The 462,400-nt window shown below is 44.7% G+C and overlaps 9 protein-coding genes and 2 long non-coding RNA genes across 29 annotated transcripts in view; 5 read left to right on the top strand and 6 right to left on the bottom strand.

The window, feature by feature from the left end:
- Window positions 1-781: 781 nt before the first annotated feature.
- Window positions 782-135,772, bottom strand: SSH2 (slingshot protein phosphatase 2). 5 transcript variants are annotated; one of them, XM_044993547.1, is made up of 16 exons: window positions 91,685-91,729; window positions 84,166-84,209; window positions 62,067-62,123; window positions 32,580-32,683; window positions 28,743-28,807; window positions 24,219-24,340; window positions 21,668-21,736; window positions 20,856-20,921; window positions 20,034-20,228; window positions 18,180-18,273; window positions 17,877-18,005; window positions 16,093-16,139; window positions 14,421-14,567; window positions 11,663-11,863; window positions 5,290-6,130; window positions 782-3,185 (listed from the first exon to the last, which is right to left on the bottom strand). In XM_044993547.1, exons 1-16 carry the CDS (start codon window positions 91,712-91,714, stop codon window positions 1,146-1,148), a joined length of 4,251 nt encoding a protein of 1,416 aa, XP_044849482.1. In that variant the 5' UTR covers window positions 91,715-91,729; the 3' UTR covers window positions 782-1,145. The 5 variants fall into 5 exon arrangements, with proteins under 5 accessions (XP_044849482.1, XP_044849484.1, XP_044849486.1 ...); XM_044993549.1 differs by lacking the exons at window positions 62,067-62,123; window positions 91,685-91,729 and adding an exon at window positions 135,585-135,772; XM_044993551.1 differs by lacking the exons at window positions 62,067-62,123; window positions 91,685-91,729 and adding an exon at window positions 93,779-93,861.
- Window positions 135,499-199,777, top strand: EFCAB5 (EF-hand calcium binding domain 5). 4 transcript variants are annotated; one of them, XM_044993546.1, is made up of 22 exons: window positions 135,499-135,615; window positions 139,864-139,903; window positions 149,967-150,538; window positions 156,014-156,170; window positions 157,331-157,391; window positions 160,174-160,244; window positions 167,395-167,550; window positions 172,860-172,959; window positions 173,255-174,469; window positions 176,170-176,250; window positions 176,360-176,452; window positions 177,585-177,799; window positions 179,301-179,457; window positions 185,660-185,949; window positions 186,953-187,125; window positions 188,461-188,689; window positions 190,562-190,714; window positions 192,037-192,140; window positions 193,132-193,385; window positions 193,913-194,100; window positions 195,162-195,258; window positions 198,990-199,777. In XM_044993546.1, the coding sequence occupies exons 3-22, from the start codon at window positions 149,973-149,975 to the stop codon at window positions 199,202-199,204; spliced, it is 4,575 nt and encodes a 1,524-aa protein (XP_044849481.1). In that variant the 5' UTR covers window positions 135,499-135,615; window positions 139,864-139,903; window positions 149,967-149,972; the 3' UTR covers window positions 199,205-199,777. The 4 variants fall into 4 exon arrangements, with proteins under 4 accessions (XP_044849481.1, XP_044849477.1, XP_044849480.1 ...); XM_044993542.1 differs by having other exon boundaries at window positions 193,913-194,142; window positions 198,990-199,775; XM_044993545.1 differs by having other exon boundaries at window positions 135,506-135,615; window positions 149,929-150,538; window positions 193,913-194,142; window positions 198,990-199,775.
- LOC123352950 lies at window positions 155,118-200,796 on the bottom strand. Of its 5 annotated transcripts, none has more exons than XR_006574332.1 (6): window positions 200,425-200,796; window positions 165,092-165,243; window positions 161,122-161,228; window positions 158,316-158,384; window positions 156,948-157,063; window positions 155,118-155,257 (listed from the first exon to the last, which is right to left on the bottom strand). It is a non-coding gene; the product is annotated as an uncharacterized LOC123352950 (long non-coding RNA). The 5 variants fall into 5 exon arrangements; XR_006574333.1 differs by having other exon boundaries at window positions 161,122-161,218; window positions 200,425-200,794; XR_006574336.1 differs by lacking the exon at window positions 161,122-161,228 and having other exon boundaries at window positions 200,425-200,783.
- Window positions 200,598-235,988, top strand: NSRP1 (nuclear speckle splicing regulatory protein 1). 3 transcript variants are annotated; one of them, XM_044993556.1, is made up of 7 exons: window positions 200,598-200,615; window positions 205,333-205,420; window positions 222,865-222,921; window positions 224,824-224,955; window positions 226,039-226,246; window positions 231,555-231,663; window positions 234,257-235,988. In XM_044993556.1, the coding sequence occupies exons 2-7, from the start codon at window positions 205,376-205,378 to the stop codon at window positions 235,323-235,325; spliced, it is 1,620 nt and encodes a 539-aa protein (XP_044849491.1). In that variant the 5' UTR covers window positions 200,598-200,615; window positions 205,333-205,375; the 3' UTR covers window positions 235,326-235,988. The 3 variants fall into 3 exon arrangements, with proteins under 3 accessions (XP_044849491.1, XP_044849489.1, XP_044849490.1); XM_044993554.1 differs by lacking the exon at window positions 200,598-200,615 and adding an exon at window positions 200,747-200,929; XM_044993555.1 differs by lacking the exon at window positions 200,598-200,615 and having other exon boundaries at window positions 205,336-205,420; window positions 224,824-224,971.
- Window positions 235,989-245,301: 9,313 nt separating this feature from the next.
- SLC6A4 (solute carrier family 6 member 4) lies at window positions 245,302-277,894 on the bottom strand. 2 transcript variants are annotated; one of them, XM_044993552.1, is made up of 14 exons: window positions 277,820-277,894; window positions 266,150-266,758; window positions 264,043-264,177; window positions 262,867-263,086; window positions 262,474-262,612; window positions 260,992-261,126; window positions 258,998-259,101; window positions 257,519-257,646; window positions 256,949-257,061; window positions 255,431-255,562; window positions 253,656-253,755; window positions 253,192-253,292; window positions 249,861-250,028; window positions 245,302-246,462 (listed from the first exon to the last, which is right to left on the bottom strand). In XM_044993552.1, the coding sequence occupies exons 2-14, from the start codon at window positions 266,607-266,609 to the stop codon at window positions 246,388-246,390; spliced, it is 2,010 nt and encodes a 669-aa protein (XP_044849487.1). In that variant the 5' UTR covers window positions 266,610-266,758; window positions 277,820-277,894; the 3' UTR covers window positions 245,302-246,387. The 2 variants fall into 2 exon arrangements, with proteins under 2 accessions (XP_044849487.1, XP_044849488.1); XM_044993553.1 differs by lacking the exon at window positions 277,820-277,894 and having other exon boundaries at window positions 266,150-266,781.
- A 7,652-nt stretch (window positions 277,895-285,546) lies between these two features.
- BLMH (bleomycin hydrolase) lies at window positions 285,547-319,749 on the bottom strand. Its single transcript, XM_044993557.1, has 12 exons — window positions 319,604-319,749; window positions 319,021-319,218; window positions 316,910-317,019; window positions 316,042-316,183; window positions 310,985-311,073; window positions 309,855-309,947; window positions 303,747-303,902; window positions 303,059-303,217; window positions 302,881-302,948; window positions 302,229-302,346; window positions 298,774-298,843; window positions 285,547-286,309 (listed from the first exon to the last, which is right to left on the bottom strand). The coding sequence occupies exons 1-12, from the start codon at window positions 319,614-319,616 to the stop codon at window positions 286,158-286,160; spliced, it is 1,368 nt and encodes a 455-aa protein (XP_044849492.1). The 5' UTR covers window positions 319,617-319,749; the 3' UTR covers window positions 285,547-286,157.
- Window positions 319,750-320,966: 1,217 nt separating this feature from the next.
- LOC123352949 lies at window positions 320,967-321,489 on the top strand. The gene is made up of 3 exons (XR_006574331.1): window positions 320,967-321,048; window positions 321,140-321,284; window positions 321,352-321,489. It is a non-coding gene; the product is annotated as an uncharacterized LOC123352949 (long non-coding RNA).
- Window positions 321,490-322,812: 1,323 nt separating this feature from the next.
- TMIGD1 (transmembrane and immunoglobulin domain containing 1) lies at window positions 322,813-336,592 on the bottom strand. Of its 4 annotated transcripts, none has more exons than XM_044993558.1 (8): window positions 335,761-336,592; window positions 334,652-334,750; window positions 330,882-330,982; window positions 329,468-329,746; window positions 327,822-328,100; window positions 325,405-325,508; window positions 324,039-324,079; window positions 322,813-322,949 (listed from the first exon to the last, which is right to left on the bottom strand). In XM_044993558.1, exons 2-8 carry the CDS (start codon window positions 334,663-334,665, stop codon window positions 322,946-322,948), a joined length of 822 nt encoding a protein of 273 aa, XP_044849493.1. In that variant the 5' UTR covers window positions 334,666-334,750; window positions 335,761-336,592; the 3' UTR covers window positions 322,813-322,945. The 4 variants fall into 4 exon arrangements, with proteins under 4 accessions (XP_044849493.1, XP_044849495.1, XP_044849496.1 ...); XM_044993560.1 differs by lacking the exon at window positions 335,761-336,592 and adding an exon at window positions 331,260-331,414 and having other exon boundaries at window positions 334,652-334,668; XM_044993561.1 differs by lacking the exons at window positions 334,652-334,750; window positions 335,761-336,592 and adding exons at window positions 331,260-331,414; window positions 332,822-332,838.
- A 739-nt stretch (window positions 336,593-337,331) lies between these two features.
- Window positions 337,332-368,681, top strand: CPD (carboxypeptidase D). The gene is made up of 21 exons (XM_044993596.1): window positions 337,332-337,990; window positions 340,986-341,233; window positions 348,904-349,046; window positions 349,586-349,755; window positions 350,308-350,672; window positions 351,653-351,844; window positions 353,091-353,258; window positions 354,493-354,602; window positions 355,171-355,273; window positions 355,862-356,004; window positions 356,660-356,829; window positions 357,533-357,844; window positions 359,862-360,057; window positions 360,536-360,671; window positions 361,505-361,654; window positions 362,118-362,213; window positions 362,306-362,370; window positions 362,855-362,986; window positions 363,313-363,498; window positions 363,848-363,947; window positions 364,669-368,681. Exons 1-21 carry the CDS (start codon window positions 337,362-337,364, stop codon window positions 364,893-364,895), a joined length of 4,041 nt encoding a protein of 1,346 aa, XP_044849531.1. The 5' UTR covers window positions 337,332-337,361; the 3' UTR covers window positions 364,896-368,681.
- A 2,119-nt stretch (window positions 368,682-370,800) lies between these two features.
- On the top strand, window positions 370,801-429,558 carry GOSR1 (golgi SNAP receptor complex member 1). Of its 2 annotated transcripts, none has more exons than XM_044993929.1 (9): window positions 370,801-370,930; window positions 373,763-373,877; window positions 376,449-376,536; window positions 376,796-376,903; window positions 380,138-380,229; window positions 383,263-383,337; window positions 410,734-410,763; window positions 423,796-423,878; window positions 425,081-429,558. In XM_044993929.1, exons 1-9 carry the CDS (start codon window positions 370,897-370,899, stop codon window positions 425,203-425,205), a joined length of 750 nt encoding a protein of 249 aa, XP_044849864.1. In that variant the 5' UTR covers window positions 370,801-370,896; the 3' UTR covers window positions 425,206-429,558. The 2 variants fall into 2 exon arrangements, with proteins under 2 accessions (XP_044849864.1, XP_044849863.1); XM_044993928.1 differs by having other exon boundaries at window positions 373,763-373,883.
- A 21,522-nt stretch (window positions 429,559-451,080) lies between these two features.
- Window positions 451,081-462,400, bottom strand: part of TRARG1 (trafficking regulator of GLUT4 (SLC2A4) 1) — a 21,767-nt gene continuing 10,447 nt past the window's right edge. Inside the window, exons 2-3 of the mRNA XM_044994226.1 lie at window positions 458,112-458,244; window positions 451,081-457,404 (exon numbers count right to left, since the gene is read on the bottom strand). Of these exons, the coding sequence (XP_044850161.1) occupies window positions 457,388-457,404; window positions 458,112-458,244 (150 nt within the window). The 3' untranslated portion in view covers window positions 451,081-457,387. The remainder of the gene's footprint in view (window positions 457,405-458,111; window positions 458,245-462,400) is intronic.

The following is a 462,400-nucleotide window of genomic DNA, read 5'->3' as shown; positions in this document are numbered from 1 at the left end:
ATGTACACAACTGAGGGGGGAAAGGAAACTTCCAGACAAATCATTTCTCCAGGTTACGTGTTAAGGTGAGAGCAGAGCGAGGGGAAACGCTCATTATGTAACAATGACATCAGCCTTCGGGTTTGAGAGCCAGCTGAGTGTGGATGTGAGTGTGGGGAGAATCACTCAGGCAGCACTAGAAAAAACAGCTCTGGGTGGGGGAGAGAAAGGTGAACAGATGATATGGCCATTAACTCAAAAGGCCCACAGCAGTATTCAAGTAATGAAAGGGTTAAAACCCTATAGAATTGTTTGTTTTAAAAGAACACACGTCAGTTTCCCCCCCAATTGCTGCTGCTAAACCGGGTTCTTTTAGATGATGAAATTCAAATGAATTTGGCAGCCCCAGGCTTGGAGCAGAGGAGAGGCTGGTTGCTGTTTGAAGTCTCTGACCACATTGGTCATGATCGACACACTGGGGGGGAGGGGGAAGAGAATCACATTGGAGCCACTCCCTGGAAACAAACCATGCAGCTTTGGGCACGTTTGTGTTCCAAAGTTGGAGCCACAGCGAGAGGCTGAAAAGCGCAGCCCAGCCATCAGCTGCCTTTGGCTACAGGCACAAGCCAACCCGACGGGTTTGCACTGAGGCAGTTTCAGAAGCAATTTGTCACTGTTGTGGAGTTCCAGTTAGCTCAAAGTGGATCAAAAAAAGCCACGAACAAATCTTGGCACAACCTTCATATTTACACCAGCTGCCACTCTGATCACTGCCCCAGCTAGCACCAGTTTGTGTGTGTGTGTGTGTGTGTGTGTGTTCAAGTTATTTGTGACTTGGTTCCAATCTAACCTAACCCTCAAGATTTCACCACACAGAGATGAGCCAACTGCCAACAGCAATGGTCACTTATGAAAGGTGTTCTTTGAAAACAAAGAATATTTGAGGTTATTTGAGTTAAAAATAATTAAAAAAATAACAAACGGTCTTGCAGTCAGAGTCCCACACAAAATACAACCCAAACCTACATGCGCCAGGAACAGTAAAATGACAAAATATATAAAATTAACGAATAAAGTGCATGTTCCTTACATATTACACCTGCCCCTTGTATGAACACAACAACATGGGTTTTGTTTAAAAAGAAGTCACAGCTGAGGGCTCAGGATCACATGGTATTATAGAAGGGATTGCTTGTCCGCTTTTTGTCGGTAGCCTCTTTTAGTCTCCTCAGAGGGTGAGTTCTACCGTGTTGATGTCTAGGTGCTCCAGCCAGGCTTTGAGCTGGGAGCCGAGAGTCTAGTACCTGTGTCTGTAGCAGCGGAAGACCCTCTTCAGAGCTAGTCAATCTAGGATCTGCGCTGGGATGCAAACTCTGCGGAGCTGAGCCGAACTCTTTGGCATACTGCACGGGCGGCCTCTGCACCGGCTGGCTCTGGGCAATGCACTCCGTTGTTTTAAGCTGCTCTACAAAATGCTTGCTGGGCTGTGGATCCTGGCGAATAAAGGGAGAGGAGGCACAAGGCTTTTCAGGTGGGCCGTCCAAGCCGTGCTCTGGCAACGCCCCCTGCTTGGCTTGGCCAGTCCTGGGGGAGGCGGGCAGCAAGTCAGGACAGGTCAGGCTGGCATGGGAAGAGGCCGACTCCCTCTGGGTTAAGTCATCTGGAGAGAGTTCCAGGCAGCCCAGCTTGGCTAAGGATGCCGAGCGTTTCATTCGGGACGGCGTGGTGAGCCCTGCTCGCCGTACCCGGGCCTCGAGTTCCTTCGCGCGCTGCTTCACTGAGCTGGGAGTCTCACTCGGCCCTTTGACGCCGGGGCTGTTGGAGCCGTGGGGGAGGCCGCCGGGGAGGAAAGAGACCTCCATGGCTTCAGTGCTCTCACTGATGAAATCCGAGTCCTCGTTGCTCAGCTCCACCAAGGCACTGTCACTCGCCCCGCACAGGACATGCCCGTTCCTTGAGAGGCTGCTCGGTGCCACTGGCTCATCGTCTGTGCTCGTGCTCTGCTCCGTAACGCCCTCCAGATGAACTACGCGTTGGTGCCAAAGGTCATCCAGGCCTGCTGAAGGCGAGCGCGTCACCTGGCCAACCAACGAAGAGGTATCCAGGTTAATCAGTGCTGCACCGTACTCTTCCTCGGGGCTGCCCAGGGCGAAGGTGGCCCGCCCGATCGCCTTGTGCTCTAGTACCGAAGGGTTACGCAAAGGCAGAGCATCGGGATGTACAGGTGCCGTCTCAGCGCACACCGAAGGGTTCAGGTTTTCATCTACGGGAAGCAACGCCGCTGCGTTCTCCAGCGTGCCCTGCTCACAGCTGCTGTCGCGCTCACGGAGCTCAGGTGGCGTGCCCATGTGGGGGTACTCGATAATTTCTATCCTCTTGGGGAGGTGACAGGGCAGGGCGGGCTCCCCGGAGCTAGCCAGCGACACCACCGTCCTGAGCACTTCCTGCTCAGCACCAGGCTCTGCCAGCGGCGGCTCCTGAGCAGGCTGCACAAGGCAAGGGGCGAGTGGTGGGGACAGGTGCGTGTCCCCCGGCAGTTCAGGGCCATGAGGCAACGCACCCTCGGCTGCTGGGCTCTTTGCCCTGGCCTGGTCGCTCTCATTCTCTCTACGGGCAGGATCCGGCTCCTGCGACGGTTCCTCGGTCCTGCCCTTTGGCGCGAGCTCGGCAGCTGCAGACTCATTCTTGGAATTCTTGCGAGTAGGTAGCAGGCACATGGGGGGAACGTGCTGGTGCTCTTGCTCCTGTCTCAAGCGTTCCTCAAATTCCAAGGTGGCACGTTTAACAGACCCTGGACACCACTTCGACCCAGGGTTCAGCCCCTGCACCCGAGGCTCCTGCTGGTCTCCTGCGGGATCGCTTTCTTCCACATCTGACACACAGGTAGGCGGCTGGCAGGTGGGAGCACCTTCCTGGTCTGGTTTTGGGAGGTCTTTTGCTGTTTCCTGCTCTGCAGTGCAAGCTCCTTCGCTCTGCTCAGCCTTCCCAGGTTTATTTTCAGATGCCCAGACCACCTCTACAGGCAACTCATGGACGGTATTCCTCTTTGGTGCTTGGGCATGGGTGGCTGAGCCCTCCACCTTCTGCTGGCACGGTCCTACGCCCTGGTTGATGGATTCAATTTCCGTTATGATTTCTTTCACAGAGATTGCATTTTCCGAGTGGGATCTTGTGAGGGGGCCCAGAGTGGTCAGTTCAGAGATGTCCTGAAAACACAGAGAGACTGTTATTACAAAGTGCACAGCAGCCTTGCTGACAGGACACCTGCAGTCAGACAGCCGGAACTGCAATGAACACACAGACAAGAAAAAGAAAAAGGTCCCGGTGCTAATGCAGAGTAGAGGGCGTCAGGATCTCACTCCCAGCAGGCAGACTGGGATGCTCACTACTGGAGCAGTTCCAGAGGTGCTCTGGTCTCAAAACTTTCCAACCAGGATTTGCCACTAGCCTAAGGCATTTAGATGCTAAACTAGCTGAAATGCTAGGAGATTTAGGCACCCAACTTCCATGTGAGTCTTAACATGCAGTCGAAGGCAAAACTTATTCTTATTTTCTTTTTAAATGACCTAAGAGTGAGAGTTCTCGCCCTGTACAGAACAGGAATGAAAGTGACTATGGATCGCTTTAAATCCAGTAGCCAGGCGGGATATGTACGCTGAAGACCCTTGTTGGAGTCTAAACGTTCCACAATTTCCGCAGGCGAGGAGCTCGGGATGCTAGAGCAGAGACAGGGGCTACTAGTAACTATGCTGCCAACTGTGCCTTGCGAGTGCTGGACTAAAATATTAGGCAGGACCAAACAGACCTGGACCAAGATGGAAAGGAGGCAGCCAGTGCTGTACTAACCCAGAAGAGAAAACTATTCAAGTAAAACAGGTTCCCAGGAAAAAGCAGGTCTCGGATTAACTGAGATCACGGTTAGAACTGCCGGCCTGGTCTGACTGGAAAGAGAACTAGGGCTGATTTCCAGCACCCTCCTTCACTCGGCCCAGCAGAGAAAGGGGGCAGGAATTCCGAACATTGGGAGTTAAACTACGTCCACCACATGTCTCCTGGGGTGCACCACTGAACGTCACGTTTATCACACGCTGCTTTCTGACAAGGGACAAATTCCACGGCCATTAGTAAGTGAAAGGTGAGAACATAAAATCAGCAGCCACAATAATCAGCCTTTCAGCTACTTCGGTTAGAGAGTCTAGATCCCATTCAACAAGTCAACAATTTACATATAAAAAGCGTCCTCCTGGATATAACCCCCTTGAGCTCTCTAAGGACATGGGTTACCCTTCTGCAAGCGAGCTGCTGGCCGAGTCGTGAATGGAGAACTGTCTGCAACACTTACTACACTTAAAAAATCCTCAGTGGAAGACAGAAAATCGAATAAAACCTACAGCTCAACCAGCGAGCGCGCTCTGGAAGCGGCAGCCAGCACGCCACTGCTGATCAGCCACAGGCCACTACGATACAAGACGTTTAGGTCTAGAGGGCTCTAGCTTCCTTTTTCATTCTGCACGGCATGAAGCCTCTGGAGAACTGCCCATCGGAGGGCACCGAACTGCAGTGTCCTGGCCCCTGGAAGGGATGCACCGCCGGGCAGACATTACATTTATATTCCTGGGGTGGGGGCTCATCACTCATGAAAACGAACCACCGATAGCACTAGGCACCCAATCCTGACCTGCAGCTCCCCCCACTGGTATTCCAGTGCTGGGCTCCCCACGCACAGCTCTGACCTGCTGCTTCCCTGACCCCCAGCTCTTCTGAGCCGTGGGAACCCTTCCCACAGCTCTGCTGGCGCAACGCAGTCCTGACCCGCAGCCCCTCTTCAGTTCTGTTCCAAGCGTTGGGTTCGCTGCCTGCTGCTCTGCCCAAGCTCTTCAATGCCGACCTCCAGCGGAAGCCCCTCCCCGCTTTGCTACCCAACAGTCACTCCCACAGATCTACCGCCGGCCCTCCACCCCGATCTGCTACCCCAGGCCTGGAGCTTTCCACCCGAGAATGGTGCCGAGCTGGTCAGGCTCTTTGGTGGCGTTTATGCTGGGGACAAGTAACTGCACTAGACGTGATTCCCAGGCTAGGGGCACGTGCTCGGAGTTGAGAAACTCGCGGCAGCGGTACCACCACCACCACCTCGCTGCTCTCCGTCTGCCAAGCTTTACAGCTAAGAGTTTATCAGTACGATTGACACATTAGCTGGAAGACCAGAATGTTGCCCATCTTTCCACTGCATTAACCATACAGCAAGAGACTCATACAGCCATCGGAAACATTCAAACAGCAGTTCACAGGAAAGCAGCAAGCCACTATTACCTTTGGTTGTTCCTCATCTGCGGAAGACTCTTCCGGTGCTGCAGGGGAGTTGCTTGCAGAGCTATTTCTCTGGGTATCGACAGCAGTCTCTGCTGGCAGCACCTCCAGCACAGACACCTTGGAGACCCCGTTCCTTCCGCCTCCCTGCTCGTCCATCCTGGTGTGAGAACAGGCATGAGACCGGTTTTCTTGGGACAGCTCCTCAAACTTCTCTAGGGCACTGAGGAAATCAATCCTGTCGGTGGTTTCAGGCTGGGAACTGAGCTGTGGGCTGGGGGAATTCTGATCAGGCGACCTGGGAAGGTCTTTTAAACAAGCCGTGAATTCCTCCATGGGTACCAAATGAACATTCAGCTCAGTTTTAAGGGCATCTGTCTCTAGATCATCCACAGTCAGATCAGGGAATGCTGTGGCCATCTCCAAAGGCTCTTCAAGCTGCATCAAGGCCTCAGAAGAATGGCAATTATCCAGGGGAAATTCTGACTCATCCAAGCAGCACCCTGCTGGACACCCATTGATGTTGTTCAGGTTCAGTTCATCCTCTATTTGTTCGGCGCGGAAGTCTCTGGCTGTGAACTCCAAACGGATCCTTCTCTCTTTGGCGCCCAGCTCCTCGATCACGTCCGTGTCCGGCTGGAGCAGACGGCCCACGTGCGGCCTCACTGAGAAGACGGGAGACGCAGGCTGGTAGTTGTCGTTTGCCGTGGGCTCGGAGAGCTGCTCTGCGGAAGTGGTGATCTCCTTTTTGTTCAGCTCCATCCCGGGTTTGCAGATGGGCTGGTGGTGCTCCGAGAGGTCGCTGTCTGAGTGCGACCGCCACAGCTTGTTATGCCGCTGTTTGCTGCGGGAGAAGGGGAACGTTTTAGTCACGGTCAGAAACCACCTGCGGCTCACACATGCTTAAAATACAACCCTGGCCCAAACCCAGGCTGGCGCGAGTGGGGGCCGCTTCCATGGCAGCCTCTGGGCCAGAGTCAGCGGTGACAACCAGTCCCTTCCATTACCCATGCTCAGAGCTGGTCAGAAAATGAATCCACCTGGGCCTAAGTGGGCAAGTGGGTGCAGCCGGCACCGCTCTAGCGTTGCGGGAGAGCAGCTTGTATGCCACGGGGGCAGGTGACAGCAGTACAGTAGGAAAACCAACCACTAGGAAGGGGTAATACAAAGCAGGCCTCTGCCCTCTGCACGTTCTGCTCCCAGCACCCCCGAACGCCCACAGGGGTGAGCTCGGCCCTGCAGGGAGTGGGTACAATTGCACAACACCCATCTGTGTAAATGAGCACAGGGGTGTAAGCCATTTACACGCACGAACCCCCAGTGGTTTGTACTGGCCCCAGGGAATTCTGCTCAACTCGGTCCCTTATCTGACCCCAGACGATGGATGTGCTGGAAGGTGAGAACACGCTGCAGGGCGACAGCCGAGGGGACGCTCAGTGGGGTACATGGGGGGCCCGGAACAAAAGGATGCCTGATTTCCCCCCTAGGGCTCTGGTAAATAACTGAGCTTTGGAAAGCAGAGAGCGGGGTGGGGGCTGGGGACATCCTGCATGGTTACAGGAGGCCAAAAATAGCATCTTGTTTGCAGGACAGAGGCCCAGGCCAGCCACCCCCCTCGCTGCTGGAAAACATCCTCGGGAGGGTCCCAGCAGTCACACGCTCGAGCGAACGGCATCAGCAGCACCTGTTCTGAGAACTATTGCGTCCGCGGCCCACACAATGGGGCGATTTCTCCGAAGTGGAACCGGCCCAATGAAAACATGTGCCCAGCCCAGCCCTGCGCGTTAGAATTTCCCTTCCTCCGCTTGCTGCACTTTCACCGGCTCCCCCTAGGAGGAGAGCACACACCGCAGCACGCGAAAGGACGCTGCGGGCGGCCAGCCAAGTCTGTGGATGCCCTTCTGCAATCTCCCCTCCCAGTCGCCTGCGCGCGCGCTGAGATCCCAGCCAGCACGGTCTGTCTGCCGAGCACACGTCCGCTGCTTAGCGAACACACTGATGGGGAATGCCCTACGGCTAGGGGGCCTCACAAAATAACCCAGTGCCAGATTAGATTGCAGACCCAGCAGTCACGCACCAAGAGTCAGTGTGCGAAATGGGGCAGGACCAGCCCCCTCGTGACAGCGGGGAGGCTATGAAGGGCCTGTCAGATACACGCACTTGGCTCCCGCTGGGAACGGACCCGACAAGCAGAACCTGGAGACGGCGAGTATTTTGTCTGCAAATATCCGTTAATGCAATGACGTAAAGCAGCGACTACCGCTCCTGGCAGTCACCACGTTTTCCTCCTGTTTATGAAGGATGTTGAGATTACGGCACGAGCCAGCACTCAGGAGGGCAGAGCTCCATGGAGGGCTCCACGCCTGCATGTCCTCGGGCCCACTGCTTTGTCTCTGGAAAATCCTCCTCAGGGACACTGTCTGGTTAAATACAAACGCGTAGGGCCTGGACTGCCTCTCGCTATACTCCCGGGCGCACTCCAACACGCAGCACAACGGGCCCTGCTTGTGACTGGAGCTTGTCTAGACACTACGGTCACACATCGGGCAGAGCTTTCTGGGCGGTTCATCACCCAGTCACCAGAGAGGTGGGGCATGAACTCTGCATGTGTGTTTCATTTTGAAATTCAAATCACCTGTTTGCATGAGTGTTATCTGCCTCCAGCTGAGCCTGAGCCCAGGTCACAGCAATAACCAAGCCTGATTTCATCCTGTTAATTTTTAACCTTGGACCTCCCCCATTGAGCAACCATACAAGGTGCCAAAAGCAGGTTCAAAGACCACAAAGGAAGACTCGTTTCTGCAAACCAACAGCCATTTTCTAAGAGGCCTGGAGGACAGCGTTGGCCCTGCTTCTCCTGCAGGGACGTCTATGCTGCTTTGTCTACTTCTTCCACGGACGCACCCGAGCGCCCAGCACAGTTTCAGCTGAGAAATCGATGCGTCAGCATAGAGCTCTGCCTACAGAGCGGCTGGAGAGGGGATTTGGAGGAGGAGCACTCCTGCCCTCTGGAACAGTAACCACAGCACGTGCATGATTTCTGGAGACACTCCAAGGGGCTCCCCGTCTATCCCGGGTACTTACACAGTTCCCCTTGCCCCAGAATCAGAGTGCCTCTCAATCTCCAGCAGAGTCACCCTCAACGCCCCATGAGACAGGGCACTGCGGTTATCCCCACTGGGCAGATGGGGAAATGGAGGCAGAGAGACTAAGTGACTTGCCCAAGGTAACACAAGAAGTCTTTAGCAGAGCAGGGAACTGAACCTGCACCTCTGGAGTCCCAGGCTAGTGCCCTGGGAGCTGACAGCCCAAACCCAAGCGTAGGCCGGCGGGCTGCCACGCAGCCTGGCTCCCCTGGTCTGGCCGCACAGTTCTACTGAAATGTTGGGGGCGGAGGCGAGGGGTTCCCCGTTGAGTCTGCTGTTTCCATTCGGCCGGCAGTTCTAGCGCTCATCCCCCCACTGGACACAGCAGTGAGACCTGCACCTTCACTTCCCGGGCCCCCGGGGAGACTCAGGCCCTTGGCGGGATCGAGGACGAGTGCCCCCTCCAAGCGGCAGGGATGCGCTGCCAGTGCTCAGAACGGTGCCCAAGGGGCTGGGGAAAGGGGGTCTCCAGAATTCCAGGGCACGGTCAGGGTCGAGCAGAGCAAGTGGGCGCTGGCGCTCGGGTGGGATCGCTGGAGTGACTGTCTCTCGTTCCCCCCCGTGTCTCAGGCTGGAGCCGGGCAGCGTGAAGGAGCGGTCTCAGGCCCTGATGGTCAGTCACTTTCTCCGGTAGCTGTTCCCACGGCAGGCGGTTTGGTAAAAGGAACGTTCCTGCAGCGCGAGGCACAGCACGGCCCTCGGGCTCGGCCCCTGCCTGACACTGTCTGAGCGGGCGCTGCCGCAGCGCGGTGCCCAAGCTTGCTAGGAGGGAGAGGAGAGTTTAATGAGGGGAAGGAAAGACTCTGGCCCTGCTGCTAATGGCCGACAGCTCCAAGGAGCTGAACACCCCTGCTGCTGTGACAAAAGGAGCCATGTTCCCGGCTGGAAAGCAGTATCCTGCTTACCACGCCCCCTTCACCTTCTCAACAACCTCACCAGATAGCCCAAGCACATGGCCTCGACTCCACCCCAGAGCAGTCCCAGGAGCAGGGATCTGCTTGTTCCCTGCCCTGGGTTAATGCAGCAAACAGGCCTGGGGGCAGCTCGAGGGGAGAGCCCGAAGCGGCAGCGAAAGAGGGCAGAGCCGCCTTTTGGAGCTGTGAAAGCAGATGCACGAGGAGCGTGTGGTGCCCCGGGGTTCTGCCTGCTGCTCTGCCCGGCGTGGCACTGAGCTCACCCCAGACTTGTTAGCCTTGTGCGCGCAAGGGCCTCATGCTGCTTTGCCTTCGGAAGGCCTCACTGATAGCCCCATTCACGTCGTTCTACTGGGGCCCTCTCCAGGGCGGGCAGAGACTCGGCAGTTGCACACCCAGGGGTGAGGGTGAGCCACACATGGCAGGAGTGAAGGTGACATTCCCATACTGGTTACGAATCAACTTTTCCAAGTCTCGCACAGAGGGAGCAAAGAAGCAGAAATCAAGACCGCATCACGCAGAGGCTTCCACTGACTGGATTTCCCGGTGTACTAGTGGCTGCCAGACAAGCTCACCCAGTGCCCTAGATTCGTAGAGGGCGAGAGGACGTGAAGCACTAGCCACACACCAAGTACGATTCTGTTCACCCACATGCTGCAATGGCAGCAGCCACATGGCAAGCCCTAGAGAGCCAGACAGCAGGTACGTCTGGGCTTCTCTTTCTGTCAAACATCTCACAGCCGCATCAGCGCGGTGCTCTGCTCTAACACCGCCGCGAAGAGTTCCAGGCTCACTTCACCTTGCTCCGGCCCGAGCGGCACGCTGGCGAGCGCTGGGAAAGCCGATGTCCTAGCACACAGGTCACTGCCCGAGGATTTAATCTGTGCCCCCCTACAAAGAGCCTGCCGTGGAGGAGAGCTCCAGCACCAATACTGCAGTCTGGCAGAACATGAAGTCTCTTTTCCTTCCAGCAGGTCAAGTCAGGACATTGCTTAACACCTCCTTTATGGGGATGGCCAGGAAACATGCAATATTGATGTCTTGTTACTAGTCAGCTGACAGGCCTCGTGTTACAAAATCCGCTGCCATACCTCACCTCCCAGCCGAGCTGAAAATTCCATCCAGGAACAAACACAGAGGAAAGGGGCTCCCCGCACAGACTGCAGCAACCGTTCTTCCCTGAAGCCGTAGCAGATGCTGAGCAAGTGTTTCTAAAAGGGACTTGTGATGCTGAGCTGATTGGGCCGTATTTCTGAGACGGCAGAGAGGGGGTCTGCTTTCCTACTTAGCCATGCGGTAAAAGCTAGTGGAATCATTCAGTTCTGTTGGTGCCTAGCTCAGAGCTGAGCTCAGTCCTGGGACACTGTTGGCTTCGAACCAGTGTTGGGCCGAGCCTCCCCTAGAGCCCTTGTCATGCCACTGGCTGCTCGGATGGATTACTCGGCTCCCCCCCCACCCCCATGGAGCTTCGGGTGACTGGCTAAGGCTCCCCGTACACATGGAGCACTCTTCCCAACCCCCGCTCCTAAGAGAGCGATGAACTAGCACACCCACGAAGGGAGGCGGCTCTGAATTAATCCAGTGGAGCTACTCAAGCCCTGTGCCTTACACCTTATACTGTAAATAAGGTGAAGATTTTGGGATGGGCAGGACATGGGCAATAAACCGTAAGTCACAGACACCCGAGCCCCGCACGGGGGGGGGGGATCCCGAGCCCCACGCAGGGACAGGGGAGAAGCAGGGCTGAAGCAGACGTCATGGAGCTCTGTTAAAGTCACGGAATCCGTGACCAAATGTTATCCTATGGAGGCCTGTCAGACAGCTCTCAAGCACCCACTCATTCTGAATGAGGCAGGAACACAAGCACCTGCCTGCATATCTGCTGGGCTGGCCACGTGCTCAAGTCAGACAAACGCTCAGTGACAGCTGAAAACAAACATCATTAAACCAAGACTCCGAACCCCAGAGCACGTGGTACAAAAACAAGATCAAGGCTGAACATCAGCAACCACAACACGCAGACGGGGCTACACCCTGCCGTTGGCACAGCTGCCTTTGGCTTCGTCCAGATGGGCAACCGCTGAGGTTTCTGACGTGTGAGAGCAGACACACCCAGCTTCCCACACTCCTTTGCAGCACCCCTACTGAAGGAGGCACAATCCGCTTGGGTTCAGACCCTTTCCGGTTCTCCTTTCACTATAAGCCTGGGCCAGAGCGGGCTGGGGAATGATTTTGTGTTTAGGAAACACAGGGCAGGAGACAGAGATTTGTGCTGGAAATCTTACGGCCCGTTCCCTCCCCGCCTCCAGAGCTCACCTCGCCAGCAGAATCCCTTGGTACTCCTCCAGCTGCCTCATGAAGCTTGGGTTGGGTTTGGTGACACTACGGCGCTCCTTCACGTGGTCGTAGGCTCGGTCCAGGTTCCAGCCGTACTCCTTCATGGCGTACGCGATCACCGTGGAGGCTGACCGGCTGACTCCCATCTTGCAGTGCACCAGGCATTTTGACCCGTTCTTCCTAGGGCGGGGAATGGAAAAGGACGATTTTAAAGCCTCCTCTGAAAAGCTCAGGAGAGGCAGACATTGCAGGGGAGAGCTCCAAGTTACCACACAGCTCCTTCTAAGCCCTTTCACTCTAAGGGAAAAGCATCCTAGAGAACACACAAAATAGATCAGGAGCTGCCCATCAGCCTTGGGGGGCCTAGAACGGGGTCTCAGAACCATTTTTTGGATGGCCTCAGAGTGTGGGGCCAACCAACCCTTGCAGTGGCTGCTCTGAAAATTTTTGCAAACCTGAGTCCAGCTGCCACGGGCTGAAGCCCAGAGCTGGAGCCCAGGGCCTGAAGCCAGCCGAGCACACACACTGGCCCCATGTGTCTGCGGAGGGGCTGCATGGTGAAGGCTGCTGATCCCCTGCCGGCCATGCCAGCAAACACCAAAGCAGCCAGAAGCAACAGCTGGGCGCACTTGAGAAACGCTGCCCCAGGAAATCCTTCCAGCCCTTCAGTGGGATTGGACAAAGATCAAGTCCAAAGGCCACGAGTCTGTTTCAACTCAGCCTTTTCGTATCAAAAGCCCCTGTCTGTTGGCCTCTGAAAGACCCAGGCTGAACCAGTCTATGCAAACCTCCTGGGGTGGTACGTCTCTGGGAGGTGTTTACAATCTCAGCAATGAGCCTTGCCGCCTCTTAGCTCCTGGGAGAGGCATGGTAACCCTCCCCCGGAGCAGAAGATCATCATGGATAAAACATTCATAAATTGAATAAAAGGGTCCCCCAAGATACTGCATGAGGTTGCAATCTCTCTCACAACGGGCTTCTATGTACCAAGCAGCTCAGGACTCTCACTGCATGAAGTCGTTTTTCACCCCTGGCTCTCGTCCATTGCACAGAGCAGTCTTGGTACAGAGCTGGTCGTGAGGAGTTTGGTTTGGCTTGAGAAGAGTTTGCTCCATCGCCAGCAATGCAGGGGTTTTACTTCAGCAAAGTGTGAGCGGCAAACGAAGGAGCACGGGCTGTAATTCGCCTTGTCCAGCGAGGACTTCAGCCGTACAGCTTTCAGAGTTCAGACCTGCCCCCGTGTTCTTTGCATCCGCATGATAAAAAGGTATTTGTTAGTTACTGACAGGCCTCTGCGTCAAAGGAGCCTGTCCCTAGGGCTGTCGTCTCACTGCCAAGAGAGGGGTGTTTTTACAGACGGCTCTCTCCATCCAAGATCCTAGGGATCTGGAGGTACAGAAACCCCACACCTCTTTTGCAGCGAAGACTTGGCCCAAGATGCTTTACACAAAAACTTGCAAAGTCAGAACTCCCCCTGCACCTGCCCCCGACGGGTGATTCTAGAAAAGCCGGGGGGTGGGTGGGAGGGAAGGCAGGCAAGGTGGGACAGGCACACAAGCGCCGAATGGGCTTTAACTGCCCCGACCTGGAACTAACTTGCCTCACAAACTTCTAGCTTTAAAACGTCGGGTGAGTTCAGGGCGGGGAACAAAATGTGCCTCCAGAGAGGAGAATATTTCTGACAAGGACGAGGTTCGTTGCACCAAGGAGCTCGATGTGCTTTAGAAGTGTATCTATAAATAGCGCTAGGGTAAATCTGAGAGGCTTAATGATTTGTTGGAGAAGCAGCCATTGTCAATCGGGTCATCAGCTCTAGGGCACGGGCAAACCCCCACACGAGAGATGCAAACCCCCCCACGAGAGGGCTCGAGGCAGTCCCTCGCTTGGAAATCCATGCCAGCCTTGCTGGCAATGCATGGCATCGCTTCTGTGACCAGCGTCTTCCTGAACCAGATGGCTGCTGGGCTTATTATAGACAACCCAGAGAAGCAGGACACGTGTTGGCAACCCAATGGCCTCCAGCTACCAGACTGGAAGTGGCCGTTCAGCTAGGAGGCCTAGCACGCATCTTAGTGCTAACGGACGAGGGTTTTATTCAGAGCAGTGTCTGCCTGCTTTGTATGCAGGGAACGATTTGGATTTTGTTCACGGTTACGTTGTTCTGGTGTCTGCTGACCTCCGCTTAATTTTACTGTTGCCTTGTCCTCCCAGCTCGGCACGGCTGTTTCGCCCACGAGTCCACAAGGGAATAGGAACTCTCTCCCGGTGCGACCAGCTTCTGTGTTACCTGTCTGCCCGGCGCGGGCACAATGGAGTGTCTGGGCTTCCTCGATGCTCTCAGAATATAAACCTGCCAGCAGCAGGGCGTAACCCCATTCCCTTTGGGCAGTAACAGCTGTGTTTGCATGGTTCTATGTCCCCTGACATTTTACAGAAGTTTAACACCTCAGGTGGTTCTGAGTTTCTGAAGTCCCGGAAGCTCCCTAAAGCACTACAAATGCAGCGCAGCCGAGGGGACGACCGCATAGCAGCGTTTTTCCCTCTTACCACCATGTGCTTTTTGTAATTCAGACAGACAGAAAAGCCCACTGCACACAGCAACAGCAGGAACTGAGAATGCAAATGCCCTGATCCTAACACAGGACAAAGGGGAGCTGGAAAGAGCGAAGGGCCAGAAGGAAACATTGCGTTACCAGGAGCTTGCTGTACTGCGCTCGCTCTTTAAGTGCAGACTTACTTGGCTTTGGAGATGAATTTGTAAGTGTCGTTCCAATACGCCAGCAGATCTGTAGCCTCCTCGTCGTACACCCGGATGTTATGGTACTCGAAGACGCCTGGGAAGAAGTTATCTATTTCTCGAGTCACATTCAGAATGTACCGCACCCTGTGTGGAAGCAGAGGGCAGATAAGATTGGACAGACCGTCTCTGCAAGGAAATGGCTTTGCCTTGTTTTGAATTTGTTTAGAGCCAAGCAGTCAGAGTTACAAGACAGAGCATGCCGAACTGGGAGTCAGACGTCAACGCAGGGAGGAAGGGACTGATTGCAAGGCCAGGCTACGGGTTTGCTGGGGAATTTCTAATCTAGTCTCTGTGGAAGGGGCTTCAGTCTGCTGGGAATGGAAACCAGACCAGGGCTGGCCAGCCTGCCCGTTCAGCCTGCTCTGTATTGCACAGAAGGGCTGGCACATGCTACAATACAGCTTCATCTCTTCCTGCCAGCTGGAGACGCACAATCCCCTTTCCAATCTCCCTTCCTACGGCGCCAGTTACCATCAGTGTCGGGAGACCAGGCTGTAAGGGCATTAGCCTGAAGATCCGTGCTCTCAACAACCCTCCTAACACGCCTCTCTCCTGGGTCCCAGCAGGAGTAGCCGTCTTCATTCTGGGATTCGCACCAGGCCCTTCACTTCAATCCAGGACACCAGACTAGCCTCAGAATTAAGGCCACAGCGAGGCAACTCCTGATGGTTGCATAGATCAGACCCTCTCGTATTCTGCAGCTGCCCAGAACCCAGAGAAACTGGAAGGGCGCTGCCTGTGGTTGGGGCAGATTTGATTCTTCTCCCCAGCACAGACCGTTCTGAGCAGTGAATGGCTGAGGGAAGCACATGGTATTCACATGTAAGACACCCCGAACTCCTAAACTCATGAGAGATCAGCAAACCTCCATGTCTTAGCAGACACAGCAGCAGAGTTTCCAGGGGAAAATGCCCTTTGTCAGGCTAGGAGCAGGTGTCGGGTGGTGAGGATTGGAAAGCTCAGCTCAGGAGGAGGAGAGATTGCTGTAGCAACCTGGCCAAGCCAGAAAGCCAGTGGGTTCCCTGCATGTTCTGTCTGGATCCATGTGGCCTACAGATGGGTCGCCTAACTCCAAACCTTACAGCAACCAAGGGGGAACGCTACCCCTTTGAGCTGCAAGATGCTCAGTGCAGTCCCTGATCTAAGGCAGCGACGGATGCTTTGACACACACTTGTCGCTTTCTTGCCACAGTGCAGCTGCCTGCCCGGGTTGTGAGGAGTGCCTCCGTGCAGCGCATGCGGGGTCTCATCCCACCCCACCCTACCTCAGGAGAGCAGCATGCAGACGCCCCCGAGCCAGCGCTGCACTGTCTATTCAGTGAGGGAACTGCAGATCTCGGTTACCCGTTGCTATCAGCTGCCTGCACTTGTCGGTGGGATTTCAGTCAAGGTCAGGGCTACCGGAGCCTTTTCCTTCCCTGTCTTCGCACGGGGGATTTGGGGGCTGGGGTGCTCCTCTGCCAGTTCCAGGCTCGGTTTGCAAGCCCTTGGTGAGCACCCAGCAGCAGCAGGAAATCTGGCTGTGCAGTGACTTAGGTAAGGCAAAGGCTTCCCACCCATGCCCAGCAGCTTGCATGCAGGGGCTGCTACACAGCTCAGAGCTGCTTACCCTCGGTTCTGTAAATCTTCCAAATTGGAGGCATTCCACTCAGAACCCTGTGCAAAAAGTAAAACAGGGAGCATCAGCAGGAGTGAAGCGCAGTGTACACCGCCGGGGGGGGGACGGCCCCCGCCAGCCGGGTGCGAGCTGCAGGGAGCCAGCGAGCTGTGCAGGGAGGTACTGGCCAATCCAGTGCTGTAAACCGAGATTTGGTGAAAATACAGACGGTAAAAGGGAAAAAAAAAATAGTGCTCATGTCTCAAAGCGCAGCCACTTATCTCACTTGACAATCAGAGCCGCCCTGAATCAACAGGAAGCCCTGCAAGACAGACCCAGGTAGAGCCCTAGTTAGTTCCCTGCAAGTAGGGTGACCAGATGAGAGGAAGAAAATATCCGGACCCGGGGGTGGGGGGCGGGAGGCAAGTGCTGCCAGCTGAGCGAAATATCGGCACAAATTGCGTCCTGACCAAAGATCGGTCGGGACGCGGGACAAACACCTAAATAGCGGGACGGTCCCGATTTTATCCGGTCACCCTACCGGCAAGCCACTGAGAAACCTAGTTCAGAAAAATAAAGACAGACCCCCTCCCACACAAGACCCTGCCACTGACTCTGCGCCATGGAAGAGATGCTGTCTGCAGAGAGACAGAGCGCGTGTAAAAGACACTGAGCCCCTCTCTACACGGGTTCCCACATGAGTTTTTTCTCTTGCCTGTGTGAGCACAGAAACAGGCCAGGGAAGCATGTTTTCGCTTTGCCATCTCACCAGCTTCTCTACCTTATTGTTCTCTGCCTTGCGTCCGTCCCTGGCTGCCGCAAGCCATAGAGATGGACTTTGCTGGGTGCTGCCTGTGGAGGCTTTCCTGCCCGGGCTTGCTTGCATCCAAGTCCCCAGAGCTGTCTGAAGTTGCCTGGATTACTTCTGACTAATCTGATGAGCTTGTATGAACTTCTCACTAGAAACCACCTGGGCAAAGCAAGTCATTAGCCTGAGACACTTTTGCTGCCTAACTGTTCCTGCCTCCCCTTCACCCATCCAATTTCTTGGGAGTGCTCACATTTAAACACACTATGCCTCCGGAGCTGCTGAAAGGAACTAGCTTCACACGAGAGGGAGAGACATGGATTGGCTAGTTCAAGGAGTGGCGGCTCTGTTTAAAAAGGAGCAGACCTCAGGCTAAGCCAACAAAGCCGGGTCAATCCCTTGGGGCTGGGAAGTCAAGGGGAGGGAGGCGCGGTAAGGAGACAGGCCCTGGCAGCGATGAAAGGCAGTTAAGTAAGCACAACATTAAAGGCAAAATGTTTACGTGGCCTTAAGTGGATAATCTGCAGGGTTCTTTGTTAGGCTCCTCTGTTCCCAGCTGAGAAATGAGTTCAAAAGATCTCTGCTGTTACAGGAAGTGTAATTCTACCTGTGACTTATACAACCCTTCTCTGCCGGGGTTCCAGTTTGCTTTCTTTGTCACTGCTGTGTCCTCCCAAGGAGAGGTACACCCCGGTGACCTCAATGCAGGCTCCGGTATGGGACGAGACGGACTAGGGATTTGACTTACATGCCAGTAGAAACAGGGCGCGAACTCAGGTTTGAGTGCGGAAATAGAGCTAAGACTTGCTTCCCTCGCCTGGAAGCTGTGGAAGGGAGCTGCAGCAAGGCTAGATCGATCACATTGTGAAGATCTGCCCACTTGAGGTAAGAGGTGTTATTTGCATCGAGAGGCCTGGTCTCAGTCACACAGCGATCTGGTGATTACCAAGGGATTCTACCTTGCAGGGCCATGGCCTTAAGGGCTTACCAGAAAGACATGGTCAAATATCTGCGTGGGACTGTCCATCTGCCCAAGAATCACGATCATTTCATTGTCAATGAACTCCTTGAACTCCCGCAGGTTGCACACCATCTGCATCTCCAGCTCCGTGCGGATCTGAGGAGGAGGAGAACCCCACCGGGTTAATTCTTTTTCCATTTCCCCAGGTGAATAAAGGGACAATGCTCACGTTGCGCAGTGCTCTCTGTCCTCCCACTAGCCACCCTCCTCACCCGCAGCATTTTCCCGCCCGCTAGTCCCAGCATGGGCGATGGCGGGCTCCCCACTCACCTCTTTCGACGTGATGTTCTCCAAGTCTTTCTGCATCATGATCTCCCTTAACTTGGTTTTAATTAACCGCTCTGTGCGCTCACGCTCCGTGGGGCTAGGAGAAGGAAGCAACAGCCGCTTACTGCTAGGTTGGGTAGAGTTGATTCACAGTGGTTTTTAACTGGTTAATGATGCTATGCAGATGCACCTAGAGCGAGACACTGCTGATCCCCACCTGGGAGGAATCTAATGCGTTACCTCTGGATCCCCTGGAACTCAGACCAGGTTCACAGCTGTGCTTTATATGGAACAGAAACGCCACTGGATGGATCCAGTACTTTAATGGGGCGCCATAAAAACCTCTCCAGTATTTTGCTGTTCCAGTGGCTTCAGGCAGTGTATTATCCCCCTCCTAGCCTCTCAGCTTCCCCCTTACCTTTCTTGGAAAGGTAACAGCTCCACACCTCCTTACATGGAGACAGAGTGCAGCTAAGCCTGCATGCATTCCACCAGCCTCTGCTGCCTGTCGCCTTATCGCTGGTTGCAAAAATAGCTTTACTAATCAACCAGGATGATGGCAGTTGTACTGTAGCTCTGGTGCTCTGAGCTGGCTCACCCATCATCCAGAGATGGGGCCCAGTGGTAACATCTCACACCTATTCTAGCAGTCTGTAACGCTGCCAAGACAGCAAATGCATGGAGGCTTCTGCTTTATGAACAACTAGAATTCCTCTCCAGCTGGTGGTTTATGAGTAAGAGAATTACAAAAATACTGGTGCTTTTAATCACAGAGCCCTGCCTGGGACTCCATAGGCCCACCGACAGATTTTTCCATGGAGAAAGGGTGGGGTTTTTTAAAACATGAACAAATCATGGCAAACTATTAAGCTGGCAGCCTGCCAGAGGCTTGCAGCTCACTTCCCTGTATGTTAAAGACAATCAGGTATGAAGACTCATTGGCAGCTGAAATGCCCCACACGATTATTCACTCACTGCTCTGCTAAGATAACCTGAGCCCTGCATGCTATAACGAAATCTATGGGAAGGAACACAGTGGGCAAGCAGCCTGTGATGGCAAAAAGGCGCGTCCTCTGTTATCCTCGGGGGAGTGTGGGGACTACAGCTGGAAGGAGCTCTCGAGGTCACGCCATTGCTCCCTGTGCTGCAAGGAGAGGCTACACAATTACTGACAACTGCTTGGGAGCAATTCATAAGCGGGCAGCTTGGAAACCTGGCCCCACTACCAGCATGGCCAGCTCAGTCGCTGTCCTGACGCACGCCACCAGCCAGCGTCTGAGCATCATGCACCTTCCCACCCCATTCCTCCAGGGGATAAAAGCCCTGGTCGCTACCCCACATTTAATCCTTAGGCACGCCGACTGGATCAGCTGCTTGAGGCTTCCCAGCTAAGAGGCCTGAAAGCCTCTGGGCCACGCAGCAAGAACAAAATAAAAACCCAGTTTATTATAAACCAGCAACATGCCCATGTAAGCGCCTGAGCTGGTCTGGTGCTCCAGGCACAGAAGTGGGAGACAAGCTCCTGGGTTCTACTGCCAGCTCTGCCACCGACTCCCTCTAGGGCCTTGAGCAAGTCACTTTGCCTTCCCCATCTGTCAAAGGGGATAGCGTTGCCCAGACTGAGGGCCGTACGGAGCTCTGGAAGTGCAGGGAAAATGCTGAGAATCAGCACTGAAAAGGACACGAGGGGGTCTCCATTAGCTAATCTTCCAGCCTTGATGTTTATTTAATCCAGGATCCATCTTTGAACTGGCAATGCTTCCTACTGACAAGGCACTAAGCCCGATCCCATGGGGCAGTGTCTCCTCCTGCGGAGGTGTGGTGCTGCACACGCCCAGCAGAGACAGGCTGACTTACACGTCCGTGAAGAGGGTGGGGGAGTCGGGCCGGTGCGACTGCACATCCTGCATGGCGTTCCATTCGTTGACTGAAGACTGGTCGGAGTCGATGTGGCTCTCATAGTAACTGACCCAGGTGAGGAAGAGGCTCCCTGGGTAGTAGTTGTGACTTCGGGCCACCTCACAGGCCTTGTGTAAACTCTGCAGGGCAGACCTGGAAGAAGCCCCCACACATGAGCATCTCCCCCCGGTGACGAGGAACAAAGCCCAGAGTCCCACCATTCCGGTTCACTGCTGCTGGCTGGGCTATGGGGCAGCACATCCTGCCTCTGTCGGTCAGTCCCCAGGTCTGAACCGGGATGCAGTGGTACCCTCAGCCTACAGCTGCCTGGAAAGGTTACTGCTTAATGCAGTGCCTGGCTGTAAAGTCAGCCCTGGACTCACGCACCCCGCAAAGGTCTGCGGTTCTGATTCAAAAGAACCCCCCGAAACAGCAGCTCACGCCGAGTGCCCTTCGCAGCACGTCACGGCAATCACCTCGCACGGGCCTACGGAGAGCCCCTCAGCCCTGCCTGTCATGCCACTCACTGCACACGGGCGAGGGTACGTGCCCCCTGGAGCTGAAGAAATGATCACATTGCTGTTCCAGACTCTGCACTGTTCACCACCAGTTCCTGTACCCGGAGAGCACAGCTCCCTGTGTGTCTGAGCAAGGCACAGGGCCCATGTGCCTGGGTCTCAAGACATGGGTGACACACAGCAGCACCTGCTTTGTGAAAGCAGAAGTATCTAAAATGCCTTGGATAAAGGAGTATTGGGACAGCTCACAGGGAGTCCTTACCACATTGCTTGAACGGACACCGGCTTGAACACATGGACCCTGTTGTCTGTTGAGACGCTGAACCCACTGGTGAAAGAAAAAAATGGACCCATTAAGAATAAGACACTTATCACGGAGCCTTTTTTCAGCTAACAACCATTAATTTGTAACCAGCCAGGCCAGCAAAGGGCTAATCCAAGGCATAGATTGGTTTGGCCAGTTTCAGCTAGAGGACTGATGCAAATAGCATGGTACAGCTTTGGGCAGGCTCATTTTTAGCGGCTGCTGTTCAGCGATGAAGCCAGGACACTGGCTGAAATGAAGGCGTTCGTCACCCACACAAGCAGCAGCGCCCAGGTGAGCAGTTTACCCAGGCTACAGTCAAGTTCAAAGCCAGAAAAGGAAATGACACAGTACAGCTGAGCGAGGCAACCAAAGCAGCAAAGGTCATTCTCTGGGCACCGAGAGGAGTTTACAATCCAGGAGGACATCGGGCAATGAAGACATCACACTTATATTTCCGTTAGCAGAATATGGTTGTCCCTACAGGTGTTCCACAGCAACACCTGATAGGATCCCTTTTCAGTAGCTTTCTCCCCCGTCCCCTCCCCACATACAGAGCGAAAGCTTCTTAACAGCAGCTTATGCGCACACATGCATAAGCTGCTGCCTAACTGCAAGGCAATTGGTTGCTGTCTCCCATGACTACTGTGATTTGAAGGACAGCCTGAACTGCCCATACTGACAATAATTTGAATGCGATTCCACACAGTATCCTCTGTGTGCAGTGTAACGAACAGAACATGGAAGCCCTCTGCGTACCAGCCACTTACCCGTCCCCATCCAAGTGAATAAGGGTGTCGCTCCACAGGGGCAGTACCAAGCCCATTGTGCAAGTGCTACTGTAATAAGAAAGAGAAGGTCAGCCGTTGTGCCACCCGCTTCCCAGCTACTCTGCAAATTGTACAGCCGTGGTTGCAAACCCATTTGTATTGATCTGCCTAACCTGCGTCTTGTTCTCTACAGGTGTCCTTGGAAGTGCAAGCAGTGTTTGATACGGGCTCTTAACCACAGCTGGGGTATGCTCGTCCCCCTGCAGCAAGCTTGGAATGTTAGTGCTTTTCCAGGGTGCATTCTGAGGGCAGAGGCTGGGTCACCCAATTTTCAGTCAACTCAAGGTTTTTACACTTGAACGAAAGGATCCGTTCTGATTTCTTTCAGGTTTGCCAATACACGTGGCTCATTTCTAGCGGCAACTTTGGAATCCAGGGTTCTCTGTTTTTATTGGTCATTCAGCCACAGCTACTAGGAACTCAGGTGAGTGAAGTTTAATGCTGGCAATGGGAGGGAATATATGGTAGGTTATGCATTGCAGCACACCGCCCCCATCTGCGGATTTCCCTTTGCCCCCATGGTGGCTAATCTCAGGCTGCCACAAGAGATGCTTACAGGAAATTTCATTGTTCTTCCCATAGCTGCTATGTCTTTTCCCTCATTTGACTAGCATGCCATGTTTGGTCACATGGAAATGCTTTGTCTTCTCTGAAAGAAGAGGGAAACCCTGGGATAAAAGCAGAAATACAGTGATGGAAGAACTGACGGGAGGGGGTGGGGGTGGGGAAACTACATGTCAGGCTGCCGAGAGGGGAAAAGACAAACCCAAATTAGGAGGAAATTGCTGGGTGATCAAACCAGGTGCTTTCAGGGAGCGTCAGATTCTACTGTCCGGCTCCCCAATTCTTCACACTTGACTCTGTGCGCTGCCTAACACCCACCTGGGTGACTGGAGCTCAGGGGCGGCAAACAGACTCAGAATGGACTGTGGACATGCACACCCACTGCACACCGCACGCAGGAATGGCCGTAATGCCCGGCCCCAGGAGACAGCCACAGGCAACTATTTCTGTTGACTAAACGAGATGAGCTCATGGAAAAATGAGTTTTTAACAGGCGACCCAAGGTGGCCAGGGTATTTTTAGTGATACTTTTCCACGAGCCTTTATCAGGGACCTTAGCAACAAGTCTGTATGGAGTTATAAATAGCAAGTGGGCTGGAGGGAGGGGGGGGAGGGGGGGAGAACATGACAGTCTAGAACCCAAGTAACTAGCAAAAAGCTAAAAAAGCCAGCCCAGCATTTCTCTCGGTGCCAGGGAGCCCTCACTTCTCTGCATTCCAGGGGCAGCGCTGGTGTGCCAGACCCAAGCGCAATTCCCCGCTCACAGAATTCTGTGCAAGAAGCGGTGCAAGGACGTAGTAACTGTGTTAGTGCACCCATGACACGCACCGGGTTTGATTTTCAGCCCCGCTGCACACAGGCCCCAGTTCTTTGTCCCAGTTGCTTCTGAGCCAAGCTTCCCAAGCCCCGCTCCAAATTAAGCACAGTGGCGGCTGTGATGTCTAAATGACAACCAGGAAGGCAGTTTCAAAGGCGAACGGTTTCAGCCAGCCATGTGATGGCCGTGTAACAACCCTGGAGGAATATTTCTGACACGCACTGCACATAACTAAGGTTGGCAACATTCATTCCCATACTGCGGCTCTATTCTGATGTTCTGGGGCTGGTACATACTCGCTGTTTCTCAAGATAACTTCACAGGAAATTAACAAGAGGGCTCAGGACCTGGGTTCCTTTTCTCTCCCCTCTTAGCTAAGACCCAGATTGGTTTGTGATGCCTTAGGGTGCATGTCCTCCCACCTCACCCCACGCCCTACAAAGAGCCCAGAGTCCTATTTTAACCTTTCGGAAGTCTCTGCCCTACAGCAGCTGGCAGGTCTCTCCATGGCTTCTGGTTACACAGACAGCAAACACGACTTAGCTGCCACATTTTGCGACCCTTTGGAGAGGTCACTGCAATTTACATACATACGGTGAAAGCACGACACCGTGCGGACACACGAACGGCTGGAGAGCGCACGCACTGCGTAACCTCTGCCATCAGAGTGCCTGGCATTTCCTTTCGGCCCCCACCACAACCGAGCCCCCTGCAGGCGTCAGCACGGGGCTGCGCGTCTGACTGCTCCCCTGACCCGGGAAAGGCGTCTTGGTGCAGGTTTTTACTGTATAGACTCTAGGGAAATCAGACAAGCTGTGGATAAGCAGGGCTTTGGGTCTTGCTGCTTACTGCTTTCAAAACTCCTGCACCCACATGGGAGATTGGTTACACTATTTTTCGGGACTTCCAAATGCTGCACATCCTCTGTCCCTCCCAACTCTGTGCTGCTTCCCTATGTCCCAGGTCCCACAGCCTAAGGTTTGCGTTTCAGAGCTGCACCAAGACTCCAGGCTCCCCCACCCCTCTTCCAAGATATTGGAAGGCAATTGGGGGGCTGGAGAACGGTGCTGGAGTGGCGAGTCTAGAGGTCGAAGCAGTCTGCCTAGATACCTGTCATTGGAAGAGAAATCCATTCCTAGGACAATGCTTTCCTCAGTGTCTTGTCTGCCATTGGTTGAAACTACCACCATGTATCTAGTGCGGTTCTGGTACGTACTTTCCAGTCTTACTGCCTAAGGGTCAAGGAGACAAAAAAAGGTCAGCAGTCAAGGCAGTGACACGCAGAGTTGTGACTTTACAAAGCATCCCCCCGTGCTGCTGTGAGGCACAACAAGCAGCAAGGCATTTGGCACCAGCGCAGAAGACCACTGGGTACACAGTACTGCAGCGAACAGAGAAATCAGAATCATTCTCAGCTCTCGCAGACCCCAGGATCTGCTCCCTACACCCACCAAGCACTCGCCTGCAGATGTGCCCTGCTCAGCCAGGTTGCATTCAAACACTATTGCCATGGGGATCACTGCCACAGTCCTCGCGGCGAGCTGGCATAGTTAGTCCCAGGAGGTGCTGTGTGCTCTGAACCTGATGGGCACAGAGAGGGCTCAGCACCACCCAGAAGTTACGTAGCACTTCAGAGAAATGGGTCCTTCCCGGAAGCTAGCCACACCGAATTAGGGTAGTTCTTTAAACGACTGACTGACTAGTTGATTCTCTCCCCGCAAAACCAAGCACAGCTGGTGAAACTCAGGCAGCAGCCTTCCGGCGTGCTTTTAACAAGAGCTGACCGCAAGAGAGGCAAGTCAGCAAGATCCAGGAAGGCTGCATCACAGAGCCCGGCATATTTACAAGAAGCCAAGAGGAACTACATTCAAATGACCTGAGCAAGTCTTCGTAGGATCAGAAGCTGATTAGCTGTGGCGTGCCAAGGGGATGGCACACAGACAGAGTGCATTTGCCTAAGCCAGGTTTGCCTACATGGATCTGTGGTAGGCAGTTCCGGTTGCTTTTCGTGCTTTTGGGCTTGGTCCCAAGACATCTGCAGTTATTTTAGTCACAGAAACCCAATTCAAGATAAACTGGGATGCCATTAGGGAGGAGATGTCTGAATGATGATCTCTTGGGTCCTGTGTTTGCTTTGGCCAGTCTAACCTAGCCCCGAGCCCGAGTGTTTACATTCGCATTGTTACACGGCTTCCTGAACTTCTCATGAGCTGTGGGCAGCCAATGAGGATGAGAAAAGCCTTGTCTACCTGAGCAGCACCAGGGAAGCCTCCCAGTGTTGTAGCAGGAGCAACAGCTGGCACAGAGGAGCGACTGGCATTTCAGCCACCACTAGACCAGACCTAGCCGACACTACAGCAGACTAGCACCACGACAAGGCACCTGGCTTGCAGTGTGATGGGGTGCTGGCAGACTGGAAGACACTGCATGGTGGGAGAGATGCCCTCACCCCACCCTGCTCAGGAGGAGTCACGCTGGAGCCAGCCTGATTTGCCTTCTCATTCCTTGCTCCAACGCGGAGGAGGGACATGAGTTTGCATTTCTGCAGGCCAGCCCTTCCAGACGGGCTCGCTGCCAAAGGGGCCACTTCCAGGACTAGCAGCTGACACCAGATCGCAGAGGAAACGGCTGCGCCTGACCCCAAAGAGCAGAGGACAACCGGGGTCTTGGTGGTTCAATTTTTCCACCCACATTAGGACACAACCAAGAGAGCGAGCAAGCAGTGAGCAGCACAATAACCACCCTGCGCCCAGGGACCTGTCCGAGGCTCCAGAGGCCTGTCTGCAGCCAGAGGATTAGTGTAATCTAATTTACTTCGCTAAACCAATCTAGGTAGCTGTAATTAGCTGTGTGCTTTTAATGTAAGACCCTTTAGCGCAGGGTTGCCCAAGCAGGTGTCAAAGGTCACATGGCCTCAAGTCACTGAGACAGGATTTTCAAGGAATGATTAAGAGAAACTGACTTTTTAGGATCAGCATTTAATACCCACGCGCCCGCTGAGAGCGACTGGGGTGCAGCTGAGGCCATCTGTTTCGCTAAATTGACTGGAATCATCAATAATTAGCTCTGCACTTCTAAACCAGGTGCCACCAGAGGATCTCAAAGCAATTCACAACCAAGTAGAGTCTCAACATGCCTGTGAGGGAGCTGCAATTCCCAGTCTCCTCCTCCACACCAGGATCTCATTCTCTACCAATGGCAGTGATGAAGCACAACAGAATCAGCTGCATCAATTACTACCCACCCAAATGACATGGCTGTCCTAGCAATGGTGGGTTACGCAGATTCACTGGGACGACACCAGCTGATCCAGGCGAGAGAACATTCTCTTCTCAAATTAAGAAACTTACCTACGTACTGGTAATATAAAATCTATTGCACCCATTCCTGTAACCAGGGTCTGTCTATAGACAACATGCTGTGATTACAACACAGCTTTCCTCTCAGCTGCAACCTTGTTTTGACCACAAATGACCTCATGCAGTATTTCACTACCCACACAGAAGCACATTATGCAGGTCCAAAGCCGACACAGAGGTCTTACCCATCACCTACACAGAGAGTACAGAAGCCAGCACTGCCTACAACAGGACCGGAAGAATTTACAAGCTGGAAATTTGGTTTGGATACAGAACAAGATTTTTTAAGTTTAAAAGGCAGCTGCCCAATTTCTACATTCTTCTGCATTCCAGAACTTAACCCATTGCCTTCCTGCTACTGGTCTTACACCGGTCCATTAAAGGGCCCAATTCTGCTCCCCGGAACTCCGCCAATTGCTCCAACCGGAACAACCACAGTCTCTCCCGCTGTCCTCTGAAAAGTGACACTCACCCTCCAAAGAGCAGCTGCCAACACACAGGAAGAGGAGTGGGGGGTTTATGCTGTTTACACTACAAGTCTCAGCTGAACATTTTATTTTAAATGAGTCTCTTGCAGCTCTGTGCACCCTTCAGTTGTGAGGAATCAGTTCAATTCAGACGGACCTCTGACCGCAGCCTCGCGCAAGACACTAGCATTCCGCACTGAATGCCCCACACAAGGCTGTGGGTCTTAGCCTACACAATCCTGATTCAGCTGTTAACAGGCCAAACTGGTCTCGCTCAGCAGTACTGCTGGCTGCGCCGTAACAGCCTCAAACATTCGGACTTTGGGCCCCCATCTGTGAGGTGCCAAGGGCCCCCTGGGATGTGAGTGCTCCGCATGGGCATGGCCTTCTGCACCAGGCCTCTGGCTTGGCTGGGCTGGGTCACTCCACATGCCATTGCAAAGCACTCGCCAGGCTCCTTTGCAGTAACATCAGCTGCTTTCCTCTTCTGCGTGCAAGGAAGATCCGGCTACAGGGAACGCCAGGAGGAAAGTGCAAACTAGCAGTGCTAGAACGTCTCTTCTGGTGCTTGGCTAGGCCTGGTGGGGTATAAACACACCTGCTGGTGGTGTCCTGAACCCAGACAACGCAAGAGAGCCCATCAATGCTAATGGATGACAAGAAAGCCCATGAAGATCTTTGAAATGTTCGGATACTGCCAGTCCCTCCGGCCAGCACTCCTCTCTGGTTCTGGAGGCATCCAGGACAAAGTAACCATAATGCCACCACTTCAGTTCCATAGCATCTTTCACCAGAGGATCTCAGTGTGCTAACTAACCAATGAGCCTTAGCTCATAACACCACGGCAAATGGGCACGAGCCATACAGGGATTACTTCGCCCACTAAGGGAATGCAGTCACTTCTGGGGTAGTACATGGCAGCTCTTCAACAGCCCACAGTAACACCATGCAATGATACAGAAAGGGAAGATGAGAACCCAAATGACTCTACAGGGGGGTATTTCAGGTAGGCTGGATATAATTAGTAGGGCTCTGTGTCTGTCACAGAGGTTGCGGAAGTCACAGATTCTGTGACTTTCCATGACCTCTGACACTTCTGCAGTAGCTGGTGTGGCTGGCTCCAGGGCAAGCCGCTCGGGCAGCCCCACACCGGCCGCTGCTGGAGCAGTCCTGGGGACCACTTGAGTAGTGGTCCCTGGGGGGGCCCCTGGCAGCGGTCCCAGGATGGTGGGAGCAGCCACTGTTGGCGGGCCCTGGCAACTGGTGCCACTGACCCCCTCAGCAGCACCCCCCCCAGGGCACCCCCACAGCAACAACACCCCCTCCCCCCCAAAGATTTAGTCAGGGGTATTTCTAGTACAAGTCATGGACAGGTCCCGGGCAGTGAATTTTTGTTTATTGCTCATGACCTGTCCATGCCGTACTATAAATACCCTAACTAAATTGTATCCTTAATAATCAGCAATTTAGAATTCAACCAAGACACCAGGGGAATGTTCTTAATTCTTATGACAATTGCTATGGGCTCTTTAATGACCACAGGTGCTCAGGACATGAGTCACCAAATTATGCAGAACCCTTGAGTCAAAACATTGTCCAACTCCTTGTCTCACTGGAGAAATCAGTGAGCTGGCTGCACCTTTTTCTTGGGAACGTCTGGGCTGTAAACAAGTTTCCGGATTTCGATAGCAAAGCCACTGAAATGGATACGTACGGCAGCTTTCATTGGTCACTCTGCAGCACCTCGCAGAGGAACTTAGTCACACATTAACAGTCGCAGATTATTTATCACAAATCAGCCAACCTACCAGTCGAATGTTGTCTTCTGGGCGGAGCAGGATGAACATGGCCTGCAGGTGCTGCTGGAGATCCCCTGAAGGCGAGAGAGAAAGGTGAGGATGCACATAAACACCTTTAGTCACGTCCTACCTCCTGGCATCCCAAACATCCCCTGGGCAGGTGCTGTCCTGGCTGCCGCCAGCTCCACCTGTATCCGTGCCAAAGTGACTAGCATCTCTCTGTCGTCAGCTCTTTGCTCCGTGCCATTACCAGGCTCTCTGGGCAGACAGGACTTGCACTCTCTGGGTAACGTTTGTTCCTCTAAGACCTCTTCCAGAACTCCTCTGAACACTCTGTGTCCTAGCCCCATTGTGAACCTCCACCCCTGGATTGCCCCATTTCCTTCACCCAGCCCAGTAACTGCATCCCCCCCACGACGTACAATCCACTCTTTTCTTAGAGCAACGCTTTTCCATTTTGGTTCATGTGCCACCCCCACCCAACAGTTTCCCCAGCTGCCTGCCAAGGATATCAGGAGAGCCATTAACGTTAGCTGGAAATGCGACCTACTGGTTTATTGGTGGCACTGAGAAAGGATGCAGGTGCTATCCCAGCTGATCAATACATTAGAAGCTTGTTAATAAGAAAGGGCGTGGAGCAGCACACCTTCCCAAGCCAGCAGGCATTCACAAACCAAACCCAGATTAATTCCCAGCCTAAATCTATTTCCTTTGCACCACCTTGGAGTGAGAATTGGCAGCAGTGCTGCTGCTCAGGACATGGAGAAAGAGGGACGTCTCTCCAGCAAGCACCTCACTCTATGAAATGTCAGTGAGCAACACAACCTCCAGCAAGAGACCCTCTCGGCAACAGCCACCTGGGAAAGTCACCTGCAACCCCCGTGAGGGGACCAGCGGCCTGCCAGGTGGCAGCTACCACAGAGGAGCGGGGGTCCATTCTTCCACCCTCTCTCATGCAGATGAAAGCTCAGACAAGTTAACCGGCTCCTTAGGGAAGGACAAAGGTTTCAGTGAAGCAAGTGATCAGCACTAGAAAGTCTTGTGGACATTAAAGGTTATGGAAACCTTAGTCCAGCGCCTCCTAGTGACAGCATATTGCACTGCCGTGCAGGGAATCTGGGCCCCCAGGTTTCCAAGGCGGGGGCGGCTGGGAGAAACGTTGCACCCGGTCCTTGGGCGAGTACCTTACACTGCTCCGGAATGGCTCCCCATCACCTGCAGTGCTGAAGAGAGCTAGTGGCAGCATCTGGCCCCCTCCACCAGACGGGACTTGAATACAAGGCCTTGTGGGGTGGGGAGACAGGAAGGGGGAGCTTGGAGCTCGCTCCCAGCAGCAGTTCTACATCTCCCTAGCTCCAGATGGCCCTGGCAGGGGGAAGAGGTTAGAAAAGCGTTCCTTCGCCATTTGTCTCAGGGCCGGGAGAGAAATCTGTTTGCACCAGAGGTTAGCAAGCTGTGGTGCTGAGCCAGGCAAAGGCCAAGATCGGAGATGGAGGTTTTGTTTCCATATACTCCTCTCACCACCCGCAGCTGGTTCACAAATTGGAACCAGGTTGTGTCCAAGACTGTACAGCTCAGATCTGTTCTACCTTGTGTGGTGTAGTTGATTTCACCAGGCAACGATAAAAGCAAGTACTACTACTTCACAGACAGGATTCGCTGTGTGCACTTATATTAAAATATACACGTAATATCCAAATAGGGAGGAACTGGTTGAGAATTTGAAAGAGGAAGGCAGCTTGGGTGAAAGTGATCATGAAATGATAGAATTCATGATTCGAAGGAATGGTAGGAGGGAGAACAGCACAATAAAGACAGTGGATTTCAAGAAGGCGACTTCAGCAAACTCAGGGAGTTGGTAGGTAAGATCCCATGGGAAGCAAGTCTAAGGGGAAAAACATTAGAAGACAGTTGGCAGTTTTTCAGAGAGACATTAAGGGCACAAGAGCAAATTACCCCACTGCGCAGGAAAGACAGGATGTATGGCAAGAGACCACCCTGGCTTAACCAGGAGATCTTCAATGATCTAAAAATCAAGAGTGTCCTACAAAAAGTGAAAACTAGGTCAATATAAACGAATAACACAAGTATGTAGGGACCAGAACAAAACCCAGGTCAACTGACTCCCAATCCAGTGCTCTATCCTGTAGGCCACCCTACCTCCTAGAATATGAAATACAGTGCTGCAGGTGATCACCCCAAAGCAGGTTTGCCCTTGCAGAAATGTGATCTCTGTAGACTCCATATTCACTACATGAGTGTTTTCTTACTCAGCCAACTGTAGCCCTGATGTAAGAATGTGACCCTTTGGGAGTCAGCTCTAACACATGGAGCCTGGGCACCAGAGAGCCGGAGTTCTGTTTATGCTACCACTGCATGACCTGTTCTGGCCAGGATCACACCCGAGTTCCATCCAGCTGGGATAACAGGTGGTCCTCTCCGCATGGTAAAGCGAACAGAGCATCTGTCAAGCAGAAACTTGGGCTGTAACTGTGCAGAGTGAACAGAGACAGGTCAAGGCATCAGGTTCACTTCAATCCTCAGCCCAAGAGACTGGCTTTAAACCAGCGTTCAGCCCATTCTAATTTCTTTGAAAGGCAGGGGCTTCATATGCCCCAGCCCAGCCTCCCACAGCTCAGCTACTGCTCCTGCCATGTTCTCGGCCAGGGGGTGAGGGGAAAGACAATTGTCTACTCCTAAGGACGAAGTGAGAAGTGCTAACATCGGCAGTTGGGGCGGGGTGCGTGCGTGGAGGAGACTCTCGCTGATCATCTCTTTGGTTCTGCAGGGTGTGCAGCTGGGTGACGTTCTAACGACACGCCAGTGCCAATGAAACCATGGCTGGAACCAACTGGAGTCACTCTTTTGGGTGGTCGCTTTTTGGCAAGGACAAAGTTGAATCCAGCCTCTTTGGTTTTTGTCTCTGCCCCAGGCGGAAGTTCAAAGTTCTCAACATTATATGTCCCCTCGTCCTCCCTCCCCCCAGCCAGTGACTGTTTGATGAAGGGGGAAAAAAATCAGAGACTCTCTGATGCCTGTAAAGTGCCATCCATGAATCAGCACCATGTACACACTGAGCAAACATCTTCCCTACAGCGTTTGGGTTTCATTATTCAGAGACTGACTTTTCCAACAAAGGATCAAAACAGAAAACAAATCAAGCTTCCAGCAGACAAAGAGGGTGGAATTCTGACTCGCTTCATATTATTCATTCCGTACACGAGTCTATCTGAATAAAAGACACATTAACAGACTCCTAATGCTTCCCACCACACTCAGAATTAGAAGGTCTTTATTTTTGCTGGCAGTAAACAAGCTATTTACAGACCAGGGAGAGCAGTTACTCATCCCAGATTATCCCAGAGTTTGGAGGTTATGCACAAGTCTTTGCACATGGACCCCAATACAAAGGTTACTGAATATGTTAATAATGCAGGACATCATCCTTTGGGGCAGACGCATTTGTACTAATGCACTTTCAATAATGTTACTGGATGGGAAGAGTTTGCACCCTTTGCAACTCAGCTGCTTATGTAGAACCAGTGACCACATCGACGTGCTGTCACGATCGCTTGAATAAATCACCACGTTGGTGAAAAGACAGACCGAGCACTTTGGATTTTGTTGGGAAGGGATTGCTGCATTCAAGTTTATATCACTGGGACCCTTAGGTCTACCAACATGACGTGTAGCAGCCTTGAGAGATGAATGTCTGAGATGAAAGCCAAGAGCGGCACTAACATGGCTTTTGGTGGGTTGGCACCGAATCCCAAAGAGGAGAATTTAGGGGACCGGGCAGTCAGGAAGATCTGGGCTGTCGGATGTAAACAGAGGCGGTGTATTTACCTGCGTGCTTGTTGCGCCTGTTGTTGATTCTGGGGGTAGAGGACCCATTTCCTCGGGGCAGGAAGAGAGCCGCACCTTTCACAGTGAGGAAGCTTTCGCTGATGCTGCAAGGGAAAGAAAACTAATGAGCCAATAGAAAGGAGAGAAAGCACCACAACAAACAAGGGCCCTGGACAGGGAAGATACTTAGACCCAAACCACGGTGCTGGTGAAGGACAATTAGTTTCTTTCCCCTCTAGAAATACTGCAGGGTTCAGAGCATGAATGTAAGTGAGTCGTGTGGGTAGCGCTATTGAGAGCGATGGGACATAAAGCAGCTGGGGCACTGCCCTGAGAGGTGTTTCTGATTTGGAAGCCTAGACGTCTGGTAGACATTTCCACGTGGCAATATGTGTATCAGTGCTTGAAATCCATAATGTAACAATCTGGCTAATCCTGGGCTTTGTTGTTCTGAGAGATAGCTGATGCCCCATAGCAACAGATGCCTTGCTTTGTAGTTAGCTGAAGGACCATCAGTCCGTCCAACAGATTAATGGACCATAAAACTCTATTGTCTGATGATTCGTATGATAATTGGCTCATGAAGAGACTCAAATAAGTTAAAAGCAAAACCATAATGCTGTTACTTTAAGACACCTTTCATTGGCTTGACTTTGCCCTTAAATCAAGTGACATGAAGAATGAAGTGCACTGCTGAAGTAGCTACACAGAGATCATCAAGACCCTCTTCTGAAAAAGATTTTACGTTAAGAAAAAAAGAAAGCTACTTAAAGAGTTAAAACATACATCTGTTGTAGTTCATTGAGGAAAACATGATTCTTAGCACAACTCGGCTGGGATTAAGTCATCCTGTTACACAGATCTTGGGGCACCTGTTTTACTCCGAACTGGAAGGGGGAAACCCCACAAACATTAAAAAGTAATAAATCCAAAATGACAATGCTAGAGTAACAGGATGAACTATGCACGTTCTAGACAGGATACGAGAGTCCCTGCCATTGTGCACAACAGATCTATGCCTTCCATGAGAAACCAGCTTGCTGGGTTCGTTCACCCATGAGACTAATAACCTCTTTACATGCCTTTCTCAAGTTATATATGACAGGTTACTACTATTTCCCTCTCAAAGGCTGCGTTAATGAAACGGAAGTTAGAAACAGCACAAAATCCCTCCACGTATTTGAGAAAAATGAAAAGTTACAAGAAATGGACAAAAGCTAACCCATGCCAAGTTAACACCCTTCGCACGTACTTCCTTTTTACCACGGTGGTCAGATCAAAGGCTGTCTTAGCAATCTGATTCACGAAAGCCTCTAAGCACATGCGTACAGTTAAGCACATGCTTAAGCCCCATTGAAGAAAAAGGTTCTGTAGAGAATGCAGTTGTCACCCAGTGCCAGTGGTCAATGGGACCAGCATGTGCACAAGTGCTTTCCTGAAGGGAGGCCTTATCGCTGGATATCCTGACTGTTTTGCAAGAGCAAGTTTCAGTCATGAAAAACCTTCTTGTCTCTGCTCTAACTCCACACACTCCCATAGGAGGAGTGGATTGCCCCAGCCCTGGAATGGCACCCGAAGTGGGATGTAGAGACATCTCAAGGGAGCCCTTGAGCCCAGAGCTCCTCCCCCGTGCTGTGCTTTTTTACCCTGGCAGTTGTACACTTCTCCAGAGGCCGTTTTCTTTTAGCCCACGACTTGCCAGCTTTTTAGTGTGCTGGTCCAACACACCAGAATTTCAAAAGGAAGAAAAATTCTTCCTAGATCAAACAGGATCAAGAATTGTTATTGTGCTAAATTAAGATGCATCACTGGGCATGCGGAACAGATGTTTTCTCAGGAGAAAACAGTCCCTCAGAACCTCCCAGGACAAGAATTTTAGCCAACAGCTCCCCTGGCACCATGTGACAATTATGTTCTCTACGAAGTCTTTAGGCTATGCAGTGCCTTGAAGTTCACTTTGGACATACCAAGAAAATGTTCAGTTATCTTGAAACCACTTATTTTGTGGAATCCTCCTGCCGGGCCTCACTTCCCCATAACTACATTTTTTCTAGTCTGTATTGGCTTCATGCTTCACAGACGCGTGTTTCTGATTTTGTCACTAGAACAGGTTGCTGGACAAGGCTGCTGACCCACCAGCTCGAGATCGTGCGGATAAAGCACAGTTCTCTGCTATGCTGAGCCACTCCATCCAATGAGATTATAGGGGAACAAAAGCTAACGACAAAGGAATTACTTCCCCCTTTCCTCTGCCCGCTGCAGCTTCCTCTCAAAAGGACTGACGCTAGAAAACCATGGAACGGGCACAGCCAGTCTTCTCAGCAACCACTGAACCCGCACAGCCAGCCACTGATATCGGCCTCCCACGCCACCTGTTTCCCCAGAAGGTTGACGTAAGATGACCATTTATGAAGATACTTTTAGGGGATTAAGACGAACACGCATGGAGGGCTGGGCAGCTCAAACAGTGAATTAAAATCTATTTGCTTATATGGTTCAGCCATATTGGTATTAGTCTTCCAGGGATGAGAACGTTCTGTGCCCACATTCTCCAGCCCTTGTCAAGTCTATAGTCCCATGCTCTGAACAGCATGAACAGGGATTCTTGAGGGGAGAAGGGCGGTTGATATTTATCGCTGGGGGGAAACAGGCAGAAAAGGAACACAGAGTTCAGCATGTTTACTTGATACCATTAAAAAAATGTTTTTTGGCATTTCTAGTTCTTACTCCTCTGGGATTGGTGCCTGCCTGCACCAGAGGGGCGCTGCAGAACTACAGGTATGGAGATCAGGTATGCCACTGTCCTTCCGAGGGTTTGCCACCTGAATTATTTTTGTGCAGTTGGCGCCAGCGTCTCGGGACACCTATCAGCCTGCTAAGTCGGCGAGAGCTAGAGCGTTAATCAGAGGTGCTGCAAGGGCCGAGACATGTGCATGTCTCAGAAGGGAATATATTCTCCAGTCAGAGAGGCAGACAGCAGGTTTTTAAGAATGTGGAAAAACGGATCGGTCCTGTGCAGCAGGAAGATCAGGTAACCAGAACCAAGCAGCTGACAGGGCAGGCATCAGTGAAGGGAAGCACCGTCAGCCAGCGTTCACACACTCAGCACAGGAGCAGGGGGTGTGGAGGGGTGAAGAGCAACAGGCATGTGTGGGGTCTCTTGCCACGCCGTGACAGACATGCTATGGAGAAGCAACGGCTGAGCGAGGAAGGCACATTACTCTCAATCGCACGCCCTGTATTGCTCCTTCTACCTGCCATTTGAAGATAAGGCTTGTGCACTGCAGCTCCCAACTGAGCGGTGGGGGGGTTTGTTGCCCTGGTGTTTGTTTGAGTTACCTTCAGGGCATTTTTCTCCAGTGCATTCCCATGCTGGGGTGGAGAGAAAGGCATGCTTGGTACAGCCTTCAAATACATCAGATGTGAAAAGTAAATTCATTGACACGAGTCTCTCCATTTCCTTGGCCTTCTGCCAAGGCAATATAATAATAGTTACAGTAGCAGAGTCATTTGCCATTTAAACTAGGGTGTGCCCCACCCCAGCTTCCAGCATCACCTGCTTCCTCCTGCAGTGAAGTCACAATGCTAAATGCATGACATCATAATGGCATCCAGTGTCACACACAGACACCAAACACAGGACCATGCCTTTACTAAGGATCCAAGCAGTGAGAGAAGCTGGGGTTGAAATGAAAGAAAATTAACCTCAAACTATCTGGCTTAATTGACATTCGCTTGGGAGACGTGGGCCCCACTTTAAAGAGGCAAAGGCAGTTCTTTTGGTTTGCCACCCTGCGCACACCTAACGACGGCAGAGCGCTCCCACGCAGGCGCCAATCTGTTCTGCTGACGGCCACTTTCATCTGCAGCCCCAAGCTCTCCAAAGCAGAGATTACACCAAGCCCAACCCTGGCGCTTACTGTTAGAAATACACCCCCATAAGACGACACACGGTTGAGGCCATAGACCCCTGATGACTTAGGAATTTGGCAAGTGGGTAAGACGTGTGTGAACATGAAAACAAGAGAAAAGAAGGTACAGTGGGGCTGCAGACGTGTAGAATAGAGCACAGAGCAATTCTTCCACTGAATAGGACTGGTTTTCCAGCTCCCTGCTGATAGCCCTCGGTGTGTTGTGTGCCGGGTGGTGCACACTGACACCTGTATCCCAGAACTCAGCCTCGGTTCTTGAAACGCACTCTTGGGAGCTCTCTATCTGCTGAAAGAAGCCAACTCACAGCAGACCAAAATCAAGGCAACTGGTCAGTTGGGGACTGAAGCACGAGACTGAATTGTACTCTAGCTATGAATCAATTGACCATCTCTGGTGCTATGTAGTGTCGTCTTCAAAGCAATTAGCTCTGGACAAAGGGTGACTGTGCAAGCCCTAGTCACTCAAAACGTAGGTGAAAATTCTGTGTCTTGGTGGATTACAACAGGTTGCAGATATAGAGAATCACTCCAGTTTGACAACGGGGTTCCCATGGGATTTCCAGTTACAGAGCAACTGGCGAACCAAGTTCAGCTTTATTCTTCTATCTAGTCTCCTGGAAAGAGACCTTTTACAGGTATCACTTTGTATTCATGTTCAGGGCTCCACTCAGAATCCAGTATTTCTGTTGGGAATCTAGCTCTTTAGCCTATGGAGAGGTGAGGGAGTTGGTTACACAGCATCTTTAGGATACTTCGTGCACCCCAAAACAGGCGGCACACTTATGCCTTGGCACACTTTCTTTAACTATTTCTGCCAACTCACTCAAAGGCAAGGGGAACTCACGACACAAGCAAGTCACAGTCACTCTATTAAACCATCACATCTCCACCTTTCTCCCTGGTTTAATGGCCAGGGAAGAGTTTTTTGCAGCAATCATGCACATTTTATCAGAGACGGCCTTTCACCCCCCCCCCAATCAATACAATCATTGATAACCATGTGCACAAGAGACACGGCTGACACCACCCTACACAGGTGTCTATTTCTAAACAAGCCACACAGCTGCTGAGGGCAGCTCAGCGCGAACTCACTGGTTTCCCAACACTTGCTCTCATTTTTAAAAGGAGAGAGGCCAGCCTCAACCAATGGCTCGTGAGCTCTCTCCATCCAGTACCCTCGCATCGCTGTGGAGAATCGCGTTCCTTTCATTTCCTCTCCGCCCTGTTTAATGCTGGTACGTTAAGCCAAGAATGCAGAAGTTTCTGGAGTCCCATGAGACCAGGATCTTGGCACTGCAGGCTACCTTGTTCCACCCTTTTAAGGGTCAGCAAACGCAGCTCACCAGACCACGATTTGGAGAAAAGCGTCACCAAGAAACGTCACACCTCTGCTTAGAGGCAGAGAACGTGCCTCGTGGGCCAGATTAACAGACTTTTACTTACAGGGCACCAACCTGTCAGTGATTTCCCTTCCCAATGTCCCCAGAAGGTACTTGGAACGGAGGGACAAAAGCACCTTGCATACTTCCTTGTTCGTATTTCCAGGGCTGGCTGTTGGTTACGTTACAAGAATGCTGCTCGCTGCACCTAGAACACGTATTTCATTATGTAGTTGGGACACTGGCTAAAACTGCACTGTCCTGAAAAGATGATGCTCTGCAAACCCGCCAGCTTAACAAAAGGTACCACAGCTGCTTTCCCGGAGGCTGGGAGAAACACGCCGGCCGTTCGTTGGTGTGCTCACCGCACAAAGGAAAAGGGGACATGGTCGGATTAACCAGGTTGCAACTCTATTAGTCAAATGGCCCCCAAGGCTCCAGGGGCGGCCCGGGCAGCCACTCACAACCTCTACCAATTCCTGGGTGACGCCCCCTGTGGTGGGAGCACATCACCACACTAGCAGGTTATCTGAGCACCTCCACTTGCCCACTAGCATCCCCCCTTTTTTGGGCACCGCCGTAAAGCCCATTGGTAGGGAAGCCCCTCTATGGCAGCATCCCTGCCTCTGGTTCCCATTTGTCCCTGGCGGTAAGACGCTGCCCCCCATTCTGGTCAGGAGATGCCCTCAGGATGTTACCTTCCTGGATCTGGAGCCTAAATCAATGACTTCCAGTCAGGGGCGGCTCCAGGGATTTTGCTGCCCCAAGCACGGCAGGCAGGCTGCCTCCGGCGGTTTGCCTGCGGAGGGTCCGCTGGTCCCGTGGCTTCAGCGGCACGCCTGCGGGAGGTCCACCGAAGCCGTGGGACCAGCGGACCCTCCGCTGGCAAATCGCCGGAGGCAGCCTGCCTGCCGCCCTCACGGCGCCAGCAGAGCGCCCCCCGTGGCCTGCCTGCCGCCCTCGCAGCGCCAGCAGAGCGCCCCCCATGGCCTGCCTGCCACCCTCACGGCGCCAGCAGAGCGCCCCCCACGGCCTGCCTGCCACCCTCGCGGCGCCAGCAGAGCGCCCCCCGCGGCCTGCCTGCCACCCTCGTGGCGCCGGCAGAGCGCCCCCCACAGCCTGCCTGCCACCCTCGTGGCGCCGGCAGAGTGCCCCCCCCACGGCTTGCCGCCCTCGTGGCGCCGGCAGAGCGACCCCCCCTACGGCTTGCTGCCCTCGCGGCGCCGGCAGAGCGCCCCCCCCACGGCTTGCCAACCTCGCGGCGCCGGCAGAGCGACCCCCACCACGGCCTGCCTGCCGCCCCAAGCACACGCTTGCCGTGCTGGGGCCTGGAGTCGCCCCTGCTTCCAGTACTGGAGCAGCCACAAATTGCAACAACTAAATGACTCTCACACAGGACCAAGCTGTGCCCTCCGAGGGGCACAATCCCACCCTCCCAGTGCCCCAAACCCAAACCCCAGGTTTCACTGCAAGGAAGGCAAAAAATCCAGCCTGCCTCAGACAATCTGGTTGTTTGGGGAAACATCCCTGCCCAGCCACAAGAATCTGCAGGGACCTAGATAAGGGAGGGAGGGCTGAGGGCTGGAAACCAGCAAAGCGGAAGTGGCCGAGTACAGGGCTCCAAATCTCATGCCAAGTCCCCCGAGAGCTCCAGCTCACCCTGGAATGTGGGGGTGGGAATCTCGAGGGATCTGGCCCGTCCTGGCCTTTCTGCCCTTACCTATCCCGGGAGCCACCGAACTCACCCTTCCCCGGGCTTGGGGCCCTCGATGCAGTTTGTTTTTAAATAGGACACCAGACAGACACACAGCCAGCCACCACTCCCAGGCCACAGGCCACACAAACCCTACTTCTCCCTGCTTGAGATTCTCGGTGTTATTCATTCATTACACGTGCCAGCTGTCCACGGCACCAAACGCACCACTAAGGAGAGCCACGTGTTTTCACCGTACTGCAAACAGGTATTTAGTGCTTCTGGAGAACTTTCCATTTCCAAAGCACTTTGCCCACACTCTGGCCATCTGACTGGGACACCAGATCATCTCGTACGGCTCCTTCTGCTGGCCCCACTTCCTACTGCGTCTCCCCAGCCCAAAACATTGCGAAATGTGTCTTTATGGATGGTGCTTTATGAAGAAGGAAAACAACTGCTCTAAAGCAAAGTAGGCAGGCACCTGAGCTGCTTCTGGCAACGTCTACCACCAATAAACACGTCATGAGGCTATTGTGAGCCGGAGGGGAGCTCTCCAGTCAGTTCTGCTTATTTCATCAGAGCAGCTTCCTTCCAGCGGGCTTTGTCTGGACCAGCCCTTCGCCAGGCACTTACCAAAGCAGCACACCTCACAGAGAACTGAAGCAGCCACTCTGAAAGGCGCAGCCGATAGGTGGTGGAGGGAAGAATTCCCCTCTGCCCTATGGCGACAAGCGCTCTGACCCAAGCTGCTCTGCAAAGGACAAAGCCCCCAGCCTTTGCCGGCTCGCTAACCACGAGTGCCGTGGGGCAGAGAAGGCAGGGGACCCGCGTGACGGTTTAGTGGAAGCAGAGCTTACTGTTCAGAGGTCCTTTTCTAAGAACGGGGATTCCAGATATTTTATATTTGAATAACCACCACCCCCGGCCCCGTGTTTATAGCAAAATGCCAAGTTTCTTTGCTAGTCTATGACATCATTCGCCTGGGCTGTGCAGAAATGGTTTGGAAACTGTGGCCAATATGGATAGCAACTGCCCTGCAAGACAAGAGCTGCTCTTCTATTTCTGTGCCAAGTCAGGGGTAGCTGTAGGTCACGGTGACAATGGCGTTATGCTGTAACCATGGAGGCCTGCAAGCTGCTGAGCAAGAGAAGATTTCCCTAAAGGCCATCTCTGGGGGGACAGCACCGCCTGGCAGGAGTCCGAGGCCAGGGCTGATCAGCTGGATCCACGTTGCTGAAGCAGTGCCTGGTGCAAGCAGCTATTTCCAGGTAGTTTGTGCTGCAGCTCTCTGTCCCCCACATAGGGCTGCCCCCCGCCCGCCCTTCGCAGCTCCAGAGGGCGGCGGTTAGGATTGTTACAGAAGAGAGGCAGAAAGCTAGAGGCACTGACAAAGCAAAAGAGGCGAGTCCCAGCGCGTTTACAGCTCTCCCACAAGAAATGAAACAGCCCGCAAGTTAGCATGTCTGTTCCTGAGTGACAGCAGTCAGCAGGCAAAGCACTACACAAGGGCCCCGGATCGGACACGGAGCTCTTCCGAGAAGCTGTGTGAGGCCACTGGAAGGGTCAGGGAGAGACTTCCAGGTCCCCTGACTCCCAGTACCAGACCATGCTTTCCGCTCAGAAGAGCTCCGCAGACGAGCACGCCACCAACGGGTGGAAAGAGCAGCTGTGGGGCTAGAAAGACAGGGCAATCCGGGACAGCACACCGCAGGGTGTTGCAATGCACCCGAACGAAGAGAACCACACGTTGAATGTGTGACACTGGGCGCAGAAGAAATGGGGAAGGGATGAGCAGGCGCCCGCACTGCTTTCACCACAGAGCATTCCCTCCACCTCTGGCTCAACCCCAAGCCCATGCAAAGGTGCCTTTCCGTCACCCATGTCAGCACAAACAGGAAACCAGAAGTTCGTGGTGTACAGAGGATTAGTCCTGTTCCCAAAGGTATGGCAGTCCCGATAGCTGGCGAGCAGGCAGCACAGGGTCCTTTGTCAGAGCAGCAGTGGGACAAAGGACAATATGAGGGGGCACTGATGGCCGTCTGCTCCTTGGACTACTGCTGTGGTGTGTTCTGCAGGCAACCAGAGCGAGTGCATCAGACTAGAGACACTGCTCGGCCCACTCTCTGCTACGCTCCAGACACTCTTACGACCCCCATTCTAACAGCAGTGAACACCACGCCAGCAAGGAGCGGGGCGGACGACTATTACCCTCACTGAGGGATGGAGAACTGCAGCACAGAGGGAATATGCGACGTGACCAAGGGCCCCAGGATCTGTGCGCAGGGAGCTGAACCCATTTCCCACGAGTCCCAGGACAAGGCTGTCCTTCCCCAGGCTCCTGCAACGCCCGAAGGAAGGAAATAAGAAACAGACATGGATGTTGTGGAAACAATTCTGCAAGTTTAGGAGATTCCAAACATTGGGCCTCTCCTCAGACGTTTGCCAGGACAAAGCGATTTTCTACCCGTTTCCCCCTGTTATTGTGGGTTGTTTTTCTTCCTGCCCCCCTGTGCTGCGCCCATCTTTAGAAGCCTCCGGTTTTGGTCACCACCAGAGGAAAGCGACTGCATTAGGGAGGCATTTTGCAGAGCTAGTCTTGCGCTCCAGTTGAAGTTTTGCTCGTGGCTACTTGCCGCAGGCACTAGGGGATTTCACACAAACTGCCAGGCGCCTAGGGCTGTATAAAGCTGAGATAACACTACGAAGCCCACAGACAACAAGTGCTTATTAAACCTCACTGACCAAAGGCTGGTAGGACAGCAGGGGGAACCACACGAGAACAGGCAGCCCAGCGGGGTTGGTTGATAGCATGCACTTGTATGCCTAGAACAAAGCACGGCCGAGCAGCAGCCAGGCTGTGGCTTCCCGTGCCGTGTCTGTGGAAAGAGCAAGGCTGAGGCCGAGGGGAGAACAGGGAAGTGATAGTCAAGCGCTTGCCACTCTGCACTTCTGCAACTTGAGAAAGAGCATGGGGGAAAAACAAACCAAGCGTGGGAACCCAGCGCCGACTCACAGATGTTTGACGCAAACTGCATTTTTAGCAACATCTGTACTTGTACAAAGCTCGAAAACAAAGGAGTTGTCAACAGGCATTTCCTCTGCTGGGAGGTGGGGCTCTCTCTAGGGAGTTAGCGGTGATGAGACAGGCAGACACCACACACTCCAGTGGTATATACAGGGCGGAACAGCATCTCCTGCCCCCCACTCCACCTCAATCAAGTCCTTTTCTACCTCGACATCTTGGCTAACATGGAGGGCATCTGCAGAAGCTGCCCTAAGGTGAAACTAGAAGCGGCTGCTCATGTGCCACAAGGCACTCGGATACCCTGGTGAGGAGATGCCGTAAGAACCTGAATGGACTGGAAAGGCTTGTCTGGTCTGCACTAGATTCTCCCTGCAAAGAACGTTTACAGCAGGAGCAGACTAGACACAACCCTCAAAAGGAGAACTCTCCTCTCATGCACACGTAACAACCCTGCCCAGCCAGGGGAAGTGACTGGCCCAAGCTCACGTGGCAAGCCAGCGGCAGAGCTGGTGACAGAAGCTAAGAGCCCTCATTCCCAGGCCTGGGCTTGCACGACTAGCTCATTCTTAGCCATCTCCTGGGTCTACAGCTGACACATCCAACACATCAGGTATCCCTGCGTCCGTTTGGCATCTGTCCTTCGCGTCCCTCTTGCGAGAGCGACTGGCTCTGCTGCTTTTTAAAAGAGTCATTTTGAAAAGCAGCAGAGCCAATGCTCCCTCCGACAACCCCTCTCACAAGAGGGAAGCGAAGGGCAGACGCCAATGAAATCAAGGCCATTCAGCCCTCGGAGGAAATGCTACCAGCCTTCTGGTACCATCGCCAGAGCAGCAAGGCTGGTGCAGACCATGCCAATGAACCACAAGCCCCTACAATGGGAGCTGGATATTTACCCCTCATGCGTCAGTGCCCCGCGGCTTGAGCTTTCCGGGGAACCCAGGAGTCTGCCCTTGTATCGGGCTCTGGGTGGGCCTCCTGGCAGAGCCCCCCCTCTGTGGTTAACAGGAAGGGCAGGTTATTCCCAAACTCCCTGTGTGCTGACACAGACCAGCTCCAGACAAGCCGCTCTCTCTCTTCCACAGGACTCGATCCCCCATAACGTACAGGCCAGAGACGTTTGGGGGAGAGGGATCAAGTGACTCTGGAGGGGCCCCAGTTTGTCACAATGCTGCTGCTGCAGAGAACAGGAGAAGCTGCACCGGAGGCTAAGCAAAGGGCTCTCATCTCATCAGCACAACCTGAGCTGCTGCCAACAGGGGTGTGGCAACACCACTCCGTGTTCTCCAGGCAACGCTTCAGCCCACGCAGCCGCAACAGGTCTCAGCACTGTCCTGCGGACAGCCGCAGCACCCGGCACATTCCTCCTCCTCTTCAGGGTGCCCTGCAGTCAGCTGGGCCGCAAGCACGCAGAGCCCCATCGGGCTCATTCCCTTGCAGGCACACACAGAACGGAGTCATTAAAGGAACAACGAAGATGGCTTCCTTTAAAACCAGACTCCAGAGAAAGGAGTCAAACTCACTGTCAAATTTCACAGCTCGTGCAGATGATGTCAAAGCCTGCACGCTTCCCCTTTACCTCGCCTGCACTCTCCAAAGCTCCTATGAATGAACGAGCCCAGCAATACACTGCCGGCCCCTCCTCCCCTCAAGGAAGCAACGTAGCAAGTCCCTTCACGCGGGCACAGGTTCCTGCTTTGACTCTACAAGGCAGAGAAAAGGTCCGTAAACCCAAACTCAGATTAAATACAGCTCGCCCACCCCAAATACCGAGAGACATAATGCCCTGGGGTACACTCCTGAACTGGTGTCCAGCAGCTGAGCTGCAATCACACTGAGAAACTTATGGATTTTACATGCGATTCTCCCTCACATCCTCTCATCAAACCGTCTGTTGCGTTTCCTGTCAGGCAACGACCTCAAGGTCAAAGAGGAGCAGCTGAGAAAGCGAACAAACTTCCTGACTCTCTCTCACACATTTCCCATGCAGCTCATGGCTTGGCAAGAAGCACTCTAGGAAAAGCCAGTGTTAATACCTCGAACCAGAATTGTGACGGTTGTTTTAGGTGAAATTAGCACCTTGATTATCCTCCTGTCACAGGGGATTTGATATAAATTTAGATACCGGAATCTCCAATGTAGTTAATACATTTCAGGGGATGCGACCTTGCCCTGTATAATAGGCGGTTTTGTCCAATTCTGCTGTAACATGGTATGAAGTATAGTATTCGGTATGTGGCAACATAAGCAACAGGTAATTCAGAAGACAGATACAAGCTCCCAGAGAAGCCAGGCTCGTGCAACAGACCTGTACTGGTGAAAAATCCATCAACACAGCTACCGCCTCTCAGGGAAGTGGGTTAACTACGTCAACAGGAGACGTTCTCCCGTCGGTGTCGGCACATCCTCACTTATGTGCTGCAGCTGCACCGAGGCAGCATTTTAAGTGTAGGCCTGGCCCCCAGACTGAGCTGACAGGATTCCTTACACAGTGCAAGCAACTAGCCTTAATAATAGCAAAGAAAGGTTCTGGGTTCATAATTCTAAAACCTAAGAGAACCTGGCTTCCAGAGAGCAACAATCAGTGACTCTGGTCAAAAGTAATAAAGGTAATAATTGGAGATATACCAATCTTCTAGAACTGGAAGGGACCTTGAAAGGTCATCGAGTCCAGCCCCCTGCCTTCACTAGCAGGACCAATTTTTGCCCCAGATCCCTAAGTGGCCCCCTCAAGGATTGAACTCACAACCCTGGGTTTAGCAAGCCAATGCTCAAACCACTGAGCTATCCCTCACCTAATTTGCTTCAGTTTATCCATCTGGAAAAAATGGAACCAGTTATCTACCAAAAGGTTGTAAAGTGCCTTGAAAGGCTTGAGAGCTGCACGAAAGCATTGCTCTGAGAGCACTCCCAAATCAAATGATTCTTCAGAAAAGGGCTGCTTAAAGCAACAACAGCTGCCACTGAGAAATTCTGGTATTAAACATTTACAGCAGATGTACAATACCAGGCATTTTTTAAAGTAGTGATCCTGGAAATGAGGAAGCAAAGGGGGCTTGGTTTATATGATACCATCCCCAAGTCAAGACATTCCCAAACTAAATCCCTACATGATGTATTCTTCTAGCTCTATATATTGTTTAAATATCTATAGACTTCTAATATACATAATCAGCCTTGCTAAGCAGAAAAGTTACACCCCAGGGAGTGCTTCTAAGAGTTATTACCATATGCGCCGTACTTATTTAAATGCTTGGCTCTGGCCAAGACTAGCTGGCTTTTATTCTATGAGCAGAGCGATAAGATGTGCTGTCAGTGAGAGTTTTAATGCACTTTAACCAACTTGGAAAAACTCAAACAGCAGAATTTATTCTTCATGTCAAGGATCAAAAAAGGCCAAACAAACTGCCAGTTCAGTTTTCTAAAAATTCATCCAATTTTACAATGTACCTTCCCCCTTTCAGGATTAATACAGACAGTCCTGGAGGGCATTCTTTGAATTTTAACTTCATTGCCTTAGTCACTAAAGGTTAAAAGCACAGCTTGTTAAAGTTTAACCATCCCTGAGCCCTTCTGACCAAAACCCATTACTATCGCCTCTGCTCCAAATACATTTAATTCTTAAAAAACAGGTTACTACTAATCTGGGCACAAACTTCTCTCTACAAGTGTAGCTGTGTGAGAACCCCGGCTCCCCCTGACCTAACCATGTTTGGTCTGGCTAGCAGAGCCCCGTAACTTTAAACAAAAGAGACACTGTTGCTTTAAATATTACTGTAACAGAAGTCAAGTGAGACACACAGAGGTCAACATACTGTCCCTCTCCATATTAGTCAAGTCCAGGGCCATCTATATTTAGCCAACGCATGCCCAACACTACAAGGACGGAAAAAGAACTGGGACCACTGTCTCTCCTGAATTAGAGTACTGGCTGCATCCCCTGCGAAATGGGTAACCAGCGAAGCAACCCCACACAATCCTTCCCTTGCTGGCACAGAGCTGTATTCGTATCTCGTCTTGAGTCACACACCCTTCCTAAAATCTGCACTAGTTCATAATCCCTACTGCACACAAACCTGGCCTTGCAGCAACTGATAGCGTTCAGTGGGTGTGACTCAGGTACAGGCAGGTTGGGGATCACCAAGACAATGACGGCTGCTTGCGTCAGAGGTGAAACGTTCAGTCTGTTGGGAACGCAAATAAACAAGTTCAGTGCCTGGGCACCAGTGCTGCTTTGGTTCCAGCTGCCAGAGCGAGCGCTAACAGAGACGCGAGCTGGAGAACGCTAGGCAGCAGCAAGGAAAACCAATTCGGCTGTGGGTCCAGGGAAGAAAGTCCAGTAAAGTTAGATGCTGGTTTTGGGTGATTTGGATTTAAACGAGAATCTTGTAAAAGCTGCATTGGGGCCAGTGCAGACCAGACCTGCAGCAGAGGTAGCCTTGTCTGAACCGTTACTGCCCTTTCACCTTAACTAGGTGTACCGCCAATGGGAGCTCAAGCATGGGGAAGGCCCTGGCATCACCAGCACTGTGAACACTGTCATGCAGACGCCCTGCAGCAGGTACAGACAGGATGGTGCTTGTGTTCGTGGCACCTGGCAGCCCATCTGTACAAGTGCTCCCACCATTGCTAACGCTGGTGCAACTGACCCGACGGCAGCAATGGTGGGAAAGTGTAGGGGACAGGGAAGCTACTGCAGACCTTGAGGAAGCGCTACGCCAGAGCCCCAGAATGAACTGCTGAGAACAAGGGACGGACTGGAGGAACGACATTTTGCAATGCAGCCGCTGGGAAAACAGGCTGCCTCAGATTACGGCCTACAAAGCACCTTCCTGGTAAAAAACAGAAGTCAAGGAGTATTGTAAACAGGACACAAATGTCTGTCCATCTCCATTCAAAGTGATCAAAGCTGCAATTAAGGCTTTTCCTTACAGTAAAGAGCAGCAGGTGCTTAGTTACATTTCTATGATGTGGGGTGTGTGTGTGTGTGTGTGTGTGTGTGTGTGTGTGTGTGTGTGTGTGTGTGTGTGTGTGTGTGTGTGTGTGTGTAAGTAAAAGAGGCTCACGTATTCTGAAGTAGCAGGAATTTCATTGTTCAGTGGTTTACCTGTTGGAACATTTATTTTCCCACACCCGCACTGCATTTGCTGTTCTCCACGTCCAGCTGGGGCTCAACTGGCCCCCGTGCTGAGGCGCCCTCTCCCACATAAACAGGTCAGTTGAGAATTTAACAGCCCGTTTGATAACCAATATTAATTTACAGTAGATTAAAAAAAGGTGTTAAACAGATTTTCAGGGAGAACGGTCATTTGCCAGACTTCTCTAAGCCGCTCCTGATTCGAAACGGGAAATCACCAGGACCTCTGAATGGTCTGGTGCTGTAACCTGTCCCCATGTTACAGATTTGTTCACCACCTCCACGGTCGTGGAAGGTGCTCCAGCTTTGCAAATCTGAGAGTGACTTCACTTCGTGCAACAGGAGATTCACAGTGACGGGAAACACTTCAAGCAAAAATGTTTCTCTTTTAATGTGATTTAAAACAATTCCCTGAAATGATCATTAATTAGCAGAGACAAAACAAAGAAAAATTTTCCTTTATTAATAAAACAATTTATGTGTGAAATCCCTACGCCAAAACTCTATGTCACTTCACTTTGATGCCCTAAATTGGAAGTCAGCATTTCCCTCGTATTCTCTAGGTCAACACAGCTGCCCTTTCTGTATCAAGCAGCAATACTCTGCACTGGGACGAACTCTGAAATCTTAAGAGCATTATGCTCCCCCAAAAGGTGCATGTGTCTATACTCACCCTACCAGCCTACGTTACAACTCATGCAGTGCATTTCTCAGGCTCGTTAAAAACATGCCAGGTTTACTGTGGATTGAGGAGAGTCTTTGCTCAGTAATTTGTCACTTTCAAATACTAATAGTTTAATATTTGTCTCAAAGTATAACAACCCCACCTATAATATACCATTACGCAAAATGCACTGGATCAGGATCCAAAAGTAAAAAACTAGCCAGGACATTAAAAAGGACATTTCAGTGGTCACTGGACTGCCCAAGCGTAAAGAAAAGGGAATGATAAGCTGTATTCGACAGCATGTTGTTATTAGGCAGGCAGGTCTCTTTCGTTCCCAAAGTCCTCACCCCAAGGACTTGTCTGCCCTAAGGAAGTTTGTAAGCATTTTCTCTGCATAGTCCTATGGTGCCAGATGCAGCACGGAGAGGTGGGAAGGAATTTTTTTAGCTACTCGGTGTCTGCGTACAAGCAGCGGGCTCCACTGGCAGCAGTGCCACCATATCATCATTAGGGTGGCTGGAGACGCCAATGTTTTCCCAGTGTAAACGCACCCTCTGGGATAACCATTAGGATCCAGAAATCAGCGAGTAAACCTCCCAGTCAGAGGCTGAGATGAACCAGAGATTTGTTTTAAAATGCAAATTCAGCATTGCTTCCCATGCCCCTCCAAGTCTGTACGGCAAGTTTTTCTTGGCAGCGATATTGCCAATTTTCTCTTGGCTCGGGATCAACTTACCAAGAGTACTTCAATCCTGAAATCGTTTCCACTGATCACTCACCACGCACCCTTTAAACTCAATAATTGCCCTGTTCTCTTCATTCCTCTGAAGCACCTGGAACTGACCACTGTCGGAAGACAGGACACTGGAGATGGATCATTGCTCTGACCCAGAATGGCCGCTCTTATGCAAGTTATGTTACAAGAATGCTCAGAACTCTGAACTTTACAGACTTCCAGATGTTTTTACCCCCATGAAGCTCAGATGGCAACTTCTGACTGCTCTTATGGCTTAGGTGCTTTGTCTTTTTGAGAAATACAAGGACCTGAGTGAAGAACATTTGAAAACTGGCTCGCACATTAGAAGTGGAAGGATCAGTACAATACTGGATGCAGCTGTGTGCTACAAACCTGAAGAGAGCCTCTCCCCCCGCCTAGCAGGAACAGAGCGTGCTTAGGAGCAGGTCTCCTAAGCAGGGATTCAATTGATTTGAAGCCCTTAGAGACCCATGCAACACGTGTTCTATAATCTGACATAAGGAGGAAATTAAAGAAATTACTCTTGCGATCATGCAACGACTGTGCCCACACTACCAAGAGCTCGGCAATTCAAAGTGAAAACTTGCCCCTCATCCATTGCTAACTTTGGTGCACCTTTCCTTCCAAAGACCCCGCCGTCTGATGCAAATTGCCTCACTTCTTTAACCGTCTGGACATTTAAAGAGCTATTTTAGCAATATACACCAATCCATCTAGACACGCACATGATGTACATGCTAATGGACAATTCAGAGCACAAACTCACTCAGCACTCGCATTACCCTCTAATTAGTCAAGTACACGAGTGTGCATATTCTCAGTTTGCTTTCTTGTGCTTTCCCATTGCAGAGAAGCGGTGGGAGGGTTAAAGGTGATACTGACAAGTGATTTGCTTCCATCACATGTAATTGGCTTTCAATCCTGAAACACACACAAGAACCCAGCCGTTCTGATTCATCTTTGTTTTCAGATTTTCCCACCTGCTCTTCCACAGCAAGAGGGGCAGCAACCCATGCCAGCTAAACAGCCATTTGGGTGCACTCATCACCCCACAATCATGTTTAATTAGCTCAACTACTTTTAAAGAGGGTTTTGTTTCCCCTTCCATCATAAAGCCTGGGACCGGAGAAGGGATTAGTTTAATTCTGACCACTCCTGAAAACTGGGCCAACAAGAGTTACTCCTGCTTGTTACTTGCCCATTGAATTTCACAGAGTGCAACTGTTTTGTTTTTTTAATGATAGGCCAAAGTTGAATCTCTCTTTTGCAAAGTCAGAATGATCTACCCCAGTCCCATCTGACCCAAAATTAGTTTTGTCGGTTCCCCTGAAACTCCAGCAGTGTCTTACAGTCAGACTACTCAGATCCATGCACTGGTGAGCTGCTACGTAGTCAAGGTGAACATGGACAGTGCAAGATACGATCGAAGGAGAGATGTCTTTTTGAACGTCTGTTTGAAGCTCGCATGTAGTTCGCTCTCCTTGCAAGCAATATTTACAAAGCTGATCACTGAAAAGAGTGTTCTACTTAGAAATCATTTTGTATATACATTGCACACACCTCATATTTCTCTTCCCATTTCTTTTCCTACAAAGAGCCTTGGTAGTAAAGATGGGCACTTGCTCCTCAGAGAGATTATTTTCTATTGCTAATTCCCCATCAGAGATTAGCCTTCTGGTGTGACCACTGACTCCACAGCAACAAACTACGATGTAATAAGATGGCAGCGACATCATATGATGAACAGCAGGCTCAGATGGACTCAAGCAAAGATGCTCTATTCAACTTGCAATATTAAAAAAGCAAAAGACATACAGGAGAGTGTGTGTGTGTGATAGCACAGGAGAGTGTGTGTGTGTGACAGCATAGAAGGGTTTCTAAATAGAATATTTTACAAAAAAGCCTGCAACAGGATGACCTGAGGTGGAGCATTCAAGACACCTGAACACTTAAGTACAGACAATAGCTTGAGGAGTGCCCAAAGGTCTGCGAAGCTTTGTAAATAGAAGGTTTTGGAGGTGTCACAGCAATCTAGCAATTCCCCGCTCCCAGAATGCTCCGAGGCTGCGCCGGATCAAAAGATAGCACTGAACTTAATTCGACTTGTCTTCTTCCCACAAGCCATGTCACAACTTTAAACCAGAGGGATAGGCAGATATGCTGTATTTGCACTTAAAAACAAATGTCTGCCTTGAGTTTTAGCCAAGTGTAAACAAAACCCAGAAAAGAGAAGGGTTACTAGGGAAATCAGAGATCAAAAGCACGTGATGATGGGACAACACAGATCTTATCAAAATACACATGCAAATGCACGGTTTTCAACACTGACTACTCAAAAGGACACAAACATTTGCTTAGAGAAAGAATAAATGATTTGTGGGTTTAGCCTACTAGGCAACTAGAGGGGTTTCAAGAGAAAACCCAAATCTTAACTTGTTAATAACCATTATCAATAAACGAATGTGCCACATGTGTTCAGATACTCTAGTGATGGGGATCAGCTAAGTACCTGGCTAGACAAAGATGCACGGAGTAGGAGAATGCAGTCCTTAGACACTTCGAGAATGAAACCAATGACTTTCTCATGTCAAGATGGCTAGTTGACACAAGTGCCCTACTTCAGAGAATGCTACTGAATTTCCTAGAAATGTGCTTTTACCACTGTGCCAACTTAGTTAGTCCTCCACATTTCACGTGGAGATATAGTGCTGCAACGTTCATTTCTTGAATTAAAAAACTTCCAAATGAACAGCATGCAGCTCCTGTGCTGGGGTCTTAGACACTGGGCCCCTTTACTGCTCCCTGTTCGAATGAACCTCTCAGGTGCAATACAAATTCAGAGATTTTAAGGCCAGATGGGATCATTAGATCATCCAGTCTGATCTCCTTGATAAGGAGGACAGAATTTCATGTAAATTACCTGTTTATTCAGCCCAGTAACACGTGTTTGACTAAAGTAAAACAACAAACAAAATAGGACATACTTCCCAACAATCACTCCCTGACCCAGTCAACTGTTTTATGTACTTGGTTACGCCTTTCCTATGCTCTTTATTCCTAACATAAAACCTCCACTTTGGAACAGAGGCGTTGCTATACCAGAGCGGATCAGTGGTTCAACCAGTTCCATCTCCTAGCTCATCCCAGCGCTGCCAGCACCAGATACTCCAAAGGTAAAAGCACAATGAATAAACTGCCCAGAGAGCACGTTTTGCTTAGTGACTGGCTTATGACATGAAAGTTTCTCTCCCTCATAAAACGTTTTTTAAATCCTACACAATGTAACAGTGTTTTTATTAGATTCCAAGATCAACTATTCCCAGTTAGCTGTAATTGTTGAAAGAAAGCTACAGTACCTGTGTATATATACACACACACACACACACACACACACACAGGGCAAAGCTGCCTTTAAGCAAACAAATTACGCCATGTTATGACAATAATAAGGCAACAAAAGCAAGGAAGTTCAAAGTTAAGGGTGCAGGGTTGATTTAACACATCTGTGTGGAAAGAGGGTTCTCTGAATAGCAGGCTGACTTTACATAAGAATCTGGTTGAAGATGGAATGTCAGACAACTCTGAATTTCTGTCTTTGCTCAACGCGTAGCACATCTGGTAAGGTGGGAAAATGGCCTGCTGAACTAGTTTTAAACCAGTTCAGGTGAATATGGTTCACATGCGGTTGGTCAGGTCAGCATGGAGGGACAATAACTCTTTCCTAACTACCATAGGCTCTGAACTAACTGACCCTGATCAGATCAGCCAGATAATCAGCATTTCAACAAAATTGGTCTGAAGTTGTTTAAATCCCTTCCAGAAAATACTGTTTTAGCCTGAGGTTCTATAAAAAAAAGTGGTCCAAAGAGGTGTCGTGCCAGGATAGAACCAGGCAGCCTTAATATTAGCTGGCCCCAAAGGGCCATTCTCTACTGATCGGCTCTTGTCTCTAGAGAAGCAGGGCTGGAATGATAACTTCTACGAGAAAACCAACTTTTCCTTGGAAGTGAACATTTACACAGCAGTCCCAACAGACCCCAGCATCTCAGAAGCAACTGGAATGGTTCGCAGCCTTTCCAAATGTGAATCCGGCTGGGCAGCTAAATATGTAAAGCTAACTATTTATTGCTTGAAAATTAGTTACCCTGGGATCACCGATTTCTTGCTCAAGTCTTGATCCTATTTCAGGCACCCCTTCTGCCTCCCAACATAAGAACGGCCATACTGGGTTAGATCAGTGGTTCATCTAGCTCAGTATCAGTGAAACTTAAAGACAATCCACCTCCAGGAAAAGAGACAGGAAGTCCAAGCAGGAAGGCTAGACATGGATAACGCATCCTCTGCCTGGGTTAATGATCAACAGAGTTCTCTGCTGTGTGCTAAAACACACCTATGCAAACACACTGAGGTAATCAGAAAAAAAGTATCAGGGGGAGAAACACGGGGGAGTGACAGGCCTTTCCCATGCACTATTTGACACATTAGGATGAGTGAGAAAGGAAGGAAAAGAGGGAAGAAATGTCACTCAGCTCAGCTGGTATAATCAGAAACAGGCTGATCATTCTAAGATGCTGGGTAGAGAGCAGCACGGAACCGATGCTCAGTTCACAACTTCCTTCCATGAAGGATGGAGCAGAGTATTTATTATATTGTTGCCCAAGCATCCAAGGATATATAGCTTGCATGCCAGGAAAGTAATATCAATATTCAATGCTGATCAAAAGTCTCTACTGAGCTTTTTAGGTGGGAAAAGATCTAGCCAGTCTATTTTGGGGTTTCAAACGTCCAAAACTACAAATGACCCTTAGTTCACAGCAGGAATTCAAATAAACTGCAGCTGAAAGCAGCAATTTGGGCTATGCCGTGGAACTCCCCTTTCCTTGAATCTCCATTTGTCTGCAGCGCCCTCTTTAAATCCCAAGTGTCAGCAATTCTCACTATAATGGTAAAATATTTACAAAGGTAGAAAAGCAATTAAACTAAAGCTCTTCACTAGAGCTCCACATCTGCGGAGATACAGAAGAGCCTCCAGGATACTGTAAATGTGGCAGCCCCATATTTCATGGCTGCACACATGCCTCGACACAAGGAGTTACACTGAAGATCAAACTTTAAACTACCAAGGTAGATTTCAAGATAAAGGGCATGATCAGGCATCCTCTGAAGGGGGGGGGGGGGGGAAATGAACACAGGATAAGGCCTAAAGTGAGGCATGGGTAGGAAGAAATGAGTCAATAAAATGAGTATTAATTACACTGAGTACAAAATTAAATGCCCTATTAATAGCTTGTAACATCCCTTGTATGTTACACAAACTGGGAAGGAAGCTGGTAACTTTTAAGTGGTAGCACTATCCTGCATTTTCCAATTCAGCAAAGACATTTCATGACCAGTTTTAACCCTTTGCTGAAAGGAATTCTACTGAGAGTTTTCAGTTGCTTTCTTCCTTTAAAAACAGAGGTTCTCCACCCGCAGCCCAATCAGCGCATAGCTGTGGCCCGTGTGACATCCTCAGGGCCATACAGAGAGTGCACATGTTATGCTGGATGCGGCCCACACATCACAGAGAGCTGCATACGCAGCCCACAGTGGTAAACAGGTTGAGAACCACCGCTGTAAAGGATTCCAAGACTCACGTAAAACATATTTGGAGAAACTGGTAGTTCTACATTCCTCCTTTTAGTCTGAAACACAGATTTTAGCTCCCATAACTGGGAGCAGGCCAGCGTTAAATAAAACAATCATTAAAGATCTTTCTCAGTTTACAGAATAGCAAATGTATAAATATTTCCATTTTGGTAAAATGCTTTTATTAGCGCTCTAGCTAGTACTCATAGTACCTAGGTAAGGTTTAATCTTTGTCACAGTCCCTCTGAGGTGGCAGAGTGCTCTTAAGCCCATTTTGCAGATGGAGAACTGAGGCACAAAGACAAAGGGACAGATTTTCAAAGGTACAGCTAGGCTCCTAATGGGATTTTCAAAAGCACCCAAGTGCCAAGGGGAGTTATAGATGCATCTATAGGCACCTAAATACCTTTGAAAATCTGTCCCCAAGTGACTTGCCAAAGGTCACACAGGAAGTCTGTGGTGGAGCAGGGAACGCCCTAACCACTGGACCAGACTTCCTCTTTAAAATACAGAAGGCAGAGAAAGAGACCTAGCAGTAAAATGAAGGACCGTTTGCTACCTTCTCAGGGCTGAGTAACACATTTCAAGGACTAATACATGGAATAAGATATCAAAACCTGGTGATTAACCCTAAAGAGTGAGGACAGAGGGCAAGTGGAGTGGAAATGACTGAAGGCGTCTTCTGGTACAAATTCTTGGAAATTTACAGGTCTGCCTCATCTACCCTGATCTGTCCAATAGCTGCTGTGATCTCTGCTTGAAATTTTAGGTCTTATACAGGAAAAAGCTAATAACTAAACGTTGCTCCCACTGAGTTCAACAGGAGCAGCAGCTGGCCCTAAATCAAGATACAATTTTAATGGCGGTATTTTGATAAACAAAAGATTCTCTTCAATGTTGATTTTAATCTTGTGAATGAGATATTTTCAAGGTCCAGTCCAGCTGACTAAACCACCAACTCAAAGCGTGAACATGGGAATCATTTTTTTGCTGATGCCTGAAAGTCACAGCCAATTAGCTAACTGCATCTACTTACAAATACACCCATGTAAAGGTTACTGGCATTAGCAATCCGCATGCTGTCTTTACCATTCCACACAGAGAACAATATTTCGGTGCAGCAAACCTTGACGTCTGATTTTGCAGGTAACTGTACAAGGATCTGTGATCTCTAACTGAATTCCTGATTTGCAAAGCAAAACATTCTAATTTAAGAAGAATCAGCTGAAAAACGCCCCGCTCTCCAATCACAAAAAGCACGCCACTGTCTCCAGTTTAGAACCCTGTTCCAGATAAGTGTGTTAATCCACAGACTCTTTAATACCCCTTAATCTCAATTTACAGAAGGCTGAGGACAGCGCAAACTCCTCTGATAACTGAGTTATCACCAACTCCAGGAAAGGAAAGAGTTTGGTCCTTCCAAGTAAATTGCAATTGCAGCTGCTCCTGGACACAGCACCCTTGGGCAATCAGACCCTCAGAGAGGGGAAAAGCTGAGTTCTCCTTCCCCACAGCACCATTTTTGCTCATCTCTCTCCATAAATAGTCTCAGATCGTGGGTTAAATATTTGAGTAATGTATATAAATCAAACACATCTATAACCACAGAAATTGTTACCTAGCTATCTAACATAAGCAAGACTTCATAAAGTCAATGTTTCGGCAAATACTACCAATTATCTTGATACAGAAAAACAAAACCAACATCAACAAAAAACCCAACACATTTGCTGCCTCAGATCCCCCAAAGCAGACACATTTTGATTTCTATTTACAGAGACCTTGGGTACGCTGTCAGATCCCCACATTCAGAGGCACAAATGGGAAAGCTGTGATGTTTACAGGCAAAGTGATCAATTAAACAGAATAATTACAAACATGTCAGGTCAAGGATGGAAGGCTTAGAGGGACATCGTTAAACAGATGAAGCTAACAAATACGTAGCACCAATTGTTTAGTCTTTAAACACAAAGAAGATGCAACAGTGGCCAGTGACCAATTTCTGTGAGAAATCTGAGAGAATATGCATCAAGATTTCTGGGGGAAGCTCTTCACAATAGGAACACTGCAACAGCTGGCTGCATGCTAGCATTTTATCTAACTATTCTCAAGCTTGTCTTGGTCTCTTCAGAAGATAAAACAGAAGCTGATTTGTTGGAAGAACCACCAGGCATGATGATACCACTACCAGTGTTAACCTTAAGACTTGATCCTCCCCTACTACCAAACTCCCCCAAAGCCACAATTATTTAGAAATGAATATGCTTATTTGTAGGTGTATTTAAATCAGTGTGTACCGCTGGAGGGACTGGTTATTCAAGAAGCTTAGCAATAGGACGTGGAGCCTTTCAGTTTGAAGCTGGCCAAGATTGGTGTGACTTGTCCACCCACGACTCTTCAACCATAACACCATTTACTGCTGCAATGGACAAGTCTTGCTGCTTAGGGCAGTATGCAAGCTAGACTCCAGCTTATGCATTTGAAAAAGCGTGGCGGGGATCTGCAGAGAGGAGGACAGCAGGTGCAAGGGTTGACAGTTCATGATCCCCCCCCCCCCATCAACTACTATTTAACACACAACTTGCTAGCCATCGGAAAGCAGAGTTTTGGAGAGTGCCACTCCACTTTTTGTAGCATCAATTGTCCGTTATCCTGAACAGAAAGGAGACAGGACACTGACTACAGATGGAAGAAGATTTGGAACAGAAACAGGAGGAGGACAACCAAACATTTACCAAAACTGCAGGGTGGCACAGTGCTGCCATGCATTCCCTTAAGCTCATTTCTGCTGATGGACTCCTAGCATTAACCAAGTAAGAGTCTGTCCTATCTGCATGCAACTAAGAGTTTATCCCAAAGTTTCATGTTTCCAGGGTGTCCTTGGAGAAAACAGAATAGCAGCTAAAGCCTGGCAATAGAAGTAAGCAATCTCTCCTCCCGCTCCTCAGCCCACACTTTATAAGAGAACACACTCCTCTCAGAGCCTGGGGAGGTGTGGGGGAGAAGAAAGTTTATAGAAAGCTGAAATCGGAGGCTAGTAAATTGTTGCAGTCTAGTAAAGCAGGGAACAAGATAGAAATGAAAAGTCTAATTTGCAGACAAGATCCTCTGTGGCTATTTTCATAGCAGTCCCCCGATATCTGATACCCAAGCCCAAAGTACTACGGGCGTTTCAGTCTCGGACTTTACGGGGACAACTCCTTTCTAAAGCTTCTGCTGATACAGGCAAAGATTTTCACCAGTGACTAGTGATTGTGGGTGTCCATGTTATAAAGAATCCGATTTTCAGAAAAGGCTGAACACCCACCCTGAAAAATCCAGGCACTTGAGGGAATCTCAAGTTGGGCACCAAACACGGAGCTATTCAAAGTCACTTGTGAAAAGCTTGGCCATGGTGTAGACTCCCCATTGCCTTGGATTACTGGGCCGACATTAAAGGGGAAGTCTGAATTAATAGCCAGAAAAGATACTTAAAAGAAAAAAGCCATTAAGACAAGAAGGTCTGAGTATTTCCTTGCAAACTGCCCAAGTCCCTATCCAAAAGGCATGTGAAGAATCCCCCCCACACCCCCCCCAGGCAGCTGTCCTGCTCTTCCAAAGACAAACAACATTTCTGACCAAGCACCTTCCCACCACATGATTAAACCCATCTCTGCGCTCCCGGGCAAGTGTTTCATCAGCGCGGTTCCTGGAAGGGCAGATCCTGTGCGAACACAGAGTCTCCTCCAGCCGGGAAGTGACACAGGCTGAGCCTGGTGAAGAAATTCAGCTAACTTTGAGGGGCAGATTTTCCCTTCCCCCTGCAGGAATCTCCCTCCTCCAGCCGGGTCTCTGCCTGCTGGGGCTGGCTTGGTTAAAGAGCCAGCGGAACAAACAAGCGAAAATCCCCCCCGGCTGCTCTTCCCGGTCCAGCCACTGGGCCGCCTCTCTCGAACTGCTGCCTTGGGAGCGGGACAAACTTTCCCCGGCAGCCGAGCTTTGCGGGCAGCCCACGCTCGGATCAGCTCCACGGTACAAAACTCCGCCGGCCGGAGCCCGGCTCCCCCCCTCCCCCGGGGCTGGGGCCTGGCTCCCCCCCGTGTATTACCCCCGGGGCCCGGCTCCCCCCGGGGCCCGGCTCCCCCCCGTGTATTACCCCCGGGGCCCGGCTCCCCCCCTCCCCCGGGGCTGGGGCCTGGCTCCCCCCCGTGTATTACCCCCGGGGCCCGGCTCCCCCCGGGGCCCGGCTCCCCCCCGTGTATTACCCCCGGGGCCCGGCTCCCCCCCTCCCCCGGGGCTGGGGCCTGGCTCCCCCCTGTGCCTTACCCCCGGGGCCCGGCTCCCCCCCCGGGACAGGACACCCCCCCATGTATTACCCCCCCAGAGCCGGGTCCCGGCTCCCCCCCCACCACTTCCCCCCCCCAGGGCCCGGCTCCCCCCCCCGGGACAGGACACCCCCCCCCATGTATTACCCCCCCAGAGCCGGGGCCCGGCTCCCCCCCCCGGGGCCCGGCCCCCCCGCGCTCACAGCTGGTTGATGGCGTTCTGGGAGATCACCGCGTTGTCCGAGAAGTACGGGATCATCCTGGGGCAGGGGCAGGGGCAGGCGTGGCCCGGGCCGGCCGCGAGCCGGCTGCGGGTCATGGGGGGGGGCAGACCGGGCCGGGGCAGCCAGCGGACGCGGCAGAGCCCGCAGCCCCCGCGCGCGCTCGCTCGCTGGGCTCCTCTGCCCGGGCAGCCCGCGCCACGCGCCGCCCAGCTGTGCGCCGGCTCCCCGCCCCCGGGCGCAGTGCGCAGGCGCGGCCGGCCGGCCGGCCCCCACGTGGCTCCCCCGGGGGCTGAGCCACCCGCCCCGAGCTGCAGCCTCGCGCCCAGCCCCTCCCGGGGCGAAGTGACTCCCCGCCCGGCCGGTTAGTAAAGCCCCTGCCTGGCTCCACGGGGCGCCCAGCACCCCCTGCAGCTGGGGCTGGGTGGGGGCAGCTGGAGCCCGGGCCTGAGCTGCGGGGCAGGGGGTGAAGATGCTGGTTGCAGACATTAAGGTCCAAGGGGGGTGCAGGCCCTTATCTGCCAGGGCTTGGCCTAACAGGCCAGCCCAGGGGCTTAAGCCTGCTCCCCCAGCCGGTCCTTAGGCCCAGGAGCATGCCAAGTCAGTGCCAGGGCGCACCCAGGCTGGGCAGCGTTCGGCCCTGCCACCTCCAACCACTGCCGCTGGACCCCCTAGTGTCAAGCAGGACGGGTGATTCTCCCTTCCCCTAAACAAGTTTGACAGCAGCGTAACACCAGTGATCGGAGGGGAATTATAGTCCCATTAGACTGCTGTAACTGAGTTTAGAATTAAGTCCCCTATTGGGAATTTTAGAGAAAGCTGTTGCACAGTAGCTGACTTAATGAAATTGCTCCTATAGCAGCCAACTGATAAACTTAATAGAAGTGCATTATTAATGCCGTAGTAGCAGGCTATTTTTTTCCCTCCAGCAGAGACTTACAAACCTAGGCAGGAAATCTGTTCCATCACCCTGCTGCTGTAGGGGAAGACAGAAACACAAGCACTGTAGAGAAGGGATAGCCCATCTGGTTGCATTAGCTAAGGTGTAGAGTTAGTTATTTGCATAACACCCTACATGAACGTAGCATACATTAGTCAAGCTTTATTAACTTCCTTATACCAACATATCCCCTTTCCAAATAATTTTGGCAAGTTTTATTAGTTTCTGTCTCACTTGTTTCACCACGTGATTAATGTGCACTAGGAAGAAAGTGAAGCATTTGAAGAGCAGAATGCAGGGATGTTAAAAGCAATATCCAACCATCTCATTCTGCTAGGTTTCACAGACTGACCCCATTAGTGCAGTATCAACATTAACCAACAAGTAAAATTTCACATCTATGCCAGAATGATGGGCACCAGGAAACCTGTTCCAAGATGCTTTGGGGATAAATCATCAGTCAAGATGCTTAGAAAAGTAAGTTTGGCTACTCCTATGACAAGTGTTATAATCTGCTAAAGGAAAAACAGTTTTAAAAGACTACTAAAGAGTTTAGACTCTACCTCATGTACAAAAGTGGTTCTACATGTACGGCAGCACAGCTGTGCCAGTGCAGCGCATCTGGGGAAGATGCTGTGTGCCGATGGGAGAAAGCTCTCCTGCCGGCATAAAAGAAGAGAGCAGCTCTCCCGCCGACTGAGCGCTGTGCACACATATGCTCATGGCAGTGTAACTTGTCTGTTGGGGGGTGGTTTATTCACACCTCCGAGCGACAGACGAGGTGGTGTAGGATAGACATAGACTGTAATATAGACATAGCTTCTATATCTAGCAAGAGACCAGTAACCAGGCAGGACTTTACAACTCACCAACCCAACCCTGCTGCTACACTTCTCATTCGGTTACTTAACACCCAGTTAATCTGCCAGTCTTGAATCCTCTTCCATGCTACAGTGTATGTCAGCCTCAGGTAGATCAAGCAGCCCCCTTAAGGTGAGTGCTTTGAGGAAGAGCAGAGCTCACTCTGTGCTGCAAGGATGGGCGTTAGCAGAAGGCTGCCTTAATGGGGTTGCTTGGGGCAATGATGGAAGACTAATCATCTGAGTCTGTCCCACGAGGAGTCAGCCCACAATTCCTATTCCCATTCGGTTTATGCTCAGTGGCTACAGATCAGGATTTTACATGAGTTCCTATTGTGAAACGGAGGCCATGGAGCTGTGTTCCCCCTCTGAAGACTTCCAATGCTGAGCCAGCACAACAAGCCTTTCGCATTCAGCATGGTGGAAGTACCAACGTGGTGGGACTTCTCCAAGAGCTGGCAGTAGCCTCATCCTAGTTCTTAGTAAAGGGTGAACATCCGTCACCTCCTCCAGCAGGGGAGAGCACGTGAAGGGAAGTATTTCTCCACACACAAGTAAAATAAAAGATCAAGAGCATTTTAACTCCCTTTAATCTTCATCTTTTGCTCCCTAGCCCCTGGAGACAAGGCCCTGAGGAGCCACCCAGGAATTCAGGAATTACTTTAGATTAGATGAGAAACATGCTGTGAAGTAAGCAAGTTCCCCCCTCCCCCTTCCCAGAGTCAGAGAGGTGGCCATCTTAATTCACAGGTTCCAAGGTCGGCAGGGAGCACTGTGATCATCTAGTCTGACCTCTTGCATAACAGGCCGTAGAGTTTCCCCACAATAACCCATACAGCAGACACAGCCATTCTTGCTTTAAAAAAAACTGTCAGTGATGGAGAATCCACCAGGACCCACGATAAAGTGTTCCAATGATTAATTCCCCTCACTGTTACAAAGTTTACCTTTTTTCCAATCTGAATTTGTCAAGCTTCAGGTTCCAGCCGCTGTAAGACCTCTCTCTGGTAGATTGAAGAACCCGTTAGCATTATGTTCCTACAGACTAATCAGGTCACCCTTAATCTTCTAAACTAAACAGATTGAGCTCTCAGAGTCTATCACTATAAGGCAGTGGGTCTCAAACTTTTTTTTTTTTTTTAAACTGGCAACCCCTTTCACATAGGGGGATCAGACTCAGAGGCTTGCTAATAAATATATTAAAAGGTGTGTTTAATTTAACACCATCATAAATGCTGGAGGTAAGCGGGGTTTGGGGTGGAGGTTGACAGCTTGCAACCCCCCATGTAATGACCCTGTGAGCCCTAAGGGGTCCCAACCCCCAGTTTGAGAACCCCTGCTGTAAGACACGTTTTCAAATCCTTTCATCATTCTTACGACTCTTTTCTGAGCCCTCTGCAATTTATCAACATCCTTCTTGAACTGCAGCCACTAGAACTGGACATAGGAATCCAGCAGCGGTCAGATCTATGCCAATTACAGAGGTAAAATAACCTCTCTACTGCTACTCGTGATTCCCCTGTTTATGCATCCAAGGATCATATTAGCCTTTTGGCTACAGCATCCCCTTGGGAGGTCATATTCAGCTGATTATCCACCACAACCCAATTAGTTCTATGCATTGGGCAGGGAGAAGAGAATCACCCAGCCTTTTGTCAGGGTCAGACCCATGTTATCTTTAACTCTTCAGAGAGCCAGCAGTTTGACAGAGGGACAAAGCAATCTGAGAATCACTTCAGGAACCAGAAATAATTTTTCTATGGGAACTGCTCCATGACAGACAAGTAGTATACACAAACCAGGCATAGTGTGTCTGCTTACTACACAACATCAATTATGGGTGTAAACCACAGAGACACAAGGCACATAACTGACCGGTCATTGCAGTTGAGATGAGTTTATTCTTGAAAAAAATGATGTTGGACAAATTAAATTGTGGACAGAGAGGAGGGATTATATAAAAGTCTTTATTTTCCTCTTCCTACACTAGAGCAAGGGGCTTGGGTCATTACTGGTACTTAACTGTTTCAGTATGAGAAAACAGAAAGTGGACAAGTTACTTTTCATCAATGAACACTTCTAAAAAATCAGTGTGTTAAGATCCTGCTAGCAGCTGAGTGAAGATCCAGAGAAAAAGTGTACAGTCACCTTTGAGCATCTTGCTTCACCCACTGATTTCCCCCTCCCCAACTCTTCTGTCAAATGAAGACAGACTTCCCTCCCCTTTTCTTTTAATGCAAGAAAATGTTAGAAGGTCAAATAAAAACTGCATCATAAGAGGCAAGCTCTTGAGTTATTTAGAACCTACAGCATGTAGTACTGCAGATATGCACAAGCCAAGCTCACCTGAAAGGATATATTTAAAAAGTTGGAATATGAATAAAAAGAAAATCTATTAGGATCTGTCACTGCAAGTCTTTGCTGGAATCTGCATTAACTCAAGTGTCTCCTTGCCCACCCAGGAGCATTTGTATATTAGAGTTTAACAGTTTTCCAAAGACATTTTAATTTAAGAAGATGCAACACTAGCCAGCTGTCCTCCTGCAAGAGAAGCATTTTGCTAGACTGGAGTCAGTCTGTCTTATCGCAAAAGGTATGTGGCACTAGGGAAGCAGGATCCCAGCAGCCCCTCAAGAGCCTGGTGAGAGGGCCCCATCTAGAGTTAGTACATACCACTGTCCACATACGGAAAACAAACCGGCGCTTCTGTCCCCATGCTAATGAATAACCTGCACAGTGCTTGAGTAAGGCTCTTGAGATAATCCATTTAATTTACTAAAATGTTGCCTCAACAGCTGCTAGAAATAGCCTTAATATGTTCAGCAAACATTACAAATGCAGTCCCTTCATAGAATGGAAAAACAAATGTAGTGATCAATCAATCACACTTAACATATGGATAATACATTTCTAAAGGAATTAATCCTGGATTAAAATCGGATATTGCATCCCATATGCTGAGACCAACAAAGTAAGAGATGCTTCACCACGGACATTTCATTCGGAGGATAGCGTAAGGTGTCAGCAGCAACTCTCAAGATTGCACTGAGATCTGCACTACAAACAGATTTCTCTGTTATTTCTATGAAAAGTTGTGTTGTAAAGATTGAAACATCAGTCCCATGGTCAAATCTCTCTCAACATCATGCTACAAGTCAGGACAGTGCACTATTCAAATGGCCTGTAGGAACTGAAACATGCTGTTCTACTATCCTGCTTCCTTCAGGGTTAGGGAAACAGCCACATATTTCTTTGCCAAAGCGTTTCCCCAGCATGTCAGGGCTCCAAGCTAAATATTAGCAGAAAGTGAAACGTCAGCAAGAGATCCACGGATGTATTGTGCACGAGGCATAAGCAAGGAGTGGGGTGAAAGAAAAGCATCTGAATTTTGATTAACACTAATGTTGGTGTCTTTCAAAATTGCAAGACACAGAAGGCTGTTCAAATATACATGAGCGACAAGGTAATGTTCTTCACTCTAGGTGGTGACTCAGGTATGTGAAGAATTTAAAATGCAGGGAGTCCAAGCAGTGAGGGGTACTGTTCTAAATTACTAAAATGCTGGACGGAGGTGTGTAAGTGTAAGCATTGCTGTAAATCGCCTCCCCTCCCCCCAAGGGGAGGGCTACATTTTGCAGTTGCAGGGGTCTGTGTTTAGTTCAGCACTCAATAGCTGGTAACAGGATTATCACCACACTGCCTGGGGTAAGAGGGCTTTAGGGGCAGTAAACAATAGTGGCTCTGGCCTTTTGGCCTAACCGACTGCTGAGGTGATCTCAGTATTTATCGGGAATAAATCAAAATGAGCAGAACAACAACTATAGGCACATACACTTCACACCATCTACACACACACACACACACACACACACACAAAGAAGTGGTTTTGCCCAGCTTAAAGAAAGCAGTTCAGGTCTCTCCTACCACCAACTCAGACTGGCTTCCATTAGAGCCAGAGCTGATTCTGAATATACCATGCAAAGCCTATGTTCAAATAATCTTGAGGGAGCCCGGTTAGGCATTCCGAAGTCAGGGAATGCCAGAGTTCCAGTTGCATGCACATAACACTAAGTTCTCCTCTCTCAAACCAATTCACGGGAAAGAGTCCAACCTTATCTTCTATTCTGCAAGCAAAACATGAACAAAGTTACAAAAATCTCCAAGCACCATGTTCAATCCTAAATCTGGATTTTGAGGATATCATCACACTAGAACAAAAAGCCTTTACTCTGGCCTCCCGGCAGTCATAACATACTGAGGCCCCAATCCTGCATGGAGCTCCATGCAGGCAGACCCTTGTGACTACATGGAGCCAGCAGTCCCCCGTTTGGTGCTCCTTGCATGAGCAAGATCTCAATTAATGCATGTGTCAGCAAACTGTTAGGGTTGCTGCCATCAGAAGGAAGGATAAATTAGAACGATTAACAATGATTTAGAGGCATTTGGTGCAGATACAGAGTTTGACACCTTGGAGGTGGAAAAAAAAGTTTCTTGCGGAGCTGTGGATTCTTGTCAGCGCGAGTGGTCAACTTGAGGCGTGGGTGTAAACTGATGTTAAAATATTTTCCACCCACACCACGGCCCCTGGTGTGCCAGAGTGCTGCGTATCCGAGCAAACATCCATTGCACTGTTACGTCCGCACCTCTCATCAGATGCTGACTGCAAGCAGTATGGGGCACAGACAGTCTTACTACGCATGTATATGGTGCTTAGTGCAACAGGATCCCGCTGGAAGCTCCCCACCCTTTTTTACACTTCTAAGGGATTCCATGGGTGGGTTTTGCAATTAAAACGGCTACTGTTTTAGAGCCAGCTCCTGTGCTAGGGCTCTTCCGCAGGGGGGCCCCCAAGGCCTGCCCAGCCTCCCGCAGCTCATGTCCCCTCTGCTGTGCCTGCAGGACTCACTCAGACCTGCTACAAGTAGGGGAGCTGTGGGGAGTGGCTGCAGGGAGCCTGCGGTGGTGGGCAGATGTGAACAGGTTTTGCTTAGCGTAAGAACAAAAAAAAAAAAAAAAAAGTGTCTGTGCAGACACCCTGCTAAGTTGAGAGTGAGTGAGAGTGGCTGAGTTGTGCAGACCACAGGAAGAGTCTCTGGGGGCACCTCTGAACAATAGGATGTTATTGTGTGCATGAAGTTCTGCCCAGGTCTGTTAACATCAGTGTGATAGATAAGGCAGTGTAGGACCGAGACTCATTTTTCTTTCCACATAATATGGAATTATGTAAAATTCTGAAGCTTCTGCTTTACAAAACTGCATTCCTCTGCAGAGCTGGATGAGTTACTGTACCGCCTGCTCAGTCACCTTTAGCATGAACATGGAACTATTGCTACTCTATTGTCACACATCTGTTTCCTGTGTCATTTATGAGAAGACACGAGTTAAAATCAAAACCACCACTGTGGCCTAGACGATTAGCTTTGGTGTCTAGCAGCAGCACCTCATGCATCAATTAAGCATCAGCGTGGCAGGGAAGGTTACAGAGGCAGCAGATTTGTCTTCTCCATGTTTGTAAGTAAGAGAATGCCAAGTTTTTGTCCACACTGACATTTCAGAAAGGGTACTGACTGAACTGCATTCAGTCCCCACTAGGAGCATGCTTGTTCTCAATGCTGGACTTGAGATAAAAGTAGTGAAGGAAGAGGAGCAATGCATCTCTCTGACAACACAACATTGGAACTTAACATTTCTTTTTAAATTGCACAAAGTATTAATCACACTCCCAGCTGTGCGTGAAGGACAGCAGTAGTTGAGCTGCAGCTCACTTCCCTCCCACTTTCTGCTCAGGTGAAAGGTTAGTTGACTTGTTGTACTACTTCGTGCCCTAGAGCCCATATAGCTTACAGAGATAAGCAGGGTTGAAGCTGGGTCTAAGTGAATTAGACACACAAACCGATGACTATCTGGAAAAAGCTTGAAGGTGAAGATACAGGAGAATGCAAATGGGCAAAGCTCAATTGTTTAGAGAGCCACCTGACAACTTCTGGAGTGGTCCTTCTACCACTCAGGCCAGACAAGTCCTGTGATCAGGCCTATCCATCCCAGATGTTTACAAACTGTATCTGTATTAACAACAAAGCCCACAAATGTGACAAGGTTTTCCCTCAAAAAACCCCAAACTGTTTCAACAGCACAGTGCTCGTGAGCAAACCACCATTTGCAGCGCAGGATGGAGGGAAAGACAGGGCAAGAAGGAAACTCGTTCAATTGAAAGCCTTCATTGTGAATCAAAGGCACATGACTCACCCTGGCAGTGGTCCTTATCTATATATTCAGCAGCTATATTACAGTTAGGGGGATTTAATTCAGTAACTAGTAAGATTCGTGATGCACACTGATTAAGAAATAGGTGCTATACAAAACTGTGTTTCCTCCTATATCATCTCATTAGGACAGATTCCATTTCTAAGTTTGGTTATCTCAGATGTCAGGAAACACACTTACGGTTCTTACTCTCAGTTTTGTAAGTAATGAGAGCAGGATACTAGGGTGATGAACGCCACAGAAATACCTGTAAAGTGAAATGTACTTAACTATCTGATCTAGTCAGTTGATGAGATAAGCATGATCAGGGTCTATAATATATGAACAACACTGAATGGTTCTGCAAAAGCTCTACAAGCATTTTGCAAGACTAGTCCTGGATTAAATCTAGCAATTGCATGAAACAGTGATAATACCCAGTCTCACAATGCAGATTTCAAAATGCTTAACGAAAGGACACCAGTAGCATTATCCCCATTTTACAGACAGGTAAATTGAGGCACAGAACAGGGAAGTGACTTTCCCAAGGTTATCCAGATGGCTAGTAGCAGAGCCAGGAATAGAACAGCTGCAGCTAATCTACTGTAGGCAGTCCCCTTGCGAAGAGCAAGACGTGCTGGAAATAGAAGGTTTATGTAGGGAATTCATGTTTGCTGAGCTGAACAAATTACAAACTTCAGAGTCGTCTTCTCCTATTACCACCTTGAGGTGTGGACTCTCGTGCTGGTGGCACCGGGGTGGAGGACTAAGACAGTCTAAGCCAAGCCACTCATCAACTCCGCTCTAGCTCACTCTGCAGTTTTTCTAATGGAAGCATTTTCTGTTTGTAAGTCAAGAGGTATATTGAAAGCAATGTTTAAGGAAATCAATTCTTTAGATAAACCTGGTTAAAATGAGACAGCCTGCTGGAGACTGCATTCCAAAGCTAAATTCACAGATGCCTCCAGCGCAGACCCCCTCTGGCCCACTTCCTTCAAGGTGGAGAAGGCAGCCTGAGCAGCAGATGGCTGTGGTCTGGCAGCATGAGGTTTACATTTTGCTCATTAAGGCAACACCACTGAGAGTTCCATTTCTATTTTCTAAAGTATGTATCTTAGTGAGAGGAATAATCCTAGGGGAATCGTTTCAGTATAGGTAAGGAGAATCACAAAGCAGACATCCACAAAGACAACAGCGAGCATTAAACATCCAGTTTCTCAGTACTGGAGTACTACTACTCTAGTACTGGAGTCTAATATTAAAAGCAGCAAAAGGGAAGATAATGCATTTGGTACTTTTCCTCCAATACAGCTTATCCAAGTCAAGGCCACACTCTGCTTTCGGACTGCTGAGATCTTTAGAAGAAAGCGGCCATATCAGCACAGAGAACTTTATAAGTGTTAAGCAAGTTTCAACACTTCCGTATCAGTCAGATAAACACTCCCATACTCTTTTTACAGACAGGTTGCTGCAGCAGAGTGCCGAGATGCGGCTGTGGAATTCCGGGTGGAGGTACGCTAGCATACATTGTAGTGCGGCATTTGGGTTTAGTGAGAAGCAGTGTGCAGAACGTGAACACCACTTGATTTCTGTGCCAACTCAGTGCCAACTGCCCAGAGTCCTCACCAAAGCCTAAGTCCACAGTTAGCGTGCAGTTTTGAAGAGCAAGTCAATTTTTGAGCTAGAGCACATACACAAAAGCAGAGCATCTGGGGGGAAGAAAACTCCACTTAATGTCACCATTTAACTGAAAGACCAGCCAAGTTTCACAAAAAGTATTTGCTTCAACTGCAGAGGGTAGGATTTCAGTTCTCAGGGTAATTTTTCCCCTAAAACATTAAGAATGCCTCTTAAATTAAAATGAAAATGTGCATGGAATTAGTGTGCTATTCGATACACTTTAAAACGAACACATGATCTGCAGTAGGTCTCAGTTTGACTTCAATGAGCATTTCAGTCACTAACGAGCAGCTCCCCTTCCAATGCAGGGAACATCCCTTCCCTGTGTCCCTACCCACCCTTGGCAGCATCATGGGAACATGCATCTTTCTGGCCTACGCTTTAAATGAGCTCTTGAGACCAAGTACGTTTGATCCCATGTGCGTCTCTCTGAAGAACAAAAGTTTATCCTTGTTTCAGAGGGCAACCGGCAATCCCTCGCCCAATGCCAGTCTGAGTCCTAGTGGGAAAGCAAAGAGTAGGGTGACCCGACAGCAAGTGTGAAAAATCGGGACCGGGGTGGGGGGGGGGGCGGGTAATAGGAGCCTATATAAGAAAAAGACCCAAAAATCGGGACTGTCCCTATAAAATCAGGACATCTGGTCCCCTTGGCAAAGAAGAACAATGTAAAATTACACTGCACTTAAGGTCTTGTTGAAAGGCCACCTAGCAAGGTGAAGTCCTTGTAGTTACAGGGGTTAAGCCAAAAGAACAAAACCCTGATATTTTAGACTCACTGGTTCCTTATCCCTTCTCCCCAGCACCCCCTCATCCCAGAGTTGTGTTACCCGCGGTTGTCAGTGGTCACGGCTAGTTACACCCTTTGGTGATGTTGAGGTTTGGCCTGATTACACCTCTAGAGTGTCACCTTGTGTACCACCGCCTGGGTAAGGATTATGTCTCCAGATCAGCACTTCCCAGGACAAAGGTTCTTTGAGTGCTTGTTTGTTTAAATTGGTGCTTCCAGGTCCCCACCTGCATTTCTAACTCTCAGACCAGATTAAGAGTTAATGGTATTGGCACCTTTTGATGTTACCAAATAAAGCGTCTTCCTCCAAACAACAGATTCTCCTCTGCTGAAGGCAGCCCATTCACATAGCTATTCTTATTCCAGGCTGAAGTGTTAGCCTTTCCGACTAGGTTATCACCCCACCCTCGCCAGTCTTTTGTACTGCTTTGCTTAATTGGTAGTGTATTCCAAGTACACCAGTCCCTGTAGCCTCTGAACATTTGTTTATAATCAGGGAGGATTTTTCTTGGGTGGTACCTTTCCCAAATCACAATCCTACACACCAAGCCTTTAGGACTAACTCAATCCCTTCTTCTGCTCCACTACAACCCCACTAACACCCTCATGTAAATAAAGCCAGTCTAGCATATAAAAACCCACTTCCCCATGGAACTAAGAGCAAGTGCCTGGGGGCCGTGCCCTGCTTGTGTGTTGGTGCCCGTTTCCCCCACCCTGCACTAGTTTATCTTTTCAGAGTCTAAGCTCTTTGGGGCAAGGACTAAGTCTTCATGAAGCCGAACAGGAGCTAGCACGGGGTTTATATTGCAGCAGTGCCCTCAGCCTGGGTATTCTTACACACAGAGCGCAAGAGAAGTATGGTGCCCCCGTTTCTGCAATGCTACTTCACACAGCCGTGATTTGGGCTCCTGCATGTAAAGAGTGTGATGTGAAACACCTGACAGCAGCATTGCAATCATGGACTCCTCATCGGTAGTTCACGGTCAGTCTGACTACTCACAAAAACAGGACATTATTTACAGGACAAATACATGAAAACTGGATCCTGAATGCAGACACTTAAGAGTGTTCTATTACATCATGTACCCTACCATTACTTGTAACATCCTCCAAGGAGTACAAATAACTTCCCCAGCTAATTCCCTCTCCTCCCCTCCCGCACTGCTGCTCAGAATTGAGATGAGCTTGGCTGTTGATTCTCGTTTGCTGAGACCAAAGTACTGGAATGCAGTTGCTGGCAGTGTGGTCAAAGCTACTGCAAAGCCAGGAGGAGCAGAATAAAAGTAGATGTTCTCACACTGTCCCCACTTTCAATGGTGACTCATTAATGTTTGTTTTGGGACACTTTTGGGGGGGGGGGAGATGTATGCGAGGGCAGGGGGCGGAAGATAAGCTATTTAAAGTAAATGGATTTTTTCAGAAGATCAGGCTCAGACTTGACTATTTAAAAGCTTCCAGTAGGTGTGTTTTAAAGGGGTATCTGAAATCAATGCCAGGCTGAAACAAGGTTCCTTGTTTTCTAGCAGCTCAAACCAATTCTGGATAGAGACATGGACAAGCATCCTGCACTTGTGTTCTGAAAACAGAAATTTGTTATTAACCCCAACATAAAAACTGATAAGATAACCAACTGAAATAAGGTTGAGACTTTACTATGGAAGTCTGAATCCTCCTAACAGATCAGACTAGTGTTTTCTCTAGTCTGGTATCCAGTCTTCAACAACAGCTGGTGGCAGATGCTTCCAAGGAAGGTCCAAGAAACCTAATTATAGAATAGTCTGCCCCTAAGAGAAATTTCTTCTCCCTCCATTAGCTAGAAGTTGGCTTATACCTGACACACCCTGTTCCAAACATCAGACTTTTTAAATCTTAACTGCAGATATTCTCATTACCCACAAGCTTCCTGTTAAGATAGATCATGTTAGCCTCTGACATTCTTGTGGCAATAAGTTCCACAGGTTACCATGTGTCAAGTAAATAAAGCTGACAAAAGGAAATGATTTTGTAAGTTTTCTGGGATCGATACACCTGAAAGGCAATCAATCAGAATAAAATTGAAGGCACCAATTTAGAACCAAAATCATTTTTTTGGAGTTTCCACAAGAACAGCAGATTTTCTGTATCTGCAGAAAGCCAAGACTCCATACTACTTGGTCGGAATTCTGTCCAGTTAGAGTTTTACATTTTACACCCAACAAGGAAGTTCCCAATTAATTATTAAATAACTGATAGTATTTCACCCATTGTGTTGCTTACAGATTATATATTGCATCCAAAAAATTACAACAGAAGAACGTTAAGGCTGCAAAGGCAAAACTAAACAGTTAGGAAATGTCTTAATTAAGGTTGCCTGTGCACCATCCATTCCGTGCACTGAAAGAGGCAGGGGTCCTTTAAAAAAAAATTATGTGATCATATAATTAAATAATGCATACACATGAGAGGGTCAAATTAAGGTTGCATGGGCATCATTGATTCAAGTATTTTTAAAACTCCTAAGTGCTTCACTTTGCAAGTTTAATGTTCTTTTAACTTAAGACTTTGGGATGTTAAATATTTTATAATAATTCTATCACCACAGATCATAGTGCCTTGGATTTCTTCCAGGCATGTAATGGTGCTTATGAAAAATGGTGCCAGTTTACATATAATCTCCTAACATTAAAAACTAGAGTGCTTCCTAATCTTACCCATTTGGGAGCCCCTGGCAGGTCTCCGCAGCAGAGTCATTAAATTTATCATTTTTGAGGAGTTGCTTTTGCCTCTGTCTTTTAACATCAGGTGGCAGCATCTGTCCATTCACGTGTCAGGGATGAGACTTGCTGGGCTTTGCTTTAGCACACACCAATACTCTAGTCACACTCCACTGTTTCTCTAGACACCCAATTCTTTCCTTTGGCTGCACAGCTTCTTGGCCAAGGGAAATAGTTCTTGTAGCATTTCCCATCAATCCATCTTCCCTAACATGGCCAGAAGAAAGCTGACCAGCCCGCAATACTTTGCAAGACACTTTCTCGGCTGTTTCTTGGGGAGGTCTCCAAATTGAAAACTGAAGCAGTTTTCAAACTGATCTGTTTATCCACAGGTACTAGGAGCTATCATGCCAGCTTCTCCCCAGCCCACCACTGTGACTTAACCAGGATCTTCCAAGAAGGAAAGGGGGCAGTTTCATCTCAAAGTGCAGCCAGACATAGTCTAAGATGCCAACAAGGGAGGTGAATTACTGTTTTGCATGTAGACACCCATCAAGGGGAAGTTAGTAAGAGTTTTGGTCCAGCCATAAATAAACTAGATGGTACCTACTTCAGAAGGCACAGACCCTGACTGCATTGGAACTAGGGTTCCAGGAGCACCATATTGTGTTACTGATTCCCAGCCTAAAACATCTATAGATATGATTAATAAGAACTTGAATGAATTTTCCTTTCCTTATTCTCGATCTCCTTTCCATGGGAGGTTACTAACCCTGGAAGAAGTGCAATGGAGCTGTCACAGTGACAATATAAGCCCAGAAGTCACTGTTCTCCTTGTTAAAGTAGCAACCAAATTCAGTTTTTACATGTTCACGTTGATGGGAAAAAAAAAACCACTTGGCAAATTAGTATTTTTCTAGTTATCAGAAACCAAAGCAAAAAGAATCATGTGAATATTTATCCAACTCATACACACAATTCGGGCTATTTTATTGTGCAAATAAAGTGGTTCATGAAACAACGTAAAATATTTACTTTATACAATATTAACCTCCAATTCCAGTGCAGGGGGTTGATGAGATCACAGCTACAGACTAGTCATATCGTGTGGGTTTTGGATTCTGCAGATGACAAAGTTTAAGTTCCCTGTGCCATCCAATGTTTGCAACCGTAGCTAGAGTCTGCAGTTCCACAAAGCAAGCACACTGCTTGGCAGGTGGGCTGGAGGGGAGAACTTTCAAATTCCCGAAAGCTCTCCCCATATCCTTGGGTAACCACAGCAGGCCTCTTGGAGTGAGCCTGTCCCTGGGCCCAATTCACCCCACTGTCTGAAATGGCAGTTTAAAGAACAGGGGTTTCCAGCCCCTGGTGCTGCCCCCTTTCTGAACGCATGCACTGACTTCACTCTGACTGACATTCAAGCTTCCTCTCCTCACATCCAATCCCTACCAGCACTTCTGTCCAATACACGGCCTTCAATTGCTCTCCTTGAGCCTCCCCAGCTTTGCAGGTACCATACATGACATCCTTGCTCAGAGAGTTTGGGATAACATAAGAACGGCCGTACCGGGTCAGACCAAAGGTCCATCTAGCCCAGTATCTGTCTACCGACAGTGGCCAATGCCAGGTGCCCCTGAGGGAGTGAACCAAACAGGCAATGATCAAGTGATCTCTCTCCTGCCATCCATCTCCATCCTCTGACGAACAGAGGCTAGGGACACCATTCTTACCCATCCTGGCTAATAGCCATTTATGGACTTAGCCACCATGAATTTATCCAGTCCCCTTTTAAACATTGTTATAGTCCTAGCCTTCACAACCTCCTCAGGTATTTATCATTCAAAAGGGGAAACTATAATCAGTGGTTTCTAAGTGGTGTGTGGACCACCTGTGGCTTACTGGTGGTTACAGAGCTGGCTGTTCAAATGGTACATATTTCTTTCATACTGTTACATTTTTCATGCAAGTGACTGGTGTAATTGCTGCCACAGGGATGCCGGATTGCTAGTGGAAAGGAAGATGGTCCACACAGACGCAAAGGGGAAAAGCTGTGGACCCATGAGACACACTGAGATGTGGCTCAGGCTATGAAAGAGCTTGGGAACCTCTGCGGTGGATAACAGCATCTATCTTCTCAGATATCTCCACTGGATACACCAAGCCGCAGATACCCCTTCCATCAGGATCAAAGTTATCAAGCCACCCCACTTACAGTTACAGCAACATGCCTCCAAGTCCCTGTACTGGAAAGATGGCTGCCAGGGCACGGAGCGAGAAGGAAGCATGATTAAGGTTTGCGGAGTGTTAGAAGTTAGTACATCATTTTTGGAGGTCACTCAAATACGGTGCAATAAGGATAGCCAGGATCAGCACCCAGCAGTGTCTTGCAGCACAGAGCATCACACGGCACTCTTCTGTCCCAGACCTACAGCGAGGAAGGTCAAAGGCACAGACGCACGGAAGTCTACATACCAGTCCACACCCGCGCTCTGCACCAAGTGGCAATTACACATCTCTGCTGATGGGGGTTGTAATTTACAGCAAGAGACCTGGATTCAATTTTATTTTTTAAATTCAACAGCACGGCTGCAGAATTATGCAGCTGTTCCCATGTACAAACTTTCAGTACAAGGGACCTAATTCAGTTTTGCCTCAAGGCAAGTGATTGCAACCCACAGACAGCTATTAACCATAAGTAAGGCTGCATGTCTGTCAGGGAAGTCATGGATTCCCTGAGTTTCTGTAACCTGGGCAGCAGCTGGCTCTGGGGCTGCCCAAACAGATCAGGCAGCCCCTGGGCCAGCCGCACTGGCCGCTGCTAGGGCAGTTGGGATGTGGGAGGGGGCTCAGATCTGGGGCAGGGGCGTGGGATAGTGCTTACCTCAGGGGGGCTCCCCGGAAGCAGCCAGCTCCTAGGCAGAGGGGCCAGGGGGCTCCATGCGCTGCCCGTGGTCACAGGCGCCACCCCTGCCACTCCTACCCCTCGCCAACCCTCCCCCACCCCCAGCGGGGGTCCTGGGTCACGCACCAGCACCCATCTTCCTCCCAGCACCCGGGGGGGGTTCCAGGCCGTCCCCCAAGGGCACTCCCGGCCCAAGTTTTAGTGAAGGGTATAATACAAGTCATGGACAGATCATGGGCTGTGAATGTTTGTTTACTGCCTGTGCCCTGTCCATGACTTTTGCTAAAAATACCCATGACTAAAACGTAGCCTTAACCATAAGCTCCTGCATTAAATTGTGGGCTTCCACTCCCCAAATGAAGGGAGTCAACGCTGAAACCCTGAAGCATCGTGGCTTCCTGGAACCATCACCACAGCACTAACCAGAAATGTTTCTCCTGGAAAGGACTATTTTACCTGAATCCACAGAAAGTGCAGAGCATGCCAGGACACATACTGAAATTGTGTTTTCCTCATTGCATTTTACTAATAGGCTTAAAATTAGGACCAAATAGACATTTTCTCCTGACACTTCTGAGAAGAGACACATGCCCCCCTCTGGGCACAGAACTATCCATATGCAAACAGACATTAGTCTGACCAAGGGACATGCAAAGCAGGTTCACAGGGCTTCTCTGAGTGCTTAGAAGATGATGGCATATGCCTGGGGCTTTTATTCAGTGTTGTATGCAGTGGTTATGCAGGAAAAAAGAATGCTAAGCTAGTTCCAAACGCTGCATTTGATCAACTATTTGTGTCTTGATGATTATATAAATGACACTTCATGACTAGGAGAAACATGCAGGTGGCTTCTCACCTGTACTTCAAAGGGATCTGACAGTATAGGAACCCTGACCCTAGCTCCAAGTGCCCCACCCTTCGGAACCCTGACCCTAGCTCCAAGAGCCCTACCCAAAGAAACCCTAACCCTAGGGCGGAAAGCCCTACCCATAGGAACCCTAACCCAGCTCCAAAAGCCCTACCCATAGGAACCCTAACCCTAGGGCGGGGCACTCTACCCAAAGGAACCCTAACCCTAGCTCCAAGTGCCCTACCCATAGGAACCCTAACCCTACGGCAGGGCACTCTACCCAAAGGAACCCTAACCCTAGCTCCAAGGGCCCTACCCATATATGTTTGAGGACAGCCTGACAAAGGATCACATGCAGAGAGCAGGATGATGCCTAGGAGCCTGGCCTATCAGCAAATGAAAGATGCAGAGCTCCTTGTACCACTAAGGAGGCAGAGCACACATGAAAAAGTTAATATATTGTCAGCTGGTGTAATACTTACAAACAAGACTCACCATTCACCTAAAAAGCATGACAGTGTAGCAATGCAAAATTCATAGCCGTGCTAGGCTGCATGCCAGAGAGATTGATAAAATAGACATGGAAAATAAAGGGAGCTGGAGTCAAAATGCACTTCAGCTAGATCCGAGTCTGGTATAGTTTGACGGCCTTTTATTGTACAGTCACCGAAGATTAATTGGTCAGGGGAAAATCATCATGAAGGTAACAGTTGAGGCCGAGTGGAGCAGCCAAATTACTTTCTATGTAATTTGAATAAGAACAAAGGATTGGTCTGGTATATCTTGGAGTGCAAAGAGACACACTGAATCCTTCACGGAGGAGGCAAAATGACAGCGTGCTTGTCTCGTGAAAGGAGGGCCACAGCCAGCCTGGCTGTAAAGGACTGGAAGGACGTGGGGTGAGCAATACTTTACAGGACATGAGAATATCTTGTTCATTAAATCTAGGCTCTAGGGTGCGTGTTCTGATTTCATTTGGCATGGAATCGTTTGTTTACGATACTTCGACCCGCTACGACCAGAATCTCTGGGCTTTGTTAAATAAACTTATTTCACAATAAACACATCTAAGTGCTGCATGTTAAATGTAGCGGTGATCTGAGGTGGGACTGGTACGCGGCAGTGCCCTGTTTCTTTGGACGCAGCGAATCTGCGAGAGTCCAGTGGACCGTGGGCTGGTCGCTCTAGGGAGCCGCTCAGATGGTTCGAGGGTTGGGATGTGCCTATTGCCAATTTGCAGAGTGACAACGGGGCCTGCGAGGCCTAGAGGGCAGGTTGTGTTGCGTGTGGCCAGTGGAACTGGGGAGCTGACCACAGCAGGCACAGACAGGGTTTCCTCCTGCTAAGGGCAGGTGGTAGCAAGATGCCTCACAACCTAGGTACCTCTGAGGAGCATCACAGCCTGCTCAGACTTAGAGACTAAACAGTGCAGAGAAAATGAAGATGTTAAGTGCATCTCCAAATGTGCTTATGCCCAATATTTAAACTACACCTTGCAGAGGCGAAGAATTAAGTCTTTAACAGGGATTTTTTTAAATTACTTAATAGCATTTATTAAAATAGGAAAGGATTAACTTAATATCTTATTCCTGAAACCAGCTTCCTGCTGTAATGAAACCGCTTTCAAGTAGAATTTCCCCACATTTTCATGTGGGAATCAGTGGGCGATGTTGAGGCATGCTTGGGACAGAGGACGCTACCCTGAGGCTGGTGTTATCATGACTTTGCATGAGGTCAGGCAAGGCAAGGCATGTTCTTCCTGAAAGAGCCATTTAAACCAAACCCACTGCAGGAGTAGAGTCAGAGAGAAAAGTCAGGGCCCGGGGAGGTAAGTTAGGATGATTGCATCAGCTGTGCCTCATCCCCAGGAAAGCGGCACCAACTGGGCCCTGCTCAGACAAGCAGTCAGAAATTCCACTAATAGATGCCTTTAAAGAGTTAATTCTAAGTACAGCTGATAATTAAGGCTGGATTTAACTCAGCCCATTTTTAAACTGCAAGCTGCCATCTAGTACCAGTCTGCAGACACGATAGGCTACTTACTGCCGCCCGGAAACAGCATTTCAGCTTTCTAAGAAAGGGTCTTGCCTGCCCTTAGCTTCCCTACCACCAGCAACAGGAAGTCTCAGAGCGGAGGTCACCACGTCAACAGTGGGGTGCCATTTCCTGTCCTAGAGAAGTATTTTAAATATGCACAAAATGTTATCACTGAACCCAACTTAAAAAGAAGCCCCTAACTAGGCCACAGCAACTGAGCAGACACAAAAATCCCACACTCCTGCCAAGCCCAAGTGCATGAGAGAGGCTCCAAAGAGCCATGAGATTTTAATAAATAAACTGGGTTTGTTATTTGTGTTGGGGTTTTGAGCCTTCAGGCTTCATGTTTTCAAGCTCTTCTCCACAGTCACCAAAGCCAGAGAGACTTCTTAATGAGAGCAAAGATTCTCATGTAGGTGCCCGACTCCAGGAGCTGGGGATCTGCGGGGGAAAAAAAGCCACCCAACACCACAGGACTTATGATAAGATCATGAGAAGTGGCAACACGAATGAGAGTAGAAGCTGCAAAAGCCCGTTAGTCACCTCGGTGTCACGAGCCCATCCTGAAGCAGGAGTGTTATTCACAGCTTTATAAGCAACTGGAATAGCCCCTTCCCCCCTTGTTACCTATTCCTACAAACATATTCAAAAACTGAACACTAGGAACGTTGTTCTGTGCCTTACCTGAAAATGTCCTTTCTTGGAATAATGAGGCCACAGATCCAGGACATCGGATCTCTGCTCTAAGCCAGCCTTGGAGGCAGACCAAGTCTGGTAATCAGGCAGGGAAGGTGTGGCTCTGCCTGAGACACACCCATTGCCTAGGAAATCTCTGGCCACTCTAGATCAGCTCAGCTCCCATACCCAGACTCCCCTCACATGCTGATCCTTGAGATCACAGTGGGTTGCTCTCAGCTTTGGCCAGTTTATGCTGTTCTCGCTCTCGTTTGGAGCAGATCCCTTGCACAGTCCTTGATCCTGTGTGAGCACCCCATCCCGCAGGCTGGCACTCTGGCGTTAGATGTCCGTCATGGACCATTGAATGGGAACCTGACTTTAATCTGCTCTGACTCATTCACTGTCTGAAGGACCCAAGAATCCTCCTGGGGGAAGAGTTGAGAGGATAAGTTGAAGCTCACTAGCTGTCTCATGCGAGCACGTCACTCAGAAGATCACTGATCCTATGCAGATCTTCTATCTTCTGGGAACTTCCCTGGGGAGGCTGACTACTCCGGTAAAATCTCAGTTTCTCTTATTTTTCCTACAATAAGAAATTGTCCTCTCCAAAGTTTCTATCTCCACTCAAGGGGAAATCCATTGAAACTTAACTGACTCGTTCGCAAAGCCACGGCTCTGCACCCATCTGTCTGTGGGATACTGTCTACGGCAGGGTGGAGGCTCTGATCAGGATGTCACCCAGGTAGACGTGACCTCTTATGCATTTCCATCAACACTCAAGGGGCTGTTGCTAAACAGAACAGGAGGACCATACTGGCAGCAATGTGCTCTGAAAGCAAAGTACCCATGAGACAGTCAAACTGGGATCTAGAAATAAGCAGCCTTCAAGTCTACTGATGTCATGCAGTTCCCATCACTGATGGCTCCCAGCGTGGACTTTAAGGTCTCCATCTTGAATTCGGATTTCTCCATGGAACTGTTGAGATACTTGGGGTTGATAGCTGCTCTGTAGCCTTCTGACTTTTTTTTGGACTAGGAACAATATGGAGTAAAGGCTTAGTTTCCTCTGTAAAGGAGAGACAAGTTCTTTTGCTCCCCTCTGTAGGAGATCTAGGGAAGCTCTCTGCATGCACAGCAACTCTTCTTCCTCAGGGAGAAGCCCTCTGGCAGTGTGATTTTTAATAGGCTGAGACACATCCACCCATGTTAGCACTGCTTGTGAAAGCCTGAGGTGGCACTTAGGGTGCCAGACAACAGTTCTTATTTTGTCCATTTATTTTTGTTGGCCTGATGCCCCCCAATAGTGTCCATGCCCAAGTGAGGAGGATGAAGCAACGCCTACCTGGGCGTGGCTGCATGTGAAGGGACCGCATAGTGAGGAGGCCACTGTTTCAGGTGGAAGTCTCCCAGTTAAAGACACGGAGTCTCCCACCACCAGGCCAAAGAGCCCCATTTATCATTGGATTTTGGCTGGTGCACACTGAGTAACCTTCTTATAGAATGGGGGCTGTGGGGAGGAAAAGTGTGTGTGTGGGGGGGAAATGGACCAAGATACCCCTTACTGCCTTGCTGGTTTTACCACATCTGGGCTGCTGTCCCTCTCCTCACTCCATAGCCATCTGCTGGGGGAGGCGATAGAGGGGGTGGCAAGGCATGACGACCTGCAGCAGACGCTTGGAGCAATAACCTGGACATTCAGGCCTGGGGACCCGCAGCAGCAGCTGGCTAGGACAGCCCAAAAGTTAGGGCATGGTGCAGCAGCTGAGGGTGGCAACTTGATACCTTCCCATTTGTTTGGCTGGACCAGGAAATCCCCATCCCAGTAGTGCGCCCTCCCAGGATGCATGAGAAGAGACGCCGCTACAGCTTGTGACAGGCAGCTGCAGACCTGTAGTTTATAAGACTCAGTACATTTGTTTTACAAGTATTTGGAGTGCTGGCTCCCTTCCCAAGCAGGGAGGATTCCTGTTGTGGGGCTGTGTATGCAAGCACCCCTGAGGAATTCTCTCTGCTTAAGCCTGGTCTTTTCTGCCCTGATTTGCCAGGATGCACTGACGGGGAGCAGGGGGAACCAGGCGCAGAGGCATATCTGCCCTGCTGCACTCCGTAGATTTACACAGCTTGAGGGAAACAGGTTTCACTTTGTGCCTTAGAGTGACTCCTAGATGAATCTCCCGAATCAGACTCTTCTGAATTGGGTGGGGACCAGGGCTCTCTTCCCTTAGTGTTCTATGTTGGGGTGACTAGAAGGGTGTGAATGCCTGAGACACTTCTGGACGTGGCTTGCACACAGGCTGACCCGGCCCCAGTGGCACCAGGTTCTGAGGGAGCCCTTGGCTTGAAGGCTGCAGTGGAGATGAGGTGGGCTGACACTGCTGGCAGGGAAGGCAGCTGCAGGGCTCAGGCAGGCAACAAGGGCTGCACTGCAAGGCTCAGCTGGGGGAGATGAGCAGGGAACCAGGTGCTGAGCACAGGCTGCACAATGGAGGGGTTGGGCCCCAGGGCCCCTTATCAGGTTCTTCTCACACTGGATCCCTGCAGGAGCGTCTGACCCTTTGGTACTGGGCCTCAGCCTACGCTCGGCCCGCACGGACCTGGAGGCAGGGGAAGAGGCGGGAACTGGTGCCAGGCCTGGAGAACTTTTGCTGTTGAAGTGCTGCCTCTGCTTTCTGGGAGCTCTCCTGCTCAGGGCAGGAGGTTGCAGAAAATACTGCCCCGGCCTGAGCACTGAGAGGAGCTGGAGTCTCTGCAGAACAGGCACAGGTCTCCAGGCAGTCAGCCTGCCGGGCCGGGCAGGAGACAGTACCTGGCTTTCCCTCTCTCAGCCTTCCCCACCATCCTGCACTGCGTGTGCATGAGCACAGGGCAGGGACAGCCCAGCAAGGGAGAGGAGAAAGGGGGAATCCCTCCTTTGGCTGATAAAATCTCCAAGCTGTCAGGAGTCGGGAAGGAATTTTCCTCCAGGGTAGATTGGCAGTGGCCCTGGAGGTTTTTCGCCTTCTTCCGCAGCATGGGGTAGGAGTCGCTTGCTGGAGGATTATCTGCTACTTGAAGTCTTTAAATCAGGATTTGGGGACTTCAACAGCTGAGTCAAGGGAGAGAATTATTTCAGGAGTGGGTGGGTCAGCTTTTGTGGCCTGCATCTTGCGGGAGGTCAGACTAGATGATCATAATGGTCCCTTCTGATCTTAAGTTCTATGATTCTATGATCTGCCTTTAAGCTTCTTCATCTTTAAGTTTGCTCTGCAGCAAGTGAGAAGGGGGGAAAAAACAGCTCTGCCTGCCTGCAGCTGAAGAGGCAGCCAGAAGCTGGTGGTCTCTCAGAGGCGGAACCATATCTCCCTTGCCCGATTGACCCATGTGGTCCGCCTCCAAGGCTGTGCAGAGCAAAGACCTCAATGCCATGGAACTGTAGACCTCATAACAAACAAGATCTGATCACAACAGCCAAAAAGAATCATTGTACCTCCTTCCCTTTTTTTCATTTGAAGATGGTAAAACTCTACATAAAAATCTGACACAAAGGAGAGATCCGACCGAGAGAACATTTCAGGGAGACAATTCTGTTGGCGTTGGACAAGTCACCCAGTTACAGACAGCAGCTACTTTCAAAGTATTGACTTGATCCAACTTTCAAAGTAAAAAACAGCTGAACATTTTGAAATAGTGGAAAAAAAGTTACCATTGTTAAGTCTGTCTGGCCGACGGAGGTCCGAGAGGTCACCAGCTCATAAGACATAGAATCATAGAATCTCAGGGCTGGAAGGGACCTCGGGAGGTTCTAGTCCAACCCCCTGCTCAAAGCAGGACCAATCCCCAACACTGTTGAATGCACGTAGTTCTGGTGCGCTGGTTTCGTTAAGGTAAGAGTTTGGTGGCAGGTGCCGTTTTCTGTTTGAAATGACTGGACTTGGCTTTGACAGGAATTAATACCAACTTCCCAAAAGAACCCTTAGATTAGAAGAACAGGATTACAGCTCATTTGGCTCTCACACTATTCTCGGACAGGAGAAGAGGACGATGCCTGGGTAGGTCTGAGGACATACGTGTGCAAGAGGAACACCCACCATGTACATACCCAGTGAAATGGGCAGAGGACAAAAAGATACTCTGATACCTCCTTACCATGTATTCGATACTCAAAGTATACTCACCTGCAAAAAAGCGAGCACACCTGTCCAACTTTTTGAATTTTAACATTTGAAAGACATGCCCGGTTCATTAAATGTGTAATCTGATTTCACTCGGTTTAATAAAATCAAGGAAAACAGTATGTCCTGGGTAGTCAGTGATCCCATATTACAGGGTGAGTAATACCTTTTAAATGGAGAGATCTGATTACATTACTGTCTGTTTCTCTAAACAAACACTCCCTGTTGTAATGATTGTTGTCTCCCATGTCTACATGGCAAAGGGTTGTAAACTTGTGAGAACCTCCTAAATAAATCAACAGTGTAAATGATGGCTGGGCTTACAGGCATGAAGTAACCCAGTCGCTTCAGCTTTGGGGACAGTTGATCAGCGGCCACGAGATGTGGCAGGAATATCTGGAGGTGAAGGAGTAGGAGAACTGAAGGGTGCCAACGGGAGGATGAAGTCAGATTCTGTGACGCTGTCCCGTAAACAGATGAACCTGCTCTCAGCCAACATTAGTAAGAGAGGCGGAGTGGCTGTGGCCCAGGCTTTTACCAGAGGGCCACGGCTGACAGAGCAAGGCCACTGCGCCCTGGAGCTCTCAGTATCCCCGGGTCACGGGTGATGGGCCAATCCTGAGGCCCCGAGCAGCTGCCACGCTTGGGAGCTGGAGGTGCTCAGCACCACAGGATGTGGCAATGGCTGCGTCGCCCACAGCTGCACAGGCTCTCCCCCCTGTTCCCCATGTAGTGGTGGGCAAAGCCCCCCTCCCCAGAGGCAGGGATTCTTCCCTCCTCCTGTACCCTTCTGACCCGCCACAGAGCCCCTTCCGCTGCCGCAGTGGCCCCGTTGCTGGGGACGCCATCTAGGCTGGGGTTAGCTGACATTAGCTTTCCAGAAAGGTCAGGATGATCCAGCTGCGTTGGACTAGCAAGAGCTAGAAAGTGGGAAGGGGCTGTGGGAGCAGGGGGAGAGCACTGTGCTGCAGTCACCATGGAAACCACCCTTCACTACTGCTGCAAGCGCTAAGGGGCACTCTTACCTTCGGGGCTGGGACCGGCACTCTTCCTCCCCGCTGTCCGCCTCCTGCATGCACAGGGGAGAAAAAAACAGGACCGGTTAAAATACAAACCCGTTCATAAAACTTCCGACTATTGCACTTCACTAGCTCGGATGGTGTCTGTGGGCAGGGGGGTTTCTTTTTTATTACCCCTGTACACCTCCCCTCCTGCTGCTGCATAGGCACTTACTTCCTGAAAGCCTTTAAATAAACACATGGGAATCATTCTGCATACGCAGAATTTAACATGCTGCTGCATGGCCTTCCGACAACCTCTGCCAAGCAAAGAGCACCCACAGTCAAGCACTTACGTTGCTCCTGGGGGGAAAATCCCAGTGTCTGACAGTGAGAAGCTCAGAATCAAAAAAGAGCAAGTGAAACCCAGCCCCATTTGGGGAAGTGCAGACGCACTAGGAAGTGGACATTGACACGGTACACTGCTTCTGATGCAAAATTAATAGGCATAATTTCTAACATGCTGTGGAATTTTACTAGGATTTTCTATTCGAGCCTGAAGCGATAGTTCAGCAGAGAAATCTCAAGGTGATTAATTCCACTTCACAGCGGATTAAAATGAACATCTGCAGGCAGGACTGGGGGAGGGGTGTAGAATTTGCTTTATCAGTGAAAATAATAAAATCAAGCTTGGTCATTGTAGTTCCATGTTGGCTGGAAAGCATTTTAAAGCACAAGCAACATTCGAAGTTGGCACAAAAAGGTCTTCAAGGAACAAAGCTCAGCACCTGGTAACAGGCGATACAGGCAATGCTACTCTTTCAAGTTTTCGCCCAGGTCACTTGGGGGCTTTCGGCTGTGATTTTATTGAATCATAGAAGCATAGGACTGGAAGGGACTTCAATAGGTCATCTAGTCCGGTCCCCTGCACTCAAGGCAGGACTACGTAATAACTAGACCATCCCTGACAGGTGTTTGTCTGACCTGTTCTTAACCTCCAGTGACAGAGATTCCACAACCTCTCTAGGCAATTTTTTCCAGGGCTTATCCACCCTGAGAGTTTTTCCTCATGTCCAACCTAAACTGCTCTTGCTGCAATTTAAGCCCATTGCTTCTTGTCCTGTCCTCAGAGGCTAAGGAGAACAATTTTTCAGTGTCAGATTCCAAGCAGGGTCACACCTTCCATTTGGGAGGGAGACCTCCAAAGAGCACACAGCTGCTATAGGTAGTGGTGTTGGCAATTCAGTATGTGGTACCTCTTTCTTTTAAGCCAGCACTGCCTCAGTGCAGTGCTAAGAGGTGTTTTTGCCATTTTTCAGGCAAGAGGTAAAACCCAAGGTTCTCCAGGCACCGAAGATCCCACAGCCTTTTTCTCCAGGGGTTGAGCATTAGCATGATATACTGACCAAACCCCAGTGCAGACATTTACTTCATTCCACCGTGGATTTTTAATTAGATCCCGGATTCTTCCTCGCTGTTAGACTGGTGTGTAGTGTTACAGTCAACTGTCCTAACAGCTGTTCCATTCCACCCCGGAGGAGGAAGGGGTATCTAGCACTTTTAAAAAGAGCATCCACAGAGGAGCATATGTGGTGGGAAGAAGGCTATCAGCAGGAAGAGACCATCTTTTACACAGTTGGATGGAACAATCAGAAAGTGCCCATTATATTTCTATAAAGCACCCACACTAGGCTTTCCCCTACAGCATTGCATTGCATTACACCTAGATACCTCCGTTAGAACACTGGAGCCATTCTAGCACCACAATTCTGAGTGACGGCACCTGCCGCACGTGGGGAGTAGATCTGAATCCCAGACTCTGTATGCTGCTTGCCAGTGAACCCTACACAGAGACAGAGGCTTTGCCAGCTACAGAACTATTCTAGTTTTCCTTCTACATCTTTCATCCGCTACGGCTGCTTTGAAAATGCTCTTGCACCCATCCCTACCAACCCATTCAGCTGTCACCTGCAAGGCGTACAGGTGGAGACAGAATGGTTGGCTAGTACATACCATGAGGCAGCAGAAGGGTAAGAAATAAGATTCTGGATTGGGTCCGGATAGGATCAGCAGAACAATCAGCCATTATGTCTGCTGACCCCACCTCCCCCTTCCAGCCCCACCAGAGGGTAAGTGCAGACCTGCTGCTGGGAGCAGGAGAGCAAGTGGAGCAGAGGGAGAGGGAGAGGGAGGAGTTCTGAAACAGTCATCAGCACTTGCAGAGTTTGCAAAAAAAAAATTCAGACCTGCAATTCCTAAGTCACAGGCTCAAAAAGGGTGGAATGGAAATGTCACTTCAGCACCAGGGAATTGTATAACCAGATTCGGTTTCCTGTAACGTCACAGAACGAGAGGCACAGATCAAGAAAGCCATCAGTGCAGCATTACTTGGGTCATGTTAGTTATTACGTGCAAAGCTCAAGGCCTTTCTTTATACAAAATGCAAAATACAGACGGGAACGGCCAGCAGAAATATTTGCATCTCTGCTGTCTGAGACTCTGACCCTGAGAGGTGCTCGCTAGCAGAGTTCCAGGAAAAGCACAGGTGCTCAGCACCTCTCAGGCTCAGACCCCAGTTAATGCCTAATAAACGAGGAGACAAACAGCAAAACAGACACCTACAGCCACAAATCAGAGCTAAAACTGCAGGCTACACATGCTGAGGGGAAACCAGCAGGGCTACCTTCCACAGCCCAGGCCTCAGAAATAGCAATGCCATTCCAGCAGCGTGAGACAGGTATGCCAGCACCCACTCTAACTGAAAACCCCAACACACTCCATCGCCAGGAGAGAACGTGATGCAAATATTAACAGCGTCAAACAGGTACAACTGCGCAGGGAGAGAATTGGCCAAGCAGCTTTCCAAACCCTCCCTCCTGCAATGAAGCATTGCAATGTTCCCAGCCGCAGGCTCAAGGCGGCTGGATGCTGCAAGCCGCAGCTCCAATAGGCCGTGTGCCGGCAGGAGTCTGAAGCTGGTTGCCATTATGCGGGCATATACGGGGATGGCACAGGCTCGGATTCCTCAGAGCCACGCTGTTGCCCACCTTGCCGACCACAGCTGTTCTTGCAACCGGCATCCCAGATAGCTGAAGGCACCAGGTTTTAGCCTGAGCTTCCCTGCAACTTGTCGAGAGCACCGCACACGGCTGCCCAGGACATGGTGCCATTCTGTGCTGGCTACCGTGTAAACTCTGGGCAACAGGGGCTTTGTCTTCCTAGCTGCCTGCACAGCACTTAGCACAACACGGCCCTCACCATCACTGGGACCTTTAAACAACAAGTGTTGGTAGCAGCCCTTCATCAGTCATCTACCAGTGAGGTCAAATATAGAATAGTCAAGTGACCAACAGTCTCAGGACTAGATGCCTTTCCTGGTTTAGCTATCAAGCTCTAAGCGTATATGCAATTATCTCCTTACGAACAAATTTCCTTTTAAGGGAAACACCAACATGGAGTGTAGCGAACTGGTGCAAGTCAAGTGACTTGAAAGAGCTAGACATCTCACCTCCTAAAAATGGATAGATCGGCAAGATGACGAACGGGGAACCCACTGTCAGCTTTGCAATCAGATTGTGTTTTCCTATCACCGAGTTAATCCGCTGTCAGGCAGAGTAAAGGTCTCAGAAGCACGCAGGTCACTCAAGCACTTTTGAAAAGGCTGCCCACTGTAGATCTGTACCAACTATCCTTAGAACCCCAGCTGGATTCTGCCAGGTCACAAGACACATGGCCAACGCTCCATATGGGTTCCCCAGGATGGGGACTTACTAACCTGTCTAATAACAGCAGTCAACAATGTGAACAGCAGCCATTATGGGTGAGCCAAGAGCTCGAGAGTATTTGTTCTCTAGTCAAATGAGTTCCTCAAGTCCAGGATAAGGTGAAGTGGAGGAGAGAAGCACTTCAGGTCTGCGCTACCTCACTCAGTAATCTAAGCTATGCAGACAATGCTGTTTTCAGGCTGGAACGTGCAGCAAAACACATCATTACAGCAAGTGGCCAGCTACACATCCAAAAAACCCCAGCCATGGCAACTAGCAAGCACCATGTCCCCTCAGCAAAACAAACAGAAAGGATGGCCTGGAGCATGCAGACCATTTCAGTTATCTTGGCTCCACGTGGAATTCAAACCTCAAGAGCTCTCTGAAAACGTGGAGGCGGCTAGACATGACCCCATCAGTTTCCATCTGTCGCCGCTGAAGATTTGATGAGAGCTAAACATTAGACATAAATGCAGCACATTTTAGTGTCAGGAGTTCAGCTGTTCAGAACATAGCCAATTATGGTCATATAAACTGGACTATGGACACATGCGATTCTGGTCAGAGTCTCCAAGATCTAATACTGCTACCTGCACTCTGCTGTCCAGCCTGGGAGGTCTGAAAACTCATCTTATCTTTACACTTTAGGATTTATGGCAACCATCCGTCTTCCCTTTCTGTCTTTACTACCAAGTCTCCTGTCTATCGGTCTGCCACCCTCTCCCCTCTGGCCAGTTTGCATCTCATGTATCTGTCTTGGTATGCACGCCCCACCCCAAATCAGCTTTACGGGAGCATCTTATCTTGCTTCCATCCTTCCAGCTTATTCAGGATCCTGCTCCCCAAAAACACTATTTCCTCTCTCACCCTGTGACTCTGTCACTGACTTTCCACACCAAGTTCAATCTTTTCTGTCTCATATTGGAGGCTCTTTGCAACTCCAGCACAGCTTCTCTTATCTGCTTCACGCCTCCCAAGTTTCCCTCCTGACTACCGCCTTTGCAGCCGCCTCTTGGTGCCACCTGATGGGCTGCTCCTGTTATGCTTAACCGTCTTCCACTTCAATCACTCCCTTATTCTGCCATGGAATTTCTCCTCTACCGTGAGCTCGGACCATCATCTGACATGCCGCATATCTGGCCTATCGCATTATTTCCTGCGCTAGGTGTAATCGTGGGTATTTTTCGATGCCTGCAAAGCAGTAAGATCACTAAGCACACTGTGAAGACGAGGGGCCGCTATAAACCCGGAACTACAATTTAATACAAGTTCTCCACTAGAGGGCAGGAGAGTCACGGCATGGAGAAACACTGCAAGTTCCGGAGTGACTCCACCTAAGGGAGAGGCATCTCCCACATGCATGTTACTTTTAAATGGAAAGTGTTTTGGAAGTTCCTGTTGCCGTTTCTTAGTACGTTCTCAGAGCGTGGGAAGTATTGGTGCAGTGCAGCCAGCTGTCAGCTGCAGAGACTACCTAGAATTGGTGTAAGCAGCACTGTTTTTCTAGCTGCGGTACAAAGGCCATTCGAAAATGCGTAGTCCGGGGCGTCTGTTGAGCTGACAGCCACCAACACTGAAGCGGCTCATGTGCATCCCTGGAATACAAGCTGTCACAAGTGTTTTCCATTCGCTATGGCCCATACATTATAGCTAAAGTGCAGCAAGGAGTGCCAGGACAGTAGCTTGTGGTTCATGCTATGCAGAGACTCCTGGGGGCTGATTGTTACAGTCTCAAGCCAGCCCCTTGTACCAATCCATGTGCAACAACTCCTGCTGTTTTAGGAAGCAGCCCTGACAAGCTCCAAAGGGGTCACGCCTTGTCTTCCTTGGCCAGAGACATGGCAGAAACAGGGATCTCAGGGGAAACAGAAGGAGAGTCTCATGGCTCTAACTAGGCCACAATATTAACGACAGCTTAAAATGAAAGATGAAAATGTCACGCTTTGCGCCTTTCAGGCTGTGTGGAACAGAATATGCAAAACACAAACCCAGTTTTTACTTTGATCTTCTGCCAGGTGCCAGTCATTAAAAGGGCAAGGGAGAAGAGAGAAATTATTTAGCATTAGTCAGGCTTATACAATGGCACATAAACCACTCTCCGGTCCCTATGGAGCCTCTTTCTTATCTCTATGTGGCAATAAAAACAGTGCTCATCTGCATTCTGGAATTCACATCCCAGCTTGTTCTGTCTGCATGTAACATCCGAGTTCCCTGGCGCGCACATTCTTTGGATAAGATGTACCATTTCCACCAACTCCTGTATCCAACGTTTACTACACTTTCATTAGCCACGGTACATTAGTGAGGCTTCTTGCCATCTACATGTTTGAACCCTAAAATAAATTCCCTTTAGCATATCTGTTTGGTTATATTGCTAAAGCACGTGTCAGAGACATATGGGAACCATGCCTCAACTGCTGCTTGCAAAGTGAAATGCAAAGTGAAATGCTAGCTCGTAAACTACTCTCAAGACCGCCCTTCTATCAACACAAGCAGATGAGTTAATCTCTCAGGGTACGTCCAGACTACCCGCTGAATCGGCAGGTAGCGATCGATTTTGCGGGGCTCGATATATCGCGTCTCATCTAGACGCGATATATCGATCCCCGAACGCGCTCCTGTCGACTCTGGAACTCCACCGGAGTGAGTGGCGGTAGCGGAGTCGACGGGGGAGCCGCGGACGTCGATCCCGAGCGGTGAGGACGGGAGGTAAGTCAGGATAAAAGATACTTCGACTTCAGCTACGGTATTCCCATAGCTGAAGTTGCGTATCTTACCTCGACACTGCCCCCCAGTGTGGACCAGGCCTCAGTTTGCCAGTGTGAAGCAGTGGTATTAATAGGCCACTACATTTTATGCATTCCACCCTCAGTGTGAAGATGCAGCTGTAATCTCACATGCATGGCAGAGTTTCCCATAGCCAGGCTACATCACAAACTGGATCTGTACCAGGAGTTAGCTTTTTTCCTTAGAACTGTGATAATCATCATTTAAAATGATTAAAAACAGAGGAAACGGTCTCTTTTCCATCATAACAGCTAGCAGCATCTTCCTTAGAAAAGATTCCTGGTATCAAAAAGGAATGAAATCTGTTCCCATGACTGTACACACTTTGAATGGCATTAAACGACCACCACAGTTAGTCTGGGGTCAGACTGCTCTAGCTGGACATTTTAATGGAAGATGCCAGATCAATTTATAAATGAGATGCAAAAATACACCTCCTAATGCCATCAGCTGCAAGCCTGGTGCATTTAGTTACCTTCTCTTCCTTCTCTGAGCAGGGGCTGGGAACACAAGCTCCTAGTGTGGCAGTACATTTAGCCACCTTCAGATCTGCCCTTCACCACCCTCCACCCAAACCACCCCACCACTGACTAAACCCAAAAGCCTGTTGGAACAGCCTATATGGCCAGGGGCTGGCAATTCAGACAAACTGTCACTCTAACTTGTGTCTAGACTCTCTCTAGAGTGGAGGCTCTCCTATGCCTTGAGTGCAATGACTCCTAACCACAAGTTGTAAAGATGCCAGGTGTGCCTTCACGTACACTAGTTCAACCCTGCTGAAGTCACTAATGGAGGCTCTCTCTCTAACTACAGAGCAGTCATCTATAGTCAACTGCCACAGCAACTCCAGCGCCTCTGCAACCATGGACAAAATCCTGAGCTAGTGTAACTGGTCCATTGACTGCCGCAGAGACGACAATTTGCACCAGCTGACTTTTCATGGAAGAAGATTGGGGGGGGCGTGGCAGGATTTCCATTTTCCCCAGCTCAGTTACCTTGATTTGGCATCTCTGTAGCCAGCTCATTTTCACGATTTCTCCTGTATGATCAGTTTCTTCCTTTGTTTGCAGGGATCTTTCACACAAGCAGCAGGATGAAGAAAATATAAAAGAGTGAGGTGTGGTTGCAAATCCCCGGTTGGCAGGTGGCCGCAGGGGTGGATGTAGGGCATCAAGCTATTTTAAATGCCTAGACTTCAAGCTGATAACACCCCTTCCTTTAAGGAATGAAAGTCCTCCTTGACAAGGAGCACAAGATCTAATGCCACTCGGAGACATGAGCACACAGCGGTATCTGCATTTCTGAAACAGAAAGCTTTCCAGCCTTCACCCGTGGCGAAACCCGCTTTGAGTCCATGAAAGATGGCAACAAACTCACTGATACAGGAGTGAGCTGCCAACAGCAGTAACTACCCAACAGTGCAAGGTGTTAGTGTATTGCCAAGGCCAGTTACCTTGCAGGATTAACCTCATGGGTCACTCGACTCTGTTCTGCTACTACTCAAAGCCTCCACACCTCATGAGGCAGGATTGCTTTAGAGTAAATTTTCATTCACAGCTATTGAGTCGCATCAGGCAATGAACGGAACGGGCTCATGAGAGTAGGAACTGAAGACATGCTTCGCTATAGATCTGATCACTGCTAAGCTGTTGAAGTAAAGGTGTGCTCACTCCACCTACCCTTCCCTGATGACAGCCCTGCCCATATACCCAAAATACACGGTGAAAACCTCCCAGCTGGGCAGGATCTTTGCTGGGAAGAAGGCAGCTGGTCTAGTCAAATCAGGGGCTATGCACCCAAACATTAATCTAATAGCTAATCCATGCAAATGCTGTTCATGAGCGTGAGGGAGAGCATCTTCCAGGTCTCCCAGTGCATCTGTGTCTTTGCAACAGCTGTCTCATACATTGCAAGCTCTGGTACAGGCACTCTTTGGACAGCACGGAGCACATCAGCATAATAAACAATCCTTTGCCTAGCCCCAGATCACCAAGCTCCTTCTCTGCCTATGGACCCAACCAGATAAATACTGATCACAGAAGTCACATGGAGATAATACATTCACTGCACAGACTCCTGAAGTCCAAGGGAGTTTGAGCTGCACAAGGAATGCACAAGTACCAACTGAAGCCTGATAGCACCAATGACAAACTGTGCATAAGATGCCTTGTTAAGAAGGCTGGTCCTATGAACAGTGAGTTTAAAATCACTTACTGGGAAAAAACAAAGAAACCTGGATATACAAGGTCAGACAGATTCAGTTCAAAACCACTATACACATGTCCCTCCATGGCAGAGCCACACTAAGTTTTTTTTAAACATTCTCTTAAACAAGCTGTGTTAACATAAACCCCACGTATGCTGTGTTCACAGCAAGGCCTGAGTGCCAGCAACACCACCAGACTGGTACAAAGAAACAAGGACAGACTTGAAACCCTAGGCTGAAAAGTTTAAATCTTTTGAAAGACCCAAGGTTGCACATGAATTAATTCTAGCTTGAATTTCTGAAACACGCTGAAATATCACAATTTTCAGTTCCATGCTTGGGCTTTGCTTAGGAGTTGTTTGATGCCAAGAAGGATGTTTTAATCACAGAAAGCGGGCAGCCAGAGGATCAGACTGCACACGGACGTCCATAGACTCAGACTTTAAGGTCAGAAGGGACCATTATGATCATCTTGTCTGACCCTCCTGCACAATGCAGGCCACACAATCTCACCCATCCACTTCTATAACAAAGCCCTAACCTATGTCTGAGTTATTGAAGTCCTCAAATTGTGGTTTGAACACCTCAAGCTGCAGAGAATCCGCCAGCAAGCAACCCGTGCCCCATGCTGCAGATGTCACAGCAGAGAAGATTGCTAGCAGTTTATGGAAATATTTTCTGAATATTAAGTAACTGATTTTGAACAGAGTTGATTCTAGATATCACTCCCCTGGCAGTGATGTGAAAACACCCGTACATGTGTGTGTGCACACCATAAAGCTCAACGCAGAACCAATTAATTCTACAAGCCGCTCAAGCAGCCCTGGAAGAGACAAACCCTAATTAGTTTCATATCCTTTCATAGACATTATAATAAGGTTACCTGGTATATTCCAAGGAGCCTGAAGGTGAAATAAGCAGTCACAATGCCTGTGAGATCAGCATAGGAGTAAGTGGTACATGGGTAAAATACACAGCATAGCAGAGAGCTGCACTGAAGCAAATACATTTGCTTGTTATGCACTTGAATGACAAAGGCACCAATCAGAAAGGCTTGTGTAAGACTCGTGGTTCCGGGTCATAAAGAAGTAAGTACAATAAGGCCGTATTGGTCAGACCAATGGTCCATCCAGCCCAGTATCCTGTCTACCGACAGTGGCCAATGCCAGGTGCCCCAGAGGGAGTGAACCTAACAGGCAATGATCAAGTGATCTCTCTCCTGCCGTCTATCTCCATCCTCTGACAAACAGAGGCTAGGGACACCATTCCTTAACCATCCTGGCTAATAGCCATTTATGGACTTAACCTCCATGAATTTATCCAGTTCTCTTTTAAACGCTGTTATAGTGCTAGCCTTCACAACCGCCTCAGGCAAGGAGTTCCACAAGTTGACAATGCGCTGTGTGAAGAAGAACTTCCTTTTATTTGTATTAAACCTGCTGCCCATTAATTTCATTTGGTGACCCCTAGATCTTATATTATGGAATAAGAAAATAATTTTTCCTTATTTACTTTCTCCACACCACTCATGATTTTATATACTTTTAACATATCCCCCCTTAGTCTCCTCTTTTCCAAGCTGAAAAGTCCTAACCTCTTCTCATATGGGACCCATTACAAACCCCTAATCATTTTAGTTGCCCTTCTCCTAACTTTTTCTAATGCCGGTATATCTTTTTTGAGATGAGGAGACCTCATCTGTATGCAGTATTCAAGATGTACCATGGATTTATATAAGGGCAAGAAGATATTCTCCATCTTATTCTCTATCCATTTTTAATGATTCCTAACATCCTGTTTGCTTTTTTGACTGCTGCTGCACACTGCGTGGAGGTCTTCAGAGAACTATCCACGATGACGCCAAGATCTCTCTCCTGATTAGGAAATAGGCCCCGAGAAAGATGGAGCATGTGCACATCTAAATCTCTCCATGCAATCGCTCTTCCTGATCTTTCCAAACCAGGGGCCAAGAAGGATCACTCAGCCAGTCACCACTGGTCTTTTCATTGGGATAGCTCTGGGACCTATTAATGCTTTTAGCCAGTTCCTGCTGCCTCCCTGGATAAGATAACACCTTGCTTTAAACGCATGAAAACCACCCAAGGCCCTCAGAGAAGCGGCACAGTTCCATGGGGCAGTTCAGGATCAAGCGGTCAGAGAATTTCTAGTACACAACACCTCCACTCAGACGGAGGACAGCAATAGGCAAGGCAGGGTAGTATTTCACACGAGCCTCCCTCCCTTTTTCCAACCTCAGACTTAGCATGGCAAAACACACCACTGACGGTGTGATCTGGCGACATCGTGCACAGCACTTCTGCTATAGGAGAAGAATCACTTCCCTCTCAACAGCATCCAAGCGGAAACGCACTGAGGAGACAGGGTGCAAGCAGCCTGGCTGTCCCTGCCAGGATGCAGGGAAGGGAAGGCGTCCCTTCCACTGCCAAGCCTGATAGGGTAGCGAGGCACCAAGCAAGACACACCCAATCACTCGAAAGCTGCAATTCCACTGTAATCATTGGTAAGTAGAAATGCAAGTTCCACCCCCTGAAGACGACACCCTCATTCCTGCACCAACTGTCAAAAAGTTCCTCTGTTCATTTCAGGCATAAGAATAAACAGCGAGAGGCTCTGATGAACGTGTAGACAGTCCAAATTCAGAGTCAACAACAGAGATAGTACTTAGAAACATAAGAATAGTCACACAGGGTCAGACCAATGGTCCATCTAGCCCAGTATCCTGTCTTCCAACAGCGGCCAATGCCAGATGCTGCTGAAGGAACGTACAGAACAAGGCACTGATCAAGTTATCTTCACAGTCTGCTTTGGACTTAATTATCCTGAGTAATTTTGTATCATCTGCAAATTTTGCCATTTCCCTGTTTACTCCTTTTTCCAGATCATTTATGAATATGTAGACCAGACCCCTGGGGGACCTCACTATTTACCTCTCTCCATTCTGAAAGAGGACCATTTATTCCTACCTTTTGTTTCCTGTCTTAACTAGTTACTGATCCATGAGAGGAACTAGTAACTTCCCTCTTATCCCATGACTGCTTACTATTACCAAAAAGCCACAGAACTCTTCCAGCTGATTTAGTCTTCTTTATCTGAAAGAGAATTGAGTCTATGAAACACATGCACACAGGTCTGGTATTCCCTCCAGTAGGTGGTCAGCGATGACAGACATTAGGCTAGACAAGACATGATGGGATTTAAATTGGTGAGCAACTGCAAAACCTAGAACTAGCAATAAGAAACACTAGAGGGAACTTAGTGAAAGATTATAAAGGACGGAGTAAGAGCTGATCTGTCCTTTTTTACCTGGTCTCAGTGTCAAAATAAGGGGAAGTAAATGTATAAGGAAGTACCTGTTTATGGAGTCCACCTGTAAAAGTCAGTCACAAAAGTCACAAATACTATGTCTGGATGATTTTACTATGGCCATGGACGATATTGGAGCTAATCCAGATACGACAACAAGCACATTCACGGTGCAAGGATGCGGAAAGCATTTTTCCATTATGTACTGCATTGATAGGTGCATTATGGGGCTTTCTACTTTACTTTGAAGCACCAGGTATTGGCCGGCGCTGAAGGCAGAATACTGGACTAGATGGATCAAAGGTCTAATCTGATATGGCAACCCTTATTTCTCTATAGCATCTCATAACGGAGCCAGCATCTGCCCAAGTCTCAGTGCAAAAGGCAGGTTCACAAAACATCTTATTCTTCAATATGGCTTCACTTTCCTCCCATCATTCCTTGCACTTTTTTTTGCATACACATCTGGATTGTGGAGGAAGGTAGCCTGTGCTAACCCTATCAGCAGCCAAGTTCTCATTCAGATGCCAGCATCCCTTCGGTATTGTTCTCTAACACACTGCTGTGTCAGGAACTGGCATATTTGGGTCAAAGACACTGTGCTTTTGCTCTCAAAAAGAAAAAGCTAGCTCCTAACTGAGTCTTTCATCTTTTCTGCTGGAGATAACTGATCTATGCAAACCCTGTTTATTTCTCTTGTTCCAGTGGTAACCAAAATTTAAAAACCTTTCAGATCTTAAAAGCAAAAATCTAAAATCCTCCAACCGGTAGCACAGGAGAGTCAGGATGTGAAATACAGTGCGACATGACCTGCTGCAATACAAGAGGAGATTAAAAACAGAAGAGATTACTGTCAATTGAATTTCTACATTAAATGAAATAGTCTTGCCTGCCGGGAGTACAACAGCTTTTGCTTTAATCAAGGAGACTTGCCTCAGAGGAATGGCATGAGCAGTATATATATTCATTCAGATTAAACACACTGCATTAAAGGAGCATTAATCATGTGACTTCTCTTGAAAGAATTACAGTATAGAGCAAAGGATCAATTTTCAAACGCCCAGACAGCCACATGGAACTTTAAAGATGCAGCTCTATTACAACCAAACCTCTCTAGCCTCCAGAAGACTTGTGCATGTGCATGTGCATGGCTGGACATTGTGGACAAAGGACGGAGAGGGAGGTAGTAATTTTAAGTGATTTGGGATTCTTTAGGCTGTATATAATTTTCTAGAACTTCAAGCTTTGAAGATTTGTGTCACCTCCTGGTAGGCAAGTATTAGGAAGTCCTGCACTAGGCTCCTTGTAACTGACAAGCATTCTTCATTTTCTCTGCAGCACTAACTTAAATGCCAGTTTCCCCCCTCCCCATTCCCATGTGTGACCAAAACACCTCTTTGCATGAGCATGACCGTGTGCAGCTCCAGCTTTCACACCAAGAATTGTTGCTGATGTCAGAGACAAAACTGGTTTGGAGACCAAGAGAAAATATATGTTTACACATATACATGGGTGAATCTCAGGGCATGGACTTCCTGGAGCCATTTTACACATGGATATTCTGCATAAGAAACGATCTGTGATTAAAAGAAAATCCCTTCCTGCACGCAGCAGTGGCAGGGATATCAGCAGTGAATGGATGTCAGCTGTCCATGCAAATCTTAACAGCCCTTATGCAAATAGGAGGGAGGCGTACCCTTCTTCTTGTCTAATCTAATACAGTCAACAATACTTTTTAAAATTAGTACATACAAGGATCAAACCAGCCCTTTCGAGTAGTCAAAACCTTGCTTAGGACTGGCTCTATGTTTCCAGAACCGACAGGCTCCAGAAGTGCCAAATATGAACGACAGCTTGAGCCAAACGGCACTGGAAAAGCTCGTAACAGAACCTCTAGCCAATAAAGAGCTGCACAGAGGCTAAGCAGTGGGGAATTCAGATTGCAGTAGATCAATCCTTCATAATTCAGGAGCAACATTAATACCACATTACATGCAATAAGGACAAAGATCAACGTAGCAGAAGCAGTGCCAATGTTCAGTCACCTCCCTGCCCCCCCCCTTTTTTTTAAATGCAGATTCCCACAGATTTCCCACTCTGTATATTGACTAGAGATTCACTATATATGCAAAGCATATAGGTTCTCTTCCTATAAGAGGAAGTCTTACAGATGCTAAGGGGTTACTTCTGGTGGGGGAAGGAAGGGAGGGAGGGAGGTATGCTGCAAGGGGAAGGAAGGGGCTGATCATAAAACAAAAGACATCTTCCTGTCCCCATATAGGTTATTTATAGCTATTTCTGGGCCCCAGCACCAAGACTGTAGATGCACATAGTCTGTATCACTAATGCAGTTATTTACATTAGCAAAAAAATTAAGTCTTCACACACAGCGTGAAGAGTAAGTTACATATTCTAAGGCCTTGTAGACACACACAAGCTGTGCCACTTTAACTATAACAGTACAGCCAACCTAGTGCAGACACAGTTACACTGGCGTAAGTGTGCTCATAGTGGAAGCCAGAATACACCTTCCTGGCAGAAAGCGTCTTTACACGGGCGTCCACGTGAGGGGCTGTGCCAAGATAGGTAGGGGTGGGACTGTGCTGACAGTTACACAGGTACAAAAGACCTGTGCAGACCAGACCTAAGAGATTTGACATTTAGGCAGTGGACCGTTATGGGGTGGAAGAGAAGTTACAACTATAGATGCAGATTTAAGTTTCATTGTTAAAAAAGCACCGTGCCCCTGGACTGTTTTAAACAAGTTTTAAGCAGAGAAAGACAGACACTTGCAATAGATTCTCACCCACCTCAGATGCAGTGCAAACCCGGTGCATCCCACCCTCTCAGCACGAGTGCTGGATGTAATGGCTGAAGTAGCAGAAGCACAGACGCAAGAGTTAACAGCCAGAACTCGCAGGGCCCATGGTGTCGAAGATGTCAGGAACCGATCTCGTAGGGGACGTGCGTCTACAGGGTGATAAAAGACCCGGCACGGCTGCGCCTGGCCAGGGTTAGCTGACTCAGGCTCCAACATTGCAGTGTAGACATCCGGGCTCGAGCTGGAGCCTGGGCTCAGAGACCCCACAAGGGGGGTGAGTCTCAGAGCCTGGGTTCCAGCCCAAGCCTGAACTTTCTGGAGCCCTGCAGCCCGAGCCCAAGTCAGCTGACCCAGGCTCTGAGATGTGGGACTGCGGTTGGGGGCAGGGGATCAGCGCAGTGCAGACATATTTTTCTGGGGAAAAAACTGCTCCTTGGCGAAGTGGAAGTCACTTATCGCTGCTTTGAGAGCTTAGGTGGAGAAGAGGGAACACAGCAGCATTCGGAACCTTGTGCAGTGCTGTGATATTGTACTTCCAAGGGGAGCCATTAGCCTTGCTCAGCCCGGATCTGTGCTCGACAGTGCAATTACAAGCAGCAAGTTGTTACCTGGCATGTATGGTAACAGAAGAGGCAGGTATCCAAGCAACTACATCCTAGAGAGCTGTCTGGAAGCTGCAGCAGCCTAGCAAACAGCAGCTAAGTGCGGTTGTACAACACTACTCGAAGCCAGGAAGCCTCTACTCCATTTGAAAGGGCTCCATGTCCAGAATGCAAATGCCTAGGAGACATCATAGTGTAATGGTTAGAGTAAGGATTTGTCCCCACTGCTGGCCCTGACTTGTGACAAGCTGACTTGTAAGTCACTTGACCTCTGTCTTGGTTTCACGTTCTGTCAAGTTGGGGTGGGGTGGGGGGAGCTGCTAAGGCTTTTATTCAAGGCATGTTTGAAAAGGGTTTGAGATCCCTGGATGGGAAGCACTGGGAGGGCACTAACCAACACTGCAACAAGCGAGGGACAGCTCAGTCGTCGAGGCTAGTCGGCGACTGCGGTTCCGTCTCCCTGCACAGACGGCAAGGGGTCATTTGGACATGAGCTTAAGCAGCAATTGCTAGAGCAATTTATTGCACATACTTTACATGAAGTACAGAACATGATCTGACCTGTGTTGCACTAGGCTGGATCTTTGACGGGAGCAGGGAAAGAAATGCTTAGAGACCTCCCATGGCAAGTTCTCTGGCTGATCGCAGGATCCTCTGCGGAGGGCACCACAACTTTCTATTACTCTCCATAGAATAATTTATAGAAACATGCCCTGATTCAGGTCCTCCTGCTCCGAAAAGTTCCCAGGGCTGCATCACTGTTTGACAGGAGACTCCAACCATTAAACGTTGGGTCTAACTAATGCCATCACCAAGAACCAGTTACATTCTTTACACGCATCCTAAACTGTTGGAATAGGATCCTCCAAGCTAGGACTGGGTAGCATCTGGAGTTGAGCTGTGGTTTAAGTGCTCCTGTTTACCTCTTGTTTATGTATAATCTCCCCCTGCACAGCTCTGCTTGCCTTCCTTCAACTTGCCTTATCTAGTGATCATTTGCAGGTACAGGAGCTTTTACTGAGAAGCAAGAGATTGTTTAGCCTCAGGCGGGACCTGTAAAACAGTTCTGGCCAGGTGCAATAAGCAAGCAGAGATACTGCAGCTGGTTCCAAGTGAAAACTGGAGCAGGGACAGAGAGGAGGTTTTTTCCTGCAGGTTTTAAAATAAAAACAAAACAAAAAACAAAATGGTGAAGTCTCAAGGTCCCTCCCAAGGCTACATTTCGAGGATTCCTCATTTAACTTGCCCAGTTTCTCCCAGCCACCACCACCCCAAACAGGACCTCCGGAAGTCGGTATTGCTTGCATTAGTCCAAAACTGGTGGCTTTTGAAAGTATTTAGACATGTGCCTAGAGCACTCACCTGGTGCAATTTAAGACAAGCGTACCATGAAAGCAGCATGCCTCCTCCAGAGAAATGGGTGAAATGGACAGGAGATCATATCGGTCTCCCCCTATATAGGGCTGACACCCAAAGCTTCTTCGTTTCTCAGTTATGCTGCTCCAGCACCATTTATTTGGTTTATTTTCTGCACTCGAGTTTACGTGGTACCTCTGCCCTTCCTCGTTTATTTATCTACTGCTCAGTTTCCAAATTAGCAGCTTCATCCAGTTCAATGGGTCCATGGCTCTGTATTGAAGAGATTCCAGGTGACGGCATGCAGAACAGCAGCAAAGCTAGAGCGCAGCCCACAGCTGCAGGCATCAGTCCCAAAGTCTGAGTCTTTGGATTGGTTTAGAGAGTCGGCGTTTAAGGTCAGAAGGGAGCAGCAGATCCAGCCTGAACCCCTGTATATCACAGGCCACCAGCACCCGTGCACTAAACACAACAACCAACCAGAGATCCAAGTATTACAGTCCACAGTAAACTAAACCGCTGTGTGGCACAGGCAGAGAACAGGAGGGACACCAATGTCTGTGGGCCCACAATGGCAGGGAAGTGATTACATGAGATACACTCAGATAATCCTGACCAGTGACCCTCACCCCCAGAGCCGACCTGAGCGGGGGAGAATTCCTTCCTGGCCCCACACATGGCCATCAGTTAGCCCTGACCATGTGAGCACGAACCAGCCAGCCAAGCCCTAGAGAGACACCCCATTTCGTGCTACCTCGGTGCCCTGGCCTTCCCCACCCAATGTCCCATCTCCAGCCATGACTAATCCTGATGCTTCAGAGGAAGCAGATCAAACCCCCATATACCTTTTGTTTGTTTGCAGCATAACATCATTCATTCAGGTGGGGACAAAAACCAGCAGACTAAGGCAGCTGCTGTGTCTCAGCCCTACCCACCCTCGCAGAACAAGACTACCGTCAGGTTTGTACATCCAAGCAGCTCTGGCTCCCGAGCTGCGTTTAAGGGAGTGGCTTTGGTGCAGCCTGTGAGATCCTGCAAGCACAAGAAAGCAAGTGACTGTTCATCTGTGTCAGGAGGACAGAAGGAAGAACAGTAGAAGTTACCAGGGTCTGTGGTATTGCATTTTCAATTGTTGCCCAGTCATCTCTAATCAAATCTCTGGTCATTTTTCAGTATTCCAATACTGGCTGTCAAGGAGCCTATTTTGTGAAAAGCAAAGATCTCTGGTTGACCAGGAGCTGCAGTTCCTTCACCCCTTGGACCAAGTTTTCTTCCTCATAGGGGATGAAGGATGTCATCTTGCACAGACTGAACTGGACGGCAGTGTAAGAACAAACTGGTACCGCAGAGCTCCTCTCTGCCTATTTACTGAATAAAAGGATCACAACCAACATATCATCCCTTCCTGGGGTGTTCTTAATTCATTGGACATAAAAATTAACAGAGGTGGGCAACGCAGGGCACTGTATTCAGAAAGTGTCAGCGGTCTCAACTTCCTTCACAGCCTGCAAGGAAAAACATGACTTTTTCCAGTGAAACCCCCAACAACAAATCAGTGAACGCTGATTCAGTGGCAAAGGAGGGATTAACAAGGAAAAACGTGGAATAGCCAAACTATGTACGTCATGGACACAGGAGAGAATCAAGCTGAAGACAGGTTTCCTTTTATTTTCACAATATACAAGTTGTCAACCGCATGCCAGCTCCACCTTTCAGATAATATGGAAAATGCAACTTTGGCTCTGACCAGAAAAGAGAGCTAGTCATGTTGCCCGTGCCGTCATGGCAGCTGTGTCACTGTTTGAACCAGCCCACAGGGAAAGAGGGAAGAGCTGGTTTGCCTGACAAGAAAAAAAAAAGTCTATTGTCTTTCTTGCCACAGAACAGGATTTATTTGACCTCTGAAAGGTCACCAGACCCACCACTCTTGCTGCCCTGCTGTTGCTATGTAGTAACCGTCTGTATAATCCTGGTCTCCTTTGTGCCATCTGTTTCCCTTTGGCAGACTCGTCATTAGTGACAAAATACTACAACTCATATCTCCTTAGTAACAGATTATTTTTTCCTAATCTTTCTACCAATCCTGTAATCTACACAGGGCTTGATTCTCTGCAGGGGCGGCATGACGACATCTGTGCAAAATACTTGGTAGGGACAGCAGGAAAGATGTTTGGGGTGGGGGGAGAGAGACAAAAAAAAAAAATCATTGAAACCAGATGTTCTTGTTATATCAGAACAAGCCACAGTGCCTTCTGTCAGGAAGAGATTTCAGATACGGCAGGCAGTAAGCTTTAAACGTTACCGGAAGTTTTAAAAGGTAACTGGACTATCAGCAGAGTTTTCACTCAGTACACAGTTCTCTATCTACAAGCGTTCTGGTTTTTTACCCCAAACCATCCTTCCTCAAACCTTACACAATACTTACAATGGGATTTTAGAAATGCTCTCACCCACAACACTGTGCAGGTAAAAAAAAAAAAAAAAAAGGGCTTGATTTCCAATCCAGCGATTGGCTTCTCCATCACAGGCTTTTAATCAGCAACTGCATGCTGCCTTTGGTTTCTTAATCCTTAAATCCCTGCACTTTCTCCTTCCTCTTAATCTGGTTAAAAGCCTCCCCTTCTCCTTTGCTATCCATGTGTACAGTGACCACCCGAAGAGCGCCACTGCAGAAGCAGATACTGGCAAGATGTGCTGACTCCATGGGAGAGCAAGGTCTTTGGAGAAATTAAGTATATAGGCCATAACTGGTTAGATACTACAGTGACAGGCACTAGAGAGAATTCTAAAATAGATAAAGAGGAGATAGATGCAAGGACACGCCTTAGGAAATCTAAGGAACCTATTACACCAGCACTCAAGAGGCCAGATGCTCAGACATGCTAAGAGACGAACTTAAAAAAAAACAACACACCCAGGTTTGGACATTTTGGCCATGCTTACAGCTGTATTCCACCCTAAGGAATTCAGCATGAACAGCTGCCAGGCTGGAGGTCATTTGAAAAAAATCGAACAGACTTTCCGAGCTACAACTAGGAGTAGTGTGGCTAAAACCCCCATCTAAGGTGCTGAAACCGCAACTGACTGAGTTCTTATGCTCATGAAACTGAAGGACCAGCCACCCGACTGAAGTCACGCATGACCCAGACAGATGGGTTTTACACAAGCTTCCCCCAAGCAGCTCTGCCTGACTGCTTGTCGCCTGCTCTGAGACACGGCTACTCTCATCCCAAGCAGGCATCAGTGGTGCCAACAGTGGGGTGCTTTTCCTTTTCTGAAGGGGAACACCAATTGCTCTGACGGTGTAACTCCCTTACGTGCCACTGCTTCTCCAGGACTGCACTCAGAGGCTGACAGCATAAGGAGCGTAACTCCACTCTACCAAATGCAACCACTTAATCTCTTAGGGATCCCAATACATATCATTTCTCCTCCAGCCATGGATCAAACACTGCATTTACTTTGTGTAACATTCACACAATAAATTGTCCCTGCAAATCCCTGCTGAAAATAAAACCCAACAGACCCCATTTCAACAGGAAACATGGATTTAAACTTAAGCTTAATAGGAGTGATTCTGGTAATGAAAGAGGAGACTGTTTAGTAGTGGTACCATGAGGATCTCTACAGAAAACGCAGCTTAAAATTAGCATTAACCAACAAGGCAGTGAGGGAATTTGAAGAGGCAGGTATCAACTGTTTTTTGTCCAAGAAGGAAAAATGAACTGATGAAGATACAAGTCTGCAATACACTGGCATTAGCACAGCTTCAGGCATGTGCTGACAGACTGGATAGCACGGCAAGAGGAGATACCATCAAAGAGCTGTAGCTGTGTCGCCCTGTCCATGGGGCTAAAGCAGGAACATACTACATACACTTCAATAAGGAAGTCAATTTTTTCATTCTGCATTCATGGGAGTTCAAACCACCAAGCACCGAAACACAGAAACCACCCACATGAGATGTTGGCTTCTAGCCAACCGCAGTGAGAAATTTCATGGAGACATTCAGAGAGTATACAACTTACTTACAAACCATTGTGCTTACTGGGACTGTTACTTCTTGTAGAAAGGGAGCCTGGGTACTTAGACTAGCTGCTTTTGTACCTGATATAAGGAGTATTTAGCTCTGTCTAGATACTAGGTGAGAACTTGCCACCAGTTTAAATCAGTTGTTAAACTGATGCAACCCTTGCATGGACACTCTCATTTTGGTTTACAAATGGCTTTTTGTGCTTTAGCTGAAGTCCCCTGGGAATGAAATAAGCCACTCACCCCCAAAAGAAGAGACAGTCCACCCAAAGTCTGCACTGGTTTAAACCAATATCAGTTTAAATTCACCTCGGATTATATTGGGACAGCTTTCTTGTGTAGAAAACCTGTCAGAAGCTACATCATATATTGAGAAAGAAAGATTTCTCTTCCACAATGCAATAGTTATTGCCCTTTCCACAAGTCACCAGGATCTGCAAGCACCCACTATATTCTACTTTTATCCTCAAGGGACTGAATAACACTCGACAAGTCACCTGGTAGGTTCCTGGCCAGACAGCTAGTGCTCAGCCTGCCGACAGAGCTCAACACACATGCAAGGTCTGGAGCATGCAGCAGGGTGATGACTAAGTCCTCATGGAACATCTGGACAGAGCCATGCTGAAGCTAGATGGGCAGAGACACAGAGGCTATGGAATTAAGCATCAGTTGAGATGAACAGAGGCAATTCACACCATTGTTATGGGAAAAATAATCCTGCCCTCTCCCTTTTCAGCAGGAGAGAGTCACCTGTAGCAGAGCTTGTGTGGTTCTACTGCACAGCTGGTGGGATGGAAAATGCGCACACTGCACCGCACAAAGCCAGCTTTGTGTTTTCTCCCTGCTGGATTTGGGGTGAACCCAGCAGATCTGCTACTACATGGATCCACCAGGCTCTCGCCAGCTGCATTGGCAACCCGAGTGCAGTGGAGGCTAGGCTTGCTCAGAGGCCAAGTGACAGCTACAGAGCAGTTCTGGGGGAGAGTGGGCCTGGGAAGAATGGCGCACCCCCCGAGACCTTCCCAGTGCACAGCCAGGCTGCGTGCTGGAGCCAGGAGTTGGGCCACAGGCAGTTGGAAGAACGTTAAGACTGCCTGGGTCTCATACTGAAGGTTTCCTCACAACCATAAGGGCTAGAATCCGAGAATGTTCTATTTTAAAACGAAAGATTAAATGCTGCAGAAAGAGCACCGCACTCCCCAATGCTTCTCACAGGGAGTCAGAGCTACCAGATCCACATAGTCCCACGTCCACTCCCCCTTGGCCCTGTCTGTGCCAATATACGTGGGACCGATGTGAAGACTTGCTGCACAGCATGCAGGGGCTAGCAACATCTCTGCAGCACTAAAGGCCTCTCACGTGTACCTGTCACCACCCTGTAACCCTGTCACCTAGTGACAGTAATGCAAGGAACAGCATAACTTTGATTTGCCCAGGGACAGAAAGGAGTGCTCCTTGGAAGTGTGTGTATTCACACTGCACTGCAGTCCTAGCTCAACTCCCAGCTGCACTTTGCAGCTAAGGGCAGAAAGTTTCAAACTAGTCCCAATTGGATAAGACCAATTCAAAGATTTCCTATTCTACAGTGCTGGAAGAGAAACCTTGCCGTTTGTTGGCCGTACACGGCACGCGGACATACATTCTTACAGCCTAACCTTCTGAGTGCTGATGTTGGGATCTCCACCATCACATGAACTCACAGCTACCTACACTGATTTACCAAAGCTAGAGTCCTGCTTTAACCTACGTCACTTTTGAAGAGACCGAAGCTTTAGAAAGCAGAAGTCTCCTTTCCAAGCAAGTTCTTATATCTCCAGATTTGTGCACCATGTGGCTAAGGAAGGAGAGCCCCAACTTATTATTTTCACGCTCTGACACAATAGACACGTCTGATCCCCATTCTACCAGACATGTACCAGGGATACAATGCTTATTACTGATTATTAATCGTGTACAGAGGTGCATCGTGCTTCACAGCACAGACAAACGTCGAGGCTCTGTCCTGAGGCTCTTACAAGGTGGGGAAGAGCAGATGAAAAACGGCAAAGAGAATACAGTCAGATGGTCAGTACGTGGCTAAAGCACACGGTCCGATTGCTGCATGGCTGTTTCAGGTATGTGTTATTTTGGAGGGTTTAGTTTATACATAGGGATGTAAGTCACTTAGAAGCTGTAGGTTTTGAGAAGAACTGAAGAACAGCACAGTGGACAGGGTCACAAGGGCACTCCAGGAAGACTGGCAGCCTAGAAGTAGGCCCAGGGACAAGCATGGGGAGGAGAAAAAGGGCACAGATGAGAGGCTTGCCTGAGCAAAGGGAGCACGGGTCTAAAAGGAGACAAGGTCAGAGAGTTACAGTTATCCAGTGTTTATTTATCTGGACTCCCATTTACACAGATTGCCCAGAACGCCCACCTGTAATCACTGCTGCATGTTTCACACTTCTGCTGGATGGCCTTTTCAGCCGGCATCATGACACACTTCTGCACTCTTGAAGTGGGTATTTGAAGATTATATTATACACTTATTAATGGAGACCAGGGGCAACACTTAGTGATATGTTGCCCTTGTTAGACTGAAGAAGTACTGCAGGTACAGCACACATTAACACAGCAGATTAAAGCTGCATTAATTCAATTAGAGAGAGATGCCACATTTTTCTGAACAGCTTCAAAGAAGGCCACCTGGCCATTTGGGATACATATTTATAGGACAATTCAAATCATGAGGCTCTACAGCCAGCCTCCTTTAGAGGTTTGTCATCTTTGGCCAAGAGACAAGCTATAGAACGGTTATCAGAGGTCTATGGAGCAGACAGACCTAAACACCTACAATTCTGCAAGAGACTGCTCCAAATGCTCTCTGCCTCCAGCACCAATTCCCCCATCAGTTTTGTCAATACACTCAGTCCAGTGTGAACGGATACACTTACTGAGGAAAGGGGGTAAAAGGGCATGTCAACTTCATTAGAAGCCCCCATTTTCAAGAGCTGAGAACCACAGTAAAAATAAATTAATTAATTTTCCAGACTGAAAATTAGCGAAACAAGGTCTTCGTCCAGGAACAAGTTAAACCAGTAAGACTAATGTCTTACAACTCCAGAGACCAACTCTATATGGCTTTGAAAGCGGACTTGGTTTATTTTCCCATCAAGAGCTTTTGTTCAGAATAACTTTTAGGCCATTCAGAACTAAATGTAGTGATTTAGGGGGTGAAAGAAAAAAGGAAAAAAAAATTTTCCCCAAAGAATTATCACATTCAAATATGTTAAGTATTGACCTTTAAAAAATGTTTTGCACACGACACACTTGCACCAGCATTTCTAGTGACTGCACTTAAGGACACAGGAAGAGAAGTTCCACACATTATATTACTATGACAAGGCAGCTTTAAAAGCCCATTATCAAGTGTCAGGTAAAACTAAGCTCAGGTCTACACTACAAGCTTTACATCAGTACAACTACGTCACCCGGGGTGTGGAAATCCACACCCGAGTGCTGCAGTTATACTGACCGAACTCTCAGTGTGGACAGTGCTGTGTTGACAGGACGTAGCTACCGCCTCTTGGGGAGGTAGAGTACCTACGTCAAAGGAGAAGCTCTCCCATTGGCATAGACAGCGTCTTCTGTAAGCACAACACCGGCATAACTGCAGTGCTGTAAAGCCATGTCTACACTAGAGTCCAGTTTTAGCCACCAGAGTTTGAAAGCCATGGCATTCCATCCCAAAGGCCACCATGAACTATCATTAAGATAGAAGGGAGCCTAGAAGGCTGGGGGCTTCAGCCTTCTGTGGCTTAGACTATTACACATGCCATATTTAAGAAACCACATGCAAGAATCATTAGAACACATACTGTTAAACATGGATACAATGAATGGAATAGTTTGGGTCCCACATCCAACACTGTTACCAGCATTCACTGAGTTCACTGGTATTTTAGTATTGTGTAGATAACAGCACCCTCCTTGCGAGCATGGATGACCACAGGCCAGTTTATGTCACTGAAGAGGAGAGTTTCAGATAGTTAGAAGCAAAGCTTGATGCTTCAGTCCCCATCTTTTGGCATGTCACTATATACACTAATGCCCAAAACAAGCATGAGAAGAGGGGAGAGCCAGCAAAAGCCATTTAGCTGTACACCTTAAATAAACTTGATTAAAGATTTGAGTTTACTTCAGCCTGCATTTCCCTGCATCCTAGTGCCCTCTGCTTTGTACAGGCAGAGTCTGCGGTAAAGGAAAGGCAATGCCTTTTCTCTGCAGTCCTGTTAAAACAGAGCACTCGCTCACTCAGACTGCCTTACAGACGAGCACAGTGGAGCCTGAAAGGTGTGTACACACGTATCAAATCTTCTTAGAACTAGAAGAGGTCAGCCCTCTCTAATACATGTCAGCCTTCAATCCTTCTAATGCTCTTGAGGAAAGCACCTCCGAGGACTGAGCAGATCAAGTGAGAATGATCCCCTAAATCCATGGCTCTCCCGAGCCAAGCGGAAATGGTACGGAACCTGTAAACATAAAAGGTTAACGTAAAAAAAAAAAAAAAAAAAAAAAAGCAAAAAACAAGGCACAAGTAAAAATGAATCTCACTAAACCAGGGGTGGGCAAACTTTTTGGGCCGAGGGCCACATCTGGGTGGGGAAATTGTATGCAGGGCCGGGGCGGGGGTTGGGGTGCAAGAGGGAGTATGGGATGTGGGAGGGGGTGTGGTGTGCAGGAAGGGGCTCAGGGCAAGGGATTGGGGCAGAGGAGGGGTGCAGGGCATATGAGGGAGCTCGGAAGGGGGTTGGGGTGCAGGAGGGGTGCCGAGTGCGAGAGGGGGCCCAGGCCAGGGGGTAGGGGTGCAGGAGGGGTGGGAGGTGCAGGCAGAGGGCTTAGGACAGGGAGTTGGGGGGCGGGGTGCAGGAGGGGTTCGGGCTCTGGCCCGTGCCACTTACCTAAAGCGGCTCTGGGGTGGCAGCGGTGCGAACCGGGGCCAGGGTAGGCTCCCTGCACGCCTGCCCTGGCCCCACGCTGCGCCGTTCCGGAAAGCGCTGTGGCCCCTGGGGGAAGGGGGGGTGGAGGGCTCCGTATGCACTGCCCTTGCCGCGCCTCCAGGTACCTCCCCCAAAGCTCCCATTGGCCATGGTTCCCCGTTCCCAACCAATGGGAGCTGCGGGAGGCAGTGCCTGGCGGCAAGGGCAATACATGGAGCCCTCTGCCCCCCCGCCCCTGGGGGGCTGCAGAGAAGTGGAGCCGGCCGCTTCTGAGACCGGTGTGGGGCCTGCAGCACCACGGGGGACAATCCCACGGGCCGGATCCAAAGCCCTGAGGGGCCGGATCCGGCCCGTGGTTTGCCCACCCCTGCACTAAACCCAGAGGAGCAAGGAGCTCTCAAGTTAAGGCTGAGCCTCAGAACCAACATGAAGTCACGCTATTGTGTGGAAAAACAGAGCCATGTCAATAATTCTCCCTCCCCCTTGGAATACAAAGCTCTTGTCCATCTCCAATAATTCTGCAAGACTCTGCTCCAAATGCTCCACACTCTAGGAACCAATTCCCTCATTATCTTCACTGAAAAACTCTTGCTACATAGCAAACTGATGAGACTGTTTTGAAACTCTCATGCTTTGCTGAGGCCATCATGGCATTTGCTAATTCAGGCCTAGACAGACTGAGACGGGCTGCTACAACACTGGATTATGATGAGATACCCCTTTGCCATCTCACTCGCTCATATAGATCCCATGCAAAAGGTATTAATTTCACTTAAAATTCTTGAAGCCGCTTTCTAAACAGATAGAGAAGCAGCTGAGTTGTGAAACCTGTACACCAGTCACACATCAAGAGAACCCTGCATTCAAGCCATGCAGAGAGCTAACTGCTAGAAGCAGAACAAAAGAACAGAAAGAGGAACTTGGTACCATGTCATATGTCATTTACTGCCACATCTGCAGAGAACAGCTATGGTTACTTCATTGTTTCACATTCATATTTTATCAGACACATGCAGCTGTAAAGCAGGAAGGCAGAAATAAACTGGTGTGTGGCTGGTATGACGTCAGGCTTAACTGTGTCAAAGGATTTCACTTTTGGCCTCTGAGCTTTGAGTCCAGGATATTTAATATCCCCCCAGCTGGAATCCTATTTCCGGTTGCTAGAGCTGTAATACTCTTGGGTTTGTGGGCCCCTAACTCTCCCTATTTTGATTGGGAGCCACAAACTCATGAATTCTACTCCCAAGTCCCAACTTAGCCACTGTCTCTCCATGGCCAGGGAAGTCATTTTGCCTCCTGGTGCTTCAGTTTCCACATTGGTCAAAATGGAGACAATTCTACATTGCCAGCCTCCGAGGGATGTTGAGAGTATGAACCTGCAGGTTCACACAGAACTGTTAAAGGAGGCAGAGCTCTGCAAGTGCAATGGGAAAACCCTACCAGTAGCATCTTCAGCTTGTATCAATCTACAGCATTTCCAAGCTTCAAGGAAAAAGGCCTTGAAAACTTCAGACTAAAAATTAGTTATACAAACAGTGGCCAGCAATTAAAGAAATCTCTATGCACCATTATACAGTCAGAATTCCTTAAGTTAAGTAACAGGGAAAACCTCCACATACTATGGGTCAATAACTACTTAAGCCTGATGGATCAGATGCTTTGACTCTGCCCTTCTGGGTATGCTAGTGTGTGCAACTCCACCCATTCAAAGGAATAAAGATCATGTGATGGTTTTTTATTCTCTCAACTGAGTAACTAATCTTGCTGCAGGCTTCTGCTTTTCATCTTTAGGCAGTCAGTGATCAGCGTATTTATTAACAAATTAGCTAGGGATATTTGCATCTGCTCTTGCAGATCCTGGCCATCTAGGAAACACACTATAGGCGCTTGCTGCGCAGACATCTGTTATTTTTTGTGACATGTCTAAGGTTTGGAGATGAGGGCAGCAGGCTTCCAACCTTTCTTCAGTAGTTTATAAGTAACTACTTTTAAAACAGCCAAGTTCTAAAGAAAAAACAAAACAAAAAACCCAACCCACATCACACACTCAAAACAAACCTAAAAGCATGAAAGCAATGTTTTCAAATCCCAAAGCCTTACAGAAACAACTAGTGAGGGGACACATCTCGCATACAAATATTCCTAGCAAGTTTTGGGGAAAAGCTTTGAGGAATCCTGGATGGTACCTAGTCAATGAACAAGTGGCTTTCTATAAAATTTAACCCAGACTATCTACTACTGTCAAAATCACCAAAAATAGCAATATTGTTACCAGTTGGCTATTTCTAAAGGAATAACATTCCCAAGGCACTTAGTGCCTTTTGACCCTGAAACACTCCAGTACAGTTTGCACTACCCAGCTCTACAATCCAAGTGAAACAAACACCAAGAAGAGCTGATGTAACTTCAGATTCCTTGGGTTAGAGTCTGCTCCAAAACATGGTTGAAACCATCACACAGAAGCACATTTTTTAGGACTCATGAACCACCACACGACATGGCCACAAGAGGCCAATTTAATAAGTGTAATTTTAAGCCTCCAGACACCCATAGGCATCACATTTTAAAAAACGGTTTCAAAACTTATGGGAATGAAGCTGACATGCCTTAGAAGGAAGACCTGGCCAAACAAAGGTCATTACAGTAACCAGAACACCATAATGAAAGACTCAGTATTGTAAGAGAGGGACAGCTCAGTGGTTTGAGCATTGGGCGGCTAAACCCAGGGGTGTGAGTTCAATCCTTGAGGGGGCCACCTAGGGATCTGGGGCAAAAATCAGCACTTGGTCCTGCTAGTGAAGGCAGGGGGCTGGACTCAGTGACCTTTCGGGGTCCCTTCCAGTTCATGATATATAAAAATATTGTGTGTGTGTGTGTATATGTATATATATATATATATAAAAAATATAGTATGTATATATAGATATATAAAAAATATAGGGGTGTGTGTGTATATATATATATATATATATAATTAAAATCAGGGGCTGTTTTATCAAGAGTTTCAGCTACACACAGCTAGCAACACTGCTTGTTACTTTTTCCCTGCTGTTGTGATTATTAATACGGAAATAAAGTAAGCCGGATTTGAATTTTTCATTTGGTCACTGCTTTTTCCAGCATCCTCACAAGTCTGTGTTCTGGTACACTGAATTTAGAATATTATTAGGATGGCTAGCACCACTGGGGTCTAAACAATCTGAAAAGATGCCACTTACTTATAGGCAATGAAAGCTGAGTAGCAGTTTCTGAAGAAAGAAAGGTTTGGCGATAGTCTCTTCAGTGCACACATGCACCCTTCCTATTCCCTGTATTAAGAGTTGTGCATGATCAGAAAGTGGCAGACAAAAAACAGACCCTGCCTGGAGATGCTTTGAAACAAGTAGAGTGTGTTCCCACTTGCCCTTTGAAAAGGGTGGATGTTACATGTATATGTTATCGCAAGTTGCACAACTGACAATACCGTCCTTCCATCACACAGCCAACACATTCTCAATCCCAGCTGAGATCTGCTTATTCACTAAAGGAGAAGACTACAGCTAGCTAAAAGCAAACCATAGAAACAAAGTCGACTGTTCTGCTTTAAATAAAGTCACCCTGGAAATCGGTTGAGCACGTTTAAGGTCTGTGTTGACTTATGTCCTGGGACAATATTCTATTTTAAGAGTTCATGCAAGATGATTCATGTGGGAAAGCATTTTTTAAAGCTATTTAAATTTCCATTTTCAACATGTTGTACCAGAAACTGGCCCAAAGCGCTAAACATAGGAGAGACCTTTCAAGGCCTATCTGGAAAAGCAGTAAAGAATGCAAATGAGCCACAATAACTCAGTCTCCTATTACCGTATTGATAACTGTAGACTCACCTCTGGGATGAATTAATCTCCGGCTGCAAGCCCCCACTTGGGAGAATCCCTCTATTTGCAGATTCGCAAAACCATGTATGAATTACACGGTTACTAATGCTAAGGAACCTGGTAAGAACATCAGTTTTCTTCCACTGGAAACAGGTCTTCAGAACTTTACCAAGGCATGGCCTGAACAGTTAATTCTTTTGCAACTACAGTACTGTTAAAGACCTAGGATGCAGGGCAATGGAGAACTGAGCCCCATGTAGGAGTGAATTGTCACCTTTCTGATTTGACAGGTTATGTTTACTCAGCAAAGAAACACCTGCAGGTGGCCTGTGCCAGCTGCCTCGGGCTCATGGGGCTCAGGCTGCAGAGCTGTTTCATTGCTGTGTAGACTTCCAGGCTCCGGACCCAGCCCAGAGTCTGGAACCCTCCCAGAATTTTATTAGCCAGCCTCATGGGCTTCTGATCTACAAAGAAAATCCAGCTGGCCCCCTAGAGGATCCAAAAAAGCCGCCACGAGGCCAGCGTTCTATTTCTGTGGAGTTGGTCCAACATCCCTCTTGTAATCCAGCTCACCTTCCCTTTCATCCATGCAACTCCATGGGGTTACACTTTTCACTTCCTCGTCTCCAGATCAAGGCTCTTTATGAAGCTTGATAGCATTCTATAGTACCCTTCAAACACCAGACTGCAGATCATTATCCTAGCACAGTTTTTAATTACTTGTACATCTTGCTGGGTTCCAAGTTGCTTTAACAGCTCAAGAAAAAGACCAAGGCAACATTATGGTCAGCTCAGTGAAGAGCTTTTCTCAATGTGCAGCCATAGTATTTAAAAAACAGAAACAGAGGGGGTTCAGAGACAAGCAATCTGAATGACAAGGGACATGGAAAAATACAAAGGATAGGGACTACTAAATATTGCCAGTTTAGAGAGAAGCCACATATACAAAGTTCAAGGGAAAACATGCCAGCCTGTTGCTCTGATGGCATGGACACCAGCAAGGCATTTGTGCTGGACAGAGAAGAAGCCCTGTAATTAATGCAAAGAGTTCCGGTATGTAAGAGAAAGTAGCTGAACGATACCATCCACAAAGCAGCAAACCTCCAGTGTTGCTTTGCCAGGGTTCAATCTCATTTAGGTCATGACTAGTCACGCCAATTAGGATGTCAATTCAGATTGAAAATGAAACAGTATCTAGACTCCAGGGAAGGGAGATGGTTGTGTCATTATCCCAGTAGTTTGAGCCAAATAAGGATCCACAGTGAGGAAGCAGAGCAAGCTGACAGGTTTAGAGAGACAAATGTGTTGCCCTTCATTTGAAAAGGGACGTTATTTAGGCCTTAACACCCATACTGAGCAAGAGGTTAGTCCTTTTACATACAGTGAGAGGCGGCATGGAGAGGTGAGGATCTCATGGATCATTCAGCAAGTTCATGGCAGAGCAGGGGGAGATGTCCTCTGCACAGCCCAGTTCCCAGTGCTCCTACTCCATCACTGCCTCCCACTGTATATTAGTGGTGCAGCAGGAGGCCATAGTGTGCCTTTGGACTATTTAGTAAAGCCTGGAGCACTTCCCCTTTTCCTGTCTGGCACTGGAAACCCAACAGAAATCTGCAATAACTGGACAAACACTTGGGCTTCAAAGAAGTCTTTCAAGAACTTCAGCTAGAACTGGGCCAAGGCCCATCTTGTAAAATTACTGGAAGTACAAGTGACCATGAAGTCAAGTTACCCAACATTTTGTTAAACCAGCACGCAGAAGTGGTGTTGCATGAGGTCATTTTGGAGGCCGTTCAACGATAACTTCCAGGTCTGATGTCAGTGTCACATGTTTGAAGGGAACAGTCTGCAGCTGGATATTTTAATGTTCTCTATTAATGAAGAGTACAGAAAAGCCAGTTGATTATAAATTCAACACAATTGGCTAATGAATTGGTATGTTAGGTCATAGTAACAGTCGCCAGACCCAAGAGCTGATATTTCCATGATGAAGTTTGGCCATTTAAAAAAAATATTTTTCCTTTTAGCTATTAAGAACAACAGTTTTAAGGAAAAACACTGCCTTATCGGGGTATCGCTTTCATTACCACAGTGTTCCACTATTTCCTAGTTTCTTATAAACAGATTTTCCCTGTTCACAGGTTGCCCTCCAGCTGGCATAGAATAAGTGAAAACTTAGCTCAGCAATTGTACTCCTAGTGTCTTGGAGTGCTGGAATACAAGCGCTTACTAAGGTAACACAACCACATCACTGGAGTAGCCAACCCTGTGGTTAAAGCCATTCTCCCAGAGATTTCAGTTGCCAAGTTCGTATTTCCTTTTTTAATGCAGTAACAGCAACATCCAACAGAAGTTCAGTCATGAGCATTTATGCTCAGTTACCACCAAACATTTTCGGAAAGCTCCTGCACACTGCCAAGCCTTCCTGCTCGTACCCTGGAATTCCAGCAAGCAGGAATCACTCTGCATCGTGCAAGGTAAAACTGTGCTTTCATTTAGCTACTGTGGGGAACTTAAGGAAGGGGAAAGTGACAAAACGTGACACAGTCCATGCATTTGAATAAGCCATTCACTCTTCTGGGGGACATGGAGGAGGAGTGTATTTTCAAAAGCACCAAGCACTGGTTTAACTCTGCTCCACCCCTCATAGTCAATGGTAAAACTCTCAAGGTCACCCTTTGGCAGACATTTAAGCATGCATCTAACTCAAGCTGTTGTCCATATCCCACTGTTATTACAGGCAGAAAGAAACAGGAAAAAGATCTTGGAGTTATCGTGGATAGTTCTCTGAAGATGTCCACGCAGTGTGCAGAGGCGGTCAAAAAAGCAAACAGGATGTTAGGAATCATTAAAAAGGGGATAGAGAATAAGACTGAGAATATATTATTGCCCTTATATAAATCCATGGTACGCCCACATCTCGAATACTGTGTACAGATGTGGTCTCCTCACCTCAAAAAAGATATTCTAGCACTAGAAAAGGTTCAGAAAAGAGCAACTAAAATGATTAGGGGTTTAGAGAAGGTCCCATATGAGGAAAGATTAAAGAGGCTAGGACTCTTCAGTTTGGAAAAGAGAAGACTAAGGGGGGACATGATAGAGGTATATAAAATCATGAGTGATGTTGAGAAAGTGGATAAGGAAAAGTTATTTACTTATTCACATAATATAAGAACTAGGGGTCACCAAATGAAATTAATAGGCAGCAGGTTTAAAACAAATAAAAGGAAGTTCTTCTTCACGCAGCGCACAGTCAACTTGTGGAACTCCTTACCTGAGGAGGTTGTGAAGGCTAGGACTATAACAATGTTTAAAAGGGGACTGGATAAATTCATGGTGGCTAAGTCCATAAATGGCTATTAGCCAGGATGGGTAAGGAATGGTGTCCCTAGCCTCTGTTCGTCAGAGGATGGAGATGGATGGCAGGAGAGAGATCACTTAAACAAGATTTTTAGCCACTTCTTTAGAGGCTAGGGGTGTTCTACACGTCCAGCTCTGCCTCTTCACTGTTGCCTGACTTTAGACAAGTCCCACTTTCACCTAACTGTGCCTCAGTTTCCCCCTCTCTCAAAGAGGATTAATATTTACCAGCTCTGACAGGGTTTATACGGCAACTGGAGTTACTCCCAAGAAGCTAGCAGGACAAGCATTTTAAGTGTTATGTTTATTTCCGTGATGGCGCTATTCAGTGAGAATAGCTGGGTTTAATCAAGAGCAGCTACAGAAAACCCTCCACAATCCATTACATTTACTGAGATGGGCTAATTTGTGCAGCTACAGAAAGACGTTAGCACAAAGTGCAGAAACAAAGCAAACCCAAAGCTGAAATGTGAGGGTGATTTTGTTTGTGCCATGGACAGAGACTGGAGTATTTCTAGATTTGCCTGTAAGTACTGAAAGAACAATGAAAGCCAGGAAGCAATGGAAATACTGGGAGGATGAGTCTGGGTTGGGAGAGCAAAGCAGAGGAGTTCAGATATCCTGCCAGAGGCCCGGAGTGTGACCAGGCCATGGAACTTTGGGATGTTGAACCCACCACCACATACCATGTGTGCCACACAAAACCCACACCGCTAAGATGAAGCTCTATCCCAGAGCCTACAGACTGTCGCAGGAGGCAGACGTTACTTGGTGCTAGATTCAGGCATGTCTACACCATGGGTACTAGAGTGGCACAGATCTGGTACTGCTGCTGCAGCACCGTAGCATAGACTTTTCCAGCAGCAATAGAAAGGATTTTTCTGGTCGCTGTAGGAAATCCACATCCCTGAGCTCCTGTAGCTGTGCCAGTGGAAGCATTCTTCCATCGATCCAGCTGCATCTACACCAGAGCTTAGGTCAGCACAGCCATGGCACTTCTAGACGTAGGACAATACAGTACAATTAACCTGAGCCAGATAATTTCCTTAGCCCCAAGACATACCGCAAAATATAGTCTGCAAAGAAGTAGTTGCAATCTCCACTCCAAATGCTACTCAAAATTACAAGAAGCTAAGCAGTTAAACTTGTATGCTCAGTAAGACAGTCCTCATTTACCTACCTCTGGCTCAGCATGAAATATCCCTTTACTTTACCAAATACCTTCGATTCATAGACGTTTGAAGCCTCATCTAAACCACAAGAATGTATCCTTAATTCCAGCCCATTCCATTTTAAGACACAAGTCCTCTGAAAACCATCATCCTTTCAAAGGTTTATAACTACTTGGCAGTTATATGCAGCCTAAACAAGTCTGTACATTTTTTTTTTAATTTTAGACTTAATGTAGCATGTACTCTCAGAGAGGTTTACAATGCAGCCTTTTGTAGTTAACTTGCTCACAACTGGGCAACTGCCAGGTTGTCATCAATGACATTGTAAAGCAGATGAATGAAGTTCTTATGTGTGGTGACAAGCAGAGTTCTGATATGGCGCATGCATGAACTGAAAGAAGAGTTTGCTATTAATTTGTCAGGTTAATAAATATGATGATTCACTGCATAAAAGACTTCAAGTCTAAACATCCAGAAGTAATATTTGTAGTGCTTTAGTGGTTCAGTGCTCCCTAGAAAAATAAAAAAAAGTTACACACAAGCCAAAACACAAAAACCATGGAATAAAAATTCCCCTGCATAAGCTCTTCTCACACATTGCAGAAGGTACAGCTCTGCCTTTCAGCCTGCCAACTCCAGACATGTGCTTGTTTTAATTGTGAAGTGTTTTGTGGCTACTCCTGACAGAAAAAAAACCCATCTTACCATGCAACACCTCCAAATTGGTTGTCATAGAGCAAATATGAGAGATTATATACTTAAGCAAGATCATGCTACAAAATAACAGAGCCAGAACCAGCAGCAGTACCTATGTGAAGAATTCCACATCTTCATTTCAATAATAGAAGAATACTACATTTGGAAATGTTTCACGTTACATAGCAATGCATTGTGAAACATTCAGTGTCAAGACACGTCAAGCCAAAGACAGTGAAACTATTTCAAATAAGTTTGCATTCACTATTTTGCCATGTGGGAAAGACACCCCACCACCACCACCAAATAGAAAAGTGCTCTTAACTTTTAAACGGACTCCAAAACCATTGAGGATGGTCTCAGCGTGGCCCACGTAAAGAAATATGGCAACCCTGGATGGGTAGGACGCCGAGAGAACAATCAGGTTGCTCTGTTATTAAGCTTCTTGCCCCAGAAGACTGAATTCACAGAAACAGATTGGTCAACAGCATTGCCATGAGGTATATGACTATTTCTAGCATAACAGAGAACATCATAACATATGGCCTAAGCATTTGGCATGTCCTACCTTTTTAGTTCTCTTACTGAGCATCCTCCCACCTGACACTGACTTGACTAGTTCAACCATATGCAAATAGTGAGAAGCACTCAGGTATAGTCACTAGGGCAGTGGACTGGGTATCAGGAGAACTGTTTTATATCCAGCTCCGCAAATGACCTTCTGCGTGGCATTAGGCAAGTCACTTCCTCTCTCTGTGCTGCCACTTCCCTTCCTCACCATTCGCCTTGTCTATTTCAATTGCAGCCTCTCTGGATCAGGTACCGTCTCGCACTACGTGTATGTACAGCACTTGGCATGATGGGCCCACCAGGCCCATCATAACACACTGCTAATGAATTATTGTGCTATATCCAGATTGTCTTTTACGCACTCTGGAATCACCGTATCAAGTTTACACCAGACATCTTAGTATTTAAAATAAACTGAATGACACAGATTAAACTAGTACCTTAGCTTTAAAACAAACCAAAAAAAACTCAAGACACACTTTGGATTAGTTTAGAGCACACCATTTAAAAACCATCCATCCTCCAGATTTTTTACTCTGAGCATTTCACTGCAGTATCCAAGTTCCTGAAGCCAGTAAATTTATCTGATCTATTATTTCAAGCCAGGCACAGACTGTGCGCTTATTGTTGCGCATGTACAAAGGTAAGACACTTGAACATGGACCATGATCTCTGAAAAAGCTCTCAAACCATACAGTGCTCCACTGAATACCGTTCTTCAAACCTACTTGGGGAACCATACCTGCAGGACTTTAGCAGAATGCAATGCTTACTGCCATGCATGATATTGACCAGTGGGAAAGAAGATTCCATTCTTGGCACAGGATAAGCAATTACAGGTCAGCTTTCACTACCAAACGGTCTGGAGTGCCTTTTGTAGGAAAGTTGTAAAGCAAATGGCTTCTTCATTTTCAGAGGCTCTGTACACACACCACAGAAGGTGGATTTCAGAGGCAAGGAATAGGTGTACTTGAGGCTATCAGCATTCAGGTTTCTGAATTCTATGGCATTTTTTTTAATCTGCATATGGAGGAAGCACAACTTTGGTACCTACTTCAGTTTCCATTAGTTGACAGCAATCCGCAATACAGCCTGGGCTGTCCTCATACGACCCCTATTTATTCACTGGGAATGAGCTGGAAGAGCCAGACAGGAGAAACTCTCTCACTGGCCCCTAAACTGGATCCCAGCTATGTTAACTTCTCAGATTTCTCTCCAAGTGGAAGACTGACAATAAATACATATGGTTTCTTTCCTCAAAATTATCCGCCCCCAAGTCAGAGGCGTGTGGAATGCCCTTACAACAGTTTTATCCTAAATTGGAGCTTGACAGCTCAGCCGTTTTTTAAAAGCCAAAGAATTTAATTTTCAGTCACGTGCAACTAGAATATGAAAACGAGTTTTCATGAGATGTACACAATAGTAGCCAAAAAAGAAAGTGAAAGATGGAAGGTCTTATCAGTTAACGCAAACTGCTTTCCAACGGTCTCTAAATAACCCCAGTCACCTTGTGGCCACCCCATCTTTTCCAGTTAAGCCCAGCTCTGTTAAAATGGTGCCGTGCAAAAGAGAGCAACTTAAACCCTCAAGTTATTTTTTGGGAGCTGAACCAGAGTGAACTTTCATCAGATTAATGACAAACAAATTTAGAAGCTGAATGAGTCAATAACCATTAATTAATATCTCTACATTTAACCACTGACTGCCGTCTGAGCTTTGCTATTCTGGCCAGCGCTAAACCACGTCTCTAAAAGCAAGACCAAATCAGAGGCTGTCAGTGTTTGAAATCTACAGTAGCCTCTGGCATCAGACCAACGTGGACAGTAGACAAAAGAGATAAAGCTGCAGCCTGAGCCAATGGAACGAGGATTGGGGTAGGGTATCTAGACAAAAGACACTGCAATTGCAGGGTTTTCAGAGACATCTCACATTGGGCCATTGTCCCTACTGTACTCCCAGTCCCATGAACTTCATGTCAAGCTGTGTTTGCACAGCACCTTTGAAAATCAGGCCCAAGCATACTACTGCTGGCATGTTAAGTCTGACCCATTTAGAGCAGACGGCAACACTAAAAGTAGCTCCATGGATGGAGCAAACTCAGCGAGAGACTGGGCAGTCATTTTAAGATATCTCCATCACGGGGGTAAGAGGAAAACAGATTCCTGCTAGTGAGAAGGGAGACACATATAGAGATAAAATAGTTTATGTTTTTAAGGTGCTCAGACACCACAGTTGTAAGAGCAAATGTCTAAAAGGCGCAAGGAAGGAGTTTTATAAAGAACGCTTGATTGAATATGACATTTACAGTACTATTAAGTTAATTTAGGGGACCTAGAGAGACTGGATGTTTAGCTTAACAGAAACACAGCTGGGAAATGCCCCTGAAATAGAAAACAAAAAGACCAATGAAATCAAAGCCATCCTAACCTATGCTTTATCCAATAAGGTCAACCGTAATTCAAACAAAACATATACCCCCAAATAAAAAACAAGTACAAGGACCAAAAAAAAATAAATGCCACCATGGCTAAACAGAGTAAAAGAGGCAGTTGAAGGCAAAAATGTGTCATTTAAAAAAAAAAGTGTTAATTTTTGTGTCTTTTGCCAGTTGCTCTTCAAATTCTTTTTTGGCCTGATTATTTATACTTGCAAGAGTTTTTCTTTCTATTTTCCTCAGTAAGATTTGATTTCCAGTTTTTAAAGTATATCAGAAGCAGGAACTAACATAACACTGATTTTTTAAAAAGGCTCCAGAGGAGATCCTCGTCATCACAGGCCAGTAAAGTCTAAATTTCAGTACCAGATGTATTGATTAAAACTAGAAGAATCCAAGACACCAGAAGGAAAACAGCATCCAAATACTGTAACTGTTTTCAAGTACCATGGTGGATCATTTTGGTGTTTAAGTACATAATAAATAATAATTGGAGATATACCAATCTCCTAGAACTGGAAGGGACCTTGAAAGGTCATTGAGTCCAGCCCCCTGCCTTCACTAGCAGGACCAATTTTTGCCCCAGATCCCCAAGTGGCCCCCTCAAGGATTGAGCTCACAACCCTGGGTTTAGCAGGCCAATGCTCAAACCACTGAACTATCCCTCCCCCCATCATCTTGTGGTGGGGCAGAGGTACATAAGGTAGCCACATTTTGCAAGAGAAAGCAGTTGGGTCATAGAATCACAGAAGAGTACGGCTGGAAGAGACCTCAGGAGGTATCTAGTCCAATCCCCTGCTCAAAGCAGGACCAACCCCAACTAAATCTTTGTCAAGCTGGGCCTCAAAAACCTCTACAGATGGCGATTCCACCAGAATCAGTCCTATCAGAAGCCTTCAGAAGACTAGCTCAGCTTCTACATCAGAAGAAGAGACGACTTCTCTGAAGTAGTGCCTGGACATTCCAACTATCCAGCAGCAGGTCTGATGCTTTCTCTTTCAGAAAAGCCAGGCAGTAATGGGGAGCAGAGAGTGAATCCAATGACTCTTAACATGTGTCAGGACTTTAAGCCCAGCAGTTGCTGTGTGGTTGACTTCTGCTTTCTGTACTGAGGATGCAGTTCTGAATAAAGCTTTTCTCCAGACGAGCCCTCACAGTTTCTGTTCTGCATGGGAAAGAGTTCACAGCCTCAGAAGCCAGCTTGCAAAAGACTAGTACAGTCTTTGTGCTTCACATTGTGATGACACCAACATGATGTCAAGAAACAAAATTACAGAACCAAAGAATAACTAATTTCACCCACTTGAGACCGAGCAGTTTCAATTTAAGCCATGCTAACTCCAGCACGGTATTTTGTACACAGCCATCTTTGCCCAACTTTTTTGGTGGTGTTGAAGAGCAACTGTATTTATAGTTTTGCCATCCTCACCTTTTCCATTCAGGATCTAGGCAACAAGTTGAATTAAGCACGAGTACACTGGACCACCGACGAGACTCTGCCTTGCCGACAAGACGTTATGTCAATGGTCGCTGGCCACCCCTTTGCAGTCTGAGAAGCGGTACAATCGCCCAACAGTAAGAGGAAAGAGGAGTCACAAGGAGTTCAATTTCCACGTTCAACTGTATGAAGTCTTTTCGTCAAAACAAATCAAATCAAAACATACTCCACCCTGCTGAAGGGCAAGTTTCTGGGGAGTGCGTTAGTGTTTGTGGAGTTCACCATTAGAATGCGGAAGACTGTAATAACTGTAGCCTAACAAGAATACCAGCTAGAAGGGAGAACTGTCAAAATAGCCAGACGGGGTGATAAGTTTCAAGTAACGCATTAAAACCACATCATGCTTCCTCACCCTGCCCAGGCAGAACTCAAGTGAAAAAAAATGAACAAAAAAGGGAACCCCCTGATAAGACGCGATACAGCTAGCCTGAGGTTACTTGTTTATGTAGTTTGGAAGGTCAATAAAGGGTGTTATCACCTCTTCACACACTTCGAAAGGTAAAAGTTAAATTGCATCAGTGTAAATTTTATTTTGCACAGCAGGATGCCTGCACGTGGGAGGGCCTTGTTTGTTTAACTGCTAGGGCCTGTACTATGTTGGGGAAGATGAAGTTGCATTTACCTTTTGTATCACTAACCAACAACATTATATTACAAGACTCCAGCATCAACCCAGAAGACCAGCGTATTCAGAGTTAATACAGCCCAGACTTCTTTCATTGAGCTGCTGCTTGCTTAGCCATTGAAGGAAGCCCTTATAATATTTATTTCACAAATAGTTAGATGTGTCTGTTTTAGGTGTTTCTGGCGCGTCTATTCTCAAAGTTAGCCCCTGTATCTAGGTTACACCCAGCTGTGGTTAGGTTTACACACAGCTTGGAGCTGTCCAGTCACTTTCCTGTCTACCTCAGATTTAGTCATGAGCTGCTATCCCGCCCCAGTTTCTTCTCAGGTGCTTTGGAAATGCTATGGTGAAAAGGTGGAATTTGCGGCTGCCCTGACAATGTCCACTGAAATCTGCGGTCCCTCTAGGAGAGCAACAGGGATCACTTCAGAGCATGACTCTGCAAACCTGAAAGGGGAGAAGCATCAGGCTTTTGTTAACAGATTCAACATGTCAGATAACCACAGCTGCAGTAATAGTTCTCAGATAGCTGCTGGGCCTATTCCATCCAAGGATTAGCATTTATCTCAGGAAGCTTTTATTTTTTACAGAAACACACAGTAAGATAGGATAGTTAATGTCTGCAAACCATACAATCACATAACTTAACAGATCTAGATAGATTCTTTTTGCAGATTGCTAGTCTTAGAAGTAGCTTGCACTAGAAAGGGTATTAAGCCTATAACTGTAGCAGTGCTAACTGACACCACTGTAACACCTGTTGACAATATCACATATAGAAAATTAAGTGCATCATTCTACTTCAGAGAAAACTCCGTGAATACTGTGCCATGTCCATAATTTCCAACGAGCTATAAATATTCTGTGGTTGTTCAATCAAGTACCAAATTCTGTCATGGCTTTGTCTACTTTGACAGACAACACACCTACACTTCAGCTTTGCCACAAGTGTGAAGAATAGATAAGACCAATGTGTGAAGAGGTTTTTTAATTTTAATTGCAGTTTATTGCAATGACTGCAAAGCCTGGCCATATTTTTGCTGAGAAAATGTTACTGGGGAAAAACCCATCATGAATGTCCTCAGACAGACCAATACCAATGCAGACACATACTTTGTGCAGGAATATAGTTCAGCAGCTTTTGTCCCTCCAGTGATCAAGAGTATTCACCACCATCTCCCTGAATATCGAGTGCTAAACACCCTCAGCTTCCAGCAAGGGATGCTGAATCATAGAACTGGAAGGGACCTCGAGAGGTCTCTAGTCCAGTCCCCTGCACTCATGGCAGGACTAAGTATGATCTAGACCATCCCTGACAGGTGTTTGTCCAACCTGCTCTTAAACATCTCCAATGATGGAGCTTCCTCAACCTCCCTAAGCAATTTATTCCAGTGCTTAACTACCCTGATAGTTGGGAAGTTTTTCCTAATGTCCAACCTAACCCCACCTTGCTGCAATTTAAGCCCATTGCTTCTTGTCCTGTCCTCAGAGGTTAATGAGAACAATTTTTCTCCCTCCTCCTTGTAACAACCTTTTATGTCCCCCCCTTAGACTTCTCTTCTCCAGACTAAAACCTAATTTTTTCAATCTTCCCTCATAGCTCATGTTTTCTAGACCTTTAATCATTTTGTTGCTCTTCTCTGGATTTTCTCCAATTTGTCCACATCTTTCCTGAAATGTGGCACCCAGAACTGGACACAATACTCCTGTTGAGGCCTAATCACCACAGAGTAGAGCGGAAGAATCACTTCTCGTGTCTTGCTTACAACACTCCTGCTAATACATCCCAGAACGATGTTTGCTTTTTTTTGTGTGACAGTGTTACACTGTTGACTTAGGTTTAGCATGTGGTCCACTATCTTGCAGGATCAGCCCCTGGGTCCAGTTTCAGGGTAGATCATGGCTATAAAATGTACCACAAAGACATCCGTTATGCAAACAAAGGATTTTCCACCTGTAGGGCACATGGTAACTTCCTTTCATATAAAGAGGAAGGGAGTAGCAAGTATTATTTCAGCCTTGCAACTTAGGAGTAACTTGAGTTTGCTGACTGCTGCCTAAAACTGCAATACTATGCATGTTGCTACTGCCCACTTTGGTACAGAGAGAAAACGGGGGACTTTACGGCGCCCATAGCATTCTCGTCAGTTGTAGTGACATGTAACTTTGCTTCTGTTATTTACCATTCCATAAGACTCCCCACCTCAGGTGGCCTAGTGAATTAAGCACAGATCTTGGAACCCCAAATTCCAATCCTGGCTCCTGTCATTGACTCACGATGTACCTCAGTCTCTTCCGCCTCTCAGTGCCCTGCAGTAAAAGGAGTAGATACCTGCCTACCTTCTGGGGTGATACGAGGGTTAGCCCACATTTCTGGACGGAAAGAATTTTTGTCTCATGAATCTGACACCAATACTAATTAGTTTTGTACCTAAAGGCAGAGCATTCAGAGTGGTCCTTGTCCTCCAATTTCTCCTGCCAAGTCTCCTTTGTCTTTAACTCTCCAATGCCACCTGTGTTGGAATTTGTCCACCTCTTGCAAAAATACCTACTTATGCCTTGTCAATCACCACCTCATCTACAGTGAGTTTCACTCCTACGGACTGGGCTCCCACCCTTAAGAGGAAAGAACACTTCTCCCAGCATAGAAGCTGGACCTCACACCTCCTCCTCTCTGCAAGTGACCTGCACTGACTTCCCCTCTCAAATGCAGTTTGCCACAGCTCTATTGGCTTTCCAGTTTATGACTCCCGAGTCCCACCAGCCTACTTCTCTGAACTCTTCCACCTACTCCCTGACCCTTCCTGCTTTGCCTTCCCTCAGCTCTTCTGGATGGGGGGGCAGAAGGGACGTCACTCACTTGTTCTTTCCTCACGGGAATTCACACACACACACACACACACACCCTTCCATGTTGATTTGCCTTTCATTGATGCCTCAGTTTTCCTTTTCTCTAGTTTATGACTATCTCACTTCAGTGTTGTTGTGCCATGATTAAGGCCCTGCCAAATTCACGGCCATGAAAAATGCATCCCGGACTGTGAAATCTGGTCTCCTGCCCATGAAATCTGGTTCTGTGTGTGCTTTTACCCTCTACTATACAGATTTCACAGGGGAGACCAGCATTTCTCAAATTGGGGATCCTGAACCAAAAGGGAGTTGCGGGGGGGGGGGGGGGGAAGGGGGTCACAAGATTATTTTGAGAGGGTCACAGTATTGTCACCCTTCCTTATGCGCTGCCTTCAGAGCTGAGCGGCCAGAGAGCAGCGGCTGTTGGCCAAGCGCCTAGCTCTGAAGGCAGCAGCCACCAGCAGCAGTGCAGAAGTAAGGGTGACAATACCATACCATGCCATCCTTATTTCGGTGCTGTCTTCAAAGCTGGATGGCTGCTGACTGAGGGCCCAGCTCTGCTGAACTGAATTGCTACCTTTTGCAAGCACTGCGTTCTTCTGGAAGTGAGATGGAAAGGAGAAGTCTGCAGCACCGGGAGGATGTGGTTTGTTGTGACTGACGGAGGCCTTCAGCTGCAGGCTGAGATCACACAGCGATCAGCCCCAGGGTTACTTTTTGCTAGTTTCCAAGACAACCAAGTGCTGCAGGTGAAGGCCTGACAACCGAAAAGTCGCTAAGCCATACTTGACACTCCAGACACACGTACCTGCCCCCTGCTTAACTAAGCTGGTCATTGCAGAGACAAGCAGCACAATATCTGTGATGGATGCATACGCAGAAGGTAAAGTTCTTCTTTGCAAGTCAAAAAGCCTTGTGTTGAGCAGCAGGCTAAAACCCAATTTCAGATACTTTAAAAAGTAAACAAATAAGCCTCAACCCTTCTATTATGCAGCAAAATATGAAACAGAGGATACGGGCCTCTGGTATTTTCTTGTAGATCTGGAAAGTGAACAACAATTGCAAAAGCCTGATCTACAACCAGGTTTTCATCCCACCATCCCGCTCTGTTTGCCAGACCCTGCCGCTGGAGGATGCTGAAAGGCTGGTGTAAGTGGAGTCCAGCTCTCACTGATTGTCTCTGAAAGATTTAGTTTGAAAGAGCTGCACACGCATCTGAAAGGTTTTAGAACTTCCGCCTTCTCCTCTGCCCCTCATCTCAAAATGAAGTGATGCCACTTACCTGGGAGATTTCTAGCACTGGCACATGTTACAGAAGAAGAAAACACATGACTTTATCAGCACATCTTGATAAGAACTAGTGATAGCTCACGTAACTGATTAACGCAGGGGTGGCCAGCCTGAGCCTGAGAAAGAGCAGGGATTTACCAATGTACATTGCCAAAGAGCCACAGTAATAGGTCAGCAGCCTCCCACCCACCAGCAATCAGCGTCTCCCCCTCCCTCCCCGCACCTCCCGATCAGAGGCTTGGAGGGGAAGGGAGAGGAGTGAGGGAAGTGCAGGCTCAGGGGAGGAGTGGGGGCAGGGCCCGTGGCAGAGCCAGGGGTTGAGCAGTGAGCAGCCCCCGGCACAATGGAAAGCTGGCGCCCGCAGCTGCAGCCCCGGAGTCGGTGCCTAGACAAGGAGCCGCATATTAACTTCTGAAGAGCCGCATGTGGCTCCAGAGCCACAGGTTGGCCACCCCTAGATTAATGTAACTCCAGAGATAGACTGCCACTCTGATAAATACTACAGAGAGAAGAGATTTTTAAAAGGTAATAACTGATCAGTTTAGAGAGTTGTTTGCAGTGTTGCTGCAGCCACTTTGGGCTAAGAGGTCAGTCAATTAGTGTTCTGCCTAGCAATTATACTGTGAAGACTGCCTACTACTAATGAAAGCCCATGAAAGCACTATTAAAATAAAGAAAACAGAGAAAGGTTATATTTAGTTTCCTAAACTAGTGAGGAAAATATTTCCTGTCCTGTACATTCTACCAGCAAGGAACTTGAAGACAGAAAATGACACATTTTCCCCAAACATATCTGCAGGGTCCTGCTTCCCACTTTAGCTAACCTCCTGGGATAAGAGGGAAGCTGACTGGCTTAAGGTTGTTGTTGTTTTAGGTTGTGAATTTTATAACAATGAAAACAGCATCTCCTCTTTCTGGGTCAGTTGCCTTCCCTACCCTTAGGGAAACAATATGCTCTCTTACTGGAAAGGAGTCAGGGCCCGATTGCCTGCCCAGATCCTTCTTATCTCCAGAAAGGGTTAGACAGGATTATTTTGCTTTTCCTCTGTGGAGCTGTCCTTCAAAATAATTGATGAAACAATTACTAAAAACCAATTAGAAGAGGCAGCGCTATAGTAATTGTTTCAGAAGATGGCAGCGTCCTGCAACATCAGGGCCACTTTCCTTTGTTCACCTCATCATGTTAATGGGGATCCCACAGTAAGCTTTTCAGTAAGGTCACCTCTAACATCCTCCAGGGCCTTAACCTGTAAATCCGATGCAGAGACTTTTACACCAGGTATATATGGTACTAGTTATGTCCTGGCTACCAGAACAAACACACCCCAGACTTCCATTCCGCATGACATCAACAAGTTTTCCTCCAATATTTTAGGTTAGTGTATATGGAGATGGAAGCGGTAAACTTGAGAAGACCACCATGGAAGAGGAAAGCAGTAAATAACTGGACACAATTGGTCAAAGCAGATTTAGAGCCTAAGCAACTGGGCTTTTACATTTCCATCTCATGCACCCAAACTTCAGACCATCTGGACACATCTAAGAAAACTGTACCTCTCCCTCCCCACCTCACCCCCCAAAAAGGCAGATAATTAACCATGAGGTGCCAAAGATCAGGGCAAGCCCAAGTCCTGGAACTTTCAGAGAACAGTAGAAGACTCTTGGCACAATAACAGCAGGTGCACAACACCCCAACATCTCTCCTGAGACAACAGCACTTAGGAGATGGTATAAAATGGACAAGGGTGACAATCTGGTTCTTGTTCAGACAGGAAGGAGACAGGAAGGAGACTATTCTTAATTTAATAATGCTGCCTATACACTGCGGACATCAGCACATTTGAAACGCTTACATACACTAACCACCAAGGACCATCTCTATGCAGTGCATTTTATATGTGGTGGTGAAGAATTCTGTGTTTATTGAATTAACAGATATATATTATTACATCAGGACGCAAGTCTTTTTTGAATGATCAGTTTCTGTGTGACACAGGAGAAAGCAAGAAGATTAGGAGACAGATTCAGATAAATCTCATTTAGCACTTAACTGCCAGCAAAAGCTAGTTTGCTGTGGACATATACTGCATGGACAGATACCCTCTGGAGAAGACTTGTGCTGCTTTCCAAGGCTCCTCCACAGCCAGACTTTGCCAAGCAAACTTCCAGCTCTTAGTTTTATAACTGAAGTCTTGGAAAGCATGGGTTGAGCCACTACCACAATTTCTGAAGACACAGAGCGTGAGAGGATTTTTTCCATGGGAGAGGAAAAGGTTGCTTGAAACCAAACACACAGGAGCGGTTCATAGATTTCTATTTGTCTCAGACGAGCCAGAGAATAGACGAGCCAGTGAATTGTGCAAGATCTCACTCCACCTTTAACAAATTCCATAGAGTCCTCCAGCTCAAATCTTCATTATGTCTTGGAACAAGGCTTGATTGAACCTTGACAAATTGCAAGGCATCTGGCTGAGTTATTGGGAACAGACTAGGGCAAGGTTGTGGAAGACATACAGCAAAGCAGAATGTGGCAGTGCTTTCTCTGGCATTGTCCAAATTCAGACAGCAGGTTTCCATACAGCCTGCTGGAGCAGCCTGCACATGAGTCCAGCTGATGTCAGTTTACTATTCCACTGAAATGAGGCCATTGGGGGGTGGAGTGGGGACGTGAGAAGAACTTTGCAAGGCAGGTTCCCAGGATCCTCTTTGACAGGCATTCGCAACTAGCTAGACAGAGTCTCCCAAAGGGAAGGATACCAAGGGCCTGGGTCCTTCAAATCTCCCTACTAGAGATCTAGCCCCAAGCCTCTCTGGCTCCTACAGCTAAATGTAGCTACAGCAATGGACAGGATTTTTCCTCTCACTGTAGGATCTCCATCTCCCTGAGTGAAAGCAGCTAGGACTTTGGAAGCATCCTTCGGTCCACCTGTGTCTACACCAAGATCAGCTTAGCTACGACACTCAAGAGTGTGGATCATCCACATTGAGCTAAGTTTTAAGTGTAAGACAGGCCTAATTCTATTCCTGTAAGCACTGTTTCCAGCTGTAGGTTATAAACAGGGAAGTATTTGAGACTAGATTTGCATTCACTTTTAGGTTTATGTATAAAATATTCACAGCATCGCAATTTTTTGCAGTGTGTGCCAGCAAGCTTGACACATGCCATTTCCCCACATACACAGTTCCAGAGGAGTTTGGGGATTCAGATTGGGAGAAGGACAGTTTTTGCTGTAGTTAAGGGGGTGGGGGGGAAACTGATAAAAAGCCATCCTTTACTCTTAAAACACGAACTAGGCTTTTGCCTAAAAAGCAAACACCCAATATTCCAGAAGAGAAACTGGGAATCTTTACAAGGTTCAGATCATTCAGCTCTTAAATATAGGCTGCTGTGTTGACAAAGGTATCCCTCTCTAACTCCCACAATAACCACATACTCCACCTTGATGAAATCACCCCTGAACCTATACTCTGCCCATAAGACACTTCTGATAATTCCAGCTACTGATTCTGGTAGAAAGAATGGAAATGTTCTGTAGGATGCAGCACAGAGGTCTCTTTGATAAAAGTGCCAGCATAGTCAAAAGTCAAACTATGATCAGAAACTCAGACAGACAATTAAGAGATCATGGTGAAATACTGCAGATCTATAACAACCTGGGCAAATCATGGTATGAAACATTCCTCTACAATGCAATAAATATTTGTGAGGTGCTCAAATCCTATGGCAATGAGGACAAAAAAAAATCTATAAATAATACCATCCAATTTCAAAGTGATTTGAATCATCTATTCCCCTGAATCCAGGGAAGCCAATTATAATACTTTTATAGCACACAATGCAGAAATCCTCTGTGGTTCAAGGACATTCAGACTGCACTCTTTCAACCTCCTCTTCTTGTCTAGAGAGTCTGCTCCTAACAGAAGAGCATCAACCAATTTATAAGGGACTCTGTCCTCAAAGTCCTTTAGTGACCTGAAAATTGAATTAGTCCTTCCATGTGGTCACTTGTTGAAGCATACACAAGTGTAACACTTCCTCCTCACTTCCAGTTTGAGATGGCAAAGCAGCAGTCTGAAAATTTTTATGTCAAGACATGAAAACATCAAGCTACATGTCAGACTTCTACACTCTCTGGAGGACTAATGTATCAGATTTAACTTGACCTCATCCCCACGCTACCTAAAGAAGGAACAAAAAGTTGGGGTTTACATTTAACTCCAGATGATTGGTATAACATGTTGGTGCCCACACAGAAAATATCCATATGTAGCAAAATAAAATTAAAAACACCACTTCTTTATTACTCTATTAGAACATTACAGCACCCAGTCTTATTTATTGTAGAAAACTGATCAATCTATGATCCTGTGCACATAGAGAAAGAATTAAAGCACAGTTTGACCGAACATCTTGCTAAATTACACAGATGTTTTCCCACAGAATTGCAGGTCCCGATCTTACAAGGGACTCTATGAGCAGACTCCTGCACTTGTGCAGAACCCTGTTGAAATCAACAGGGCTCTTCCTGGGCAGAGGGGACCTCCCACACAGAGTCAATTTCAGGATAAGGACCTTAAGGAGGATTAACAGGATGACAGACTTGTCAGAATCACAAGCCTTCAGCATTTCATTTGGGACCATCACCTGAAATTCTTAGGCCAGCTCACCAGGAAATTTTCAGTCCAACCTTCTCTCACAGGTACCCAGTGGCACTGCACTGCAAAGGTCAGTGGAATTCTGACAAGAGCTGGATATTTGCCAAGCTGAGCTAGACAACAGTCTCCACAACAGTGTAGCTTGGGAATTCTTGTGGCATTCGATGGACAAAGACTGGAGACTTAACTCCAGTGACTATTTGAGCTTGGTGGCATAGCTAATATACTGAAACCAAATGCTACATTTTGCTTAACTTTGAAGAAAGTTCAGCTTATCTGCATATCTGCTGCTAAAGTCGCATATATTTTTCTAAAGCACCTTTCATCCTAAAAGATTGCAAAGGACTTTTACAGTTTTATATTAGTAGTAGTAGTAGTAATAATAATTATAAACATGCTTCAATCACCAAGGAAATGCAGAAGGCATTTGAAGAGTTCACAAAAACCCCATACAACAGTTTTGGGCAGAAAATGAAGAATGCCATTTCAACTTGAGACTGCAAGTAATTACTGAAGTTAAAGTCTGGTCAGGACACGAGAGCCCACACACTTACTCTCTTGTGAAGAGTACCACAGGATTTACGGTGACTAGTTTAGCGGATTATATCTCCATTTTATTAGAATGAGGAAAGAGAGCTAATACTGCTAAATATGTTAAAGGCTGTATTCTCTGAACACACCCATAGCATTCATGCAGCCACACTCTCTTTCCTAACTGTTCAGAGTGATCCTGATCCAAAGCAACTTTTTTGGTAACCTAGAAAGGAAACAGGCTAGTTAGCTGCACCAAACAGGGCAGCCTTGCAGAGTGATCATCATGACAAGTTTAAATGGAAGGAGCTATTTGAGAGGAGGCATCAGTCGGGGAGGGCAATAAGGGGCAGTGGGTATGAATGCTTTTTTTTTTTTAATTAGTCTTGTCACCAACACAAGAATTCCTGCCCTAAAGAAGCATTAGGCTAACTGTTGAAGTGTTTTACACATGGAGGAAGTTAGAAGCAGCTAAGCATAGACTGTTTCCCCATGCATGGTTGTGAATACAACATATGATGAAGTAACAGAGTTAATCAATATTTATAGAAAAAGTAACACAAGTGGAGTTAATCTGCATTGCTAATCAAACAGGCATGTTTTAGCAAGACAGGAAAAAACCCAAAGGTATTAATACCCTTGTATCCAAAATAACGTTTGATGTGATATTATCAAACAGTTAATCCACAATTTAGATCAAAAGAGATTTTGCCCAACCCAGTAAGAAATATTTTCAGAGCGGTTTTTATTTTAGCAGAAACAACTGGGATTTCAACATTCTCCTGAAGCATTTGCAACCTAAACATAATGTGTGATAATACATGAGACTTTCAAAGTGAAGCCACCTAGAAACTGAATATAAACAAAGTGAAAGCCACTTTGCAATTTTCATTGCCATCCTCAATTAACTGCTAGTAACCAACTATAGTAATTTTAAGTAGTAATTTAGAGGCTTCACTTCCCCCCCTTTTTAAACAAAAAATTATTTTGAATATGACAGCATCATTTTCACAACCTGCCACGCTCCCTGATTTGGGATTAATTTTAAGTAGTTTTTAAGACTCTTTTAACGAGAGCTTTCACTGCCACTGAGAGATTCAAAATCTTCCCGTTTCAAACACTGTCTCGGTTTGATACAGCTTTTTGAAGATTACATGCAGCACTGAGAAGGAAAATCTAGTTGCTTTTTCTGAAAGAAAGCTCATGCATGGAAGATGCATGAAGGCAAATACCAGGTTTCATTTTTAGAATACAGTTTTGTAGGGGAGGGATTTAACATTGTCAGTTTTTAGAATCCCAGTTTCCTTTTAACCAATGATTTTTACATTTCTTGCACACTGGACAGCCAATTTATTTATAGTCCATTTCACTTTCTGGTGGTTCTCATTCATCTCCTTTACACCCTGAACTATGCTGGGTGACAAACACTACAGGGCAGCATTTAAACCCAGAAACAAATTGTTTCCACTGAAGCTTTATTTCATCGCAAACATTTTACATCTGAAGTGGGGTAAAACATTCCATCCATAATACCCATATTTGTAAGACTCACCTGACCTGACCAGCTTGCTTTCAATACATTAAAAGCCAACAGCCACCAAACAGAAACCCACACCGTCTCTAGAGAAATGGCCAAGGAGAGAACCCCCTTCCCCAGTCTATTTCTTTGCAGCCGAGCGACACAGATGGGGGGTGGTATGTAAGTGACCCCCAAGCGCGCCATAAAAGCTATAATGACATTTTTGCAAAAGGCACGGGGGAGAGGGGAGGAAAAGCGAGAGCGATCCTGCGTATCCCCTGCCCGCTGCCCGGGAGGGGTCCCCACCCCAGGTTCAGTGCCTGCCCAGAGCCTGCAGCATCCCTGGCGCTGCCCTGCGCGCGCTCAGCTGTCAGGCCCGGGAGAAGAGAGGGGGCCAGGCGGCACGGAGCGCGCATGCGTACAAACACCGGCCGGACCCTATGTGGCAGCCAACTGCCGTCCCCTCCGCCTCAGCGAGCGAGCGCCGGCAGGGAGGCGGCGGCCGGACGGGGAGACTCACCGAGGCGCAGGGGCTGGAGGTGGCGCTGGGGGTAGGCGAGCGCTGCACCGTTACCAGAGCCATCGAGGCGCGGCGGGGGGCCCCGTCCGGCCGCGGGAGGGGGCCTTACTCCATGGCGGGGCCCCGCAGCCGGGAGGGAGGGGAGGGAGGCGGCGGCAGCGCCGCGGTGACCGCCGGGGGCAGCAGCTCAGCACTCGCCAACGGCCCCTCGCCGAGTGAGTGAGGCGCGGCGGGGCTGGGCCGGCCGGGCACAATAAGGCGCCAACGCGCATGCGCCACCTGTCAGCCCAGCCACGCCCCCGCCCTGCTGCAGCAGCCGTTAACCCCTGCTGTGCTGGCCCCTAGCTGCTGCGGCTGCTGCAGGGCCCCTGTCTGCTCCACTCCCTTTGGCACACGGGCTCGGCCCTTCCCGTCCCCTGTTGGAAAGGATTCCCAGGAGGAGCCCAGCAGGCTGTATCACTATGGCAGATACCCTCAAGTGTTCAGAAATTATGCCTCCAAAATCATGAGATTTAAATAATCATTAATAACTGCGGGGTGATTTCTGGTTTTTGAGTCTTTAGGGAGCACTGGGATCACGTTGCTGCTGCTTCTTGTTCTTTTTTGAGGGGGGAAATTAAAACCAAGGTGGAATCCCATGGATCCAGGAGCTGGGGCTTTAAGAAAAACTTCCTGTGACACTCATGATAAAATCACTAGAGTTGGCAACACAGCTGATATATTTGTAATTCCACAATATCCCAGCCATCCGCTAAAGAAAACAGCATCCAATCCCCTTTTGGGATTCTCTGGGAGAGTCACTGACTAAATCCAGAGGCCCAGATACCTAGAAAGTGATGGGTCTGTGATGTGCGCACACAAATTTAAGCCATAAAATGCCCCCCAGAATTCAAAGTGTGGAAGTCTGGGAGCAGGGGTGGGGACCGGGGGGGGGTGAGAAGTGGGCAGCAATACTGTTGCTTGAGCAAAACCTATTTGTTTTGAGGATTCAGCAATTTGGGTCATGTCTGTGTGCCATTAGTGGGAGTTTTGCCATTGAAGTTAATGGGATGAAGAATCGGCCTTTTGTAGGCATCTAATGGGAACATTAAATGTGATTAGCAGAGACCATAATACATTTTAAACAGAAAGCAAGCACTCTTCTTCTCCAACAGCTTGCATTAACCCATCCATTCCTCTTAGGCACTCGGTGCATTTCACTCGCATCTCCTCCTTCAAGTTGACACAAGTGTCACGGAAGCTTTCGGCCCTTTACATCTAAGCACAAGAAAAGCCCTCAGTGGTAGTTCTTTGGTCTATCCCCCAATGCCCTGCAGTCAAAATAATTATCAGGCAGGCTCTGCAAATTGTACAGCCGTTATCCTTTAGCACGGGACAAAAGTTAAGCTCACTAATGAGCGTTTGCCTCCTAGTGGATGAAGGAGGATGAAAATCAGACTCGTTAAAATAAACCTGAGCTTAGAAAGTGATTTTTGCGGGAATGGTTCACTCAGGGTTATGCAGAAAGTGAGAACTTTGAACATACGGAATCCACAAAAATTCACCTGTTTGGGGAATCAGATTAGAAGGGGAGAATAAGCAAAGAAACATGCATAAAGCAAATAAAGAGACAAGGTGGGTGAGATATCTTATTGGACTAACTTCTGTCTCTCTGATATCCTGGGACCAATGTGTCTATAACAACACTGCATATTGTACATAAAGAAAGTGTAATTGAACTGCTTATAACAACCATCAGATTATTATTTTGAAACATAGTTTTTATGGAAAGCATATTAGCACTGCTATGTGATTTATAGTGGAGATATCAGGAAAATTACCTCCAGCCCCTTTATAAGCTATCCTCTCCCTGGCTCTAAATATTCCATAGCTTCCCAACCAGAGGGTGTTTTTACTTTTACTTTTTTATATATTTATGCTTTGCATGATCATATACTATGACAAGCTTTTTATGACAGTCTCTAGCTTTGAACCTTTGGGTGCCTTCACCACTTCTATTAGATAGATTTTATTTTCAGCAGTGTACTGCACTCTGTATAAGCAAGGATAGAATATAGATATGGTTGTTCAGGAGATCAGTACAAACAATCTCTTATTTCTGGTTTCACTTGCATTTGAAGAGATAGAAAAGAACACTCCTTTTGTGTTGTGATCCTCTATGTGATCTAGTTTTGTAACTGGATTGCTTTTTCCACTCCAGTGCATTCCCTTCGCTTCCTTATTAAAATTTTCCCATGTGTTACAATGACTCTGACATAGCTGATTAAGTGTAAAAAATTGTCCTTAAGTAATATGAGAAGTTCATGATCAAAGGAATTTTAAGAGGTTTAATCTATGGCAAAAATAAGTGTTTACAAACAATTATTTCACATGTAAAGTAAGTGGAAGCCATTATTATGTAATTTAACAAAAATTAAGGTTATTACAGACCCCTGTAACAGACTCATTACCTTTTTTTTATTTTAATCCTTTAATTTAAAAAAATGTACAATCCTCTGGATTTGTGTAGGATTGCCGGATTGGGCCTTTTAAAACATTTGACATTGGAGAACTTAAGTGCAGAAGAAATCTCATTTAAAAATGCTTAGGTAATAAAGGAGATATACCAAACTCCTAGAACTGGAAGGGACCTTGAAAGGTCATGGAGTCCAGCCTCCTGCCTTCACTAGCAGGACCAATTTTTGCCCCAGATCCTTAAGTGGCCTCTTCAAGGATTGAACTCACAATGCTGGGTTTAGCAGGCCAATGCTCAAACCACTGAACTATCCCTCCCCCTGATAGCTTTCAGTTGCTTGATCATTAAACATTTGTTCTTGGGCATAGCACTTACTAACATAAAGTCAGCATAACCGTCTCATAAAAAAAATCAAATTAGTTTGACAAGATCTATTTTCCATAAACCCAGGTTGATTGGCATTAATTACATGACCCCTTTAATTCTTTATTAATCGAGTCCCATATCATCTGTTCCATTATCTTCCCCAGGATCAATGTCAAGGGGACAGGCCTATAATTACCCAGATCATCCTGTTTACACTTTTTAAAAATTGGCACAACATTAACTTTCTTCCAGTCTTCTGGAAGTTCCCCAGTGTGCTAAGATTTAGTGAAATCAACATTAATGGTCCAGTGAGCTCCTCAGCCAGCTCCTTTAAGACTCTTGGGTGCAAGTTATCTGGACCTGCTGATTTAAAAATGTGTAACTTTAATAGTTTCTCATTAACACCCTCCTGAGACATTAGTGGAACGGAAAGAAGGTTAACACTACATAAATAACACTGTCATCTTTTTCCCCCCAAATACAGAACAGAAATATTTATTGAACACTTCTGCCTATTCTACATTATTATTGATAATTTTACCATTTCCACTTGGTAGTGGAAAAATACCATTGTCAGGATCAGGTCCGGCTTTAGGCCGATTCCCCCGATTCCCAGGAATTGGGCTCTGTACCTAAGAGGGCCTCGCGCCTTAGGCGCCTTTTTAATTTTTTTTTTTTTACTCACCAGGCACCCACGGGGGGTGGTCTGGGTCTTCGGTGGCATTTCGGCGGCGGGGGGGGCGGTCTGCTCCGGGTCTTTGGCAGCATTTTGGCGGTGGGAGGTCCTTTGGTGCTGTGGAAGACCCGGAGCGGACTCCCCGCCGCCAAAGTGCCGCCGAAGCCCTGGACCACTGCCAGGTATTCGAATCGGGCCCCGCAGTTCATAAACCCGGCCCTGATCAGGATTCTTTTTGTTCCTAATATATTGAAAAAACACTTTCTTATGGTCCTTAATTCTGCTGGCCAAAAATTTCTCCTTGTGTCTCTTTGCTTCCCTTATCAAAGTTCTATAATTCATAACGTCTGATTTACATTCATTACTATTTAATTCCCCTTTCCTCCTTGTGTTATATATTAATTTTTATTTTTATAGCTGCCTTCACTTCCCCTCTAAACTATGTAATTTTTAAAAATCAGCACAGCCTTCTTCCTCAATTGTGGGATTGTGGCTTTTGGGTCTTAACCACAAGGCCTTCCTTCTTCTCTAGCTTTGCTTGTAAGCACTGTGGCTCCAATTCATCACTGTGGTCCCAATTCAGCAAACCACTGCAGCATGTACTTAACTACAAAATTACATATTAAAATGTCATAGATAAACACAATTTCATTGGGCAAAGTGGGATACAGTTTTGTTTTTAATAACTTTAGAACATACATAAGGTTGCATGTATCTTCATCATCTGCATTTTTTAAATGTATTTTACATTTGTATAATGTATATTCTTTGGATTGTTTCAGTGAAACAGAAATCACTGGGCAGTGTGGACCAGTCCCTAAGGTAAAAAACAATCTGTTTAAATTTCTTTAATATTTGAATGCAAATAAAAATGTTCAGTTCAGATTTTTCATCTAAATTTCAGGGACTAATGTTGCATTGACTGCATTGGGGGTTTTGCCTTGGACATGATTCTGCAATGCAGATCACTACACAGAGCTCAATGCAGGATTAGTCCTTTAGCAAGGAGTTCAGGATTAGGCCTCTAGTGTGTCTGGAATTTTATTTATTTATTTATCCCAGGGTTTCATAGGGGTAAGGATAAAATCAGGGAAAAGAGAGATCAGACCGCTGGATCCCATCCAAGGGACACAGGGAAAATAGGAGGTGTGGGGAATTCTTTAATATTTTCTTGATTCATCTCTTCCAGTTTAAACCATGTACTATAATTTAAGAGACTGGAGTTCAGGTCTGTGAAATTAAGTTACGGTATATTTATATCTGAAATGAGAAATGTCCCTTATAATGAGCAATAACTGTACTGTGTGGAAGCTGAGAAACAGAAAATGTGAGGCATGGTAAAAGCACAGACATGGGAGCAATCCTGCATTCCTTGTACACCCAAACCTCCTATTGCAGGAGCTTTGGGGACACAAGAAGTGTAGGGTCAGATGTTATGTGTTCCCTGGCATTTGATTATAGAGACGACAGAGAAGCTTAGCAGAAAAGGAGATGCTTTCACAGGCACAGTGTTGAACTGACAGTCAACTCATGGTCCATGCTCCCATGAGATTTTTGCCATTATCTTCAATGGAAGCAGGAGGAGACCTCACATTTGAGGATGGGAAGGATTTTTACCCCATAACTTATGACAGGGATCTTGTTTTTTACCTTTCTGTGTGAAGTATTGTGCTTGGTGTATTGATTAATTCCTGGTTTCCTGCAGGCATGGGGGTGAGCACTGGTGGATTTCACACCTACCCTCAATTTGCATATCTCTGTAGTACAATTCTGTAGTAAACAGTGTGCAGGTTAGGAGTTCCCAATGCCTTGGGGCGATCCTCTCAGATGGCACTGGGGTTTCGTTTTGAATAGATTTGGAAAAGTGGAAGTCCTGGGATTTCCCTCCAGGAGTAATTAGAGAAATGCTTATCTGAACTGGCCTACCAAGAGACAGTTCTCTGACTTTCACATATTCACTGGGACTTCCAGGAATATTTAAACGTCAAACACTTGTAAAAAGTCATTCCTAACAAGTAAATAACCAAGTTGTTTTCTATAGTCAACTAAAGGTCTAATAAATCTGTTGTTAACTAAAATAACCACAGAGATCCAGGGGATTGAAGGCCATTAGAAACCTATAATTTGCATGTGGAGTAGTTTTTAGCAGCAAAATTTAAGTGTAGAGGAGGAAGCTATAAAGGAAATGTATTCTGATTTAAAAGAACAATTAGAATGCAGTCTGTGGTAATAACAGCCAATGGTTTATATAAAACAGGGATCATAAGTTTGTGCCCATATCCTGCAAGTTGCTGTGGGTACCATGCTCAGCAGGACTGGCCCCAGAGATCTTTTAAGACATGCAAACCATTAATTATTTTTGTCTTCAGTAAATATGAAAATAGTTCCCTTGCTGACACACCTTTTATTTTATTTTCAGTATTACCAAACATCATCAGTTATAGCATAGTCCTGATATGAAGTGTACAAGGGCACAGAATGCCCCCAGACTTCATCTTGTGTACAAAACCAAAAATACCATATAATAAGAATTTCCCCAGCAAAACATCTGTGATGACATACTCAGCACGTTATTTTGTCAACAGCACAGCACAAGTATTTGATGGCAGAAGGATATGCTTTGCTTTGAGGAAACATTAAGATATAACATCTGAGTTAAATAGAGTGTGATTACTGTTTTGCTACAGCCCACAATATTTAAATTTCAGAAAAATTAAAATAGAGCCATTTAGATCACTCCTGCCATTTTTTCCCCTGCTTGTTCTCATTTGGTGGTTTAACAGCAGCTTTGAGGAAAATTAGAGTATTTTTACAATTGATAGTTGCTTTTTTAAGAAAGATTTATAGATTGACCACAACAACAATAACACTGAATTCCAAAAGAGAAACATCAGGTACACCAGGGAATTAAAAGACAAACAGGAATTAATCATGCAGAACCTGATTTGAAGTGAATAGAATTAGAATCCATTTTAAAGCCACATTTTAGATTATTCTAACAATTCCATGCCCAAAGCTTCAGATGCATTTTATTACAGTAACCTAGGATTTATTTCAACACACTTTGCAAATACACTAAAATAAGTGTCTATTCCCTAGTCATCTGTTTTGCTTATAGTAAAAAAAAATTACAATTAATTTTGGTGTATTTTTCCCATAAAAGCTGATTTAGATTATTTTTGTTTCATGCTCCCTGCCTGAAAACAAAAGCTATATACTAAAATGAAGTTAGTATTATAGTGAGGACAGAAGGGTGCCTTAGCTGGACAAATGGGTATTTGAGTGTATTCAGAAGAATATTGTTTATATAGAAGGAAATTAAATATGCAGAAAGATGGCCAAAGGCCTAAATTACAACCATGCAGACCTTTGAAAAAGTATTTATAGGAGCACACAGAGGAAAATAAAACATCTCAGGGTACTGTCTCAAGGCCATGCCTACCCTGTAGCACCCCCTGCTGACCTAGTGTGGCACTGCAGCACTTCCTGCCTCAGTTTCCCGTCTCTCAAGGCCTCTTAAGAACTATACACAGTCCAAAAGTTGTAAGAGAAAATTCCCCTGCTGTGGTTCTACTTCATTAAATACAAATACACTTGAAATAAAGTCTTTCCTTTTGGCTCAGGTCTTACACAGCCCTTGCCATTGGGATCTGTGGTCTCCGGGAGCTTCTCTCTCTGAGGACTTTTCTACAACTGAGCCCAGATGGCCTTTTGTCAGGCCAAGGTGCTTGTTATTCAGTTAACTGCCTAGAAATACTCGTTCCCCTTAAAATAGCTTGTCAGGGGTAGCCTGGGCCCGGACTACCTTAAAGGTCCAGGGGTTCTCAGAACAATTTTTTTGGTGGCCTCACAGTGCAGCCACCAGCAAATGCTCTGACAATTTTTCCTAAAATACTTAATTAACTTTAGGAAAAACAAATCAATATGCACATATACATGTCCAAATCATTGTAATTTATGTAGGATTTTTTTTCCAGACTCAATAATAAAAATAATGTTCAGTTGTCTCTATTCTTTACTGGGCCTAAACAGAATAGAAACACAAATAAGGTGCTTTGTATGTTCTTGTCGTTTTACTTATGTCTCTTTTTTTTTGGTTGCTTTTTTTTTTAAGACATGCTAGTTACTAAGTCTGCTATGAAAAGTGGTATTAACAAATGTACAAATATCACTTTTCACAGCAGACTTACTCAGCCCTGGCAAGCCTGGGGACAAATTAAGCCCTGGGTGGGGAGGTGGATATGGAGGCAGCAGGGGCCAGGGTCACTGGAGGGGGGAGTGACCTTGGGGCCCGAGCTCACTACCGTATGGCTGGGGAACAGAGCCTGAAGCCCTATGGTTGGAGCCTGTCATCCGCCACCCAAGGGCTGAAGCCTGACCCCGCCAGCCCTGGGAAGGTGGGGAACTGGCTCCCTGCTCCTCCAGCTTGTGTGTCTCCAGAGGTGGGCAGGACCCAACCACTGCTGGTAACCCTGGGGTAGGGGGCTGCTGCTTCCCTCCCCCTTACCACCCAGGAGGCTGAGGCTGCAAGAAAATTCCCTGGTGCCCATAGGCGCCAACTTCCTCTATGCCCCGTGGGTGCTCGACCCCCCTGACCCCACCCCTGCCCAATTCCACCCCCTTCCTCCAAGTCCCTGCCCCTGCCCCGCCTCTTTACCACCTTCTCCCCATAGTGTGCTGCGCCCCCACTCTTCCCTCTCCCTCCCGGAAAGTCCTAAGTGCTGCCAAACAGCTGTTAGGCAGTGGGTGGGAAGCACTGGGAGGGGGAGGAGTGGGGACGCAGCACGCTCAGGGGAGGAGGAGGCGAGGAGGGGGTGGGAGCGGGGGGAGCTTGGCTGCTGGTGGGTGCAGAGCACCCGCTAATTTTTCCCCATGGGTGCTCCAGCACCCATGGAGTTGGCGCTTATGCTGGTGCCTGCATGCGGCCATAAATTCAACTGTGTATTTAAAGTGATATTTCCCCATTAAGATTTGCAGCCACCACCAGTTTATAATTATACTCACTGCTGGGTTAATTTCATCCCTCTGTAGAGGACCCACATGAGGCTTATGCACCATTTAAGCTCCAGTTCAGCTCTAGTGTTGTGACCTTGGGTAGACCTCTGCACAGGGTGAATTTTACCTGTAGTTCTTTTCATCTTCAGGGGACTTTACAGATATATTAATACTCATGTCCCCCTGTGGGAAACTGAGGCAAAAAGGTTAAGTGACTTTCCCAGAGTCAGCCAGATCTGGAATTAGTACTCAATCGTTCCTGAATTAGATGGACAAGACTGGTTGTGATGGAGTGCTGGGCTGGGACTCCTGAGCCAGTCCTCTGTCACGCCAGCTCCAATTAAGGAAGGTAAGTTGGAGCTGGCTAGAGAAACCTGTGCCTGATTGGCAAAGGGGAAACAGCTGCCAGCCTAATTAGCTTGGGGTTATAGACAGGCCCAGAGGAAAGAAGCAGGGGGAAGCCAGAGAGGGGAAGGAGAGTGCTAGTTCTTCCCTTCTGGCTGCAGTGACTGTGATGCCCTTAAGGCTGAAACATCCAAGCTGCAGATGGGGAGAAGGTGGTGGCATTGAATGCTGTAAATAAAATGCACTGGTGATTGCTGAACCTGAGGGTCTTTGAGTGTTTTTTGGAGCAGAGCAGAGGCGGCCCTGCTAAACCCTGTTACACTGTTCAAACAAATAATGCACCAGATTTTGGAAAACAATAATATTTTCAACCTTTGTTTTGGTAGATTGAAGTTGATACGGTTCATGTTTTATGACAGTCTCTGATATCCCATGAAATGAACAATCATAAGCCTGTACTGCAGGATAGAGTACAGTGGAGTAGTCCCAAAGATAAGTAGCACATAGAAGTCATAGTCCAGAGTTCTTGTGCAGGTGGAGATGGTTCAATCCACATGGTCATGCATCTTAAAAAGTATAGAGACATTGCAGAAATAATAGCATAAAATAAATACAATTTACTGGAAAAGTTTGCCATTCCAGAAGTGCTAGTTTGTAATTCAAACAATAAAGACATTGGGAGAAATTCTGCTCTCAATTATGCCAGTGTAATTCTGTTGAAACCACTGGCATGCCTCTGTGTTTACACCAGGGTGAATGAGAACAGAATTAGTCTCATGCAGACCACTTTTCTTTCCCTCCTCCTTTTCATCTTGTGGAATGGGTTCTCCATTATACACAAGAATAAGAGAAATAATGATAGGTCTGAATCATGCAGGTTCCAGCCTAAATCTGTTCTTAAAGAACAGCATATTTAAAGACCCCCTTCTGTTTACTGCATCTGGCTTACTCCGCAGGCCACTCCAAAGTTTCTTGATTCTTAATGAAAAGAAGAACCCAGTAATGTGTATTTCAGTTTGGCCTGTAATTAATTTCTGTTTATGCTCTCAGGTACTCACATCTGTTTGGTACAATCCTCAGCTCAGCCTAAAAACTCTCAATTTCTGTCCCTAGTGAATGAGGCAGTGCTGGAATTCATGATCCCTGAGTCTGAAGGCCAGCCTACTGTCCCTAGGCACTGATGGATATTCTCTTGGGCAGCACTGCAATTTAGTGCTATGTAGGTTGCCATTCCTTAGACCGTTTTTCCCCCCAGTCATATGACACAATGATGTAAGTTAAGGAAGAATTTATATTGAACTGCCAAAGGCAGAAGACAATCTACTGCAATTCTGAGTAGTAGATGAGACATAGCAACCTTTGGATTTATTGCTTAGCAACCTCAAACACACACCCAGGAGTAAAACTCACAGCCTGGCTCCACAGCAGGACTGAGAAATCCCTAATTCACTTGTAAGATTTCTAATGGCTAGGAACTGATGGGTGTATATTAAATTCTCATTCATCTGCAATGCCTCTCTGCAAGCGGGAGGAGACATTTCTGGTTTGGTACCTGCCCAGAAGGTAAGAAAAACAGTTCTTCAGTTGAATTCCAGGAAGCAACATTACAGTCCTTTTAAAGGTTGATTTAGACCAGGACTTAAAAAAATAAAAAAAACCTCCAAACATGTTAGGCACAATGGCATCAATCCTCAAAGGTACGTCGGTGCCTAAATACACTGGAGGTGTTGGGCCATTGTGACGAATCAGATAAAACTCCTTCTGAAGCTCTTTGGGGAAAGACAATTCTATTTGGGCAAAGGCAGGGCCAAACAAATTCCCAGACTGGCCTCTTCTTTTGAAAGCATTTCAATAAGTCAGACATTCCCCAAATAGTCACTGCAACATTTTTTACATTAAATAAATAAATAAATAGCTCCCTAGTGAAACGTATCTTGATTATGAGCCGATTTTTATCTTAGTGACAGTATCCTGACTGCAGAGAGGTAATCAAATTGTACGTGTGTGGTGGCTATCGAGCACAAATGTTTGGTGCACAGAAAAGGAGCCAGGAAAATGGTATCCTAATTAAAGGCTTGTCTTGCCTTCAATTTGAACAGTATGAAGAGACTTTATATCAATTTTTGAGTTTTATTGGTGTTCAAAACTAGCTTCAGAGGGGTAGCCGTGTTAGTCTGGATCTGTAAAAGCAGCAAAGAGTCCTGTGGCACCTTATAGACTAACAGACGTTTTGGAGCATGAGCTTTCGTGGGTGAATACCAGGGGCGGCTCTAGACATTTCGCCGCCCCAAGCAGGGCGGCATGCCATGGGAGGCGCTCTGCCGGTCGCCGGTCACGCGGCTCCGATGGACCTCCCACAGGTGTGCCTGCGGAGGGTCCGCCGGTCCCGCGGCTCCACCGGACCCTCTGCAGGCATGCCTGCGGGAAGTCCACCGGAGCCGCCTGCCGCCCTCCCGGCGACTGGCAGAGCGCCCCCTGCGGCATGCCGCCCCAAGCACGCGCTTGGTGTGCTGGGCTCTGGAGCCGCCCCTGGTGAATACCCACTTCATCGGATGCATGTAGTGGAAATTTCCAGGGGCAGGTATTTATATGCAAGCAAGAAGCAGGCTAGAGATAACGAGGTTAGTTCAATCAGGGAGGATGAGACCCTCTTCTAGCAGCTGAGGTGTGAAAACCAAGGGAGGAGAAACTGGTTTTGTAGTTGGCTAGCCATTCACAGTCTTTGTTTAATCCTGAGCTGATGGTGTCAAATTTGCAGATGAACTGAAGCTCAGCAGTTTCTCTTTGAAGTCTGGTCCTGAAGTTTTTTTGCTGCAGGATGGCCACCTTAAGATCTGCTATTGTGTGGCCAGGGAGGTTGAAGTGTTCTCCTACAGGTTTTTGTATATTGCCATTCCTAATATCTGATTTGTGTCCATTTATCCTTTTCCATAGAGACTGTCCAGTTTGGCCAATGTACATAGCAGAGGGGCATTGCTAGCATATGATGGCATATATTACATTGGTGGACGTGCAGGTGAATGAACCGGTATGCTCGTTACCACCAGGACAGATTGTACTTGGAAATAGTCTAAGCATTTGAGAGATGTGTGAACTATGGGCCAGATTCTCTGCTGGTGTAAATCAGCATAGTTGCATTGATGTCAATGAAGCTATGGTAATTCACACTAACTGAGAATTTGCCCCTGTAACTCTTGACAGATGCAAGGTTTGGAGTATGAGCCTGACACTTTTGGGCTGAATGTTGCTAATATTGTAATAATTATTTACTGTTCTCATGTTCCTCCTCCTAGTTTGCTAATGCTTGTGGTTCCCTGGTTCCTCACCCCAGTTTTGGAGTTATACTAGTGTAAAACTGGCTTAATGGAATAGAGAGTCAAACCCATTGATTATTTGCATTTCTGTAGTGTCTTTCACTCAATGTAAAGGCACCTTACAAACATTAATTAATTCTCACAATCACCCTGTGAGGTAAATGTGGGATATGTAGGGATCACATCAGTTATCACTGAAATCTGGTTACCTCTAGAGTGGAATGCAGCAACTGTTTCAACAGTACACAGAAACACTGCACAACACTATAATTAAGTGAAGAAAAATACCATAAGCAATTGAAAGTGCAACGGTAGTTTATGTAGGCACAACATAACTACTTCATTTAGAATCTGGACAGGACATTGAGTTAACACCCCTATGTTTTACCAATGTTCAAAAGGAGCTTGGTTTTACCTTTTACTGAAAGAAACTCACCTAACAAATTGCAATCTGATAGAGCTGACAAGTTCCCTTCTTGCCCGTATAAATCTGTGCTCTTTTACAGGTTATATCTGCTAACGGGAAAGACAGCTCTCATTTTTATAACACATTGCTTGGGCCAGGCAAGCATCCTGACATATACATCCATCCTCCCCAACCCCGCAAGCAGATAATCACCACCCTGCACAAATGACTAGAGGGTGCCACCAGACCCATCAGAAAGCCGACCCAGAAATTTACTGCTAGGGATCGTCATACCCATTTCAGGCAATATTTGGACTCAAACCCTGGCTAGGAACCAGAAGGTCAGCATGCTAGCAATTACACTAGTGTGCCAAGATGGCCATAGATCACTTTTGTGCATTCCCTGAAAAGCTCTACTCTTCAGAACAGCTACAAGTATTTAGGAATGAAGTGGAAATAGAAAAATAGAATATATCAAAAGTAGTGCTACTGATATGGCTACTGAAAGGCCGTAATCAGCCAGAAACCCCTTTAAAAGGTGCCCATATTTCAGGGTGGTGCAAGTTCAGGGCAGAGTTTCAGCCTTAACTTGGAATTACCTTGCTTTGGTCAAACTGTCTCAGGGATGTTACTGATGCTGAGATTATCCTTCTTGTTGTTTAACCCTGGGTTGGGGGTGTTTTGCAGGATGGTGATGGTGTTTTGGTCTCTGAATTGGCTAGTAAGGCCAGATTCTGCCTGCATTTCCTATGTGTAACTAACTCCCATAGAGGCAGATGACAGCTGTGTGTATGGAGGGTTACACAAGTAGCTTTCAAATTGTGGCTCATGCACCATTCAAGGACCACACAGTCCTTCCTGGTGCTCCACATACTGAACATTATGAGAAACCAAGATGTGGAATTTGGTACACTGAAGGAAGATAAGGTCTCTGAGATTAGGGTTTGTCTACCCTTGAAAGTTAACGGGGATTAAGGTGGGGTGTAAATTTAAAGCACAATAGCTATTCCTGAATAACTCCATGTGTGAACACTCTGTTTAGCTTAACCCACTTTCAAAGTGACCCACAGAATGAAATGCTGGACAACAACTCAGCCTCAGAGTCCAGTTTAATGTCTCATCATCTTCCTAACCCAGAGCTCCCTGTCCCATACCAGGGGTGGCAGATCCCAACCCCAGAGAGAAACATTCCATGCTGGAAAATGTGCAGAGGACAAACATTTGCAAAAAATGAAATAAAGTAAGCGTTGTATCTGCAAAGTGGCCTCACTGCTCCCCAAGAGCAGTTCTGAATAGCAGAAAACTCCGAGTCCCAGGCATCTGTTACTGCACATGGATCACTTCCTGTATTCCAGGTCTCATGGGAATTATTAGAAAAGTTGGAAACAAGAAAGGGGAACTAAAGGAAAACATTCAAATTAGGGGGAATTGTTGTCTAGTGGTTAAAATGGGAAACTGATAGACAGCATGCTTGAGTATATTCCCAACTCGGCCTTTGGCTGGCTGGGTCACCTTGAGAACCCGTCTGTGTGGCTCAGTTCCCCAGCCATAAAAGGGAATACAAATATTTAGCTCCAGTATCTCTCAGGGGCATTGTGAGGCATAACTAATTAATGCTTGTAAAGCATTTGAAGCTCCTCAGATGAAATGGGCTGTATTTATTTAGAAGTGCAAAGTAACAATTTCTGAATTAGAAAAGGAATGTAAAAGAAACATCTACTGATTGTTTTCTAACTGTATAGACTTGTTTTCCATGGTATTTTCTATCATACTGCCATGTCTTTCAGAATTACATAGTGTTGATCTGCTTTTGCATGTATCACAGTGAACTATGGCTGCTGTGCCAGAAGATGAAGACCAAACTCCTGGACTGAAACTCCCCAAGCTTAGTGTTAAGAGTATGCCCATCAGAGAAAAAAGGAGAAGCCAGGAGAGTGCTGCGCTGCCAGATCTCAGGAAGGATGCTCAATGGAAAGAGACATTCTATGAAAAGGTACAACAAAGGGCGCTGAATCTGCAGAGGGAAAAGGTGGAAAAGATTCACATACGTAAGGCAGAGGAAGAAAAGATAAACAAGAAAGAACCTCTGGACTGGCTGTCTAAGGAATGGTTGAGTGAAGAGAAGATGACAAGGGACACCCGGGCCTATTTGCTTGACAAACTCTTACCCACATTAGTCCCAGGAGTAGAAAAATTGTTAATGGAAGTAGAAAGAAAGAAGGTGCTTGAAACAGACCAAGATCCACCCAAGTTTGATCCCATTAATTTTCTAGGAGAATATCTGATGAGGCATAACCCTCAGTTTGACACATCCGCAAAACTAGATCCCTACAAGAGAGGGATGAAGGGTGTCATGGAGGAGTTGAAAACTCAGGTGCCTGATACGGCACTTAACAGGTGAGTGAGTTTAAACTATGCTTGGTTGTAGTATCCCCTTTTCATGGTGTATCTGTATTCATTTTACAAAAAGCAGTACATTCCTTAACTGGATACCGTGACTGTAATCTGCGATGGCAAAAGTATATCCTCTAGCACCAAATGAATCCCATGGAGTTCTGTACCATGGCCAGCAGCTGTCCCCTTCTTTGAGTCTTGGAAGCAAGAGAAATCCCAGCACATGGCAGATGTAGCCAAGCAATGGCTTATGCATATTTAAAGCAGTACTGTACCCCCACTGTGTAGTGCTTGATTTGGCACTGTGCATGTGGAATGAAGACACTGTATGACCTTTCTGGACATTTTTAGCACCAGTGTTAATAATATAGGCCTGACACTCCTGAGGCCCTTTTCCCCTTATGTCCCTCCAAAGATAATGGAAATAAGATTAGCCAAGTTGTCTCTGCTGGCCATCCTGAGGATTTCTCTTGACTGGACGAAGGCCAGGGCTGTCTTGGTTCTCCTTGGGCAATCCCTCCAGGAAAATGTTTGCTATAATCCCTCTGTAGCTATGTTCATTTCAGAGCAGTTCACCTTCAGCCATTTTAGACTCTCTTTCCGTCAGCACTTCCCTTTGGATCATTATTGCCCATCCTAACTTAGCAGATGAGCTGGTTTTCTCTGCACGATTTGGTCCAGTGTTATTTAATTAATGTAATTTTTTCAACAGCATCTCACAACGTGATGGGATTATAAAGTTCAGTTGCACTGCATTAATAAATAATACATTTATCTTGATTTGTCAGTTCAGAAAAATATGCAAGTGAACATTTGTGTTTATGGGAGACACCAGAGTGGGTAGCAATAATGTCAGAACTACTCATTAACTTCCTGATCACTTTATTCCAGAGTCTGTTTTGGTAGAATAACTGGATTTGTAGAGCACTCTCATCTATTTGCATAAAACTGGTGTCAGGAATTAGGGGAAAGATGATGTTGACATAAAATGTCTCATGTCTAGACTCTAAACTAAGATAATGGAAGTTCCCAGTAATTAAATGAATAAAGGAATATGGTGAAATCTCTCTCTCTCTCTCGTATTTCTAATGCATATGCTGTTGTAGTACATAGGCACATACATAACCTATACCTGATACAATTAAAGCAGTGATAAATGATTCTTATGAATTGCACTTAACTCTATTTACCTGCCTTTAAATGTAGCTAGACTGGTGATCAGCACATGAGCGCTCTGCATTTTGGCTTGCCATTTATTAAGGGATTTATGATTTCATGCTTTACCTTTGCTTTGGGGTGGTAATTCCAGCTTAAAATTTGGGAGTCAAGTTCTTAGTTTGACAGATATGGAAGAGTCCGAGAGCTGATGCTCAGGAAATCTGTATGAGGAGTCATAGAAGTTAGCCTCTCCATGGCTGTCAGTGCCAGGGGATTTACACAGCCATGGCAGTAACAGGAAGTATCATGGGATTTGTGTTTGTATTATTTTAGGATTTCCATTTTTGTGTCTGGCAGGATCATAGGATTTGTATGGTGTTCTTAAATCTGGGGACTCCCATACCTGCACTTATGGCTTTTGCTGCCACCATGCACTGGTGCGTAATACTTGCCATGTGTCACTGGCTTTCCAAGTAGAAGAACAAATTAGGAGAGGAATGGCAAGGGGAGCTCAGAATGGCTCATGTAAGCACCCAAAGTTCAGGGGTGAAATCCTAGCCCCATTGAAATCAATGGGAGTTTTGCCATTAACTTCAGCAGGGCCAGGATTTCACCTCAATTGCTTATCCAAAATTTACCCACCCAAGCTGAACTTTCTCTGGCTTCTTCCATCCCCACCTTAACTGCGACCACGTTGGGAGGCAGGGAGTTCATGAGAGTGGGAGAAATTCCTTTTTATCTAAACCAATTCACACCTAAATTAATGTCTGGTTTTGTTCAAAGGATGCCAGTGCATCCAGCTGATTCATGCATCCATATGCAGGAGAACAGGCCCTTCCTTCCTTCTCAAACATGCTTCTTGTGCAGGGAGTCACCCTAAAGATATCTCTGCTTATCAAATGCATTACTAACAAATGTGTTCCCACCATGGTGCATCTACCCAGGACTCTTATAAGCAGATGGAAACTTCCACAGTGGGACAATCTTTGTCCTGCTCCCAGGGACATCAGAAGGAGAGTGCATTTACATGCCCTTTCAGGTAATAGCTGGAACAAGCTGCCTAGAGAAACAAAATTGCAGCACACTGCATGTATAGCACGTACCGTCCCTTGTGTTTGGCACTGCCCAAATTAATCATCAAAGCAGTTTGGCAACTCTTACATTGGAGTTAATCCTGCTTTGTGTTTGCTAATTATTCCTGAAGAGGGGCTGATAGTTTAAATGTTTCTACGTTTATTTCCTATTTTTAAATTAGAGAGAACTTTCTGGATCCATTTAATTTGGCAACTGGTACATCTCCTCTTTGCAGGATTAGTAAAGCAGTCCAGAAAAGGGAATTAGGTTTCCCAACACCCTGTTCCATTGTATCAAGGTGTCAGGGTCTGAATCACATCAGAAAGCAGCTGTCTTTCAGTTAGTCCCATAGTCTGTCTTTTTCCTAGCAGTGAGCAGGGCAGTTTCCCCGTTTATTTTGTGGATTTTTTTAAGCCAAGTGCCGTTTGAATTTAAAGGCCCTTATCAAGGAATTTTTAATATAATTTTTCCCTGTTGTCATTTATAAGTTGATATCTGCAAACTGAAATATTTTTCCTTGCCTTAATATTTATTTCTTCTTGTAGGTACATCTACCTGCCATTTGTTATAGGGTGAAGTCCTGGCCCCACCAAAGTCAATGGCAAAACTCCCGTTGACTTAAACAGGGCCAAGGTTTCCCCTATAGTGTTGCACTTGAGCAGTGAGTCTTCACACACTGGCTTCATTCTGTAGAGTTGGTAATAACCAAGGTCTGCATGGTCTTGATAAACGGGTACATACTCTAAACCACAGGGCATTACTTACACTGAGACAAGTCCACATGCTCATCTTGTGGCAGAAATCTGCTCAATGATATTAATTATCCCTATTTTCTGCACAGCCTGGTAGTCCTTCCCGAGTCCAATATACTCAAGATTGTCCCAGAACAGGTGTGAAGATGGGTTCTGTTTGCAGTGTTCTGGGTTTACAGTGGGACTCAATCCAAGCAGTCTTCCTTCTTTTCATCTCAAAGCGAAAGCAAAAACACTGTTGATAGATCAGCTCAGAAGCTGCATCCATCATCAGCTGATGTTTTTTTATGATTTTATCCATAGATGAGCTAGCCCCAGAATTTCTGGTGTTGCAAAGACTAGATGTGAGGTCAAATGCAGGAAAGATTTTAGCAGGGATTTTCATTGACACAGTGAATGCCTCAGAGAAAGATTAAAGAAAACAGAGGCACATCCTGTCCTTGTTATATTGGTAATTAGAGATGTTAGTACACTTACTGTTATGTAGGCATAAGAAGCCAGAAGCTCAGACCTTCACCTCTTTGCGGTTAACAACTTAGCCATATGTGGCCTGGTCCTGAGAGGTGCGAAGGACCCACAGTTTTCACTCAGCTCTTCAAACTATTTGGCTGTCAACTGGGCAGTGCCAGTGGACAGCAAATATTTAAAATCTAAGGGGCTATGAGAAGTGAGAAATAACTTTTTTGTGGTAGTCGGGCAAGCCCTTTTGCAAATTCCCTAATTTGGCTGCTCATTCTGAGGTTGGATTCGATCCACATATCTCACCATTTAATCAAGATTAGAAATAATCCTGAGTTAAAACACTTCCAAAGGAAATGAAGGAACAGATCAAGACAAAGACAGCTCTGTGCCATCTGGAGCTGCAGGAATCACCTCCAAGAATCCTGTTAAAAATAGGACTGTGAAGCGCTGAGGCCCAAGTAAAATCACAAGTATTGCAGAAGGTCTAAGAGGGTTAAGTTGCACAAGACTCCCTCGCATTCATTCATTCATATGCCTCTCACATACTGGGTAACTGAGTGATTGATTAAGAAGCCTCCATGATAAATGGCCATGAATTAACAGTGACCTAGTGATAAATATTACTGTAGTCAGTGTGTTATTATAACATGTTAAATAGGCCTTATTATTTATTAGTTAAAATGTAATTGCTTTATAATTGCAAGCCTTTTTCCTAAACTATCGTGAGAGGTCAGGGATAGTATCAGATTATCATCACACCTTAAGTGAAAAAACAATCTTGGAGAAAAGAGAAATCATTTGGTCAAATTACAGTCCTGGGGCCAGTCTTTGCTCTCAGTGACAAGAGACAAATAGGAGTAGCTCCACTTACTCCTGCTAGCTATAGACTGGTATAACTGAGAGCAATATCTGGCTCAGTGAACGCACAGTCCATGGGTGAAAGGAACAGTTAGGAGCTCTCAATACAGAGACAAAGACTCTTTAACAATCCATTGAAATGGGAATAAAAACTCGAGACCCTCCTCCCCATAGTTGAGCTGTAACCCTGTAGCTATAGGCATAATGAGTGCCATTAATGGCGTTGTTTTCCTGGAGACTTTACTTATATTTTACAAATTAAAAAAAAAAAAGACATCTATACATGATCAGTTTAATAAAATCCTTTTATCCTGGGTACAAAATGCAGAACTGGCAAATGCCCTTCTGATAGGTTAGAGAAGGAAACCAGCTAGAATCCAGAAGAAAGAGTGGCACTTCTGGTCCAGGCTTGCAAACTCTGTATTCAACAAAAAACAGAAGCATGGTAGGCAAATTATCCCTGTCCTAAAGCAGTGAGGATTTTATTGTGCAATAGTACTTTGGAAAATTCATTAAACATAGTTCATTGCCAGTGCACTTCTTACATTAAATGGTACATAGGCTCTGAGACAAATGCATAGTAATGCAATTTTGTTGTTAAATTAAGTGAAGCAAAATTATACCCCTCAGCTCCTGCTAAAATGTTCGGCAGGAAAATTGAAGAACATCTCCATAATTAATGATTAGCACCATCGTAGAAAGGTGCATTAATTAAGGGCAAAATCCACCCTTTGTGTAACTCTGCAAGTCACTAGAGTTGCAGCAGGGATAATTTTGTCCCTAAATGTCTGACTGTCTCGGGGCTCAGAGAGAGTTCCATGCACCTTCCACAAAAGGCTCTCTCTATAGTGATGTACTCGATACTCACGCTCTGTATTAAAATTCTTAATTACGCTGGCCTTCAGCAGAAACGTCCACTTCATGACAAACATTCTCGCCTTCCAAGAGCTGCCTCATGAAGACACGGATTGTGAGTGTTTATACAGAGTTTGACTGGTGGCTTGTTGCCCAAAAGATTAACTATTTCAATGGGGAAAAGACCTCATGTACTAGAAAGTACAGGAATTACAGTGTGCAATTACTTCCGTTTCCTGCTGTTCTTCAGAAGAGGTCAAACCAAGCTTAGCTCAGCCTATGTCAATAACTTTCTGAACCATATGCCCATGCCTTACAGGCTAGCCAGGATGAAATCTGAGGTAAAGAAAAATCGTGAGCAAAGGGAGCAGGTGGAGAAAATCAAGTCTCAGGTGACAGAGATGCGAAAGGAGGCCCTGGCAGTGCAGTTCAAAGAATGGACATTGGATGTCAGTGGAAAGCTACCACTCACACTGGTAACTAGGGCAGACATTCATAGAAACACTGCTATGTTTCCACCCAGAACGAGGAGAATGGAGGCTATTGTGGAAGTGAATTTGCTATGTTATATAGCAGGAAGGGAGAGGAAGGATGGTCCAGTGGTTAGGCACTAGCCTAGGACCCACAAGATCTGCCTTCAAGTCCCTGTTCTGCCTCAGACTTTGTGTGACCTTGGGTAAGTGACTTAGCCTCTCTGCGCCCCAGCTGCCCAATGGGATAATAGCCCTGGCTGCTGCACAAGGGGGTTGTGAGGATAAATCCATTCTTGTGTAGTGCACAGGCACTACTGTGATGGGAGCCAGATAAGTGCCGCAGATAGTTTATATCTCTGAGCCTTGAGTCTCCTGGTGGCAGCTGGTCACAACTCAAAATCTACCTCAGAAGACACTGGGTGGCTTACTCCCATCCCATCCTTTCAGGGCCCCCATTAATTCCATTGTCCCCCTCTGCCCAAAACTATTGACTCACTGTTTGAGAAGATGAGACTTAAAGCCATCATGATGGACTGACCAGTCTTGGGTGCTGGTACAGAGACCTTCCATAGATGGCAAATCATTCACCTGCTGTGAAACTCCCCCGAGGCCCACTAGCTTTATGGGCTATACAGGGCACATAACATAGATGTGGCTTGAATTTCTGTTAGTGGTGAGAGGCCGGGGCGGGGGGCTAAAGTAATGTTCGTTTAATGGGAAAATTCCTGAACTGTTGCAGCGTGCCTGCTATTGTCTAGCATAACATTCCCATTTACTTACTAGAAACACTTGAAGGGTGACCTCTTCAGATCACAGGCCTCTGGGTATGGTCTGTGATGAGTCATCCATTCTCAGCACTGGTGTTTCCTTATGTTGCCATAAAGATTTGAGGAGCCCTGGGCAAAAACAAAGCAGGAAGAAAATAAATGGCAAGACATGTCTGAGAAACCAGTTGCTATAGAGCTGCTGTATCTAAATCTGTTCATAACAATCAAATGGTGATAACCTGGGCCAGAGTGTCAATGCAAAGTAAGCTGGTGGCCTTTTTCTGTTCAGACGTGGGGAGAGAGTAAAACTAGAGCTGCTTTGAGTTTAATGAGGAGTGGAGATGAGCAAAGAGTGTTTCTCTGACTCAGGCTTTTAACTGTTGTTTTGATTTATAGGTTCAGAGTGCCCTGAGGTCATTTCTGGATGTCATTTCTACTCCTTTGGGAGCAGGGCCAGGTAAGGTCACAAGTGTTTTCTTGGTTTTATTTTCCTTGGTCTGACTTCTGGTGCAGAATGGGAGCAAAAGGAAAGTAGGCATGGAATCTGTAAGGACCGGCCACGAGCCTCGCTTGCAAGACTTCAAGTGGGGAGGGGCAGAGGGTGAACCATTGTGTTGTGTGTGTGTGTGTGTGTGTGTGTGTGTGTGTGTGTGTGTGTGTGTGTGTGTGTGTTTAAATAAACATATGTAAAAATACCACCACAGCTTGTGGGCCCCTCACCCACATGAAAGCACAAAAGTTGAGTAAATGTCCTTGGCATAGACGATCTAAAAAGGGCTGGGGAACAAGGAATCCTCTCTCCATCTGGTGGGGTCTCTTGCTGGAAATGTGCAGCCTTGCTACAGCTATTCCTATAGTCCATGGGCTATAGTAGTAGCTGCAGCCCTGTGTGCCTACAGGGATCTATTCCGTTCCGTGTCATGTTCCTGACGCCCCAAGTCCATCCCCGTCACAGGCCCCTCTTCCACATTGCTGCAGAGCTCTGCAGGGTGAAAGGGCATGCAAAGTTCCTCGCCAGGGCCTCTCTGTGTCCTGCAGCTCCCCCAAAATGAATTGGACCTGCACCAGTTCCGCTCCATGCCCATGGAAACGGGGGAGGAGTGCAGCATTTGGCCCAGTCATTTTAGACTAAGTTGATCTGGGCCTCTCTAGCTGCCAGTAACAGACTCACAGAGCCCCCGCCCCGTTCCTAAGTAATAAAACTCTGACAGCAGCAAGTAGCTTGTCCCTCTTCTCTTTCTCCAACATTAGCCAAACCTGCTCCCCATGTGTACATGAAAATCAGCTGAATATCCCCCAGCCCTCTCTCTTTTCATACTAGGGCCATACTTGGCATGTTTGGGGGGGGGGTTTAAAAATGAAAGCGTGGCAGAGCTGTTACCTTCTAGGGCAAATCCTGAAATGTGCTTGAGAATTGCGCGACAAGGCTCATCTTCTCTGGGCATTTCCTCTAGCCAGTGAAAGGAAGGACAGTGACATACAATGAGACAAGGCCCACATACCAGAGCACTAAGCACTGAACCGATCTGCATAATTCTCGTCCTCTTTATGGCTTACGCTTGAGATAATTAAATAATGATAATTGAATAGATAGGGCTAGAAATGTTGAAGTGGCAGTGTAAGGACTGTTGTCAGAGCTTTAAAATAAATAGAGGCATTATGATCATCAGTAACAACAAATTGGTCTTTGCTGGAAGATGTGAGGCTATGTAGGACACTCGAAAGCCCACTGCAGTCCTCTGCTGGAAATAGCCTTTCTCCACAGCTTGGCTTTCCCCCACCCCTTGTTAGGATAGTAATCATTGCCCTGAGTATTCAGCTTACATTGGCAGCACGCCGTCTGAATGGCAAACCCAGTCCTCAGGTGCTATTGTGGCACTGTTGGGGATACTGGTACTCTAAGGAAGAAGGAAGTTCCTGGCCAGATGGTTACTCTATAGGCATTCTAGGCACTATTGGCAGTATTTTACTCACAGCCTTGCTCTGTTTCTCAATGTATTTAATTTATCAGAGTCCAATACACTAAGTGAGCATTATGCCATGTTTGATAGGGTTCATAAAGATAACATATAACTTCTGGATGTCTTAAGGAAGCAAGAAATATATAGGTTCCACTGAGAGTGTTCTCATTATCCTTGATGTTTCACTCACCAAATTGTAGAAGTAAGAATAATAATCCCAATAGAGAGAACATTTCTTCTTTCAAGATTTCCCACGCAAATCCTTGGCATCTCTTCTCAGCTCCACTACTGTGGCCCAGAAACTAGCCAAAAGGTGGCTGAAAAGGTTGTAAAGCCAACAGGAATATCTCCATATGGCCGCTAGAGTAAAAGTCTTGTTTTCAGAATACAGAAGCTCCAGGCCTTGCTGGTAATTCCAAAGTCATGCCACAGCTGCAAGGAACCTGACCATTGGTTCCCAACATGTAAAGGAACAACACCCATTCATTACAGCACAAGCCAGGCATAAGCAGATGTAACTCCCATTGAAGTCATTGTGATTTACACCTATTTATGTCATAGAATCATAGAATTCAAGATCAGAAGGGACCATTATGATCATCTAGTCTGACCTCCTGCAAGATGCAGGCCACATAAGCCGATCCACCCACTCCTGAACTAATTCTCTCCCTTGACTCTGCTGTTGAATGCTCCAAATCATGATTTAAAGACTTCAAGTAGCAGATAATCCACCAGCAAGCGACCCCTGCCCCATGCTTCGGAGGAAGGCGAAAAACCTCCAGGGCCACTGCCAATCTACCCTGGAGGAAAATTCCTTCCCGACCCCAAATATGGCGATCAGCTGAACCCCGAGCATGTGGGCAAGACTCTCCAGCCAGACCCTCTGGAAAAGGCTAACAATATCCCAACATTAACCCTTTGTACTAATTACCAGTGTGGCACGTTATTGACCTATTGACTAAACCCGTTATCCTATCATGTCATGTTTGAATCTGGCCATAAATCCTCGTCTGCACCAGCCCGTATTGCTTTCCTTTCAGAAGGAAACTGAAGTTTCTCAGCAATGGAAAGGGGTATAAGAATCAGACCCAGCCTGTATTTCTATAGCCAGGCAGTACAGTACTGATTTGGAAGCAGAGCTGAACATGCAAGGTGTATACAGGGGCTTCAATTCCCTGTCATTCCCAGCCACAGGCCAGAGTAGCCCTAGGTAGAAATACAATTCTGCAAAAATACATCTGCCTATTTTCTGTCTAATCTTCTCTCCTTCTCCATTAGAGATCTACGACAGGAAGCTGGAAACCATAGATACACTGGGGAAAAAAGTGAACGAGGAAGAGTTTAGGGAGGTGAGAAGCTAAATAACTGCACCTGAGTCAGAATTCTATTCCTGTTGTTGATGCCTTTTAGGAGTGTTTCCTCCCCTGGTGGGTGCTGACAATAGAAGAGGAGAGGCCTCCCCCTTCTCCCTAGCCCCAGGCTGTGACTCTGGGAATGTTGGGTCACTCCATGTTCCCAGGTCACCATTATTATCTGCTCACATCCACATACCCATCCTTATTTTGTAGATCCCCCCATCACTCCAGTAGGGTGGAATGTTTAGCTTCCTCCAGAGTCACTGACTGTGCACCTCTATGGATTAATTATCAGGGATATTTTAAAAGCCATGTTGTTAAAACATCTCCCTGGTGCCCTCCTTAGCATACGTGAAGACACCACCTCTGCCATGCTGCAAGGAGCTGTGTTTCAAATCACTCATGAATTCAGATTTTTCATCAACAGCACACAGGAGACGGTCTCCCAATGTAACTAGCATTCTAATGTAATGTGGGGGGGAGGGATAGCTCAGTGGTTTGAGCATTGGCCTGCTAAACCCAGGATTGTGAGCTCAATCCTTGAGGAGGCCACTTAGGGATCTGGGGCAAAAATTGGTCCTGCTAGTGAAGGCAGGGGGCTGGACTCAATGACCTTTCAAGGTCCCTTCCAGTTCTAGGAGATTGGTATATCTCCAATTATTACTTTAGTATGGTTCCCATAGTGCTATTATTCCTTTGGGAATTCTGTTAACCAAAGTACAATACAACAGAAGGCTAATCAGGGATGAACAGCATTACTATTTTTGCCCATAGAGTATATTTTGCCACCATGTGGCTTTGGTTTAAAATCCACACCAGGGAGCGTACAGAACATAAGGGAAGTGTTCGGTAGCTTTTGCAGGGAACTTACACAAAAAGCTCCTGTTGCAGAGGAGCTTCCGGCATGCTGTCCATCGGACACAAGGATTCAGTGAGGATGACTGCGGTGCTAGGCTGCTCCCATTCATCTGTGGGGAACTAGGGTAGTAGTTCATTTATCACAGCAAACAAATAATCTCAAAAGATCAAATGTATCAGCCTGCCTCCTCCTCCTCTCACCCGCAACCCCTCTGTGCCTTGGGTTTTTTCTAACCCAGCACGTTGTGGTTTAATTCAAGGAAGTGTCCCTGACTGTTTGCTATTTTGTGAAGGTGATGGAGCGTGTATGGGTGGTATGAGTGAGTGTGTGGGCCTGAACATGTGCGTGCATGTGTATGTCAGCAAGCATGTGTGTCAGCTGCATGATGGTGAGTGTGTCTTTGAACTATTACAGTGACAAAGCTGTAACAAATGAAAGAAACAACCATATAACTACAGCTATCCCTCTTGCTCCATCTTCCAGCATGTCAGTTTTTTGTGACCACTACCTGCTCTGGTAACAGTCATAAAAATGACCAGTTTTCCAGTCCCAGTAAGTCTTTGTAAACTTGTTCTATTCCTACAACTCCCAAAGGAAGGTGGAAGACAAAAGAAGATTTAAGTAATCTTAAGAAAATGCTACTAAGACTTTAAAAATCAGGATATAAATGTATGGTTATGATTTGAGTTCTTATTTACCCAATACCCTTGTGTATCAGAATTAAATGTGTCTTCAGTGAACCAAAAGTCTCTCGGGACATTGGTTGATTGTATGCCTGGGTCACTGCCCCATGGCATAAATGTAAAGCAAGGTGTGTGAAGAGGATTACCGTAGACTCCAGTGCATCCACATTAACTCTGCTACTAATGGTGGTGTTAATCTGCCTGAGCCGTTCCTATAAATCATTGTGAATAGAATATATAGGAAGTGCTGTAATCTAGTGGTTAGAGAATAGAAGACAAAAGTGGATTGTGTTGTGGCCTTGGTCACGTCATTTAAGACCATACTTTCTAAAATGTCAATTTGTCTTAAATTTGACACCCAAAATTGTGGGTCAGTTTTGAAAATGTACCTTAGACCTGTGTCTCATATTACCTATTGGTAAAGTGAGGATAAGTATGACTTTCTTGTGAGGCTTAAGAAATTGTTTGTAAAGGGCTTCATTTTGCTCAGATGAGAGGGGCTACATAAACCCCGAGCATGATTATTATAAATGCAGAACAAGTGCCCCAATAGAATCACAAAATATCAGCCCAGATGGTCGATTCTTCGTTTAGGCCTGCTTTGGGACAGCGCTTTATGGGCAAAATAACTTGGTGACCTGCCATTATATGTGCTCTTTCTTAGCCTAGCTGTCCCCATCCCACTGTGCTCAGATTTCTAGGATCTACCAAAATAGAAAATAATTCACTCTAGGGAACAAATTACAAGTAAATAAAGGAAAAAAAAAACACCAAAAAGTATAGTTAAGAAACATCACATATGTGACTTTAACTCACCAAAGTCAAGGAATGTAGTTAAGGATTTCATTCTATCACGTTTCCCTTCGTTAACTTAAAAACAACCAAATAATTTAAAGCTAAATTTACTGGAAAAACTCTCTGGGCTGAGACTTTACCAATCAAGTTCCACCTACCACCTACAGTAGAGCTAGATTTTATGGTTGGGCTATAAACTGTGAAAAGGAACATTTAGACTAGAAATGATGACAGCCCTTAACTTAGCAGTGCTAGTGGGTGCAGTTACAATAATTAAGAACAGAGCATAAAGCAGCTGTGCAGAGACTAATCCCAAATGACAGTGTGTGATTTCTTTGCCTTCTGCACTCCCAGGAGAGTCACATATTTAGTATTTTGCATAGAGATGCATTTTTGTGATAATTTGTTGAGGATTTCTTTTTTCAGCATGAAATGATATATTTTAAAATTTAACCTCAACGTAACTGGATTTAATTAAGGAAACTATTCCAGATAATGGAATCTCAGAGAATCCCTTTTGTCACTAAAAAAAAGTGTGTCAATCCATAATCTCTGCAATACATGAATGAGTTCTGAATAAATTTCTATTACATTCAGTCCAGAAGAATGCTTTAAATAGCACTGTGTGTAGTATTTGTTTTAACTCACAATTGAGGCATACAGCAATAGAAATCAGAAATGTAAAGGACCTACAATGTCATCTTAGCTAGTCTGATTTCCAGCCACTGGAAGATTGTTTCTGCAGTATATTTTCCAGTCCAGATTTATATGATTAAAGTGATGTGGCTTTCACCAATTTCCTTGGGAGACTATCCCACAGTCTGAATAGACCTCGCTGTCAGGACATTTCCTCCTCCTCGCTCTCCATATTCATCTTAAGTTTATTTTTATTATTCGTTTGCATCATCCTTCTGGAAGACCGAAGAGAAAGATCTGGCCCCAGACTGATGTGGGCCTTTTCACATTTGGAAAGTATTGATTGTTAATGGAGCTGAAAATTAAATGGCTCTTTTTATGTTTTCTTTTTTGAACTCAGGGCAGCTCTGGGTTACTTAATGGCTGTTACCGAGTCAGTGGTGGGACCTCACACATTGGTGTTTCTGAGTCTGTAGAAAGGGTCGCCCTTGTTCATTGTATTATTGTGTCCTCAGGAACAGGCTGGTGGATTCTTTTATTTTAAAAGTATTTAGAGCCCAAAGACCCACCCGCCACAATGTATAAAACAGGTTAAATCCTGGGCCTATGTTATTAAATGGAGGGCCTTCATCACTTTTAGGGCCTGATCCTAAGCTTTCTGACGTCAAGAGAAAGACTCCCATTTACTTCAGTGGGCTTTGAATGAGGTCCTTAAGGCTAGATTCTGCTCTCAGATCTACATGTGGCTTCATCAGATTCCACTGAGGTTAATAGCAGCCACAGACAAACATCAATGGGCCGAATCTGACCCATTGTCTTTAGTGGTATTTACTACCAGCCTAAAGTAGAGAGAGACAGACGATGGAAGTGGAAACTTCTTTATTAATAATAAATAAACAACAATTGTGTTTATCGCTTGTATAGCACTTTACATTGTCAGAGTGCTTTACAAACACTAGGCCAGGTCTACACTACCACTTACTTTGGTATAACTTATGTTGCTCAGGGGTGTGAATAAGCCACCCCTTGAGCAACGTAAATTACCCTGACCTAAGCACTGGTGTGGATAGCTACCGCTTCTCACAGAGGTGGATTTATGATGCCGATGGGACAACTCTCTCCTGTCAGCATAGATGGTCTGCACCAGATACGCTTCAGCGGCGCAGCTGTGCCAGTGTAGCGCTTCTAATGTAGACTGGCCCTAACTCATTAATGTTTACTACTTTGAGGCCTGGTCTACACTACTGGGATAAGCTGACCTAAGTTATGCTACTCCAGCTACGTTAATAACATAGCTGTAGTTGACGTAGCTTAGGCTGACTTACTGTGATGTCTACACCACACTGCATCGACAGGAGACACTCTCCCATCAATTTATCTTACTCCTCTCATTCCGGTGGATTATCGGAGTGGACCGGAGAGCGCTCGGCCGTCGATTTAGCGGGTCTTCACTAGACCCACGACATTGACCCCTGCTGCATCGATCGCAGCAGCATTGATCCCAGGTAAGTGCAGACATGGCCTAAGGTGACACAGACTAGACAAGCACTGTCCCAATGAACCACTAACTTAAAAAGGCAGAGAAATTAAGTATTCAAATGGGCTTTGACTCATGGTGATATTTAGCGGGCACCCAAAGGAGAGGATGCTTTATCACTACCCAGCTCTGAGAGTGAGAAAGTGCATTTAGCAACCATGAGTGCCCCCTGGGAAAGTGTGTTATGAGAGGAATGACTCACAGGTCAGGAATGAAATGTGTCCTTTCACTTCATGATAGGGGAGAGAAAGAGATAGGGACTCTGTAGCGGAAAGAATCCCAGAGGCTTTCACGTTCCTATCTCCCAGCACTCTTAGATATGTAATCTCACCTTCCTCTTGTTCATGAGTCTCCCATTTGCATTAAGGAGTTGCACTTGTCGTAGGGGTGAACGCAAAGTACTTTTCTGTTGTCTCTCTTTTCTTATTTTCTCTACGGCTTCTTTTAGTGACTATTATCCCTTCCATGCCTTCACCATCACTCCTAAACAAGAAGGAAACTTTTAAAATATATTTAAAAATTTTAGGCAAATATTTTGTTCAAAGTAAATTTTATTTATGTCTATAATAACACAACTTTTGTCTTCTATATCACCTATCTCAAAATTTATAAACATTAATTAAGCCACAACATTTCCCTTTGAAATAAGCATTTTTTTCCTCATTCTAAGGTGAGGAAATTGAGGCACAGAGATTTTAAGGGCCAAATTTTCAAAAGTGAATTCTAATTATGGGTGTCTTAATTTTTAGGTACCCAGCTTTAGAGAAGTCAGTGGGAGTTAAGGATGCTTAGTACCAGACAGGACTGAGCCCTTCATAGATAGCTCAACATGACCTGAGTTCCTTTTCCCAAAATGCTCTGTGAATTGAATTCTAGGGCATGCTCCCCAATTCCCCCATCGAGATTTGGTTATGATCTCATGTCTGTGTAAATCAGGAGCATCTCCACGGAAGTCAGTGGAATTGTACTGGAGCAGTGTTGTGTAGCTGAGATCAGAATGAGATTCAGAAAGAAGATCCTGTACCTTTTCCCCTCCGCTTGTCTCACCTTAGGGTGACCAGACAGCAAGTGTTAAAAACTGGGAAAGGGGTTGAGGGGTAATAGGATCCTATATAAGAAAAAGACCCAAAAATCTGGACTGTCCCTATAAAATTGGGACATCTGGTCACCCTATCTCACCTGCCTCACTGACTCCCTATGACCTCTGAAATGAACAAACAGATGCAGACCTATCAGAGTAGGGCTATTAAAATGATAAAGCACAGGACCTCCTTTGACATTTACATAACACAGCCTCTCTTTCTAATAATGGACCAAATCCTCCCGCTAGGGGACAGTCTGACTAGTAGGGGGATTCCATCAGCCCAGGGCCCTGAGGGTTGCAATAGACCCATTGCGGATGCACCCCTACTTCACAGGGGATAGAGCCCGGGGAGGGGAGTAATTACAGGTCCACTGCTCCCTCCTCCAACCCACCTCTATAACTTCTTTCTCTGGTGAAACACAGAGCACTCTCACATTGCTGCATAGACCCTCCTCCATTGGCTCCCTGTTCTCTGCCCCTTCCTCAGTTGCTTCAATGTATTTTTAAACCACCCAGTATAGTAACAAATAATATCAGTTAATTAGCAGTAACCTACCTGTACAGCATTTTCAGCAAACATAAAATGCTGTATCACTGAGGGTGATAATAATGTTAATAAGGGTCTACTAAGATCATGAATGCGAGTCCCTAGTTCAATCCCCTAAGAAAGCGATTAGTGCGAAACACCTCCACATTTCACAAATTCTCTGCAACATTTGTAGTTTCCCCATCACTGTGGCCGACTCCAGAAACCTGCTGTAATAATTCAGACCACACTTTGAGACTCTGGTTTATTCTGACAGCCATTATTATTTATGTAGACCACATTTTTGGAACAGTATTGCTTTTGCTCATGAAACCCACATGGCTATAAATCCAGAGTGTTAAAGTGTCTCCAAGACTGGGGCTTAAGATAAATCCAGGTTTCAGTAGTATTCCCAGTGTCAGAGGACTTAGGTGACAGCAGGGTCATTTTCAAGTGGTGGTGCTTGTTTTTTTTTCAAATGGTATCCAGAATGATTCTGATCAGCTCTGAAGGCTTGGCCAGCAGTATGTTTGTGGCATTAAAGAGTTGAATCACTGCAGGTCCTGCAAAAGCCACTTGCTCAAGATGCCACCTCCGGAGTAATGTCAAGAATACCAAATGCTATAGAAAGAACATACAGAGTCAAACTCACGCTGGAGAGTCTACGTCTATGGAATTACATAAAGGATGACTCTGGCCCAATGCCTCTGAGCCAGTGAGAGCAGCTAAGTGACCTTTTGGATCAGGAATGAGACGAACTTGTTTAATAAGTATTTGTTCAGTGCCTAGCACAGTGGAGCCCCAATACTGACTGAAATGGACAGTTGTAGCATCCATGCCCCAAATCTGGCATTACTCTTGTGGATAGTGTACTTAAACTGCAGATACTGTGTTAAACTGGTTTTGATTTCAAGTAGGTATCCCAGCCTCTGTCCCCCATATGCAGAACAATTAAAAAAGTATATACAAAAAGGGAATATTGGAAAAAAAATTAAACATTTCTACCTCTTCTTTTCTTCCACAGTATGTCCATTCTCACATCAAAACCTTTACAAGTGACCTGTTCCAGGAATTTCTGAAGCACCTCTGCCAGTGTGCTGATGACTTCCGAGATATAATAAGACATGACATCTGGCGGCAGATGTTTACTGACCTCTTCCTGGACTGTGACCACGGAAAGGTAGGAAAAGAAACCCTCACCACATATTTGACAGTGGCATGTTTCTGATCCGGTATCTCTCATTCATGTAATTGCTTTTTTTTCATTCCTAGTCAGTGGCTCCAAGCTCTTGGTATTAATTCACTTATTTTGGAAGAGAGCAGTTGTTGCAAAGCGAAATGGGTTGATACTTTTTATATAGGGCATGTCTACCCTGCAATGAAAGACCTGCAGCACTGAGTCTCAGAGCCTGGATCCGTTGACTCAGGCTTGCAGGATTTGGGCTCCGGGACTAAAAATTGTGGAGTTGATGCTCGGTCTGAAACCTAGGCACTGAGACCCACCCCTTTCACAAGTCAATTGGCCTGGGGTCTGAGGCAGCAGGTTTTTTATTGATGTGCAAACATACCCATAGACATAACAACAGTCAAAATCATGTCTCCATAATCTTGCATTTACCCCTCTTACCTGTGTTGTGTATTCCATTCATCACCCCTCTGCTGATGTTCATTGCAAGCCTACCCAGAATGAATTAACTGCTCTATAATATAATTCTAATTAGGCCATTATCTCTAAAAGAATAGCATTACAGAGCACATTTTAGCAGCAACAATTTTAGAGAATTAGAGAGAGAAGGTGGGTGAGGTAATATCTTTTATTGGACCAACTTCTGTTGAAAGATATTACCTCCCCCACCATGTCTCTCGAATATCCTGGGACTGACATGGCTACAACTACACTGTTTTAGAGAATGTGAGGCAAGCCTTTATCTCAGTTCAAGGGTCAGAAAAGTGATGTGTCTCCATCTCAACCAGAAGATATTTAAATTCCTAATCCCCATCAGGAAGATCAAAAAGGTATTTTCTTAGACAGAGGAGAACACAGACAGTCTTATTTCTCTGCATTTTCAAGGAGTCCCCTCTCCTCTCATTCTTTGCTGGGTGAGTGTGGCGGAATACTGCACATACGAGCACAGAGAGGTGAGAGAAGGGATGATATCACACATTTTACATTGTAGTTTAGTAATCCCCATCTCTCTGCCTCTGATAACAATGACATCTCAGAAAAGGATCATTAATGCTAGAATCAAATGAGAAGAGAGGACAGCTACCCGCATGAACACCAGTCTTTGGGTGGAGAAAAATAATCACAGTAAAAACATGGCTGCTCTTGAAATCAGCTTAGGTAGACTTGCTCACCACATTTAGTTTAAAACCTGTAGTTATTTCACTTCTCTTGGATCTGACATGGTTGCCCTCCCAGGGCTATAGTCAGTCTGTGCTATACGGTACCCATGGTGGAGATCAGAGGGGTAAGTAATCCATGAGACCTCTGACTTTCTGAGTGTGATCAATCACCTGTGCTAGTCATTTTGTGAAGCACAGCAAGCTAGTTCTTTCCATTTCTTAATTTGCATTTGTTTGGTGGCAGGTAATTATTCCCATTTTGCAGGGGTGAGTGGTGTTCTCTGTCTCAGTTATTTACAATTAGGGCCATAAAGGGATACAAAACGGAGAGAAGTATTTAAGCTATAGTCTGATTACAAGGAATCCACACAATCATTATTATGATTTTAAAAATGTACATCCGTGAGGATGTCAGCTCAGCAAGAACCCCCTGGAATAGCTAGGCTAGCTACATAATCGCATCCCAGAATAATGTCAGAATAGAACTAAAACTCTACTCAAATCCCCATCAAGGAAAAGACACTTTGGATGTAAAGCTCATGGCCTCACTGTGCCTAGGTGTGTTTAGCACAGTTCAATTTGACATTGGAACTGTATCTGCATGAATTTGCCGAGCATTTTCTGCCCAGGATCTTCAAAAGTAACTGATTAGAGTAACAGATTACTTTTCAAAATACTGCACACCTGACAAGTTATCTGATTCCTCTTCAGACAGAAAAAGAACACAGATTTCCTTACCCTTAATCATCCTGGTAATGGTGTCCTGGGCAGCATCAAGGATATTTTGGTTGTCACATTATACACATCTCCTACACACAGTGCAGAATAATCAAAATGTAACTGCTGATCTTTCACTGATCAGAGATGCTGGCGTGTACAGCTTGGGGATTTGGCAATGGGTTATAGAGCCTTTGCTGGAAGTAACTCAGGGTTGTCACCATGTGGTGGCTGGGTGAAATGAATTAGGGTGTCTCAGTCCAGTTCCCACAAGAAAACACCACTGTGGTTGGCACTAATTGGTCCCTTTGTTGCCAATCCCAGCAGACAGGCCAAGGGCTGAATGAGCCAGGAAGCCTGAATGAATTCTTCTCCCTGCTAGGAGTAGTCCCACTATGCCAGGTAAAAGCATATTTTGTGAGGCAGTATGAGGACAGCTGCCCTGGTGCTATTTATGGTGTACTGAACCTTCTCTGCAGATCAGTGAAGGACTCAGTGTTCCAGGATAGCAGGCTGGAATCTGTCATCACCCCAAATTCATACACCAGACTGATAAAACATGTTTTTCACGGAGAATACTATTGCAAGGAAATTGAAGAGCCCGTTATAATGCTATTATAACTGGTTGTGAGAAGCATTGACATGATTTTCCTAGTATAACCCTTCCCCCATCCTTTCTCCCAACCTTATACTATTGTAAACCTGCAAATGGAATTGTAAGGGATCCTTGTCCCATGATAACCGTGAGCCTGATGGTGGTCTGATAAAGCCATATGAATCCAGGAGTTTACATCACATTTAAAGCAAGATGGAAATCCATCCCCAGTCCATGTCCAGTCATTTCTTTCCACACTTAAATATTTTGTGCCTCTACAGTTTTTCATAGCATCAAAAGGCATTTATTCTCAGCCAGACCAAACTGTTGGCAACATCTTTGTATTTGTCCCCATAATTTAGTTTACTTGGCAAAAAGCATCTGTAACCACGAACTTCATCTTCATTTTCTCTAAAAGAAAGTACTTCATTAATTGTAATTACTTTTTGGAGAAAATGAAAGTTTGCATTGGTGCTGACAACTGTCAGAGAAACTTTCAAGTGATTGTGATGGGCAACAGGTGAAAGAATTTAAAGTGAAAAGAAGGGGGTGTAATGGGAATACGCAGTTGAATATCCAAGCATTCCACCAGTGATGGGGTAATATCTTCAGAAATAGGCGCTGACAGTTTTGCGTTTGGGTTGATGTTAAGGAGATGCAGAATTAGATCTGGGATATTAAATATAAAAGCAAACTACATAAAAAGCATGATATTTTCTTGGGAAACAAGGTGACTGTACTCGACTGTCAAGAGGAGGAAGGGACTTGAAAATAAACTGTTAATATGATAAATTTAAGAGATAGGATGCAGCTGAAATATAGCTGGATGTCCCAGCGCTTCTGACTGGCAGGAACTGAGTTACAAGAGGCTGAGAAATAAAACAACAGGTTCTGTCTGCTCTTTATAGCTATTAAAGCACCTTTGTCACCCTTGCTGATAGGTGGGGTTTGCTGAGGTCTGCTTGGCCACAGTTCTACCTCTCCCTCCCCACTGTTGCACAGTGCGGTGCCCTCCACCCTAGAGGTGGCTGAATTTCAGTGCTGCTGTATGCTTAGAGTTTGTGAAGTACTTTGAATCCATCAGGATGAAAGGTGTTAAAGTAATAAAGAATATAATTTACTTGGTTCCTAAATTTTCAGCATTACCTCCTCCTCCTGGGAGCCTTTTTCTTCTGCATCTCCAATTATCCAACTCTTTTTGATTTTCAGACCCTTTGGGGAGCTACTGACTGTAGTCCAGTATGGACAGCTCCTGCTCATTTCTGAGTCCTCTCATTCCCTCTCATAGACTCATAGACTTTAAGGTCAGAAGGAACCATTATGATCATCTAGTCTGACCTCCTGCACAATACAGGCCACAGAATCTCACCACTTTTGCTTTTAGATTACAAACACCGAGGCTACCCATCACCCATCTTGGGCTCACTTCCAGAATACAATAGCAAACGTTGTTTATTTCTTCAGTTTAAAGGCATGAAAAGATTGACACAGAATTAACATCTTAGTGAATTTTACACTTGGCAATTTTTACTCTGGGAGCAAAACCTTGGAAGGAAATCTATAATTCAAATGTGAAACTGGTTGCCACAAATAGTAGATTTAAGTAATTTATGATCTGAACAAACACTATATTACACTAATGGGAAGGAGATTATGAAGGTGAGAACCGTTAAATAATGACAACATTAACTCATTATTAAAATGGAAGAGCTCCAATTCCTTGGGGTTGCTTTACTTTTTTTAAATCACAATTTCCTAATTGGAAATTACCAATTGCCTCATCTTTTTCCTGCCTTTGCTATCCCCTTCCCCTGTCTCTGAGCAGTAAGGATGTTAACGCCACCCTGCATGTCACAGAGCACTGAGGTCTGCTTCTCCCTGGCTCTCAGAGGTCCATCATTACTTCCAGGATGTGTCTCTGCAAGGCCAGAGTGAGAGTCCCAACCTGTTCAAGACAAGCAGCAGTTCTTAAGCGTAGGAGCAGCTTTTCTAAAAAACAAGCTTAAAAAATATGCACACATACACAGAACCACAGTGGGTGATATGAATGCTAGTCACTGTGCCAGAAATCCACCAGGAAACTGCTCTTCTGCTTGCTAGAGCATCAGAACTGCTTATATCTATCATGACATTATCAAGAACATGTGCGCCTTCGAAAAGGAATGTAGGGGCTTGCCACAGCAGCTCACACCCTTGTGTAGCTCTTTGCTCTGGTAGTGCCAATACCTGATGGCTTAAAGGAGGTGACGGAGGGGGCAAAACCGAACCACTCATAATGTATGTAGCCACTACTGTTGCACAATGCTGTATCTAGAGGAGAAAATTCCTCTGTGCCCCCCCTCCAGGCAATCATGACCTTGAAGCATAAGATGGAATTACTTTCATCTTCACATGTAGAACTTGTGCTATTATCAGTCATAAAATTAGCCAGCCCTGTTTTGTGGGGAATATGAATATCTGATAGCATGTGCATATAAGAAAACATACACCCTGTATGTCCCACTTAAGCCCTGTAGATGAAATCCTGGCTCCAGCAAAATCAAATTGACTTTGGTGGAACCAGGATTTCACCTTGAGGGTACAAGTGGGATTTATGACACATAAGCCTGGGTCCTCAAAGATAGATAGTCAACTGACTTCCATTGAAATCAGTGAGAGTTAGGTGCCTAAATACTTCTGAGGATCTGGACCACTGCCAAGGACTACATTTCACATAGAGGTAGCACTCAGCTTTCACAGATCACACCAGATGCGTCTGTGGTAAGTTTTGATGCGAAAAACGAGAACTAAAGAAACTATCTTTAACCATTGACTGTCACTGTTATGTCTAGGGTGGCCTCTTGGACAAGCAGAGGACACTGGCCTTACTGGAAGACTTCTATGACAGCAGCTCAGTGATTGCTAGGAGGAGATTCTGTAATCCAAGACAATGTAAGTACAATGGGTAGTTGGAACATATTTAAAAATTCATATTTAAAAATTCATAACAAGAAAAATTCTTCTAGAAGTAAAGAATCTGCCCAATTTGCAAAAGCCCCATCTCCAAAGCTAAGCTTTGGGTTTCTGAGTGTGTATGCACTGGTAGTACAGTACTTTCAGGGAATTCTATGTTCACTAGGAAGTACTTTTCCCCATTTTCTCACTCTTTTACATTCTACTTCACCTCCAGTTAGCAATCATAAAAACAATGCAAACTATCAGCTAAACAACTACTTTTCTATATTAGGGCCAATAATTGAATTGCAAGAGATAGAGCTTACTGAGTTCTGGGGAGACTTTGATGATGGACGGATAGCTTCTGCGGAATCCTGCCAAATATTTGCATTGTATCAAACAGAAGTTTCTGAGGGAAGGAGTCTATCCTCTAACATGCTAGTTGCTAATGGTCAAGCTGCATATGAAACTTGCATCTTGATAGATGAACCAGGAGGGCCAGAGGCAGAGCAAGACCAAGCAGTTGCTCTTGAACAAAAGGCCATGAGTGAATCTGGGACAGATGAGATCAGTAAGGAGGAACCTCGTTTAATTGGCGAGCTCAGTGAGATTGTTCCAATAATTGCCCTTGGAGAAGAGCATAAAGTCTCACCTACAGAACCTGGTTCTGAAGTTCAGGTGAATCAAGAGGGAGAAGGTTTCACTGCTGAGTTGAATGAGACTGTTTCAGCATCAACCCCTGGAGAAGAGAATCAAGTCTCAGAGGAAAAACCTGGTCTGGAAGGACAGGTCAGCCAGAAAGGACTCTATGTAAATACAGAGATGGAAGAAACTGACTCATCACCACACCCTGAAGCACCAAACACCCTCCTGGAAACGGAAGCAAGTGATGTTAACGAGAGTCAAGAGGCCTCCAAATCTGACAGTAGAAAGGGATCTGCAGTCCTTAATAAGGAAACTACTTCCTCTGAGGACATGGACACAGAGAATCAGATTGATACTGCAGATCCAGAGAGCCAGAATGAACCTATTCCAGTAGCAGCTCCCAAACAAGAGAACATAAACATAGATAAAGAACATGGCTCTGAAGAACGGGTCAGCCAAGAAGATCACAATGTGGCTACAGAGCCGAGTGAACTCATTCTAGCCCCAAACTCTAAAGAAGAGAAAATAATCTTGGAGAAGGAACTTGGTTCAGAAGCACAAGTCCGTCAGGAAGAGCATGATTTGACTGCAGAGCCGAATGGGGCAGTTCCAATACTAATGCCTGAAGCAGAAGGCATAATCTCAGAAGCGGAAGCTGAATTAGAGGAGAAAGTCACTGCTCTAATACCAGAGAATAAAGAGGAAACTGCAGATCTTGGGAAAGAACCCCCTGAAGAAAAGGAGAGTGGTTCTGAGGGACATGGCTGTCAATCAGAATTACAAGCAGAGACCAACATGCTGGCTGAGAACTCCACACCAAGCCTTCCACATGAGCAAACACTTTTGCAAGACCAGAGTACAGGTAAAGCCTATTTTCTGATGTGACATTGGATCTTAGGCTCTGGGGACACACAAAATTGCACTGGTTTAACTACAGGTGTGATTTTAAACTTATCTAAAACCTGTGCAAGTATATGAATAGCCACTCTCACTTCAGATTGGGGCTAGTTTGTTTTGATTTAGAAAAATTGGATTAAGCTCAATTGAAATAGACACTTTTAAACCAAATAAGAGCGTCTATATAAAAATCTGCACTGGTTTAAAAAACACATTAAATTAAAGTGGTGCAAGTTCATGAGTAGACAAGGCCTTAGGCTTTTATACTTTCTCGGCATGGTGTTTCCAATCAAGATTTACAGTATATTCCACTCAGACAATATCAAGCACTTGCTCGGTCTGTGACATGTATTCCAGACACTAAACAGCCATTTGAAAGCAAAATGGTGCTTTTTCAAGCAACACTGCCTTTCTACTAGACAGAATCTTAACATTTCCTTTTCCTCTGGAATATCATTAAATATAGAAATGTGTTGTAATAATTAGGAAAATGAAACAAAGAGCCTTAAGGAGATAGATTATGGCATTGGATAGTAAAAGGTGCTTATTTTAATCTCTCATCACATTTCTAAAAGGGATATTGTACTTTTCAATTATATATGAGGGCCCTTATTATAGGAAAGCTGCAATTGGGGAATTCCAGGGTTCCCACTAAGCCATGCTAAACGCTTTGTTGAATACAAATACTGGGACAGACTTCCCCTCTGATGCTCCATTAGTCAATCCTCTTGTGCTCCACCGTTTCAGGCACTACAAGGGCTGGGTCTGTGTTGTGTCCCATTTAATGTTGCATGACAAATTCCTTATCTCAGGTGGAGCTTGTTGAAAGGGCCTGTAAATGAGCGTGCAGGACACTGGTACCTACAGCTCTTCACATGTAACCGGTGGGTGTCCAAGCCATGGGAAATACTCCGTGTACAGTGTGTATTTATTATTCATACAGTGCACTAAGCGTGCACCGTGCTGTACAACGGGTCCAATGCAGTGATTCCCCTGTTGATTTGGCAGAGGTATAAGTCTGTTCTCCAGGCCTTTGCCCCTGGGGCGGGGTGGGACCAAGAGGTCCAGATATTCTGCTTAGTGAAGGCGTGTTTGCTGCTGTTGCTAAAATGGATGTTTGGAGCTGGGTTTAAGAAACGTGACACATACCCAGTGAATTTGTTAAGGGGGCAATTTAATACATTGAAAATAAATAAGTATATATCAGTGGTCCCCAATGTGGTGCCCATGGGCACCATGGCGCCCTCCGGGGCATTTATGTGTGCCCGCCTAGTGCCCAGCAGGGGAGAGAAGCCACAGCCCTGCGCCTGCCGGGGACAGAGTACTCTGGGGCTGCAGGCGCCAGTGTTCTCTGTCCTCGTGGCTTCTCTCTGCCTTCTCTCTGGATTCATATATTATGTAATATTAAATATGTTTTTTTGTATTATTCAATGTACAAATACAAAATAAGCCTTGAAAAATTGTTGGCGCCCACAACACTCTTCTGAAAACATGAATGTGCTACTGGTCACAAAAAGGTTGGGGACCACTGGTATATATAGTAGGAGTAGCTCCAGTGATACAGGTGTGTTGTGCTGGTGCGGATGGATTTCTGCCTGTAGGGCTGCATGGAGTTTGGGCTTCAACCATCTCCAGTTCATAGATGGTTCCTTTTTAAAATTTCAGGTCCATCTCATCCACCAAGAGAAGCTTCCCAGGCACAAGCTAGAGACGCAGCCCAGTTGATAGATGGGATCCCATGGTCAGGTGACAGCAGTTCCCAGCACTTTTGACTTTTCTTTCTAGAGAATGCTATGAATGTAATGGTTTTTAAATGATGTTTTATCTCTACATAATATGGTTGTCTTTCTGTCAGGTGACCTTCTGGCTTCTGACCTAAGTTTCAGGTATAGCAGCTATGGTGAGCAAATTCAGGAGGACTGGAACCATGAAAATTCCAGATTTGCAGGTAATTGATCACAGTGCTGTATGTTAACCTTGGCCCTCATGTGAAAGGCAGTGTCTATTGAAATCATGGCACTGCTGTGAAACTTCATGACTGGGGCTTTGACAGCTAGGCCTAGTGGTCAGGGCTAGTGCCAGAGTCCAGGGGCCTCAGTCAGAGGTCAGAACCTAAGAGTAGTTGAAGTTTCAAGGAGCAAAGCCAGGGTCTGTAGCTGGAGTCAGAGTCCCAGTACCAAAGTGAGGGTTCAAAGCCAGTGTCAGAGTCCTAGTGTTGAAGCCAGGGGTTGGAATCCGAGTTGTAGTTCAAAGGCAGAAGCTGAGTTCCAAGCCGAGGTCGGGAGTGGCCAAGAGGCAGGTCTGTTGCTATAGCTTGCAGGGCAGCCTGCTTCACTGCATGGACACACTTCCTGGGCTTAAATAGGGCACCTTGGCAAGGGAAACTGGTAGTCCGGCCTTCCGAGGTGGTAGATCCTGTAGTTTTTATCTCCACAGGGTCTGCATGGTAATGCATGTGGCCCTAGCATGGCTGCTAGGTAGTAGTGTGGATGGTGGTGCCCATTCCACACCTGCAGAACCTCACAAGTTCCATAGAATATCAGGGTTGGAAGGGACTTCAGAAGGTATCTAGTCCAACCCCCTGCTCAAAGCAGGACTAATCCCCAAACAGATTTTTGCCCTAGATCACTAAATGGCCCCCTCAAGGATTGAACTCACAACCTTGGGTTTAGCAGGACAATGCTCAAACCACTGAACTAGCCCTCCCCTGTGGGTTTGGGGGAGATCTTGCCCATTGTCTAAGGAGCTGTTGTCACTTATTGTGCGCCTTTGGTCTCCAAGACCACAAGGGGTATTTGGACTGCATGTCAGGAGCACACCCTTTGTTGTATAACAGTGACTTCAGCTAAAACTGTATTGTGTAACCTGACCTCATTACATGACTCCTCCCGCATTAGACTGTAGCACAACTGTGAAGAAATATTATTGGTATTTTTCCTTAAGCATATATATGGCCAAGGCCTGGGGCCCTTACTGTGTTCACTCCGTCGATATTCAGCCCATGATTTGACACCTGTCACATGCACAGCTTTGGATCAGCATTTGGCTTCCTGCTGGGTGATGTATTTTCTCCCCTCTAGGCTTGCGTATGCTCATGACAGATATTCAGACCCATGGTGCCTCCACTGCCATGAGTGCCTTTGACAAGACTTGCCTCAACCTACCCCAGTTCGTACAGCTCATGGAGACGTTTGTTGGTGACGACAGCTCTCTGCCAACTGTGAAGAAACTTGTTGCATTTGTGAAAGAAGGATATGAACAGACTGAAGAGGAAAAAATCAAACAGTTGGAAAAAGTAAATGCTGACAGGCTTTGCTGATGTTCTGTGTAAACAAACAAATGGCTAGAGGGGCTGAGCTAATCACCCACGCCCTTGCCTTCCTACGTTGAGGGTTTTTGTCCCTCTGTTTTCACATGAGCTTTCCCCACATTAGCCCTGAGAACAATGCTGGGCTAATTCTGCCACAGGTTGGCTGCCTGTAACACAGCCTGACTCTGTAAGGCACCAGGTGTGCAGCCAGCTGTAAAATCGCTTAAGATGTTCAGTTTTGTTGTCTCACCTCTAGAGAGTAACCCATGCAAGCAAGAAACCTGCAGTTTTAAACTACTGCATTTGCCGGTGTTCGTATGTGTGTGGGAGGGTGTGTATAGTGAGCATGTGCACTGGTGTGCTTGTTACTCCCACTGGGAGTTCAGTGACCTTGTCATCTATTGAATAAATATATTAACTCACACACAAGCCCACTCTGCCCAATATCTTTGCAAAGTGCTGATACATTTCTCATCATGTCTACCTCTTTAGCTGCAGTTTCCTCAGACTTCTTTCTCATTTCCCTCTGTGCTGCTGACCTAATTTGGGTGAGAGATTGGATCTGACGGCTCTGCCATCCTCATGCTGAACACAACATTCTTTGCCATTCAATGAATTCCATTTCCAGCCGTTTAGCATCTGGTGCTGCGCAAAAACTGGTTCTAAGCAGCAAGTAGCACACGCAGCCCCATGAGGCCCTGCACTGTGAAAGGCGCTACTGGAATCAACGGTTTGCAAACTCAAACAGCAAGAGCAAACACTGCAAAATACTGTGGTGTCATTTACAAAGAGCCACTCAGCTGTGGCTGGAAAGACATATCTGGGGCGTGAAACTGCCTGGGTCGATCTTACGTTGACTCCTAGTATGTACATTGGGAGTCAATCCCTTTGAGAAGCTAAAGTTCATAGGTGACCAGACAGCAAGTGAAAATCGGGACATGGGATGGGGGGGTAATAGGTGCCTATATAAGACAAAGCCCCAAATATTGGGACTGTCCCTATAAAATTGGGACATCTGGTCACCCTAAGCTCATTCTGCCTGCTAAAACTGAGCTGCCACTTCTGTATGTTTTCCAATCTCTTCCTGATTTTGTGACTGCCGTCTAGTGCAGATCTTAATGGCATTTTTACAGTGACTGCCTTGATGACAGGCTCTTTGTGACCATCATGAATGGACAAATGTCCAAATGATGAACCAGCCATTGCAATTCCCCTATGGGTGGGTGTTGGCACTGAGCATTGTCAAAAGCCAGCTTTTCCCTACAGCTTTCATAGAATATCAGGGTTGGAAGGGACCTCAGGAGGTATCTAGTCCAACCCCCTGCTTAAAGCAGGACCAATCCCCAGACAGATTTTTATGTCCGTTCCCTAAATGGTCCCCTTAGGGATTGAACTGGCAATGCTGGGTTTATCAGGCCAATGCTCAAACCACTGGGCTGTCCCTCCCCCATAATTTCCTGTCTCTGTTGCTTCTTCCCTGTCCTAGGTTCACCGTGAGGCTCTCTTGGCCCTAAGAAAACTGCTCCTGGAGGCACTCTTCGAGCAGTGGGACAACGAATGCTCTGGGTACCTTGACCTGAAAGAGGTGGATGCTGTTCTAGGCACATTTAAGGAAGGAATGGAAAAAGAGGCTCTGAAAAAGGGTAAGAAAACAGCACTGTCCACTACTGGTTTGGAGGTGTACAGTGAGAGAAAAGGGCTATGTAACATGCTGTCACTAGCTGTTCAAAGATGGTGCTAATGAAGCCGGGGCAAGGACTATGTATTACCTATTTTTGCACATGCCATCGTACACAGAAGGAACTGTAGATGAAGCGGAAATGGAGGTTTGTGGCTATAGATGGGCAGCAAGTGTCCTTTCTTTTCAATCATCCATGGCCTGAGAGTTTGGGCTCCTTTCGTGCTGGTGTCAAAGTGGCAGCTTTCTGCTTTCACAGTGTAATGAAATACCCTTTTTCTGCATCTGTTGTAATGAGCAGTAAGTAACCATGATTTGGATGTGAAAACTGTAGCCATAGAGAAGTCCTGTGGGCGAGCATTTGACATTCTTGGTCCGACTTGCCTTCTGTTGTGCACAGCTGTGAATGGGTGTTCCTCAGCCAGCCTCTGGAGTGGTACTCAGTGCTCCCTGCAGGTCTCAAATGACCTTTCAGAATCCACACAGGGAGTTCAGCTCTCGTGATAGAAATAGAGATTTGGAGTTGTGGTTTGTGTGGGGCTTTTAGCGGCCAAAGTCAGCTCATTTCTCTGGCTAACTTAACAAAGTTGGTCCCCTGGAAAACAGGCTGGATCAGACAAACGTGCAGCAGGCCCTCAGAATCCATCTGGCAGCTACCAAGCCATAGTACTACCAAGCATCATATTAAGGGGGGCGGGTTGTGGAACTTTTTGGATACCCCATAGACTAGTGTGCCACCATGGACAGCCACCCTTCCCAATGCTTCTTCCTGAAATGCTGCATGTTACATTTGTTCAGGCTACTTATTGCTGACAAGAATGATTAAATATGGCGTATTTTGGCAACCTTCCCAAATCCCCTCATCCCACACCTCATGTCAGACTAGCTGTGGGAAGCATTGTCATGCCTCAGTCAATTACATCCTTGTCCTGGGGCCGTATAACAAAGAGTTGGCAGAGTGCCATCTCTGTGGTCCTAAGGACATATGTTGTAGGTCAGCGTATTGCAGTCAGTTTAACACTGCCATGGGGAAGTGGCCCTGCCCTGGAGCACTCACTCCATCCAAGCAGACTCTTACCTGCTGGGATATAAACTTTTGCTGTTTATAACCCAATGGTGCCCAAACTCTGATAGGGCGCTGTACAGAAATACAGGGAGATGCAGTCCCTGCTTTGAGGAGCTTACGCTCTAAATTACAAATAAACAGGATGGAAGGAAAAGGGACTCAACATCTAAGCAATATAAAACTATCCCCAGCTGCCTCTGGCTGATCTTTCATAGATATCATGGTACAAGAGGGCAGTGGCCTTGCAGACCAGCTGCAGATCTGAGTTGCATTCAGCACGGAGGAAAGCCCAGGGGCTGAGGGTATGTCTACACTGCAGTCTGAGGTGTGATTGCAGCACGGATGGACATACCTGTGCTAGCTTTACCCATGCAAGCATGGCTAAAAATAGCAGCATAGATGCAGCAGCAGGACTTCAGCATGGGCTAACAATGTGAATACATAACCAGGGTCCCCAATGTGCTTGTACAGATGGCTCTGAAGTCCATGCATCTCATCTACACTGCTATTTTCAACCATGCTAGCATGGGTATGTCACACCTTGGACTGCAGTGTCGACATACCCTGAGACGTCTATCTTTAGAGAGTCAATTCTCATCTTGATAGAGAAGTGTGTCTCATCTTAACAATGTCATGGGCCTTAGAAATCCTAGCGTCACCATGAAGGGGGGGGGCAGCAGCACTGATGTGGTCTTTAGGATTCACGGGAACAGGCTGATTTAACTTACTGTACCCGTGTCTTATGGCTAGTTGAATTGTATCCCTGCTAACAAGGGTCCAGTTGTGCAGGGTCATGCAATTCCAACCAAAGCCATCGGTTCTACAGCAGATTCACTCTTTCAGAAGCTGAACCAGTTTTTTCTCTGCAAATGAGAAACTCTCCACCACTGGTACCGTCCCTGCCTTGCCAGTTAGTCTGTATTCTGGCATTATACCTCCACTGCCTCCTGCTGACTGCACAACAGCCAAAAGAATATGTCAGCCAGATTCTAGTGACAGTTCCCAAACAACCGTCAGAGTGGCTGAAGGAATAGTACAGCTCGGTGTAAAGTTCTCCTGCATGGACCCAGAGTGACACACCTCCTGTGTGTACATATGCAAGAGCAGGGGTTAGTGTGGTGCATGGCTCAGGGGATTGGTTTTCTGTTTGCCTAGACTGAGGAGAGTGTGATGTTAGTGCAGGCAGGCCCGAGCCATAAAAAGCACCATTGGAAAAGATGCTGCCAGTAGCTCTAGTTACAGGTGAATGAACCAGCCCTGGGGGTACTACAGTACCTTTGTGTCACACGTCTGTGCAGGAGACCTTAGGATGCCCTCTCCCAAGCCACATGGTGACCACTTGCACATACAGTTGGTTGAAACATTTTTAGTCTAATAATTTTTTGATGAAAAATGGCTTTTTCTGAGACACTATTTTGACAGAAATTATTTGGAGGGTTTTCACAAAAAAACCCAAATCAAACATTGTTTGGCTTGTTGGGTATTTCTTTATGCTTTATGCTCTTTTCTCCTTTAAAAAAAAAAAAAGCCGGGGAGGAAGGAAGAAAGGGAGCAAAAGGGGGGAAGTCCCAAACCCAAACATTATTCATTTTGTCACAAAACCTAAATGGTCCATGAAAAGAATTGTGCACATTTTTGAAGCTCCAATAAGTCACTGGCAAACATTTCTAAACGGTCCAGAGCCATGTAGGGCTTACCTGTGCTTCCGCTGAAATCAATGATAAAATTCTCATTGACTTCCAAGGGAGCAGACTCTTAGCTCCCATAAACATCAGGGTCTTAAGCTCTTGGATGCTTTGAGAGGCAATCAGAATGGCTTCCTTCCTGCTCTGGCATATAATTTGTCAGAGCATTTTCCATTATGCCGTTCTTTACAAACCATTACATGTATTGATCACGAAATACTACTCTCCTAGCAGCAAACTTCACACTTCCACATATACTTCATTGATTATCAATTAACTGAGGCACTGAAGCCTATTGACAAACAGCTCTCTCTCTCTCTCTCTACTTGTTGGGGGACTGCAAAATTTCAGATCAGGGTGCAGGACAGATGATCAGAATAAGAGCATTTGCACTTGTAGTGGGAGAAGCAGATGAATTCCGTGTATCAAAAAAAAATCCTAGCCTGCAAATTCAAATGACTATACAAGAGCACCCTCTTGTGTGCAAATATAGCATTATGGGAGGTAACTGGAGTGCATAAGGAACTATTTAGTTAATGAGGAAGGCTGGGTAGTTTAGAAGAACCCCTGCATAGATAAATCCAGGACTTAGCTGAATACAAAACAATAGGAGAGGTTCACATTTTCAGAATTGGCCCAGTATTAATCCTAGCTCTGTGGTGTAGGGTTTACAGCCTGTTCTTTAAAAGTCTGTTCCTCTCTAGGTCTCTGCATGTGTCTGTAGAACCACAGAAATCAGCAGAGACGGTGCTAGCCCATTGGGGGCCCTAAGCAGGAATATTTTGGGGGGCTCCCATACAACACATATTATAAAAGCAAATAAGGGACCCCTTGAGTTGCTAGGTCCTGGGTCAAGTGCAGGATTGTTCCCTACAGCACATTTTCTAGTGCTCTGTCCAGTCTGCCTTTAAATACTCCAACTAAAAGCTCTTCAGCTACTTCCTTGGAAGACTATTCCAGTCTGACAGACATCTTTGTTATGGAGTCCAGTGGCACCTTAAAGACTAACAGATTTATTTGGGCATAAGCTTTCGTGGGTAAAAAAAACCTCACTTCTTCAGCTGCATGCACTCCATGCATCTGAAGAAGTGAGGTTTTTTACCCACGAAAGCTTATGCCCAAATAAATCTTAGTCTTTAAGGTGCCACCAGACTCCTTGTTGTTTCTGTGGATACAGACTAGCACGGTTCCCCCCGATCTTTGTTATGGTTTGTTTCATGATAGTCAGCCTGATTTTTCCTGTGATTAATTTCATCCCATTATTGTTTTACTCTCTTGTGTTCTCTTACACTTCCTCTCCTTCCCCCACATATTTCCAGACTGTTACCCTCTTCCCCATTAGTCATCTTTTAGCCAAACTACGCATGTTTAGCTCTTCGAATTTTTCCTTTAGATGTCACTCCCACCCCAATCATTTTGGTGCTCTTCTATCAACTCCTTCCAGTTTGTATCTTTCTGGTAATGAAGTGCCCAGAATTCAGTGCAGTACTCCAGGGAGAGTTGTACCAGAGCCAGAGAGGCAGAGTAATTTACTGTCCACACTCATTGCCAGATCTCTTTAAGCCATTGCTGCTTTACAGGTATCTCCCTCCTGTTGCATATTTATCTTCCAGATTGTTTCCCCCTCTGATGTACTGGCATTTATTTTCCAAGTTGAGTCTAACTTTGTTATTTTCCTATTGTTTCTAATCTGCCTAGGTCCTTTCATATTACTTCTCTGTCCTCATTAGTGTGTGCAGCACCTTCCAGTTTAGTCTCCTCTGTGAATGTCATTAATGTGCTGTACATTATTTAGATTGAAAGCTCTTGGGGGCAGGTCCATTTGTTTGTTTGTACAGCGTCTAGCACATGATTGGGTTCCTGTGTGCTACCACAGTGTTCATCATCAATCATCATAATCTTCAAGTTCACCTCCCTGCAGCTTGATGCATTGTCATTTATCATTACCCTTTGCTACTGCCAACAGACAGTTTTCTCTCCTGTGACAATGTTCATAGGTAAGCCAATTTGAATGAACTCTGGGAATAGGATTTCATGAGAGACAGTATCAGATGCTTGACTTGATTCCAGTTATATCACATCTACTCTGTTCTCTGCTGCAACGCTGGCTAGGCACTCCAGAGGTTAGTTTTGAAGGAGACTTCTTCAGTGTCCCATGTATGTCAACCCTCATAGGGTTGATCATGTAGGGATAGACAGGCCCATTGCAATCCAGCATGAGTAAGGGGCACGCATAGCTACACCACCCCAGGAGAGTCTCAGTTTGGACCATGCTTCCCCCTTTCTCTGGGGGGGGAGTAAGCTGTGTCAGTCCTTGTGCTAGTGCAGCTTTGTCAGTTCGGCAGCACTGGCTGGTGCATTTTGAAATGGGGATGTGGCAAGATTCTACCCATTCCTTCCCTGTCTGCTTACCCTCTGCTCACATGTGCAGGATGGGAAACAGCAGCCTGGCAAAGAGGGGTGATGCATGTAGCCCCTTTACTACCCTGGGAGGAAATGTTCAGCAGGTCATGATTGAGCCCTTAGTAATTTTTTAAATGAATAAATCACTGTAGATCAACTCAACCCTGAAACCCGAAAGAAAGGGGAGAACAGAAGTACAGACAATATGATCTTCAGAGAAGAGCCATGTAAAACAGTGCTTTTCTTCCTGTTTTCTCTGTCTGCATCTCCTGGTGAAATTCAAATATTCCAGAGCATCATCCAGTCATCTATGTACTATAAATGGAGCTTTAATTTTGTTTCATCCTCAATATAAGATTTAACACAATACAAATGGTATTTCAGTAATTAAACCCAGACAACCAAAGCAGAGTTAGTAAGATTATAGCTGCTTTGGAAGGTCTTAAAACCCCCACAATGAATCCAAGTGCTGTATGTAATGGAAATCCTTGGGGACAAGGTTGAACTGCGAGGTCATCAGTAGGCTTTCGCCTTCAAGGTGTTAATGGGAGTGGCCAGTAGTTCTTCATGCATCTGGAGCGTGCACCACTAACAGGGATGTCTATATGCGCCTGGCTGCAGCAGGTCATCCAAAGTCCCTGCAGTTTGGCTATGTGGTTGAGGTGAATGTGATTCTGGGATAACCAGGAGCAACCTCCAGATTTTCCCCTGACATGTATAGCTTGGCTTCCTTGTAGAGCTGTGCATGGGGGAGATTTGGGAGGGCTGTCCATGTGATTTTCTCAGTGTCTGAGACCACAGAGAGAGGAGGAGAGAGTGCATCCTGCCTTTATGGCTGCCATGGCACTTACATTTTGATTTTGGGGAGGAGGAAATGAGTAGAGAGACTCTTTCAAATGATGGGCAGGGAACACCTCTGGCGGGTCAGACATGGCATTGCTGGACTGAGAGAGAGCAAAACAGACAGCCACAAACAGGTGTGCCTGTGTCCTTATTTCTGTTTCATCCCTTAGCAAAGAAGCACCTTTGCTGCTCCCACCCACACCCCAGTGGTGTGATGAAGTTGTCTCCAAAGGAATTTCAAACCTATCTGGAATTGGTTGTTTCTGAGCTCACCGGTAATGAAGATGAAGTTCTCTATACCATGGTGGAGTTTCTGACCATGAGCGTGGCGCGAACCCACATGGAACGCCTGCGAGGTTCTGCCAGGAGGAAGTGGCTGCACAATATCCAGCATGCAGCTGAGACCAGTGGGGCAAGCATGGAGCCAGTGTACAAGGCAGTCTTTAAGGCACTTTCCCAGGTATGCATCGCTACCAGCTGCGTGAGTGACGCAGACTATCTAGTGTGGATTATGGCTGACACTGTCTTAAACTAAAGGGCTACATTCACCACCAGTCCAGGTCAGTGTAACTTGGTGTGGGAAGCTTACACATCACCTACCCTCAGTATGCCTATTTGAAGACAGCGTAATCACTTGCTGTTCAGGAGACTCACACATTAAATAGCTGAGGCGATTGTAGGTCAGGGATGAGATGCAGAAGCTCTAGCCAGGTGCTATACCTATCAGGTGCCATCAGTGTCTCACGTTCATGATCACCTAATCACCTCAAGTTTTGGAAAGTTTAATAAAATAAAATCCAGAAATGCATGTTCCTGGTTTTATGGTTTCTGAAAATAAATACACATCATTCAGTTTGTGATGCATATGGAGAATTTGTAATGTGAATGGCTTCGCATTTGCTTCCAGGTGCAATTTAAGGTGCTAATATTGATCTTTAAAGGCCTATCTGATGACCCCTAGCTACATAATGGACCCTCTTCTCTCCCTATGCAGTGTGGCGGCAGCTGATGCACTCTTGCTAGCTGTTCCTAGATTTAACTTCTCAAGGCTAGAGCCGGGATATCCTTGTGGGAAGGCTCTTGACTCTGGCATTTGCATGGCTTTTTGGTCCAAGACAGTCTGCCCCGGAGACGAAGTTCATTGGGCTTTTTGCTTAGGCATAGGTCATTAGGGGCAGATTGTATTTTTAGAAAAAAGTGGTCTGTGCTTAAGAGAAGCAGGAAACAAATCCCTCCTCCCTGCCAGTCAGAATGCAGCTTTTGAGTTGATGATATAGTGTCCTGGGCCAGAACCCATTAGACAAGTGACAGCATGGACGTCATTAATCATCTGGTGTAAGAGAAATAAAGTCCCTGGCCTAGAATAACATCCCGTGATGAATGAGATAATCTGTAAGCACATGAAATAAGTGTAATGGCCAGTGTCTAATGCACAGATGTAACGTGAAACATTTGGTTGCTAGGATGCAGAAGTCCACGGGAATAACAAGAAGATCAGTGCGTATATTGCCCTTTTGGAACAGAACCAGCTTTCGCCAGAGCGGGGCGAGGTTCTCTTGCGGTATGTGGCTTGCACCTCAGATGATGCCCCATACATCCTAAACCAGGCACTTTACAAGGACATGAAAGGAGTAAGGTAAGGAAACCTGCACAGAGCTATTACCTTTTCTTAAGTCACTTGAATCATGGAATTTAGAGAGTACAATGACTATGGGATGCATTAGAAATGCAGACTAGACTGATAGATACTATAGAAAAGACCATCCCTCAGGGGCCAACACAGGATTATCCCTTATAAATCTGATTGTACTTAATACACATGGTTCTCAACCAGAGGTCCAGGGCCCCCTGGGGAGCTGCGAGCAGGTTTCAGAGGGCCACCAAGCATGGCCGGCATTAAACTCACTAGGCCCCAGGGCAGAAAGCCAAAGCCCCGCTGTACGGGACTGCAGCTCTGGGCCCCAAGCCACCCCAGCTGGGGCTGAAGCCTGTGGTGTGTGGCCCCAGGCAATTGTGCTGCTTGCTACCCCCTAATGCCGGCCCTGGCTTTTATATGCAGAAAACAGTTGTTGTGGCACAGCTGGGCCAAGGAGTTTTTATAGCATGATGGGTGGTCCTCAGAAAGAAAAAAGGCTGAGAACCCCTGCTTCATACAACTGAGTTTTAAATGTCCTGATGGATCAGGCGCCCACTCCTTTCCTTGGGGAGACTGTTCCACAGTCTAAAGCAGTCTCATCCTTAAAGAAGATATTGTATTATATTCAGCCTACAATTTCCTTTTTTTAAACTTCTTCCATTACTGCTACTTATACACCCTTTCTATCACTACAAAGCACTTTCCACTCCCTTACACCCTTTAAGCTCTAGGAAACAATCATCATGCCCCCTTATCACTTATGTAAGTTCTGCAAATTTGTCTCTTTATCTCCTTCTTTATACATCATCCCCTCTAGTCCATCACTATTACTCCCCTCTGAATCACCCCCCTTAATTTGTCTCTATTTAGTTACATTCTTTAGCTGATATTTTACAGAACTTTGAAGATGAAAAGTGCCAGGTAAGTGCTAAGTATTATTGTCATTATCTTTCTGGGATGCAAGAGGTAGATCCAGTATTCTACGTGTTGTTTCATCAGTGCCTGACAGAGCAGGATCATCACCTTCCTACTCCAATCCATGATGCCTTAGCATAAAGAGCCCAAAGGTGCACTTTGTGTTTGTTTGTCTTCTTGGTGCTATATGGCACTGCACTCTCCTGTCCTGTGTAATTTGCTATCCACTATTTCCTGTAGGTGTTTTCAGGGCATTGCTGCTTTCAAGTTTCTCTCTCCCCATTGAACACCTGTGTTTGGATTACTTTACCCCCAGATGTATTTGGAAATCCTCAGAGCTTTTCTAAAGACTTTCTCGGCCTACTTACCTTTCTCCTACAAACCTCCTCTTGCCTTCCCCATGGTATTCCTGTCCCTCAGCTTTGCAGCAGCAGAAGAGGGGAAGCCAGTCCATGTTCCAAGAGTTCAGTTCCATGGAAATATCCACTTCTGGAACTATGACCGGGCAGAACGGGAGAGGAGAGGCTCATTCCTGGTGCTGCCACTGCAGGATTCCCGATGGAGGACCATTGGGATTCTAGGACTTGACACCCTGCGGGACCAGTGTGAGCAAACCATCTTTCTGACCCACGAGATCGGTTTCTATCAGGTGGGCACAATGAGAAAAGCAGGTTCATTAGATGCTTCAAACAAGCAGTTTGGGACTTCATGTGCCTCGCTGTGAATGGGCAGCAGCTGTACAGTTAGAAAATGCACTGTAAATCCATTTTGCTCTCTGGGATGAAAATGGCACAAATAGACCAGTATTATCCCTGTATCCATTATTTAGGAGGCTTCGCCTCTAAATGTGAATGGTGAACTACAAACAGATTTGTACTAAGCTAATAGTTATTAGCACTTATTTACTGAACATAGTGGTTGCGTGTTTTGAACATAAGAATGGGTCGGACCAATGGTCCATCTAGCCCAGTATCCTGTCCAACAGCAGCCAGTGTCAGAGGGAATGAACAGAACAGGGCAATTTATCAAGTGATCCATCCACTGTTGTCCAGTCCCAGCTTCTGGCAGTCAGAGGTTTAAGGACACCCAGGGCATGGGGTTGCATCCCTGATCCTCTTGGTTAACAGCCATTGATGGACTTCTCCTTCATGAATTTAGCTACTTACTTGTGTCATGAAGCTGTTCACGTTATACTTTCTGGACTAATTGCAAACCACTGCACTTCAGGTTCCTTTACCAGTGTTTCCAAATAGCCAGATGTTTCAGGCTGGATCAGGGAAAAAATCATCTTCTCTACAGTCCCTGAAAACTTTTGGTATCATTTCTTCACGTGTTTCTACTTTGCTGGTTGATAATGATTCAAATTAGTGGAAGTCAAGCTGGAGATAGCATCAGCAGCCAGGTACTACAGCAAAGAGTGCAATAGAAATAAAATCTGGAAAATCTCAGTGGATGTTAAGATACAATAGAAAGAAAGGGAACTTTACAGAGATACACAGTCAACCAAAAATGATAGTTGGTACACAGGCTAGCCCCTATGCATGTGTCACTTATTCCTTAGTTTTCTCTGTTTGAGATTCCACCCCCACCCCTTTTATTTACCTGGCCAGAATGCTACTAAATAACTGCTGTTGGAACCAGCCTCATTGTAGTTACCCCTCTTGGTAAGGAGAGAGCACAATATGCCAGCACTGGGAGGGAAGTCCTACCTTCTCAGAGATCACTGGACCTCCAATTATTCAGCACTCCAGTACTGGCCTGGGCCCCTGAACCCTGGGGTCTCATTTGACAATGGTGTGACGAAGTGGGACTGTTCTTAATTTTTCCTCTGAATACTGTGTGGGTGCCTCAGTTTCTGGCCGACACTCTGTCTCCTGGCAACTAATGGCCCGGGCCCTTCCCCCCTGCAAGGGGATGCTAAAGGTGGGGGAGAACAAAGAGATCAGGTGACCTCCTGGCCCGGGAAAGAGACAAAGGCCAGAAAGGAGGAGCTGGAGGGGGTTTCAGTCTGGAGCTGGCTGGGGACAGGAAGTGAGGGCAGATGGGGTTGTCTGGCTCGCTGGGCCCCAGAATGGACCCAGCTGAGGGGTCCCGTTCTGTGTACCTACAAGCTCTGTTTTAGACCGTGTTCCTGTCATCTAATAAACCTCAGTTTTACTGGCTGGCTAAGAGTCAAGTCTGATTGGGAAGCGCACGGAGGGGCAGAGGATGCTGAATGCTCCAAGGTCAGACCCTGGAAGGTGAAGCCGTGTGAGCTTCTTGCCCTGCAGACAGTCTGCTCCAAGGGAGAGGAGGCTCCCCAAAGTCCTGACTGGCTTTGTGGGGAGCAGTTCCAGAGCATCGCCCAGGGACTCCGTGACAAATGGCATTCACAGGATAGCTTTGTATTCTTAGAGATTCTCTCCTTTAAAAGCAATGTTGATAGACTAACATTTTACTCTTTTTTTTTTTGGCTTAATTTGCTTAATGAAAACGTCCCCAACTTTATCTCCAAGTCATTTAGAGGGTTCTGTTTCCATAGGGGGTTTCCCACGTATTCAGCGAAGCCTACCACCACGTCCGCACACTGGAAAACATATTGCAGGTTGCATTCACTGCTGTGGGCTGGCTCTGCACCAGGGCACCCACCATCCGCAACATCACTATGTACCTGGTGGAGCCTGGCAAAGATAAGGTATGCCTAGTCCTTTCACGTTAGTCTCAGACCACTGCACAGAAGAGACCTCTTACTATGATAGTGATGGATTGGGCTAGTGCAGTTTGGCAGGGATCAACCATTGATAGCTCAGTTTGGCTCCCAACCAAGATTAATCCTGCCAAAGATTCTAGTACCCGATACAATATTCTGTGGGGGGAAAGGGAAGGAAGGTTCCTTCTCTAGGGGATACCACTTTTCATTCTTGCTGTCCCTTACGGTGATCTTCCTTCAACCAAGAAAGGCTGGTTGGGATTCCCTTCAGTTCCTGCATTAAAATCAGCAGCAGCACCCTCAGTAAGCATCGCCTATGAGCTAAAGGTACTGGACCTTTAGTACTCCTGGCTCCTACCAGCCAATAGAGCAAGACACCAGCATGCAAATCGGCCTGTGGAAGTATAGAACAAAACCCACATGGTCACCATGCTAGCCCACACAGCAGCTGTCTGCCAAATCAGTCTTAAAAGGGAACTGCTCTACTGTGGAGGAAAAATCCCACTCAAGATTATGGTATGGAAAAGGAAAATGGTTAATGTTCTGGCTCTTCATCCTGAAACATCAGCATGCAAAATGTAAATACAAATCTGGAGGCAGACTGCTCGCAATTAGCTAGCATGTGAGGGCAGCCCACTCGCCTGCGGTTCATATTCCAATTATGCAGCAGGCACTGAGACACTGGGATGCTTGTCAGCTTACCTCAAACTGAATTAGGTAGATAAAAAGCAAGAGGATGAAATGTTTGGGACTGAGCTCGTGTTATGGTCGCTGCTGCAGCCACAGCTCAGCTGCATCTCTGTGATAAACAGGTTTCCCACTGGCAACTTATTTTTCACTCCAGGCTTTACATTTTCATCTGGTTGGCTGCCCATTTGTCATATTATTTGCTTCCTAAAGACAGCTGCATGTTTTTCATCTGGCAAGACACACCGACATGAGCGCTGGGTCTATGGAAGCTATTGTACCGTGGGAACTGAAGTGAAAATGAACTGTCCATAGGTAGCCCCCTCACTAGGCTGAGGCTCATCCACCTGTTGGCATCCTTCAGGACTGGAGCACGGGGATAAGATTAATGAGGCCAGTCGAAGGAAGATGTTGTACATACCTGTGGTGCACTGTGAGTGCTAGAATCTAGGGCTGTGGGGACAAAACACACCTAGTTAGAAACTGGCCTTAAATCATCCCACTAAGGGTGAATGTGAGTGAGAGCTCTCCCTAAGAAGCAAGCAGTGGTTCTCTCTCTAAGCTTCAAAGTGGATGTTCATTTCCTGAATGCAACAAAAACACCCTTTCCTCTTTTCAAGACAGGCGACTACGTTTTGCGCAAGATGATGACTACAGATCACTCTGGGCATATGGAAATCCCCTCCCCTCCCACTGTTCTCCATAGAAGAGAAAATATCTTCAGGTGGGTTTGAGACTCTCCCGCCATCTGTCATCCATGCCTATGCTGTAACACATGCAAAGCGCACTCAGCAGAGGTGAACTAAGAAAAGCTCAATGGCTAGACTTGCTGCTGCATTCTTGTCTTGGCTACTGTCACCTGCAGGAGGCTGGCTGCTGGATAGAAGATTAGGCTGATAGGTTAAGTCCAGTTGTAATGTTCAGCCCACCGCTGGCAGAATATGCATACACTTTGTATACAGTCTGTGGGAGTGGTGTCTATCTCTCTACCACATGCTCTCTCCCATGGTATGTGGTTGTGTGTGGTAATAAACTATCCAGGGCTAGGAATCTTTTCTTTGGGCTAGATCCTGTAAACATTCAACACCAAGCATAACGCTTACTCACATGAGTAGTTCCATATACTTCAAGAAAGCACTGTGTCTGGTAGTGACTGTTTTCAGGGCAAGGCCCCCATGTCTTGAGCATTCTGTTCTTTAAATTAATGTGGTTTTTTTTCCTGGTTCTGTTATCCTCATTTCCTCTGAAACATCCTATTATGTAGTTATTGCCTTCAACTGCCAAGGTCCTCACAGGCTTAGCTATTAAATACATCTTCCCTTGCTGCTGAACTTAGTCAAGAAGTTACTTGCTGTTCCAGCAGATGTTTTTACTTTTTGTGAAACTCCACAGAGCAAATGTCAACATCAATATGAACTGGACACTGTGTTTGCAGCAATAACACAACACTAACTTAAGTGTTTATTAAACCCTTACAATTCTCAATGCTAGACTAAGATGAGCAGGGTCATGCTCCGAAGTGCTATTTCTCTCCTTCCAATATGGCTGGAATGTCGTCTGAATCTGCCTGCATGTAGGCAGCTGTTTCGGTAATATAAAAATTCCTTCCCAACAGCAAGGTATGTATGGTCCTTCACTGCAAATGCTACAGTAGTTGCCAAAAAGGCTGGGGTTGTAACATTCATGATCTTGTCCTCACTTTGCTGTCATTTCAGAGATTACCTCTTCAAGTGCACAGACAGTTCCGAGGTCATTAGCACCTTTGCCTATGGAGAGCCTCACATTGCAGTTCCACTCCGTGAGCCAACAGGACGGGCCTTTGGGGTGTTTGATCTCAGCCCTGCACATTACCAGGGGTTACCACCTCATGAGCATAAAGACCTGCAGATAATGCTGAAGATGGCCCAGGCGGCCTGCTCTGAGATACTGAAGGAGTCTTCAGGGGAAACAGACCCAATCTATGTCCTAGGTACTGGGGGTGCAGGGCCAGTATGGTTTCTTTGGCTGATATTAGGAATCTCAGTAAAATTACAAGCAAGACAGCACTCGGACAAGTACAAAAATACAAATAAAAATGTACTTCAGTCATTTAAACCAAGTTTAAGTGAACCGCAAATCTCAGCAGACTCTGGGGAAAACAGCAAGGGAGGAAGACTGTTTCAGAGGCTCCGGCCCAGCTCCTCACAGATATTTATTCCAATTGAGTTAGGTGGATCTAACTACCTTTGAGGATCTGAGCCTGTGTGTTCTTCAGGGTTGCTTGGAATGGAATCCAGATCATGAGCTTTGCCTCCCTTCCCCTGATCCATGTACATTTTGAAAACACTGATAGACTCCCTGGGCTGTTCGTAAACAGACCATTTGTGAATACTATCTGTATTAGAACGGGAAGGGAAAGTTAATCATAAGGAGGGCAGACCCCTGCATTCAAAACCTTACATCTTCAGTAGCAGGTGTTTCTGAGTCTCTCTTTGAAAGGTTGGCTTGTGATTCCAGTTGCAGAGCACGTTGTAGATTTGAGGCGCGCGCAGATTCTCTTCCATCGGCTCATGCTGCAGGACTTGCGTGAGTGTATCCAGGAACTTGATCCTGAGTCCTTTGCCGACATGAAGAGCTACGCAGAGCCACCAGCCATGGTGCATAACATACTAAAGGCTGTGCTGCTTCTTTTCTACCCAGAGTGGGTAGGTTCAGAGAAGATTGAGAACTGGAGTCATTGTGTACTGGTGAGAAATCGAGTTCTTGAGCCACTCTGTCTAGGCAAACAACCCAAAAAGACACAATGGGACTTGCCAAGGGTGATACGAGAAAGAAATATGCTCCTGGAGATATGTGCAGTGGGGAGGCAGTGGGCCTAAGGGGTTAACAGGCCAGATTTCATTAAGAGTAGAGAATGGAAAAATGAACAGAGTCCCTTCTGGCCTTAAACTCTATGAATCTATAAGATATATCTATGCCTAAGTAGTAGATAAACAAGGAGAAAATATCCATTTCCTAACAAGTTCCATGAACTAACTGCAACATTAATTTACCATTAGTATCTTTAAAATGTAATATGGAATGTGATTTGCTATAAAACTTCAACAGATTCTACCAAAAAAATCTGATTTCAGTGTGCCTTCTGCCCTCCTATCTACTCCCTGTCACAGCCCTCTTCTCCTCCTGGCTCTTTCTCATCCCTCTGTTTCATTCCAGTTTCTTGTCATAACTAACTGGCAATTTAGATTTGTTTGTTTGTTTCAATATTAATAAAGTTCCATAGTAAACATAATTCAAGAAGGTGAATTACAAGCCTGGACAGCAGAACTGGAAATGATGATTTCTGTTTCGACAGGGTTTTAGAGAGGTGTTATATATAGCAAAGGTGTCTCTGTAAAATACAAATCTAATGTATATCTCTCTGTATAAATAGACACTCACAGAGAATACAGTTGAATAAACAGATGTAGCATTAAAGTCAATTTACTATTATATTGGAAGGAAATGTTATCATATTAAGCATCAATGGAAGACTTATAGGTCCCCTCATCCCTTTGCTCCTCCTACGCTCACTCTCCTGCCCTCCCACTCTTCAATTTTTCAGTCTTCCCAGTCTCCTCCCATCATACCTCCACTCCCTTCTGCCTCTCCATCCCCATCAGTGTTCCCAAAACGTCCCACCAGTTTGGCTTGGCTACCTTTAGTAACTTTGTAACCTTTTACTGTTTTTCCTGACCACCCTGTGATTCTGTTCTCTGCATTGCAGAAGCTTGATGATGATTTGATTCAGAAGATTTGCTGCTTTGACCCAACTGCCACATATGTGCAGGTTCAGTCGGGGCTGCTGGCTAACTGTATCAAAGGTATATATCAAAAACTAATTCTGGAGTCACATGCTGCAGCTAAGTATTGTCTCAATGAACTCTCCGCTGAATTTTTGGTGCCCCAACTAATTAAACTACAGACAAAGCATTCTAAACATCTGTAGAATCTTTTTTGATCAATAAGAAAGACAGCCCTGCTAAGTATGATATCAAAACTCACAGCTCTAAGAGATGGCAGCCGATCTGCTTTGAAATGGGTTCCATCACCACATGTTGGACAACAAAAGTTACTTTGATGAGTAAACACTTTTTCTATACATTTCAAACTGCTCTGACTTATACCAGGGAACTGACCCAGGTCAGAACAGCCCCAGGATTGGGGGAGCACAAAATGGCTAATCAGCATCTTTGTAAACAACAGCCCATAGACACACCAAGTGCTTCTTGGTTGCAAGTAAGGATCTGGGCCTCAGTCCGTTTTTCTCTCTCCCTCCTCATGAGGATGAGCTTTCCAAGGTGGTAGGAAATGGAAGAGGCTGTTATAATTCTGAACATCTATAACAGAAACACGCAGGTTTCCTATTGACTTGTGTTTAGATTTTTACAACAGCATATTTTTATATTAACCCACCCCCCATACACTTTCATTTGTTTAAAGAACAAACTGTCCTTTGTTGAGCTGATGCTAGATGGAGGGTCTGTTAAAATCAGATGAGCAGTTGGCACTCACTAATTAAACTTGGTTTATTTATTGATACTACTTTGACATGTACCTTTTTATAGATATAGCTGAGGCATGAACAGTAAACATTTAACCAGGCCTGGCTCCTTCCCTTCTGATATTAAACTAATTTATTGGCGCAACAAGAGCAGCCCCACGTAGCTCCTCTCTCCCCACAATTCTAGCGTAGCTGGAGAGAATGTAGATCTGCATTTGTAAAAGACAAGTTGCTGCTATTCTACAAAGGAACAGTTACCTGGCATGTAACCTATTCTGGAACTCAAACCAATTAGGATTTAGGAACTGAGAAGACAATTCAGTGGTCTAATGGCAAATACCACTGATGGTCATATGTATCAATTTAAAAATGTATTACAACATTCACACAGATACATGTTCCTGTTTTCCTCACATGCTCCACACACCTGTACTGTAATAGAATATGAAGCACTTAACCAGGGCTGCCCAGAAGATTCAGGGGGCCTGGGGCAAAGCAATTTTGGGGGCCCCTTCCATAAAAAAAAGTTGCAATACTATAAAATACTATATTCTCATGGGGGCCCCTGTGGGGCCCGGGGCCTGGGGCAAATTGCCCCACTTGCACCCCCCGGGCAGCCCTGCACTTAACTGCCTACACCATGTACCAGTAAAGCAACAGAGAGCAGCAAAATACAACTTCTCAGTGGTATACAAATCAGAATTATTCCAGGTCCCTTTAATGCTGTGTACCTACTAGTGACCTTTAATTGGTACATATCAAAATAGCTGAAAAGAGCAACTAAACTTCAACCTCAGAATCTGAACATGGAAAAAGCACTTTGCTTTTCTCACCTTTACTAGCATTTTAATGTACAATGTCTAGTATTAAAGTCTAGCACAGCACCTAGCACAAATCCTATCACAATACAAGTAAACAGTAAAAGATGGAATTGATTTATACATAATTGATTTATTAAGTTGAAACCACCCATTACAACAAACCAGATTACAGAACAACAGCTGTCATGTTTAATTACATTTTTTATTAAAGCAGAATCTATAAAACATACAACTAGTCCATAAAAAATAAAATCAGGCTGCCATGGAAGAGACTTTCTGAAAGCATCCAACTGATTTCTTTATGGATTCATACAGACATTCTAGAGGAACTGCCATACCCTTATTTAAAATCAGTCCAACCAGTTAATCTGTTTTAGAGCAGGATGAACTAAAACAAGTCAGAAAAAAATTAGACCAATGTCTGCATTCTAAAGCAACTTGATGAACAGCAAGGGCACATCTGATCTCCCTCACAGCTTATGTCAGAGTAGTCATCATTTTTTGTCAAGGTCCAAATTTCTTGATCAAGGTATAGTCAAAGGCCAGACTCCAGAGAAAATAATAACAACATGATAATAATAAGTAAATAAACAGATTTTGGGGTCTGTTCAAAAGCATCTGGCGGTCCGGATTTGGTCTGCGGTCCACCTATTGACTACCCCTGACTTACATGCAGCAGAGATTTGTATAACTCGCCAAAGTGACCACGAACAGAAATAAAAGCACTGGACTATAGAACGTAGAACAGGAAGGGACCTCTGGGGTCATCAAGTCCAGTCCCCTGCTATCTCAGGCAATATAATTAGGAAGAATCATGGCATTGGATTGAAAGAGTGTATGCATACTAACAATTCCACAAGAACTAAATAGCACTGGGAAGGAAAGGATCTTGCCCAGCTTATCCCGGCTTGAATCACTAAGGATGTAGCAGACAGGCTTAAATGGCAGCAAACATGTCTGAGGACAAAACTGTGCTAGAAAGACTAACTAGGCTATAGCATGGCTTGGGTAGCATGGTTCTCAGAAAAAAATAAACACTGCTCAGAGAAACCAGGCTAGAACCTTGTTGGCTACCACCACATCTAAGCATGATGGTAGCTTTTATAGCTCATTTATGATCTTAGTGAGAGTTGAGCCAGAGAGAATGTCACCTTCCTACAACTCCTCTAAGAACAACTATCAAAGGAATTTAATATATAATATCAAATATTTGTATTTACCCTTCAACAGGTCTTTCTACCTGCCTCTGCCATGCCTATGTCATTACCTTGTCTTTGGGTCAACACACAGTTGGATGCGCGCACAACACACAAGTGTATTCGTTTCTTTGGTTCAACCATGCACATGTTAAAAGGACCTTTTAAAACTCAATGGGCCAAGTTCAGCCCTGGTGAAACTCGGTTCATTTGCCCTACTGAACCCAGACCTGAATTTTCCAGCATATGTACAGGGCTGATTCATTCCAACCATCCAAACTGAAAGATATGCAAACACATCTAACAGCACAAGTATGAACTTTGCTGTCTAATAGTCAAACAAGGTGGGTGAGGTATCTTTTATTGGACCAACATCTGTTGGTGAGAGAGACAAAGAAGAGCTCTTTGTGGCTCAAAAGCTTGTCTCTTTCACCAGCAGAAGTTGGTCCAATAAAAGATACTCCCTCATCTCGCTAATATCCTGGGATGGACAAGGCTACAACTACACTGCACAGAATAGTCAGACAATAAAGCCAGAGAGTTTGTTTGCTCCCAGCAGGTGTCAGCATTCTAACATACCTATCATGAATGCTGCTTGTCTCATTTTAAAAAATCTATAGTATTTGTAAAGCAAATTCAATGGCTTGAAAAGGCAAATTACTACTTTATAAACAGCCATGGAATATTAGTATGTTTCTATTGCAGAAAAGCTATGTTGGGCAATCAATAGCAGTGGATGATGGTTACTAATTCTCATCCAGCTAGAAAGTATAGTTGTAGTTCAAGTCTTAAAGTAGGAACTTCCTACTGCAGTTTGACTCTTGGGATGCTCACTTCGGATTTCTTCAGTAAGTGAGAAGCTCTAGGTCATGATTCTGCATCAGAATCTGCTAGTATGGGGCCCCTGAGCTTGTGCAATATTCCACTAGCTTTTTGACTCCACATGGGTACAGGGATCTATGCTAGTGGGTCATGCTAGAGCACTGGCCCTAATTTTGAAATGGACTTCTGTGTTATGGATTTGTTTGTTTTAGGTATACCTAGAGAAGAGATGTGGAAGCATAACTCAGTTCCAGCTGAATACCTGTACAACTGGGCACTTACCTGTCTAACGCTAATAGAGCTTACAAAGGAACTACAGCATACGCAAGATTCGCCTTTGGCATCTCTGACTCCAAGACCCAGCCTGACTGCATATAAGTCAACAGAAGTTTTGCTGTCCTCTAACCCTAGTGATTCTATTATTTAATGTTACTTTGAAATGTTTGGCTTTACGTTTGCTATTCGTAGCTAATAAACATAAATTGCTTAACAGGTGTAGAAAAGCATTAGGAATATCTAAGTAATTTATTTAGAAATGTTAAAAGGAACAATTCTGATAGCATAGGTGGGTCATTCTAAACTCAAGAGATTACTCTCTGATTTTCATTTAATTCTGACAAGAGAAGAGGATTAAACAAGAGGAAAAATATAACTTGTATGTCTACCACATTACATGATTCATAAATAACAGAAAAAACCCTTATGAATTGTGTATTTAGCAAAGATTCATTTTCCTAAAATGACATTTTCAAACTCACTTTAAGCCTAGAAAGGATTGTTGAAGAGCATGCTTTCAGCTACTCCCAATGGGCAGTACATTTATTCTGGAAAATCCCTCTAGTTTTAATGTGATAGGAGTTTTCTTATTGGGTTAAAGCTTGTTTACAGCAAACTTTACTGGTCTGTTGCAAGATTCCATCTTTGCAATAAAGTATCTTTTGGCAGAAATCAGTTTTTTAATAAAATGTTGGGAAATTAAACTTCTTTTTCTTTATTTAGTTGACAAAGTGTGATGTCTACCAAATACTTTCTAATTTGAGATTGCAGGTTGTTTTTAACCTCCCCATATAAAATGATGGTGATTATCTGATAGCTGCTTCTAACTGGCAAGTGGGTTTCATATTTTTGTTGGAGGAAAGGCTTTTCAGGTCACTTGCAGTGATATTTCTAGGAAGAATGTCTTTGCAGATATTATACTGATAGCCACAAGCACTTGTCCCTTCAGAAGATGCTCACAAACAATCCATTGTGAATACAAATTATTTACTAAGCTTTATGAATGGAACAAAAGAGGTAGGATGCTTATATATTACATGGTTTGCTTCAGTGAGTCAGGTAACACACCAGGGCTTTGTCTAGGTCAGTGTCTCCACCTGTTCAGGTGACTGAACCAAACTAAGATCTCAGCTACACTTGCCTGTACTGCTGTCACCCATCTGAACCTTGCACTGCATTGGAACTGGATCACAATTTGGAGGAGCCAAAGGTCCATTGCAGGTTAGCCTGTGCACAGCTGGTTGTGAGGCAGGCAGCAGCCAAAGGAGAGAGCTGATCAGACTCAGAAAAGCAGAGCCCCAGTACTTGTATGTACCCCCGCTGTGCTAGGCTAACCAGCGCTTGGAGAAAGCCTCGTAGCACGATTCTTACATTGCCAAAGGGTCAGTTCTCCTCCAAAAAGAAACCATCTGTGGCTGGACTCTGGAGGCAGCCACATCTCACCGCAGTTTATGGCCCTGTTCAGGCTGTTTCCAGGCCCGGTTCTGGGCTCCTAACGCCAAGCCCCGATTCGCCACTGCTCTCGCCGCTCGTGCAGACAGTCACGCCTGGGGAGCGGGCAGGTAAAACGCCACCGAACGCGAACTCCCCTCCTCTGACACGGCTGGCGGCGTCCGAGACCCCGGAGACGGGCCCTAGGGAGGATAAAATCCGCCCCCCGCTAGTCTGAGCTTGGCCGCCTCACACCTCGCCCGCGGGAGACCCCCCTACACGCGCTTCGCACCTGACTGCCAGGCTGCTCGCGCCCTGCTCCGCCGCGCGAGGCCTCGCGTGAGGAGAAACCGGCGCCCGCCTGCCAGTGCCGCGCGGGAGGCGGCGGTGCCCGGATGCAGCAGCGCAGCGCGCCCGACCCCAAGATGGCGGCGCCGAGCAAGCAGTGAGCGGGGTCTGGGCGCGTGACGGCCCATGGGAGACTCTGGGGACGGGGAGGGGAGAAGCGCCTGGGGGTGACGGTGTGGGGGAGGGCAGTGTTGGGGGGCGAAAGAAGCGCACGGGGGAGGGCAGTGAGGGGGAGAGGCCCGTGGGGGCATGGGAAGTTATGGGGCTGGGGGGTGATGCCATGGGGGAGGGCAGTATGGGGGAGAGGCCCGGGGAGGCATGGGAAGTTATGGGGCTGGGGGGTGATGCCATTGGGGGAGGGCAGTGAGGGGGAGGGTTGGGGAGAGGCCCGTGGGGGCATGGGAGGTTATGGGGCTGGGGGGTGATGCCATTGGGGAGGGCAGTATGGGGGAGAGGCCCGTGGGGGCATGGGAAGTTATGGGGCTGGGGGGTGATGCCATTGGGGAGGGCAGTATGGGGGAGAGGCCCGTGGGGGCATGGGAAGTTATGGGGCTGAGGGGTGATGCCATGGGGGAGGGCAGTATGGGGGAGAGGCCCGTGGAGGCATGGGAAGTTATGGGGCTGAGGGGTGATGCCATGGGGGAGGGCAGTATGGGGGAGAGGCCCGTGGGGGCATGGGAGGCTATGGGGCTGGGGGGTGATGCCATGGGGGAGGGTGGCGGAGAAGCCCATGGGGGCATGGGAGGCTATGGGGCTGGGGGGTGATGCCATTGGGGGAGGGCAGTGAGGGGGAGGGTTGGGGAGAGGCCCGTGGGGGCATGGGAGGTTATGGGGCTGGGGGGTGGTGTCATGGGGGAGGGCAGTGAGGGGGAGAGGCCCGTGGGGGCATAGGAGGCTATGGTGCTGGGGGGTGATGCCATGGGGGAGAGGCCCGTGGGGCCATGGGAGGCTATGGTGCCGTGGGGGAGGGGCTCGTGGGGGCATGGGAGGCTATGGGGCTGGGGGGTGGTGCCATTGGGGGAGGGCAGTGAGGGGGAGGGTGGAGGAGAGGCCCGTGGGGGCATGGGAGGCTATGGGGCTGGGGGGTGATGCCATTGGGGAGGGCAGTATGGGGGAGAGGCCCGTGGGGGCATGGGAAGTACTGGGGCTGGGGGGGTGATGCCATGGGGGAGGGCAGTATGGGGGAGAGGCCCGTGGAGGCATGGGAAGTTATGGGGCTGGGGGGTGATGCCATTGGGGAGGGCAGTATGGGGGAGAGGCCCGTGGGGGCATGGGAGGCTATGGGGCTGGGGGGTGATGCCATGGGGGAGGGTGGCGGAGAAGCCCATGGGGGCATGGAAGGCTATGGGGCTGGGGGGTGATGCCATTGGGGGAGGGCAGTGAGGGGGAGGGTTGGGGAGAGGCCCGTGGGGGCATGGGAGGTTATGGGGCTGGGGGGGTGGTAGTGGGGGGGGAGGTTGGGGGAGAGGCCCATGAGGACATAGGGAATGGGGTTGAGATGAGGGGACATGAGGGTCAGTTGGGGGGGATGGTGGTATTGGGGGAATGACAGTGAGGGGGAGTGGCCGTGGGCTATAGAATCCTGTGTGGTAGGCTGAGAGGATAGGGCCCCAGGGGGACATAGAGGGGGTCACCAGGGCCTGGGATTGGTGAGGAGTCTGGGGTCCTGTTGGGGAAGGAGGTAGGGTGATGCTGTTGGGGGCACGGGGTGGGATGGTGAGGGTGAATGAGGATGTGGGGCAGCTCTTAAAAACATCACCTTCGGGCAATAGGGTTACTCATGTGGGCCCCTGCAAAACAGTGAGGAGGATTGTGGCATGCTCGGAAACAATCTGCACCTGGGACTGTGTGATAAACAGAAGACTTACAAATTGCTTTAAAAACTTTACAATTTTGTTGTAGCCAATTTCTGTCCACATGTCAGTGACCCCCAAGTGGGATGATTAAACTCAAAGGAGGTTTAATGCTCAGTTTCCCTTTCCCCATCCAGATGTTCAATTATTTTCTGTCTTTCCCTTAGCTTGGGCAACAGAATTGGAAATCAACAAAATCACTTTGTTTTGTTTTATTCAATTTAGGCTCTAGGGTCTCAGGGCAACTTTGGAGAAGGCAAACATTGCAAGGGAATGTTTGTTTGTTTTAAAAACAACTGTTTAGCCTGGAAGCTTCTTGCACCAAATTAATAGAAATATACCATTGGGTAAAAGTTTGTTTTTCCCAAATCTAATTTGGTCAAATTTATTATTGTTTACTTCCTGTACAACTCACAAAGCCTTTCCAGACAGGAAAGAAGACGTGTTCCCTGCCCCTAGGAGCTCTTAGGCCTGGTCTACATTTAAAAATTAGATCAGCCTACATCACTCAAGGCAAATAGCCTGTCTACCTTCCTACCTCTATTGCACTCGTCACCTTAAGCTATGTCTACATTACCTTGGTAAGTCGACCTACGCTGTTCAACTCCAGCTACGTTATTCAAGTAGCTGGAGTTGACATACCTTAGGTCGCATTACCGTGGGGGGTCGATGGGAGAAAAATCTCCCCTCAACTTACTTTACTCTTCCTGTTTTTGAGCGGGGGTTTGTGGGGGAGGCCGAGAAGAGTACAGTACAGGGGTTGACTGGAGAGCGATCTGCAGTCGATTTGTCAGGTCTTTACTAGACCCACTAAATTGACTGCCGGTGGATCGATCTCAGAGCGTAGATCCTGACTGTAGTGTAGACCTGCCCGTAGTGTCAGAGCACCTTCCATAGTGCCTTAAGTGGCATGACTAACATCTGTCACATGCAGTTCCTTCTCTCTCATTCTGCTGGGGGGCGGGAATTGTGTGCACAATGGAGTGTTTTGTATTAGTGGGTTTTTATTTTGTTTAATGTACCAGTTTTGTGTGTATATACAGGAGGGCCAGTCAAAGGGGTGTGCCTTAATTTGGAGTGGAAGGTGGTGAGGTTTGGGATTGTCCTTTGTTCCTGTGGGAGTTTGTTCCACAGTCCAGGACCAGCCCCCTGAGAAAGCTCTGTTTCTTACACCATAAAGTTCATTTGTGCAGGGGAGCGGGGTTATCAACTGCAGACTTCACTCTGGATCTTTAGGTCCTGGTGTACTTCTGCAGTACAAGTAATAAATAATAATAGGTGATCTTTCAGATGGCCTGGGCCCAGGCCTTTGCATTCCTTGAAAATAGTACTGAGACCTTGAACTTGATTTGATATTCTATAGCAGTGGCTCTCAACCTTTCCAGACTACTGTACCCCTTTCAGGAGTTTGATTTGTCCTGTGTACCCCCAAGTTTCACCTCACGTAAAAACTACTTGCTTACAAAATCAGACATAAAAATACAAAAGTGTCTCAGCACTCTGTTACTGAAAAATGACTGACTTTCTCATTTTTACCATATAATTATAAAATAAAACAATTGGAATATAAATATTGTACTTACAGTTCAGCGTATAGTATATAGAGCAGTATAAACAAGTCGTATGATATTTTAGTTTGTACTGACTTTGCTAGTGCGTTTTATGTCACGTGTTGTAAAATTAGGCAAATATCTAGATGAGTTGATGTACTTCCTGAAAGACTGCTGTGTACCCTCAGGGTACCCGTACCCTTGGTTAAGGACCACTGTTCTATAGGAACCCTCTGTAGGGAGCAGCTACAGGTTTGATGTGCTCACAGTATCCTGTGTTGGTGAGGAAACATGCAGCAGCATTCTGTGCTAACAAACCCTTCCCAAAAGAGCAGAAATAATCTCTTAAGAAAGACAAATGCTTGTTTGTAGGCTTGGCAGAATTTGATTTTTTTATAATTTCATCGGTTAATAGCAATTTTATTTTTAACTATTTTTCTATTTTTATCAATTTAAATTTTCACAGTTGCATAAAATTATGGGACATTAGATAACAGGAGGCAGACAATAATTATTTAATGACAGATGTTGAGATTCAAAAAGTTAAAACTTTATAACCATTAAAACACAAATTGTTAATATCACATCAAAGTATACAAAGTAAATATCGTTAAACTCTGATAAATTCACAAGCAGCATTTTTCTTACTTATCTGTGAATTTTGATTATTGGTGGAAATTATTTTTTGAGGTGTGTGTGTATGAGATTATGCCCATGTTTAATCCTTTGCAGAATAAAGACCCCTAGCTAGTTTCTTCTTGTGGTAGAAGTAGGCCTTCAGGAGGGATTTAAGTGAGAGGGTACTGGCTTTGTGGACCAGCTCTGGAAGGGCATTGACTGCAGAGTGGGTGGCATGGAAAAAAGCATAAAGACTGCTGTAGGAGAAGCGTATGAATGGCTGACAAGGTTGGCTACATTGTACCAAATAATGTCCTAAATTATGCCCAATAACAGTGTCACTGATGCTGATTTTGCTAGTATGCTATTTTCTGTTTTTAAAATTGGGTGGTGGCTTTCTTTGTCTTGGAATATAATACATATATTACTGTATTATTGTCAATAATAATAAAAGGGTAATTTCTAACCTTTTTCTCCAGATATGGGCTTATTTTGCCCAAGAAAGCATTGCAGAAAACTCTGATGTTGAAGAAACATTCAGTCTTTGCAGATGACTCTGATGAGGAGGTTAGTTATCAATAATTTTCTCCAGAGTATCATTGAAATGTACATTTCATTTTGCTGCTTTTCAGTATGTTAAATGGAGGATTACTTTGAGCTGAATACTGATTCGGAACATTTTAGGGCAGATACCTGCTAATAACAAAGGAAGTCCAAACTCAATATACGTTTCAGTTCCAAAAATGCCTTTTTGAGTAGCATGATCTAGTGGTGAAAGCAAAGATCTGGGCCTGGGGAGCTCCGAGTTCTTTCCTTGATTCTGCTACAGATTTGTGTGATCTTGAACAAGGTACTTAACTTCTCTGTAGGCAAATGGTTCTTTGAAATAGATTTTTTGCTATTCTGGAACTGTTACGTCCAGAATCTCAAAAGACCTTTAACGGCTCATTTCTTCAGCTTGTGTCTATATTTAAAATAACTCTACACTAATGCTTCTAAATGTGTATACTCTGGGGTATTTCTGAAGAACATGGTGCAGTTTAAAGTTCACAGAATTCTGCACTGTTTTAAGGGTTGTTTTAGGTATTTTTGAAATACAAATCAGTGCTCTAATAGGACTTCAAATGAAGTTGGATTAGGCTATCTGGATCTTAACGAAAACTGTGCAAAATTAACACTGTTGTGTATGCAGAGTCTCATTTATCTTAACGCAATAGGTAAGAAACAGAGTTGTGCACCTGAGAGTTGTCTGGTTATGCCATACTCATTTGAAGTTACTTTGTATAGTTTGAAAAGGAGTATAATTTATCGCAGGTTTGTCACTTGTGAGTTATGAGTCTATACTCTGAAAAACACAGGTAAAATTACACTATATCCCTATGTTTGTAGCTCTGTCTGACATGTTCTATTCCTGTGTATAAAGGGAAATATTCCATAGACTTGTTTGGTGGCTGAGTGAGCAACCTGAACATATTATACATGTGGGCAAAATAAAAGATGAAATGTATCGTAAGTCTCAGGAACAGAATGAAGTAAGTGCACTAGTCAAGATGTTTTTATAAACAGATTGGATTAAACACAAGGATGAATTATTGTTCATCCTTAAAATTTTACAAACAAAGGTCCCAGTCCTGTAAATCCTTACCCACACACTTAAGTTTAGTTACGTGAGTAGTCTGATTTAATTTAGTGGTGCTACTTGTGAGAGTAAAGTTAAGGACATGTTTGCAGGATCTGGGCCAAACCTCACAAAGATTCCTTGACAGCTTATTTTTGTTAAGCATTCATAAAAATTGAGTTCATAATTGGCATGGAGCATAATTAGGAAGTGAAATGATCTTCTAGAAATCTAAACTTTGTAGAGTTTAAAGAATTCCTGCTTTGTCATTAGTTGATTGGGATATGGAAGAACGCCATATACTTTTTGTATTTCTTTTCCTTGATGATGCAATTTAATTTCTGGATGATGACTTCCATGACATTTCAAGTAGAGTATTAGGACATGTACAGTACAGTACTGCTAGTACATGACTTACCTAAACATGTACTCTGGTTCTTCCTCTACGTTCCTGTGAAAATCTCAGCAATCCAATCAATTTAAATCCTTTTAAAATTGCTCTGTATTGGCATTATGGTTTCAGTGTTGCTTAAACATTCATATTTTGGCAGCTGTCTCAGATAATCAGTCATTACTGTTATGACAATATTTTGTGCTCTAAAACCTCAAAAACTGAGACCTGGGGAAAATTATGTTAAAATGTCACATTTTAAATCAAGACTGTTTTGTTTTGACAAATGTAACTGCTGTCAGCTTGAGTTTAGAACAATATAACTATGAAAGTGAATTAATTTGCCAATAACAATGCTGTCTGTAAGAAGTTTAAAATGAAAAACATACTAAGCATCCTATTCACAATTTGCTTGTAAGTTGCCTCTCAAACTTCAGAAACATTCCTGCAGTCTGTCTCAATGTTTACTAGGGCAAAATTTGCTAAAATATATGTAAGTTTTCCATATTTGATACACAGTCCTGTTTTTATCAATTTAAAATAAACGAGTGACATGAAAAGTAGCAAATCAAGAATGAAATCTGGCCCTACTGAAGTCAGTGGAAGTAAGATTTCACACAAAGTCCTTAAATTTTTCTAAGTTGGCACTATATAAGTGGAAGATAACAGGTCAAGGAGAAGGTAAAACCCAAAGGTTTAATTAATAGGCTAAAAAAATTGCCACCACAAAGCTTTTAAACTAAATTGTGGTCTGAAGGAAAAAATATCTGCTGAGAGTTTCCATCATTTTAATGCTGCTGTATGTAAAGAAAAGTAAATCAAGATGGAGAAAGCACCTTGCAACAAGTTGTCTTTACCACATGGAAAGCTGAGAGCTTGTTTTATAAGACATAAGAACGTTCAAGTACTTAGACTTAGTTTTTTTTTATTTGCTGAACATATTTTCTTATCCTTCTAATAAATATAGCACATATCTTCTTTCTCTAATAAATCCAACATACAGCACAAATATAGCAAGAGAGTTACCCTTTGATCTCCAAATTTGTTAGATTTCAATGAGCAATCGCTTCCTGAGAAATCCCTATTTATGCCAGTAATATAAATGTTCTTCCCAAATTCTTCCGTTACTGAAACTAAAGAACCTAACTTCGGAAGAGCTTCTAATTAAGGCCCCAGTGCTGCTTTAAGATCCACTATCATGGATTCCTTGTACCCACGTGGAGTTCCATTAAAGTTCAGGGGCTAGCAGATTATAGTAAAGAATCATAACCTAAGTTACTATTATGGTAACTAAAAACGGATTGTCATGCTCGGTATTTTAGAAGTAATAATATATTGCCTGCCTCACTGTGGTTTGAAGATTATTTAGTTGATATTTGTGAAGAATTTTGATAACAAGTATTCTGGAAGTACTACATGTTTAAGGCAACACTGGCAGCTTGAGATCTAGTCATTTTCAAGAAGTGAGTTTAAAGTAGTTTCATATGCTGCAACTGACATCTGGATCCCACAAACACTTATGCTTACTCTTGACTTTATACACACACGTTCTCCTGTTGACTTCAGTGGGACTCCTCTCGTAAAAGTGAAGCACGTTTGTTTTCAGGATGGAGGCCTATGCAGGAGAAACAGTGAAAATGGCTATACACAAAGTGCTAGCAAACACAAAGTAAATAAACTACAAACAGTTATTTCCCTTTCAGTTCACAGTACTAGTTTTCACATTTTCAGATTGCAGTGTGATTTTTTTTTTTAATGGATCCGTATCCCTTTAACATTTAAGGTGGATGGAAGATTACATTTTCTTTTACCTTTATCTTAATAATTTGAGCATAAAGTATCAGCACATTAATTTAAAGAAAATATTGTCAACTCAAATTTGAGTCAACATTTAGATTTTTAAAATAAAATGTTAAAAAATCAGAAGTCCAATATAAATCAATAATTTATTCCAAAATATTCAATGTAAACAGTAATTGCCATCCAGTTTTTGCAACAGAGAGAACCTGAAAGAGAACAGGTTATAAACAAAACTGATTCATTCATTTTTTTATTGTCCAAACTGCAAAAAGTAACTAAGTGGTGAAAAGGAAATTGTATTATTAGTCTGAATAATCTATGGCCTTACTAGTAACCAAGAAATTAGTATGTTTAAAATACAAGATGTCTAAATTTATCCAGCCCACTTTTAAAAAAAATGTAGTTATAACTTAATAATTTCTACCTGCTCCAGCAGAGGGTGCAGCAATCCAGGCAAATTACAGTTTTTAGTGTGTGCTCCTGGCATTGAGGCACTGAGACAATAGTCTAATGGGTGGTGGATAGAGCTGGGTATTTTACAAATAAAAATAATTGATTATTTTAGGACCATACTGTTAAATTGCTATATAACAAAGGAGTTTAAAGCAGGATCTTTATCCTCTTTAAATGTTGTCCTGTAGATAAAGAGAAGATAAATGTACTGTAACGCTACCTTCGGAATACTTATCTTCTGCATCTAACTACAATGTTATGTTTTTATCAACCAAAATTTATTTCTGAGAATTTTAATCATGCCCACGGTCTGTGAATTTTAAACTCTAATTTTAAAATGTTTTAATTATTTTAATATTATGCTCACTCCACTTGTCACTCTAAAAGTTTTCAATGTAGGTGAGATATGTTACCCAAATATTACCGTTGGTTTTCTAAAGCTAAACTTGAATTCTTTTTTTTCTTGTGGGGGGGGAAATCCAGCGCAAACCCAAGTGGAAAAGAAACACTGTATCTATCTGAGGTCCCTCATTCACATAGTTTCTGAGCAATTCACAAACTGCCCTTGTGAAGTAGCAATGCTATATTACAGAAGGGAAACAGAGGCACAGAGTGACCAAGAGTGGGATCCACAAACGTATTTAGGCACCTAAGTCCTAATTTTAGGCACCGCTGAGATTCACAAACCTCCAGCTCAGCTAATCCTGTAGGCGCCTCAACTCACTTGATGCCTAAGTTTTTGCCATAAAAGTTCCCTAGGTGCCTATGTTTCTGTCTCTGATCATGTGCACTGCAGCCCTACTCTAGGCGACTGGACACCTAAGTCCCAGAGTGATTCACGAATTAGGGGAGAGATGGGTGTTTGGCCACCTAAGTCACAAGCGGGGCCCAATCCAGTAGGCAAACTCAGAGGTAGCCTAACTCCACACAAAACAGCCAGGGGGAAGAGGACTTCTTTTACAACTTTTAGATGAGTAGTTAGCGTTTTTCGCCTTCCTCTACAGCAGGGGCATGGGTCACCTGCAGGTTTAAACAAGTGTAAATGGTGGATTCTCTGTAACTTGATGTCTTTAAATCATGACTTGAAGACTTCAGTAACTCAGCTGGAGGTTAGAGGTCTATTACAGGAGTGGGTGGGTGAGGTTATGTGGCCTGCAATGTACAGGAGGTCAGACTAGATGATCACGATGGTCCCTTCTGTCTTTAAAAGTCTATGAGACATGGGATGTGGGAGACGGCTGGATCAAGTCTTCCCTGCGCCTGATGAGGAGAAGGGATTTGAACAGTGATCTGCCCACCTGAGGAGAGTGTCCCAACCACTAGACTATGGAATGTTGTGGTGTGGATCTCCCTAAATCTCTCCTATTGAAGTTGTTCCACTTAAATTAAATAATTGAATAATTAAATATTGATTAGGCCAGAGCAAGAGTTAGAATGACTCTGTATCTTAGTGGTTAGGGCATTCACCTGCAAGGTGGCAGTTCCCTGGCAGCCGAATGCCTGTCTTCCCCCCAGTTTGTGACTCTCAAACAGTGATAGGTGCCTCCCTGCAGCCAGGACTTGGCACTGAATTCAGAGAGAGGGGTGGGGCTAAGTACACACCCTTCTCATTGCATCTCCCATTGTCTAGCTTAGACAGCTCCCTGCCTACCATGCAGTCTTTGTGCATCACATTCTAAGGCACCTATCTCTCCTCATTCATTTTATAGGAGCTGAAGTCAGGCTTTGTGGATCTCAGTGTTACTCTGGTGATTTTTCTAGGCCTCTAAAAGCTACACTCTGTGAAGCTCAGCATCACAACACCTAAGTCTCCTTTGTGGATCCAGGCCTAAATGACTTGCCCAAGGTCTCTCAGGAAGTCTGTGGCAGGGATTTGAACCCAGGTGTCCGAAGCCAAGCCCCAGGATCACCTTGCTCTCCAATACATATCCTTCTACACAGAATGAGAGGAGAGAAAAATAAATCCAATGAAATAGCGATTTAATCATCTTGATTTTGGTGTAGAATGTAGAATCCGTGTAAAATTCTGCAACTGCAGAGACCTCAGCAATTTGAAATTGATAAGTGGGAAAATTACTAGTTTTCAGTCAGACTGCTTGTGGACTTGCATTACATCTCTCGTAACCAAGTACTATTGTTCAGAAACATTTTTCTATGCATGTGGGTAATATTAATTGATGCTGTCTGTAAAGCCTTGCTGAAATTCATGAAAGCATCTCAGTCATTTAATTAATATGCTACATATAAAAACAAAACAGTGAAAAGTAAAGATTGCAAATTTTAATGTCACATTTATAACTAAACAAAAGCTTAAGTTAAATTCCCTTTCCTCCAAAGGATTTGTAATGGAGGCTGAAATACTCTTTAACTACGTCCTTACTACCAGACTCCACTATAACAAATCATACAGAATTTACCATGTTATGTCAGCATGGTACACAACCAGCAAAAAGCAATAATCTCACAACTGCCTTTATAAAAAAAATCATTTCTTTTTAAACAAAATTACTTTATTAGTTCAGTAATAATTTCAGGGCTTTTCAAGATAAGGAGTAGCATTTGGGAGGGGTTTCATTTCCTGTCTGCTACTTTATCAGTCAGAACTACATCTCGAATGTCTGAAGATTGTGTATTTATAACTGAACTCTAATAAAGTCCATGCTGGGGAATCTGCACACCTGACTTGGTCATTGTGATTATATATTAGATACCAAACTTGTGTTCCCTTTTTTTAATGTTACTATGCATATTTCATTAAGATTTTGCCTGCATCCTTGCTGCATCTGTTAGAAGGGATTTGAAAGGTGATAATGTCTTATAAAGTCTGCTCACTGTAGCCAAGCTGGTTAGTGGAAGTAAGTTACTATAGAAGTCCTTTGGCTTGCTCATTTAAACAAAATGTCCATGTTAGTGGGACAGAAATCCCCTTTAAACGAAGTGTTAGTCATGAATAATAAAGCAAGAAAGGAGGCTTGTTAATTCTAGTACACTAGATAAAACCTAATGTGTAGCTGTCATAGCAAGGGAAGAATTTGTTCTTTCACTATTTTCAGTGTTGAAATCTTTAAAATTATGTTTTAATTTCCCTTACCACTAGGAAAGCCTTTTATTGGGCACATAGACTATAGCAATAAATCATTTGAGTCTTTAACAATAACGCAGAACAGAAATTATTTCTGAAAAGGACTTGTTTTCTCAAAAGGACTTGTCCCCTATATTCCTCTTCACCTAGGACTTGCTCTGCTCCTGTCAATGGAGTTTAATAGAGCATCCTTTGGTGCAAATTGAGACTTCATTTACAGCAAGTGAAATGTCTGTTTCCGTATCACTCAGGATCCCTCCATGCAGATTTCCCTGTCCTAGCAACTTTTAGAAATTGCAGTCTTGCTTCTCCTTTACACTGAGGGCTTGTCTACATAGGGAAATGCACTGGCAGAACTATAGCATAGTTATACCAGTATAACTCCCTGTGTGGACACTCTTATTCCAGTAAATTTCCCAATTTAGATAGGTTTCAGAGTAGCAGCCGTGTTAGTCTGTATCCGCCAAAAAAACAGGAGTACTTGTGGGACCTTAGAGACTAACAAATTTATTTGAGCATAAGCTTTCGTGGGCTACAGCTCACTTCTTCGGATGCACAGAATGGAACATATAGTGAGGAGATATATAGACACATACAGAGAGCATGAAAAGGTGGGAGTTGTCTTACCAACTCTAGAGGCCAGTTAAGTAGGAGAAAAAACTTTTGAAGTGATAATCAAGCTAGCCCAGTACAGACAGTTTGATAAGAAGTGTGAGAATACTTACAAGGGGGTCCCCGGTGTAAGTATTCTCACACTTCTTATCAAATTGTCTGTACTGGGCTATCCTGATTATCACTTCAAAAGTTTTTTCTCTTACCAACTCTGAGAGGCCAGTTAAGTAAGAGAAGTAAGAGAAAAAACTTTTGAAGTGATAATCAGGATAGCCCAGTACAGACAGTTTGATAAGAAGTGTGAGAATACTTACATGGGGGACCCCCTATTCTCACACTTCTTATCAAACTGTCTGTACGGGGCTATCCTGATTATCACTTCAAAAGTTTTTTCTCTTACTTACCTGGCCTCTCAGAGTTGGTAAGACAACTCCCACCTTTTCATGCTCTCTGTATGTGTCTATATAGCTCCTCACTATATGTTCCATTCTGTGCATCCGAAGAAGTGGGCTGTAGCCCATGAAAGCTTATGCTCAGATAAATTTGTTAGTCTCTAAGGGCCACAAGTACTCCTGTTCCATTTAGATAAGCTCTCATGATATTTTACGCTGTTCTAGCAATATAACAGGGCCTTAAAGTGGGTGTAACTAAAATTTACTTCCACTTTAAGGCTCCTTTTTTTGCCAAAGCTGTATGACACGGCCTTAGTATGAATGAGAGACAAATCCTGAGATTCCTGATGTGGTGTGAGAAGAACTAAGAACTGGATCACAGATTATAAATACAGTAATCTTTGGTCTTGCCTTCACTAGAAAAACTCTTAACTCAAGCTATGTAACGCAAGATAAAATCCTAATGAAGACAAAGCAGTTTGTAGTTTTCGCATGAGTTGGCAGGTCAAGTTAAAGACTAGGTTTGCCAGTAGTCTTTAACTTGACCTGCTAATTCATGTGAAATATGAGATGTCTTGTCTTCTTTAGGATTTTACTTTGAGATAGCTAACTCGAGTTAAAACATAATTTTTTTGTCATAGTGCAGACAAGGTCATTGAATATAGTGAGATAGCTGCCCTTGCCAGTTTCTTGGATATTGTCCTGTCTTATATTTAACTAATCATGTATTTAAAATGTATGGAATATATATACAGTAGGGTTTTCAGAAACAATGTAAACAGGTCGGTTAGGGCTGAATCCTCACTCTGGCACCTCTGCAGGAAGGCCCGCAAGGATTTTAAAAATTAATACTTGCCACTTCAGGCTTGTATTACACTCCCAAGATTACAGCTTCTCTCTGACCTTGGCTTGGTAAACGCTGCTACCACCCAGATGCAAAAATAACCCCTTTGAAACCAGGAAGGAGCACTTGGGAATTCCTCCCTGTGAGGTACCCTCAAGCCTTTCACCGCCCCCTCCAGGAAGAGCTGAGAACGAAAACAAAGGAAATTAGCCGTGGCTACCAGCTAATCCAACAACAGGCACAAACCTCTTAGGGCACCAAAAATCCAACCCTGTTCTTAAAAAAGGTAAATTTTATTAAAAACAAAAAGGGAAAAAATACATCTGGAACTTAGGCTTTTTGCTAGATTTAAAAAGAAACAATTACAAAAATTAAGCACCCAAAATAGCTTTCTTGGGGGTTCAGTTTAAAGGTTACAAGCAAACAAAAGCATCTGGAGTTAGCACAGAGGAGATCCACAAGCCAAAATAAGAAATAAATCTGATAGCGTCTAACTAAATATTCACTATCCAAATTATTTCTTCTAGGTATGGAAAATACTTTTTTTCATACCTGGTTCAAACTGTACACAGCATTTCTGCTTATAGCATTGCTACTCTGTGTCCCTGCAGCCCCGAAAACAAAGGGAAAGTTTCTTTCCCATTTTTAAAAGTTCTAGCCTTCCCATTTTCTCTTTTGGTCATGTGCCCACTCCTTTTCTTTTACCTGTGGGCTTGTTAACCCTTTACAGGTAAAGCAAGCTGAGAACAGCTACCAAGACAGCTAATTGGCTGGCTGGTTGTCTATCAAAGGGAGCTATGCCACCACTTTATTTATCACAAGTTCAATATGATGTTCTAATTATGCTGTCATTGGGGATCGACTTTGGCTTCCACTGGCTTTTGTTTTGTGAATGTCCACAATTAAAATGACTTCAGCAAGTTAATGAAATAGTACTGTAACACATTTTTATATCCTGGAACGCATCTATTATTAGAGATGTCCTCTTACTTTGGGCCCAAATTATTTTCTGTTCTTCATAGCCCTGCATCTTATCCCTTCCCTTCATTTATAACAATATAACATTAGAAATGCTGCCCCTTAAAATGGAGGCTATGGGGAACTCCTGTAATGAATATCACATTATTATTATTTATTCTATCCAGCCTAAAAAGGAAAAGAGGATCCACAGGGATTTAAAAAAAAATTTAAATGTATCCACTTAACCTGTGAGTCAACGGTTAAAATCAGCATAGACATACTAATTGACGGCAGACCTCCAGAGATAAAAGGTGTCCTGGAGTGACCAAGAGGTATGCTGACTGTTATTGTGGTGAAGCCCAAGGCTTACTCGCTTCAGAGAGTTCAACACCCTCGCAGACAACATCTCTCATGCTATCATCCCAAACTTTTTATTGGAACTGACCACCTTGTGTCTCCAACCGACAATATCCAGTCCTACACATATGGCCCCGAAGTGTTTTTGAGTTTAGGAGGGGGTCATAGGGAATGCAAAAATCACTGTTCTGTTCTTGGCAGACCACTACCTTCTCCATGCACAGTTGTCAAACAGGGTGGCTCTTGTTGTCCACCTTCATAACCACATGGATCCAGTTAAACATAACAGCATCCTCAGAGAAAACAACAGTGAACAGATAGCATTTTGTCAAACCTTCCATTCCTCGGGCTATGATTGTACTCTGAACGCAGCCAGAAACATGGCACCGCATTATTATATCACCATGATTTTCTGATAGTGTACAATAATGAAAGGAGGGAAGGACATTTGAATGCCAGCGTTGAAAATCTATGGCAGAAGCATTCAATACAAGAACCTTCTGCAGTCCTAATCCACAATCAGAATAGAAATAAAGAGAGAATTTATTTTCTGGACCACTGCAGCCACTGTATAACTACCATCAGGACTTTCCAGGACTGTAAATTGCTTCATCAATCCATACACTGTACCTAGGAAGCCAGTATCACCTGCTTTGAGAACTATCAGCATGTTTCACAGAGAAGATAGTCCAAATATGGGATGATAGGTTCTGTCAAGAAGAACCATAACCTCTCTTCTAGAGGTGAGAAGAATGGGATAGACCCTCCCCATCTTCAGACTGAAGTGCAGAATTTACACATAACCTAATCTTCTCCCAACAGCAATAACTAAGAGGAAGAATTTAAAGGAAGAGGAGGAGAAGCTGTCTTTCTCTCTTACAAGTGTGCATGCACCTGCACGCACAAATTCCAGCAACCTATTGACGAGGGAGCAGAAACTAAGGCCTGGTCAATGCTAAAAAGTTAGGTAGACCCAATTATGTCACTCAGCGGTGTGAAAAATCCTCACCCCCTGATCAGTGCAGTTAAGCCGAACTAACCCCCGGTGTAGACAGGACTAGGTTGATGGAAAAACTGTTCCATCGATCTAGCTACCACCTCTTGGGGAGGTGGATTACCTACTCTGACAGGAGAACCCCTTCCAACAGTATGTAGGCAGTGCCACTATAGCATTTCACACATAGACAAGCCCATAGCTCACTAGACTCGGTTGCTTTAATTCTGTTTTTGCAGGTGCTTAGATGCTAGGTTTATGGATGTCAGATAAAAACCTGTATTGTGATTATTTCCAGATTTGTATTTTATGTATTTACTTATTGGGTCCCTCACTTTGAATCTTTGCCCCATGTTTTCACCTTGTCAAGATGAGAGCTGTGTCTTTCCAGCTGAGCACTTGTCTGGTTTCATGTGAATACTTGGTCAGGCTAGCATGTTATAATTAAGCCTTGGGGCTACAACAATAGCCTAAAATCTGACATTGAAAGTTTTTGCTTTTGTGAACAGATTAACCATCTCAGCTTTTCTCATTTATTGACCAGTTAATAACTCTACTTATTCTACTGTTGGCAATTAGCCAGGGATTTTCTGCATACCAAGTTAAAACCAGTTGGTTATAGTGGGAGATTAAAATCAACTCTGGTTTAATTTGTCTGATCATTAAATCTTAATTTCGTATCCCTTTGAAATGAATTATAAGACGAAGAGAGAGAATTGGTCCTTTGTGCCTCTTGTTGAATGCCTTGCAGGAGAAACCTCCAGAAGGCTGGCAGATCTCTTGTCAGAGAAAGATGATGCCGGCCTAAGGTGGCAGTTTACTTCTAAAGTGAGAGGCCATTTAAAAGAAAAGGATAAGGCAATATATAATGTCCTATATACAAGTAATTGCAGTACGTACGGTTTGGGTGGCAATCACAGATCATGCTTCCCTCCCTCACAAATCCGTAAAAGATAGAGAATTTACCCCTAATCAAAAGTACTCTAATTGAGTGTAGCTTTATTAAAATACACTCTGCTGTAGGTGGTCTAAATTTTCATTGGGGTCATACGTACTTCCCTGAGATGTCAGTGAAAGAATGCACTGGCATTTCTCACACACATTGAGATCCTAATTTAAGTAATTGAATGTCCTAACATTTTCTTAATATTACATGTTTTACAGGAGCTTTATAATTTAAGCCCAGATAATATTAAGGTCCCATCTACACTAGGAAACTGACTCAGTGCTGAAATGGTTGTCAGCAGTGGGCCTCAGTCTTGCTTTCTGTAACAGTGCAGAATATGGTTTTGCTACATCTGCACTAGCAGTTAAATGGTTTTCAGCACCAGTTCTGGGAGAACCATTGCTGACAACCCAACATCAGCAGCTGGTGCATTTCTTAGAGCAGGTGGGACCAATGGGTCTATATTAAATTAGAAGAACAGGGAAATTAAAAGTTGTCAGACTGCACCTTACATTCTTCAAAACCTATGCATGTATAATCACATGATTTACTCTTCTTTTTTCTTAGGTATTTGAGGACTTTTAAAATTTGAATTGCTGAGCTTTTTGCACATATAAATACATGTTTAATCACAGTGAGACCTACCTTAGACAATTCAAAACACTGGTCAGTAGTGTGGTCTTCACATCCCTCCATACCCATGTAGGAATGATTGTAAAGAAGAAATATATTTTAAGAAGTTATTTTAAATGAGAGAGAGGGAGAGGTTGCTTGGCAGACAAGAATTAGGAGAGTATACTGGTATAGGAAAAATCATGAAAGAAGGCTCAAGCTCAAATGTGGGGGGAAAGAAACCAAGAGGAATTTGGGCAGATTTTTCAGGAATAACATACTGTAGTGCCTTAATGCTATTATAAGAAGTTTTCCTTGGTTTGCATGGGAGCATTCTGTGTATTTTCATTATAGGGTTAAAATATTTGCTCTTTACAGAAAATATTACACTATAAGCTTTGTGCCTCCAAAGAATAGCTTGATTGTGGGCAAACAGAAAGCATGAGACAGATTGCTGAATTTGTAGGGTCTTTAATAAATGAACTGTTGATAAGTAAAAAAAACAATACAAAAGAACAGGAAGTTCTCATCTATCAGTGCTCATAGCAGAACAGGAAATTGTCACCCACCAACCATAAGAAGAGGTGTTTGTACTGGAGCTGTTTTCCTTAAACTTACTGACACTCTGGACAAACAAATGACAGGTGGACCTCTTTAGATTTTTATGTACAAAAACGAGAACCATATATTACTTTTGTATTTGTATAATGTTTATAGACCAGCAAATTGATTTATTGTAGGCTGGGTTCTAGCCCACGAAAGCTTATGCTCAAATAAATCTGTTAGTCTCAGGTGCCACAAGGACTCCTCATTTTTTTTATTCTAAGCAGTGTTTCAAATATTTTGATATGAATACAGAAATAGTTTTTTCCCCTCCACTCTACCCTGAGGGGGCCCTTAGGAGAGCCCTCTCTTATAACTGGGTCTCAAGGGAAAGTTAGCTAAAAGTTTTCTAAAAGATAAACGCTGGGAATTATTTGGGGGAAGTTCTGGGGAAGTCAGATGATCACAGTGATTCCTTCTGGCCTTGGAATGTATGAATATGCCAAGCAGAAGGCAACCTTGTTCCCCAAGAATTGGCGTTGTGTATAAGGGCAGGCATATACTAGAATTGCTACAGCAGCACCGCTGTAGTGCTGCTAGTGCAGACACTCTCCTGTTGGCACCACTTCCCCGAGCAGCGGTAGCTACATCTCTCCCCCGGTATAACCTGACCCTATATAACATGAATTTGGCTATAACGTGGTAAAGCAGTGCTCCGGGGGCTGGCGGAGCTGTGCACTCCGGCGGATCAAAGCAAGTTCAATATAATGCGGTTTCACCTATAACGCGATAAGATCTTTTGGCTCCCGAGTACAGCATTATATCGGGGTAGAGGCATATGTGTGAGAACATCTACTGACATAGTGCTGTTCACACTGGCTCTTAGGTTGGTGTAACTTATATTGCTCAGGGGGTGGCTCTTCCACACCCCTGAGTGACTTAAGTTATATCGAAGTAAGCTGTAATGTAGACCTGCTCAGAGTCTCCTGTGTAACACTGTCACTATCTCACAGAGCCAGCCCTAAATAGTCTTTTATATTAGGAAAGTTATACTGCTGGTCATGTGATGTTGTGGAGCTGTGTAATATATGTGAAATTAAAATGAATGTTACTGTTTAGTAAATAAATATTTGAAAAGAATCTGAAATGCTATTTTAAAAATTTGCTTACCAAAATCACAATAAAAAAGAAATGGATTAATGAAGTCAGGATTAATTCAAAATGTTCAAAAATATAGAAAATGTAGATGAATGCATCCTAATTCCAGTCCAAAAAGTATTTTGCAGTGTAAAGGATGTGAAGTCATGAGCATTACTGAAGACTGTGTGTGTACATGATTTTGAATGGTTTACATTTGGGCAGAAGTGCAAGGCAGATGGCTCCACTGCAGTAATTCTGTGAATTGACCAAAGGATGTGGCAGAACAGCAGTGGGTTTGAAATCCTCCTAAAAATAAGTGCATTATTGTTGTCTGTGAGCCATGTTCAGCTTCACAAGCCCTGGGCCTAGACTGTGGTTTGTTTCCACACCTTAGGAAACACTGCTAGATAAGAGAGCTGCCTCTTAATGATAGGGATAACTGTAATCCTCAGCTTTCCATCCTGGAGTCACTACTGTTTGTTCCCCAAAAGTATACATCATGCTTTATTTTTATTACTCAACTTTACAGGATTTACTATTTTGAAGACTGGATTAACTTTAGGTTTTTCTCTCTCCTGCCAAGGCCCACTCCATACACATTATTCAACTTTAGAAAAATAGAGCATTAGAATGTGCAGTGTTTCAGAGCTGCTTTTTCCAATCTTTCCTCTTTTACTTGTCTAATATGGTCACTTATATTGAAGGAAGTTAGTTATTGGGGGGGGGGGGCCTGAAAAGAATATTTTTGAATCGTTTAAGCCTCCTTCTGCTTTAGTATTCTTTCCCTGAATGTAGGTTACATTACAGCAGAAAGCTTCTAAAAAAGAGTACAGGTAAATTAATATGAGTTCTAGTATTCAGTCTTCAAAATATTGACAACTACCCTAGGACCATTGTTTTCTATAGCACAGTAACAGAACCAATCAGGGGCCCTTTCAGAGATATTGCCTTGGTTGGTTGGTTATAGAGATGGGATACAAAAGAAGTATAAAAGTTCGGGTTTTTTTATGTGTACTTGCTGCTGGAATAAGCTAGTGAAGAGATCTCTATTTGATATACTGAATACTGTTCAAAGCTTGAGAAACAGCAGCTTTTTTCCATGTTGAGAAACAGCACTCAGCTTTTTTCCATGTTAACATGATTTCAACAGCATATGAAACAAGGGACACGGCACCTTGCTATTTTGCAAGCACCAAATGAAAGCAGAAGCTGCATCTATCAGCGGATCTGCTTGAATTTGTGTGTGCTATATTTATTTGGCTTTCCTCAGTGCATACTGGTATCCATATATACTCTACCTGTTGAAAACTTTTCATTTCATTTTTTAAATTAGGGATTGATGACACAAATGCTCTTTTTAAAAATCTGATGTTGAGCATTATTGAAAAAATCAGCTGCCAAAATGCAAAAGAGAGGGTTTTTTTTCAGTATTCCCCCTGGAAAAGACTGCTAATTGATACCTGACTACATAAACAAGGCAAAGTGCCATGTCCTCTTTAATGAATCTGTTTAACGAACAAAATATTGTCTACTTTTTGAGGGGGGCGGGAGATTCAGTTAAAAAGACAACAGTGACTAAGACATTTTTACAGTTAAAAATACGATGATTAGAAAACAGAGAGTTGTATTTGTCTTAATTGACATTTTCAGCAGTGGATGTTGTGTTTTCTTAAACTACGGAAGGCTAATGCTGCTATTTTCTGGCATATTAGAAATCTTTAAAATAAAATAATGGATTAAATGATTATTGTAACATGACTGTAGTTCAGACTCAGGGGCATTTCATATCTTCAAATTGCAAAACTACTAACATAGCTCAGGACTTAATCAAAACAACTGTTTCATAAGTGTAGGAATACTTCTATGATATCTGGTTATGGTGTGGTGTACAATTCTTTCATGCCTGATATTGTATCATGAGGTAGGGGTGTGTGTGTGTGTGTGTGTGTGTATATATATATATGTGTGTGTGTGTGTGTGTGTGTATATATATATGTGTGTGTGTGTGTGTGTATATATATATATGTGTATATATATATATATATATATATATATATATAGGGGTGGGTGGGTGGGTGTGTGAATATATGTGTAACCACACAAGTTTTGTGTAATTGTGATTCCATGGAAAATTATTTGCACATAGCTTATGGAAGTACAAATACACAAAACTACTGTGGTTATGTGTCTACTTGTTAGTGGACACTAATTAGTCTACAGCAAAAAATAGATGTGAAGAATGGAAGCAAGAAAAGATCAATTAGCATAATCTGCAGAGATTGTATCAGGAAATTAATTCATTGGTATTTATATCCAAGGTATTAATATAACGATCATTATGACAAATTTTTTTAATTGTTACCTTTAAATTGGCAAATTCCTATAACTTTGTTGTTAAATATAGTGTCCATAATTGCAGATCTGATGAGTTTATAGGCCATGTGAATTCTGACCAAAGACCTTCCCGTTTTATGCCATTAGAAATCTTTTAACCTTTAAAAAAACTGAGCTATATTTATCCTTCGGTGTTCACATACAACTCCCTAATGTTAATAGAAATTAGATTAATCTATTGATGGGAGAACAGACCTCTAACTACTTAATATAAGTGTGGGTTTTTTATGTTTCCTTTTTCACAATTTTTTTTGGTAGCAAAAATGGAGTGAGGTTTAGTGCTAAGGAAATTGAGGGGCTGAGTCTGCATTAGTGAGAATCATAGTGTGAGTAGTCACGGTTTAAGCTTTCGTCTATATCACTGCCAATGCATTTCAGTGTGATCTGAATTACCCCTTGCTATTTCAGTCTTGGGTTCTCACACCACTGCTCTGCTAATATACCTCAACACAGATAATTTTTTTTTAATATATAACACGCATACACAATCAGTGCTCCAGCGCCCCATGGCATGGGACTTCCAAGTATCTCTTGAGCAGAGATTGCTGATTTTGTTGAATTGGACTAAATTGTATTGTTCTTTTGTGAGGTAATTTTCTTTGAAATTGTGTTGTAAAACTGATTATTATTTCTACACTAATTTGAGATAGTTTCTTTCTATGGTACAACTGCACTGATCTATTGTATGTTTGTTAATTAATTTTCAGTTTTTCTTATTCTTCAGAAAAAAGCTGTAGAAGTTATAATAATACAGTGAAACCACTTTATTAAAAAACTAAGCTATGGATTATTATAGTGTTAGAAAAATAACACCTAGTATAATGTGTAAACACAATAATCTGATTTATTGCTAATAATGTTATCTTCTAACAGACATCTGTGGGCGAGAGTCTACAAAGAGAAGCATTAAAAAAGCAAGTAATGAAGCAAGTAAGTTGGGGTGTGGGAGTCCTCATGCACATGAGAAAGTAAGGAATTGTCATTAGTAAGCATGCCAGCTAACAATGTTTTACCCTTGCCAGCAACCTAGGCTGGCTGTCATCCTGTAACCACTTCAGCACACAGGGTTTTTTTCAGTGTGGATAAGAAGACTCCCTTCTTAACTATGCATTTGTAACTATCGTCAGTCCCCTTTACTCCCAGTTCTCTGTGCAGCAGTACATCCCAGAATGCATTGCCACACATGCTGCAGTGTGGGCAAGTCCTTTGGGTATTCTGTCCTAAGATTTTCCCAGAATTCATTGATACCAACACAGTTAGGCTCTGTGATGTATGCACAAACATTATGTACAACTTTTCTACCTCATACAATGGCTGAAATGTGAACATAATTCAAATTTTGTTATTTGCAACCAGCTCAGAAAAAAGTATTTGTAATAAGATTGTACTTTTACTGTGGTCAGGTCCTTATAGAGAGTGTCATTTACTATTTGTAGTTCTAGGTTTTCATGTAGGTACGCTCTTGAAAGTTAGGATTAGTTGTAGTAGGACTGACCCGTTTATGATCTAGGTCAAAGGTACACATTATAAGGCATCTGGGTCATTATATCCATTGGGAATGTGCTTTCCAAATCATTGTAAGAGCCATAAGAATCTAAGTAATCTACTTTTAGAGAACTGAAATTATAGCTAAGTAATAATGATCTTTGTTTGTTTAACTTTTTAAGAAAACACATACACAAAAGCTGGTTCTGTGTTACTGCACAGCAGGCTGTGAAGCAAAAAATGGCAGAAATATAATTGGTTTATTTTATGTTTAGAACTAATGTTTAAAAATTGGCTCAAACATGGTGATTTTCTACATCACATCTGCAATGCAAGACCTTTAAAAAACAGATTTAGAATTCTCTAGTTCTAATTTTTGGTGTTCCAATTTAGCAAATGTGAAGTAGGAGTCTTTCTCCTAACAAAGGCTGATTTTTAGCTTCCATGTTTTTCCAGGTGTAATAAATTATTCCACTTATCTGAACAAGACTGTTCTTGGGATTCTTTGGCTGTGTCCAGGAGTAGTTGAAAAATAGCCTGATGCAAACTTTGTAACTGAAGTTTCCATAGAGCTGAATATAGTTTACAACACACAATAAAACTTGACGACTTACTTAATACACACACCGTAAAACCATGAGAAGTTGCATTTTTTTCTGTGCGTAGAATGTAGTGATCCTTTATTGAATGAATATTTTAAACAACTTTTTTTTTGGAGGGAGAATGTAATATTTTAGGGAAATTAAAGATGATGATAAAGTGATGAGTTCTTGTATTATGGAGTTCTTGCCAACAACGAGTCTTGTATTGTATTGTATTCAGGGGTAAGTTATCCAGGAGGAACATGATAATTCTGTAGAGAGACCCAACTATAGGAAAACAATTACACTTAGCCCAAACATAATACAAGGTTATTTATAGGAGGTAAAGTGTGCAGGATAAAGTTCTGTAGATGACCTATAGGAATATATTTAGAGAAAACTATGTAGAAAAATAGATGGACAAATTGGCTAAACTTTTTATTATTTGTATTTATTTAAAAAAAATCCATCTGAGCTAGGAATATTATTCCACTAAGCAGGATCCATAATAGCTTAATTGCTGTAATTATTATGTTTTCTCATTGTACTCTATTCCTTATCTCATAAATACCGTTCTTCTTATAATTACTCTTATTTTTAGCTCTGATACCAAACAAAAGACTTTGTATATGAAGTCATGGTAAATTTATGTTCAGTTTCCTAGATTTATATCATGAGCTAATCTAGTTAAAGCAAAATATATTAATACAAAGTTTTAAAAGCTTAAAATTGCATGCTTCATTGGTCTGTTTCTCTTTTTTTTAAGACCAAACTTGAGATTCAGAAGGCCTTGGCAGAAGACTCCACAGTGTATGAATATGACAGTATTTATGATGAAATGCAGCAGCAGAAGAAAGAAAGCAATGCCAAAGTACTCTCAGGAAAAGATGACAAAAAGGTCCATAACTGAAAATGTATGCTGTCTGTGTTACCTCTGTATGCTAAGAATAACCATGGCTACTTAACTGATTTTACTATGTTTTTTTATATCCTAGTAACCCGTTGTGCATTCTGTAGCAGGGCCCACATGTGTTGTGCTCAAAATTGTGTTATATAAAATTGTGATGATGTAAGACTGGTAGTTGTAAGGTGTTGTAAAACTGGTTGTTCATCAAATATTTCAGGACTCTAGTCCCATTTCAGTCTGTCGTTGATTGGGAGGACAACAGGCTCCATACTAGCTTCCCACCGATAAGTTCTGTGGGACAAGGACCACGTGAATTTCTGGAGAGCTTGTTACAATGGGATAATCCTGACAGAGCCTGTAGTCAATACAACAATACTACTACTACTATTATTATTATTTATTATTAGTATCAAGCAACCCAACTGAATGGAGGAAGGGCTGTCTTTGAGCAACCTGACCAAATTTTGTAGCAATGAGTGTACACTGTCTGCCTCTTGCTAGTCAGCTGCTATAGGGTCTGTCAAGAAGCTAAAGTCATTATATTTCATCTGTAACATGTGAACCATTTTCTACAGCCCAGTTCCTTATTCCAGAAAATGGCTGAATTATTGTGATAAATCACATTTTCATTATTGCTCATTGCATTTGGTAATGGAGTGTTTGTCAGGCTACGATAGGTCTAAATGAAGAATGCATCCCATTCCCTTATAGCAAATTGAAGAGGGAGAGAACTATCACAAGACAGAAAACTGCTGGAAGAAAGGTTGTATTGAAAGCATTTGATTTCAGTCTGAGCGGCCATACACTACTTGAAGCTAGGCTCAGATTTTTGTTGAATGCAGCTGTTTCATTAATGAGGAGAAAATTCCCATGATCTGGAGCTGAAAATGTTTATATTAGTTCATTGAGATCATTGTCCCAGCAGTGGCAACAGTATAAACTAGCTGGGCTGACTACTGCCATTTTTGTTCCACTAAAAACTGATTTTTTTTTTTTTAGTGTACTCATCAACTCTAATTTGTCTTTTCTCAGCCACTTTGATTCCATCTCATTACTCTTTTTTCCCCACCTTAGCCCAAATACATCCAAAATATCCTCAAAGCAGCTGAGGTAAGAAAGCAGGAGCAGGAAAAAAGAATGGAAAAAAAAATTCAGAAGGAGCGTGAAATGGAAGGGGGAGAGTTTGATGACAAAGAGGCCTTTGTGACATCAGCCTATAAGAAGAAACTGCAAGAAAGGGCTGAGGAGGAGGAAAGAGAAAAAAAGGAAGCAGCACTGGAGGGTGAGATTTATGCTGAACCAATATGCCTCTCCCTCAAAAGGAAAGTGTGGCCTTTTGCTGTTAAAGATAGTGGTCATGGGTGTGATGCATGGGTGTGATCCTGGTCTCTGAATTAGGCTGTAGATGGGATTCTATAGTAGTAATCATAGAAATGTAGGGCTGGAAGGGACATCAATAAGTCATTTAGTTTACCGCCTGTGCTGAGACGGGATTAACCATCCCATGTATTTTTGACAGTTTTCCATGCCTCCTGCCCCCACCTTTTATTTTCTCCTGTTTTTTGTCCAATGAGTTGGCTGCATGGTTTTGAGCGTCTCTTCTATCCTTTCCAACCTTTCCAGGCCCCTTAACTATCATTTTTGGACATGTGCCATGGGGGAGAGGAAATATTTTTAAAATTTATTTTTCTCTACTAGAAATATTGAAAATAAATTAATACATGTAGATTTCATGTCTTTTCCATATTTTAAGAGGGAAATATTCTTTTTTTTACAATTAGTACAATTCTAAATAAAGCCATTAAATAATTGTACAAAGTTTTAATGACAGAGGAATAAAGAAATGTTAATACACCCGTGTATTTATAGATTGTAAAGCCAAAAACACAGAGCACTGTGACCATCTAATTGACCTCCTGTATAATACAAATCATAAAACGTCCCAGAATTAATTTTTGTTTGAACTAAAGCAGATCTTTTAGAAAAACATCCAGTCTTGATTTTAAAATGGCCAGTGATGGTGGATCCACTATGACCCTTGGTAGAGGGTTCCAGTGGTTAATTACTCTCTGTTAAAAATTTGTAGACTGAATTTGTCTAGCTTTCAACTTTCAGCCATTGGATCTTGTTGTACCTTTGTCTGCTAGATTGAAGAGCCCATTATCACATTTTTGTTCCCATATAGGTACTTAATAAACTATGAACAACTCACCACTTAGACTCAAGAAGCTCAGTCTATTTAGTTTCATTATAAGGCATGTTTTCTAATCCTTTAATCATTCTCGTGCCTTTTCTCTGAACTTTCTGCAATTTATCAACATTCTTCTTGAATTATGGGCACCAGAACTGGAGACAGTATTTCAGCAGTGGTTGTACCAGTGCCAAATACAGCAGTAATGTAACGTCCCTGCTCAAGATTCCACTGTTCATATATCCAAGGATTGCATTAGCCCTTTTGGTCACAGGAATCACACTGCGAGCTTCTGTTCAGCTGATCATCCTCTGGTCCCCCAAGTCTTTTTCAGAGCCACTGCTTCTCAGGATAGAGTCCTGCATCTCACAAGTATGGCCAACATTCTTTGTTCCCAGATGTGTGTATTTATGTTTGGCTTGAGTCCAGTTTATCAAGCAATCCAGATCACTCTGTATCAGTGACTGACTGTCCTCTTCATTATTTACCACTCTTGCAACCTTTGTGTCATCTGCAAACTTTATCAGTAATGATTTGGGTTTTTTTTCAGGTCATTGATAAAATGTGAAATAGCAGAGGGCCAAGAACTGATCCCTGAGACACCCCACTGGAAACACATTCCTTGTTTACAATTCCATTTTCAGACCTGTCAGTTAGCCAGCTTCTTACTCCATTTAACGTGTGCCATGTTGTTTTTTATATCTTTTTAGTTTTTTAATCAAAATGTCATATGGTACCAAGCCAAATGCCTTACAGAAGTCCAAGTATATTACATCAACATTATTATTTTTATCAACCAAACTTGTAATCTCATAAAAAAAAAATCAGGATTAGTTTGACATTATCTATTTTCCATAAACCCATGTTGATTGGCATTAATTATATTATCCTTCTTTAATTCTTTATTCATAGAGTCCCGTATCGGCCATTCCATTATTTTGTTTTGCCCAGGATTGATGATAGGTGTACAGTTATCTGGTTGTCCCATTTACCCTGTTTAGATATTGGCACAACATTCGCTTTCTTCCAGTTTTCTAGAACTTCCTCAGTATTCCAAGACACATTTAAAAAATTTTAACAGTCCAGCAAGCTCCTTTGCCAGCTCTTGGATGTAAGTTATCTAGACTTGCTGATTTTTAAAATGTCTAACATTCATTGTTTAGCATCCTCCCGAGTTACTATTAGAATGGAAAGTGTTTTATTATCATCCTATATTATGACTACATCATCTTGTTTTCCCCAAATACTGAAAAGAAATATTTATTTAACACTTCTGCCTTTTCTGCATTATTATTGACAATTCTACCATTTCCATCTAGTAAAGGACAAATACCATTGTAAGAATTTTTTGTGTTCCAAATATACCCCAAATAAAACCCTTATTGTCCTTAAATCTGCTGGCTATAGATTTCTCCTTTGTCTTTTTACTTCTCTTATAAATTTTCTGCAATTCCTGGCCTCTGATTTTTATTCATTATCAACAACATTATTTTTCTTCCCTTTGTTATATATTGTTTTTGTTTGTTTTGTTTTAATTTTTATAGCCTCTTTCACTTCCTGTGTAAGCCAGGGTGGTATTTTAACAAGTCTGATACCTGCACTCCCCTTGCCCCTTTTCCTGACTTTTTAGTTATCTTTAAAAAAACATGTCCTCCAACTCTATCCTGCGCTCTTTTCCTGACTCTTTTAGTTAATATCTAAAATGTCCGTCTTCTACATAAGAACAAAAGAATGGCCATACTGGGTTAGACCAAACAGCAATCTAGCCCAGTATCCTGTCTTCGGACAGTGGCCAGTGCCAGGTGCCCCAGAGGGAATGAACAGAACAGGGAATCATCAAGTGATCCATCCCCTGTCGCTCATTCCCAGCTTCTGACAAACAGAGGCTAGGCACACCATCCCTGCCCATGCTGGCTAATAGCCATTGATGGACCTATCCTCCATGAACTTATCTAGTTCTTTTTTGAACCCTGTTATAGTCTTGGCCTTAGTAACATCCTCTGACAAAGAGTCCGACAGGTTGACTGTGCTTTGTGTGAAGAAATACTTCCTTTTGTTCATTTTAAACTTGCTGCTTATTAATTTCATTTGGTTCCCTCTAGTTCTTGTGTTATGAGAAGGGGTAAATAACACTTCCTTATTTACTTTCTTTACTTTACTTTATTTTCTTATGTTCTTAAAGTATTGTGAAGTTGTGGGAAACAAAGACACAAATATACTCTTGGCACATCAGCAGCAGTGACCCCCTGTTGTCCTGCTGTCATGGCATAGTTCCAGTATTTCAAACACTGGTTATGCCAGTGGTATACCAGGCTTTAATTAACAGGCTTTTTCAAACAGCTTGGCCTCTATTCAACAGTTTCATGTCTCCCTCCCCAGGTAAGGAGAGTCTTCCACTTGAGTCATTGTGATGAGGTGTCCACCTCACATAAGATCTGAAGAGGTTAAGGTGATTAGATGGGCCAATTAACTGCCCAGGCTGCACCTGGAGGGGTAGTCATGAGGACAGGCAGGGTGAGTGGGTGTGTCAGTTGCTGCCTTTATCTCTGCCTTCATCAGTTAAAAAGCTATGACTTGTCTTTTTAAATTTTAGCCCACCTCTGTAAAGGAGGATTTTGTATGATATTGATAGTCTCTGGAGCCTAAACTTTCTCCATATTTTGTAAATTATATCCCGTAAACTGTTTTTACGGTTTTTTATTTGCATGTTTTGGAATTAATTTATTCAAGCAAAATTTTAAAAACAAGCCAATGGTAATTTAAAAAAAAGTTAGGATAGTATATCTTTTAAACATTGTATTATGCAATGTTGTTGTAGCTGTGTCAGTCCCAGGATATTAGCGAGACAAGGTGGGTGAGGTAATATTTTTTTGTTGGACCAACTTCTGTTCATGAGAGAAATTGTTCCAATAAAAGATACTACTTTAACCACCTTGTCTCTCAAACATTGTATTGTAATTTTTAATTCACTAGACCTTTTCCTCTTTTTTAAAACAAAACCAAACGCTTATGAGTGGTAGGAGAGGAGTGCTAGGTGTTACAGTTTGTGTACAAGGTATACTATACCGTGTAAAGTTTTATATAAGCACAGAAAAATTAATTCTTTGAGGCTGCTTCAGTGTGAAGATGAAAAATAAAATCGACAAAAATAATAGTTTTGCGCATAGCTCTACAAAGATATCGAGACGTTTTGATTATATATAAAACTTTCTTGGACAACTCTGAAGGCTGCTGGTTGTAGAACAACTATGCCCAGTACACATGTAACCATTCTATTTTCTTTGTATATCACTAGTACTTGTGTGTGTGTGTGAACACATCTTCTTTTCCTATGCCGGTAAAACTAACTGAATAAAAAGTGTATTTCCCTCTTAAAATGAAAAAAAGGTACAAAATCTATATTCATTAATTTATTTTTAATGTTTCTAATAAGGATAAATTAAATACATTTTAATTTTTTTTTCAAAATGGCCAATAGCACCAAAAATGCATCTGTTTAAAAACTATCCCTAGAGGCCCTGGAAAGGGAGATGGGACTTCCAAAACCATACAGCCAACTCAATGGACAAAGAGAGGGCAGACTAAAGGTGGGGGCGTGGAAAGCTGTCAAAAATACATGGTGATGAAAGGTATGGAATTATAACCAGGGGCGGCTCCAGGCACCAGCGCTCCAAGCGCGTGCCTGGGGCGGCAAGCCGCGGGGGGCGCTCTGCCGGTCGCCGCTAGGGCGGCAGGCAGGGTGCCTTCGGCGGCTTGCCTGCGGAGGGTCCACTGGTCCCGCGGCTTGGGTGGACCTCCCGCAGGCGTGCCTGCGGAGGGTCCGCTGGTCCCGCGGCTTCAGTGGACGCCTGCGGGAGGTCCGCTGAAGCCACGGGACCAGCGGACCCTCCATGCTTGGGGCGGCAAAATGTCTAGAGCCGCCCCTGATTATAACTACTTACTGAGAAGGAAGAGGAGAGAGTAACACGCTGGACTGAATGAGAGTGCACTTTGTGACTGTAGTTTACCCTGGCAGATCGTTATGGGATATGAGGGAATAGAGTAGAACCTCACTCATAATATCAGTACTGGTTGCATGATTTTTGCACCTGGAAAGGGGCAGCTGTTAAAGGGAGAATAGTGAGTCAGTGTTGCTTAGGATGAGTCTGCAGCAATATTAGTAGCAATTCTCATGCCAGATTTACAGTCATGTGTCCCAGAGATTAAAATAACTGTTTTTAGCCTTAAAGCAGTAGCCAGCATAAATAGAATGGAAAATAATCAAGTCTCATAGACTTAGTTTCTTCTACATTTTCAATGTCGTGAGCATCTCTTTCTGGATCACGGGTTTACCATATGTAAATAAGATCTGGTTAATGTTCATGAAACTGTAACATCATTCTTATTTTTCTTCCCTTAGCATGCCTGGATGTGACCAAACAGAAGGATCTCAGTGGATTTTACAGACATCTTTTAAACCAGGCAGTGGGGGAAGAAGAGGTGCCCAAATGCAGCCTCCGTGAAGCCAGGTAGGATATAGTTCCAGAAGGACTTTATATGTAAAGTTTCTTCATGCTGTTCATAATTCCCAGTGTCAGTAGAATCCTAGTAAGAAGGAAGGCAGTACCAAAGCACAGGTGAGGGAGGAGCTTGCTTTCGAGAGTCGACTACACCATCCTTTGGAAAATGAAAAATCATCATCATTGGGTGAAAGTATAGAATAGGAGAAGGGTTAGGGTTAAGGAGATACTTATACTGGTAATACATTCTAGCATTATTCTAAGCTAGTTTTTAATTTAACATTGTATAATTTTTAATAAGCCACATTAAACCAAAAGCTTTGCTACTGGACGCAGAGCAAGAGAGAGTGAGTTTTGGGCTCAGGTGGATAATGATATTTCATGGTTGTGCAACTTCATTTTATCATCCGCTGGAAAACTGGAACGCATGAGTCTCTGTCTTTGTAGCTGGCAGCATTTAACCATAAATATGAAAAAATACTTCAGTTTTCTTGATTTGCTTAATACTTATGACAAAAGGAAAGCAATCAAATTTAAAGCAAGTCCATTGGGAATATTTTAAATTTGACATGTACTGTGTACAACAAAATATTTAAATGGCGCTGTGGTTTTGAGCCAATATAGAAAGAACACAGTTGAGTCGTCTCTGGGTTTTTTAATTTTACTGAAGGCTTTATAGCAACCAGTGACAACTCAAGGCACTTCATCCAGGTTAAAACTAATTTGTTGGGACCTTAGAAAGTCCTCAGTGATCAGATGTGTGTTCTGTATCCTAAAACTATGAATATTACCTTCAATCAGGAGGCTTCTTGAGACTGAATTTGAATGGAGTCTCAAATTAGTTCTTAGTTAAAGTGAGGAAGGTTATCTCTTTAGAGCTACTCATCCTATTGAGAGACAGGACTTCTGGCCTGCATTTATTGTGAGGCTGTGCCACCACCTCAGAAATAATAGAGAAAACTAGGGGAAGACATACCAGGAGGTCAGCATACTTACCAGCATACCTCCATCAGTCAGATATAAAATGGCCAAGTTAGGGCTACTGTGTTTGTCACTCTAGGATTTAAAGGACCAGCTACTACAACAGTATGCTCTTCTAAAGCAGCTCTGTATCAGGCTTAAGTTTCACCAGCAAAATGTATATCTTAAGAGTACCAACAAAACTCTTCTGAAATAGTAAAATGAACTGTGCTTTTCACATTTGCCTGTTTATGAAGCCATCCATATGCTACTGTCTGATTTAGCTATGCTTATGAAGCAATGGCAGTAGTGATTAACCCACTTGGTATTGTATTTGCTTGAACAATTCTCTCAGTTTGAAACTGCATTATTTAAGAGCAGTTATGTTCAGAAAAGTGACTTTCAGAATGGTGGTTTCTTAGTCAGCATATCTGCTTTCTGGGTGTTCAGACCATAATTATTTACTAGAAACAAGTTTTGCTGCTATGAGTCCTATAGAGCTAATTAATCTATGGGAAGACAAGTAGGAATCTATTCTGCTGAATCCAACAAAACTGTCAGCTAAGTTGTGGATTTTTTTCATTAAGTTGGTGTAAGGTATAGAAAGAAAACATCTCGATTTTCAGATGTCAGGCAGAATTTGCAGCACTGCCAAATAGAAATTTCACCTTTGATTTATAAACTTCATCATTTAGATCTGGAAGATCATTGAAAGAGAATAACTATGGAATACTACAGTGTAATTTTTAGAGACATTTTTCCAAGAATAACCATGCTTTAAATCATGGATCAAACTTTCAGCCTAACCAAATGGTCCACTGATTCCCAAGGAGTATTTACCACAGACTGTTGCTGTAGCTACATGATTAGTGAAAACAGACATGCAGGATATGGAATTAAAGATACACTTTATCAGTCAAAAAAGACTGAGGTATTGCAACATTTTGGGGCCTTGTCCAAGTTTGTCCCACGTTTCCTGTTTTATTATATTTAACAAGTTAAGAACTGTATCAAGATGCTAGTGTCAGTTTAACCACAAGAGTGAGATCCTAGCCAACAAGCACAGAAAGAGTCAGGAATATTGTGTTGCAATTTAAAACTTGTAGTGTCTTATGAGGACATACGTTTAGCATGAGGAGTTCCGTTTACAGCTGTTACTAAAATAATGAGTTGTATTTGTAATTCTGACACTAAAAAAAATCCCTCTTCTTCCTTGTATGGAACTATGTGGCATGGGTAGGATTGTGAGACACTTAGGAAAAGGGTGTGCTATATAGATAATTACCAGGATACAAATCTGTGTCCTGTCCTTTAAATAAGGATGATAGGGCCGTTAAACTACTCATTCTTGACATTCAAACCCTACTTTTTCAGTATGGTGAAAATCAAAGCTGCTGTTTTCTAGGACATGTACAGTACCAAAGAACCCAATGCAAACTTTCAATACAAATCGCTCAGAGTTGGAATATTAGAACTGGAACAATAGACCAGATTTGGCTGCTTAGAAGTTTCAGCTGCATATCTTCTTAACAGTGTTGCTCAAGTCCCAACAAGAAGTCACAAACTCCAGAATAGTTTGACACTGCAGGCTATGTAATATCTTTTTTTTTTTCCCCTCCCACAACAACAACAAATAATCTAGGATAAAGGAAGAAAAATCTACCACTAATTCAGATGAATCCATCCAAAGAAACAAAAGTCCAGATGAGAGACCAAGACTTAGAACCCCTGCTAAGGAAGAGGATAATCCAGATGCAGACAGTGACTTAGAAAGTGATAGTAGTGATGAAGATCATAAAAATAGCAGAGCTAGTTCTAAAAAGAAGGAAAATCGAGACAGCTCTGAGAGCAGTGAGGAGGATTCCAAACATCACAGGAGCCGGAAACACTCCAGCTCATCAGAATCTTCCAGTGAGGAGGGAAGTCACCACACAAAAACCCATATAAATCGTCCTAGGAGAGGAGAGAGTGGAACAGGTAGAAGGGAAAAAGATGAGCACCACAAGGAAAGGGATTATGAGAGAAGAGATAGAAACCAGGAAAAGGATCACCGGAGGGAAAAGGAAGACCGACAGAGATATGGGGATCATACCAGTAAAGATAACTACAGAAAGAGGAATGAGCAGGAGGACAAGCAGAGGGGGAAAGATAGAAAAGAGAGAGAAGGATATGACAAAGAAGGTAGGAAAGAGAAAGAGAGGGAGGACAAGTATTCAGAAAGGGAACGAGAAAAAGAGCGAATAAGAAATGGCAAAGACAGATACAGTGATAGAGAAAGAGGGGAAAAATGCAGAGAAAAGGAGGAACATTTGAAGGAAAAGAGAGAGAGAGATGACAAAGATGACAAGAAATACAGGGACAGAAAGGAAAGTAGTCCTCGAGCCTCAGAAAAGGACAGGGACAAGAAGCAAAGTAGCCCTAGATCCTTAGAAAAAGACAGACAGTGTGACGAGGAAAAAGAGACAAAGGCAAAGGACAGAAAGAGTAATGATGAGAGAATCTCATGCTCTGAAAGATTTCCTGAGCCAAAAGGTAAGGATGAAGAGGAAGAGCAAAAAGGTGCAGAGCAGATGGAAAAAAAATCTGTGTGTGTGAGCAAATTTGCCAAGCGGAGCAGTGAAGAGACAGTGGTATCAGCAAGGGATCGCTACTTGGCTAGGCAAATGGCACGAGTTAGCACAAAATCCTATATAGAGAAAGAAGAGGATTAGCTTCATTTCAGTGGCCATAAACCAAGAGATGATCCACTTTCACTGGTGGAAAAATCACTGCAGCAAGAACTCTGTGTTGAAGTGAAAGTATTTCCTGACCATTTATTTCTGGGTTTTTTTAAACTCAGTAATTTAATAAAACAAAGTTCTGTTTTGAAATGTTTTGATGGTCTTTGTACATTCATCCAGTCAAATGTACAGGCAAGGTGTTTAATTTGACTGGTTCTGTCCATCCTGGCCTTCAGCACCATAGCCTCTGCTTGCTCTATCATTTATTCGAAGACAGGGAGTCACACTTATGGATTCTAAATTTATACAGGTGAGAATACCTCAATGGCAGCCTGCATATAATCCTTATCAGCTAATACCAGTACTACCCCTCTTCTGGAGCAGCAGCATTCTCAGCCATTACTGTCAGATCTCACTGTCCAAAGAAGTTAACAGAGAGTGTGCAGGAGAGAGAACTTTAAAGAGAGGGATATGCAGGCAAAATAAATAGAATAATAATTTAAGTGACCCTGTATGTTTTGTGGTGTTTTGTAAACCAGGTAAATTTCATCTTGACATATTTGGATTTGAACGTATATAACATATGCGTGGGTTTTTGTGTTTCTGGTGCTTGATGTACAGAAATATTTAAAATAAAATGTAAGATGTACTATATCCAGTGCTTAAATCTTTCTTTGATGCCTGTATTTTGCTAACCTTTAGTGGAAATAGCTGCAGTATTGCTTCCTTATGAGACAAATCAATTATATCTTTCCACTTCATGTATTACAGTCATACCTGCTTATTGTGCTATAGTTAATATGTTAAACTTGCCAGAATAAACCCATTTTTTCAGGGGTTTATAGAACAGTAGTAAAAGTCACTCTAAACCGTAACTTGGCAAGTAGAAAATCTGGCAAAGATCATATTTTTAAATGATACTTTCCGCAATCCTCCTGGTAGTTTTTTATACTTTTTTCCTGGAAAGTGTATATCTTTTACTTAACAGTGGCTGTGCCAGTGTCAAGAACTTAGGCTTCAAAGGGGCTGAAAAGATGGTTTAGACATTCTAGATATAATTTTACTGCGTTCCTGTAATTTAAAAACAGATTTTTAAAAACCCTAATAAACATTACAGCTGACCACTTGCATGGAGCCTCATTACTTTGAGTGTTTTCAGGCTAAATTATATGGCCAAGATACTGAGATTTAGAGTATGTTTACCATACCCAGGACAAGGGTTTTTCTATATTAAGAATGGGATTGAGTTCCAACAAGCCATTATCAGTCTATAACAGACTCAAGATATCTGGGGTGAAATTATAACTAACCAAAAAGGAAATGTGTCCATGACTTTCCATTGTCTGACCCTGTATCTTTTTCCAATTCATTACAATTATTTATTTCCCCCCGAAAAAAGCCCTGATTTTTGCATTCCTTGTGGATCCAAAACTGCCATTGGCTTCAGGTAGAGATTTGGGTATTCAGGGAAGGCAGAATCAAGCCCAGAGATGCTTTAAAATAGGACATTAAAAAAAGTAATCCTATAAAACTCTTATCAGTGATTATCAGTTTGGGATCAGGGGATTTGTAATGGGATAGAGAACATTTAATTCCCCTATTAAAATCCATGCAGTAGCTTCCTGTAACCTTTCTCATCCAGGTCATGTTCGTGGTCTCCACTTTTAGGACTATGAACAGGTCTGCCTCTGCATGTACCTCTCTTCTCATTTCTTTTTGCTTCACCCCAAGCTTTCTTACCTGTTCCCTTTGTTTTTTCCTCTCCCTCTTGTCTTTGTGCTACATACTATGTTTTTGAAGAGTTTTCCATTTTTATCAGCCAAACAACTCTTCATACAGTCCCTTGATAACACATCATACCTCTTTGAAGGCTTTCAGTAATAATCACTCCATCAAAGTCAGATTTTTGTGCACCATTTTGAGATTAGACCTCATTGGTCAGCTAGTGGGGAGGGATAGCTCAGTGGTTTGAGCATTGGCCTGCTAAACCCAGGGTTGTGAGTTCAATCCTTGAGGGGGCCACTTAGGGATCTGGGGCAAAAATTGGTCCTGCTAGTGAAGGCAGGGGGCTGGACTCGATGACCTTTCAAGGTCCCTTCCAGTTCTAGGAGATTGGTATATCTCCAATTATAAAAATAAAATAAAAATAAAATAGTGCATTGTATATCCTTACTATGCTATTTTAGAATGCAAGCCCTGAACATGCCAACAGTGCTCAAAAATAAATTTCACAGAACCTACCATCGTTAACACTAATTTGCACTTTTATTAGCTTTCTTAACACTGAGGCCAGGTATTGAATGGACACAGAAACTGACCTATCCGCTCACCTCTCTTCAAAATGGTCTTAAGTGGACTCTCCTACTACACACTGATGGGGCAATGTGAGGAAGCTTGCCCATTCTGTACCTGTTATGTGGATAAAGAGAATCTTTCCCTCTCTACAGCTGTCACTCCAGCATCATTCATAGCACTAAACTCACATACGCAGATTTAAAACTAAAAAGAAAAAAGGTCAGGTTCAGCTTTCTGAAGGATTACCTATAGGTGAGTATTTGACTGATTCTGCAGTATCTTTGACCAAATTCAGATTTATTTGGGACAGCGCCATAGAATATGTCCATTTACATACAACAGGCCGTCACCAACACATGCATAATGTGCGGATGCCAGGTGAATCAGAGTTTTACACTGCCGTGCTACTCAGTGTTTAACATTGCATAAATCTTATCTTAATTTCCCTCTTGAAATGTACACATTTTTCTAGACATTCTTCCCTAATTTTTTGTGTTGAGGCCCTTTTCATTTCCACATATTTAGTAACTATGAACAAGGGAATCCGAGGATAATTTTTTGGAAGAAATGGTGAAATGTTCATGATATTCCTCCTCTTGATTATCTGTCTTTGTGCTCTGGAGCACTGCTTTAGTTACGTCATTAGATTTTAGCTGTGCTATTAGAAGTCTATGAGGTTGAACATGGCATTGTTCCAAATGAATCTTTAATGCAAAAAGATGTGACATTTCAATATAAAGTGTCCCTGAAAATTACGGTGTAAAAAAAGTAGGTTGTTATTAAATACCATAATCCTTCCTGAACTTGCCTGCATCTCCTGGTCCAGTTTCTGTTCTTGTTCAGTACAGGCACAAGTCTAGTGAGTGAGGCATGTCAGAGATGTATGAAACAATGAGTGGAATGCCGAGATCTGATTTGAGCAGTCAGTTGTCCACTATAGGAGACATTAATGCTCAAATGCTCTATATAGTCGTGTGGATAAATATATCAACAATAAAATATCCTTACGTCTGTGTTCCTTATGCGCTCAGTTTTCATAGTAGCAACAAAGAATTTGGAACAAGGCATTTTCCAGGGATTAATACCATCAAGGCATCTCTCAACTGCAGTTTGGACCACCTGCTTCTTAATCCTCAGGAAATGCCCTGCAATTCATCTATCAGTGCTTGATTAGAAGGTTAGGAAATGATCTATTGTTGTAAATATCCCTTACTGTTTTGAAGTGCTGGGAAACAGGTTTGTATATTCCAATCATGAAGATCTGCAACACACAATTAGAGGTATCACATACAATTCTTTCAAACTCCAGCCCTTCCTCAAATAGAGAATTAATTTCCTAATATTTTGTGAACTGCTAAGGATGATGGAAAGTGTTGCACTGACATGGGTAAATTTGTCAAGTTTAAAAATGTCTCATCAAGGAGCCTCCCAGTGTGGTTTGTGTGACTAAAACATTTTGTAGTAAATGTTTGGGAACAGCTGGTGAGTCACTATTGTTCTAGTCAGTTTTGGGAAATGATGCCAGAACCTTCAGTACTCTTTTTCAACAGGCCATAAAATGTTTCTTAGAACAGAATTGGTTTTTGCTTTTTTTAATATTGGTAATATATCTGCTTTTACATTTTACAGGGAAATCACAAGCTGTTTTATCAGTCTGACTGCACTGAACTAGAAAGTGGTGTGGCCAACCACCAGTGCCTTCAGTTAGACTGTCCCTAGGCTAAGCCAAAAGAGGCCCCAGTACCTTATCTTCTGACCCTTCATCTTAACCACCAAGTTTTCTCTCTTATCTACCCTGGCACCCTCTTGCTTTGAAAATTTTCCAAACCCTCACCAAAATAATTGCTTCAGCCTTTTCTAAACCCAGTTTCAATATATTTTAGTAATGTTTAACAGGGTATTTTGCTTTTGGATAACCCTGGTTTTGATTGATTAATGCAGTCCAGGGAGAAAGGATACTCATTTCTATACACCTACTCAGTGGTTAGAGGAAATGTTAGCAGTAGCAAGGTTGGGAAAAGCAACAAATGTGTGGACTGGTCCTTTTATAGTTCTGTTTACAATGAATTAAACATTTTCCATGAAAGGGAGTGTGTTTGAGAAGGCATTGCCTGCCAAGGCTTTGGTTATCTCAGCTGCAAACGGTGATTTACAAAATACTGAATATGATTTTCCATCTGCTTTATTTTCTCTTTCCCTTTGGAAATCAATAATAATAAAACACCTTTTCTTCTGTAAAAGTTCAGTAGTAGAATGGGAGATAAGCTTGAGGTTCCTCTGCATCCTCAGTTGAGTGTCAGAATGCAAAGGGAACAAAAATGGGGTTCATATTGATAGTGGTTGACGACTTTAGGCCAAATTCCTGTTATAGAGGGGTTAAATTCGAGTGGAGTTGCACCTGCCTACATTAAGTTTGAATCAAGACAAAACCTTAAGGTGAATTGTCTGAAAATAGTGCAATTTAATATTCCTGCCATATATGTCTTGAATGGAAATGTTAATCAAACCTGGGTGCTCAACTGTAGCTGTGTCAGTCTATCTGGTTCCCTGATATTTTGTTCATCCGACTTACATATACAGAGATTAAAGAGGAGTTTTAAAAATCTAAATGCAAAGCCATGTTAATTCACAAATACCTTAGAGTTGGTTTGATATGCAAGTTTATTGAGCAGCTAATCATCTATTCCAAATGTGGAGAAGTTTGCTTTTGTGATTCTGTTTAAACAAATGTCATGAATATTCCTATTACAGTTGAGTTCAAGTGATGTTTTCAAGGATGAGCCAACATACAAACAGTTAAGAGGATACACCGCCTTTTGTTGAGGCAGTCTTGTCAGCGTAGTGAACTGTGTGGATACTCTGCTTTTTGCTGAATCTTAGTGTTGGAAAACAAGTGTCTTTCTGAATCCATGCTTTTATCTCCAACAAGAGATGGGACAGACACGTACATATTTATTATGATATTAAATTTATTACAATAACAGTTTACAAGACAAGGCACATACTGATGACTTACAATCCAGCTTGGAACATTCATAACTAAACAGCTGCATAAATTAATACAAGTGCATCATATACAAGTTAGAGGGAATATACAAATAAAACTCCAGTTTAATTCTCTTACTAAAGTCTGAAAGGTAAACACGCTCCCAGTTCACAAAGATAAAACTGGTTCTGGAAGTTCCCTTATCACTGTTCATAGCAAGGTGTGCTACTTACAGGCGGCTCTAGTTTTGTGGTAGGTGAGCCAAGGAGTAGGAGAAGGAATCCATTTGCCTGAAATGCTTCCAAATCCAATGTAGCCCGTGTGGCATCAGTAGAACTAAGGTTTTGGCCAAAGGTGTAACATTCCATGTCTAATACAGGTATCTAGATCTACTTGTTGAGCTGAGGGACAGTTGTTGATGATTCTCAAATGATTTAAGAAGTATGTGAAAAGAAAGTCAAGTATTAATAATGATAAAAATTAATGAAGTCAGACAATGTGGCCTCAGTTTGCTTGTCTCCGAGCTAGCCAGAGATGATTTGACATGACTGATTTTCCTAACACACTGTTAGGAGAACAACCTGTGACAAGACTGGAGGATTTAAAAAAACTCAAACCAGCCTTCAATTAAAAAGTTCACAGGAACTAAAGCAACTTGATGGCTCAGCTTTTAAAGAGTGAAATATAGTGTGTAGATGGTATATCTGCATTATACTGAAAAAGAAAGGCCTGTGCATTTTAATATACTTTTGAAAGGCTTCCTGACTGCCCTGTTCTCAGAATGCACTGGGAAGACTTCAGTATGGATTTTCCTTGTGAAGAGCCCAGAGTCATTTAAAATTATCTGTATTGTATTTACAGAATTGCTCAACTGAATTCTGAACCATGAACTCAACAGCAAATAAACTTTCATGAAGCAACAGGGCAGTTTTCAACTTCTTAAAGAAAGTTTCATTTCCAGTCATCAGCCTTCCATGGAAATCCAAGACTGTAAATGAGAACATGGTGCACTTCTGCAATTACATAACGCAGAATAGATAATAAATGCAAAGAAAACATTTCTCTCAGTTCCTTCCCCTGCTTATAGACTCATTCCCTTAAAACCCAGGACAATTGATCATTGTAGGGAGAGGAAAGGAAATGATTTAAAGGGTGTCCCTCCTGCATGTTTTTTTAAGATTGAATGCTCTTTAGTACAGGATCTATATTTTCATCTGTGCTTGGCAAGCATTGCGCACATTGTGGGCAGTACTACCACATTATAATTACGCATCTTGTGTGGGTTGAATGATGAAATTACTTAAGCTGATTGTGCTGTGTCCCAGTATTTTAATACTATGAGTCATACTGGTTATCATCAATATTAAGGAACTTCCAGGAAGGAGAAGAAAAATGATACCACTTCTGATTTGTCTTGTTATATGAAGTAAAATGCATCTCCCAGCTATAATGTCTGAGTAGTTTCAGAAAGTTTAGAAGTTCAGTAGTTTAGAAACGGCCCTACCTTATCTAACCTTTTCCCTTCAGAAATCTGAATGTTCTCTTGATATTCTAGATATCCAGAATGTGCCTGTTACTCATTCCTCAGAAAGCATTAAAAGATTAAAAAGTAACTAAACCTGCCACAACCTTAGCATACACCTTCTTTCCTTTAGATAGTGCATACAAGTACAATAGTTAGTCAGTGGTTCAGTGACTCCAAGATGTGTTGGGAGTTAATTTTACCACGGTCTGGCAACCAAGTTAACCTGTTGTTTAATTGTGGAGTTTGCCTTACAACAGCTTGAAACTTTCTGATTAATAAGGCTTGTTAATGGGGAAGCTGATGCTTGTGTCCTAGGCCTTGATTCAGCAAAGCACCCAGCATGAGCTTAACTTCAAGTAAGTGACTATGACTATTCACATGCTTAAAGTCAGGCCCATGTTTAAGTGCTTTGTGGAATCAGGGCCCTAGTTTGCCTCATCAGATTGCCAAAACCGTGGTTTCATGTTTAGGGATCTGATCCATCTCACAGTAAAGTCAATTATAACAATCCTATTGATTTCACTGGGAGTTGAATCAGGCTGCCAGTGTCTTGAGAATCAACAACCTCGTTAGTGGCAAGGGGCATGATCCCACACTGCCTAGCACCTTATGTAGTCATGTTAGCCCCTGCAAAAAAATGTGAAGAGCTACCATTCTGATTTGGTATGTTTTTACATTCACTGTGCAAGCTGATAGGATTATACTGTGGGATCAGGTCCATATTCTTTGTAATTAAATTACACTAGTTTTCCTTCCAATTTGAAAAAGCAATAAAGGAAACAGCTGATACTGTCATTAGTGATTATATGAACTTTTAAAAGACACTCTTACTGGTTAGTGAAGGAAAAATTCTACAAGGGAGTCGGACTTCTTGAGTGGCTGTCAGCAAATAATGTTCTAGGCCTGTCAGTAATGCTCAGCAAATTTACAGTTCAGCCCATCCGCCTTTTACAGCATATAAAATGTGTAACACCAATTATGAACTATAATCTATAGTTCTAGAAAATTACTTCCTAGTACTTTGCATGTCTACAGTGCTTTTCACCTTCAAAGTGTGGTAAAAGGCATCAGTCCTCACAGAACTCCAGTGAAACAAGCAAGCTTATCTTAATTTTTCATCTGGGAAACTGAGTCTGAGAAAACAAATGACTTGCCCAAGGTTACACAGTGGGTCAGTGGCCTTGTTTTTAAACTCAGGACTTCCTGGTTGTCTCCTAGTCCTCTAGAAAACACTGGTATTTCTGGGGCAATTAATCAATTTTCTATGCTGTAACCACCCAGAAAGTCAGATTGTTGTGTATTATTGTCTAAATAATGCAAGTGAAGATTTTTTTTTTTGCAATTCCAGTTACATCTATAAAGCTGTAACATGGCACCATAATGTTACGGCTGAAGAATCCCAGTACTCTTCCACCTCCCACTAAAAAGCAGAGACTTCTGCCGTTATTACTCTGCAAAGTCATTATTCCACCAGAACTCGTCCTGAGTTTCAATTTCTGCACAAGGGCTTGGGAAGAAAACTTTGGTTTCAATGCAGATAATGCTCTTACTGAACCTAACCACCCCCATCTCCTTCCTGACAGAAGACAGCCAAATGTCTTTTGAAGGAGCGTTTGCAACTGGATTTACTGTAAGTTAGAAAGCAGAGATGGAAAAATCCCTTTTTAAACAGTGCTGTTTGGGCTCGGAAAAGCTGTCATTGAATGAGCCTAGCAAGGAACAGGAAAGCTATTAGCTCAGGCAACAATTCAGCTTGGAATATGTATCCATTTAAAAAAAAAAAAAACACTTCACAGTTCTGGTATTGGCTGGACACAAATTAGGGAGAATAGAGAAGATATAGTAAGACTTCTTCCTTCCAAATTAGATGGTAGGAATATGTAATTATCCTGCTTGCCCTACCATGTCACTTCATATGTATTTTTTCAGCAATAAACTTATGACAGAAAAAGTTGAACTTTTGACAATTTATCAAATGGTTTCTAATTTTCTGGTTTGTCAATTTTAATTTTGAATATTAAATTGTTGATGTTTTTATACATTTTATAAAATAGCCTATGACATATTTTAAATAACTTCTTCAAATCCTGCAGATACACTGTGTGTGAGTCCCCTCAAAATTAAGTCCATCTTAGAAGCCATTTTTAAATATATGTGAGGGGTAAATTGCTAAGTTACTCCTTGCAAGTCATCATCCAGTGAGACATGGATTCATTTTATCTTTCTCATGGCACTGAGAGACATTATTCCCTTTAGAAATGACTTGTGTGGTCCTAGTAAGCCTTTGTCAGCAGTTGAGATGGAATCAATCATTCATCACTCTTAATTATTTCTGTGTAATGAGTTAGGCTAGAGACCTACAACACAAGTAGATCTTAAGTCTATGGCTTAAGTGTAAGAGACATTATTTGAAGTGGGTGTCTATATGCATAAGCAGAAAAGTCTTGTGAGAGAAGATGAAAATGGTATAGTATTCAAAAGGCAAAAAACATCATGGTTGCACTGCTCTGTGCAAATCATCTGTTCTTTGTAGTATGTATCAGTGTAAGCTTTTTCTTTCAGAAGAAATTTCTTGATGCTCACCTACATGAATTCTTGTATGGAACCTCTTCATTTTTAACATAGGCAAATCATGATGTACAAGGAGATTTTATGTTCTATTTTAGCTTCAGTTGTGATAGGTTTTATAATAAAATTTGGTGAGGCTTTAGTGACAGGATAATAGTATAATGCACGTCTCCTTTACTTACTTGTTAACTGCATAGGGTTAACTAAGCAATTTCCATATAGCTGCATAGTCATTCCACGGTCCTGAAATTCACTTGGGCAAATGCAACTGAGTTCAAAAGTAATCATTGTTTAACCTCCCTCTGGCTTGACAGGCATAAGTACTTATAGACTATTATGAATTTAAATGTACGTAGAACTTAATTTGGAATTAAATACCTCAATTAAGTATATATCAAGTTATGATTAGAATTCATCCTTTCAGAATTGTACTCACCACTGGCCCAGAGTGAGTAAAATAGCATTGTTTTTTCGTTATTTTTATCTTCAGGATAAAGACTGGATGAGCCGATTTAGTACATGAGCTAGTAAATTTTCATGACATTTTGTAAGAATTTTTAGACTTGATATTTGTGCCAACCAGTATAAAGTGTTACCCTAAGCTTTAGTTTTGCAACAGAAAACAATAGGAAAAAACACAGTTTGATTCCGATAAAAAGCTGTAAAAGAAGTCTATGTAGCTCTGATGGTCCAACCTCTAGCATCTGACCTCCAAACAATTCACCACTGGGCTACAGTTTCTAAAGGAATAAATAAGCTAAGTCTGTCTGTAAAATATCATCATGAATATACAGCTAAAAGAGACAGGGAGATGGCACCAGAGTGTAGCAGTTGCTAACAACTTAAACATTTGCCAGCTGACCTATGACAAAGAGCTGGATGGGCTGAGGGTTTTGTATAACTGGTACCAGAGGAGAATAGAGAAGAGGCTGAGTATTTTGTGAAGTCCTGAATTTTAAAAATCATTCTTTTGTGAAGTGCTTGTTATGCAAGAAATAACTAATGAAAACTGGTGTGGTCCATAAAGTGCAGAAAAGTAAGTGGTATAAAGAAGGAAGGGGAATAATGCTACCAACTGTGTGTGCAACTGGACACAGTCTTCATACATAGTGCTTTTCAGGGTTGTTTCCTACATCTTTCTCTCCCTACTCCACAGCAAAACAAGGATCTGAGGGTCCTATTATTTTTAAGCAAGAAAACTCTGTATTACTCAGGTAATATATGGCTATCAGAACTATTTTCCTGTATTTTTCAACTCAGTTTAAGCAATGAGATCTTTAGAAGCAAATACAACATGGTCCAGTACAAATGATCACATTGAGAAAAATACAGGAGTACTGTCACAGATTTGAGATTCTAAATCTAATCCTAATAGATGATACTCATCCTATAGTGGTTTATGCATCCTCATGTTTTCAGAATGAATCAGTTCAGCTGTGAACTCGTAGTCTGGTTTGAAGTGCGCAGCAGATTTTGTTGAAATGCTTGGATCTGTATGCTGGAGGCACCAATTTTCCAGATGCACATTGCCGTTGTCTGGGCCTCCATGGAAAACGCTCACCCATTCCTTGGCTCAGCTGGAAACTCAATTATTTGGAAAGGGGAATATGGAGGGTTGGGGAGCATGGGGAAAGTTAAACTTTTACACCTTTTCCCCTCCCCCCCCCCCAAAATGTTACTTAAACTGCATTCATGCGGATGTCCCCAAAGGGAATTTCTGTGGCTGTCTCCGGGGTAATGCTTTTTAGAATACGCTGTTGAGAAGAAAACACATGTTAGATGAAAGTTGTGCAAATTTAGATTTCAGGTAGAACTTTGCAGTTACTTGAAAAGGAACACTGTAAAGGATTTAGCTTAAAGAAAAATCTGACCCACCTTTAAAAGATACACATATTTACCTGTGTCACATAGGTGTTGTGAAACTTAGTTTGTTTGTATGGCACTTTAAAGATGTAAAGTGCATAGAAGTACAAACTTATATATATATATATATTTTTAGTTGACATAAATGGTAGCATCCAGGCTAATTTACAGAGCTTTTGCATTAATGCCCTCATGATCATTTACCTAAATACTATCAACTTTATTGAGCATATCTCTTCTGAATGGATATTTACATATAAATAATTAAAGTTTCCAAATTACATCCCGGCTTGCTGTGGATCTTGTGTAAAATATGGGGTGGATGGTTTTGGTGGTTGTGTTTATTTCTGTTTTGTTTTTGTGGTGGAGGAAGCAGGATGGTGTATCTATATAGATTTTAGGTCAAAACTAGTATTGCTTCCTCAGCCTATGGCTAGAGTTGACTGAACCTCTTTGGAATATATTGCTAGGCCCCTATCTTCTAACCCAAGGGTAGGCAACCTATGGCACTTGTGCCAAAGGCGCCACATGAGCTGATTTTCAGTGGCACTCATTCTCAGCAGTTAGCCATCTTAAATATTCACTGACCAAAAAAACCTAACACAGAATGAAGGTTACAGTGGTATCTTGTGCCCTTCAGAACACTGAGTTCTGAAAAACTCAGACTTCTGAAAACCAGGCAATAGAGAGTTAAGGTTCATGCCCACAGTCTACGGCCCTGGAGCTGGCAGTAATCCCCGGGAATTGCCTGGGTGCATTCCAGCTGCATTCACTGTGTAGGTATAGCTGTATCGAAAGGGGAAGGTTAGTTGGAGAGTTTGACCGAGCCGTGATTGTAATCTGAGACAATCTGGGGGTCTGTGCCCCTCTTGGTGTGTGTATGGCCCTTTTCCCTAACCCTCGTGTGTAATCTAAGGAAAGAGGTCCATGTGTACCTTGAAAGATCCAGTATGCCTTATTTAAGCTCTGTGTTATGTAGCAGTGGGCACATGGATCCTCTTGCCATGGGGATTCTCAGCAGCTAGGTGGGAGGTGTGTGGTTTGTGGGTTTAATGATGGGTAAGTGAAAGCATAGTGTGAGATGGCATCATGTGCATAAGGGTGAAGAGATTGTAAAATTTAGCAGATGGAGTCAGTGTAGGGCACGTGTAGGTAGTTCCAGTGTAGTACTGTGCAAAGATAGTGTGTGAGCATGTGCTACAGGTGTATGAGGCATTGCTCCGAGGAGGGGGAGTTAAGGTTGCATGGGTGTGTACCTTAACTCTTCAGTTCCTGGTTTTTGGGCAGTTTGAGTTCTGCTGAACTCGACATTCAAGAAGGACACAAGATACCATTGGGCAACCTTAACTCTCCATTAGCGAAGTTTTTTGTCAGTGAATTTCCTAGATTTTTTTTACCAGAAATGTTGTTAGTAGGAGTTAGTGGTGGTTTAGGCAGTTTTAGTTATCATGCAGGTGTACAGCTGAGATGCAGTTGTGGCCAGTTAATGATGATAATACCTTGCTCTTACATAGCACTTTTCATCAATAGGTCTCATAGCACTTTGCCAAGGAGGGAAACATCATTATCCCCATTGTACAGATGGGGAAACTGAGGCACAGAGCAGTAAAGTGACATGGCCAGGTTCACCCAATAAGCATGAGGCAGAGCTGGGAATAGAGCCCAGGTTTTCTGACTCCCCTGTTCTCTCCAGGATGTTGCTGTGTGATACCTAAGTGTGTGCCTCTCCCACCCCGCACCTTGTTACAGTGAAATAGGGATAATGGTTGTGCTTTGAAATGTTTGGAGTTACTAAAAGCCCAGTGAGAGAGTCGTCGGTGCCCCAAAATCAAGTTTTATTACACAAGGAGAACAGTAACTTTAAGTATGAGAGAAGATTGGTAGAGCTCTCTTGCTCCACCCTCCTCTGCCATCATCCCCCACAATATGTAGCCCACCCTCCGCCTCCATTCCCACCTTACCCTCCCCTTCCTGTCACATTAAGCCAGTAGCACTTGAGAAGCCAGGTGTGCACAAGGAAATGGGTAGAAATCTGTGAATCTAGTTCACATGAGAAGCGGGTAGGGAGAGGAGCTCAGACACCCCAAGAGGGTAAGAGTCCCCCTGTTCCCAGCACACACATGGAAGAGAAGAATGTGGGGATGACAGGCACCCCAATTCCTCCCACTTACCCTGCCACCCACCTCTGTCACCCCTAACACTTCCCCATAATCCCCACTCTCTCCCCCTGACCTGAGTCCCAAAACCACTCCCCATTTATCTTCTCTGTATAACACCCTTGCCTCCCTGAAGACCCAAACCCTTCGTCCCTTCCACTCCTCTGCCTCCTACATCCCCTTCCTCTCCCAGCAATCATTCACAAGTGTAATTTCTTTTCTTTTTGAAATAGCACAAATGCCTTCTGAAGTTTCTGCTGTACTCAGATTACACTTCCCCAAAATAAAAAAAACCACCCTTGGACAAAGGCAGTTTATAGCAACATGCCTAGGTTTCATTTCAGCTTTCTACCCCGGCTTGGGTTTGAACTGGGTGTTGCTCAGGTTCAATGGCCGTAATGTCCCCTTGAGTCACACAGGTCCTGTGAATCGTGCCTGGATAGTAATTCTTTTGGGATTCTGTTCACATGTGCACAGAGTAATCCACTGGTTTGTGTTAGCATGCGTTTGCCTAAAGAGCCGAACTCACTTTCAATTTTGCTCCTCCAAAAGGTTAGTGGGTCCCTTGCACTGGCTGGGGTAAATGTTGAGTGACTGAGATCCTTTGGGCATACAGAGCCATGGCTTGAGCCTTAGGTCTGAGCAAAAAAAGGTTGATAGAATCTGTCAACCTTAAGAAAAGCTGATTTCCTGGGGACAGCTGTATCTCAGGAACTGCTTGCTCAGGAAACCCCAAATTTCAATCACTTAGTCTACCCCACATCCCCATGTGGCACAGCTAATTTCAAGGCAATCTGTGCAACCGTGTGGATTTTAGAGCACTCAGAAGAGTTGTTCTTAAACAGAAAGGAATTCTCAATGTTAATTATTTGCAGAGCTGGCATTCTGCTATCATACATAACCCACCATTCCTTTGTATTAATGACATGATTTAACTGTTAAAGAGGTATTTCTTACAATACTGATCCATACATCCAGCACCTGGCAAATATGGGAGCATCATTTACAGACCATCTTTTTTGTTTAAGTGCCTATGCAGTATTTCCCCATCTCTTCTTATGTATGGCTGGGTAGTGGGATGGGAAGTACATCCCATCAAAAATGAACTTGAACAAATAAAACACATCGGATACCTCTTTAAATGTTCCTGGGGTGATTATCAACCGATAAGCCATGTAGATTGGAATGCAGATAACAGAGGAGGTTCCTATGCAGTAACCCACTATAGTGGTCCAGTAGGGATAGTTATAATCAAAAAGCCGTAGATCAGGAGGGCTGGACATAAAACTGCAAATGATGAACTGAAATAAAAATGCAACAAAATATTACAATGTTTTTACATAGCACGTAATTAGCCTTTGGGACCAACTGCTGCAATAAATCATTGAGACCAAAAGCATAGCAGGATTCAAAAATGGATTAAGCACTTATATGAATAATGAGAAAATCCACAGTTACATTAGAAAGGATGTAAACCCTCATGCTTAGGTCATAAGCCACCTTAGCTGATAAGATATTAGGAAGAAAATTCCTCTTATGGACAATTTATTCCATAATGACCTGTTCTGGGTATTCTTGAATCCAAACAGAGCAACAGGATATTGGACTAGATTCGTAGATTTTTAGGCCAGAAGGGACCATTAGATCACCTAGACTGACCTCTGGTAGATTGCAGACCAGAGAAATTCACACAGTTACACCTGTGTCAAGCCCAATAATTTGTCTGACTAAAGCATATTTTCTAGAAGACATCAAGAGCAAGAGAGTACAACATTTCCCTTGGTAGTTTGTTCCAATGGTTAAGCACCCTCACAGTTAAAAAATGTGCGCCTTACAGTATTTCCAATCTGAATTTGCCTGGCTTTAACTTCCAGCCATTCGGTCTTGTTATGCCTTTCTCCATTAGATCAAAAGGAACCCTTAGTACCCAGTATTTTCAGCCCTTGAAGGTATTCATACATCATAATCAAGTCACCTCTCAACATTTTTAAATTATTATTATTTATTAAACAGATTGTGCTCTTTAAGTCTCTCACTGGAAGATATTTTCTCCAGTCCTTGAATAATTTTTCTAGCTCTTTTCTGCACCCGCTCCACTTTTTCAATATCCGTTTTAGCATGTGGACACTAGACCTGGATGCAATATTCGACTATCAGCTTTATCAATGCTGTGTACAGAGGTAAAAAAACACGTCCATACTTGTTTATACATCCAAGGATCATATTAGCCCTTAGATGTATAAATGGACCACAGATCTGATCTGGTATTGTATGTTTGAATACCAATTCTAAAATTCTACTGAATTTTTAGAATGGTAAAAAAAAAAAAAAATTCCATTTGAATCCAGTAATATCCAGAATCCCATAGCCAATAGTTAGGTCTGGTAATGAACAGGGGTGAGAGAATTTTTTTCTTGAAGACACTGTTCACCCTTCCAGAGGATTCATCCAACTTTGATTCCTCTCACCCTTTTATTGTTGGGCTGGTTTGGAATGCTATGCACCACTTGGCCCACATATGCTCCATAAAAGTTTATAATTTATTCTGATCTAGTGTGATTTTTTCCTCTTCTTCCACAATTTCATTAGAAAATGTTTTTTATGTTGTGTATATTTAACACACATCTATATTCCTTGCTTTTCATGTTCCTTTTCAAGTTCTTTCAGGGGTTAAACAAAGATGTCACCTGCAAATTTGAAGTAGTTCATGTACCATTTTTATCTTTAGGCACTTTTCTTCAAAGTCCAGCTTTTTGAATGTGTTCTCCAGGCAGACGGTGAAAAGTTAAAGATAAGTGAGTGTTTTCTTGTGTAACTCCATGCTTGTCAAGCTTAAATAGTATTATACTAGTTGTATAAATGTTTCAAGAATTCTTTGAGGTCACATGGAACTTCTAGTTTTTCTTCAAGTACTTCTAAAACTCTTCCTTAACACCAAATAGAGGAATTTCCACTATCTACAGCAGCAACTCATTGCATTTGTCAGTCTTCTCCAGAACTTGATCCATTGTCAGCAGCCTGCAGATGCTCTATGGTTGAGAGATTACTTGCCAGCTTTTGTGTTGATTATAGGCCAGAAATCATTGTGATCCCTGGTACCTCAGATTGACTTGTAGAATGCAATAGTTCTTGGATTTATATGTTTTTCTTCTTACTCTAATACTAAGATTGCAACGTTCCAGTTTTATGCTAAAGTATATTGGATCCGACCCTGTGAGATACTCAGCGCTTCCAGTTCCCATTGAAGTCAAACCTAAGGTTCTTAAGTATTAAACTGGTACATTGCAAAATTAATGACAGGTTTCAGAGTAGCAGCCGTGTTAGTCTGTATCCGCAAAAAAACCAGGAGTACTTGTGGCACCTTAAAGACTAACAAATTTATTTTAGCATGAGCTTTCGTGAGCTAAAGCTCACTTAGTCTTTAAGGTGCCACAAGTACTCCTGTTTTTTTTGCAAAATTAATGTTAGTCACTGTTTTGGGAAGCATCCTAACTTCATTTTCACAGAATTTCATCATAGGATTCCCAGCACTAGATGTTTATAATTCACATAGAGAACCACCAAACCTACATCTGGGCTTTTTTTATTTTAGTTTCCATAGAGACTGTAAATATCAATTTTGCCTAGTAACCACATCACTGAAACTATATTGCTCTTCATGTAATTTAGTTTTATTGTTTCAGGATCATGGAGAGGACAGTAGTGTATAAATTATTTTTGTGGTGAAACATCTATTTATAGGTTTTTTTTACTCCTTTGTCTACAGGTAATAAAATGGAAAAGAGTTAAACACACATTAATCATCCCAGCTGTGTTGTTTTGAGTTCACAGCGTAGGCTTTAAATCTAGACACTTTGCCTCCGTAAACCTCCATCTTGACTTACTCTCCTTGCATCCAAGCCAAGCAACAATAAAAGACAGGGTGAACTAAGTTTGGAACAGAGAATGAAGGCTTTGTTTAAAAATGTTAGTAATAACTTTGCCAAGTCAGCTATGGGGATGCTGGCTCCAGTTTCTGATTATGAAGGATGCTATCTGGTGAGGTAGAGTTTGGGTAGGTGTATTCTGAAGTTGCCAGGCAGTGGCTGATCAAACAGATTTATAAGCTATCTTAATTTCTTTTTTTTCGGTGCTTTTTATCAGCATCTTTTACTTCGCTGACATAGATGTAAAGCAGCAAAGCTCAAATTAGTCTTGTCCTGTGTTGCAGGTTGTTAAAGTTTTCTAGTATCATCATTGTTTATCTAAATAACAAAAAAGACCCAAACAAACTCAGTGTTGATCTACTAACTAGTCCTAGCTGCTTTTATCAGATTCATCTAATTGATTTAATATTGTTAGCTTCCAAAAGCTGGCATTAGAGAGTAAAACATGAATATTATGTAAATGAAAATCCCATATCTGGAACTCGAAGGTATTACACTAGTAAACTGTGACTGTCTTGGGCTGGGAACATGAACTCACCAAAAGGAAGATGGGGCTGATTGCTACCCAGCAGAGTCGCCAGTACCAGCCTGGAGTGAAGCCCAGCATTTCCTTCATGTCACTGCAAAACTGGTTGATGCCTATGAAAATAAATGGAAGGTAGAGGTGACAGGGAGAAAAAAGTTATTCAAACATTGATATAACGAGGAAGTGCGTTTAGCATCCAGCAGGAAACAGTGTGGTCATGTCCCTGCAACCTTTTCATTACACAGAAACCTCCATTATCCAAAGTCATTCAGTGTCTCCCAACACTTCTGGAGATCAAGACTGTACTGTGCTTACATGACAAAGTAATTGGTAACATTGTTTTCAGATTCAGTAATCCGTAAATTGCTTTTTCTATGTGACATCAGTTCCCCTGTCCACAGAGCTGGCAGAAACGCGATTCAGCAAATGCCTGGGAGTCTGGTCAGCATGGGTTGTAAGTGCGGAAACAAACTTACCGTAGAACCAGGCCACTGCAATGGATTCCAGAAACACCACTGTTAAGACAGCAGGGCCTGTAGCATATTCTTCAAACAGCTTCACTACATATGCACCACCCTAGAAAAGAGATTGTGGCACTGATTAGCCAGTATCCCCAGAAGAAGACGTTTTGTACTACTAGTCAACCTCCCTGGTCACTCAATTACAGACCTAAAAGTCGCAATACTCCAATAAAAAAACTTCAAAAACAGACTCCAACGAGAAACTGCTGAATTGGAATTAATTTGCAAACTGGACTCCGTTAAATTAGACTTGAATAAAGACTGGCAGTGGATGTGTCATTACACAAAGTAAAACTATTTCCCCATGCTAATTTTTCCCCTACTATTACTCACACCTTGTTGTCAACTGTTGGAAGTGGGCCATCCTGATTATCACTACAAACATTTTTTTTCTCCTGCTGATAATAGCCCACCTTAATTGATTAGTCTTGTTATAGTTGGTATGGCAACACCCATTTTTTCATGTTCTCGGTGTATATATATCTTCCTAATGTATTTTCCACTGCATGCATCCGATGAAGTGGGTTTTAGCCCATGAAAGCTTATGCCCAAATAAATTTGTTAGTCTCTAAAGTGCCACAAGTACTCCTCGTTCTTTAGTCCTATACTGTCTTCATTTGGAAAGAGCATTCACCAGCGCAAAATTCACTCTATCCCATCACTTCCTGCCTGCTCTGGCCTTGAGTAATACTTGACAGTACTAATGACTTGTCCAGTATCCTTGCTTTAACTTTCTGTGATCATCCTTTGCCAATAGAATGGTCATGCAGAAAAACGGAAAGGAAAGCAGCGGGCATTTCTAGTAGGATTTTAATGAGCTAATCAGATGGGATCTGTGCTTTTTCATGCCCTCCTTTGATGGCAACTTCCTTCTCTGTCCCTGAGCATTAGTTACTGAGCAGGAAACAAAGGAAGCATTAGGTTCTATTCTTTCCTCCTAGATCAGGACTCAGCTACAAAGAAAGAGAATTGCATCTTCTGCAGGAACCTGGCTCCTTGTAAATGCTTTAAACCAGGAGGGAATTTCTCATAAAACAAACAGTGGAATGTAAAAGCCAGTGAATTTTTTCCCCGCATCTTTTACAAAAGCTGACCTCTTAGTACCAATTTGTACTCCTGTTACAGCAATGAAACCCCAATGACTAGACAGAGGTTTCACAAGTGTAACTCAGAGCAATATTTGGCCTGTCTGAGAGAAGGAATATGTAAGTGCTGCAGATTCACATGAGCAATTTTCCTGTGCCAGGAGCTTCTGGACTCCAGTTCACTAAATTCCATTTATGTTAGTTTCTAGAACAAGATTTTTTATCCATCCTTTTCTTGATTTGAAATTTACTTCTAACCCTTTGAAAATTAAACTGATAATTTTTAAATTTGTAAAAACTGGGATTTTGAGTGCAGGTTTGAAAGGTTAAACAGCTGGAATGAACCTGCTTAGTGGTGTAGTACCAGTCTGAGCAGTATTTGTGTGGTTTATTATGTACTGTACACTGGAACTTTGTCAAGTTACAACACTGTCAGATTCCCTCATGAGTGCGACTGCTCACATTCATTCCACCGACAGTCTCTGACCCCATAAGGAAAACAGCTCCTCTCAACTGGATTAAGAGCATTTCACATATTTGATGAGACTCCTTGAAATTCTGTTTGGGAAACACTTCTCTCCTGCAGATGTCAGCTAGAGCCTACTGCCAATAAGCAAGGTTCACAATGTTGGGTGCGGTACTTACGAATGTCAGGGTTGTTAATGACCCCAGGAAGCAAGTGATGATCAGACCAAGAACAAACCATTCCCTGCGCTTTCCCCAAACATGTGGGAATTCGTCCAGCACTGCAGTGACCACCCCCTCCAGCCCTGCAAACTGAAAAGCACAGCAAAGAATCATAGAAAGAAAGAAAGCATCCTTCCCATCCTGCATTTGCCCCCACCCCCAACTGGTGTACACTAAAAATGTACATCACCATAGCTGCATCTCTCAGCCATGTGAAAAATCCACACCCTCGGACAGCCAGAGCTACGCCAACCTAATCCCTGGGAAACAGTGCTTCTGTCAACCTAGCTACCACCTCTTGGGGAGAGGAGTTACCTGCAGCAATGAGAGAACCCCTCGGGTCACTGTAGTGAGTGTCTACACTGAAGCGCTACAGCTGTGCCACTTCAGTGTTTTAAGTGTAGACATACCATAAGATACAATTAGCACAATGAACCTTTGGCATGTGTCTGAGTGATAGGATTGAGATGACTGCTCTGGAAACATCCCCATCATGTCTTCAGAGACCTTGATCTCTTTAGGACAGGGATTTTGTCTCATATGTGTGGGAAGTGCTTAGCACATAACAGGAACTACCCAGGGCCGGCTCCAGGCACCAGCGTAGCAAGCAGGTGCCTGGGGTGGCCAATGAAGAAGGGCGGCACCTCCGGCTCTTCAGCGGGAATTCGGCAGCGGGTCCCTCAGTCCCTCTCAGAGGGAAGGACCTGCCGCCGAATTGCCGCCGTAGAATGAACCGGCGGTAGAGCTGCCGCTGAATTGCCGTCAATCGCAATTGCGGCTTTTTTTTTCCTGCTTGGGGTGGCAAAAATGCTAGAGCTGGCCCTGGAACTACCATATTACAAATAATAAATAATAAGTAAATGGCTCATTGTAGCCAAGACTATGAAGTCAATGGAGTTGATTTTGGATTGAATTTGGTCCTTAATCTGCAATAACTATGTGGCTCATGTGGCAAAATCTTTATAGCATGTTGTCCCACTTTGAGAAATCCACCTTCTATTCCCACCTTCTAAATCCTGTTACCTGTGAAAAATCCCAGAAACATGTCACTGATTTGCATGTAGACAGGTAATTAAATGCTTCCAATATACAAGAAGAGAGAGAGCATCATCTGCTGGTTAAAAGCAGGGTTCTAGAAGTTGAATATTCTGGGTTCTGTTCCCAGCTTTGCCATTGACTCACTGTGTGACTTTGGGCAAGCCATTTAATCTTGTTGTGCCTCAGTTTCCCCAATTTTGAAACAGGGATAATAAGTACTATTCTCTGACCCAGGGATTATGAAGATTAATGAATGTTTGCAATGCATTTTGCACTTATTTAGCACCCTTCATCCAAGGACCTCTAAGTATTAGTATAGTTGCTCTATTATTAAAAGAAGAGTTCATGTTTCAATTCTGCAGATTTGTTTTGGAAGATGCTGGAATAATTCCAAATGCTTAACCCCATCCATCCATTCATGGCCCCTCAGCCACTCACCGTGCTGTCTAATCCCAGAGTGAGTAACATCAAGAAAAATATGATGGCAAAAAAAGTCGAAGCAGGCATGTTTGCAATGGCCTCTGCGTAGGTAATGAAGAGAAGGCTGGGCCCTGGTACCAAGAGGGAGAACAGGCAATTATTACAAGTCAACCCTATTGCTCTGAAAAAGAGGGACCAGTTCAGTCACACCTGGAAATGCCTTTGTCCACAGGGAAGTGTTACTGTGTGTAACCACAGTAAGGTTCACTTGGTGACGTAACATGATTTCTACATTCTTTTCTCTTCATAGAACAATTTTGGAGCTGTGTTGCACACCATATGCTGCTCATTGGTTTATGTTAGGGCCTTTGCCATAAAGTAGTATGATTAATCATAGTATATACAAAACATTATGCATAGATTGGCGTGTTTGTCCAAGCCAGGGTCTTTCCCCTGATCCTGAATTTTAAATGGATTACATGGTCATGTTTCGATGATAAGAATATCTCCCCATCTGGAATGTAATCAAACAAGTTCTATCAAAACTTCAGAGGAAATTTAAGACAGCAATAAAATAAGTTCCCCTACCAGTATCTTTAGCAACCTCCGAAACCTCTTCATTCCTCATTTCAGCCATATATCCAAGCACAGTGAAAATGACAAATCCAGACACAAAACTAGTCATGCAGTTCACAGTACTGGTAACCAATGCATCCCTGGAAGAGAAAACCCAATGCATCTCAGAGAGTGAACATCTGCCAGAAAGAATGGTGTATTGCCAGAAGGCACAGTATTGAGTCTGAACTATCGAGACCACCTGGGAGCACGTTTCAATACAGCCCTTCAACTTTCCAGGGTGTATAAATACTGATCCATATATTTTAATATGTGAAGGTCTGTTGGGAAAGACCTCAGGAAAATTAAGGTTCTGTCTTTGCATGGATGCTAAAAATCCCATAGCATTTTTTCAGAAGAGTAGTAAGGCTTTGTCTTGGTGTCCTTAGCTACATTTTCTCCTGCCCTGTTGGTTGTCCACCTGTCTGCTGTTTTACCCCAAAGGCAGCTGCATTTCACTGGTGAAATGATCACTGGACTGATATGTACTGGTAGTTTTTAAAACTTTTTGAGATTATCACAGACCATGCTCCCAGATCCACTGATAGTACCCATTTAGCAGTTACCAGTATGATGCAGCCTGAATCTCTAAAGGACATCTAAAGGTTGTACCCCAGCCCTGTTGATGTCCTGCCTTGTCTTGGAATGAGACAAGGTGTGTCTCTCCTTTATGCCCAGCAAATTGGAGCACTACAGATTTGTCTGTTATATTGGTTCTCTTTTGGATAGACTTTTGAATTGTGGTGTCTTATATGTCTTCAACATCTGTTTGGCTGTCTCTGTTTGGTTGCATACCAGACACACCACACCAATCTGATTAATACTGGATTCGGAATGATCTAGTAATAGCTTTAGAGAGAATGATGATTTGCAGGTTTCATTTCACAGGACATAATAAACATCCTTAAGAAAATAAGGAAACAACCACACAGAGTCCTTTACCAAGTTATAGCTGATCTGGTTGCAGTAACTAAATATTGTTACAATCTGATGGCTGGTCTGTGGTGGATTCAATCCATCTGTTGAAGAGGTGTCTGCATCACAGCCTCACCTCTACCATTAATTGCCCTCTTATGGGCAGTTACAGCAGAGACCAAGAATTACATGGGTTGTAAACTGGGGAGGGACTATCTTTTTGTTCCATATTTGTACAGAGCCTACCACAAGAGGGTCCTGGTCTGGTCAATTAATAATAATAATTGACTAGACATGGAAAGCAAACTCCCAACTTGCCTTGAAGTGGGGCACATTGACGGGGTGTGATGTGAGGGAAGATTGCTCTGATGCTAAAGGGAATGTACCTGTTCTGCAGATAGAATTCATCCTACAGGACTGACAACCTGGCAACTTTCACCAGCATTACATTTCTCTTTTTTTTAAAAAATACCCAGACTGTTTACATTCTAACACCATTCTTTTATTGACTATTTCTTACACTGATGTGGAACTCACTGGTAGCAGTTGTTGTGGAATTTGTTGTAGCTGGCAAAAGCTAGTAGGACCCCAAAACCTGGACCAAGAGAGAAGAAAATCTGAGCTGCAGCATCCACCCAGACCTGAAAAACGTAAGAGGCGGAGAATCAAGAAAGGATGATGTTAAACATAGAGCAAATGCCACTCTACAGTCCACTGGTGCTGCAAATTAGGTTCAACAGCCTGTATATAGTCTAGTCCTATTTTAACAAACATTTTATTAAGAGCTTGTTTCATGGATCAAAGATTTTGTGCTGAAGTGTGACAAATACCTTTGTAGTTTTATGACAGAGGCAAATACCCAGCACAGTGAGGCCATCAGACTTATTTTCACTTGTGGCATGATTAGGATTTATCCTTTGAGGAGGTCACCATAGGTGAAATGCTACCACATTTCTGTACACAAGACAGTAAATATTCAGAAACAGTGGCAGCTATCAGTATTTCACCCTTGACAGTATCCTAGTCTGAGAGATGGCAGTCTTCCTGTAGCACATTGTTTTTGCATTGTAACTGTGCCTTTGTAATGGGTTTGGCCTGTCTTCCTTCTTCCAGGGTCTCTGTGCAGAAGGACATCTGGAGTGCATTGCCCCATGTGCGTCTCTGGGTGCATGTCCTCTGGGCTAAAGCACTGTGTGATTGCTCCGTGGATTGATCCAAATACATTCGGTGGTGTAGATACAACTCCAGCTGTGTGAACACAACTCAACCATGTTGTAGCCATGTCAGATAAAAGTGCGATGACCTGGTTACAAAAACACTGTGCTACGCTGGTCGGAGTCTTACTGAGTGGCGTCTCTAAACTGTTGATCTCTGTTCCATCCCTGAAAGGAAAAGTCCTGGTTCCTTTATTCCCTCTTGATTGCAACATGGAGTTCACTGCAGCTCGTTTCTAACGTGCTCCTTCTGTGCGGCTAGCCTGCACCTCCCCTGGATAGAGCTCTGCTGCCAGCCAGCGCACAGATTGCAATCTGCTGTCCTCACTTCAGATATATTCAATACAATACCAATATCCTTTATTGCTTTTAGGAAGATGTGGTTCCTTATTGGAGATGCTGCTTTATCAGAAAATGGTGTCTCTTCATTTCCTCTTCATTGAAAACTCTTCATATCAGCTTGGAAGCTGCAGACTCACAAACATTAGAGTTTGTAATCTTTGTATTTGTTGTATTTATTGCTTTGGGTTTTTTCCATCTCCCTCCCCATTAGCGACTTTCACGTGTAGTGAAACAAACGCAGTCAACAGCCTGATCGACTGAGTGCCTCTTCCACCCGGGTTCAAATCTAAACCAGACACTGGATTGATGTGTTGTTTTGTTTTATTATGGTCTCGTCCCATACCTGCTCTCTCTCCTAAAGTTGGTAGTATTTGTTGGCTTGTGTGGTGTATTCCCTCTCCCCACACATTCACACCTGCCCAGCTGTCATCACTTCATCAGGCTTAGTGTGTTGAGTCTGATAGTCTTCCTGCTGTCCATGTCTGCATGGAGTATGTGGGAGATTTCCACCTGAGTCAAGCACCACTTGGCTGGAAAGGAGGGTCTCTTCAGGCTCATCTGCCAGAACTTGACATGGGACTGATGGCTGGAGTTTATTCGGTGGTGGCAATATGCACAATTCTGAAATGCAGGCACTGAGTCCAGACACCTGATAGTGGACTCCATTAAACGTGATTTAGCCCATTCCAACATCTGCTGATTATCCGGCAGTCAACAGACCTACAGGGTATCCCACTAGTTGAGATTAAGGTTAGCTAGCAGAGTAGAACCAGAAGTAGTAACAGCTTGTCTAATTGTTACAACTGGAAAAAAACTTTGTACAAAGATTTAAAAGAATTGGAGTTCAAGGTTAAGCTTCAGAATCCATAGGCACCTATTTACTATGCTGACAGTAGCCTTCTTTTGAAAAGGAGAGATTTAAGTGTACATGTTTAGAGGCTGAAATCAATTGCCCCTTTACAACAAGTTCCTTACCTCAGTGGCCAGGAGTTTCTGCCAGTCAGGCTGCAGATAGAAGACAACCCCCCTCCAGGCTCCAGGCAATGTGGCCCCTCGTATTAACAGGATAAAGAGTATGATGTAAGGGAATGTGGCAGTCACCCACACCACCTGTTAGAGAAAACATTAAGACAGTGTTTGCCATGGGTACTGATTGAGGGAAACTGCTAAGTGGTGATAATGGTAACAATGTCGAATGAACAGTAATATTTAGACTTATCACACCTTTCATTCAAAGTTGTCAAAGTGCTTTACAAAGACAATTATGTAATACTATACTTTAAATGAAGGAGAAAATATAGCACAGAGTAGTTAGATGACTTGCCCAGCATCCTGCAGTGAATCAGTAGCAGAGCTAAGAATTAGAACCCAGGAGTCCAGACTCCTACTCCCCTCCTCTTAACAACTAGGTCACATTGCCTTTATTAATGCCACCCAGGTTGCTATTTATGGTGTGTTAGCTAGTTTATTCAACACCATCGGTCTGACTGCCCCACTGATAGTTATGCATTCTCAGAGGCAGTCAGCTCCAGCTTCTGATTCCAGGTTTTCTGTAGCTGTAGTCAGAAGACAGACGAGTTGCCTAATTTTATACTATCTGTGTGCACAACCACTGCCTTTTTTCATCTGAAAAGGGACTAACCTGGTTTAGTGGTTAGAGCAGGGAATGGGAGTCAGACTCCTACAATCCATTTCCAGCTCTGCTACTCAATAATTGTCCAACCATGAGTAAGTCACTGCAACCGGAATTTTGAGAAGTGTCCACAAATGTTGGGTGCCTAACCTGGGACCCTTAGGCCCAGATTTTCGGAGCTGCTGAGTACTCACAACTCCAGCTGAGGAGATTTGGAAATGCCAAGCTCAGCACTCCTGCAAGTCAGGCCCTAACTGTCTACGATTGGGCATTCAGAAATCAGGGCATGCAGAATTAGCTGACCCTTCTGAAAACATTGGTCTTAACCTTTCTGCACCGCAGTTTCTCCTTCTGTAAAATGGGAATAACAACACCAATCTGTAAGGTGATCTGAGGTCCTCACATAGGAGGTTCTCTGTCAGTGGAAAGATTTATTATTATGGTACTTATTATTTGTAAATGAATGTGTATTAAGCAGCCCTATTTTAGTAACATGGCTTGCTCTGACAGCAGATAGCAAGGCCCATCTGTAGAAAAAGAAACAATGGAACTGAGGCTCAACAGAGCAGTAATCAGAGATCATCCTCCACACCCGTTCAGATCCCCTGGGTAGGATGATCTTTAAATGCAGAACAGCAACACAACATGCTGTTAGCATGTATTATATAGATTACAGTAGCACCCACTATTCACATGTACGTGAATTTGCAGGCCCTGTCCTGAAGACAATTCTAAGCTTACTTTCTCTCATGTTAATAGGCTGCTCCAGACATGTTGCAGAAATTATGCTATACCAAGCAACTTCCTCTTGCTTTTGCATTCACCTTGCCAGATGTTTTGACCCCTTTCCAGATGCTGAAGTACACAATAGTGAAAATCAACAATAAGCAGAGGGTCAGTTGCCAGCTAATGCCTCCCAGATCATCCAGCCCTTTGGATCTTTGCACCTGTAGAACGTGGCGGCTAAAACAGGAGAGAAAAACACATTGTTGATGTTTATGTAACAAATACAGAGAGTGCTTAGGCTCTAAATCATGAGAGATAAAAGACACCCCCATCCTACCCATACCCACAACTGCATGCATTTTAATCCCTAGACAGTTTTAAAAAACCCATGCATATGATTGATAAATACCCCGGTCACCCTCTTAAAAAAAAGCCTGCTGCATTTTCTACCCTTCTTTCTGATATTGCTGTCTCCACTTACATGCACTTACGTATAAAATTCTTCTGCCGGGGAGATGGAGTGTGGGGTCCAGGTAATGCTGGCATTGGTGAAGTAGTTGGTGCAGTTGCCGGTGTTCCAAGCGTTTTTGCAGCTGGTCCATGGCAGCTCTGCCGTGAAGGATGAAATGAGGTAGTAGAGGGCCCAAGCCATGATGGTATTGTAGTAGGAGGCTATGTAGAAAGCTATTATGCAGATAGTAAAGCCAATTCCTGGTAAGGCAGAAAACAGGAATGTGAGTGGAAAGGTGAGGGCTGGGCCCAGTAAAAGCAGGAGTGGGTAATCCACGTGAACTAAAATCAATAGCTGTCAGAGGCATCCAAATAGGTACACGTACACCATTGCCTCCCTTTATATTTTTTAAGAATGCTCTGGAACTTTGTGGGGTCTTCAGAAAGTGCGGGTGATTTGCCCAAACCCCACTTCAGAAAAGCATCCCTGTTCTGAACAGAACATGTGTCAATGCTAGCCTGATTCAGGCCCCCGTCTCTGGAATTTTGACTGTGATGCATACCTCATCCTCCACACCCCTAACAACAATCCAACCAACCAAAACAGAACAAAATCTAACTGTGGTACTGGAGCAAGGATAACAACTATGTAAAAGGCAACTATAAAAGATCCTCTATTATCACTGCCAGTAGAGATGGCTGAGAGAAATGGAATGGAGCTGAAGGATCTCTGGGATAAAAATAATGGATTTGCAATATTTTTCCCAACCTGTGTTTCTAATACCATTTCAGATATTAAAAATGGAATAATTTTGAAAGTTCAATTTACTTTCACCCTTATAATGTTCTCTGTATGGTTTTGCATTTTTTTTCTGGCTTGGGACAGTGGAAGTAGTGTGGGTTGTTTCTAGTCAGTTTCACTCCCTGGTCTTCAGATACTAGTAGGAGGCTGGTCCTTTGGATTGGAAAACAATTAGGGCAATGTTTATGTATATAAAACAACCTGACATTGCTTTTTTAAAAAGCACATGACTTTGAAAAGTAATTAATTCTAGGATTCATGAAAGCTTTTCTTACATAACCTAAATGTGGGCCCTAAGCCACTTGACATTAACCCCTCGTGTTATCTCTTATTTTCAGTAATTGTTCCACTCTTAAAGAAAATCTCTGCCAGTTACCCTAAGGGATCATGGAAAGCTTCCTGTTCTCCTTACTACCTTTGAAAATAGGACAAATTTTCCTCCAAATTGAGATACACCCATTCCTGTGGTACTGTCCCAGTGCTAGCTCCATGTAAAAGAGGGGGATGCCTCCAAAGATGGCCATGATCGTGTACGGGATGAGAAACGCTCCTGCAAGGAAGAAAGGACATGACTGTAACTTCTTGTAATACTTCTGGTGTAACAGTATCAGCACTTAATAAAGAACAATTCTTCATGCCCCACAGCCAATACACACCACACAGGACTACGATAGTAAAACCTATGTGACCTCGTGATCTCGAGAGGCCAGTCCAGACAAACTTTCTGTAATGTCACACGAAATGGGACTTGTGGGTTTGTTCCTGAAGGGAACCCTGTGACCCCTTTACTCACATTGGTGAGCAGTTACTCACATGACTAATCCCATCATCTTCAACAGGATTACTCATGTGAGTATCTGCTCACCACTGTTTGTGGCAACTGTCTGTCTCGAAAGACAATGCCATAAGCACCAAAGCAGTTCAGTTACTGTATATCAGGCTGGAGCATCACTAATGGCTAAAAGTCCAATTCTCAGGTGCCACAGGTAATGCTCACCACTGTGAGAAAGGTCATAATCTGGCTCTAAGTTTCCAGTGGAATTAAGTTGTGAACAATTGTAAGATTGACTCCTAGCAGGCACTGTCAACCGTACTCCTATTCCCAGGCTTCTGTACCCAAACATACAGGGAATTCACAAAGATTTTATTGGCTACCATGGATGCAGCAGCAGCAGGATGGAGCAAAAGATAAAATAATTTCTTCCTCTGGTACAATGCCTAGGTGTATTAAGGGGATATAGGTCCTTCTTCAGCGCACTCATTGGTTACAATCATTGTTTGATTGTACTGAGCACCTGTAGCATTGACATTTTCTGGTATATTGGTTAGTCTGAATTTAAATGTTTCTGAGGATTAGTCTTATCTCTTCCCTGGGGAGACTGTTCCACAGTCCAACTGATTTTAGGCTCAGGATGTTTTGCCTAATCTTAAATCTACATTTTCCTTTTCTTATTTTCATCTCATGCTTTCCAGCTATACTGGATCTTGCATCATTCTAGATAATTCCTCTTCCACCTTTGTGTTTATAGCCCTCATCTGTTAGTTGATGCATAGGTCCCAGCAACCCTTATCTGATTCTAGACATATTTTGCTCTTTTAATCATCTCATAAATACTGCCCTACCAATGTCACGGCCATGAAAACACGTCATGGACTGTAAAATCTGGCCTCTCCCCGTGAAATCAGGACTTTTGTGTGCTTTTATCCTATACTATGCAGATTTCATAGGGTAGACCAGCATTTCTCAAATTGAGGGGCCAGACCCAAAAGGGAGTTGCAGGGGGGTCACAGTAATGCCACCCTTACTTCTGCACTGCCTTCAGATCTGGGCAGCCAGAAAGCGGCGGCTGTTAGCCAGGCACCCAGCTCTGAAGGTGGCACCCTGCCAGCAGCAGCACAGTAGTAAGGGTGGCAATACCATGCCACTCCTCTGTGTTGCTGCCTGCAGAGCTGGGCGGCTGGAGATGGCGGCTGCTGACGGAGGGCCCAGCTCTGCAGGCAGCAGCACAGAAGTAGGGGTGGCGATACCATACCATGCCATCCTTACTTTTGCACTGTTGCTGGTGGCAGCTCTGCCTTCAGAGCTGGGCTCCCAGGAGCAGCTGCCACTCTCCAGCTGCCCAGCTCTGAAGGCAGTGCCGCTGCCAGCAGCAGCACCACAGAAGTAAGTGTAGCGGTACTGCAACACCCTCTACAATAACCTTACAATAACCGCTCCCCCACACACACACGCACACAATTCCTTCATGGGTCAGGACTCCTAAAATTACAACACTGTGAAATTTCAGTTTTTAAATAGCTGAAATCATGAAATTTATTATTTTTTAAATCTTCTGACCGTGAAATTGACCAAAATGGACCGTGAATTTGGTAGGGCCCTACTCATAAATCAGTTCCTTTTGCCCCATAATCCCTTGTTGCTTACTTTTGGTCTCATAGATTTAACCTGAGCCATAGAACTGACCCATTTATACTCAAAGAAGCCAGCTTCTAAGGAATGGCATATAGGGCTGAGTACTGACCTCCTCCATTTTGGTAGCATATATAGGGAAATCGCCATACATTGCCCAGATCCACTGCATAGCCAATGACAGAGAGAAGAAAGTCCATTTTTTTACTCCAGGTCTCTCTTTCCTCCAGCTCCAGCAGCTGTGGTTGAGCCTCCACCCCACAAGTGGTGGAAGTGGTGGTGGTGGTGGTAGTGGTGGCTGCTGGGGCCGTGCACTGGACATCTTCCCCATCTCCTATTCCATTGCAAGGAACTGGGCTCTGAACCACTGAGTAGCCATTGGAGATCTGACCTGCTTCCCCTTTATCTCCCTGGCTGGGGTGGACCTTATTCCCATCCTCCACCAGCTTCAGGGTGGATTTAGGGTTCTTGACCAGGAGTCCATTCTCTTTGCAATCTTCACCTTCCGTACAGTCCAAGAGCTCTTTCTTAGAAGTAAGAGTCTGGGTCTCATTGCTGGATGACTTCTCCATTCTGCTGGTTAAAAGATGGTGCTGCTGTCCATTTGTGAATGACCTGGACTAGAATCCCCTTGTGTCAAGTGGCTGCTTGAATCTCTGTCTTCCCACTGCCGCCAGAAACTCTCTAGTCTTTACATCCACGGGACTGCAGACACACGCAGCTTCAAAGAAGCAGAAAAAAGAGTTGAACTCTGTTACAAGGATTGCTGGTGCTGGTGGCTGTACAGGTATAGCTACTACAGGTAGGGTGAGTAAAACACATTGTTTTAAAATAAAACGATCCCAAAAGAGAGAAGTATCATTTAGGGGATAATCCTGTGATCAGCCAGTGTATCTCAAACTGAGGAGAACCACAAAGAAAGTGTGGGGGCTAATCCTCCCCCTCCCGCTGCAGAACAGGAGCGGAGCCACCCCATGTAGCCAACAACTTGTGACCCTCCACACGGTGGGAGAGATGAGGAGAGGACTGCAGGCTGTGTGGAGTGACAGTTCCCCCAACCAGCTTGTTCCCTAACTTGTCCAGCACATGTGCCCTACAGGGTTTACTGCATTCCCGGGGAGGCACAGCCCAGCATGCTCATGGCATTTCCTATCACCTCCTTGTGCAGCAGAACCACACCAGTGTCACAATCAGGGGCCTCCATCCTGACTTGCACAACTGGGGGTAGAATTTGCTGGCTATTCAGCCTGCATTTTCTTTTTCATAATTAGCAACACAGAGTCCTGTGGCACCTTAAAGTCATAATTGCATCTCATGACTTCTAGCTGTATTGTTTGAGGTGCTCATGTCCATAAGGAAAAGATAGCAAGTGTTACTTAAACAAATCTTTACATATTTGCAAATTATTTTTTTCATATTCACATCTCTCCAGAAATCTCACCAGAGATTTCTTGCAAAATCAGCCACATTTGGCAGATCCAAGAGGTTTAAGAGGCGGTTCCGTTAAGTATCCAAACCGCAAGGTACTTATCTGAATTAAGTACATTCTCAAATCTTTTGCAGCTCAATGCAATATTAATAAGCAGGGAAGATGATCAGGGCTACTTTAATTTTGTTTTAAACTGCAAAAAAGAAATAGCAAATGGAAGTTATTTAGGTGCCCGACTAACAAGTGAGAGATTCATATGCTTATCTTTAAAAATTAAATAACAGCACTTCTATTTGGGAGACCCATCTTCAGGTTTATCTTGGGTCTGAAAGCTAGACTCATGGAGAGGAGACCAGTCTGGTAGCAAAGCATTACTGGAAAGGACATCCTACTAGGATCAGTTTTGTGCTTTCCAAGCTTATTTAAAGACTCTCATAGGCAATACAATGCAATGACCTAACATAGTGGAAAACTCCTTTTTGTAAATAGTGTCCTCCCAGGAGCAGTGTTCCTCCCTTTCCCTTGCGTGGGGTGCGCTCTTCTCCCTTTATGCCGTAGTTTGTTTTCATTTCCTGGTCATCTCTGGCTCATTTAGGGCTAGTTTGTCACAGTCCTTACTTGACTGCTCGAGGCAGGAAGCCTCCCACCCTTTCTCATGTTTGGCTGTGCTCAGCTTGTGACTCCAGCCATGTGGGGAGAGTAGGGGCTACTCAGATCAGACTCCCCACTGCAAGCAAGGGGGCAGGTACTGGGAAGAGCCCTGGCTTCACCTCCCTTTCCTCCCACTTGCCCTCCAGAATACCCCAAGGGAAGAAAGGTGCTCATGGAGAAGGGGTAATTACTTCTCCTTCAGAGCAAGGAAGGCGTGGGAGAGGAATTGTGAATTTGTTCTGGAGTCTGCTGCTGGGGTGATGCAACTATGCCTCACCCCTTACTCAGGGAAAAGAATAAGGGAGCAATTTAGCCCTTGTACTGTAGGTTTCTTGGGGCATGGACTTTGTCTTCCTTCTGCCTGCAAACTGCTATGCGCACCGCTGCATGCCATTAAATATATCAAATTATAATTATTGTGTGGCACTTCTCATTTTCAAAGCACTTTACAACAGCAAATAATGACCATAACACCCTATGAAAAGGAATAAGTATTCCCTCAATTTTACAGATGAGAAAACTAAGGCAGAGAGGTGAAGCTACTAGTTGAATGTTAGAGAGGGAGTCATTGTTAGATCCAGGATTAAAACCCAGAGGTTCCTGACACCCAGTTTTGTGCCCAGACAACTAGATCCACATCTCTTCCTACTCATGGAAGGATGTAAGAGGAAAAAGGAGGTGAGTTGTCAAGATTAGATCCCTGGAGGTATGAATAGAGCCTACTAATTCACAGCTACCTTATCCGTTCTTCATTCTTACAGTTTACACTCCTCAGTCACCCAGATATTTGTCTTAGGCACTGTATAGTTAAGGCCAAATTTTCATAATAGTATTTAATGATATTTTACTAATGTAAGTTAATCATCCACAAAGACTCAAACATCTTCAAAGTCCCAGCAAAAAATAATTATACAGCAAAGACGAGTGGTTTCTGTTTTACCTGCAAGACTATAAAAACTGGGCATCTTTGGAGTCCAAACCCTTGCCAGTCTCCCAGAGGAACTCATATGGATTAGGAGGACCTTCACGCCATGGATGTTAACATAAAAGACCTAGGTAAGGCCAGAGCCACTCCTCTTCTCTTCTTTTTGCATCAAGGGTGTGGTACAAATATGGAGAAGTAATCTGAACCCTACTGGACTTTACACCTGTGCTAGTAATCTAGAAAGCCGTAATGGATGTTCAGCTAATTACACACCTCATGTGACTGAACTTTCCATGCCGTACACATCAGCATTTAAGGTATCTCTAGTCAACTTCCATCTCCTCCTACTTAAACTATGTTGGGCTCTGTTCCCATTTGAGTCACCATTCTTTATTGCTGATTTATGTCTCCCAATGGCTAATTGTGAGATATATGTTTATATTTTTGTATTCCAGAAGGAATCTCTTACTGCACTGTTCCTCAAACAAGTCCAGTGTTTGGTTGAGATTAGACATGATCTGTGCCCTTGGACAACCGCACTCTAATTGCGCGCAGCTCCAAAGCCACAGTGGCTAATATATCGAACCTGGATATTTCTCAGCCATCATGAACCAAAATCCCTTTTGACAGGGTGCAGAATCCCTAAGCTAGCACTGATGGACAGAAAGCCACATCTCAGCAGAGGCAGGGCATTGGATTGAGGGCTCAATAAAGAGCTCAAGACAAGATTTGCAAAGGTGTTTAGGTGCCTAAAGATGCAGAAAGGCACCTAGTGGGATTTTTTAATGCACCTGAGCAGACTTATTTTGCATTGAAATCAATGGGAGCTGGGTACCTAACCATTCTGAAATCCTACTAGGTACCTTATGCATCTTCAGGCATAAATACCTTTGGAAATCTGGCCTTCAGTGTTTAATGACGGGTGCACAGATGTTAGCAGGGAACACACTAAATCTGGAACCTCAAGGAAGGCATCTCTCCATACCACACTGCAAAGATTGAATTGGTTGGAGCCTGATCAGCCTATTTAAATTTTGTTGTAAGCTTGTTCAACGGGAAAATAAAGACATATTATATTTATAAAAATCACAGTGGGCAGCCATCCCTTACAATGGAAATAAATATACAATATCAATATCCTGGAAATGCCACCAGCCCACCACTTCCCCAAAAGCCTGGGGGTGGGGGGTGGGCAGGAGGCAGCTCCATGTGGAAGGCTCTGTTCTCGGACAGCATTAAAGAGCCCTCCCAGTTTACACAAGCTTTCCATATATAACAGAAAATAAGGTATAGGCCGCTGCTGGTGGCAGGATATATGGTTAAATCAAGCAATGATGTTCTCTAGTATTGCAGTTCCTCTGCTCCTAGACAGAGACCTAGCCTGAATTCCCTGCAAGTGGAATCTTATACCAGATGTGTTGATCGTCCTGCACCTGCTGGAAAGCAATTAAAAGAGCAGCTTCCCTAGGAAGTTGTTTTATGGCAAGACATGGGGAAATGCAACACTGAATTAAACGTTTTACACATGCTTAAGGCTACGATTTGGTCACAGAGGTCATGGAAGTCACGGAATCCGTGATTCCCAGAGACCTCTGTAACATTTTCGCTTTAGTCCCAGAGTGGCAGGGCTGGAGCTGTCAGCCGACAGGGACTCCCCTGCAGCCATGGAGGATGGGGGATCCCCGCAGTCCCAAGCCCACAGCTCCCAGCTGCTACCAGTAGCAGGGTGGGGGACCCCGCACTCTCAGCCACCGTGGTGGGGGGGACCTTGGAGCCCCAGCAGCAGTGGGTGCTGGACCCTCTTCCTTCCCCATTTTGTCATAATTATTATTTTTAATAAAAGTCAGGGACACGTTATGAGCTTCCATTAATTTTGGTTATTGCCGATGCTTGTTCATGACTTTTACTAAAACTAACCATGACAAAATCTTAGTCTTACACATGCTGCATCCTCTTATTGTTTTTATTGCCTCTTTCCAATCACTTTCACTGGATACTGTGTCTCCATCCCTCTGCTATTATTCCAAGGCAGGGAACTTGGGCCCTTTAGGGTATGCCTACACTGCAGTAAAGACCCATGGCTGGCCCATGTCAGTTGACTTGGGCTTACAGGGCTCAGGCTACAGGGCTGTTTAACTGAAGTGTAGAGATTCGAGCTCAGGCTGGAGCTTGGACAGTGGGACCCTGCCCTCGCATGGGGTCCCAGAGCCTAGGCTCCAGTCTGAGCCTGAACATCTACACAGCAATTAAACATCCCTGTGGCCCGAGCCCGAGTCAGCTGATATGGGCCAGGCGCAGGTGTTTAATTGCAGTGTAGGCATAGCCTTAAAGAATCAGCATACAAAATGGAATTTTAATAAATAAGAAATTATTTAAATTGCTCATAACTAAGAGGCCCCTCCATCTCTCCCCATTCACTTCAATTTCTTCTAAAAATCCCAAGAAGGGTACTCAATGCATCGGGTTTAATCCCAGGATCTGGGTACTCAAGATTGTGGGGATGAGCCAGGCACCTACTTATGGCTAAGTAAGGACATTTCACAAAGAGTGCATCCATGTGCATTCTTACAGGATGCTTTCATCTGTCAATCTGTGTCTATGAAATGGACACATTCTTCTTTACTGAAAAAACATAGTCAAAGGGTTCATTACCTAGGTCTGTGGCAAGTAAGATTTCTGTCTGTCTAGAGCAAAACTCCTTCTGGGCTCCTGCCACCCACATTCAAAGGAAGAAAGTACCAGATTAATTGGAATATTTTGGTAAGATTTTCAGTAGAATTAATTTCAAGCCCATAAAATGGGTTGTGACCTCCCAGGGACCTCAACATGAACTGGATCTCCTTTTTTAAAAAGCAGTTTGTTGTGGGAAATGTCTCTTGAGCAACAGACTTTACAACTGTGTAGTGATGAGCATAGATATGTAATTCTGGAGCCTCAGTGAGCTAAATTTAGCATATAATTTCACACAGCCCTAGGATTTTAACACCCAGAAAGTGTCATGTGGACGGCAGACAACGTCTTGTTTCTTTACTGGCTACAACTTAAGAGAAAAAACAGCACACATGCAAAGGGATTATATTTATATGAATGGTATAAATATTTAATAAGAGCAGAAGTGAAGTTCTTGGAGGTGGACAACATATTGTGGGATGTGGGGGGGCTCTCGGGATAGGTATCCTGATCCTGGGTAGAGTTATGCCAGTCCTGGAGGATCCCTCATGTATTCTGTCGCTCTCTATCACTGTAGTATCTAGTACTATTTGGCTCTTTTACTGAATAGCATCAAGGATAACAGTTTATTATCTATTTTTGTTATGAGCTGTTGCAAAGGTCACTCTTACGTAAACCCATATTGGCTCTTTATCAACAACTGAAACAGCTGCAGGGTGAAAAAAAAAAAAAAACAAAGAAAAGAAAAAGCTTATAAAGAACATGTGACCTGGAAACTGGAGTTGGTTTTGTGTTGCCTTTCATAAGTGTGGTTTTAGTCTTTCAGAGGCCTGAAGTATCTGCTCCTTTCCCCGTCCTTCTAGTTCTGAGCGGAGAATGTACTGACACAGAGATTAAAGATTTTAGGGGTCCATGAAAGGTGACAGATTGACGATACTGTAAACCACAGTCCTCTCATTATCCACAGATTGAGTATAGTACAGAGCACAGAAAGGGCCCAGCAGTGCAAGCTTTACCCACTTCCAGTGCACCTCACTCTTCTCTAGAGAAGCCACCTCTAAGGTCATGGGAAGTCTGCCCTCTGCACCCATTCTGTCCTTGACCTCTCTGCCTAAAATGCCAGCCTCACTGTGAATTGTGGACTCATATTCACTAGAAACTAGACCAAAGTCATTAGTTCACATAGGCCAAACAGCCTTTAGATAATAGTGACTTTTGGTTACTCCCACCCGTGGCTAGAGAGTCAATGGGAAAGGCTCTAAAGCTCATTAGCAACGTCTTGATTTACACCATACACAAAAACTACATCTTTGGCTCATCTAGTAGAAAAGTCATCTTGGAATGCCATTGCCCTGGGTTCCAATCCCATCTCGGACCTGACAATGGCAGTTCACTGTTTTACTGGTGTCTGCTGTTTTTTTTCATGAGGCATATGGTGACCTCTAGTGGCAAGGTGTGCAACATACAAATAATTCCTTTCATTTGCTTCTTCTCAGTGATCCTGTGTGAGAAAGGTGAGAGGAAATTCTGGTATATGATATTAGTCCTTTTCCTGTTCTCTAAATTTTTGGAAAGCTGAGATTCGGACCTTCAATCTGAATTCTGGCTAGAAGATTAAGCCAACCAAACTGCTGTTGGCACTAACCAATACTTGATGCTTCAGAGGAAGGCAAACCGCCATAATTCCTCTTCTGAGTTATGCAAAACTGTACTGTACATGCAGAGGAGTAGTGGTGTGTGAATTCCTTCCTAGCCTGTGCAACAATTAGGTCAAGCCCTGCAGCATGCGATATGTTTATCCTTAATGTGCACAATTATAAAAGATATTATTGGTCATAAAGTAATCTGGGCTATTTTAAATCCTGCAGTCATGAAATACATATATTTGCATGCATTTCACTTCAAACAGATTACTTTTTCTTTTAAAATTTACTAATTTGAAAACCAACACTTGATCTTGCTGGTGTATCAGCCACTGGCTGTGTTAGAGTTGAATTCCTGTAGAAGGGCTTTCATGTTATTAATATCACTTTGGGTGTGACAGGAACCTGTGTTCCATCTGCCTTACTCCTATCGTCCACTCACATATCAGCACCTGCTAAGAACTAAACTGCTCTGAACTGGAGAATTAAAGGTTAACACATACTTAGCAAAACAGAACAAGCTATTTCTTATTCTCTTACACACTATAAATTGAAATTATTTCAGTTAATGTGACCTAAATTAGTTCTCACTTTTCCATTTAGCTGTTTGGGGATTTTTCTAAAAAATAATGTTGCTGTTTGGCTTCAGATGACACACACACACACACAAATGGGTCTTGTTTAGGGAACGTAGTAGGAGTTTGTGAGGGATTACAAATCATTCCTCTAGCATGGAAGAAGGCAGCGCAGTTCTTCTGCAACCACTGTTCTAGCCTCCAGGCTGCAATAGCAACCTCAGCCCTTCTCCATGGCATATGTAAAGGTTCCCAGACATTGGATCCACATACGTATCAACTCAAAAGTCTCTTGCCCTTCCCCCTTCCAGCCTTGCATAGTTCCACTTCTGTCACCCTGCACAGGGTTGCCACGGGGACTTGCACAAACTATCCCTACTGCAATGCTCTTGAGGATGAGAGAGCTCCTGTTTTACTACATATGTGGAGGGGGGAATAGAGAGGCTCCTTAAATCCTCTTCTCTGTTCTTGCCTTCTGTACCAGCACAGGCCAGGAGAGATGCTTTAATTCAAATATTTAAATGACAGATTAGTTTAGGAGCAGAGATGCCATGGCAATGAGAGCTGTTTGGAAACAATAGACAAACAGACCAATTCTGGCCAATTACAATTGGAAAACTTGCTCACAGCATATGTCCCAATGAATTTTATTTGCTGTTTATACCAGGAAAATCCTGTTTAGAATTGGCAACCATTTAATAGCATTTGCTATTGAATGGGCCCATTTTTATTGATTTCATGCAAAGCAGTTTGGTCCTGAGAAACCTTTCCCTATCATCTGAATTTTCCATTAAGCAAATTGACAGTAATTGGGATGGACTGTATTTTACATTTCCAAAACTAGCATCCAAAAGTATGTAATCACTTGATAAACAGTCCTAGCTTTGGAGCTGGTCAGCTAGAGAATCAAAGAGTTAGGCACAGGGAAGAGGCATAACTTCACTTCTGGTTCATCCCTCACCAATGTGGTGTTGATCTCTGCAGCTTGTTTTATTTATGCTTTATCTAGTCCAGTTTTAAATAACATGTGTAGATGATAGACCTGATCCAAAACCAACTGAAATCAGTGGCGTTTGAATCACATCCACTATGCATGCTTAAATAGCTCTATGTGACTTAAGTTTTTATACACTCCCCATCACCAGTGTATCCAAGCCCTGTGTAATATTATATATTTACAATATGCCGGTAGTAACATGGATCTTGTATGTGAATAATACTCACACCTGAAGGGACACAACTTGTCGAGGTCCAGATTCTGACACTCTACTGAGTATCATTTTACTCTGAAATCTACTGGCAGATAAAATATTAGTTAACAGAGCGAGGGTGGCAGAGTATAGCCGTAAATAGTGAAACATCCTACACACAGGCAGAGGGCTAAGTGTGGCTACACCTGCAATCACAATGGTTCTGAACAAACAGTGTTGTGTGGTGGGTCTTGCATGCGACCCTACAAACTTTGTGCTGTTCTTAACTACCAGATGTGCAGCAACACAACCTGGTGCATTAAGGAGGAAGCATCAGCCTTCACTCTGAATTTTATATTACAATCTAACTCTTATTTCATTCTATAGTTAACATTTCCAGAGTGAGACGACACGTGACAGTGACTTAGTTGTGGAATTCCTAGAGAAGGGAAACCACATAACACATAAAGTTGCAGACTAAAGTAGATGGTGCATTGCCATATCTTTCCAAGACAGTTGTTCAGGCTATAGAGAAAGGAGGAGCACAAACACATTCTGTAGCTGCGGAGTTTAAATGTTCAGTGCAAAGGAATAGATGAGCTTAGAGAGGATGCCATTCCCCTAGATATTATCCTTAAATCATTTATGTAATCTTCAAGAAAGATACATAATACAGTAAATGTCACAAAATTACTAGAGCCCCATCAGCAAGACCAGACTGTTTCCATAGACAGGCAGATTGAGGTAATAACCCATGCTCACTGTATAATAAGATACATGCATGCGTACACAGAGACTGACTACAAATTTACACTAACAGAGCACATTTCTCTATAATCATGTTTGTAAATGCTTATGTAAGAAAGTAAATAAATGGTCACAAATGTATCTAGAAACCTTTCCTATAAGGCTACTTGGTACAAGGCTATCTTCAAGTTACGGCAGCAGCGTTCTGGTTCCAAGCCCCAGTGCAGCATTTCATGAAAAGCCCTGTTCCCTACGTGGCCTTTATCATGCAAAGCTATTTCCATAAAAAATAACTGTCTGAACAGACAATGCTACAGAACTATCTTTAGAAGAGAACAACGACATTAGCACCGGGAAGGGCACCATGGTGCTGCATCCTCATTTCCTTAATGCCTCTCCTGTTGGAAAACTCAATATGTGTCCGTGCAGAAAGGCACAAGGGAGATAAGAGATGCTATACATTTTCCATACATGGGGATACATTTTTTTGATTGGATTCCCACAGTGTGTTGACACTTTTGTTAAGTTGCAGAGCTATTTGAAACTCTCCCCCCCACCGCCCCCCGTTCAATTAGAAAATGCACCCACGCAGCCATTGGACACTGCTTTCCTTATAAAGCACTTCCCAAGAATCCTCATTATTAGCCAACTCCAAGGCAGAGCTGGTTAGCATCTAGCCACTCAACAGAAACAATAAGAGAAGAGCCATGAAGGTTTAACATCTATTGCACTGCATTACATCCGATGAAGTGCCTGGAAACAAACAACCCACATTCAAAAATCCCCAAACCAAACTATCTCCAGGCATAGGGGCTGGAACTAGGGATGGTGGAGGAATGGGGAGAATGCTGCCACAGTCCCTGGCTTGAAGTTGTTTCCATCATATACAGGGTTTGCAGTTTGGTTCAATGGCTCTCAGCACCCCACTATACACATTGTTCCAGCCCCACTGTCTCCAGGAGTCCAAATCCACTGAATTATCTGTTTATTTCACTTTTGCCTTTCATATTAGATCCTTTTTCTACTCTCAACCTTCCAAGACACTTTATATGTATCATTGGAAGAAGACCCACTTTACACTATATATTTGATCACCTTATATTCTTAATCATTTGAGCTTCTGTAATATTTATCAGACTTGTAGCTAAGCCAACAAGCCTGATAATTGCATAGGTGCACACTGATTACAACAAATATATTCACAAAATACTCTTCAGGCTATTATTTACAATAATTCTGTTCCATCAAGTTAGATAAACCATTCTAAAATAATAAATGATACTTTCAAATATAAATTAATGTGGCTAATTAAATTTGGTTTATTTTTGTCCTTTTGAAGTAAATGAGAATTTTGCATTGATTTTTGTCTCAGATTCTGCCCCTTTCACATAATTCTTCTCAAACTCCGTTTAATATACTTCTTGAATTTGAAATAAATGTTCTATTCATAATACAAGAATTAAGATTGTTATAAATTCTAATTTCAAATTGTCATAACATGTTCTGCTGCAGGCATTTGTCTGCAATGTTAATAATTACTGGACAAATGCCTGGATGAGACAGCGGGCATGTAGCTGCAGAAAAGCAAACTGAGGCATACGTCTAATGAATCAAAGCAAACTTTCAGCAAAATTCAAGGCATCGTTTTCTCAAAGCCATGACAGATGTGTCTTTTCTCCCAACACTTCAAATGTTGCTGGGAGCCATATAAAATGTACATTTAAAAACAATTTGAAAAGCAAACAAACAAAATGTATTATATAAACTTTAGGTCATTATCACGTTCTAAAGTTCATAACTATAGTTGCAAGAAGCAATGAAACAGTAGAAGTTAATGAAACTCCAGTCCTTCTTGAAGCATAAGACAGACTCAGATAAAAGAGTCTGTCTGGCTCACATAGTATAAAACTTTACATGTCTGTAGGTTTAAAACAAAATGAAAAAGTACCTACCTGCCTTTCAGATGAATCTGAGGTGCTTTCCCCTGGAGTTATCCAAGACTGAGTAACCCTAACCCTACATTTACTTCAGAGCCTCTGAAACTCAGCCTGTGGCAACTCAGCATCTTGGTGAGGTTTTTGTACACCAATCCCCCTCACATGGTCTGATTTCCAGATAATCTGCTGCCAAAGAGCTCTTTAAGAATTTTTGCGTCACTTTTAGTCAAAATAAACTTTATGTTTCACCAGGGCTGCAGCTCAATTTTCCTCCTAGAGGTGGGTGGCTACATTTGTATGTTCTAATCAGTTCAGGAGAGCAGGATCCAGCTAAGACAGGCAGGATGAAGGTGCGGGGAAGCTCACTGTTAAGGCATAATTTCCATGTCTCCAGTTACAGCTATAAATAAGGGGATGGTGGTGACAAGCAGACGACAAATAGGGTTAATGATCAGTGAATTAGAAGTGTGCAGATGGGTCTATACTATAAAAAGGTATGCAGGGCTGGGATCCTAGTTCTAGAATAGAGTGGAGAAAGGGGGGTTCTTAGGCTTCCTCGTTACTGATTACTTACATTATTTTAATGCAGAAATATAAATGGGGGGTGATTTTGTTATAAAATGTTAGGCACAAATTCTTTGAAAAGTGTTTTTGCTACTTTAATCAAAACAAGGCACTTCCTCTGTCCCTCCCATCCCTCAAAAAACCTCCAAAACAAAGGCTTTTTCTCCAAGGTACTTCAGTCCAGAGAAAGTACTTGTACAGTCTCAAATGTTACCATTTGTTTATAGAAGATGGAAAAGCATAAATCAGAGAGCTAATGCCCCAGTTTGCATGCCGATTTGAAAAAGAGAGCAGAAAATCGTAAGGGAAAAAAGAATAGCAAACTTTTAGAAGGAACAACAAAACAGCTGGTATAAGTGGCGGACAGTTCGCAAAGAACTGTTCTGAGTAGTTCAGTAATAACAGAAACTCTGACAACAAACAAGCAAGCCTAGGGCTATAATTATTGCTTCCCTTTCTCTGACTGCTGGTCCCCCTCTCCTTCGCTCCAGCAGTGGCTATCGGCACCATCTCAAGGACAGTTGTGGTAACGCAACACTGTTAATAAGATATGTACCTAAACCCAAATCCTTCCTTTTTCCTGGTAATTCTTTGTGAACATCGTCTAAAAAAGTGTTTTATCAGTTTTTAAACTTGTTGCCTTCTAATTTCTCTACAGCTTTCTTGTTTTTCTGTTACTGGCCAGGGAAAATAGCAGTGTCTAGCTGGTTTCCTCTTTTACATCACTTTGTCATATCCCCCTCATACTCTTCTTTCCAAATTAATAGTCCTAGACTTTCCCTGGAGAAATGGGAGAAAAGCAGGTTAGAGCCCATCTGCATTTCACATTCTGCTCCCAGTACTCTATCCCATTCCCAAGAGTTTGAGAGGCTGAAGGTTAATTGTGCCTCACTCAGTACACCTTGCTTGAGAGCTAAGCAGAATATTTGTATGTATAAAGGATCTGTTTGCAGACTTCAATCTAGAATTTCAGGGATGATTTTGTTCATGGAAAGGATCCATTCCTTCACTCTCAACCAGAATTCCCAGGTCTCTAATACCAGAATCCTGGAATGGATTTTCCAGGAACTCTGAGTCTACTCTCTCACAGAAAATAGGATCTTTCATCACAGTTTTTGGAGTTTTTCCCCCCTCACTTGTAGAAATATATAAGAATCTGCATGACGTGTCTTTTAAAAAAAATATTATTTGTTGCTGTAGCTCCACTCTACTCTGCTGAGAGCAGGCTTTTGTCTTGGTTTCTGAACTATAACTGAACACTGTTTGTCTCAGTCTACACTGGTAGTTACACTGTGTTCAGCTGCACACACTGATGACACACAATGTCAGCAACTGGTGATATATAGACAGAGCTTTAAGGTACACAGAGCGTATTGAGAACATATAAAGAGCTGTAACAATTACTTAGCTTGGCTTTTTTGTTCACTTATGGGTTTTTCCTTAATGTTTTTCACTGCAGTATATGTATTTTATTTGTTCTGTAAAGTACCTAAAACACTTTGTGGATACTGCATAAATAATAATTGCATCCCAAAATCTGATTATTAATTTATTCATGGACTTTTCTATATCACCCATCACTATAGTAGCTGACCACTTCCCCTATATTAGTGAATTTATTTTCACAACACCCCAGTGAAGTGAAAGGATGATATTATTCCTATTTTACAAAAGGACAACTGAGGCACAAAAAGATTGAGGTCAAATACTCAGCTAATTTTGGGTGCCTGATCTGAGATGACATGGGTATGATTTTTCAGAGTACTTAGCATTATGTAACAGTTGATGTGTTCAAAGCAGAGCGCCCATTGATTTCAGTTGCAACAGTGAGTTCAGCTGAGAGCACAATGATCCCACATAGCTGCTGCTGGGGCATTTGATGCACTGGTTGAGGCACACCACATGTTGTGATAGGCATGTGTAGGCCCCGGGGATCTTGAAAGGTGTGTAATGGAGCGTACTGCTCATCCTAGCAGTGGAGATACAGCGGCAGGTTTTGCATCTGTTGATATTCTGTCAGTAAGAGTTCCCTGTAAGCGTGCCCTGTAAGGAGTGTCAGTAAGCTGTCTGCCCAGGAGCCCTTTTTTGCATATCTTGGCACACATGTGGATGGTCCCTGGGGTGGGGTTGAAGTAAATTAAACTAAACCAAATTAAGACAACTTTAATTCTGAATGAGTGTCCACACAAGGGTTCAGGGCAGTTTAACTCATCCATTTTAAATTCACATATTTAATTAATTCAGATTAAATTTCCTGAGTGTTCCTGTGTAGACAAGCCCTTGGTCTCACCATCTACCCCCTAGTATCCTTGTCCCCGTATATTCCCTCCACTGCTGTCCACTCCACCCAGGTCCAGCTGTTGCCCTGTCTACATTTGAGTCAGGAAGCTGCCTCCTCCACACTACCTAGATGCTGCCAAGGGAACATCGGAAGCACGGGAAAAACAATATCCCTGTTTTCAGTTCTGGTGCCACAGCAAGTGGGAGTTAGCAGTTTCAGGGAACATCCTGTTCAGCCCCTGAAGCACTGAACTGGAGCATACTAAGTGCAAACGGAATCTCAGGAGAGTTTAGCTGCCAAACTCTAAGCAGTCTCTTCTGAGCATGTGCAAACAGATTTTTTCAAAGGCTTAGAATTTGGCCAAATTTGGGTGGATTTTCAGGGAAACAGCAAAAAGCACATGCCTGGGACCAGGGAGACGTCCTGCCATATTTCAAGCCTTTACTCCAAAAGCATAGGGGAGGCTAAAGCTTTCCAGCAAAAAAAGTTGTAAGAAAAAAACACTTAACATGGGCAAAACAAATTTTTTCACTAATCAACTTCCCAGAAATGGCTGAACCATTTTATTGGAACTTAAAATAAAATAAATAAATAAAATAAAGTGTTACATTGAACACCTTACATTGAAAATTTCAACCTGAACAGGATGACTAGTTGGGAACTCTCTAAGTATTCTCTTGTAGGGTTTTCTTGAAGCATAGGCTTTCCCCCAGAAGAGGGGGATATAACCCTACCTTACCTGCCCTGGGTCCAAGTAGAGCCTACACCAGAACTTGTAAATGATCTAAGTTACAGGCCCCCAGTCTTGTGTTTAGAAAACCTTCCTGGAGTGCAAAATTAAAGGATCATTGCTGCAACAAGCTACCACAGGGAAACAGAATATGAAGTTTAATCTCAGTTCTAGTCCAGCAGGACGTGGGTGCAAATCACATTTACGCTATGAGTGGGAAGAAAGTGTATATAGGTAGGTGGCTTTGCAAAAACCCTGGATGAAAAATTCAGGAGCTGTTAGGTGTGAGGCATGTCCTGCCCTCCCCACATAGCAGGGCATTGCCATAACAGGTTGTAGGGAGAGATCTTCTGTGAACTCTCTCATGAAAAAGTGTTATGGTTATATTCATAAAAGTTAAACAAATGCACCTTGCCATCAGCCAATCCATGTGCAATTCAAAGATCTTTCTCTCCATGGGCAAACTGCATATCAGGGATACAACTAAGCTAGGTAAGGAGAGAGCTCTGAGGTGTTTGGCTTCTTTCCCTCATCCCCCCTCCCCCCATTCTAGTCTCAACCTCTTTTTACCAACTGGATATGAATGTTTCCTTGTAATCTGGATTTACAGTCCCTTACGGACAGAGTTTCCCTTGCCCTGGGACTGTACACTGAGCAGGCCAGATTTATTCATAGATTTGTATTCCATTAATTGAAATGCAGTTTTAATCCTAATCCTCTCTTCTCTGATCCAGCCCCTAAAAACGGACTGGAGAAAAACAAAATGTTCCTCGCTTAAACTGTCCCGTCAAACCAGAATGAAGAAGTACTAGGCCCACACCTGCTGTACCAGCTTGGCAACTCGCTCCATGCCACTAATGTATTTGTGTGCATGTCAGGAGAGAGACTGAGGTTCTTTTGGGACTACCAGAACCTGGTTTTCATAACTCATCTTGAGGCCTATCAATGTTTTCTCTGGCTGTCTCCATTCTTAAACTAACACTAAAGGTTGCCATTCACATTACCACATTTTCCTTTAGGACAAAGGGGCAGCATGGTCTGGTAAATTGATGATGAGCCTCTGAGCCAGGAACTACCAAACTGCAGTCACTTCACCACTCTCTGCCTCAGTTCCCCCATCTGTAAAAGTAGGGACATCTGAAGTAATGCAGGACATTTCAATTAAGAATTTTAAAAAAACATTTAACGTTCTGTAAATTTCATAATTCTTTAATAATTTGCATCTAAAAAAGTACCAGGTTTCTGTTGGATTAGACCTAAATTTGAGTCTAAATAGGAGGGACAATTGCCTTCTGATATTAGCAGCCAATAGATCATTAAAGTCATACAAATATAAAAATAAAGCAGGAGAGAGGGTTGGAATTAATTTTCTTCAGTTTTGCTGTTGTGTAAATTCCATTATGCTGTGATACACTAAACTCTTGCCTGAGGAGGGCACAACTAGTCATTTATTATTTGATGGCACCCAAAAGAATACATTACCAAAGCCATGGGGCCCACTATCCCGAGATTAGTATGGACATTTTACATCTATCACACTATCAACAGGAGCTGGTGGAGGGGAATCTATTTATACATATGAATTTTAATCAACATTTCAAATGTTGCAATTTTAAAAAACGACAAAGAACTTCAGTGTTGTTTAAATAGTCAACATAACCACCAATAGCTAAGGCAGCTGATCTATTTTATTAGATAAAAATGGCCGTTGGCAGGGGACCCAGTTACTACAGCAAAGAGCACTGTATAAGAACGTATATAGAACAAACAGGAGCATACAACTCCTGGTTGCTGCCAGTGGCACAAAACTGGAATCAGACTATTGAAAATTCCTGTGACAGCACAAGAAACGACACACAACGTCCTAGTGGTGTCCCTGTCAGCTCCAAAGTACAGTAAAGGCATGGCTACACATTGCACTAGAGATGGTAATGGTCAGCTCCAGGAGACATTCCCACACTAGCTGTGAGCAAGCTGGAAAGCTAAGAATGAGTGTAACCAGTGCTTAGCTCATGCCAGGGCTGAGCCCTGGCACCTCTGGGCCTGGTAGTCCAGAGCCCCGGCATCAGTTACAAATGTAAAACTATTGCTTGAGCCCCGGCACCTCCTTCATTACAGATTAAGCACTGGTGTAACAACACTGTTCTGAGTGGGTAGCTGTGCTAAGTAGACACCCAATGGCTTGGAGGGTGTCATACTCCAGGAGGCTAGCCCCTCCTACCACCACAGCTACCCTCATTTTTAGTGCCCTAGCTGGATCAGTGCTAACAGAGGCATCTCCTCAAGCTAGAAATTACACTTCCATCTTGAAGCATAGACATACTCTTACACATATTGGCAGAGGCTACTGAAAGCTGTTGATTTAACAGCCCTTGGAGTTATCACAGCAGAGGAAACACTGGAATATATTTCTCTCCTCCATCCCCCTTGCAAAGATTTTAGAGCCGCAGTGGGTGTAGATAGAATACTGCGTCTGCCAGACTGGCTTCATTTTACATAGCATGTTTCAGACATCAGAATGGTCTGTGTTTTTTGAGGGGGGAACAAGCTATTGTATAAACTGTACTAGGAAACATCCGGGCAAGAACAGCAGAGATAAGCACACACTGGACAATAGTTTAAAATATTCCAAATTAAACAAAAATGGGCTTGAACACAGTTTAAGCTTGTCAAACTCAATCAGAGCTGGCATAGGCAGAAAACACTATCACTATCTCAAAAGACGTTAACTCCCTTTGATGGCTATAATCGAGTGGTAAACATGCAACATCAAAAGCAAAAACCTTTAAGTAACTAGGATATTGAATTTTGGGAAGCAAAAGCCCATGCATGAGCCTTAGCCTACTTCAGAACCACATTCAACCCCAAGAAAATTGCTTACTTGCCAGAGTTAAGGTAGTTTGCAGGTGTACATTAGTGCTTCTTTACATGGGTGGGGTTTGGACAAGCACATATGAATGTGCTTTATAAACATGAAGCAAAACAGAGACCACCTCGTATCTGCTGTAAAATGCAGGCTTCCACAGATCTTTCTTGTAGAAATCAAGGACAATCCATTTTTCCAGAGGTAATTCTGGAGGAAATCCAAGCAGTGTGTGTTTGAAATCTGAGAACATATGCAGTGGAATGCTTATGCACTAGCTTCAAATTTCTGTTGGTGACTAATACTATCAGAAAGAAAGGTTGTAAGCAATTCTGTTTGCAGCCAAGTCTTTTGCTTCTCTTTACACCATGATTTTTAATGGGCCTTACTAGAGGTGAAAAAGATACTTTTTGATGAAAGTACATCAGTAACAGAAGCTGAATTTAGAACCCCAAGAATCCCATTCATTGCTTGTTTGTAGGCCAGCACTGTTTTACCTATAATAAGTTAGTGGACTATTCTGTCAATATTCTCTTCACTTTGTCCAACCCCACCTTTTTCCCTTCCCCAGTGAGTAAAGGCTCCATGCAGAACCACACAAGTCATTGCCACAGAGGTCATGGTAGGCAGTTTAACAGCTTGGCTTGATTTGGATCCAAGCATTTACACTGCTCATCACCTTGGTATTTAAGCGCCTGTAGTGTGAATGTCATACTCTGGACACAGTGTGGGTGGAGAGCCTTTGTGTCTACTATGGAGAAGATAAAGCAACATGGCTTGTTGAACTGCTAATGTTTTGGCTCCCCAAGAGTTGTTTATGGGTCACTAGCATCTTTCCCATTCAATGAAGTTACATGTAGCTAATTTATAAAAGAAAACAGCTCTACCCGTAACTCCAGAAAGTGTTTTATTTAAAAGCATCATAGCACCATCTAGTTGAAGATGTCCAAATAAAATGCAGTAATTAAAAATCCAGTTTTGCTACAGCAGTGGTCTCCAAAGTTGGGGGTGTGCAAGAGGATCCTTCGGGGTGCGTGGCAGGAGGAGCGCTGCCAGAGCAGCGCTGCTTCGGCAGTTCAGGCGGGGGTGCATGCTCCAAAATTTTTTTTTACTGAATGGGATGCGTGACCAAAAAAGTTTGGAGACCACTGTGCTTGAGTACCATATTCTTTAACTTTGCCTGTGATCATATTTATTATGGCTGTCCTTGCTAATCTTATTGAAAAAATAACCCTCGTGTGAGTCCAGATTAACACACACCAGAATCAATCTGTCAGACTGACTTGCTTTCTGCTCTTCCCTAAGTACAAAGGCTCAATGCTGCTGGAATAAGAAACAGTTTTGGAAAAATTACTAGAAGAAAATGGAACTCTGTACACCTACCTCCTCAAGACCAACTCCTATTATGCAGAAAACCAAAAATGTGAATAGCTCCCTAGAAACAAAATTAAGCCAATACTGAATCTGGAGACTTTTATAGTACAAATAAAAATATGAAAGATTTCTTATAAACATTTTGCTGTACTTTTCCTAATATCACTCAGCTAGTTAGCCTAAAATGTGGCCATCTACAACCCTCTCTCCTATGGAAAGCACTGGTCAAAACAGTTGTTTTACAGAGCTATGTTCATTATTAAAAAAGGTAAAAACCCAAACTGACATTGAAAGCACTTATTATACAGTATCATGATGAGGTGAGTAAATTTTGTGCATGTACGCGCGCAGAATAGCCCGACAGCTTTTTTATTCAGCCATTCAGTAAAACGCTATTTCCCCAAAAGATCCTTCACATACATTTAAAGACTATGGACCAAGCTGTGTGCTTGGTCTCATCGTTTGGCTATGGCTTCCAATCTCTGCGATTCTCTATCACATCTACTTCTGGTTGACCATTAGGAGGCAGGTACTGTGCAGTTCACTTGGCTAATGCACCCATGGGGTCCCACGCTGGCAAGACAATGGGTTCCTGCTGCATCACTGCTAAGATGTCTTCTGGCACATGCTTCTTATCCACCACCACTTCATAAACATACTCAGAAAACCAGTCATCAGACATGATCAGGTAACCTGGAGATAAAAAAGAAAGTATGTTACTAACAAAGAACATTAATGATATGGGGAGGCATAGATCTTCTGGAAAATTGTATCATGTCTGACAACTTCATACTGTCAATCATAAATAGCAATTATTTCCACAGCAACTTTCATGATAAAGTCTTGGAGACTTCAATTTTCTGTTTTTAATTATGAACTACCTGGTTAAGTAGATTTTAGCTACAACAGAGACTTGGAGCAACAAGCCTAAATAGGAAGAAAGTTTGACAAGAGTGTCTTGGACAGGAAATCCTGAAAACAGCTTTGCAAATACAGGCACCTTTGTGCAAGGAAGAGACCATCTGTACTGAACAAGAGGGTCTGAGCCAGAACAAAAGGATTTATAATCTGGGCAACAAACAGCAGTCCTGGGGCATAGATCATCATACAAAAGGCAGACCCTCTAATAGGGGAGGCTCATTTTATAATCGCTCAGTCATGTGTTGCTGTTTTAAAGAACATCATGAATATGCATATTTAGCTGAACTACAATACACTAGATACATTCCAGATTGCTTAGGCTAAACTTCAGACTGTTTTATCCATGCTTATTAGCTACTCCAGTTATCTGGGCTTCCTCGTCCAGAACTCCGTTTCAGGAGATGGAGAGAATGCGTGTGTCCATATTAGATGCTAATTTCTTCCCTCAAACAAAGCCACTGAAACACCCTCTGGCTGAAATAAGTCTTACGGATAAACTGCACCTCATGTTTACACCGTTCCCACTCTGAGGCTCTGGCTGGGAATCTTAATGCAAGAGCCTTCTACCTGTATAAAGAAAATCCTACATCTAAAACATCTTGGTTTTCAGCATAATCCTGCTCTCTGAAACAGATAATTTCAGGCATTACCCACCACCCCATTCCAGGGAACTCAGCATGAATTGAGAAAGTGCACTGTCAGGGAGAGGGAGGCTATATTTGATAGAAGACAGATGAAGCTTTGTGTAATAAAGTTCCTCATGTCCCTATAACAATATCACCACACAATCAAATGAAACAAGAAAATGCCAGAAGAATATGGACAATAAGTGCATCTATCTACACCATCTTGTTTCTAAAGCAAGAGATCAGATTGAATTGCCATAAATTAAAAAGCCTATCAATTGTAATGCGAGCTAGAAGCCGGTTTGGAGGTACTGCCAAGGGAAGCTGCCTTGATTGTTCTTTTTCTTCAGGATATGAGTTCTTGGGACACAAAAAACCTCTCACTCCTGACAGCCAACAAGTAATTGCACCCTGCGAGGATAATGAACTCCCTGCCTCTGTGGCTGTTGACATTCTGCATGCCAGAGCTGGACTGTACTGATTGGGATCGCAGTGTCTGAACAAGGAGGAAGTGCCAAGTAAAACTTCAGAACATACGAACAGGGATGGTCACTGTTGCTTGAGAAGGCCTGTAGCCAGGGTCACATAGAAAGCCATAATTTTCTTCATTAAATGGAATTATTCCCATGCCTCAAAGGAAATGATATACACACCCCATCCCCACATCCTGTCCAAACAGAACCCCAGGCTCTGCATTCCAGCTAAGATGGATAAGCAGAGGAGAGTGAGTTTTGATTGTATTTCAGGGCAGAAGGCAGCAGTGAAGCCCCTCTAGGCCCATTCACCCATCAGTCTAGTGTTTCTACTCTAGCTGTGTGTTTATTAGAGAGAGAAAGAAAACCCAGATTCTGGCATAGTATCTTCGTGTTCTGACAAGAGGCAAACCAGGGCCTAACAGATGACTGCCCAATAAGTACAGTATGACATTTAGTTCTCAAGTACTACCCTAGCACAAAGCTGCTTCATGTTTCTCACTTCTTCCCCCAAGAGAAGCCTAATGAAGGGAGCATTTTATTAGGAAGAGCCAAAACAAGGTTGGTCCAGTGGTTCGGGCACTAGACTAGGACTTGGGAGACCCAGGCTAAAGTCCCTGCTCTGCCAGACTGCCTGTGTGAAAGCGGATAAGCCACTTGGCACCTCTGTGCCTTAGTTCCCCATCTATACAATGGGCTAACAGGACTGCCAAACCTCACAGGAGCGTGAGGATAAAAACAAAGGTTCCCCGGTGCTCAGACACTACAGTCAAGTTCCTAGGATACAGAGAAAGAATGAGGCTGTAGTAAAGATGCTAGGAATAAGAGGAGGAGGGTGCCAAAAGGGATGACAAACTAACAACTGTTTACATGGCTGCTAGCTGGAGACATACTATAAGAAAGACCGAGACCCCTGTCGAACAGATGGGATAACATGATTCAATGTTCATTCAGCGTTCACCTTTGGAGATCTCCTCCTTGGTTTTAAAAAGATGTCTGATTGGAGATGCTGGGTTCAGAGTTGGGTAACACTGTACTGATTCCTCAAGACAGAGTGAGCAGAGTTATTAAACTCATCTGCAAGGCTGATAAAGTGACCAATAAATCACAGAATGGAAAGTTCTGCTGGAAGGAAGTTTGTCTTATTTCAAAAAACCCACCAACGCAATATTTGTCAGCAATTGACTTCATTCCTTGGGAAAAACTAAAGGGATTCCAAGAAAACAAGAGTGTTACAAGAGAATCATGTAATTAGTGAATATTTAGGAGAGGTGACATTCACTGTTCCACAGGCTTCCCTTTCCCCACTACAAGCACCCTAGTGATGGTTCTGCTCCCTAGTCACGCACACCTTATAGCAGACGTGGTTAAATTGCTCCCCACCTTCAGCAGCTACAGTGTGAAGGCCCTTCTATGATCCAACCTTCACTGCCAGGATTAGGCAAGTCTAGGAAGACTGGTGGGCTGTCAGGTACCCCACCACACCAGCTGCGTAAAGGGTCCCAACTGGATAATATGGGTCCAAAGGAAGGGGTGCACATGGGGGAATGCTAGTAGTTTCTATATCCACTATAACTTCAGCCTTCTCCTCATGGCCTGAAAGCCTAATCTCTGCTGTATTGTTTCAAGTGGTAGGTGCCCTTTGACGTCCTGTTCAAAAAACAATGAAGTTGGGGCCTGTTTTTATCCCAAACCTCCAACTGGGTCTCAAATGTTATGTGCCAAGTGTAATGTAATCCTGGGACTCTTCCCTAGTGATGGACACTGGTCCTCTGTATTGGTTTATCCATGTACAGCTTTACAAGGATATGCTGTGAGATGGTGCTGCCCAAATCCTTCCTGAGATTTGATAAGGTACAAAGCTCGCTTCCAGGCTCATTCAGCAGCCTAGCAAGTTGCTAGGGTATTAGAGTTCAAATCCCCAACTCCGAGCCAGCAGGGGCTGAATGCTGAAAAGGCAGAGATGGGGATGAAGCACCATGCTGCTTGCAAGTAATCTCTTATGGTCAATGCCCAAAGAGCTGACAGGCTTTGGAGGAATATGTCTAGTTGCTCTCAGTTAAAGGGAAGGTTGTTGTGGCCTACAGATGAGAAAACTGTCCTAGGGTTTACCACCCCAAAATGTTTGCTTGAACCAAAGAGAGCTCAAACCAGCTAGGTCTGATGGAACATTTAAAAGTATAAGGAAATTTCCCAGACAACTCCCTGACCTAAAAAACAAACAGGCAATAAGCAAGACTAAAGAAAGGTTGCATCATATGGAAGAGCAGATGAATGACAGTAACCCATCCCAAAGGATGTTCACATGTATGTGGCGTGTGCACATGTTCATGTCAGGAACATGGACACAGATTTACATCCCCTGTACAAAACAGTGCAACACTTTAGAATTCCAAAACGGGTTGTCTTACTGTAAAGGAACAGTTGAGCTCCTATGAAACATAGAAGAACTCATTGATACAAAAAGAAGTTTAGGTTTGTAATAAAGTGACATTTGAGGCAATAACTAGGTGTTGCTGCTTATAAAAAAGCAGTTTAAGCTGCAGTGCTGGCAGACTACAAGCTCCACAGAGCAAGTCTGAGCAACATGAGTAATCTGGTTAACTTTCAACTTGTTATTTTTAAACTCTGAAGTGCTATATGTTGTCATCTTATGTAGTTACAGCAGTTATTGTTGGGTTGACTTTGGATTTTAGTACTCTTGTGAAGGAAACTAATGGGGAGAGCCAGGAGCAGCAGAGGCTCTTCCTACACAGACCTGTCCAGGTACCGCAGTCCTCCTCTGGGAGCTCGAGCCTGGTGTCCCCATTTGCACAGCTCCACCAACACACTTTAACCATAACCCTTCTCCACTGAAAATGCGTACTCCTGAGTAATGGCTGCCTTTTGGGCTTAAATGGGTCTATCCTACATCAAGCGTTTGAAATAAGCAGGGCCGCCCAGAGGATTCCGGGGGCCCGGGGTCTTCAGCGGCGGGGGGCCCTTCCGTTCCGGGGCCTGCCGCCGAAGTGCCCCCAAGACCCGCGGCGGGAGCCCCCCGCCGCTGAATTACCGCCGAAGTGGGACCCGCCGCCGAAGTGCAGTCTGGTCTTCGGCGGTAATTCGGCGGTGGGGGGGGTCCCCGCTGCGGGTCTTTGGGGCACTTCGGTGGCGGGTCCCGGAATGGAAGGGCCCCCCGCCACCGAATTACCGCCGAAGACCGGGCTGCACGTCGGCGGCGGGTCCCACTTCAGCGGTAATTCGCCACTGGGGGGTCCTTCCGCCCCGGAGCGGAAGGACCCCCCGCTGGCGAAGACCGGGGAACGAAGACGCTCCTGCGCCCTCTTGCCCCGCCCCTCTGGGCGGCCCTGACCCTATCCACCCCCCCCCAGAACACCCACAATCCAAACCCCCCCATTCCCTGCCCCCTGACCGCTTCCCCAACCTCTGCCCCCTCCCTGTGCCCTGAGCGATCCCAAGACTCCCTGCCCCTTAGCCAACCCCCCTGGCCCCAGCCTCTTACCCCCGGCTCCCTCCTCACCCGGAGTCTCAGCGCCTCGCCCGACAGCCGCAGCGTGTCTCGGCCGGGGCCCCTGAGCTCTGTCCCGCTCAGAGCCGCATGGCGAGGGGGTGGGGCTGGGAGCTCCACGCTGAGCGGAGGGAGCTGAGCTCAGCCCGGAGCTCGCAGCCCCGTCCCCTCACCATGCGGCTCTGAGCGGGACGGGGCTCAGGGGCCCCGGCAGAGACACGCTGCGGCGCTGTCTGAGGACGCCGCTCGATGCGCTAGGGCTCCAGGAGAGGGGCAGAGGCGGGAGCCTCAGCTGTTCTCTTGGGGGCCCCTGCGGAGCCCGGGGCAAATTGCCCCCTTTGCCCCCCCCTCTGGGCGGCCCTGGAAATAAGGACGTATGCCCGCTAAGCACTCAGATCAATTAAATTTATTTCACTTCAAAGCCACATTCAAACCTTCTTCTGGATAGGCAAAAGGCAAGTGCAAAGTTGCTAATAACTGACCTGAATGTGAATACCATTAACTCTCCAGTAGTCTTATTCATCTTTTCCCTTACACTGTTCTACAAGCATTGTCCCCAAAGAATGCGTATACTCAGCATGTTCAACTTTACATGATGTCTTTACACCACACTTTGGGACAGAAATGACTCAGTACCCTAACAAAGATATACCAGCGAAGGAGCTAAGTCCCAATGAATTCCATGCTAAGTATTTGTAAAGGAGGACAAGTGGGAGCACTTTTAGCTTTTTTCTAGAAGCATTCCTCCACAACCAGATTAATGGCACCCAACATAACAAGCCAAGTACCTAGAGCCTCTCATAAAACAAATTCTCATGATGAACAACTGAGTGCCATTCACTGGAGACCCCACACATTCAAGATATGGTCAAAGACAGTGGTTGCTGTATTGGCCTGGATTCTGAACGCAACCTGTATCTTGTTAATGAGCAAGTGCTATGACATAAGCATACCAAAAAAAAACCTATAGAAAGTAATGCTTGCTAATTGAAATACAAGGTCTATTAATTTGTGCATGGGAAGGAAGCTAGAGATTCAATATTAACTCTTGGGTGCTGACGGTTTCTTTACATGATGCAATATTCCCAAGTGCATCTGTTCTAATGGATGGGACACCCCCCCCCCCCCCAAAGGCTCGTCAACATTGTAAAGTTGAGTGTTTCAGTCTAGTTTCACAGTCAATTTTCTATTAAGACTGCTATTGGATTTTTGTTGGAAAACACGAGTATTGTACTTTGAATTTAAATAGCTGTCAGGACAGACAAGCTGCTGCATACGAAGAAGCAGTAGCAAAACATAGGCACCTACCAGGAATATTTGATGTGTTAGTGAATTTTTCATGTAACCAGAAAGATTACATCAATAGCTTAAAATATAAGGCCACATGGTGTTCTCTGAAATTAAACTCAAAGACCTGTCTGTGACTCCACAAGAATAAAATCAAAGAACTTGTTCTAAATATACTCCATTATGGGGTGAAAGACCCCCAGGCACAGTGGGAATTTTCAGCCATGCCAAGGCTTGCGAGAGTGACTAGGCATTAATCCCCCATCACAAAACCAGAATGCCTTTGATATAGTTATCAAGTCCCTGTCCAGGGAATCCTACAGCTCAAGATTGGGGAACCTGCAGGTCAGATTTTTAGCATAGCTTTATATGGACACACAGTTGGAATAAAAAGGTTTTGAGATTAAGGTAGATGTCCACCGGTAGAGTTGCAATACCTTGCACAATATCTGCTCATAACAGTGACCGGAACCAGGCATAGTATCAGTCCCTGATTTCCAGAATAATAAATTTCACCAGACAAAAGTTAGCAAAAGAAAGAAACAGGATCTGAAATGAGTGCTGTAGACTTACCACATGAAAGCAACATTTAGCTTTCATGTCTCTGTAGAAGCATTATTTGAATAATATCAGCTGCAGCTTGGTGAGATCCTACAGATGAGACAACTCTGGTAAAGAGAGCTAGATAATAAGCAGGATGCTATAATCGGAAAGTCTCACCATAAAACATGCCAATTAAGTTAGACTGCATTTGTCTTTCCTTCCTATTTAAAAAAGGATAAAGGATTTTTGAGAGAAGCATGTGCTAAGAGATTTCTTGGAAGTGACCACTGCCTAATTTGGTCCTGCACAGCTGTTCCTAGCTTATCTATTGGCTCTCTTTAAAAGATTTCCTTTGCATAATCTCTAGAATTCTGGCTATTTCAGAACAAAAATGTTAGCTTATTTTCAGATGGGAGAATTACATATTTTGCAGCAAAAGATTGCTCTTCTGTGTAGTTTAAGAGACCCTCTTCCTCCCAAACAGAAACTTGTCAGACAGTAATGCTATACTTTTATTATTTTGCAATAAGTAATACATTTCAGACTGGATGGGCATTTGACAAACTAATCTAGACCAGGTCCATGCAGAAAGATTTGAGAACAAACCCCTTAACGTGGATTATCTTTGGCTATCAAACCTTATGAGTTCTGTGTAGCACGCTGTTTTTTTGTTGAAGTAGGTTTGTTAGGAATATAGGGGAGCAGGAACAGGTTTGTTGCTATAAAGGTATTCATGTATTCTGGGCTGAATGCACTTGTTCACTATTGTATGTTGCGCTTAAGTGTTAGGCAGGTGACATGTTTGTTGGGGGGAGAAGGTCTGGAGCACTTATGGGTGTGAAATGGGCTTACTAAGAATAGCACAGATTTCATTAACTGATCCAGAATTTGTACACCTTTGTTTTTCAATTAGTTATGACAGTATCTTTTTTAAAATAAGACTCTTATGGCTGGGCAAAAGCAATATTACCACAAATCAGTGTCCCCCTCACAATGGATGGGCAACCCTTTGGTAACCAGTGTTTGCAGCCCAATGTTCCCAAGCAATCCTAAACCACCACCACAATGTGGCATATGGTACTGGGAGGAGGAAAGGACAGAATTAGGAGGAAGGGAAGACTTCATAAGAGAACATTTTGATTTCACACCTCTAATGCTTGTGGTCCATGCTCTGCTGTGTTAGCGAAGGTGGCAATGAGTGCAGGATTGCATGGCAGTAGGCACAAGCTACCAAGAGAAGTGGTGGATTCTCTCTCTCTCATGTTTTCAAATCAAGACTGGATGCCTTTCTGCAAGATGTGTTTTAAAACACAAGTTATTGGGCTCAATACAGGGTTGCCTGGGTGAAATTTAAAGGCCTGTGCTATACAGGAGGTCAGACTAGATGATCTATGGTCCCTTCTGGCCTTAAGCTAGGGACGTACAAGTAGGTTATTACAAAGCAATCATCTATTTAGCTAATTTAAAAAAAAATTAAGACAACTTTTTTAGCACCCTTTTCACACATTTTTGAGAGACTCCAACTACCTATCATAACTTTAAACTAGAACTAGGATTTACTTAGACATGAGCTGAACAAGCAACTTTTTAAATATGACCTCTAATCTCTTGTGTGTATTGTATTGGTTGTCATGCTTCATTGCCGTCAATTAGGAGAAGTAAACAGACAGGCAAACGTGCATATTTCCTGAAATTCCTCTTGGCAAGTCATACAGATGTTTGAGAGGTCCAGCCCTCTCCACAGCATATCAATATACTCAGCCATAGTTTGGCATCACTACAAAGGAAAACAAAACTCTCTACAGGAAACCACCAATAAAGCACTCAGCTCTGCTTGGCATCAATCTGAGTTTTATTGCTGCCTCAAATTCATCATAGTCATTCCAAGAAGTATTTATATAATGCAACAACAATTAGAAATCAATCAAGCTGGAGGGGAAGGAGCCAGTGATCTGTTGATGAAGAGAAATATTACTAGCACTTAAAATTTGTTTACAGAAATTCTGGGCCACTGAGTTTGGTGGGAGAAGTCAGCTAACATCCATTCATTATATTTTTCATGTGGAGATTAAAAGATTCGCACTATCAAATTGCTAAAATAGTTATGAGACAAGGCCAAGACAGCCCCTGATAATGCAGACTGCGCACTTGTTTATCGTCACATATGGGGTCTCAAAATGCTTTACAAACATTAAATGATGCCTTGCAGTATGCAAGATCTCTTATCTGTGGTCTACTGATGGGAAAACGGAAGAACAGAAGTTAAGTGATTAGCCCAAATCACATGGGAAACCTGCAGCAGAGTCAGGAATAGACTGTACGTCTCTGGAACTCCTGAATTTGGCATAACCCAAGACTATCCTTCTGAAAAAGTTCAGTATAGCATGTCCTGCACAGTCCATGTTATCTAATCCCATCTCAGAGGCTCTGGGCAGCGGACTCTTTTGAAGACAGGTCACAAACAATGGAAAGAGCACAACTGAAATCTTCAGTCTGCATCTTTACTGTTTCTGGTGGTTGCTTATAATGAAGTCATTTGTTCCACTGACACAGCAAAGCCAAGGTTGCACCAGAACATGAATTGCAGTTGGCACTTTAATACATCACAACAATTCGGGATTTCGATTCACTTCACTATGAATGGAACTGGAATACTTCCAAGTTCACTATAAGCTGGTTCCATTGTATAGTCACGTCTTACTTTCCCATTTGAGGATTTTAAAATAAATTCCTGATTCTTGTTTCAGGGAGATGGCTGAGGAAGCCCACAATGCCCAGCCTAGCAACTCCTTTTCTTTCCCTGGCTTGCAGAGTGAACATATTGTATGCGTCTACTTATCTTCGGTAATTACACTGCCCCTTGCACCTCTTCTGTTGCCAAACTGCAGATACTGGTAGTAACTGCAGAAGGAGTTCCTTAATCGACCTTAAGCATCACCTTAGCCTGTGACCTAGGGGACAGTGAACTCTAGTATGACTCAGCCTCCATGTTTCAGTCTGACAGGATTTTACAGTGAGCTTGTAACTGGGATCCATCCTGTGTAATCACCACATTCTGAAAAAATCAAATCTGAAACTTCAGTAAAAGTCAAAGCATATTTTTCTGCCCTACCTCAACTGAGTCCATAAACAAGTACAATTGGAATGGCAGCCACCTAATCGCTCCTATGGGAATACATACGGACATTCATTGCCATTTCACGAGGCAACATTCAGCCAAACAGGTAGCACATGATGCGACTAGGCGGGGATCCAAGTTCAGAATTATGCTTCTAAGCCAGTGGTTTAACATTTTTCTTCATTTGCAGACCCCTAAAAAAAATGTCAAATGAAGGAGCAGACCCTTTTGGAAATCTTAGGCACAGTCTGCAAACCCCCCAGGGTCCACAGATTGAAAACCATTGTTCTAAGCTCCTAGACCACTGGAGACTGAGGTAGACTATATTATTCTGCAACTAACTCTGTGGGACATAACTCTTCCTACAAGTATTATGGTGTAGGATCTCACTTGGTGCACACTTGCTGCTGGTAATCTTTTCCCTGCAAGTTGCATGGGCCCTTTTTAAAGACACCATAATAGAGGCCCAACTTCAATGTATACCCCAAATTAAGTAAAACAGTAAAAGAACTAAAAAAGAGCCACCGTGGCTTAACAACCATGTAAAAGAAGCAGTGAGAGATAAAAAGACTTCCTTTAAAAAGTGGAAGTCAAATCCTAGTGAGGCAAATAGAAAGGAGCACAAACACTGCCAACTTAAGTGCAAGAGTGTAATAAGAAAAGCCAAAGAGGAGTTTGAAGAACGGCTAGCCAAAAACTCCAAAGGTAATAACAAAATGTTTTTTAAGTACATCAGAAGCAGGAAGCCTGCTAAACAACCAGTGGGGCCCCTTGACGATCAAAATTCAAAAGGAGCGCTTAAAGATGATAAAGTCATTGCGGAGAAACTAAATGGATTCTTTGCTTCAGTCTTCACGGCTGAGGATGTTAGGGAGATTCCCAAACCTGAGCTGGCTTTTGTAGGTGACAAATCTGAGGAACTGTCACAGATTGAAGTGTCACTAGAGGTGGTTTTGGAATTAATTGATAAACTCAACATTAACAAGTCACCGGGACCAGATGGCATTCACCCAAGAGTTCTGAAAGAACTCAAATGTGAAGTTGCGGAACTATTAACTAAGGTTTGTAACCTGTCCTTTAAATCGGCTTCGGTACCCAATGACTGGAAGTTAGCTAATGTAACGCCAATATTTAAAAAGGGCTCTAGGGGTGATCCCGGCAATTACAGACCGGTAAGTCTAACGTCGGTACCAGGCAAATTAGTTGAAACAATAGTAAAGAATAAAATTGTCAGACACATCGAAAAACAAACTCTTGAGCAATAGTCAACATGGTTTCTGTAAAGGGAAATCGTGTCTTACTAATCTATTAGAGTTCTTTGAAGGGGTCAACAAACATGTGGACAAGGGGGATCCGGTGGACATAGTGTACTTAGATTTCCAGAAAGCCTTTGACAAGGTCCCTCACCAAAGGCTCTTACGTAAATTAAGCTGTCATGGGATAAAAGGAAAGGTCCTTTCATGGATTGAGAACTGGTTAAAGGACAGGGAACAAAGGGTAGGAATTAATGGTAAATTCTCAGAATGGAGAGGGGTAACTAGTGGTGTTCCCCAAGGGTCAGTCCTAGGACCAATCCTATTCAATTTATTCATAAATGATCTGGAGAAAGGGGTAAACAGTGAGGTGGCAAAGTTTGCAGATGATACTAAACTACTCAAGATAGTTAAGACCAAAGCTGATTGTGAAGAACTTCAAAAAGATCTCACAAAACTAAGTGATTGGGCAACAAAATGGCAAATGAAATTTAATGTGGATAAATGTAAAGTAATGCACATTGGAAAAAATAACCCCAACTATACATACAACATGATGGGGGCTAATTTAGCTACAACGAGTCAGGAAAAAGATCTTGGAGTTATCGTGGATAGTTCTCTGAAGATGTCCACGCAGTGTGCAGAGGCGGTCAAAAAAGCAAACAGGATGTTAGGAATCATTAAAAAGGGGATAGAGAATAAGACTGAGAATATATTATTGCCCTTATATAAATCCATGGTACACCCACATCTCGAATACTGTGTACAGATGTGGTCTCCTCACCTCAAAAAAGATATTCTAGCACTAGAAAAGGTTCAGAAAAGAGCAATTAAAATGATTAGGGGTTTAGAGAGGGTCCCGTATGAGGAAAGATTAAAGAGACTAGGACTCTTCAGTTTGGAAAAGAGAAGACTAAGGGGGGACATGATAGAGGTATATAAAATCATGAGTGATGTGGAGAAAGTAGATAAGGAAAAGATAATACAAGAACTAGGGGTCACCAAATGACATTAATGGGCAGCAGGTTTAACACAAATAAAAGGAAGTTCTTCACATAGCGCAGTCAACTTGTGGAACTCCTTGCCTGAGGAGGTTGTGAAGGCTAGGAACATAACAGCGTTTAAAAGAGAACTGGATAAATTCATGGAGGTCAAGTCCATTAACGGCTATTAGCCAGGATGGGTAAGGAATGGTGTCCCTAGATTGTTTGTTAGAGGGTGGAGATAGATGGCAGGAGAGAGATCACTTGATCATTACCTGTTAAGTTCATTCCCTCTGGGGCACCTGACATTGGTCACTGTCGGTAGACAGGATACTGGGCTAGATGGACCTTTGGTCTGACCCAGTACAGCCGTTCTTATGTAGTTCTTTATTTCCATATATGGACCTCAGCAATGTATTCATGTGACTGCTATGATTTATGTTACCTTTAATACCACGGTCTTCACCCCAGGAGTTCTCCACCTTCCATTTCTCAAATGATCCTTCTTGCCCATCCTGAAGAAAGATGGAAGTAAAACATGCATTCAGTGGAGAAATTCCTCAGTTTCTGACAGTCAGTGCTTCAACTTCTAAAATCATTCCCAACAAAACCACCACCAACCTGACACACAGATATCTTTGATGCTCATGCTAAGGAAACAACGTAGATGTGTTTTTGTAAGACATAGACTAAGTCGCGGTCCCTTTTAAAAACTCTAAGTACTTTGCAGTTGCATTACAAGCAATTCTTTACCTGTTAGTAGTGGACTTAAGGTCCAGAACCTATGTTACCTGTTTGACATAGAGAAAGTTTCTCAGCGAATGTTTCTATTTGCCTGACTGTCACAACAGTAACAAAAACTAAGTATCTGAAGTTTATAACATTCTTCCCCGCGGCCTTGAGTTGGACTCAGTTAGGCAAGTCTAACAGATGACAGTATGTGGAACTACTTCTAGAAACTTTGGTAAGATTTTAAGAGATGTTTCTTCTTTCCAGTGATTATCCTTGCTAATCTGGTTTGAATGATGCTTACAGTTTCTTGGATAACCTGCACCTTTCAGCCTTTCAATGGAGGCTTCCCCCTCACACACCACGACTCAGCTTTGGTCTCCCTGAAGACATTCTCTTCCAGAGGGGGGCCTATTAGCTGTTTCACCAGAGATTGTTTTTTTTAGCCTCCCCAAAGTAGACTTTCACAGCCTTGCCTGGTTGACATTAAAAAAATGGAAGCAGTTAGGGCCCCCCAAGAAAGACTGTAGGCCGCCACCACCCAATCTCCTCAAATGCGGGTCATTAGGGGGCCGAGCTGAATTGTTTCAGCTAGTCTGAGTCCACACTGGCTTTCAGCATGTTTAATGATCAGTTCAAACTGAACCAGTTTAGTGCCAGTGTGGACTCAGACTTGCTGAAACAGTTCAGCTAGACCTCCTAGTGCCCCACAGTGCACTGGTGAAATCTCCCTGGTTCAGCTCAGAAGCAGTGCATTCTGGAACTGTTATCAATAACTAGGAGTCATTGCAACTGAAACAGTTTAGGACATGGCTTAAGAGAACAAGGGGCAAACATGAAACATTCATTAAGGCAAGTGTGGAACCCTGAACTGTTTGTGCTTAAACTGGTTCAATGACAAAGCAGTTCTCTAGTGTAGTCAAGACTGCATTCCATTCCAAGCTTCATTAGCACTCTAGCATATAGTCCACATTCTGAAAGAGTCTAGTCTGTTTTTAGATTATCAAGCAAACAGAAGCACTGAGAAGATAACCCCCATGTGCTTACTAAATAAGATCCTTAATCCACAGGCTTCCCCATAGCAGCTCCTATGAAGAACTATTAATTCATTTCTCTCCCTTTCTTCTGGTATTCTGCCCTCTTGTGCGATGTTCATGATAATGTAGCCTTAGCTCTGGTCTTTGGAAAAGTCTGCCCCTTACTACAGTAATAAAGGGAGGTAACTACACTGATGTTTTATAGTTTTGGGATGAGGTTGGGAAAAAAAATACTTGAAAGGTAGACAAGAGTCCTTAAAATGAGATATTCAAGAGATGTACCAAAAGCACTAAATTGGGTCCACTCATAAGCACTTTGACATGTAAATTGAACAAAAGTATACAGCATGGTTTAGAAATACTGGCATGGATTAAATGTGCCTCTTCTGGAAATAAATTACATTGTAACATTGAAGAAAATCCCATTGCAATCAAAACCTTATTACAAAACAGGTAAAAAACTAATGCTTTGATGGATTTACAACTACCTTTGAAAGCTCCTTTAGATTAAAGTCAAGGTTTATATAAAGGCAACATGTTCAAACAAACAAATACTAAAATAATATCTAGGTTGTGTAAGAAAAATGCCTTCAGATTCTGGACACCCTCTAGAGTTAAACACCACCACTTCCTTTAAGTGACCTCTTGGCTCTAGAAACATCCATCTCACATTCTTCTTCAAGACCCAAAGAATATATAGTCTATGTATGGGAACGTGTTTTCAGTTTAGCAGATCTTCCTTACATTTGTCAAAGTTCTGGGTTTAGGTGGCAGTATAACAGAGCCCATTCATTGATACACAATCTGGCTATTGGAATCAGAGTTTAACTTTTGCATACCAAAACCCTAAGAGGGTCAAAAATATGAGCTGCAAATCAAGGAAGCAGACTGCCGGGAAGGAATTTCTACTTATATAACTTTTGCTGTTCCCAAAAAAAACCAAACAGTTCAGTGTGAAAAGAAACCAGATTGCAGCATGAGTCACTTTACGTTCCTTAAGTGTTTTTTTTAAATATAAAAAGTTACTATACACATATATAAACCTGTAATCAGTGTGAAGTTTGTGTAAGAATTTCAAACAGCTACAAAAGTATAAATCATTTTAAATCTCTACATTTCAGAAATCAATAGACTATCCTTTAATCCTAATCTTCACACAGGATTAGTTCTGTAATCTGACACTTGAAAAGCATGTGTAAATTGTAGAAGACCAGTATGTATTTTGAAAAGTAGTTCTGAGAAAAAGTGGTGGCTCAACAATCCCATATCACACCTTTGCATGAAGTCCTGACTCTCGGGGAAAGTTTTCAGTAATATGTAAGCACTTACTTCTCAGACCAAGTAATCTTGGTTTGGAAGAGATTACTTTTTCAAAGGCATCTTAAAAACTTTGACTTGGTGTTCTGATGTAGGGGGAAGTCTCAGATTTTTCCAGAAAACACAAAAGCTGAAAATTATGACTACTTCCAGGTATCCAAAGATACTGAATTTCACATGGGGCTCTCAGATGCCATTTCCCTGGTTTATTAGCATGCAGTACTGCTGTTGGCAATGTGAAAGTGCTAAGAGCTGTACTGCTGTTTGGGGGTTTAGATTCTTCTCTCCCATTATTGGGTGCATCACAGAAGTCACGTGCTACTAATTCTGAGGGATTGTTAGTTACTTGAGTGCCTCCCGCAGGCCGTTCAAGCAGGTTTTAAGCAGTACAAGCTTGGTGCTAGACCTAGACTAGATTAAGTAGTGTAGATGTGCTAGCATCTTTGATTCCCTGGTCAGTAGGATAAATCAGAATTCACATACCATTTAAAGCCAGCAAAGCTATATTTTAAGTTCCTGGAAAATACAAGCCAAGTTTCTTTGCCCTTCAGAAATTCTTTGAGGGCACAAAAACCAAGCCACTGCCCTGTTGTCCAGGATTGTTCACTTGTTGTTTGGAGAGACTTAAAAGTTTTAATTTACCAAGTGACACAGGCAAATAAGACATCATAGGCATCATGCGCAGGTGTGATGTCCTGCACATGTTCTGCTAAAAGGCAGCATATGTACATTGTGAATGAACCCTGAGCCCATAAACTGCAGGAGAGTTCAAATACATCTGTGCAAACAGCACAAGTGCTTACGGAGGAGATCTTACCTTCTCCGTGAACGCAGTGAGGACCATGGCATGGGTCATCGTTGATTCTCCAAAGATTAATCGTTCTGCTTTGTTCATGTTCTTGACGGAGACACCAAACACCAGCTCATGATCAAACCTACAAGTAAGACATACAAAGGAGGTGAAGACAGGAGGGAAGGGGGAAATCAGTGGAACATAACATCCTATGATGTATTGCACAGGGCTTTGACAGATGCTTAGCTCCTCTTCAAATCTCGAGTTAGAATACATACTAAATGGACCCTTTTTGGAATGCCATTCACTAAGTACTAGGGAATTCAAGTAACTACACAAGACATTCAGAGCGGTGCTACATTCCCTTCCGTTTTGCCTTGCAAGACAGGATATACTGCATTTAAGTCCATTTCTCTTCAGCTAAGAATATTTTACATTAACATTTCACATCAGTAAATTAGCAACCGAGCACATTTTCAGAGTATCAACATTTCATTTAACAGCCAAAAAAGGGGATTTAACAGGAATAGAGAGCCAAAGGCACACTTGTCCAAAAAATGATTTTTACCAAAAATGAGCAAGACAACATTTGTCACCTTAGCATTTTCAATTTGTAGCAAGATTGCCATGAACAGAGAGCCCAAAACCAATTGTGTTATAGATTTCCTGCACTTACACATTCAGATCAATGATGCCCAGCTTGCTATGGAAGTATTTTCCAACATCGCAGCCGAACCACACAGCCTAAAAATAGGAGAAGAGAGTCATGCTTGGGCCACGTTCCAAGATAGCCTCTTACACTAGATAAGAAAGAAAAAAATGTCGTGCCACTAATTGGAAAAAAAACCACAAACCTCGCCATCTTTAATAGAAGCTGCAGCCAGCTTCTTCAACAGATCAACAGGCTGGTTGTTGTAGAGTGTTTTTCTTCCTCCCACCAGGTTGCCTAGGTATGCTACCGTGTATAGCTTGTTGTACTGGTTCTGGGGTCGAGGATCATTCACTAGACAAATCTGCCATGAGTAAGATGTCACTAGTTAAATTACAAATCAATTGAAGCCTCAAAAAACTCTTGGTATCAGATTAGTTCTTCTGCTCTAGCTAGCTGACCATCCCATGCAAGTGAGGACAGCTTCAGCTGGAACATCAGAAGTTTGAGTGCAATAGAAGACATGCTCTAAGCTGGTCCACGTATCCCTAAGTGCTGCACAGGAACCTCATTCTATTCTAATTAATATTTTATTATCAAAGCCCCCATGGCTAAGCCACTCAAGATCTTGCAGCAGCATGAAAACACAAGTACAATTAATCCATAAAAAACCATCCAAATTAACACAAAACCAAGTGAGGGGCGCAATGCAAATACAAAAAGGGATGTGGATGCAGAAAGGAAGAAGGGGGAATAAATTCAAGGCCAACTTGGACTCAATTGATAGCCTCACACATTCCCCGTAGCAAACCGTGTAAGCAGCCCTGCTTCAGCAACGGCACATAGTACTATACATGCATCAGAAACAGCAGGCATTTGTTGTATTCTCCAACCTTGTCTTCCATGTTGAAGAGGGGTTTGATGTGTTCCTGATAGAACTGCAGTGGTGTCACAGGGCCAATCTTGTGGTAGTTCTTCTCCTTATCTCGGAACTCCCAGGAGAAGGTCTCAGGAGGGTTCCCCAAACAGGTGCTCACTATTCTGAATACCTGCACAGGAAAGCCGATAGGGGCATGAAAATTCACCCAAGACTTTTGTCATGGGCCATTGATTAAGCACCAAAATTCTGCAGCTGGGCCAGCTACAGAAATGCCATTAGTCAATTGATATCTTCACATGGGGACCAGCTGCAGAATCAGACCCTTAATGTTCATCTTTAAGGCATCCGAATAACCCCATGCTGGTCAGTTCCTGCCCCCATCCGGTTCTAAGAACCCTCACTCTACAACACCGCCTTACGTCAAATTAAAGGCCACAAAATCCAGAGCTTCCTCACCATGCTAGAAACACCACAGGTTCCTGCTCAAGCTTTTTGTCATTTTGCTTAGGCACTAACATTCAATTCCAAGCTGTAGGCATATGGTAGCAGTGAAATACAATAAAAACCATATGGCTCAGCTGAAACACTGTCTAGTCCTTCACTCTAGCAACTCCTTTGAGGTGCAGTGAAACCTTCCCCTAGATAGAAGCTCTGTTTAGACACTGCAATGGAACCAAAAGCACTTACAGTCGAAGACCACAATAAGGACAATAGCTTTTGAGACAGAAAGTTGCCAGGCCAGCTGCTACCCTTCAGAAGACCCCTCCCTCCCCACTAGCATATATAAATATTGTTTGGGAAAGGGCTCTGTCATAACTATAACGGGAAGGGTAACAGCGCTCTTGTGCGCAATACTATAAAATCCCTCCTGGTCAGAGACACCAAAATCCTTTTACCTGTAAAGGGGTAAGAAGCTCAGGTAACCTGGCTGACACCTGACCCATAAAGGACCAATAAGGGAACAAGATACTTTCAAATTTTGGTGGGGGGAAGGCATTTGTGCTCTGTTTTGGGGGTTGTTCGCTCTTGGGACTAAAAGGGACCAGACATCAATCCACGCTCTCCAAATCTTTCTGAAGAAGTCTCTCATATTTCAAACTTGTAAGTAACAGCCAGGCAAGGTGTGTTAGCTTTATCTTTGTTTTCTCAACTTGTAAATGTTCCTTGTGCTAAACGGTTTACCTCTGTTTGCTGTAACTTTGAACGCAAGGCTAGAGGGGCTCCTCTGGGCTCTTTAAATCTGATTACCCTGTAAAGTTATTTTCCATCCTGAAATTACAGAGATGATTTTTTACCTTTCTTTCCTTAAATAAAAGCCTTCTTTTTAAGAACATGATTGATTTTTCCTGGTTTTAAGATCCACGGGGTTTGGATCTGGACTCATCAGGAATTGGGGGTGGGGGGAGGAGAGGGAAGAGTTAATTTCTCCTTGTTTTAATATCCAAGGGTTTGGATTGGTGTTCACCAAGAACTTGGTGGAAAAGTCCCTCAAGGCTACCCAGGGAAGAGTTATAGTACTTGGGAGGAAGATATTCTGGGGGGGGAGGTAGACAGTTTCTCAAATAATTTGGGTGGTGGCAGCAAAACCAGATCTAAGCTGGTAGTTAAGCTTAGAGGTTCTCATACAGGTACCCACATCTGTACCCTAGAGTTCAGAGTGGGGAAGGAACCTTGACATGGTGGCAGAGCGGTAGGATCATTTTAAACCAAAAGCCAGTAAGATTTTTTTCTCTCCTGTTTAGCTGCTTAGAAAGCAGAGCTGAAGGCTGATGCAGATCTTTATCTCTCTTTGCCTGAAGGCAGAGGTGTTAAGTTTTTTTAACAAGGGTCTTCGTTAAGAAAAGGTTTAGCAAGCAGCTAGCAAAAGGAATTTACAAGCTGAATTGTTTGGGTTTTTTTCTACCTACCTCTCGGGTATAGCTAGTTTAAAAAGGCTAAATGCTGTGAAAATCTCTGTTAACTAAGCAGCCCTGAGCCGAGTGCATCCCAGTTTCAGTGAACTGCAGAGGGAGTGTGGCCCAGCACAAAAAAAAAGCAGGAAAATGACCACCAGCGAAGCAGCAACTAAACTAAAGCTGGCCAAACTAGAAACGCACAAAAAAAAAAAAAAGCAGAATCATAAGAGACTGCTCTAATTAAAACAACTCAAGAAAGAAGCTGCTAAAAGAGCAGAGAAAGCCAATGAGGCTGCCCACAAGAGAGCTATGAAGAAAAAAAAAAAGATGGAGCAGAAAGAAAGAGGAAGGATAACAGCTTTTGAGACAGAAAGTTGTCAGGCCAGCTGCTACCTTTCAGAAGACCCTCCCTCCCCACTAGCATATATAAATATTGTTTGGGAAATGGCTCTAATAATGTATGTCTTGCCTTATGCCATAATCCTTTTTCCTAGCATACATGCACAGAAACATTTTCATTCTGATGGTACACCTCCATTAATCACTTTTCGTTCGGCAAGATTTGGATTTCTGCTCTCTTTGGAAATCCCCGAATAATCTTCTTGTCTGTTTTAATATATTTAACAATACCTAGATTTAGAGTTAAGTATAATTTAACTGAAGGACTCTGGCTGTTGACTTTGACATCTTTGGTTGAAATACATAGTCCTTGATAGAAATTAATAGATGCATGTCAGCTATAAGATTAAGGATCTTTGGCTAGATTTCAAGTGGACAGTATCCCTTTAAATCAACTTCTCTTTAAGAGGCCATGCTAGTAGGGTCCTCCCTATTATCCAACTATACATGTGCTCACTTTATATAGGACATGTCAGGTTTTAGGTAGCTTTCCAGGAGCACCACATTTCCCTTGTGTGGCTAGCTTGTTCAGGCTGCTTTCAATGGCTAGATATTGCAAGGAACGAACAGAACCCCATTTCTAACAGGCTTTCTGGCTTTTTTGTCCCATTCTCTTTTGAAGCCGTATAGGAATGACAAAAAAAGCACCATACACAGATTAGGTTAGAAGGTTTCTGTTTTTATCCTCATTTCGCTTGCCATCCAAGGTACTTTTATCTAAAAAATCTTCATGCCAGTAAATGTTTTAAAGGCACTGTGGATCTTAAATATAGAATACCTTAGTGGCGGGAGCACCAGTGCATTTGGCCGTGTACAAGACACAAATAAAAATGTTCCTGCCCTGAAGAACTTATAATCTAATAAGGATAATAGAAGAAATCAGTTCTTAAGTGGAAACAAGGGCATAGGCTCAAGTTTTTATTGGAGAAACTCCCACTTGTTTAGTTTTTATCAAATGTTTCCAATAAAGGTTTTAAAGAACAAATTTAAATCCCTGGCCTTCTACAAATGTAGAATTCTCACAGATTACATTTGCACAAAGATCACATTTGCCAGTGGACATCACCATGTTACCTCAGATGCTCCGTTTCTCACCACATCGAATTACAGAAATAAAACAGGTCAATGGAGAAAACTTAAGGAGACCAACAGGCAAAATGGTTCCAACCAAAGGAAGGAAAAGTGATGTTGACTGGAGACTTCTGTCTCCAAGAGCAACCTTGCCTGAAATGGTCTCCTTGGCTTGTTTATCACCACACCCACCTTAGGCCACCCCTCAGTATCTCCAAAGCTTCCTCTTTCAATACCCAGGGGAAGCTTGTTTCAACTAAACAGAGCTTTCTATCATGCCGGTGACAGCTAACACCAGGGTAATGTAAGGATACAGTGGCTTTTTGTTTAAAACAAAAATAGGCAGGGAAGAGAAAGGCCACTGCTGATAAGGTCGCAGAAAAAGAAAACAGAGAAGCCAGAAATTCAAATAAAATCCAGTGCCCTGAACTTGTGACCTACCATATGCTGCTTTGATAAGGAGCCTGTTTCTGCTTGAACACAAGAGATTCAGTATTCACCCAAAGACTATGCAACTGCTCAGCTTCAGATAAAGGATTGGTGCCCACGATAAGGAAATTGAGTCACAGAAATTGGCAAATGAACTCAGTGGAGATGAATGGTAGATAAATTGTGTTTGCAGGCACAAAACTTGAACTCTAATGTATAGAGAAATGCATTTGAACAAGTGAAGCAAGACAGTACAGTCCACCTTTAAAACTGCTAAATGTTTTTGCAGGTTTGGAGTATGACAGGTGCAGCTGGCAATGCCAATTACAACATTTACTAAAAGGAAATCCACTGAAATGGTAGTCAGCCAGTAGTGTTGCAACAGGAAGAATAGGGGCTAATTCAAAGGAAGAAAGCACCATTTTTTTTTTAAACCACACCACACACCAACTCTCTCCAGATTCAGACAGAAATTAATGAGCCATTAATGAGCTTTGCTTCCAGTTTCTAATGCTGGAAACTAGGAGATTTTAAACAAAGCAAATGAAAAATGTAAATCTGCAGTGAACTATGTCTCTGCATTTATCTGAATTGACCAAGCCATTCCAGGGGGCTTCAGGTTAACTCTGCAATTAAGCCCCCCCAATGGATGTCTGCATGCAAAGCCTAGAGACAAGTCACAGCTTATGGATATTTAGCTACAAAAAGGTGATGTGCAGTGTCCTGAAGGACAGAATCAATAATGTAAGAGGTCATTTGGCCCCAGCAGGGCACATTTGATGGAATATAAAGGGTTTTGTTTTAACAAACAAATGTGTTAAGAACACAGTGCCAGTTTTGCTATCACAACACGTTTCTTATTCTAACCTTAGAAGTAGGGATAGTGAAGCTGTGGATTTGTGCATGAATTGCAGTAAAAGCCCCTGGGTCCCTCTTTCTGGTAGTATCATTTACACAAGGCACAGAAAAGAATAATTTAACAGGAAGCTTTTGAGAAGTTTGCTGAGGGAAGGGGAAGGAAAAGGAGATTTACATCTTCTCCAAAAGAGCTGGTACCAGATGACCCAGTGGGCCTGTTCCAAACACTTCTGACAGAGGTATATCCATAAACTTCTGTAAGTAGAGAATACGGAAGTGTATCTTTTTTAGAAATACACATGGCCATATACACCAATCTTAACATACTATGGGCAATAAGTTTGCTGCTTCTAATCCATAATTGTTGGCTATTTGAAAATCAAACTTAAGGAGAGAACAGAGTAAGATGAATAGTGTATAGCTGGGATTGGCAACCTTTCAGAAGTGGTGTGCTGAGTCTTCATTTAGTTACTCTAATTTAAGGTTTCATGTGCCGGTAATACATTAACATTTTTAGACGGTCTCTTTCTATAAGTCTAATATATAACTAAACTATTGTTGTATGTAAAGTAAATAATGTTTTTAAAATGTTTAAGAAGCTTCATTTAAAATTAAGTTAAAATGCAGAGCCCCCTGGACTGGTGGCCAGGATCTGGGTAGTGAGAGTGCCACTGAAAATCAGCTTGTGTGCCAACTTTGGCACGTGTGCCATAGGTTGCCTACCCCTGGTGTATAGCATCTCTTGCATTTAAGCCAACCACTCAGCAGGGCAAAGTGCTATCCTAAACCATGGAGAGGTGAGAGCCAGACAATGCACACTACAGCATCACACACTTGCAAATTAGTTTTCAAGTAAATTCATACAGAGAGGTACTTGGATAGTCTGCCTTTAAGAAAAAGCAACTCATCTTCTTAACTGGTAAAGTGATCACAATGCTGCATATTTAGCACAACATTTTTTCCACATGCTAATGCATGAGAAACTGAACTTCCTTTCATTATTATTTTCTGCTCTCTTGTGGGGAATTTCTGCAACAACACTTGTACTGCACAACTTTTAAGTTTACAGTGGGTATACAGAATATAGCTTCCAATTCTTCTAGCCCTTGCTAGTGAGACCAGGGTGTACATATTATTTTGGTCTCCGCTGAGAACGAAAATACTGGGGTTTATAGTCAGTTAACTACACTCAGAGGAGCAAGTCCTCAGCTGGTGTAAAGTGTTTAAATCCAATGGTATCCCAAAAATGTAAAGAAGAGTTTATGTAGGAAAACATCACTAAACATAAAAATCACTTCATAACACTTCAGACAGTACATGGCCATCTGGGTCACTAAGATTTTCATACAATATAGGGGTTTGTTTTGCACTTTGCAGATAGCTCTAGAACAAGAGTAAGCCAGAATTACTTCATCTGTAGCAGCTCCCTTCTGCTATGAAAAGAATCAGGTTACATACATGTACATTACCTCCTCTATCATAGTGTCCTTTGCAGCAGTGAGTTCTTCCTTAGTTGACCCACTTGCTACCATGTTTCTTAGCCGCACACAGTACTCCCTCATCTGTTTAAAAAGAAAGCCATTTTATCACTGTAGTAGGACCACAGGAAGTATCCATCTGCAAAGCCTGTAGATGTTAGGAAGTCAAGATTTGCTTTATGGATCTCTATCAGGCATCCAATCACAAAAGGTTTGTTTACAGAAAAAAAACTCTATTGATACTACCACGAGTTTGTTCTAAAATTTGATATAAAGAACCATCTAAAACTAACCTTTTAGGCCAATTAGTTTGCCAGGATTCAAGCTGAAGACTGGAACATGGCCGCTCCGAGCACCATCATTAAAGCTCTGGTTTAATTTCAGCATGCCCACTGTAATTTACCAACTCATCTCTATAGATTTCTGGGGAATAGTTGTCCTTTGATCATGTGCTCATGAATTGCCAAAACAAAGCTTTCAGAGGAAAGGTTTGATTGCCATTTCATTTTTTGCCACAATGGAGTCAGATCCTTGTCCAATTGCCTAAACCTGCTTTCTTCCTTTGTCAGTCACTTCAGTATTTCACATGGCACTGCATGCTTTTCCTGTGCAAGCTAGTTTCTGTTCTATCCTAAGCTCTGTATTTTTAAAATCCATACTTGTAAATCTTAGCCACCATACTTGGCATAATTAAAGCCTTGATCTCTTGGTGGATGGCATAGAGGAAAACCAGCTCTCCTTGGACACATGAAGTTTACAGAAAGATCTTCTGCCAACCACATAGGTAGAATTTTTCCTTTGAGAAATAATGACCATTGTAAAAAGTGCCACAGAGGACATTTTCAAGCTACTGTTTGAAATCAAGAGCATCAAACCCTGTTAGTAGCAGCTATTCGTGCACCAACTTCCTCTTTCCTTCCCAGCATTTTAGGACCATTCCCCCTTGCCTTTTAGTCCATACAAATGCAGTGTTTGCGTAGAAGCAAGGAAGTACTCCGACTAGCTTTTAGTACTTTCATCAATAAAGAAAATGTAAGGAAACTAGTCAGGAACATCTGGAGCTTAGTGGTTAGACAGATGGGAAGAAATCCTGAGTTTTAGACAAATTTCAGATCCTTTACCTTATGATTCAAAATCTCATTCATCCTCCTGGAGGCCTCTGTGGTGTGAGATTCAGGGAAGTTTTTCTTGGGGATAACACCATGTTTTTCTAGAAGAAAGTTGACAAATGTTAATTGTCAATTGATAATCTTGTATGCAGTGTAATTGTAGCTGTGTCAGTCCCATGATATTAGAGAGACAAAGTAGGTGAAATAATATCTTATTGGACCAGTTTCTGTTGGCGAGAGAAACAAGCTTCCAAGCTATACATCTCTCTTCTTCAGGTCTGGGAAAGATACTCCCAGCATCACAGCTAGATGGATGTTCCACCTTGTATTTAGCTGTGACACTCAGAGTATCTTTCCCAGACCTGAAGAGCTCTGTGTGGCTCAGAAGCTTGTCTCTCACCAACTGAAGCTGGTCTAATAAAAGATATTCACTCACCCACCTTGTCTCTGATTGACAATCTTATCTTTCTATATGGCAAGTGTTGACATCTGCTCATACCCACATGAAGCCTTAACTCACCTGGTTTCTATGAAGATAGTCTGTGACAGAGGTTTCTTATAAAGAATCAGAGCAAGCCAAAGGTTATGTTTTTTGTCTGGGTCTTCCTCTGTCTTTGTTAAGTATAAATTCAACTGGGTTCCCCAGAAAGATAGAATCCTTCAGTGATCAGACATGATAATCTCCCATTTGTAAAACTTAAACAACATTAATTAGTTGAGGAGAAATAGAAGCTCTCTTTCTCAAGGAATTTGACTCTTTTTAGATTAACCAGTTTGCTAAAAATGTCACTCTTATGTGCTAGTCCATGTATTTGGTCTTAAGGTGAAGTGAACAACTTCCTAACCTTCCCTTCTCCATGGCAACAGAAAAGGTGCTTTATCCTCAAAGTTATGAGATGTAGCTTTGTAGTTGCTAATATAGAGTAGTAACAGGTAGGTTAACTACTATTTACATTGTGGTAGCACTCAGGAGCTCCACTGTTCTAGGTGCTGTAAGAACAAAGGTACATAGTCCCTGGACATGCAGCACACAGTCTAAGAAAGTCTCCTTTCTGCAGTAAATCTTTGCAAGATGATTAGGCAAGAAAGGGCAGGTAAAGGCAGTTGCAGCATTCCAGGAAACAAAATCCTTTTGTGCAGTTTGTGCTCATTTTAACTGCTCAGTACCCTACAAGCGTATTGCACCAGTGCATAGTCCACATGAAGTCAAACAACCTCTGAATCCACCTATGTGAATTCAACTATATCACTTAAAGAACGGCCCTACCCTGAGCAGCTGCCTTCTAAAGTTGGCACGGAGACGTTCCATATTCATTTGGTTTCATTCCATATCTTATTTGCTCAGCTTGCAAGAACATTTTTCCTGCTAGCCCTACAGAGATCCTGGGCTCTGACAGCCAATCTAGGTTTTTACCTTGTGCACCAATAACATTATGCTCAGGTACAAGTGAAAGCAATTCTATTTTCTCTGGATTATGACCACTCACTGAAGTAAGGGAGTCACCCATTTTCATAATGAGAGGACAATCAGGTTGCACAGGTGTGGCTGAGGGCCCCATTTGGCCTGGTCCTACCACAGGCAGTGAACAATAAGGAGAGAACCCAGAGTTCAGGGTGAGTTTATAGGGACAACTGTTAGACATTTTTTTACCAGCGAATGTTGAGCAAATCTGTTACAAGAGAGAGGGGCTGTTATCCCAGCATTCTGCAATGGGGCCCCTCGGCTTTGGAATTCACTTCTTCCTTTGGGCATAACAGGCCTCTGTTAACCTTCGGGGCATGCTGCACACCATGTATTTCATACAGAGATGGGAGAGATACTGGGGAGTTTAACATTTCTTGCCCCATTTATGTTGTTTAACTATTGTGATAGAAGAGTAATTTAAAGAGACTGTTTAACAAGTGTCTTGTTGGGGGTGTCTAGAACCTGGAATGAGTTCCCTTTTGCATAGTGGAGTAGAAGTTTAAGATGGAAGACAGTGAGGATATGAATATCCACATGCGTTTTCTGTTTTAATCCACATACAAGAACTCATCCCCCAGGACTCTTCCCACTAAACGTTGGCGCAATGCCTGCAGGAAGACTGTCATAAGTTTCTGGGTATGCTTCGTATATTAAGAGTTAAACTACTAGATTAGTGAATAATTAAGTGCATAAATTTGTGGTTTCTACAGCCAGTGTTTATATTCTAAAGAAAGTTAGAAGTGGTTAAGTCGGATTCCACTCCCTGATTTTAGCTAGTCAAAGCTGTAAGGAGGGAGGTAATGACAGAAGTTAGCCCAACGCTTTTAAGTAGATTACATTTGTAGTTTGTTGCAGTCAAGTGTTTAAGGGGACATAAATTGTTACCTCAACTATGGCAAAACTAAAGGAAAGCATATAAAGGCAAGTGAATCTTGGACTCAAGACGGGGTTTTTAGTGCTCATAGTACTACGTTTTTTAATTTGGGGTATACCTTTAAGTTGAGCCTCTAGTATGGTGTCTTTAAAACATTTCCATGCATCTTGCAGGGATTTCACTTTTGGCGCTGAACCTTTTAATTTCTGTTTCACTAACCTCCTCATTTTTGTGTAGTTCCTCTTTCTGAAATTAAATGCTACAGTGTTGGGCTGCTGTGCTGTTTTCCCCACCACAGAGATGTTAAATTTAATTATATTATGGTCACTATTACCAAGGGATCCAGCTATAGTCACCTCTTGGACAGATCCTGCGCTGCACTTAGGACTAGATCAAGAATTGCCTCTCCTCTGGTGGGTTCCAGGGCTCCAAGAAGCTGTCATTAAGGTGTCAAGGAACTTCCTCTCTGCAGCCTATCCCAAGGTGACATGTACCCAGTCAATATGGGGATAATTGAAATCCTCCATTATTAGTGTTTTTTTATTTTTATAGCCTCTCTAATCTCCCTGAGCATTTCACAGTCACTATCACCATATTACCGATTACTTGGCCAGGATATCTACTGCTATATTCTCCAAGCATGGAATTACTATCCATAGAGATTCTGTGGTAGTTTGGTTCACTTAAATTTTTTATTTCATTTGATTCTATATTTTCTTTCACATAGTGCCACTCCCCCACCAGCACAACCTGTTTTGTCCTTCCAATATATTTTGTACCCTGGTATTACTGTGTCCCATTGATTATCCTCATTCCACCAAGTTTCTGTTATGCCAACTATATCAATATCCTCATTTTATACGAAGCACTCTAGTTCAATATTATTTAGACTTCTAGCATTTAATATAAGCACTTTAAAAACTTGTCACTTTTTAGCTGTTTGCTGTTACATGATGTATTTGAATGGGACTTTCAGTTGACTGTTTCTCATCAGATCCTACCTGTATTTTATCATCTTCCATCCTCTCCTCTTTACTAGGACAGAGAATCTCCATTAATAGATCCTCCCATAAGGGATGCCTCTGTTTGAGCCACGTGCTCCTCTGCACCTGTCAGCTTTTCCCCAACCCTTAGTTTAAAAACTGCTCTATGATCTTTTAAATTTTGAGTGCCAGCAATCTGGTTCCATTTTGGTTTAGGTGGAGCCCATCCTTCCTGTGTAAGCTCCCCCTTTCCCAAAAGTTTCCCCAGTTCCTAATAAATCTACGTCCCTTCTCCCTACACCATCATCTCATCCACGCATTGAGACCCCACAGTTCTGCCTGTCTAACTGGCCCTGCACGTGGAACTGGAAGCATTTCAGAGAATGCTACTATAGAGGTCCTGGGATTTCAATCTCTTACCTAGCAGCCTAAATTTGGCCCCCAGGACCCCTCTCCGATCCTTCCCTAGGTCATTGGTACCAACATGTACCATAACCACCGGCTCCTCCCCAGCACAAGACAAGTCTATCTAGATGTCTCAAATGATCTGCAACCTTTGCACCAGGCAGGCAAGTCACCATGAGGTTCTCTTGGTCATCACAAACCCAGCGATCTATGTTTCTAACGATCAAATCGCCCATAACTAATAAGTGTCTCTTCCTAATAACTGGCGTTCCCTCCCCTGGAGGGGTATCCTCAGAGAGAGAGAGAGAGAGAGAGAGGATACCATGACATCTGGAATGAGGGTCTCAACTATGGGATCGCTTCCCCTGTGCTCCAGTTGGATGTTCTTCCCTGAGGAGGATGAAAGTCTCAACAGCACAGAGGCTGCCAGACAGGGGGTGGGACTGTTCTACTGTGTCCCGGAAAGCCTTCTCTCTGTACCACGGTCTCCCTTAGCTCCTCCAGTTCAGCCACTCTGATCTCCAAAACCCGTACAGGATCTCTGAGGGACAGGAGCTCCTTGCACCAAATACACACACATGCCACCCGCCCACAGGGCAGGTAATCAGACATAGTGCAATCAACTGGGTAGCCCCCACTCTGTTGCTGGACTTCTGCCTGCACTCTTTACTCCTGCAGCTCGCTCCTTTGTTGATGTTTTGTTCTTATCAGGGGGTGTTTCTGGCTTTAAGTTTAAAGAATGTTAAGTATCTAGAATGTATCTAGCCCTCCCCTCACACTGCCCCTCCAAACTGCTGTTAGCTGCTCTGGTTCGCTAGCTCCTCTGGTCACTAGAAAGAGTTGTATTAATTCCAAACTAGGTTTTGAAAGGACAGGGAGGAAGGCTGCAGCACAGAGAAACCAACACAACACAGAAAAGTTCTGGTCATCTTTCAGTTTGAGGCCTTATTTGTTACATCCGATTAGTACCACTAACCTACAAGTGATTTAGCATTGGCAGCCTCTATGCCAGTTGTTTCAATCTATCAAGCAAGAGAACCACTTAGTGTTACATCATCACACCAGACACAGAGCAAATGAGTTGTGTGGGAATTCTGTTACTATCTTAAATGGATTATTTGTCCTTTACCATCACTGGATTGCTGTGGTTAGTGGAACTACAAAGACTACTACTCATTAAAGTTTTCTACAGTATGCAGCACTGTACAATCTACGATGCCTGTCGGACGTTAGGCTATCAGTATAAAAATAATACACGGCTGTAAACATTAGTTACTTCACTCCTGATCTTTCAGGAGTGAGCAGAGTTTCTGGAAGGCCTTTCAGTCACTGTTTCTCTTACCAATAATATTAACCAGCATATCCCACTGTCCTCCATCATTGCTGGGGTTGGAAAGCAGGAACTGTGTCAGTCTGTCTTCTACAGGCTCATTTTTCTGAGCCGTTTCCATAAAGGCATTTAAAAAATAGTAGCAGCGTTCGATCTGGAACAGAACAGATAGGGTAACTCATCTTTGCTTGCAACATGCCATGTTACCTCATTCCTAGGTGTATGCACTTCTTTGCAAATCTCACTGGGGGAAAAAAAAAAAATCTATGCTGTCCCGTTCCATTCCGTGGTCTTACTGTCTCTACAACTCTAGAGTATCATTCTGTAGGCATATTTCTATTACCTGTTCTCTTGTGTAAATCTTTAGTTTGTGTGGAGGGATGAGAGTGAAAGTGAGTTAGTATATGAGGGGAAAATAGAAAATGCTAGATGAAGCCTCTCAGTTACTAGTACTAGCTGCTCTTAAACAGCCACTGTTGGAAATAAACAAGAGAATTAGCTTTCAGCAGTGTGTCACAGGGACAAGAATTAGGCAGCTTTAGTGGAAACCAGTAGTGTTGTTCCTACCAAGCCTCCTACCTGGATCCTTGAGAGGACTTAGACATCTTGAAACAAAAAATGCTACTCTTCCAAACAAATTTAAACACCCCCCCACACACACCACCATCACCATTTTCTCCTTAATCCAGAAACACTTGCTCCCTCACCTTCCAACCTAAAAATTGTGTTTGTAAAGGACTTCCGAAGACTGCTTTCATTGTTTTCCCTTGGCACCTTAGGAAAAGCCTGAACACCCGTATAGAGGGAAATCAGACTGCCAATGTCGTTTGCATGGGTAAAACGTCCCCTAAGAAGGAGTCTATGGCCAGCACTACTGTACCTTATCCCAGTAGAAGATATATGCTTGGCTAAACTCAAACTCTTCAATGTTAAACTTCTTCATGACAGGAAGACGCATCACATTCAGACATGAGAAGATCCAGCATCTCCCTGAAAGGGAACAAGAATTAAACTGTCCAGCTCTACGAAGATTTGCACAGGCTAGATTTAAACACAAGATTTATATGGGCTGTTCAGTCTCACTCTTTTACAGTATTTAAAAAAAATTCACACTCCTCCCCTGCTCCATGATCAAGTGTTCAAACAAGCAAAGAGGACTTGGCATCCCAGATCCTGACTTCTACCCCAGGCTTTACCAGAGACTCCTATCTGACCTGTGAAAAAAAATTATTGAGTTTAAGTATCTTTGGTGGCCTTAATATTAAATTAATGGTTTATGTATTATTGTGGGACTGGATGAGCAAAGGACTAAATATGGTAGACAAGATTGGACTTTTGGACAAAGCGTCGAGTGGTTTGCCTGGGGAATTGCTAGGAGGAGATGAATGCAAATTCTCAAGTCGGGTTATGCAACAAACCTAGCCTTTTGAAGCTACGCCCTGAGAGAGAACCACTGGGTGCTGATTATCTGTTCTCAGAGTCAGAAGATCAAAGGCCCAAGCTGTATAAAGGAAAGATTGACCTATTCACAGAGGTGCTAGTGCTGAGCTAAAGCAGTTATAACCTTGTAGCCACAGAAAATCTCCTTTGTGGGATTTGAGGGGCTGACTCCTATCAGAGCCCTTGCTGGAGGATGGGTGCTCTCTGCCCAAGAGAGATGATGGTGCCAGCAATGGACCATAGAGAAGGAATACAGGTGCAGATGCCCTGAACTGTGACAGTCACTTTATTTCTCTTATCTCAGTTTCCCTAGCTATAAAATATACAATATATATCTATTCATAGGGAACACTGAAAGGATTTTTTAAGGAGCAAGGCTCCGCATGGCTCCCAGAAGCAGCAGCATGTCCCCCCTCTGGCTCCTTCACACAGGGACAGCCAAGGAACTCTGCACGCTGCCCCCGCCCCAAACGCCACCTCCCCAGCTCCCATTGGCCATGGTTCCCAGCCAATGGGATCTTCAGGGCAGCACCTGCAGATGGGGCAATGCACAGAGCCACCTAGCCGTGCCTCCATGTAGGAGTTGGAGGGGGATATGATGCTGCTTCCAGCAGCTGCTTGAGGTAAGCTCTGCATGGAGCCTGCACCTCTCACCCCCTCCTGTGCCCCAACCCCCAGCCCTGATCCCCTCCCACCCTCTGAACCCCTTGATCCCAGCCTGGAGCACCCTCCAGCACCCCAAACCCCCTCATCCCCAGCCCCATCCCAGAGCCTGCACCCCCAGCTGGAGCCCACTCCTGCATCTTGAGCGCCACATTTCTGGTCCACCCTTGAGCCCTCACCCTCTCCCACATTCCAGTCCCCAATTTTGTGAGCATTCATGGCCCAGAATTTCAGTTTCCATACACAGATGTGGCCCTCAGGCCAAAAAGTTTGTCCACCCTGATCTAGAACCTTTGCGTGGGGGGAAGCTACTGGTTCTGAAGAACTTTTCTCTGTCTGCTAAATCCATTGTAGGTTGAGTGACAACTTAAAAATATGTCAGTCTGATTATCAACCTTCAAATATTAAAAACAAATTACTATCTACTGCCTTAAACCAGCAAAGAGTTCTCTGGCACCTTACAGATTAACAGAAGTATTGGAGCATGAGCTTTCGTGGGTGAATACCCACTTTGTCGGATGGATGTCCCAGGTCCAGTGACTGAGCAAGGCTTTTTTGGCACTGATCCAAGACCACATCAAATTTCAGACAAACTATGGAAGAGGGCCATTTCTCTGGGAGTTCCCTGTTTGAGTAATTTCAACCTCAAAGGGCTTCATATATCAGTCACTATTTCCACAAGCATAAGGAGCAGAGGTGATACAGTATGAACTCAGAAACAGCCAGAACTTTTCCAGGTGATGTTTCATAATGAGAAGGCAGTTTAAAAACATAGCACCAACCATCCACTGTAAATGTCACTTGGTTCATAGATTTATGCTGCCATAGTTAATAAAGGTTTTGTTTTACAATCTGAGAGATCTGAGGCTTGCAGAGACTTTCCCTTACCTGAGCTTTTCTGGTTAGTGACTGGCTTGCCTTCGACAGGCACCGTATGCTGGAACACGTTCACCGTCTCCTGCACCACTTGCCGGGCGAGACACACCTCCAGTGGGTCACTGGTGGTTGCAACATTTCGAGCAAGCAAGAACTGCGGCTCTGACTCCAGTTTTTTGGTGAAAGCCGCTATCTTTTCCAAGCTGAGCCCTGCCGAGCAAAGCAACGCGCGTCCCATCACAAGCTGAGCGGGGCAGCCCTGGCATGTGCGGTCAGAGCCCCCAGGGGTCGCCCCACCTCAGAGCACTGGAACGGCTAACGAGGTACCGGGGAGCCTCCCTGCTGAGGGCACCCCAGAGGAACCCAGGGCCAGACACCAGCCGGTCACGCTCCGCCTACAGCTGGGAGCCCCCACGGTGCTGGTACCCCTCATCCTAAGTGCCCTGCCCTAGGTCCCCCTGCATGGCCCCACCCCCCGGATCCTCCCCGCCCGCCGGCTACCGGGTCCCCCCCTGCATGGCCCCCGCGCCCGCCGGCGACCGGTGTCCCCGGGTGCCCCCGCCCCGTCCCACCGGCCGGCTCCGCTCTCCCTTACCCGGGGCGTTCATGGCAGGATCGGCGGCAGGTTCCAGGCAGAAGCGGACCGGCCCGGGGGACAGAAGCGGCTCTTATAGCCCCGGCACCGGAAGTAGGAAGTGCAGCCAAAGCCGGCGAGGGGGCGGGATGACGGCGCGAGGAGAGGGACATTCCAGCCGCGGGCGTTGCGCAGGCTCCCGAGGCGGGCGGGGCCCCCGCGAGGCTCCGCCCCTGTGCCAGCCCTGGCTTGCTCTTAAAGGGGCCGCGCCCAGCACCACCCAACCCACAGTTCAATTTGTAAGGGGGGGGCGGGGTTCTGAGAGCCATTGAACCAAACCATAAACCCTGTATATGATGGGAACCACTTGGCGCCGGGGTACAGCAGCACCCCTAATTCCAGGGCCTATGCCTGCTGCAGCCTCCCCCCACCCTGCCAAGCAACGCACAGTCCAGGCTGGGCAGAGACCCCTGGGCAGGCAGCAGCACCGGGTGCTCAGCTCGTCACAGTGCAGCCTCAGGCCACCCACCCGGGTTGGGATGTCAAGCATGTAGCTAGGCCCTTTTAGGGTTGCTCCTAGGCCATGCACCAGGGACCTCCCCTATTTCTGCATCACTGTATAACAAGATCTAGAGTTACTGAGTGCCAGGAAAAGCACCGAAAAACACCCCTGTGCACTGTGGGTGAGCACTGCCCAGCATTAACAATAACAACCATAATGAATATCAGGAAGTGGGGTGGGGCGGGAGTGCTAAGAAAAGTCCCTTGTTTTTTTAAATACAGTGTTGGCACCCCACTATACAGGCCAACCAGGGCGTATGCCTAGACAGAAACGGGGCAAGCTTGTCCAACCACACAGCACTTGACAGACAGCTCTGCTTCCAAGCCTTCATTGCTATGATTTCATTTCAACAGTTCTGAACAAACAAATTCCCAGAGTTTTAAACAGAACATCAAAGTACCTTACATAGATTATTTAAAAAACCCAGCTCCTTATAATCTGAGGTCTCAGACTACTGCTCTACCACCACATTTTCCAACACAGGTCATGCTCTGATAACCTTCCTCTTTTGTAGCTGGTGAGCCACTTTTATAGGGCTCGTTGATGTAAACCTTTAGCTCCTGATTGCTCTCAGCAGGAGGAGTGCTGCCTCAACTCTTTTCACCTGTACAGGTGCAGGGTATCAGAGACTTAATCTGGATGTTAACTCAATGACTCCTGGATCAGGAGATGGGTCTCTGCAATTGCCACAGTGCTGATCATTTGGGTGTGTAGTTACACAAGTGAAATAACATTTGACAGGGATTGCAACAATTATGAACTTGTATCTCTTGGGGGTATATTTATGCTTCCCCATCTCTTGTTTAATTGTTTTCCCAAGTTTTCTTTTTCAAGTGTTCAAGGGGAAATCTGCCCATAACTACCCATTTATGTCTGTAGATGAGGTTCTTTGTTCACAAGCAAAGTACTTCACTAGATAGTGCAGTTTGGTTGTTGTCAGGAACTTGCTGTTTCATTTCCCAACATCTTATTTCAATATTTCTGTTTCGTGACAGGTGCAGGAAAAGGCAAATCCTGTCCCCAGCAAACAGCCTGTGTAACCAGTCTGACTGGTGGTGGTCAGTATGAAGAAATCTTTCCCCATGCAATGGGGTGACAACAGAGCACCTGCACAACCAAAACTACAGCCTCGGTACCAAGGTAGGCCCTGTGGCTGCTGCACTTGTATGCCAAGGGAAGAACAGACCCTCACTCTGTTTTTTCACAGATCCATTGGTCTGGTCTCACCCCGGAAATTCCCCTGCATGGTGGAGCACAGTAAGGCCTCACAGAGCATATCCCAGTGGTGCACAGGAAGGATGGAACCCCTTCACTGGGCCCAGAACCCTACTCTCATTCACTGAACAGAATCACAAGACTTCACCTTCTAGCTGATGGCTTTGGAATTAGGTCCAGATTTTCAGGGATAGTGAGCATCCACAACCCCCACTGAGATCAGTGGGAGCTACAGGCTCTGAGCATCTCTGCAATTCAGATGCAAATAAACTAATTATAAACTCATAGAGTTTATACAGCACTTTTAAATCTTGTAGTGAAAAATAGCTAGTCAGGCTTAGTAAAGGGGATTACTCATTGCATAGAAAGCAATTTAAATTATTGTGTGTAATAAAGAGAATTTGTTTGTACTAAAGTTATTATGCTACAATGTTTCCTGAAAGCTAGTTAATGTTAAATTGGCAGAAATAGTATCACTCCATCAATCAAGGTCAGACTTAATTTTACAATGGTTGAAAAACTCCTTCCTGTTGAGAAACAGTATCTTTCCACTTTCTGAGAAGGATATTTGCCCATCAGAGACTGGAATTTATTTATAGCACATGGGATATGTGTACCAAGTCAAATTGTGATGAGTCTTTAAAAGTTTGCTGGAATCTTGTGAAAAATTGTCTGCTGGTATAGGTCGTGGTCAGTGTCGAAAGGGGAGGTGATCTCTCAATTTTACTACTGGAGAATTTATTCTAAAACTATTGTTTATTTTAACATAGTGTTTGCGAAAGGTATTCGAGTGACTGCCCCAGGCCCTGAAATCCATTGTTCCAAATGAGGGGGTACAGTGGAGGCAGCAGTAGTGCTGTCTTAATCTACTGTACTACCTGGGCGCCTCAACACTGGCTGGAAGGGGCCACCTCTAGGGGTGAGTCCCTATGGGTGATTCAGGCCTTTGCCTTTCTGAGGGGACTAGCAGCAAAGGAGAAAACGAGTGCCCATTGTGCTGATGACCATGGCCTGGGAATTGGACAGAGGCCCATTAAACGACATTTAGTCACAGTGGGAGCTAAACCAGCGTACGAGAGATTTTCTTTCTCATTACTTAACTACTGAGCTGTTCAGCCCCCAAAGCTTCCCTTTCTTAAGAAATTATCTGCCACTGGTATTTGTGCACTTGACATCAAGCTCTTCAGGTTGTGACGACATAATAATTTCCATGGCAACTCATTGTGACTTCCACTGGGGCCTAATCAACAGGAACAACTCCTAAGAAATAATGATCCTGATTACATGCAAACATCCTTTAGGAATAAAATTGGAGGCAGACCAAAAGGAAGCAATATAGTCATCCTCTCCCCCTGCCCCTCCCCAGAAGGAATCTGTTCAAAGCAGTAGGTTATAATCAACATACATAAAGAACCATTTACATTTTGAAAGGATCATTGTGTAAAATAACAATAAATATAGAAGGAACTATATGAACTAGAGTAACTATTGCAATGTATAATGGCTAATCCCATCCCTTAACACAAGGGCATATGTCCTGCTACAGATGGTGCTTCTTAGGCGCACACAGTAACCTCAGGAGTTCTTCACCTGGAGTAAAATGAAAAGGATAGATGTAAATCACCACCTGATGTAAGGCAAAGTGGGCTGAATTCACCCTGAGCTATGCCCAAGTGCATGTCCAAAATATTGTAGCAGGGAAGCAAACTACAAGGGACAACTTTGGTGCTCGCTTCCCCTTCAACCTCCCAGAATTCACCCTCTATAATCATCCATGGCCAGAGCCACAAACTGGATTGGGGGTGTGATCTGCAGGAAGTAGTACTTGACTCTCCTTGCTGCTCCTCTCACTGGGTTGTAATACCCCTGGTACAAGTAATCTACGAAGGGGAAAGGGGAGGTGCAGGCAGCTGGCCAGAATAATACTTTTGCAGCATTATTTTGCATCTGCTTTGACAGCAAATTGGATCTAGACTTGGTCATTTTTAGTTTGTCTTAGTATCATCTTGTTTCATGTGGTCTGCCTAGGCTTAAAGAAGGAAAATATGGATCTTTGGTACCTATTGCATTCTGCATATGTTACAGAACAGCTAATGAAATGTTCCATACCACAAGCTAATTAACCCACATCCATAGGGTTTACTAATATTAGCTGCATTAATAATAATACTGTTTTATATTACTGTAACACCTTTCATCTCAAGATTTCAAAGTACTATACAAACATTAATAGAATAAGCCACACAGCACTGCTGTTAGGTAAGGAAGTAAGATTGTTTCCACTTCATATTCTATTACAGAGACAAAAACAGATGAAAAATGAGTGACTTTCTCAGTCACTCATCAAGTCTGTGTCAGAGCCAGGTGTCTGCTCTAGCCACTAGACCATGCTGCCTGCCCTCAGTTTTTATACTGCATAGCCTTCCTCTTAGCAGCACCTTTAAGTGTACTGCTTGAAACTGGCAAAGGATAAGAAAGGGTCCTTTAAGCATCTGGTAATGTACAGCACAAAGCATCATTAAGTCCTCCCATGCTCTTCTGTATTGGCAACACTGCCTCCCACTTGTTCGTGTTAAGAGAATAAAACACCCTAAACTGGAACTCAGCAGGACGGGCTTTCGTTATAAAATCCATTTACAAGAGACTGCCTGTATACAAATCATTGACTCAGGTACTTACAGAGCTGTTTCACTTGGTGTTTCTTTTGTCTTTTTGAAGCACTAAAAATAAACACAAGCAACACAATCTTGTCATTATTGTATTTCTGAATGAAAGACTTTCACTAAGTATATTCATAACTTACATTAGTACCGTTCCTTTCATCCCATCTGGCCCCAAATGGAATATACAGGAATCACTTTACCTCCCACTGATATGCAGCCACCTCGGGGGCTGGGTTATAACAGTTCTCAAAACAGTATACAGCAACACTACACAACAGTATCGGACCGAAAACTGCAGGGCAATTGTAATACAGGGCACAACATATTTCAAAGTGCTGTGGAGATGTTAACTGAGTCATTTAGGGAGACGCACCATGATTGCCCAAACTAGAAAGCAGACAGGACAACACCTGTACTTTTGTGAAAAAATGCCAGGGGTGGATGGAAAGGATTCCAACTTGATATCCGAAAGATGGTACGTCTGCCACCCAGCCAGGGTGCATGAGATCAGTACAGGCAGGGCTGGATTTCCAATTAGGCACAGTAGGCATGTGCCTAGGGGCGCTGGTGTTCTAGGGGCGACGAAAAGTTAAAAGTTTTATTTTGTACAGAAAACATGAGGTCAGCTGTAGGCAGGGGGAGCGCTGAAGATGCTGTGCCTAGGGGCATGTAAGGGGTAAATCCAGCCACCTCCTGAATATCCAACAGACTCTTTTACTTCAGAGTCTCCCGTCTAGTAACCCACCCTGGCCTTGTTATAGCTTGAACAGGACCAGCACAAGACTAGGTTGTAGTTCATGTAAGCTATCATGATAAACAGGAAGGAGGGTGACCATTCAGAGTTTGTCATTTCTGTATATGGCAAATTTCAATATCTTCTCTCCAGGGGCAGCTCTATGTATTTTGCCGCCCCAAGCATGGCAGTCGGGTGGCTTTCGGCGGCATGCCTGCGGGAGGTTCGCTGGTCCCACACCTTCGGTGTACCCGCTGCCGAATTGCCACCGAAACCGTGGGACTGGCGGACCTCCTGCAGGCATGCCACCGAAGGCAGCCTGACTGCTGCCCTCCGCTGCTTGCCACCCCAGGCACACGCTTGGTGTGCTGGTGCCTGGAGCCGCCCCTGCTTCTCTCACAACACGCACCTATGCACTCCCACACATTAAAGAAAATCATGTGTCTGAGTGTACAAACCCGCATTATATGAACTGTATATGAAACCTTTCCGGATTAATTTCTAAGTCCAAGAAGCAACAGAAGTGTTGTGTTAAGCCTTTCCTCCCCTCACTCAAAAAATAAGGCTGAGATTAACCAGAGCTTTTTTCTTAACAGTAGCTGTGCTGAGCTCATTATGATGTTTTCTGATTCACTGATGGTTTTATTACCTTAAATATTTTTTCTCTTCGAGCCACAATTCCAAAAATTACAGTGAGTAAAACCACCACGATGGCAGCAATAATGGCCTCCAAGGGAAAAGGCGGTTTCCTATCTGTTGGAAGGGGAAAAAAACATCCATTTGGATACTGAACAGATTGATACACTTCTGTAAAGCAAGTCATTTTAGAGACGTCCAAAAAAGAGCAAGTGGTTTCTTCCTGTTGCTGTCTACACGGTGACCTGAACTGTGCTGAAACCTGAGGTCAACTCCTGTTGTAACGCATGGGATATTCATGGGGTTCTAACATTCACAAAGAAGGAAGCAAACAACAAACAGACAGACATTTGTACTGACTAACTGGTGGCCACTCCAGCAGGTTCTCCAGCTAGGCCAGGGGTGGCCAACCTGAGCCTGAGAAGAAACTGGAATTTACCAATGTACATTACCAAAGACCCTCAATAATACGTCAGCAGCCCCCATCAGCTCCCCGCCCCGGGTCCCAGCGCCTTCCACCCACCAGGAGCCCCACAAATCAGCGTCTCCCCCTCTGTCCCCGCACCTCCCAATCAGCTGTTTTGTGGCGTGCAGGAGGCTCTGGGAGGGGGCGGGAAGGGGTGAAGTGGGGGCAGGGCCTGTGGCAGAGCCAGGGGTTGAGTCGTGAGCACCCCCCGGCACATTGGAAAGTTGGCGTCTAGCACCAGAGTTGGTTCTTAGACAAGGAGCCTCATATTAACTTCTGAAGAGCCGCATGTGGCTCCAGAGCCACAGGTTGGCCACCCCTGGGCTAGGCCATCAGGCCACGGATACAGAGTAGGGATAAGCAGCTGTGCAGTAGTGTTTCCTGACACCGCCAGTGCAGCTGGTTTTATGATGGGTCTAGAGATAGGAGAGAATGACTTGTGGGCAGCCCTGCAGCCAGCAAACCATTTATTTATTAGACTGAGGGGTGGGAAACTGCAGCCCTAAGATAGTTGTAGATTGTTAGGAAAACATATGCAACAGATCCCTACTGTGGCACCCAGGGCCAGCTCCAGGCACCAGCTTAGCAAGCAGGTGCTTGGGGCAGCCACTCCGGAGAGGGGCAGCACATCCAGGTATTTGGCGGCAATTCAGCGGAGGGTCCCTCGCTCCCGCTCGGAGAGAAGGACCTCCTGCTGAATTGCCGCAGATCGCGATTGCGGCTTTTTTTTTTTTTGGCTGCTTGGGGCAGCAAAACCCCTGGAGCCGGCCCTGGTGGCACCTTTGTATTCTGTAAATTGATACAATTCAAATGTACCCTCTTAGTTTTGTGTCAACAACCCAATTAAGGGATGGGAGAAAGTTACTGAATTCTTTCTAAACAGGGCATAGCCTCCTGCTTTTGAAACAAACGTCTCAACAACTGTTAAGCAGAGGATCTTCACAGTGTTTTACATCCTTTAAAAAACAAAACAACTAGCCTTCTTGGGAGAGGCCAGTAGTCTGAGCAGAAGCCAGAGTTAGTACTCCTGGATTTAGTTCTCAATTCTGATTTTGTCTTTGCCGCTGCCTTGTGCTGTGATTTTGGGCAAGACCCTGCACCCCATTTTACCTCATTTTTCCCCATCTGTAAAGTGGGAATAAGAATATCCCCCTTCAAAGGTGAGCTGTGTGGCTTAGTTAACATTTATCAAGATGCCTGAGATCCTCGATTGCATCATGCTATCTATGCACAAATTATAATTATTATACTTCATCCAGTTTTTCGGCCAATCAGCATGTGAGCTTCGTGTCAGACTATTTCTAGCTGTTGCTCAACCTGGCCCTGGCCCCAACCTGCTATTCAAAGCATACACGTGTCATTGCCCTACTTACTTCAAATGAAATGTCTTGTTTACAACCACCCCTGCTCTAATTTCTACTGAATTCCATCGAGGGAAAAGAACAAGTTATTATATATTGTTTGCATTAGAGTCGTGCCAGAGTTCTCCACTCGTCATCGGGCTAATTGTGCCGGGCACTGTGCAAACATGAGAGAAGAGACAGGGTCTTCCCCAAAGTGCTTATAATCTAGTGCCCTGATGCTGCAAATGGATCATGCTCCTGTGACTGTACAGAGCCTCGCCGACTTAAACGGGGCTCCTCGCTGGCTCAGGGATTTGCCAGTATGGACTGAACTGCTGTACTGGGGCCTGTATAAAATATAACATTTTGCTCAGTTGGCCAATGTGCATGAACGTAAAGAAGGGACTGGAATGCTTTGAAAGTTCTAATGCACACATCTGGCTTCAGGAGAGCAGCTGGGGAGATGCAGCCCCTTCAGCTTACACTCTCCAAATACTTTTAAATAACCAGAGGAACAGGAAAAGCATTTAATGCTCCTGAAGGCTTATCATTATTAACCAGTCAGGTACATAAGGCAAGCTATTGTTGCTATGCACTTAGCTGAGCACTCATTAGTGTTACCTTCAACTGTCAGGTGGAACTCCTTTCTCATCTCTCCGAGAACAGATTTAGCTTCGCAGGTGTATGTTCCATTGTCAGATTTTTCTACTTTCTTGATAGTCAGCTGAAAGACCTCACTAGTATGGTGTATCTGATAGCGATCTTTCTTCAGGGTCAGAGTGCTGTTGTCTTTATACCAAACCATTTCAGCTTGAGGGTTGGAATTAACATTGCAGGTCAGCTTCACATCATTCTTTTCTTCTACTGGAGGAGGGTCTTCCCCAGTTAGGAGAGGGGGAACTGTTCACAACAACCAGTTATTTGAATGACAAAGTTACCGGAACCACAAACACCTACTTACTATTGAAGGGAAAAGGAGTTCCCTTTAAACATTTCTGACGCGTGCACAAATAACAATGATGATGTATAGCAATTCTGTAACCCTTCACAGCACTACTTGAACAAACTGGGCAGTCGTCATTAGGAACAGTAATTTCCAGACAGAATTTTAAAAGGGAGTCCTGATTGCTTTTCAAAACACCGAAATAAAACAGTTCTGCTGCTACAGCTTTTAGCAGTCTTTCCTATGAGCTGTACTGGTGTTAAATTTCATTCTGTCGTAAGATCAAATATTACAGTCAGGAATCTAAACTGGATGCATTGTAAGATCAGAATGTAGCTTATTTAATAGCTGTCCCATGCACTGCTAAGCACTGCTGGAACTTGATACATTCAGAGCAGGGGAAGTAGGGCTGGACAGAGCAGGAGGGAGAACAGACACCACCTAGGAGAGGGGCGAGATTGATCACATGGCATTGTCCATCTGGAGGCACAGTTGGTCACCTTTATGTCATCAAAGCTTCAGGCATCACCTTTCAGCTCTTTCACTGAATAAAAGCTTGGTTTTTATAGCATAATAACTAATGCAAATTAACCATCATGCTGCAAAATCCTAGTGGAGTCAAGGGGCAGGTGGTTTTTGCCATGATGTACCTAGGCGCCATCAATCCTACATCTCCCACCCATGGCTGAGCTCACCTAGCTAAAGTGCCATGTGTCTCCCAGGGTTTGACAGTGGGATGGCTAACACATGTCAGTTATCCCACTGGAAACACAACCCCTTTTTTTTTGTGAAGACATAGCGACAGGCACTCATTCCTCCTGGGTCAGGCACAGGCTACTCACAGGCCAGTGTCTGGAACCTAGGTGCATTAGGAGGATTTGAGATATTCCTCTAGCATCCCACAGTGGCCACTGCAGCAGAGAGGATACCAGAGGAGAAGGGCCTTTTTTTGTGCTCTGATTCTTTTGTTCCCCTCTCTTTTCAAGTGGGAGTCTAGGTGGAGGAGGCAACAATACCCAGTAAATCTACTTCTTAATCAAGGGCCTCATCCAGCTCCCACCGAAGAAAAATTAAAGACCCCACATTGATTTAAATGAAAGTCGGATCTGGATTGAGGGTTTTGATTACACTGGAAAAAGGTGTATATTGAACACATTAGCGAACACCTAACATCAGCTAACACTTTTTCCTAGGGAAGACAAGGCACAAGAATATAGAACAGTTGGGCCTGGACTTCAACTAATGAGCAGCCCGCAGGTGTGTAAACCCACTGATCTCACACTGCCACAGCTATTTTGCATAATCAGCCCCCCCATTAACTCACACTGGACATCCAGAGTCACCGAGATCTGAATGGACTCGTTCCGCACCAGCTTGCAGGTAAAGCTGACGCCATTGTCGGTCTTAGAGACTGGAAGTATGCAGATGTTAGTGGTGTTCATTTTATTTCCATCTTTCAAGTTCACAGTCCCGTCTCCTCGGTACCAGCGTAATTCCTCCGCCTTGCTGTTGTTACGTACAGTGCACCACAGGGACTCTTCACGGCCAGGCTTTGTGGATAGTATTTGGTTATCAGGACTATTGTTTATAGCCAGCTCCACCCCTGGGAAGGGAAATGGACATGGTGGGTTTCACAATCTGTACCTTTTGCACAGGCCAGGACAATATTAATAATTACCAGGCTGCTCTTACAATGCCCAGGCCCCAGAGAACAGGTTAAGAATGGAGTTGTCAGACTTAAATCTAATAACTACATTTTCTAAAGCAGCTTCTAAAACTGCAGCCACAATTGTGCAGGCACAACTTTTATTTATTTAGATTTACAAAAACAGGAAAAAAAGGTGCCTATCCTAAGGTGTAATCATTCTAAAAGCACAAGCAAACACAGACCCCTGACACTGCAGCTGACTCCCTGGCTGCAGCAATCTGGGCTGGGAAGAAAAAACCCACCAGCCACCACCATATACAGCAGTAATGGATTAGCCTCTCCAGCAAAAGGACACAGTAAAAACAAATACTCCACCCTCCCTGAAAGACTGTGTGTGCTCACTTTTCCCAGCCACACTTTTATGTACTCAATTTTTCATGCTCATGTTTTTATGTGCTAATTTTTTTGATTGTCTCAAGTTGCATTTGTGAGTATAACTGGGTAGTTAGATCACCAGCTACGTCTGCATTGGCTTCAGTAGAGTTTTGCTGTTCAAGGACTGCAGAGTCAGATTCTAAGATTTCACTGGGAAAAATAATCCCTATGGGAAATAAGTTGTCATTTATCTCCAAAGATCAAGACTCTAGTCCTCATTACGTCTTAATTAACTGAAAAAGTCAGTTGAAAATGCAAAGGCAATTGCACTCTCAGGGCACAAAAATAACCTGAAACCATTCTTCACTTGTTTGGTACTCCTAGATAGCTAAAGCATTCAGACTTTCGTTTTTCACGTATTGTTCAAATAATGTAGTCCTCTGATTTTTGTACCCTTGGAGTTCGCCAGTCTCATTCAGTGTGAATGACACTTTTTAAAATGATGAAGCCTCTTCATTCTCTCTGGTTGCTCACGATGACATACTGAGCAGATCATTTCTTTCTATGCGTAGGAACGATTACTACAATATAGGAAATGTAGGGATCGAGCTGTAGCACATCGCCTTGGACACACCCAGTGACAGGTGTCAAGCAGAGCATCAGGAGATATTAAGAAGCTCAGACAAATATGCTGCAGCTTTTCTTTGCTGCTTACCTGTGACTAGACACGGCAAAAGTAAAACTGCAAGGACAGGTACTCCATAAGGGGCAGGTAGGCGGCTTTTCTGGGCCATCTCTGATCTATTCAGGTGGGATCTGTTGGAGAGAGAGTCATGGTTCTATGACTACTGCCAGAATGGGATAATAATACATGGCTATCACACATTCCGAGTAAAACCCTCCCAGAAAGGCCCTTCACAGCTGATGGGCAGGTGGGGCCCTGAGGAGGATGTTGTATTAGTTTCTTGTTGGTTGTACGCCATGTTAAAATCAAAGTGACTGGCCCTTTAAATCGTTCGCCCCTTCCTCAGAAATTATTTTTTTCCTAGCAATGGGAGGTTACTGCTGTGGCAGAGGTAACCCCGCTGCTTACCTTGGGAAGAGTCTGTGAAGGGCTTCTCCTGTTCAGAAATGCACAGCACTTTCCTCATCTCATTTATAAGGTCTGAACTGTAATGTTTTTATTGTAGTTCAGTGTCAAGTGAGTCAGATAAACTGGGTTCAAGGGCTTGTTCCTTCGCTGAATTTCTGAGCACACAGAACACCGGTCAGAAAATAAGGATTCTTCCTGCATTGCTCACTGTTTTATGGGACTAGCTGAGGCAATGAGTAACTAACAGGAAAGTTACTGGGTCAGCCATTGCTGATTTCAACCAAAAATAAGGTATGTTTCCTTCTCAGCTGGGGCCTAGGCCTGCATTCATTCAAGCCAGTGGGAGCTTTGTTCCATGTTGTGTATTTGGTTGTCATGGGTTTTGTTACTATGGCAACTGAGTTAGACTATTAAGGGATAGCTCAGCCGGTTTCAACCGGCTGAGTGAGCTCTCTGTTTCTGTAAATAAAATGGAGGTTTTGGTTAGCTGTCTGCTCTCTGGCCTCAAGTGATTGCTTCCTACACCGGCTGCCCTGGGACATAACATTCCAGACTTTGAGTGCCGGGGCAGAAGCCTATCCCATTCTCTCCCTTTCTCCCACCGCCGAGCCGCTCGCAGTCTCTGGGACTGCATTCAGGGATGAGGTGACTGGGAACTGGCTCAAACTCAGAAACGTATGTTTGGAGATTGGCGAGCAGGGTCACTGCAGTGACATAGGAACTACGAATGAGTCCCCTCCGCCCCCATATACCTGGCCAATATACCTGTCCTGAAGTGCACCAGGCCTTGATATTCCACGCCTGGGACTGACCCCACCCCAGCCCTCTGCAGGGGCACATCACTGCTGACCCACAGTGCCCTGTCTTATTTCTGCTCTCCCAGTGCTGCGCCCAGTTCCCCCACTCTCGGTGAACCTCAGTGCTGAGTTGTGGCACCCCTGCTATTCCAGACTCCTCTAAGCTGGAAATACCTATTTTCCAGTTAGCTCAGCCACTGGGGCCAGCCCTGAGGTTACAGTGGATACAACTGCACTGAATTCCCTGGAGTTCCGGCTGCTGACAAGGCTGGATTTGTCTCCATGGGTTTCGAAGCGTCACTTTGGGGTCACAGCTGAAACCCGTGGTGCTAAGGGAAGATGGTGTTTTGAATAGTCTCAGCACACCTTAGAAGGACAAAGGTGATAACTATAAACCACAAGGTCCTTACCAATCCTGTCCCTGACAGGAATGTCCCAGGGACGTTGATGGGCCTGTGAGCACTCAGCACCTCTCTGGATCAGGTCCATCATAAACCTGGGATCAGAAACTGGCTACAGTGGGCCATAAAATGCATTTCATAGTCAGGAAAGGGACCCTGGACAAGGTGGACTATGTTCGACCCACTCAGCAGAGAGCGCCAGTGGTTTTGGCGAGCTGCTGTATGGTTTTGCTGCTGACAGGACACTAGAGGGTGCCAGTGCACAAAATACTATGTATTAGTAGCTCTGTACATTTGTTCCTCTGTTGAAAAAATCCACACACAAGAAGCCATTTTCAGGGGGAAAAATGTATTTGATACCTACCCAAGGTGCTTTGGAGAGAGGAATCAGAGCGGGGCCTGTCTCTGACATCTGCTCCTGGACGTCTAGCTGTCATCCCTATCTCAGCATGGCTAAAACAGAGCGCGGGTGCCATTTAGGTAGGGCAGAGGGGGGCTGCAGCCCCCCTGAGTTTTGTGCCCCCACCCTGCTTACTCTCCCCCCCCCGCTGGCTATTCTTTGCTCAGCCAATAGGAATGCAGAGGTGTATCTGGCAGAGCCAATAGCAGGGCTGGGAGCTTCTGCAGCACTTTTTTCAAATTCATTTTCCTGAAACAAACAAGCTCAGGGGAAAGAAGCTCTGGGCTTAGGTCAGAAGATGCTTGCTGGAGATTTCATCACGATCTGCCCCTCACCTTCCCATGGTGACATGTATGTTACAAAGGCAGGAGCCAGCCCCTTGTGACACCAGTAGACACACAGATGCTCAGGAGCGGGAGGGGGGCACAGGCTGCTGCCCCAGGCACATTCAGGGGCTAATTATCCCCACAGACAGCAAGAGCCCTGCTGAAGAATGACCACCTGGGATCTTTCCCTGCTGTCAAGAAACAAACGTGCTGTCACACCACAAATATTGTTTAAATTACACTTAAAACTTCCTATTTTTTCCCCAACTCTTTAATTTTGCAATGAATGGCAGTGCCCCAATGTGGGCATTTATTCTGCCCTTGAGTCGTACATGTCTGCGGGAGTCTTTCCTTTGCCTACACTGGGCTTTGGGGCAGGTCCTTAGGCTGTGACACAGCAACATCGATCCCTCTGTGAATGCCGGGATCTCACCAAATCGCCCCAGAGCGGGGGTGCACTTTTCTGGGACCTTTTCCCCAGACTCCTTTTGAGGAGCTGCTGCCCATGGACTGCTCCCCTCAAGCAGCCATTTTGCATCTTTCTGCTGTATCTCCTCCTCCAGCTGGTAAATATTCTTATCCCCTGTTGTACCTACTCTGAAACATTTCTGAGGGTGGCAGAGGCTCACGGATCAGTGAGTTTCATGGAGACGATGTTTACTCTATCAAATCCTTACAGCAACACACCAGAAACCTCCTTCCAACTTAATCCTTTGTATTTATCATAACTATTTGTATAAACTCTTCAGCGAACATAAACCTAAGTCAATCTGAACAAGTTGTAAGATTTGGCTGCCAACATTTCTTTGTTACAGATCTATGCTGCTAACATCCATCATTTAATTAAACTCTAGATAGTGATTCTTTTTAAAGGTATAGACCCCAGTGTTAATAAAAAAAATGTTTAAATAAATAGATTGGGCTATTTTGGGGCTAGTTTTTGAGTGACTGTGGACTATTGATGCAGTAGAAAATAGCCCCGGGAATCACGGTTAAAGTTGCCTCCCGCTACCAAAGTCTGAAATGGTGCCTCTGAAACAGAGCCCTTAAACTTTCCCCCAAGCCTCCCTTCTTGATCACTGTGGACAATACCACCATCCTCTCAGTCACTCAGGCCCGTAATCTGGGTGTCATCTTTCACTCGGCCCTCTCTCTTGGCCCTCACACCCAGGCTCTCAGAGTCTTTCTGGATAGTATCTCTGCGATATGGCCTTTCCTGTTCACCTACACAGCTTGTCCAGGCTCTCATCAGATCATGTCTCGATTATTGCAACATCCTTTTCTCTGGCCTTGACAAATTAAACCTTGTTCCCACTCATATCCATTTAAAATGCTGCTGCAGAGAGCATTGCTTTGACCATGTGACTCCTCTCTTTGCATCCCTCTACTGGTTCTGCCTTTCCTACAGCATCAAAGATACGCTACTTGTCTTCACTTTCAGGGCCTTCCCGGCCTATCCCCACCCTACCTATCAGCTCTCATTCACTGGCAGGAAGTTGACTCCCACCTCCGATCGGCCCTTGATGCCAGCCTCCTTCACCCACTTGTTACATTGTCAAACAAGCACCTACAACTGAAAGGCAGAACATTTCAAACTGACAAGAGGCAATACTTTTTCATATACGTGTGCACAGTTAGCCTGTCAAACATGTTGCCACAGGATATCATGAAGATCTAGAGCTTAGTGAGACTCAGACAAAAGGACACATTTATAGATATGTATATTATATTTTATGACACTGTCCATGCTGACGGTGATCAGAATAAAGATTTATAAGGGGTATAAATACTCATGCTCCAGAGGCTAAATCAGCCACTAACTGTGTCACATTAGGAAGAAACTTCTCTGATGGAGAGATTATTTCATAACTCTATTGTGGAGATTTTTGCACTTTAATTTAAAACATCTGGTATTATGCTTTGATCCAGTATGGTTAGTCCAATGTTCCTATCTATGATGATCCCTGTGCTTATAAGACACCACCTGTCCTGTTAATGATAAGAGTAGTGCATTTTACAAGCTGAGATTTTTCCTTAGATATGACTCTGAACATGCCCAGAAGGACTAAATTAATCATCGCCAATCAATTCCTGAGTCTAATCCAAGCCTGGCAAACCTGCGAAGAAGAGATTTAGGACTTGGCAGGGAATGGGGCACAGTTTATTTTCTGTTTGATGTTCTAGACTCTGACTTCAAACATTAGACCTCGTTTAGGCCGGATTTGATCATTCAGAACATCCATAGTTGAATAATGAACCATATCACCTTTCTGACGTTTATAGATAAAAAACATTCAAGCTCTTCTTGATAAATGGTTTGCAAACTGAAACCTGCCCCTGGAGTTAGATGTGTAATGGGATATGCAGAAACATGCATAATCTAGGGTTGAGATATTGGTTAATTTGTCACGCAAAGAATCAACCAAGCATAGCATTAATCTTATTCCCAGGAAAGTGTTCTCACAATAGTGCCTCAGGTGTTGCTCAGAGGTCATTGGCATCTTCCCAATCATTATAGTTCCCTGGTTGTAATCCTATTTTAATACATGGTGCAGTGTAATTTGCAACACCACTTACGTCATGAGTGCAACCAACTCTGTTCTCGCCATTTGCTGAATGTCAGTGTTGAGAAGTAAAGCACCTGAGTAATGCCACGAATATATTTAGCACAACATCCCCCTTCACCAAACCTTCTCTTATTTCCACCCCCCCATATTTGTTAAACCATTACAGTGGGTCATGGTTGCCCCAGGAAGATTCAGAACTCATGCAGCCTGGTTTCCACGGTGAGATGTATAGATAGCCAATATGTCTTGAATATATTGTTAATAATTATAGTTGCTGTTGGCCTGTTAAGCAGGAAAGCTGTTGCTCTATTCCCATCAAGGATACAAAACAAGATTACAGGTTGTACCTCTGTTTGCTCAGAACAGAACACCAGCAACCCACCTATTGAACCATGAGACACAATGTCTGGGGAATACCACGTAGGTGAAGTTGGAAGCTCCATTCCCCCAGGAATTGGAAGGGAGAAGTTTAAACAAAGCCCTCAAGCTATTGTTAACCACACAGCTTAATATCGGGATAGAATTTCCTTCCTCTCTGTCTGGCTACAGGGAACCCCTCTAGGGGTTGGTGGCAAGAGTGGTTTAAACCTGCTGCCTGTCAGTTGAATTGGGTGACCCCTGCTTCCTGTCTTATGTGAAGGAGGAAATAACACTTCCCGATTCCCTTGTACCAGGGCATCTGGGATTTCATAGACCTCCATCAGAGCCCCCCTCCCTTAGTCGTCTCTTTCCCACGTCCCAGTCGCTTTCATCTCCCCGGGTTTGGAAGCAGTTCGAGATCCCGCATCGCTCGGGTCTCCCCTCGCTAGTCTGCGCCTGTCCCAGTGCGAACAGGGCGTTCCGGAGACATGGCGCAGAGCCCTGCAGGGCCGGGCCGGGCCGGGCGGCTCCGGGACTTCGGGGAGCGGGGAACGAGCTGAGCGCCCCGCGGGGGGTCCCTACGACCAGCCTCCAGCGGGGGGGGGGAACGCGCCCCGAGCCACCCCAGCGCTGGCTCCGGCCCGGCCCAGACCGCTCCCTAGCGCCCGCCGGGGCCAGCCCTGACAGAGGGCCCCCGCCCGCCCCCTCCGAGCGGCGCACGTCAGCCCCGCTGCGCGGAGCGCTGCCCCTTTAAGGTTGGCCACGCCCTCTTGGTGACGTCACCAACTCCGGGTTTTTTTAATACACTGGGTCTTGCATGGGGCCTTACCCCCTCCCCCGGCTGCCTCATTGGTCCATCCCTCGCCCCGCCCATCCTGGTCTTCTCCTCCCCTATTGGCATGTTACCTCTCCGTTCGCTCCGCCCTTCCCAGTCTCCTCCTCTCTCATTGGTTCTTTTCCTCTTTCTCTCACTCTCTCCTCCCTCATTGGCCCCCATCCGCTTCGTGCCGGCCTCTGCCTTCCCATTGGTGTTCCTCGGCAGTCCCTGCCCTCCTATTCGTCACCTCTTCAGTTGTGCCCGTTCCTGCCTTCCATTGGGCAGCTCCTCAGACGTTCCTGCCCCTCTATTGGTCACCTCCTCAGCTGTGCCCGCCCCTGCCCTCCTATTGGCCGCCTGCCCCACTGCCCGCCCCTTCCTCCCTCCCCGCGCGCAGATCTCCGGTGCGGCCGCTGGGCCCCGCGTCTCTCCCCATGGCCGGGCGGCTCGTGCTGTGGCTGCTGCTGCTCGGGCTGGGCCCGGCGGGCGGCGCCCACATCAAGAAGGCGGAGGCGGAGGGGGAGGCCCCGCGCTACCTGCACGCGGCCGAGCTGGGCGCGGCGCTGCGGGCGCTGGCCGAGGGGGCCCCGCCGGGCCTGGCCCGGCTCTTCAGCATCGGGCAGTCGGTGGAGGGGCGGCCGCTGTGGGTGCTGCGCCTGACGGCGGGGCTGGGGCCGGGCCCCGAGGCGGACCCGGGCGGGGCCCCGATCCCCGGCCGCCCGCAGGTCAAGCTGGTGGGGAACATGCACGGCGACGAGCCGCTGGGCCGGGCGCTGCTGCTGCGCCTGGCCCGGGAGCTGGTGTCCGGCTGGGCCCGCGGGGACGCCCGCGCCGGCCGCCTGCTCAACGCCACCGACCTCTACCTGCTGCCCAGCCTCAACCCCGACGGCTTCGAGCGGGCCCGCGAGGGCGACTGCGGCGGCGGCGCGGCGCCGGGCGGCCGCGAGAACAGCCGCGGGAAGGACCTGAACCGCAGCTTCCCCGACCAGTTCGGGGCGGCCCAGCCCGACCTGGAGCCCGTGCCCGAGGTGCGGGCCCTGATCGCCTGGATGCAGCGCAACAAGTGAGCGGGGGGAGCGGGGCTGAAGGTGCTTTGTCTGCCTGTGTGGTCCGGGAGGGGTCTGCACCCGAGGGGCCCGGACCTCCGGCTCAGAGCCGGCAGATCCGCGCTGGGCTTGGGGCGATGGGGATGGCTGCGGGGGAGGGAGGCTGATACCGGGGGGAGGGCTGGAGGTACGTAGCGGAACTAATGGTCAAGCCATTGTCCTAAATTTTCCTTAGCCTGAAGTCTCCTGTGATTCTGTCTGCATCGTGCCGGTCCCCGCTAGCGCCCTTTGGGCCGTGACCGGAGGCTGCTGGCACATCTAGCTACTTGGCTCTAACTTACGCGCTGGCTTGTTTAGCAGACCTCTTATGAATGGAACAGCGGTACCGTTTATTGCTTGAATACACAAAGGCCCACGTGCACCTGGCAGGGAAACCATGTTGGTTTCTTTATAGACAACTGCACTTAAAGGACCACTGGCAATGTTGTTTTCCTGGCTAATCAAAACAGGGCAATAGTAACTTTTCAAGCTGACAGGTTTCAGAGTGGCGGCTGTGTTAGTCTGTATCAGCAAAAAGAACAGGAGTACTTGTGACACCTTAGAGACTAACAAATGTATTTGGGCATAAGCTTTCGTGGGCTAAAATCCACTTGTACTCATCCAATAAAGTGGGTTTTGCCCACGAAAGCTTATGCCCAAATACATTTGTTAGTCTCTAAGGTGTCACAAGTATTCCGGTTCTTTTATTCTTGTTGACTCCTTCACAGCAAGCTAAATGAGCTCCTAGCAATGGATAAACTTATTTTCTGGATGTACTTCACCTTAAGACCGTTGGTGACCTTTGTTTTTGGCCCTGTATTAACTCTCCTTGTGATTAGCGGTCTGATCTTTAGTAATATGAACCAAATGTGTGGCTTAATAACTACTTGTGCTCAAATATTGAGGTCTGGCATGAACTGTGGCAGGGAGAGCATCCACCTTTCCTCCATCGTAATAAATTTTCCCCACATTGCTTCTTGCTGTTGTTGCATAGAGAATTATTGCTAAATGTTTCTAGGCGTAGGTCTTGATCCTGAAAATGTTTATGCATGTCAGTAGTTCTGTTGAGTGTTTGTGGGCCACGCTTGTCCACGCTTGCTTGCTGAGCTTCACTGTCAGCTCTGGTGTATTGATATGCTGCAGTACAAAATGAATCTCAGCCCCAAATTTGCTCTTGCTGAAAATGATCTAGTGGGGAAAATCCTCTGGGTTCCAAACATTATTAGTTTCAAAATAAAGTAAAAAAAAAAGTGTATTTTGGCAAACCACTGCTGACAAGAAAAGCTACTTTGTCAGATCTGTGCAGGAATAATACAACACATGAAGCTCTCCTCTGGCTGACAGCAGTAATAATGCTGTGCTAACTTCATCACTCATACAAAAGTGAGTGAGTAAATAGAGCCATTTGTTTAAAAATCCCTAATGGATGTAATGTTTGCTGTCTTATTAGATGACATTCTCATGATCTGAGTCACATCCTATAGCTTGTTTTACAAAAAGCCAAGGCTTTGGTCATGTCAACTCTGCTTAATAATCCAAATACACATAGGCAAATGGCAAGGGAACAAACTGGAACTTTTCTACAATATTATAGCAAATGAGAACAAAAAGCTTCTTAAAAATGCAGGGGCACTGATAGATTTATGGAGCCCTTTACAGCTGCCTGTGACTAAACTAAGGAACAATGAGACATGGGGCCTGCTGTGCTCTGAAGTTTTCTGACTTGCCTTAGAATTTGACACTGGTATTTACCTGACCCTTCCTTACTGCAACACAAGCCTCTTAATCTTGCAAGTAAACCCTGCAATACATCTCAACTCAAACCTCCTTCAAAGGTGTCTGTCATCTGCTGTCCGTGTGGACGACTAAATAGCAGGTGCCTGTGATGATTTGCTTGACTCTGCATTTTTGTGTCTTAGAGGGGAAACAAGAAATTTGTTGCATCTCCTATAACACTAGGTGTTACACTCAATTGAATGTCTCAGTTTAAGTGAATGGAGCCCTGAGGTTAGTTATTGCAAAATTGTTTTGGCTTCTCGGATGCCATCCCATTAGGTTCTGTTCAGAACCTTTTTACAGGGCTGCCTGCTGCTGAACTTCGCATAAGGAGCCGGATTTTTTTCGGTATAAGTGGATGTGCTTAAAGTTCCTATCAGAGCAAGATATACAATGGTCTAATGGCTGCTTTTGTAAGCTGTAAAGACAGTAGCTGCCATGGTGATGCATCAATGCCTAGGCAGCTGAGGAGAGGGAAGCCTTTTCTTTGAGCATCTTGAGAATATCAATGTGTATGTTGCTTTGAAGTAATCCTGCTTTGAATGTTGCCTCATTTGCCATTCTAGCAGCAGACTGCAGTCCTGTGACCCTGTGCTGAACCTCAAAGGAAGCAGTTTGTATGACAAACCCCAAGCTAGGAGTAAATAAACTCCTTTTCAGATTAACAACATTTTCTCTCTCCGCTCCCCCCCTCCCCCCCGGTTGTGGCTGTAAAACAGAATATTTCAAAGCAAAGTGGGCCTGTGTGAACATGACTTAGAGACTCTGGGACACCTTAGCCCAGCAAGAGCACTTGCTAACCAAAGCCTTAAAAACATGGGAATTGCCAAGCTAGACTGGACCTGAGATCCATTTAGTTTCCTATCCTGTCTCTGACCATGGCCAGCACCAGATACTGTGGGAGCCTGTCTAGTATAGGCTGAGCATGTGTCTCAGATATAGCATAGCCTTGATACAATTAGCAAAGCTCTAATAAGTCTTCTCATCATGCAGGGTTAATTGGATACAGGGCTGTTCACTTACTGTCCCAAAAAGCCACGCAGTTTCGAAAGAGCTGCCACTTTCCTTCCCAGAAGTGTGGATTTCAGAATGTCGTCATTGAAGTACTTTTATTAATCAGGATGATGAGTGCTGGCAGTTACCTCTGCCCTAGTGTGCTCTGTCTGATTCTAATAAGCATTTTTTGTTTCAAACCAGGTTTGTGCTCTCTGGGAACCTGCATGGGGGCTCTGTGGTTGCGAGCTATCCCTATGATGACTCCCCCATGCACAAGCCCAATGGAATCTATAGCAAATCAGCTGATGATGAAGTGTTTAAATACCTGGCAAAAGCCTATGCTTCGAACCACCCGATAATGAAAACTGGCACCCCAAACTGCCCGGGGGAGCAGTTTGAGACATTCAAGGATGGCATCACTAATGGAGCTTATTGGTATGATGTAGAAGGTAAGTTATTTCTGTCTATTGCTTAGCAGGGTTCTACAACTCTTGGTCTGGATCCCACCTTAATGGCATGTGTCATAGAGCCCTCCCTTCTCCTTATATTTTCATGGGCCATCTTCACTCCCATTAGCTGTCAAACATCTTTGTAGCAATTGCTGCAGTTGAAAAGTAATGGTAAGAGAGGAATATATTTTTAGCTTTTAATGCAGCTGTAAACGAAGCAAAATGTTGCCATGGGCCACCCGCAAGTGCTCGGTGGATCACAATTTGGGAACCTGGTGTAGGGGGTTAAAGTCTATTGTGTGTGTTCAAATATGCTTAGGGTAACTGTACAGCCAGCTCCCATAATTACAATGGGGAACTGGGCATACAAACTCCTTGGGTATATTTGGAAATCCCCACCAAAACTGTCTAGCCTAGGGGGTGGAAACCATTGCTCTGAACAAAGTTATTTGTATGGTTGGTGCAATTCACTGTCTGAGTCTCTGTAGTCTCTTACGTTCCATTGAACGTTCTCTTCAGGGAAGTCTCGAGTGTCTGATAACGGGTGGTCTCCTGCACTGGTAACTTAGAGACACTTTGGTTCTGATGTTTTAAACAGCCGCTCTCTTAACCTCAGATTAGCTTATCTTCCCTGTGCCCTGTTCTTTGGAGGGGAACTGGGATGCCTCAGCCATATTGAATAGTAACTGCTCTGTCATTTGTCTCCCACAAATGATCATACCAGTCCTGTCGGCATGTGAGGGCATGCTAGTCCCGAAAAGTCCCATGGGCCAGCAGAAATATTGATCATTGCGACATCCTGAGTTTGCTCTCGTCCTAGCTCCCAGCGGAGGCTGTTACGCAAACATAGACTTGCCAGGTAGGGTGGGGTTTCTTATCCTGGAGGACAAACTAGAAATGTAGAGCTAGTGTAGCACAGTTCGGTAACCAGCTATGCTCCAGTCTTTGCCCACTCTGATGCTGAGGGGGATATGGGGTGAGCTGTACGTAAGCTGCAGAATTAGAAAGCCCTAGTGAAGGCTTGAAATTTTACTGAGCAGTAATTCCTAAAAGATGATGATCTGAAGTCTGGGTTTAGGAGCTGAATGACTCGTGTGTAAACCTCAAGTTGACACTTCTTGGGACGGAATTCAAATCCTGGTCTGTAACACACCATATGCTTGTAGAGGAGAAAGGTCTAGATCTGTTTTCCCATCATAGCTGATTCATTGCTGGGGATTTCACTGTCCAAATAATATTCAGTTTTATGGTGTTTCCTTCATAGCTGCTTCCTACTCCCGCCCGTTGAGCACACCTAAGTGGGGCAGGCTGTAGGTTGCCTGGCTCAACAAGGTTTATTGTGTTTGTACAGGGAATCAGAACAAGTGGAGGATTGTGGAAGGAACCTCATGACTCTGCTTTAGCTAGAACCAGGATATCCTGGAGCTGCCTTACTCTGGTGGCAGTTGTATAAACCATCTAAGCCAGGCAGCTTGCATGTTACAGCAGTAATGTTTTCAGACCTTGCCAGGTACTAATTGATCCATAGCTAAACATTTTGTGTACCTGAAATAAGTATGCTGGGGAGGAACACCTACTGGTGAGTCTCTCAGCCTCAGTGTCCTCCTAATCCTGAGATTTGGTAGCAGTAGTAGCCTTGTAACTTCTGAGTCTGACACTGGCTCTCGAGTGTACAACACCTAGCCAAGCACAAACAGCCAGGATTTGTAAGCATGTTCTTGATGGCTTCTGCATCAGCATCCTGGGCCTTTTAAGCAACTACTACCTTCAGATCCTGGCTGACAAGGCTTTTCCTCAGTGAGAACACATGTATAAGTGACAGAAGGAAGGCATGAGTGTCTGTCCATTTTGTTCATGCAGTCAGTGGGGTTTGAGATCTGACCAGTACAGAGACTTATAGAAGCTTCCAAATTCACTGTGATAACAAGCCCCTCAGCAATGGAGAACCGTAAACTCCAGTTCGGGTATTCTCAACCCTGCAGACTTGCTTTTATGTGACTTCGAGGCAGTGACTGTGGGGAAACTAAGCAAAATAGAATTCACCACACACACAAGAATGCTTGGCTAGTGACTCATAAACGTTGTGTTCGCACCAACAACTAGAGTGGAGGACAGGTGAGGCTTGGCAATCCAGGAGCCTTTAAATGCACATGTGCTATTAGTCTCATAAACAATTAATGAGTCCTAGTAATTGCTATTTAAAGGCACCATGCTCACATGTGATGCTTTTGCAAGCAATAACATCAGTCCCTGCCCTGAGATTATAACTGAGACATGACCCAAACGGGCTGAGAAATGAGAAGGGAATATGGGAGCTTAAGGCTTCCAGCAAGGACTGATTGTGGTGATGTGTGCAGTTGGTGGGTTCCTTCTGTGTTTTTAATGCATTAACATTTATGGGTGGTGTCGGATGAAGGGCAGGCAGAGGGGAGGGAAGCCAGCTATGTGCAACTTTTACTGAAATTACCAAAAATTCAAATATTAAGGATGATCTGATTCTTCAGCTCTGTGCCAGGGATCTCTGAGGCTCATAGTGGGCTCTGGAACTACTTGTTAAAGTGCTATGAAATGAAGACACTAAGATTCTGGTCCCCTTTGGAGAGGATTATGGGTAAATTCTCCAAAGTGGGCCTTATTCTAATCTCAGCTAATGTGCAATGCCTGCAGCAGGACTGCTAAAGGTTTTTGGCCATGTGTATGCTACAGCCTGCAGATTAAAATGTGCCAGGAAAGAGGCCAGGTTTTAAGTGACTTAAAGCCATTTTTGGGGGGGGAAGGGACATAATTTCTCAACACGCGCACTTTCTCCTGCTGTATTTTATCTTGTGTAATCAAACATGCCAGAAGGTAGACTGCTGTGGGATTCGTTGTCCTGGACTTGGAGTCACTGGTCAAAGCTTGTGCTGTGGCCGGATCCTGTTGGCCCTCGTTTCTGAGTTTGCAAACAAGTGTGTGTTTTGCATGTGTGTGGTGTTGGACTAAGGTGGCCTGTGGAGGGCCATAGGAGTAATCCTGAAGGTCAAGTATCCATAAAAAAAATATGGTCCTCTGAGCCACTGCTGAACTTTGCTTCTGCTCTCAAGACCCTCAGATTAGCACATCTCAGGCTTGGAGACCTTTTGAGACTATCTCTATTCCATGCTCAGTTACTCTTCCTTTTTTTAACTCCCTTGCACACAACATAGTTATTCTTAATCTCAGCTGGGTGTCTGGTGGGACAGTGGAATTGTCACATGGAGCATTCTGTAGCTCAGTGCTGGATGGGGAGCATTGCGGAGTTGGTGTACTGTTACTGGAGATGGGATCCTGTGGCGGCTCTTGGGTTTAAAAAGGGAAATGATGTAATAGCCCTTTTGGAAATTTATATTTGAGGTGTGCATGCTTGCTGTGTTTCATAAAGTAATAATATAGAGTCTGACTCATGAGGAGCCATGTCAATTGAGTGGATTCACATGCATGTTTCACTCTGTAGATGGTTTTTGTGACGCTTGTCTTTCCACCTAGAGCGGGGATTAGAGTCGAAAAATTATTTCTCGTGTCTTGCTTACAACACTCCTGCTGATGTATCCCAGAATGATGTTCGCTTTTTTTCCCTTTCAACGGTGTTACTCTTTTGATTCTTATTTAGCTTGTGGTCCACTGTGACCCCCAGATTCCTTTCCGCGGAGCTCCTTCCTAGGCAGTCATTTCCCATTTTGTATATGTGCAACTGATCGTTCCTTCCTAAGTGGAATACTTTGCATTTGTCCTTATTGAATTTCATCCTATTTACTTCAGCTCATTTGTCCAGATCATTTTGAATTCTAATCCTATCCTCCAAAGCACTTGCAACCCCTCCCATCTTGGTATCGTCCACAAACTTTATAAGTGTACTCTCTATGCCATTATCTAAATCATTGATGAAGATTATTGTCCAGAACTGATCCCTGCGGGACCCCACTCGTTATGCCCTTCCAGCATGACTGATAAACTGTTTCCCAGAGAGTAGTTTCCAGCCAGTTATGTAGCCACCTAATAGGAGTTCCATCTAGGTTGTGTTTCCCTTGTTTGTTTATGAGAAGATCATGCAAGACCGTATCAAAAGCCTTACTAAAGTCAAGATACACCACATTTACCGCTTCCCCCCCCATCCAGGAGGCTTGTTACCCTGTCAAAGAAAGCTATTAGGTTGCTTTGACAGAATTTGTTCTTGACAAATCAGTGTTGACTTATCACCTCCTTATCTTCTAGGTCTTTTGCAAATTGCTTGCTTGAATATTTGCCCCTTTAGCTCTCCGGTTACTGAAGTTAAGCTGAGGATGTGATGTGGTCCCCATCCCTTTATGAGAGGCAGATTCAGGAGGTGAAAGAGGCTCTGAAGGCTGAAGTCCCTTGTGCAGTGTGAGGTTGTGCAGCTAATGCCTAGCAGCTGGAATTCCCCCCCACCCTGCAAGGTGTAATTACTGACTAATGGACCAAAACATTCTTCTTCCTGCTTGGTGTTGCTGCCAGCAGCATGGGAGTGAGCAATCGGTTCTCTGATCAGAGAAGTGACTTGCATCATCTGTTTAGCTTATCCTATGCCATCTGTCCCCTGCAGAGCAAAAAGGACTGTTTGTTCTTCATGGGAAGAGGACACATGCCCTATGGCATCCTTAGGGGCACATGAAAGTCTTAGGCTAAATATATTGGCCCTGCAAGCTTGGGACTAAAGGGATTTCTCTTTCCAGGGACTTTAGATTTTGCTAAAGAGGCTGAACTGAAGGGTTTTCCTCCTTGCAGACAGAATACATTGCTGGTATTCATAATACTAGTAGGCTAGTCCACGGCTCGAGTCCCACAGCTGTCCACCTCTTGTAGTGTGGCAGGGGATGGGAATAAGCACACAGTGGCATGCGTGCACAGATTTCGGAAGGAGGGGGTTGACTTCTGCAGTGCTTGTGCTTATCCCTGTATCACAGCGGGTCTGCTGGTGGGATTCTCGCCCGAGCTGGAGGCCGGGATGCTTAAGGAGATGAGCACTCGGTGAGTCCCTTCTCTGGGCCAAGGCTAGCAGAACCTGCTCTCTCCTGGGTCTCATCCTGTCAGTTGGGTACTGAGGAGCTAGTAACCCACAGGATGTGCTTTGAGTGCCCCTCTGGTCCCTGGACTGCTAGTGCTGCTGCAGGGCCTGGCGGGGTGGGGGTGGGGGGGTGTCAGCTCTCCTGCTGCCGACACAGCCAGGGAAACATGAGGGGGGAGAAGGGGGTCTGCTGATCCAGCTCCTCAGAGACCGCTCTGCAGCAGCTTCTCAGAGCACGACTAAGGGTTTCCAGTTTCTCTAGCAAGAGTGAGGAGCACTGGTTCATTTTCCTGTTTGCACTCCACTGTGGTGCAAAGGGGAGGCGCCCCCCTCCCCATCCTCCCTAAATGGTGCCCCTGCTCAGCTGCCACTCCTGACACGAAACTGACACCACAGGGAATGTAGTTTTCAGAAGTTGCCCTTAAATCTCAGATATTGATTTTTCCCCTCCAGCCCCTACACTCCCTGCCCCCTTGCAGTGCCGGCGAGAGCCTGGCTTCCATGTTATTGTTTGGGTTCTGTCCATGTTTTTGTTAACACAGATTTCACAGGGCCCTAATTATCCCAAAACAGATGAAACCAGCTCCACAGAAAGAAAGTACATTCTGTCTTCGTTTCTGACACTTGTTGCTTTGTTCTTTGTGCTCTGCTGTTGTGGTGTCATCTGACACCCCTAGTCACAGATGTCTTTTAAATGCTGGGCGAAAGGGTGCTTGGGTTCTCTGCAAACCTCTGAATCCTTTGTGTAAAGGGCTGTGTGATTGTGTAGCTAACACAATTAAAATTCCATAGCATGGTGGACTGCTTTGTGAGTCAGTTTTGCAAGAAGTGATGTGTTTGAGACTTACTCTAGTCTGCCACTCTGTTTTGGTTGAGCATTTGTTTCAAAGTCTCATGAATGGCAGGTGAAGTACTGGACACACTTTTCATGTATTGGTGTCTCAAACTCATAACTTCCCACTATGAACAGATGGTTAACAACTGGCCAAGCTTTGTTTTACTCCACATGGCATTTGCTCAAGGAAGCAGACTGCTGTGGGTTGCTTCTGAGACTGAAGGTAGATGATGAACGCTGACATCTCCTTCTCCTCTTCCTCTGCTGTCAGTCGTTCTTAAACGAACAACTGCCAAACCCTTCAGTGAAGATCTATATAATTCTCCCATGTCTGTTTGCCCAGACAAAGCATCACATGGTTCACTTGTTGCTGTTTAGTTTCAGGCTTGGGTTCTCATGCACTAGCACAGTGCTGCAGTAGTTCTGTTAACACTGCAGCAGAATGTGAACTTGTTACATTTCCATTTGCTTAAACAAAAGACTCCTGGAAATATTTCCATATTGGTCTCATCTTGTGAAAACTTTTATTGAGCATATAAAGTTTGGATCCTCTTTGATCTGACAACGTCCCTTTTTAAAAAGTGCCTTCAGGGCACCTAACTTCTTTCCCCTCATCTTACCCTGCTGGAAGAGTTCGCCTGGTGTTGTGAGGATTAATTAGCATGGTGTCTATAACCGCTACACTAGCTAATGTTTCGTTATTTACTGAGTAGAGTTAAGTGCTGCACTCAGTGCACTGACTGCAGCAGTGTGGTTTGGTCTGTCAGGGTGACTTTGAAACCTGTTTCCTGGACTTGTTTGGCTGTTTTGTAACACGCCGGTTACTGCTGAAACCCCTGGAGCGCTCAGAGCTGCGATACAGCTGTGTGACAGAGCTGTAACAGTGAAATGCCGGCAGGGCTGATACTGTGGTGGAACAGCTGCAGTGCTCTGTTCAGGATGGAGAGGTGAGCTGACTCACTGAAGTGTGGCCATAGGAACTTCCAAAGATCCCCCAACAGAAGGGACAGAGGTGCTTATTGGCGCTAGGCAACCTTTCGGACTCTTATCCGAGTGCCGGCGGCTGCCATTGCAAGGCAGGTGGAAGGTTACAGAGTAAAGAAAGTGGAGCTTGCCTCTAGATCATCTTAAGATTTTAAAACAAACTCAAGCCCATGCCCTCCTTCACTCTTCCAAATACTCAGGGAGGTTTAGCTAGCAAGCTGTCCCCAAATCCTGCTGGGTATTGAAGAAAGCAGCCGTTTAATGGGGTCGTGCAGCTCTTCGGGCTGGGAGGCAGCATCTAGCGATGACTGGGGCTAATACTGACACAGCTGATTCTCCCAATCAGAACGAAGTCAGGCTGCCCGTTGCTGTGACTGCTCACCAGTGTCTGAAGTGAGGGGTGATGGTGGCTTTGAGAAGGAGGGAGGAGTGGTGGATTAAATGGCAGCCTCAGATCAAGGGTACAGGGGAGAACCACGTGGCACTTTGGGCAGCTCCTGTCTTTGGTAGCACTGGGGGCAGGGGGATGATTCTGCACCCAGCAGCAGACAGGCTTGGGTGGCAGTTCTGAAAGCTGCGTCGGCGTTGTCGTCACTCCCCACAAGGGCGTTGAAAGCCGTTCTCCTGACCTGATACAGAAGGAGGGAGCAAGGCGGACCTGCGTTCAGCCCTGCGAGCCTCCTCCACAGGTACTTCATAGCTCCGTGAGATGCTGTTGGTTTGCAAGAGGGCTTCAGGGTGGGAGGTACTTCCTGAGTCTGGCATGTCACCAGCATTCTTCTTTGTGACCAATCTTCTCTCGTTCCCCAGGGGGGATGCAGGATTACAACTACGTGTGGGCTGACTGCTTCGAGATCACCTTGGAGCTGTCCTGCTGCAAGTACCCAATGGCGGCCCAGCTTCAGCAGGAATGGGAGTATAACCGGGAATCTTTCCTCACTTTCATTGAAAAGGTAAATGGTGCTCTGTCTTCTCAGGAGGTGGAACAGGGGCTTGCGCACCAGAGGTACATGGCCTACTGGCGCCTGACTGGCAGATCAAACCCCGGAGTACAGGGTGTGGCGTGTTTGTGGCCCTGTGGCTAATAGCTTAGGTGTCCCTGTGGTAGCTATGGAGTAACAGACGTCACCAGCTATAAGGCAGCTTTGCTTCTCTGTGGTCCTGCTGCAGTGCTGTATCGCTGCTGTACGCACAGGGCCTGTTTAGACAGGGTTGCAGATGCTGACAGGGTTTGGTCCCTCTCCGTGGGGAGAGCAGGCCTGCCGTGGGGAGCCCAAGGGATTTCCGAGCGGTAGCATCTGCTTCGTTTATCCTGGGATTTGTCTCCTAGTGGAATGGTCCAGCCAGACTTCCCTCTGAACTACAGGCTGGGTGGGCACTTCTGCCCAGTAACTCCATTCTAAACTTATCAGCACTGGTGGCGATGGGGCAAGGATCCATCTGTACCTGAGTGATTTGTCTTGATCAGTTCCTGTTTGATTTGTTTCCCCAGGTCCACATGGGAGTAAAAGGGTTTGTCAGGGATCCGGTCACTGGGTCTGGCCTGGCAAACGCGACCATTGCTGTTGCTGGCATCGATCATAACATCACAGCGGGCAGGTTTGGGGACTACCACAGACTGCTCATGCCTGGAACCTATAACATCACAGCGGCTGTCGTGGGGTAACGTCTCTGAAGCAGGCGGGGTCCTGTGCTGCTACACGTGCTCATTTTCACCGTCTGTTCATGCCTATGGGGTTTGGCTAGAAGTGGCTACTGTTGATTCTTTCCTGTGATGGTGCCAGGCTGCAGCTCCATGTGCTGACTTGTCCTGCCTTTCACACTGAGCACTCTTGCCCCTGGAGCGCCACCATTTGGGGTGGCACAGTGTGGGTGAGGGAGGCAGCGTTAAAGCCTATAAAGATGGGTTAAAGTAGCTTGCTGCCAAGGCAGTCCCAGGGGGCCGTTGTTGAGAAGACAGGAGCTCAGCCTCTCGTGACTCTCTGGCAGGGCTGTCGGCCTCCCGGGTAAGAGTTTGGCCTGATGGCAGTGGGATGGGACCTGACAGCATGCAGGCTGGTGAATCTCTGGTGTAGCTTTTAAAGTACCAGCCCTGTTCTATGTGGTGGCGGGGGGGGAGGCAGTGCTGGGAAAAGAGACTGCTCTGGTGTAGCATCCTGGGCTTGGTTTCACTGATTGAATCTCCTGTTGAAAGCAGACTCGTGTCTTTCTCAGTTATGTGCCAATGACTGTAGAGAACATTGAGGTGAAAGAAGGGGCTGCAACAGGGGTGGACTTCTCCCTGCAACCTGCTGTCCTGGTACCAGTTCCTGACCCTACGCCGGCTGCCGCCACTCCTGCCCCAGGCTCTGCTATCAATGCCACTGCCACAGCGAAGGCAGCAAGCCCAACTTCTCTCCACCAGCCGCTCCAGCCTGAGGACTTTCGCCACCACCACTTCCCTGACATGGAGATCTTCCTGAGGCGCTACGCCAGCGAGTACACCAACATCACACGCCTCTACTCGGTGGGCAAGTCAGTGGAACAAAGGGAGCTGTATGTGATGGAGATATCGGACAACCCAGGCGTCCACGAACCAGGTAACTGGCCAGCCCCTTGAAATCCTTGCATAACGTCTTGCCTGTGCACCTCTGGAGCAGAGTGCGGGCCAGGCCTCTGCCAAGTGGCTTCTCAGATGCCTTGGAGTGCAGCTGTGGGAGCTGTATGTCCAAACTGGGGAGGGCTGGGGGGGTGCTGGTAGATGGATTGTGAGCCCTGCCAGGCAGGGACAAGGTCACCGTGTTTGGAAATAACTTTGCACGTTGTGGGCGTTAGTGCAATTTCAAGAGAAACAGAGGCATGTGTAGGGAACACTGGTTCTTCCGCAGCCCCTTGCACTGCTGTGGGAGGCCTCACCGCTGTAGTATCTGGGCTTATCGATATTTAGAAAGCTTTGCGAGCAGAACTGTTTCTTCCTGCACTCTTGGATACGGATGCCGACTTGTCCCCTAGTGCCGTGGTGTGGCTGGCCCTCCCGCTCACGTTCCACACCGTGGCTGCTAGGACACAAGCCAGACATTGCCGACAAGGTAGCCAGACTCAGATGCGCTGCACGCTCAACCTGAAGTATGAAACAAACCCATTGTGCAGAGCTCAGTTCCCTGGTCTGCCCAGGTAGATTGCCTGAGCTTCCCAGGGAAATGGGGAGCGGTCCCCTGTGGGGGCTTTCGGTGGGCAGTGTCCACTGCATTAGCCCCTCTTGGTGATGCAGAACTGCTGCCTTCCTCATCTGAGTCACACTCAAAGGGATTCCAGGGGGATCTCAGTCTCTTTGAGCTGTGCAAGGAACTCGCCCCTACGTGGAGTTGTCCTGTCTCCGTAGCCAGCTGATGCCATCTCACTGCAGGAGGTAAGCTGAGAGAGAGGTGACAAGGACTGCAGGGGGTTTCAGAGGCCTATCACAAGTGGGCTTGAGGTGCTAGTGTTCACACTGGCTTTACAGTGCAGGGTGCGTCAAAACATGGCGGCTGGTACAATGGGAATGCATTGGTTCTGTTGCTGAAATGTGTGTTCTGCCCAGGTGAACCAGAGTTCAAGTACATTGGGAATATGCATGGGAATGAAGTAATAGGCCGCGAACTGCTTCTGAATCTCATCGATTATCTCTGCAAGAACTTTGGAACGGATCCTGAAGTAACAGAGTTGGTCCTTAACACCCGAATCCACATCATGCCCTCCATGAACCCTGATGGCTATGAAAAATCCCAAGAAGGTAGCTCTGCCTGTTACTAAACAGCCTTCATGCATGTAGGTTCAAGAATGGGTGTTGGGGAGTGTCTCAGTCATGGCGAAAGGGCGGGAGCCTGATTTGTGTTGCACAAAACTTTTCCTGTCCAGGGAGAGTGGAGAACGGGTTTGCTACACCTTTGTGGTAGGGTGGATCCGCTTGTTCTTGATGTGCAAAGTGCTGTGCTTGAGTTCGGAATGGCATAAGGTGCCCCTTGCGCTTCAGCAACAGCTGCCAATTGTCCCTGCCTTAGTCCTCCTCTTCTGTTCTCGTAGCTTTCCCAAGGCAAACGTTTAAACAGAGAAACCCGGCATTGTCTAGACACAACTCAGACATGCAGCGTTCTGGTGCTGCCTGCGTTGTAACATCCCTGCTAGGAGCCGGGCACTCTGGAAAGTGCTTTCCCAAGGATCATCAAATACAGAACTTACCCTGAGGTTACAGTGGGTAAAGCAGCTGTGCGTGAGCTCTCTGAAGGGCAAAGCCAGTCCCTCAATAGTAGTAGCTCTTTACTTGATTAAACTCCGCTGGGGTGTAATGAAGCTAGTTTGGAGATGTAAGCACTGGGTTTTTTCTCTGATTGTTCCCCAGTTTAAACTGCACTTGTCATCCCTCTCCGTGCACTGGCTGACAAAATCAGAAACCTAGTGAGAGCAGAGGACAAAGGCTCGGAGTGGTGACCACTCCACCCGGCAGCCGCCTCCCAGAGAGATGCATGCAGGAAGTGGGCTCCCTGCTTAGGGGAATAGATTGTGGGGGGCAGGACGCTGCAGGAAGCCAGCCCATTAGTGTATCTCCTAAACTCCCTGGGACTGGTGCAGTGGGCTGGTGGAGAACTGAGTGTTCTGGGTAAGGAACAGATGCATTTTATATATATTTTAAGGGGGGGAGGGATAGCTCAGTGGTTTGAGCATTGGCCTGCTAAACCCAGGGTTGTGAGTTCAATCCTTGAGGGGGCTGTTTAGGGATCTGGGGAAGGTGGGCAGGGAAAAAACCTGTCAGGGGCAGTACTTGGTCCTGCTAGCGAAGCAGGGGGCTGGACTCAATGACGTTCAAGGTCCCTTCCAGTTCTAGGAGATGGGTGTGTCTCTCTCTCTAGATATGTATGTATTGCTGTCTGTCGGCTGAAAGCAACCCCTTTTTCCCTTGCTTTGAGGCAAACTGGTAATGGGTTTGTGCTGCTGTGAATGTGGGGGGGATGCAGGCTGAATATATTGTGTTTGTTGCACAGGAGACAGAAGCAGCACAGTTGGCAGAAACAATAGTAACAACTACGACCTGAACCGGAACTTCCCAGACCAGTTCCTCCCAACGACCGACCCGCTGCAGCCAGAGACGCTCGCTGTCATGACCTGGCTCAGGGCCTTTCCGTTTGTACTCTCGGCGAACTTGCATGGAGGTATGTAGACAAAACCAGCCTGCTGTAAACCTTCCCTTGTGGGAGAATGGGGTCACTGTGCCCCATGGTGGAGGCTGAGGGGTGCTTCTGCTCTGTGTCTAGGAGCAGCAGCAGAAGTTTCTCTGTCTGGCCTAGCCCAAGGAATTGGCTTCCTTTGGCCATTTTCCAGGTTCTTGCCTAGCTAGAGCAATAGTTTATTGAGGAGGGGCCACTGGCAGAAGGTTACAGCCACTCACCCCTGAGGGGGGCAGTTCATCTGATCATCTTGAGGGGAAAGTGTTACATCCTTCCAGAATCTGAAAGATGAGGTACCCAGACCTCCTAGTGCGGTAAGAGCACCGATAAATGAGCCACGTTAAAGTCTCCATGGAATTAACTTCTGGGTGGTTCAGGGTTCTTCATCTGAAGTGTGTCTGCGGTGCCAGGCACTCAGGTGGGCTGGATGTCTGGTTCTGTATAAAATGAAGGGACCTAGCTGGAACTACTTGGCATCATCGCTGAGCTCCTAGGTTCCCGATGATTGAATCCGTTGCCTCTTGGCATGATCTAAGTTGATAGTCACTGCATGCTAGCGTGTTCCTCAGACTGCCTGTCTGCTGGGGCTGTAGCTGCTGGCAGATGGTGGTTGCTCAAGTACTAATACACTGAATTCTTTAGTGCATTGCTAAGTTGATCCAGGCCTGGCTACAGTGCTGGGGCTTTTGTGTACCAGCACTGACATCCAGTGCCTCATAGTGCTGTTAATGTAACTTGGTAAGAATCTCTTTAGTTTATTCAAGACTTGGCTTATGCCCAAATGTTTGTAACAAGAAGCCTTCCTAAGGGGTGAAGGGATGCAGTATTCAGAACTGTGTCTGGCCAAGGCTACCACTGACCCAAATTCCACCCCTTCTGTAAGCCTCCTTGCCTCCTGCTTTCCCATCTCATTCAAAAATTGCCCCCCTGATCTGTGCCCAGCTTTCTTATGTGCAAGGGCAGAATGCTTAGTTGCAGCATTCCACTGTCAGAATTGCTCCGACTTCCTTGGGTTCAGAACATTCCACTAGGCTGGATTGGTAACTGTGACTACATGTTCATTGTCTCCTTTATCTACCTGGCTGAGTACTGTGGCTAATTCCATGCCTTGGCAAATACAGGCTTGTTCTCAGGTGGTTTTTTGGAAAAGCTTCCCCTATGCTAGGATTTAAAGATCCATTATGAAAGCGCAGTAAGTAGAATCTTGTTTCCCCTGCAGGCTCTTTAGTGGTTAATTACCCCTTTGATGATGATGAGAAGGGAATAGCCATCTACAGTAAATCACCAGATGATGGGGTGTTTCAGCAGCTTGCACTTTCTTATTCCAAGGTAAAGCTATAGTTAAAACAAAGCAATTGCACATTATACTTTGGTAACTTGTAGTGACTGATGGGTTTGCAAAAACGACTGGAACTGTTGGGAAAAAAACTTGAGTATAGGTAATGTTCATGGAGCCTACACTTAAAGGGCACATATTGCCATCCCTCCCTGGGTTACAGCAGAACCAGTCTTGCAGGGGGCTGTCATTGCAGGAGCTAATTTCCAGCATAATCAGCCTGACAGGTGCTGTAGGAATAGCACGCTGTCCACATATTTGGAAGCCATTAAAAATTGATTATGCAAGACTCGGGGCTGAGGGACTGTAGTCCGTACGGCAGACGAGCCACAGTGGGAGTCATGGATGGGCGTTCCTGGCTCTAGATAATCAGCGCTGGATTAGCAGCAGCTCAGAGAACTGAGCTGTACGCGGCTATATGTATTTATAAATATCCATCTGTATTTAATGTGTGCTGCCGAGTCCAAGGTGCATATTAACATGTAATGGCCTTAACGTGGAGAGTGTCACCACGGTATGTGCAAAGTCCAGGGTTCATGTGTCCTCACTTCTATTTTTCAGGAAAATACTCAGATGTACCAGGGCAGCCCTTGTAAGGACATGTACCCCAATGAGTATTTCCCCCATGGCATCACTAATGGGGCTCACTGGTATAATGTTCAAGGTAAAACACCACGTGGGGAAGAAACTGTTCATGGCCTCGAGTGCGGTGGAGCTCGAGTCTCAGCCAGTGTTTTCAATATGAATGTATCTGTGGACAAGAGAGATTCTGTCTTTAGAATTTCCTGTTAATCACCTAGCTCTCTGCTCTGGTGGATCTAGCCCAGAGGGACCTGGGCCCCTTTTATAACCTCCAAGTTGTAGTTGGACAAAGTTATTCTGTGCTGTGCCTACCTGTGGTCAGTTGGGCTGTGCTCTCCTGGGTTTGCTTTTGGCTACTGGGAAGGAGGGTTTATAAAAACTTAAACGTAACTTGCTACAGTCTACATTTTTGAGGTCCAAGTGTGACAAATGTTTAGTTTAGGAATAAATCTGTCCTTCCTGCATCTTGACAGTTCTTGAAGTCTGGGGGAGGTCTTGCTCTGTATAAACCTCTTCAGTTTTCTGTTACAAGGCAGCATTTTGCTGTTAGAATTTCACCCTGTCTCTCTCTAACTTCTCAAAGCTCTACAACTTAACAGCCAGGGTATTTTATGATTGTTGTAAGAAGATTTTGAGGTCCTTAATTATAGTTCTGATGTTTCTGCCTTAGGGGGGATGCAAGATTGGAACTACTTAAACACAAACTGCTTTGAAGTGACCATTGAGTTAGGCTGTGTGAAATACCCAAATGCTGAAGACTTGCCAAAATACTGGGAGCAGAACCACCGATCTCTGCTCCAGTTCATAAAACAGGTGAGATGCTACAGTAACCAGCCAGCAGGGACAGAAATGCTGCATAATGCTTTACAGGGCCTCTGAAGTATCCCATGTAAGTCTGCTCACACTAGGAGATCCTGAGTGTGTCTAACTCTGGGCTTGGCCAGTTTGGGAATTGTTGCAGTGTCAGGGAAACCATCCTGATTATCAGAAAAAAACACAAGATGAGTTGTGAATGTAGCAGAAATCCTTTATAAAAGCTTAAGCCTGTGATGCATGCTCAGAAGCAGGCTTAAAAACTTTATCTGGGGTCTCTTGGCCTTTCAGAAGTCTGGAGGAGACCCTATGCTGCTATTTCTCTGGGATTTGGAATGGGAGTGCTGTGGAGGCATTTTTCAGGCATGTTGCAGTGTCAGATGTAGCAAAGTACTGTATCAGTGTATCTTGAGTGAAACAGTTACTTGTGTCCCTCAGATGAAACTGACTCCAAACAGGGTATTTACAGGGTACGTTCAGAACTTGGGCCAGGATTTCCTTCATGTCCCCCAGGACTGGAACTGAAAGGGAATGTACAACGATTTGCTGCTTGTTGCCGTGACTCATGGGTCGCTTGGACATAGCAATGCTGAGTGGTGTACGTGGCCCAGAGACTTGTCACTGAACCATGTTGGTTTTCTGATCCTCTGTCCAGGTTCACCAGGGTGTCAAGGGATTTGTGCTGGATGCCACAGACAGAAGGGGCATCTCGAATGCTACTATTAGCGTTGCTGACATCAACCACCCTGTCACCTCTTACAAGGCTGGAGACTACTGGCGCCTGTTGGTTCCGGGGTCTTACAAAATCACAGCCTCCGCCCGAGGGTGAGTGACTGGCACCTTGGACAAATGACTGATCTCGGACAGACCTGCCTCTAATTCAGCTGTGTTGCTAGCTCCTCTCCCCCTTGGCCAGAAGTGAGCACTGGGATTTGTGCTTATCCTGAGCAAAGCACTTAACACCCTCTAGGGACCAGCCGACCCAACTCTCCAGTAGAGAGAATTCAGTCCACAGAACTGCCAACCATGGGAATACTTGGCTCCTATTGTGAGAACGATCACAGATGGTTCTGTATGGTGAAAGATGGTTAATAAGTGGATATTTATTTAGGAGAAACTTGACCATAAAGAGAGCTGCTTGAGAATAGCTTAATTAATTGCTCTGAATCTGCCAAAGCCTGGTCACCATTCCAGCCAAAGCTACCTCAGTTAGTCCCACCTGATAACCCTGTACCATAGCAGCTGGACTGTTGAATTCCCCAGCCCCATCTGCTGCTAGGAACTGCAGTTATCTGTGGTGATCACTGTTTCCCACTCAGATTCTGGGTCCTCTGCCTAGCATGGTATTCAGAATGTCTTGTCTCAGAGTTGCCTTCCTATTGTTTTGTTTTCCTTTGCTGTGCACCTTGCCTTAGATTGTGGTGGAGAAAAGGTTAGTCTAACATGATGTCCAGCTGGGGAAGATATTGCAACAAATGGAGTGTTTGAACCTGCTTTCAATTTCCCTGTACGTCTTCTCCTCTGTCAGGTATAACCCGCTCACCAGGACTGTGACCGTCGGGGACAGAGGCGCGGTGCAAGTCAACTTCACTCTTTCACGAACAGATTCCAAAGTTGAGGAGGGGAAGATCCCGGTCCTCACCAATGAAGACACTAGCGATCCCTCTACCAAGGAGTTTGAGACCCTGATCAAAGACCTCTCTGCTGAGAACGGGTTGGAACGCCTCGTGCTAACCCCTTCAATGGATGTTTCTCCCTACCGCTACCGTCCATACAAAGACCTGTCCGACTTCCTTAGAGCCCTCAACTTGAACTACCCTCAGATCACAAATCTCACTAAGTAAGTGATGCTGATTCTAGCTCCTGGCCTCCTAAAGAAACAGCTTGTGGCTGTACGGTAGCATACAGCGTGTGATGTTCCTGCCATGAGTACGCTCACCACATTGCACACGCTGGAAGCTAGAGTCCCTGTCCGAAGATGGATAATATCAGCGACAGACAATACCTGTAGCAGGTATCTGTAGGATGGAGCTCTAATCTCAAAGCCATAGAGGTTTTGGGTTGTCACTGAAACCCCCAGGAAAAGGTTTGGTTACAATATAAATAGAGGGGGCAGCAGGCACAGAGGAGGGAAAAGATGGGGAATCCAAAAGGCCCTTTGGGGGAGGGAGGGCAGTAGGCAGAAATGAGCAGGTGTGTGTGTGTGTGTGGCGCCAAGAAGCAGATGAGTAGGTATCACAGTTAAGTCTGAGTCACCGATCAGCAGTAAATGAGCTTTTGGTCAGTCACATGATCGGAACATCAAGGTCCTGGAGAAGAGCTGTGTCTCTCTGGGTAAAGGAGATCCTGCCTTTGTGCTCTCGAATGCCAGATCTGCGTGCGCGTCTCTCCATACACTCCAGTTAGTGCCTTTACTTCTGCATTCCCTCCTCTCTAGCACCCTCTGATGTTCTTACCCAAATTGGTATGGTGTCACTAAGGAATGCAGTCAGTGGGAGGGGTGTCCTGACTAGCACTGTCCTGCTCTGTCCTTCTGGTGTCCCATGCAGTGTGATCTCAGACATTCCTTTGTTCTTTCCTTTCTTTATGACCTTGTACCCTCTTCCAGACCACTGTTGCCCTGGAGACCACTTCTGGGTTACCGTCTTTAACCAGCCCACCCGCATGTGGTCCCCTGTCGGCTGTGGTCCCCTGTCGGCTGTGGTCCTTCGCTCTGGCTTTTCACTTACCACTGGTGTTGGCAGAATGGCGCCTGGGGTGATCTGCTGATTTATAGGCCTTCCACATACTGTTTGCCTGATCATGCCGTGCCTGGCGCTGCGAGTGTGCTGCCCACACTTATTCCAGAGCTGCCGTTCTCCTCCGTTGAGCTTCCAGTTACGTCAGTCCCTGGCTGTTGTCATTGTCCTGCTTCCACTTCTTTCATGAATGGCAGCGACCCAGGGCGTGTGCAGTCAGCTGTAGCATCTTCAGAACGTGGGATTTGGTTTGTGGTGTCCCTCTGTTTGCTTGTCAGTGGGAAACCTGTATTAATGTAGGTGGAATATATGGGCTCAAGGAGTCGAAGGTGTTAACGTGACCATGCTTGGCACCTTGCAAACATGCTGTAAATCCTTTTAAACTTCTTAAAAGATACAGGAAAAGCAGTTAAAGCATTTGGGGAGGGCTTTCATTTTAACAACATCTCTTGTTCTTTCCTCTTACTTGTAGAGAATCTTGTCTGACCATCTCCTAGGGGGCATTAAAGATAACTGTCCTGTTGGGGGAAAGAGAAGAAGTTAATTGAAATAAGCTGGAGGTGTTAAAAGTCCAGTCCCATTTCCTAGAAGACCAAACAAGATGAGTGCACATAAGAGAGAAGAGAAAAGACGACAGAGCTAGAAAATGCAGCTTCTGCCACATTATAGCCTCAGTGCTGGAAAATCAGTGGCATATCACATGGTCTTTATAAATCCCCTGAGACCTGACGGAATTTTATCAGCATTGGGCCATTTCGGGCTTTAGATTGAGCTGTGTTTCTGGGCACAGGCTTACAGCAGTGTTGCAGAATGGTGCAGTTTTGTCCTGATAAGCCAGACTTCTTATATAGAAAAGAGAAGAAATAAGGTGGGGTGGGAGGGGAAGACACAAATGTCACATCCCAAGTGGCATGTGGGATCTAGCTGGAGCCTGCAGTGTCATCTGGGTCCCCGCCTGTCTGGTGAGGGTCTCTCTCGGGGTCAGATTAAAGAAGTCAGTGTTGTCACGCTGCATCCCAGGGCAGCAGCTTTGCCCCTCAGTGGCCTGTGCAAAGGCCAGGCCAGAGGTGGTTCACCAGCCATAAATAATCAGTGCTTCCCTTTCTTACCTGTTGGCAGCTTGGGTCACAGCGTTGAGTATCGTCAAATGTGGTCCCTCGAAATATCCAACAAACCCAACCAGTCTGAGCCCGAGGAGCCCAAGATCCGCTTTGTTGCTGGTATCCATGGGAATGCTCCGGTTGGCACAGAACTGCTCCTGGCGTTGGCAGAGTTCCTTTGTGTGAACTACAAAAAGAACGCAGCCATCACCAAGGTAAGAAGGCAGCGTCTGGACCCCCCTCCCCACCTGCCTGAACAAAGGGTGGTTACTGCCAAAAACCATCTTCCTCTTCACGCAGGGCTGTGGGTTATATGAAATCCAGACTTGGCCAGGGGGTCTGAGGACAATGTAAACTCTGTTCCGGCCCAACCATGTGTGGTGGGGGGAAGGCTCCTGCAAAGACTGTGGGAGTTGATGGTGGGTGGGGCGTTCAGGTGTCCCTCCTTGACTGTTATGAGGCAGCTGGCCAGGATCTGCAGACCCCTGTCCCTGCCATCCTGGGCACAATGGTGAAAACCCAAGGCAACTCTTCTGCAGTGTAGGCAGCGCTGCTTGGGCCCTGAGCAAGTGAAGGTGCCGGGAATGATTGGCTTTAAAGTACTGGGTCTGTCTCTGCGGGGCGGTGGGTGTCTGCCGAGCATGCTTCATGGCTAGCTGCTGACCTTCCTCTTCTCTCTGTGTTGATTGACAGCTGATTGACAGGACAAGAATTGTGATTGTGCCGTCCCTAAATCCAGACGGGCGTGAGACTGCTCAGGAGAGAGACTGCACGTCCAAGACTGGCCAAACCAATGCTCATGGCAAAGATCTGGACACAGACTTCACAAGTAAAACTAGTTAATGTTTTAGTCTCTTAGCAAAACCAGTGCAATGGTGAACTGATCTTCCTGATAACCATGCTAGACTTGATGTCAGTCATGTTGTTGCAAAGTCCAGCACCGCTGACCGCTTCAGTTATGTCTCAGTTATTCTAACTAGCTGGGTATCGTGATGCTCTTAGAATTGAGACAGGTTACAGAGGGTAACTTTAAATACCCTTTTTGCAAGGGAAAATCCTAATTTATTCATGATACACTCTAGCAGAATCTAGAGATAAGATACACCTAATAACTTTGATATGGACTTCATGGTTCGGGGGGTGGGAGGATCTTTTAACCCAGAAGCTCTCCTCCTTTTTGCTGCCAACTTCCTCCTCCTCAGTTATCTAGAGCTATTACATTGGAGCACCACAAGGCTGTCCTGTCTGGAGTCCGTGTTCCTGACCAAGGTTTTGGCTGGCTTTGTTGCCTGGGAATGCGTGAAGCATTGATTTTTGGGAACAATGGCATCAGTTATGTGACTAAAGTGGAGATAACTTGCAAGTATTGCTCCCTAGATCATGGTGGGAAATAGTGACCTGCAAGGTCTATTGGAGGTGGTGGGTGAATGCAGCCACTGACTGCAGTTAATTGACTATCTTGAGTGGCCACGTGTCTTACTTTAAATGCTGGTAGGTGCCACTTGTTATGGCAGTGGCCCACAGAAATACCTTTTTATAATCACTTGCAGCTGGCGTCAGTACAAGCACTAGCAAAGCGGGTATTTCTGGAAGCCTTTACCATCACAGGAGGAGACTCTTCTGCTGAGCTCTCATGACTTTCTTTGTCTGTTCTGTTTTTAGGCAATTTCTCCTCCTCCTCTGGGATAGGAGAGCCGGAGACCAAAGCAATTGTTGAGAACTTGATCCTGAAGCGAGATTTCAGCCTCTCTGTTGCACTGGATGGTGGCTCTCTGCTTGTAACTTACCCGTATGATAAACCTGTGCAGACAGGTACAGCTAACTCCTCACTCAGCACTTAGGATCAGTTTTTGTTTCAATAGCCCGTGTTCAGCTGCAGGCTTGTTCTGGGCCAGCATAGCTGGTTATCTGGGTTCGAGTGGGCTTGTCTTGGTGCTGAATTGAGAGTGAAATGAACTTGCGGAGACTACCTGGCTAATGATGCAAGCCTCGTGTAAGACAGCTGGGACAGTGCTCCCAGTGTCAGGCTATGCTGTGTAAGGACGTTCCCTGTCTGTTGCAGGAAGAGTTGAGTATTTGTTCTGGGAGCCATTAAAAACAAGCCAGGACAATGGGATTCATCGGCGGTATCCGTTTGACCAAACTTCATAATGTTCAGGAAATGCAATTTAGAAACTGAGCCATGTCTGAGGCAGTCTGAGCACTGTGCTGTCATTAATTTAGTCTGCCTTGGTTAAAGGCGGCTCCTACTAATGTTCTAACCTTCTCTTTATAGTGGAAAATAAAGAAACTCTGAGACATTTGGCATCTCTGTATGCAAACAACCATCCGTCAATGCATCTAGGTCAGCCAGGCTGTAAAAATGAGTCAGGTACGTGCATGTGATGCCCTGGACTGTGGCTGTTTTTGTGCTGTCCACTCTTTGCAGAGGATTTTCTGACTTTTTTTTGTCTGTCTGTACAGATAAGAACATTCCAGGAGGTGTCATCCGGGGGGCAGAATGGCACAGTCACCTGGGCAGCATGAAGGTATTTCATAGAGAGATTCAACTCTGCCTCAGTGCATAACCAGGCTTAAACTACAAGTAGAAACTTAGTTACAATCACCTCAGGAATGGAGACTGTTTGTAACTGAACAAAATGTTGTGGTTCTTTCAAAAATTTACAACTGAACATTGACTTAATACAACTTTGAAACTTCACTATGCAGAAGAAAAATGCTGCTTTCCCTTTTTTTAGTAGTTTCATTTAATATAGTGCTGTACTGTTCGCTGCTGCTGCTGTTTACCCCCCCACCCCCACCCCCACCCCTCCATCTGTGCTGTTGCCTGCTAGTGTACTTCTGGTTCCAAATGAGGTGTGGTGGACTCGTCAGCTTGTAACTCTGAGATTCTACTGTAGTGTTAAAGGAATAGATTTTCTGGGCAGAGCTATGCCGAAGTCACCCGTTATCTCATTCCAAAGCTTTCAGTTTAAACGCTATCCATGTCACAACCTTCCCCCTGTTTTTCAGGATTTCAGTGTCACTTTTGGCCATTGCCCTGAGATCACAGTGTATACCAGCTGCTGCTACTTCCCAAGTGCTGGACAGCTCCCTAATCTGTGGACAGAGAATAAGAAGTCTCTCCTTAGCATGCTTGTGGAGGTGAGAGATTAATGGTTCTTCGAGAAGAAACTCCTGGGGGCTTGTGGGGGAGCACACTGATACATGAGGCCTGGTCCTTGCTGCTGAAGTCCTGTGGTGGTGGGTCCAGAGGAGTGAGATGTGGTGTATCAGCCAGGGAATCAGCTAATCTCTCAACGACACTTTGCCTCAAGGTGGGATAAACAGCCCTTCGTTGTATTGTGCATTTTAATTACTAAGCAAAGGGCAGTGTTCTATTTCACATTTCAGTAAATCCTGATACGCTCACGTATCTCCCCCACCCCTGTATCTGAACCCTGAGCCTCTGACACTCTTGAACATTTCAGGTTCATAAGGGAGTCCATGGATTTGTCCAAGACAAGAGTGGCAAGCCAGTGTCTAAGGCAGTCATTGTACTCAACGAAGGTGTGAGAGTGTACACAAAGGAAGGTGGCTATTTCCATGTGCTGTTGGCTCCGGGGTTACATAACATCAGTGCCACAGCTGAAGGATATCAGCAGAAGCATGTCTTGGTGAGTGCGCAGCCGGATCACAGGATCTCTTTCCCTGTAGCCTCCTTAGACTTAGACTTGTGTCCTGCTTAATTTTTACTCCTATCTGTTTTTTCAGCTATTTAGTCTTCAATAGCGGCTGAACAGCCTTGCTTTTCAGCGCAGTGTAGCTGTATTTAACTTGTGCAGTGGATGGAAGAGAACTTCCCACCATGAGCCCTTGGGGGGCGGGAGGGGATAGTTCTGAGGTGTGACTTTCCCCTGCCTCACACTTGCTGTTGGCAAGTCCACGTGCCTACCATGTGCTTCTCTCCTACCTGGATGCTAACACAGCATATTGAACGTTTTCGGCACGTGCACTTTTCTCCAGGTGCAGGTCCGCCATGATGCCGCCAGCTCCGTGGTGATCGTGTTTGACATGGATAACAGGATATTTGGCCTTTCAAGGGAGCTCGTGGTGACTGTAGCAGGTAACATGAGAGACCGTCTTTTCCAGGACCCTTTGAGCACATTCAGGACATGAGATCCATCTCTGACCATCATTTTTCTCTCTCCTTCCCTCCCCCCTTCCCTAACACTAAGTTAGTCTGTGGTCCTGAGTCATTCCCCTGCCCTTTATTCTAGGTACACTGTTTATCCCACAGTTTGTGCCCTCCGGTGCTGTATCTGCAGCTAAGAGGGTGGATACTGGAGATCCCTGCAGCACTCGGCAGATTCACAAAGGGCCTCAGTAAAACGAGGGGGGATGGCGAAAGCAATGGGAAAAGTCTACTTCTGACAAGTCCTCGTTAGATGGCCGTGGGAGTAAGAGATGGTATTGTCCCTTACCCTGGGCCACCTTGAAGGCTGCACAGCTGGCTACTGCCAGACCACTACATGGGTTTGGAGGAGCTCAAGGATAAGGTGGCTATCACCTGTGGAGGCCAAAGGTCATATTCTTGGTTAGCTCAAGGAAAGTTTGGGTTTTAATCCTGTGCCAGTCCCAGCTTTGCCCATCTGAAGCTGCAGCACAGGAAGGGCCCTTTGCTGCAGGTTAGGGGCAAGGTGCATTGGCACAGTTGGATGAAGAAAGCAGCTCTAGCTCGTCCCTCTTATGGGCGCAGCTCGTGGTAAGTGACAGGGAATCTGGAAGCGTCCAGTAGGAGCATGGGTAGTCACTTGGCCCTGACTTAAGTGTCTTCTCATTGGCAGGTGCCACCATGTCAGCTGTGGTCCTCACAGCCTGCATCATTTGGTGCGTCTGCTCCATCAAGTCCAACAGGCACAAGGATGGCTTCCATCGCCTACGGCAGCACAATGACGACTACGAGGACGAGATCCGCATGATGTCCACCGGCTCTAAGAAATCCCTCCTGAGCCACGAATTCCAGGATGAGACAGACACTGAAGAAGAAACATTGTACTCTAGCAAACACTGATAGACACCAAGTGGAAAGGAAAGCTCCCTATGGACAAGCCCTACAATGGGGGCTGCTCTTATGCTTCAGAGATCTGGAACGTTAGCTTGCAGAATGTGTAGGCTCCAGAGACGTGGGTGGCAGTTCTCAACCTCCTGTGTTCTTTTTTGCTCCATTCCTACTTATGCACGTCAGCTGATGTCAGAGGCTGTGAACACTGTCATGTTTCTAGGTCAGGGGTTGGAGTTCCATGTAATGGAAACACTTGGAAGGCAACTTATTAGTGTGTTCTGGCATCAAGACTTGCTAGCAGTTTTCTTGACGGTCCAGCCTGGCGCAGGGAAAGTGGAGTAATTACCAAATGCCTGGCGGGGTCCATTCTAAGCTTTAAAGCCATTATTTATCTCTCCTTTTTTATTCTTTTCACTCTACATTTTGGGGAAGCCTTGGTCAGTTATGGCCAAGACTTCAGCTGTGCTGCCAGCGAGTGGCTTTAGAAATGGACAATGAGCTCAGCTTTTGGTTGCTCCATCGCACTCCAAGGGTGCAGAGGGACTATGGCCTGCTGTGCTTTACTGCAGGCGTCTGATGCTTCTGAAGTGTTTGCAGGGGAATAAGTTTTACAGTCAGGCTCCCCATGAAATTGCCTCTGTATTGAAAACTGACAGGTGGAATAATCTAGTCCAGGTGTGAAGCTCTCCACCCAAAGGGGGAGAGAGCTACAGTTAACTCAGTAGGAGTTGGGTGTTCGGTAGCTGTGCAACTCGGCCTTTCTCTAGTTAAAAGAAAATCCTCAGGTTCATTTGAACAGTCTTGTACAGAACCCCTCTTGCTTCTGGCTGGCCATGTAGCCAGCCCAGCGACACTCAACGTCGCTGTCTGAGAATGGAGACTAGCTAGTAACGCAGGAGTGAGGAGGAACAGCAGCATGACAGGATCGCATGCTAAAAGAGCCCCTTGAGAGGGTTTCCAAGCAGATGGTGGTAATCGCTCACTGTGGATGTTGTCTAACTGCTGCTAGTCACTAATGTGCCTGCTCAGCCTTGTTCATGTCTGCCGGAGTTCGAAAAGCACTTAAACCTGGCCACAGCCCAGTACACACGGCTAGTATTCTGCAGCAGCACTGAGCTCGCACAATCTCCGTGGCTCAGCTTCAGTCTCAAATACCTGCAAGACTTCAGTTCCTCTCCCAGGTCCATCTGATACAGAAAAATACCCATTACTGACCACTGCTATTGTTAAAAGCTGACCTCTGTGCTCCTGTATTGAACCCTGAGAGTGCCTGACATCCAGCCAGCAGCATGGCACATCGCTGCTCAAGGACCACAAGCAGAGTTCCTCTAAATGTCCCTCCTGCTCTTTCCTAGTTAGATGGCTGCCGTCAGTGACCAGAGGACATCTGGGGGCTGTGGGTGTGTGAGAGAGAGAAGAGGGATGTTTGGATAGCACTTGATGTGTGAACAGGAGCTGAGTGACGCTCTCTGTACCTGAGAGAACACTTGGCTTCAAAACTTACCCATTGTTGGAGCTAAAAGGCTCCTCTAGAAAGGGAGGATTCTGTGCCAAGAGGAGCTAAATCAAACCTCCTGACACCTGATTTCCAATGCCTTTGGCTGTCTTTCCAGTGTGCCTCCCTTTCCTGGGGAGGGAACTAGGGCCCAGCAGCATGAAGCAAATGCTGGTATTGCTCACTTCAGGAGTATACTACTCGCAGGAATTAGAGGATGCAGTAAACAGGCCGGGCTCTTGCCTGAAATGAATGATTCACTGGTGGCTCCACTCCGGGTACTGCAGGCTGGAGCGAAGAAGGAATCCTCCTCTTGTAAGACACAAGGTCTGAGGTTCTCCAGCCTTTGCTGTATGCACCCAACAGGACCTTGCTGACCTTGTGGAAATGCAGCTGCCAAGGGAACCAGACAGTTTAAATCTTTTTGTAACCCACCAGGTGTTGCTGAAATACTAAATTCTGCAAAAGGTTAATGGTGTTTGTTCACCGCCTTTCCCAGTAGTCTCCTCCCCCCACCCCCCCTCTTCTCTGAGAACTTCAGATGCTAACACGCAGTGTGTTGGGGACAGCAGTTCTCTTCCTGCATTATTGGGTGGGAGGATCCGATTGAATGGGGAAGAGTGGGCATGCGTGTTGGGACCTGTCAGTTTCTTGTATTTGTTGGATGGAACAGAGTTGATAGTATTAGGTCTGCAGCTTGGTCCTCTGTCAAGAAGTGGAGCTGTACTGTCAGTATTCACAGGCCTCTCCCGTTACCCAGAGAGACGAGCTTTATGGTATTTACATCCCCAGCTTGTGTTCAAAGCATTCCATCAGCTACTGTGTCAGGGCGAGTCTCCAGTACAACCTGGGCGTGGCTGTAGGCCCCCCTTCCCCGGGGTATCCATGTGAAACATCAGCCATTCTGACATGATGGGTTTGACTTAGTAGCTGAGTGTGTGCCTCCACGGGCAAGGAGTGTCTCCACTGCTGGCCGGGGGGATGTGAACTGAACTCTGGGTAGAGAGAGCTCCGTGCAGCCCCTTTTCCCTTTCGTAAAACAAGGCTTCATATTGCAAAAGTCGGGGGCGATTCTGCAGCATGTGAGGCTCTTTATGCTCCTCTGTCTCCGGGAGAGGAGCTTTGCCTAGAACATGCCCCATAGATACCAGAGCGACCTACTCCCACAGTCTCTTGTCTGCCATCCGACTGTCCAAGCTACTGGCTCCACGCAGCTGCCAAACTCATGAGAAGATCATTGTGGAAATGTTTTAACAGGGCATTTCTCAACCCTTAACAGAACAATTGGCAGATACGCTGTTAAGCATGTGATGGGAGCAGGCAGGAGCCCCCCTCTGCAAGCAGCCAGGCTAAGCAGAGAGCTTCTGCCCTTCCTTATACCCCTGTGTTAAGGAGCTGCTGTTGCATCTTCTCTCACGTTTGCAGGTACCACACAAGTAGCATGTCAGGTTGTAACTCTGCTGAATAAATGACTTTGCTCTGATTCTTCGGTTTCCAGCCTATTATGCAGGATCCCGTGGCCTATCACTCAGTAAGCTTAAGCCTGCCTGATTTCCAGAGCTTTTGCTTTCAAGGTCAAAAGCAGCTGAGTTGGGGTTTTTATATTAAATCTGACTTCTCAGCCTGATCTTCAGGCTCTCACTTTTCCTGCTTTGATACCTGTTCGGTGTGGGAGTTGGGGCTTCCTCATTCATATGAAGATGTTCTCCCTCTAAATCAGACTTCTGCCCCCACAAGCAATAAATTGTTAAGAGTCTACAGGCATTTCAGAGCATTGCATTAGCCCTTTTCCCTCACAGAATGTTTTGAACTAGCTAGGGTAGGTGAATGCGTGTGAGGTAAGTGGGTGCCAATTACTGTGTAAATACCTGTGAGTGAGACTTTTCTAAGCTGTGTGGGATGTGTCGTTGCTTAGATCTCCCTGGGCAAAGGTGCAGCTCTTCTATGGCCATGACAGCTGGGTTTTTTAACTGATTTTGCTGAACAAAGTACCCTCCGTACCCCTGTTTGCAACACCCCATGCCATCCTTAACCCATCTTTGACAGCAACTCCCCTCAACCCCCTTTCTGGAGGTGCCAGCACCACCCGCATGCACTTGTCTCTGGAGTGCATAGGTCCATGCACTGTGCCTTCAAAAGTAAACTTTTTAAAAGGGACTTCAAATGGTTGACTTTTAGCTGAAATAAAAGAAACCAATCTGTGTGCCATGTGAGACCGAACTTTCTGTACCAGGAGCGTGCTCTGTTTTTTTTACGTGTATACTGAAATCTAATACTCTATTAAAATTATTTTGATGTCTCTTGTGCTAGTCTCAGTGGCTGAAATCTTAGTAACTTTCACAAGAATGACAAAGCAGCTACCTTGTTGTCTTAGCCTGCCTGGGCGGGGAGGCTCTTGGCTTGGGCCCCTCAGTCCCCATTTCCTCTCGACCCTCCTGTTATTTCTTAAACTCTTTTTGGTGTCAAACAGGGCAACTGCTAACCCTTGAATCAATGGGAGCCACAGCTTGTGCTTCATTGTGCACCTGCCTTCTGGGTATTGCCCCCTAATGGCACCTGCTGCTTCATGGCTTTTGATTCTAAACACAATGCACTGAACTTGGGCTGGGCTGGAGGGCAGCAGTCAGCTTCCCCCCCCAGTCTGGCAAAGGTGACTGGGAAATTGAAGCCAGTGTGAGGATAATGCTGTAAAACAGCTCTGAGGACAAGTGCTTTGGGCGCTGGAGGCTGCTGTCAGCACTGGCATGAGCTGTGGTTAATATTTCACCAAAACTTTACCGCTAAACTCCATGGGACTGTTTAACTGCCATGGGTTTTGCTACAGTAAAACATGCAACCAGCCTGAAGAAGGTTATTACAGCTCCAAGAGGCTCTTATGAACTGCAGGCCAAGGTGAAGTGCTGAGCTGCTGTTTGTTACTGATGGATCAGGCCTGCTTGTGCTCTGGGCTATACTGTAAGAGTAACCAGAGGCAAGTGTCAGGTGTGGGGTTAGGTGCTCTACAACCACCTAGGAAGACTTCAAGCTGTTCACACCAGCCCTATTGCAAAGCTGTGGTTTCTTGTAATAGACAATTCTCCATGCCTGTCATGTAGTAATTGTTTCCATTAACTATCAGTCTGAAAGCATTGGTGCCTTTACCAACTGCAGCTGCTGTACGTTACATTGAACGTGCTCCTGGACCCACCTCTGAAGGGGGGATACCCAACCCTCTGTTTTAAGGATTTTTTTTGTAGAACACCTCTAGTGCCGTCTGTAAGTAAAGCTGAGCTGTATGTGCTCAGAGTTCTCAAGCAATAGTTATGCCAAGGACAGTGGCTGCCCTTACACAATAGCTAATACTTGGAAGGTGCACAGAACACACTAGAGTGGAGACCCAAACAACCCTTCTGTCCTTTTTGTCACTTTTATTGCCTGGAACTAGGTAGCTATTGTGCATGTTATGAACTGGCAAGGGATCGTGGCTGGAGCTTTTCTGCTGATGTGCAGCAGGTACAAGAAGGATTTTTTTTATTCTTTTTTTTTGAGGCCCTTGGCTCTGTCCCAGAGGCCATAGGGTACGGGGGGGGAAAGTAGCCTGTAGGGGCAGATGCTGTTGTGAGTGTGTCCACTCCCCAGGACTAGACAATGCAAATTAACTGAATAGTGAAGAACTGCTTCTTAATAATCGAAATGGAGCCTTGAAAAACTGTTTTGAAAATGTAGACGCGTGAATATAAAACTGCCCTCCTGGGAGGCTGGTGGGAGGGTGCAGCAGCTCATTTGCCCTTCAGGGAAGAGGTAGGGGAAGGGTGAATGGACTTGTCACACCCAAGCACGGTTACCAACTCGTGCTTGTAAAGGCTCTGCTGCAGGGGGCATGTGCTGCTGGAGGACTTGGCTGGTTTAAATGAAAGTAGCCCTCAGGCTTGGGGAAAAGCAGGGGCCTGTGAGCTGAGTGCACCCCCAGCAGACACCTTACACTCATTAATGTTAAAAATGATTTTTTTTAAAGCCACCAGGGTGATTTTTGAATGCTGGGGGTTGGCAGGGGGCTGGTGCTTGGTGTGGGAGGTGGGTGCTGCCGTGGCTGGGCCTGGCCTGTTTGCTCCCAGGTGGCCGGGTGCCCTTTGCACCATGGCACGCGTGGCAGGCCCTGCCCTGCTGCAGGCTGGCGCTGAGCCGGGGGATCCGAGCCTGGGGGTGCTGCGCTTGCTGGTTCAATGGCTCTCAGCACCCCTGGGTGCTGAGCCGGGGGGGGCGGTCCCCGTCCCGCGGGTGCTGGGCCGGGCCCGTTACAGAGCCGGGGGCCGCACTGGGGGCCGCACCTCCAGGTCCCTCCAGCGCCGCCCGGCTCGGCTCGGCTCGCTGCGGGCAGGGGGCAGAGCCCCGCTGTGCCGGCGGGGGCCGCCAGGTGGCGATGCGCTGGGAGGCCTTCACTTCCCGTCGGTCTCCGCGCCCCGGGGGGACGCTCTGGCTCCCGGTCTCGATCGCTGGGGCTCGCGGGGCCAGGGCAGGCTGACGTTGGTAACAAACATGGCGGCGGGGAGCAGCAGCAACTACTGGGAAGGTGAGGGGGGGGGCAGGGCGGCGCTGGGGGGCCGGGGGAGCGGGGCAGGGCGCTGCGGGGCCCGGAGGGGGGGTTGGGGGGGTCATGGGAGGCTGGGGGGGGTTGGCTCTGAGGGGACTTGGCGGGAGCTTTGGCGGGTTCGCTCCGAGGGGTTCGGTGGGGGGTCAGGGGGGCTGGGAGACATGGGCTGAGGGGTTGGCTCTGAGGGGGGCTGGGTACAAGGGGACTTGGGGGGTTGGGTTTGGGGGGCTGGCGCTGAGGGGGTTCGGCAGGGGATCTGGGGGTGGATCTGAGGGGGGCTGGGTACAAGGGGACTTGGGGGGTTGGGTTTGGGGGGCTGGCGCAGGGGATCTGGGGGTGGATCTGAGGGGCTTGACGGGTGGTCTGGGGAGGAGTGTCCCTGGGGGGGATCATGGTATCCTGAAGCTGAGGCCTAACCTTTGCTCGGGGGCCTGGCTGGGTGAGGTGTCACCTGGGGTCCCATTACTGGCCTAGCCTTTGGGGGTGTTTCTGAGTCATGGGTGGGAAGGTGACGCCCCCAGATACACACACGGGTGGGGTTCAGGCTGGACTAAGAGCTTCTGTCTGGAGAAAAGACCCCACCTTTAGCAGCTCGAGCTCCTGCGAGGGCTCAGGTCCTTGGCAGGGGGCTGCTTTAATTCTGTCAGAGCCTGTTTAGAAAAGTTCACCCTTCCCAGCCATTGTCTAGGTCTTCCCCCCGTTTTGTCCTGGGATTGGGGACCAGGGTGAAGGGTGCCTTAGTGCTCAGTTTGCCAAGGATCCTAAGAGATAAGTTGGACCTTGATTGCTCCCCCTCCTTGAATGTATCTTGTGTCTCTTCAGGCTTTGGGAGCTTTGATAGTACTATGCACCGTGACAGTGTTAACACTGTAGAAATATAGCTGTGTGTTTGATTTTCTGCTCGTGGATGCTTTATTTCAGCGACCCCAGGACTACTGTAAATATATGCTGAAAAGAGAGTAGCTTTACACCTATGTTAAAAGTTTCAAACTGGTAGCCTGCAATGGTCAAGAAGGATTTCCTTCTCCTTCCATATACTCTCCTTGCAGCCATTCTCCACCTGGTCTGCTGACTGCTTCCAAGAGACCTAAGAGCCGTGTGTCAGGCTTGTGAAGCATCTGCTACTTTTCAAACACAAACACATTTTGCTAGCTCTAGCCCCATCCCAGATTCTTTTAGGGTTTCCACTCTCTAAAGCTTCATTTGACCAGCACATTGCAAAACTGAGTTTCATCTCTGCATCCGATGCAGGTGCTTCCCATCTCTTTGTACTGTGGGTTTCTTAGATGAAAACTCATTGCTGACCAGTATGCCAACAAGGCCCAAAATTGGATGTATAGCTAACATGCAAGATAGGTTGCAGGGAACAAGGACAGGTTTGGTTCTAGCACACGTGAAGACCTGTATCCATGGAGAAGAAATAAATAGCAGAAATTCAAAATGGGAGATAACTCAGAAGACATTTGTGTTGTATTAAACAAGTTTCTTTCTATATTGTTGCTTTAATACTGCCCTACTTTGATTTATTCTTGTAACCAGAGCTCTGTAGTTGCTTTACAGAAGAGGTGAATCAAATTTTGGAGGTAGGAATGGAAAAGCGTTCATGAAAAGCTCTCTCTACAATGGTTTATGGTGTGAAAAAGTTGACATCCTATCTGTGTGCTACCACTAATTGGCTAGGCTGAATATGGGATATATTGCCTTCCTCGCCTAAAGATGGCATACCAGCTTGAAGCACCAGTCATCTAGTCTGACATCCTATGTTCCTATGACTGTAAAGGCTTTTCCGGGGATGACCAGGAAAGAGTAGAGTTAATGAAGACCAAGAGAAGACGCATGGGATTTTGGTTTTGAAAATTTTTACTGATCAAAATGTTGTTGTAAATAGTAGTATAAGATCAAGCTGTGCTAATGAGGTGTGTTTGTGGGGGAGGGGGAATCTTCCTGTGAGGGGAAAAGACATGTAAAGACTTGGATGTTGCAAAAGCAGGTATAAAACTACAAAGCTGGTCTGATTTTGGCCCATTCAGCCTGATGGTGTCTCTGTAAAAGTGTGACTAGCATTTAAAGAGGACTCGAGTCCTATTGCACCCCAGAAGAGAACTGAGCTGAAATTTACTGGAGCGGAGCAGCTGGTAATGTGTCGGTGGAGATTTTCAAATGTGCCAAAGGTTATTAGGAACATACAAGGCAGTGGGAATTGTGTGCCTGAATTCCTTAGGGAAGTTTGTAACTGGGATTTTCCAATTTACTTGGCTGAAATATGGTAGTTTCTAACTTGCCGTTGCTGACTTGGTCTTGTGTGTAGGTGAGACCATACTGTGTAACATTCGTAGACACTAGTAATGGGGGAGATCATCTAGGCCATGAATCAAATGCTGGGATGTTGCTTTATAATGATGTGCACTGATAACAGTGGCACCATGTCAAACACAGCAGAAGACGTGTGTCCCTGACCTATGGAGCTTAAAAATCTAAATTGTGTGTTGTCCAGTGCTTCATTCAGTCCAGTTCTAAATAACCACGAGAGCTTCTCCATCCTGGCTAAGTCTCAGGGTCACTAGTCTGATCCGCTGTGATGGAACATCTGTTACTTCTGTATTTTCATGACTTGTGCATACATCTAGGCATTTAATCTCTTTTGTAACAGATCCTGCCTGACTTCTTATTTTTAATGATGTAGTCTTATTCTGACTTCCTCTCCTTTATGTTATGCACCCAAAATGGTTTGTTGTAAAAAAGCAAATCCCAAATATATTGGATTGTAAAAGGACCTGTTAACCTCACATGTATCATTCTATTGTTGTTCAGATCTCAGGAAGCAGGCTAGACAGCTGGAGAATGAGCTTGATCTGAAGTTGGTCTCCTTCAGCAAACTGTGCACAAGCTACAGTCACAGCAGCACCCGAGAGGGAAGACGCGACAGGTATAGGTACTAACAGACTTCTTCATGTTTTTTTAAAAGGCTGCTTTAAATACTCTTGATTCATTTAATCTTCCACTTTTCTTTATTATTTGAACCTTGGTTTTTCAAGTAGCTCATTAGAATAGTCCTTCCTGGGCATTAGGAACCATATGCTGATCTTCATGAAGCGGTGGTGGTGATCCATATGTATGGTGCCCATTCAAGGACAGTGGAGCGTCGTTAGCATGATGTAAATCATTAGAAGGAATTGTGTTTAAGCTGTAGTTTGTATTTGTGGTAATCCATAGATGGGGTGTGTCCTTGTGAATGGCAGTACAGCTTGCTGCACCATCTGTGTTCAAGTTGTATATTCATTTAGAAAATACTTTGCAGTCTTTTAAGGACTTCAACTCAAAGGCTGGAAAGCAGTTTGGATACTGATGAATTTAGCCTCTCAAATCTGCATGTGGTCTGGCTAGCATTATGCTCCCCATTGTAAAGATGAGGAAATTGAGGCACAGAGCTGTTGTGACTTGTCCAGGCTTGCATAGTGAGTACGTGGCAGAGCTGGGGTTTGAACTGAGGAGTTCTGACTCTGAGCCCTCTGCTCTAACCAATATAGGTACAGCCGCTAGTTTCAAGTTTTCCTTCAGGATTACTAGTGAGAACTCCTTTTTAAAAATAAATAAAAATAAATGGTGCCCATGCACATGCAGCCTTCTCTCGATCAGTCACTGTATATTATGAGACTGTTGCAATGGGAATCGTTCTGGAACTCGCTCCAATCCTAAAGTGAGAGAAATCATCATCCTTCAAAACCTTCCCTAAAGCTCCCCTCTACTGGGTTGCCTACCAAATATTCAACAATATCTAGGCATCCCATGTACTGTGACCTCTGCTGCTTATTCTGAACATGATTGTGTCACTGTCGCCGTTTCCTTCTTTCTCCCCTCTTCCTGGTTCTGTTTGTGTCCACTTGTTGTTGCTTAGAGGCTAAAACTGTAGGCTCTTTGTGGCACGGAGTGTGTGTTTTGTTATATGTAGCACCCAGCACAATGGGGCCTTATCCCTGATTGAGCTCTGTCAGTGTTTCTGCAATACAAATAATAAGAGAGCTTCAGACACCTAAATGGAAGCAGCCCAGCTTGACTGCCCAAGCGTTAGTTAATTTTGTTCTCATTTTCTCTTCACTCCCTCAATCCACAGAAACAAACCTTGGTCTCTCTTGGTCTGATTGTCTTTGTTGTATCTGCCTTTCTCAATAAGTGTTGTTAGATTGCAGTCCTACCCCTTGAAAGCCATATTCCTCCTCTCCTAGCACAACAGTTCTCTCTCTCTCTCTGTGTCCGTATTTCAAAGAGAGAACACCAAAATGGATTGTGTCTAAACGTATTGTCGGATTGAATGTGTCTCTTCTGACATTGCTCAGGCTGAGCAGAGTGACCCAGAATCTGTTTCCCAGACGAAGCCCAAGAGCAGCGCCAGGAGTGACCACTCCTTTCCTGAATCAGGGCTGCTGCTGCCACCACCGTCGCCTCCATCTCTCATATGTTGCCAGAGTTGTATTGTGTGGTGTTTGCCATACAACCCGGACATACCACTGACTTCTCGTTTCCAGAGAGAAAGATGGGCCATAGAAAAGACACTAGTTTTCTTTCCTCTTCCTATTCCAATAATTGCAGGTTACCAGAAAAAAGAGTATTGCCTTCAAAAGATGTAAACTGTTACCTTACAAGTGTCGGTCTGTTGTGTGTTCGCGCCTATCCCTTTGCTCGTGTGTGATTTTTCCCTGTGTAATGTTTAACTGCTTTGACAGGCATAGGGGAGATGGACTATGTAGAAAACACAGTTTATCTCAATTTTTCTATGTGGCATGTTGTTCTTGTTTAAAATGCATCTGCAGGAGTTTCTAGCACTGTATTGTTAATGTACATTAACATAGTTATAACATAATAATATTGAAACCCACTTTCCTGCTAAAATGGAATCATAAAGAACAGTGTGGGAAAGAAGCATCATTGTTCGGCAAGTAATGATTTCTGACGTGATGTGCAGTAGATTCAGTACCAGATATTAGCTTCAAGAGGGAAGTGAGGCCGTGTCTTCACTAATACTTCTGTTGGCAAAACGTACATAGCTCAGCGGTGTGAAAAAAAAAAACAACCTCCACCCTCGGGCGACGTAAGTTTTGCCAGCATAAGTGCTCGTGTGCACAGCGCTGTGTTGGCCACAGAGCCTCTCCTGCTGTCAAAGTTACCGCCGCTTGTTGAGCTGGTTTTATTGTGTCAGCGGGCGAGCTCTCTCCCATTGGCATAACATGGCTACACGAGCGCTCTTCAGTGGCACTGCTGTGAGTGTAGACGTGGTTGAGGGGTATATAGCTCATGGTATTTTAACGGAGGTATTGGACTCATGAGGCAGTCAATACAGGGAAAACGTCTCTCTTTTCTAAATTTAATTTCTGACTTTAGGAAACCTACTTAGAAAATAAAATTGCCCTTGTACTTATTCCTGATATTGACACGTGGTGTCCGAATAGTCTCAAAAGGATGTTGTGCCTTTCAGTAATTGCTGCTGCTCTTTTCCTCTTAGTTCTGATACAACTCCTCTCTTAAATGGGTCGAGCCAAGACAGAATGTTTGAAACCATGGCGGTGGAGATTGAACAACTTCTGGGAAGGGTAAATGAGTTCTCCTATTCTTATTTCAATACCTAACAGGACTTTGAAGACCTTAATAGAGCTAACGTTCCTGCCTAGGCTGTAGAATGCACTTGATGACACAAGATTGCAATATGCCTCCATTAAACAAAACAAGATGTTTAGTAACACTGGTAACAGTGGTTGGTAGATACCTCACTGAAAACATGTTAATCAGCATTGTAGCTCCTTTATGGAAAAGTGTCCCTTTGGTTTTTTGTTTTTGGTTTTTTTTCTGTAGCTTACTGGAATAAATGACAAAATGGCGGAGTACACCAACAGCGCGGGAGTCCCATCCCTGAATGCAGCACTGATGCACACATTACAGCGTCACAGAGACATATTGCAGGTAAGTCACTTGCAGTACATTTGTTACTTGTTTTTACGCTGTCTCTTCATTGTAATAATACTTGGGAATGATACTTACTGATATAACCTCGCACAAAATCCAAATACTCTTGTGGGGGGGGGGGTGTATATAAAAATGTAAAAAAAACAAACCCCAACAACCCTAAAATGTTGATTGGCAGGCAGAAGTTTGAGGGATGCTATATCACTGGAAAGTAAATGGTATCAGTTTTTAGTTGTGACCAGTGCATAGCAGGTTAAAATGTCTGATGGAAAAGACGTCTTTGTCTCATATGCTGCAAGGGAAGGATATAGAAAATAGTATCCTAATAACCAAAAGGAAATAATCTTACCCACCTCTGTTGTGGTTTTGCACACTATGTGGATAGAATTATTTAATCATTTCTATCTTAAAAGGGTCATCTTTATAACATTTACCTTCTTGGTTTTCTGTATATTTAAAAAATGATATAATGAAGCTATTTTCGGTCTGTGATGTAACGTTTTCATGCTTGGGTTTATTCTACTGTTTTTTGTTAGCATCCAGTAGTTGCATAAACTTAATTACAATTGGGACTCTCAGATGAAGAAAAAGCTGTCCCAAGGAAGCTGGTGAAATAAGCAATTGAAAGCATTGAATATGGAAGTGAACCTCACATTCAAAGGTTTTAAATGCAGCTAAAATTAATGACCAAAAAGATGACTATGCCATAGGTCCCAAGAGGTCTATGCAGTTTTCCTGGTTTAGTGACTACCTGATCTTGATGTAAAATTATTAGGAATGTTTCACAATTTCTCAATATTTGAATGTGTGTGTGTTCCTCCACTAGCTTCCCAAATATGTCATGCAGGGAGTGCAAGCTGACATCCAGTTTCTATTTGGTGTTCCCCTTTTAGAAAGGCTTTCACTATGGTACTCAGGTCTTGGACCTTTTCTCTGTAGTACTCAATGTTTCCTTTGCTGAGAGGGGAAAAATGAAATCTGCATTAAAAATAGATGACAGATATTCAGTTAAGATCCCATTTGATGCTATTGCCTTAAAACAACCAGAACAAACCCCAAAACAAAAGGCACTTTGGGTAGTGCAGTAAAATGTGATCATCTATGAAGTCTTGTAATTGAATTATTGATGCATTTCTTACTGAGAGATGTAAATATTATCAACCTCAGCAAACTAACTAACAGCAGCTGGGAGGTGTAATTCCCAGTTTGGGTAGACAAACATGCACTAGTTCTGCTCAATCTAGCACTCTAAAAATGGTGGCACAGGCAGCAGCTTGGGCTAGCTGCCTGAGTTCAATCCTATCTGACCCGTGGGCACATTCTCGGGCAACTAGCCCTAGCCGCCACCCATGCTGTACACACATTGTTAGTGCGCTGGCTTGAGCAGAGCTAGCGCATGTACGTCTACCTGAGATGGGAATTACACCTCCCAGCTGCAGGGTAAATGTGTGAATTTCCAGGTTCTGAGAGTAGGATTTTAATGTCAGCTCATCAAATGGCCTAAACTCACATGCTGTGTGGGAGACTATCATTTAAGAGACACTATCCATTTAAAAAGCACACTAATGCGGTGGTTCTCAAACTTTTTTTTCCGCGGACCACTTGAAAATTGGTGAGGGTCTCGGCAGACCACTTAATGATCTTTTCAAATGTTGTTTGTACTGTTGGATAACTATTGTAAGGCGCTTTGGATAAAAGCGCTATATTCAAAAAAACTTTACTAACAACTTTTTTGTTCTACAAATAAAAGCACACAACTCGTATTTTAATATCAGTGGTGTAACCTTTCTAATGAGATGGATGTGCCCCCTCTCCCCCACTGCAGCAGCCCCCAAGCTGGGGCTGGGAAGGAGGGGGGTCTCTCCCTGGCAGCCGCAGCCCTGGAGCTAGGGAAAGTCACCTCTTTCTCAGCTCTGCACATCCCAAATTCCCCCCACCCCCTCTTCTCAGCCCACTACCCCCTCCCACCTACCTCCTATTCCCCCCCCAAGGCCACCACCTCACCTTACATGTGTGTCTTCTCCAGGGTCCAGGCATCTAATTAATGGAGCCGTGCCTGCACAGCTCCACTAATTAGGTGAGTGGCCCTTTATTTTCTTGTGTGCGGCCGCCGAGGCACGCACCTTAGAGGAAACTCTCCGTGGACCACCTGAATGGGGCTCATGGACCACTGGTGGTCCGCAGAGCACAGTTTGAGAACCTCTGCACTAATGTCTGAAAGTTTTTTAGGTACTATCTTTTTACTTTTCCTATTTAGTTAACAGAATATACAAACTTAATTCTCGCAAAAAATGTTTGGTTCATTTATTAGCAGGGAAATTGTGCTGGTTGTTTGGGTAATATGGAGAACTGGGTAATGGAGGCTCGGATAAACTGGGTTCTGGTGTCTTAGAATTGGAAAAAGTACAGAGAATGGCAGCAAAAATGATTAGGGGTTTGGAACAGTTTTCATACTAGGAGAACTTAAAAAGACTAGGGCTGTTCATCTTAGAGAAGAGATGATTAAGAGGGGATATGATAGAGGTCTATAAAATCATTTCTGGTGTGGAGAAAGTGAATAGGGAAGTGTTATTTACCCCTTCACATAACATGAGAACCAGGGGTCACCCAATTAAATTTATAAGCAGCAGATTTAAAGCAAACTTACGGAAGTACTTCACACAGTGCACAGCCAACCCATGGAACTCATTGTCAGGGAATGCTGTGAAGGCCAAAAGTATAACTGGTTTCAGAAAGAATTAAGATAAGTTCATGGACGATAGGTTCATCAATGTCTGCTCACCAAGAAGGTCAGGGACATAATCCCATGTTCTGCGTGTCCCAAACCTCCGACTGCCACCAGCTGGGACTGGATGACTGGATGAGTCACTTAATAATTGCTCTATTCTGTTCATTCCCTCTGAAGATTCTGGCTTTGGCCACTGTTGGAAGACAGGACACTGGGATAAATGGACCATTGGTCTGTTCCAGTATGACCATTTTTATTTGATGTGAAAACGAGAGGAGGGGGTTATAATGAAAGTTCCAGTATAACCTTAACCATTGAGATCATTAGTAAGCAAATACTGTAATGCAGTAGAAATAATAAAACTTTCAAGCCTATTTTCTATTTTTACTAGCCTTTTTATTGGCTAGTTTCCTGCCCATTTAGTACCTGTTGGTCAGATCTTGTTGGCAGAGTGTTGCCATTGTCAAGATCTAATGGTGCTTAAAATACTTGTTTTGTTACAGGATTACACACATGAATTTCATAAAACCAAAACCAACTTTCTGGCAGTACGGGAAAGGGAAAATCTCTTGGGATCAGTACGGAAAGATATTGAGTAAGTCTGAGTATAAACAATAGCAATAGACTTAAACACTTCTCTTGTCCTCACTGGAAGAAGCATATTTCTTTGAACTATTACCCCGTTTTCTGAGATATTTTGCATGATTCTTTCAGAGGTGGCTCATTTCAAGAACATTGTCGGGCGTATTATGAGGCTGTACATTGAAACAAAATCTATTATCGCCAAATGTTCCAGTACTAAAATACCCCTGGCTCTCCTTTCCAGTAGTGTGGGAGGTGTGCCTCCCTAAATCAAATGAATTCGTATATGTTTAAAGGAGGGTCAAAAGCTTCCAATGTAAAGTGAAGAAAAAGACTATTCTGATTGGAGCAATTCTCATAAGTGTCTGGTTGAATTAATGAGTTGTTTCAATCAGATCTTAAAAGTTGCAAATTGCATTTGAGAATAAGCTGTTTAGCATGCTTGTTAGAGATCATATTAACAGCTGTGGATGTAAACCACAGATAAAGACTGTCCATGAGGCAAAAGTTAATCTTTGAAAAACCTTTTGAGAAATAGTTCTGCCTATCCTCACTGTCCTCTCTTCCCTAGATTTAATTCTAGGGATCTTTGTTTGAAAATATAGGATCTTCTGTTTTGTAGGAGCTCTTCTGCTTTTCTATATTCCTCACCTTGAGTTGGATTTCTTTGTGACAACACAAACCTCACAACCCTTTTAACTTCACATGAGGGGATCGCAGCAGGAGCATTTGCTGTTTTTAGGAGCAAAGATTGTGTTTTCATGTGAACTTCCCTGGTAGCAATAAACCGTAATAGTAAACAAGCAGAACTGTGTTCAGATACAGGCCCAGTGCTACTTCCATTGAAGTTAGTGGCAAAAATCCTTTTGATTTTAGGGTGGGGTCCAGCATGTTTTTCAGTGAATCTCTAAAAAACAAACCTCAAGTATTTGCAATATAATTAAGCCTGGATGTGAATTGGAAGTTTACTTTTCCTTCTACAACCCCCTAGTGAGTCTCTCTGGAACACCAGCAGAGGGCACCTGCCTTTCCTTTATCTATCCAGTGTACATTTCAGAATGCTTCCCTCAGGGAAAGAGAAATTAGAACATGTTTCTGAATGGGAAAATAGCAAACTCTTTTCTGAGAGAGGTTATTTTGAGCCCAGGTGAAACTGGGGAAGCTGTATGTACTGATTTATTATAGCCTCTCTCTAGTGTAGGGTTGGGTTCCACTTTGCCCTTGAAAAATTGTGTGTGTGTATATATGTATACACACACACACAAACATATATATATATATATATATATATATGTGTGTGTGTATGTATGTATAGGTAGGGTAAAACACATGAATCCATTTTCTATGGTTTAGTCTATCCGTTTAAAAAAAAAAAGTATTTCAATGACACTGAGACTTTTTTCCATTTGGTGATTTAGAAATAACCGAATTTAACATACAAGCTAGGTCTGTCAAGCGATTAAAAAAATTAATGATCATTAATCGCACTCTTAAACAATAATAGAATACCATTTACTTCAGTATTTTTGGGTGTTTTCTACATTTTCAAATATAATGATTTCAGTTACAACACAGAATGCAAAGTGTACAGTGCTCACTTTGTAGTTATTCTGCACTGTAAAAAACAAAAGAAATAGTATTTTTCAATTCACCTAATGCAAGTACTGTAGTGCAATCTCTTTATTATGAAAGTTGAACTTACAAATGTAGAATTATGTACCAAAACCAACTTCATTCAGAAAAAAAACTGTGTAAAACTTTAGAGTCTACAAGTCCACTCAGTCCTATTTCTTGTTCAGACAATCGCTCAGACAAACTAGTTTGTTTTCATTTGCAGGAGATAATGTTGCCTGCTTCTTGTTCACAATGCCACCTGAACCTGAGAACGGGCGTTCGCATGGCACTGTTGCAGCCAGCGTCACAAGATATTTACATACCAGATGCGCTAAAGATTCACATGTCCCTTCATGCTTCATCCACCATTCCAGAGGACATGCGTCCATGCTGATGATAGGTTCTGCTCAATAACAATCCAAAGCAGTGCGGACTGACGCATGTTCATTTTCATAATCTGAGTCAGATGTCGCCAGCAGAAGGTTGATTTTCTTTTTTGGTGGTTCGAGTTTTGTAGTTTCCACTTCAGTGTGTTGCTCTTTTAAGACTTCTGAAAGCATGCGGCACACCTCATCCCTCTCAGATTTTGGACGGCACTTCAGATTCTTAAACCTTGGGTTGAGTGCTGTAGCTAGTTTTATAAATCTCACATTGGTACTCTCCTTGCATTTTGTCAAATCTGCAGCAAAAGTGTTCTGAAAATAAACAACATGTGCTGAGTCATCATCCGAGACTATTATAACATGAAATATATGGCAGAATGCGGGAAAAACAGAGCCAGACACATACAGTTCTCCCCCAAGGAGTGCAGTCATAAATTTAATTAACACATGATTTTTTTTAACAAGTGTCATCAGCATGGAGGCACGTCCTCTGGAATGGTGGCTGAAGCATCAAGGGTCATACAAATGTTTAGCATATCTGGCACATAAATACCTTGCAATGCCATTTGCAAAAAATCCCATGAATGGATTTGTAGGCTCTAAAGTTTTACATTGTTTTGTTTTTGAGTGAAGTTATGTTAAAAAAATAATCTATATTTGTAAGTTGCATTTTCGTGATAGAGATTGCACTACAGTACTCCTGAGGTGAACTGAAAAATTTCTTTTATCATTTTTACAGTGCAAATATTTGTAATAAAAAATAATAAAGTGAGCACTGTAGACTTTATATTCTGTGTTGTAATATAAATCAATATATTTGAAAATGTAGAAAAATATCCAAAAATATTTAATAAATCTCAATTGGTATTCTATTGTTTAACAGTGCGATTAAAACTGCAATTAATAGTGATTAAAATAATTTTTTTGAGTTAATCGTGTGAGTTAACCGCAATTAATCGACAGCCCTAATACAAGCAGATCAATAAATGCTGCTTTGTGAAAAGTATTTCTGGCAAAATTGTTTTTCACTTTCTTTTTTTAAATCTTAGGTCGTATAAAAGTGGGTCCAGTGTGAACAATAGAAGAACAGAGTTGTTCCTGAAAGAACACGAGCACCTTCGAAAGTAGGTTTTCTTAAATATGTGGATGGAGCCATTCTTTTTCTTACCGTAAAAGAATAAGAACAGCATCTACAGTTACAGTGCCTAGGACAAAGAGTACAGGAGCCATTCATCCTCATGCTTCAGAACATAAAAAACAAGCTCAGCTGAGGTCAGGGAGAAAACCACCTCCATAATATTCTACAAGGTGCTAAGACACTATGCAGGTTTAATACTTTCCTCTGCAGCATCCAGCATATGGCGCTACTGGACATAGGATAGTTGGCTAAGTAGCCTGTACCAGTATGACAGTTTCCTTGTGAGTTTAGATGTTTTGTGGCTGAAACTACTAATTAAAGACCAAATGGAAGAATTCTCTCAGGGCAGCAAATTAATTATTTTGTGTTCTGAACACTTCCATTCCTTGGCGATGAGGTCGGTTTTGCAGCTACTGTATATCCAGCTCAGTTGTGCTGTAATTGGAAGAATCTTTCAGTGTGTAACTGCAATCGTATTTTAACTGAAATGCTTTGTTTAATGGTTATTTTTTGTTGTTTGCGCTTCCTTCTTATTTCAGTTTAATGAACATTGGAAGTTGGACAATTTTTGCTTAGATTTCCCCAAAATAATGATGGTTTTATAATCCTATTGTGTTTTTGCTGATGAAGTGTTGGATAGAAGATTTTTAAACAAACAAGATTGAAATATATTAGTGGCCAGGTTCTAATGAACAAAGTAAACTCTTTAATGTACATTACATAGGAAAGAACACAGGGTACAAAATTGTTACACTGAGGTCAGGTATAAACATTTCTTTGCCACCAGCAATAGCAAATTTTGCTGTTGAAAGTGTTTGTGGATATTTTACAAGCCAATTCTGTAAGTTTTTGTTGTTGGCTTTGTGCCTCTTCTTACTCTGATATTTTTATTTAATACATTTTTTTAAAACAATCTTTCTGTATTAGCAATACCAGCATATGCCTGTCTGATAGGATGAATGTACAGCCGTCTTTGTAGTTGATTCTGTGGTGTTCCACCTAGAAGCTGACATATACAAGGGCTGTCCCCCAATTGTAAGGGTACGTCTTCACTACCCACTGGATCGGCGGGTAGCAATTGATTTCTTGGAGTTCGATATATCGCGTCTCATCTAGACGCGATATATTGAACCCCGAACGCGCTCCCGTCGACTCCGGAACTCCACCGGAGCGAGTGGCGGTAGCGGAGTCGACGGGGGAGCCGCGGACGTCGATCCCGCGCTGTGAGGACTGGTAAGTAATTCGAGCTAAGGTACTTCGACTTCAGCTACGCTATTCACGTAGCTGAAGTTGCGTACCTTAGATCGACCCCCCCCCCCCCCCGCCCCAGTGTAGACCAGGCCTAAGAAGCAGTGTACTGATGTACCTGTTTTACTCAGTACTGTTTATTCCTTGTGGAATATCTTCTACGTAACCAATGTATGTGCAAAAAAAACCTATTCAGCTTTTGTTCTTTATTCTATTTGCCTTTGGATTTCTGCTCTACTTATGTCACTAAATCTTTCTTCTTTTTTCTGTCAGTGTGAGACATAGAATGATACCCTGCTTTTCACTTGCCTATGCTAAGTGTGTAGAAAAGACTAAATCCACATACCAGAATTACTAATACCCTTAAATACATCTAAAATTGATATCTATTTTTTTAACCAAAACTAAAAAGGAAGCCCAAAGACTTCTCCTTAGTTCTGTTTTTCTCAGTCTAACTATAGAGGACTTCATCTATTTATAAAGTAGATGATCTCTGTTACTCTCCATCCATAGGGAATTGTAGTTTTGAAAGTTTGCCTCAGATACCAAGTTACATGGTCTCAAAGCTCTAGGAACTCAATGATGTCAACTGTGTGTATATGGGGAGTTTGAAACAAGCGCATTCAATCTGTTTTTCTCGTTCAAATGAGATCTAACTAATCAGCATGCACACTGGAATTTATTCCTCATTTATGTTTAACACTTTTCTGTACAAAATGATGCTGTGCTGCCAGGCATTAAAAATGGAAATATGCACAAAAACATTAGGGTGAAAAGGAGCAAAATCCCGTGGAACAGTGTCACAAAGCTGTGGCTCTTTAGGCATTTCCTTTCATTCAGGATGTAGTCATATGATCTCACGCTCAGGGTCTAACTAACTGATAGCCATATTTGGGGTTGGGAAGGAATTTTCCCCTGGTGGTTTTTGCCTTCCTCTGTAGCATGGGGCATGGGTCACTTGCAGGTTTAAAATAGTGTAAATGGTGAATTCTATGTAACTTGAAGTCTTTCTTTAAACCGTGATTTGAGGACTTCAGTCACTCAGCCGGATGTTAGGGGTCTATTTCAGGAGTTGGTGAGGTTCTGTGGCCTGCAGTGTGTAGGAGGTCGGACTAGAAGATGACCATGATGCTCCCTTCTGACCGTAAATTCTCTGAGTCTATATTTGTGTAGAAAAGGCTTGGGTTTCAAAGAAACACAAACTTCTATGACTTAGTATGTTTCCACATCCCAGCCATCGTAAACTATAGGCTGACACAAGGGGGCAGTATTTCATAGGGAAAGTTTTCATCTATAGGCTGAGATCTGTTCCTAAAGATAATTTTGTGTTGTAGCCAAGACTATGTAAAAAGCTTTTACAGGAAATTAAAAATACAGTTTTTAGATGGGTGATGAAGTATGGGCAGGCCACAATTTCCCTTGGGATCCCTGGTGGCATTCAGAAATTCACCGGTCTAAAGCACAAGCTAATGATTTTCCTTTAAGTTGCATCTGTTGTTAACCTTTATAATCAAGAATGTTATTACATTCTACAGAAACAGTGCAATAGGTTTAATGTCTTGGAGGTGAACCCTAATTGAAATTGAGTGCACTGATGAAGAACAAGGAGTGCCTATTAGTCTGAATAAACTTGTTTGTTCCCATATCATAAGGATTAAAAGCAAGTGTTAAGTAATGTTATAAATTTGGCATTTTCTGGAAAAAAAAATGCAAATAATTTCCTCTTGCAGTTCCTCTAAAATACACTTCTGATAATTGCATGGAGAGGAAATTATCAACCAGATCTTTAAATGGCCCTAAAACAGTGCAATGAAGGCACCCCTTAAATATCTTGTATGTTTCATCTGATGAAGGTTTTTAGAAATAATCAGGTCAAGCACCGTACAGAGGTATTTGTTACTTTGATCTTTCCTGGGACAAAATTTCATTGTGGTGATTAACTTATGTTGACTCATGACTTTTATTCTTGATAGCAGTCTGATTTCACAGTAAGGATGATCTTTTTCAGAAGGCGGGTCAGAGTATTCCTGTATGTGTGTGTGTCTACAATGTATAAAATATTAAAGGGTTCTTCGGGGTTATTTAATAGATCATTTGGAGAAACATCTGTGCTGCTATTATTTCTCTCTCTCTCAAAATATGCCCAGATGACACTCAACGAGATATTTTGTTGAGTTGTGATCTCTTACTGTAACAGATAATGTGAGGTTTAGAATTAATAGAGTTGTTTGCATTTTAAATCTAGTTAATAAAAATGCTGCTGTTTATCTGTTCTCAAAATATACTTTAACTAAAAATGAATTTGGTAAAGTTTCGTACTTGATAGAATTTTCCCTGGTAGCCATTCATCTTACAGAAGATGGTGCCCTTTTCCCTTTTTGGTTGATGAAGTACAGGTAGCTTTCTTGCCTGACTTGTGCTTCACCGTAGGCCATTATAATCAGTCAGCCAATGTAAAATGCTGAGCTGAATCATTGTCAGGCTTGTTACTATATTATTTATTTTGAATGAGCCCTCACATTTCTGGAGACTTTCAAAGGTTATATGAAGATGAAATAGCTGTTAGGGATTCACGTGAAGTATAACTTTTCTTTTATATAGTCACTTAAAAAATGCAGGTTGTCTTACAGCTCTCTGAGATTTTTATTTTCACACACATCCATAGTGTGAGATTTACTTCTTGTTGTTCAGAGTAGTTAAACGCAATGCAACAGTCAACACTTAAAATTCCAATTCAAATGGAAATAAATACTTCAACAGCTATGTAGTGATTTCTGCTTACTTTTTCAGAGCAGTTTTTAAGTGTGGAAGAAATTGTTACAGCATATATGGGAAGAGTTGCAACAACAACCACTAAATATGCTGGCCTAGATATTAAAACTAAAGCTGACTCTTAGTCCTACAATTAGTTGAAAGTTTTTGGAACTGGGGAGTTCCAGTCATTCATCCACCACAAGTCAGTTTCTTCTTATTACCTTCATATAAATTAATACTGTAGCTGCATTAAATAAAATGCTCTTCAAAACGTTTTCCAACCAACCCTCCAGCCTTCTAGGCAAAGGGAAAACATCTTCAGAACTAGAGAGAACATCTTCCAGGGACTGATTGCAAAATATAAGAATTTTTTTAATTAAAACATTAAAAACAAAAATGTATAAACAAATTATATAGAGTGAGAAGTTATTCGAAATGTGTTGGAAACCCAGAGGAAACAATGTCATGGCAGAACATGGAAGGGTACGCTGCAAACTAGAGATAACTCTGAGGTATGTGCAGAAATGTGGTGTCAGAGCATAAGAAAAATGGCAAGAAATCAAAACTTTTGCAAGATATTCAGAACTTTTCAAGTGAGAATCCTTAGCTCAAAAATAGATATTGGCATAGAAAATATTAAAGGATTTCAACATACTTGTAATCAAAGAAAGTAATTAGTGTGATATTACTGCCAAGAAGCTGTGGAAGCTGGCGAATGGTCCATAGAAACCAGCAGGAGCTAGCAAATTATACCAAATGTGTTTCTGACAAAAGTCTGTGAATTCTGAGATGCTCAGGACCTGCTTCCTGAGGGTGTGCACTGCAGAGAGTCTGTGATGCCAGGCCATTTGGCAGAGATAGCTGAAGTGTCTGAATCAACTATGAAGGTGACAGTAAGAGAACTTAAATATTTAAAAAATAAAATGAAATTGAGAAGACTGTGGCAGAGCTTCTGAGAAAACATTGGTACTGTAGCTCAGCCTTGTGGAATTCTTGCCAATATGAAGCACCATTTTGACCCTGTCATTGATATATTAAATACTTCAGCCTACTGCATGTTTATTTTAAGTCCTGGTAATGGCTGGTTGTAGTATGGCTCTATGAGCTAAGAGGTGAAAACATTATCTAAGAATTGACATGGTTATCCACTGTATTTAACTACCTTCTTCTACAAGGCACAATCAGGAGAGTTGGTGGTTCCCAAGGGAGATGCTATATAACAACGTTTTTAAAGGAGTACTATGTGCGTCTCCCTAACCAGTCTCTGTCATATGCCATTATCAGATCCATGGGCTATAGTTCACCCAACAGAGTCCAGGCTCATCCTTCACCCCTTCTTCTTATGTATGAGAGGGGACTAAAAGGAGACAACGGTTACTCCTGGCAATGTTCTCTTTGCTCTGAAAACGTTCCTCGAAATCACATTGGCAAGTACTAGATCTTACAGTCTACAGTGGCATCTGATTGATGGTAGAAACTGGAAGAGAACCAGCAAGAAATGCAATAATGTTTCTACACTTCAGGGGTGCTGTGAGTGTGGCTCTCTGAGGACTTTGTGGAGGGACACGGACTCTCTTCTATGGTAACTCCTGCTTTGTTTCTAAATTTTTCCTTTTTTACTCTGTCCCCACAGTGTGAAAATAACCCGCACTGTGATCATTCTAGGGAGTAGTTGTTGTTCACTGAGGCACTCTGGGACAGGAGCTTGAGCACTCATAGGGATAGCAGTTTGACCATACTACTGATTTCATACTGTAGGGCTAAACAGTTGTTTTAGTTTTCTGTGGGGAAAACCAACTTCTTCTGTTGCTTTCAGACTGAACGGAAGTAAATGTTAAAGGCATTGGCTTAAAACATTCAGTAATGTGGAAAAAAACCACTCCCAAGTTGGCATAAACTATTGAAGCTTGATTTAGTAAAACGCTAATCAGGCACTTGAAGAAATTGCTAGGAATGTTCACCCATTGGAGTTTCTGAAGCTGCTTCTGTGGATTCAGCTTTTTCTTCCTTGATTTTTTTTTTTTTTCAAAATCCAGAGCACTCAAAGGCCTTCATGCAGCATATTAATCCACTACATTTAGTAGTGTAATACATTTGTTATCTCTTCTGGAAAGATGATGCGAGTGCAAAATGGAGAATTGATTTGCTTGGTTATATGTATGTAGATGAATTGTAAAGGGGAGGAAAATTTTGACATCCCAACCATTGTGCAGACTCCCGGCATGCCTGTAGTATGCAAAATTGCTACCAGTGGTGCACAAGTGATTGTGCCATCATGCGGATTGCACTTACCCTGAGTAGGGCTGACCAGTGTCTGCTGGTACAAATGCTAGTTTGGCAGCAAGTTGATGGTGTGCATAGTTCAGCTGGTTCTTGCAGTACCATCCCATAGTGCTGCTGCTCAATCTTCATTGATGACTTTAACAGCACAGAGCGCTGGATGCATACAACCCTCAGCTCTGTTTAGCTCTGGCAGGCTCAAGAGCAACAGGGTTTCCAAAGATACTAGGGGGAATTTGTCTGATTCTCCGCCCTCCAACTGAGCCCTTCACAATTGTGAATTGAAGGAATTCCATTATTTCTGTAGCTCCTTTGATTCTGAGCTTTAAAAGGAAATCAGACTTGTAGGTCAGGGGCAGTTTTCCACCTCTCTGGACAGGTAAATGAGTTGTTTGGGACTATGGATAGGTTGAGGTAAGAGAGAATCATGTAAAGGTCTCAATAGATGTTAAGGGGGGAAGACCAGAAATTAGGTGAAATATTGTTCTGTTTTTGCGTTTCAATCTTATGCAGAGGCTCCAAGACTAATAGATAAATGTGTGCACTTCCCTTGTGAAAATTTGCTTCTCTCAGGTTCTCACAGTTAAACTGGCAAGTTTGTCCTGCTTTTCCTGTTAGTACATTTTTTGGCACGATGAGCAAATAAATCATTATCTTTCTCATAGTGCTGTTTTCTGTCAAAAAGAAGCAGCATCCTTAATGATGAATGGACAATATTTAACAGTTTTAGAAACCTCCTTGAAAGTGCTGTCCTAAGAGGAAAGAGCCCCGGCCACTCAGCATTTACTTTTGGAAAATGTAGCACTGGGAAGTTCTACAGTAATTGACCAGGAGTTGTATCCTAAATAGGCAGAGAAGGAGCTAATGTGTTCGTTTAAAGTGGCAGTATAGAGCATGTGTGAATGTTTTCTTCATATCACATACCTGCAGTTTATGTGGATTAAATGAATGCTGTTTGCTGACATTGATGGTTGAGTGTAAACCATTTTATCTATCCTTTCTCTGACTTCCAAAAATTCATATTGAGAGAGATTTTATATCACATATTGCACTCTGTGAAGAACTAAGTGAAGCACTCCATAGATGTGTGTTAAACGTAATATATCTGCGCTTGCTGTGATGTATCTGTATTGTCATTTGGGGTCACTGCATCATTGACTTTTGGCTCTGCTGCTTGATTTTCTTTTGAATATCTGTCCTTCCCAAGGGGAGATATAGAGGGGTATGGGTATGCACTGGCTTAGATAAAAGTGCACACCGTGATAGGTTTTTCTTTTTGAGGGTTTTATAAGGCTATATGTATTATTTAATTTTGATATTTCAGTTCTCCAAGGTCTCAGAATGAGCCACTGTTATCATCTAGCTTGCAAAATAATATACACTAGAAATAAAAGAGGAGTTTGTGTAACTTAGCTGAGGGACACATTCTCTCAAGTGCCCAAAAATTTCTGTGGCGCTAGAGTGGCCCCGGTCTAATTGTATTCTGTGATTGTGGGAACAAAGAAGCCCCAGAACAATAGGAGGGAAAGCGGATAGAAGAGGAGCGTGCTCAGTATTCAGAAGGAAAAAGAGTGGGGAATAAGATGTGAGTGAATGAAATACAGGGATCTACTCTCACTTCATAATGGTGTTATTAATAAATAATACACAGTGCATAATAATACTTGACTAATTAACAGGGGTGGTTAGGATAAATGAGTTAATGTTTGTACGATGCGTTAAACACAGCTAAAATACTATGTTAGTGTTAAATATTATTTTATTATTGCTTTCTCAGGTCCCCACAGAACTTGTTCCTAATGACCTATTGTTGATCAGTCTGAAATAGCCACATGCAGTTATGAACAATCTGCATGAAACTAAAGATTTTCAAACTTTTTTATCATGTGGCCAGATCTTGGCGAGATTGTCTTGCAGACCCTTGCCCTCCCAGGCCTGATCCTAATGGCGATCACAAAACATATTTGGAGGAATTACAGCAGTAGTTTACGTGAAAAAGTCACATTAGGGAAGTACAGTATTTATGTAGCTTTAACTTTCTTCTATATAAATTTTTTCCTTTTAGGAAAAATGACCTCCCGTTCATTTCATTTCCCCTCCTGGCCCTTTTTCCTCTGTCTGCTTGCTCTTTTGCATGCGTTTCTCCGCTGCTGCTTCTCCTTTCTCTCTGTATATGCTTAGTCTAAGGGCTGGTCTACACTACGGCTGTGGTAAATCAGTCTAAGTTATGCAACTTCAGTTACGTGAATAATGTAACTGAAGTCGACGTGGTTAGATCCACTTACCACGGTGGCTACACTACACTGTGTCAACTGGAGAGTGTCTTCTGTCGACTTCCCTTATGCTTCTTGGGGAGGTGGAGTACACAAATCAATGGGAGAGTGCTCTCCCATCGATCTAGCGTGTCTTCACCAGACCCGCTAAATCGACACTCGCTGCATTGATTGCAGCGGTACCAATCTATCGGTGAGTGTAGACATGCCCTTAGCGTGCGGCCCTGTTCCTTTCCCTTCTCTTAGGTAGCAAGACTCCTAATTTGACCCCTTGTTCCCACTCAGGCTGTCCGTAGAAGCAGATGGAAAGGAGGAGAAGCTATGAGCCAGCACCAGGTGATTGCAGGCTCTCTGGGCCACAGTTTGAAACTTGCTTAAGTAGGGTGGTGTACATTTTTTTTAAAGCTGCTGCTGAGTAAAGTTCTTTACATTGTGATTTAATTTGGAGGCAATATAACCTCATTCAGTTACAGTAACAGTCTGAGGCCCATTTATCTTTGTCACGCTGTTGTCCTAACTTTGATACAGTTTTTTTAACCAAAGCAACTTCTTATATTGTCATTTTCTTTCCTCATAGATAGTTATGAAGAAATCCACAAAGACTGAAAGAAACCAGCTATTAATTTGGAATATTTTCCTGTATAAGTTTCTGATGTGACGTAATTTGATTAGCCACAAACTTACTGTGTGCGTCTAATACAAGGCCATGCTACATTGTCTACTGAACTGGAAGGCAGACAGTGAGAAGGGATTCAGAAAACTAGGTTAAAATGTCTGTGCGCTGGGCATTAACAACAAGAGGCCGTGTAGCATTGTTGGGTAGTTTTTTCCCCCAAGTACAGTTAAATACCATCAGTTTGTGTCTTCCTCTTCCCATGTACAATTTGAATGACACATACAAATAGGCCGACTCGGATAAAGGATACTTATTCATCCTACAACTAACTGATGAGAGAGGGTAAAGCAATTACCTTGGCTTCTGTGTGTCGTAAATGGCCTCTCTAAGCAGAATTTTGAACGTCCAAAAAGACTAGTTTTGGAGAGGACCTTGTGTATACAATCATCTGCATTTATACACTTTCCTCCTCAAGCTATAGACAACATATAGACAACAGACTCTTGAGTCAGAATTTCTTTAGACTCTTCATTTCAGGTGTTAGGCAGGAATCCAAATTGATTCCCGCTTTCCCGGTGTTCACAGATGGCATATAACACAAATGAAGATACTGTAGTTCTGAGGTTGCAAATCTTATGAATTTGGGCTAGCTTGCGTGAAGGAGGAGGTAGGAAGTGACGAGGTGTTCTAGGACGCTTGTTAAAGCTTATGCTTTTTAAAACTTAGTAAGAATGCATACATAATTCTTTATTACCATTATTTTACTATTTATTAAGCGCTGCTGGTGTGCCCAGTGCAGTATAAAATACACATACGTGGTCCCCTGCTCCATGAGCTTAGTCTGAAAGATAAGACTGGACACAGAAGGGGATTTGGAATAGTAAGTTGATAAACTCATACATAAGTTTGTCTTTTGTTTGGGGGCCTTCAGGGGAGTGATTTAAATGAAGGGAGAGTGGGTGTCTGGCACACTGAGATTGGCATAGTTTATCTAAAGGTATACGATAATTCAAAGTGTTTCCAGTTTCTAAACATATTTATCCTTGCTGATTTTATTTTTCTAGGGAATTTCAAACCAGACCGTCCTCCGAATTTTCTTGATTACCCTCATCTGTCCCTGTGTCCTTCCTTTAGCTGGGTTTGTGTGTATTGACTCCATGGGCTTCTTTTAAGAGCTTATAAATGGTGCTCCGCTATCAGCTGAAGGGGCTGTGTCAGAATGACACGAGACACTTCTCCTCAAACGGTATGTCTACACTGCAATTAAAAACCCGCAGCTGGCCCATGCCAGCCGACTTAGGCTTTCAGGGCTCCAGGCTAAGGGGCTGTTGAATTGTGTCGTAGATATTCAGGCTTGGGCTGGAGCCTGAGCTCTAAGACCCTGCGATGTGAGAGGGTTCCAGAGCTCGGGGTAGCTTGAGCCCAAACGTCTACACCACAATTAAACAACCATTAGCCCAAGCCCCATGAGCCTGTCTTAGGTGGTGTGGGCCAGCAGTGTGTGTCTGATTGCAGTGTAGACATACTCAAAGGGTTGTCTCTCCAGCACTCGCAAGTGTGTCTCATAATAGTTATCCACAAGGCTACCAAGCCAGCGCAAATATTACTTAATAGATGATAAAAGTCATGTTTTTTCAGAAAAAAGCTTCATAGGTCATATGAATGTAATTCTATAACTATATACGCCAGTCATTGAAGTACTTTGAGATTTTGGGAAAGTTCAAAGCTTGCATGCAGTGGAGAGAGATGCTCTCTTATTATTTATAAATAACTGAAATAAAAGCACATGGACATCAGCCAATCACTCCAGCATTTAAAAGCGTTTTCCCCTTTAAAAATGGAGTTTGAGGTTTATTAGAATAAAATTACCACCTGATTGCCTTTCATCCCTACATACTTAATATTGAAGTTTCTTCAAAAACATAAGGATCCAAAAAGCACCCTTTATAAAGAAAAAGGTTTATTATATAGAACATGCTATTTGTGCCAGACATTGACTTTGCATAGAGCTTAAATCAATGAGATTTAAGAGGTTAACATGTATTCTTTAATCATTGTAATTAATCACTATGGTTATCTGAAAGCATTAGCTTTCTAAAACCAAATTTGTGGTTTCTTTCTAGCTGTCTTGTTAGCTGTGTGGATTGGTGATACACTCATGTGCATGATCCTGCCACCAGAGTTAAGGCTCTGTAAGAATGTTAATGTGTAAGTGCCATTTTGAAGACCCGTGACTTAACCATAATAATTTGAAACTTTTGATTTAAAAAGACAACAATATTTGGCTAGTTATTACTCTATTTTCTGACTTAATCAGTTGTGTTGTTTCACATGAAAAACAGCCTAGGTATTTATCTTTGAAAAGTCGTAACTTGGCATCCTTAAGACTACTTCTATATAAAAAGTCAAATTAGGGAAGACATACATGTATTTCAACATAGAATTAAAGAGAAAACCAGCTTTGACTAACTAGTATTAGTTTGCTAGACTGATGATTAGGAGTAATTATGGTGAAACATGTTCATCTCAAATATTTTCTGCAATGATATTCTGCGTTAAGGTCAACATCCAATCCTGCTTTGTGCTATCATGTCTAGATATATTATGGGTCTTGGGTCTGTGTGGTGGTAGGTACCAGCTGAGCTGTAATATCCTGTGAGAACAGGCAGAGTTAAAGAGGGTGCATCAGCCTGGGCTTTGAATTTGTATTTCTTTTTAGGAGCTGACTATTACTAACATGACTATGCAGTCTGTATTGTCCACCAGCTATTAAGAGAAATCTGCACTGTGATGATATGATCCAGCAAATCCCTTGACATTGGAGTTACCATTCTCCCTTGAATAAGTCACATAAGTTGGGAATTTTGCAAATAAAAAATGAGTCACATAAGAGCCGGCACATTTTAAAAACCCTGAAATCTTCGACTTGGCATTTATGCTACAAGCTTCACCATGAAGTTTCTTCATTTATCTTTTTTTTTTTTTTTAAGTTAAATCTAGTATTGCACTTGGCATTCTGAGACAATTTAGGTGAATTTTGTGTAACTTGTCTGTGTAGTGACATAGGTTATCCCTAACACAGACTGCAAATTAATTGTTGCCAAGCAGTCATTCAGTGAGCTGTAACCGCTAGCCCAATACTGTAGTCAGACCCTTTCCTAGACCCATGGAGACATGGTAGCTAGCTTAAATATAGTGAATCAGTGGAGCGTTCTAGGTTGCAATTGTTTTGTCTGCTTTGTTCATCCATTTCCTATCCCCCCAGGAGGATCTCCTGCAATAGCAAGGTACAGTGAGAAATAAGTCATAATTGGCTGTGGGCCTCCCTTAAGTTCATATCTGTCAGAGCATACTATGTGCTATTAAAAACAACAGCAACAATAACCACCTAAAGAAAACATAAGCTACTACCCAACCAACAGTTCATAGTACCAGTTACATTGGTTGCATCCTGAAAAGAAAATTTATTTTTTCTTGGATGTTTTCCTAATGGCTGGTTTGCTTTTCAAACACAGGGCTCCAGCTACAAACTGTTCTAAATATTGTGATTGTTGTGCTAATTTGATACCCTGGTATGATCTAAAATGAAATACACAGACAAAGTTTGGCAGCTAACAACATTGGCTGTAATGTAGGCTTAACTGTGCAAACTTTTCTATGGAATGCATCTAGACCTGGAGCACACTGCTAATTCGGGTTTCGTCCTTCCCACTTCAGTGGTATCAATATACCATATTCCTGACTTGCGTTTATCCCTTGTTTTGTTCCGGTCATGGGCACATCCTCTGCCTTACCCCTACTCTTCATTCTTGACCTATGCAGTACTCTTTATTCTAGTCCAAAGACTCTTCTGAATGGAGACTATCATGTTGAATTAATGAATTTATGATGTGGACAAATGATCATTAAAGTCTAAGTTAAGAACCCCAAAATAGTTTTTGCTTTAGATCTAGGTAGAATGGCCTTCCCAAATTTGGCTTTTTATATAGAAGTCATCTTAAGGATGCCAAGTTACAACTTTTCAAAAATAAATAACTTGGTTGTTTTTCATGTGAAATAACCAAATTGATTAAGGCATAAAAGAGAGTAATAACTAGCCAAATGTTGTTGTTCTTTTAAATCAAAAGGCTAAATGTTTAAAAAGACATTACATTTAGATATTAAAGAAACTAACCCTCCAACGCACCTGTTGGAAGTAGGTAAATGTTATGATGCAGAAAAGGGAAATTCGGCATAAAGGGAGGAGTGAGTTGCCCAAGATCAGAGAGCGCAGAGCTGGGAATAAAGCCCAGCTCTGACTCCCAGTTCTGTGCTTTAACCTAGAAACAGTACGTGTGTGTGTGTGTGTATTTAACCATACATCAAGGAAAGTTAAAAAGGCCCATGTGTGTTTGTGCATCTGGTTGCCTGTTTCTGAAATAAACAAGAAAAAGATGCATGTTTGATTTGCTTCCAGCATTCTTTTGAACTCCGATTCTTAACTAGAACAGCTTTGTCCCTCAAGGTTTTTATTGAAATTAGGAGCCTAACAATTATTGCAAGTCTTTGACATGAGTTAGCTCTAATAAAGCAGAAGCACATCTTGAGCAGAGTCAGTAACTGCTTTGTTCTGCAGTATCACTTTTGCTTACAAGTTTTGAAAAAGCTGTTTTATTTTTTAAAGGAGCCTCCCCCACTGAGTTCAGTGTTCAGAGTTTATGCTGAATAGATGCTTTATAAAATTTGCCTCCCCTGTTTGTAGTTTTACATCTTGGTGGTGTCTTACTGTGAAGTACCCGTCAGTCAGTCTGTAGCAATTTAAAAGCCCGTTTTGAGTAACATCGAGGCATTTACTTACCACCTCAGTACAGCATTTTAATGAAATGAATATCTAACTGTCAGCTTTGTGTACTAAGGAGTGATTTGTCCAATGCTTGAAATATGTGGTGTTGCAGCTACCCAGTCTCATTTTCTTCATAAACTTCATAACAGAGGCAACTCTTTACATTGATGTCTTCTATAATCACTTTGTATTTTGTAGGTATTTACTATTTCAGGGAGCAGTCTCACCTCTCATCAAACAAGACAGTAGCAGTTGTAATAGTTGATATACTGTGAGTGTGCATAATGTACATGAACACTATTAATTGACAGGAAAGAAGACCCTTATGCACTTATATTTCTGTTGTGTGGGCTGAAAAACATTTTAGTGCAAAACAGTAAAGAGTTTACAATGCTCTTACCATGTAGTCATATTTATTTAACTTCAGCTAGCATGAAATTAAGACAAAATTTCAGGTATGGGGGTTATTTGGTGCGTCTGTGAGAATTAGCAGGATATTGCATTATTGTAGTTTTCATTACCATGGGGTTGTCCTGTTTTAAAACTCATCACAACTCTGGCTGATAAGTTATTGCAGAGGTGGGGTGGCTTTGAAAACTGGGTTTTGCAAGTATTTTATTATTTATTCATTGAGAAAGTGCTGGGAATGGGTTTAGAACAGACTGTAGTAGAGTAATCTGGAATTCCCAGTATAAATTCCCAGCATCCGATGAAGTGGGCTGTAGCCCACAAAAGCTTATGCTCAAATAAATGTGTTAGTCTCTAAGGTGCCACAAGTATTCTTGTTCTTTTTGCGGATACGGACTAACACGGCTGCTACTCTGAAAACAGTATAAATAATGTACATTGTTTAAAGAATGTACAGTGGTTGTGTGTTTAGCCCCAAAGGACTTAACAGATTTTCTATTAGAGGAAAGTCTCTTAGAGGAGGGTGAAACAAACTTTTGTCCAGCCCATCCAAAGGACTGCTGCTGAGATCATTGTCCTTTCCTTCCAGTCTATTGCTAGGGTTTGCAAAGGACTCCAAGGAAGCTAGGTGTGTAACTCCCACTGCAGTGCAATCAGATTTGGGCACCGAAGTCCCTTAAGGCGTCTTTGGAAATGCCAGCCTCATTCATGCCTTTGGGATGGCATTATATACACTTATGGAGCTATATTGAAATAATGGTTTCTGAATCCATCCCCTGTTTTTCTGGAGATGTAAATAATCAGAGCTGACTGGAAAACGGAAACCCTTTCTAGCGAGAAATTTCATATTTTTTTTAAATGTTCATCCTGAATGAGGGTGAAAAGTGAATTGCAAAACTTTTCATGGGAAGGGATTTATAGGAAAATTCGAGAACAGAACTGAGATTTTTCTGCTTCTCAACTGCCCACCTTGAAGACTTTTGTTAATTTCACTTCAGGAAGTGAAATTGATAAGAGCCTTCCAGCCTGGCTGCTGGTGAGGCAGAGAGCCTGGGTGTTCAGAGTCTCTGGCAGCGAAGGTTGGGGAAGGCAGGGAGACTGAAAGCTAGGGAGGCAGTGTCAGGGCACTCAACTTTGTGGAGAAGAAACTTGAATAATTTTTATAGTCAAGGGCAAGATTTTGATGAGATGTCATTTCATTCTTCATGTTAGGGACTTCCTCATGGCAGTCTCATTCTGTTGTCGTGAACCCAATATCTTGATCTGCTTCACTGTAAACACTTCTGATAGGATATAGAAATGTTGGGTTAGGAATATTAGTATATTCCTAAAATTGACATTCATAATTTAACTTTATTGTTACTTTATTGCTTACATGAAGCCAGCTGAAAATTAGCTGACTTCAAAACAGAATCTAAGAGGGCGAAGGATACTGTTTCAGTGTAGACATCTTTCACTTTTTGGCCAGCAAAACTGTTAGCTGAGTCTTTAGATTTTTAAGGCCAGAGGGGATGATGATCATCTAATCCATTCTAGTCTCAATCTTTTCTTTCTGAGCCCCCTTCCATGATCTAAAAACTCCAGGGCCTGGGGTGGGGGTGGAGGAGGCTCCTAGCTTCAGATGCCAGAGTGGGGGGCTTGGGGTTCCTGGCTGCAGACATGAGAGGTCGGGGGCTTTCGCCCTGCAGGGCTGAGCCTCAGGGCTTCAGCAAGGAGGGGCTTGGGGCCTCAGCCGCAGAGCTGGCCGGGGGGGGCTTCTGGGCTCCAAATTTCATCCTTTGGGCGGGTTTGGGGCTTTAGCCCTGCGGGACTGGGTGAATGGAGCTTCAGCCAGGGGCGGGGGCTTCTGCCCCATGGGGGCACCAAGGCTCGAGACTCCAGGTTTCAGCCCCACGGAGAGCACCAGGGCTTCTGCTGCAGGGCTCCATGGACCCATTAAACTGGCTCACGGCCCCCCAGGGGAGCATGGTCCTCTGGCAGAGAACCATTGATCTAGTCAATCTTCCAGCATAACATTGGCCACTGAATTTCATTGGCCATTGTAACAGACCTCTTGATGTCCCTGGGGTCTGCATTTTGGTATAGTGTAGTGGCTCTCCCCTTCTAAAGGTGATCTCCTTCAAATCCCCATTGTTAACAAGAACTGGTCTCCATCCCCCTCCCTATCCCCAGCCTCTTTAGCTTTGCTGTCGGGTTAAAGGTGAAGAATGCTCTCCTTTCACTTGTGAGACTTGTTTCTATTGAGTATAATTTCACCTTTGGAGGAAAGCCATCTTGTACTATCAGCAGATAACAAGACAAGCCTGAGAGTGCAGGAAATTTTACAAGAAATCAAGTTGGCAAAACACCATTGCAGATCATCATACATTACTGAATTGCATCTCAAATCTGGGTTACAGATGGTTTAAATGTAGAGTGCACTTTAAAGTTTAAAACTGACATTCAGTGTGTTGTGTATTTAACCCTGCAATTATAGGAATCATTTTTTTGAAACATAATGAATGGGCAGATGGTTGCTGTATCAGTAATTTGGCCAAATCCCTAGCTGGAAGCCCCATGCTTTACTGCATCCATCTCTCTCTCTTTCAAAAAAAAAAAAAAAAAAGACAGCAGATGAAGATTCACAGAATTGGGGAGGCAGAGCACATTAAGGCTTTCTACAGAGATTTTTTTAAGAGTTGTGAACAGAATAGTATTAAAAGAAAAACCTCAGTGGTTCATCTTTCATTTTTTGTTGGTTTTGCTGGAAATGACTTGCATTAATACCCTGAGCAACATTTAGGGCTGTTGTTTGCAGGACAGTAATCCTTTTGAAGATATTAATCTTGCAGTCCTTCTCTTTGTCTCTCCCACCTATAAAATAGGTAAGCATTATTATGCCCACTTGACAGGAGTGAACTCTCTTACGCAAACTTACACAGTAAGTCAGTGGTTGAACTGGGAATGGGATACAGAAGCCATGATGATCCGTTGTCTGCAAGCGTACAATTAATAGACAACGCTCTTCCCAATGATGCACTTATGCAGTCCCCTTGTTCAGAGATGTATGCAAATTAGTGTGTAGTGTTGTACCTTGATAGACCCAATCTCTTTTGTCAGGTTAGTGTTCAGCTTTTGTGAAGCTGCTCCTTAAAACGTTTACATATGAATGATTATTGATTGTTTCCTGGACAAAAATATATTCAGTTTTTCCCTGGGTTACCACATGTAATGAAAGCAGCACTTGCAATGTTGGGGCTGCATACAGTATGTAACATTTGAAGAAAGGCGATATAGTCCATTAGTGATTTACTGGAATTGTTCTGACAGTTGTGGTTAGTGGTAATGACTTACAGTAATGGCTGTCCCTGTTTTAGTTCATTTAGTATGTTTCCTGTGGGTAATATACAGCAATTATGGGAGGATTGGTCTCTCCAGGAACCTGCACTACCAAGAGCAGAGAGCCTCCAGAAATTTCATTATGGGGATCTTGGTGCCATCCAACCAATCACTTTTGGGCTCTTACTAGTGATAGGAAACCAGCTGCTTAACTTAATTAAACTTCTGAGGTATAGATGATTTGGGATAGTCTCTGTTTTTATATTAGGCTTTTAACCATCCTCCTCAGATAAATTGTGTACTGGAAAGTGACAGGAAATAGGTGGCTTTGCGGTAACCTTATAGCTGGGGTAGTCAATTATTTTCTGTCAAGGTCCACATTTCTTGGTCAAAGTCCAGACTCCAGAGACAATAATAAAATACAATAATGATGATAAGTAAATAAAAAGATTTCAGGGTCTGTTCAAAAGCATCTGGCGGTCCAGATTTGGCCCGTGGTCTACCTATTGACTACCCCTGCCTTATAGGATCCCTTTTTTAAAGGACAAAGAGTAGCCTTTGTTAAATCAGTAGGTTTCTCTTTGTGCTTTAAGCCCGGACTACAGCACTACCAGGTGGGGCATTCTGTTTGTAGGTATTGATACTGGCCTTGTTACTGTAGTATCTGAGCACTAGACAAGTTCTCATTTATAACTTCAAGGTAGTCCTTCCTGAGGAGCCCCTTGGAGAGAGGAAGGAAAGATTTGGGTGGCAATTTTGGTGGGTATGAGAGAGAATTGAGGCTGAATGGGAGAGATCATAAATAGTAAGCAAAGAATATGTATCCTGAGCAGCTGAATAATGCTGATTTTCCCCACACACTAGTCTAATCAGAAAACATTTCATAGATGATGCCAACATCTGCTGTCTGTGAATGTACCACATAGTGTGGCTCCTGTTCAGTCTCCAGTATTTTAATAAATAATTCCGCCAAAGCATTTGTGGCAAGTTGTCTAGGAAATGTTGGAATTTAAAATGTGAGGCTTTTTCCCCTTTCTGCTGTTATAAGCATTTCCAGGCATAGTACTCGGTGACTGCTTGCCCTGTGTTTTCACTTACATATTTCTGTGATGCATAAACTGCATGTGGACTATCTGGAAAGACATTAAACTCCCAGTGACATTGTATGCCGACTGGCCAGTGTGAGGGATTCTACTTCAATGCCTTTCACTCCAGATTTAACAGATTGCTTATGCTGCTGGGAGTTGCATTAGAAGATAAGTTCTTTAGTGCCAGTATTGCTCTGTCGTCTCCCTACCAATTTAGTGGTTGGTTTCAGAGTAGCAGCCGTGTTAGTCTGTATCCGCAAAAAGAACAGGAGTATTTGTGGCACCTTAAAGACTAACAAATTTATTTTAGCATGAGCTTTCGTGAGCTGCATCCGAAGAAGTGAGCTGCAGCTCACGAAAGCTCATGCTAAAATAAATTTGTTAGTCTTTAAGGTGCCACAAATACTCCTGTTCTTTTTACCAATTTAGTGTCTGTTCTCAATCTTCATGAAACTCTCTGGCTACCAAATGTTAAATTCCACACTACAGTGATCTGCAGAACAAGCCCTCTTGGATGTTTAGCATCTATAAATGGGGTGTTCAATCAAGATTTCTGCATATCTGTGTAATATCTTATTTTAATGTCCCATGTGCCTGCAGGATATTTGTACAGGTCGTTATGCTTGAGGATTGCAGACATGCTACACTTTTTCATTATGCATCTGAGAAAGTAAAGTCTGAAAACTCTTACTCTGAGTCTTTTTATCTTCAAGATTTTGTTTTAATTAACACATGAAGCAAAACCTGCAAGCTTGCAGTTTGCTTAGAGATTTGTGCCTCTATCCATCTGCTCTCAAAATCGTTTCCGTATAAGGAGCCATTTGTCCCTGAAAACATTCATTTCATCTCCAGTCATTACCTTTTTGACTGATTATCTCTTTTCAGATTTTGTCATGTATATTGATGGAGACCTGAGATTTATACTTTGTAGTCAAATCTATCCCCCTACTCCTCCCTGTTTGTCATATGCTTTTCACATACCTCAAGCTGCTGCTTCCACCAGTACTTTGCTAGAGGCTCGGCAAGGACTTTCCTGTTATTTGCACAAGGCTCTTTTTATGGTGTTTACTTTTATGGACAGTAGCATTACAATGATGGACATTTTAATTTCATTTTTAGTTTCCTTTTTGGTGGACAAAACATTTTGTTCACTACCACAGAATAAAATGTATTCTAGTTTTCATTCCGTACTTAATCTTAAAAAGTTGAATGATCTGACTTTTTTTCTTTTTGCCCAAAACAAGAGAGATGTTTGATCTTTGCTTTTGATCAACCAGAGCTTTCTACTTTAGAGCCTCCACTTATTTTTTTCAAAACGATTGCGTGGCTGGCTGTGCAAGTCAAGTACACTTTCTCCTGGCTGGTATGTTTGTAATATTAAATGCATTTTGTAATATTACATTCCTTGAAGCGTCTAGTTGCCTAGCCTGGTGATCCAGGGCTGTGAATATAGAAATGATCTAACGCAAGCAGTTTGGTGGAATCCAGGTTGGCAATTAATCAGACTCCCCCAACTGAAAGATAGGGTGTGCACCCCACACCAGCCAGTAAGGTTAACACGGGCATGATGTCACCTGACATCACCTGAAAGGGAGGCCAGGATTAATTGAGAGTGAAGCCCAGCCAGGGAAGTGCTAGGCCAGCACTATAAAGTCAAGAGGCTGAAAGCAGAAGGTGGCTGGAATCTGCAGTCACTTTCTGGAAGGAGGGAGGTCATCAGGAACCAGGAGACAGCCTCAAGGGGAGAGTATGCAGTGGGACCCTGTCCTGGGGTAAGGAGTCTGACACAAAGCTAGGAGGGGTTAAGTAGCCATGGAAGTAGAGTAAGCTCCAGTGGTGAACCCAGAAGCAGGAAAAAGAGGATCGGGAGGCTTGGTAGGAAGGAGCCCAGGGAAACAGCAACAGGGGAGGGGGACTGAGGACCTAGATTGCTGGTAGAGGGTCTCTGGGCTGGAACCCGGTGTAGTGGGAGGCCTGGGTTCCCCTGCCAGTCACTGAGATAGTGGCACACAGACCGAAGTGAGGCTGACTAGTCTGGAAATGCATTTGGACAGTGGTCCTGTTGAACTGTGTAACTTCAGAAGGGGTGGAACAAACAGTGACCTGGCAGGAGAGCCAAATTACTGGAAGCAAGACTATTGCAAAGCAGCCAATGAGTAGCAAGGGGCACGTGTTGCAGTGAGCTGCATTCCCAGACCTGGCTGCAAGGAGGCACACCTGCAGTGTGAGTGACCCCGTTACAGCTCTACAAATGAAATGGGCTCCAGCTACGCAAAGAGAGGAAAAGAAAAGAAAGAGCCAGCGAATGCTCTTCGCCAATCTACTGTGTGTTTTCTCATTTATATCAAAATGATTCTTACTGTTATGAAATAGGGTCCTGAAGTTTATGCTTGAAGCATCTGATTGTATCTCAGAGGTTAAAGTACCCTCCTTAGCCTTCTTTCATAAAAGGACTTTGAGGTGTGTACAAATTAACTGTCTTGCTGAGACTGACATAACTTTGTTCTCTGTCAAGTAAACCCACTGGCTGCAATCCTGGCCCCAGTGATGTCAGTGGCAAAATTCTCATTGGCTTGAATAGGACAAAGATTTCTCCCATTTTTTTAGTCATGAAGTGACAGTCTGCATCAGTGATTGAATTCGCTGCTATTTAGCTGGCAAACCTGACTTGGGAGGCAAGATATTTGGTGGTTACAAAATTTTATATTGTGAGCAGGGTTCTCCCCCCCCCATCCCCCAAGCCCTCTCTTGTTTCACTTGATCTATAGCTGTCTTTATGTGGATGACAAATGGGAAGATCTTTCCTATTGTTACAGTACTTGCACAAAGGCCTGATTATTTCATATGCATTATTGCTACAGTTGGATTCATGCCATGTGCTATAGTATTTGATTGTTTCAGCATCTTTTCATCATTCCTTTCATGGGTATTTTTAAATGACATTGTCAAAGCTCCATCTGTGTGGACAGGTGAAAATTCCTGGTATATTGAAACAGATGGCGAATCAGAGTAATATTGCCCTGAACAATCATTGCTTGCTTAGATGTTCACAGAGTAATGTCCACCAGATTTGCAGTTTTCGTTTGGAAAACAGAACAGCAAAGTCATGATATTTTATAAGGAGCACATCTGTCTCTGCTTTGAGCTTGTCAGTTAAGCAGATAAATTAACTACCTCGTACCTCAGTTAGCTACTAATGGCGTAGGTTCATATTCATTGTTTTAACTTTTTTTTTCTTGACTTTGCATACTTTTCATATTCTATGCCACTTATTAAGGTATGTATAGTATGTCTGGTTTGTTTTTCTCCTGCCGCATAAGTTTAAATGTCCTTCCATCTTTAGATCAAATTTGAACACAATTAAATTAATAGTAAAGCACAGTGCATGCTTCCTAAAATATTGATCAGACATTTTCTGTTCCTTTAACATTTGTACAAAAAAACCTCCTTAGCATATGGGATTCTGATTTCCTCACAAACAAATAATGTCTGAATAGAACTAGACAAGCTACCTGTAGAGATTTAACTTCCTTAGATATCTGTGAATGTTTCAGATATTTCAGTTAAACATTTCAATTGAAATAACTCACGATTTTGAGTCAAAGCAGGCAAAGTGCAAAATTTTGTTCTGCCATGCTTTATTTGTGTACTTTGAATTACTGAAGTCACCTGAAATCAAACTCTGAAGAATTTTTGCACAAGTCAGCAGATACCTTAGATTCTCTTCATGCTACAAGTGCAAGTGTTAGGTCACCATACTAAATTCTCTGTTTTCACATTTTAATTTCTGAGCAGGATAAAGGGTAGGTACTTATATAAAAATAGTAAACTTGTCATTTAAAACCACTGTAAATCAAGCTTCCTTGTTTTAACATCCTTGCGGTAGAAATTAACACAAAATATTCGACTGAGTTGCAGCTAATGTTCAGGAAGAGTCAAGACAGTGCTGTGGGTTGAAGCATTAGCCCTCTCCTCTTGGGTGGAATTCCAGGAAATGTACACACAGTAATACCAGCTTGTGAAAGTAACTTGTGTTAAATGTAGAAGTGTTGTCTAGTAGTTACAGCTTCAGGACTTTGGATTCTTTTCCTGACTGCCATGAATGAACTTTATGACTTTGGGTGAATGGCATAACCTCCCCGTTTCTTGATATATCCAGGTGTAAAATGGATGGAATAAAGCTTACCTATTTCTTGGATGGGTGGGTGTGGAGTTCAATGCATTTTAAAAGCCTTGGATGAGAGAGACCATGTGAATACAGATCAGGGTTTGTCATTAGGGCAGACTTTCTGTGATTCAACATATGCTCAAGTTTGAGACTCGAAAAGTTTAATACTTCTTTTAAACTTTAAGATATCTAATACATTGATCTTGTCTATAAACTACTGCTATCTCTTTAAAGAGTCATGGGCAAAATATCAGAAAAAATGTCTGTAAGACACAAAGCAGCTGAGTAACAGTGACTAAACTGCATAACTACACATCCTAGTTCACTTTCTGCTGAGGTTTGTACACATGCTGCAGGTTGGTGACTGGAGTATGCTTTAGAAAATACTGTCAATCTGTTCGATTGCCTCTCACTGTGAAGCTGAAGGAAGGAGTGGCCTTGGAAAATTGAGAAGAAGGCTATATTGAAGTAGTTGTGTGCAGTATATTTGCATGAATTCCCAGCTTCAAGGAAATTTACATGACAAGAATAGAGGGGTCTGGACCATCTAGTATAAGAACACTAAGACTTGTCTGTTCTGTCCTACACAAGTCAGCCTTACTTGCCTGTGCCTCGTTCATTCTGAAGAGACTGTCACATGCAGCTGGTACCTTTGGAACAAATGAAAATGATTGCCATTTCTAAACATCAAGAATTCCTGCATTTTTGTTACTTCGGTTCAGATGGCTGTAACATTTTTTTGTGGTGGAGTTTTCTTCTAATCAACCTGAATGGTGTAGGTGATGAAAGATGTATGGCTGTGTTAGCACAGATTATCCACCTCTGCCAGTCTTCTCTACATTTTGGAGCTGTTTATGTGTGTGGATAGTTTACGGTGTGCTTTGGGCTATAAGGTGCAGTAGAAATAAGATAACTCATTGCCTATTGCTTGACTCATTGTGTTTGTGACCAAAGTGGCTTCAGAGCAGATGCTTTCTGTTTATGACAGCATGAGATTCAGCCAGCTGGAAGAAGTTAATTAGAAAAGAGATTCTGTTTATACACATTTTGGTAATGGGATGGAATGGGAATAGAAATAAAGACACACATGATTTCATTTTGAATAGTTCCATATTTTTATGGTAAACTGCTACTGCTACAGAAATACCTTTTTTCACGCCAAAGCAGTCTGTCAAAACCCCTGTGCATTGAACCGAACTGGGATATGATCTGTCAGCATTTTGAATCTGGCTGTAGGTTTAACCATATTTTATTAAAACTAAATATTGCCGCCGATGAGTATATCGGCTCTATATGATGAAACTGGTGGTTAATCTGCTGCACAGCTTGTAGGACTGAAGCTTTTAAATGTGGTGCTTTGGGATTTAATCTTCTGATTAAATAACAAAGCTGACTAAATAGTGCTTGCTTTTTAAGGTAGAGAGAGCAGTTAGTGGCTCCACTGTGAAGTGACAAGCCATCACTTCATGCCCTGAAAACCTTTGCTTTTAGGAAGACTGGGGGGGGAGGGGGTGCGCCAGTCACTTAGTAGACGTCTATATGAACAATTTCAGCTATTCTGGTTTTTCCTCTCCACTGAAATGAAAGTGTTCTAGACTCACCATTTAGGTTCACAAAGAGCTGATGAGTTCTGTAAGGTATTTCCGACGGGTATTGCTAGGCTTCAGTCTGAGGCTGACAGTGACATCTTCCCCCTGTAAATTATCATAGATTTAAATAGGGCTGTTAACGTTCCTTTGGTTTAAAGGCACCATGTGGCTGCTCATGGCCCATCCCGACTTTGTGGGAGTCTCACTTTCACCGACTACACCACCAAAGAGCACTTCACAGGTGGCTTTTAAGTTATGTGAATGATCAGACCCTAGTCATTTGTGGCATGGTGAACAGCGGAAGAGGAGGGCTGCAAAAATACATATTACACTTGCAAAAACTTTTGGGTTTTTTGCTTGGGGTTTTTTTTGGAGGCGGGGGAGGGGAGGTTGCCATTCCAAGATTTTTCATGTATGCAGCAGTAGTCATTCCTGAGACAAAAATACCTGCAGACTAAAATTGGCATTTCCATTGGGTATAACAGCATTGCCTGGTGCTTTAATTGTAGACAGTAGCAGACTTTGAGATGCCTGCTGGGTGCACATAACACTGACTGGAATTCTTCCCCTAACCAAACACATGGTCATGTCATACCACTGATGCGACTATTTGGCTCCAAAGAATATTCATAAATGCACACTGTGTCCAAGTACCAGTTTGTACTCTGCACATCACAAACTCTGCAATGTCTTTTTCATTGTTAATATACAGAAACTCAGAAATGTACACAGTTGTGCTTTCCATCTGTTATTTAATCTATTTCCTGGAGATCCATATCATTTGGGGTCACCCACACGATCTGCCTGTTGGAGTTAGAGGAGATATCAGTGTTCTAAAGGAACACTCTCAGATTGGTTATGTACCATTGAGAAATTTTTCTTTCTTTCCTATCTCCTCCAGCGATCAGTGGGTGCCCTGAAACTTGATATTTGGCTACCTTTACATAGTCTCCATACCGACAGTATTTGGCTCTCTGCATTCCTTGGATAGTCAATTCCCCAGCTTGACTACTGAGCGTGCGAAGAAGCAGGTTTTTTAGATTGTTCTAATTTACTTACCACTGATTTGAGTGACTTTGTTTTAGGAGCCGAGGGGACCAATCTACTTTTACTACACCTTTTACAATCTTGAGTGCCTCAGTTGAGTCCTCTCTGTTTCTTTTCACACTGAATATTTTTGGCTGGCTGTAGTCACTCTTCATGTTTTCATAATATTAACCCAAGCCATGGACTACACTGAAAATAGCAACTTGTTTGTTTTCACTCTCCTTAACAGACAAATTGGGACATCTTGTGTTAGCATCTGCTCCTGGGAGAGTGAATATATATAGATAAATACTGCACAAGTTGCTACTTTGGTGTGATCACACTAGTGTGTTGGGGTGTATGTGGGGGGAGGGGTTCTGGTAAAGTTTCAAATTGAGCAGATTGTTGCAAAGTGGAGGCAGAACTCAACTCTGCTTTCAAATAGCTCATGGAAACTTGTTTTCTTGAACTAATTGAAGGAAAAACTGAGTCCTGGAAGTGAGTGGGAGCAAAAAGAATGTAAGGTGAGGATAACTGTACCTCTTATACCCCTTTTACCGTGGCAGCAATACATTCGACTTTACTGTGGAGGACTGTATGTTGTTTTTAATAAAAACTTCAGATTGATTTCTATGCCAGGTGAAAGTAGCAAACACTTCCCTTTCTCGGCATCTCTTCTTGGGTTCATGTAGTTCTGTGCAATAAACATTGCGTAAGATGAAGGCAAGTAAATCGTTAAACAGTGATGTATGGAACACAGAGAAAGAAGAAATGCACTTAACTCCTACAGCACATATCTGAATATATTGTGTTGATTTGGGGAGAGGGGTGGAATTTTTGTTTATTTGTGATAATTCATGCTCATCAGGGAAATTTTTTTTTCTGTTTTTTACTCCTGATCTGATTCTGAGTGTTTGTTGACTTAATTGTGCATTTTAAAAAATGTATGTACCAGACTAGATTTTCTTAAATTTAGAAATATGGGAGCATCACCTAATGACAGATACTGAAATATTGTGATGATACATTGCACTGCTACATTAAAGTTTTACCTGCTTTATTAGGAGACACTTCTATTTTCAGTGTTTTGTAACTTGCTATAAAATGTGTCTTTGAAATGAAACTGGGTATTTACAATAACCTGAGTAATAGAAAAAACAAATTCGTTTGAATATTCTAGGCGTTTTGCTTGTTCTTCTCCATGAACATTGTGGGCTTCATATTCCTAGGGTGTAGCAATGGAACTTCCTGAATAGCAGTGGTCAGTGAGGTGGCACGTGCGTGGCTCTCAAGTTCTACGTTCCATAGTTGGAGGATATAAATATTCTAGCCATTCTTGGTTCCGTATGCCAGTCTCAGAAATAGCGTGGCCCGTTTTTCCATCAGGAAGTGCACATGCTGTTCAGCAAATCGTTCCAAACCAGTGTGTGTAGATTTAGTCAAAGGGAATTCAGTTTCAGCTTTTATGTTTTGACCATGTTGACAACTGTTATTATATTAGGTCCATTTGGGCCTTGCCCAAGATTCGAGATAGCAGAGAGGATGAGGTTGTGCTCTCACCAAACGTATATACTTCATATGTTTCTGCGAAGGCTTTCTACTGTATTTTCTGCTAAGACTTTCGTTATACGGGCCAAGTCTTCATTTGAGTGGCCCTCCAAATAATTCACCCCCAGGGCTAACTGGTAAAGGGCTGTATTCTGCAAAACATTGCTTGTAGTGATCAAAAATATTTAGTGCTTCTTACTTCTTTTGACCATAATTTTTGTTTTGTTTTGTTTTTTACTTCCAGCTCGGATCGGCTGATAGAAGAAACAATAAGGTAGGAATGGATTTACTAATTTTTGTATTACCTTTTATAGAATCAGTATTTTCTCTGGATGCTGTTCAAAGTAATCAGTCATTTTATGTATACAACATCCACACTGAACCGAAGTCATATAAGTGTATTGCAAATAAAATTAGGTCTGTTTGATTCCATCCACCCATTCTAGAGCAATACAGTGCTGTCATTTGAAATGTTTTGCCCATTTTAATTTAGCAATTTATAATTGTATGCAAAGATTTTGTATAGACAGTAATTATTAAAATTTAGTGTAGTAGTGTTCAGGCAGGCTAAAGAATTGAGAGCTATTCGGAGAGTCTGAAGGAACTAGTGCTACATGGCTTCTGTAACCCTTAACCCCATTCACGACCTTAGCATTGCAGTTCATAGCAGAGAGGAGGTTTTTACAAGCAAACACCTGGGTGAATATTACTGTTGTGTGGTTGGTCATTTTTTTTATTTATTTTTATTTGTGTGGTTGAAATCCTACCAGTTTGCATTGGACTGGAAATTTCAATGTCAGATTTCTGAAGCATCAGATTCCAGCATTATAAATGACTTTTCTCTTACACGCCCTTTCCAATCTGCCATCTAGCACTGGGATTTTGCAGACAAATAATTAAGAGTTCTTGAAATACGTCCTAAGTTTGAGATTCTCTCTCATAAAAATGCTTTGAAGGGAAGATTTTATTTCAAATAACGCATGTAATGGGATAAGTGATCAACACTGCTACAAAGAGGTGCAGCAAGATGTGAAGTGTGTCCATTAAGGGCTGGCTAGCAGGCTGAAATGCAGTTAGCTCAGTACTATTAGTGTAATGGGGGAATGGGTTGAAACACTGTAATGTACTGTGAGGTGCATCAAGCTAAGAGAAACCATTAGAGTGGTCAGCACTGTGATATGTAGAAGTGCTTTACATGAGCACCACTCGCTTGAGTCAACACCCTCAATGTCTGAAGACACCTTCAAAAACTGGGATTTCCTGATTAAACCCCCATTTCATTGCCTTGTTCAAAACAACTTTTGCTAAGAAGCATTTATACGCTGACACTCTCCCCACCCTAGGAAAACTAAGCATCAGCTCCACATTTCTTATTGTCTCCTCACTGCTACCTGCTAGCTAGAGGGCTTAAAAGGCCTGAGATTCTTGAAGTCTGATCTTCTGCAAAGTGACCTAATGTTTTATCAGTTGAGGCCCTCACCTACTCTCTGGATTGTGTTTCAGCACCTGTGGGGAGATTTACTTGTGATGCAATATTGCCTACAGTCTGTTGACTGAATGGTTGGGTTCTGAGCTCTTTGCTTTTACTGTGGGTATGGCTACACTTGCAGCCTGCGGCAGCGCTTTGAACCAGTGTGCAGATGGTCACATTACCAAACCCACCCACACAGCTAGCACTAACTGCCCCCCTGGTTGGCAGTCTCAGCAGAGAAGTTAAGGAGTCAGTAAGCCCAGAGAGTGAACTCCTCTCTATGGTCCCTCCACAGGAATGGAGGTCATGGTCTCTGCTGTGCTGGTGCTTGTGCTGGACTGTGACTAATGGAGGTATAGCTTCCCCAGGGCGGTCTGGGCATTTCAGAAACTCCCCATCCATTTTTACAAAAATTGTTAAAAGCTCTTGCGTGACACAAAGTTTTCTAAAGCAGCAGATTTCTGCCCAGAGATGTGTGGAAGGTGATGCCTGGCACAGCTTTGGGGGGCCGTGTTCACTTGCCTTGGGCAGATTTAGATAGAAATGTCTGTATGTATTTAAACATGTAATTAGTGACCTCAGATTTTCTTCTTCACTTTCAAACTTTGTCATTTTCTCAAAATAGGAAACAGTGGCTTACTAGTGACAGTATTTTTCATTTACCATAGATACTTCTTGAAACATTGTTTTGTAGAGTATTGTTTGAAGCACACATCAGACTGCAAGCTCTGTCCGACCAGTGATTAGTAGAAAGTTCCATAGATACCTTTAATTTAGTATTTCTCTTAGGATTTTGCAAAACGTCCCTCCGTTCTGGTGGTGATTGTCAATACAGTTTGTTTACTTCAGGGATAAATTGCCTTCTGTCTAGAAATAGTGACTTATTCGATGGGACAGAGGGAAGGAAAATGTTCCCCTCCCCTCTAAACAGCCCATCTCTTGGCCTAAACTTTCTCTGATATAACAGGGCCAAGGCTCATCCACTTTGCCTTGCAGTCTTTCCAAAGGAACATGGTATATTCGATTTTTCTCTAATCTGCGTTAATTGAGTGGGGCTCTGTCACCCTCTAGCGGCTCTGTCACATTCAAAGGTTTATGCTCTGGTACTGCTTCCATGCTAGGAGATATGGTTCTTCAGCTCAAGTGATAGAGAATCATGCATTCTCATCCATTGGTTCTCATCCAGGTTCACTGGCGATAGGTGACCCACACAGGGGCATTGTTACATTGGCTATGGTGTCTGTAACCGCTAGATGACAGTCTGTTCTCAGAGCCAAGAATCATGACACGTGGCATTCCACAGCAGGAGAAATCAAAAATCAGGAGACAGACCAAAAAAATGACTTAACCGATTTATAAAAATATCATGATTTGGGGGCCAGTGTCATATTTTTGGACGTTTTTGAATTTTTGTGGTTGGCAATACTCCACTTACATTAAACTTTGACTTCATTGCAGAATATGATGGATGGCAATGGAGGAAGATCTTATTTGAGTTTTAGCTTCAGTAATAGGCACGACGGAAAATTGTTGGCAAAATCTTTTTGGGGGAAGTGGGGGGACAGATATTCCTTTGTTTTTCATCCTTGTTAGAAAGATGGCAAAAAAACATGTTGGAAAAAGTGACCCACCCAAAATTGTCACAGTAGTTTAATACTAGAGTTTAAAAGGCCTCGTCCTGCAAAACAACCTCTGCTTCGTGCATGTTATGATAAAGTTAAGTGCAACAAGTGAGAGGATCTGAGTTCATAGCAGGTAATGAAGTATTCCAGTAGAGCATCAGCAGAAGTGTTCCAAGAGAACATCAACTATTTGGTTTTAAAAGCATGTCTTGCTACTTTGGAGCTTTGTTTTAGTGTCACATCAATATAGATTTGTCTGCAGCCTCAACTGACAGAGCAAGAAGTAGGCGTTTTGGTACACCTCTATCTCGATATAACGCTGTCCTCGGGAGCCAAAAAATCTTACCGCGTTATCGGTGAAACTGCATTATATTGAACTTGCTTTGATCCACCGGAGCGTACAGCCCAGCCCCCTGGAGCACTGCTTTACCGCGTTATATCCGAATTCGTGTTATATCGCGTCACGTTATATTGAGGTAGAGGTGTATGTTTCACATAGCAATGAAACTCCTACATATATGGCTGGCAAAAAAACCACAGCTTAACATTCAGTAAAACCAGTTGCTCCTCATAGGCCCTGCATTAAATTGTAGCTCTGCATGTGAGTTTGATTCCGTTTGGATGCATTCATTGCTGGAAACAAATGTTGTTTATTTCTGTAGCACCTTTCATTCCAAAAGAACCCAAAGCGACATACACATTCTATACGGGGATCGCGAGCCCCACCTCTGAGAAGAAATGTCAATTATTCGGTGCCAGAGCGTTGCTACACAACAGTTAAGGAAGTGAAGTGGGAAACGTTATGATCCAGGGCAGAAGATAGTTACATAAACAGGAATCTGGAATACCCCTCTGTCATCGGGCCTCAGTGGGTCACAGCTGAGGATGCCAGGTTCAGGACAAACTGCTGAGAAATAGGGCAGACTCTCCCCTGGACCGGTGGTTATTCTTCCATAAGATATACCAAACCAACAACAAAAGTGAACTTCTGTCTCCTCACACTGGCTAACAAGAAGTCAGAAATGCAGTCTCCTTAGGTATCCCAGCCCTTGATGAGTGGTTATTTAAAACCAATTTCATTAACCACAGGGTTCTTCTGATCCCAAAGGACGAGCCACATACCCAAGTCAATATATAACTCAGATCTTATCCAATAATCACGCTATTGACAGTCCTTTAGTATCCAATATCTAGCTGTTTATTTATAAGTAGGGTGACCAGACAGCAAATGTGAAAAATCGGGATGGGGGTGGGAGGTAATAAGAACCTATATAAGAAAAAGACCCAAAAATCAGGACTGTCCCTATAAAATCGGGACATCTGGTCACCCTATTTATAAGAGAAAAGAGGAGAGAGTTAAAATGGTCAAAGGAATCAAATACATATGCTCATTGCAAAGTTCTTGTATTAGGTTTGTAGCAGCGATGGAATAAACTTATAATGTCTCCGGTAACATCCAAAAGATTGGAAGGTCCTCAGTCCATTGACTGTAATGCTCCTCTTAGTGTAAGTCTGTAGTCCAGAGATCAGAGCAAGAAAGAGGCAAAATGGAGATGCTTCCAGTGCCTATACTTTCTCCCATGTGGAGGGAAAATTCTCAGTTTTAGTTTGTGAAAAGTCCAGTTACAAGATGGAGTCCAGAGTCACATGAACTAGTCACGTGACCTTGCATGCTTCAGTGACTCAGGAGCAGCTATTACCCATATTCTGTCCGAAGCATCCTCAGGAAGGTCCATGAGCAGGGATAAGCTTCTTCCATTGTCTGTTGTATGAGCTAAGTGTTCTTTAATGGGTCATCAACTTGAATAGTCCATTCACAATGTGCTGGCCTGACTAGATGTAAGCTTAACTACCTTGTGGGTATCAGAGGGGTAGCCGTGTTAGTCTGGTTCTGTAGAAGCAGCAAAGAATCCTGTGGCACCTTATAGACTAACAGATGTTTTGCAGCATGAGCTTTCGTGGGTGAATACAAGCATCCGAAGAAGTGGGTATTCACCCACGAAAGCTCATGCTGCAAAACGTCTGTTAGTCTATAAGGTGCCACAGGATTCTTTGCTGCTTCTACCTTGTGGGTGTTACCACAGGAGCAAACACTGTTTGAAATATTGTTACACAGTCAATATTCATAACTTAAGAGGATACATGCATACAAATAGGACAGTCATATTCAGCAAATCATAACTTTTTCCATTGATCCCTTACGTGACATACTTTGTACAAGATTTGTTGCAATTGTATGATGATATACATGGTCATATTTTAATAACAGAACGTCACACCCTCCACTTATGAAAAGTTGTAAGGGTTCTTAATGACTTGGTGGAGAGGACCTTGGTTTAGGGTTTTGGTCAAAAACACAGTGCCCCTTAATGCCCTTAGGAAAACTCTGTTTCGCTCTGGTTGTATACGTTTTCAAACCTGGCAAGTGTCTGAAGGTATGTTCCCAGTGGGGACTTCACTGTTACTCCCAGGGAGGAGGGGGCAAAGGGTAGGGGCCTTGTGGTTTTGTCTGTGTGTATGCATGCATGTACTGGCTCTTAGGCTGCTGATTACAGTGCATCCCTTCAGTACTAGGACTGCCAAACTAAGATGCCATCTGTTCTGAAACAGTCTTTAAGATTGATTCTGCCAAACCCTTTCCTGGTAACATAGCTTTGCTGGGCGTGTAGCAAGAAGAAAATGTCTGAGTGCTTGTAAGAATCTAGGTTTGAAAACCGTTTTCCATCTCCGAACCCTTTACAATACCTGTGTGTGTGTGTGTCCGTTTTTGTTGACGTAGAGGAACATTTATGGGCTTCTCAGAAGTGAATCTTAAATGTATTTAACATTAGCACTTGGCTTGGAGCCCTGCACTTGACACCTCAGATTATGATGCCATCATGGATTATTCATATGTAGACACTAAAGCATGCAAACGAAACCAAGGAGAGTTAAAGAAGCAGAAACTAACTTTCAAAACCATAACATTCATCTGCCACTATGCAGTTAAATATATTCCATTTCAAGAGAGAAGGCTGAGTGGCAGGGCTTCCAGCAGAGACCAGGGATATTGGATCTTGGTTCTCCCAGAACTCAGATAACTAGCATATTCTAAAAGAAACTTACTAGCTGTTTCCTCCTTATGTTCCTGTGACTGATGATGGACAACCAAGTAACTCCTATGTGACTTAAAGTATATACTCAATACATTTTTAATGTTCCTGCAATAAAATTCAGTTTCTCTAAAAAGAAAAAAAAAGTTCAGATCTGGAAGCTTGTTTTGTCTGTAGAAATTTCCATACCAGATCAGACCAAACATCCACGTTGTGTAGTATTCGTTTTCTGACACTGGCCAGTGCCAGATGCTTCAGAGGAAGGTACGGGAAAAGCCGTGGTGGACAAGTATGAAATAACCAGCCCATAAGGGATGTTTCTTCCTTACCTTGATCAGCTAGAGGCTGCCTGCTGTCCCAAAGTATGAGGCCCTCTATCTCAAGACCAAAAAAAAAAAGTTAAAATGGGAGTTCAAGTTGAGAGTACAGGTCTGTAACAAGGTTAAAGATTCATTTTGGGATAATTACAATCTCCTTATAATGTTTATTACAAAACCAGTAGATTCAGAGTTAAGGTTATGCTTAACATATTTGGATTTCTTTAAGCTATGGAAATGCACTCAGTGTACTTAACTCTGTAGTGATGCTGTGCAATAGTCATACAATTATGAATTTTAGTATTTGTGGTTCAGATTAGATAAAATTATTTTAAAGGCACAGTAGTTTTCATTTTGTTTCCCTTTCATGGTGTTACTACAAGGCAGAGGTAGGTACTCTCAGTATGACACAGATGCTTAATTTCTTAAAGGACACACTTTTAATTGATTTTTTTAACTAAATAACATAACCTTTTATTTCTGCTATATCTTTTATGAGCCAGGATGACCAAAACAGAACTCACCACTCCAGGTGGGGGTGCACCATCAGTGTATATAAAGGCATAATGTGATTTCAGTATAATATTTGCATCATATTCTTAATATATCCTAACATTTTGTTTGCATGTTTGAGTATAATTTATGCATGATTCATTGCTTGTTGCAGTTTGAAGATAATCCAACACTGGCTGTTCCGAATGAAAGCCAAATCACCAACGGGTGACATGTCATTAACAAAGCTTGCTGAAAACCTACATTGTTGAGCTTCACCCCCCTTAAAATTGACCTCCTCTGCCAGGCAATGTGCTTTAAAGAACCTGTGATCTCGTTGAGAAGCTAGGTCCCCAAAGGGTTACCTTGTTTCATTTTAATAATTCTTTGCACTTTCAGCTAAGAATATTTTGTTTTACAAAGGGTAAGAGCTTAGTTCAATTAACTCACATTTTACACATTCAAATTCTGCATGAAGGATAAGCAAATATTTTTTGCATCCGAAGAAGTGGGTATTCACCCACGAAAGCTCATGCTGCAAAAACATCTGTTAGTCTATAAGGTGCCACAGGATTCTTTGCTGCTTCAAGCAAATATTTTGTAGCTGAATTCTTATTTTCCCGCCCCGACCCTCTCCAGTAGTTGGAATCCTATTTAACTATTCAGGAACTATTATTAACTATTATGCACCTTTTATACTGCAGTTTTAAAATTGGGATCACCCAACATTTTCTTTCCTGAGAATATTTCAGTAGAAGTTGTCTAGGTGCCCTATATTTTGTGGAAGTTCTAAGTTCCCAAGCTGTAAACTTTAAAGTTTACTAGCTTCTGATTTCGTCACTTATAAAGTAGGCTGCTTCTCTCATCGGATGTTAAAACATGAAATCCTCCATTCCATAATAAAGTCTCATAATTATTTCCCCAGGGCACCTTGTAGATAGCTCAGCAGCACTCTATCTCCTGGCAGTCATCTCCCATCTCTTCTTCAATACCTTGAAGAAGGCTGCTTTAATGAATCATTAGATGTGTTGTAAGAAAATACATCGCTTAATGCAAAAAGGGGATTTGCTGCTGCATGAGGATTCTGTCTGAACAATTAACTATGAAAACAGTGCATAGGTCTGAAGCCAAAATTCTTAGACAAAGTTTCCTATGTGCAGTAGTGAAATCCTACCTACAGTTACTGAGCTACCTACCTACGGTTACCGAGTTATACACCGCCCAGTAATCCAAAATTCCCTGGAAGCTTTCCTCAGTAGCTAATTACTTTTCTGGGGTCTTGTGTTGATATTATAACCTCAAAACACTAGGGAGGAAAAACTTTTGTACTTAGTTACAAATGTATATAAACGATCTTACAAATAACATGTGATTTGACAGATAATACTGCCTGACATGCATCCGATTTTTATTTACAAACTTTGTTTTAGCATTGGATGATAACTTGCTGCTTCTTTTCTGTACTCAGCTGTTAATGCCCTGTTGAGAATTTCTGTTAATACCTTTTGTTGAACATCCTTTCACCACATTCTTATGTAGTATTGGGTTAAAGACAGATTGCTGTAGCTTGTTTCTCTTTCTCTTCCATGTTAATTTTCAATGTGAAAGGGATCTCCACTGTAAAGATGAATCATTCTCTTTCACTGGGGTAAGTTAGTTCAGGTACCCATGGAAACAAACAGATTTGCCATGTGGTATGTTTTCTGTTGTTTGCAAAAAGGGACTCCTAGACCAGTTTTCTATATGTGACCTCCCTCTGCTCTTCCTGTAGACGTAAAGGACATTAGTTAACTGAGTCAGACAAGCCCTTCAAAAACAAGTGTTGGTCAGATTGATGATGACAGCTCTTTGGACTGATAGCATTAATTTTCTCCCCTTTGCCTCAGAATACCTTGCATTTATATAGTTCCTATCATTTCAAAGCACTTTTCAAACTATAGGAATCCTGTCAACCACCTCTAGGGGTGACATAGGGTAGGTATTAATAGTGCACACCAACACAATAGAACATTTTAAGACAAGAAGCCAAAAGTGTCACAGCCAATTGGAACTTCTGGTAGGCAGAATGTCATTACCCCAATTTCAATTTGAGCAGGATGCTGGGGTTAACACTTCACTTTTATATAAAATGACTTTGGGATGTTTAATAGTGGTCAGAACATTGGTTTTACATCTCCTTTGAAAGATAGTCCCTCCATCAAGATATTGCCTACTATCACCATGCTAAGACATTTCTTCCAAATCTCTACTGAACGAGTGTTCTGCCTACAAAGCTACCAACACCACATCCGTTCAATAGCAACGTGCTTTGTCTTTGTCTTCCATCCAAGTGCTGAAGCCATCCTGGCCTTGCTTAGCTTATAAGATCTGATGAGATCATAAGGGAGATGGCTGGAAATCCCTAGTGCTTCTCCAAGTAGCCAGCAATTTTTGTTTTATGCTGATCTGACATGAATATATAAAAATGAATGCTGAAGATGATTGACAAAAGCAAAATAATCCACTGGGGACAAGAATTGCTTTAAGGCTTTTGTTAGTTCTACCCTGATGACTTTCAGTTCTCTTAAAAATTTTTTTAAACTTCAACATGGATATTGAATGTTAGTCTGCTTTTATGGAGTTGTCACTTGGAAATATGAGTTTAATACACATGCTTGTCACTAAACTGTTTATACATATCGATGATTGATCAGCTCCCAATTGACCAGTAAGCCTTCAACTTGATTCTAGTGCTAATGGAACTCTAAAGTGAAATAATTTATTGATCTACTCTGTCAATACATATTATTCTGAAGAATTAACTGTAAAGAGCTTTGGGGGAGAGAGGCAAACATTCTCCATAAAGACACAAGATGGTACTGTGACTTCACAGGGATATTGGAAGCCATTGATGATGATCCTTTTACTTCATGTTCCTCCAAACACTGCTGTTGGGTTGATTCACTTTGCCTTCCCAATAATACTGTTATTTAATATTAATAGTAATGTTCTGGTCTACTCTTATAGCTCTGTAGATGAGCATGATACTTTACAAACTCTCAGGTAGGCTAGGCATTACCCTAAGGGTTTCCAGTTGAGTATGAACAAAATCCAAAATAAAAGAGGAGGCATGAGAGTTGGAAAAGAGTCTCCTAAGAGATCAGTGATATAGTTCAGATTTTTTTTAAATTAGGGGAGGGAGGATGCATGGCACGTGATAGGGTGAAGTTACGAGCATAAAGGGCTTCTTGGAGTGGAAAAGAGAGTAGAAAGTGGAAGAAACCAAAAGCAGGTTTGTACTACAGGGAGGTGTTTTAGGGACCAGTTGACCCAGTGTTTGTTCCCCTAGTGAAATATAAGTGAGTTTTGGTATTGACTCTGCTACAGCTCTCCAAAGACAACTGTTGGACTCAGCCATTCTGTCCATCTTCCCTGCTGCTTTGCTACTGCTGATTGTAGTGTCACAGAGCAGCAAAGCAATATTGTGCCTTAGGATGATCCAGAACTGTGTTGTCCCCAGGTGACAGTCTTGTTTCAAGGACCTTTATTGCTACCTTGCTAATTATTCTGGTTTCAGGTTCCCATAAAATGTATTGTCACATTTAAAGAGATCAAGAAAGGCCTGTTCTGCACTTGAAAAGTCTCCCAGTATAACGATTTTGTTGGAAGAGTGATTATTTTTCACCAAAATAGTGTTATGGGTAGAACTCTTAGTATGGGTGCAGTGACATCAGTATAAAGGTGCTATATACAGAGAGAGCTTTCCCTTTCCTGTACAGCAATATGCTATACCAACATGAGCACTTTTATACTGGTTAGCTGCACCACCCCAGGATGATTGAATGGCATTAACTGTTCTGGTATAGTTGTAGTTGTATGAGTTTTATGTGCAGATCAGCCCGACTTCCTGAAACGAAATAAATTCCTTTTCGTTATAAACCTGCGCTTGAGAACCAAACATTTCCAGCATCAAAGGTTATGTCTGCTCAGCATCTTGGAGTCCACGTGAGCAAACCTCTCAGCACAGGCCAGTGGGTTTGCGCTAGCGCTCTAAAATCAGCCGTATGGACAGTTCCAACTGGAGCTCAGGCCCCAAAGCCCACCCTCTCCTTAGGCTTCAGAGCCTCAGCCGCAACTTCTAAGAGGTGTGTACACAGCTATTTTTAGAGCACTAGCGTGAGCCCCACTAACCCAAGACTCTCAATCCAGGCGCGCAGGCTCACTCCTGGGGTTCCAAGTGCTGCATAGACATAACCAAAGAAGTTTGTTAAAATAGGGTCAGTTATGACCAATGTCGTGGTTATCAACAAAATGCAACATTAGCAATATACCATGGGACCTGGGAAAGAGAGTTAGGCTTTTATCTCCAATGCATTCCTGCTCTTCATTCTTGCTGTCATTAGAAACAGTGTCAGGGCTCAGCAAGTGAAAAATATTGTGCAAAGGTTGGGGGTCTGCCTCTATCTTCAGCGAGAGAGAGCTCTTTTTCTAACAATGTGGGGTCCCCCTCTGAGAAGGGCAGCATTAAACTTGTTCTCCTGTTGCCCTGTTTTATGTTGTAATGCTTGTAAAGTATTTAATCCTTGGCCCCTCCAAAACAAAACTTCGCAGACAATCTAAACCTCAAACTGTATCAGGACCCATTTGATTTTTAAACCTTTATGCTCCGCATATGGGTTTAGTCAACAGAAATGGAAGGGTTGCATCCTCAGCTATTATCCAGTCATATTGGTATATATGGCGTATACGCTGTGTGTTCTTGAAACATTCCCCGCCCAAGGAGACTGGTACTTCTCTAGTTATGTTGTCCTTTTCTCTTCCCTGTTCTTTATTAAACACGCCAGCTCTCACATCTTTCTATTTCCCCCAGGTGTAACTGAGCTTAAATGTTTGTCTTGAGAAAGCCATTCCATTCAGGTCAGCTAAATAAAACTTGAGCTGCCGTTGTAAGTAATAGACTGCCCAGTCGTTTTCTGTTTGATCTCCTTGTCCTGTAATCGAATGGAAACCAAATTTTCAAAAAACCTTTTTGAAATGCCATGTCAGTGTCTTTAATTGCCTGATTATTTACAGTATTGCTCATTGAGGGGGGAGGAAGGTGTGCCTGACTTTTCCAAAATGAATGAGATTTGAAATAGAAACATGTACTTACGTTATGAAAAGTTATTTTAGTATCATCTAGACCTGTGATTCTCACACTTTTGTACCAGTGACCCCTTTCACACAGCAAGCCTCTGAGTGCGACCCCCCCCTATAAATTAAAAACACTTGTTAAAATATATTTAACACCATTATAAATGCTGGAGGCAAAGCAGGGTATGAGGTGGAGGCTGAACGCTTGCGACTCCCCATGTAATAACCTCATGACCCCATGAGGGGTCCCGACCCCCAGTTTGAGAACCTCTGATCTAGACCCTACTCTTGTACGTTTATAAATATAATGTGTAGCTGCTGCACCTAGTGCTAAAATGGCATTATATGATTAGAATTGCGTGAGCTGGCTGGCTCATGGATAGAGGTCTCAGCAAGGCCAAGTGTTTTAAGGGAATTTGGAGACATGATGGAAACAAATTGTGTGTTTTGGGGTAATCTAACGATATGGCATCTCGTTCTACTCCAGCTGACAAGGAAAACCCTCCATTCTAACTCACTAGTAAAAGATAAATTAGTACCGGAGTGGACAAGCTTAACCCAACTGATGAGCCTTCATTGCCAACTTGCCAGGAGCCTGAGGACTGCATCTACCTTGCATGAAATAGAATAGATGGCAGCACTCTCCTAGAACATAGACGCTATAGAAACGACATGTGATCCTTGTAGAGTTCCATTGGCTGTATTTGACCTCAGGCTGCACTTTGATCATCTCACTTCTTCACATTGCTCTAATCTTTTTAATTATGATTGATTGAACTCTCATTTACTCAATTATTTTTATATCCATCACACCATAGTGTATCAGACAAGGCTTTCAGGTGCTGAGTTGAGCGAAACAAACATGTGGATCCCGACAGTGCAACCAAACTCCTGATTTTAGGATCTCTGCTATAAGAATGTTGCTAGGCTTGTCTCTAATGTTGTCTCATCTTTTTGTTTTATTTTGTTTGTTCTAATAATCTGCACTGTTACCAAAGTTGCACGCTTTTGCCTACTTGTAGCTTATTAAAAGGAAAAGTGGCGACAGGCTAATCGTTGAAGATTAGTGGAGAAAATGTGATCTCTGGAGGGTAGCTACATCCCATTCATCTGAAGGAGCTTTGACCACCTTGCTCTTCCGTTGTTTCGGCTTCCAGGTTATTTTTAGCGATTTGATCCATTCTTTTTTTCCTCCTCCAGCATTGCCATGGCAACAAAAGAAAATATGACTTCGCAGAGAGGGATATTGAAGTCAATACAAAGCAAAATGAACACCTTGGCCAGTATCCTTTCTGAAAGAGCTGTGCTGCGAGTGCCTTCAGGAAGAAGCTATCTCGACACAATTCATTCTGCAGATTGGGGTTCAACATATTTTAACAGGCAATGGCAATATAACACAGTCATCGTACGTCTGCTGAGCCGAAGATTGCATTATGCCTGTCCCACTCCATCAATAAGATGTCTTGCTCGGATTAACAGTGTGATAAACTTAGCTGTTGGGTTTTTTAAATGCAACTTTGAATAGTACATATAAGCCAACATTTTCATTTAGAGATCTAGAACAACAAAGTCTAACATACTCCAGCTACATACACTCTGCTAGCAGTATTATTGTATTGTTTTCCTGGCATTTTACTTTCAGGGACAAATGGCTGCAGTTTGATGTGAATGTGTCATGGCTGTAGTGCAGAGCTAAATGTTTCCATGACCTGAAGATCCCCTTGTGTCACTCAGACCTCTTGATTTTAAGTTTTTAGTTTGTTTGTTTCATCTCCCCCATTTCATGCTCCAGGCTAAAGAATGTGCTGGATTGTGAAGTCATGTGTGTTTACCATTTTTCCGACTATTTCTTCTTTTCCATTGTAGCAGCACAACGAGGGGCATTAGACTCATTTGATTAGACAGAAGATATGTCCTGGAGATATGTAGCTTGATGAGACATACATTTCATTAAACTGTTTTTAATGACTGGCAAGAACAAAAGCAACTCAATAAACTTTAGCCTTAAAAGATTCTTGGGTGCAAAGACACAGCTCTGAAACTTGCGAGATCGTTGCAGATCTCATTTTTATACGTTAAATAAATCTCAGCATTTTACAGTGAGGGCAGTTCTTCCCTCTGTCATGCAGTAAACAGTCTTCATCTGTGGGATATGAACTATTTCTGTAGCCAAACACTATCCCTTTACCATTACTAGTGTTACCTTTTGTATTCAGCTAGCCTAGATTTCATGCTGGATTACATATATGCTTCTGCATAAACACCAACTTTAAGCTTTTCTGTTATCCTCTTCCTCTCTTTTTATTAATGAAGTAAAATTGTAATCTTGCTAACTAGCCAAAAGGCCTTTTTGTCACATCTGTTTTCTTTGGTTTGTGATTAGTTCTGAACTCTTTGCTTTGCTGCTAACGTTCTGTGTATAGATCTGGGGTCTGCCCAGTTTTGATGCTGCTTGCTAATATGACCTTAACTCAGACCACCAAAGATCGGTTTCCGGCAGTGAACAATCTGATTCAAAGGATCAACCTACGGAAGCGACGGGACTCTCTCATCCTGGGTGGAGTTATTGGCATCTGTACCATCTTATTGTTGCTATACGCTTTCCATTGACGGACATTCTCCATAGACTCTGATAACCTTATCTGCTCCCAACCCATCAAGGAGAAGTGGGTGGGGGAAGCCAGTAGACCTGATAAACAGCCTGCACATGATGGCTGGAATATCAGCATGATGTCTAAGGTTTATGGTGGCAGACTTTACAACACTGGTTTTGAGCTGAAGCTGCAGTATTTCTCCTCCCCTGCCAAAACTATTTCTTCTTCTTTTGCTTAAATATTTTTTTAAATCCCCTGTCTCACTACAAGGTAAGTAATATACAACATTTATGAGAATCAGTAGAGAGTCTTCCCTACTGGATGATGGTAATGAAATCTGTCATTGGCGTTTAAGTGAAACAATTGTTAAGCTTCTCTTAGGTGGAATTTCTTCAGGAAGCCAGTTTCCCCTGAAGGTCAAGTACGGGACTAGATACTTTTGCCCTATAATAAGGATATTGCAGCTTTAAGCCATCAGGTTGGTTTGTTACTGAATACAACCTCTAAGTTTTTTTACTCATGATTGAGCTATTGTGAGTCATTTCTACTTAACTTGTGCTGTGAAAACTGTGCTCCTTCCCACAAATTCCTGAGACAGATAAAGATTGTTGAATTCACTTTTTGCACAGAAGATGTCTGAACTGCTATCTGAGGAGCATTTACAAGGTTTTTTGTGGCTTTAAGAGGACTCCAGGAAAGATTTCCAGTCTTGCTTTGGAAAAAGGGAGCATAGTATCCTCTCAGTTTTACCGTAGTATTAAGTCATTTAAAGTGACCAAACACGCTTTCACCTGAAAGTAATCTTTTGGGTGTAAATATTTTGGTTTTGGCTGATATCACAAAAGTCTTCATAAAGACATACTAGTTTCAAAAGTCTGTTTTAATTTAGATGAAAGGTATTCTAATAGCATTAATATTTTTACACTGTAAGTAGGATGCAGTCTAACCCGTACATTGGAAAGGGAAAATACATCAATTATGCCTGATGGCCAATGTATCTGTGAGCAAAATTGTTAAATACGTAACTCCTCATAGTAAAGAGTTAAATGAATGCGTGGCTGAATATGCAATTAAGTTTCTTCTCTAGTATCTGCAAAACACATGTACATAGATTTTTTTTTTCAATTGTTCATTGTCCAAAAACAGCAGAGATTTTAGATTGTTAGCAAAACCTGTTGGGTTTCTCTCTGCAGATGAGTATCTGTTAAGAAATCTAATGTCAGGAATGTCTGTGATATAGCAAATCTACAAATTACAGGTTCTCTCCCCTTTCCAGTTGTTCTATGCCATCTTCGCCTGTCTTATAACCATAACTAGCAAAACTCTGAGGCACTGGCCTTTTTTCGAAGAACTTGATTAACTATTTGCACAACTGACTTACAACACTCCCAAATTTAATGCGTCTTCCCATTAATCATAGTTGCCAGAGACGGTCTGGAGACCTTCCCTTGTCTCCAGGTCCTCCTCTGTGCTAGAAGAAGACAGGCCACCCAACAGTTATAATTCACTTTATTACTGCTTTTATAGTGTATATGCAGTACCCTGTTGGAGGAAGTAAAGAATTGTGCCTGTGTAGTGTGTGAGAAACCACGCAGTTGTATAAACTGTATTGTTCATATGGACTTGAAAAGGGCTTATGTGCAGAATACCATCTTTGTGCCAAACAGGCTGCAAAGACTCTCTTTGTCGGTTATTTTTGAGATTAGAAGGCACTTGCAATTAATGCTACTAAAATTGAGGCTTGTCTTTTTAAATAAGGGATGGTCATTTGGTTGATTGGGGAATATCCCTGGTTTTGAAATGAAGTGCTCATTAGGTTTTTTCTGGATAAAGACTGAAGGATAAAGGAAATTTATTAATGAATCTCTGTATATCAAAACTCTTCTCCCCTGATACTTTATTTTCTTTGATTTTTCAAAGGGACCTGACTGGCAGTTATGCTCCATTAGGGTTTATAGGATTTGGTTGCTATGTAGTTGGCAATTATAAGACCTGCAAATCATAAATAAATTTGTTTATTTAATCTGATGACCAGTCTTTTTAATGGGCTTAATTGATTTGGTACATTATTTAATCTTACCGTGTGTTTAAAAAAAAAAGCTATGGAAAATGTGCAGATTGTAGCAAATATCAATCACTTTGTTATGACTGTGGAGGAGCTGATATGTTACAGGGCATAAAAGAGTAGAAATCTGATGAATTCCCTTAGAAAATGAGGGGTTAATATTGGATGTGGCATTTCAGTGGTTGGCATCTGCTGAGTGACTTTGATTTGGTGCTGGTGTTGAGAAGGTTTTGTATCAAATATATTTAATTTTCCTAGCAGAATTGCCCTTTCGTGAGCTACTGTCAGGCATGTACCTGACACAAGCAGGCATCCAGCATCTCTCTCTAATGGATAGACTGGCGGGCCTGGGGGAGAGACTTGCTGAATGCCAGGACTCTCTTTCTAGCATGGCTCTATAATTAGGGCAATTAAAATAAGGGCGAGTGAACAGAAGACAGTGGGCTGATGTAAGATTTAATCCTGAGTATCCAACCCACTGCTCCTATTGCAAAATGTATTGCCATATTTTTTTCCTTGTGTCCAGCACTTCTCTGCCTTTCTGGTTCTCAAGGCCAGGTAGAGGCACCTATCTTGGAGGTGGGGCCCATCAGTGACACTGGCAGTGTTGCCCTCCTGTTTATCTACCAGCAGGAGCTGTAGGGAGAAGTTGTGGCCAAAGCATAAAAACAAGCTGACATCACTTTCAAGATGCTTCTCAGTCTCCATCACCTCTCAGGGGGGAAACGCATTGACCTGCGGGGGCTCTGCTATCACTTCTTTCCATGTGCTGTTTGTCAGTGACCAGCCACCCGTTGTAAAGCTGCCTGGTGAGCCATCAGCTCTCCTCGAATTCCAGAAAGAGATCTTCTGCCCTCTTTTACCCATCCCCAAGTAAACACAGGGACATTTCTTCCTCTTCAGGCTCCTGGCCCACTTTCTGGCTAAAAGGTGCAGCATGATTTTTCAGCCTCCAGTTACCCGAGCAGCAGTCCTGGTAACATCCAGTGCTGCCTGAAAATCCTGTCCATAATAAGTAGGATGCACAGCAATGAATTCCCTGAAAATGTTATAGGCATTTTTATGCCAAATGAGTGTTGCCTGTTGATGCTGTGCTTGGCAGCCTCAGTACCAGACTGCTGTTCCTGCAATACCATTGATCACTGTTCTGTATCCTTCACAGAGAGCGAGTGCAAAGCAAGGATGCACAAAGGGTTTTATTTTATTCCCTCAGCCTGTCTCTGGGACCAATACAATGTTCACCAGATCCCTCTTCATTAATAAGACAGGACGGTGCTTTTGTTAATCCGAGTCTGCCTGCTGCTGAGAGGTTGTAATGGAAAACACAGCACTTTCCTTCTCCAATTAATCCCTGGCCAATTTAGGAACTTCTGGGCCTAGAGTTCTGAATTCAGTTAGGAATTTGCACTGCCCCATTAGATAACCAAGCAATGCTTTTCTTCAGCTCCCTGCAAACGTCCTCTTTTGAAGGGCCCAACAAAATCAGAATGTGCAGAACATAAAGTTCTTCACTGGGTGTAGAAAATAAAAAGGCAAAAGTAGCTCTTTAGGCAGCGTGTAGGTGTGAGACGTGCATTGATAGTTCAACTGCCAGGGCTTAATTCCTCAAGGAACCCTGAGAATTGCTGCACAGGGGGTAATGGCTGGCCTAGCACCCCCTAGCTAATTTAGCCAACACAGTTAAACTACTAAAGTAACTAAAAGTTGCTTCCCAAGCACCCTTGATGCACACCAGGATTTCTTTCCTATCGTTTTCAACTAACATTTAGGGCAGGGAAGGAGGACACGCGGCTTTGTTACAAAGGGTTTCAGAATGATTTCCTCCTTTAGAAAGTGACAAAAGTGGTGTTACGAAACTCTGCAGGGAAGGGAGCATATGTAACGATGTGCAGCACGGGAGAATACACTGAAAGACAACTTCATACAAAGCTGAGCCATGGAGATATCTGCTCCTTGTGCCCTGTCTCTTGCCTCATGACTGGACATTTGCCTTCAGTGTGAAGCTTTCAGCTTTGAATGAGTAAGCTGCTGTTGGTCTGCCCACCATTCAGAGAGCGGGAAGCCGTTCCAGTCAGACTCTGTCAAGACTAACGGTTTATTCTTTATCCTGGAAAATACCAACCCAGCCCCATGTATGTTCTTTTCCAATTGCACATTCTAATTTGTTTGCTTTTCAAATGGCTTCTTGAAACCTAACTATTTTATTGTACCTGTAATTATTTTTGTTCTCACCTAATGTGCATTTTCTGTCTGTATAGAAAAGCTTTGTTATGTAATTTAATAATAAATTAGAATTCTAAATGATGGTGCTTCTTTGTTTCCCTGTAAGAGTCCCTGCCTGCCTACACCTCAGTTTTAAGAGGTGGCCAAGACTTAAGCCATCCAGTCCATCTCCCTACCAGTTCAGGATTGTTACCTAGAATAAATGTTCTAATGTTTTTCTCCATCATGTCCTAAATGTCCCAAGCAATAGGACTTTTATCCCTTCCTATAGCCCGACTGGAAGTGTTGCCACACATACAGCAGAAATGGACGTCCTTCCTCCTATTTATACCCATTTGTTCCACTCTAAATAGTTCCTCTCCCTTCTCGATGTTTAAACCCTGCCTACATTGTTGGACTTCTATCCCTACCCTTCTAGTTCTCTCTAGGCCGGCACTCCGCACATAGCTCCTTCCTTCTCAGCCTCGCTAGCCCCATACTCGTTTGGTCTCTGAATCCCCTCTCATTTGTCAGGATTTTTCTGGTAACGAGGTCCACAGGATTTTCTCCACATCTGTCACTAAAATTGCATGGGCCTTGTTAGTTGCCATACTGTGTTGAAGACTTGTGTAATTTGTTGTCATCTCACACCAGAAGTGAATGGTGTTGGTTACTGAAGTAGACAGTGTACCAAAATATGACAGGCATGCATGCGCTTTCTCCCACACACGCAAATTTGGTCCATTCTCCTTTTTGCTGTGAGCATTTACGTTAGAATCACTTTGACGGGGTTTCAGGCGGTGGGAGCAAGCATTTTCCTCATTTCAAGGTGAGCTAAAAGGCCTCTGTGACCCAATACTATAAAGCGTTTACGCCAACGCAGGCGTTGGTGCTCATTTAGGCATTAAACTGAGATACATGTACCAGAAAATCTGAAAAATCCTATCTATGTAGGCACTGATTCAAAATCCTTTTAATTTTTTTCTCCAAGAGGTAATCAACAGCAACTCAAGAAGTCTAGGAAAATCCTCTACTTTTTAGATGCTTGTGAGGTCATCAGCTCACACGGGAATTCAGAAAAAGTATCATTTAATGATAAGGTGCCACAAGTACTGTTCTTTTTACGGATACAGACTAACACGGCTGCTACTCTGAAACCTGTCATTTAATGGAAACCTAATGACCTTCTCCATCCACAGTTTAACACGTTCCCTCCTTCCCCTCCCCACTGATCTTTAGACACTATGGATTCATTTTTTTTCATTTCACTCTGTTTCTCACTGTTTTCTGCAGGAAATTCTTAGTTCTTGTGGTGATTTTTCCCTGACTTTCCTCTACCTAGAAGTGCAGGTCTGTCTGCTTCCCCTCTTCTCCCCTCCCCACCACCTGGCAGAGGCCCCTGGCATAAGCTTAGCTTTCACATAAATGCCATCTAGTCCTGCCATCCATCTGAGACTGCCTGTCAGAGTGATAGAAATGGGCTGCTCCCTTGAGTCACTGCCTGTCTGTATCCTTTTCATTTGACTGCCCAGGGTAACACCTAGCCAGCAGACTGCTGCCTGCTGCTTCTCATGTTTGTGCAGAGCACTGGAGGAAAACCTGGCCGTAGCCAAAAGGGGTTAGAGCGGGCTGGGCATGCTGTCACTTTTAGCACTTGCTTTAATTCAGGCCAGCTCAGCTTCCGCAGCTATGGAGATTCAGATCCGCCTCTCATCTTGGGGCACAACCCTCTGCCACCTGGCCTTTGAAGTGCATCGTGGCAGTCGGTGTGATCACCTGTTTGAACACTGATGTAGCAGAACTTTAAAAAAATAGCTTATTTTCTCTTGTAAAGGACTTGATTGATTAAAAGTTAAGCAACGTTAACGTCTTCCTCCAGGCAGAGACTGCCAATGAAACGACTGTATTTTTACAGCCGTTTAAATGAAGATGTTCTTGCAAATAATGGATCCTTGCTGGCAGGCAGTTGGAATTGTTGTTGGGTTCTCTGGAGAGAGCCAGATAACACTAGTACTTCTGTTTAAAAACAAAACACGCATTGTTGCCAGTAATACCTTGAACTACTTTCTCAAACAGGATAAGTAAGCCATGGGATGTGACAGAAAACCTCTGTTCTCTGAGTGTAGAAAAGGTAGATTTTGCACAGCTAATGCTGCACCTTCAGGGCAACGATTACACCTAAATTAAGATTATACTTAATCACCCCTCGTTTGTTTTGTCACTTGCTATTTCTCTCCTGTATGTACTAGACACCTCTTCTTTGACAGAGGTTGTTTAGTATAGACTTCATGTGCCTATATTCTAGTGTGTGTGTCATATTAAAATGAGACCCCCAAGTGCAAAACTAATTCTGCCAAATTTCAATATCATTCTAAACTCTTGGTTATCTTCATAAATGTAGTAATGCACGCTCCAGTGGGAATATCTTAAAACTTCACACACACCCTCACCCAAATGGCCCATAGGCTTGCCCAATAGGGTACAAGACGTCTGCTTTTCTTATACCAATCCATGAAGACTCCTGGGAAGGGAGAGATCAGAAGTCAGTACTTTGTAGTAGAGGTAGTTGTGACCAGGGAGGCAGTATGATATAGTGTCTAGAGCAGAGGATTAGGAGTCAGAGTTTTTGTCTCTCTTCCACTGATTCGCTGTATGACCTTGAGTAAGTTACTTTATCCGTGTGCTTCAATTTACCCATCTGTAGAACAGACTTCATATCTGTGTCACTAAAGCAATGTGCAGCTTAATCATTTTAATGTGCCTTCAGGTTTTATTTAGTCTCTTTCAATCAGAATGAAATGCCATGTAATCTGATTCTGATGGAAGTGGTAATGTGCTGTGGACCTATGAAGGAATAGGCAGCATGCTCAACTCACCCTTCTCATAAGAGACAGCGACTCTGCTACTGGACAGAAGTGAAAGATAAACCAAGGAAATGGCTCTTACCATAAGGCCCATAAGGTAATTTCGGGGGCAAGAAGAGTCGATATTCTAGCGTTGAGCTGCTCTGTACTGTGCAATTTCCACGCCTCTGTTCCAGGGACTGAGCTAAGGAACTAGAGCACCTTGGACAGCTCCCCAGCTTCATGCAATCCTTTATTTAACCGTTTCTGAGAGCCTGTAACAGGATTTTCATAGAAATGAGGACTGGAAGGGACCTTGACAGGCCAATTAGTCCAGTCCCTGGCACTGAGGCAGGGCTACGTATTGTCTAGACCGTCCCTGACAGGGGTTTGTCTAACTTGTTCTTAAGAACCTCCAGTGACCGAGATTCCACCACCTCTCCAGGTAATTTGTTCCAGTGCTTAACTACCCTGACAGGAAGATTTTCCTAATGTCCAACCTAAATCTCCCCTGCTGCAATTTAAGCCCATGACGACTTGTCCTGTCCTCTGTGGTTAAGGAGAACAATTTTCGCCCTTCTCTTTATAACAATCTGTTTAACAATTTTGGTTTTATTCAGAGCTGTATATTGTGATAATCAAAGATGACAATGGTTAAAACAATAGGATGGGATGTGGAAAGAAAACAAATGATGGTGCAGTTCCTCATTAGGGGGTGTTTAATGATTTGCATAACTATAAAGCTGCTTGCAACATGACCAGAGAAGCAAAGCATGCAAACCTCAGTCTTCAATAGCACTGGGTTGTCCTCCGTAGCTGCATTAGAAACAAATAGATCTTAAAACAATTTGTAAGTTGGCCTTATTGTCATGAATGTGTGAGACATAGTAGCATGCGGCTGATTTGACCGTAGGGTGGGGGCAGATGTGTCAGCCACTTCAGGACACCTCTGTCAGTACAGCTTCATTGCGAGTGCTACTGCAGTATTCAAATCCAGAAAGTACTGTACCTGGACACTTAGCAAGTTACCTTTGTTCACCTGTACCTGGGCTAGCCTTGCAGCCATTTGCTGCATCTTTTATTTCCATTCACGTGAGCAATTTGTTTCAAGCAAGAGAATGTGATTGACATGCTGCTGGATAGCAACAAGCGACATGGGAGTTTGTGTGTTTCGGTGAGGCTCATGAAATAAAGAGGCCCACTTCATAATACATTTCAGAACCACCAAGCTGTGGCCTTGTTAACAGTATCTGAAAGTCAGGATAGGTTTCCATAGCCTTCACGTGCCTGTTAAACATTCCTGCCCCTGCAGTCCCAGCCTCATTCTAAGTCTCAGATTCACAGAAATGTCGGGCTGGAAGGGACCTCAAGGGGTCATCTAGTCCAGCCCCCTGCACTTAACCAGGACCAAGTGAACTAGACCATCCTTGGCCGGTGCTTGTCCTGCCTGTTTGTGAAAAACCCTCCAATGACAGGGATTCCACAACCTCCCTTAGAAACTTATTTCCGTGCTTAACTGTCCTTATAGTTAGAATATCTAATATCTAACTTCAATGTCCTTTGCTGCAGATTAAGCCCGTTACTTCTTGTCTTACCTTCAGTGGACCCAGAGAACAATTGATCACCATTCTCTTTATAGCAGCCCTTAATATATTTAAAGACTGATGATTACTCCATGAGTACAGTCTTTCAACCAGATACACACCCACCTTACAGTAATTCCATCTAGACCACATTTCCCTAGGTTTGCTTATGAAGCACTTCAATTAACACGTGGTTTTTCAAGAGTGGTAAAGGGTTTTGGTCACATGCCTCCAGTTAGAGTGAACAAAGTCCATGTATTGCTTTAAAGATCTGGAGGTTTCATCTCCCCCTGAGACAGTGGAATGCACGGTTTTTGCACTTCCAGTGCTGGTAATAAGTGGTGCATAAAATTCCATCTTCGTTTGGAATAAAAAAGGTAAATTATTTATAGACCTGCATCCTTTTTTTCAGCTCTGTAGAGTCAATAATTTATAGTAGCACAAGGGTACAATTTTTTATTAACTATCAATCTTCAATAGGACTGTTGTTCTTATCGAAATCTGATGTCCCTCCTGACACTATCAAACGCCACAGATGTTGATGCATTATGGATGAGCTGTGCTCCAGTTCTTTAATCCTGTTGTAATTCCATGAGAAGGTTTCTTGTTGAAAGAGAACTGAGCATTTTTCTCTACCTTCATAAGAAGAGGCAGGAGTTAATAGGCTTTTTGTGTTTTATCTACTGTTTCCTTGAAATTGGAAAGATCTTTAGCACATGCTGCTGTATGGATTTAATTTTCAAGATCTTGAGAGGGAAAATACTCAACACTTATAGGTAGAGGTTTACATTTTCCAAAAATTGTCCAAGCATTACTATTTATCCAGAATGCGGTGCTTCAGACATAGATGCTATGCAGGCAATCTGTAGGGGCAGTCTAGTCTCTGAGATGAATGCCTTGAACAAGCTATGAATTTATCCTTGTCTTAATCTTCCCCATTCCTTCGGATGTGTTCATAATTGTTTTATAAGCTTGGGTTCATGTAAATTAATTACCACTTCTGCTGAATTAATACTGAATCCCAATTACACTAAAATCTTTCTCATAGTTGACTCGTATTTATGTCAATTATCGTGGTAGAAAGGTATGTTGTGGACTCTTCAGATCAAAATCCCACCTCTTCATTACTATGAATTGAGTATCCAACAATCAGATTTAAAGCAACAAAATCCTCACCGGTTGCAGACAATGTATTGATAAATCTACAACTCTACTGGTTTATGCCATTTTTGCCTGCTAGTTTCAGATTTTCCAATTCTTTTTTTAATGTAGAAACTCCCGTGGACTGTTTTGTCTTGATCTCCTGTCTTTTGCTGGTTACATGTGTGATTCTTGCCACATCTCATGCTTTACCCTTTTGCTGTCTCTTTTAATATTTCTTAACTTCTCCCCTGCCCTCCATATCCTTCCTTTCTTTGTTCCTGATGTAAGAGTAAGGCTGTTGGGCTTCACTACCTGAATTCTTTTAGCACTGCTAGTAAAGCTGGGCTCACTCTCTGTATACCTGGGCTCAGACTGTAATTAATGTTCCCCCTACGTCCTTGAGAGAGAACATTTGCTGTTCTCTCCTCACCAGTCATTTTCTCATCTTCTTTTTGTCTTCCATTTCCCTTGAGTATCCCTTATCAATCAATGGTGTGTGTTTGGTGTCATCTTCTATAATCGTTTCCCTCGAGGTCTTGCATCCTGTATGTTCTCTTTATCTTCCCTTTTCTCACGCGTACATCCTGTCACATGCTTTCCCCTTCTTCCCAAACATTTGGCCTGCATTTCAGCGATACATATTGTCATCTCTGGTCTCTTGTTCAGATCTAATTACAGCGTCATTTTGTCAAAAGTTGGCATTTATTTTATATTTCTATAGCTGTAATGTCCAGAGGCCCCAGTCAGAATCAAGGGTACCACTGTGCTAGACAGTGCATGTGTGAGCACACACAGTCCCTACCCCCAGAGACTTGCAATCTTCAGCTAAATTCTCCATTTAACCTCTCATCTGTTTGGTTGGAATTCTCTTTCAGGACCAATTGAATATGTTTTTAAAGGGTGCAGCGTGCCCCTCTCCAAGGGTTTTCTTTGGAATGATGTCTGGTGCTCTTCTCATCCAAGACAGAATGTGTAACCTCTGCAGCACTCCAAAGGCAGAAATCAGGACCAGAGGTTGAACCAAGCTGTCCCACACAGCTGAGCAGAGCAGTAGCCATTAGATCACTGGCCCCAACACCTGTTAACTTTTCGTAAGGACTCGAACATTCTCTCCCTTCTCCTAAGTGTTTTCAGGTTTCCAGCCAACTTTTGCTTGATTGCTTCACTCATTCATGGAAACGAAACTATGAAACTAAAAGCATTAGAGCAGGAGGAATTGCAAAATATTAGTCCTTTCTGCGCCTGGTGAGTTCTTCTCTAATTACTGGCAGTGATCAAAAGCCATCTGTTACACAGTTAAACGCTCCCTGTTTCTGGTTGGCCTCCTAGAGGCTTCTGGAGGCACATGAAACTAAGCTACGGCTTTTGATTCAGAATCATGCTGGTGGCCGAGGTGCTCAGAACACTTTAAACTGATCAGATATCACTGAACTACAGCGCTCTCCTAGGAGTAGTCACTTTGAGTCACACTGGAGGTGGGAAAGGTCCTGCTATTCTTTTGATCCATCATCCTGAGAATGCAGAGTTGTTCCCTACAGTATATTTCTTAGTGCTTTGTCCAGTCTCGTAATGTTCCAGGCGCTAAAATTCCCCAGATGCAGATGGTAACAAGTATGTACTCAGACTTTTCCACTGAAGCTATCGATAAGTTCTCTAAGCATATTGCAAAAACCTAGACAATAGTCAAGATGTCAAAGACATTCAAAAATCCTCCCTAGGAAGGATTTTCCAAAATCTAGCCACAGAATCCTGTCCATCTCCCATACTAACCCCCCTTGGAAAACCAAGTGAATCTTGCAATCTGTCATGAAGATCAATAATGCTGGGTTCACCTGGACCAATGGCAGAAGTGAGTGCTAAACCTGAGGACCTCAAGCCAAGAATGCCTTGCTGGCAACCCTCTCCCTTTGAGATCTGGGGCCTCTTAACCTGAATGCCCGAGATTATCACAACTACCACATGAGAGAGAAGCATCTCAAGCAGCCAGGACCCAAACCATTTAGGCATGTTAAACTTCACCTGGAAATCAGTTGATTGCCTTTGCAGAACACAGGTGCAGTGTATCCTTTCCAGGACTGTCATATAAAGGGACAATCTCCAGCCCCTAAAATTTTTACTGTTCTTTACTTAACTCCCTCCTGGCTCTCTTTGTATACACATCTGCCAGGTGCTCAGCGCTGGAGCCAGAGTTCTAGGGTTTTTTCTCTCCAGAGCAGCGCAGAAAAGGGGTATTATTGCCTCCTTTTGCCATAATGTGAGGTGCCTGAGCATGCAGACACAAATCCCATTGGGTTATCCACCAGCTAGTGGCAGTGCCAGTCTTCCCACTGCTGGTTTGGTAGGCACAAGCACTTGTAGAGAGCACAGTGAACTTATTTCCAGCACTGACATGATCGTACCCTTCAGAGAGTGATACCTGTGCATGTAGCGTGTCACGGATGAAGAGTATCTGATGTGAAACTTGTGCTGCAGCGGCATCAGGTTTCAGGGGAGTGGCTCCTTAGAGTGCTGTAGGGGGTTCAGGAACATTGCTTGGCTTGTCCGTTGCTTGGCCACACAGTCTCTCTCTCAGGCCAGGTGTTAACAAATACTTTACAAGTCAACATTTTATTACTTTCTGTGAACTTTATTTTAAGGACTGTTAATGCTTGTGATGTGTAAGGAGCCAGTCAGAGGTCAAGACTTGTGGCCTGCCTGGGTCCCTTGGTCATGGCACAATGCTTCAGGTGCTTGTAATAGATTTGATTTCCTGCTAGATGCCACGTTGCCTCGCCAGGTGCTTGGCAGGGAGGTGAGAACTGTGGTCCAGATCAGTGTGTACAGGCAAATAAGCCATTGCCCAGGCAGGGGCGGAAGGAATGCCCACAGCACACTGATCCTGGAAGGATGGGGGAGGGGATGGCAGCCGAGCAAGCAGCTGAACTCATTCTCTGCCTTTCACTTCCTATCACCTTCACCAGCTCCAGTGCAGTGCGGTGGGTGCAGTGCACCTCATGCACATACAGTGCACTGCCTGGCAGGAGCTGCTGGTTCTCTGCTCCCTCAGACAGCTGCTGTGGCTGTCACTTGTGTGGAGACCCTATGGCTAGAGGCCTGGACATCTTTAATCTCTGCAGGGTTGAGCAGTGTTTGTTTTTCCTGTAACCCTGTGTTCCTAGCCCAAACGCTCATCCCTGCTCCACAGGCGCTGGCCCAGGCCTTTCTTTCCACCTGCTTTTGTGTGCACCCCACTGCAGCACTTCCAAGCACTCTGCCCTGCACTTGCTACCCTACCTCTGGTGCTAGCCACTCCCACTCCAGCCTGAGCTGCCTTGGCCACCTCTGCATGTCCAGAGCAATTCCTCCCCCCCTTAAAACCGTCCTCTCTCTGGCTCACGATGAAGAGACTGTCGATGCTACCTACAAAGACACTGTTATTACTGCAGGTAGCGTCTGGATGTCCCAGAGAGGGACCAGGGACTCGTTGTATTAGCTGCCGTACAGCTGTAAGGAAAACAGGTGGATACGCCATGCAGCTGGGGAGCACCAGGTGAGTGAACTGATTTCAGCTGGCACTGCACTAACGGCCTAGCCATCGTCTTGCAGTTTGCCGTAGGACAGAGAAGGTATCACCCAACCACAGGGCTCTGGATGAGAGCCGGGGATCCAGTCTCCTAGGTTTCCAAGACACGTTGCCAGGAGGCCAACGTAAGCCCCCACAATATCTACTGTATTACACTCTCTCTCTCTCTCTCTCTCTCTCTCATTCATATAGATATAAAAAATATGAAACCAGCACTGGAATGGAACTGAGCTAACTTCTGGGTCATGTGTTTTGCGGACTCTGCTTGGGAAAGGGACGTGTTCATCTTGACGTAAAGGGAGGCAGCATAGTGTAGTGGTGAGAGCAGAGGACTGTGACGCAGGCTCTACTGCTGGCTCTGCCACTGCCTCCCTTTATCCTTCTCCCAGATGAATGATTGTAACAATACCCACCCCTCCAGGAGGGTGAGTGGCCTTATGTACTAAACCACTCAGCGCCTCCTCAGAGATGCGCTGTGAATTCACAGCAGTGGTATTACTGGTATCAAAAATCACGTGTCAGGACATACAAGTCGCTTGGCCTGTCATCTCTCCTCGTGGTAGGTAGCAGCTGCAGCAGAGCAGCGACAGACTCTGGCGCCCGGCAGGGTTTCCCCTCCTTGGATTCGCTTTTCGGGTCCCTTAACATGTGGCGATAGATCTCCACAGCCACCTCCAGGAGATCCAGAAGGTCCCTTGTCCTTCATTCCCCTGACACGTCCTCTGCACAGCATAATTAGCAAGGGTAAGAAACGAGTGTTTTAGGTGGGTTGGACCCCTCTGTCTGGGTGCAGTTGAAACTGGTGTAAAATTTGATGAGTAATTACGTCCCAGGTGAACCTGAGCTGTTAATTGGGTGACTGTTACGTACTCGTTCTAGTAATGTCCCTCTGGAGATTAATCTAATGAACACTGTGCTCCAGACACGTGGTATCCCTCAGACAACATAATGGTGCCATCTCACGCCACACGTTGACTGTGCGGAGTGAGAACCGAGTAGAATGCTCTCACTCTCCAGCCCTAGGTCTGGGACTAGATCCACGGAGCTTTTCAGCTCTACGGCACTGGTTTGAATCCAGCCCAGGGGAAAGCACCTCTCTTGGGGCTGCTCATTGGATTGTCCTTGTTTTCCTAGTGGACGACGGTCCACGTCACAGCAGTCATTCTCACAACTGACCTCACCCACCTTGTGTGTGTCTTGCTGGGACCAACAGGGCTACAATACTGCAGCCATCACAGCCGAGAGTCTGAGCCCAGAGGCCCAGGAGGAGAGGACTGGTTGAGGACGGACAGTTCCCTCTCACCTGTAAAGGCAGCTCCACCTGGGGCGAGCATCTGCCCCCCCGCATTGAATTGAAACGTTTCGGGGTGGGGAGTGACTTGTGCCTTAGGCCTTCAGGAACATGCCCTGCCAGAATCGAGGAGTGCGGGAGTTATGCTACCCTGGGGAGCCATTAGAAAACAGACACTGCCTTCGCCTGCTCCTCCTCACTGGAGCGAGAGGACTCCTGGCCAGTCTCACTGGGAGCCCTTCCAGTGGTTTCCATGAACTACAGCAAGCCTCTCTAGGGAGGGAAAGTCCCCTCTGGGTTACTAGTTGCAGTTTTCCAACCCCCCTTCTCCTGGGGGGCTGAGTGATGTATTGTGCAAAGTGCCCGCGTGAGCCTGTGCACATACTTCTCTCTGGAGAGAGAGAGAGAACGGGTGTATGTTAAAACCCAAAGCTCTTCAGGCACCCAGCCTCCCCCGCTCTGTCTCCTGTTAACCCTTACATGCTGTCTCCCACGCTGGTGCTTCCCAGGCAAATTCTTTGTTGCTGTGATTTGCAGCAGAGCTGGCATGGAAGGCGGCAGCAGCCAGCCAGGGGCATTCCAATCAAAGCTTTGCACTGCCGAGTATCTGGGGAAAGGGAGGAGCAGAGAGTGGGTTTCTAGGTCTCAGCCCATATGCCTACCCCTCTGGTCCACGGCTGTGTGCCAGGTACCTGGGTGCCGGTGCATCTGGCAGAGGTGTGAGGTGGTGCGTCTAGTGTAGCTTTGCCATGGGAGACTGGCAGGCGTCGACCCCCCTTAGCCATCCTTTCCATTTGCTGACACAGATGGTTAGGCATTAAAGAAGTTAACTTCCTCTTGCGATATGGGAGCTAAGGCCGCTCTTGTCAAGACAAGGTCGCTAGGACACTACCATCTGGGTGACAACAGCTGGACCCACGTGATGCCCGTCTTGGGGGTGCACGCTCTAAGAGCCAGGCACTGCACCCAAGGCACCGGAGGCACTGTCTATAGAGACCCCCCCGTCCTGCACATTGATGGATGTTGCCATTTGTGAGCTATCTTGTTCAGGCAGCCAGTGCACTCCTTTATTACCCGAAGAGCAGCGCGTGTGTGTGTCACTGCAAACAACCTGATCCCAGCTCCCAAGAGCTTCTCGTCTCAGTCAGGCACAGATAACCTGGGTTACACTTAGGTGGATTTGAAACGTCAGCGCCTGGGGCAGGTGTATTTAATTTAGAACAGTACCTGGGAGTTATTGAGAGGCCTGTGTGAAGGATCGGGAGCAGGATGGAGCAGGTGGCTGAGTGCAGGAGATGAGGAGCACTGCAAAACTGAGAGCAGCTACTGAGTAAAATAAAGGTTTTGGTTCGACATGGCACTTAGGACAGCAACTTCAGGTGCCTGGCTGGGCTGGGTCTCAGGTTGGATTCTGGTTGCTGAGGCAGCTGTAGTTATCCAGGATGTTCTGTGCATTGGTCTGAGTCCCAAACCATTCCCATGTGTGCAGCTGGGCCCTGGACTGCTGCATATTCCTATCCGCTTTGTCTCTTGGTGTTGAAGTAACTGAAAAGCCACTACGGTCATTGCTCTCAAGCTGTAGCTTTTGGCATTAGCCAGACAGCCGTGGCCTAGGAAGGAATGTTAGTAGCAGTTAGCAGGAAACCTTAACACCCTCCTCTGCCTGCAAAATGTTTGGATTATTAGCCAAACCTCTTGAGATCTTCTTTTATCTCCTATGCATGTGTGTACAGACACTCACACTTATCCCATCAACTCCCACGTGTAATTAAGAGGCCAGTTCAAGAGATTGTTTAAAAGTGTTGCAACTCTTTCTGCAGCTGTGGTAAAGGTGGATTCCAAATCACCCTCAAATGGTTTGATACCTTCTCGTTTCCAAGTGATGATGGTGTTTCATAAAGGAGTGAGGGGCTGGACTGAGTAGCCAGGTGATTTTGTGCTTGGAGCATTTGACAAAGTTTAGCTATTCCTATGACGACTATGGAAATAGGCCAGTGAGGGACATGATTAATTCATCACTGGTTCATTATAAGGCACAAGCCTCAGTGCGACCTGGCCAACCCCCGCTGCTCCTAATCCTGTGGGGCCAGGTGATGGCTTGTCTCTCCAACTGGTAACATTAATACCACTGCCATCCGCTCATCTTCATTCCCTCAGAACTGTGGGCCACCTTCCCTCTCCTCTTTCTAGCCTCTTCCCATTTTCCTCTGCCTCATATCAAAACTTTACACCTTTAATACGGAGCGGATAGTTTCTCGTTGGGAAATGGGGCCAGGAAAAGGAATCCTCCGTTGGTTAAATCTTGTGTGGGAAGTTGCAGCTGTTGCTGGTTGTACATGGTACTTTTTGCAGTGTAAAAAATGAAACAAACCCGTTTGAGTTAAAATACTGCAGTACATGAGACTATCTTAAACGTATTACCCAGCCTTGTGCCTTTATTTTATTATGGTTTTCTAGTTACTTCAGTGAATGGTTCTAGGCCTGCAGTGCATACAGTGGAGCGGTGAATTCCCCTGCCTCGTCCCTCTGTCCTAATGAAATAATAATCCATTCGCACTGCTGCTACTTGGCATGGACTAGTATATAATGACAGGAGTTTATGACCTGGGGCCTAAGACCAAAGCACTGCAGAGTGTAAAGCATCTCTCTCCGTTCTCCGGTGGTGGTGAGCGTACTGTACTGCCACAGGCACTTCCTCCTAAAGACCCTCCAGCTGGATCGTCCTGAATGAAACACCTCAACACGTTTCAAAAGTACTAAGCATTTATATCACGAGAATAGCAGCTGTCTTTGCACTAGCTATGCTAAAAATGACACAGGTCATAAATCTTCACATTTCAGAGCATAGCTAAGCACAGCTGAGATCAGGGAGAAATCCTCCCTTTTGAGTACTCGGCAGTTTGAAAGATGTATTATGGGGATATTTGCCTTCCTCTGAAGCATACAGCAGGGACAGGCATCAAAGACAAGGTCCTGAGCTGGGGGAAGTCAGTCTGATCTTTACAAGCTAGCTCTGTCAGTCACACAAACTCTAACCACTCATCCCTTTACTGAAGGTTATGTGGCAAGTGTTCTGTTCAGGAGCAAACTTGCGTGAGACTCAATGGAAGTGCTTAGGCTGCACCAAGAAAGGTCAGCCGTGCTTCCAGCACAGTGGCCACGCTGGGAGGATTTCTGAGCCATTGCACAGCTCTCTTGTACTCCTGGGAGTCAGTGACAGCTTCAAACGAGAAACCTTCAGGCGAACGTAGCAACTGCACTTGGTGACTGGTGATGCAGAGAGGAAAAAATACACATTGTCAGGTCACCTTCAAAGGGGCAGGCCGGCTTGGGCACTGGGACTGGAACAGGAGGTCACCTCCGTTCTGTTCTTACCATTGGACCTATGTGAAATGAGCTGGTGGGCTTGGTCCAAATGCTAACAGATATGGATCCTCCACACAAATCCCAGTCTGGCCTCCTTGCTAGCAACCTCTGCATTTAATGCAAGCATTTGAACTGGTCCTTCGCCTAGAAACTCTCCCCCCCTCTCCCCGCTCCTGCCACTGTGCAGCTCATGCTGGAGCAGCGTGGGGGAAGCTCCTCTTCCCGCTGCCTCCGTTCTGTGAACAGAGAGGGTTTGGTGCTGCAGGGCTGTCAGCCTGGCACTTGTCACCAGCACAGAGCGAGAGGTGGCCCAACGTTCTGCTGGCTAAGCAACATGCCTCTGAGTGTGTGTGGAATGGGATGTAACAGGCTTAGGAACAGCATGGCCTGGCTTCAGGACAGCTCCTCAACAGCATCCTTCCTCCCACTGCAATGCCACAATTCTCCTGTGCCCACACTTCAGCGACCACTTCCACAGCTCAGAACGCTGGTTCCTTCACATGGCCCTTGGCTCGCTCACTCGCTGGTTGCTGGCAGGCCTGAGAGTGCCAGAGGCGGCACTCTGAATGGGGGTGCCATGGCATCTGCAGAATGAGGGTGTAGCAGGGCACAGTCCCTGCTCATTGTGCTGCATGCACAGCTCCTTGTACAGGACAGAACCGTTTGAAGCCGCCATTAAAACAAACCAGAGAAGTGAACAGAAGCAACTAACAGCCATTGCATACCATAGCCATGATGCACCTGCTGCAGGGAGCTGCGCTGGTCATTGTGGGGCAGGTGCCATGCTCCAGAGGCTCTGCAGACACTTGGCATCTGGGTCACTCCCATCGGTGCAATTCTGTACTATAGAAAAGCCTTGAGTGTCTTGTGTCCAGCCTCCCAATTGACTTTGGGTTCCCAGAGCCTGGCACGTGGCAGTGGCAGAGTTGACTTGAATTTCTCCCCCCACCCGCCCCTGTGAACTGGAATTGAGGCAAATTCATTAAGCAAAGACGAATGTTCAGAAGTGAACGAAATGTTTGGTTGAAACGATCTCAGCCATGGAAATTAGATGTAACCCCCTTGCCATTTCCTCATGGATCTATTATTCATGGGCACATCAGGTTGGCATATTAATAATACACGAGGCTAAAGCACTTGGCGCTCCCATCCCTTTAGTGCAGCATCTGGGCAGGGGCTGGCGGCTTCAGTCTTTGCCAGCCTAATGTTCTACCTCTGCCCAGCTGTCTCAGTGACGTTTCGCTGATGCTGCCAGTTAACACTCTGGGCAGGGGGATTCTCATGCTACGTGCTCCTTGAGTCTTCTCCATTGTGACTTCCTTCTCCCCTGATTGTAGAAGCATTAATTACTTCTCTCCTGCTCCTCCTCGAATGCTGAGTTTGGTGGGAGTGAAGTCCATGCGAGTGACATAGGGAGAGGATCGAAGGTAGGTTAAAGATTGGCCTGAGAAACCCGGGGCTTTATGATGCATTGCTGCTGGTGGCAGCACCCAAAGGCCCTTTGTGTAAATGTCCTGTGGTCTCTGTGGGGGAGAAGCTTTTGGCGAAATGTCAACATCGGAACTAGCCCTGCACCAAGGCAGAGAGGGATGACCCCTTGGGATTCAGAACTCCGAAGAGCCCACGTCTTAGGAGCCTCGGGAGAGTAACACTCCTCACCAAAGAATTGCAGGTGGAAACAGTAGGGGAATGGAGCAATACTCCTTCATTATGCAGCACATGTTCCAAATCAGGCCCTGGTGACAGGGAAGAGGACTAGTCCCCGGGATAGGGAACAGCACTAGGAGACCAGAGTGGTAGTGTCTCCTCCTGGCTCTGCTCCTGCAGTCCAGAGTAAGGTGACTGATTTTTTTCAGGATGTTCCTCTAGGTCCTTGTACCCCTGAGGATCCCCCATTTTCTCAGACTGCACGAGGAACATTTGAAAGGATGCCCTGGGGAACCTCATCAGCTGAGTGCTCACTGAGTGATATGCTGCCTTCGCTCCTTGCCTACCCAGGGCCTGGTACTGCCTGTGCTGTACCCACCAACCCGGCAGGCAAGGTAACAGGCTAAGAATCAACCTGCCTCTCCCACGTGGCAACCAACATTATGCATTTTAATAAGGTTTGTTCAGTGGTTAGGATAGCGTGTAAAGAAAGATTTTGCTTGGGGCAACAGGCCTTCCTGAGAAGTCCAGTTTGTCGATACGGGAAGTCCTACGGTTCTTGAGTTTGGGGCAGTAGCATACTCCTTCCTAGTCACACCTGGAGCCTTTGCATTTTTTGGGTAGTCTTTGTGAAAGCACAAGCAGGAACGTGCCATTCTATAGAGGTGAGATCATGTGAACAGTAGGACCAGCCAGTTCTAATCATACCAACTTACTTGGTGAATTTGAAGAGATGTTCTCTGTGCTCGGTATGTAACACATACATTTTCTAGATGTTTTTAATTAAACAGGCTGCTGTTCACTGGAATTGCTTGAAATCTTCATCCGTTAGATCAATGTATTAATATAAAAACCCAGAGCCATTGAAGGCACTTTGGATGAAAAATGGTTTTTTGACCAAAAGAAAAGCTTTCACAGAAAACTTACATTTTGGTCAAAGTTTTCCATTTTTTGAATGAAAAAATGGAAACCAAAATTTTCTTTGGAGGTGTGGAGGGAAAAGTTTGGTTTTTAGTAAAGGAAATAAAATTTTGGGGGGTTTGAACATTTTTACCAAAAACGATTCTCAAAAACTGAACCGTTTTGGTTTTCCATTTAAAAATTCTATTTTTTGCATACTTTAAAAAAACAAATGTATGTTTTTCTAAAATTTCCCACAAGAAATAATTGACATTTTAATCAGGTCCAATAGAAAGATTTGCTAAATCAGATTTCTTAAAACAGTCTCTCGAGGGACTAGGCAGACGTCTATACCATTGGTATCTTGGCTTGACAAGGGAAAAATACTGTAGGGAGCAGTCCTGCACCAGCTGGAGATGGATTAGATTAAGGTTAATGTATCTTTTCCATCTTTAATGTATATAATCTTCCATTTTAAACTCAATAGAAGGCATTAGCACAGACTTGGTGCCATATGTAATTTTAACTTGGGCCTCTGGATATTTCCTCTAATGAGGTTACTTGTCAACAGAGCTCCTCCTCCTCCTCCTCTTCTGTTGTTTCTTCTGTAGAAGGAGGAGATTCCCAGCACACGGATAGCAGAGTTGCACTTTCCAGGAGAGTTCATGATGATTTAATCTAATTGCTTCTGCTGCTTTGAGCATCCTATTTTGTACTTACCCGCCGGGTCGACGCGGCGAGTTCGACTTCTCGGAGTTCGAACTATCGCGTCTGATCTAGACGCGATAGTTCGAACTCCGGAAGCGCCGCGGTCGACTCCGGTACTCCACCGCGGCAGGAGGAGTTGCTGGAGTCAACCTTGGAGCCGCGGAGTTCGCTTCCGCGGCGTCTGGATGGTAAGTCATTCGAACTAGGGTAGTTCGAATTCAGCTACGTTATTCACGTAGCTGAATTCGCGTACCCTAGTTCGAACCAGGGGCTGTGTGTAGACCAGGGCCAAGAGGAGAAATGACAGTTCACCTCCCTAACAAGGAAATAACTCTTTAATGTCACATTGCTGTTAAAGTAACTGGCTTGTCTTAGCATGCACAACCCAAGGCATCCAGGGATTTGGGTGGGGGCATCAGAGCAAAGAGGAGTCCTGGACACTCACTCCCCATCTCTCTCTCATACTATCCAATCAGCATAGACTGAACAGCATCCCAAATGAAACCAGCGCGGCCAGTACTTGGAAGGATAAGTTGCTGATTCTCAGTTTCATTGCAGTGCTTGCAGACTTGGCTTAAAATATTGCATACTGCAGATTCCTTTGTTTGGTGAGCTGCCCGAAGTGGGGGAGCCCTGGTCCAACTAGCCTGAGATTGCGGCCCCAGCAGTGAGCTGGTGCCAGTACTTCAGGGAAGGCGAAACACCTGGCTGTTTGGGTGTGGGGAGTTGTCACGGCTGCCCCTTCTGTAGTCATCGTCTCTTCACGGGGCGTTCCATCTGCCAGTCTGTGCTCCAGGTCATGTCATTGTGTACTCCCGTTGCTGACTCACACCATCAGCTGGAAGAGTTTTCGCGATGTCAATGCTGATGTTGCATAGAATTAAGTTGAAGTGGTTGTTTTCCGTTCTTTCAGTGCGATTACTCCGATGTGGATCTGAAGTAGATACGTTGCCTCAAGGTAGCTGGAGGCGAGACACACTCACCTTGATGTTGGGAAGGGGGGGTCACCCCCAGGAGGAGGGAATGCATAGTGGGGGGTGTGCTCTGACCTTTTGTAGTGCTTTCTGTTGGCAGTGGCACCTCCTTCCCAAGCACTGGCGTTTGTCAGTTACCCTGTTGTGGGAGGAGTGGGACCTTCTCCAGGAAGCTGGGAGAGGTGGGAGGCTGGCCAGATGCTCTCTTCAGTCAAATCCTTCCTGAGATAAAGTGCTAGGCAGCCACAGGGTGAGGACTCTGCTGGGCAGAAACCTTAGTTCATCTCTGTCTTAGCAAGATCCTCTCCCCAGCTGGGCTAGGTGGGGCTCGGAAATGCATTTCCATTTGCTCAAGGAAGGCACCATCGACTCAGCCAGAGGCAGACATTCGTATTTAGCTGAGGTGAAGGAATTTGGGTGCAAGAGAGAGACAGACTGCAGAGGCAGATTGTTGATAACGTTGCTCCAATATAGGCCAGTAACCTTAAACAGCTGTGGCATCAGACAGGAGTAAACTCCACTGAGGCCTCAGTGCACAGGCCGAGCAGAACCATTCAGCAGCAGGCTAATCTGACTGCTTGAGAAGTCCCTGCTGCGAACCAACATTTTTGAGAATGACTAGGTGGTAATGGCTGCCCAGCTTGAGAGACCTTGAAGGGACCTGATTTTCAGTGGGTGAGTGCTCAGTGCTCACTGAAAATCGAGCCCCTTTACAGCTTCTTAAGTTGGGCACCCAAAATCACTAGTCACCCTTGAAAGTCAGCCCCAGAATCTGTAGGTGTTTGTGTGTGTGACAGAGCAGCAAGAGCAGAGCTTAGAATTAGTTCAGGCTTTAAACATTTTGTCTTCTCCTTAGTTCATGCATTGCAACATTGAGCTTCAGTGCAACAAACCCCACTATGGTTCAGAGCCCCCTTCCTACTGACTGCCAACATTGTGCGAACAGGAAAAGCAGCATTGCCAGACTGGCTCAACCAGGGCAGCCCCGTCACCAAGTGACCTCGGTGTTTGGCCTCCTCTCCTCTTCAGGGCTGTCACACCTGACCTGTGTTGCTTTGGGCTTCTTCACTCTTCCTTCAGCCAAGTAATGCAAAGGATGTTCTGCCTCCTTGGTGTATGATTCTTTAAGCTGTCATCTTGGCATTGAATATTCAAGTGGTGTTAATCTGTTCCTGTCTAAATGTGATGGAGAACAGGAGAGTGAGCTGTGTCCCTAGTGTCAGGTCAGACCGGGCACAGGGGGAAGTAACAATGAAGTAACGGTGCCTTCACTATGCAGAAGAGGTTAAAAAGGAAAAGGACCCTGGTTACTGGGAAGAAGGATGATCCTGGGGATAGGGCTAGGAATCAGGAACAATGAATTCTCCTCCTTCACTGCCACAGCAGGTCAGTTTCCCCATCTCTAAAGTGGGAATCAGGTTCTTACCGTCCCCTGGGAAACGTTGTATAAATGTGAAGTAGTAAGAACATAAGAGAGGCCGTACCGGGTCAGACCAAAGGTCCATCTAGCCCAGTATCTGTCTAACGACAGTGGCCAATGCCAGGTGCCCCACAGGGAGTGAACCTAACAGGCAATGATCAAGTGATCTCTCTCCTGCCATCCATCTCCACCCTCTGACAAACAGAGGCTAGGGACACCATTCCTTACCCATCCTGGCTAATAGCCATTTATGGACTTAACCATCATGAATTTATCCATTTCCCTTTTAAATGCTGTTATAGTCCTAGCCTTCACAACCGCCTCAGGCAAGGAGTTCCACAAGTTGACTGTGCGCTGTGTGAAGAACAACTTCCTTTTATTTGTATTAAACCTGCTGCCCATTAATTTCATTTGGTGGCCCCTAGTTCTTGTATTATGGGAATAAGTAAATAACTTTTCCTTATCCACTTTCTCCGCATCACTCATGATTTTATATACCTCTATCATATCCCCCCTTAGTCTCCTCTTTTCCAAGCTGAAGAGTCCTAGCCTCTATCTATTACAGGAGTCCAGAGTTATTTAAAACCACCACCCACCTGCCTCTGTTCAGTCTCTTCTCCCAGCACGTTCAGGAACAGATGGTGTCACTTCTAGGGAGGTGTGGGCGAGGTGGCCCAGCAGCTCCTTTCCAGCTACCTCTGCTGCATGGTTTTGTTTTTGCTTTTATTAAGCTGATCTCCCAGATATTTAGACCAGTGCAGTCTCTGCTCGCACTCCGAGCCCAGAGATGTGACAGGGAACCCCCTGCATGCTATGCTAACGCAACTGCAGGGGTTTAGCACCAGCGTGTGCCTCCCAAAGCTGCTTTCTCCTCTCTCTGTGCTGAGGAGAGCAGCGCACTGTGGGTTAGTCTATGTGATGTCTCCGTTCCCTGCCTGCCTTCCAAATGTATCTCCAGGGCAAGTTTCTTGACACCCACTCCCAAGAGGAGAGATTTGTGTTACTGAGTAAAAGCTACTTAACCCCCTGACCCTCCTTGCATGCTGCCTTCCCATGTCTTTCTCTCCTGCTAACGTTCTGCTATGGGGCATAGTGCAATGAATACCCCTTCTTTATCCTCCCTATGCACTTGGGAAGTGAGCACGTTCTTCCCATTTTACAGGACAAGCTGAAAGCTAGACTGGGAGAGGCTTGCCCAAGGTCCCACAGCCGCATGTCCACATAGCAGAGTTAGGAATTAGACCCTCGGCTTCCTGACTCCCAGTCTCTGTGCAAAAGAATAAATGGACACAAATCTGACATCAGGAATCGTAACATTCAAAAGCCAGTGGGAGAACACTTCAACCTCTCTAACCGCTCAGTGACAGACTTGAAGGTGGTAATTTTGCAACAAAAAAACTTCAAAAACAGACTCCAAAGAGAGACTGCTGAACTCGAATTAATATGCAAATTAGATGCAATTAACTCAGACTTAAACAGAGACTGGGAATGGTTGGATCATTACACTAATTGAATCTATTTCCCTATGTTAAGTTCTCCTCACACCTTCTATGGGTCATCTTAATTATCACTTCAAAAGTTTTTTTTCTCCTGCTGATGATACTCATCTCAATTGATTAGACTCTTCCTGTTGTTATGCATACTTCCACCTTTTCATGTTCTCTGTATGTATAAATATCTCCTGTCTGTGTGTTCCATTCTATGCATCCGAAGAAGTGGGCTGTAGCTCACGAAAGCTCATGCTGAAATAAATTTGTTAGTCTCTAAAGTGCCACAAGTACTCCTGTTCTTTTTGTGGATACAGACTAACACGACTGCTACTCTGAAAACAGTTCCCTGGTTAACCACTAGCTAGTGTGGCTTCCTGAGCTGCAGTCAGGAGTGATTCTCCATGCACCCTCAGCAGAAGTACAGCATTACACAGCTGCCTAGATCTGTCGGGTCTTCCACAGAAACACTGGGTGTTGTCTACTTCTACAGGCAGAATACTAGCCTGGATGGACCCTTCTGACTATTTCTTTTCTCCATCAGCTCTACCTCTCCGTTCTCCTCCCTTCTCCCTGCAATGTCTTTATCACCAGGTACAAGGACTAAAGTCCAGGTTAGCAGCTTTCTTTCCAAGTTGGTACCCACTGGCTCTTTTCTCATTTAGACAGAACAAGCACGCTCGCGTTTGACCATGCATGTTACATTTTATTGTTTGTTCTCATGCCAAGAAATACAAAGGAAAGTATATAAGATACATCGCGGCATCCGACAGAAAAGGAAACATCACCAAAAAGGAGCTCCAAGCTGGAATTCCAGTTACGTCAAGGCTATTTGTAAGGATCAGTCTGTAAACCGGTACAAAGCATGATCCAGACAGTTTGGCTTCAGAACAGGATGAACCTGGGAGTGTGACAATGGGGAATACACCCTGCGCTTCATTGTAAAGGATCTGTTTTTTGTCTTCATGTAAAAAGGCCTGAAACAGAGGGTCCCTGCTCAGAAAGGATATCAGATTGGCATGGTGAACCGTGTTTTCCGTTTCTCAAGTTCCTTGTCATGATTATGTATATAGATACACGATTTTCATTACCAGCTAATTAAAAATTATTTTTAAAAAAGGCTTGCTACAACTTTTTGAAAAGGTTTTTCTGCCTTGGCTTGAAGCCAAGCATGTGAATTTTCAGGCTAAACTTGGTTGTGTTTTTAACGAACAAGTATATTTGTAAAAAATGGGCTTAAAGCAGGATTGCAGATTTCAGCCATAATTATTGAGCCATGACTGGTTCCATAACGCTGTAAGGACCAACTTACATAGACTAAGGCAAAGATGCCAAATATATGGCCCAAATTGAGCCCACCTGTGTATTCATGCAGGTGGCCTCACATATTCAGATTATGCAGAATCTAAGATTTAATTTTCACAAACAAGTAAGTTTCTAGCCCTCTTGGATGCACAGAGAAACTCGGTTCACATTTGGAAGGGTACCTGATGCAATATCTGCCTGAGTCTGCAGACAGCCTGAAACCAATGACTCTGAGGCATGAACTCCCCTGTGCCCTGTTAATCTCATTGGAGCATCAATGTAAAGCCCAGCGATGACACTTTGTTGTCAACATGATGTGTTCCGTTGCTGGGCAGTTTAGTGGCTGGAACAGGAAAGTGGGAGTGAAGGTCATGGGGCTTGGGAATTGAGGCAGGCATGGAACTGCAGAGGGAAGACCGGAGCAGACTTGCACAGGCAGGGGGGAGGGAACGAAGCAGAGAGAGGATAGATGGGAAGAAATTAAAGCACAGAGCAGAAAGAGCAGCGGCCTTAGGGGGCGGCAGATCTCGCCCTCCCCCCCAGAGTGACAGTGAATGAGACGCTAAGGGGAATGTGAATAATTCATCACATGAAGGCTGGGATCCTCATGCAAACTTCCCAGTGCCATCAGTGAGGAACCTGCTGTGGATCTGGGAGTATAAAGTCCTGAATTCAGATCCCGGCCAACAGACCATAATTAGATGTGGAATCCAGCTCTCTCCTCGCCAGGCGTCTGACACTCTAGCACTAGGGCTGGACTCGCTAACCCAGTCACTGGGGCTCTTCCATTTTCACAGGGCCAAATTTCACATTTCTTCCCTCTGTTTGTGCTACAACCATCTAGCCTCTCCTGCAGCATCTGTCCGTGAAACTGACAGTGAACAAGTAACTGGAACCAAGCTGCCCTGTCCTGACAGCACACTGACATAAAACCAGAATTGCTTCTCTGCCCAATGGCACTGGACCTCGCAGCGAGCTAGTACCTTCCTCGTAGCATCCCTAGGACCAGCATCCCAACAGCAGGTGAAACCATTCGGCTCGTCTGCCTCTACCCCCTGGGATTCATGTGGATTCAAGCAAGGACGTCTGGAGTAGGGAGCTTCTCTTAATGTAGGCTGGGTTTGAATTTTGAGTGCGAAATTAAAGACTGGACCAAACCCTGAGGATTTCATAGCCCGTATACCTGTGACTGTGCCAGCTGTGTGTGCTTGGGCTGCGGCAGCAGCAAGTTAACAAAGAACAGAGTCATAAGGGTGGGTGTGTAGGGAGCAAATCTACCTAGTTTGTGATCGTCTTCCTCTGTTATGTGAACTCAGTGGAACTAGTGAGTCGGTGGTGGTTGGATGCAGAAAACAAGGTGGATTGTATGAGAACGCGCTATCAAACTAGATAATTCCTCAATCAGCAGCAGTATATCTCAGCACACCTGAAAATATTTTGGGTTTTTCCCATTGTTGTTTTGTTAAGTCCTCAAAATATGTAGGTCCTTGTAATTCCCTGCGGCCGCACTTGGTGATGCAGATATTAAGGGAAAGAGGAAGTATACTTAGCAGAGTCTTAGTTACGGCATTCGGTGCCATGTCTTGGGCATGACGCCATCACGCACTATTGTGACATGAGTCAGGGCAGGAAAAGAGGGAGAAATAGGGGTTGAAAAAGAGATTCTTCCTGAACAAATGCAAGCTAGCATGTCGGGGGAAGGGGGAACCGCTCCAAAACAAAGATCCCATGGGAGAATGGAAGGAGGAAAATGGAAATGCTAAATGACCCATGAGTGAGAGCAAACAGCGAAATGGATAGCAGCTTGCCATGAGAGAGTGGCAGAAAAGTCCATACAGTTCTGGGCTGCAGATGCAGAAGCATCATGCTGCAGAGCAGAGAGGAGTGAATCCCTCACTAGACAGTACCAGGGAGCCTGCTTCTATGCTACTGCATGCAGCTCCAGGGATGAGCCAAATGCTTCTCGTTAAGTACAAACTCATACTGAACCCCAATCAAACCTCTGCACCATGCCCAGGGTATTCTCCTGGCCACTGTTAGCAGGAAGGACAGGACCTTTCCCCAGAGAACCACTCTCCTGGTGCTCCTAGCCCTTATCCAGATGGAAACTCTGAACAGTTTTAGGTTCAACCATCATTACTCAGCAGCAACAGATAAATCCTGAAACTGGAAAGAATTCAGGAATGATTAAGGGGCAATTTCTGAGAAAAATATACACACACAGAGTCTAGCTAAATGGTGACTAAGGATGGGGCATAACTGAGTAACGGTATTTGAAATCTGTAAATCCCAAGGAGGGAGAGGAGGCATTTAGGGTGGGACAACAAAGTGTATGTGAATGGAAATATTGAGCAAAGGAAGCCACTTAACCGCAGCTTGGTGCATTAGTGTATTGGTCCTCTTCCCCGACTGCCATGCTTTCATGGATTGTGGTTACATGGTATGACTGTGATTGAATAGAGCAATGCTCTCTGGAGACTTTTGACTGGATCTAAGCACAAGACGCGAACGAAGGAGATGGCTTTTAAAGTGTAGAGTAGTGTAAAAGAATCTAATCAGTGTGTCTAATTAGAAGAGTAAATCACTGAAGGAACGTCAGTGTCTTCATTTTTCTTTTTTATTATATTTAACAGTGAGGCAGGAAGCTGTCGTCCTCACAGCCTGATGATGTAGGGTAAGATAGAGAGCAAATCCCATTTGGATGCATGCAACACATTATCACTGCAATTTTCTTTCTAAGGCAGCTCTTCCTTTCTCATGCATTCAAATTAATTCTGCTTTCTCTGTCCCAGTCTGCTTCGTCAGACTGGAATGTCTTCTGTAGAGGATCATTCAAATGGCAGCTGCCCATGGGGGACCATTCATGGTTAAGGAAGCAATGACAGGTATTTCTACCTTCCCTTTTGAAAGTGCAGTGTGTGTAAAATCCATACCAAGAAAATATACATAAATTGAGAGGGAGGATGGTCTTCTGGGGACTGGGAGACAGGATAACTAGTTTCTCTTCTTAGCTCTGCTACAGTCTGTCTCCTTGGGCAAGTCATTTAACTTCCCTATACCATAATTTTGCCATCTGTACAATATCCGGTACCTACCTCACATGGGGGTCGAGGGTGGGTTAGTTCATTTTGGTAAAGCGCTTCACGCTCCTCGAGGAGAGGCGCTATATAATTATAAAGTAGCATTTAAATTCTTATTTAATAAATGTTTGGTTGCAAGGGATTGTAACTCATTACTGCAGTTTTCCGTCAGTGTCACTTCTTCCCATTCCAGAAGGCTTTTTGTTGTGATTTCTAAGCACTCCCAAAAAGCAGTTTGTCAGTTGCAAGTGGGTTGGGCCAGGGAGCAAAGGACAGGAAGATGCCTGATGAGGCAGCAGTGTCATTATCCAGGTCAGAAAGGAGATAATGAACCTGAAAGGCACATTCTGTGAACTGTACGTGCTGATTATGGGGATCTGCATGGGAAAGTACCATGTGCAGTCCTGTTAACAGTCCGTCTGTCCCCTTAAGTGGCCAACCAAGGTTTCTGATGGGTTGCTGGACGAAGTATTTGCCTATCTCAGTATTTACACCTTGTGCATCAGGCATTGCTCAGCGAGAAGCTATTCTGCATGAAATGTGAAAAGGGAAATCAAAACACGCTTGAGTGCAGTTAAGCTACTGTCCCTCAACTCCCTCCTTGCTTAAACTCCCAGTGCTCTCCCTAAGCGCCAAACACTGAAAGTCAGAAAACAAGAGGGATGTTGCAGAAGAGTTGGGCTGTGTTCTAGAAGCTGGAGAGAGGAGCTGAAGCCTGAAGATGAGGGGAAACATAGCAGGGGAAAGCAGGGTAGTGTAGCAAAAAGTCAAATGGTTCTGCATCCTAAGAATTGCTTCTAGCCAGAGAAGCATGTTGCTAGTGTACCCAGGGAATTGTGTGGTTGTCACCGAGGTTCTGAGCCAGCCTAGCAAAAGAAAACATATTAATGAGGAGCACAGAGATGGGTGGCAAGGGAATTCTCTCAGCTAAGTGCCAGCGGGTTTGGTTCAGAGCTTCCTAAGAGACTCAAAATTGCTACTAGGGGTGTGAGGGAGGAAAAGTGTGGTACTCTGCCAAGGTTTGGCAATGCCTGGGTTCGCAGAGCCGTCAGGGGTGTGGCTGGGTAAGATGTGGATGATGGAATGGTCAGTGTGTGCCCAGTGGCAGCTCTCGTATAACCCCCATAGGTGAGTTTGCAAACACACCAATAGGAGATCAGGGATCAGTTGGCCCAAAGCCATCAGTAAAACCTCACGAGATGAAATGTCACACAAGACGGGCAGCAGAACGTAGTATGTTTCAAGCAGCCACACCAAGCCCAGGCAGAGTAAGAGGCAATGAAGTATGGCACGAGGCCAGGGAAGGGACCGTGAGGAAAATCCCAGGCTCTGAGCTGCTGGGAAATGCCAAGCAGTGAAACCCGTGTTGTGGAAGGTGAGGGGAAGGCCATGGGCAAAGATTTTGAACCCTGCAGAGCAGAAGTCCATTATTTGTATATAACACACTTAAAAACTGACCTTTCGTGGAGCTTAGCCCAGATGCGTGGGTGGTTACAGCTGAAGTGGGGCTAAACCAGGCATTTGGGGGGATTGTCAAAGGGGAGCGAGGGTGCAATGAGAGACTCCCCTTGGGGCCTTTGAAATTTCCCCTCCAGGCCAGTAGGTGTCTTTGCGGAGATTGTGATGGGCTCTGGATTGGGCCTTCAGCTCCAGCCATGATGGACATGGTATACATGCTCAAGTGGACAGAATCTGCTCTCCCTTCCTGGGCACCGCTGCTACCTCACATTCCCACTGCACAAACGTTCCCTCGCTGGGGTGCAGGGAGGTAGAAATGGATTGTTCCAAAGAGAAGAGATTTTTCCTGCCATAAAAGCCCCAGCATGGGGTTGGGGTGAGCGGGACTCTCCTGCTAAGCTGGCATTCCTCATGCAGCAGAATCCCTGCCCTCCCAGCTCTGGGATGCTTTTGAATGACAGAAGAGCTTTGTACAAACGGACACGGAGCAGGACGTTCCCAGAGGCATGCAAATGGTCGTCAGCTTTTTTTTTTTTCTCATCAAAAATACAAAATCCCCCCACCAGATCCGCCACCTTTCGCTGTGGTTTTGGCCAGAGCTGCAGAAAGGTGCATGCGATGTCCCCCTGTAGTGGCGCTCTCCTTTCTCCCGCATTGAATCGATTTCATCTCCCGATGGCAGTTGGAGCTTTTTCATAGAGACGGAGAATTAAGCAATACAAAAAACAGGATTTGTCCCAAAATTGTCAAGAAGTTTCCTCAAAACGTCCCGTTCTCTCCTTTTTAAAAAAAATTAAATTTTGGGTTCTTTAATAACCCACATCATGAAGTTCTCCCCTTGTCCCCTTTTTGTCATGTTCTCCCTCCTACCCACCATCTTTGTTACTGATCAGGAGTGCGGTAGCGGATCTCCCTCCGTTCCACCTCTGCTTGGGATTCGAACCCCTTTCCCAGTCCTTGTCGAGCTGCTGTGTTCTCCAGTTGTTTTGGTTGGTATGAAATCATTTTCCAAGAGGCTGTGAAATAAATGCATGCACTCCCTTGGACGATGCTCCAGAAGAGATGGGCCTAAGGCCACCCTTCTAAATCGTAACGTTGCTGCAAGGGTAAAATTAAAACCCTGGGAAGGAAAGACGTCTTCCTCTTCTTCAAGGTATTTTCATGCTAATTGGTCTGAAAAACTGAAATAAAGAGAGTCTTAGTGAGGCCTCTACCAATTAAATTACGTCCCCTCCTGCTCTTGTGTGGTTCCACTGAGGCCAGCTCGGTCCTGGGGGGAGTTGGAGTGTTGTGAGGTATGGGCACATGGGGGCTAACACAGCAGTGATGTAAATGGTACTGACTTTGTGGATTGGTTCATCTTTGGAAGCGTCTCCAAACACTTTGGGCTGGAGCCCCGAGACTGCAGATTCATGTCTGAATTGCTGCACTTCGGCCTCACGTAGACGCTTCCATTCTCCTAAACCATTGGTCTCAATCTTTCCCAGACCCTGCCCTCATGTTACAGCCCCCTACCATGGTGGGATCCCTGTCTCTTGCAGGCACAAGGGAAGGTGTTCACAGCCACTGAAACCTGGGACAGCCCCCACATGGAGAAACTAGGTTCTAAGCTGTTTGTTACAATGCATTGCTCCAGTTCCCAGTGGATTCTGGGGGATTTCACAGGGCCACCGGTGCATTATGGGATGGCTGTCTGAGCTATTTCAGCCTGTACTGTCCACATTCAGGCTAGACTGGTATTTAGCACTACTGCAAGGCAGTCTAATCCCGGTGGTATTTCATACAGGTACATGCCCCTTGCACAGGGACACAATGTGTTTTTCAGGGGTGCTGCTAGGGCCTCTAGTGTGGCCTGGTGGCCACTGGGGAAGAGGGGAAGAGGCATTACCTGTGAAATTGAGCGAACAGTAGAGCACAATGATGAGGATTCCCAGGACAATGGAGACTATGCTGAGCAATCTGGCCATGCGCCCGAGTCTCCGAGCCCCGTCCATGTCCCCCTGCTGTCCGCTGTTCCTTGACTGGCAGAAAGGAAGACACAAACAGGCGCTTGTCAGAGGTTGTGGTTCCAGCTCCGTGGCTGTCGTCAGCCTTAACCCATGCAAAAGGAGAGCTGCTCTGTTAGCAGCTGGGTCTAGACAACTGCGGTAGCATCACCTGGGACGAGTGTCCTGACTTGCAATCTAAGTTTGTCAACAGTCTTCATTAGCTTCCGAAGCTCAACTGCCCTGAAAAGTCCTGGCTGGCATGTGTGCTCTGCAGAGGGTGGAAGTTAGACCGGAGCAAGGGAGGCGGGTAACTGTCTAGGTGTGTGTCTAGCAAATACAGCCCCTAGGAGCTATGAGGCTGAACGTGACTGCAGCCAGCAGAGAGTCTGCTTTGACTCAAAGGGAAGGGGCCTGTGTTTTTAGGAGCTCACTTAACCAGGGCTGGGACAGTGGAGCCATTGCACTTAGGGGCCACCTCTAAGGGAAGCACAGTTGCCACCCTCCAAAAATTTACATAATTGAAAACACCCACCCCTGGGTTTAACCCCCCCGCCACTCCCGGCTGCAGAGAGGAGCAGCAGCAGACTGCAGTCTCCATAGCCCTGCACTGTCCCTGCCGCCTGCACGGCAGCTGTGCAACATGGGCCAAAGTGCGAACTTTTTGTAATATTTTGGATGCCTATTTGTGCCTCGGTTTCCCCTCGTACGTTGCATTGCTAACCAGTGGGTGCGAAAGAGTGAAGAGTGCTCTTGGGGCAGCGAGGAGCCGTGGTGGGGGTGTCACCAAGCTAGCAGGGTGGATCAAATGGGTCATTAAAGGATGGGCTGAGGTCGACTCCTATCAATGGAAAATCCACGGAGGCAGTGAAAACCTCCGTGGGCAGAACACTGACACCTAGCCCCCAAGAAGCCAGAGGCAGGAGGTTTCCCCTCTCCTCGGCAGGGGAGCTGAGCAGAGGCCAACCTGATAAGTAAGGACTGAGAGGTGACAGAAAGGGGATAATGGTTGGCTTTTGGGAGAGGCCCAGCCGCTCTCACCTCAGCCTGAGAAAGGGGGCAGAGAGTCCAGAGCAGGTAGGCTGTGGGGTGCTCTGGCTTGGCCAGATGGACTATGTCTTAACCTTTATTTCTCTGTGCTAGCCTAAGGAAATTCGACTCTGTGTCCCAGCTAACAAAGAAACCCGGCTGTGTTCTGACAAGGCTCCTCAGCGTCACTGGAAATCCTTGCGGGGGCACATGGGTCCCGGCAGAACGTACACCTCTCTGACCAGGAGCCTATCAGTTGGACTCACTGGACAGAGCTCCTGGTGTAAAGCAGGAGCCCAGATGCTCAGTCTCAGAGGCCGTTAGGCTGTGTGGCTACCCTGAAGGAAGAGTGGGACCCCTTGGGGGGACAGTCTGCCACACAGACGCAAGATTACATGGTTACTGTTGCAGCCTGCACATGACCAGTGAATGGGCTTTAACGTAACGCTCGGTAACTGCTGGGTTTCATCTCGCTTTAGAGCAGTGGTTTTCAACCTGTGGTCTGTGGAGACCTGGCCTCCGCAGATTCTTTGTAAGATTGCCAAAGGGGGCCGCACCTCCATTCGAAATAGTGTAGGTGTCTGCAAAGGAAGAAAGGTTAGAAACCACTGCTTTGGAGTCTCCTTCGGCACTCTGCCTCTCTGCTGTACTCTAACTCTCTGGCTCGGCAGCTGGGAGCTGAATGAGCTCCTCCTGCAGTGATGGCTGCTCCTGTGCTGGCAGCGAGGGGGGAGGGAATGGCCGCCCCAGCTTCTCCACGCTGCTTTCCCCTGCTGCTCTGCCGATTTCTTAATGCAGTCTGCTAGAGAGTGGCCCTGCCTTGTAATGAAACCTACTGGCTCACACGGTACAGCAGGGGTGGGGGAGAGTCACTGGGAGGTGCCTGGAAACTCCTCTCTATGGGATCATTCATAAAGACTGCACAGAGATTGGGGGCCACCTATCCCACCACAGCTTTGTCCCCCTATGGGGCTGCTTGAGCCCTGCCTGGAATTGATCCCAGGACCTAGTGGGGACAAAGGCTTCATAGTGGCTAGCAATGCACTGAGAGGGGCTAGCAATGCCTTGGTAAAGTCGGACACCCTGCAGTACTCTGGCTAGCACCCTGGGGTCACCACCGTTGTGCTCTGTACTCCACCTGTACTAACAGTGCTCAGGACCGGCCAGACCACATGTAACCCACAGTACAATTAGATGGATCATTAGCCTTCAGAATCAGTGACTGATTAAGCAATATCCTTGTTAACTTCCTGTTATAATCAGCAATAATCTGGTTTCTAAGTACAAACACTAGGGCCAAAATTGGGTCATCCGCTGTTGAGGGAAATGGGTTATTGCTGCTTGAAGAGAGCGCAAAGGCCACATTCCTGCTTCTTGGCTGCAGGGCCTGGGCAAGGTAGGCGAGGAACAGAGGCTTGACACTTAGCAGAGGGTCAGGCACTTGGGGCAGCAAAGATGTCACTACGATCAGACTACTTACAGAGCCTCAGCATGAATGACAAATGCAGTGGGGAGGCAGAAGAGCCCCTCCAGGGCCAAGGAAAATGTTGGCTGCTCAGCAAAAGCCCCGTTTTCAGTGTGTGTACCCCAACTTTCCCCAGAGCAAACCAATCCCCCGAAACCCCACCTGATGCCTCTGGTGTCTGAGAAGTTTTGAGAAAAAAATCAGGTAAGGAATTTCTGAGCCTGGTGTTTAGAAATGTCCCCCTTGTTGGGAGGTGTTAAGGGGTGCAGTGGTCTGGGGGAGCACAGAGGTGAAATCCTGGCCCTACCGAAGGTAAGGGGAGTTCGGCCAGGGAGGCCAGGTTCTCACAGGTTTTCACCCACATTACAAAAGCTAAACATTTGGGATGTTCTAGCTGTAAAATATAAGCATTTAACATTTCCATGTGGACTGACGCCGCCATTATCCATGGCACCCGCTGGTGGAACATGGAGGAATCACAGTGCAGCGCTTAGGGCACTAGCCTAGGACTTTGGAGACCTCTGCTCTGCCACAGACACCTGGGTGACCTGGGGCAAGTCGCGTCAGGTGCGGCTAGACGTCGGGTGCATGTGGAGCACAGACCCTGCCCGCCATGTGTGGGTGGCAAGGCACGGCTTAGGCAAGTAGAACAGCAATGGCTCTCTGCACGCCCAAGCACGGCCTCCTCCCTCGACGCGGCTCTCTTTAGTAGTGTAGAGTCCTGCTGCTGGAGCCATTCCCCACGGCCTCCCCTCTGCCAGCGCCTACACACCACAGCCTGGCTGCAGCCAGCCTTTCACTGCGGCGTGTAGCTCCACATACGGTACCCAGGCCGAGTCTGTCTGCTCGGTCCCTGTCTATAACGGGGAGAATAGCAGGGCCCTGCCTCACACGAGAGGTGTGACAATCAACTCATCAGCCTGGGAAGCGCTTTGAGGTCTGCTGGTAAGAGCTAGGAGGGTTATTATTATTATATTCCATGCCACTGTAACTGGCTGCACATGTGCGCCTCCCACAAACATGCTAGGATCTGCAGGAGGAGAGCTCTGGCTTAGGGCACCTCAGAAGATCCGTCAGAGCAGGGCTCCCCTCCTGCGGACCCTGTGCACCAGCCTGATTTACATTTTTGCACTCATTTAAAGAGAAGGGAGTGGGGGAATTCCTAGACAAAAACGTAGTTGAAAAGAAGTAAGGTTGAAAGCATGAGTTTCAATACAGTCCAAAAATCACACTTTTCTTCTGACTTCTGCTCCTTTAAAAAAACCAGACGACCCCCCCTCGTGTGAAAATGGCTAGCAATGACCCATTAAGAGGGCCAGCAAGTCCCCCACTGCCATATAATCCGGCATCATGTTCGCTCATACCTGACACATACCATTCACCCTTAAAGTTTGCAAAAATCTGTGCAAAAATCAAACTAACAAATGATTAGATGATCCAAGCCTGTTTCCTATCCAAGGGTTCCGTTGCCAATATACTGTGTCACTAACCACCACTAATTGTTACTTCTTTAGTCACTACAAAAACAACGAACACAGTAACCAAACATATGTGACTTGTTACACAATAGATTTAAAACAGTTAAAAATACAACTTGCAAGGTCTGCATGGACCTGCATCACCATATAAGCGCCCCATTTCATAACCCCAATACATCAGTCATGCCAATTCCAGTCAGACAAATATTCTGCCCCATCA

Source organism: Mauremys mutica, chromosome 19 (genome assembly GCF_020497125.1).
Source record: "Mauremys mutica isolate MM-2020 ecotype Southern chromosome 19, ASM2049712v1, whole genome shotgun sequence".
Classification (NCBI taxonomy): Eukaryota; Metazoa; Chordata; order Testudines; family Geoemydidae; genus Mauremys; species Mauremys mutica.
Note: the sequence above shows the minus strand (reverse complement) of the source record. Positions and strands in the feature narration are given on the sequence as shown.

What these genes read in the sequence shown, in the direction of transcription:
- SSH2 (XM_044993547.1), bottom strand. Translation starts at nt 91,714, where the DNA reads ATGAGCTGGCTACAGAGATGCCAAATCAAG. An exon ending in AAATTCAGATTGGAAAAAAG is followed by an intron (nt 32,684 to 62,066) that starts GTAAACTTTGTA and finishes TTTCCCTTGCAG; the next exon opens with CATCAGCGAAAGCTTCCTCA. An exon ending in TATTTGACCATGTCTTTCTG is followed by an intron (nt 16,140 to 17,876) that starts GTAAGCCCTTAA and finishes CTTTTTGCACAG; the next exon opens with GGTTCTGAGTGGAATGCCTC.
- EFCAB5 (XM_044993542.1), top strand. Translation starts at nt 149,973, where the DNA reads ATGGCTGCTGTGCCAGAAGATGAAGACCAAACTCCTGGACTGAAACTC. An exon ending in TCCTTTGGGAGCAGGGCCAG is followed by an intron (nt 157,392 to 160,173) that starts GTAAGGTCACAA and finishes CTTCTCCATTAG; the next exon opens with AGATCTACGACAGGAAGCTG. An exon ending in ACTGGAGTCATTGTGTACTG is followed by an intron (nt 194,143 to 195,161) that starts GTGAGAAATCGA and finishes TCTGCATTGCAG; the next exon opens with AAGCTTGATGATGATTTGAT.
- NSRP1 (XM_044993554.1), top strand. Translation starts at nt 200,880, where the DNA reads ATGCAGCAGCGCAGCGCGCCCGACCCCAAGATGGCGGCGCCGAGCAAG. An exon ending in CAGGAAAAGATGACAAAAAG is followed by an intron (nt 224,956 to 226,038) that starts GTCCATAACTGA and finishes TCCCCACCTTAG; the next exon opens with CCCAAATACATCCAAAATAT. An exon ending in TGCAGCCTCCGTGAAGCCAG is followed by an intron (nt 231,664 to 234,256) that starts GTAGGATATAGT and finishes CAAATAATCTAG; the next exon opens with GATAAAGGAAGAAAAATCTA.
- SLC6A4 (XM_044993552.1), bottom strand. Translation starts at nt 266,609, where the DNA reads ATGGAGAAGTCATCCAGCAATGAGACCCAGACTCTTACTTCTAAGAAA. An exon ending in CCGGCAGAAGAATTTTATAC is followed by an intron (nt 262,613 to 262,866) that starts GTAAGTGCATGT and finishes CTCCTGTTTTAG; the next exon opens with CCGCCACGTTCTACAGGTGC. An exon ending in TGCAGTGGCCTGGTTCTACG is followed by an intron (nt 253,293 to 253,655) that starts GTAAGTTTGTTT and finishes TTATTTTCATAG; the next exon opens with GCATCAACCAGTTTTGCAGT.
- BLMH (XM_044993557.1), bottom strand. An exon ending in AGGACACTATGATAGAGGAG is followed by an intron (nt 303,903 to 309,854) that starts GTAATGTACATG and finishes TTTCCTGTGCAG; the next exon opens with GTATTCAGAATAGTGAGCAC. An exon ending in TCTTCAACATGGAAGACAAG is followed by an intron (nt 303,218 to 303,746) that starts GTTGGAGAATAC and finishes TACTCATGGCAG; the next exon opens with ATTTGTCTAGTGAATGATCC.
- TMIGD1 (XM_044993558.1), bottom strand. An exon ending in GTTCCACCTGACAGTTGAAG is followed by an intron (nt 325,509 to 327,821) that starts GTAACACTAATG and finishes CCCTTCCAACAG; the next exon opens with ATAGGAAACCGCCTTTTCCC. An exon ending in GAAGAGAAAAAATATTTAAG is followed by an intron (nt 324,080 to 325,404) that starts GTAATAAAACCA and finishes GTTTATTTTTAG; the next exon opens with TGCTTCAAAAAGACAAAAGA.
- CPD (XM_044993596.1), top strand. Translation starts at nt 337,362, where the DNA reads ATGGCCGGGCGGCTCGTGCTGTGGCTGCTGCTGCTCGGGCTGGGCCCG. An exon ending in CTATGAAAAATCCCAAGAAG is followed by an intron (nt 351,845 to 353,090) that starts GTAGCTCTGCCT and finishes TTTGTTGCACAG; the next exon opens with GAGACAGAAGCAGCACAGTT. An exon ending in TCCTTAGCATGCTTGTGGAG is followed by an intron (nt 362,987 to 363,312) that starts GTGAGAGATTAA and finishes TGAACATTTCAG; the next exon opens with GTTCATAAGGGAGTCCATGG.
- GOSR1 (XM_044993928.1), top strand. Translation starts at nt 370,897, where the DNA reads ATGGCGGCGGGGAGCAGCAGCAACTACTGGGAAG. An exon ending in CTGATAGAAGAAACAATAAG is followed by an intron (nt 410,764 to 423,795) that starts GTAGGAATGGAT and finishes TTCCTCCTCCAG; the next exon opens with CATTGCCATGGCAACAAAAG. An exon ending in CAAAATGAACACCTTGGCCA is followed by an intron (nt 423,879 to 425,080) that starts GTATCCTTTCTG and finishes AGACCACCAAAG; the next exon opens with ATCGGTTTCCGGCAGTGAAC.